At 42.1% G+C, this 550,601-nt stretch overlaps 2 protein-coding genes, 1 long non-coding RNA gene, 2 other non-coding genes and 2 pseudogenes across 15 annotated transcripts; 3 read left to right on the forward strand and 4 right to left on the reverse strand.

Moving 5' to 3' along the window:
- Positions 1-54,482: 54,482 nt before the first annotated feature.
- DCP2 (decapping mRNA 2) lies at positions 54,483-103,936 on the forward strand. The gene is made up of 11 exons (XM_038534602.1): positions 54,483-54,657; positions 69,534-69,685; positions 72,799-72,926; positions 73,372-73,470; positions 86,430-86,582; positions 86,703-86,815; positions 86,921-87,028; positions 88,964-89,099; positions 92,558-92,668; positions 94,747-94,798; positions 96,439-103,936. Exons 1-11 carry the CDS (start codon positions 54,605-54,607, stop codon positions 96,600-96,602), a joined length of 1,269 nt encoding a protein of 422 aa, XP_038390530.1. The 5' UTR covers positions 54,483-54,604; the 3' UTR covers positions 96,603-103,936.
- On the reverse strand, positions 88,349-389,778 carry MCC (MCC regulator of WNT signaling pathway). 11 transcript variants are annotated; one of them, XR_005358096.1, is made up of 20 exons: positions 389,571-389,778; positions 235,691-235,804; positions 215,722-215,864; positions 205,557-205,699; positions 183,502-183,665; positions 181,071-181,277; positions 162,392-162,538; positions 161,313-161,402; positions 160,065-160,213; positions 154,861-155,001; positions 150,905-151,008; positions 147,644-147,827; positions 135,948-136,182; positions 128,368-128,601; positions 123,009-123,109; positions 112,219-112,341; positions 110,338-110,637; positions 96,678-96,738; positions 92,604-92,689; positions 88,349-89,042 (listed from the first exon to the last, which is right to left on the reverse strand). XR_005358096.1 is itself a non-coding variant. In XM_038534596.1 (17 exons), the coding sequence occupies exons 1-17, from the start codon at positions 389,625-389,627 to the stop codon at positions 110,457-110,459; spliced, it is 2,517 nt and encodes an 838-aa protein (XP_038390524.1). In that variant the 5' UTR covers positions 389,628-389,778; the 3' UTR covers positions 105,031-110,456. The 11 variants fall into 11 exon arrangements, 6 of the variants coding, with proteins under 6 accessions (XP_038390524.1, XP_038390525.1, XP_038390526.1 ...); XR_005358095.1 differs by lacking the exon at positions 92,604-92,689; XR_005358097.1 differs by lacking the exons at positions 88,349-89,042; positions 92,604-92,689; positions 96,678-96,738 and adding an exon at positions 104,197-104,241.
- LOC119871667 lies at positions 89,858-89,965 on the forward strand. Its single transcript, XR_005358741.1, has one exon. It is a non-coding gene; the product is annotated as a U6 spliceosomal RNA (small nuclear RNA).
- LOC442967 lies at positions 194,200-199,788 on the reverse strand. The gene has a single exon (XR_005358092.1). It is a non-coding gene; the product is annotated as an ATPase, Cu++ transporting, beta polypeptide-like (transcript).
- LOC119871728 lies at positions 379,388-379,515 on the reverse strand (annotated as a pseudogene).
- Positions 389,779-400,572: 10,794 nt separating the features above from the next.
- On the reverse strand, positions 400,573-436,415 carry LOC119871500. Its single transcript, XR_005358098.1, has 3 exons — positions 436,027-436,415; positions 435,389-435,599; positions 400,573-401,352 (listed from the first exon to the last, which is right to left on the reverse strand). It is a non-coding gene; the product is annotated as an uncharacterized LOC119871500 (long non-coding RNA).
- A 40,197-nt stretch (positions 436,416-476,612) lies between these two features.
- Positions 476,613-478,229, forward strand: LOC100684047 (annotated as a pseudogene).
- The last annotated feature ends 72,372 nt before the right edge of the window (positions 478,230-550,601 follow it).

Below are 550,601 nucleotides of genomic sequence, written 5' to 3' on the forward strand. Positions count from 1 at the left end.
GTACTGAACTCAGACACAGGCAGTCCCAGGACTGCAACTTGCCACTAGTCTCTCCCCACATGAAGATAAAGGTAGCTCCACAGTTGTGGATGGCCCATGGAGATGCTAATTATTGAACTGTCAGCAACCATCATTCCTGGGAAGTAGCTTTCTACTATGCTCTCACATCCTGGCCTTAGAATCTAGATCACTGGACCTGTAGAGGCTCGTGGAAATGCGGCCTACTGCACTCTTAAGAAACACGTGTTCCTTGCATGCAGTTTCTGACATGCCTCTAACATAAGGGACTTAGAATCTATGACAAGAGTTGGTGCAGAGACCAAGGGAAATGCACTGCACAGAACAAGAAACAAGGGTTCCTTGAAGGCAGCTGTCAACTTGCCTCTTAGAAAAACAACCCTGGGGATGACTGTGGGGCTCAGCAATTCAGTGGCTGATTTCAGCTCAGGTTGTGATCCCGGGGTTTGGGATCAAGCGTTCCTTGCAGGTAGCTTCTGAGAAGCCTCTAACATAAAGGAGTTAGAAGCTAAATCCACAGGCATTGTGGAGCCACAAGCAACAGGCCATTTGCTGAACTTTCCAAAATAAGTGTGCCACGTTTCAACTAGCTTCACTCCTGTGTGACTTAGAAGTTAGTTTCATTCTAGGCAAGGAAGTTCTATGGAAAGAGCTATATTGAACACGCCCTTTGCTCAACTATCCGAAATAAGTATATTTTGAACCCAACATTCAATTAGCCTAGCTCTAGAGGGAATTAGAAGCTAGTACTCTCAAGGTGAGGAGGATCCATGGAAAGTGCTGTATTGAACTCGGAGACACAAGCCTTCATGGTCTACAGCTTGCCACTTGCCTCTCCCACAGCTTCTGACAAGCACCTAACATAAAGGGAGTTAGAAGCTAAGGCACCAGGCAGTGTGGAGCCACGACGGATAGGCCCTGTACTCAACTCTCACAAATAAGTATACCTTAAACACAGCTTTCAATAGTCTCTCTCCTATGGGAATTAGAAGCTAGCTCCACTCTAGCTGAGGTGGTGCCATGGAAACTGCTGTATTGACTGTCCAGGCTACAGCTTGCATTTGCCTGTCACCCACGGGAGGAACAAGCTGGTTGTACAGGGGTGAGGGACCATGGAAACACTATGTACTGAAGAGTGAGCACACAGCTTTCCTGGGGAGGAACTTTGCACAACCTTCTTACCTACTGGCCACAGAACCCAAACCAAAGGACATGTAGATGGCTGGCAAGAAATGCGGCCTATTGCACTCTGAGAAACAAGAGTTCCTTGCAGGTAGCTTCTGACAAGCATCTAACATAGGAGCTAGATGCTAAGTCCACAGGCATTGTGGAGCCAAGAGGGAAAGTCCCTTGTGTTCAATCTAGGAAAAGAGTATGCCTTGAAACCAGCTTTCAACTAGCCTCTGTCCTATGGGAGTTAGAAGCTAGCTCATTCTGGGTGAGGAGGTTCCATGGAAGGGCTGTATTGAACTAGGAGACACAAGCCTTCTTGGTCTGCAGCTTGCCACTTGGCTCTCCCACAGCTTCTGATAGCATCTAACAAAAGGAATTGAGAAGCTAAATCCACAGGCAGTGTAGGAGCCATGAGGGACAGGCCCTTTGCTCAACTCTCAGAAAATAAGTATGCCTTGAAGCCAGCTTTCATCTAGCCTCGGTCCTATGGCAGTTAGAAGCTAGCTCCATTCTAGGTGAGAAGGTGCCATAGGTGAGTTCACTGTATTGAACTCAGACACAGAAACCTTCTGGGCCTAAGCTTGCCACTTGCCTATCACAAAGCCTCTGAAGCATTAACCTAAGGGATTTAGAAGCTAACTCCACAGGCAGTGTGGAGTGGGAAGGACAGGCCCTATGCTCAAACTCAGGAATAAGTATGTCTTGAACCATCTTTCAACTGGCCTCTCTCCTGTAAGAATTAGAAACTAGCTCCATTCTAGGGGAGGAGGTGCCATGGAAAGTGCTGTATTTAATTTGGACACAAAAGCCTTCCATACCTGCAGCTTGCCAATTTCCTCTCACACAGCTTCTGTCAGGCATCTAACATAAGGGATTTAGAAGCTAAGTCCCAGGTCGAACCCAGGTTTCTTTTTTTTTATATATAAATTTATTTTTTATTTGTGTTCAATTTGCCAACATATAGAATAACACCCAGTGCTCATCCCATCAAGTGCCTCCCTCAGTGCCTGTCACCCAGTCACCCCCACCTCCCCGCACCCACCTCCCCTTCCACCGCCCCTAGTTCATTTCCCAGAGTTAGGAGTCTCTGATGTTCTGTCTCAAGCCTCAAGGGACAGGCTTTTTCTCAACACTCAATAAAAGTATGCCTTGGACCCAGATTTCAATTAGCCTCTCTCTATAAGAATTAGAAGCTAGTCGACCCTAAGTGAGGAGGCCTATGGAAAGTGCTGTATTGAACTCAGAGACACAGTGCTTCCTGGTCTGAAGCTTGCCACTTGCATCACACTCAGCCTCTGTCAGACATCTAACATAAGGGATTGAGAAGCAATTGAGAAGCCGTGTGGAGCCACAAAGCACAGGCTTTGCTCAATGCTCTGAAATAAGTATGCCTTGAAGCCAGCTTTCAACTAGCCTTGCTCCTAGGGAGTTAGAAACTAGCTCTATTCCAGGTGAGGAGGTTCCATGGAAAGTGATGTATTAAACTCAGAGACACAAGCCTTCTGGGCCAGCATTTTTCCATTTGCCTATCACGTAGCTTCTGACAGCATCTAACATAAGGGATTTACAAACTAAGTCCACAGGCAGTGTGGAACTGTGAGGGACAGCAACTGTGCTCAACTCTCAGAAATAAGTATGCCTTGAACCCAGGTTTCTTTTTTTTTTTAATAAATTTATTTTTTATTGGTGTTCAATTTGCCAACATATAGAATAACACCCAGTGCTCATCCCATCAAGTGCCCCCCTCAGTGCCTGTCACCGAGTCACACCCCGCCCCACGCCCACCTCCCCTTCCACCACCCCTAGTTCATTTCCCAGAATTAGGAGTCTCTCATGTTCTGTCTCTCTCCCTGATATTTCCCACTCATAGAAAGAGATGGAGTGCTTCCAAATTCATTCTATGAGGCCAGCATCACCTTAATTCCAAAACCAGACAAAGACCCCACCAAAAAGGAGAATTATAGACCAATATCCCTGATGAACATGGATGCAAAAATTCTCAACAAGATACTGGCCAATAGGATCCAACAGTACATTAAGAAAATTATTCACCATGACCAAGTAGGACTTATCCCCGGGACACAAGGCTGGTTCAACACTCGTAAAAAAATCAATGTGATTGATCATATCAGCAAGAGAAAAACCAAGAACCATATGACCCTCTCATTAGATGCAGAGAAACATTTGACAAAATACAGCATCCATTCCTGATCAAAACTCTTCAGAGGGTAGGGATAGAGGGAACATTCCTCAACATCTTAAAAGCCATCTATGAAAAGCCCACAGCAAATATCATTCTCAATGGGGAAGCACTGGGAGCCTTTCCCCTAAGATCAGGAACAAGGCAGGGATGTCCACTCTCACCGCTACTATTCAACATAGTACTGGAAGTCCTAGCCTCAGCAATCAGGCAACAAAAAGACATTAAAGGCATTCAAATTGGCAAAGAAGAAGTCAAACTCTCCCTCTTCACCGATGACATGATACTGTACATCGAAAACCCAAAGGCCTCCACCCCAAGATTGCTAGAACTCATACAGCAATTTGGTAGCATGGCAGGATACAAAATCAATGCTCAGAAATCAGTGGCATTTCTATACACTAACAATGAGACTGAAGAAAGAGAAATTAAGGAGTCAATCCCATTTACAATTGCACCCAAAACCATAAGACACCTAGAAATAAACCTAACCAAAGAAGTAAAGGATCTATACCCTCAAAACTATAGAACACTTCTGAAAGAGATTGAGAAAGACACAAAGAGATGGAAAAATATTCCATGCTCATGGATTGGCAGAATGAATATTGTGAAAATGTCTATGCTACCCAGGGCAGTTTACACGTTCAATGCAATCCCTATCAAAATACCATGGACTTTCTTCAGAGAGTTAGAACAAATTATTTTAAGATTTGTGTGGAATCAGAAAAGACCCCGAATAGCCAGGGGAATTTTAAAAAAGAAAACCGGGATCCCTGGGTGGCGCAGCGGTTTAGCGCCTGCCTTTGGCCCAGGGCACAATCCTGGAGACCCGGGATCGAATCCCACGTCGGGCTCCCGGTGCATGGACCCTGCTTCTCCCTCTGCCTATGTCTCTTCCTCTCTCTCTCTCTCTCTCTCTCTCTCTCTCTGTGACTATAATAAATAAATAAAAATTTAAAAAAATAAAAAGAAAACCATATCTGGGGGCATCACAATGCCAGATTTCAGGTTGTACTACAAAGCTGTGGTCATCAAGACAGTGTGGTACTGGCACAAAAACAGACACATAGATCAATGGAACAGAATAGAGAACCCAGAAGTGGACCCTCAACTTTATGGTCAACTAATATTTGATAAAGGAGGAAAGACTATCCACTGGAAGAAAGATGGTGCTGGGAAAATTGGACATCCACATGCAGAAGAATGAAACTAGACCACTCTCTTGCACCATACACAAAGATAAACTCAAAATGGATGAAAGATCTAAATGTGAGACAAGATTCCATCAAAATCCTAGAGGAGAACACAGGCAACACCCTTTTTGAACTCGGCCACAGTAACTTCTTGCAAGATACATCCACGAAGGCAAAAGAAACAAAAGCAAAAATGAACTATTGGGACTTCATCAAGATAAGAAGCTTTTGCACAGCAAAGGATACAGTCAACAAAACTAAAAGACAACCTACAGAATGGGAGAAGACATTTGCAAATAACGTATCAGATAAAGGGTTAGTTTCCAAGATCTGTAAAGAACTTATTAAACTCAACACCAAAGAAACAAACAATCCAATCATGAAATGGGCAGAAGACATGAAGAGAAATCTCACAGAGGAAGACATAGACATGGCCAACATGCACATGAGAACATGCTCTGCATCACTTGCCATCAGGGAAATACAAATCAAAACCACAATGAGATCCCACCTCACACCAGTGAGAATGGTGAAAATTAACAAGATAGGAAACAACACATGTTGGAGAGGATATGGAGAAAGGGGAACCCTCTTGCACTGTTGGTGAGACTGTGAACTGGTGCAGCCACTCTGGAAAACTGTGTGGAGGTTCCTCAAAGAGTTAAAAATAGATCTGCCCTACGACCCCGCAATTGCACTGTTGGGGATTTACCCCAAAGATACAGATGCAATGAAACTCCAGGACACCTGCCCCCCGATGTTTATAGCAGCAATGTCCACAATAGCTAAGCTGTGGAAGGAGCCTCGGTGTCCATGGAAAGATGAATGGATAAAGAAGCTGTGGTTTATGTATACAATGGAGTATTACTCAGCCATTAGAAATGACAAATACCCACCATTTGCTTCAACGTGGATGGAACTGGAGGGTATTATGCTGAGTGAAGTAAGTCAGTCGGAGAAGGACAAACATTATATGTTCTCATTCATTTGGGGAATATAAATAATAGTGAAAGGGAATATAAGGGAAGGGAGAGGAAATGTGTGGAAAATGTCAAAAAGGGAGACAGAACATAAAGACTCCTAACTCTGGGAAATGAACTAGGGGTGGTAGAAGGGGAGGAGGGCGGGGGTGGGGGTGAATGGGTGACGGGCACTGAGGGGGGCACTTGACGGGATGAGCACTGGGTGTTATTCTGTATGTTGGCAAATTGAACACCAATAAAAAATAAATTTATTAAAAAAAATAAAGAAGAAATAAGCATGCCTTGAAGCCAGCTTTCAGCTAATCTGGCTCCTATGGGAGTTAGAAGCTAGCTCTATTCCAGGTGAGGAGTTTCCATGAAAAGCACTTTATTGAACGTGGAGACAGAAGCCTTCTGAGCCAGCAACTTTCCACTTGCCTAAAACACAGCTTCTGACAGCATCTAACATAGGGTATTTACAAGCAAAGTCCACAGGCAGTGTGGAACCATGAGGGACAGCAACTGTGCTCAATTCTCAGAAATACATATGCCTTGAACCCTACTTTTAACTAGGCTCGTTCCAATGGGAGTTAGAAGCTAGCTCCATTCTGAGTCAGGAGTTTCATGAAGAGTGGTGTATTGAACTGGATGACACAATCCTTCCGGGCCTGCAGCTTACCACTTGTCTCTCACACTTCTGAGGCATCTAACATAGGGTGTTAGAAGCTAAGTTCACAGGCAGTGTGGAACCATGGGGACAGGCCCTTTTCTCAACTCCCAGAAATAAGTATTCCTTAAACCCAGCTTTTAACTAGCACCTCTCCTATAAGAATTGGAAACCAGCTCCACTCTAGGTAAGGAGGTTCCATGAAAACCAATGTATTGAATTTGGAGACACAATCCTTCCTGGTCTGCAGCTTCCCAGTTGCCACTCACACTACTTCTGTCAGGCATCTAACATAAGTGACTTGGAAGCTAAGTCCACAGGCAGTGTGGACCCGAAATACAGGCTCTTTGCTCAACTTTCCAAAATAAATATGCCTGAATTTAGCCTTCAACCTGCCTCGCTCCTATTGGAGGAAGAAGCTAGCTATATTCTAGAGGTCTAGCTTGCATGGAAAACACTGTACTGAACTTGGAGACACACGCCTTCTAGGCCTTCATCTTGCCACTTGCATCTCACACAGCTTCTGAGAATCTTCTAACACAGGGAGTTAGAAGTAAGTTCACAGGCACTGTGCAACCGTGAGGGATAGCACCTGTGCTCAACATGCAGAAATAAGTATGCCAGCTTTCAACAAGCATCACTCCTATGGGAGTTAGAACCTAGCTCCATTCTAGGTGAGTAGGTTCCATGGAAAGCGCTGTATTAAACTCAGAACACAAGCCTTCCGGGCGTGCAGCTTGCCCCTTGCCTCTCACACTCTTCTGACTAGCATTAAATCTAAGGGAGATAGAAGCTAAGTCCACAAGCAGTATGGAGCTGTGAGAGACAGGCCCTTTGCTCAACTCTCCGAAATAAGTATACTTTGAAGCCACCTTTCAACTAGCCTTACTCCTATGGGAGTTAGAAGCTAGCTCTATTCCAGGTGAGGAGGTTCCATTGAAAGCGCTGTATTGAATTCAAAGACACAAATTTCTGGACCAGCAACTTTCCATTTGCCTAAAACACAGCTTCTGATAGCATCTAATATAAGGGATTTACAAACTAAATCCACAGGCAGTGTGGAACCGTGAAGAAGAACAACTGTGCTCAACTCTCAAAAATAAGTGTGCCTTGAAGCCTACTTTCAACTAGGTTTCCTCCTATGTGGGTTGGAAGGTAGCTCCATTCTAGGGGAGGAGTTAATAAGAATTAAAAGCTAGCTCCACTCTAGGTGAGGAGCCTCCATGGAAAAGCCCTGTATTGAACTCGGAGACACAATCCTTCCTAGTCTGGAGCTTTCCAATTGCCTTTCACACTGCTTCTGTCAGGCATTGAACATAAGTGAGTTAGAAGCTAAGTCCACAAGCAGAGTGGAGCCGAGAATACAGAATCTTTTCAACTCTCAGAAAGAAGTATGCCTTGAGGCCAGATTTCAACTAGCCTCCCTCCGATGAATGTTAGAAGCTAAGTCTTCTAGGTGAGGAGAGTCCATGGAAAGCACTGTATTGAACTCAGAGACACAATCCTAACTGGCCTGCAGCTTGCCACTTGCCTCTCACACACTTCTAATAAGCATCTAACATAAGGGAGTTAGAAGCTAAGTTCAAAGTCAGTGTGGAGCCATGAGTGACAGCACTTGTTCTCGACTCTCAGAAATAATTATGCCTTGAACCCAGCTATCAACTAGCCTCACTCATATGGGAGTTAGAACTGAGGTCCATTCTAGATTAGGAGGTTCCATAGTGCTGTATTGAATTCGGAGACACAAGTCTTCTGGGCCTGCAGCTTGCCATTTGCCTCTTACACAGCTTCTGACAAGCATCTAAAATAAGGGGGTTATAAGCTAAGTTCACAGGCACTGTAGAACCATGAGGGACAGGCCTTTCGCTCGACACTCAGAAATAGGTATGCCTTGAACCCAGCTTTCAACTAGCCTCACTCCTATGGGATATGGAAGCTAGCTCCATTCTAGGTGAGGAGGTTCCTTGGAAAGCGCTGTATTGAACTCAGAGACACAAGACTTCCAGGACAACAGCTTGCCACTTGTGTCTCACGCAGCTTCTGACATGCATCTAACATAAGGGAGTTAGAAGCAAACTCCACAGGCAGTGTGGAGCCGTGAGGAAAACCACCTGTGCTCATCTTCCAGAAATTATTATGCTTTGAAGCCAGCATTCAACTAGCCTCACTCCTATGGGAGTCAGAAGCTAGTTACTTTCTAGGTGAGAAGGTTCCATGAAAAGGACTGTATTTAAGGCAGAGGCACAAACCTTTGGGTACTGCAGTTTGCCACTTCTCTCTCACAGCTTCTAAAATGCATCTACATAAGGGACTTAGAAGCTAAGTTCATATGAAGTGTGGAGCCGCTGGGAACAGGCCCTTTACTCACCTCAGAAATAAATATGCCTTGAAGCCAGCTTTCAACTAGCCACTCTCCTATGGAAGTTGGAAGCTTGCTCACTGTAAGTGAGGAGATTCCATGGATAGCGCTGTATTGAACTCGGAGACCTAAGTCTTTCTGGCCTGCAGCTTGCCACTTGCCTCTCACACAGTTTCAGACATGCTTCTAATAAGGGAGTTAGAAGATGACACCACAGGCAACATGGAGTCTCGAAGGATGTCCACTGTGATCAACTCTCAGAAATAAATATGTCTTGAACCTAGCTTTCAACTAACCCCTCTCCTATAAGATTTAGAAGCTAGCTCCACTCTAGATGAGGAGGTGCCATGGAAACTGCTGTATTGACTTGGAGATGCAAGCCATCCAGGCTGCAGCTTGCCATTTGCCTGTCACCCACGGGAGGAACAAGCTGTTTGTACAGGGGTGAGGGACCATGGAAACACTAAATACTGAAGAGTGAGCACACAGCTTTCCTGGGGAGAAATTTTGCACGACCCTTTCACCTACTGGCCACAGAACCCAAACCAAAGCACATGTGGTGGCTAGCAGGAAATGAGGCCTACTGCACTCTGAGAAACAAGAGTTCCTTGCAGGTAGCTTCTGATAAGCATCTAACATAGGGAGCTAGATGCTAAGTCCAGAGGCATTATGGAGCCCAGAGAGACAGCCTCTGTGCTCAACTCTCAGAAAAGAGTATGCCTTGAACCCAGAATTCAACTAGCCTCACTCCTATAGGAGATAGAACCTAGCTCCGTTGTAGGTGAGGAGGTTTCATGGAAACTCTATATGGAACTTGGAGGCAAAAGCCTTCCGGGCCTGCAGCTGGCCACTTGCCTCTCACGCAGCTTCTGACAAGCATCTAACAGAAAGGAGTTAGAACCTAAGTCCACAGGCAGTGTGGAGCCACGAGGGACAGCCCCAGTGCTCAACTCTCAGAAATAAGTATTCCTTGAACACAGCTTTCAACTAATCTCTATCCTATGGGAGTTAGAATTAGCTCCATTCTAGGTGAGGAGGTGCCATGGAAAGGGCTGTATTGAACTCAGAGTCACAAGCCTTCCTGGCCTGCAGCTTGCAGGCCAATTCCATCTTCCATTAGGCTCATATTATAATTGCATGACCACACACTGCTCACGTGAGCTGGAGACAATATGCTAAAGTGACCAGATGGTAGCACTGTCCATTTGAAAGGACTTATACGCCAAGGCATCCATAAACATGGTCTCCGAAAGTCTTTGATATTCACACGCCTTTGATGAAATCATTACTTTGGAAACTCCAGCATCTATGGCTTATCTTGTCCTTGTTCTTCTAACCTTTACTCGCCCTCTGTTCACCTGATATTTTGCCTGATTGTTCACAGAGAAATTAGATCCCATCCCACAAGAGCTGAATCCAAATCCTCTGCTCACCCCGATGACAGAGAAGAATATGCACAGGTCTGCACCCATCTTTATCCTTCTCCACAATGGCAGAAGAAAATGTGGCCTGCCCTCTTCCTCCTGTCAAAAGTCAAATCTGAGATAAGACTTGGATATAAAGGAAACGGGAAAAGTAAGTCAATCGGAGAAGGACAAACATTATATGGTTTCATTCATTCGGGGAATATAAAAAATAGTGAAAAGGATTAAAGGGGAAAGGAGAGGGATGCCTGGGTGGCTCAGCAGTTGGGCTTCAGTTCAGGTCGTGATCCCGGTATCCGGGATGGAGTCCCACATCGGACTTCCTGCATGGAGCCTGCTTCTCCCTCTGCCTATGTCTCTGCTTCTGTCTCTCACTCTGTGTCTTTCATGAATAAACGAATAAAATCTTTTTTAAAAAAGAGGTGGGGGAGGAGAGAAAATGAGTGGGAAAAATCAGAGAGGGTGACAGAACATGAGAGACTCCTAACTCTGGGAAACAAACAAAGGGTAGTGGAAGGGGAGGTGGATGGGGGGCTGGGGTGACTGGGTGATGGGCACTGAGGGGGGCATCTGATGGGATGAGCACTGGGTGTTATTCTATATGTTAGCAAATTGAACTCCAATAAAAAAATATACAGAAACAAAAAAGGAAGAAAGAAAAAGAAAGAAGAAAGAAAAGAAAGAAAGAAGGAAGGAAGGAAGAAAGAAAGAAAGAAAGAAAGAAAGAAAGAAAGAAAGAAAGAAAGAAAGAAAGAAAGAAAAGAAAGAAAGAAAGAAAGAAAGAAAGAAAGAAAGAAAGAAAGGGAAAGAAAACCGGAATACTATTTGAACTCTAGACACTGTTATTTATTTATTTACTAAAGATTTTATTTATTTATTCATGAGACAAACACACACACTCAGAGAGAGAGACAGAGACATAGGCAGAGGGAGAAGCAGGCTTCATGCAGGGAGCCCCATGAGGGATCATGTCCTGAGCGGAAGGCAGATGAGCCACCCAGGCGGAACTACAGCCACTTTTAAGAAGTAGCTGCATCTTTTGATGGACACCGAGGCTCCTTCCACAGTTTGGCTATTGTGGACATTGCTGCTATGAACATCGGGGTGCAGGGTGTCCATCGAAAGATGAATGGATAAAGATGTCATTTATGTATACAATGGAATATTCCTCAGCCATTAGAAATGACAAATACCCACCATTTCCTTTGACGTGGATGGAACTGGAGGGTATTATGCTGAGTGAAATAAGTCAATCAGAGAAGGACAAACATTATATGGTCTCATTCATTTGGGGAATATAAATAATAGTGAAAGGGAATAGAGGGGAAGGGAGAAGAAATGAGTAGGAAATATCAGAGAGGGAGACAGAACATGAAGACTCCTAACTCTGGGAAACGAACTAGGGGTGGTGGAAGGGGAGGAGGGCGGAGGTGGGGGTGACTGAGTGACAGGCACTGAGGGGGGCACTTGACGGGATGAGCACTGGGTGTTATTCTGTATGTTGGCAAATTGAACACCAATAAAAAATAAATTTATTATTAAAAAAAAGAAAGAAGAAGTAGCCACAGCAGGAAAGAAACACACACACCCCCGCCCCCCAGCAAGTGGAAGGAGATTGTGCTGACTCCCCTCCTTTTCCTCCAGAGAAGCACACCTCCTCCCATGCCTCTGGAAGGTGCCTTGGAGGAGGTGCCAGGAGGGGATGATTGACATTGTTATCTTCAAGGACAGGGAGTTGAGCATGAGAATTCTGGACAAACAGATCTTGTTATTTAAAAAAAAAAAAAAAAAAAAAATCCTATGTTCTTTTAGCCTCCCCACATAGCTGAGTTCCTCTCCCACAATCTCTTCTCCTAGTTCACCCAAAAGACAAGCATGTAGCATTTGCCACTCCTCGGGGTCTTTGCTCGGGAGGGCTCTGCCACGTGAAGCTTGTTGGGGCAAACTCCTCCGCTCCTTTTCGGTCTGACGTCAAGGTGGTCCTAGGTGTTGGGGGCCCCAGACGCTGAGAGGGTGGAGGTTACGGTGGTGCCCCGGGGATGCTGTCCTTTCCAGTGTCTCTGGTTCAGTCCTCCTTTGTGGTCTTGCTCCCTCCCTTCTGGTGCTGCCCCGCCCCCTCAGCCGCCACCTCCCCACCTCCGGGAAGGTCCCAGAGAGGGGTGATGCCTTTGTGAGCGGCACAAGCTCTTACCGGAGGACCCCGCAATCCCACTCCCACAGGTCAGTCCCGGGGGACCCAGAGGAGGCATAGCGGAGTGGTAGCTCGTCTCTGAATCCTCTGCCTGTCTAGTTTGTCGAGGTCATGTGTACACCCATCTGACACCATGCTGGCCCTCGGGACACGGGCTGATGCTGCCGGGAGGTGCAGGCTTCTCCCACCGAGACACAACCAGGTGCCCTGAAATACGTGTCCTTGAAAAACCAACGTGATAAAGGGGAACGGGGAAAAAATAAGTGGGAAATATCAGAAAGGGAGACAGAACATAAAGACTCCTAATTCTGGGAAATGAACTAGGGGTGGTGGAAGGGGAGGAGGGCAGGGGGTGGGGGTGACTGGGTGACGGGCACTGAGGGGGGCATTTGACAGGATGAGAACTGGGTGTTATTCTATATGCTGGCAAATTGAACATCAATAAAAAATAAATTTATAAAGAAAAAAAAGAAAAAGAAAAACCAACGTAAGGTCTTCACCTGTGACCTCTCTTCTGCTGAGCCGTCTTCTGCTCAGCTGCCCTCCAAGGGGAAGAAGTACCAGGAATGCATGTAGTTTAGCCAACTCAGGAAGGATTTATTTTTTTTGTATATTTTTTTAATTGGAGTTTGATTTGCCAACATATAGCATAACACCCAGCATTCATCCTGTCAAGTGCCCCCCTCAGTGTCTGTCATCCAGTCACCCCCCCCCGCCCTCCTCCCCTTCCACCACCCCTTGTTGGTTTCCCAGAGTTAGGAGTCTCTCAGGTTCTGTCACCCTCACTGATATTTCCCACTCATTTTCTCTCCTTCCCCCTTTATTCCCTTTCACTATTTTTTATATTCCCCAAATGAATGAGACCATATAATGTTTGTCCTTCTCCGATTGACTTATTTCACTCAGCATAATACCCTCCAGTTCCATCCACGTCGAAGCAAATGGTGAGTATTTGTCATTTCTAATGGCTCAGGAAGGATTCCCTTGAAATAAAACCCTTCTTTTCAGGTGTCTGACGTTTAGTCAATGCTTTCCACCTGCTAGACGTCTGTCCAGCCTTCCAAGCCACGTGACTTGCCTGATTCCTCTCTTGGCATCTCATCTGTAGTTTTCATAGTGCTCAGGATGTAGGATGTACACAGAACAGTTTTCATCCCCGGGTGGGTGGACGCTGTTAAGTGCGATCACAGATTTATACAGGTGAGAAGAAGGCTGAGAGAGAGGCTTGGAAATTAAACCCTTAAAAGTCCATTGTCAATTGGTGATGCTAATGTGATAAGAGTTCCCTTTATTTTTTTTATAATAAATTTATTTTTTATCGGTGTTCAATTTGCCAACATACAGAATAACACCCAGTGCTCATCCCATCTAGTGACCTCAGTGCCCTCCTCCCCTTCCACCACCCCTAGTATTTCCCAGAGTTAGGAGTCTTTATGTTCTGTCTCCCTTTCTGATATTTCCCACACATTTCTTCTCCCTTCCCTTATATTCCCTTTCACTATTATTTATATTCCCCAAATGAATGAGAACATATAATGTTTGTCCTTCTCCGATTGACTTACTTCACTCAGCATAATACCCTCCAGTTCCATCCACGTTGAAGCAATTGGTGGGTATTTGTCGTTTCTAATGGCTGAGGAATATTCCATTGTATACGTAGACTACATCTTCTTTATCCATCATCTGTCGATGGACACCGAGGCTCCTTCCACAGTTTGGCTATTGTGGACATTGCTGCTAGAAACATCGGGGTGCAGGTGTCCCAGAGTTTCGTTGCATCTGTATCTTTGGGGTAAATCCCCAACAGTGCAATTGCTGGGTCGTAGGGTAGGTCTATTTTTAAAGAGTTCCCTTTCATTAGAGGAATTCTTGCTGGGGGGCTTGTGCTCTCTCCTGTCTGGATCAGAGTGTGAAGTTTTAGAAATGTACCTACGGTCCCAGAAAGCGTTTAAGTGCCTTAGCACCTAGACAGGATGCTGCTTTGTCACCTCCGGGGTCCTATCCTCTGTCACCACTGTTCATGTTTTCCTATGATTGCATAATGCTCGCAGGTGTCTATCTTTGATAGTTCTTGCTTTTCCTTGTCCTCTGTGGTCCCTTTTGTTGTTTTTGAATATTTTATTGTGATTGATTGATTAATTGATTGATTTTTAAGATTTTTAAAAATTCCCTTATTCATGAGAAACACAGAGAGAGAAAGGCAGAGGGAGAAGCAGGCTCATTACAGGGAGCCTGATGTGGGACTCCGGAATTGCACCTGGAGCCAAAGGGAGAACCTTAACCACCAAGCCACCAAGGTGCCCAAAAGCTTTTTAATTTCAAGTGATCTCTACATCCATCCAACAGACGTGGTGCTGGCTGGAACTCACGACCCCCTCCAATCAAGAGTCATATGGAGCCAGCCAGGTAGAAAAACAAACCAACTATAAAAACAAACCAAACAAAACAAATCAAAAAGAAACCCCCTCCAATCAAGAGTCACATGGAGCCGGCCAGGTAGAAAAACAAACCAACTAGAAAAATAAACCAAACAAAACAAACCAAAAAGAAAACCAAAAAAAAAAGGAAAAAGAAAGAAAAAAAAGTTTTGAACATGCCAAATGAAGTTCTGCTCATTGTTTTCATTTTCCCCTTAATATCCTGGACAATCATGATCAATAATTACCTCTTTTCCAGCGCCCCCACACACGGGAGAGGGGGGTTGTACAGATGTTCTTGAACTGGATTTATGCAGTGAATGGCTATTTTAACCCCCTTCCTTAAACCAGCTTTCCCAGAATAAGTTCATACTAGGCCTCTCTCAGAGGTCTGTAAGACCCTGACTACCCAGGAGCTGTGGGGGTGCAAATGGAAATGAACTGGCCTGAGTTCTGAGGCTCAGGCCTTCCCAGAATGATAGTTTCTCAATGAAGGGAGTTTAAACCTTTCTCACCAGAATGTTTGGAGGGACGGTCCAAAAGCGCTGGAGGGCCTCTGGGACACCACAGTTCCTTGAGTGCAGCTCTTCACTGGCACCTTCCTTTAGGTAAGTCGAACCTCTCACCCCAGCAGGGGAGACTGGGCAGTGCAAGGCTGTGGCCTTCAGTCTGAGGACCAAGCCATCCCTGATAGAACCTTTCAATGAGCCCTCACACCTGAGGGAGGTTAGCAGGTAGCTCTAGCCTTAGTGGTGGAGGGGAAGTGGAGAGGCCAGGTACTTTTCAGTGAGAAAGCAGCTTTCCTGGTCTGCAGCTTACAAGTCTGTCACTGGAGTGAGTTAGCACACCATCTCCACAGTTGATGTGGAGGTGAAAAACCATTGTACCTACTGAACGCTGAGGAATTAGCATTTCTTGAATGAAACTTTCAGATAGCCCCTATGTGGTTGGGAGGTATGCCCTGGCTCCACGTTAGGACAGAGACCCAATGGCACCCCCGTCCTGAACTCTGTGCCCAAGGGTCATGTGAGGGCAGCTTTTCAGGCCTCTCCAGGAAGGGCTTGAGAAACCGGCTCCTAAAAAGAAGAAGAAGAAGAAGAAGGAGGAGGAGGAGGAGGAGGAGGAGGAGGAGAAAAAGGAGAAGCAGCTCAAGAAATTTGGAGGGGACTAGAAAGCCTTGTTCACCTGTAGGTGACATAGGCATTCCTGGAGTACACCGTGAGACTAGTGTCGCACCTCAGGTAGTGGAAATAGGTGTCTAAGCAGTGGTGGCAGTGCAAAGGGAAAGCAGGCTACTTCCTGTGAGGACAAATCTCTCCCTGACTAAGCTTACCTGTAGGCCTCTCCTGGAGGCCTTGAGACCCCGCCTTCCAAGGAGGTGTAAGAATGCCTTGGAAATGAGCTGGGCCATGTTCTAAAGCTCAGGCCTTCCTAGAAGGTTAGATTCTCGATAAAGTGAGTTCAAACCTATCTCCCCACAAGGTGTGAAGGGACTGTCCCAAGCGCTGGAGGGCTTCTGGGACACCACAGTTCCTAGACTGCAGCTTTTCACTGGCCCCTTCCATGAGGAAAGTCAAACCTCTCAGCCCAGCAAACTGAGGAGCCTGGGCAGTGGCAAGGCTGTGGGCTTCAGTGTGAGAAACAGGCCCTTCCAGAGGGAACCTTTCCACATGCTCCCCTCACAGTTGAGGGAGGTTAGCAGCTAGGTCCACCCTCGGTGGGAGAGGGGCAAGGGCAGAGGCCAGATACATTTCTTTTTTTTTTTTTTTTTAATTTTTTTTTTATTTATTTATGATAGTCATACAGAGAGAGAGAGAGAGGCAGAGACATAGGCAGAGGGAGAAGCAGGCTCCATGCATCGGGAGCCTGACGTGGGATTCGATCCCAGGTCTCCAGGATCGCGCCCTGGGCCAAAGGCAGGCGCCAAACCGCTGCGCCACCCAGGGATCCCAGCCAGATACATTTCAATGAGAAATCAGCTTTCCTGGCCTGTACCTGACCAGGAATCTGTCACCAGCGTCAGTTACCACAACTTCTCCACTGTGGTTGTGGAGGTGAAATGGCCCTGCAACCTCCTGAACGCTGAGGAACTATGCTTCCTTGAGGGAAACATTAAGCTAGCCCTTCCTAGGAAGGAGATAGCTCTGGCCCCACCTTAGGCTGCAGACTGAATGGAACTCACTGTCCTGAACCCAGAGCCCAAGGGGCCAGTGAGAACAGCTTTCCACTGGCTTTTCCAGGAAAGGCTTGAGAAGCCAGCTCCTCAGGAAGTTTGGAGGGGCCCTGGAATGTGCTGTCCACCTCTAGCGGCCCTAGGCCTTCCTGGAGTGCTCACTGGAGACTAGCTTCTCATCTCAGGGTGTGGGAATAAGTTTCTCGGCAGCAGTGGTGGCACTAAGGGAAAGCAGGCTACTTTCCTGTGAGGACAAAGCTCTCCCTGACTAAGCTCACCTGTAGGCCTCTCCTGGAGGCCTGTGAGACACTGCCTCCCTAGCAATTGTGGGGCACAATGGAAACGAGCTGGCCTGTGTTCTGAGGCTCAGACCTTGCTAGAAGTAAGCTTTTGAAGAAGGGAGTTCAAATATGTCACCCCACAAGGTGTGGAGGTCAGTACCAAAGCGCCGGAGAGCCTCTGGCACACCACAGTTCCTTGAGTGCAGCTCTCCACTGGCTGCTTCCATGTGGAAAATCGAACCTCTCAGCCCAGCCGACAGAGGAGCCTGGACAGTGGCAAGACATTGGGCTTCAGTGTGAGAACCAGGCACTCCTAGAGGGAACCTTTCAACATGCCCATCCTCAAGGGAGACAGAACGTAAAGACTGCTAACTCTGGGAAACGAACTAGGGGTGGTAGAAGGGGAGAAGGGCGGGGGGGTGGGAGTGAATGGGTGACGGGCACTGGGGGTTATTCTGTATGCTAGTAAATTGAACACCAATAAAAAATAAAAAAAAATAAAAAAAATAAAAAAACATGCCCATCCTCACATCTGAGGGAGGTTTGCAGCTAGCTCCACCTTCGGTGGGCGAGGGGCAGGGGCAGAGTCCAGGTACTTTTCACTGAGAAAGCAGCTTTCCTGGCCTGTAGTTGACCATGAATCTGTCACTGGGGTGATTTAGCACAACCTCTCCACAGTGGTTGTTGAGGTGAACTGACCCTGCGACCTCCTGAATGTTGAGGAACTAGCATTCCTTGAGGGAAACTTTCAGCTATCCCCTCCCAGGTAGGAGGTAGGCCCTGGCCCTACATGAGGCTGGTAACCCAAAGAAACTCACTGTCCTGAACCTTGTGAAATGGAAATGCTATCTAGTTGCCTGTGAGCAACAAGCAATCCTTGAGTGCAGCTTTCAACTACCTTCTCACCTAAAGGCATCAAAAGAACCTGTGGAGGCTCTAGGGAACTGCAGTCTACTAAACTCTGAGACATAAGCATTCCTGCTCTGCAGCTTTCAACTAGCCTCTTACCTACAGGAGTGGAGGGCCAAAGGAAATGCTATGTAGTGAATAGTGAGACCCCACCATTCCTTGAGTGCAGCTTTCCACTACCTTCTCACTTACCTGCATTAGAACCTATATTAAAAGCACCTCTGGAGACTCGAGGGAAATGCAGCCTACTGAACTCTGAGAAACAAGCATTACTTGCAGGCAGCATCTGACAAGCCTCTAACATATGGAAGTTAGAACCTATGTCCACAGTAGGTGCAGAGGCCCAATGGAAAGACTCAACACTCAGAAAGAAGCATTCCTTAAACACAGCTTTCTTATTAAAAAAAAAAAAAAAAAAAAAAAAGACACAGAGAGAGGGGCAGAGACACAGGCAGAGGGAGAAGCAGGCTCCATGCAGGAAGCCTGACGTGGGACTCAATCCTGGGTCTCCAGGATCACACCCTGGGCTGAAGGTGCCACTAAATCACTGAGCCACCAGGGCTGCCCATGAACACAGCTTTCAACTAGACTCTTACCTATGGGAGCTAGAAAGTAGCCTCACTGTAGGTGAGGAGCTACCATGGAAATGCACTGTACTGAAATCTGAGACACAAGCATTCTGGGCCTGCAGCTTGCCACTAGCCTCTCACCCACAGGAGGTACAAGCTAGCTCCACAGGAGTGGAGGGCCTATGGAAATTCTGTGTAGTGAACTGTGAACAACCAGCATTCCTGGAGAGCAGCTTTCAACTAACCCTCTCACCTACTGGCATTAGAACCTAGTTCAAAAGCATCTCTGGAAGCTCAAGGGAAATGCGGCTACTGAACTCTGAGAAGAAAGTGTTCCTTGAAGGCAGCTTCTGATAAGCCTAGTGTAACATAAGGGAGTTAGAACCTATGTCAACAGTAGGTGTGGGGGCCCAATGGAAAGGCCCTGTGCTCAACTCTCTGAAAGAACCATTCCTTGAATGCAGCTTTCAACTAGCCTCACCTATGGGAATTAGAACCTAGTTCCAGTGTAGGTGAAGAGGTGCAATGATATGCGATGTACTGAACTCTGAGACACAAGCATTCATGCCCTGAAGCTTTCCACTAACCTCTCACATAAGGGAGGTACAAGCTAGCTCCACAGGAATGGAGAGGCCATGGAAATGCTATGTAGTGAACTGTGAGCAACCAGTGTTCTTTGGTGCAGATTTCCACTATCCTCTCACCTACAGGGATTAGAACCTATATCAAAAGCACATGTGGACATGTGAGGGAAATGCAGCCTACTGAACTCTGAGAAATAAGTGTTCCTTGAAGGCAGCTTCTGACAAGCCTCTAATATAAGGGGGTTAGAACCTATGTCAACAGTAGGTGTGGAGGCCCAATGGAAAGGCCCTGTACTCACCTCTCAGAAAGAAGCATTCCTTGAACACAGCTTTTTTTTTTGTTTGTTTGTTTGTTTTTTTGCAGGTTAAATTTTATTACGTTTCAAATACAAAACATTCCAAAAAGAGAAAAGTGATCTATAATATCTAGGTTCTATAATCAACTACCAGTTAAACAAAACATTTTATCATTCTGTTTTACAACCAGTATAAAGCCAAAAGAATCAAGACAGATTCTTTTTCCAATGGGAGAGTAAGTCTGCTGGGTCAGTAAACTTTGCCAAATAACTGAATGGTCATTTAGGTATGCTTAATTTGAATTTAGTATTTATGTTTACTATGATTAATTTCTATGTTATACACTATTTTCAAGATATCTAAAAATCTCCAAAGCCAAAGTCATCAGAAGCACAATCCCAAGTAGTTTACATTATGGGAAGATTGAGGAAGACAGCTATGTAAGTGCAACAGCTACTTAAATTTGGTCAATACCCTCATCATGATCTGCAATTACAAGAGCCTATCCAATGGGGGTTACAATTTTTGGACTATTTCCCACAATTGCCAAGATTAAACATGATAAGCACTGATTTTACTATGAAAACAAAAATATCAAAAGTTGGGTGGCCCAGGTGGCTCAGCGGTTTAGCACCACCTTCAGCCCAGGGCATGATTCTGGAGACCTGGGATTGAGTCCCACGTAGGGCTCCCTGAATGGAGCCTGATTCTCCCTCTGCCTGTGCCTGTGCCTTTCTCTCTCTCTCTCTCTGTCTCTCATGAATAAATAAATAAAATCTTAAAAATTATATCAGAAGTTTTTGTACTTAGTTCTAACACAACAACTCAAAAAAAGTTCCTCTGAGAACTGAACACAGCTTTCAAATAGCCCCTCACCTATGGGAGTTAGAAGCTAGCTCCACTCTAGGTGAGGAGGTGCCATGGAAAGGTGCTGTACTGAACTCTAGGACACAAGCATTCCACGCCTGCAGCTTGCCACTAGCCTTGTGGAGGTACAAGCTAGCTCCACAGGAGTGGAGGCCCGTGGAAATGCTATGTAGTGAATTGTGAGCAACCAGCGTCCCTGGAGAGAAGCTTTCCACTATCCTCTCACCAACTGGCATTAAAACCTATATCAAAAGCTCGTTTGGAAGCGGAGGGAAATGTGGCCTACTGAACTCTGAGAAACATGCCTTCCTTGCAGGCAGCTTCTGACAAGCCTCTAACAAAGGGAGTTAGAATCTATGTCCACAGTAGGTGTGGAGGCCCAAAGGAGAGGCCCTGTGCTCAACTCTCAGAAAGGATTTCTTAAATGCAGCTTTCAACTAGCCTCTCACTATGAGTATTAACTGATTTCCCATGGTGCTGCCACCATTGTTGAGACACCTGTTTCCACTCCCTGAGGTGACAAGCGAGCTGCCAGGGGGCACTCCAGGAAGGCATAGGGCCCTATAGGTAGACAGCACCTTTCAGGGCCCCTGGGAACCTCCTGAGGAGCTGGTTTCTCAAGCCCTTCCTGGAGAGGCCAGTGGAAAGCTGCCCTCACTGGCCTCTTGGGCCCAGGGTACAGGACAGCAAGTTCCATTGGGTCTGCGGCCTAATGTGGGGCCAGGGCCACCTCCCACCTAGTGGGGGCTAGTTGAAAGTTTCCCTCAAGGAAGGCTAGTTCCTCAGCTTTTAGAAGGTTGCAGGGTTTTTTCACCTCAACAAAAACTGTGGAGAGGTTGTGCTACCTCACCCCTGTGACAGACTCCTGATCAGCTACATGTCAGGAAATCTGCTTTCTCAGTGAAAAGTACCTGGCCTCTGCCCTTGCTCCTCACCCACTGAGAGTGGAGCTAGCTGCTAACCTCCCTCAGCTGTACGGGCTGGGATGTTGAAAGGTTCCCTCCGGGAGTGCCTGGTTCTCGCACTGAAGCCCACAGCCTTGCCACTGCCCAGGCTCCTTGGTCTGCTGGGCAGAAACCTTCCACTTTCCTCAGGGAAAGGCCAATGCAGACCTGCACTGAATGAACTGTGGTGTCACAAAGGCCCTCCAGCACTTGGGACAGTCCCTCTCCACCTAGTGGGGAGACAGGTTTGAACTCCCCTCATCAAGAGGTTAGCCTTCTAGGAAGGCTAAGCCTCAGAACTCAGGGCAACTTATTTCCTTTTTTTTTTTTAAGTATATTTTTATTGGTATTTGATTGGCCAACATATAGTGTAACACTCAGTGCTCATCCCGTCAACTGCCCCCCTCAGTGCCTGTCATCCAGTCACCCCAACCCCCCACCCATCTCCCCTTCCACTACCCCTTGTTCATTTCCCAGAGCTAGGAGTCTCTCATGTTCTGTCGCCCTCTCTGATTTTTCCCACTCATTTTCTCTCCTTTTCCCTTTAATCCCTTTCACTATTTCTTACATTCCCCAAACGAGTGAAACCATATGATGATTGTCCTTCTCAGATTGACTTACTTCACTCAGCATAATACCCTCCAGTTCCATCCACGTCGAAACAAATGGTGGGTATTTGTCGTTTCTAATGGCTGAGTAATATTCCATTCTATACATAGACCACCTCTTCTTTATCCATTCATCTTTTGATGGACACCGAGGCTCCTTCCACAGTTTGGCTATTGTGGACATTGCTGCTATAAACATTGGGGTGCAAGTGTCTCGGTCTTTCATTGCATCTGTATCTTTGGGGTAAATCCCCAACAGTGCAATTGCTGGGTCATAGGGCAGGTCTATTTTTAACTCTTTGAGGAACCTCCACACAGTTTTCCAGAGTGGCTGCACCAGTTCACATTCCCACCAACAATGCAAGAGGCTTCCCCCTTCTCCACATCCTCTCCAACATTTGTGGTTTCCTGCCTTGTTAATTTTCCCCATTCTCACTGGTGTGAGATGGTATCTCATTGTGGTTTTGATTTGTATTTCCCTGATGGCAAGTGATGCAGAGCATTTTCTCATGTGCTTGTTGGCCATATCTATGTCTTCTTTGGTGAAATTTCTATTCATGTCTTCTGCCCCTTTCATGATTGGATTGTTTGTTTCTTGGGTGTTGAGTTTAATAAGTTCTTTACAGATCTTGGAAACTAGCCCTTTATCTGATACGTCATTTGCAAACATCTTCTCCCATTCTGTAGGTTGTCTTTTAGTTTTGTTGACTGTATCCTTTGCTGTGCAGAAGCTTCTTATCTTGATGAAGTCCCAATAGTTCATTTTTGCTTTTGTTTCTTTTGCCTTCGTGGATGTATCTTGCAAGAAGTTACTGTGGCCGAGTTCAAAAAGGGTGTTGCCTGTGTTCTCCTCTAGGATTTTGATGGAATCTTGTCTCACATTTAGATCTTTCATTCATTTTGAGTTTCACTTTGTGTATGGTGTAAGACAATGGTCTAGTTTCATTCTTCTGCATGTGGATGTCCAATTTTCCCAGCACCATTTATTGAAGAGACTGTCCTTTTTCCAGTGGATAGTCTTTCCTTCTTTGTCGAATACTAGTTGACCATAGAGTTGAGGGCCCATTTCTGGGTTCTCTATTCGTTCCATTGATCTGTGTGTCTGTTTTTGTGCCAGTACCACACTGTCTTGATAATCACAGCTTGTAGTACAACTTGAAATCTGGCATTGTGGTGACCCTGGCTTTGGTTTTCTTTTTCAATATTCCCCTGGCTACTCAGGGTCTTTTCTGATTCCACACAAATATTAAGATGATTTGTTCCATCTCTCTGAAGAAAGTCCATGGGATTTTGATAGGGATTGCATTGAACGTGTAAACTGCCCTGGGTAGCATAGAGATTTTCACAATATTAATTCTGCCAATCCATGAGCATGGAATATTTTTCCATCTTTTTGTGTCTTCCTCAATCTCTTTCAGAAGTGTTCTGTAGTTTTTAGGGTATAGATCCTTTACTTCTTTGGTTATGTTTATTCCTAGGTACCTTATGGTTTTGGGTGCAATTGTAAATGGGATTGACTCCTTAATTTCTCTTTCATCAGTCTTATTGTTAGTGGATAGAAATGCCACTGACTTCTGGGCATTGATTTTGTATCCTGCCACACTGCCGAATTGCTGTATGAGTTCTAACAATCTTGGGGTGGAGTCTTTTGGGTTTTCTATGTACAGTATCATGTCATCTGCGAAGAGGTAGAGTTTGACTTCTTCTTTGCCAATTTGAATTCCTTTTATTTCTTTTTGTTGCCTGATTGCTGAGGCTAGGACTTCTAGTACTATGTTGAATAACAGTGGTGAGAGTGGATATCCCTGTCGTGTTCCTGATCTTAGGGGAAAGGCTCTCAGTTTTTCCCCGTGAGAATATTTGCTGTGGGCTTTTCATAGATGGCTTTTAAGATGCTGAGGGATGTTCCCTCTATCCCTACACTCTGAAGAGTTTTGATCAGGAACGGATGCTGTATTTTGTCAAATGAAAGCGATAGATGCTTTCATTGCATCTATTGAGAGGATCATATGGTTCTTGTTGTTTCTCTTGTTGATGTGATCTATCACGTTGATTGTTTTACAAGTGTTGAACCACCCTTGCATCCTGGGGGTAAATCCCACTTGGTCATGGTGAATCATCTTCTTAATGTACTATTGGATCCTTTTGGCTAGTATCTTGTTGAGAATTTTTGCATCTGTGTTCATCGGGGATATTGGTCTATAATCCTCCTTTTTGTGGGGTCTTTGTCTGGGTTTGGAATCAAAATTATGCTGGCCTCATAAAAAGAATTTGGAAGTGTTCCATCCCTTTCTATCCTTAAGAACAGCCTTAGGACAGACCACTCTATCTAAATAGCCTCTTCAATTTGAAATGTCCTCAATCAATTTTCTCTCTCTCTGACTTGAATGCAGCTTTCAACTAGCCTCTCACATAAGGGAGTTAAAACATCTCTAAAAAGTGGGTATAGAGGCACATTAGAATTGTGCTATACTTAACTGTGAGTCATAACCTTTTTTTGAATGTACGTTTCAATGATCCTCTCACATAAGGTATGAGAACTTATCTGAACCTTAGGGGTTGTGGTACAAGGGGTATGCGATATATGTACTGCTGAGAAAAAAAGTTTTCCTTGAATGAGCTTTCAACTAACTTCTCACTTAAGAGAGTTAGAATATCTCTTATAAGAAGGTATGTAGGCACTATGGAAATGCATTGTTCTTATATGTTAGACACAAGCTTTCCTTGAATGAAGCATAAGGTAGTTAGAACCTATCTCAATACTAGATGGGCAGGGCCAATGGATATGAGATGTACTTAACTCTGAGAAACAAGCTTTCCTTGAATGCAGCTTTCAACTAGCCTCTCACAAGAGGCTTTTAGAACTTATCTCAACAGTCAGTGTGGGCTGGCAATGGAAATGCAATATAGTTTACTGTGAAACAAGCTTTCCTTGAATGAAGCTTTCAAATACACTCTCATATGAGAAATTTCAATGCTATCTCAATAGGTGTGAAGTGCAATGGGTATGCAATATACTTCACTTTGAGAAACAAGCTTTCCTTGAATGCAGCTTTCAACAAGCCTTTCACAGAAGGGACTTAGATCCTATATCAACACAAGGTGTGGAGGCACAGTGGAAATGTGTTATACTTAACTCTCAGAAAAAGGTTACCTTGAATGCAGCTTACAACCAGCCTCCCACAGAAGAGATTTGAAACCAATCTCTACAACAAGTGTGGAGGCACATTGTATATGTGCTTTACCTTACTCTGAGAAACAGGCTTTCTTAGAATGCAGTTGCTAAACACCTTCTCACATGGCAGAGTGAGAACCTCTCTCAACAGTAGGTGTGGAGGTGCAATGGAATTGTGATATACTTAACTCTGAGAAACAAGTGATCTTTGAATGCACCTTTCAACTAGCATCTCACATAAGGCCTATAACCTAGCTCAACAATAGATCTAGAGGTGCAAGGGATATGCCATATATTTAAATGTGAAAAACAAGCTTCCCTTGAATGCAGCTTTCAACTAGCCTTTCACCTATGGGAGTTAGAACCTAGCTCAACTGTAGGTGAGGAGGTGCCATGGAAATTGGCTGTACTTAACTCTGAGAAATAGGCATTCCTGCCCTGCAGCTTTCAACCAGCCTCTCATATAAGGGAGGTAGAAGTGATTTCCACATAGGAGTGGAGGTGCAGGGGATGCCTGGGTGGCATCTGCCTTCAGCTCAGGGTGTGATCTCGGAGTCCTGGGATCGAGTTCCACATTGGGCTTCCTGCATCGAGCCTGCTTATCCCTCTGCCTGTGTCTCTGCCTCTCTGTGTGTGTGTGTATCTCTCATGAATAAATAAATAAATAAAATCTTTAAAAAAACAAAAGGAGTGGAGGTGCAATGAACATGCTATATAGTCAAAGGTTAGAAATACGCATTCCTTGAGTGTAGCTTTACACTACCTCACGCATAAAGGCGTTAGAACATTTATCAAAAGTAAGTATGGAGGCTCCAGTGAAACACGACAGACTTAACTCTGACAAACAAGTGGTCCTTGAACGCAGCTTCTGACCAGCCTCTAACATAAGGAAGTTAGAACCTATGTCCACAGTAGGTGTGGAGGACCAATGGAAAGGCCCTGTGCTCAACACTCAGAAAGAAGCATTCCTTGAACACAGCTTTCAACTAGCCTCTCACCTATGGGAGTTACAACCTACTTCCACAGTAGGTGAGGAGGTGCCATGGAAAGGCACTGTACTGAACTCTGAGACACAGACATTCCTGCTCTGTAGCCTTCCACTTAGCCTTTCACCTAAGAGAGGTGGAAGCTATCTCCACCAGAGTGGAGGAGCCATGGCAATACTATGTAGTTAACTGTGAGAAACCAGTGTTCCTTGAGTGCAGTTTTCTACTCCCCTCTCTCTTCCAGCATTAGAACCTATATCAAAAGAACCTGTGGAGGCTCGAGGGAAATGTGGCCTACTGAACTCTGAGAAACAAGTGTTCCTTTGGGGCAGCTTCTGACAAGCCTCTAACATAAGGGAGTTAGAACCTATGTCAACAGTAGGTGTGGGGGCCCAATGGAAATGTGTACATAACTCCAAGAAACAAGTGTTCCTTGAAGGCAGCTATTCACTACCCTCTCACAGAAAGGCATTAGAACATACATCAAAAATAAGTGTGGAGGCTCAAAGGAAATGTGATATACTTAACGCTGAGAAACAAGCATTTCTTGCAGGCAGCTGCTGAGAAGCCTCTAACATAAGGGAGTTAGAAGCACACACACAGTAGGTGTGGAGGCTCAGTGGAAATGCAGTGTACATAACTCCAAGAAATAATTACTCGAAGGCTGCATTACTCAAAGGCAGCTGTCAAGTTGCCTCTAAGAAAAGGAAGCTTGACTCTATCTCAACAGTAGGTGACTGAGGCGCACTAGAAATGAGCTATACTTAATCTGAGAAAGAAGCATTCTCTGAATGCAGCTTTCAACTAGCTTCTCACATAAGGGAGTTAGAAACTACGTCAACCAGAGGTGCAATGGAAAGGCCCTGTCTTACCTCTAAGAATGACCCCTTCCATGTATGGGATTTCCACTAGCCTCTCACATACTGGTTAAGAAACTATCTGAACAGTAGGTGTGGCGACACAATGGAAATTCAATGTCCTTAGGGTGGCCTGGGGGGGCTCAGGAGTTTAGTGCCGCCTTCAACCCAGGTGTGATCCTGGAGACCCAGGATCGAGTCCCATGTCAGGCTCCCTACATGACAGTCCCATGTCAGCCTGCTTCTTCCTCTGCCTGTGTCTTTGCCTCTCTCTCTCTCTCTCTCATAAATAAATAAAATCTAAAAAAAAAAAAAAAGACCTATTATCTTAAAAAAAAAAAAAAAAGGAAATTCAATATCCTTAACTCTCAGAAACAAGCATTCCTTGAATGCAGCTTTCAACTAGCTTCTCACATATGGTTCCATCAGGAATGCCCCAACTTTTGGGGAGGAACCAATGCTAGGCTCCCTTGGGGGAGATATTCTAGTCTTCATTTGGTTGGTTTGTTGCTGCAGCTTTTGGTATCTTAGCACAAAAGTGGCCCTATTCTGATTGTAAAATGAAAACAATGGATGGATGGGATCCAGATGTGGTTATGCTACCTGGCAACTAGAGTTGTTTTCATGAAACAGGGAGATTGGAACATCAGTCTTTCATGACCTCTCCACAAATAGGAGTGAGACAAAGGCTAGAGTTCTTTGGCATCTTGTGTCTATGTGTCCCTATGTATTCTACGTAGGAGAGGTTTCCTCTGCCTCCAGATGCTATTATAGCTAGCATCCGTTTGTAAAGGAACTCTAGCTCATGAGTTGAAAGGCAGACGCAGGTAAAAATCAGGCACCGATCAGGGAAATACAAATCAAAACCACAATGAGATACCACCTCACACCAGTGAGAATGGGGAAAATTAACAAGGCAGGAAACCACAAATGTTGGAGAGGATGCGGAGAAAAGGGAACCCTCTTACACTGTTGGTGGGAATGTGAACTGGTGCAGCCACTCTGGAAAACAGTGTGAGGTTCCCCAAAGAGTTAAAAATAGATCTGCCCTCCAACCCAGCAATTGCACCGTTGGGGATTTACCCCAAAGATTCAGATGCAATGAAACGCCGGGACACCTGCACCCCGATGTTTATAGCAGCAATGTCCACAATAGCCAAACTGTGGAAGGAGCCTTGGTGTCCATTGAAAGATGAATGGATAAAGAAGAGGTGGTCTAAAAAAAAAAAAAAAAAAAAAAAAAGAAGAGGTGGTCTATGTATACAATGGGATGTTACTCAGCCATTAGAAATGACAAATACCCACCATTTGCTTCAATGTGGATGGAACTGGAGGGTATTATGCTGAGTGAAGTAAGTCAATCGGAGAAGGACAAACATTATATGGTCTCATTCATTTGGGGAATATAAATAATAGTGAAAGGGAATATAAGGGAAGGGAGAGGAAATGTATGGGAAATATCAGAAAGGGAGACAGAACATAAAGACTCCTAACTCTGGGAAATTAACTAGGGGTGGTGGAAGGGGAGTAGGTCACTGAGGGGGGCACTTGACGGGATGAGCACTGGGGGTTATTCTGTATGTTGGCAAATTGAACACCAATAAAAAATAAATTCATTATTAAAAAAAATCGGGCACCGTACAGCTCAGAAAGTTAAAGAGGAGTCCCAATGTTTTACAAGTTCCCATGTTCTGGGATGAAATTCCCTACATTCGGGACGCCTGGGTGCTCAGCAGTTGAGCATGTGAGCCCAGGATCTGAGATCGAGTCCCACATCAGGCTCCTTGCATGGAGCCTGCTTCTCCCTCTGCCTAGGTGTCTGCCTCTCTCTCTCTCTCTCTCTCTCTCTCTCTCATAAATAAATAAATAAGTAAAATCTAGAAAGAAAGAAAGAAAGAAAGAAAGAAAGAAAGAAAGAAAGAAAGAAAGAAAGAAAGATGAAAGAAAGAAGGAAGGAAGGAAGGAAGGAAGGAAGGAAGGAAGGAAGGAAGGAAAGAAAGAAAGAAAGAAAGAAAGAAAGAAAGAAAGAAAGAAAGAAAGAAAGAAAGAAAGAAAGAATAAAGAAAGAAAGAAATTCCTTACATTCAGACTTCTAGGTCACCCCATCAGAAAGATGCCTCCAATGATGGGACCAAGAGGTGGTCTACAGAGATAAGGATAGACCAAAAGTTTACACACCTGACCTGACCCCCTACTTCCCAATAGTCAGAATCATGAAGAAGAGGGGAAACCAGGCCAGGCAGATGCCAGAAATCTGAAATCCACTTCTCCTCCCCAAGCACAAGCACAACCGATGCCCAACCCACTGTCTGCTCCTCCACCTCTTTCAGAGGCTGAAAGTCACCACAGACAAAGCTATATTGCAGGAGGAAAAGACAGGAGACCGAGATGAAGGAACAGGTGGAGGTGGAAGGGTGGAAGGTGATGGATAAGAAAAGGGAAAGAGGGACGCTTGGGTGGCCCAGTGGTTGAACGTCTGCCTTCCACTCAGGGCATGAGGCTGAGGGCCCTGGGAATGAGTCCTGCATGGGGCTTCCCACGGGAAGCCTGCTTCTCCCTCTGCCTGTGCCTCTGCCTCTCTCTGTGTGTCTTTCATGAATAATAAAGAAATCTTTAAAAAGAAAAAAACCCAAAAACTTTACATCTGCCTCAGCCCTCACCTCTGCCTCTCCCTCCCCTGTCTCCCCCTCCCTCTCCCCCTGTTTCTGCCTTATTCCTGTGGCTGGAGTAGTCAACTCCTCTGCCATCCCAGTGCCTCCAGTGCCATCGCCCCCAACCTCCCCACCCACAGCAAGGAGCAAAAATCACCCCAAACCATTGAGCCACCTCCTTCTGAGGTTCACATTGGAGTACCTCCCAAATCAGCAGGCAGGAAGGATGGACTTCCTGGACTGAAACGGCCCACTCAGACTTTCCCACGAGAGCCTGACAGTGGGAGTGGGGAACAAATCAGTTGGCTTTTTAGTGGACACAGAGGCGACATATATGGCTTTCGAGCCAATTCAAGGTTGTTTTATTTGAAAAAGGTGTGTCCTTGGAGCAATCAATGTTACACCTCAAACAGATAACCGGCTTTCTCTCTCACCTCCCAGCCCCCTGGAGTTGTAAAATTGCTTGATTTTTAGTTCCGTCTGACTTACAAGCCGTTAGGGCAGGCGGTGGGTTGTGCTGCACTCCTGTCTCAGTTTGTGAGCCTGAATGGTGTTGATCGAAATAGACCCCTCCGTCAACTTTATATAAAGAAACCATGTTTTCTGTCTTGTTATACAACAAGCACAAAAAAGAAAATGAGAACTACTATGTCCTTGTTCCTCTCAGAGGACTGGGACGCTGGAGGGTCCAGGCCCAAGGGAGGGCCCTACTCAACTTTGCTGTTAACTCAATGGATTAGTTAAATTGTACCTGTTGTGATTTGTCCACATAAACTACTTTAAATGGTCGATTTTGTCTGTCTCATATACTTTCCATTGTTAAGAGCAAATAGTTAAAAGAAAAAATGTTTATAGGTAAACACTTAAAATAGCTTCCAAAATCCTTGGTAACCTGAAAATTTGAAGTTGTGCTAGGTTAATTGATAAATTGGATTGAATTCATCACATACCTACGTCTTTTCAATAGAAGGTAAAATACTAAAGCAGGAGTCACTAAGACACCCATGGTGGTTTTTGTTTTGTTTTCTTGTGTTTTCCTTCCTCCCCCCCATTTCTTCCCCTACCCTTTTTCTTTTTATATTTTGTCTTATTCAGGAAAACTGCAGATACTTAGGTGTGTTAATAAACATGTTTCATGCTTTCTTAAAAATTGTATTATACACACACACACACACAGCGTTTCTAAAAACTATGACATGTATTCATACGTTTGCCAATCAAAAGAATTCTGGTACAATAGTGTGCCATTGGATCCTGCTGACTTTTCACCAAAGACTGAGGTTTCTAGGACATAAAACTCTGCCACATGGGGGACGCCTGGTGGCTCAGCGGTTAAGCATCTGCCTTTGGCTCAGGGCATGATCACAGGGTCCAGGATTGAGTCTCGCATCCAGCTTCTTGTGGGGAGCTTGCTTCTGCCTATGTCTCTGCCTCTTTCTCTCTGTCTGTCACTCATGAATAAATAAACAAAATCTTTTAAAAAATTCTCTCTCTGTCTCCCTCTCTCCCTCCCCCCCTTCACACAAGCGCTCTCTCTCTAAAGAATGTAAATAAATACAATTTTTAAAAAGTCTGCTACATAGAATCCAGACTGCTGGAAAACGAAACGATAAGGAAAACAACTCTGTGTGTGAGAAGGTAGGAGATGTGTAGAAGAGGTACAAGGCATGAGAATACATTTTTGGTTGAGGGAAAAGAAAATAATCCTGTCCTGAAATGAGCCTGGCTATTTTTTTAATTTTATTTATTTATTCATGAGAGACATAGAGAGAAGGCAGAGATATAGGTAGAGGGAGAAGCAGACTCATTGCAGGGAAACCGATGTGGGACTCGATCCCTGAACTCCAGGATCATGCCCCGAGCCAAAGGCAAATGCTCAACTGCTGAGCCATCCAGGCATCCCAGAGCCTGGCCATTTAGAGAAAGAAAACTTAAGACTGAGTCTGAATGAAAAAGGACATTGTAAAAGGGTTTTTGAAGGAGACTTTTTAAAAAGGAATTGTATGCATGGTCTGGACGGACTGAGATTGGAAGAAGTAAGTTTTACAAGTACACTGATATAACATTGAGATTTAGCTCTCCTCTCTGTTAAAATGCCAAGTTTTTCTTGCATTGGTCCTCTTTTTTTTTTTTTTTTATGATAGTCACAGAGAGAGAGAGAGAGAGAGAGGCAGAGACACAGGCAGAGGGAGAAGCAGGCTCCACGCACCGGGAGCCCCACGTGGGATTCGATCCCGGGTCTCCAGGATCGCACCCAGGGCCAAAGGCAGGCGCCAAACCGCTGCGGCACCCAGGGATCCCCTTGCATTGGTCATCTACTCTTGAGAAGAGATTGTGAACAGAGGAGAAAAGGCATTTTTTTCTTTACCTGCACAGAACAGCAAGGTTTTTATATTCGTTTTCATCTGGTCTTTTTTTTTTTTTTTTTTAAGATTTCTTTATTTATTCATGAGGTACACACAGAGAGAAAGAGAGAGAGAGGCAGAGACACAGGCAGAGGGAAAAGCAGGCTCCCCATAGGGATCTCGATGAGGGACTCGATCCTGGATCCTGGGATCACACTCTGAGCCAAAGGCAGACACTCAACCACTGAGCCACCCAGGCTCTATCCAGTCTTTACCTATGTAAGAGAGTGAAAACTCAATAGTAAAGGAGCTACATTTTGGTGACAACTCTATAACATCCTGTAGAATCTCCTAGGGTCACCTTGGGAAAGCAGATACTGACATTTTCAGTGTTGTAAGGATCCGTGATCCTTTGTAGGCCCATGCCTTGAAACCTTCTGAGATGTTGGTTGCTTGGTTGGTTGGTTGGTTTGGTGGGCTGGCTGGCTCTTTGCTTGTTTGGTCATTCATTCATCGATTTTCAACAGATTCCCAGAAAGTCAAACCCTAAATAGAGTCTCTTGGCTAAAATATGTAGTTTACCTGCCATGTGAAGTTACATAAGAAGCATTGTCAACCAAATAATAATAAGCGCTCTTAGATTATATTGGGTGCGTGAATGCTGTTGGTGTTTCAAAAACGAAACGAAATTCCTAAAGTTGCAACATGTCCTGATACACTGCCATCACTCGACATTCGGATTGTTAAAATGCTGTGTTACCAAAAAAATCAAATTTTCTTCTCGACTGCATTATAATGAACTCTCATTGGGTCTTTAACCATGTCTATTGTTGACCGCCCTGTCGTTTTCAGGTGTTGCTCTTTTTTTTTTTTAATAATAAATTTATTTTTTATTGGTGTTCAATTTGCCGACACACAGAATAACACCCAGTGCTCATCCCATCAAGTGCCCCCCTCAGTGCCTGCCAACCAGTCACCCCCACCCCCCTTCCACCACACCTAGTTCGTTTCCCAGAGTTAGGAGTCTTCCATGTTCTGTCTCCCTTTCAGGTGTTGTTCTGATGCTCTTGCAAAAATATGGTCCAGCTTCCAGAAGATTCACGAAAAGGACTTTTTGACAAATACTGGTCTCTGGTTACCCTGAGATCATGAAACTAAAGTATGAATTGCTAGAACTAGGTGGCGGGGCAAAATGGTGGAAGAGTAGGGATCCTCAACTCACCTGGTCCCACCAACTTACCTAGATAATTTTCAAAACATCCTGAAGAGCTACAAATTCGACCTGAGATTTATTTTTTTATTTTTTAAATGATTTTATTTATTTATTCATGAGAGATACACAGAGAGAGAGGCAGAGACACAAGCAGGGGAAGAAGAAGGCTCCATGCAGGGAGCTTGGGACCCCAGGATGACGAGGTGGGTCAAAGGCAGGCGCCAAAAGACTGAGCCACCCAGGGATCCCCTCGACCTGAGATTTAAAGAGAGAATAGCCAGAATGCTACAGAGAGAAGGGTTTTTGCTTCTAGCAAGGTAGGAAGACAGAAAAATAAAATAAAATAAAAAATAATCAAGGGAGGAGGGGCACCGTTAGGAGCCGGGCTAAAATGGGGCAGCAAAAGCCTCCAGCATAGGAAAGCCCAGCCCTGGAGAAGTGGGACTTTAAAATTCCGCACTGGATTTTTCCTGGACAGAAAAGTGCTTAGCAGGGAAATCGGACAGAACAGCAGAAGGGGCAGTGAAGCCTCCAGTTTCCCGAGGTTACTTATAGAGGAAGTGCTCCTGGGGGAGAGCACACCACACACTGCGGGCCGAATCTCGGTAAAGGGCTGGAGCGCAGCCCGTGGGGCCTCGGGGAGAAGCTGGTGGGTCAGGTGGGGGCTCCGGAAGGAGGAGTCTGTGCCCTGCTGCCTTTGGGAACCACGGCCCTGGGAGCGCAATTCCAGCAGCACAGGCCCCGGATCCCAGGGCGCCCTAGTAGACACAGCCCATGATCCTGCATTCCTCTTGGGACAGATGGAGACGAGGAGGGCACAGGACAACAAGGACTCTCCTGCCGACGCCGGGCGCCCCCAAGCTGTGCAGATCAGCGTCCCCTGCCGCCCCAGGAGCACCTAGGCCAGTGCGGACTGGGAGACTGCGGTAGTTACTGGGGGGAGCTGACTCCAGAGCTGGAGACCTGGCTGCTGCCAGTATTGTTCCTCCTCGTGTCACCTTGTGCTTGGGAGAGGCAGGGCTGCCAGAGAACAGAGGCCTCACGGGATAAACAGCTCCCACTGAGCCCAGCACCTAGCAGGGGATGAGGCATCTCCCCCAGGTACACACACCTGAGAATCAACACAGCAGGCCCCTCCCCCAGACGACCAGCTGGAAGAACAGAGGAAGAGCAACTTCTTGACAAAGCAGTGCTGGAAAGTAACAGGGGATGTCGAGGGATTTAAGCATAGAGAACTAGATGATCCCCCCCTCCTTTTCACCCCCCCTTTCCATTACAACTCATTTTTATATCAGACTAAGAATTTCAAATATTTTTTCTCTTTTCCCACCTCAACTACATTTTACCACCTCTTTATTTTCAAGTTTCTTCCTTTTTGACTTTCATATTTCTACAATTGCATGTCTTAGGTATATTTTCCACTTGTAGATACCCTTCAACATACTTAATTTAACTTTGAGAGATATACGAGATATGGGTTTTTTTGTTTTCTCTGCCTCATTTTGTTCTACAATGTGGAAGTTAATACCTTCTAAAACATGGCCAGCATGCACCCAGAACCAATGGTGCTGGTTGATTCTGTGAGATTATATTCTCTCTTCATTCCCCTTCTGCCCCCCTCTTTTATCTCATTTATGTTTTGGTGGTCAATGGTGGGGATTTCTACAAGTATTGCTGGTTTATATTAATTTGGGATTCAGCATCTTCTAACAACAGAACTTAGTACACTCAGAACCCAGAGGATTACCCTCTAGGACCTCTCAGGTAGACTACATTCTCCCTCCACTACTACTTCTTCACCACCACCATCTCCCAGTCCCCCTACCTTTCTTTTTCTTCTTCTATGGGATCTTTGGCCTTTTATTTTTTACTACTTTGTTTTAAAATTTGTTTTTCACTTTAGTTGTCTTTTTGATTAATTTTGTTCTGATCTTTGTTTTCATTTTCTGGTCTCTGACCCCAACAGAATCATCTAGGGTGAAATTTACTTAGGTTGTGATTGATATTATTGACTCAGCCTGCTCATACAGCCACTCTGTACTGAGCAAAATGACTAGAAGGAAGAATTCACCACAAAAGAAAGACGCAGAAACAGTACTCTCTGCCACAGAGTTACAGAATATGGATTACAATTCAATGTCAGAAAGTCAATTCAGAAGTACAATTACAAAGCTACTGGCAGCTCTGGAAAAAAAGCACAAAGGACTCTAGAGACTTTGTTACTGCAGAATTTAGATCTAATCAGGACGAAATTAAAAATCAATTAAATGAGATGTAATCCAAACTGGATGTCCTAATGGCTAGAGTTAATGAGGTGGAAGAAAGAGTGAGCTACATAGGAGTCAAGTTGATGGAAAGGAAGGAAGCTGAGGAAAAAAAGAGAAAAACAAGAGACCATGAGAAAAGCTTAAGGGAAATAAATGATAGCCTCAGAAGGAAGAATCTAGGGATGCCTTGGTGGCTCAGTGGTTTAGTACCTGCCTTTGGCCCAGGGTGTGATCCTGGAGTCCGGGGATCGGGACTTCCTGCATGGAGCCTGCTTCTCCCTCTGCTTGTGTCTGTGCCTCTCTCTTTATGTGTGTCTTTCATGGATAAATAAATAAAATCTTTTAAAAAGAAGGAAGAAACTATGTATAATTGGGGTTCCAGGAAACGCCGAGAGGGACAGAGGTTCAGAGGGCCAGAGAGTAGAGAAGCCCCCCACCCAAAATCAATAACAACCGTTTAACACCTCGACATTTCATAGTGAAACTTGCAAATTCCAAAGATAAAGAGAAGATCCTTAAAGCAGCAAGAGACAAGAGATTCTTAACTTATATGGAGAGAAATATCAGATTAACAGCAGACCTCTCCACAGAGACCTGGCAGGCCAGAAAGGGCTGGCATGATATATTTAGGGTACTAAATGAGAAGAACATGCAGCCAAGAATACTATATGCAGTAAGGCTCTCATTCAGAATAGAAGGAGAGATAAAGAGCTTCCAATATAGGCAGAAACTGAAAGAATATGTGACCACCAAACCAGCTCTACAAGAAATATTAAGGGGGGCCTTGTAAAGAAAGGAAGCCCAAAGAAATAATCCACAAAAACAGGAACTGAATAGGTATTACGATGACACAAATTCATATCTTTCAATAGAAACTCTGAACGTGAATGGGCTAAATGATCCCATCAAAAGATGCAGGGTTTTGAACTGGATAAAAAAGCAAGACCCATCTATATGCTATCTACTAGAGAATCATTTTAGACCTAAGGACACCTCCAGCATGAAAATGAAAGGATGGAGAACAATTTATCATTCAAATGGTCCTCAAAAGAAAGCAGGGGTAGCAATCTTCATATCAGATAAATTAAAGTTTATTCAAAGACTGTAGTAAGAGATGAAGAGGGACACTATATCATACTTAAGGGGTCTATCCAACAAGAAGACCTAACAATCATGAATATTTCTGCCCCTAATGTGGGAGCTGCCAAGTATATCAATAAATTAATAACCGAAGACATACTTAGATAATAACACAGTAATAGTAGAAGACTTCAACATGGCACTTTCTGCAAGTGACAGATATTCTAGGCACAACATCACTAAAGAAACAAGGGCTTTAAATGATACTGGACCAGATGGATTTCACAGATATATACAGAACTTTCTGTCCAAATGCAACTGAATACACATCCTTCTGAAGTGCACATGGAACTTTCTCTAGAATAGACCACATACTGGGTCACAAATAAGGTCTCAACAGATAGCAAAAGATTGGGATTGTCCCCTGCATATTTTCACACCACAATGTTTTGAAACTAGAACTCAATCACAAGAAATTTGGAAGAAACTCAAACACATGGAAGTTAAAGAGCATCCTACTAAAAGTGAACGAGTCTACCAGGAAATTAGAGACGAATTAAAAAGATTCATGGAAACTAATGAAAACGAAGATATACCATTCAAAATGTTTGGGATACTGCAAAAGCAGTCCTAAGAGGAAAATACATCACAATACATGCATCCCTCAAAAAAATTGGAAAAAAACTGTAATACACAAGCTAACCTCACACCTAAAGGAACAGGAGAAAGAAAACCTACACCAATAAAACCTACACGAAGCAGAAGAAGAGAGATAATAAAGATTTGAGTAGAACTCAATGAAATAGAGACCAGAAGAACCATAGAACAGTCAACAAAACCAAAGTTGGTTCTTTGAAAGAATTAATAAGATAGATACACCATTAGCCAGCCTTATTAAAAAGAAAAGAGAAAAGACTGAAATTAATAAAATAATGAATGAAAGAGGAGAGATCACAACCAATACCAAGGAAATACAAATGATTTTAAAAATGTATTAGGCAGCTAGATACCAATAAATTAGGCATTCTAGAAGAAACGGATACATTTCTGGACAACCACAAATTACCAAACTGAAACAAGATGAAATAGAAAACCTAAACAGAAGGCAGCCCCGGTGGCTCAGCAGTTTAGCACCGCCTTTAGCCTGGGGTATGATCCTGGGGCCCCAGGATCGAGTCCCACGTCGGGCTCCCTGCATGGGGCCTGCTTCTCCTTCTGCTTGTGTCTCTGCCCCTCTCTCTCTCTCTCTGTCAAAAATAAATAAATAAATTTAAAAATCTTAAAAAAAAAAAAAAAGAAAACCTGAACAGGCCAATAACCAGTGAGAAATTGAAACACTCATCAAAAACCTCCCAAGACACAAAAGTCTAGGGCCAGATGGCTTCCTAGGGGAATTCCATCAAACGTTTAAAGAAGAAACCATACCTATTCTACTAAAGCTGTTCGGAAACATAGAAAGAGATGGAATACCTCCAAACTCGTTCTATGAGGTCAGCATCACCTTGATTCCAAACCCAGACAAAGACCCCACAAAAAGGAGGAGGAAATGTCGGGATACCTGCACCCTGATGTTTATAGCAGCAATGTCCACAATAGCCAAACTGTGGAAGGAGCCTCGGTGTCCATTGAAAGATGAATGGATAAAGAAGATGTGGTCTATGTATACAATGGAATATTCCTCAGCCATTAGAAATGACAAATACCCACCATTTGCTTCAACGTGGATGGAACTGGAGAGTATTATGCTGAGTGAAATAAGTCAATTGGAGAAGGACAAACATTATATGGTCTCATTCATTTGGGGAATATAAGTAATAGTGAAAGGAAATAGAAGGGAAGGGAGAAGAAATGGGTAGGAAATATCAGAAAGGGAGACAGAACATAAAGACTCCTAACTCTGGGAAATGAACTAGGGGTGGTGGAAGGGGAGGAGGGCGGTGGGTGGGGGTGAATGGGTGACGGGCATTGAGGCAGGCACTTGACGGGATGAGCACTGGGTGTTATTCTGTATGTTGGCAAATTGAATACCAATAAAAAATAAATTTATTATTAAAAAAAAAGTAAAAGAAGATGTGGTCTATGTATACAATGGAATATTACTTAGCCATTAGAGACGACAAATACCCACCATTTGCTTCGACGTGGATGGAACTGGAGGGTATTATGCTGAGTGAAGTAAGTCAATTGGAGAAGGACAAACATTATATGGTTTCATTCATTTGGGGAATATAAAAAATAGTGAAAGGGAATAAAGGGGAAAGAAGAAAGAATGAATAGGAAATATCAGAAAGAGGGACAGAACATGAAAGACTCCTAACTCTGGGAAACGAACTAGAGGTAGTGGAAGGGGAGGTGGGCGGGGGGTGGGGGTGACTGGGTGATGGGCACTGAGGTGGGTACTTGACGGGATGAGCACTGGGTGTTATTCTATATGTTGGCAAATTGAACACCAGTAAAAAATAAATTTATATTAAAAAAAGAAGTTGTGGCCTATATGTACAATGGAATATACTCAGCCATTAGAAAGGACGAATACCCACCATTTACTTCGATGTGGATGGAACTGGAGGGTATTATGCTGAGTGAAGTAAGTCAATCGGAGGACAAACATTATATGGTTTCATTCATTTGGGGAATATGAAAAATAGTGAAAGGGAATAAAGGGGAAAGAAGAAATAATGAATAGGAAATATCAGAAAGGGGACAGAACATGAAAGACTCCTAACTCTGGGAAATGAACAAGGGGTAGTGGAAGGGGAGATGGGTGGGGGGAAGGGGTGACTGGATGACAGGCACTGAGGGGGGCACTTGATGGGATGAGCACTGGGTGTTATACTCTTAGTTGGCAAATCGAAGTTCAATAAAAAAAAGTTAAAAAATAGAGTGGTCTGGGAAGAATTTCTGTAGAATTGATGTCTAAGCTGTACCGAAATTAAAAGGCGGGAAATGTGTAGGGTTAGGCAGCCTTCTAGGAGGAACGAATGGTGTGGAGGAAGAGCTTGTAGTATGTGATGACTTGCAAGGAAATTACTGTGGTTAGAGTGTAGTGAGAGATGAAGATGGGACATGAGGGGAAGAGAGAGTGAGTGACAGCCAGGGGCCCATCACATAAAGTCCCTCAAGCTATGGCACACAAATTGGATTTTACTTTGAGGTCATGAAGATTTTCAAGCACAAGGTGATCAACCTAATGTTTTTTTTTTTTTTTTTCAACCTAATGTTTTGAGATGATCACTCTGGATGCTTTGTAGAGGTTGAAAAGCAATGGAGACAGGAGACATTTGGGAGCCTCTGGAAGCAGTCCAGCTGAGGTTGAGGAGGCTTGGATGCAGGTGGAGAAAGCTGTGGTAGAGAAGAGATGGATCTTAGAGGTAGACTGGCCAGGGCTCAGTGGTGGGTGCCTGTGTGAGAAAGACCAGGAACTAAGATTTACTCATAGGCTTCAAGTTTGAGCCTCTGGATGCCTACTGGAACAAACCCATTGAAAGGATTTGGGCTATGGGCTCAGTCAGGTGAGCATCTGCCTTCGGCACAGGTCATGTCCCAGGATCCTGGGATTCGGCCCCTCATTGGGCTCCCTGCTCAGTGGGAGGCCTACCTCTATCTCCTCCCTGCTTGTGCTCTCCCTCACTATCTCTGTTTGTCTCTCTCAAATAAATAAATAAAATAAAATAAAATAACAAAGGATTTGGGCTAAAATAAAAGAAAGTTTTGGCTGAAACCCAAAGACACATATGGGTGCATATAAGTTGAGAAGGACAGGTCTTAGGGTTTACTTCAGCAGTTATTGAGGAGTCTGCCTCCTGGTTAGAGATCCATGTGTGATTTTCAGCCCTTGAAACTTGAAATGCAAATATAAGAAGATTTAACTCACGTAGAATCGTGAAAATGACACAATTCACATTTCATAGCTGGTACATACATTATGTATTCTGTTTTTATAAGAACGGTGGAAACATTGCACATCTGTTTTTGTGTCACTTCTTGATGTGCACACATCCTATCACACTCTCTCCAGTTGGCTTCTGATGAAGGAAGTGAAAGACTGGGTGGGAGGGGGCACAGAACTAGGGCTGCTGCACTTTCACTTTCCTTCGACGTCATCATTGTCAGCATAAGTGGTTGGTTCATCCAGGGAAGCAAGAGGAAAATAACATGATAGATTTCTTTGGTTCTTTGTGCTCCTTACACTGCTGTCTTCTTTTTGCATTTGTTGTTTTTTAATTTAATTGTATTTATTTGAGATTGAGTGAGTGAGAGAGCAAGTGAGAGACAGAGAGAATGTGTGCATGAGTTGGAGGTGGAGAGAGGAAAAGGGAAAGGGAGAAGCAGGCTCCCCACTGAGCAGGGAGCCTGACTTGGGGCTTGATCCTAGGACTCTGGGATCATGACCTGAGCCAAAGGCAGATGCTCAACTAATTGAGCTACCCAGGGTGCCCCTTCTTTTTGCATTTGAAGCAAGTTCTGATTTACAGGAGGATCATAAGGTTGACAGTGACCCCACTCACTCAGTTTATCATGATTACCTTGTTCTCACTTTAAATCTTGTTGAACTTCCATGCATCATGGGCTCGATGAAGCTCTGTTCTCATTGGATATTTCAAATGGGGCTATTGCAAACGGTGCAGCAAGACATGGGTAAACACATATATTACACGTATCTTTTCTGCTTGGGTGCACACTTTCTTGTCCCATCCAACTTCACTCACAAAACACAACTTCAGAAATGAAATTGTTAAGAATTTTAAGATGATGATAGGAGAATATTAAACTGAGCATGGGGCTTTTCTGAGTACAGGACCTTGTGTGCACAGGTCTCACACACACACACACACACACACACACACACACACACATACACCATGAAGTGGGCCTTAGGAAATGAGTGCTGGGTAGACAAACAAGAATGTCCAGTACAAGCCACATTTACTGAAATGAGAAAGATTGATTATGGAGAATAGTTTGTGTGCAAACATCAAGATGTTTTATAGAGAGAGCAAAAGTTTATTTTTTTAGGCAGAATCTGGAGCAAATGCTCTGGGGTAACTCTTTTCCAGATCATAAACTTAGGGATCTGTGCTTCTTCCACAGTATCAAGGGTCATTTGCTTTCAGGTGGGCAGAGAAGGAAAGAAGAGAATGTAAAAGTTACATGGGATATGGTAGAGGTTGTGCATAGAAGTCGGGTGTGTCACTTCTATCCTCATTCCATTGGATAGACCTCAGTTACCCGGTTGAACCCAAAAAGAAGAGCAAATAGGGTTGCTCAACATCTAGTAAGATTATTACAGGGATCAATGGAGGTTTTTGTTTTTGTTAGATGTTACTAAAGCATTCTATATGCTATAGGAGATGATCCAGTAGCAGTGGGGCTGACACAAAGAGCAAATATGTGTTGTTCTGTAAATGTTGATTGGAATTATAAGATCTTCGTCATAAGATGAATGAGTTCTAGAAAACTACTGTACACATGGTGACTATAGCTAATAATATTGTATTGATCTCTTGAAATTTGCTCAGGGTAGTTCTTAAGCGTTCCTTTCAAACACATACAAAAGGTAACTGTTGGAGGTGATAGATATGCTAATTAGCCTGATCGTGGTAATCATTACACAATATATACCAAAAGAGCATGCTGTACATCTGCTCTGGTCTGAATGCTTCTGCACACAGCCCCCCCCCACCCCCAAATTCATGTGTTCATATGTGATAGTATTAAGAGGCTTTGTGAAGTGCTTAAACGATGAAGGTAGAGCCCCTATAAATGGGATTAGTGCCCTTGTAAAAGCCCAGAGAGCTAGCTTGTCTCTTCCATCACATAAGGTTCCATCAGAAGGCATAGTCTACTAAACAATGAGTTCTCATCAGACACTAAATCAGCTAGTGCCATGAACTTGAACTTTCCAGCCCCCAGAATTGTGAGAAATAAATGTTTGTTGTTTATAAGCCATGCAATTGATGACATTTTTGTCATAGTAGCTGGAATGGACTAGGACACCTTGAATATGTACAATTTTTATTTGTCAATCACACCTCAATAAAGCTGGAAAATAAATAAAAAAAGAACTTAGAAGGGATGTGAAAAGGCTTTAACAGACTTAATCTCACTCAATTTAAAAGAAGGCCAATAAGCATATTGTGTTTTTTTAAGACCGTGATGACAACTTATTTTGTTGTCAGGATTATTGTATTTGAAAGAATACCATGCTGTACAGACATTAATAATAATTGTTACTGCATCATTCTCCCTAAAGCAGAATTCCTGCTGTGAACTCAGAACTGAATTCTAGTCCTGGCTCCATTTCATACTGTCATTTAATCATTTAATCTTGATAAGTCTCATTAATCTTTGCCTATCCTGTATATTTAAAAAGACTAAATGAGATAGTGTATATTAAGTGGTAAAGATTTTTTTTTAAAGTTTTTATTTATTTATTCATGAGACACACACACACACACACACAGGCAGAGACACAGGCAGAGGGCAGAGGGAGAAGCAGACTCCACACAGGGAGCCCTACGTGGGACTCCATCCCAGGTCTCCAGGATCACGCCCCAGACTGAAGGTGGCGCTAAAGCGCTGAGCCACTAGGGCTGCCCCATAAATGGTAAAGGTTTTGATCAACCCAATTATTTAAAAATTGTCTTTGTATTATAAGAACCCCAGCCTCAAATATCAGAAAGGTAGACAGAACATGAGAGACTCCTAACTCTGGGAAACGAACTAGGGGTGGTGGAAGGGGAGGTGGGCAGGGGGTGGGGGTGACTGGGTGACGGGCACTGAGGGGGGCACCTAATGGAATGAGCACTGGGTGTTATTCTATATGTTGGCAAATTGAACACTAATAAAAAATAAATTTATTAAAAAAAAAAAGAACCCCAGCATCTCCCTTTCCCATAATTTCAAACTGTGACTTATTTGCCTTTATCAAGCCATGGGCTGCTGTGGCCCATGGGCAGTTGGGTTTGAATGAGGCCCTGAATTCTCTGGAAGTCACAGCTCCAGGGGCTGCCATAAGAGCTGCTCTATTGTGCACGTCTCCAGCTCCTAGACGTGTGTGTGAGGAGGCAGGAGTGGGATGGTGAATGGGCAGGAAAGTAGCCTGGAAGATGCTTGGCCCCAGGTCCCCGTGGAATTCTCAGTGGAGGGATTGGTGTAGCACTGTGTGGAAGTCTGGAGATTTGCAGGCCCCTTAGAGCTAAAAAAGGGTTGCATAGCTTATCCCTGACCTGAGACTTCAAAGAGATAAGGGAGCAGGAAGACTTCCTCCAGGTCCTTTGGCAAGTGCCCAGTTGCCTCTTTCACGATATGCCGTTGGCCCCTGGGGAATAAACACCACCTAGGCTTCCATTATTGTTTCACTGCCATCTTTTAGAGTACTCTAAATGCCAGACCTGAGCTTCAAGTGGACAACTAAGAAAAATAGCTGCTAAGATACCCCCAGCCAGAGAAAAGAAGTTGAGTTAGGGCAAATGGGGCTAGGCAGGCCTAGGTAGGGGGTCAACAGAAGTAGGCTCACAAAAATTCCCAAAATGCTGAGGTATAGGGAAACCAGAGATAAGGCAACAAGCCAGACCACCCTGCCCTATGGTGTGGGTAGGGAGGGTGTCTTGTTTTAACAGCTACTTGTAACCAATAAAAAAATCATCAGACTCTAAAAAGGAAGTAAGCTGTTAAAGATGTTATCACTAGTCCTTACTCAATGGTGATAACAATGGATATGTTAAAAGAATTTAGGTTCCCTGATTAGGCTTTCAGTAAAAGACCAACCAACCCTACAAGCCCTCAGTGGCAACCCTGTCGGGACCCCTCTCACTTCTGAGCGCCTTCTCTGTATCTTTACTTAATAAACTTCTATCCCTTTACTCAATCTTCTATGTCTGCAAGATTCGTTGTTTTTTTTTGTTTGTTTGTTTTTTTGTTTTTTTTTTTTTTAAGATTTTATTTATTCATGAAAGACACACAGAGAGAAAGGCAGAGGGAGAAGCAGGCTCCAGGCAAGAAACCCAATGTGGGACTCAATCCTGAGACCATGGATCACGCCCTGAGCCAGGGGCAGGCCGTCAACTGCTGAGCCACCCAGGCATCCCAAGATTTATTCTTTAACTCAGTGAGATAAGAACCAACCTGTCCCGTATCATAGGACAGGTGGAATGCATATCCAGCAAAATAGAAACATTAAGGGGGCTCACCTTCATTCTTACTGATTTATTACACCATGCTGCTTGGACTTCCAACTGCTAGCAGCTGCATCTTTTTGTCTGAGGGCTTTTCTGTCCACTAGAGTCTGCTTTGCTCCTCATGTGGCAGCCTGGGGTGGAGGCTCCAGGAGCATACTGAAACCAAGGACTCACAGAAGTTAGTATATAAATACCCCATCTTGGAGAGGAGGAGCAAGATGGTGGAAGAGTAGGGTCTCCAAATCAACTGTCCCCACCAAATTACCTAGAAAACCTTCAAATTATCCTGAAAATCTATGAATTCGGCCTGAGATTTAAAGAGAGAACAGCTGGAATGCTACAGTGAGAAGAGTTCGCGCTTCTATCAAGGTAGGAAGACTGGGGGGGGGGGGGAGACATAAAGAAAGAAAAGGCATCCAAGGGGGAGGGGCCCCGTGAGGAGCCGGGCTAAGGCCTGGCCGAGTGCCCCCAGGACAGAAGAGCCCCGTCCTGGAGAAGCAGGAGCTGCACCAATCTTCCTGGGCGGAAAGGGGCTCACAGGGAGTTGGAGCAGGACCCCAGGAGGACGGGGATGCCCTCGGGCTCCCTGGAACAGTAACAGAGGAACTGCGCCCCGGGAGAGTGCGCCGAGCTCCCTGAATGGCTGCAGCACGCATGGCTGGACCCGGAGCAGCTCGGAGGGGCTCGGGCAGAGGAAGAGGCTCCGTGTGGAGGGGGCTGCGCGGCCCAGAAGCAGCTCGGAGGGGCTCGGGCGGCGGCTCCGTGGAGGGGGCTGCGCCACCGGGAGCGCGAATCCAACAGCGCAGGCCGGGAGCACTGGGCGCCGGGACACAGCCCAGGATCGGGCCTTCCCCCGGGACAGGCAGAGGCCGGGAGGGCCCAGAACCGCAAGGACGCTCCTGCCCCGAGCTGAGCAGATCAGCGGCCCCGCCCCGGAGCCTCCAGGCCCTGCAGACACAGGGCTCTGTAGTTACTGCCCCGGAGCCTCCAGGCCCTGCAGACACAGAGCTCTGTAGTTACTGCGGGGGCGGAATCCAGGGCTCCAGAGCTGGCCCCGCCACTGGGGCTATTCCTCCTGGGGCCTCACGGGGTAAACAACCCCCAGTGAGCCCTGCACCAGGCAGGGGGCAGAGCAGCTCCCCCAAGTGCTAACACCTGAAAATCAGCACAACAGGCCCCTCCCCCAGAAGACCAGCTAGATGGACAAGTTCCAGGGGAAGTCAAGGGACTTAAAGTATACAGAATCAGAAGATACTCCCCCGTGGTTTTTTTCTTTGTTGTTGTTGTTTTTTTGTTTTGTTTTGTTTTGTTTTTGCTTTTTGATTTGTTTCCTTCCCCCACCCGTTTTTTCCTTTCTTTTTCTTTCTCTTTTTCTTTTTTTTTCTTCCTTTTTTCTTTTTTCTTTTTCTCTTTTCTTTCCTTCTTTCTCTCCTCTCTTTTACTCCTTTTCCCAATACAACTTGCTTTTGGCCACTCTGCACTGAGCAAAATGACTAGAAGGAAAACCTCACCTCAAAAGAAAGAATCAGAAACAGTCCTCTCTCCCACAGAGGTACAAAATCTGGATTACAATTCAATGTCAGAAAGCCAATTCAGAAGCACTATTATAAAGTTACTGGTGCCTCTAGAAAAAAGCATAAAGGACTCAAGAGACTTCATGACTGCAGAATTTAGAGCTAATCAGGCAGAAATTAAAAATCAATCGAATGAGATGTAATCCAAACTAGAAGTCCTAATGAAGAGGGTGAATGAGGTGGAAGAACGAGTGACTGACATAGAAGACAAGTTGATGGCAAAGAGGGAAACTGAGGAAAAAGAGACAATTAAAAGACCATGAAGATAGATTAAGGGAAATAAATGGCAGCCTGAGGAAGAAAAACCTACGTTTAATTGGTGTTCCCGAGGGCTCGAAAGGGCCAGAGGGCCAGAATATGTATTTGAACAAATTCTAGCTGAAAACTTTCCTAATCTGGGAAGGGAAACAGGCATTCAGATCCAGGTAATAGAGAGATCCCTCCCTAAAATTAAAAAAAAAAAAAAACGTTCAACACCTCGACATTTAATAGTGAAGCTTGCAAATTCCAAAGATAAAGAGAAGATCCTTAAAGCAGCAAGAGACAAGAAATCCCTGACTTTTATGGGGAGGAGTATTAGGGTAACAGCAGACCTCTCCACAGAGACCTGGCAGGCCAGAAAGGGCTGGCAGGATATATTCAGGGTCCTAAATGAGAAGAACATGAAACCAAGAATTCTTTATCCAGCAAGACTCTCATTCAAAATGGAAGGAGAGATAAAGAGCTTCCAAGACAGGCAGGAACTGAAAGAATATGTGACCTCAAACCAGCTCTGCAAGAAATTTTAAGGGGGACTCTTAAAATTCCCCTTTAAGAAGAAGTTCAGTGGAACAGTCCACAAAAACAAGGACTGAATAGATATCATGGTGACACTAAACTCATATCTCTCAATAGTAACTCTGAACGTGAACGGGCTTAATGACCCCATCAAAAGGCGCAGGGTTTCAGACTGGATAAAAAAGCAGGACCCATCTATTTGCTGTCTACAAGAGACACATTTTAGACAGAAGGACACCTACAGCCTGAAAATAAAAGGTTGGAGAACCATTTACCATTTGAATGGTCATCAAAAGAAAGCAGGGGTAGCCATCCTTATATCAGATAAACTAAAATTTACCCCGAAGACTGTAGTGAGAGATGAAGAGGGACACTATATCATACTTAAAGGATCTATCCAACAAGAGGACTTAACAATCCTCAATATATATGCCCCGAATGTGGGAGCTGCCAAATATATAAATCAATTAATAACCAAAGTGAAGAAATACTTAGATAATAATACACTTATACTTGGTGACTTCAGTGTAGCTCTTTCTATACTCAATAGGTCTTCTAAGGACAACATCTCCAACGAAACGAGAGCTTTAAATGATACACTGGACCAGATGGATTTCACAGATATCTACAGAACTTTACATCCAAACTCAACTGAATACACATTGTTCTCAAGTGCACATGGAACTTTCTCCAGAACAGACCACATACTGGGTCACAAATCGGGTCTGAACCGAAACCAGAAGATTGGGATCGTCCCCTGCTTATTCTCAGACCATAATGCCTTGAAATTAGAACTAAATCACAACAAGAAGTTTGGAAGGACCTCAAACACGTGGAGGTTAAGGACCATCCTGCTAAAAGATGAAAGGGTCAACCAGGAAATTAAGGAAGAATTAAAAAGATTCATGGAAACTAATAAGAATGAAGATACAACCATTCAAAATCTTTGGGATGCAGCAAAAGCAGTCCTAAGGGGGAAATACATCGCAATACAAGCATCCATTCAAAAACTGGAAAGAACTCAAATACAAAAGCTAACCTTACACATAAAGGAGCTAGAGAAAAAACAGCAAATAGATCCTACACCCAGCAGAAGAAGACAGTTAATAAAGATTTGAGCAGAACTCAACGAAATCAAGACCAGAAGAACTGTGGAACAGATCAACAGAACCAGGGGTTAGTTCTTTAGTTCTTAGAAAGAATTAATAAGATAGATAAACCATTAGCCAGCCTTATTAAAAAGAAGAGAGAGAAGACTCAAATTAATAAAATTATGAATGAGGGATCCCTGGGTGGCGCAGCGGTTTGGCGCCTGCCTTTGGCCCAGGGCGCGATCCTGGAGACCCGGGATCGAATCCCACATCGGGCTTCCGGTGCATGGAGCCTGCTTCTCTCTCTGTCTGTGTCTCTGCCCCTCTCTCTCTCTCTCTGTGACTATCATGAATAAATAAATAAAATCTTAAAAAAATTAAAAAAAAATTATGAATGAGAAAGGACAGATCACTACCAACACCAAGGAAATACAAACGATTTTAAAAACATATTATGAACAGCTATATGCCAATAAATTAGGCAATCTAGAAGAAATGGACGCATTTCTGGAAAGCCACAAACTACCAAAACTGGAACAGGAAGAAATAGAAAACCTGAACAGGCCAATAACCAGGGAGGAAATTGAAGCAGTCATCAAAAACCTCCCAAGACACAAGAGTCCAGGGTCAGTTGGCTTCCCAGGGTAATTCTATCAAACGTTTAAAGAAGAAACCATACCTATTCTCCTAAAGCTGTTTGGAAAGATAGAAAGAGATGGAGTACTTCCAAATTCGTTCTATGAGGCCAGCATCACCTTAATTCCAAAACCAGACAAAGACCCAACCAAAAAGGAGAATTACAGACCAATATCCCTGATGAACATGGATGCAAAAATTCTCAACAAGATACTAGCCAATAGGATCCAAGAGTACATTAAAAAAATTATTCACCATGACCAAGTAGGATTTATCCCCGGGACACAAGGCTGGTTCAACACCCATAAAACAATCAATGTGATTCATCATATCAGCAAGAGAAAAACCAAGAACATATGATCCTCTCATTAGATGCAGAGAAAGCATTTGACAAAATACAGCATCCATTCCTGATCAAAGCTCTTCAGAGGGTAGGAATAGAGGGAACATTCCTCAACATCTTAAAAGCCATCTACGAAAAGCCCACAGCAAATATCATTCTCAATGGGGAAGCACTGGGAGCCTTTCCCCTAAGATCAGGAACAAGACAGGGATGTCCACTCTCACCACTACTATTCAACATAGTACTGGAAGTCCTAGCCTCAGCAATCAGACAACAAAAAGACATTAAAAGCATTCAAGTTGGCAAAGAAGTCTAACTCTCCCTCTTCACCGATGACATGATACTCTACATAGAAAACCCAAAAGTCTCCACCCCAAGACTGCTAGAACTCATACAGCAATTTGGTAGCGTGGCAGGATCAAAATCAATGCCCAGAAGTCAGTGGCATTTCTATACACTAACAATGAGACTGAAGAAAGAGAAATTAAGGAGTCAATCCCATTTACAATTGCACCCAAAAGCATAAGATACCTAGGAATAAACCTAACCAAAGAGGTAAAGGATCTATACCCTAAAAACTATAGAACACTTCTGAAAGAAATTGAGGAAGACACAAAGAGATGGAAAAATATTCCATGCTCATGGATTGGCAGAATTAATATTGTGAAAATGTCAATGTTACCCAGGGCAATTTACACGTTTAATGCAATCCCTATCAAAATACCATGGACTTTCTTCAGAGAGTTAGAACAAATTATTTTAAGATTTGTGTGGAATCAGAAAAGACCCCGAATAGCTAGGGGAATTTTAAAAAAGAAAACCGGGATCCCTGGGTGGCGCAGTGGTTTAGCACCTGCCTTTGGCCCAGGGCGCAATCCTGGAGACCCGGGATCGAATCCCACGTCGGGCTCCTGGTGCATAGAGCCTGCTTCTCCCTCTGCCTATGTCTCTGCCTCTCTCTCTCTCTCTGTGTGACTATCATAAAAAAAAAAAAATACCATGGACTTTCTTCAGAGAGTTGGAACAAATTATTTTAAGATTTGTGTGGAATCAGAAAAGACCCCGAATAGCCAGGGGAATTTTAAAAAAGAAAACCACATCTGGGGCATCACAATGCCAGATTTCAGGTTGTACTACAAAGCTGTGGTCATCAAGAAAGTGTGGTACTGGCACAAAAAGAGACACATAGATCAATGGGAACAGAATAGAGAACCCAGAAGTGGACCCTCAACTTTATGGTCAACTAATATTCGATAAAGGAGGAAAGACTCTCCATTGGAAGAAAGATAGTCTTTTCAATAAATGGTGCTGGGAAAATTGGACATCCACATGCAGAAGAATGAAACTAGACCATTGTCTTACACCATACACAAAGAGAAACTCAAAATGGATGAAAGATCTAAATGTGAGACAAGATTCCATCTAAATCCTAGAGGAGAACACAGGCAACACCCTTTTTGAACTCGGCCACAGTAACTTCTTGCAAGATACATCCACAAAGGCAAGAGAAACAAAAGCAAAAATGAACTATTGGAACTTCATCAAGATAAGAAGCTTTTGCACAGCAAAGGATACAGTCAACAAAACTACAAGACAACCTACAGTTTGCGAGAAGATATTTGCAAATGACGTATCAGATAAAGGGCTAGTTTCCAAGATCTATAAAGAACTTATTAAACTCAACACCATAGAAACAAACAATCCAATCATGAAATGGGCAGAAGACATGAAGAGAAATCTCACAGAGGAAGACAGAGACATGGCCAACACGCACATGAGAAAATGCTCTGCATCACTTGCCATCAGGGAAATACAAATCAAAACCACAATGAGATCCCACCTCACACCAGTGAGAATGGGGAAAATTAACAAGGCAGGAAACCACAAATGTTGGAGAGGATGTGGAGAAAGGGGAACCCTCTTGCACTGTTGGTGGGAATGTGAACTGGTGCAGCCACTCTGGAAAACTGTGTGGAGGTTCCTCAAAGAGTTAAAAATAGATCTGCCCTATGACCCAGCAATTGCACTGTTGGGGATTTACCCCAAAGATACAGATGCAATGAAACACCGGGACACCTGCACCCTGATGTTTCTAGCAGCAATGTCCACAATAGCCAAACTGTGGAAGGAGCCTCGGTGTCCATCGAAAGATGAGTGGATAAAGAAGATGTGGTTTATGTATACAATGTAATATTACTCAGCCATTAGAAATGACAAATACCCACCATTTGCTTCAACTTGGATGGAACTGGAGGGTATTATGCTGAGTGAAGTAAGTCAATTCGAGATGGACAAACTTTATATGGTCTCATTCATTTGGGGAATATAAATAATAGTGAAAGGGAATATAAGGGAAGGGAGAAGAAATGTGTGGGAAATCAGAAAGGGAGACAGAACGTAAAGACTGCTAACTCTGGGAAACGAACTAGGGGTGGTAGAAGGGGAGGAGGGCGGGGGGTGGGAGTGAATGGGTGATGGGCACTGGGGGTTATTCTGTATGTTGGTAAATTGAACACCAATAAAAAATCAATAAAATAAATAAATACCCCATCTTCCTCTCCCCTTCAGCAAAATAATTCTATAGTGTGTGTTTTACCCTGGTCTCCAGAATCCTCCAGCTGGGTCAGCTCCCATTACCCAGTGCTAATTTCCCTGATAATAAACCATTTTTTGGCTTTCTTTCCTTTCTGACTCACCACCTGCTCTGCTATCATTCTTTCCTGGATCACCTTCTGCATAAACTACTTGGACTCAAATCCTTTTCTCAGGGTCCACTTCCTAGGAAACCAAACTAACACTTGTAGTGTGCCAGGGAGATTGAATAAAGCAAATAGAAGACTCCTGCCTGTGCTACCCTACTTGGCTCCCAGAACACTTACAGTTTGGTCTGAAAGGATTTTCTCTTTAGAGAATTTGACCAGCTGGAAAGAAAGACCTATGGATATTGATGCCATGTGTTCCCACTGGAGGCAGACTGCCCTACAGTGAAGCCATCAGGAAACAAGTTCGACCTACATGCTGGAAACTTCCAATCAGCTTTTTAAAAAAATATTTTATTTACTTATTCATGAGAGACACAGAGACAAGGAGATACAGGAGAAGCAGGCTCCATGCAAGGAGCCCAATATGGGACTCGATCCCCAGACCTTGGGATCACGCCCTGAGCTGAAAGCAGACGCTCCACCACTGAGCCACCCAGGCATCCCTCCAATCAGCTTTCATAGCACTTAACTCCAGTTTTTTAGTTATGTACTTTTTTTTTTTTAGATTTTATTCACTCATCACACACACACACACACACACACACACACACACACACACACAGGCAGAGACCCAGGCAGAGGGAGAAGCAGGCTCTATGCAGGGAGCCCGACGTGGGACTGGATCCCAGGACCCCAGGATCACTCCCTGAGGTGAAGGCAGGCACCAAACCACTGAGCCACCCAGGTGTCCCGTACTCTTTTTTTCTAAAGATTTTATTTTTATTATCTATTGGAGAGACAGAGACAGAGAGAAAGAAAGCATGCACACAAGTTGTGGGGGGGCGGGGAGAAGCAGAGGGAGAGGGAAAGCAGTTTTCCTGCTGAGCACGGGGCTGAATCACAGGACCCTGAGACCATGACCTGAACTGAAGGCAGATGCTTAACCAACTGAGCTACCCAGGTGCCCCTAGTTATATACTCTTAAGTTTGAGGGAATAGTTGAGGACCACCAGAAAACTCCCAGTATGATAGATGGAGACCAAATTAATAGCAAAAAGCAGCTGAGAGGAAGAAAAGACTATTCAGGAAGAAGAAAACTTCAGAAATATATTGGTTTTTGTTTTGTTTTTAAAGAGGAAGAGAGGGGCAGAGAGGGAATCTTATGCAGGCTCCACGCTCAGCACACAGCCTAACACAGGGCTCGATCTCATGACCCTGAGATCATGACCTGAGCTGAAATCAAGAGTCGGTCGCTTAACTGAGTCACCCAGGTGCCTCTAAAAATGTATTGTTAATATCTTCATAGGGACAAGAAATCTATGAAGCAAGGCTATGACACCACCATGAAGAAACATTTGAAAAACAAGAGAAAACTCCAGAAAAGTAAAAACAGAATATGGCTGGAAGATAGATTTGAAGAGTTCTCCAATAAGGTGCAAAAAGATGGAAAACAGATGAAAAACAGGAGAGTAAAATAGATGCTAGCAGGATTCTTTATACCAAGTTTGGGTTTGAGCATACATCAGAAGCTGATATAGGGGAGTTAGCAGAAGGTAAATAATAGGAACCTGCTCACATCTGAACAAGAGAAAATAAAACTTGGGCAGCTGTACAGGCCGAGGATGGAGGCAGAGGTACTGGTTCTGCAGCTCTTGCACTAATGAGGAGAAATGAGAACCTGTTGTAATGACAAAGGACATTTATCAAGAAAAAGATGAAAGATTAAATGGTAGAATGAATTAAAGTCGTGAGTGAGCAGGTGTGCGTGTGGGTTGCTGTGGAGCGGATATAAAAGGAGGTCGGAGCCCAAACGGGGGGCGCCTGGGTGGCTCGGTGGTGGAGCTGTGCTTCCAGCTTAGGTCACGACCGAGGGGTTCTGGGTCACGTTCCGCATCAGCCCCCCAGCAAGGAGTCTGCTTCTCCCTTTGGCTAAGTCTCTCATGAACAAATAAATGCAATCTAAATACGTAGATAAAAAACTGACTAGACCTAGATTTTTCTTCAAGATCCTAAATGGATTGGGCTCCACTAAGCAGCATGAGGAATCACCGAGGAGCAGCAGGTTGGAGTGGCGGAGGAAGTAGACGCAGATCCCGAGTTCAGGTGCAATCGGAATTTCCTCAGATCTCACGAGGTGTCAGAGACTGGGATAAAGTTTTGTCTGGGTCGCCTGAGGAGAGGCAGAGGTAGGTCACCAGGGAAAAAGAGAACTCCCTTCAGGTGTTTGTAGTCAAAGGAGGTACGGCCCTTGGCGAGGCCTGAAAGGAATGGGGCGACGACGGGTACCTGTGCGGGACACTCGGCGACGGTAATCGCACACGCGCGCCGCGCAGGACCGTCCTCGGGGCTGGCCCTGGAGGACCGCGAGGGCCTGCCTAGTCACCGACGGGCGGCTCAGACCCCGGCAAACGTGCGCGAGGAGCCGCCCGGACCCGCCGGGAGCGCAAAGGCGGCTCAGCGCGCGTGCGCGGGCCCCCCGGGCTCCGAGGCGGCGGGAAGCTGGTTTTCTGAGCAGCAGCCGAGCTGCTTGGAGACGGATTGGAGACGACAGACCAATAAACAGACGCTTCATTGGCCTCGCGTGCTCGGGCTCCGGCTCTCCAGCTGCCTATTGGGCCTTTCAAGCAGAGCGGGGGCGTGACTCCCGCGGCTCCGCCCCGCGCTCTGGCCCCGCCCCCGGGTCCGGCTGAGGTCGCCGGACGGAAGCGAGCGGGTCCCGCCTCTTCCCTCCGCTCGTCGTCGCCGGAGACGCCGCCGCCGCCGCCGCCGCCGCCTGCGCCGCCTGCGCCGCCGCCGCTGCCCGCTCTCGGGAGAGCCGGAGTCTCCGTGCCGCACCCTCGGTCCCGGCCGCGCGGAGCCGGGATGCCCTGCTCCTGCTGTGGGTCCTCATCATGGAGACCAAACGGGTGGAGATTCCCGGCAGCGTCCTGGACGATCTCTGCAGGTACCGCGTCGCCGCGGGCCGCCCTGGCCCCGCCGTCCCCTCCTGGTTTTCCCCCTCGTTGGCCGACCGCGGGGGCCGCTGCGTCTCGGCACCCTGCGCGCAGCCTTGTCCTGGCTCTCGGGTCCCGCGGCTGCACGCTGTCCCCGCTCGCCCCCGGTCGGGCTGCCCCGCGCTGTCCTTCCGCCGCAGCCCCGGGTCCTCCCTCGCAGGGCGCCGGGATTTCCTCATTTTCTCAGCTCCCCAACTCTGGCTTTCCTGCAAGTGCAGCCGCTGCACCCGAGCCGGGCTCTGGAGCGTTTCTCGTCTGCTCCCTCTCCCTCCCATTGTTTTTTTCTGCCTCTGACTTTTATAGACCGTCTTCCCCTTCTCCCTCTGTCTCATCCCTCAGTTTTGTCCAAAGACCTCAGGGTTTTAAGTCTTATTCCTACGCTCCCGGACCTACGCAGGGAGCAGATTCAAACTTACCTTTTCGCCCATGTGTTCTTACGTCCGTGGCATTTCCTAAATTGTTAGAAATTATTGTCTTGAACATGAGAGACTCCTAACTCTGGGAAACGAACTAGGGGTGGGGGAAGGGAGGGGAGGGGGGCGGGGGGTGGGGGTGCGGGTGACTGGGGGACGGGATGAGCCCTGGGGGTTATGCTAGATGTTGGCAAATTGAACACCAGTAAAAAATAAATTTATAATAAAAAATAATAAAAAAAGAAATTATTGTCTTGTTCATTCCCAAACTTGTCACTGGGAGGGGGGGAAATCGAGAGTTTTCTTTCATCCTTTAATTTTCCTTAAAGGAAATTCTCAGTCGTCAGCGTTTTAACTCCTGATACACTAATACAAGAGGAGTTCTTTGCATTCTTCCCTCTTGTGAGCGATGATTTCAGATAGCCAAACTTAGGAGAAATGCACTTAAAATATTTTTTTTTTTCCCGAAGTAAAATTTTTGGTGCAGTAATACCCTGCGTTGTCGCTGGCTAAGTGCATTGTGAAATAAATTACAATTGAGTAAAAAAGCTCTGGTAAAATAACATCTTTTCAAGTACATTTACAGTATTTATGTGTAGACGTCTTTTAATTGTTGTTTTGCATTCACGCCTCCGTTTTTTTCTTTTGGATGAGAAGGAAAGAACTAATGTTGCGGAGGTATTGTTATATGCCAGGCATTGGGTGCTCCCTTCACACATAACGTTTTATTTAATCCTCTGAACAACCTCTGTTTGGTAGGTGCAGTTATTTTCATCTGATAAACAGAATCGTTTTGTAATTTACTCAAGGTCCTATTTTTGGTAATTTAGAAACTCAAGATTTGAAACCTAGGCCTTTTTCTCTCAGTGCCTGTGCTTTTTCTCTCCTACCCCAGGTAGATGGTACTGAAAGTCAAGTCTAACATTTTAAACCTTACAAAAGTACATGTAGATAAGTAAATAGACTAATTTTTAGAACTAATAAGAATGTTGCTGTGCTTTGGTGATGGCATGATTATGATTTTTGGGATTTGATCAATTCAACCTTTTTTTAAAAAAAAATATTTTATTTATTCATTCATGAGAGACAGAGACAGAGAGAGAGAGAGGCAGAGACACAGGCAGAGGGAGAAGCAGGCTCCATGCAGGGAGCCCGACGTGGGACTTGATTCCGGGACTCCGGGATCATGCCCTGAGCCAAAGACAGACCCTGAACCACTGAGCCACCCAGGTGTCTCAATTCAACCATTAAAAATGCACTTATTTTTCTAGATCCCAAATTTCATAAGAGAAATGATGTATGTATATCTGTGTGGATAAATGACTGGACAAATATGTACGAGAAGTGGGGTTACAATTTTTATTTTTTTATTTTTCAAGATTTCCAAGATTTTTTAAAGGGGTGTGTATTTTATAGTTAGGAAAAAAGTAAAGATGACTGTGTTTGAAAAGGTGAGTAATAGTATGTATGGATTAATACGGATACAGATTAAACAAAAAGATAGGTAATCTTTTACAGGCATCTAAAATAATCCTCCTACTAGCGTGGGTTTATTTTGTATACTATGCAGGATTACATCTTTTAAAGAAGTCCTAGCAACCATTATGAAGGTGATTGATTTTATGTAGAACCTGTTTACTCACAAAATAATTGTGTTATATAAACAATACGTTAAACATCTGTTGAGTGTTAATGATTCTTGGTTTTCCATTTTCCAGTGAATGTATTTAAGCAATTTTATACAAATCTTTTGGAATAGGGTAACATTTTTTTCCTTTAAGAAAGGAGAGTAACATTTTTGCAATTATTGTGTTTGGCTATATAAATAAGGATTATATGTTTAAAAATCAGGGCTAGCTATTCAACTAATAAACCAAATAACCATTTCTTAAAACTTCAAGTTTTAAAAATAATGCTATTTAAAAGTTTGTATTATAATATTTTGTTGATTAAAGATTTTTAATGTAAACAATTCAGGCTTTTTTGATTGTGGGTTTTTTAGAAATAAATTTACTTACAATTTATGTTTAATTTCTATAAAAATGAAGCTTAAGTGGAAAAAGGTTAATTTTTCTGCACTCTTGTTCTTTTAAGTACCTCTTGATTTATGAGTTTGGTCTTGACTCTTGTTTTTATGTTTTCACCAATTCCGTTTATTATTAGCATATTAAAGAGGTTTTTTGTTTTTAATAATTTTTGATAAATTACATATTCTTGCTAATCTTGTCTACTTCATTGATCATATAGTAATAATTTTTGGAGAACTGTAAAATTGACAATGATTTTGATGTGAAGAATTAGAGTGGGAGACCATGTTTTTAAGATGTGACTTTGTAACCATTAGACTGCTTATAATCTAAGAGGTGGAATGTTATTTTTCAGATGGTTTCATATGTAACATTTCGTTTACTTGGATACCCTGCAGCCATTAGAAATTACTAAGGCAGTTAGCAAACAGTAAACTAGGGAAGATATTTTTGTCTTGAAATGTGTACAGTATACTATTATTGAGCATAGTAATCATTTGATGCCTTTTTTTTTTTTTTTTTTTTTAAGATCTTATTTATTTATTCACGAGAGACACACACAGGCAGAGGGAGAAGTCCAGAATCAGATTCGATCCCAGGGCCCCAGGATCACGCCCAGGGCTGAAGGCGGGCGCTAAAACGCTGCCATGATGCCTTTGGTTAAAACAAGCTTTTAAATGTGTGTGTATGTGTATGTACAAGAAGAGTGAGAGAATATATATCAAACTGAAAAACACTAGTTATTTCTGGATAGAATAAATTAGAGGAGAGGAAGGAAAGACTGTTGTCTATACTGTTCTAGTGAACATTCTAGTAAACTTGTGTGTAAAATGTAAATCTCCATTTTATGGTGATATTTGCCTCTTTTGCACCATGATTTTTGACGTTAAGTGAAAGATTTTTTCATTATTTAAATTAGCCTATTAAATACTTGAAAAGCATATTTTTAAAGTTAAAATTGATAACTACAACTTAAGTGGTTTCTTTTATTTATATTTTTATCTTTTTGAAGATTTTATTTATTCATGAGACACACACAGAAAGAGGCAGAGACACAGGCAGAGGGAGAAGCAGGCCCCATGCAGGGGGCCTGACGTGGGACTCGATCCCAGGTCTCCAGGATCATACCCTGGGCCAATGGCAGCGCTAAACCGCTGAGCCACCTGGGCTGCCCAGTTGTTTCTCTTTTAAAGACGTACTTGGAGTTCTTTAAAAACCCCTTTAAGAATTAAATGGTGAGGGCAGCCCGGGTAGCTCAACGGTTTAGCGCCACCCTCAGCCCAGGGCGCAATCCTGGAGACTGGGGATCGAGTCCGACTTTGGGCTCCCTGCATGGAGCCTGCTTCTTCCTCTGCCTGTGTCTGTCTGTGCCTCTCTCTTTCTCTCTCTCTGTCTCTCATGAATAAATAAACCCTTAAAAAAAAAAAAAAAAAGAATTAAATGGTGAGTCCACTCTAGTGTTAAAAGGAGAAAGGTATTTACTGGCAAGTAATGTTGCTGCTGTTTTGGTGATTGTGTAAGTAATCAAATAATTTGTGCCCATCTTCAGGTTGCCATTTTAGTGTTCAATTCCGCAGCATTTTTGTACTAATCATAGTTCTACTGATGTTTTTATCTGTAGGAAAATTGAAACAATGACATTTTGTGAAGTGGAGAAATTTTTCCCATAACATAACAGTGAAAAGCATATATGTATATACATATTTTTATTTTTTAAGATTTTATTTATTAGCGAGGGCACATGTGCATGAGTGGGGTGAGGGGCAGAGGGAGAAGTGAGTAGACTCCTCATTGACCAGGGAGCGCGATTTGGGGCGCAATGTGGGACTTTATCCTGGGACTCCAGGGTAATGACCTGAGCTGAAGGCAGACCTAACTGATTGAGCCACCCAGGTGCCCCTATTTTAATTTTTTTATTTTTAGTAATCTCTGCACCCAATGTGGGGCTTGAACTCACGACCTGAGATAGAGTCACATGCTCCTCCAACAGAGCCAGCCAGACATCCTGGCACACACTTTTAAATCTTTAAAACAGAACAAAAATATTCACAGAATGAAAGCATCAAAGTGTAATTTTCATGTGTTAAAATAAAATTTTGGTTTTCTTTGTTCCTTTTTTTTTTTTTTTTTTTAGAGAAAAAAATGCATGGGTGTGTGTGCTCACAGTGGAATGATGTAGGGTGGGGACAGGGAGAGGAAGAGAGAGAATCTTAAGCTCCATACACAGCCCACTGTAGGGCTCCGTCTCATGACCCTGAGATCATGATCTGAGCTGAAATCAAGAGTCTGTCACTTAAATGAGCCACCCAGGAAGCATCTTTTTTCTTATAAAGTGTCTTTAAAAAGCCAGCTTTTATGAATGGATAAAGAAGATGTGGTCTATGTATACAATGGAATATTCCTCAGCCATTAGAAATGACAAATACCCACCATTTGCTTCGATGTGGATGGAACTGGAGGGTATTATGCTGAGTGAAGTCAATCGGAGAAGGACAAACATTATATGGTCTCATTCGTTTGGGGTATATAAATAATAGTGAAAGGGAATAGAGGAGAAGGGAGAAGAAATGGGTAGGAAATATCAGAAAAGGAGACAGAACATGGAAGACTCCTAACTCTGGGAAACGAACTAGGGGTGGTGGAAGGGGAGGAGGGCACTGAGGGGGGGCACTTGACGGGATGAGCACTGGGTGTTATTCTGTATGTTGGCAAATTGAACACCAATAAAAAATAAATTTATTAAAAAAATAAAACCAGCTTCTCTGGGTGATGGGCACTGAGGAGGGCATTTGACAGGATGAGTACTGGGTGTCATAGTATATGTTGGCAAATCGAACCTCAATAAAAATATTTTTAAAAAGCTTTTAGCTGTTAAAAAGATGTACTCATGTAAGGTTAAAAATCAAAGAGTACAAGTGAAGTTATAAAAGAAAAGCAGCCGTCTTCTTCCCTATCCCTTTTTATCTCAGTTCTGCTCTCCAGACTTTTACCTGTTTAGTGTTGAATTTTTCTGGTAGATAATTCAGTATTTTAAAATATAGTTGGACAAGTTTCTTTTTATCAACTTCAGGTGTTAGATTGAGAATTTAATTAACCTTGGTAGATATTAGGTGAGAGTTTAGTTAACCACAGGTACTGTTGCCTTTGCTCTACTTCTGATACAGTTATATTGCTATTCTGTTTTTTTTTGTTGTTGTTCTTTAATATTTTATTTGTCAGAGAGAGCGCGCGAGAGAGGATGCAACAAGCAGGGGGAGCTGCAGGCAGAAAGAGAAGCAGGCTGTCTGCTGAGCAAGGAGCCCATTGTGGGACTGGATCCCAGAACCTGGGATCATGACCTGAGCTGAAGACAGACGCTTAACTGTCTGAGCCACCCAGGCATCCCTTATGTCACTATTTTAAATTGTTCTGTTGGTTACCTTTGTGACTTTTTATTTCTGCTTTATGAACTTATGGACAGCATATTGAGTCTGTATTTGATAAGGTGAGGCAATCAATGCCACATCTTTTCTTCCTTTTCCTTTTTTTTTTTTTAATTTTTATTTATTTATGATAGTCACACAGAGAGAGAGAGAGAGAGAGGCAGAGACACAGGCAGAGGGAGAAGCAGGCTCCATGCGCCGGGAGCCCGACATGGGATTCAATCCCAGGTCTCCAGGATCGCGCCCCGGGCCAAAGGCAGGCGCCAAACCGCTGCGCCACCCAGGGATCCCCTTCCTTTTCCTTCTTAACACATTCCTTTAGCTTCTATTCAGGTGAACTTAAAAATTGGTAATGTGGGCAGCCCTGGTGGCTCAGCGGTTTGGCGCCGCCTTCAGCCCAGGGCATGATCCTGGAGACCCAGAATCGAGTCCCACGTCGGGCTCCCTGCATGGAGCCTGCTTCTCCCTCTGCCTGTGTCTCTGCCTCTCTCTCTCTCTTTCTCTCTCTCTTTTTCTCTCTCTCTCTCTCTGTCTCTCATGAATAAATAAATAAAGTCTTTTAAAAAATTGGTAATGTTTATGTTCTTTTGTAACCTTATGAGGGCTGTTAGACTTTTTACTATTGGTTGATTGCAAAAGCTGAACAAGAATAATAGCATTTGTTATATGATATAACTAGGTACATCTTTTTCACAGTAGAGGCAAGTTTACAATGGCTAGGATTTTGTTTCTTTTCCCTCTAGCCATAGTTAGGAAACCCTGGTAAAGATCCCGAGAGAAAATGCCAAAATGAATTCTCCTTTCTTACATTCTCTAATTGGTCAAAATGATGCTGCCTTTTATAGTTTTTTCTTTTGCAGAAAGAAGCATATGCTTTCTTCATTATTCCCTCATTCTTTTTTTTTTTTTTTTTAAGATTTTATTTATATTCATGAGAGAGGTAGAGACACAGGCAGAGGGAGAAGCAGGCTCCATGCAGGAAGCCCGATGTCGAACTCGATCCCAGGACTCTGGGATCACCCCCTGAGCCGAGGGCAGAAGCTCAACTGCTGAGCCACCCAGGTGTCCCCCTCATTCTTTTTTGTTTATTTATTTATTTTTAAGATTTTAAGTAATCTCTATACCCAGCTTAGGGCTCTACCTCAACCCCAAGATCAGGAGTTACATGCTCCACTGGCTGAGCCAGCCAGGAGCCCCTCTTTCTGGCTACTTTTTTCTTTTCTTTTCTTTTGATTTTTTTTTTTTTTTTTTTTTTTTGTTGTTGTTGTTGTTCTGAGTTTGGCTTTTGCTTAATATTTGGATTATGATTCTCTTGTACATTTACCTCTCTTCCCCAACACATTCAAAATACTTTCTCCCCTCCACCTGTCTGCTCCTTTATTATGTCCTTAGTCAGAATTCTTTTTTCCTGGAGCATGCTGTCTTGGAGACCTCCCTACCGGCTCAGTCAAGACTGCTGGTTCCCTGGACTTGCCAAACAACTGGCCTGCTAGAATTCCCTTTCATGGCTCTCCCAGGTTGTATCTTTTATCTCTTAAATCTCATCTTTTATGCTTTCTCGGTTTTCATTCTTGTTTTGCCAGTGCGCATTCTAGAGTGATTTCCTTTGAGGGTGTTACTAGGAAGTAAACTTCTGAGTCCTTATAGGACTAAAATGCCTGTTTCTCTTCTCACACTTATGCTCTCAGGTGGTCCAGGATTCTAGAAGATAACCTCAACACTATCTTCAGGGCCAGTTTTTAATTTTTATTAATTTTTATTTTTTTTAAGATTTATTTATTCATGAGAGACAGAGAGAAGCAGACATAGGCAGAGGGAGAAGCAGGCTCCCTGTGGGGAGCCTGATGCAAGACTCCATCCCAGGACCCCAGGATCATGACCTGAGTTGAAGGCAGACACTCAACCACTGAGCCACCTGGGTGTTCCAGGGCCAGTTTTTTAATGTAAATTTTTCTGTGTCATGCCTTAGATTTTCCTTTGATGTTGGATGATTTTTTGTTACTGTTTCATATTTAAGATGAGACTATAAGGGGCTTATTTATTGATAGGCTTCTCTTTTATGTGAGTGGATAGGGTGTTAGCTCTTACACTTGGAATCCTTGAAAACTGGTTTTGCTTTGGGGTACCAACACCCAAACCTATCAGCTAAAGTTAGAAAAGAACCTCAGGAGTTGTTCTTCCTTCCCCCACTCTTATGGGAGAAACTTCTGATTCAAAGGAGTGAAAGAAGAGTAGACCATCTTCTGTTACATAAGTGGACCTTTCTCTTCCCCTCTCCCTTTTTAAAAATGAAAGTAGAGCTGACACAGTATTACATTAGTTTGAGACATATAGTAAGTGATTCGACTCTGTTATGCTCACCGTAAGTATAGCTGTCATCTATCTACTGTACAAATGCTATTAAAATACCATTGACTATATTCCTTATATCGTACCTTTCATCTCTGTGACTTGCGCTTTCCTTTACCCATTTTGCCCATCCCCCTAATTCCTTCCTCTGTGGCAGCCATATTGTCTCTGTATTTATGGGCCCGTTTCTGTTTTGTTTATTCATTTGTTTAGATTCCAGACATAAGTGAAATCATACAGCATTTTTCTGAGTTGTTTCACTTGGCATAATACTCTTTAAGTCCCTCCATGTTCTTGCAAATGGCGAGTTCTTATTCTTTTTTATTGCTGAGTGATGTTCCATTGTAAATATGTATGTACATATGCACATATATATCCTCATTGTATATTGATGGGCACTTGGTTTGCTTCTATATCTTGACTATTGTAAATAATGCTACAATAAACATAGGGGTGTGTATATCTTCTTGAATTGGTGTTTTGTTTTCTTAGGGTAAATACCCTAAGAAATTATGGAATTATTGGTATTTCTATTTTTTTAATTTTTTGAGCAACCTTCAACTATTTTCAACAGTGGCTGCACTAGTTTAAATGCCCACCAACCATGCAAGAGGGTTTCTTTTTCTCCACATGCTTGCCAGCACTTATTTCTTGTCCTTTTCATTTTGGTCATTCTGAACAGGTATAAGATGATATTTCATTATAGTTTTGATTTGCATTTCCCTGATGATGAATGATGTTGAACATCTTTTCATGTGTCTCTTTGGCATCTCTGTGTCTTTGGAAAAATGTCTACTCATGTCCTCTGCTATTTTTAATCAGATTATTTTTTGATGGTTGTGTAAGTCCTTTATATATTTTTGGACATTAACCCTTTATCAGAATATCTTACATTCAGTAGATTGTTTTGTTGTGTTGTTGATGGTTTCCTTTGCTGTGCAGAAACTTTTTATTTTGATGTAGTCCCAGTGGTTTATTTTCTGCTTCTGTTTTCTTGTCTGAGGAGACATACCCAGAAAAATGTTGCTAAGTTCGATACCAAAGAAATTACTGCCTATGTTTTCTTCCAGGAGTTTTACAGTTTCATGTTTTACAGTTAGATCTTTACTCCATTTTGAGTTTATTTTTGTGTATGGTGTTACAAAAGAGCCCAGTTTCATACTCTTGTATGTAGATATCCAGTTTTCCTAGCACCATTTATTGAAGAGACTATCTTTTCCCATATATATTCTTGGATCCTTTGTCATAGATTAATTGACCTTATAAATATGGGCTTATTTCTGGGTTCTCTGTTCCATTGATGTATGTGTCTGTTTTTGTGCTAGTACCATACTATTTTGATGATTATAGCTTGGTGGTATATCTTTTTCTTTTAAGATTTTATTTATTTATTAGAGAGAGTAAATGAGCATAAGGGAGAGGGAGAGATTTTAAAGCAGACTCTGTGCTCAGCGCAGAGCCTGATGTCGGGCTTGATCCCACAACTGCAAGATCATGAACTGAGCCAAAACCAAGAAAGCAACCAACTTGCCTAGCCAACTGAGCCACAAGGTGCCCCTCTTATTTATTTATTTATTTATTTATTTATTTACTTACTTACTTACTTACTTACTTACTTACTTTACTTACTAGAAAGAGAGAGAGAATAAGCCTGAGCAAAGGGAGAGGGGAGAAGCAAATGCCCTGCTGAGCAGGGAGCCTGACACATCCCAGCTTGCTATATGTTGAAATCTGAGAGTGTGGTATCTCCATCTTTCTTGTTCTTTCTCAAGAAGACTGACTGTTGAGGATCTTCTGTGGTTCCATTACAAATATTAGGATTATTCTACCTCTGAAAAATGCTATTGGTATTTTGATATAGGAATTGCATTAAATCTATAGATTGCTTTAGGTAGTCTGGATGTTTTAAAAATATTAATTCTTCAATCCATGAGCATGGAATGTCTTTCCATTTGTGTTGGCTTTAATTTCTTTCATCAGTGTTTTATAGTTTTTAGGGTATAGATCTTTAACCTCCTTGGTTAAATTTATTACTAGGTATTTTATTTTTTTTGGTGGAGTTGTAAATGAGATTTTCTTTCTTTTTTTCTTTTTAAAGGTTTTATTTATTTATTCATGAGATACACACACACAAAGAGGCAGAGACTTAGGCAAAGGGAGAAGCAGACTCCCTGTAGGGAGCTTGATAAGGGACTTGATCCCAGGACCCCAGGATCACGACCTGAGCCAAAAGCCACCCAGGTGCCCCTGTTTTCTTATTCTCCTTCATTATCAGTGCATGAAATGCAACAGATTTCTATATATTAACTTTGTATCCTGTAACTTTATGAATTCATTTACTTCTAAGGGTTTTTTTTTTTTTTGTTGTTGACTCTTTATAGTTTTCTGTGTATATCTACATACATTGACAGTTTTATTTCTGCCTTAACCAGTTTTGATGCCTTTTTATTTCTTTTTCTTGTTTGCTTCAACTAAGCCTTTGAATACTGTGTTGAATAAGTGACAGGAGTGGGCATCCTTATCTCATGTGCCCAATCTTAGAGAAAAAAAAAGCTTAGTTTTTCACCACTGAGTATGATATAAGCTGTGGATTTGTTATATATGGCCTTTATATGTTGTGGTATCCTTTCTCTAAATCCACTGTTTTTTTTGAGTTTTTATCATGAGTAGATGTTGAATTTTGCCAAATGCTTTTTCTGCATCTGTTGAGATGATCATATGATTTTTATCCTTCATTTTGTTAATGTGGTGTATCATGTTGGTTGATTTGTGAATATTGAACTGTCCTTGCATCCCAGGAGTAAATCTCACTTGATAGTGGCAAAGATTCTTTTTATATATTGTTATATGTAGTTTGCTAATATTTTGTTGAGGATTTTTGTGTCTATTTATCAGGGATATTGGCCTATAGTTTTCTTTTGTAGTGTTTTGGTATCCGGGTAATGCCTCGTAGAAAGTATTTGGAAATTTTCCTACTTGTATTTTTTGGAATAGTTTGAAGACAATTAGGTATTAACTCTTTAAATGTTTGGTGGAATTAATTTGTCAATCAGTCTAGTCCTGGACTTTGTTTTTTGGGACTTTTTGGATTACTGATTCAATTTTGTTACTAAGAATCAGTCTGTTCAGATTTTCTGTTTCTTCCTGATTCATTTTTGGAAGATTATAGGTTTCTAAGAATTTATCTGTTTCTTCTAAGTTGTCCGGTTTGTTGGAATATAATTTTTCATAGTAGCCTCTTAATCATTTGTTTTTCTGTGGTGTCAGTTCTTATTTTCTGATTTTATTTATTTGGGTCTTTTCTATTTTTCTCTTGATGGGTCTAAAGGTTTATCAATTTTGTTTGTATTTACAAGGAACAAGCTCTTGGTTTCATTGATCTTTTTTAGTTTATCATTTATTTGTGCTCTGATCTTTATTATTCCCTTTTTTTCTGCTAACTTTGGGTTTGTTCCTTTTTTAATTCCTCTAGATGTAATTAATGTTAGATTGTTTGAGATTCTTCTTGTTTCATGAGCAGGCCTGTATTGCTATAAGTTTCCCTCTTACAGCTGTTTTGCTACATCCTAAAGATTTTGGACTGTTCTATTTTCAGTGTTACTGGTTGCCATGTATTTTTAAATTTCCTCTTTAATTTCTTCTTTGACCTATTGGTTGCTTAGTAGCATGTTGTTTAGTCTCCATGGTTTGTGTTTTTCCTAGTTTTTTTTTCCTTTTATTTTTAAATTTTTTATTAAAGACTTTATTTGAGAACGTGTGTAAGAGCTGGGGGGGGGAGGGGGGGCAAAAGGAGAGGGAGAGCTGACACAGGGCTTGATCCCAGGACTGAATCTTAACCTGTGCTGAAGTCAGACACTTAACTGACTGAACCACTCAGGTGCCGTTGTAGTTTTTTTTTCTTATAATTGAGTTCTAGTTTTATACTGTTGTGGTTGGAAAAGATGCATGATATGATTTCAGCCTTAAATTTACGGAGACTTGTTTTGTAGCCTAATGTGTGATCCATCCTGGGAAATGTTTCATGGGTACTTGATAAGAATGTGTTTAAAAAAAAAAAAAAAAGGAAAAGAATATGTACTCTATTATGGTATGGAATATTCTGTATGTATATGTTAAGTCCATTTGGTCTGTTGTGACATTCAAAGACACTATTTCCTTACTGAATTTTTTTTTTTTTTTTTTTTTGCCTGCATGATCTATCAATCAGTATATGTGAGTGGGGTGTTCACATTCCCTGTTGTATTACTGTCAATTTCTCCTATGTCTGTTAATACTTGCTTTATTTAGGTGCTTCAGTGTTGGGTACATATATTTACAATTGTTATATCTTTTTTTTTTATTGATACTTTTACCATTAGGTAATGCCCTTCTTTGCCTCTTGTTACAGTATTTGTTTTGAGGTCTGTTTTGTCATATATATATATATATATATACACACACACACACACACACACACACATATATATATTCCTGGTCTCCCCTGCCCCACTTTCATTTGCATAGACTATCTTTTTTCCATCTCATCACTTTCAGTCAATAGGTATCTTTAGGTCTGAAGTAAGTCTTATGTAAGCAGTGTATAGCTGAGTCTTCTTTTGTTGTTGTTTGTTCTGTCACCCCATGTCATTCGTTTGGAGCCTTTAGACCATTTACATTTAAAGTATTCTCCAATATATATAAAAAATAATATTAGTAATTCTCAATGGACTATACTACTCAGCCATCAAAAAAAAAAAAAAAGCTTGCCATTTTCAACAACGTGGATGGAACTAGAGGGTATTGTGCTGAGTGAAATAAGTCAATCAGAGGGGTACCTGGGTGGCTTGGTGGTTGAGAGTCTGCTTTTGGCTCAGATCCGGATCCTAGGGTTCTGGGATTGAGTCCCACATTGGGTACCCCATGGGGAGTCTGCTTCTCCCTCTGCCTGTCTACATCTCTGCCTCTTTCTCTGTGTCTCTCATGAATAAAGAAATAAAATCTTAAAAAAAAAAAAAAAGTGAATCAGTTAAAGACAATTATATGATCTCATTCATATGGAATTTAAGAAACAAAACAGGAGCATAGGGGAAGGGAAGGAAAAATAAACAAGATGAAATCAGAGAGGGAGACAAACCGTGAGAGACTCTTAATCATAGGAAACAAACAGGGTTGCTGGAGGGGTGGGATGGGGGATGGGGTAACTGGGTGATGGACATTAGAGTGGGCATGTGATATAACGAGCACTTTGTATTATATAAGACTGAATCACTGAACTCTGCCTCTGAAATTAATACTATATGTTAATTAGTTGAATTTTAAAAAGCTGAAAATTAATTATTGGTAGGTGTATACTTGCATTTTGTTAATTGCTTTCCAGTTGTTATGCAGTTGCTCTCTGTTCGGTCTTCTTGCTCTTTCCTTGTGCTGAGGACTTTCTTTGGTGTTAAATTTGGCTTTCTTTCTTACTTTACTGTGCCTATTACAGGTTTTTGGTTTGTAGTTACCCTGAGATTCATATATAACCTCCTAAATGTATAGCATGCTTCAGTTGATCACTTCAGTTTGAACACATTCTAAAAGAATTCCATTTTTACCATTCCTCATGCTTTATGTATATGTTGTCATATTTTACATCTTTTTGTTTTGTGAGTCTCCTTAACTAATTTTTTAGATACAATTGATTTGACTACTTTTGTCTTTCAACCTTCATGTTAGCTTTATAAGTGATTGCTCTGTTACTTTTAGTGTATGTTTGCTTTTACTCATGAAGTTTTTTTTCCTTTCATAATTTTTTTTTTTCTAATTATGGCTTTTTCTTTTATACTTAGAGAAGTCTCTAGTATTCTTTAAGGCTGGTTTAATGGTGTTGAACTCCTTTCACTTTTGTGTCAGTAACTGTTTATCTTTTCTTCAATTCTGAATGATAATTTTGCCAGGTAGATTGTTCTTGGTTGTAGATTTTTTTCCTTTCAGCATTCTAAATATGTAAGCCACTCGTTTTTGGCCTGCATAATTTTTGCTGAAAAATTAGCTGTAAATCAGTGGTTGAGCGCCTGCCTTTGGCTCAGGGAGTGATCCCAGGGTCCTGAGATCAAGTCCCACATCGGGCTTCCTGCGGGAAGCCTGCTTCTCCCTCTGCCTGTGTCTCTCTGCTTCTCTCTCTGTGTCTCTTATGAATAAATAAAATCTTTTAAAAAAATGTAATACTTTAAAGATGAAGCAGCTAACATCATTCCTGTTTGAATGAATGAATATATTTGTATATATTAGAAAATGTTAGCAATCATGAGAGGAAATCCTACTGAAAGTTGTTTTCTTGTTCCCCTTTATATGAGCTCTTAAGATTATCTTTGTACTTGTTAACAAAGGGTAAATGGCCTCTTAAAATCTGAGTGAGATAACTGTGATAAACTTTTTTTTCCCCAGACTCTTCTTCCCTGTGCAGCATTAGTATAGGGGTGAACATAGCTGCCTTCCAGACTCCTCTTCCTGTAGTAATTTCCCCCCAATTTTGCCTCCTTGATCAGCCCTGCTCTTGGTTTCTTTTTTATGTTGGTGGGTCAGGGATGAGGTAGTTAAATAGATTAAAATCATTACGGTTTGTAAATGTAATTTAAATGTTTTTTGTTTTTGACAGCCGATTTATTTTGCATATTCCCAGTGAGGAAAGAGACAATGCTATCCGAGTGTGTTTTCAGATTGAACTTGCCCATTGGTTTTACTTGGATTTCTACATGCAGAACACACCAGGATTACCTCAGTGTGGGATAAGAGACTTTGCTAAAGCTGATATCCTTTTTATTACTATAATGACTGTCTTCATTATTGCTAATAAAATATTTTAGCACAGATTTCCTTTTGATTGTCTTTGAGATTTAAAACTTATTAGGTAAACATACTTGATTTCTAAAATTTGTCAAATATAAATAGTAGACAGAATTTAATAGTATTTTAATTTTGATGTAGAGGATTCCTTGAAATGTATATGGTGATTAGAATTAAATTTGATTTTCTCTTTCAGAAATAACCAACTTATTTCTAGAACTGATCTGTTTTTTACTTCTTGCTGTTCCATTTAATCAGATGATCTTTATTTTTATTTTTTAATATTTTTAAAAGATTTTATTTATTCACGAGAGACACAGAGAGAGAGGTAGAGACGCAGGCAGAGGGAGAAACAGGCTCTATGCAGGGAGCCCAATGTGGGACTTGATCCTGGGTCTCCAGGATCACGCCCTGAGCTGAGTGAAGGCGGTGCTAAACTGCTGAGCCACCCGGGCTACCCCAGATGATCTTTATTTTTTAAAATATTTATTTATTTATTTGAGAGAAAGAGAGCATGAGTAGGGGAAGGGGTGGGAGAGGGGGAAGCAGACTCCTCACTGAGCAGAGAGCCGAGGTGGGGCTTGATCCCAAGACTCTGGGATCATGATTTGAGCTGAAGGTAGATGCTTATTAACAAACTGAGCTACCTAGGTGCCCCAGTCAGATGATCTTTAATCAGATTGCTACCTTTCGGGATAGAGATTCTTAAATAATTATTGAATACTTAATATGTTAAAAGCAATGTTTTTAGTTTTGTGGCTAATACAAAGAAGTCTTTGTTTTCAAAGGTCTTTTTCTCCTATTTACAAATAAGATAGAAGCTTGTTTGTTATAAAAGATAACACTTGAAAATTCAAGATTTTTTTTTTATAAATTTTTATTTATTTATGATAGTCACACAGAGAGAGAGAGAGAGGCAGAGACACAGGCAGAGGGAGAAGCAGGCTCCATGCACTGGGAGGCCGACGTGGGATTCGATCCCAGGTCTCCAGGATCGCGCCCTGGGGCAAAGGCAGGCGCCAAACTGCTGCGCCACCCAGGGATCCCGAAAATTCAAGATTATTATAATTATTTTTAAAGATTTATTTATTGGGACACCTGGGTCGCTCAGTGGTTGGGTGGCTTAGTGATTACATCTGCCTTTGGCTCAGGTTATGATCCCGGGGTCCTGGGATTGGGTCCTGCGTCACACTCCTGTAGGGAGCCTGCTTCTTGCTTGGCCTAGGTCTCTGCCTCTCTCTCTCTCCCTGTGTCTCTCATGAATATATAAATAAAATCTTTTTTAAAAATAAAGTTTCTATTTTCTATTCTTTTTCTTTACCCACAAATTCACTGTATTGTGCTAGAATTGGAGTAAGAATGAAAATAGTCATTGTACTTATTAACCCCCTATAATTTTCTTTGAGCTCCATGAAATAAGCCCTCCCTTGTCCAGGTCATTGTAGAAAATGAATGAAACACTTTGTTCTAATGACTGTTACCCATAAAACATTTTTGAACAAGGCTAAGGAATATTATGCTCAAAATGGTATTCAAGAAGCTTTATTTGGTAGGATAGGTTAAACCATAGAATGGGCTGTCAAATAACTTGAGATCATAGCAATAAGGTCCTAAACCATAGTAGAGGGACTACAAAGAAAAGACTGAAGAGACATTTTAGTTCCGAAATGATCAAGCTGTTTGATTAAATAGGAAGAAGTCAATGAGGAATCAAAAAGGTTATCATCTAAGATCATGGTAGGATTTTGGAGGGAGATTACTGTCTAAAATATATCTAGAGCAGATTTTTCATGTTTATGCAAAAAATGTCAGTTTTATAAAAAGGGAAAGTAAAAAAAACTGGATTTTTTTCTTAATGCATATAATACAAGTGGACATGTGCTTCAAATTCTTACTTTCTTTAATCAGTGTAACATATATTTTAGAACTACAATTGACCCTTGAACAATATGGGCATTGGGGTCCTGACATTCTGTGTAGTAAAATGTGTGTATAATTTTTGACTCCCCAAAACTTAACTGCTAATAACCTACTATTGACCAGAAGCCTTACTGGTAAAATAGTTGATTAATTCCTATTTTGCATGTGATATGTATTATATACTGTATTCTCAAAGTAAACTAAGCTAGAGAAAAGAAAATGTCATTAAAACCATAACGAAGAGGAGATACATTTACAGTTTTGTACTGTACTTACTGAAAAAAAAATCTGCATATAAGTAGACCCATGCATTTCAAACCTGTGTTGTTCAAGCATCACCTATACTGTGTAAAGGCCCAGTAACTTGGGATACCTGGGTGGCTCAGAGGTTGAGCGTCTGCTTTCAGCTCAGGGCGTGTTCCCAGGGTCCTGGGATCAAGTTCCACATCAGGCTCTCCACAGGGCCTGCTTATTCCTCTGCTTACGTCTCTGCCACTCTCTGTGTCTCTCAAAAAAATAAAATAAAATAAAAAATCTAAATAAATAAATAAATAAATAAATGGCCCAATAACTTGGGATATGACCTGAGCCGAGGGCAGACACTTAACCAGCTGAGCCACCCAGGCTCCCCTTAAAAATGTTTTAATTATATAAGCAATTAATTCATGTACTTGGTAAAGACATTCAACAGTAGAGTGGTGGTATAATTCATCCCTAGTGTTAACCACTTTTTACTTGTTTTGATGGTTTCTACTTTTCACTATTGTATATGTATACTGTACTTTTGTTTCTTGCTCTCATTTAGTATGACTAAGAGACTCCTGAGTGAGACTAAGTATTGACTCCTGATGTGGTGAATTCGACTCAGTATTTGACTTGTTCACATGGTCCTGAATTTATTCATGTTAACTTGGAAATCTAAGACTTTGATTATGCAAAGCTTACCTGATCTGTGTCTAGGCTAAATGCAGAAGTTAGCAGTGACTTGTTCAGGAGAAAACCAATGTGGGGAAAAAAGCAAGGAGGAGAAATTTAGGTGAGGATTTGAGTAATTTCATATAATATTCATAAGTTGTTTTAAGTAGATTTCTATCTGTATATAATAAGTACTTAAGCTGTATTTAGAGAGAAAGGAGCTTCCTTAACACTATGTATACTCTTCAGTCATTGTCCGTTTTTGCTGCCTCAAGGTGAAGATGTGGAAAAAATTTTGGATGAATGGAAGGAATATAAAATGGGAGTACCAACCTATGGTGCAATTATTCTTGATGAGACGCTTGAAAATGTGAGTGTAATAAAAGATTTTTAGTGCAACCATCAGCTCTTTTCATCTTATTTGTAAAATATATGTTATTTATATAATGCTCTAAAGTGAGGTTTTAAAATAGACTTTTAGTGCTGAAAGGCCAAATATTGCATATTTTGTCTGCATTCTGGGTCTTAATATTTTATAATTGTAGTATGACTTATTGCAAAGAAATGTCATTTAATTGTTGAAGAAATACCTTAAAATGAGCAGAATGCCTTTCTTCACACTAGTAGTATAGTCAGACTATTGGAAGATATCAAAACCAAGAACTGTATAAAATTATTGGTGATAACAGTTACTTGAAGTAAGGAAAAAGATACCTTTGACTTTTTTTTTTTTTTTTTTTTGATACCTTTGACTTTTAGAAAGGAGTGTGAGAAAGGAGGGCAAGTTTTATTTTTACCTCTGCTTATTTTTATAGGTACTACTGGTTCAGGGGTATCTAGCAAAATCAGGCTGGGGATTTCCAAAAGGAAAAGTAAACAAAGAAGAAGCTCCTCATGATTGTGCTGCTAGAGAGGTGAGTTACTGCAGTTTGAAACAGTAACATTTGCTAATCATGCTTTGAGTGTGCTTTTTAAGCCATGGTGACTTACTGTTTGGACCATCTAATGTTTCTAGAACTTGACTGCATGAAGTAACTTATCTTTTATAATGATTCTTTTGTCCATATCTCTGTCATTTATTCTTCCCTTATTTCTATTTTCTTTTTTGCCCATTTTTAATTATCACTAATTCCTTCCTATTTTGATGATACAGTGTCTACCTTTTTTTAAGAATTGGATTTGCAATTGGTAAAACATTTTGGCAATTACAATGCTTGTTTTATGTTTTATAGTCTTGGCTTCCAGACAAGTACACAATTTGAGCTTTCCTAAGAAATTTACATTTGTTACTTAAAACCCTCTCTAGTTTCCTATTGCCTATGATTCTTTTCAGTATTGAAACTCCCTCTCTAATCCCCAACATAAAATTTAGCTATTCCTAAATTTATTTGCCTTTATTCTCAGTCAAAAGAATTTATTCTCTTTGCGTTCGACTGCTTTGTTTCAGCCTCTAAACTTTGCTAATATATTGCCATAACTGGAAGGTTCATTCTTCTTCCCTGCCTATTCAAGTCCTATCTAGACCCAGCTCAAATTATCCTTTTTCCCTGAAGGATTGCCACCAGCTAGCTCTGTATACAGGACCTGAATTTCTTATTTGTAAAATGAGGTTTAGAGTGATTTTTTTTTAATCGAAGTATAGTTTACAAACTGTTACATTAGTTTCAGATGTACAATCTAGGAATTCAGCAGTTCTAAACATTATATTATGCTCATCACAAGTGTAGCTATCATTTGTCACCATCAAAGTTCTTAAAATACCATTGGCTGTATTCCCTACATGGTACCTTTCATCCCTGTGTCTTACTCATTCCATAATTGGAATTCTGTGTATCCCACTCCTCTTCATCCATTTTGCCCATTCCCCAATATGCTCCCCTGTGGCAACTGTCAATTCTCTATTTATGGGTCTGTTTCTGCTTTTGGTTTGTTTTGTTTTTTAGATTACACATAAGTGAAATCATATGGTAATGTCTTTCTCTAACTTATTCCACCTAATGTAATACTCTCTAGTTCCCATCCATGTTGTTGCAGATGACAAAATCTCATTCTTTTTTATGGTGGATAGTCCTCTGGTGTGTGTGTGTGTGTGTGTGTGTACACATCAGATCTTTATTCAGTCATCTCTCAGTGGACACTGGGTTGCTTCCATGTCTTGGCTATTATAAATAATGCTGTAATAAACATAGTGCATATACCATTTTCAATTAGTGTTTTCATATTCTTTGGGTAAATACATAGTAGTGGAATTACTGGATCATGTGGTATTTTTATTTTTAATGTTTTGAGGGACCTCCAACACTGTTATGCACAATGGTGGCACCTGTTTGTATCCCACCAACAGTGCATGGGGGTTTCTTTTTCTCCGCATGTTCACCAGCACTTGTTATTTCTTGTCGTTTTGAATCTAGCCATTCTGTAGAGTGGATAATTTCTAAAGTTCATTCTTAATTAAAATTCTATTTATTTAAAAATTTAGCCAGCGAACTCTACCCTACAGTAGTGTCTGAACTTTAACAACAGCTATCATCTAGAGATTTACTTGGCATTAATTATATAGTACCTGTGATACATTGTGTACTGTGTTCTTATTTAGCAGTTCCTTGTCATTTATCACATTACATCTTATCCTTGAAATTTAGACATTGAGCTATAAAAAAGCATGATATAGGGATCCCTGGGTGGCGCAGTGGTTTGGCGCCTGCCTTTGGCCCAGGGCACGATCCTGGAGACTCAGGATCGAATCCCACGTCGGGCTCCCTGCATGGAGCCTGCTTCTCCCTCTGCCTGTGTCTCTGCCTCTCTCTCCCTCTCTCTGTGTGACTATCATAAATAAATAAAAATTTATAAAAAAAAAAAAAAAGCATGATATAATGGGAAGAAATCTAGTCTAGGAGTTGAAAGATTTTTGTTCCAGTATAGTTCTCGTATGTTAGTCAATAGCCTAACCCTGTCCCACTAGCCTAAGCCTGTCCCACTTAATTTCTCTGTAGGATACACATTTATTAAGAAGAGTTATTTAAGGGAGCCTGAGTGGCTTAGTGGTTGGGCAGCTGCCTTCAGCTCAGGTTGTGATCCCAAGATCCAGGATCGAGTCCCGCATAGGGCTCCTGTGAAGAGCCGGCTTCTCCATCTGCCTATGTCTCTGCCCCCCTCTCTCGCTCTGTCTGTCTCTCATGAATAAATAAGTAAATCTTAAAAAAAAAAAAAAGTTACTTAAGGGCTTCATAACTAGAAGTAAATATCTTTAAAATCCAAAGTGATAACTGTTAACTTTGAAATATTTTGAGATGGCAGTATGGATTTTGTGGCATATCTCATTTGGATTTTTTTCTTTTGTTTTCTTTTCTTTTGACTCGGTGTTTTCCTGCAGCAGTGTTCACCACTTGATTTAAGTTTGGATGTAATTATTAGTGAGTGATAGTAATTAAGATTTTTTTTTTAGATTTTATTTATTTTATTTTTATTTTTTATTTATTCATGAGACAGAGAGAGAGACAGAGAGGCAGAGGCAGAGGCACAGGCAGAGGGAGAAGCAGCTCCATGCAGGGAGCCCAACATGGGACTTGATCCCAGGACTCCAGGATCATGCCCTGGGCTGAAGGTGGCGCTAAACCGCTGAGCCACCTTGGCTGCCCAGTAATTAGGGTTCTTAAAAAACCAGTAGTAGTTATTTAACATAGGAAAACCATTAGTGGTTCTTTACTTTGGAGTAGGATTTAAAAGATGAATAAAACTGCATTTTAAATTTAGCTAATCTAAGTAAGCGTTTGCAGCAGCTTATATAGACAAAGCCATTGTATACAGGTAAGTGAAGGTTTATGCACACTTCTTAAAATTGAAAGCTGTTTAGGTAGTAGGTAAGAAATTGACACATAACCCAATAGCTTTCCCTTTCCTTTCTATAGATGGTAGGAGACAAAATGGAGCAGTTGTAGTCTCCCTTTTTATGTCCTCAAACTTTGTGGTCCTCTTGCTCAAAAGGAAGGACAAAATAGGAATCATACCATCCTACTTAGAACAATTGATGTGTAGTTCTGTATGTGGAGTTAGATTAGTTCAATAGCAGTAAGGTAATTGCCTGGGTCCAGAAAAGACACAGCATTAACTAGAAAACAGGCTAAATTTGGACTAAATTTGCTGAGATCGGCTGTCTCAGTAACAGGATCTTTTTGCAGGAACTCTGAGAAAATCAGATATTTAAACTTGCAAAACTGAAGAGAAGTACCCAAGGGATCATCTCCATGTACCACTAGAACCTTTCTTCTGACCAGTTTTGTACACTATACTGTAAAGAGTCAGGATGATGCAGAAATAAGATACTGGGGTAGTGGGGTGGTGGGGAGGAGAGAGGCAGAGGCAGTTAACCTGTATTTGTTTTCTGTTCTGGGATACTCAGATAAAAGATTGTCCTACTCATGTGCTGCTAATTTCAGTAATGTTTATAGATCACATAGTTTATAAGAAAATAAATTTTATTAGGACTTGAGGAGTGGAAGAATGGAGTGTAGATGATAGGATAGATGATAGGATGCTACAGAGATGTAGCATCTCTGGGGGGATAGCATCCCCTTGTAGGGTGGATACAGGCATTATGGGAGATGATGATCTCTACTTTATAGGAGAGGAACTGAAACTGCAGTTTAGTAATATACCAGATTCTCACAGTGAGCAGCAGAACAGGGATGCAAAACCGTGGTGGTTGGTCCTGGGGTCCATGTTCCTGACTACTACAATAGACAGTCAAGGAATATTTGTAAATGGGCATTTGTAAGCACAGATGAAAATGGAAGGAATTTGTGATTTTTAAGGTCTATGTATTTTCTAATAACACCTTTCTGATTTGAATCATTGATTTTTTTTTTTCTGTTTTAGAGTTTTTGTCTTGCTCTGAGGAAGGCCACAAGTATTCTTAGAAACCATAGTCCCTTAATTTCAGGGAAAAACTTTTTTCTTTTGATAATAAGAATTAAGCCTTCTAACCTTTCTGATCTAAGAAACATCCTGTAGCTGATAATGGAACTTGTCAGAAAAAAACTCGTCTTTAATTTTTGTGAATTTTGAGATTAGAATTTGACTCTTAATATCTGATTTCTAAATGATTACCTCTTTTACAAAGAGAGAAAAATTTTGGGATTAAGGTTAAGCATTGCTATATTAGTCCAGTCAGGCCATAATGAAATACCACTGACAGAGTGGCTTAAGGAACAGAAATTTATCTCTCACGGTTCTAGAGGCTGGGAAGTCCAGGATCAAGGTGCCTGCTGATAAGGTTCCTGGTGAGGGTTCTCATCCTGGCTTGCAGGTAGCTGCTTTCTCCTTGTGTGCTTATGTGGTCTTTCCTGGATGCCTTTGTGAGTGCAGAGTATGTGCCATGTCTCTTCCCCTTGTTAGATTAGCACTGTCGCATTAGGTTCCCAACCTTATGACCTCATTTTACCTTTATGACTTCCTCACAGGCCCTAGCTCCAAATTTAGTCACACTGAAAGTTAGGCCTTCGGCATGAATTTTGGTGACACAAAGTTTAGTTCATAGCAGTTGCCATTTTGAATAATGAAAGTATTCAACTAGCAGTCCTAGACTTGTAGTGTGTCCTTCTGCCACTGGGTGGTACTACAATATAACAGAAGTAGTGCTGTCTGGTGGTGGGTAGGGATGGGAGGTACCATCTATGTGAAGTTTTAGTTTAAAATCAGATTGTTGTTTTTTGGAGAAGTCCATGTTAATTTCCCAGTGTTCCTTCTCATTTTCACTTGTATTAACCTAGAAGGAGGAGTCCTGTCCTAATTTTTCTAGCTGATGTTAGACTTAGGATAATGCCTTCAACACTTTTTCTTAGACTTCTAAATTATGCAATTCTATCATTACCCTTCTTTTTAAGTTGCTAGTAACATATTAATTTGGTTTGTTATAATTAGGTTAATGTTATTATTTCATTAAATATGGCCATCCAGGGGTGTTTTGTTGTAGCAGAACTGACCTATCTTAAAAGGGCTATATATGTGGGCTGAACTGAAAGAAGCAGTGGCAAATAGCCTTATCAGGGACAAGGTATGGATAATTGTCAATAGAAAGCTTAGCACCATCTTAATTAGTAGTTTCTAATCTTTGACCTTTTGGTTCACCTTTGTTAATTGGGGTCTGATTACTTTTATTCAGTAAAGTAGTAGCTTTAGGACAAAGATGTGAAAAATGTTTTCGATATTGTTGAAAGGTTGTATTAGGACAACCTCAGTATACTTTTATTGTTAGTTGTGAAGCACCAGTTGTTGCATAAGCAAATGATACTTGGCAGTTCATTTGCATTTTTAGGATTTCATTTTGTTGCTTATTATTTAGCAAAACGATATATTTTATTGTAATGAAACTGACTTTAAATATGCATTTATGTGATTTAACCTTGATAGGATTTGTATGGCGGAACTTGGTAGATTTCTTGTATCTCTTCCTATAGGTTTATAAAGAACATAAGATAATAGGCAGAAAATTTCACTATCTGTGCTGGTGCTTTTTGGATAGCACAGTGTTTAATCTTAACTTAGGGACTTTTATCTGATACCATTTGAGAAGTTAATGCTATTCTGTGTGCCAGGAAAATGAAGTATTATAATACAAGAATGGATTTGATTCACAGAAGATGGTATTAACATTTTTGTCTTTGGTATCTTTATATGTAAGTGAGTTACTAAAAACTTTCCCTAGTAAGTATGAGAATGGATTCTTAACTTTAGAGGCAAATCAATTATTAAAACATTTTACTTATTTGAGAGGAGCATGAAAGACAGCAGAGGGTACAGATGGTGGGGGTGCAGGGGGCAGAGGGAGAGAGAACCAGAATCCCCACTAAGCAGGGAGCCTGATGTGGGGCTTGATCCCAGGATCCTGAGATAATGACCTGAGCCAAGGCAGATGCTTGACCGACTGAGCCACCCAAGGTGTGGCCCAGTTTTTATTTTATTATTTTAAAAAGATTATTTATTTTAGAAGAGAGAGAGAGGGGGAGAGCACGGGAACAGGGGGAGGGCAGAGGGAGAAAGAGAGAATCCCAGGCAGACTCCTGCCAAATGTGGAGCCTCTTGCAGGGCTCTATATGACAACCCTGAGATCATGACCTGAGCCAAAATCAAGAGTCAGATGCTTGACTGAATGAGCTACCCAGGCACCTCTAAAGATTTATTTATATATTTAGAGAGAGAGAGTGGGAGAGTGCACACCTGCGTGTGCACAAGTGAGCACATGAAGGGAGGCAGAGGGAGAGAGCATCTTAGACTGAGCTGTGCGTGGAACCTCACACAGGATTTGATCTCACTATCCTGAGATCACAACCAGAGCCAAAACCAAGAGTCACACGCTTAACCAACTGTACCACTGAGGCATCATTTGGTTTTTATTATTATCGCTGAATAATTTAGGAGTAAATTGTAGACATAATGCATCTTAAGCCCTAAATGCTTCTGCATGTAAATTTTAAGAGCTAATAAGTTCTCTTACGTAATCACAGTGTGATTATCGAATTCAGGATTTTAATATCAATAGGTATTATCTAATGGGCAATTAATGTTCAGATTTACTAAGCGCCCCATTATGGTCCTTTTCAACAATTCCAGCCCCCTTCCCCATCCAGGATTCTATTCCAGGCTCAGGCATTGTGTTTACATTTAATTACTACATATCTTCAGTCTCCTTTAATTTGAGAATGTTCCTCAGTCTTTCATTAATACTTAATTTATTAAGCCTGTTTTTAGTTAGATACTATTTGTAACACAAAGTTAACAGGATTTGCTCACAAGGAACTTAGATTATACTGTTTACTTTCAGCATAGTTTCTCACTTACAGACTTACACGACTAGGTATGTATACTTATTTCTGATTATAAATACTATTCAAGGAAGGAAACTAATCTGAACAATTTAATAATTTTTATATATGTATATATCTGTGAAACCACCACCCAGATCAAGATAGAGAATATTGTCAGCACTTGCTATTGCCAGGGGTTTTCTGGAGGGTTGTACCAATGTACATTCCTAACTACCTACATATGAGAGTTCTAGTTATCCCGGCCTCCATGAGAAATAGTTTTATCCCATGTTTATGGATTAGAATTAATATTGTTAAAATGTTAATACTAGTAAAAGCCATCTATAAATTCTGTGCAATCTGTATCAAGATTCCAGTGGCATTTTTTTTTAATAGAAACAGGAAAAAACAGTCCTACAGTTCGCTCAGAACCATAAAAGATCCTGAATAACCAACACAATCCTGGAAGAACAGAGAGGGGAGTCATCACACTTATGATTTCAAGCTATACTATAAGACTTTGGTCATCAACACAGTATGGTACTGACTTAAAAACAGAAGAATGGATCAGTGAAACAGAATTGAGAGCCCAGAAATCAACTCAAGCATGTAAGGTCAACTAATAATTGACAAAGAGACCAGAAAATACAAGAAAGATGGTCTCTTCAGTAAATGGTGCTGGGAAAATCAGACATTGACCAAAAAATGAAATTAGACCTCTTTCTTATACCACTCATAAAAATTAACTTGAAATGGATGAAAGACTTAAATGTAATAAATGTAAGACCTAAAATCACAAAACTTCTAGAAGGAGACAAAGGAAAAAGCTCGTGGACATGTGTCTTAGCAATAATTTTTTGCATGTGATGCCAAAAGCACAAGCAATAAAATAAACAAGTGAGACTACATCAGACTGAAAAGCTAGAGCAAAAGAAAGCATCAACAAAATAAAAAGCCTACAGAATGGAAAAAAATATTTGCAAACTATATATATATATATATATGATAAGGGGTTAATGCCCAAAATATTTAAGGAACTTCTAGACAGTGCTGGGTGACAGGCACTGAAGAGGGCACTTGACGGGATGAGCACTGGGTGTTATATGTTGGCAAATCGAACTCCAATAAATATATATATTTTATATTTTATTATATATATCTATAATATGTCATTGATATACATATATGTATACACATATATGTATATCAATATTCCTAATAATCCAATTAAAAATGAACAAAAGACCAGAATAGACATTTTCCCAAAGAAGATACACAAATGACCAGCAAGTACATGAAAAGATATTCAACATCACTAGTCATTAGGGAAATTGCAAATCAAAACCACAGTGAGAGGGAAAAAAACCCAATAAGCTATCACCTCACACCTGTTAGAATGGCCATTATCAAAAAGATCAGAAAGGACCAGTGTGCGAGGATGTGGAGAAAAGGGAACCCTTTTGTACTGGTGGTGAGATTGATTGCAAACTGATATGCTCACTGTGGAAAACAGTATGGATGTTTCTCAAAAAATAGAACTACTATGTGATCCAGCATTCCACTTCTGGCAATGTATTCAAAGGAAACTAAAACTCTAATTTGAAAAAATACTGTACTCCATGATCATAGTGTTATTTACAGTAGCTAAGAAATGGAAACAACCTAAGTGTCCGTTGACAGGTAAATGGATAAAGAAGTTGTAGGGTGTGTGTGTATATATATAGATACCTGCACAAAAATGGTATTATTCGGCCATTAAATAAGGAAATCCTGCCATTTGTACAACATACATGGACCTTGAGGGCATTGTGTTAAGTGAAATAAGTCAGAGAAAGACAAATACTGTATGATCTCAGTTACATGTGGAATTTGAAAAGAAAAAATAAAGCAGTCCCAGAAAAAGAGATCAGATTTGTTGTTCCCAGAAGTGAGGGGATGGGGATAGGGAGAATTGAAGAACACTGTCAAAAGGTACAAACTTTGTAGCTCAGCTACAAAGTACAAAATGGAAGTTTGAAGTTTGTACTTTCCGTTACAGTTAAGTACTAGGGATGTAATATACAGCATGATGACTCCAGGTAACCACTGCTGTATGATATATATGTTTGCTAAGGGAGAGTAGATCTTAAGAGTTCTCATCACAAGGAAAAAAATGTTCTGCTTTTTCTTTTTATTGTATCTATATGAGGCAATAATCGCTAACTAAAGGTGGTAATCATTTAACAATATATGTAAGTCGAACCATTCTGCTGTATGCTTTAAGCTTATGCAGTAGTATATGTCAATTATATCTCCATAAATGTACAATTTTTTTTAAAGATTTTATTTATTTATTTATTTATGAGAGACACAGAAAGAGAGAAGTAGAGACACAGGCAGAGGGAGAATCAGGCTCTATGCAGGGAGCCCGATGTGGAACTTCATCCCAGGTCTCCAGGATCACGCCCTGAGCTGATGGCAGGTGCTAAACTGCTGAGCCACCCAGACATCCCAACGTACAAAAAAATCTTATGTCATTTGACAGTATATACAAATATCAAATCATTGTATCGTAATTTTGAAACTAATGTTATTCATTAATTATATCTCGCTTTAAAAAATTTAGCCATTTTGCTGGGAATGTAATGCTTTATCATTGTATTTTTCTTTTTTTTTTTTGTATTTTTCATTTTCCTGAAGCTTAATGATGTTGAGCACATTGTCATGTTCTTTTTTTTTTTTTTTTTTTAAAGACTTTATTTATTTATGATAGTCACAGAGAGAGAGAGAGAGAGAGGCAGAGACACAGGCAGAGGGAGAAGCAGGCTCCATGCACCGGGAGCCTGACGTGGGATTCGATCCTGCGTCTCCAGGATTGCGCCCTGGGCCAAAGGCAGGCACCAAACCGCTGCGCCACCCAGGGATCCCACATTGTCATGTTCTTATTGGCCATTTAAATGTCTTCTTTATTAAGTACCCACTTATATGTTATCTGCTTTTTAAAAGTTGGGCTACTTATTTTATTTTTATAAAGATTTTTATTCATTTGAGAGAGAGAACGTGCGCAAGCATGAATGGGGTGAGGGCAGAGGGAGAAGCAGACATCCTGTTGGGCAGGTAGTCTGATGTGGGGCTCCGGGATCATGACCTGAGCTGAAAGATGCTGCCCTGGTTACTTGTTGATGCATAGGACTTTCTCATATATTTTAGATTGTATTGTGAATGTCTTCTGGTTGAAGTCTTCCCTTTGATGAAGAAGACAAGTTTCAAAAAAAAAATACCACCAGTTTCATGTATCATTGATGTGCAAACATTTGGTTTTCCAGTCTTTTTTTTTAAGTGCCCCTGTCTTGTTATACCTATAAGTCTAATATCCATCAAAGTTGATTTTTAATCAAAAATATTTTTAAACTCTGTCTCAAGCAGTAGAGTAGACCTTTGTTTTAAGTAAAAGGAAAACTGAAGCATCTGGATTTTGCTTTAATGGGAACATCAGATAGCATATATGCATTGTGAAATAAATCCACATGATTGATGATTTTAATTATATTGTCTTGTGTATATAAATATTAAGATTTGGAGAGATGTGAAACCATGACATCTGTCACTGAGCTTCAGAATATTATTCTGGGAAAGATACATAGTTTTGCTGTGTTTGAATGTCATTGATCACATTTAATAGATTGTTTCTGTGTTTTCCTACAATACCAGATGTTAGATATAAAGAAACAGAACTAGAGAACTCCTTTTTTCAGTATCACATATGTACTTAGGTACCCAGTCTGACATTTCCAGAAGGAGGAAATACAACTAATGTTTCTCCTTTTCTATATACCAAGAACATTTTTCAAGTGAGTATATTCACCTAGTTTTTGTTGTTGTTGTTTTAATGAGGAACAGGAGGTTTAGCATACTTAGGAATTTACAGAAATGGTGACAGAAATGAGTTGGGTGTTGTGGAGGAGCTTAAGTTGAAAGTCCTAGACTATACATGTCTGAGAGAAGGATAGCTATGCCTTTTTTGAGGAATGTGGAAAGAGGTATATGAGCTGACAAAGAGGGAAGAGACAAATGAGTAGAATTAGTTCCTTCACACCTATATCAAGAGATTCAGGCCTGTCCATGTGTTTTAACATCTTCTGTCCCACTGGTTGGTTAGGAGGTGCTGAAACCAGAGGAAAGGAGAGCAGCTTCAGGGTAAAAGATCCACAGTGGGTTCTAGCTACTGAGCATTCAAAGCCTTTTTGATTGGTGGGGATGAAGTGGGGAAGAAGTAGAGAAGGGCTTTGTCAGAATAATACAAATGTTATTTGAGGGAGAACTTTAAGGCCAGAAGAGACCAGTGGTTTTTTATTTTATACAGAAGCCTTTATACAGCCTATAAAAAGCCTGGGTTTTTTATACAGAAGCCCAGTATGTTAATCAGAGTGGTTTCTCTGGTTGAGGGAAGAGGTAAAGATGAGATGTAACATCAGTTCTTGGAATTTATGTTCTCCCAGTTCCTCCTCTGACCCTGGGGCACTGCTGAGGGAAGGCCATTTTAGAACCCATGAGTCTGTTTTACTAGTTTTCAGTTCTTTTCCATTCACCTCCCTGCGACCCAGGGGGTTGTATCTGTACTTTTGGAATCTGTCCGTTTAAATGTTAGCATTAATCACAGTCAGTTTTCATGTTTGAGAAACAGTTTTATTTGCATAAGACAATTTTTAGTGTGTAGCTTGGTTTACACGTAGATTTGTAGATGGCCGTGAATAATATCCATATGTGGTCCCAGTGGTGTACTTTGCACAGACTGGGAACTGCTGCTGTATTCTAACATTGTAAGAGTTCCAGAATCAATTACATTGTATGTGTGTGTTGGAAGGGGAGTGGCATTCCTCAGACCAGCAAGCAATTGTCAGACATTGGATGGGTGCCCTACAATTCAACTCAATTCTGACTCTACCTGGAAATGGCATCAGATTCCACAGGTTAAGGGCTCTCAGACCTACAAGACTGCCATTTATTTCAGATGACGTTGCAAGTCCAGGTTGTCATCTGTGCTTCTAACCTAGATTCCAAAGACCTCTTCTTTTTGGGTTTGATTAATTCACTAGAGTGGTTCTCAGAACTGAGAGAAACATTTTACATACTTGATCGCAGGTGTATTTAAAAGGATCTATGGGGCAGCCCAGGTGGCTCAGCAGTTTAACACCACCTTCAGCCCAGGGCGTGATCCTGGAGACCCGGGATCAAGTCCCACGTCAGGTTCTCTGCGCGAAGTCTGCTTCTCCCTCTGCCTGTGTCTCTGCCTCTCTCTCTCTCTGTGTGTCTCTCATGAATAAATAAATAAAATCTTACAAAAAATAATAATAAAAAAAGAAGATCTATAACTCAAGAACACCCAGATGGAAAAGCTGCAGAGGGCATGATATGGGGAAAGGGTGTGAAACTTCTTTGTTGTCTCCTAGTGTACTACTTTTCCACAATTTCTGCATTCACCCACCTGGACGTTGTGTGTCTGTCCCCCACCCTTGGGTTTTTATGGAGGCTGCTTTATGTTAGGCAGGGTTGGTTGAATCATTGGGTGTTGATCATTGAGCTCAATCTCCAGCCTTTCCCCCCTTTGTGGAAGATGGGAGGGCGGGGTAGGCGTTGAGGGTGGACTGAAAGTTCTAATCTTCTATTCCCTTGGTTGGTTGTCCTGGCAGTCAGCCACCCATATTTATGTGGGGTCCAAAAGTCACCTCAGTAATGCAACAAAAGAATACCTTGGTTGCTTTCATCCATTAGGAAATTCCAAGGGTTTTAGGAGCTTTGTACCAGAAAGGGGATGAAAATTAAATAATATGTATTCTTTTTGTAAATCACAGTGTCCCACATCTTCCTTCATTGAATAGGTGAAGAACTTAGGCTTAGATACATAAAAGGGTTTATCTGTAGTTGAACAGGTCAGAGCTAGAACTAGGTCCTAGAATATTCTGATTTCTTGCCCAATGTTTTCATGCCTTTAATTGCCTGGATATTTCTGAGTTTTTGCTTTGAAATAAATTTAATGTACTGGAGAGCTAACAGCAACAAATGAAAATCATCCAAATGTGTCAAATTTCCAGGTCTTTGAAGAAACTGGTTTTGATATCAAAGATTATATTTGTAAGGATGATTACATTGAACTTCGAATCAATGACCAGCTTGCTCGTTTGTACATCATTCCAGGAATTCCAAAAGACACAAAATTTAACCCGAAAACCAGAAGAGAAATTCGGGTATGTAATTGAAAGTATTTTCAGATTGCTGGATAGTATCCCAATTGAGTGAAGTAGGAGATTGCTTTTAGAAACTCTTTGATGATAATTAACTAAATGAATTATTTTCTTGTGTCTCAGAACATTGAGTGGTTCTCCATTGAGAAATTGCCCTGTCATAGAAATGATATGACCCCAAAATCCAAACTTGGTTTGGCACCTAACAAATTTTTTATGGCCATTCCCTTTATCAGGTATGATCCTATTTCTTAAAATACAAAACTAACCTTCATAATTCTGATAGTTTTTTTTTTTTTATGTAGCCGAGTGTTAAGAGTGAATTCTTAATGTTTCCATAGGCCTTTAAGGGACTGGCTTTCACGGAGATTTGGAGATTCCTCAGACAGTGACAATGGATTTTCCTCAGTTGGTAGTACACCAGCTAAACCCACTGTGGAAAAATTGAGGTAAAGAAATATATTCATAGGATTCCTACTTTCTGATAGTTTTTAATGCAGTAGTAGCATTTTGCTTCTAAAGTTTAGAGAGGCGTTAGATTCCTTTTTGGAATTATTTTGTTACTGGTCTTAAGATAATAGAAATTTTTTTTTAAGGGTTTTTGATGAGATGAAAAGGTTAATTGAAATTGGAAAGGAGCTTCAGGCACATTTTTAAAATAGTATACACAAGAGGGTACCAACTTTTTAGATGGGTTGATAGAACATGAGGAAAAGAAAAAAATCTGCCTCTGTGCATGTTGCTACTGTTCTGTTCTCATATCCTGCTTTAGGGACAGTTGAGTCTCCGAAGATCCTTGAGTGGAGGATATATTGAGGTCTGTTTTTGTGTAGGGTAGATGAGGAATGCTGATGTATAATTTGTTCAGAAAGATAGAACTATGAAGACTTGGGCTTGCTTCTTTTCTTTCCCTAACAAAGACTTGTTGGTTGTATTGTAAAAAATGACTGTTACATGGACAGTAACCACAAAGAACATTTTCTTGGTTGGAACTTAATTATATCCAAATCATAATTATAGAGTAGGCTGAGTAATTTTGTTTATAAGCATATATATTTGTAATAAGCTTGGTAGAACTTTGTATATGTTAGGCTCAGAGGGAGTTGCATTTTACATTTACTTTAATATAGATGTTCTGATTATATCTGAGGGCTTCAAAAATTAAACAGGAACAAACAATATCTACAATCAGTATTTTTTTAAAATACATCGGGAATATTCCATCCTAATTGGGTTTTATGAGGACAGGAGCTTGGACTAAATGCCTCAAGGGTTATTTCCACCTTTCGGAACCTGTAATTATAATCATCAAATTATATACTACTAGACATAAACGAAACAGTATAGGAAAAGTAAATAGGAGTGTAGCTAAGATTAAAAAGAACTGTAACTACTAAAACATTATGAAATAGTGATAGTGTTTAGGAAAAAAAAATTGTCTTGACTTTTCATGTTTGGAAGGCTTTGTCCACCATAGTGTGCTATATGATGTCCATATCTTTTAGTCCTAGGCTTTGTAGTCCTGGAGAGAGGAGTTAGGATGTAATGAAGCAATTTTAACCAAATTTCAGGTTTCTTAGGCAGGATGGTGTTTTTAGCATATAGACTAATGTCTGTGATATGTTGGAGGAAATACCTGAATTTTGTCTCAAGAAAATAGGCATGCTGCAATTTTATTATAATTTTTAAATGGGAAAGGAGAACTCTGAAATAATCACTGTAGTACAGTTCTTTGGATCAATGACTCTGGACTGTATTATAAATGTAAGTAGTACTATAAAATGTTCTTTATTAGAAACTTTATTGTACTATGTGAGTACAACCATTTACAATCAAAATCTTTCACATGAGAATTTGAGACCAGACTTTAAAATTTGCTCGTCTATTTTCTTGGGCCCCTTAATTTTTTGCTTTAGAATATAGCTTAAATTTTCAGATCTTCCTCTAGAATGGAAGGGATCCATAACCAACGTGTGCAGGATCAAATTCTATATTTTAAACATCTTGGCGAGAATGCGTTGTCTCTCCTAGTAAGAAGGAATAGCCACGTGTGTTTGTTTCAACTCAATTTAGAATTATTTCCTTCTGATTTTTAAAGGTATAATTACTAATAGGGAGGGGGTAATATGGATAACTTAGAAAAATTTGGGGTTAAAAATAACACTTAACCAATCAAGAAATAGTGAACACCAGGCACTCTTCTGGATGCTGAGGATAAGGAGGTAAGAATCCCAACTCTTATGGAACTTGTAGTCCACTGTGGAGAGATAGAGATTAAATAAGAAAGTAAAGTTTGTGATCTATAAGATAAACTATCAAAGTGTTAGAAGAAGTTTAAGTGAAAATTTTGTGATCTGATTTTTATTTTTTAAATCTTGGTATAGTCGAACCAAATTCCGCCACAGTCAGCAGTTATTTCCTGAAGGTTCTCCTGGTGACCAGTGGGTAAAGTACAGGCAGCCACTGCAACAAAAGCCATATAATAATCATTCTGAAATGTCTGACATTTTAAAAGCAAAGGTGAGTGATAATACATTTAAAGATTTTCATAACTTTAGATTTGACTTAGAAATGTATCTGAATTGAGGAATTGCAGACTAACAGTTACAGAGCTCTGAATTGTTGATCAAAGATTTCTGTGTTCCAAATTTGTGATTTGAAGCATGGTTAATTAAGACTTCTTAACCTTTACAGTTTTGGTATAAATCCAGTGTAGTAAGAAATAAAAATTAGCATCTGACTTTGGTATATATGCCATCAGTGAAAGGTTTATTATTGTGTTGTAATCTAGTGTGTGATTATGCCACACTTCATCCATTCTACTTTTAATGGACATTTCAATTGTTTCCAGTTTTGAACTTTTTACAAACAGTTCTCCTGTGGATATTTCTGTATGTATTTTGATGAGCATACACCATTGTTTTGTGTATAGGACTTTTTGGATCAGTGGATATGCTGTGTTCTTCAGTATATGCTGCAAACAATGTTCTCAAGTTATCCCAACAAAAAATATGAGAGCTACAGTTATTCCACATCCTTACTAATTCTTGGCATTATTTGTCTTTATCATTTTAGCCATCCATTTGGGTGCCACTCTTGTTTTCATTCTTTTAAAAAAATATACTGGTTTCATCAAAATTACAAACTTTTGTACATCAGAGAGCATTCTTAAAGAGTGAGAAGATAACCCATAGAATGAGAGAATATATTTGGAAATCACATATCAAATGTGAGATTAATATCCAGAATTTCTCTAATTCAACAAAAAACCGCAATTAGTCCTTTTTTTCAGCAGCACGTAGACTAAAATTCGAATGATATAGAGAAGATTAGCATGGCCCCTGCACAAGGATGACAAGCAAATGTGTGAACAAAAACCCAATTAAAAAAATGAGCAAACAACTTGAATAGACATTTCCCCAAAGAAGATATTCAGTGGCCAATAAACACACAAAAAATCTCAACATCTTTAGTCATTAGAAAAATACAAATCAAAACCACACTGAGATACTGCTTCATATCCACTAGGAAAGCTGTAATTAAAAAGAAAAAAGGAAAGTCTCAGGTGTTGACAATAATGTGGAGAAATTAGAATCCTTATGCATTTTTGATGGGCATGTAAATGGTACAGCTACCATGGAAAATAGGTTGGTGTTTCCTAAAAAAGTTAAATTCAGAATTATCATATGATCTGGCAATTTTATTTCCTGGGTTATATACCTCACAAAATTTGAAAATAAGGACTCAACCAGATAACTAGTATACCAGTGTTCAAAGTGGCATTATTCACAATAGCCAAAAGGTGGAAACAGCCTATATGTCTGTCAACAGATTAGTGGATGAACAAAATATACATACAGAGTTTTATTAGTCATAAAAAGGAATGAAATTGTGATACACACACGCTGTTATATGGTCTTTGAACCTTGGACACATGCTACGTGAAATAAGTCACACATGATGGACAAATTATATTTGGTACCTAATAGACAAATTTAGAGACAAATTAACTTGAGATTACTAAAGTTGAGGGACAGGGAATACAGAGTTATTTAATGGGCATAAAGTTCCTGTTTGGTTTGATGAAAAACATTCTGGAGATGGATACTGGTGGTGGCTGTACAACATTGTGACTATACTTACTGCCACTGACTTGTATGTTTAAAAGTTATGATGGTAAACTCTATTTATTGTACCATACTAAAAAAATACCAGGAAGAGCAGAATGAATGAAACTGAATTAGAAGTATGTGATATCATGCATTTCTGTAAACCTATTTCTTTATTATTTAAATTTTTTTATTGGAGTCTATTTTACAATGTTACATTAGTTTTAGGTGTACATCATAGTGATTCACCATCTCTGTATGTTATGCTGTGCTCACCACAAGTGTAGTTCCACTTGTTCCACTTGTATGGCACCATACAACCACCATATAATGCTATTACAATGTGATTGACTATATTCCCTACGGCTGTGCCTTTTATTCTTGTGACTTACTTATTCCATAACTAGAAGCCTCTATCTCCCACTCTCCTTCATCCATTTTGCCCATTTCCCCCTCTGGCAACCATCAGTTTGTTTTCTGTTCCTAACCAATTATTTAAGTTAGCTTATTGTTGGGGCACCTGGCAGGCTCAGTTAGAAGAGTGCAACTCCTGATCTCTGGACTTGAGTCCGAGCCCCACATTGAAATAAAAACTTAAAAAAAAAAAGTGTTTCGTTTTCAGGCTATTTTAGGAACTGCCTTTTTTTTTTTTTTTTTTTTTTAAAAGGTGAATAGACACCAGGACAGTTTTTTTTTTTTTTTTTTTTTTTTTAAGATTTTATTTATTCATGAGAGACACAGAGAGAGAGAAAGGCAGAGGGAGAAGCAGGCTCCATGCAGGGAGCCCGACGTGGGACTCGATCCCGGGTCTCCAGAATCACGCTCTGGACTGAAGGTGGCACTAAACCACTGAGCCACTCTGGCTGCCCTATTTTAGGAACTGCTTAGCTTTTTCTGTAGGTAGATAGAGTATAAACAAATGCATTTTGATATTCTTAAAAGTACAAAATAATAATTATTTATATTGTTTTAGTCCTCTTAACTAGCTGTCCCTTTAAGACCATTAGGGACAAAGTAATGTTTAAAAACTTTATTTTTTAAGTTAAACCTAGATTTTGGGGGGAATGATAAGAAAATTAACTTACGTTAAATCATACAATTATAAAATGTCAACTACTTCATGTTTAGGCTTTAGATCTAACTTTAGGGATAATGGCCTAAGTTTTTAAAATACCAATCTTTATTTTGTATAAAAGGTTATTAATTTAAAAATACTCACTTGTTTATTATAAATTTAAAGCAGATTTTAGGATAACAGTTGATCACTATCTGCTACATATTTCTTGTTTTAAAAAATGGCCAGTGTGCCTTCGCATTCCACCTCAGAGGGTTGTTTATGATGGTCGCATAAGGTTTTCAAACTTGTTTCTCTCTCCTTCTCCCATTTTTTTTAACTTGTGCATTGTAAACAAAGTCTGTAAGCAGAAATGGGATAAGGCAAGATTCCTAGGGACCACTGTATTTACTGTTGTGTACCTTTAGAGGAATCTTGTTTTGTGAAGCACTGTCTTCTGTAAGAAAATACTGATATGTGGTTCCCCAATTTTTTTTTTAAGATGTTATTTATTGATGAGAGAGAGAGAGAGAGAGGCAGATACATAGGTAGAAAGAGGAGCAGGCTCCCTGTGGGGAGTCCAATTTGGGACTCGATCCCAGGACTCCAGGATCACGCCCTGAGTTGAAGACAGATCCTCAGCCACTGAGCCACTCAGGTGTTCCATGTGGTTCTCCAATATTCTAGGAAAATTTTGGGAGGGACTTTGCTAAACTCTCATTCAACCAGTTAAACATATTCTTGGCGGTATATTCTTTGGTCCTGTTAAATTATACTGTAGGCTAATATTTTATTTCTTCTCTTTGGAAAAACAGAATCAAAGTATGAGGGGAAATGGCAGAAAACAGTATCAGGACTCACCTAATCAGAAGAAAAGAACAAATGGGATCCACTGTCAGCCAGCCAAGCAGCAGAATCCCTTAATGGTAAGACTTACATCTATAAAACTAAGAAGGCAGTTTATCCGTTTTAGGAGTGGGGCAAGGGCATTGTCCAAAAAGCACATTGAATTGATATATTGATAAGATATTTATGCAGTGAAACTGTGCATTATTTGCTTACTTAAAATCTCTGGCTGCCCTGTTACAGGTTTGTCACATTGAATTACACATCTGATTTTTTGCTATTTTATGTCAGTATTTAAATATTTTTTAGTACTATGAAAACAGTGTGTAGTCAACCCTGTTTTCTAGAAAGAGCAAGTCCTTGGCTATTTTTCTTTGTTTTTCTAAATAGAGTCTGTATTGTTTTAATAAAGCTAAAGTTGGGGAGAACATCACAAGTGTATTTTTTTTTCTCTTCAAGTTGATAGAATTTATAAACAAGAGGTAAATATAAAGAGTTTTAGAGATCTGGGGACTGTAGAGATGGCAGTAGGTTTCAGACAATAACAGGCATATGAAAAAATTTGGCAGAGGTCAGTGTTCCAAAATGATAGAATAAAATAATTATTAAAAAAGGTGATAGAATTTAGAAAATTAAAGTAAAGTCAGTGCCATAGCCCTTAGACTGGGCCTGCAGACAGATAACTGTGAGCATTTTAGGACATTTACTTTCACGCTTAGTCTGTGGTCCAGAAAGTTGCAGTTCATAATTAATGGGTCTCCTTGTTTGTCTTTTCTGGAAGTCCTAGTTTTCTTTTTTTAACAATGGGTGATAATAGTAGTTTTCAAAGTTTTATCAAAAATTTTTACCTGAGTTTCTATTTGCTGTTTACTTGGGTGTATTGATTCCAAGGGCAAACACGTTTGTTTTTTTTAAAACACATGTTAAAGATCAATTTACTCTTAGATTACTTGCCTTTTAATGTTAAACTTTTTTCTTGTCAGATTGGTACAGATAAAAAGAGAGCCACTTGTATATTTTTTTTAATTTTTATTTATTTATGATAGTCACAGAGAGAGAGAGAGAGAGAGAGAGAGAGAGGCAGAGACACAGGCAGAGGGAGAAGCAGGCTCCATGCACCGGGAGCTCGATGTGGGATTCGATCCCGGGTCTCCAGGATCGCGCCCTGGGCCAAAGGCAGGCGCTAAACCGATGCGCCACCCAGGGATCCCCCACTTGTATATTATTGAGTGTATTGACAATACTTAAAAATAACTAATTGGTACTACCTTTTAGAGAGTAGCTTGACTATATGGAAAGCCTGAAAAGTTTCTTAAATTGTTTCCCTAGAAGAAAATTTTCAAGAATGTTCATCCCACTACTCTTTTGAATAATGAAAACATGGAAACAATCTGCATATCCAAGAGTATAATTTCAAATGCTGTATCATATATGCAGTGGGCTACCGTGTAGTCATTAAAAATGATGGTGTAGATTTATATTTATTGAAAATAATATATTCATAGTATATTACATTTAAAAAGTAGTTTGGGGCGCCTGGGTGGCTCATTCATTTAAGGCATCCAACTCTTGATTTCGGCTCAGGCCATGCTCTCCAGATCGTGGGATTGAGCCCCCGTGTGATCTGGCCCCATTTTGGGCTCACACTCAGTGGGGAGTCTGCTGGAGTTTCTCTTTTCTTCCCCTCCCACTGTCCCTTCCCCTGCTCACCCATGTTTATGCCTTCTCTCTCTAAAATAAATAATACATCCTTAGGGGGAAAAAAAAAAGTAAGTTATAGAATAGTCCTATGTACCTAATAATTCCACTAAATTTTTAGTAATTGTATGAAAATTCACAGTATCTTCATAAAGAAAAAGCTAGAGAGATGCACTAAAATGTTAATAATTATCTCTGGGTTGAAAAATTTAATGAGTAATTTTTTTTTCTGGTGTTTCTATATTGTACATGTAATCAAGAACTAAAAAAAGTTTTAGGCGTAAAATAAAAAAAAATACCAGTGTAAGACTGGGATGGTGATTATATTCCTGGTTTAATTTTCTTCCTGAGAAATTTGATAACATATCTCCTCATTTATGTAGAATAACTACAGATGGTGTATTTGTGTGTGTGTGTGTGTGTGTGTGTGTGTGTGTTTGTGTTTGTGTTCTTTTAATAGAAATGTGAAAAAAAACTTCATCCACGAAAACTTCAGGATAATTTTGAAACAGGCAAGTCATTTTCTTTTTAAAATCTCTGGGGGATTTGATTTGGTTTTGGCCTAACCTTGATTTTAGTTGAGAGTGTAATGGATTGTGATAGATAAGCAGAAAGAGTTGCACATGTTTTGTAGAGAGTTCATATATGTGATCACATTCTCTAAATATGAAACTCGCTAAAATGAACTTAAATCATCAGGATGAAATGATCTTCCCTTTCAGTGTGCTATTTTTGCGGGTGAATGTCAAACCTGGGTGCTGTGCGTGAACATTGTAAGTTAATAGGTATTAGTGAGGGGAGTAGAACCAAATAGCATAAACATGAGGAGACCTCATTCTCACATATATGTAAGAGAAGCATTGACTTCAGAAGGGCAACATTTCTTACTTTTAGGAGGTAATGAGCAACTTTTTAAGGAGGTACTATGGATGACATCTGGAGCTTCCCTATCCTCAGTTATAAAGAGTAGGTATGTGGGCTAATTTGGAAAGTAATGGTGATGAATGTAGAAAGTTCTTTGGTAATACTGATTTAATAGACATCATTTGAAACTACAGTAGACTTTTTTATTACGTGTTGTTTTGAATTGTGTGAAATCCCTGTACAGTAGATAATGCATTTATTCACCATTTAAATGTAAGGCTTTTATATAGAAAAGTCTAAGAAATAAGAAGAATTATGATCATATTTTCTTGCAGTACTGTTTATGATTTAAGCAGGAAAAACACTATTTTAAAAGATGCTTTTATTCTATTTTGGAAAATTAAGGTTAATTATGAAGTCATGTAGTTTGGTATACATAAAGTATGTGGGAGGAGTCCCCTTAATAAGATTTTTCTGACCACGTTGGCTGATGGGGACATGATAGCCTGATAGGTTAATTAATGTAAGCTCAGAAATCAGTTATTTTACAAAATCTTTAAAAGCCATGTGTCCAGGAAGAAGGTACTAAAAGAAAGTATACTCTAACTTAATATACCCAGCTTAATTGGGCATGATATGGACATACACAATTTGTCTTATAAAAGAAATGTAAAAGAATTTTTGTCCCGGGAAACCTGATTTGAGATTTTCTTTGTGCCTAGCCTCCTGATGTCTATTCCCAATCCACTTCCCTGGTCAGGTCTCTGCTCTACCTTTAAAACAAAACAAAATCCTGATAAATTGAGAGTTTTGTTGGACCATGATTTTTAAAATTTGGATTTTTCTTTAGGTAAATATATTCCCTGGTGATTTGGCCAGCTCCATCTTTATTTTTCTAGACTTGGACTCTTTATAAATCTTAGATTACAGTTGTAATCTTTACAGTGCTTACATTTTGATCCTTGTGTTAAGTTCTGTATGATGGTAGAAAACAAAAATGAGAGGTAGACAAAAGTATGGCCATTTTTTAAAGCATGTGAATACTAAGGGTTTAAAGGCAGAGATTAAGATTTGGAATGAATGTGTGGAAATCAATAATCATAGATTAGAAAGTCAGTTAAGCCCCAATTTAGGGAAAGGAAAGTATCTTGGTGGTTCTACTTAAGTTAGATTTAGAGTGTGGTGAGGAAAAATATGTATGGTATGTGAATTCCTTTATAACAAAAGGTGAGAAGGGCAGCATTTGAGTTCCCATTAAGTTACTGAGTTTGTTTATTTATTTAAACAGATGCTGTATATGACTTGCCTTGCTCCGGTGAAGACCAGTTGCTAGAACATGCCGAGGGACAGTCTGTGGCATGTAATGGTCATTGCAAGTTCCCCTTTTCATCCAGAGCCTTTTTGAGTTTTAAGTTTGACCATAATGCTATAATGAAAATCTTGGATCTTTGATAGCAGCAGATGTATTGTGGAAGTCCCACGATCAGAGACCTGTTGCATTTGAGTAGGTGTCTCTTTGAGCCTTACCTTTCTCAGGTGTTTTAAAGAAATGCAGGGAGGCAACGATGTTTCTCAAGATAAATGTTCTCTGTGCAGAAGAGAGAGTAAAAAGAAACATGAGTTTGCACTGTAAATGCAGTTATAACCTTTTATACAGATATATCTTTTCAGTCTTTGGCTAACGAATTTAAGTTGCTTTTTATGAGAGCATTTTTTTTTTTTTTTTTTTTTTTTCTGTGTGATTGTGGTTTTTATTTTATGTTCTGGTCAAGAAAATAGTGTTTGAGTCATCATCAAGTAACCAAGATAATGGGAATGCTCCATCTATCCATGACAGTGATTGCAATAAGAGTTTCCTTATATTGACATTTTTAAAAGAAACTTAAAATTCACAAATATTAAATGAATGCAAGAGCTAAAAATGTCACAGAAGTCAAAATTGCAGGTCATCTGCTTTGGTGGCATTTTTGCACATTTCTCTGCTTCTAACCACTTAGGTTCCCTATTCCTCCTGCTGGGAGATTTGTTGAAAGGTTTTAGTTAAAGCCAGCATCTACTGTGTAATGTTCATGTTGAAAATGAACACAGCACTTCATTGAAGGACAAAATCCTCAGCCTGTAGAAGGACTGAGTTGGTTGGGTGAGAAGTGGATGCTCTGATGTGGAGTTGAGAGCCTTGTGCAGTCAGCAACTCTGTGAGACTGCTAGGGAGTGGGGAGCATGGAGCATGCAGGCAGGGACGGGGCAACTGCTTTGGTCTGGTCTTCACCATCCTGCTGCCAGCCAATGGCTTTGTTCCTGTGAAGATTCATTCTCTATTATTGATGTATAAATATGAATGGAGTACTGACATTGTTAGGCTTTACATTGCATCTCGCTGTTGATCTCTGGGAACTAATGTTGTATTAGGTTCCAGTTTGCAATAGTAGCAGAAGCTGACATGCTTTTATGAGCATGCTGAAGCCCCAGGATGATGGAGTGAGAAGGGATGGGGTGTACACTTCACCCAAGTACAAATAAAGCATTTCACTAGGAGATGATCAGAACATGAAGGTAACATACATAACTCACTTCTTGGACTGTATTTTGCTTCTTCAGGATTCTTAAATCTAGGTAAAGATGGCAGTGCCCATTTGCTCTACTTGAGGACAATCACCAGGGCTCTAAGGGGGCTTTCGTGTTCAGGCTGCTTCTGACCTCATTGAAGGTATTTCTTTTGGGGGGTGATGTGTGAGCATATGTGTGCGTGTGCATCTGCCATGTGGGTTTTAAAAATCTTTTTTTACATGTGGTATCCACAAAATATATTTCTGCTTGTAAATTTTATTGTAGAAATCTTTATTCTGTATAGATAGGCTATTTAATAGGGGTTCTATTTAACCCAGTGGGACTTTGAGAAGAAGTACTATTGTAAGGAATTCACTTGTATTTCTTTGCTTTAGCTTTTAAATGGCTTGATTTTAAAGGAAAAATTCTATTTATTAATAAGTGTCACCCTCTTGGTGCTAAGCAGGAGAATTCACGATTACAGCAGTATGTTTAAAATTAGGTTATTCATAATCCTGCATCTTTTAATGTGACAAACTTGTGAATCCTTCTGTGACCTTTTTAAAAATGCATTATCTGATTGCTTTTGGAAGCTTTTAACTGTTCTTTCCAGAAATACAGCTGCTTTGCTTGGGTCTCCGTGAGCCATATTTATAGTTGGTCCCAGCATTCCAGATTTTTATTAAATTGTTAAGGGAGTGAAAACTTAGTTTGCCTGGCAGGTAAATCATTTTCACTCGTTTACTGCCATCTGGAAACCATATAATTTTTGGTGATTTTGTGTGTGTGTGTGTGTGTGTGTTTGTTTTTTGAATATTTTGGTCAGTCTTTCTGGTGCCTAGAGTTGGGTTTTTCAGCTCTTAATACAAAAGCAAAAGAGATTAGAATTTAGTTACCAGAAGTATGTCCTCTAAAGGTGTTGAGCCTTTTCAAGAACCAACAAATTTTACCTTTTCAATTACAGCAGTTTAACTATGGTTAAATGTTATTGCTGTTGTGCTGCTTCATTTAACGCACTGTGGAACAAAATGAGGGTATTGTTGGAATGGGATTTTGGTAACTTGAGGCTTTTAGCTCTCTTGACAATTTGAGATAAAGACGTGAGTTAAAGTTTATGCGTGTGATGTGACTTAACTATGCAGAAAATGTATCAGTTGGATGTACCTGTTTTATGTACATCTGCTATACTTATTCCCTTGAACCTGTGTAATAGTTTCTCAGTGTTCAGGTTACCTTGAGAAAGCCCATGCTTAGCACAGAACTGGATTTCTCCTTTGAGAAATTTTAGCATGGTGTGAAGAAATTGAGTGATAAAGGAGTGTGCTGAATATGCAATAATTTACTTCTGTGTGCTGCATTTTAAGAAGCTAGATGAGAAGAGTAGTTGTGTTGGCTTCATTGTGTGTTTTATGTCTTTGAGAGAAAAATAGGTCTTTGAATCCACTTTTTAAATGTTATGTTCCAAGGTTCACTGTGAATCTTTTACTTTTTAAAAATTTGTAGGTGCTTTTATGTATAACTGTAATGATTTGTAAGATGTTAAATGAATGTTTTTGTACTTAACGATTGTTATCCAAAAGATAGGTGTATAGTTTACATGCTTTCACAAAGTTTTTGTTAAGAAATAGCAAATGAATGGTTTTCGGATTTCAACCAGTGACGACACTCTTCCTGAGATGTAAACCGAATAGAACCCTTAGCATGGGTGAAATTTGAAGAAATTTGAAAAGTTGAATTTTCATGTTAATATATAAAAGCAAATCGATGCTGTCAAGGGATTTGTGGTCACTGCTTGCTGCTTTGAGCTTTGGATATCCTTATTTTTCTATTAAATATCAATTAGTGCAGATAATGAAGATGTACAACAGAATATAGCAAAAAAAACTTTATGCTGTAAGATTGGGCTGGTACTTTGTCTTTTAAGGCTTTAGTAGTTTGCATATAATATCAAATAAAAAACGCAAATCTAAGTGAATGACATCCTTCCACATTTTAAATTTAAATTTTATTATAAAGCTCAACATATTATGTTGATCTTTAGAAAAGTTCAGGTCCGAGTACATGTATGCATTAAAAACATTTCATTACCTAATTCCCCCACCCCCCCATCAGTTAGTTTGAACAGTGAAGAGCAAAGTCAGTATAAAAATGAGACCATTTGCCAAGTTACTTTTCTTACTGTGATAATATCTCTTGGCTTTTTATTTTTGTAGTAGTACCTCCCTCTGCCTGCTCAGAGATTTTTGTTTTGATTGACATCTATTGTGTCTCTGTATTCCCCAAGCAGTGTTTTCTTTGCATATTAATCATAGTTACAAGGTCAGATTCGTTAACATTTTTATGATTGAAGAAAAATGTCACTTAGTGTCACTTAAGTGATTTTGATTCAGATTATATTCTGCCCCAAGGAAGGGCTCATGTGTATTATTGTGATTTTATATTAATGATAAAACAAGTCTTATTTTGCCCTAAGGTATCAATATATCCTATACCTTTAAGTATCTGTCTCTGGGTAAACAGGTGTTAGTAAAACAGCAGTTTTGTTAAACCTTATTTCTGACTGCTTGGTAAAGCCTAGCTACTCACTTTATATTCTGTCCTAAGACTTTAAAGTGCATTTGTATAGTTGCTGAAAACTCTAAAAATGAGATTGTGATGAGCTTTCTCAGCCTCTTTTTTCTGCCTAGAGTTGTTGCTCTTGAAGTTTATATTTGTGTGTCCTAAAGATGGCAGATTGCAAATAGGCATTAAAGGCTCTGTCCCATGCTTTGAAAATAAAGTTCTGGATTTCAGTTTCATATATAGGATAGGTTATTATTATAGAACAAAAGTGTCCTGGAGGGAGGAGATAGCTATAGTTACTGGGCAGAGAGAGTATAAGGAAGAAATTTTAGAAGGCAAACCAGTTCTTGAGTGTTTGTCTGTAGTATTAGGCTAGAAACGGGATCGTCGTCTAGACCAAGCAGTGTCTAATATATATGGCCATTACCAGGCATTTTCTAGCTCTGGATAAAGGTATTGGTTTTTTTTTTTTTTTTTTTTTTTTTATGGTTGCCAAGCAATCCAGTAAATCTAAAGTAATTTTTCTCACTTTAAAGATTGATGTTTGGGAGTCTGGTCCTTCCTGTGCTGATAAATTTATAATTTATAATTCCAGCCACACTGAGGTGCTCTGCTTTCTTACTGGAATGTAGCTCAGAGCACAGCCAGCCATGGTCAGGTGCGTGACATAGCCACTTAATGTGGTAGCTATACATTCGTCCATCCTGAATGGTGATCCATTCCTTTCCATCTAGTTCTCGTGACAAACAGCATTTACTATTAAAACAGTAATATAAAGCTAGGGGGAAAAAATAAAGCTACCTCTCACGCATGGGAATGGACTTGAAGTGGCTGGCTTCCACCAGCTTAGTTGCTCAGACTTTAATGTACAAAGAAATGTAAATAAAAAACTATGGTAAAGTATGGATGTTTTATTTTGAGAGATTTTTATAATTGAATCTTTAATCTGAATTCCCAGATTAATGAAATCACTAGTAAAGAGATTTCATTTGTCTTGTGTCTTCTTTGGTTAGCAGAGGGAATGGTCTAGCCATGGTTGCAGCTTGAAAGCACAATCTTCAGATTGTGAAGAATCAACCATGACAAAGTGCTTGCATTTAGCTCTGTGTAGTATTGGCTAAGGGGGCTTGTGGGAAAAGGATTGGATGCAGAAATCAGTTGCCTTGATTTGTAACTTTGTCCCACATGGGACCCTCCTCTTTAGTAGACTTTAGTCCTTTATTTAGTTCAATGGAAGAATAAGGACCTAAACATCTCTATGTGCTGCTTTTTTGGTGGGAGAGCTATTGCAGGGGTTTGGATGTTGTTTTGGTTATCAGCTTCTGTCTGTTGAATGCCATTTGAAGATATGTTGTTTCTTAATTCTTTTTCTTGGTGTGACTGACCAGGAAGAGGCCATGGAATCCCCCACCCCTACCCCAACTGCCCTTTGTATCTTGTTCCTTCTGTAGAAGAATAGTTTGTGCTGCATCCTTATGGTAAATCTGCCACTGTGGGAATTTATATGCAGTGATCATATCTTGCCCTTCAGAGATGATCTCACTGACCCTTGGGCCATGGTGGAGAGGAAGGCTATGGAAACGAGTACTGTTTTGGGTCTCAGTGCATGTAGCTGTCAGATTGGTTTGGGAACAAAGAAAACTGTGGTTCTAGGGTGAAATGGGCAGTGTTCTGCCAGGCCTTAGTCCTGAAGAGGTCTTAGTTAACAGTCTTAGGTTGTGGACTTTCTGAAGTAGAATGTAACATTTTAATGTAATCTGCTTTTAATTCATTGAGGTTCTGAAACAATCTCTAGCTACAAATTATGGTGTGAAACATTTTGGGCACAAATCTACATTAGTCATTTCTCAAGCTTTAAGAAATTCACTACTTCTTTGTAAAGTATCTTGGCTTCTATTATTATTTGGGATATTTTGGAGTCAACTATGGATGGCAGCAAATGAAAGCAGAGGTTCTCAGTTGAATGCAGTTTAGTAACATAGTAACTGTTCCTCAGCAGTTTGGTTAGATGTTAATACTTTTTGCAGTGAATGAATAGCAGCGGACTTGCATTCTTCCTGTCCTGTGTATATAATGTGCACTGATAGAAAAGCACAAAATACCTATCTACAAGAGTTTGTGCATTTCACTACTGTCCTAGGCCACTGCTGTCTTTGTTGTTCATTTTAAGTTTGTATTTGGATGCTGTACAAGTACCTTTTAATTTCAAATTGAAGTGTCCAAAGAACTTGTCTTTAATTTTTTTTTTTTTTTTTTGCTCGTATTTCACTTCAAAGTTAGGAGACAGCTAACTGACTTTACATTTTCTTACAGATGTTTCCTTTAGTAATAGGGAAGGAAAATAAAACCATGAACTATTTTGTATATATATATTTGTGTATATAACACATATTATATATATACATACACATATATATTTTCTTATGATTGTTTTTGAAGTTTATTAGCTTAATATCTTATAAAAATCAATTTAATGTGTTAATTGACACAATTCAGATTTAAAGTTTTACCTGTTGGCTTTAATGAAAAAACAATGTTATTTCAGAATAAAATGATTAATCAAATGGAATTATAGTTCATGTATTAACAAGTGAAATCCTCTTATATAAGATTGTCTTTCATGCATTTAGTTTGGATGGGAAAGGGACTAAGAATTGATTTTTTTTTTTATCCTGCTACTTCCAAAACAAGGGTTTGAAGTGTCTTTTACACTGCAAAGACTAGGTTAATGTTCAAGGAAGATGTGTAGTCTTAAAACGGTTTTCTTGGGGAAGGTTTTAGTCTGAAGAAGGTGAAGATATTTGTACTGTGCCATGTTAAATTTTATGTGGGACCTACAAGAGCTGGTAGAAAAAAATTGAAATGGTTTCACTAAATATGATGTTGAAAAAACTGGACTTTAGAGTAAATGTGATAACTAGATTTATAAACTCTCCAGTAATCATTTTTGTCTTATGTGAAATGATTTAACATTTAATTTTTGCCTTAATTATCACAGAATTTTAGGACTTTACCTTCTAGGGGCATTTTAATGTTTGGAAAAAGAATATAAGTAAATCATTGGAATAATTCTATCTGTGGTAGTAATGAAGTTCCTGGTGCTTGTTTTGGTTAATTGTCAAGCAGAGCACAAAAGGATCCCCACAATACCTTGGGGTTTACCTTTTTGTTCATACAAATTGATACCTCTCAGTTGAATTTATTGTGTTTCTGGATTTATTAGATTCTGGCTAAACAGTAGCTTTATCTCTTTCCCTCAGTGTTAATCAAAAGATGAGGATTGATTTTCACTTATATTGAGTGTGACTATCGTAAACTAAGAATTTCCAGTGAGTTTAAAATATTTGCGGGATTATTGTACTTCCACAGTCGACTAGTAATGCCAGCTGTACTCTCCACTGAGAAAATGAACAAAGTCCTGTGTCTTAACATTTTTTTCTGAGTTATTTTTTTCTGAAAGCTTTTTGATGTAAATAACACCAGTTTAGAAATTAAAAACCTTTTATCTTACAGAATACAATTTAAATGAATGAAGGTTTCCTTTTGTATTTTAAAACATTTTTTACAGTTGATTGTTCAAATATTGGCTTTCTGTAAAAATACTATCGTGTTAAATTTAGACTGTAGTGCAATATCAATAAATTTTGCTGCTTGGGCAGTTTTAATTACTACCATAACCCGATTTCTGCTACTGTTACTTATCATAAGTTCCAACTTATTCATATTTTGTCTCTCTTTGGACCAATAAAAAATGGTAGGTATGAGATAAAGGCATACTTATATGATGGGCAGAACTATTAAAAGAGTGTGCGAGGGATCCCTGGATGGCTCAGCGGTTTGGTGCCTGCCTTGGGCCCAGGGAGTGATCCTGGAGACCCGGGATTGAGTCCCACGTGGGGCTCCCTGCATGGAGCCTGCCTCTTCCTCTGCCTGTGTCTCTGCCTCTCTCTCTCTCTCTCTCTCTCTTCTGAATAAATAAAATCTTAAAAGAAAAAAAATGTGTGAAAGTGAAAATAAAGAACTGGTATGTATTCTCCACCTCAAACCCTTAATAGTTTGGTTATTGCTTTAAACCAAAATAGATTAGATACATACAATCCAAGAATTCTTATATTTTTTCTTGAACCAGGTTTTCCAGATAGAATGCTTAAAGGTCCTTGGATCGTGGGAAAAAGTCTTTTCCACTAGAGACCTCCACTATATAATACATTTTATTTAAAATTTTAAGAGGGGGGCAGCCCCTGTGGCGTAGCAGTTTAGCGCCGCCTACAGCCCAGGGCGTGATCCTGGAGACCTGGGATTGAGTCCCACATCAGGCTCCCTGCATGGAGTCTGCTTCTCCCTCTGCCTGTGTCTCTGCCTCTCTCTCTCTCCTCTCTGTGTATTCTCATGAATAAATAAATAAAATCTTAAAAAAAGAAAATTTTAAGAGGGGACCAAGGTATTACACTTTGCTTTCATACTGAGAGCTGACCACATTTCAGGAAAATTGTCTTCTAATAGACATGTTGCAACGCTCCTTGCCATCTTTTTGTCGTCAGGTTGACTTTAATAAATAACTTCCCATTCATACCAAATTTTCAAAGGCAGCCAAATAGAAATTGGCGATAAACAAGGTTCTTTGACTGTTTTGACCTAATACAGTGTCTTGTAGTCCCCAGCTTTGACTAGGACTTTCAATTTAATGTGAAGTAGCACAGGTTTGACATTTATATGTTCAACTGGATTGCAGAAGGACAGCCTTATTACCATTTAATGAACACAGTTAAAGTACATGGAATTAGAAATATTTATTCAGAATATAAGAATGTAAAATATTATAAATGTCTCTGTATAAATAAATGGAGTTTTTTAAAAAACAATCCTATATCAAATAACACAAAGTAGCTATTTTACAGCGGCTAAAAACTAAAGGCATCTGGAAACATTTAAAGCATACAAGTGAAGAATCTAAAAAATTACAAGGTATAGTACAATGTTAAGGGGCAACTTTAAAATGAGACTTTCAGTACAAACAGTAGAACAATACTGACAAATGCAAACTTAGTCACATGTGCTTTAATAACTGACAGTACATTCCAGCAAGTTTTTCTAATTCAGGTGGTTTAAAAGGAGCACATTTTCAAATAATAGGAAACTTAAATCTCATGCAAAGTAAATAAGTCTTGATAATATGTCTAGAAACTGATTAGGCATAGAAAAATGAACATGTGTCATCTTTGCATTACATTCAAAGGAAAGCAGATTATTAGGGGCCCTCATTTACTTGGCAGTCCTTGACATGAGCACTCAGTGAATTCTGTGAGTTCTACAAGTAGAACACTTCCCACATGGATTTGATTTGCAGAAAGTGCAAGAATGAATGGCACAGCAAGAGCTAACTAATAGCAGGTCATTGGTGTGAACGTGGAGGAATTTTTGTTGGTGGCTTGCTTCATTCTGCTCATCAGTGGATAAGTGATTTGTAGCCACCTTGACTAAGGAAAAATCAAGCACTACTAGTCAAGGATCTAGTTATTCAATAGCAGTTGCTGTTATGGGCCAGAATGATTTCTTGTCTTGGTCACATGCAAGAGCTCACTCAGATGCAAGATGGTTGATAAAGAATTTATCTAATATAACTCAAAAAAATGCAGCCATTGGATGTGAAATGGTCTTCCTCTGTACAGGAATTGGTAAAGCAAGAATGCATGTACAGCTGCTTTTCAGCTTGTATTCTTTTCCATTTTTATATTTTAACAGCCATCTAGTGCTCAGGGATGATATGGTGGCAGCAGCCAGCATTGCAATGATAGTTCTGGTTCCAATTCTAAAAAGTCAATGTTTGGCGGCTTAAGACATGTATCTATTGTTAGAAAGTTCAAGTGTGTGAAACAGGGAACTTCAGAAGGCCACAGATTGAGCTGTCTTCAACCTGGCCAATATAAACACAAAGTTTCAATGAACCAGAATAGGATTTGGATAAACTTCAGTGAGAAATAGGTGTGCAGCAAGTAGAATCTGTATCATTTCTTGCCAAACTGGCCATTCCATGTAGATAAATAGAAAAATATTTGCTATAGGATTTATTTTGGAGTTTAAAAAAAAATGCTGTTCTACAAAGCTGTCACTTATGGCAGAAAAATAAACTTAAAAATGTTACTTATGCTCCCTTCCCTCTCAAAAAACCTTGGCAATCCTATGACTACAGCCTAATTAAATTCATTGCAGAAATTTCATTCATCAGAATTCTCTACCTTTTGGCCTCTACAAACTTTTTTAAGATTTTATTTATTTATTCATGAGAGATAGAGAGAGAGAGAGAGAGGCAGAGACACAGGTAGAGGGAGAAGCAGGCTCCATAGAGGGAGCCTGATGTGGGACTTGATCCTAGGGCTCCAGGATCATGCCCTGGGTGGAAGGCAGGCACTAAACCGCTGAGCCACCCAGGCATCCCTCTACAAACTTTCTAACTATATGTCTTGTTATATCTAGGAATTTGGTATAGCTGTAAACTTAGCATGATCGTTTCGCTTTACATAGTTTCATGGCTGAGACATAACTCCCAGTTAGGTGTTTGTAAATGGTTTATAAGTTTTAGGGATCCTTAGGAGTTTCATATGTCATTAATCCAAAGTTTTGGGTGTTTTCAGTACTCCTGATGTCTTTCTCACTACCTAAAACATGAGCGTGATATCCAGACTCTTGAGGGTTTTAATATAATTGATAGAAGTAAAAAAAAAAAAAAAAAAAAAATTGCAGGATAACTTTTGTGGTCCATAAGAACACCTTTAGAAGGGAACAAGGCAGCTACAGAGATTTTTAATTCATGCCAGTGGCATAGTCCAGGCCAGATGAGGTAAAACTATGGGGTGTTTTTTTTTTTTTTCCCCCTCTCTCTCCATTTAAAATAATGTGATCAATATGTAGGTAAGGGACTGGGAGATTTTCACATAGTTTCAAGTTCTTAGGATGAGGCCATAGTAAGGACTTTACTACTTTAACAGTTTTCAAAAAGAAATTGCATAGGCTCTAATTTGGACTGCCTTTCTGGAGTAGTCAAGGCTCTAATTTAAAGTTCTCTGAGATCCCTGTTAAAGTATTGCTGCAGGCTCAGAGGAAGAGTTAGCAACAAGTGCAAGCATCTCAAAGGAGAATTAGGCAATTATGTTTAACTGGTACTTAATTTTTTATTAACTTAACATTCCAGTTTCAGGCAGCATGGATATTAACTTCAGAAAGCTGACATGCTTGCAAATAAGAGTGAATCTGTAACAGTTAATTACCTGCATTGGCAATGATGAAATAAATATCTAGTGTACCTCTGGGGCTAGAGCAAGAGAGGGAGGAGGGGCATGATAAGTCTCAACTGTCTGATCACTTAAGATACTGAATCATAAATAACTTCTGCTCTAAGTCTCAAAGAGGGATCTTACCACCTGCAAGTCCATAGCAGTTTGCAGCTGGTGCAGGTGGTGTTTAGCAGAACATCAGATGCACTGGTAGGCCCACACACTGATGCCACTTCAGCCACAGGCGGAAGTCTCTCTTGCTTATGATTTTTTCCTTAATTTAGCAGTGGGACATAGATTCCAAGGGAACTGTAAAATGGATCCTTTCTTCCCATGCTTGTTTCTCTAAGAGCCAAAGATGGAGCAGAGAAGGTAAATTCCTAAAAGGGGTAACCATTGAGGGAAGTAGAAACAAAAACATGGAAGTTTGAAGACTTAACCTCAGACAAATTAAATCCATACACTGTCTACCTATGATGGAGAGGTTAATATAAACTTCTATTTAGAAAGAAAAACTCAGCTTAAAAAGTATTCGAGTACCTGCAATTATTTATTTAATCAATGTGGCTTTACTGGGCCCCGCAAGTAGCATAAACAAATGCCTGTTGGTTCAGCTTCAACAAGGATCTTGTCTTAGGGAGTATTTGAAAAATACAAGGAGTAGCTATTTAATTGCTTTTTAAAATTCCACACGTTTATAAAAGTAACATTCTTTCTGGGGAAATGTTTTTACCCAATCACCACATATTTAAAAGTATTACATTGAAGTATAAATTCGAAAGGAGGCCAGGTAGGGTCAGTCATATTGGGGCTTATAATGGAGGAGCTGAGACCTCCTGGGTCTGGAAGAGTTAGTTACATGACCCTAAAAGGAGGAGTTCTCTTTTAACTTGGACCAAGAATGGTAGATGGAAGTCAGCAGGCAGGATTGTATCCTTGTGTCAGCCACACTTTACAGTGTTCGTGAAAAGGAAAGCTATCTGTTTTGATGCCTGTTCAGTCACAAAAGGGAAAGCCACGAATGTTCCCCACCTTGGACAGAGCGCTATCTCCCCTTGGCAAACTGGAAAAATGGGGAAAACCAACATTTTGTCTTCTGAACCTTTTTTTTTTTGCACATAACCTTTTCAGCCACATTTTCCTTATGACAAAATGAAATTTTATCTGAAGTATATAAAAATTAATTTAAAGAAATCAAAAGAACTTTGACTAAATGGTAGATTCATAACAGAAACAGGAGCCTGGGGGCACTTTCACAGTGATCAAAGCAGCCAAAAGCTGGTCCTTTCAGACTGGTAAGATTTTTTTGGTTTTGGGTGATTTTTTTTTTTTTTTTTTTTGTTTGGTAAGATGGACAGCCTACTGCTGGCCTAAGAAAGAAGGGTGGTTGCTTTTGGGATAGAATTGCTCAAACTGCTCTGCCCTCCTAGGTGGTGGCTGGAGTGGCCTTCACTATAGCAAAGAAGGCTGGTAAACTTGTATCAGGTTGTCTGAAATCAGATCTTCAGCTCATGGACATTGGGACTCTAATGTGGTGACCTGGTCATAAACAAAACTGTCATTTCTGGCATTGGGATATAATTCTCAGGGGACCTTGGGTAGCTCTTCAACTCAGAATGAAAGGCAAGTGGTCCTTTAAAATGTATCCATGTAGGGTAACTACAGAAGAATTGAAAGATGAGGTGGACTAATGAATTTAAGATGGAGAAAGAATTTCAGGAAAAAGAATTCAGGTACTTTGGTCCTGGCCCAGCCCTGTCAGCAGTTTGCTTGAAATTTAATCTGTTCAAGTACCGTATACTAACCACCACTTCAGGGTGGGGGATGGATAAAAGGAGGCCTCAACAACCATTCCTTCACCCCGTGCCCTTTTGGAAGTAAAGTTCAGTAGCAGTCTTTAAATAAGTAGGATCACCTGCAAAACACTTGGTGTCCTGTGTCTTGCCCTTAGAGAAAGAGAGGCAGGTCCAGAGCTACATGAGTACTCATGTGGATGAATTTTGATTCCTGCAGAATAGCAATTATGTGGTGCCCTGAGGTGGGCAAAAGTACTAACAATGCTCCTCTGCTCTTGAGGAAAGATAGTCCTATTAATATAGATGGTGGAACTAAAATTCTATCTCAGCTCTAAGTCTTGGCTTTAATAAGGCTACACTGGGAGGGAAAATCCGACAGTCAAAAGAAAGTGTCCTTCCCAGCCCTACCTCCACAGTGAGAGGTGAAAGAAGTGCTCATTCTCCCAAACAGAATCGTTCAGCCATAGCCCTGGGGTTGCCTGACGTGTAACTTTAAATGTATCTGGGACTGTAACCCCTATGTACCATCCCCCTGTAATCTCCTCGGAGCACGTCTGAGTGACAGCCTGTCTCTCAGAGCTGGTACGTGGGTCTTGAAAGCCAAATCCTGGTTGCACAGTAAACAAATCAGCAGTTCCAGAGGCCAAAGACACCTTCTCCCACTCCCACATGTGTGTCTGTGTTTATCCCTGAAGAAAGAAAGAAAGGAGAAACTGGGGATGTGAAAGACCAGATCACTACCAAAAGAGAAGAGAAGAAAGGACCATCTTATAAAACAAATGCCAAGGGTACCACTGATGCACAACCTTCAGAACGGGTAGGAGAGTGACTGCCAGTGCTAAAAGCAAAAGCAAGGCCTACTGAGCATGGCACACAGAGCAGGTATTTACACACTGTCCATGGTCCCAGAAGGGGAGGCACAAGATCCTCTGGGGAGAGTACATGGTATCACCAGGCCACTCATCGCCAGAGCTGAGTCCATGGTACTCTGTTATGCAGGTGCTGACCTACCTGCTAGCCTTCCCTTTTGTCACTCTCCCACCAGGTGCTCTGTCTCCCAGGGCCCTTCTCTCCCCGGTGACCTGCTAGAGTTTGGCTTCCACAGGCAGAGCTTTGTGCCCAACTGCCAATTAAAGTGAAGTCTCATTGGTGTGTGGCCTTGAGTTCTCCTCCTCCAGCAGAGCTATTCTTTGCTTGAGCATCCTCACTTGGGTCTCGTGTCTCTCCACCATGGCCATCATCTGAGACTCCAACTTCTTCAGTTTGTTTTGATGCTTCTTCTTTGCTTTTTCATAGGCAGCCACCAGGTTGCTGTGGGGTGGGGGTGGGGGGGAGAGTGGAGAGAAGGAAGAGTCATCTGACTAGTGTTGAGACACTCGCTGTTCTGTCTGCTGGGTAACCAGATCCAGAGAGGTCACTCGGCCTCTAAAGTAAGAATCTGAAACCGAGTATTCCACACTGGTGGCCATTCACCTGCTGGTTTAACTACAGTTAGTTTCCATGCTAGAGGCTAGTCCCTCATTAGGAAGGGTGTTAACCAACAACTCAGACTAGCCACATCCCAAACGGGATAAAGGCAGCTGAATTCCAGAATTCTGTTATTTAAATAGAAATAATGAGTCTGTTGTTCATGGGTCAAGTGTAAGTTAGCAGGTATGTTCCTTAAGCCCTGCAGTCTAAGTGACCGCACCTAGGAGGAGTGCGGAAAGACTCTGATGCCTTCTCTTTACACTTTGGGCTGATGGGATTCAGAGCATAGGGCCATAAACTACGGTGCTCACCAAACACAGAATACAAAGTGTCTGCACTGTCTTCCCAAGAGCCTGGCGGTAAGAGAGCAGGAGGTAAGTCCAAGGCTGGGTAAGTCCTAAACCTATTCTGGTCCAAACTAGCACCCCCGTCCCTTCCATGTAGTCAGGTCCTCCCGGTGTGGTCTCAGGACCCAACTCCCAGGGATTCCCAAGACCCTCTCAGGGAGAGGCCTCAGACACCCCTCAGGTCCACATGAAGCTCAGTGTTCCCTTGATTTCAGAACAGTACATTGCCTGTGAAGTGGAGGTGCTAATCTAGCTGCCTTCTGTTAAACCAGACATTAAAGAGATTTGCAAATTGTAAAAATAGTGCCACTTTTCTAATGATCTTTTTGGAAAATAGGTCTTTTTTTTTTAATGAATGCCAGTGTGTTACATGTAATGAAATTATTTATTTATTTATTTATTTATTTATTTATTTATTTATTTAGTAAATGAGTAAAAATTCAGAAAAATTTGTCTCAGTTTTTCATCAACAGATAATTTCTGGGAACAGAGTTCTTTGAGGTCCTTAGGTTTTCGTGAGCTTCCGTAAAGAGATCCAGAGCCCAAAAAACTTGAGCTTGTCTCACAGCAGTGCTCCGTAGTGTTCCATGGGATACTTAACATTCCTCACACAGGGGCATCTGGCTGGCCCAGCTGGTAGAGTACCTCTTGATCTCAGGGTCATGGGTTTGAGCCCCACGATGGGGGCAGAATTTACTTAAAAATAAATAAAAAAATAAATGTTGCTCATATAAAAGTTAAAGAGCTAGTTTTGTTTGGAAAATATTGGCTTAAGCACAATTTTTTATTTTAATTGTATGACTTCTCAGAACTTTTATTGTATAAATTGTTAAGGGGATTATAGTATGCTGCATTTCCCAAACACATCTGAGGCCCCAAGGACAAGCCTTTACTGAACATTTCTTAGTTTTCTATGAAACACTTTGGGAAATGATGTATTAGGGAAGGCCAGGCTTGCGGGAGGGTGGCAGACTGGTGAGGACTTTCCCTTCCCTGTTCCCTAGGGATGGCTCCCAGCAATTAAGGAAATACCCTCCCTGGGCCTCCACTGGGAATCCTCAAATGGAGAGTTTACCTGTTGGCCCGCTTTAGGTCATTAACGAACTCCGCTGATTGCTGGTGCCGGATTTCACTGTTCTTGGTGAGTCTTTCCAAGGCGCTCACCAACTCTTGAACTCTGGCCTTCAACTTCTTTTCTCTGTATTGAGGAGAGACATGGCATGCTTTGAGTAACCCAACAAGATCGGGGCTATTCCCTTTGGAGTGGTGGCAGAGAGGAGGAAGGTTCAGCTTGCCAAGTCAAAAGGCAGGTACTAAAAAGGTACTAGAGGTACCTCGAGGTCCCCCCAGAACCAGAACATCTCAGCACTGCATTCCTGAAGGCTGATTTGAGCGCACGTTCTTTAACGGTAAGGGCCCTTTACAGAGCTCAGATCTCAGTATATGTCACAAAGGAACAAGACAGAAGGTTGTAGAATGTGGAATCTGAGCCAATCCAGAAGTTCCTTTCTGCCATGGGCATACCAAATGCTCAGCAACAAGTGCAGCTTGACACAAAACCTCATCTGGGTTCCACACCCCTCTTTGCCAAGTGTGCCAGTAAGCATCTCTTAAATCACTGATTTGAGAAGAGGAGTCTCTGGTCTGGGCGGCCACCTTGGACAAGTGCCTAGTCCGTGAAATCAACATGATCCTAACTGCAAAAACAAAAAACAATAGTGATAGAGCAGAAATTGATACTCTCCTTTTAAAGTTCCTTGGTTCCCCTTTAAAGTACTAAATTAAGGGTGCCTGGGTGGCTCAGTCGGCTAAGCGTCAGCATTTGGCTCAGGTCATGATCCTGGGGTCCTGGGATGGAGTCCTGCATAGGGCTCCTTGCTCAGTGGGGAACCTGCTTCTCCCTCCCCCTCTTGCTATCCCTGTGCACTCTCTGTTAAATACATTTAAAAAAAAATAAAGTACTTAAATTAGATTTGCACTTTGACAGCCTCCCTCCCCCAAGGCTTCAAGTTCCATGGGCTCTTTTTACTCCTGGAATATCCCCAAGTAAGGGGCTTCGGGCTCTGTTACAGGAGGTTTGTAGTGACCAATGGGCTTACTGCCTTCCTCTGATTCCCCGGAGCAGAAGACCTGGGCAGGGAAACAGTAACAAGCACCCTCCCTAAAGAGGTCCCCCTGTCCCAGGCACAGTATCCCTGCATAGTCACAGGGCCCTGTGCAGATCTGCTCGCATGCAGCACAATCTCATCTGTTTTATTTAAGCTCAGCAGGCTCCCAAACTGGCATGTAGTGTCTTACCCAAACGTATCCCCAGTGCTGAGCACCACGCCTGGGTGACAGCAGCTCAGTGACGAGTTGTTAAAGCAGCTCCAGCACAACTCCCTGAAGGTATCTGATTCCTTGGAGCATCATGAGAAACCAGATTGATGGAAGAAATAACTCTAAAAATGATTCATGGAAGGCAATCTAGGAGTATCTAGCAAAATAAAAAATGAACATACCCCTTGACGAGGCAATCTGATTTCTAGTTTTTCTTACAGGGTGTGTAGGTGTGTAAAGACACAGGAGATTACGTGGGTTTACTTCAGTATTGGTTACAACAGCTGAGAATGGGAATCAATTGGGGGACTGGTTAAATTCCACAAGATATAATGGTTCTATTGAAATACCTGCAGTCATTTTTAAAAAGCTCAGATCAACATACACTGGCATGGAAAAGTGTTTGGTAAACAAGTCAAGGAGGCCGGTTTTGCAAAAACAACTAAAAATCTGAATGTGAATGGCTGAGATACTCTAACAATACACCTGAAAACTACCCACTATTCAACAATGGGTGACTCCTGGAAGGGGGTGAATGAAGGCTTTCCTTTTCTACTTTCCTCACTTCTGCATTGCTTGAAGATTTTATAATTTTGTATGCTTTCTGTAAAGTGTGAGAGCCAGTCTCAATGGTAACACTTCCTGTAGGAGGGTTGGGGGGGGTGGCCTCCAGGTGGAAGGCTCTCAGGGGCTCAAATGGTTCCGCCCTTCCCGGCTTTTCAAATCTCTTTTACATTTCTGCCTCCAGCTACTATAAGCTCAAGTCAAGCTTTTCAAGCTCCTTAAAGAACTGCAACACAAAAATCTAGCCTTGCTTTTGTGAGGATGGGGGGGGGGGGGGGGGGGGGAGGGGTGTTTAAATGAAACCTAACAACCAGCTCTGAATCCGAGGACTCCTGATTCCTAGCATATCCTCCCACCCACTCTAAGGAAGCCGGAGCCAGAGCAGCTGCAGAGGAATTCCTGAGGAATGTGTCTCTCCTGGGCCCGAGCAGCCACCAGGAAATCTCAGATCTGGCTGCATTTCCTGCTGAAATCCAGAGAGGGACTGTTTCCTAGCAGAAGGGAGAAGGGTCTTGGGAGAGTGGTGCCCTACAGACAGCCCTCTGTTGCTGAGGGAAGGCCAGGAAAACAGGAAGACTTCTCCAGCTTCTCTCTGGCTATAAAGAATGGGGAAGGGGTTTTTGTTCTACGTTTTGTTACTGTTTCGATTCTTTTCTTTCATTCAAAAGTGGATTTAATGATGTAAAGGGGAAAAAAATTGTATAGGGAATTTAAAGTATCACCATGAACTCAAATTCAGAGCACAAACTGCCCAGAACACCCTTTCCCACTCCCCAGTTACATCCACACCCGCTGCCCCACCTGATGAGAGCACAGAAATCCCAGCCTCACCACAAAACAGGGTTCCTTTGCCCAGTACCCAGGCCCCTGGGGGATCGGAGGGAACTTTCTGGACCTGGCAGGCTCTAATGGGGGACCCAACCTGGGAAGGTAGGAGAGGCCCTCAAAGACCCTGCCCAACCCAAACCCCCGCCTCAGGGGAGGGGGCAGACGCCCTGGGAGCTGAGAACTGCCCCCCACAGAACTCCCTGGGCCTCAGAAAGGAGATGGAAGCACACTTGTTTGTACAGTGTCCAGGACAGAACTAGGGTGCTGATTTATTTTTTTGAAGATTTTATTTATTTATTCATGAGAGACACACAGAATGAGGCAGGCTCCCTGCAGGGAGCCTGATGTGGCACTGGATCCCAGGACCCCAGGATCACAACCTGCGCCAAAGGCAGATGCTCAACCACTGAGCGACCCAGGCATCTCCAGGATGCTTATTTATTTAAGAATATGAAGATGAGGCCAAACCTCAAACCTAAACCTAAAATGTGGGTTACTTTACCTGTTTTCATTCGAGTGAGGCAAACACCTAGAGTATGAGTCTTCCCTCCCAAGTGTTGTTCATGGACTGAAACTAAGCCACTTTGAAGGAACAGTGAAAGGGGATTTTACCTCCATTTTGATCTTTGTACTTTTTAATTAAGGTTTTCTTTCCAGGGCAGCCCGGGTGCCTCAGCGGTTTAGCGCCGCCTTCAGCCCAGGGCCTGATCCTGGAGACCCGAGATCGAGTCCCACGTCGGGCTCCCTGCACGGAGCCTGCTTCTCCCTCTACCTGTGTCTCTGCCTCTCTCTGTGTCTCTCATGAATAAATAAAATCTTAAAAAAAAAAAAAAAAAAGTTTTTCTTTCCAGCTCGTTACTTAACTCAGACAAAAGATCAACACGCAAAGCATCCCCTGAGGGAACTGAAACTATCCCTCAAAAGCAACGACGGCCCCCATGAGCCAACAAGACCCCAAGACCATGATGGATCAGATCTTTAGTGCACAGTTGCACATCCCCACAGACTTCTGTCCCACCTGTTCCTTATCTAGACCTCGGAGTATTTTCAGCACTTCAGAGGCGGCATTTATGATGTTAGTCCGCTGCCTTCCCAGTGTTGGCCTCACTGAAGTAAATTCCTTTCCTGTTTCACCACTTGTCTCTCTTTGGATTTTGTCAGTGCAAGTGGTAGAACCTGGCCTGTTTGGGGGCCAAGGAGCACTTGTGGGTCCAGACCCACACCTCCTGGAAGGCAGCCGAGTCGTGGTGGCCGAGCACCCAGGATGTGGCTGGCCTGAACTCAGATGTGTGCCAGAAGTGTAAATACGCACCGGAATTTAAAGGGTTGGATTTGAACAAAAAGAATGAAATACTGATTACAGGTTGAAATGATATTTTGGATATACTGGGCAAAACATTTTTATTTTTAAGTTTCAAATGTGGCTACTAGACCATTTAAAATTACCCATGTGGCTTGCATTTGTGTCTGGTGTCCTACCACCAGTGGGCAGCGCTGCTCCGGGGCCAGGGCATGTGTGCAGCACAGCACCAAGGGCCCTGGATTCTGCCTCAGTAGGTTTGGGGTGAGGCCCAGAACCACATTTTAAAAAGCACCCAGGTGATTCTATCTACCAAGCAGATCTGGGAAACTGGTTCTGGCAAAGTGTTCTTCACCTGGTGCCGTGGATGACCTCCATTCAGTCTCAGGAGGCTCTGGACTTAAACATGAACCAACACGCAGGGGCACACTTTCTGGAAGCCTACCGTTTTCCTCAGCTCGAAGTTAGACGGGGATGAAAATCCAGGTCCCTTTGGAACCTCAACCATTTATGTCCTGTTCCTTCTGGTTTCTAGTTGTGATCTTCTTGGCCTTCAGCCGAGAAGAAGTATAGTTTGTCCAGGTAAGGTAAATAAGGCTAACTCAAGCACTTTCCTGGGCTCCACACAGGTAAGAGAGTAAAGCTTACCCCTACGTGTTCCATTTGCCCCTCCACTGTTTTCTGGAGTGCCCAGGACGGCATAATCCCATCCTCCCTCCTTGTCTTCTGACTCAGGAACACGCCTGCAGTGGCAGGTGGAAAGTCACTGTGGGGTCACACTGCAAGGCCCCGTGGCACCTGCCTGCGCCTGGAGTGGCATCTCCGGCTCCACCCAAAGTGATGGTTCTTCCAGGGGCCAAGGGTCCTGCCAACCTCTCTCTGACCACATTGCCAGCGGGTGGTTTCTCTTTTCAAAGACAGCGCCGGGTAGGGTACTGCCTGGGTGGGGTACGGCCACAGAGCCCGGGAGGTGCAAGGCAGGGCTCTCTGGCCCCCAGGGAGGCGTATGCTATTACCAAGATGAAAAGACCAGGGCTGGCCAGTAATGGCAAGACCGAGCACGGTAGGCAGTGCAGGAGCAAGGGGTCGGGGGCTCAGGGGCGCCTCCCGTGGGGCCATCATCAGGCCAAGCCACGGGGGACACGGCCACACAGCCACAAGGCCCACAATTGCTCATTAGATACAATTAGTCATGGAGGGAGCTGTGGGCACAGGTGACTCCTCTGTCCCTCGCCTCCCACATTTAGCCCTATAGGCTGGTCTCCACTGCCACAGCTCATGAGGTCGCCTGGGACCTTGGGATCTGGGGTGCGGGTCTGTCTGGACCTCACTTCCCTGCCCCGCAGGCCTTCACTCCCTGCTGCCTGCATTCCAGTCGCACCAGCATCCCCCCCCGTCTTCTGCACGGATCCTCCCTGGCTGCCGCCTCGAAACCCCAAGTACTGAGGATGCAGGCGGAGATCGTAATTTGTGTCCTATCCTTTCTTTACTTGCCTCTCTCCATTCCCATTTATGCTCCTAAAAACTCTATGTGCTGAAAACTTCCAACTCATTATGTCCAGGCCTTCCCTTGGATCTCTGGACTTCTCTATTTGACATCTCAACTTAACAGGCATCTTCTACTTAACCTGCCTGGAGTAGGACCTTCCAGACCATCCTTCCGTCAGCGACAGCAACACTGCTGCCCAGCTACCCACACCAGTGTTGAGTAAACCCGTCTCCTCCCTTTCCTGGTCCTCCACCTGCCCTCAACAACCCCTGGAGGGCAGTACTACTAGCATTTTGCAGATGCAATTAAAGCCCCAAACAGCTGATTTTAAAATAAGGAGATTATTCTGGGTAGACCTGACCTAGTTAGGTGAGCCCTTAAAAGGCGCTGGGCTCTACTGAGAAGAGATTTAAAGCTGGCAGGGGATCTGATGAGTGGGAGGTTCTCCTTGCTGACTCTCAGGATGGGAGGGGTGGTGAGAAAGGCATGTCAGAGACCTCGTGGGGCCAAGTTCCCACGGGTCAACAGCCAGCAAGTAGAGCTTCAGATGAGAACATGGCCCTAAGCAGAGAAGCCAGTCATGCAGTGCCCAGCTTCTGACCCACAGTCACAGGACACTGTAAGCTACTAAATGGGTGTTGTTTTAAGCCACTAAGCTTGTGGTGATTTGTTACACAGCAACAGAACACTAATCCAGGGTAACCATCAGATTTATACCTTACAAAGTCACTTGGTTTGGCTGCAGGACTTCCCCTATTACTGAGGCCTCAGGAGCACACGGATGTGCTTGGGAGTCTCCTGCCTCAAACCAGGTCCCTACACAACAATCTTCTCTGGCTAGCTTGCCTGTTCTCAACCAACTCCAGTTTGAGTGACTGGTCACCCTGCTGTGAAACATCTCTTCTTGACTCTTGTGTTCTTCCTGCTGGTAGATGTGTCAAGGTCTGTCATCGAGGTCTCTGCCTCATGAGTGACTTGCATGCTGGTGCAGGTCTGTGGGCCAGGGAAGGGGGAACGGGAGGCTTCCCATTCTGTCTCTGAACTCTGAGACCCTACCTCCTGCACCTGCCTGTTCCTGTGTGGGCCAGCTCCCCTCCCAATAGGGCACATCTGGGTCCCCCAGAGCTGGTGTCTCATGACCACACCAGTCAGGTGAGGCCCACTTGCCCCAGATGTCTCCTCGCAGGGATAAGACACACGGCCTCTCTCCAAACAGCAGTGGCTTGTTACTCATCAAAGAGAGAAAAAGATGTCTCTGCAATCCTTTGCCTGACAAGTTGGGCACATCTGGTCCCTGGACAGAGTGGCCACTTTCATGTGTAAAGGCAGCATTTTACAGAATGATCCTGGTGGGCCTGGGAGCCTGGGACTGAATGCCCCGAGCCTCCTGCAGCAGCAGGGTGGCTGGTCGGTACAGGTGGCCATGGTGGAGCTGGAGCCAGGGCCTGGTCTCCTACCAAGTGGGATCCTGCCACATGGATGTGGAATCATCTGAGGTGGTCACCACATCACCAGGCCCCTTCCTTTTTTTTTTTTTTTTTTAAGATTTTACTTATTCATGATAGACACAAAGAGAGAGGGAGAGGTGTAGGCAGAGTCTGTGGGACTCAATCCCAAGACCTGGGATCATGCCCTGAGCCAAAGGCAGACACTCAACCACTGAGCCACCCGGGCATCCCACCGCCCCCTTCCCAACTCTTTCTTGTCCTCTAGCACTGAAGAGTCCAGCATCCCTACCTTTTAACCAGTATGACCCGGGGTCTGTGTGTTAGAGGAGGTTTGCCTCCTGACCCCTGGCAGTTCACTTCCCCTCGGCATCTGGTAGACAGATGTACTAGGGGTGCAAAGGTTCCCATCTGCCCACACCAAGCACACTACAGTGGACTGAGTGTTCAGGTGAGCCCACATGAGCGGGCTCCGCTCATACCCATCTGTAAGCACCTGTGCTAGCATGCGGAGGTCCAGCAGAGAAGGTGAAGGCAAGCAATGTCCCCACTGCTTCCCTATGTGACTACTCAGCTTTGCTGTGCCCGTTCCCATGCCACCCTCATCATACAGAGAACAACACCTGCTCCTCACTGCCTCCCCAGAATATGATGGAGATAAAACAGCCTCTCCTCTCAGCTGTGCTAGGTCCCAAAGGCAGGCTACACAAACACCATGTCACTACAAAGACGACTCATTTCTGAAAATACACTCTCAACTGCATCTTTACAGTTCACTTCCCTGCTGGAAAGGTCATTCATGGAAATAGTAGACTAACAGCAAGAGAGGGATTTGAGATGAAGAAGGGTTTTGTGGCATGCATCTTGTGCAGAACACAGCAAAGATCAGGTGCCTCAGTAAGAAAACCTGTCCTGTGCAAGCCTGGAAACCTGGTCATCCAGATGGGTTTGATGGTAACACTGGAGCCAGTAAAGTGCAGTAATGTTCATGCAAGTGGAGGGAATGGAATCAGACCAGATGGGAGGCACACAGTAAATGTGTGATTGTCTGGAGTCCTGGTTTGGTTCCAAGCAGAAGGGAGGGCGTTGCTGGGCTGCAAAGAACTGGTGGAAGCTGAAGTCCGGCAAAATAGCCAGCGGGGAGGCTTGCCTGGGACAGGACCATGACCTAGAACCAGCCACCAGGATGCCACAAGGCACCTTCCAGAGGAGTTTCTCCTCCAGAAAAGGCCACTGCTGAGCCTGTTCCCAAAACCCCTCTCCACTCCTGCTCTTTGCAGCCTGGATGCCTGGGCCTACAACTTTGGTGTTTGCAACCATCTTTTTCTAAGGGAGGGACTATTTCTGAAAATACAGGGCAGATTCCCTCAACGGACTCCAACCACAGTTTGGTAGTGATTTAAGACCTTCCAAGACGTTAGTTTCCACTTGATTTTTAAACATAAAAACACTCCCAGACCTCAGCTCTCAGGTGTCTGAATTATGTGCCCTCATGAAATGATTATTCCAGTTCCTCACCTATATTTACAGTATAATGATGTTATTTTTCTTTCTCCTGTAGCCCTGTGGGTTCTTTCTGGGCTCCATCTCTCCGGGACTGGATCAGAAATCCACACTCACCAACTTACTGGAAGCCCGAACTAATGTGGTCTCTCTGTTTCATCGGTGGAATCCTGCATCCTACTTGTGCCAGCAAAGGCCTTGGGGGTTTGGGGAATTTGAAAAATTGAGGGGCTTAATTTACTGATACAATATCCAAACAGCTCCCAGTTGGACGCGGGGAGTAGATTTGCATCCAGGTTTCTGGCACAGTCATTAGGGTTTGTTGAGGTATTTTCCCTGGGCTACTTTTCTCTTCCTGCCTCAAACCAAGCAATTACAACTTAACCTCATGGCCAGAGGTGCTGGCAATGTAAAAACAGAGTTATTACAACTTGGAAGGAAAGACACAAAGGGACAGTGAGTAAATCAGGAAGGCAGTGAAGTTCCCCCCACAAGGCAGCCTTCCATCCATCCTCAGCTTGGAGGCCACACTGTAACAATCTGCCCCAGCTGCATCAGGACAGCAGACTGAGTGGCTACTGTAGCTGGCTTCTCCTACCCCAAATCCCCAGAAATAATGGGAAACCCATTTTTAAATATACTCAAGCATGTCAGGAGAGCAAGGAGTGTTCTTTGTATACCCGAAACCATGAGCAATCATAAAAAATAAAAGGCAGATTTTTATTCTTCTTGAAAAGGGAAACCACAACTCAAGATGCACAGAGAAGAAAGCTGCTATGAAAGGAGGAAGGAGATTCAGAGGTGATCCAACCAAAGGTGCCAGCCATGCAAGCAGGAGGGGACCAGACACTTGGGCCCGTATGCATAGAGAGGTTGTCATCAGCCAGCAGGACAGGAAGCCCAAAAGTTGGGCTTATGACCCCAAACCAAAAGTCACAAAACTCAACTCTAAAAAGAACTCACATGTGAGAAAACAGAGTTAATACAGCAAACAGAAGAACATTTTTAGAATATATGTAATAAATATCCTCAGATAGCCTCATTGTTAAAAAAGAGGGATAAATTTCATCACCAAAATGAAAAAACTCAACATAGAAGCTACACATCACAATGGATATAGCTGGGAATGAATTCGTGGGCTGGAAAGATGAGACAAAGAACCTTTCCAGAATAGCTACATGAGCTCCTATACATTTGAAATGTTAACTGGTTTAATCTGAGATGTGTTGTAAGTGTAAAATACATACCAGATTTGAAGACTTAGGGAAGAAGAAAAATGAGGAGAAGGAAGAAAAACGATCTTATACATCAGTATAAGATACTGTTAGATAGATACATAAGTATAAGATACTGTTTAAAATACAGTATTTTTAAAAAAAAATACTGATTACATATTGAAATGGTATTTTGGATACACTGGATAAATAAAATAAATTAGAGTGGATTTACCACTTTCTTTTTACTTTTTTTTTTTTTTTTAAGTAGGCTCCATTACTAGCATGGACCCCAACGCAGGGCCCTGAACTCACAACCTAGAGATCAAGACCTGAGCTGAGATGAAGAGTCAGACGCTTAACCGACTGAACCACCCAGTCACCTGCCTTTTACTTTTTTTTTTTTTTTAGAATTTATTTATTTATTTATGATAGTCACACGGAAAGAGAGAGAGAGGCAGAGACACAGGCAGAGGAAGAAGCAGACTCCATGCACCAGGAGCCCGATGTGGGACTCGATCCCGGGTCTCCAGGATCATGCCATGGGCCAAAGGCAGGTGCTAAACCACTGCGCCACCCAGGGATCCCTCCTTTTTCTTTTTGAATTTGACCACTAGAGAATGTGAAATCTCCCAGGTGGCTTACATTCTGTGCCTACTGGACAGCATTACAAAAGGATGGTGGGATGATGCAAATTATGATGGGGGAGACAGATCCAGGTGGGTCAGTGTGTTTCTCCTTGCAGAAGGAAAGGAAGAAGGGAGGGGAAGAAACACTGACACTAGAGGAAAAATGTCCAGGACTAAAGAAATACACACATAGGCCTTCTGATTGGGAAGAGCCAGTGATGTTGAAAGGAAGTGTTGCCACCAAGTTGGGTATGAGACAGAGATGACTGTTGGATCATCGCCATTTAACACTGTCTTGAAGTTCTAGTCAATGCAAGAGCATGACAGAAAAGCAAAGAGTGAGACATCTTCTACTTGCAGGTGAAATGACTGCCTATATGCTCTCCCCGTCACTCCCTTTCAACAAGCCTGGCACCAGCAGGGCCTCTTCTTCACGGTGATCCTCCCAGGCCTGGGGAAAAGTAGAGCATATCAACCCCTGCTCCTTCCCTGTGATGACCCACAAAGAGCTGACATGGGCAGCCAAGAGAAGTGGGAATGCATTGCTCACCAGGGCCGTGGGACTGGTGCTTACCTACGGATGGCGCTGGCGAACTCCGCAGGCAGCTCGCTGTCGCTACACGTTGTCCTTAGTTCAGCCAGTGACAGAGCTGGAGAGGCAGCATCAGCACATTCCTGTGGACAGCAGACACATTCTGGTTAGCCCTGGGGCCAAGCCTGAGTGCACCTTGGAAGCGTAAGACAGCTCTGCTCCACTTATCAGGACTTTTGTAGGCCGGCTGGTGGGTAATGGGGACTCCCAGTATGCTCTGAGCACTCCACACATGTCCTCCCGGACTTGATCATCATGGTGACCCTTTGAGGCAAATACTATCATTATCCCCATTTACTAAGGAGAAAACTAAGGCACAGAGTAGTTATGTTGCCCCAAGTCATCAGCTAGGACATGGTGGAACCAGGATTCAAACCCAACTCAGCTGGCTACAGATCTGTGCTCTTCACCACTGGGTTAAGCTTGTGATTCATAAAAGACAAGTAGGAAATACACCTGAGTGTCTTTGTCCCTTCCCCCCACCCACTTCTTGGGAGAAGATCAATCTTTTCTAGATTTAGGAGCTTTAGTGGGTTCAGTGTAATCTTCTAGAAAACCCAGGAAAAAGGGAAGAAAACAGATGTCCACCCTCTGTGTGTGGATTTTTTTTTTTTTTTTTTTTTTTTTTTTTAAATTTTTATTTATTTATGATAGTCACAGAGAGAGAGAGAGAGAGAGAGAGGCAGAGACACAGGCAGAGGGAGAAGCAGGCTCCATGCACCGGGAGCCCGATGTGGGATTCGATCCCGGGTCTCCAGGATCGCGCCCTGGGCCAAAGGCAGGCACCAAACCGCTGCGCCACCCAGGGATCCCTGTGTGGATTTTTTAAAAGAGAGAGAAGAGAAAGAGAGACTGGGGAGGGTGGGGTGGGTGGGGTAGTGGGGCAGAGGGAGGAGGAGGGGCAGGGGGAAGGGAGAGAGAGAATCTCAAGCAGGCTTTAAACCCAGTGTGGAGCCTGATGCAGGGCTTCAAACAGAGCTCCACCTCATGACCCTGAGATCATGACCTGAGCCCAAAGCAAGAGTTGGAGGCTTTAACTGACTGAGCCTCAAAAGACCCCATTTTTTTTAATTGAAGTAATTATACTTGTAACTTGACAAGTTACATCCATTTCAGTTGTGATCCCACTCACATCTAACCTTAGACAGAATTTTGATGTCATCTAAACCCAATCATTTCATTTTATAGATGAGGAAGTGTCAGAACCAGAACTCTTAAATCCTTTTTTTTTAAACAAGGAGATTTTTTTTTTAAGATTTTATTTGTTTATTCATGAAAGACAGAGAGAGAGAGAGACAGAGACAGAGACATAGGCAGAGGGAGAAACAGGCTCCATGCAGGGAGCCCGACATGGAACTCGATCCTGGGGCTTCAGGATCACACCTTGAGCCAAAGGCAGGCACTAAACCGCTGAGCCATCCAGGCGTCCCAGAACTCTTAAATCCTAAACTGAATCCGGACTACTCATAAAGCAACCATCATCACCATTGGAGCACTCTACTTTCCCCCTCTGTGCAGAGGGCAATGGCTGTGCTGCATAATCCAGTGGCCCAAAGGGTGCTCATCTGACCACTTGCCCAGCAAACACGTGCTGAGATCTTCAACAACCCAGGCTTGAGAATAAAAAGCTTGTGGTCTGTCGCAGAAGATGGAATATAAACAGAAAGTTGTATCTCGATGGGATTAGAACCACAAGGAAGTATAAAGTGAGTGCCAGAAGTCCAGATGACAGGAGGTCACAGGGTCTCCCTCAGCCCACTCTGGAACAGGAGGACTACACCCAGGGCTCTATGCAGCAGCACTGCCAGCCTCTGCACACCTCTCTCTGCTGTGTCCTCTGTCTACACTCCCCACCCTTCTCTGTCTTGGTCCTGCAGACCCAAGCCTCTTCCACAGGTCCCTGGCATCTGTTTTGACCCTAATGCCCTCTCTCTTTTCTTTATGCATCAGCTCCCATATGATGTTAACATTTCATAAGAGTCCTTAAAGGGTGGCTTTGTCTCACCTGGTGCCTCTCACTGAACATGTCTGGTAGGATCCACTGCAGAGAGACAAGAACTGCAAAAGCTGAAAGCAGCCTGGGTAAGACTTGGGACCCAGCTTGTTAGCTGGAGGGAAGTTTTAAAGGCAGCACAACATCCACCCTGTAGAGCCACAGTGGATGTCCTACATCCAAACCTTGCCTGCCACCTGTTTCCATAAGGCCTAAAGGCTAAGTATTGTTTTTCTATTTTAAAAAATCATGAAAAAAAGAATATTTTGTGATGAGTACAAATGCTATGAAATTTCAGTGTCCATAAATTAAGTATTGTTAGAACACAGCCCACACCTCTTTGTGTCTACACTATATGTTCACGCTACAGGTCTAGAACAGCAAAATTATGTACTTGCAGAGGAGTCTGTGTGACCCGAAAGCTGTAAGATAATGGCTTCTGGCTCTTCACAGTTTGGCAACCCCTCCTACATACAGACTGCCTGCCTCATTTACTGACAGACAAGACGAAATGAATAGCCCAGAAGGGAGATTTCATTGAACTAGTAGATGGACCTGATATTTGAAAGACAGGATAATCAGCTTACAATAATTTCATTACTTAAACACCACAAGGTACTCTTAGAAAGCTTCTTACTTGAATGTAAAAAAAAAAAAAAAAAAAAAGGAAATAAAACCATCTGGCTTTTTTCATTAGATTTCTGTACTTTGGGGCAGCCCAGGTGGCTCAGTGGTTTTAGCACCGCCTTCAGCCCAGGGTGTGATCCTGGAGACCCAGGATCGAGTCCCACATTGGGCTCCCTGCATGGAGCCGGCTCCTCCCTCTGCCTGTGTGTCTGCCTCTCTCTCTGTCTCTCATGAATAAATAAATAAAATCTTAAAAAAAAATTTTCTGTACTTTGAAGTCATTCCACAAAACACAGTGTTTCCCCCGGTCAAAATAAACACCAAGAACTAGGAGAAAATGCTCAGCTCGTGGGCCTTCTGGCAAGAGCTCAGTGAGTCCATTTCTACCACACCCTAAGAACACACTGGAGCTCTGTCCCAGAGAGACTGCTAGCAGACTCAAATGGCTATACAAAGACTTTTAAGGTGTTGGCATGGAAGGGGAAACCCCATTATCTTGAGCCCCAGATATTACCACATGAAACTCTTCATAGGCTGCTGCCCACCTGGGCTCCTCCGGCTGGGGGCAGATGGTTTCATGGTTTCACTCTCACAGTGACCTCTCCTAAGCCCAGACTGGAGCACATCATGCCCTGCTGCAGAGCCTTCTGTGATTTCTCATTGTCCTCAGGACAACACAGCCACCTGACCTCTTTAGCCAATGTACCAATTCCTCTTCCCCCTGGGTCTTTGCTCTTGGCATTCTATTGGCTTACAGGGGACTGACTTCTCTGCCTCAACCCTCTTCGTCAGGCTGGCTGCCACACTCTACTGGCTCTGAGTCCAGGAAACCTATCCCAGATCTCCACATCTGGGCTCTATCTTGGGCCCGTGGCCTCCCATCTTGCTAGGAATTGATCCTTGGTCTTAGGTCACTGTTTGACAAATCCTCTGTTTCCCCGTCAGTGTTCCTCTCTCGGGAACAGAAACTCCTGGAGCTGCCTCTAGCACCTCATCGGGACCAGCTCCCACCTATCACATGAATGGATGATGAATGAGTAGCCAGGTCTTGGGAGAGATGGCCCAGTTGGGTGCCATGACTGTGAACTCCCTTAATTCCTCTGCTAGTGCGAGGTAGAGTGTAGCTGTGGCCCTTTGAGAAGCACATTCTGCAGTTCTCAGCTGTTTGGGGAGTGACTACTAACTGCCACACCAATCAGCAAGTCGCATCCTTTACAGGTATGAAACTCTCCCAGAGACTCCCTGCCTTTGGGCTGTAAGAAGCCACTCCTGAGATAGGCAAGTCAGCGTGTGCCCTGGATCCTGGGCTGGAAACAAACTGGGGTCAGGAGAAGCTAGCATTTATTAGGAACAGGAAGTATGATGCAGATTACAGAATGTCAGTACCCTGGGACAAGGGATGTAATTCTTCTGGGTCCTGAATATTTCAGAAAAAGACTTCTGGGCTCATGGGAGTGTGAGACGGCAAGATGACATCCCCTGTCAGCCCACGCTCTGGGACACACTGTGTCTGATCCAGGGCCTGCCTTCCTCCTCATCTGCCTCGGAGGCTTCCTCCTTCCCCCGTGCCTGACGTTTGAAATGCCAACAGAAGCTGAGGTGCCAGCATGAATGAGACAAGGACGGCGGTTAGCCAAACCGGGGTTAAATCCCGATTCTGCCATTTATTAGCAGCAAGACCCCCTCGTCTCTTGTCGGCCTTATCTCCCTCGCATAAATGGGGACACCTCCTCCTTAGAGCTGAGATTTATAGGAGGCCAACAAACGCAATCATCAGCACAGATGTGACCTACAGTAGGCCACAGGCGATGGTCGCCATGCCAAGCAGGGGGGCCAAGGAGGCAGGCCGGCGTCAGGTCACTGGGTGACAACACAGGTGACTCCCTGGATCAGACTGTGGCACAGGAAAATGCTTTAATTAGTATCTAAAGTGGGATTTTTTTTTTAATTTTTTTTTTTAATTTATTTATGATAGTCACACACAGAGAGAGAGAGAGAGAGAGGCAGAGACACAGGCAGAGGGAGAAGCAGGCTCCATGCACCGGGAGCCCGACGTGGGACTCGATCCCGGGTCTCCAGGATCACGCCCTGGGCCAAAGGCAGGCGCTAAGCCGCTGTGCCACCCAGGGATCCCCTAAAGTGGGATTTTTTTTTAAGTGGGTTTGGTTTCTTTGCACTCAAATGTTACCTTCTTTAAGATATCTAGAAAGGGGAAAACCTGGGTGGCTCAGTGGTGAAGCGTCTGCTTTGGCTCAGGGCATGATCCCAGGATCCTGGGATCAAGTCCCATATCAGTCTCCCTGCAGGGAGCCTGCTTCTCCCCCTGCCTGTGTCTCTGCCTCTCTCTGTGTGTCTCTTATGAATAAATAAATAAAACCTTAAAAAAAGGGATCCCTGGGTGGCACAGCGGTTTGGCGCCTGCCTTTGGCCCAGGGCGCGATCCTGGAGACCCGGGATCGATTCCCACATCAGGCTCCCGGTGCATGGAGCCTGCTTCTCCCTCTGCCTGTGTCTCTGCCTCTCTCTCTCTCTCTGTGACTATCATAAATAAATGAAAGTTAAAAAAAAAAAAAAAAAAACCTTAAAAAAAGAAGATATCTAGAAAGGCTTGCAGTTCCCATGCAAATAAGGAAACTGAGGCTGTGGGGCAGGAGAGGTGGTGGTGGTGACCAGGTGGGAGGTAAAGGCAGAGGCTGGGGGTCCCCGCGTCCCTGCTCCTACCTTGCCAGGCTTGTCTTTGCCCCCGCTGCTGGTGGAGCTCAGTGAGCGTGTGCGCTGTTCCTTCTGTTCCTCCACTTCGGACTTCAAGTGCTCAATATGTACCAGGTAGGCCTGCTCCTGGGCCTCCCGCGTGCTCAGCTTCAGCTCCAGGGCCTTCTTCTCCTTCTCCAGTAGGTAGAGCTGAGCCTTCAGCTCGGCCATCTCCTCCTGCGGAGCACAGATGCTATGAGGTCCCTGTGCAGTGAGAGCAGAACCACACATGGAAAAGCAGGCACATGGCGAGGGGTCTGAGACTGTGACACACACACCTGCAGTGGGGTTACCACTTCGCAGGTGGGACAAGATGCTGGGGAGGAAGGAGACAAGCCAGCTGTCTCTGCCATCTAAAGGACTGATGTGTGGACAAAGGCCTGTGCTCTGTCACTCTTTGGACCAGAACGGAGATAAACAAAGGGGAGCTACAGGCTAGCAGGCTTGGTTCACTGTAAGAGAGACTGTTACAACAACCAGAACACACCTCCCCCGCCACTCCTTGCCACCCTCAATGGGCACACCTGTCTCTGTTGGAAACTGGTTTCCCGGCATGTGTAGGCCATGCTCTATCAGTCAAAGAGGTTGGGAAGGGGGATGGTCCACACAAAGCTGTGTCTGACCAGCTCCCTTTTGATTCCCATTTCCTTTTCCCTTTTCCATGGGCTCAATCCACATACTCAACCCTCCCCAGTGGCCCCTTGGCACCCCGCAGCTGAGCCAGGTGAGTGGGGTGTACCCATACCAAGGGTATCATCTCAGCTTTTTAATCTACTTCAGGAGGCCCAAATGACATCAATGGAAACAGAGTCCTTCACAGGTGACTGCTCATCAGATTAACTCCTCAAAGGGTCTTAGAGAACTCCAAGTAGAGTTTTCTGGGGGCAAGTGAGTAAGAAGTAACACCAAAACTGGAAAATGCTGGCTTGGGACCAGGAGCCAGATAACAATAGCCACCAGCATTTACTGAGCATGTAACACTGTATTAGATGCTTACATCATTTAATTATTCCAATTTGAGGGAGGCTTTTTTTTTTATTGGAGTTCAATTTGCCAACATATAGAATAACACCCAATGCTCATCCCATCAAGTGCCCCCCTCAGTGCCCATCACCCAGTCACCCCCACCTCCCACCCTCCTCCCCTTCCACCACCCCTAGTTCGTTTCCCAGAGTTAGGAGTCTCTTGTGTTCTGTCTCCCTTTCTGATATTTCCCACTCATTTTTTTCTCCTTTATTCCTTTCACTATGTTTTATATTCCCCAAATGAAGGAGATCATATAATGTTTGTCCTTCTCCGATTGACTTATTTCACTCAGCATAATACCCTCCAGTTCCATCCACATCGAAGCAAATGGTGGATATTTGTCGTTTCTAATGGCTGAGGAATATTCCATTGTATACATAGACCACATCTTCTTTATCCATTCATCTTTTTTTTTAATATTTTATTTATTTATTCATGAGAGACACACAGAGAGAGAGGCAGAGACACAGGCAGAGGGAGAAGCAAGCTCCATGCAGGAAGCCTGATGTGGGACTTGATCCCGGGACTCCAGGATCACACCCTGGGCCAAAGGTAGGCACTAAACCGCTGAGCCACCCAGGGATCCCTTTTTTTAAGGTTTTATTTATTTATTCATAAGAGACACACAGAGAGAGGCAGAGACACAGGCAGGGGGAGAAGCAGGCTCCATGCACCGGGAGCCCGACGTTCATTCATCTTTTGATGGACACCGAGGCTCCTTCCACAGTTTGGCTATTGTGGACATTGCTGCTAGAAACATCGGGGGGCAGGTGTCCCGGCGTTTCATTGCATCTGTATCTTTGGGGTAAATCCCCAGCAGTGCAATTGCTGGGGCGTAGGGCAGATATATTTTTAACTCTTTGAGGAACCTCCACACAGTTTTCCAGAGTGGCTGCACCAGTTCACATTCCCACCAACAGTGCAAGAGGGTTCTCCTTCCTCCACATCCTCTCCAACATTTGTTGTTTCCTGTCTTATTAATTTTCCCCATTCTCACTGGTGTGAGGTGGTATCTCATTGTGGTTTTGATTTGTATTTCCCTGATGGCAAGTGATGCGGAGCATGTTCTCATGTGCATGTTGGCCATGTCTACGTCTTCCTCTGTGAGATTTCTGTTCATGTCTTTGGCCCATTTCATGATTGGATTGTTTGTTTCTTTGGTGTTGAGTTTAATAAGTTCTTTACAGATCTTGGAAACTAGCCCTTTATCTGATACGTCATTTGCAAATATCTTCTCCCATTCTGTAGGTTGTCTTGTAGTTTTGTTGACTGTTTCTTTTGCTGTGTAGAAGCTTATTATCTTGATGAAGTCCCAATAGTTCATTTTTGCTTTTGTTTCTCTTGCCTTCATGAATGTATCTTGCAAGAAGTTACTGTGGCCGAGTTCAAAAAGGGTGTTTGTTGCCTGTGTTCTCCTCTAGGATTTTGATGGAATCTTGTCTCACATTTAGATCTTTCATCCATTTTGAGTTTATCTTTGTGTATGGTGCAAGAGAGTGGTCTAGTTTCATTCTTCTGCATGTGGATGTCCAATTTTCCCAGCACCATTTATTGAAGAGACTGTCTTTCTTCCAGTGGATAGTCTTTCCTCCTTTGTCGAATATTAGTTGACCATAAAGTTGAGAGGGTCCACTTGTGGATTCTCTATTCTGTTCCATTGATCTCTGTGTCTGTTTTTGGGCCAGTGCCACACTGTCTTGATGACCACAGCTTTGTAGTACAACCTGAAATCTGGCATTGTGATGCCCCCAGCAATGGTTTTATTTTTTAATATTCCCCTGGTTATTCGGGGTCTTTTCTGATTCCACACAAATCTTAAGATTATTTGTTCCATCTCTCTGAAGAAAGTCCATGGTATTCTGATAGGGATTGCATTAAACGTGTAAATTGCCCTGGGTAACATTGACATTTTCACAATACTAATTCTTCCAATCCATGAGCATGGAATATTTTTCCATTTGAGGGAGGCATTACGAACATCTCTATACACGGACAGGAAACTGAGGCACGCAGAGGGAAATCCACCTGCCCACAATTACTGCATAAATTGTAAGCCAGGCTTTCTGGCTCTTAACCACTAAGCTATTATAGTCCCTCCCTCAAGGTGAGCCCATGCATGACTCTGGTCATGTGATTCTACCACTACATGACCAGATCAGTCTTTCCAGCTACCTCTGTGATCTTACTGAGAAAGATGATCTCTTAGGGGCACCTGGGTGGCTCAGCAGTTGAGCGTCTACCTTTGGCTCAGGTCATGATCCCAGGGTTCTGGGATCGAGTCCCGCGTTGGGCTCCCTGCATGGAGCCTGCTTCTTCCTCTGCCTGTGTCTCGGCCTCTCTCTCTCTGTGTCTCTCATGAATAAATAAATAAAATATTTAAAAAGAATTCTTTCTGATTCACTGCCTTGAGAAGAATTCACCAAGGTCACAGATTCTAGTGAACTCTGAGCTGACCCTTTTGAGGTAGTAAGCCACAGGCCTGGTATGTTCTTCTGGATAAGCTAGGCCTGGAGTGTAGATGTTCTCACTCTCCAGTGTAGGGAAATACCTAGAGGGCACCCACTATGACTTGTAATATTCAGATCAGGGCCAGGGGACAGAGAGGAGGTGGCACTGGATATGTAGAAGGCAATGTGCTCAGTGACTACTCAAAAGCAGCACCCAGAACTTCCCTAAAGATGAAATATAAAACTAGAATGAAAGGTGTTTCCATATACTGAGGCCTTCTCATCTTTTGCCATCAGAAGCAGGATTCTGAAGGTTCTGGCAACACTGCATACTGAGCTAATGGGAACGTCACACCCAGAACATATAAATGCAAGCTTGAAAGAAGGTAAAATGAATCCATGGGTGCCAGAAATGAAGAAGGAACTCTGCCCAAGAAGAAAAGCAAGGTGGCCACAATACAGGCCAATAGAGTTCAGATCACTATGGAGGCCTGAGGGCCTGTGCTTTGAGCACCTGTGTTAAGGGCAGGGCAGAGAGCTTGAACAGAGACCCCCTACATGAACCAGGACTCTCAAAGTACTGCGTAGAGTAAAAGGCTAGAAGACTTCCTTTTTGGAGATGTGGTGAGGAAACTTAGCCCTCATGGTCTGGGTGGGAAAAGGGAGAAGAGCCTTTTGTAAGGAATCAGAGCCACAAAGCTGTCCTATGTAGATGTGAAACAGGAATCCTCAGCCAAGAATGTAAAAGAATGTAACTGGTCCTAAAACTCTGAAACCCATGGGTCCCCACAGATCCATGTACAGAAGCACTCTATAGGCATATCTAAAACCCAGGACCCGTGAGACCCTGTAGAAGACACAATCTCCACTGAAGATGGGCTGGTACATACCCTGCCCCCAAACCACACAAAGAGAAAATGGAAACAAATCATGTGAGATAGAATCAGCATTTGAGAGAATCAGAGAAAACAGATGGAACACTAGAAAATAAATATCTAAAACAAAGAGAGGAAGGAGGGTCACCATGGAAAGAGGATATTCCAAAAAGAAGAGTAGATTTGAAAAGGAATCAAGTAGGTCATCTAGGAATGAAAAGGTGTTTACTAAAGATCATGCATAAGAAGTGAAAAACCCAGAAAACCTGAGTTTCTCAGCAACCATATCCTAGAATGAAATGGTGAAACCCAACATAATCTGCTGCTGGTGGTTTTGGAATGGGTGCGCACATCCCCTTGAGCATAACGCATAGGGAAGGGAGGGAACTCTGATGTGTATCCTTTAAAAAACCTCAAAGGAAGGTAAAGAAGCCAGAAGATCAGCATTGGTTGCCTCTGGATCATATTATAGGTTATTTCTCTCCCAGCTTTTTATAATAACTGCTCTTCTATTTTTTAAATTTGAATTAGAGAGATACAGTGAGAGTGAGAGAGAGAAGAAAAAGGGGGGAGAAAGGAGAGATACTTAAAGCAAGCTCCACACAGTGCAGAGCTCAAAGCAGGGCTCGATCTCAGGACCCTGAGATCATGACCTGCGTCAAAATCAAGAGTCAGAAGCTGGGATCCCTGGGTGGCTCAGTGGTTGAGCGTCTGCCTTTGGCTCCTGGTATGATTCTAGAGTCCTAGATTGGACTCCCTGCAGGGAGCCTCCTTCTCCCTCTGCCCGTGTCTCTGCCTCTCTCTCTCTCTCTGCATGTCCTCTAATGAATAAATAAATAAAATCTTAAAAAAAAAAAAAAGAGTTGGAAGCTTAATCAACTGAGTCACCCAGGTACCCCATTTCTGCTCTTTTAGACTATTTCCATGAGGAAATGAGGTATACACATTTTATTTTCAAATAGCAAAGGGATTATTTTATTCCACCAAGAACGTCTTTCCTGGCCACAGTAACTGGAATTTATCACACACGTTGGCTTGAATATAAAAAGGAAATCCTTTAGTCTTTAGCCACATGAAACATGATGATTGGAACACAGAACAAGAGGGCAGCTTTACAGCTCAGGCCGCAGTGTGCAAAGGACCACAAACAGGGCTCCTTATTGGGGAAAAAGGCACTGTGATGATGGACCCAATGCCCAGCTCATGGGCAATGAGAGGAGAAATCAGCCAAGGTGGCATAAGGATTCCACAGAGGGAACAGAAGTCAGGGTCTGAGCTGAGTGGGTGGGACATGGTAAGCCAGCTCAGAAGCAAAAGGCTGATTCCTAATCTGCTGCCATCATCTGAAGTTTTTCTAGGACTCAGCCAGACTCAACATTGAGCAGCCACCAGGGACAGGAACATATTGAGCAAGTGACCCGAGTGCGTTGGGTTGACCACTGCTGTGGCTCCTCTTTCCTCTCCAGATGTGGGCTAACCAGAGAGGGGGTGCCAGTCTCTCCCAGAGACAGTGCTGGTTCCAACAGGAGACACCAGTTACCAGCTATTAATTCAGCACTTCCTTGACCACCTGGCCCAACAGACCTGCCTCTGGTCTCCTCAGCTGGGTTCTGTCCCTGAGAGCTCCTCCTTCATGTCTCAACACCTGGCAGCCAGAGACACTGCACAATCCAAGACTGAGCAAATCAGGCCTTTGTGCACAGGAGAGTGGGGTTTGGAGAGCAGGCTTGGGAACACGGCTCCCAGCTCTCCCTCCCCAAGCTAGCAGGCCGGGCTGCAGGAGCAGCCCTTCCAAGTGCCCACCTCTGCCACAGTCCTGCTGAGAGCTGCTCGCAGCCCTACAGGACCATGCTCCTGGCGAGTAGTTATTCTGTTTCCACTTCACCTGGGTACACAATACAATATACTCAGATCTCAACTTCCTGGAGTTCTTGCAGATGCCACAGGTTAAGGATGGTCCTCTGACACTGCCTTCACTTCACTTCACCCACCAGCCACGAGTAGTGGGGGGGGGGTCCCCAGGCCACTTGCACTTCTCACCAACTCAGGAGCTTGCACAACTTACTCAGGACCAAAAGCTTGCTAGACTCAGGAAAGCATGTAACAAAGATGACAGTTTTACCACGGGGCATGCGCACAGGGGTGCCTGGAAGAGCGCTGAAAGCAGATCTTTTTTGAGCCTTGGTGTCCAGGGCTTTTACTTTCATGACTGGCCACAGCTGGTTAAATCACTGGCCACACAGAGAAACTCAATCTGAAGCGTTCCTCCCCTCCCTGGAGGTCAAGGTGCTCAAAGTCCAATCCTATAATCACACACTGGATCCTTCCAGTGACAACTCTTGTGCTGCTGCTTTCAGGGGTCCCACCAGGTGTGGCCTCATTACCACAATAAAGACACTGCTTTCACTCAGGAAATGACAAGGGTTTTGGAAGCTCTCAGCAGAAGTGGGGAACACTACCAGATATATTCTTCATCACACCACAGCTGTCTTCTAAGCAGGCACTCAGCAGAGTAGGGCCGAGGGCTCGGCAACCCCTGGCCAGAAACATGCAAGGTGTGTCTTGCTGAAGGGATGGGCACCAGCTTTCCCAAAGCTCCCCCTGCTTTACAGATGCCAACAGAGAACTGAGCAGGCTGGGTGAACAGCCCAGGGTCTTGTGAGGAAGCACCGATGTGAACAGCACTGGCATCCCTCACCAGAGGGTGTCATGATCCAGGCGGGCTCCATGAGGCACGGAAGGACAAGGGTGTCAGTAAACCGGGACTCTGCTCCAAGTTCTGCACCTGCCCTCGTCCTGTCCTCCCCTACTCCACGTGAATGTCAGCATTAACCCAAGAAGCACCATCAGCTGCTGGAGATTAGAGGTCCTTTTACAGAAACAGAGGCTGCTCCAGCCTGTAGGGATCTGATCTGAGAGTGTGGTGTCCCAAAGCTGAGCTGAGACACCCTGAGGCATTCTCCAGAGTGCAACTGACCCCCTCTGGGGTTGTGTCCAGTCCAGGGGACCCCAGATACACTGAAAGGCATCCTGTCTACAAATGCAGCTCTGGCTGTCCTCCAGGGGGAAGTGACTGAACCTGGACCAGGTTGATTTGCCATCTTTGCCGACCTGCTTTTGAGGGTCCTTTCCCCATCTCCTCCTGATGACATCACAGCACATGCACCCAGGGCTCCACTGTCCCCCCGCCCCGCCATGGTACCTTCATGGCCATCAGCTCTTGCATCAGCACAGCATTTTCCAGGTCCAGACGCTGGCTGTCCCCCCGGGGCTTAACGTCGTAGCTGAGGGGATCGATGTGGATACTCTCTAGCTCCAGCATGGTCAGCTTGACCGCCGCCCTGTCGTTCTTGAGCTGCTGGATGTAATCCTTCAGCCTCTGCTCATCTTCTTTAGTAAACTCGGTGTCACAGCTACTGGCTGTGGAGCTAGTTGTGCTGAGGAGACAGAAGAAAATAACCTATCACGTTTCCCAGCCGCAGCAAACATGTCTTCTTCCTGACTCTTCTCCATAGTCTATCTCCCCAATAGTGTTTGATGGTAATCCCCCCATCCCCGCACCTCCAAAAAAAGGGCATTCTTCATGGCATGGTACATTGATACCACATTTTAGGAGAGAAATAAGTCTGAAGAACAACAGAAATGCTTGGACCCTCCTTCAACACAACACATGGACTCTAAAAATGAATTCTAAGGAAATAATTCCATAGAAGCACCAAGATACAAAATGTTTCGTGGCATGGAGGATTTAGTTAATTATGGTACATTCCAAAAGATGGGACATTATATGGATATTACAGTAATAATTATGACATGGTGGAAGTATTTAAAGTGGAGAAATAGGATAAAAGTAGCATCTGATTAAAAAATAGGTGTACATGTAGACAGACTTAAAAAAGAGGATACATTAGGGAACAAAGTTGAATAACACAATACCTATGGTGTGATCTATAGATGTGTGTGTGTACATCTACCCACTGGTACACACACGTGTCTAGGACTGGGGCAGGAGCTGGAAGGTGCAGTGGGAAGAGGTGTACTGTGAAACAAACCCCCACCTATTGCTACTGTGACAACTTAGAAAGCAGGACTCCCCCACCTCCATGCCATTCCTTCTGTATCACGGCTGAATGTAACGTCCACCACAGGGACTGAGGCTCACCCAAGGGGCCCTTAGAGGCCCGTGCCCAATGGTGATAGCTGCTAGATCTGAGGAGTACCTAGCATGAACCCTGAGAACATGGCAGCCCATGAAAGTTTCTGTGGGACCCAGGCCATCATGCCAGGGGGACACCACAGGAAAACCAAGGCTCTGGCTCTTAAGAGGCTCTGGCTTTTTCCGGCAATGGGCAGTCTGCTCCCACTGGCTTGGAATGAGGCACTACACCCAATCAGTCCTCATGCATCTGAAACCAGCGTGGGTCTACAGTTTTTGTGGACCTATACCAGACCGGCCTATACTTGATATAGCCCTCGGGGCTCTGGCCTTGAAAGATGGGAGAAAAACAAGCAGGGGCTCATTTAACTCTCATCAAAACCGGCCAGGTTGGCATTATCAATACTGTCATTACAGATTTGGCGACTGAGGCTCAGAGACGTTAGGTAGCTTGCCTGGTCATGAGGCTGGACACTGGTACACCTGGACTTGGGCCACGGTCTTCTCATTCCTCAGCCCCACCCTTCCCAGATTCTCATTGCTAAAAGCTATGCCAGGAGCAAGGAGTGGTCTCCATTGGCTGCTGGCTGCCAGAGGCCCAGGCCTTCCCTCCTTCCCTCATCCTGGAAGGGGTAACAGGCCTGGGACTCCAATTCAGTAGATGCAATTGCCCCATCACCTAGGTGTGACCAAGGACCATTCCACTCTTATGTGTGATGCATTATCTAGAAGATAAGGGTTTTTGTGGAGACAAGGGTGAGGAGACGTGATGAGCTGGAGCTCTACCACTTAGCTGGCTGTGCACAGAAGGAAGACAATATCCTAGGACTTGGGTGATCGTTAAGTCAGAGAACGCCTGCTAGGACTGGAAGCTCCCGAGTACCACAGACTCTTTGGGGTTGCTCTCTCACCCCACCTTCTTTATGCCATCAGGACAGGTAGGATGTATCTTACAGAGGAAGGGTGCAAGATCAGCCTGACCAACATATACCTCCTTACAGGTGCTGATGGTTCATTTCATGTGGCCACTGGGCTGGGCTATAGTGTCCAGGTGCTTGGCCAAACACCCATCTAGATGTCACTGTGAAGGTATTTTTTTTAAAGATGTCATTAACATTTATTTATATTTTTTTAATTGATTGATTTGAAAGAAAGAGAGTGAGTGCAGTGGGATGGGCAGAGGAAGAGGGAGAGAGAATCTTGAACAGACTCCTTGCTGAGCACAGAGCCGAAATTGGGCTTGATCCCATGACCCAGAGATCAGATCATGACCTGGATGCTCAACCAACTGAGCCATCTAGGCACCCCTAGATTTGATTACATTTAAAACAGACTGAGTAAAGCAGACTACCTTCCATGATGTAGATGGGTCTCATCCAATCAGCCTTAAGAGAAAAGACTGAGGTCCCCCAAGAAAGTAATCCTGCCTCCAGACAGCCTTCAGAGTCAACACTGCTACATCAAGTCTTCCTTGGGTCTCCAGTGTGCCTGACTTGTAGATTTAGTACTTGCCAGTCCCCATAATCATATGAGCCAATTTCTTAAAATTAATCCATCTCTCTTTTCATATACATATAATAACCTTATTGGTCCTGTTTCTCTGAAGAACCCTAACATAGAGGTGCTACCTTTACCTGTAACCCAAGCATCTTCTTCACTTTGTAGATTTTTAAAAAAGATTTAATTTTATTATTTATTCATGAGAGACAGAGAGAGAGAGAGAGGCAGAGACACAGGCAGAGGGATAAGCAGGCTCCATGCATGGAGCCCAACGTGGGACTGGATCTCAGGTCCCCAGGATCAGGCCCTGGGCCAAAGGCAGCGCTAAATCGCTGAGCCACCTGGGCTGCCCTCCACTTTGTAGATTTACAGGTAGCATGACTCAATCTCCCTGTGCCCATTTCCTTATCTGTAAAATGTAAAGTGTTTAGAACAGTGAATAGCATATAGTAAGCACTCAATCAATGCAGCTATCATTCATGTAAGTAATCTTAGAGTACCACTATGGGGTACTCTTCTAGGAACTAGAAAAATCTCTTCTCTCATGGAACTCATATTCTAATATGGGAGACAAACAAGTAAGATACACCAAACCTCAGACAGTGAGAAGTACCATGGAGAAAAATGAAGTTATGGGGAGCACAACGAGAAGATGGGATTATTCTTTGCAACAGAGTTGTAGGGAGGGCCTGCATGATAAAGTTACATAAAGTAGACCTAAGGATAAAGTAGACCTAAAGAACATGAGAAACGGAGCTGTGTGGATATTTGGAGGAAGAGTGATCCAGGCAGAGGACACAGTGAATGCAAAGGCCCTGGGGCAGTGAGTGTGGCCAGCATATATGAGATTGTGGCTGAGCTGGAGGCAGTTCAGGGAGAGGGAAGAGGAGAGCTGGTCAGAGAGGAGGGTGTGTGTGTGGGAGAGGGGGGCACGGTGCCGAGTCATGTCAGGTTTATAAGGGCTGTGTCTTTTTCTCTAGAATTAGAATGGAAGCCACTAGAGGGTTTGTAACAGAGGGGTGATGTGATCTGCCTTACATCTTAATAGGATCCCTCTGGCCACTGGACTGAGGAGAGATGAAGGGAGGCAAGGGCAGAGGCAAGGAGACCAGTTCTGGGCTGTTGCAACAATCTCGGGAAGAGACAGTAGAAGCTGGAAGGGCAGGAATGAGGATAAAATTATTACTGTCAATCACCATCACTGTGTTTCCTTAAGTTGCATTTTAAAAAAGACAAGAAGGGAGAAGCAGCAACACCCTCTGGCTGGAACACTGCAGGTGCCAATTTCATAAAGAAATTAAGCAACTGGAGAGAAGCAAATGAGCTAACAGTAGCCCCAGCAGAGGGTGCTGGGGAAGCCAGGGGGACTTCTGAATGGGAGGGATTTCTCCCAGGGAGGAAACTGAGTTTCTCCCTCAGAATCTCTACACTCTGCAGTAAAGACCTACCTGCCCCCAGCCTGGTGCTAGGCATGCCTTGGACAAAATCATTCAAGTAGGACTCAGCACTCACCTTCATGGATCGTCAACACAGATATGGAGGGACAGACATCTAAATGTCCCACAGACAAATGAGCAATAAAATGAAAGCAAACTGAAGTGGTGGCATTGTTCTCACAACATTCCACAGGGCTGAGTGTGGAGCTGTGCTCACAGGGGTGGCATGTTTGGACAGCACGGTGCTGGGAAACATCAATACTTCTCTCCCAGTAAGCTGGGAGGAGGCTTCAGGTATGAAATCGTTTCCTGTGAAGCTGGGACTCTGGACCAGAGGTTCACTTTACAACCCTTGTCCTTCCTTATGTTAAAAATTATTTTGAAAAATTTTAAACATAGAGAAAAACACTGAGATTAACCAATTCCTATGACCTACCACCCAGATGAGTCTTTGGTCTTATTTTCTTTGGACTACTTTTTTTTTTTTTTTTTTTTAAAGAAATAGAACACTTATACTTGAGGAATCCTTTGTTCTCTTTTACTTAAACAAGAAATTTCTAAATTCAAAGAGCACTAGAAGCTAGAGCTCTGTAATTATTCTGCATGCACTAAAACGATTCTATTTGGGCAGATTTTCCAGTTAGTGGGACTGGTGTACCCCAGTGGCAGTCAAAGAGTAGTTGCTGGGCTAGCCATAGCAGCATCACCTGGGACTTGTTAGGAATGCACACTCTTAGGCCCACCCCCAAGACCCCTAGAAAGGGGAACTCTGGCAATGGAGCCCAGCAATCTACATTTTAATGTACCCTCTCTATCATTCTGAGGCATAGCCAAGTTTGAGAATAACTGGTCTACCCCTTAATTCAGGTGGGCATTTGCACGGTAGCCTGTGGGGTAACGGGACATGACTCCACCCAAATTCTCTAGGGAGAATCCATACACTCTTGGGCTGATCTGGTGGGTGCCAGTGATTATGAGCAGATCTCTGACATCAGATAGACCTGAGTAAATGTTCTTCCTCTGCCACTGCCTAGCTTTATGGTCCCAAGCAAATGATCCAACCTTCCCAGGCTGCGGTAAAGTGAGAGTATGGACGGTTCCCATATCATCAGGCTGTTGGAAGGGAGATGATGGGTCCTGAAGCAGGCAGGTCCAGATAGTGCAGTAGTACTCATTCTAGGGGAGTTGGAGAAACAGCCGTGGCCACATCCTGCACCTCCCTGCACAGACTCAGGGACTTTTTTTAGGGATGACAGCCACCCAGCAGGTCATGCAGAATACCCTGGGGCTGAGGGAGAAGCAATACACCAAGCATTCCATGAGACCTGAGAAACCACCTAGAGTGGTCTAGGAAGTACCAAGACAGATGGGCAGAGGCTGACAGGCTTTGGGGTGTTCTGGATCCCCAATGGTTTAGGGCCTGATTCCTGGCCAGGTGGGGAAGGCCTAAATTTTCACCATCTCTACCATAGGTTTAGTTTTCAAAAAAGAAGAAAAGGAAAAAGATCTCCTGCCCTTGATGTACCCTCGTGGGAATCTGAAGCCCTCTAAAATGCTCTAGGAAGTTTGATTTCCAGATATGCACTGCATCGACATAGCCCCTCTGGCTTTGCTTCCTCCCTTCCGGGAGGCCAGTGGGAAAGTTAATAATTCTGCTTTGTGCTATAATGTTCCACTGTGGAATATGATTGTGTGACAGTGTGAAAGGCAGGGAAGCTGCCAGCCTCTCCCCTGCCTCCTGCAGACAAAAGCACTGAGAGTCTTCTGAGGGCATGCCACTGGCTTCTGGGCCCGGGTTAGGTCATCCATTAGCTCTCCCAGCTTGGAATGCTGGATGGTTCTGGCTGTCAAGGGGGAATGAATCACTGTCCACCAAGACCAGGTTACTCCTCATCTCCAGGCTGGGAGGCCTGTTCTCTGGGAGGTGTTTCAGGGAGGGCTGAAGGTAGAAAGCCCTAGCTCACCTCAGAATGGCAGAACAGCACATTTTTGCATTCTGCTCTGTTTTTCCAATAAGCAGGGCCAGGTCACATGGGTTTCTCCTTTCTGGGATGCTTTGCTGGAGCCCTGTCCTGCTGGCTTTGCTCCACATCTATGAGTTTGCCAGCAATCTTCTGGCATACTGCATGTGGGGTGCCTAGAGCCAGGGGAGTGTGAGTGCTAGCAGCCTAGGACACCCACCCTTCCACCTGCCCTGGCCACAATGGGACATGGAATCAGGTTTAGTTAAGCAGCTTTGGATTTCAAATATCCAGTCTCCTTTCCCCTTTCTTCATGTCCCAGCCTCATCCTCAAGACAACTCCCCATCCTGCTTTTTAGAAGAAGAACCCGTTTTTCTTCAGCCTCCTCATCTTGCCATGGCAAAAAGCTAGAATGGCATTTCATTTCTTTGCCACAAAAACCAGAAATGGATTTTTCCCTACATTTTTATCAATGTCTTACCTGGTCCCCATTAAGATCTCATTTCCACCAAGGGGCAGCTCATTTTCAGAAGGGAAATGCCATTAGGCTGGTTTTCTGTTTTTGCTAAGCATTTTAAATTTATTTGAAGGAGGGGGTCAGCCACTCCTAAGTGCCCGGATTCCTCTGAGAAGATGGGCCTTGTCAACTGCCTACATCTTGTAGTGCTGTGTAGCAATGTACCTCCCCACCCTCTCTGACAACTCTTCATCTCAAAGGATTAAAAACCCCTAAACACAGTCCTAACCTTTTATGCCTATATTCTCTCAGATAGCTCTCAGAATTCTCTAGGTTAAGTGAAGAAAAATTATCTAACAAAATATAGGTATGGGAAAATCCAGTGCCAGATAACTGAAGTCCTCAAAACCTGTCTGGTTCAAGAAAGGTCCCAAGAACTTAGTTGAAAGTGGAAGTCAAAATGAGAAACAGATTCTATTTCTACAGCCATTTTTAAAGGTCTCCTGATAACAGTGTTGAAAATGAGACATCTCCAAACCCAATGTTAACCTTTTCCTCATTCAGTCACCAGTAACACACCAAGACAGACACTCTCTAAGCCTAACAGCTATACTGTGGCTAACAATTTCTCAGGCATTAGAAAAATCAAACATCATAATGATTTTCAATATCACTAATAATTAGGAGGCGGAAAGTATTAAATAGGGTATTTTTTGCCCAGAGATCAGCCAAATTGAAAAAACTGACACTATCCAGTTTTAGCAAGGGTGTGGAGGAAGAGGATGATAATTCGATCATGTATGGAGGGCTATTTGACAACGGAAACAATCATTTTTGAGCAGCAAATTGTTACTTCGAATTGGTCCCACAGAAATTTTTCAAGACACACTGGTGTGAGGTCAAGGATAGTGGCTCTCACTGAGGGGGGCACTTGACGGGATGAGCACTGGGTGTTACTCTGTATGTTGGCAAATTGAACACCAATAAAAAATAAATTTATTATTTAAAAAAAAAAAGGACAGTGGCTCTAATGGTTAATAGTGGAAAAACTGGGTAGAAATGTCCAAAAAGAGGAAGCTGTTTAAAATACATGATGGAAAAAATAAAATAAAATAAAATACATGATGGACTGTCTTCCAATATGAGTGGGCAGCTACTGACACATATGAATACTGCATGGAAAAAAAAAATGTAATGCTAAGGGGAAAAGGAGGTTTTAGGAGTCCACATAGTAGGATTCTTAGGAGACTAAAAATTCGATATAATCATGTTTTTAAAGATGCCTGCCATTGGCCTGCCAGATTCACACCTTCCATCTTCTTCTGGGACCTAACCCCTCTCCTCTCCATCTGTGTGGCTCCTGTGGGGGCTGTCATGGCCACAGATGACAGGGGTAGGGCTTGAACCTAGCTGGCAAGATGTCCCTTATTTGAATTTTTTTTTTTACTTGACACCAGTGAAACCAGTCAGCCTTGGGTACAAATGCAGGTGTTATGCTGGCTTTCTGTCATCTGGGGAGCCTGCCCGCAGCAGGGAGATGAGAGCCACACGTGGGGAGTGCGCAGGCTGGATGTGGCCTGGCCTGGCTATGCTCAGGTGCCTGCTTCCAAGACTGCTCGGGCTTCCTGTAGCTCTCTGCCTCCAGCTGGGTATCCAGCTCCTGTGTGTGGAATATCCTTCCAGCACAGCCCTTTTCTGTTTAAGCTATTAGAGTATCATTCTGTCATTTCCAGCCAAGGATCTTAACAAAGGAAAAAATGGGCAGGTAAATCTGTGGAAATATACCCTGATCTGTTTGCAGTGTTCTTTCCAGTGAGGGTCCTAGCATGGAGAATTTGATATAATGCTTAGATTTTCATTATTTAGTTTTAAAATGATCATGTAATTCTTTTGAAATCAAGAAGTCTTAAAAAAAAAAAAAAAAAAAGCCTTTCAGGTCTCTACCTAGTTTTCATAGAGCCTAAAAGATAAATGACAAGGACATTTGAGCAGCAGGCCCGAGCACCATGCTGTCATGTTGGAGAATGCATCTGAGCTGTACTTTAGAATTTACTAGTGCTTCTATAAGCATTAGTCCCAAGGGCCTTGGATGGACTCTCCTGATACTTGGGATGAGAAAGCAACTCCCTTCTTCAGAGGGACATGAAAATATGAAGATTACGGTTACAACAGCCACATCTGGTCTCTCACTCCCAGAAGCTTGCTGATGGTGGTCCTATTAGAATAGGACGGCCATTCTAATCTCATCCATCCTTCCACTGTCATCAGCCCTCCCTTCTGCTCCAGTGAGACTCCACCTAAGAAGACTTAGTCACCAGCCTAGAAGGTGAAAAGTGAGCATCTTGAGTGCCATTGCCCTTAATCCAGTTTGGGGGTCAGCCAGGTAGAACCCTGACTCCTGGAAAGTGCCCAGCAGCTCACCTGCTAGGCTGCAATCACCAGACTCCCACAGCTCACCGTGATCCCCACCCAACAGCAGGGCAAAGGCACGGGCTCTAGTCCCCATTAGGGCAGTCCTGCTGAGGCTTATCTTGTCTTTGGCCACGTGTCCTTTTGTAGATTTAGATCAATGATAGTGCTTCCATGGAATGAACTGAAATTGATTAAGGATTCCCTATTCCCACCTCAGCAATTTAGTCCATGGGCTCCTCTGTTGTGAGATGCTAATAAAGCTATCCAAGCCATCAACATTACCTAGTTACTCTGTCCATTAAGACACTTATAACCCCTGAGGAGGCTGTGGCTGTGTTTTTCAAAAGAGAAACATCAGTGTCTCTGGGCTCCTGTCAACAGTCAGCTGATAGGCTGGCTACCATTTTTTTCTTAAATTTTTATTTATTTATGATAGTCACACAGATAGAGAGGCAGAGACACAGGCAGAGGGAGAAGCAGGCTCCACGCACCGGGAGCCCGACGTGGGATTCGATCCCGTCTCCAGGATCGCGTCCTGGGCCAAAGGCAGGCGCTAAACCGCTGCGCCACCCACGGATCCCCTACCATTTTTATTCTCCTTGCTGGTAACTGCTCTTCTGCTGCTCCTTTCCCCAAACCACGACCCTCCTGTCATCAGGAGCTGTCCATCTGCTGCCAGGAAGACATCTGGAAACCGGACATTCAGCATTCCTTTCCTGAGACCTTGAGGAATAGCTGACTGTCACCTCTGATTGGAATTCTCTGTGCCAGTTGGTGACGGTGGGAGGAATGGAGCCCTGTAAAGCTCCAACACAGAAAACTCCATTTCTCTCTCCCATAAACTTGACATGGGGGAATATCTAAGCTGGAATGGCAAGATTTCCATACAAAATTAGTCATTATAATCATTAAAAGGGTTAGTGGTTTGGGACTTTTTTTCAGAGCTCACATGTCACATAAAGTAGTCTGGTTGTGTCAGGACCAAAAAATGTGGAGTGCCACACGAATGGCCTGTGTGTGGTTCTTTTGTGCCCACCCTGGCTGCTCTGACTTGGGTGGAAGTGTGAAAGTGAATTTTTAAGGACAACTGAGTGAAATGTGAGCAAAAGTCCTCTGTACTTGGATTGGAAGACGTATTTGAGATTGACATTAATTCAAGGGGGGGCCATTCTTTCATGAGGTCATCCTTGAAAATAAAGACCATGTCTTAAATTGATCTCAAGCTGTATTAATATATCACCAAAAATTAAATTCCTCTAAGAAAATGGTCTCAGAATCAAGGCTCATCTATATGTTAAAGTATTTCTAACAAATGTTCAAGACCAGAATCTCCACTAAATGGATGGTGAGAGTTCTTATTTTTGACAGACTCCAAACTTGTCTCTGATTTGGATTAAAACAAAATTATTTTGGGGATGGGGAGGTGTGAGCAAAAAGATCCATAACACACTCCTTATAAGCTACTGAAACAGCATATATTCCCTGTCAACTTGCTTCTCATGTTAACCAGTTCAACAGAACAGTATCTCTGATAGCACGAGGACTGCGTTTCTACTCTAAATGAACAAGGAAATTATAGATCATACACATCTGGAAAAGTCATTAAGAAAAGCCTCTGCTTTCTGTGGTTAAGCAGAAGAATGTGGTTTTAAAAAGAAAATAAATTATGATCGGTGTTTCACTGAAGAGGACGACTGGTGCATGGGAATCAAAAGGAAATAACTCCCTTGACTTTGTGAGCACTTGGCCAACTATGTTATTGGGAATGGCCCCTCTCCTGAGGCCCCAGGTCCAGGACAGGTAAATGGATGCATTTAGGCAGATGGCTGGGTCCTGCCAGCAGGAAGAGAGATGGGAACATTATGTTGCCTTCAGGCACCAAGGAAACATCAGTATTTCCCCATTGGCTCTTAAGATTTAATCCGGCCTTACGTGGGTCTTGCCACTTGATCTGCAAGTAGACAACTGTTTTTTTAACATCATGATATCCAACTTGGTATAGTAGAGAGAGTAATGTGCTTGGTGCCAAAGTCCCGAGTCTCAGTCCTGATTTCCCTGTATTACCCAAGAGACCTTACTAGCCAAGCCACTTACAGACTTCTGAGCCAATGCTTTCTCCCCTGTGCAAATGGGGTAAGTCACCCTTCCTGTCTTTTATGACTGGGTTACCATAGGAGAATCTTCAACAAAGTACTTTCTAGACTGAGAATTGACATATGAAGGGAAGGCATTCATGGTTTTAGGGCTTCGATGGTAAGAAATAGGAAGGTCACTAGAAAAGCCTTCATTCTGAACCCCTACTCCCTTCTGAAAGAATCCAACAGCTTCAGCAAATTATGCTTAGCAAGATCTTCACTACTTTCTTCCCCATGTTTTTCATGTACCCACTTCAGATTCACAGACACAGAACTTGAACTCCGGTTCATCACTGAGTGTCTGCTAAGTACCTGCTATGAATTTGGTATCACTCTGCAAAGCACAAGAGGCAGGAAAAGAAGAGGGTATTGTCCAAGCACAGCTTACAAAGGACAGAGGCTGGAGAAGAAGAGGGGAGACAACGGAGCCTGGGAACAGGATGCAGCGTGGGTCATGGGTACGTAGGGATCGTTGGCAGGAAATGGGCCTTAAGCTCCCCCAAATACTCTTGGAAATCAAGGACTATGTAGAAATGGAGAATAAAATGAAATGGGAGAGAGCATCAGACAGAAAGGTAGGTTTGGGTTCCACCTTCAGGTTCCACTTTCTTGAGCAATCTCCCCTTCTCTGGACTGTGGTTCCCGCCCTGCCACAGAAGGCCCTGTCCGGCTCTCCCAGGCCGATTCCCTGACTCCTTGGAGCAAGCTGCAAGCACAGGAGGAGCTCGGTCCTCATCCAAGCCTCACAGTCTCTGACAGCTGGGTCACCACACGCCGAGCCTAGTGAGCAGATCACACATGGATGCACGACCACCTCACAGCAGAAGGGCCGAGAATTACCTGGTGTGGCTGTTGGAGGAGAGGCTTTCCCAGGGCTGCACGCTGCAGCCAGCCACGGCAAAGGCGCCCCCACAGCTGCCATCCAGCTTCGTGAGCAGGGCCTTGGCAGCATTCTCAGCAGTCTTCCGACAGTCGTGCGCGCACTTGAGCATCTGAGTGATGTTTTCATCCCCTGACTGGTCTCCTACATTGCAAAGAAACCAAAGGATGAATCCACACAAACCTACATGGGACAAGTGTGACAGCGAGTTTGGCTCATCGGTTCCTAGTTGCTCAGGGCAGAGGTGGCCTGGGGGAGAGAAACTACTGGTGGGTGGCCAACAAAGAGATACAGTGCTGGGCTGGGCGCCCTCACACAGAAACTGTTCTTAGCAAGGCCCGTCTGCTCTGAGCTCACTGTCCTCATCAATGAAGGACTGGCTAACATAATCTCTGAGGTCTGTCTCTAGCTCTAACATGCTATGATTTTCTCATTATCCAGGTTCCTTACTTCTCCCACTCAGTTGCCACTACCACAGGGCCATTTTTTTCCTGTGTTGGCATGTCCTGGTGAATGAGGCCCAAACTATGCCTCCATATGACCAGGGCTTTGCTTAGAGCTTTGTGTAGGCAAGAGAAACAAACCTAATAGCTAAAATGAGAACTTTCGATTGGCAGTGTATTCTCTGTACCAGTGCTAACCCCCGACTTTTCTCTCTCTGCTCAGGCACTGGCAAGCCCAAATGTGCCCAGGAGTCAGGTCACTGGGCTGGGGCAAGACCTGAGGAGTGGTGGGCCAGAGAGTGAATTCCCTGCCTAAAACGTTCTCATTCTTGTGGTGGCCAAATAAATCACCAGTCTGCAACCTCTTCCGCCTAATCCCTAGCCTTCCAAGTATTTTCAAATGAAACTATATGCCAAAGCATAAGATACAAAAGTGGTAAATGCAGAACCAGTTGAAATGAACAGGGGTGGGGTGAGGGGTCACACGTTCAGTTTCCCCACCATCCTCCAAGCCCATGACTAGGGCCCAACTCAAAGACATTCCTCCAGCTTTCCAGGGCACAGTTTCAAAACCACTGGTCTCAGGGCAGAGGTGGCCTGGGGAGAGATTTTTCAAATCATCTAGAATGAATGTAATGAGTGCCTATGTAGTCAACAAGAGACAGAAAAAAGCACCATGGCTGGTACTGTGGGTAAGTGTCCTGAGCTAGTACTTGGTCTGCCGTGCAACTATATGGCCCACTGGAGCAGAATGGCAAGTCAACTGCTGCTGTCAGCAGAGTGGAAGGGCAATTTAATAGAGAACTGCTCAAGGTAAGCCAGCTCACAGCTTTACTGAGTGAGGAAGAGCTATGGGTGCATATGTCCTGTAGGCTTCCTTGGACACCCCCTTCTTGGCCATTTCCCTGACAACTTTCATGTGTTTCTTCTTTCCACAAATGAGATATTTTACATATATCTCACTAACTGACTGCTCTTTGAATTCTGTTCTGAAGTAGGCATGACATTACTGACTGGCTCATTTTATAAATATATCATGAGCTACCCGGGGTTATGTTAATACAAAGCATTTCGTTATTGATTTTAAGCATTTTAAATGCAGATTTATGTAAGCCCTTCCAGCTCCTACCAAGTAACTGTGCCAAGCAGAGACAAGCCTAATAAAAGGTACTTTTCCAGGACAGAATGGTTTAAAGACATCTGATGATACAAACTGGAAATAAGAGGATTGATTTTTCTTCCCTTTAATTGATCGTTTTCCTTAATACACATATTAAAAAAAAAAAAAAAAAAACTTGACAGCAGGCCAAGATCATTTTAGGATCTGTTTAATATGAGGTATAAAGTTTTATGGTTTAGTGAAAAGACCCTGAAAAATGAGGTTTCTAATGGAAATGCTGGCAGAGTTTCTACTTCTGGGCTGGGATGTTAATGCTATTAGAAAAAAAAAAAGAAAGAAAGAAAAAAGAAGAGAGAAGAGGGTGGTCACCCATACAAATGAAGGTCTGCTCCCTTGCCTCATAACTTGGATATGAAGTAGGAAATTAGTGTCCAGGATACTTCCTTTCCTTCAGATTTGCTTCAGATTCCTGTACAGGTCAAAACTGAAGGAGGAGAAGCATGTAAGTGTTCAGTGCACAAGCTAGACCCCAAGTGAGGGGGAGGAGCTGATGAGAACACCTGGGTGGGGGTGGGGACGCACCCTGGGAGGGCCCTGACATGACCTTCCTTGCGAAGGTGTGTCCTAGAAGAGCAGCCAGAGTGGAGGCTACCAGCCCTCGCTGAGAAGCCTGTCCCTGACACATGGCCTGGTTCCTGTGGCCGAGGACTCCTGGTTTGCCCACACCACCCACGTTTGGCTCTGAAGTTAAACAGTTTTCTATTTACCTGACGTTGCTTCTGTAAGGAAGCTGCTGCTAGAAAGTGGAGGCTGAGGTAGCATCCAGGCCTTGGCACTGAGCCATGACAACCTGTCTCCCTTGGTGTTTCTTCCCTCTCTACTTTTTCTACTGTGTCCTCTTCACATCACTGTAAGGCCCAGAGCCACCATCACAGGCCAAATTATAGCAAATGTTGCTAAACCAGGATGACACACTTGTGTCTTTTTCAATGACACACCTCTTCCAGTTACTCCAAATGGAGGGGTGGTTGTAGGGGGCCATACAGATCTGGAGGTGCAGACAGGCCAAAGTGATACATGGCCCTGGGGCCGGGGAGGCGAGTGGGTCTGCTGACACTTCTGATCCCCAACAGGTCAGAGCTCTAGGCTCTGGGGGCAGCCCTCTGAAGGGGACAACGGGGCGTGAAACCATTTCCTCTGTGTCCACAAGGCACCTGGAGACGAGGGAAACGGAACCCATGCTTCCAAACTACCCAAAAGGACAGATGTGGGGCAAAAGAGAAGAGGCGAGACACAGCAAAGGGACCCTCAACATTTAGCATCACAGAGAGAGGATGTGGGAAAGTAGGTCTCTTTCATCACCAACTGTGGGCCTCCTGCTCTATCTGGTCCTACTGTTGGCTGGGGAGAATATGTTTCCTGAGAGGGCTTGTTTGTTTTAACGGGTCTGTAATTCTGTTTCCACTCCAGTTCTGCTGCATTCAACATTAACAATTTACTCACTTGGTCATGAGGAAAAAATGAGAAACACACTTGACAAGCAAATTTCATGTTGCTGGGAGGTGTTCTGATGCCAGCAGTGAAATAGGGGCGCCGTGGAGCAAAGGAGACAGGGGACGAGAAGGAAGAGGGAGGGCGGGCCCCGGGGCCACACTTACCAGTGGAGGACCCCACGCCAGCTGCCCGGAACTGCCCCAGGATGAGGCTCTGCTCGCTCTCCGCCAGGGCCAGCAGCAGTTCGTAGGCTTCTATGCACTGCTCACTGAAACAGAAGCACACAGCATCCTCGACTCTGGGAGGGGACAGTAGGCCTCTTCAGTGCAGCACTGTCCCCTGAGGGGGAAGCAGCTCCAGACCTGCTTCTCAGCCGTGCTGTCCATGTAAGGAGGAAATGCCCACAAATATTCCCGCACAAAGCCCAGGGCTTGCTCTGCTATGCTGCCTCCCACCCCCTGCAATTCACTTAATTTAAACTTTTACTTTCAACTAAGATTTAGGGGTGCCTGGGTGGCTCAGTCCTAGTCAAGTGTTCAACTCTTGATTTCAGCTCAGGTAGTGATCTCAGGGTGGTGAGATCAAGCCCTATGTGGAGTCTGCTTGGGATTCTCATTCTCTCTCTCTCCCCCCACCCCCCGCCACTTGTCACCCCCACTAATGCGTACGCATGCCTCTCACTCTCTAAAAATAAATAAACTAGGATCTAGAAAAATACCAGAGAAGCAATAAAAGTGGGAGAATTAAGTTTAATGCTTCTTTAACGATCGGCTAAAAAGGAAATGTAATATGCCTATGGTAGCCAGCCTCCAAGATGGCCCCCACTGATCCCATATGCTGGTATCCACACCCTTGTGTTATCTCCTGCACTATACCAGAGTTGGTCTATGTGACTAAGAGGATATGGGATGTCATTTTCAAGACTAGGTTATAAAAAAGCATGGTGACTTCCATCTTGGTCACTCTCTCTCCCTTCACTTTCTGTCTTGGATCATTCTCACTAGAGAAAGCCAGTGGTCATGTCTTGAAGCCTCTTGGGCAGCCCCATGGAGAGACCCATGTGGTGAAGAACTAGGCTTCCAGCCTGGTGAGTGAAGAACTGAGGAACTCCACCAAACAGGCTATGTGAATGAGCCTTCTTAGAAACAGATCTGCCAGCTCCAGTTAAGGTTTCAGATGACACAGCTTGAGCAGGACCTCCTAAGAGACTCTGAGCTAGAACACTACTGAGCTAAATCACTCTCCCCACTTCCTGACCCTAGAAACTGAGGCACAAGAAATAGTTACACAGTAATGGGAAGATAGGAAGGGTAGGAAGGAAGGAAGGAAGGAAGGAAGGAAGGAAGGAAGGAAGGAAGGAAAAGAGAGAGAGAGAGAGAGGCACACAATTTTGACCTAGATCTTCAGTAACCAGCTAGCCACATATGGCTATTTTAATTAAAAAGAATTTAAGTTACGGGGCGCCTGGTTAAGTGTCTGCCTTTGGCACAGGTCATGATCCCAGAGTCCTGGGATCAAGCCCACATCAGGCTCTCTGCTCAGCAGGGAGTCTGCTTCTTCCCTTCCCTCTCCCTCTGCCTCTCCCCCACCCCTTCTCTCTTGCTCTCTCTCAAATAAATAAAATATTTGGGGATCCTTGGGTGGCTAGTGGCTTAGTACCTGCCTTTGGCCCAGGGCGTGATATTGGAATCCCGGGATGGAGTCCCACATCGGGATCCCCGCAGGGAGCCTGCTTCTCGCTCTGCCTGTCTCTGCTTCTCTCTCTCTCTCTCTCTGTCTCTCATAAATAAATAAATAAAATCTTTTTAAAAATCTTTAAAAAAAATAAGAATTTAAGTTAAGTAAAAAGAAAAATTCAGTTCCTTTGTTGCCACAGCCATATATCCTATGTTTAAGAGCCACACGTGGCTAGCAGTTACCATACTGGACATCACAGATAACAGGTCCATCATCACAGAAAGTTCTATTAGATGCTTGTAAAATTGCCCCTTGAAACATTTACGAAATCTCTGACAAATTTAGATTTCTAGGAGGAAGAAATTAGTCTCTCGGCCTTTCTCTTCATGCCTGTCATCACTGGGCACACCAGGTCCAGGACCAGAGATGGACCCCTTCCTAATGGCCATACATGACTCACACAGATCCATGTCTGCACAGGAAGTGGAGCATGTGCACCATGCCCGAGTAGTCCTGGACAAGACGCCTGCAGTGCAGAAACTTCCCTGCTAAGCAAATAACTGATTAGCTTCTCTAAGCTAAGCTGAGGAAATGTTGCTTTACTCAACATTTAGTCAACAGACCATCTGTTTTTCAATCATCTCACTTCCATCTTCTTCCACTAAAAGATAAGGAGGATCACCCATTCATTAGCTCTGGGTGCTGGCAGCTCCTCCTTTCAAGGGTAGTTCATCTTTCAGGTTAGAGATGCTGCAACACTGCTTCATCCACACAGATCAAAGGCAGACTGTTGCTGCAGAACAGCCTGTTTCCGGGATTTATCATAGGTAGATTACCTGCCTGCTTTGGTGTGTCTGTAAACTAGCATGATGTGCTCTAGCTTTGGTCTCACAGATTTTGCTTTTTTTAAGTAGGCTCCACACCCAGCGTAGAGCCTAACATGGGGCTTGAACTCATGACTCTGAGGTCAAGACATGAGATGACATCAAGAGTCGGAGGCTTAACTGAGCCACCCAGGCTCCCTTGGTCTCATAGGTTTTGGGGTTTGATTTTGTTTTTTGAAGAAAAAAAGTTTCTTAAAACATACTGATCTTTTCAGAGGATACTAAGAGTAAGGTACCGCCCCTACTCTGGAATCTTGGAAATATGCCTAAGTAGTGCCACTAATAAAATAAACCCCTGAAAACAATAATGCATAGCTTTATAGCTATTAAACAAATAGTAACTTAAAAACAGATAGGTTCCAAAGCTGATGAGGCTGAAAAGAAGTGGTACATTCATACACCACTTGCTCATTGATGAATGAACTGCAGTCATTCATTATTTTTTTAAGAAATTTTATTTATTTATTATTAAGACACACAAAGAGAAAGGCAGAGACATAGGTAGAGGGAGAAGCAGGCTCCCTGTGGGGAGCCTGATGCAGGACTGTATCCCAGGACCTTGGGATCACACCCTGAGCCAGAGACAGACACTCAACCACTGCGCCACCCAGGAGTCCTGAACTGCAGTCATTTAAACTGGCTTGTTTTTATGGGAAAAAAATTGGAAGCATACCAGAGGAGCCACAAAAATATTCATATCTTTTGATCTATAATTCCTGCCTTGGGGATTTTATCCCACAGAAAATATTCAAAAGAATGACGGTATTATCTGTATTAATTATTCCCCATAAAATTGTTTTTTATATTCAAAGTCCACAAAAATCTGAATATCTTTTAGAGAAATGAGTAAATAAAATAAGAATATATAAACTAGATGCAGGGGATACAGTCATTCAAAATGCATGCAGACAATTAAGCAACATTACAAAACTTCCATAAATTGAGGAAATAGAATATCCTATACTTATAATAATGTAAAACATATATGAAAATAAATAAAGACTTATAAGAGCAACAAATGGATATATAAATATGAAAATAAATATATTGAATGATATTACTTGAATGGAATAATACTTAGGTTGAACATGCCAGTAGAAACATACCAGTTTTCCAACACCATACTCATTGCTCTTATTTTCTTTTCTTTTCTTTTTTTTTAAATATTTTTTTTTCTTTATTTATTTATGATAGTCACACACAGAGAGAGAGAGAGAGAGAGAGAGGCAGAGACATAGGCAGAGGGAGAAGCAGGCTCCATGCACCGGGAGCCCGACGTGGGATTCGATCCTGGGTCTCCAGGATCGCGCCCTGGTCCAAAGGCAAGCGCCAAACTGCTGCGCCACCCAGGGATCCCTGCTCTTATTTTCTTAATCATCACAAGGTGCTAATGGATTTTTCAGTATGTATCACATTAGTATTTGCTGGTCCAACTTTCCATATGTGTTCTAAAAGACTGGTTTCTACTTTATGCAGGTTACCGTGGATGCATTTCTAAATTAAAATGCTCCCCATTCCACACGCACACGCACATACACAGGCAGCCTGCATTTCCCTACCTGTACTGCAGGGCCAGCCTCAGTGCTGTGGCATTGGATTCATACTTTCCTACCAGCATGCTCATCCTTTCGGCGTTGCTTTTGCATTCTTCCAGGGTTATGGTCAGGAGGTCATTTTGGGATTTGAGATGTTCGATGCGGCTACAAAGAAAGAAAAATCCCTTTTATGATTTCACATTAGGATTACAATTCATTTGCCAATATTTGAGTGGTCTAATCTAGATCCAGGCTAGACACGCATGTTAGGAGGTGAGCTTGTCAGAGGTTTTAGCAAATGTAACTGATGTGAGTAATAAAGGAAGCAACTTTAAGTACAAGAATCACTAAATTCTGTGTGAATTAGAAATACACACAAGCCCCCTGTTACTTCCCACCCAGCCAGCAACACACCATGTGCCAGTTACGTGTGAGGTGCTGAGGATCCACCAGGGAAAGAAGTCAATCATGTTTCCTCAGGCTCTTAAGAGAGGCATGACAGGTGCACTTCAATAAACCACCCTCCACAGGGACAAAAAAAAAAAAAAGGCAGTACCACAGCAATAGCTACTATGTGTTAAACCCTTGCTCAATAACCTGCCATCACCCTTTAAATTAAGTATTATTATCCCCATTCTCAGAGGAGCAAACAGAGGCACCGAAAGGTTAAGTGCCTTGCCCTGGGATTTGAACTAGGCAGTTTGACCTCAGATCCTCTTCTCTTAACCACTTACTACAGAGCAGAAAATGAATCAGGGAGTAAGAAACTGTCCCTAAGGGCCCTTGAATGGGCAACAGACCAGAAACTGTGGATTGTGTTCAAAACTCCTTCCAGGTTGTACAGTGCCATAACTGCTGACTACTGGTAGGACAAGCAGTGGGACTGGACCCACTTCATGCTTTATAGGAATCAGAACTACAAATTCAGAGCATATGAGTTTTTGGCAAAGTCAGCAAAACATAAGCCTTCCGCTTCTCTGTTTTCTGTCCTGAGACAGAGGCTCTGGATGCAATGATTCATTTCTCATGGACACATCCATTGATAGTACTCCGACCACCAAGTCTTAAAGACACACAGGGTTTCACACATATAAAATGCAAGTGACTCTTGAAATGGTAAGGGTCTTGGAAGCCATTTGCCTTGATTGATTGGTCCGAGGACCAATCATCGGACCACATATCTTAGAGCAGAATGTGGAGACACCAACATGAGAGAGGTCTCGTGGGTGTATAACGAAGACCACTGTGAGGTTTTGGCAACTCCAGGCTTAACTCAATGTAAGGCGTTACAAGAACATACTGTTCTGTTCTTGTTGACATTAAGATTTCTTGAAACAGTCCCCACTCTCATTTACTCCAACTTGCTCCAGTGTACATTCGGTCCTCACTAAGTAGGTGGAACTCTTTAGCTAGCTCACAGACTTCCATGTGGCCAATCCCATTTAACGGGCCTTCTCAGGCAACACCCCACTAAACGGCTACTCCTTCCTTCTGAAAATGTTCTCTCTCACTTGGATCATAATAGGTCTTTACTGGTTCTCTTCCTGCCTTACAGATCATTCCTTCTGTCTCCTTTGTTCATTCCTTATTTTCTATGAAATCTGTGGGGGTTGGCATTCCCTTGGGACACAGCCCTGGCTGCCCTCCTCTATCAACACTCCTCCCTTCAGGGTGATTTTATCCAGTCCTATGACTTCATCAGGCATTTATATTCCTATGGATCACAAATTTCTTTAGTTCAGATCTCTCTTCTGAGTGCCATTCTCACATCTCCAGATGTTTCCTGATATTTCCATTTGGATGTCATACTGGCACCTCAAATTTAAGACTCTTGATTTTCCTCAAATCTTGTCCTCCCCTATCTCAGTAATCTACATCTCAGTAAATGCTACCACCATCCACCCAACAATACAGGTGAGACACGTGAGAATCTTGAGACCATCCCTTTCTCTTACATCCAGATCTAATCGTAACTGCAGTTTCCACTGAATTTATCACCAAAAACACTGACCCCCACCCTCTTCACATCACCTCCACTTTGGCCACATTGGGCCTCTGCAGTCATTGTTCTGCATCCGCTCTTGCCCCTCCTTCCATTCTTTACACCTGAGTCATCTTTCAAAATTTAAATCAGATCCATTCTGCTACATAAAATCCTTTAACGACTTCCAATGACACAGAATAAAGAACAAACTTGGTCCACGGCCTCAAAATCCATATCCCGGGCAGCCCGGGTGGCTCAGCGGTTTAGCACTGCCTTCATCCCAGGGCCTTATCCTGGAGACCCGGGATCGAGTCCCACATCGGGCTCATTGCATGGAGCTTACTTCTATGTCTCTGCCTCTCTCTCTGTGTCTTTCAGGAATAAATAAATAAAATCTTAAAAAAAAAAAATCCATATCCCACTGAGCCCTGCCAACTCTGCTACCTTTACTGCATATGACTTCTTTCATTTACTCCATTTCAGTTCCACTGGCCTTTGGACAGTTCTTACTTCACATCAACCTCCTTTTCGATCTTAAGGTTGTAATTTGGTCCATAAGACTCTTAGTTTGTCATATGGCTGCTTCTTTTCCCCCTTAAAATCTCAACTTAGGGATCCCTGGGTGGCTCAGAGGTTTAGCACCTGCCTTCGGCCCAGGTGTGATCCCGGAGTCCGGGAATCAAGTCTGGCATCAGGCTCCCTGCATGGAGCTTGCTTCTCCCTCTGCCCCGCCGTCTCTCATGAATAAATAAATTTTTAAAATCTTAACAAAAATAAAATTTCAACTTAAAGCCCCCTCTTCAGAGATGCTTTCCCTGGCTACCTATCTAAAATTAACACCCCCTGGGGACACCTGGGTGTTTCCCTTGGCTGAGCATCCATTAAGCATCTGACTCTTGATCTCAGCTCAGGGCTTGATCTCATGGTTTTGAGTTTGAGCCCCATGTTGGACTCCAGACTCGGCCTGTAGCCTACCGAAAAAGCAACACTTTCACCCCTCGTCTATCAGTGCCTTGTTTACTGGGAGTTCTCTTAAGATCTCATTTGTTTGCTTCTTGTATAACTCTCCTAACAGAATATAAGTTCCATGAGAGCAGGGACCTTGTCTGTTTTTCTTTCCTTTGCATGACAAATAACTTAGTACAGAGTAGGTGCTTAAAACAGATTTGTTACATAAGGAAACACTTCTGAGGAGATATAACCCCCATTCCACACACAATCACAAAGCTAAAGGCTCTCATTTTGGGGGTGAAATAGGGCCTCCAACTTTGAGATGAGCAGTTTAATGGCAGACATGAGGACATACTGGTAGGCTATTTCTAAGATTATTCCCACATTCTAGTTGTAGCTATCTCTTCAGCTGTCTCTTCAGAGAGAAGACACTGGAGGGGAAGTCCAAGGGCAGGGGTAGAATTTCAGCTGGGCTATTGAACAGCGCTGGACTCAACGCAAGTCGCTTAACATCAAAGCCTTTGTTTTCTCATTTGCAAAATGGGACTACTGTACCCTCCCATGTTGAAGATTAAGTAGTTGTTTGTGAGAACCCTTGGCAAACCAAGACACCATGATAATGTGAGCTACAAGGACCAAATTCTTCCCCTTTCTCTGGTGTCTCAGTTCAGTGCGCAGAAATGAGAAAGGAACCTCCCCCAAGTTCAACCACAAAGCAGACTTGTGAAATCCTAGAATCTGTAGAGAGGAGATCCTCACTCACGGAGGGCCCCTGAAAGCATCTAACTTCATTAAACTGCAAAGGGCATATCTGATTCAGATCTTAAGCACTCCCGGGCCATGTACTGACAGGGCTGTTTTACTGCTATAAGGTAATCATCAGGATTGTCACTCATAAGTATTTCGGATTTAATAAGGAAACCACTTAATTTCCAGATTTGAAATGACCTAGACTGCTGCATTTCCTTAGTCCTTAAGCACTGTATTAAACAGCTTCAAATCAGGGAGGAGTAACATTACAATTCAATCTATTCAGGCTTGCCAGACACAAGAGGAACGGTATTAAGCAACGGTGGAGGGGGGCTGGCATCCACATTTCTTCCTGGTTAGTTCATAAGCTTTTCAAATTCTTACTGTGCTCTCCCACCGAAGATTGGTAGGTCAAGGCAGCCACGCCACACTTGGATGTGATTCAGCAGTGCGCTCTGCCCCTGCAGGACCCATTCTGACTCCGTGGTTTACCAGGATTTGGCCCTGGTCCTTGTTTGCTTTGTCAGCAACCCTCATTTCTGGGATGACCTATAAACCAGCCTTTGCCAAGAGGCATAAGTATAAACTTTAACTACCTCTGTTGTGAGATTTGGGAAGAATCCATAAAACTGGAAAAACTTTCTAAGCAGGACAGTTAGACCTACTTAGAAAGTTATTCTAAATAGGACTAAGTAGGATAGAATGTAGGGACTGAGGATTATGTACATTTGCAAAGAGCATAAATGAAATGAGGCAGCCTCTGGGGGAGCAGGGAGGGCTAGACCAGCATATTTGGTCAACCCCAGAATGCCTCAGTAAGACTGCCTTTGCTGGTTCCTGATAGTTCCAGGCGCCCGGAGGATGCGGACTCAATATTCCGGAGCTTCTCTCTGTGGTTCCTGGCAGCACAGGCAGGCATGCTTGGAGGCCAGCTTGTCTTTCTGACCTACTTGTTATTCAATACAGACTGTTCCCAGGACTTGGCACCTAATCTGCAAGGGCCAGTACGAAATAAAAAGGTGGAACTCTGCTTCATAAATTAAGAATTTATTTTTATTTTTTAAAAGGTTCTATCCATTTATTTGAGAGAAAGAGAGAGAGACGGAGAGCACAAGCAGGGAGAGCTGCAGAGGACAAGGGAGAAGTAGGCTCCCCAGTAGTGGGGAGCCTAACACAGGGCTCGATCCCAGGACCCCAGGATCATGACCTGAGCATAAGGCAAGCACTTAACCAGCTGAGACACTCAGATGCCCCAAGAATTTAAAATGGTGACAGTAGAACAGGAAAGCCAAGTGTGGATGTTTCCAAACATGAGGCTTGTGAGTTTGAATACACAGGTCACACAAGGCCCACGAAGCCAGCCCCGACTGCCATAAGCGCTCCTCTGATGAACAAGAAGGTGGGAACTCCCCACCCACCAACCTGACAGCATCTTTCTATATCACAATTCATAAGCCAACTTGAATTGATCTTTGAAAGAGAAACGAGGGCAGCTCCCCACCCCTATAACACCATCGCTCAAAGTTACAGAATTTCTCCTTACCTATTCAATCGTTCTGTTTCCACCTCAAACTCTCTAATTTTGCTTTCGGAGATGGCAGATCCATGTGAGTAGAGTGTCTGGAAGATTTCCTGGATGTTGGAGCAGTCCTGAAGAGAGTGGGCCAGGTGTTCTGCCACACTGCTGGATACCTGCACAGGTAAGCATGAATCCCCCTCTAGTCAGTGTCACTTTAGGGACCAGTCCTCAGGCATGCTTTGCATGCAAAAGAATTTACAGCTGATATTCCTTGACAACCAGGCACCAGGAAAGGGTTACCCTGATCCTTCTCAGTCTGTGTAGTATGATTCTATGATAAAAAGCTAACTACTGTGAAAATAGCACATAAACAGAATCAAAATACAGCTGTATCCTCTAGGCATGTGTTTCTGGGCAGCCAGCCTGGGGAGCATGCCTCTTTAGAGTTCCTAGATTTGGGGATATTGAGCAGAATCTGTCCTCCCTTCCCCTTCCTGACCCCCTGCCCCTCCATGCCCTTGCCTCTCTGTTTGCTGCAGCCAAAGAGTGCAGCCAGCTCCTTTATTTTCACAGTTTGGCTCTGGCATCGAATCTGGATCCATGCAATTTTTCTCAGTGCAAAATTCTAAATTAGGGCTTCAAAAATACTATTCAGGCTTTCCCCACTCCTGAGGATCAAATAGCTGACTCTCAGCCTCAGCCCCAATCCTAAAAAAAATATTCCTTAGGGAACTAAAACTATTCCCTTTCTACCATTCATCAGCATTTATGGCCCCAAGGGGTTTTTAGGCTCTTCAGATGAAAACCCTGGTACTAAGTGAGAAGGTTCTGGTATTTCTCAGCATTGGGCTACACTTCAAAGGCAGCATTCATCCTCAGTGGAGAGCACATTCCCTTTTAAGAGGCATATGCAAAAAGTCCAATTCTTTCAGAGCTCCCTGACCCACTCAGTCTCTGGGATAGCAGGGTGATATAAGCAGGTACTTTAAGACTTTTATCTGTATTACCAGCAACTAGACATAAGTCATTTCTTTCTGAAAGTTTCCAGGTAGAGAAAAAGAGAAACTCCTTCATAGCTGAAGAAGTAATTCCCTGATGAAGAAACCATGGTACTCTTTAATCTGATCCTCTGGAAGGAAATGGGGTATAATTTATTTTATAATTAACTGGTTTACAGGAGGTGAACTTGGGAAGTTCTGTCATCTACAAGCTGCTGTCTGTGTAGCTCTACTGGGCACTTACTTTCTTGCCTTGTTTCTTGTGAACACTCACCCCTATACTACTGATTTCTGATCCTAGGACCGGCCGATCCGATGATGAAGACTCAGACCTGGTCTTCGATAGCTTCACCCTCTCAGCAATCTTGAAAAACAAAAAATTATCAAAAAATGACATATAATTTTCCAGATAAACTGTCAAGACTGCACTTATACAGGGCTACTGTTTAGCCATGGCAACTAAACTGATTAATCATTTTTCTAAAAATAACTCACTTGTCCAATTTTTCCACCATCTGCTTAACCCATGGTTTCCCAACCTCAGCACTAGTGACATCTTGGGTTGGATAATCTCCGTTGTAGAGGGCTATTCTGTGCACTGTAGGATGGCTAGTGGCATCCCAGGCTCCTAGCCACAAGATGCCAATAGCACTCTAGTTGTGACCATCAGAAATGTCTCCAGACATTGCTAAATATCCCTCGGGGGGACAGGATCACTTCTGGTTGAGAAGCAAGGGTTTGACCTCACTTATTCAACTTGATGGTTGAGAACAAATCTTCTTGTGGACTGGTAGACTACCAGGGAAAAGCACATGTGTCATTTGAATACTCCTTCTGGATTAGACTCAACCTATGGGCAGCGATGGGGCTGCTTCTCTAACTGCCACGGCCTACCCACCAGAATCTATTTTTCTGCAAGCAGGGCTATTGGTGCTATGAGAAGGGAGATCACTGATTCATTTACTCAGGGTCCCTTTCTGGGCTGAAACTTGGCCCTGAGGAGCAACTATCCATCCACCCCTTACTATTGTAAAACCTCACAAAATATTGCATTTTCTTTTTTTTTTTTTTTTTTTTTTTTTTTTTGCATTTTCCATAATGACTTGTCAGCTATGACCTGCTCCTCCTGGCTGATTAATGAGAGTTGGCATCCAGGTCACAGCTGAGAGAGACTTAAAACTACCAGTGGTTTATTCCTCCTTGCAGCCCCAGCATAGGAGGCCTTTGGAGTACAAGGGATGCCCCTTGGGGCCCTATGAGCTCTTCACATGACTGTACAGCAGCAATGCATGGTAGAAGCTGGTGCTGATTCCAGATAAAAGAGCAGGGTTCCCGCCCGCCCCTGGAGCTCACCTTGGCAATGGGAATATCATTGCTGCTGCTGCTCGTGCTCAGCTCCCCGGTACTGGGGTTAACTGGGCGGTTGGCGGAAGTGAGGCGGCCAGGGCTAGAGGGCCCTGTGGCCTGCACGCTCTGTAGTCGTGTTTGAAGCTCTCGAACCTGAAATAATAATGCCTTTAGACAGAGTTGGTGGCTTCCCTGGCCAAAGGGCAAAATAACAGATGGCTGGATGGCTGGGTTTTCATTTCCATTAAGAGATCAGCTTCACTGAAAAGCTCACTTGGTTGAGTCCACAGAGAAGTTTGACCTACCACCGGCTGGCCATCAACTGTTCTTTGCAAACATGATCTAAAAATGTTTTCTAAGGCTTTGAAAGCTTCCAGCAGAGATGGCAGGACCATCTTTAAGAAATGTTTATTCATTCTACCTCATGGGCTTGAATGTCTTGGGCAATGCAGATGGAGAACCTGGGATTAAAATTGCCACTCTCCTGGAACTCAAAGCTCAGAGGAAAAGAGAAAAAATAATTTCAATGCAAGTGCACATTAGTGCTGTAAATATCTGCCTAGGGTATTGTAGGAAGCAGACAAGGGGGAAAATGTGTCTTCATCAAAAGTTGACAGGGAAGGAGGGGATGGTGCTTGAATAGTCTTGCAAGTGGCCAGGTCACAGTAGATGAGATGAGTAGGGGCCGGCTCTGATGGGGGTAGGAGTAAGTTGGGGTGGAGAACAGCTTGCACAAGAGCACAGGCATCAGGGTGCTGTACTTGAAGAACTGCATGGTATAGAAGAGCCACATGCACTGGCAAGGAGGGGAGGCTAAGGAGAAGACATAGATGCACCTGTTGTTTTCTCCCCCAAGAGACTTCAAGAAGGGATTATCTGGGGGACAGTGGGAAGGAACATCTAAACAGTCTTTCCATATAGAAGAGAAATACAGGGTCCTTTGAATTACATTTAGAACACACAATTCCCTGCAAAGAATTTAAATATCCAAACTCTCTTCTTTGTGGTTAAGGCTCAGTGATTTCCAAAGTGAGAAGTGCTCCAAGCAAGTGAAAATAATTGTTAGAAATTGGTCTGATGACCTGGATTGCAGTTTTAGCATCAGGAACAATGTGCACCTTGAAGGGTAAACTGATTACAGCACCCAAGGGTCCTTACAAATAGGCACTTGGTTCTGCTGGGGAAGAACTAGCACCAGGACCTCTAAGTCAAGGCTTTCCAAACTTGTCAGTGCACCAGAATGTCCAGGAGGCTTGTTAAAGCACAGAGCCCAGGGCCCCACCCCTAGGGATTCTGATTTAGTAGGTGGAATCTGCATATGTAATAGGCTCCCAGGATCTGCAGATGCTCCCAGGTGGGGGCTTACACCTTGAGTCTTAAGGGACTCTTAGGACCACACAGCACTTCAGTCTCAGAGACAGGAGGAAGGGAGCTGCATCCTTGACAACAAACCCTTCTCTAAAAGCGACTGGAAAGTTTCTCATATTAAGTATCTTGGATGTCTCCATCCTGCTAAGTTGGGAACCATAAGTAATTGAAATTTCAAAAATTCGTCAACATATTAGAAGCCAAAAGAGGAAAATTTCCCTTGGAGCGAATTGTATTCAATAGTGTAACAGGGATCCCTGGGTGGCGCAGCGGTTTGGCGCCTGCCTTTGGCCCAGGGCGCGATCCTGGAGACCCCGGATTGAATCCCACGTCAGGCTCCCGGTGCATGGAGCCTGCTTCTCCCTCTGCCTATGTCTCTGCCTCTCTCTCTCTCTCTCTATGTGACTATCATAAATAAATAAAATTTAAAAAAGAAAAAAAATAGTGTAACAGCTACAAAGTGCCTCACTCTAGGCTATGGCTTCCAGTAATGGGGGCTGATGGAAATGCGGGTCGTCCTCAGAGCACACCAGACAAAAGGCAGACCTCAAAATAGTTTAAAGACTAGAAAAACACATGCTTGTTGAAGCTAAATGGTATTGCTGGTGAGAGATGACAGGGCTTATTCTGGACTGGTCCCCAACAAATCAGGAAGAGGCACAATGCGGGTGCCTTGTTAGGCCACATGGCAAAGCAGGGGCCTGCTTTTCATCCAGCCAGGTTCCTGGCACCTGGGAAACCTCCCAGATGGAGACCATGGATTTCCATTGCCACCGCTGGGAAAGTCTGATGAGGTTCTGAATAATTAACGTTAACACTGCTCCAAAATCTAAAGAGCATCTGAAACCTTCACAAAACAATCCACGGTCTGTTCCTAGAATACCAATTGGCCCACTCACCTTACTTTAAAATATATATATAAACTGTCGTGGGCAATTTATAAAAATTGTCTTAAAATTACCCATGTTACTGGAAAAAAGTTTCTTCTTCAAATCACTCAAGTAAAACATGTCCACTGTGGAAAATTAAGATGGCACTGAAAAAATAAAAAAAGAAAAGGTATCTAATATTCTTTCTTTCTATGTTTCCATGGCTTGTTTACACAGAGGCATGTGTGCCTAAAACAATTTCTAAATCTAAGTATGCATTTTCATTTAAAAAGTATTAGATCTAGAGAATGTCTTTGAAAACTAAGGAAGGATAAACATGTTTATTGTTGGTCTGCGCTTTATCATTTAATGATAATTGTTAGGCAGTGAAAAAAAAAAATCCAGCTGAAGTGAGTGGAGTGAGCCTGTCATAAAGATAGACAGCCAACTGGATTAAATAGCTTTCTCACTTGTCTTGATTTGGAGGTGGGGGTCTTAATGAATTTAAATGAATAAACGCACAGAAATGAAGGCTAAAACCAATTTGCTGACTCAGCCTAGGCGAAGCTGAGAGTCACAGCTTCTCCTGAGAAGGGAGAGACACAGCTATGGTTGTCCTCATTCCCATCCTTACCTGCTCTTATAGGTTGTGTCATGCCCCTCCCCTGCTCCCACCAAAGACAGGTTCAATTTTTAAGCTTGCAGTATCTATGAATGTGACCTCACTTTGGAATATGATCCTTGTAGATATAATTAAGAATCTCAGGATGTTTGGCAGCCCAGGTGGTTCAGCGGTTTAGTGTCGCCTTCGGCCCAGGGTGTGATCCTGGAGACCCAGGATTGAGTCCTACATCAGGCTCCCTGCATGGAGCCTGCTTCTCCCTCTGCCTGTGTCTCTGCCTTTCTCTGTGTGTCTCTCATGAATAAATAAATAAATCTTAAAAAAAAAAAAAAAAGAATCACAGGATGAGATCATCCTGGATTTAGGGTGTGTCCTAAATCTAACGACTGGTATCCTTAAAAGAAAAAGGAGAGGGAAATTTAAGACACAGAGGTACATGGGGCACTTGGCTGGCTCGGTTGGTGGAGTGTGTGACTTGGGGTTCTGAGTTTGGACCCCACGTTGGGCGTAGAGATTACTTGGGGTATGGAGGAGATACAGAGACACAGAGAAGAAGGCCAAGTAAAGATGGAGGCTGAGATTGGCCTCAAGTCAAAGAACTCCAGGACCTACCAGAACCTGGAAAGTCAAGAGCCCTTGGAGGAAGCACAGCCCTCCAACACTTTGGTTGCGTGGACTCCAGAACTATAAGAGAAAAATCTCTGTTGTTTTAAGCCACTGAGTTTGGGGTAGTTAAATAATATGCTCATCCTTCACTGGAAATATTTTATTAAAGAAAATATGTTTATCTCTACAAAACATGTGGTTTGGAGTCATGGGGTAGCTGGGAATCACCACTACCCTAAACTAGGAATCAATACTTATAAGAAAGTCATTCATCATCCTTTCCAGGCTTTCTCAATTGGAGTTCAGCAATAGAACACAGAACATGATTTGAGTGGCCATTTTCTAATTTCTCCTAAAGTGAGTACATAGCCAGTACTCATCTAGATGCCCAGAAAAGAAGGCAATCTATTATAGAGGCTCCTAGGTGGCTTAGTCGGTTAAGTGTCCGACTCTTGATTTCAGCTGTTGTGACCTCAGGGTTGTAAGACTGAGTCCCACGTTGGCCTCCACACTGAACCTGGAGCCTGCTTAAGATTCTCTCCCTCTCCCTCTGTCCCTCCCACCCCCACTCATTTACACAGGCTCATGCCAGCACGCACGCTCTCTCTCTCTCAAGAGAAAAGGAGTCAATCTGTTGCATATATTGGAAACATGAAAGTATGAAGGTAAGATTTATTTTTTTAGGGGCTTGGAGTCTAGCCAAACATTACAACATGAATGGACTCTGAAAAGGGTTAGCAATAGGAGCTTCAAAGTATAAATGAAACATTGCCTCTGCCTCGCCATAGTAGGAAACACTGGGATTCAATCTTGGAGGTCAAGTTCACCAAGCAAATAAAAAGGAAGAGACAACATAGGCAGGGTGGAGCCAGGCAGGGAGAACTCTGGAAGGTCCGAGTAAGGAAATGAGCCTAAAATGCCAGAACGCTGCATGTCTCATTTATACCTTAATGGCTCTCAAAGGGAGAAAGGGTCTTATAAAAATTCATTTGATTAGAAAAGAGAATGAACTGAAATGAGCAAGAATAAGGGGGCGAGTCAAGCACTGGTCAAGAGAAAGATGAGGCTCAAACACAGAGAAATGGGAGCAAAAACAGCAAAACACACCCTAAAGAAGCGTTGCCCAACTTCCGGTAACGATGATGATGTTCTACAGCTGCACTAGCCACACATGCCTACCAAGAATTTGCAAGGTGCCTACTAGACCCAAGGAACTGAATTTTTAATTGTATTCGGTTTTAGCCCATTGAATTCACATATAAATAGAACATAAGTAAAAATAGAATATAAGCCAAATATAAATTATGTGTGGTCAGGAGCTACTGTATTGGTCAGTGCAGTTCTAGAACTATTCAAGGAAGTTAAAACAACTCAAACTCATGGCTGGGTAATTCAATGAATCAGGTCACTACTCAGCACAATGGGGAAAATGGAAGAAGATTTTCCATACAGAAATAGAGATGTTAGCTTCAGACATGCTGAATTTGAGAAAACCATGGGGCAGGTGAGTGAGGATATTCAGTCAACAGTTAGAAATATAACCTAAGAGAAGGAGATCAGAACTGGGCATGAAGTTTAGGAATTTTGCATGTGAATAAGGCTGCCCAGGGAAGAGGCAGGGCAGTGGGGATGACAGCAGAGCCCATACAGAGTGAGGCAAATTGAAAGATAAACAGAGGACAAACGAGATTTTGCTCCAGGAGAGAAGGAGAAAGAGGTGAAGATAGGCAACAAGAAAGGTGAGTTTGCAGATGGGAAAGGGAGGTTGGGTAACAGAATGACTCCCATCTGATGGTTTCTCTCTGAGCAAAGAGCTAAGGTCCTCTGCTAGGAGTGAGGGAGGAAATAGCAGATGTCAGAGATGAGGAAGAAAGCTGATGAGAACCAAAAAAGGAAGAAAAAAAAAAAAAAGCTTACACAGCAGCACTGAGAACTCAGCTGAGCTCTTTCATTCAGGACAGTAGGTTGAGTAAATGCATTGTTTTCTTCAAACTCTGGAGACCTCATGAAAATGACACTAAAGACTAAAAAACGGATTAAAAGCTAATGTGAAAAGTACATGCTTAGGGCATTAGCAGAAAGATTTGGGCACGTTCTGTAAATGCAAAGTGGAAGGAAGAGTACTGATGGAAGGAACAGAATGGAAAAGACAAATTTTATCAAATACACAAGGGGAGGCAGCCTGTCAACTCCAGAGAAGGCTGGCAGGGCTTCAATTCAGCTCTGGCAGGTATACGAAGGACAAGAATGAGAAGTAGGCTGAAAACAGGAGAAATAACTGTCTGTATACAGAACAAATGACAATTCCCAGCATATGACAGCCTCTGCTAAAGTAAACAGGTACTCCACCTTCTAAGAACGCATAGAAATGTTGCATGAAAGAGGAACAATGAGAAAGAAATTCACCGCCAAGGTTAAAAGAAAGGCAGTGAAATCTCCAGGTGCCAGAAACAAAGTGGAAAATGAAGCCAAGGTTAGGAGGGAGGTGGTGCTGCAGCAGCCCTGGGAATTGAGAGCAGGGCATAGTGTGTGGGGCCAGCTGGGGCAGAAAGGGGGCCCTGTGAGTCAGGCTGTCTGCACTGATCCTCCTCCATAAGCCTGAACCTTACTGTCCCGCCCTCTATGACAAGTGCACTAGCACTAAGTGTGCTGCCGGAGAAACCGGAAAGAAGCCCTAGAACTGTGCCTAGGAGTCAACAATCCGAAGCCAAAATCCCACACCCAGGACACATTTGGGTACTGGCTGAGTCCAAATCTATAGTAATCTGTGTATTGCAGGTCCCCAATCTTAGAAATTAAGGGTGAGGGGTGCCTGGGTGGCTCTGGTTGAGCCCTTGGCTCAGAGCATGATCCTGGGTCCTAGAATTGAACCCCACATTGGGCTCTCCACAGGAACCTCCTTTTCCCTCTGCCTATGTCTTTGCTTCTTTCTTTTTTTATTTTTTAAATATTTTATTTATTCATTCATTAGAGACACAGAGAGAGGCAGAGGGAGAAGCAGGCTCCCTGCAAGGACCCTAACGTGGGACTTGATCCCGGGACTCCGGGATCATGCCCTGAGCCAAAGGCAGATGCTCAAATGCTGAGCCACCCAGGCATCCCAATAAATAAAATCTTAAAAAAAAAAGAAAAGAAAAGAAAAGAAAAGAAAAGAAAAGAAAAGAAAAGAAAAGAAAAGAAAAGAAAAGAAAAGAAATTAGGAGTGAAAATTGGTCTGGATTTTGCCAGCTGGTCACTGCCTCAGAGACTTAATTTTTAAACCACCCCGGATCACTGGGGGAAGAGGAGACTAAGGCTTTCGTGTCTGGAAGCTGCTGGACATGGAGGGATGATTGTGGAGAAGGATTGATGACACAGGAGAGGCAGCGATCTAAAGCATGAGAGGAAGACATGCGAGAAGAAATGAAAATAAAACAAACACTGAACTAGGTCACAACCAATCTGTTTAGGGTCCTTTGAAAGATAAAAAGATTAATTTCTCTTTTTAAAGTTTTTTATTTACTTCAGTCATCTCTACACCCCCTGTGGGGCCTAAACGCATGGCCGCTAGATCAAGAGTTGCATGCTCTTCCAACTGAGCCAGTGAGGTGTTCCTAAAAAAGGAGTAATTTCTATAAAATATAAAAAAAATCAGGAAACAAAAACAGGCAGATATCAAACAAGAATAGGTAGATGAAAAAAGCCAGTAGAAAATGTAGCCAATGAAGCAAAATCAATGTACCCGTTAAACTCTCAAGTGGATAAAATTGAAAACAGTATTAGTGACTGGAACATAATACGGAGAAATTAATTCAGAATGCAGCACAGGGAACTGAAGAGATACAAAATAGCCATGTGTCCCTGGGCTCACAAACGGCCCACCAAGGGCCCAACATACTTTTAAAGTAGTTTCCAGAGGCAGAGGGCACAAGAAATGACAGAGAAACAGTGTCTGAAAAGAAAATAAATGTGTTTTCCAGCTGTGGAGGCACACCTGAGTTCTAACACTGGGTTCTAACCAGGTGTGGCAGTCTCTAGACACGCCTGCAAATTCTTTGATATTCCCTCCATTGAGTGGTAGAGTCTGAGTCCCCTCCCCTTGCCTGCACCTGGCCTGAGGAACTGCTTCTAATGAACAGAATGTAGTGGAAGCAATACCAAAGAATTTCTGAGGCTAGATTAAAAGGGGACAATCAGTTTTGCCCGCTCCCTTTAGGGATGCTGGCTCTTATAAGCCAGCCACTCTGCTGTGAGGAAGCCTGGTCCACTTGGAGAGGATGCTTGCAGGTATTCTGACCAATAGTCCCTGCTTAGGCCCCAGACATATGAGTAAGGAAGACTTCAAGATGACGCTGGCCCTGGCCACCATCTGACTATAACCACATCTGAGCCTGCCAACTGAACTGCGTGGTTCCTCAGAACCATGCAGACAGTGACAAATCATTGTTATAGGTCTTTCAAGTTTCGGATGGTTTGTTATGCAGCTAAAGCTACTTGGAAAATGGTGGGAAAAAACATAATTGCATATGTAGCAAAAGGCAAACGTAAGGGGAAAAAGGGATAAAGAGAGAATCTTTAAAGCTGGTGGGAGGCACAGCCATGTTAGGTTCTGAGGGCAAGAGTGTTGGTCTGTTTCATTCACTACTGGGTTGCCAGCACTTTGAACCATCTCTGACACAGTGTCAGACTCATTACCATCTGAATATTATAAAAGAAAAAAACCCTCAAAGAACTAAAAACTATCACCTGAAAATATAATACGTAGCTAGACTACTGTGGTAGGCCAAAGAACAGTCTCCAAAGAGGTCTACATCATAGCCTTAGAAAGCTGGGAGTATGTGACTTTCCATGGCAAAAGGGAATTTGCTAGAATGATTAAGAATCTTGAGATGAGAAGATTACCCCTGATTATCTGGTGGACCAAGCAACTGGAAGTATCCTTTAAAGAAAGAAGCAGGGGTGCCAAAGTTAGAGAAGTCTGAAGGTGCTCTGCTGCCGGCTTGGAAGCTGAAGGAAGGGGCATGAGTCAAGGAATGCTGGCTGCCTCTGGTAGCTGCAAGAGGCAGGAAGTTGATTATCCTCTAGAGCCCCGGGAAGGAATGCAGCCTTGACAAAACTCTGAGGTCAATGAGTGAGATGCATTTCAGACTTCTAGTCTTCAGGACTGTAAAGTACTAAATCTGTGTTAGCTGAAGCAATTTATGGCACAATTTATGGCAAATTGTTACAGCAGCAATAGAAAGCTATGCAGTCATCATCAAGGGCATGGACAAAAACAAAGATGTTCTCAAAGATTAAGAATTTGTCCTATGTAGACCTTTATTGGAAGGACTTAAAAAATAAGAAATCAGGAGACAAAAACAGGCAGGATATATGCTTTCAGTAACAAGGCAATTCAACCCAGAAAAAGAACCCTATGAAAGAGATGGAGGTAAGCACAAAAACTGGCATGGCAGCAGGGGCAGAAGGAACCTTCCCATGCTGCCTGTGAGTGCGGGGACTGGCAAGCTGTTCTGCAAAACTGCCTTGTAAGGCTTGTCTGAGTAGGAATACGCAGACCCAGGATGCTGCAACCTTACTGCCGGACAAGTATTGCAGAGAGAGTCCCACCCAGGTGCGAGGGGCATGTGCAAGGGTATGTGTGCTGCACCGCTGTCCGTGGTAGTGGGAAGTCTTGTTGCTAGCACAGTCCACAGGGCAGGCAACCGTACAGAATACAAGACAGCCGCTGGCATGTCAGCGGGATGGGATACACAACAAGATGGACAGACCCTGAATCAGAGGAGGACAAACATTATATGGCCTCATTCATTTGGGGAATATAAAAAATAGTGAAAGGGAATAAAGAGGAAAGGAGAGAAAATGAGTGGGAAATATCAGTGACGGTGACAGAACATGAGACACCTAACTCTGGGAAAAGAACAAGGGGTGGTGGAAGAGGAAGTGGGCAGGGGGTTGGGGTGACTGGGTGACAGGCACTGAAGGGGGCACTTGATGGGATGAGCACTGGGTGTTATGCTATATGTTGGCAAATCAAATTCCAATAAAAATATATACAAAAAAAAAAAAAGATGGAGAGACCCAGAGTGCCGAGGGAGAGAAAGGAGTCTACAGCACAACATTTATGTAAATTAAAAACAAGGCATAAAACACTATGTATGAAGACATATACAAAATAGGAAAAGGAAAGGGGATATAAAAGGAATAAATAAATTAAGCAAAAGACCTTTCACGGATCAGTGAGTGTGCTTTTAATAGAGGAACATAATTAGCTTATCTCTCTGCCCTTGCAGGCTAAATAAAAGCCAACAAATGAAAAAAAGTAAATACAAAGATGAGAGATCAGGAGCCTAAGAGGTTATGGTAGCCAGACAGCGAGATGCTGGTGACGAAGAACCTGGTACTGGAGCTGGCAAAGAAACATCCAATGGTGCGGGCACAGAGTAGGGCTTCCAAAGTGGGGGAGAAGGGAGGCTAGGACAAGTGTAAGACAGGTCAGCTCCTGGACACTTCCATCTCCCAGGACAGCTGGAGGAATGCAGACAAGACAACTGTGCTTGTTGATAAAGTCATCTGTGCATGTGGTTCACAGGCGAGTGACATGCAGGAATGAAAGGTGGCCTGGGAGTCCTGAGCAGGATTAGAAACACTGTCACCAGCCAGAGAAGGAGTCTGTTCCACTTACAATGCACAGCAGTGTTCACTGGGTGGCTGTGATTTCAGGCAATTAGTGTAATTCGTAATTTCACTGTGTAATGGAGCTGGTTGTGATGAGGGGATTTCTGCCCTGCAGAAGGGCCACAAGAGCGCTTTTTAATGAGCTTCGGGCAGTTGGTCCCTTCTGCTTCTTGAAGACCAGCCTCCTCAAGTCCAGACATGTGGGTATTTTGCAGAGAACCGCTCTCTGACTGGAGATTTTATAAGACTTTTCTTGTAAACTTCGGACAAATGAAGAATTCGAATGTATTTACAGAAAAGATACATTTGTTCCTATGAATCTCATTTACACAGTGTTTCAGGAAAGTTGTATTTCATTGGTCATGGCAACTTTGTGTAAGCTGAAACAGAAGAGGAGGAGGACCACAGAAGAGAAGGGAAACAAACCCAACAGCATTTCCATTCTCTGAAGATGTGATAGGTGCATCATTTCCTCTTTTGTTCTGCAGACTTCTGGAGAACCTGGACCAGATTATCAAGATGGCTGCATCAGGGAGCAGGTCAGGGTTCTGGCTGCCATCCTAATTTCTTACCAGCTTTCCAACAAAGGGAGTCAGCTACTTGCTTCACAGCCAAGAGTTCACCTTTAAACAGCGTGATCTGGGATTTAGGAACAGGATTTTGAGGAGAGAGGCTGGGGATGGGTAAGCAAACATCAGTGCCCACAACCAAAAGAGTTACCTCACACCTCCCAATTTCCATGGCACAAATGTGCATGAAACCCTTTTAGAGTAACTAGAACTGTTTCCACAGAAGACATGAAAAGAATCATAGTTCTGAGAGTTCTCTGCCTTGGATCCCACACTTCACACTTCCTCAAACTACAGAGAGGAAGGGCGACAGGTTTTACCAATGATGCTCTGAGTTGGGCTCAAATCAAGATAAATATACATACAAGTAACTTCTCTATGAAACAAACTCATTTTGCCTTCGCTTAGTGCTGTCTTGCCATGCTAACAGGATTGGTCTGTAGAAGCCTAAGGAATCTGGTGCCCATGTTACTGTCACAGAGGATGATTTACTATTCTAGTCTGTGTGGAAGCAGGTGATAGAATGAGAAAGAGGGGGAAGAGGACCCAGGAAAAGCATCTGGACAACAGGACAATGAAAACTGTATCCCACAATAAGGCTACCAGGGCCCAAGTTTTGGCAATAGTGTAGACTAGGACAAGATTATCGAACTTCTGTAGGGCTCAGTTTTCTCATTTCTAAGAAGGGTTTAGTACTGGTAGCTATCTTGTAGAATTCTGATACAGATTAAACAAGGTGTGTATGAATCAGTGCTCATCACAAGGAAATGCTCAAAGCATGTTCAACGTTTGAATTTAGGCTTTAAATCCTGCTTTGCCTTCAGAGGTATCTCTTTTCAGTCTGAGAGGAGTATATTTACTCTGAAAATGTTCAGAGAATGTTAATACTATCAATATTAACAGGTTTTTAACAATAAGCTATCAAGATTACATTGAAAAAAATATTGCTTTGATAAGTAGCACCTTGTAAAACTATCTGTTTTCCTTTCCTGGATGAGCATGGGAAGATGTGCACTGTGCGGGATAATGCCTCCTTGCCTTCAGAGCCCTAGGGTGCCCATGTCCTGCTGGATTCCAGGACAATCACATCCTTCTCTGACCTCCCTCCTCTAGCTCACCCTCATGAGCAGACAGAGCAGGGTAGGCTCTTTACACCAAGTGGCTTTCCCCTCAGGCACCAGGCTCATCACTGCCACACTGTGTGAAGAGATGGTGCCAGAGAAGCTGAAGTTCTCTCTTTCATTCACCTTGCAGGAAGAAAGGTAAAGATGCTTGGAGAGGCTATTGGCCCACGTCCAGGGGGTGACTGAAGGACACCCCCTTCGCCTTCCTGTCCCTGGGTACTTGTTGGGATCAAGATGAGGAAGTATGCCAAGGTCCTGCACCCCATCCATTGATTCAGTGGTTCATGAAAGGGCCTCGGCACATATCCTTCAAGCTTCCAACGATTCTGACATGCACACTGAGAGCCACCGCAAGATGGAGGGTCAATAGTCTGTTTCTCTGGCATTCTGATTCAGTCCAAGTCTATCTGGTATAATGCTCAAAGCAAACAAATCAGCTGAGCTAGGAACATTTACTGCTCAACAAATATCCACATGCTCCTTCACATTCCTCAGTCCCTATAGTTAAGTGGAACATCTGTCCAGTTCTGCCCAACTGGCAATGAGTAGAAACATGTAAGTATGGGGTAGGTCCTTTCAAGGGATGTTTTAGATGATGAATGCCATCAGCCTGGCTCCTTGAATGACTGCATGGAGCAGAGCTATGTACTCTGCTATGTGCTCATACTCCCAAATCTGTGCTGGACATGCAGTGCAAGCAAGAATTATGCTCTTTTCGTGTGCCATGCCACTGAACTTTGGGGAGTTAATTTGTAACTGCTGTATAACCTATCCTTATCCTGACAAATATATCGGCAACACAAAAGAAGAGCCACTTGAGTGAGACCCCCCCCCAAAAAAAAAATATATAGGTTGGAAGGACAGCACTGGAGCCAGATCTCACTCCTTTCAGCTCCCTTTTTCATGGCCAGATTAGGGTTGAGAGTGTTAAAACAGGTGGTCTTTCTCTCTTTCTCTCTGTTTGTGAATTTAAACTTAATTAATACCAACAGTGTCTTTTTCATATATAAAAAAAAAAAAACTCCTAAGAAGAAATGGGATAAATGAGATATGAACAAAATTCCAGCAAGGACAAAATAGAAGACTATTTGTGTATGACTACCAAGTTGTTGAAGCTGGGAGATGCGAATCACTGACTGTAATCCACTTTTTGTTTAATTTGAAAATTAAAGAAAAGTATAAAGAAGAGAAATATGCCTAACATTTCACTGCCTGGTTTTAGCCTCTATTGATATTTTAGCATATTAGTTTTCCTTCTATTTCTATGTATATATTCCTACCTATTAAAAGTTATACAAAAAAATACATTCATTTAAAGAATAAAATTAGAACACTGTAGAGAAATTGGGAGTACCCCTTGACCTATACTCCCAGGTACTTGCTTCTCCTCCCCACCGTAACCAATACCATTTGTTTATATTGTTCTAGTCTATTTTAAATACATGCACATATAGCCAATGTAAATGTATACACATATAAATTCATAGTAAATATAAAGTACCATTTTGCAGCTCTGCATTTTCCATATCCAGACACTGTGGTCAAGAAAAGCATCATGGAGGGGGAGGCAGAGCAGAAGGCACTCAGATGGGACTCAAAGCCAAGTAAGGCAAATCAGAGATGAATCTTTATTTAACCTACATAAGGTCACAACAATTTCACTTCCAGAAATATCTCCACTGTGACTGATTTTTAGTTAAAAATATCAAAGAGATACTGACTTAGCATATAACAGGAGACAATTCAGACAAAGCAAATGACTGATTCAGAGAGAGACCATGCTCTGGACACATCAGTATAACACTACAAATCTCATTTCCTGGTAGGGGTGGGCAGCCTACTAGTAAATAGATAAACAAATGAATGAGTGAGTAGAAAAAAGTACATAATAAAATACACAGTCAACTTACAAGGTAATTACTCTTTTTCACAGGCCCTTTGGCTTAATTTGGATTCTTCTTTCCAACTCATAAACGTGACCACTGATGGGACAAGTGTCCTTAGAGATGACACAAGATGAATACTGAAGATGGGATTGGTGTTTAGAACCAAATCAGTATTTAGAAACTGGCACCAGTGGAATTTAGAACTCCTGGCTCCAGGGGAGGACACTGAGGGATATAGAAGAGGATGCTCTTTATAAAGCCCCAGTTGGCGAGTGCATGAGACATGCTTGAGCTGTGTGTTGCACGCACACCTGGCTGAGTGGAACAGCCCTGGACCCTCACATCCTCCTGGATCTCTAGGACAATGACAGTGGCAGAAACAGTGCAGCTCCATGACCCCTGTCATTAGCACAAACTTAAAGGTAGCCTAAAGGATACTAGCCTCATCTCCCTGAAGCAGAAGGGGCTGGAAACTGAGTTCAACCATATGGCCAAGAATTCAACCAATCATGCCTATATGATGAAAGCCCAATAAAAACTTTGGATACTGAAGTTTGGGTGAACTTCCCTGGTTGGCAATACTCTTGAGTGTTGCCTGTAAAGGAGGTAACACCATCCACGATTCTACCTGGAGAAGACAACAAGAACTGCATTCGGACACCATCCAGACCTGTGCACATTTTGGCTGGTTCTGATTTTTTGCTGTAATAAAACTCTAATCTTAAGTTTTAAAAAAAGTGACCAAAAGGAACATATGACAGGATTTTTACTTTGAAAAGCTTCAGAGTTAATGGTCCTCAGAGAGCACAATGTATGAAGGAAATTTCTCCTTTTGCCTGTAATGTTCCTTTCCCAGCTTCCCTTCCCCTCCTCCCCTAAGGCTACATTATCAGGAATTTGGGGCAACTTCCCTGTTTAGTAGGACGAGGTGAAGGCAGAGGAAATGGGCACTGCAACATTCTAGATATTTACTCATCCTTTTTCCTGGCCAAGGAGCCAAATGGCAGCCATTTAAAAAATCTGGAGTTGGGTCCTCATTTATATTTTAAAAGACTTTAGCTGAACTGGGTGATTCCATTTGTATTACATGGGTCCTATGAACACAGAACAATGAAATCTCTTCATAAATGTAACACCACATTTAGGGATCAGGACTAATTGGTTAGGAAAAGACAGACACTTGTACCTTCTTATCACTAGTGGAAATACTGCTCCTTTCCCCTGCCCCAGCCAAGTCAATTAACTGACCCACTAAGGGCTTTAAGACATTTGGAGGGAAAGCAGACGAAGTAGAGAAGTAGAAATTTGAGATAAACATGACTTTTATTTAGTTCAAGACAATGTGTCTTCTAGTCTCTTGAATTTATTGTGGTGATGACCAGAGACTCAAAGCAGAAATCAGATTCCATGGATGAAGTAAGTCCAGGAGAGGCTTATGAAATTCATTTACAGACATGCTGAAAATACCCAAATTGGACATGGGGTACACAGGAAAAACTCCTGCCACCACCTCAGGCCATGAATTTGCATAATTTTCAGAAGAATTTTTATAAAATCTCAGAAGGAACCTGTATGATTTTGATTCAAGTCTATGATACAATGGGACACAGATTCATGAGCCTGTGGTCATAGTTTTACCAAAAATTTTACCAAATTATGGCTTACCAAAGTATCTGAGGAAGGCACCGATCATTTTTGCTAAATGGCAGTTGACCTAAACAATTAGGTAAAAGATGAAAATAGTGTGGAGAAGCTGGACTTATCATCAAATGTCTCTCTTGTGGACTGCCAGGGCTCCCCACTGTGCCCTGTGTTCTACTCTCCCTACAACATTGTAACAACCTGCTATTATAATAACCTGTTGACCTGCAAGTCTCCCTAACATCCTTCCAGCCAACGTCTGTGTCCTGTTTATCTCTGCAACCTCTCTGCCCAACACAGAGGAGATGACCAATCGTATTCATGAAGTGAATCAATGAATGAATGAAGAGTAGAGTGTTCCCTTCTAGAGTAATTAATTCTACCTTGCCTAAATTAAGCCCACTTCTTGACATGTGAGGAAATGAGTGGTTATATTACAGAGCATGCAGACATAAATGATTATCTCATTTAATAATGAGCTGGGACCAATAATAAAAATTGTTTGCCTGTTGTTCCTTAGCTACTGCTCTACCAAGTAGCCCAATCTGTTAACTGATGTTAAAGATCTAATTTAATTAAATCTTGAACAAGTCTTAGAAAACCTAGCGAGAGCACTCTGTTTAATTACCGGCAGAGGGCAAGCACCAATCTTATTCATATGGTCAGTTCAAATTCTTTACAATGAATGTGGGCAATGAAAAACAAAAACAAAAACACAGCCTCTACTGCTTTTCAGGCAAGTCTGATGAGCTGTGAATCCAGACCTGCTCTGAAGACAGCAAAGGCAAACAAGCCATGTATCATGTGGTATCAGAGAATGGAAATGAAATGGTAGCTCAGTCCTTCCAAAGAGCTATGCATCATGAGGAACAGGAGAAAATGAACCACAAAAGACAGATTCCTCCTCAAGGAAATGAAATATATTGGGGAGAGCTGGGTGGAAGTGATCCAACATTTAAAGTCTACTGAATGGTCATTCAGAGGCAGCTTAGCAAATTCTACCAGACGCACAATTACTTTGAAATACAGAGAAATTAGTCATGGGTAGGTGTACAGATTCCTGAGGACATTTCCAGTTGAGGAAGAGACACGAGTTCCTCAACATTTTATTACTTAGATATAATGGAAATATAGATCATGTAAAACCTCAAAATTTGAAAGGTAATAAGTGTGATCAGAAAAAAGGTTGTCTAAGTGCTTTATGAGTATTAATTAACTTTCCTGCATTAGATACTATTCTTATTCCTGCCTCATGGTAGAGTCAATTGAGGCACAGAGAGGTTAGTAAACTTGCTAAAAGGTTCATGGTGACTTGGTATGTCAAGCTGTGACCCCAGATACCTCTAATAGTATTGCCCCATTATGCTGTTTTTGTTTGTTTTTTGGATTTTTTAAAAAAATATTTTATTTATTTATTCATGAAAGACACAGACAGAGAGAGAGAGACAAAGACAAGGCAGAGGGAAAAGCAGGCTCCATGTAGGGAGCCCGATGTGGGAATCGATCCTGGGACCGGGGGATCACACCCTGAGCTGAAGGCAGACATTCAATCACTGAGGCACCCAGGCATCTCTTTTATTCACAAGAGACACACACACAGAGAGGCAGAGACATAGGCAGAGGGAGAAGCAGGCTCCCTAAGGGGAGCCTGATAGAGGACTCAATCCCAGGATTCCAGAATCATGACCTGAGCTAAAGGAAGATGCCCAACCACTGAGCCAACCAGGCACTCTCCATTATGCTATTCTTAACACTAACCTCCAGAGTGGGAGAAAATACTTGCATGAAGGGGGACTGGCTTTTCATCCTCTGCTTGTCACAATCCAGGGCTGTCTTGCACATTAGTAACTCAAGTTTAGAGGAGGAAATTTATTCTAAACTACAATATGTAATTATACCTAAGACCAACATTTCCCTCACAAAACTTGTACCACCAGAATGTGCATGCTAAGAGCAACCACACCTAATTAGGGCATTACTCATAACAACAAGGGAGTGTAACCCAGGAAATTCCAGGTGGTGTCGGCCTCAGCACAAGTACATTTCATCATCTTGCCCTGATAAAGTCTTTGCTGACTGGGATGATTTATACCTGCTGATGCAAGTGTGGAGAATGGTAGCCCATACAGCTGGGGATGGAAAATAAGCTTAGGCATGTGAGTGCAGACAAAATCATGCTCCGATATGAGAGGTTGGAATGCTGGCCTTTCAATTATGACACTAGCCACAAATGAGGACAGGAGTCGATAATGTTCAAAAGTAGTAATTTCTTTCATATTCATAAATCATGGCAACCAAGAGAACTTGTGTGTGTGTTTAGAACAGAATGATGTACACATGCTGATCTTCCTGAAGACAGGTTATTGCCAAGGTGTTCTTTAAAAGTAAGGGAGAAAGCAATGGTGAAGGATGATGTACTTTTCCCCCCTAAGTCAACTTTAGCTGAGTGCAGAATTGCCAGTCAGAGCACAGCTAGAAAGCAAGCTGCTAATATTGCCAGGATTGAGAAAGAGAGTATAGTTGGTCTAGTAATTCAAAGTGGAGTTCAGAGGGAATGTTTCTGATTGAAGAATTCATTGCTCTACCCCAGACCAATCACAGATCAAATTCACAGCCAAACAAAGAAGTACTTGTGGGTTCCTGAGAAAGAAACTCTGTCTTTGGACAACTGAGTGTGCTTTAACCATTTTGCCAAACATGACTCCGCTGAAACATGAGCTCCTTTAGCAATGCATGTATTTCCTAAGCAAGTTGTTCTCAAAGCTGCTCTAGGCCACAGAACCATTTGGTATGTTGGGGTGAATGCTGGGAATGACATACTTATAAATACATATACACATATACACACATATGATCATCATAACCGTAATAAATGCAGTAGAGGTGAGGACATTTCGCATTAGACTCATCCAGGTAAGTGAGAGCAGATACTACAGATTTAAAGAAAATTTTATAGAAGAAGCTGCAAAGGGGAAAATTCTATATATTTCTGCCAATTATAAAATATTACTAGCCTATCTTAAAAGAACATTTTAATTGAGCTTGGGGAAGACATGCATGTCCTGGAGAATGGTTTGAGAATCACTGCACTGATATAATTTTACCATCCACTTAGATTTGTGTTTCCGAGAACAGTGTTCTTTTAAAATCTTACCTGCACACCTCAGCACTTCAAACTACTCCCCTTTTGAGAAGGACTTCATGATCGGAAAGGGATGGAGATTCCCAAGACTAGAGATGCCACAAAACTCTCGGGGCTGCCCTTGGCTCTGTATGCTTGTTTGCATCCCTGGCCCCACAACCTGGGGGAAAGACTTGGCTGTGTGGGACCTGGCATGCTCACCCTCCTCCGGAGCCGGTCCCGCTCCTCCCGGATGGCATTCATGGTGGCCTTGGTTCTGTTCAGCTCCTCTTCTTTACTGCACAGCATGGCAGTCAGGCTCTCATTCTCTTCCCTCAGCCCGGCCAGCTCCTTCTCCCAACGAGACCGCTCTTCAGCCAGGTTGGGATACAGGTCCCGGCCAAGTACCCCCTCGATCTCCTCAACTGTCTGAAAAACATAAAGACAAGCCCAGTGGGTTCCCTGGGAGAAGGGGGAAAAAATGGGCAGTATGGGAGTGTGTGACGACAGAGGAGCGGGTTCTAAGGCACTTTCACTGCCAATGGTAATCATGACTACCCACCCCTCCCCCCAATTACCCTTTCCCCATTTTCAGATAATGGCTCCGTCATTCGCCTGGGTCACAGTCTGTGTTTCCAAACAGTCCCCAGAATAAGAACAACATGGTCCCTTCATGGTCCATTTGTCTACCTTTGGCTTTCACGGCCTCATCTACACAAGTGCTGAGGTCCTCCAATGCATGTTCTGGAGTTGGAAAATACATATAACCACACAGCAAGCACCTTAGTGGCCTTTTCATAGTGCAAATGTGAAGTGGCAAACAGCATGCAAGAGCTAAATTGAGGTTTCTCGAATGACAGGCCTCCCATGTTGCAACTCCAGGAGACCAGAAGTCACATTACCATTTCCAGCTTTTAGTGTCACACATCAGAATTCAGGGGTTCAGTCCCAAGATGTGAAAGACAAAAATAAACCTCGGTGACACAGAAAAGATGAAGCTCATTTTGGATGCTTCTGAGGCAGCAGGGATTTAATTAATTAATAAGACAGCTATGAGCTAAAAAGAACAGAATCTTAATAGTACTTGGAGAGTGTTTTTTTTACAAATTCATTTAAAACACCTTATTAATGGAGAGGAGAGATGCATAAAGTTAGGGGAAAAAAAAGAAGTAATTCTGCTTGCTTTCAGAAACTATTCATTCACATCCATTGCCCTTTGGCATAGGAAGCAGAAGCCAACTGATACGGAAAAGATGGATGATTACCATGTAGGGTAGAAGACAGATGTGAGGGGACGTGAGGAGAAACAGGCAGTCTCAAAAATGCAAGAATGTGAGGGGATTACACCCTTGGACTCCCACATTGGTTCCATGAAGTTACCCAAATCTTGCCACGACTTTCCACACATGGGGCTTCATCCTTTCCCTCAGACCTGAGACTCTTAGCCCCTCATCAGTCGATTCAGGTCCACTCCGTTCTTTGCTGGCTGGCAGAAACCCTTGAGCCCCTCCTGCTCTCTCAGTGTCGAGGCTGGGGCTAGCACCTAAGCGGACATTACAACTGAATACAAGGCCTGGGAGACTCCAGCCAAAGAAACACCAGTGGCTGCCGCCCCAAACCACAACAACTTTTTATTTATAATTGAGATGAATAAGATGGAAAACCAGCTGGGTTATCACTGTGAATTATGGTTTACCTTGAGATACCACAGCTCTTTTGTGAAATCCAAGATTCCTGTGGACAGAAACTTGGACCTAGTGTCAAAGACATTTTTCAATAACATGTCATGTTTTCCCTTATGTAGGCTCCTCACAGAGGAGCCTACATAAAGGTTTGAATTGCTAAGCCTAGGCTCCTCAGCTGTGGTGAAGTTATATACAGATAGCAGAGGCTCTGGTATCAATAGGCCTTGGTGTTCCTATTGCTCAGGAGGAGTCAGTGCAGATGCAGCACATTCCTCATCTGTGCTCGCTAAGCACTAAGATGGATGGCTATGCAAGGTATGGCTGAGGCTAGTCCCGTGTGCTCAGGACACATGACTCATTCAGTCCCTCAACTTCCCTCTTGTTAGCACCATGAATTGGTAACTTCTGAACTAATAGTCTAGAGTTAATCCCAGTTAATTCCTACAACTCACAAGTGCTGCATGATGGGCCACCCTAAAATGATATGGTACAATACAGGTAGTCTAAGAATTTTCAAGGAAATCCTCATTTCTGATGCAAAGCCAGTGATGATCTTGACTGCTGACATGACTTTTTTTTTAAAAAAAGATTTTATTTATTTATTCATTCATGAAGGACACAGAGAGAGAGAGGCAGAGACACAAGCAGAGGGAGAAGCAGGCTCCATGCAGGGAGCCCAATGTGGGACTCGATCCCAGGACCCCAGGACCATATCCCAGGCCAGAGGCAGGTGCTAAACCGCTAAGCCACCCAGGGATCCTGACTTTTTTTTTTTTAAAAACATGACGCAGCCCAACACAAATTTATAGGGCTCCTACTTCTCCCTAGTGGTCCAATGTACAGTATGGTTTTCTTAGAAACATTCATTCCTAACAGGTATTTGAGAAAACCATGCTTCAAAGAAGAGAGATCTGATCATTTCCCTCATATGCTCTCAGAGAGCCAGACCAAGGGTGGGAAGCATATACCTTGATGGCCAAGTCACAGTGCTCACTGGCCGTGGTGAGCTGCTCAATGCGCCTGTCCACTTCGGCCACGGAAAGGCTGCAGCTGCTCTTCTTCCTGCAGCAGACAACATTCTCCAGGCCTGTCAGCACTCTCTGCAGCTCTGAGTTCAGGTCACTGCAATTATCTGTGAGTGAATATGGAAACGATGAGTTAAGCAGGCAGGTGGGTTAGGAATGCTCTCTGTTTCACTCAGAAACAGAGGAACCCAGTCGGGTAAGACAGAATGGCAATAGAGCTTGATATTCTTGGCTTTAATGCTATGTGGCCTCATGTCATAGGCTATTGGCACCATCTCTGAGCCTTAGAGCCAAGGTAAAGCCATTATTAAGGAGTTTCAGACCATAGCCACTTTCTAGACAGCCATGCCACTCTAAATGCTCTAGTCTTTCACTGGAAGGCAGCTGTGTCTCAAATTCTTTGGTACAAACAAGGAAAGGTCTCAGAAGGGAGCTGCTGGGACTTCAGAAACCTTCTGGCCAACCTTCCTCCTTAACCATTCAGATAAGTATAGACTCCAGAAAGACTTTTAGCAAAAATCTCAGAACACTACTAAACAAACAAAACAAAAAGGCCCAGAGTGAACAGAGACACTAGGCATTTTTTAAAAAATAAAAACTATAAGAGATAATTTTTGCCTCCATTGAGCTTATAATCAGGACTATTTTCTGATATGACCAATCAATGTATTATACCATTGCAATTTAACCCACTTTTCCATCAGGGGAAAAGTAAACTATTCTAATAAAGTTCATATTGTTCTCCATGTAAAAGTCTTGTAAACTATTCTAATATTTGATTCTGACTTAAAAATCTGGGTTACTTTTTTAAATGAGAGAGAGTGCATGCAAGAGGCGGGGGGCAGGGTGCAGAAGGAGAGGGAGAGAGAGAATCTTAAGCAGGTTCCATGACCTGGAACTCAATCTCACAACCCTGAGATCATGACCTGAGCCAAAATCAAGAGTTGAATACTTAACTGACTAAGCCACTCAGGTGCAAACCCTGGGTTACTTTTAATTGCTGGATATCTAGGACCTGATCTGGGAAGAAAAATTAATTATAATTTTAGTATGAGCTACAAGTATTTTAGAAGATAATTTTGTTGGGAAAAAAAAAATCCCCTTTAGGTCAAACACAACCTGCTATTTTGGATTACAGCAAGAAGATGCAACTTATAAGCCATCTCTAAAAGTGCATTCCTCCCCTACCTCCAGTCTGTCCCACATGAAAGAAGCTCAGTCTCTTCAATTTCTCTTTGTTCCTTCTCCCTTCTTGTCATAGGTTCCATGCACTAAAACAGTCCATTGCTTTCAGTGCTTATCTTTGGAAGATGTCAAAAAACTCAGTACCACAGAAACAGAATATATCGGTCAACCTTATTTGACTGCCTGGATCTCCAAGTTAACCTGAATCTAGAGAGACGACAGCCAGAGGCTTTCACACCAACCAATGGACACAATTATTCCCCTTCTCTCACATCTGTTCCTTCCCATCTCTGTGAATGACACTACCATCACTACCATCCGCTCAGTTACTCAGGTTACCTGTCAGGCAAGCTTCATTTCCTTTGGCCTCACATCCTAAACCCAATCCATCTTGGGAGTGCAACCTCCAAAATGTATCCCCAAAGGCACCTCTTCTTTCTATCTCTACCGATACCACCACAGTTCAGGCTACCATCATTTCTTCACTGAATCACCTGAACAACCTCCAGCCTCCATTCCCCACAATGCGGCCAAAGTGAGCCTCTCAAGAACATAAGTCAGATGTTACTCCCCTAGCCCAAATCACCTAATGGCTTCCCTCTGTCATTCAGCTTGAGTCCAAACTCCTCACCAGAGTCTGTAAGACTCTGCATGCTCAAGACTGATGATGTTCTCAACCCAGGCTGCACTGTGGAATTTACTATGGAGCTTTTATAAATAACCCATGTCCAAGCCACAGCCCAGACCAATTAAATCACAGCCTCTGGGGGTGGGGCTGGAGCACTGAGAAAAATTTTAAAGTTCTTCAGATCACTCTCCTATGCAGTTAGGGTGAGAACAACAGATGCCTCATTTGCCCACCACCTCCTCATTCACCCTACTGCATTCACGAGTCTGACCCCTCCATCCTTGGAGCATGCTAATCTTCTGTCTGCCCCAGGGCTTCTTTTTCCTTTGCTGTTTCCTCTGCCAAGACTGATTTCCACCCAAGTCTCCATTTACTCAAGTATCCGCTCAGATGCCACCTCCTCATCAAACTCTTCCCTATCTAAGGCATGGGGTTTCCAGCTCTCTCCCTGCTCAGGCTCTACCCCATTATCCTATCATCCTCATAGCAATTATCGCTATCTGATCTGACTTATGTGTTTATTATATGTTCTCTGCTGAAATATGAGCTCCAACTAAGAAGAAACTTTGATCCTCCTCACCACTCTATCTCCATCATAGAATAATGTAAGCAATTAAGACTTATTTTCAAGTGGGCAAATATGAAGCTCATATCATGTATTTAAGAGACAGACATACTGGAAACACAGACTGCCAGTAACAGCATGTTTTACATCAACCTTATGTTTTTTGTCGTCATTGCAGACCATTCCCTGAGCTGCTAACAAGTGGTAGACATTCCTTGCTGCAGAAGGCCCTCTAGAGATGGAGTACAGGTGCCCACTAAAAACTCAAGGCAAGGTCCAGGGCATGCAGCTGGAACTGTCTCTCAAGCACATTAATTCTAAGTAATAATCAGAGAAATTTCTCCAAATGGTCATTTACCTTGAGGTGCAAGATTCCTGGTACACTGAGCTGGAGTTAACATACACTTCTGAATTATTTGCATTATTAAGTGTTTATGAGAGGGATGAGGAAGAAAGATGCCTGTGTTCAGCCATTCCATCTGGAGTACCCTAGCACAGCTCCACCTAATATAGTGATCACACTGGGTATAGCTGCTGATGGGCTCTGGTGGCAGGACATGAACTAGGCTGTATGTTGATGATGTTGGGCTATAGGAAACAGGAGGGAGGGTAAATAAGTCTGGCCAGTACTTTTAAATTTAATTTTATTTATTTATTCATGAGAGACACACGGAGACAGGCAGAGACATAGGCAGAGGGAGAAGCAGGCTCCCTGTGATCATGCCCTGAGCCTAAGGCAGAGGCTCAACCACTGAACCAGCCAGGTGCCCCTGGTCAGTACTTCTTTCTCATCACTTAACCAAACAGGTGCTGAGTACTGACCTCAGGTAGAAGCAGGGTACAAAAATGAATAGGAGACTCTCCTCAACCCTGAGAGGCTCACAGATGTACGAGGAAATGCCATAGTCCCTTCTCTTAGCTGTCTACTACCACCCTGGGGAGAGTAACCAGAGAGAACATGGTACTAGTACAGGATAGAGAATCAGGAGATGAGAAGGTTATGTAAATTAATACACAGACTGAAAACAATTGAGCTTCTTCCCTTTGCCCCAAAGAGCACCATTAATGCTTTCTTCGGTCTTAGGAAGCCAAATGTATAAATAAGGCACAGGTTGGATGGTGAGCCCCACATACTCTGGCCTGTTATCCACAGAGGTCTGCACTGTGGTTCTACACAAGACCCTGGTGATCAGGTGACATGTGGCTGTCTTTTATCATTCTTCAGTTTAGGAGGACAAGGTGGCTAGGCTGGCAGAAGCAGCTCTTCTGGGTTCCCCGTCGGAGTGCCACCGCACAGCACCAATCACTCACCACCACTCACTCTGAGCATCAGTGCCACTCCATACAGGGTGGACTTAGCTTTCAGAGTCTGTGGCATATTCCTCTAGATATTGACTTGGCATCAATTCTAAATTCCTTCTCCTGGCCCACAGTGCTCTGCATCATCTGGCCCCTGCCACAAACAAGAGCTTCAACACCCTAGGCTGAGGCAGTGGGTGTCTACACAAAAGGCAAGAGAGATTAAGAGACCAGAAGAGCAGGATAAACTGAGACAGGCACCAAGTATTTCAGACTGTGCAAAAGGTGCCTCATTTACAAATCAAAGCCACAATGAGATATCACCTCACACTCATTAGGATGGCTACTATTTACAACAACAGAGAATAATGTGTTGGCAAGGACATGGAGAGAAACTTAGCATCCCTGTGCCCTACTGGGGGGAATGTAAAATGGTGCAATTGCTGTGAAAAACAGTATGGCAGCTCCTGAAAAATTGGAAATAGAACCTCCCTCCCATCCAGCAATCCCACTTCTCAATCCAATTTCAAAAGAAACTAAGCAAGAATACTGGTTAAGCTTAATTGTCATAGCCATGAATGCCCTCTGACTCTCTTTCCAGATTCTCCTAGTACTTAGGTTTCCCTCAGACAGCAACATAAAAACGCAAGCCTCTGGGGTCTCATGAGAAAAATTAACCTGAGCTCTTTTGTCTTGGGCTCCTCAGAAATCTAGCTGGGAGAAGTCATATTAAGAACTGACAGCCAAGGCAGGGCTGCAGACAGACACCGGTGAGTGGCTGTGAGGGAGGCTGAGGACCACTGTGGCCGTGTTGAGTCCAAAGAGGCCAGCTGCTGGCTGCTCCACAGATGGCTGCGGAGAAGCCAGGGCCAGTATTGCCAGACCTGATTTGACAAGAAATAGCCTTAAATTCTAATGACTTTCAAATGTTGACAATCAGTTCAAAACTCTTTTAAAAAACAAAAAATGAAAAGCAAAAATACTGTGCCAGATATCAACTCTTGCCATCCAAATAACATGCATCCTGGGCTGCATGTGGCTAGTCTGTATCCTCTGGTCAAAGGGAGATGCTCATTCCATTCTTGCTTGGTTAGACACATACACTAGTTTTCTTCTTTCTCCCAGAAGACCAACTCAACCTACCCCTTGCATTCCATACAAGAAACTATGCTAGACATGGTTAATTTTGAATCAGGTGTCAGAGGCTATTTGTTCTGGGTTTTTTTTTTTTTTTTTTTGGACCCCCTGTAAAAACCCTAATCCTGATTAAAACATTAGACATTGGAAGCACTCCCTTCATCCACCGGATTCTGAGCTGTGCACCTGCACCAGAATGGACCTGCTCCAAAACACAGTCTCAGTCTCAAGAGTACACAATTCCAGGGCTTCCATTCCAAAGTCAATGGCCATGTGTCTCTGGAAGCCTCTCATTCTCCTCTTCTTAAGGGCTCTTTTTCAAGTTTCACCTTGAAATATCTTTTTCTAGGAACCTTTCCTGATTGCCTATAGGTCTTTAAAAAAAATTCCTTAATATTTTTTTGATTATAGTATAGTTGACACATAATGTTATATTAGTTTCAGGTGTACAACATGGCAATGGGACAAGTCTATATACTATGCTCACAAGTGTAGCTACTGTCACCACACAGCACTATTATAGTATCATTGACTATATTACCTATGCTGTGCCTTTCATCCCTGTGACTCATTCATCCCATAACTGGAAGCCTGCATTGCCTTCTCCCCTTCACACATTTTGCCCATCCATAGTCTTGTATTTACTTCTTTCTTTGAGGCATCACATTCCCTGTAATTATTAACTGACAAACTGACCCTACTAAGCCCAGCCCTGGGGACCAATGACTGTTTATTAGTCCTTTTGTGTTCCCAGATGCTCACAACAGAGGGCATGGGATACCGCTTGGTAAAGACTATCTGAGTTGAATGTGTAAAAGAAATGAGGGGCTTTTCACACATCAGCTTTTAAAAGTATCCAGTTTTTGTTAGTCTGCCCACTGGTAAAAAATCATCAAATCCAAGACCAATCTTGTGGAATACCAAACTCTGCTAAAAAGGCATAAAGCATTCAGTTGGGTGGATGTGTCTACTCAAGTAGCAGGTGCAAGGTACAGTGAATCTGAGCTGGTCTGAAAACGGAAATAGCTGTAGCCTTGCTGGGAACAGTCGAAAGGCCTTACCTGTGCAGTACAGCAGCTCAGAGCATAACCATAATCCCCACAGCCTTCCAAGGCCATGTCCCCTTACCTCTGTTCTGACTGGGCACACGTCGTGCCTTGTAAGGCAAGTCAAGTAGAGGAAGGAGCTACAGATTCTTTCAGCATCAACCCAGACGTTCTGCTTAGGGGCCAGATGCGATGGCCTGGAGATATGACAGTCCAGCCCATGTTGTGGCTCCGAGGCTGACCCAGGAGGGCAGTGGCTTTCCTGTATAAGCAGTTCCCTCCAGGCAGCACACAGCAAGGAGGAAGCAGAACCAGAACAAAGCCACACAGAAAATGAAGAAATGGAGAAGACAGAAAAGTCTGTGAGAAAGGAGTATCCACGTAAGTTGCACCCTGCGTAAAATACCCAGAGCCTGTGTCTCCTGAAGACAAGAGGATGCAGAGGAATGGTTTTGTTATGGCCTAAAAACACTGGTACATCGTCATTAATGGGCAAACATGAACTTCCTGTGGCAATACGGTAGTGAGGGCACATCATCAATCAAGTATATTCTGTGAAAAGTGCTAATCTCAAATCTAATACTAAGAAAACAATCAGACTGTCCAGACTGAGGGACTTTCTACAGACCTGGCTTCTTCAGAAAGGTCAAGGTCATGAAAGACCGGAAAGGTGGGAGATCTGTTCTAGATTAAAGTAGCACGAAGAGACATGGTAACTAAATATAATGTGTGAGCCTTGACTGGATCCTGGACTCAACAAAAGCAACAAAAGATATTAATGGTAAACTTGGGGGAAATTTGAATATTGACTATATATAACGTTCCATCTGGGTTAGAATTCTCGGGTATGATAAAAGTGCTGTGGTTAAAAAAGAGATGTTCCCTGCTCTTAAAAGGTTTGTGCTGATATATTTAGGGTGAAGCATCATGATGTCTGCAACTTACTTTCAAATAGCTCCGAAAAAAAATTTCTGCATATGCACAAAATCAAATGTGGTATAACGTTAATGACTAGTGAATCTAGGCAAAGGGTTTAGTGGGGTTTGTTTTACCATTTTTGTAAGTCTGAAGTTTTTCAAAATAAAAAGTTGAGGGGGAAATAAATACCTTACCATTCAATGCCAGATGGTCTGACAGAGTGTGGGTTACCGGAGTCTACATGTAGTAGGGTGCCCTATGATGATCCATTTCTCAGTGCAGCCATGGGAACAGGAATGCTCTCCTGAGAGTGTCACTGCCACACCCAAATTACACCCCCCACTCCCACCCCCAACCACAGGCACGAGCCAGAGTGGGAACCACCAGCCATCACCCTGGCCAGGTCCTAACTTCATACTGAGGGATCGGTTTCTTGTCCCAAAGGAAACAAAGCTGCATTTTCAGGACTTCTAGTTCAGCCAAATCTTAGCCTGAATTTGTTTTCATTTTTGCTATGGTCACTTTGCAATTATAATGCATTTTGTTTCACTACAACATCACCCCTGACTTCTGTCCCTCAAGCTCACTAACCTCTGGTCCAAATGGCCTTTCTTCAAGAGTGCCTGGATCTCCCATCTCAGCTCAAGAGCCCTTTCAGACAGGCCCTTGTCTCAAGCCCTAGAGAGCAAATAGCAATAGCACTAGTGAAGTATAGGCAGTACCAGTCCCAGACCCTGGGGCTCTCATGGTAGCAGGAACAGAGAATTTCCAAAGCTTCCAGGAAGAAGGAGGAAGATGTGCCTCTGACATCCAAATGTGATCAACATAATCCTTTTCCCCAGGAACAATGGTCACAGTGCTGGTTGGGGTAGTAGTAACACTAGTGAGGTCCCATATTGCATTCCCATTACAGAAGAAAACAGGCTTTTTCATAGGCTGGTCTTGGAAACAAATACTCCTTTATAATGCTGGTTTTAAGGAAAAAAACATGTCATGAGTTTCAAATAACCAAAAAAAAAAAAAAAAAAAAAAAAAACCAATCTAACCTGAAGAGACATGGTCTACTTAGAAAATTAACTTGTATCCTTGTATTATAAAAGGAGGTCCTGAATTCCAACATGTACAGGAACTCATTTTTAAACACATGTGGTTGATCAGTGCCTTGCCATTTGTATCTTATACCCCAAGTGTCTTTGGGGGGACTGAACAATTACTGAGTACAACTGGAAGGAAATATTCCAAAGTAACACAAACTGAAGTGGGGCTGTGACCTTTCCTGCCTTCAAGATTGATCACTGTGTGGAAGGTTCCAGAATGTTTTCAGGTGGACTTCTCTGTCACTCTGTCTTGCTGATGTTCGCACACCGTTTTTTTTTTTTTCCAGCAATCATGATCTTATTCATCATAAGGATGTAAGACTGTCATTCTGTTCATTTGCTCTCTATGCAACAGCTAAACAAAGTCTTGACATAGATTTTAGAATGAGCACACATTCATTATTGGCTTTGGGGATCTCCTTTGATTTAACTTTTGACATTGCTCTTTAGTCTCAAAGCCCCCTGAATTTTCAGGCCATCAATGGCACATCTAAATGCCATTGCAGACAAGAATGCAGACAAGAATATCATTCCTTTTTTTTTTTTTATTGGAGTTCAATTTGCCAACGTATAGCATAACACCCAGTGCTCATCCCATCAAGTGCCCCCCCCTCAGTGCCCATCACCCAGTCACCCCCACCCCCGCTCACCTCCTGTGGGACCCAGGAAATTTTTTTTTTAATTTTTATTTATTCATGATAGGCACACAGTGAGAGAGAGAGAGAGAGGCAGAGACACAGGCAGAGGGAGAAGCAGGCTCCATGCACCAGGAGCCTGACGTGGGATTCGATCCCAGATCTCCAGGATCGCGCCCTGGGCCAAAGGCAGGCGCCAAACCGCTGCGCCACCCAGGGATCCCAAGGACCCAGGAAATTTAACAAAAATCCCCTACCCCTGGACAAGCAGAGCAGGACTAACTCCATTTTGTGCTGCACGTGCCACCTTCTGTATGACCCCCACATGACCTGCTTATTGCTTAAGGCGCTGCCCCACCCTAGTCAAGCCGCTGGGCACACCCTAATCGGAAATCGGCTCAAAAAATGTAACCCTGCCCTGTGCCCACCACAACTGCGTGCCAATTCTGACAGAGTGATAGGCCAGTTCAAATGGTCACTATAGGGTGAATCGTGATTCAGTTGGCCACCTGCGTGTGAACCAACATGACTGTGCAACTTTCTATGTGTGTTACAATCCCATTGGCCACGGCAAGCTCGAGCTTGCAAATAAACCCTCGTGCGCTTGCATCGGTGTCGGCTCCTTGGTGGTTTCTCGGATTCGCAATCTTGGGCACAATACTCCCCTTCCACCACCCCTTGTTCGTTTCCCAGAGTAAGGAATCTCTCATGTTCTGTCTCCCTTTCTGATATTTCCCACTCATTTTTCCTCCTTTCCCTTTTATTCCCTTTCACTATTTTTATATTCCCCAAATGAATGAGACCATAAAATGTTTGTCCTTCTCTGATTGACTTATTTCACTCAGCATAATACCCTCGAGTTCCATCCACGTCGAAGCAAATGGTGGGTATCTGTCGTTTCTTTTTAATAATAAATTTATCTTTTATTGGTGTTCAATTTGCCAACATACAGAATAACACCCAGTGCTCATCCCGTCAAGTGCCCCCCTCAGTGCCCATCATCCAGTCACCCCCCCACCCCCCGCCCTCCTCCCCTTCCACCACCCCTAGTTCATTTCCCAGAGTTGAGTCTTCATGTTCTCCCTTTCTGATATTTCCTACCCATTTCTTCTCCCTTCCCTTCTATTCCCTTTCACTATTATTTATATTCCCCAAATGAATGAGACCATATAATGTTTGTCCTTCTCCAATTGACTTATTTCACTCAGCATAATACCCTCCAGGTCCATCAACGTTGAAGCAAATGGTGGGTATTTGTCATTTCTAATGGCTGAGGAATATTCCATCAGATACATAGACCACATCTTCTTTATCCATTCATCTTTTGATGGACACCGAGGCTCCTTCCACAGTTTGGCTATTGTGGCCATTGCTGCTAGAAACATTGGGGTGCAGGTGTCCCAGCGTTTCACTGCATCTGTATCTTTGCGGTGAATCCCCAACAGTGCAATTGCTGGGTCATAGGGTAGATCTATTTTTAACTCTTTGAGGAACCTCCACACAGTTTTCCAGAGTGGCTGCACCAGTTCACATTCCCACCAACAGTGCAGGAGGGTTCCCTTTTCTCCGCATCCTCTCCAACATTTGTGGTTTCCTGTCTTATAATTTTCCCCCTTCTCACTGGTGTGAGGTGGTATCTCATTGTGGTTTTGATTTGTATTTCCCTGATGGCAAGTGATGCAGAGCATTTTCTCACGTGCATGTTGGCCATGTCTGTCTTCCTCTGTGAGATTTCTGTTCATGTCTTTTGCCCATTTCATGATTGGATTGTTTGTTTCTTTGGTGTTGAGTTTAATAAGTTCTTTATAGATCTTGGAAACTAGCCCTTTATCTGATATATCATTTGCAAATGTCTTCTCCCATTCTGTAGGTTGTCTTTTAGTTTTGTTGACTGTTTCTTTTGCTGTGCAGAAGCTTCTTATCTTGATGAAGTCCCAATAGTTCATTTTTGCTTTTGTTTCTCTTGCCTTCGTGGATGTATCTTGCAAGAAGTTACTGTGGCCGAGTTCAAAAAGGGTGTTGCCTGTGTTCTCCTCTAGGATTTTGATGGAATCTTGTCTCACATTTAGATCTTTCATCCATTTTGAGTTTATCTTTGTGTATGGTGAAAGAGAGTGGTCTAGTTTCATTCTTTTTTTTTTTTTTTTTTTTTTTTTTTTGCCCGCAGAGATCAGTGGGTGTATTTGAGGTAAACTGTGGCATCAGGAAGAACCCAACGTGAGGCTCCTGGGGGTCCTAAGGCAAGGCCCAGCGAGGTTTTTGGTCCTGATGAGATCATCTCACAAGTGGTCACTGCAAGTGCTAAAGCGGGGGGCGGGCCGTCCTGGCCCCGTGGGTCCAGCAGTTGGGGGCAGGCCCACGCCCACAGCGTGGGTGGCCAGGCCGGAGACCGGGCGGGACCGGGCGAGACCGGGGGGGACGTGGGGCCAGGCCAGGAGCCCCGCCTCCTCACTGCGGACAGCTGGGCCGCTCCTCCGAGGAGCCGAGGAGCCGGAGCGGGTTGCGCCCGCCTGCAGCGCTCAGATGCACTGCTCCTCGTCATGGTCGTTCAGCAGCAGAGACCATGTGTCCCCGCTGTCGTCGGCTGCGGCGCTGTGTCGGGACAGCTTGTTGTCGGACTTCAGGGAGGACAGAGACACCTGGCTGATACGGCTGACCTGGTCCCAGGGCGTGGCCCGCGGGGAGTCCCGCCGCCGGTCATCCATGCCAATGTGCACGCTGACCTGGGACGCCGTCAGGGGCTTCATGCGGCCCTGCGCCTGGGCCTCGTACCTCTCCAGGTCGGGCTTCTTATAGCACTTGAGCTGCAGCGATGAGAGCACCACAGACACGGAGGAGGCCGCCATAGCCGCCGAGCCCATCCACAGCTGCAGCACGACGCTGATGGGCATGAAGACCCCCGCCGCAATGGGTATCCCGACCGGGTTCTAGATCAGTGCCAGCACCAGGTTGAGGCGTATCCTCCACACGGTCCTCTTGGAGAGGTGAATGCTGGCCACCACGTCCAGCAGATCGTTTCTGATGAGGACGACGTCAGCAGCCTCGATGGCAACATCTGTGCCCGTCCCGATGGCAATCCCCACGTCGGCCCGGGCCAGGGCTGGAGAGTCATTAACCCCGTCTCCCACCATGGCGACTTTCTTCCCTTCGTTCTGGAGCTCCTGGACCTTGGCCACCTTGTGAGACGGGAGCACCTCTGCAAAGACCTCGTTGATGCCAACCTGGGTGGCAATGGCTCTGGCCGTCTTGCGGTTGTCTCCTGTGATCAGGACCACGTCCATGCCGATGCTCTTGAGCATGTGCAGAGCCAGGGCTGCCTCCTGCTTGACGGTGTCGGCGATGGCGATCATCCCGCACAGCACACCGTCGATGGCCACCAGGATGGCTCTCAGGCCTTTCATCTTATGGTCCGCCATCGCGTCACTGATGTCGCTGGATATGGTCAGGCCGTTGCGCCTCATCCATTCACGGTTCCCAATCAGCACGGAGAAGGTCTGGGGCGTCTCATCTGTTTCCTCGGGAACGCCACCAACCATGCCCGGGGGAGCGGCCTGTTTGCTCTGCTGGCGCTCGCCGGGGGCCAGGATGCCCTCCACGCTACTGACTTTGCAGCCAATTCTGCAGACTGGCACTGCCTGGAAGTCCGTGCAGTATCCCAATGTCTCCGTTCCCAGTTCCTCTTTATGGTACTTGGTGATGGCCATGCTGGCCTCCGCAGTCCCCACCACGGCGAGGACCTTCCTAAGGGGCAGCGTGGCCACATCCACCAGCAGGAGGACCCTCATGACTTTGGGGACCCCGTGCGTAATGGTGCCAGTTTTGTCAAACATCACGGTCTTTATCTTGTGGGCCATCTCCAGAGGCTTGCCTCCTTTGATGAGAATGCCATTCTGGGCGGCCACCCCGGTGCCCACCATGACCGCTGTGGGCGTGGCCAAGCCCAGGGATCAGGGGGTAGACGATGCACAGCACCGTGATGGACGTCTGGAACGCAAACCGGATGATCACCTCCGCCTCGGAGATATGCTTGTTAGGGGTCTTTGACATCTGAGCCTCTTCTACCAACTTCACGATCTGAGCCAACATGGTATCGTTGCCCACGTGGGTGGCGGTAACGAGCACAGAGCCATGTGCATTCATGGATCCGGCAATCACCGTGCTCCCGGGTTTCTTCGTGACAGGCATGGCTTCTCCTGTGATGAGGGACTCGTCGGCCATGGTATTGCCCTCCAGGACTTTCCCATCCACCGGGAACTTTCCTCCTGTCACCACCTTGATGACATCGCCCAGCTGCACCAGCTCCATGGGTACCTGCTCCTCTCTGAGGATCAAGTTGTCCTCGCCAAGGGTCATGACGGTGGCTTCTGTGGCTTGGAGAGACAGGAGTTTGGCAAGGGCTTCTGAGGTTTTGCTCTTTGCTGTGTGTTCCAGCCACTGCCCCAGGGCAATGAACACAAAGAGCATGGGGCGGGGGGGGGGGGGGGGGGGGGGGGATTGTCGAAGAAGGTCACAGGGCTCCTCTCCGCCCTCTCAGCCACGGCCACCACCAGGATGACGAGCGAGTAGGTGTAGGCGATGCTTGTGGCCAGCACAATGAGCACTTCCATGTTGGCCGCCCTGTGCCTCAGAGACCTGTAGGCCTGGACGTAGAAGTACCACCCACCAAGGAGCTGGACAAAGGTACACAGGATGAAGAAGATGAGATTCAGAATGGACAGTCCTGGAATGACGTTGTGGTCCCGGACCATGGACTCATGGGGCATGCTGCTGGGCACCAACATGTAGATCATCAGACCCATCACAGGGATGCCGAACACCAGGATGCACAGAAAAGACTTCTTCTACTGCTTTATTTCCACCTTGTGGTCCAAGTGATGTGCATTGGGGTTTCTCTGGGCTGGGGAAGCATGAAAGCCGATTTCCTCGATAACTTTGACAATATCTCGCGGACCGATGATTTCAGGATCGAACTTCACGTGGGCTTTGCTGGTGGCGACGGCCACAGAGGCATAGGTGATGCCGGCCATCCTCTTGAGTTTGGACTCTATGTTGTGAACACAGGAAGTGCAGGTCATCCCCGTGATGATCAGCTCCAGGTCGCCATCAGAGCCCGCGTAGTCTTCCAGCACCGTCACCTCAAAGCCTAGGTCCTGGATGAGCTGAGCGATCTCCAGTGGCTGGATGACGTCTGGGTGATACTTCACCTCTGCCTTTCTGGCCATCAGGGCAACCAGCACCGAGTCGACGCCTGCTTCTTTCTGCAGCTTCCTCTCTATGTTGGACACACAGGATGCACAGGTCATGCTTGTGATCTGCAAAAAACACTTCTGTGCTGCCACAGAGGTAGAGGCTGGTGGGGACCTGGACGGGCGACCAGGGCTGTGGTTTCCAGGGAGCCCCTCAGCATGGGGAGCCCCTTCCTGCACAGACACAGGTACGCCGGCTGTGGTGTGCGCCGAGGAATTCCCCACACTGTAGTTTCCAACATGATTGCTGTAACCGTTTTCAGAGAGGACTGAAGTCTCAAATCCCATCTCCTCGACGGCAGCTCGGAGTTCTTCCAGGCCAATTATAGAGGGATCATAGAGCACCACTGCAGTCCCTTCAGCCAGAGAGACAGATATTTGCTGCACCCCTTCCCTCTGGGAGATCAGGCCTTCGATGGACTGGACGCAGGATGCACAGGTCATGCCCGCAATGGCGAGCATCACAGTATTGCACCTGCCCGGTGCCGGGGTTCTCGGGGTGGGGGTGGGGACGGCACATGCGGAAAACCTGTTACCTGTCTTACTTCCTGCTGCTGCAGGAAGAGAAACTTTAAAGTTCCCTGGTGGGAGAGCTTCAATGGTCCTCTGCAGGGCCCCTGCGGTGACACAAGAAGGGTCGTACTGTACTTGGGCCATTCTGTTCTCCAAGGACACTTGTACATTCTGAACCCCGGGGAGTTGGCCTATATTCTCTTCAATGTTCAGGACACAAGACTGACAGTGCATTCCGTCGCGTCTCAGCTACAGGGTAACCACATGGCTCCCTTGGTAGCCCAAGGTCTCAGAGTTATTGAGATTCTGGTTATCAGAAGTCAAAGGCATCTTTGGGTTGGCCCTCCGTAACCGCCCAATATCAATGGGTGCCAGACTTACGGGTGCCACTCTGTTCTTGATGACAGCTTCAAACCCCATGTCGTGTACATGGTCCCTGAGGTCCTGGGGTTGAATAAGATAAGGCTAGTAAGTGATGACTGCCTCCTGGGTGCTGAGGGAGACCCGGACTCTTGCTACCCCTTGCAGCTTTCTGAGCTTGCCTTCGATGGAGCTGACACAGGACTGGCAGGTCCTGTCAGGGCCTGGGTGCCCTCCACCCAAAGTCTGACCACAGCCTCGAGGCCAGGCAAGGACCTCAAGGGCCAGGAGGCAACCTTTCCTTCTGCAATGCTGGCCTCGAAGCCCATGTCCTCAATGCAACGGCAAACCTGCGGCAGGCTCAGAATGAACGGCACGTACCTCACAGTCGCATTGCCTTGTTCCAGGGAAACCTTAATGCTCACGATGCCTTTCAAACTGGAGATCCTGCCCTCCATGGACCTTATACATGACTGGCAGGTCATACCCAGAATGCTGATGGTGCTGGTGGCCGTCTGAGGAGGGCACACACTGTCCAGGCCACCTTCGTAGCCAACATTGTCAAAGGCGAAGCTCTGCTTCATCACTGGTTCCCAGGCACGAGTGGGCAAAGAAAGTTTAGACAGGATATGCTTCCAGCCAATGGGCACCCTCTCGCTCATCACACTGCATTCAGCACCGAGGACCTCTGCACACGGCCCCACGCGTGCCCTCAGCGGCCCCCAGCCCGGCTGGCATGTGCAGGAGCCCGCACGTAAGCACCTCTGCCTCTGGAGCTCAGCACAGTCTCCTTTCGGCCACGTGCACTCCCAGGAACCCTAGTTTCATTCTTCTCACAGACTTCTCACTGACCAGGCTGGCTCAGATTCCAAGAAGAAAGCGCACAGCCACCTCAGAGAGTCCTCTGGTGAGTCAATGTGCAAAACATCAAAGTCTCCTCTGGGCTTGGTTCTCAGGGATGACCAACACCGTGAACCTCTTGGGAGAAATTAAGCTGCCGAATTCAATTCAGGAGGGGGTGGGGGGAAGGCCACAAAGGGCTTAGCCCATTCCATCTACCAAGACTACCCAAGGCGCTGTCTTCAGCCCCATCTAACCTTTCCAAGGTAGGCCCTGGTTCCTCCAAGTTTCAGAATCAGGTTACAAATAATCTGTCTTTTAAAAATTCTTTGCTGGAGAATGACTGGCTATCTGGTCCCTGCATTCCTAACAAAATGCAAATTTTCTCCAGATAGGCTCCTTTTCCTTTGTAAACATTTCTCTCCAACCCTGCAACCTTTTTTTTTTTTTTTTTTGAGGAGGTAGGGCTGCCTTTCCCTGCCTGGAACCCCCTTCTCTTCACTGGGAGTGGCTGCTTGACACTTTGGAACATTTTTCCTGAAGCCATTAAGCCTCATCAGCCAGGAAGCCAGGAAAATCTGGCTTTAATGTTTAACATATTTCATAGTCACAGCTGTGCCAAAGAGCCAGGTTTCATGTGTAAATTCTTCCTTGGTTGTCCTCCAAAAACTACCCATAAGGAGGAAATCTATCTAAATGATCCTACCAGCAAACAAGGTATCATATGCTTCCTTTCATTCCTAAGGGGATAGTAGTTTAGCATTGCTAGATTCCAGAAAAATAAGAATTTCTCACCTGAAACCGGAAGAGATCTCAAAATAAGGAGGAGAACCCAACACAGGCTGTGCAAAGGCCCATTGGATCAAGGGTTTTGCTTTATGAACAACTACTCCAGATGAGTTCTGCTGTTCCATTAAGAGAATTGGGAAAGCAGCCTGCTAGAGACACACCACACATGCACTAACATGCACACTGCCATAAGCCCATGTACACACATCTGTGTTCTGCTCTATGGCAACACCCAGAATCATTTGGCCTCAGAGTGTTGTTTTCTAAGATGGAGGTCTGCAAAATCTCAATGAACAACAAACACTCTGCTATTAAGCCAGATGCTGTGATGGTACAGCTGCTCCCTAAATTCTCCCATCAGCACTAGAGACTTCGAAGGACTGCAGGAAGCAGAGCACACTAACCATAGGCATGTTTCACTATTTAGGCAGAGGCATGTAAGAACAAAGCCCTCCAGAGACATAGGCACCAACCACAGCAACAATTGATTAGCTGTGTGGCCTTGGACAAGTGACTTGACCCCTCTGAACCCTGTTATCCCAATTTTATGGATGGGGAGCTTTACTGGGCCTCTTTTCAAGGCTGAGAATTAAACAGGAGGAATGCATGTAAATACTTGACACAAAGTAAATAAGGAAAATACGTTACCTATCATTGCTGGCCTCTCTTAACTAGAGCTCTTTGCCAAATTGAGGGGAAAAAAGTTCCAAGCCACGATTCCTTCCTACCTTGTCTTTGTCATTTAATTACCTTTTTCCCCCAAACTGTGACCAGGTTTGAACAGAGCAACTTCTTCTAAGATGCAATGTGACAATGCCTCATCCTTCTCCTTCCTAGGACTGGCTAGGTGAGTCAAAGCACTTTCTAAATTGCTGGTTTACTCCTTCAAGGCCTGAGGACAGTGCCCAGGAGCCAGCTTACTGAAGGGGCAGCCAGACTCTGATGCGTGGGGTTTGAAAACAATTGACAAGTGCTTTCTGATGAAGGGAATAGATTGGACTAACTCCAGCTATCTTAACTGAAGATCAGCAAATATAATGCCAGCAAACTCAAGCAAAATCCAACTCAAGAAAAACCTTTGGATGGATAATGCAGGTTTGCAACCATTTGCATAATGAAATGGTTGCTTTTTAACGATTTCCTATAGTGGTGTTATATATGGAAGCTTTTTGCCCTATTGAAGCAGTTTAATTGGAAAATGGCAAAGGAGTAAGAAGAGGAAGACACACAGTTTTGATGAGCACACACACACACACACACACACACACACACACACACACGACTTGGAGGGGGGCGCTGCACTCCACAGCAGCATTGATGCACCCCTCCCTCCTGGCCGTCCTGTGCCTGCCCTCCTTGAGAACCCTCCCTGGGGACCTGGCAGGTGCGGGCCCTCTGCCTCCTGGGCTCTCCTCCTGCCCCTGCTCTTTCCCTGAATCACTCCCACCCATCCCCCAGCTTTCTGCTAGATGCAACCTCAGGGATGGATTCACCAATGTTCCTGCCACCCTCCCCCCCACCCAGGGTGCTGCTAGGAGCCCCTGTCCACCTCTTGGTGTGGTCCTTACCCCACCGTGGTCATCATTCCCTGTTTGCCTGTCTGCATCCTCCAGAGAACTGTGAGCTCCAAGACGGCATTCGCTTCTACTCAGCATTTGGTGCCTCATCTGTGCAGATGCCATTACAATAGGCAAACAGGATAGCTCTAATCCCTGCCTGCATGGGGCCTGCATCCTAGATTCTAGTGGAAGGGACCAGCTATAATGAGTATATACGATAAAATAAATGCACAGACAACGAACCCAGGAAGCGCTAAGTGTTGAGAGGAGAAATGAAGCCAGAAAGGCAGGACAGTGCCTGGCAGTGAGGAAAGGCCATAGTGCTCAACCAGGGCCAGAGGAAGCCTCGGATGGGCTCAGGGAAGGAGCACTTCAGGAAGGAGGAGCAGTGAAACAAGACAAGCCGGTTGGGTGTGAGGGGCAGCGTGGAGGCCAGTGTGGCCAGAGCTGGGAGTAAGCAGGGATGGGGGGTGGAGGGGACGGTGCGGCCCAAGATGGGGGATGCCAGTTCTGTGGGGGCCTACAGTCCACAGTCAGGAGTCGGGATGTCACTCTCAGTGTGATACATGGGAGTGGGAGTGTATAGCGATCCGTGGGCAGAGCCTGTGTCTCCCGCCCCCAGTCCCTTGCATAGCACCCAGTGAGTTGTTGAATAAATGAATCAAGGCCACTATGTGGGCAGAGAACACGTACAGACATTGGACAGATGGGGTCCCTTCTCTCCAGGAGCTCCGTCTCATTGGCAGAGATATTATCACTGGCTATAACGAACATATATTTATAATGAGGAAAAGGATGGACAGAAAGGATTTGAGATTCATAATTTGGGAAAATGAAGCCAGCTCCTAGCACAGACAGGCAGACACCAGCCCCCAGTAGATGGCCTGGGCTACTGAGTGCTCTGTTAGGAGCCCCAGGCAGTCCCACAGTAAAGATGCCCTGCCCATTTAAGTAGGTTTATCCCTCTACTCCCCAGCCTCACTTGATTGAGAAAATTTATTGGTGTGTGGGGCAGATATTTCATAAAGTACACTTTCAGACACATGAATGGAGGGATCAGTGTGGGTGTATCTCTTTGCTTTGGGAACTTCTTGGCTATCTGTACCTTTTCACTCCCGAGGCTGGAAGGCAGAGTCCAGAAGCCTGGGGCCACCAGGGTTAGAGACTGCGACGCTGATATGGCAGCATGTGGAACCTGAGCCCACAGCTGGGATGGTCCTAGGAAGTTGCATGTGTTCTAACTTAGGGCCCGAGATACAGGTTCAGGTGATTTTCAGAGAGGCCGTTTCAGCCTGAAGCCAAGAGCCTGAGGACCAAGGAGGTGTCTCCAATCCTCACTCCATTTCTGTTGGGATCATATAGGTTATCAGTATACAGCTCTCAATGACTTTGCTGGCTTTAGCACCAATCCATCCTGCTGACCCCTTCCTTTTTAGAGCTTTCTCTGCCCCACTGACTTCTCAGACATGGCTCTCCTTGTTTACTCCCTACAGCTCTGGCTGGCTCACTGCTGGATGGACTTGCTGACTGCTTCACTTGTTCATCCCAGCAAACATCTCTGAACATACAGTATGTGCCAGGCCCAGTGGTGGGCTCTGGGCTCTGGGGATCTGCTAGTAGATATACATACTTCTGCCCAGTGGAGTAGAGTGGGACAGTCAGTCAAGCAAATAACTAGAAATACATCATTTAAAATTTAAATTTGAGGGCAGCCCCCGGTGGCTCAGCGGTTTAGTGCCACCTTTGGCCCAGGGCATAATCCTGGAGACCTGGGATGGAGTCCCACATCAGGCTCCCTGCATGGAGCCTGCTTCTCCCTCTCTCTCTCTCTCTCTCTGTGTGTGTGTGTGTGTGTGTGTGTCTAATAAATAAATAATCTTTAAAAAAATTTTTCAATTTGATGCAAGGAGACAAATGGGGCAGTGACAGAGTCAACACAGGAACTGGTACAGACTGGCATTCATGAGATGCTTTCAAAGGACGTGCATTTAAACGGAGACTACAATGAGAAGCATACCCTTTGCAGGAGCTCTGCCAGGTCTCTCTTTGGCTGGTGGCCCCCAAGGCTCAGGCCCCAGTTCTCTGCACTCCTCACTCTATCATGGCCTCCCACTGCTTCGGTGACTGTCTGCACATAACCCTGTGTCTCCTAACTGCTTTTCTTCAGCCTAGACCTTTCCCTCTTGGCTTATGTCTACCTGCTGCCTTCTGAAGCATCTCCACCCAGATACCTCAAGACACCACAAACTTATGTCCAAACAAAACACAGGAGCTACACCCTGCACTCCCACTCCCTCAAAACAAAACAAAACTCAAGCAAAACCACCTTTTTTTCCTGTGCTCCCGTGTTGGCACTCGGCAGCACTGATCCAGACACTTAGGGAACATTTCCACACACATACTTTTCCCCTCTGTTTCTAATCTTTCAGCAGATCTTGCCAATTCTCCATCTTTCTAGATCTTAACCACTGCCACCCTGATCCTAGTCCACCAAGATTTTGGCGATGGTTTCCTAGCTGGCCTCCCCCAATCATTCTTGATCCACTGATTCTCTTTATTACAGAATGATGATTCAAAATGCAAACCTGATCCTTTCATCCCCATCCTTAACTACTAAAATCTTTTAGTGGGTTCTTTTTTTTTTTTTTTTAAGATTTTTATTTACTTATTTATTCATGAGAGATACAGAGAGAGAGAGAGAGGCAGAGACACAGGCAGAGGGAGAAGCAGGCTCCATGCAGGGAGCCCAATGTGGGACTCGATCCCGGGTCTCCAGGATCACACCCTGGGCTGCAGGTGGCGCTAAACCGCTGCGCCACCGGGGCTGCCCCTTTTAGTGGCTTCTTGTGCATGTTTGACTAAAGGTTAAATTCTCTAACACGGTCTATGAGATCTTGCATGCTATAGCTCCTTCTACCTCTCCATCCTCCATCTCACACCTCTGGGCCCTCCATACATGATGATCTCTTGTTATCTCCTTGAATGCATCTACTTCCCCCACCCTCCCCTGAATGCATCTCCTCCTTTATCTGGTAAATTCCTATTTACCCTCCAGCTCTCAGCTCAAATGGCACTTCCTTGAGGAAGCTCTTCTAGAATCTTAAACTGAATCAAAGTCCTTTTTAAACTCTCGTGGTACTCTGTTCCTTAACGTTATAGCACTTTCATAATTAATATAAATGTGTACTACATTAAAGTCTCTTTCCAACGCAATTTTAGGTTCTAAGAAAGTTACACTATGTTTATGTCTCCTTCTAGTTCTTCCTCTATCACTTCCCTACATTTCCTAAGATACGGTACTCCTCCATCTTCTGACTCCACAGCCTTTTGACCACAGAGATCTCCTTATCTCATAACTTCAAAGTCTTTATCCTCAACCCTAATCTCACCAAAGATTAGGTGAGTTAAGCAGTTAAGCTTAGGTGAGTTAAGCAGTTAAGCATCTCCAAGTAGACCTGTGCTTTTGCAACATTTCGTGGGTTGACTGCAACCCACAGCAGAAGCAACTTATTACACACACTCTCTCTCTCAACAAATAATTTTCATGAAGTAGTACTGCCATTTTTTTTCCTAGTCGATTTCACTTAGAAAATATTTTTCATTGAATCCCAAGACCCACTAATAGGTCATGACCTGCAGTTTAAAATACACCATGCCAAGTATTCCTGGATGGACATTTCTCTACAACCTCAAACATAACATATTTATTTCCCAACTCATTTCTCACGAAACATCCTTACTAAGAAATATGATCATTCTCTTAGTCACTCAGAACCAACATGTTAGAGTCATTTTGGATTCCTTCTTACCCAAAAGTTGCTAAAACCTATTGGCTCCCCCACCACAACGTATCACCACCCATTCCATCCTTCCCATTCCTGCCATTACAGCTCAGATTTCACTGTAACTTGGAACACTACAATAGCCTCATCAGCTGGTTCCCCATCTCCAGAATTTTCAAATAGAGGTGATGTACATTTGAATCTCAAACATCAAGGCAAAAAGCTAATTCACCTCTTTAGTTCCAACAAAGTAACATGTAAGGGACTCAGATGGATGTGCTTTCATCTACTCATCCAACTCCTTGACTAAATTTTAATTCAGGCTGCCTCATATTTCTAAAATTCCCATTACAATCTGGAAGCCAAACTCTGGCTTCGTACAATGGCAGGCAGACTCACCCATGTCAGCAGTGACCATGGTGGATTGGTTTTCGGGGATGGAGACAGAGGTCTGGTCTTGGTCCATGCTTCGAGAGTCTTCGTTGACCTCATGCTGGCTCTGGCTGAGTTCTGACCGCAGTTCTGAGTACTCATCTTCCTCCCTGAGAACAAAGAAGAGTCAGTCACCACTGACAGAGACAGATGACGAATTCCCAGAGAATATGACTTCTAGGACAAGAAAGAATTCAGAAAAGAAACAGATCTGTTTCCCCTACCTTCCTCAGCTGTATCAACTAGGACTCTTTTCAGACCAAATGAAGCCAGTCACCTCTATGGTCAAAGGTTGCTCCTGTATCCACATACATACTCATACACTGAACAAGATCCACTTAACAGTCTACTAGAAACTTTTTCACTTTTAAGAGTTCTTGAAGAAATTAGATTTCTTCACCTCCTCAAATTATGGTGTGAAAAAGAAGCCGAGACTTGAGAACTGGTCTGAGTACTGAAGTTCCAGTGAGCAAAATAAGCAGGAGTCTGGTGCATAGGAAATGTCACATCCCATCACCTGGACAGTCTCCATGGTGGACTTTCTCCTTGGAAGAGGATGTAGGGAGGCGCTGGAGCTGGAGCTACCAGAAAACCGGCACCTTACCTGTGCAGATCAAACTGGCTACTTTGAGAGGTATGTCTGGTAAATACTACACTTACTTTCCCTCAACCAAGTCAGTAGAGTAAAGAGATAGGAAAAGTGGATGGGGAGAAGAGAAAATGGACAGTGAGTCAGTGCAGCCCACTCAGTGGTCTGTTTCCATCAGTCAGCACTTCTAACAGGAAGACAACACTTAAATGCTGCCATGTTGTTTACACACACACACACACACACACACACACACACACACACTCATCCCTTCACAGCCCTTCTCAGTCCCTCAATCTTTTGGTCCCTGAATTAGCTATGGGCAAGTGAAGGAAATTTATTATTTAAGATTTTATTTATTTATTCGAAACACACACACATACACACAGAGACAGAGAGAGAGAGAGAGAGAGAGAGAGAGAGAGGCAGAGACAGGCAGAGAGAGAAGCAGGCTCCATGCAGGGAGCCCAACGTGGGACTCGATCCTGGGTCTCCAGGATCACGCCCTGGACTGAAGGCTGTGCTAAACCGCTGAGCCACCGGGGCTACCCAAGTGAAGGAAATTTAATATTGCAGTATGTCTTTCAAAATGTGTGCATACCTCTTCCTCACACCACCACCATCACTATACACACACTGGACACCTACATGGAGAGGGCAAAATAAGCCCCCTGTGAAGCATTTATTTTACAAATGAGCCAGAAGAGAAAACTGTCAGGGGGGTCACCTGGGTGGCTCAGTGGTTGAGCATCTGCCTTGGGCTCAGGTCGTGATCCCGGAATCCCGGGATCAAGTCCCACATCAGACTCCCACAGGGAGCCTGATTCTCCCTCTGCCTGTGTCTCTGCCTCTCTCTGTGTGTCTCTCATGAATAAATAAATAAAATCTTAAAAAAAAAAAAAAAAACTGTCAGGGGATTTAACTGAGGATGGAAAGCCCATGAATGTCTGTGAAGAAAGCCAGGGAGAGAAATCCTTCAGATTAGCATTCACTTAAAGTTGTTGACACCAATGGGGCAGAAAGTCTACAGTTTTGGGTTTAGGGTAGACCCAGATGGTGACATGTGACCACTGGAACTTGGGGAAGAGGCAACTGCCATTTTAAGCTGGGGAAACACATCTATAAATTAAAGAATGTGAAGAACTCTCCAGAGTTCTTAGTTTTCTCAGGAAATCAACATCCTCCCAGGGAAGGAATTCAGCTGAGCCACTGCTTTATAAGGTGTTTTTAATAAAAGCCATCCAGAAATCGGGGGAGATCGTATATAGATATTAAGCCCCCAGACACGCAAAATATGAATTAGAATGGGAGTGGAAGGCAAAATATATATATAGGTTAATCTTCTATGAATAAGTTAATTATTAGACACCTGCAAAGCCAACAATAATTAGGTTTAGGAATGAAAACAATTAAAAAGTACCTTAAGAGTAGCTTTTTTGGTCTAGAGGGTAATTGTGCCCTGATACACCAGCTCTCCTTTCAATCAGCGGTTAAAAATATGATTGTAGTTAATGGGAGGTTTTGTGATGAATAAATTACCTTTGTTGCAGGGCCAACATAATCAGCTTCAGCTTGGCTGAGACTGTTTCACAGCCAAGAAAGCCAGATAAATGCTGCTGTATCTCTGGTATAAATGGCATTTGCAAAATTGTTAATAGCCACCTTAAACCCTCCTGGCTTGACAGTTTCCAAAACATATAGGGCCTGCCAAATCTCATGCTTCGTAAGGAATTACTTCTGGGGATTATTAGGATGAATTTTATATAGCAGTGAATAGGGAAGGGTAGGAATAAGAGACTTGATTGTAGGGGCCATTCCTTGCTGAGGTCAGAATACAATCTGCAGGACAATTGCACCACACTAGAAGCGTTATGTTGGGCGGAAGACCTTCAGGGTCATAAAATGCAAACTAAGGATACTTGGTCAATGTATTCGAGCACCAAAATAAGAACAGGAAAGCAAAGACCAGATGAATGCTATCTTCCAGGAGTCAAATATGTTCACAACTAATTCTAACCTAAGAAGCATGCTGTGTGTGGACACAGGGCACAGGGGCTGCAACCACGTGCAGCAACCACGAAGACTTTCTGGATGGAGCAGCACTCCAGAGACATCCCAGGCAACTAGAGTTTAGATAAGTCTTGAGGGTGGAAGGGCACAAGCAAAGACTCAGAGGAGCCTTTGAACACGGATGAGAAAGAATGGAGAGGAATAAGTGGTAGGTATAGCTGAAACCAAATAGGGTGCCCAATGTAACACAAGGCTGGAGGCTAGAGGGGCACTTGAGCCACTTGCTGAGTGGACATTTTTTGATCAGAAGGAGAATTTACGGGATCCCTGGGTGGCGCAGCGGTTTAGCGCCTGTCTTTGGCCCAGGGCGCGATCCTGGAGACCCGGGATCGAATCCCACATCAGGCTCCCGGTGCATGGAGCCTGCTTCTCCCTCTCCCTGTGTCTCTGCCTCTCTCTCTGTGACTATCATAAATAAATTTAAAAAATTTAAAAAAAAAAAGAAGGAGAATTTACTGTGTCAAAGGAAGCGAACGTGAGTTAGACAAGAGAATCGGAAATAAAATGATGAAGTCTAGGAATTCAGGGGAAGAAGTAAGTGTCACCAAAGCTCTTATATAAAAACAGGGAAAACAAGCAGCTGTGGAAGTGGGGGGAGCGCAGGTCTCTGTTCCTGGCCCCAAAGGGAAGGGCTGAGCCGAGAATACACAATTTCTGGCTGAGATTCTTCCTTATGGTAATTACACTGAATATCAGAGTACAAACAACTCACATAAACAGAGTAAACAGTAATTAGAGGCAGACAACAACCCTGAGAGATCAGGCAGGATTCTGTACCACAGAGAATGAGGTAGAAAAATGGTTAAACTGAACTGAAATACTGAAGTAAGTGCAACCTGCTGTTTCTCCTACTGACTTTGGTTTAAAAATTCGGAGTTGCATATCCTTATCATCTCCTGAACATCATAATTGGCACCATCCCTGAAAAGAGGCTAGAATCTGGGACTGAGAAAGAACAAAAGCCAGTTCTCGCCAGGGCCTTCTGTAAGCTGATGGATCCATCTGTGGTCGCAGTATATGCACGTATAAAATTGGTGCTCAGCGTATTCCCTACATGCAGAGCGACGGAATGAGAAGTCAAAAACATTGTACCAGTCCCAGCGGTTACACAAAAGCAAGAACGTGAGGTGTGTTTTCATGGTAAAGATGTCCAGCTAACAACACAGCATCAGCAACTCAGCGTGACTTTCTTTTGTGTAAACAGTAACTCTTGGCAAACCATAACTTACTTCTTTGGGAGGAAAAAGGCTTTCTCCAAAGTACACCAGTTGCTAATGCTGGTGATGTGAAGGGAGAAAACATGAAAAGATCCAAGAAGTGATCATTGTAAGCCAAAAAAACCCCCAGAAACTTGATAAACTGATAACTGTTGGTAATCATACACCATTGTGATAGTTTCATAATCACGGAATTACAAAGTTCTCAGGTGTTTCTCTTTGGAGGATAAAGAATAATCTCACAGGATTCTAAATGTACCTTATTTTATTCACATAGATGCATTTGTGAACTGCTTCCAAATTGCTCTTACAGTGGCAATGATTAGTGCTTGCTACTAGCTTAAATAACAAAACAAAAGAAAAAAGCTCGCACACAGGCAGGCATTAGATTCTACCCACCACCTATGTAACTAGCAGTGGCTGACTGGCAGAGATCTTAGAGTTTATCAAAGCAGGGATCAATACCTTTAATTTACAAATAAGACAAGTGAAGCTTAAAGAGGCTAAGTGATTTACCCAGGATTCTGCAACTAGGAAGTGGTACAGCCTCATTCCTAAATTTAGGACTAATGAAACAAGTCAAATGTGGTGATCTAAGGAGAAAATCTGGTTGTTGCTGTTGTTGGCAATTATTTTTATTTTTATTTTTTTAAGATTTTATTTGAGAGAGAGAGAGAGAAACCACACACAAGCAGGGGGAGAGCGGAGGGAGAGGGAGAAGCGAACTCCCAGGACCCTGGGATCAGGACCTGAGTCAAAGGCAGATGCTTAACCCACTGAGCCAACTGGGTGCTCCTGTTGACAATGATTTCTAAAAATTCCTTCTCATTACTGGCAGGGGTGACATAATCTTATCCGAAAAGGGAAGTGTCAATAAAAGGATAATTCTTTTCCTGCTTTCCAGACCTCAAGCTGAAGCACAATAGAATCAGTAATATTTGATAGAAATTATTGACAGAAAATATTGATACAAATATTTGTACCAATATTACTTCCTTAGCAATCCTTATGTATATTTTATTTGGCATGCACACTCATGCCTTGTCACTGGACTGATTTGTGAACAAGACGCAGATGGACACCTGCCTGCCTGCCTTGGAACCCTATGTTTAGCTAACCCAGCCTACCTGATCTGGTGGGAGTTTAGTTGAACCACAATTCTTCCTTACAAATGAAAGAAGACTTGCCCTGAAATGCCATAAATCTTTTACAGAACAAAGATTTTTTTTTTAGATACATTGAGGAAATGTATTCTTTCAATTCTCTTAGAGTATCTAAAGCAGGAAATCAGTGACAAGTCTGATTCTTCCTGCAATTCCACCTCTCTTTATTTTTCCATCTACCACAAAGGAAGATCAGACTAAGCTATGAATCTTTTGGGGGCAAATGGAAAGGTCAGGCTCATGATGCAGGCATGAGATTTTAGAGACTGGATTACATTAGAGCAGACAGAGACTTTGCATATCATCTTTGTTGCCAAATGAGCATTTCGCAGACAAAGAAGCAGAAGGGTAAAGTGCCAATGCTGAAGGAGGTAACTCAGACAGGAGAGGTCAGTGCTGTAGGGCTGCAGCCATTCAAGGTGAAAAGGGAGGGAGAGCCCAGAGTCAGAGCCCAGTCTGAAGGTGAATCATGGGGACGGAAGAAACGTTATAGGGTCATAGAAGTTCAAGAAAAACACACCAGAAGGAAGATTTGCAGGCAAATCCTACAGAAAAGGACCAGAAACAAGAAAAGGTCACTGGATTTTTCAGTTAAGTCATTAGTGATTTTCAAAAAGGTATAGCAGCTTAGGCTGTTATAACAAATCACCATAGACTAGATAGCTTAAGCAACAGGATTTTATTTTCTTAGTTCTAGACTTTTGTTCCAAGACCAAAATCAAGGTCTGCACAGTCAGTTACTTTCTTCCTGGCTTACAGGTGGCTGCCTTGTCACTGAATCCTCATACGCAGGGAGAGAGCGTGGGCTGCGAGCAAGCCCTCTGGTGTCTCTTCCCAAGGCTCACTACGCCTTCCATGCAGTCCCCACCCTCATAAACTTAACCAAACAGAATTACTTTCCAAAGGCCCCAACTATAGATGCTATCATATTCAGGGGTAGGGCGTCAACATAGGAATTTTGAATTTGAAGACATAACTCAGTCTTTAGTAAAAGGAGCTTCAGCAAACTGTTGCACTCAGAAGCCAGACAGCAGTAGGTTAACAAACAAATGGGAAATGAAGCAGAAAACATGACTACTCATGAGAGCCGGCAGTGAAAGGGTGATGTTATGAGAGTAGCTTTTGGGCAAAGAAAATAATCTCCTTGGGAAACAAAGAGCTCATGTTTAATTTGCTTAGAAATCCAAGAGTACCCCCGGCCCTGTTCCAAAGTGAGCTACTGATGTATTTTTCCATCCTCCCCATTCTATTATATAATCTCCCCAAGTTAGAGGAGCATTTAAAAAAAGCCACCCATAACATACAGTTAAGTGAAAAAGCATATATTACAAAACACTGTTTGCTGTATGATCCAATTTATTTAAAATATTCATGAATAAAATTTTTTAGAAGGCCATATATACAAAATGTTCCGTATTTATTCCTAGGAGATGGGATTTAGGATGCATCAGGCAGGGTTTAGTTAGGAACATAATCTACAGTGGATGTTTCAAGTAGAAGAGATTTAAGTCAGGCAGTTCCATGTTTGCATAACTGGGAGGACCAGAGAAGCGTGGGTAGAGGCCACCAGGAGCTGTCAGATTTGCCATTGCAGCTGTGAACCCCTCAAAGGTCAGGAAACTGTCGTTGCCTTCACACCTGTCCACAGCTCCTGCTCTGAAGTGCTAGACCTCACACCTATGAAAGTTTCTACATCAGCTGCCATCATGATCTGAGGAACACTGGCTCCCACCTTCCTTCTGCTTTCCAAACCCATTCTAAGGCACCTCACTGGCAGAACCAAAACTATATCCAGCACCCAACTGTTAATCTGGGAAGTAGTTCCAAGGGTCCAGCCCCTTTAATTCTGGGGAGAGTAAAGGGGTGGGAATAGTACTGGGTGCTACCTCTCTGGCTGCTCAACAACCATACCCATCCTCTCACACACACTGAAATTTCCAAATTGCAACAGCAATGACACCAAGCTTTGGTAACTATCCCTCATTCAAATGTGAATGGACTCACCTTCTCACTGAAATGGCAGACCCTAAGTCCCACCAGTTATTGTATCCATTGTCAGGCAATCACTTCTCTTCTAGTTCAGTGGCAAATCCACCTAGATATCATCTAACCTAACCACTAGATGAGTTTCACCAATACCAGATCATCTAATATAACAGGAGAAATTAAGAAGATAAAAAGGAAATTGAATCTATGCACAAATAAGCACAAAAATATGCACAGTCTAGCCATCCTTTCTGGCTATGAGGCTATGGTTGATGTTTCTGACTTCCTTCTTCCACTAGGAAATCCCTATTTCCTTTGTGTCTGGCCAGCACCTTAGCTGGTTAGAGATCTTTATCTAGTAAAATAATTTGCAATCTTTATTCCTGAGGGACCTAGCCCTAAGTGTATATACCTGGCATCCCCTACCTGGGATCAGATTGCTACAAATTCTCTAAGCAAAGTAAGACTCACTTTATCAGACAAGGAGGGGGGAGTGCTTCTGCAGGAAGGGAGTCTGTAGGCTCTAGGTATTCTGATTCATTTAAATCTACTCACTGTCTCCATTCAAATTCTCACCATTTCATCTTTTCCTATCAATGCTTACTCTTTACTTCAGAGATCTGATGTGGCTATAAGCTCAACTTATATTGGAATTCAGCCACCTGCAGTGTCTGATTCTTGGCTATGTTAGCCCTATGGCTACAAGAGATGGGAGAGTGAGTATCTTCTAGGGTGGCCACAGAAGGTGACTGGAAATGAAAGTTTCAAACTATAAGATTATCTTTTTTTTTTTTTTTTTTACTTAAGCAATTTAGTATTGCTTATGTATGGATATATCATAGCTTACATAAACTATTCCCTTATTATTTTTCAGTATTTCCAATAAATTCCTAACTCAGGCCCAAACTAAAGTGACAAAAAAGTCTATAAGCTACCAGCATTATACCTGACTAGCGTGACAATCAATTCTCTACATTCTAGATATGCTAGAGCAGTGGGAGTTCTCCAAGGTGTCTGGCTGCCATTGCACTCAGCATAGCATAGTATCTCAGGACTTGAGGGCAAACCAATTTCCTGGAGTGCTGGGGGCAGGAGACATGCTTTAGCCACGGAGATCAGAGGACCAGAAGAGCCTTGTCTTCCTGGCCCATGGGTCTCCATGCCCCGCAGGGAGTCCCCGTAAGGAGGGGCCAGCTCATTTACATCACAAAAACTGGCAGAATTTAAGGTGACATCTCACAGATGCAATCTCCCTTTAAACAAAAAGCACCAGTAAATGTTTATAGTCAAGAAGCTCACTGTTGGGATGCCTGCCTTTGGCTCAGGGTGTGATCATGGAATCTGGATAGAGTCCCACATCGGGTTCCCTGCAGGGAGCCTGCTTCTCCCACTGCCTGTGTCTCTGCTTCCCTCTCTCTGTGTGTCTCTCATTGTAAATAAATAAATCTTTAAAAAAAGAGAGAGAGAGAGAGAGAGAGAGAGAGAAGCTCAATGTATTTTAACACAAAGAAGTTTGGCCATTATGTTCAATTTAAACATCCTGAAACTGAGTTTTCCAGGTGATGTGTGATGCTTTTTTTCCCCCACAACTCACTGAGCCCATTTGCCCTCACCTTCTCAAGTGTTTCAAAGTGCAACATGTTTTAATGGAAGTTACAAATTTGCCAATGTACTATGTCAGCCTTCTTTAAATCTCCTATAATCATTTCTTTGGTCTGAAAATTCTTCTCTGTTCTTGCGTTTCTAACCTACAATCATGCTGAAGACCAGGATACAATTTAAAAGCCTTGGGGTTCTAAATTGGAATATGGAATTTATCATGTGGCTCCAGTTCTGTGCAAAATTTTCCATGATTTTGCCCAGAAAACCAGAGTCCCATCAGTACCCTCATCAAATAGCCCTGTCATTACTCTAACTCACAGAGCTGGAACAAAATGCACCCAAATTTTCTTCTAACCTGGAACTTCTAGAAGGAGAGTTTAAAGCAGCTGCCTTTACGACTGCCCTAATAGTGGCTTGTGAACAAAGCATTCTTTTTCCATGAAGGTAGGTGCCAACCATTTGCTTTCCCCGGGGCTGTTCCCTGAGGACAGGCAGGAAGAGAAAAGTTCTCATCCTTGGCTAAGTCACTCAAAGCAAACCCCTCTGAACAGCAGGGCAAACACACCAATTAAGTGTTGTGTGCAGGAGCCTTAGGTGTTAACTGATTGATAAGGAAGGCAGGACCCCCAAAAATCACTTTCACGGAAAGAATATTAAATAAAAGCAGAGAGGCTGTGGGTTCTAACTCCACCTCTATCCTCTGCTGAGTATAACTTCAAAGTAATTTCTTAATATTTTTAAGCCCCAGACTTTTTTCGCCAGTAAAATGATATATCCAGTCTTGCCCCCTACCTTAGGAGATTATAAAAGGGCACATCAATGATGGTAAATCAACTTCAGGTGAGCTCAAAATGTTAGATGATCTCAAAGCACACATACTGCTTTGTCATAAGCCAGCCACATTCATTGAGCTCTCAATATTCTCAAGGGAGGCACACAGTTTGCACATCTAGAGCAGACCTGGTGGATTCAAGAGGTGATAGGGATACTAGTAGGGAGACAGAGGGCCTCCATTCAGAACCCATTAATAAAGCATCTCATCAACTTCTGATCTGACACCCTTATCAGTAACTGAGGATTACAACTCCCACCCTGTCTACCTTCCAGGGTAGCCCTCATGATGATCAAGACAAGAACAGAAGAGTGGAGGGGAAAGTGCATGGTTAACAATGTAAAGAGAAAGTAGTTATCAACTGTAAAAGTCTTTGTTGCAAATAAAATATCATTATTGGGCAGCCCCGGTGGCACAGCAGTTTAGCGCTGGGCGTGATCCTGGAGACCCTGGATCGAGTCCCACGTCGGGCTCCCTGCATGGAGCCTGCTTCTCCCTCTGCCTGTGTCTCTACCCTCTCTCTCTCTCTCTCTCTCTCTCTCTCTCTCTATGAATAAATAAATAAAAAATCTTAAAAAAAAACATCATTATTATTCATTGGGCCAACTTCAATTCCAGGAGCCAGGTTAGAGCCAAGGGGGCAGAGAGAAAGCCGCGGCCGGGAGCTCACTACCTGATGGTGGTGCCTTGCAAACGGTCTATCTTCTTATTGAGCTCAGCAATGATGCTGTGGAGTTCTGTGATGCGCTCCTCATACCGAAGCGTTGTCCGCTCCTGGACATCCTCATGTTCTCTCATGAGGTGGGACTGCTCACACTGGGATCAAGAGAACAAGACAGAAGTGCCAATGAGTTGACTCATTCTAAATTTTATGGTCTCAAACTACCACAACCTCAACATTGAGCATCCTCCAAATAAATGTATGCCCGCTCATTGGCCAGGAATCCCAGAAACCACAACAGCAGCTAAATTTTATAATGCACTTCCCTCCCTCCCTGCCGGGCCTCCATGGACAAAGTCCTTGCCTTTGTGGCACTCGTTCTGTCTTTGGGAGAAAGTCCCTCTGCCATTGCTCAAAATCTTTGTGGCACTATCCGAGTCTCCTGCTTTTGTGTCTCCAAGAAGTGTGCAAATGGCCCAAGCTGGATCCAGCAGATACCTTCTTTTGGGAATGTGAATCTTAAGTGAATGGACTTAAGATTGCATGGAGGTGATTCACTAGATGGAGAGTCCTGAACAGACTGTCCCTTTGTTCCGATACTTAGATCCCAGAGCTTCCCCTACCCATGTTCCTTTTGGCTGTTCAATTTTCCTTGTACCAATTCAATCCTTTTCAAAAAAAATTTATTTTTTAATTAATTAATTATTTTTTGATTCATTCATTTTTTATTGTTGACATTACTGGGATAGGCTTCAGCTACTTTTCAACCAAATAGTCCCAAGTGGTAGGACAACATTTCTTATCTGGCTGGTTATCTGTAGACTTAATTCTTTTTTTTTTTTTTAAGTTTTATTTATATATTCATGAGAGACACAGAGAGAGAGGCAGAGACATAGGCAGAGGGAGAAGCAGGCTCCCTGCAAGGAGCCTGATGTGGGACTTGATCTCAGACCCTGGAATCACATCCTGAGCCAAAGGCAGATGCTCAACCACTGAGCTACCCAGGCACCCCGACTTAATTCTTTCCAATATCCTTTTCTACCAGACTATGAACTCTGGGAAGGCAAGGACTAGGTTTCTTCATGACTTAGCCCTGACACCTGGCATATAGCTTTGCTTCACTGTGGGCGATCTAGTAGTGTTATGGAATGAATCATTTGCAATGTATCACACTGTCAAGACTGCTCTGCAGAAACAATGACAGAAGAAGCTGAGGTGCTTCCCTCGCTCAGCATTTGATGTCTAAGACGCAGCAGATGCTATAAAAACATTTTTGTAGCTAGAGTTTAAATCCTAAGAAACCTGTTCATCTCCTTCAGTCCTCTGCCCCTCCTCAATGCCCTGCCAGTCACTGTGCATTTAATCTCATTTGCATAACAAAACACTCATCAGTGATGGAACAAGGACTCTAGCTTCTGTCCTTGTCTACTGTATTCAGCCCTGATTAATTTCCTGTCCAGCAGAGGAATTTTAATTTCATTTCAGCAAGGTTTTCCTAATGCCAAGAGCCATATGTACTTGCCAGATTTGCATTTTCAGGGCTGGTGGCAGCTGAGCAAGGGTAAGACTTCTTACCACCACATCCAACGTCCTCCTCCCTCCCTAAATCTGTTGCTTCCCTTGGTGTAACCCAGAGGCTACTGGGCAGGGACAAATGCCTTCAAAGATAAGCAGAACACCACACTAAGCCCAACTCAATACTGAAACAGAAGTATGCAGTAAATAAGTCTGATAAATGTGGTGGTATATATCACGGCAGAGACCACACCTGCCAACAAACTTGATCAATATTAATGTAGTAACTTGCTGGAAGCTGCTCAGAGCTCCAGGAACAAGATTGGAGGGAACAAGGTTGTGGAAGCTGCATCACAGACCTTTGTGAGGTAGCCGCTTTAGGAGAAACCGTGATGTGAACTTCTGTTCTTAATGACAACCTGCAGCATCAAATAACCTCCACTCAAGGTCAAATGCACATGAAGTATGTAGAAACTGAGGCAAGGATAAAGGGTGAGTGAAAGTCACATCTACAGGGAAGCTTTCCTAAACATATCACAACCCTAATAGGCCAAAAATATTCTTTCCATGAAGTTATGCCTTTTCATTCATGATCCATCATATTTTACAAGGAACAACAGAAGCCCACAAAATGACAGTGTGTCAGAGACAGTATCTGTCAATAAATGAAAAAGGTTCATACTTCTCTGGAACATACCCACAGCAGAGTACTGTTTCTCTCTATCCCTGCAAAATATCTGTGAGCTTCTGTTATCACTCTTTATTCCCACCTTCAAATTATATAAATCGGCAAATGTGTGTGTATATAGCAACGTACATGTGTCAGTGTAGCTGGCACTCTTATGAAGATCACCAGTTTTAGATCTTAAAATAATTACAAGATAATGACCAGTGTGATCTGGATCTCATTTATGCCATGACTCCTACTGCACTGCCATCTTGCTGGTTCCTCCTCTTCGGTTTTCAATACTCAGCGCCCTAGGGCTACAAATCACGATGAAATGCTTCCCTTTACAAACTCAAATTCCCCACTTATTCTTCCTCCTCCATAGTCTTTAGAGGCCAACTGCCTACCACCATGACCAAAGCAGCCCAGAAACTGCAAAATTCACCTAAAAATGAAGGTGCGCAAATATCCATCGAAGAATAAGGAACATGATCAATCAATAACCACCAAGACAACCCTGTGCATCCCTGGTGACTGTTGTGAGTTGCCTAACAGGTAAGATCCGGGTAGCGTAGCAGGGGGGTGCCCAGGTTGCTAGGAGAGCAGATGGCCGATGCCCAGATAACAAGAGCATGCTATCTGGTACTGTACCATCTTCACCCCTGCCTGTAACTGAGAAATCTGCCTGAAGGGTATGAGTATGAACAAGAGACAACAGGAAGCCTGATGATTCAGACAGAATAGCACTCGTAGGAGACAAAAGACTCATAATGTATATTTGGAACTAGGGGTTCATTTGGGAGTAGCAACAAGAATAGATCGGGGGAAAAACACTTAGCTGAAGGCAAAGATATTTGGTTTATGTTCCTATATTTTTTCCTTAAGTATGGTTTTTTTTAATAGAGGAAAGCCTCCATAATTTAATTCTTCCTAAAAATAACAGATATGTCTTGATTTCCCATAGCATTTAAGATACTATGCTGAATGCCATAGTGAGGGTCACTATGACATGTACTCTGAAGGGAGCTGCAGTCACAGCTTCCAGGTGGAATTTTCTGCTGGAGAATAAGAAATGTGGACAGAAATGGGGGTTGAGGGAAGGAGAGATGGTAGAATGGTACCCTGGGATTCTTTATACAATGAAAAGAGAACACTGGAAACTAATCTTCAAAATTCCCAGCCTCCAGGTAAATGAATGACTTGAGAGGACATTGCTCAAGGCTCATCCCCTTGAGGTATCACAGTAAACACACTTCACCCATTCTGCGTACACTCGCCGTATCCAAAGATATGCTGAAGCACCCATCTCCAAGCTTAGTGAAAATCCCTTGAGCTTCTCCAAGCTGTGGGGCAGGGCAAGGTGGAGCAATGCCCATAAGGGCAACAGGGCAAGAGAAAACAAGTCATCACCTGCAGAAGTCAAAAGAACCCAACAACAACAATAACAAAAACAAAACAAAACAAAAGAACCCAACAGAACACCCTTGTTAAATGGCTCCCATTGAACTGCACAAGACCAACCCCAGGAAAGTGGCACTTTACGGCAGGAAAAGTGGAAGATGAGTGGTGGCACTCAGGACAGACAAAGCCATTCTGTGCATGATCAGTGCCTTCTTGTGCTAGCAAGCTCCCAGCAGGATTGGTCTGTTTAAGTCATACCCTATTTTATGATCACACTCTAGTATTGTTACTAACCCATGCCTCTCACCACCTTAAGTTTTCATGACCTGTGAGAGCATTTTTTTTTAACCTGGGATGGTATGTGGTTTCAGGTATTCTGTTTCATAGGGGCATAGGCTAGGTCGAGTTTGATACTACACCTCCATATAAGAGTCACCTTTGGGCAGGTACCCCAGTAAAGCCTCAATTGAAAAGGTAATACAACAAGGATAACTAAACAGAAAAACGCAGTATTACTTCTATAATTACTACTTAATGTTTGCACAAATTTTTTGATTTCTAAGTTTAAGTACTTCTTTACACATTAAAAAATGACAGATGTCCACTTTTTTCATAATTCATGAACAAAACTCTTTTTCAAATGGTGTTCATTTCTCTCCAGTCTGTACACAGGGCTCTGCCAGGACCACCATGTGGCGTGTGGATCACATAAGCATCAGCACCCCTGTGGTAGCCAATAGGGGTATTCATCAAGATTGGTTCACTTCCATCCATGCACATGACGGGATAATACTTTCTCTCCCCTTTGAAGCTACATATGGCCAAGTGACTTGTTTCAGCCAATGAGGTATGAGTGAATTTACAACATTTGTGTCTAGAAGCCTTTAAGAGCTCCTTCATGATTTCTTACATTCCCTTCCCTGGCCATGGCTGCTAGGAATGTTCAGACAGTTGAAGACCATCACAGCTTAAGAGGCTGATTGAAGACAATGTGGGATAGTGTCCTGCCAGCTCCTAGTAAGAAATAAGAAATAAGCCTTTGATAGGTTAAGCCACTGAAAATTTGGGGTTATTTATCACTGCATATTCTGATGACATAATCATTTTACAGATGAAAACAAACTAGATGTAAAGTAACTGAACCCTCTGAAAAACCATCTGATTCCTGTTTGCATCATTAAAGGGCTGAAGCTGTTGTAGCCACCATCTCCATCCCTCCACTCCTTTCCAGCCCCTTGACCTGCAGGCTTATCTCCATACCATTCGCCTAAAGATCTCCAAGGGCAACAGAGTCATCTTCCTTGCCTTTCCTAACCCACCCTGGTGAACTCCAGGAAACACAAATATTTTGCCTTCCAAAATCAAATAAAGGTAGAAAACCCAGACAACTCTCTCAACCCCCTGGAGCACCAAAATAGAAAAACAGACACAAGGGGGTTATGAGGGAATTTTAGGTCCCTCCAGTTCCCATCAAGCCAGTTTCAGCTGCCAAAGTCAATTATTCAGCAACAACTTTCTTAACAGGGAGGCATAGTAGCTTTTTCCAGCAAAGCTTACAAATGAGGGATGATTTTCTTCTCACCGTAAAGAAACACCCCATACAATTTCAGCTGAACAGAGTAAGGAACAGTCTCAAACAACATGCTGCCACTTCTTTACTATGATCACAGGGAACTGCATCCAGGGTTCTCCCCTCCTTCTCAGCCTATATTCAGTTTTTTACTGATCCTACATTATAGTAAAGAAAGCAAGTCTGTGGTTGTAGTATCTTGCCTGCCACGGATTTCTGAAGGTCAGAATCACTAGGATTTCTCCTGCAACTAAAAGTGATCTGAAAGGCCAAGAAAAACAGATTGGGATTGGATATGATGCAATTTTCCCCCCGAACTTCATCTGGCACTTAGATGGAGCATTTTCCCTGGGTTTCAGCTCTCCTATCATGATGATGAAGCAAATTTAAAATCTATATAAATATCTGTGTCTAGTCACATAAATTCGTGAAATTGCCTATATGCAAAAATGTTTAATAAAAATAAGCAGTATCATTCCAACCACCAAGAATATCTTTGGTATTGGTACAATCTTGGGATAAAGCCATGAGTCAGCCTTGAGACAGACTGGTCTGAGAACTTGAGCCCCTGTTGGAAAAACCCTGTGCAATGTAGTGATGCTAAGGAGCTTTATGGTTTTGTTAATGTTCTTCACTGGGTTTTATCTTAACTCCACAGAGGCCACTGATCTTTAATCATCACATTAGTCTCAGCTGTCAAACCTAAGAGCATTATGAACTCCATTCTTGAAAAATGCAATGCTATCATTAATCTGTTAACCCTCTCAACCATCCTAGTGAAAGGGGTCAGCACCACTCCCTTTGAAAATATGCAAAGAAGGCAAGCTACTTTCTCAGGGTCACACTGGATTGGTCTCAGTAATACTACTCAGGGTATTTCCACCCTCATTCTAAATCTTTGCCGGGGTTCTCCCACTGGAAAGGTGGGAGGAACCAGGCCAACTAAACAAAGAGTCCCAGCACAAATGGAAATGCCCTTGATGAGCAAAACAGCCAGAGCAATTTACCAAAGAAAAGTATAAACAAGTAAGAAAGGAATGGAAGACAGTTTATGACAAAGAGAATACAGCCAAGCTGCACCTTTAAGTATCTCATATTATCAGAAAGCAACAAGAAAGCACTCTCTCTATTATTTTTAATGAAAAACTATTTATGTTTTCTTCCTGAAAGGCAAGAGGTAGAAAATTCAGAAGACTTGCTTTCCAAAGACAAAAACTTTCTAGAAATAGAAAGTGCTCTGTATTAGTACTGACTGATTTCAAAGGGATTCATAAGTTTGAGATAGATCATTCTATAGCTCTTAAAAAATGTATCAATTTAAAATTTTTGCACTAAATAGGGATCCTTGGGTGGCGCAGCGGTTTAGCGCCTGCCTTTGGCCCAGGGCACGATCTTGGAGACCCAGGATCGAATCCCACGTCGGGCTCCCGGTGCATGGAGCCTGCTTCTCCCTCTGCCTATGTCTCTGCCTCTCTCTCTCTCTCTCTCTCTCTCTCTCTGTGACTATCATAAATAAATAAAAATTTAAAAAAATTTTTTGCACTAAACAAAAAATATGGTGAAAACACTGAACCAATACTGTACAGAATCTTTGCCAGTTTCCCACAAGGCTGTTCCCCACAAGGCTATTTAACGTTGGTGCAAGGGATGCCTGGGTGGCTCAGCAGTTGAGCATCTGCCTTTGGCTCAGGTCATGATCCCAGAGACCCAGGATTGAGTCCCACATCGGGCTCCCCACAGGGAGCCTGCTTCTCCCTCTGCCTACGTCTTTGCCTCTCTCTGTCTCTCATGAATAAATAAATAAAATCTTTAAAAAAAAAAATGGTGCAAATGCATGCATGTGTCTGCGCACCTGTTTGATAGGGATGGTAGGGATTTTTAAACGAAATGGACCTGTACGTCATGTTCCACCCATTTTGAGATTCCCTCTGGATGTTAAGGGCAGCCTGGGCAGCTTAAGAAACCATACAGGATTAGTATGGCTATGGATTCCCACAAAACCTGGATTCAAATTCTAACTCTTGGTACTGTCTAGCTACATAATCTCAGGCTAGATACTCAAACTCCCTAAACCTTTATTTCTTCTTGTAAAACACCAATGTAAACAGTACCTGCACCAGAGGTCAATATGAGAACTCCCTGAGGTAAAGCACACAGAATGCTTGGCACACTGCCTCACACAAAAGAGAGCTAAAGAAGTGTGATTATCACTGGTATAAGCTAACAGGGCTGCTGTTAATCAAATCCCTCAGGAAGCTGTAATGAACAACCTCCAAAATGCCCCAATGATCCCTGTATCTCCTTTGTTTGGGACCCTCAATGAGCCTGGATGGGACCTATGACCAGCTTCTAACTAATACAATGTGAAAAAGGTGATGGGATATCACCTCCATGACATTGAGACTCTGTCTTATCAGCAGACTTATCCCAGAATCTTTCTCTGCATTGATGGCTTTGAAAAAGCAAATTGTCATGAAGCCTGCAACCACAAAGAAATAAATTCTGCCACAGACATGGGTGAGTGGACTCTTCCCTAGTTGAGCCTTCAGATGAACATTGAGCTCTGGCCAACACCTTGATTGCAAACATACAGAAAACCCAGTTAAGCCACATCCGAGTTCCTGATGCACAGAAGCTGAGTTAATAAATGTGTATTGTTGTAAGCCAGTGATTTTGTGGTAACTTCTCACACTACAATAGAAAATGAACACAGAAACACTTTGCCTTCTCCTTCACAATGATCTCAGCTCCTTTACTCAGTTTTCCCCTTCCCATTACTATTTTTTTTTTTAAGATTTTATTTATTTATTTGAGAGAGAGAAAGTGAATGAGAGAATATAAGCAGGGGGAGTGGCAGACAGAGAGGGATAAGTAGGCTCCCCACTGAGCAGAGAGCCCAATGCAGAACTTGATCTCAGGACCTTGGGATCATGACCTGAGCCAAAGGCAGATGCTTAACTGAGTGATACAGGCACTCACCACCCCCTTCCCATGACTATTCTTAAAACTCTACTGGTAGGTTGACCTTATGACCATGTGTAATGAACCTTTTTTTTATTCAACTAGTTCCAGTGTCACCATCAATAATTACTCAGTAGATGTTGAAGCGCTTTTTGATTATTTCTGATGAATACAGCCATCTTTTACATTTTACTTTAATCATAGCTCCGTAATTTTTAGAACTGGTAAAACCTACTAAAGCCACCGAGCATAAATTTACACTTGAACTTGCTCTTCCACAATCTGGTCAAGCCTCAAACATGAATCACTCACCAAGGCATATGGCCCAGGAAGCATGGCACTACCATTTCATTGTTCTTTTCTTGCATAAATCTCATCTTTATTTTATTTATTTATTTGTTTATTCATTCATTCATTCATTCATTCGAGACAGAGAGAGAGAGAGGCAGAGACACACACAGAGAGAGAAGCAGGCTCCATGCAGGAAGCTCGATGTGGGACTCAATCCCGGGACTCCAGGATCATGCCCTGGGCCGAAGGCAGGCGCTCAACCACTGAGTCACGCAGGCATCCCAAATCTCATCTTTATAACAGGTATGAGACAGGCGAGTCTGACCTTTTTTTCATGTTCTCTTTCTTGGGTCCTAGTATCTGAATTGGAAAGACATCTCCATGAAAGAAACAGAGAGTAATTTTTAAGTATACATAGCATAAGAATGCAAACAGTATAGAGTCAATTAATGGCACTATGATGTAAAGAGCCACCAAAAACTATTACATAAGAATGTCTTGACCAGGGACTCCTGGGTGGCTCAGTGGTTGAGCGTCTGCCTTTGGCTCAGGTCGTGATCCTGGGGTCCTGGAATCAAGTCCCACATCGGGCTCCACATGGGGAGACTGTTTCTCCCTCTGCCTATATCTCTGCCTCTCTGTCTCTGTCTCTCATGAGTAAATAAATAAAATCTTTAAAATAAAAGAATGTCTTGACCATAAGGAAGTTAAAAGGGAGCTGACTCAATCCTTGACATAGCACAGAAAATGTTTTATATTCTCCTCTATCACCCTCTGTATAAGTTGCTCTTTGTAGGCTTAAATTTTAGTAAATACCCTCCTGGTTATCTTTTAAAAATCCGACTGCAGTACATGCCAACTTCTAGTTAAGAACTTTCACAATTTCTTTTCTCTTAAAATTTTCACTGATAAGAACTATAAACAATGGTTGACTTTGGATGGTTGTAAATTAGAAAACACAGTCACTTAATGCTATTTTATATTCTTCTTTAATACAAAAATAATAACTTTCTCAAAAAAATCTTATGAAACAAAAAAAAAACATTAAAAAATGTTCTAATTGACTGGTGCCCACTATTGAAACATCATATTGCTGTCTTTCCAGCTTTTCCTATCACATTATTACTTTTATAATTAGAAGGAAAATATTGTAGGTTTTCATCCAAATAAAAACTGAAAATTTTCATCTATATAACATCCTATATGAGGAAAGAACACTGGGGACCTTGTCTTGGCTTTGGTGCTAAGCTATTCATTCATTTTATCTTTTTTTTTTTTTTTTTCATTCATTTTATCTTGGGTAAGCAAGTTAACCTCTCTGGGATGTCTGACAAATGTGGGAGTGGACGATCTCAAGCATAAAGGGTCTTTCTTCCCTACTCAAACAATCTACAATTATGAGACATGAGTTTTCAAAAGTTTCCACAGGTCATCTAGACTGAGGACTGTTGACAGCCTGGTTTTTAGATCTCTCTGAATTCCTGCATAAAAATAGAGCACCTACACAGCAGAACCAAATGCTTGGAGACAAGGTATCCCGTTGAACAAGAAAATATAAGCAAGTAAGGACAAACCTACACCATCCACAAGCCTAAAAAGGTGTCTGAGTGTGCAGAGGCATTGGGAAGCAGCAAGGTTGGTGGACTCGAGGACTAGAAAACTCCAACATAAGCCGTCAGTATACACAGGTAAGTGAGGAGGTCCAATTGGAAAAGAGTAGGTAACACTAGGAGGGATTTTGCTTGAGCTGAAAGGAAATGAAGAAGGGGCCCAAAGTAAGATCTGAAAAAGCTAAAGAGCTAGTTCCTGAGAACTCTCAAGACTGGCCCCAGGACTTGCTTCCAGGAAGAAAAACTACTAACAGTGGGATCAAGATTGAACAGGATGGGGGAACAGGGACAAAGGAAGGAATAGATCCAGATAGAAATAGGTGAGGGGAACAGAGCCAGGAAGTGTCAGAAAGCAGGCTGCCATATTTTTGATGAAATGAAAACAACAGAAGATGAAACTTTATGAACTTATAAAGCCATTTTAAACCCTGCCTCTTAAAAGCTCAAGGAGACTATTTTTTTCACATAAAAATGAAAAATGGGGAAGTACTGAGGTCAAGTTCCATAAGAAGTTATAAGAAGGAAGAAAAAAAGACCAGAATAACATTCTTATATTCCATGAAAGCATGCCATAAAACAGAACATCCCTCTGCAAAAAAAGCCCAAACAATAGCCTACTGTTTCAAAATGAGCTAAAAGACTTTAAGGAAATAAAATTAAAACATGAAAGAATATAATTAGGATTTAGGAAAACTCACAAAGTAACAGAACATAGGAAAAAATTATAAATAAAATAAAAATGCATTTCAGGAATAGAATCAACTAGAAGGCACATGAGAAGGAATATACACAACATATAATGCCCCAAAAGAAACAGAAGATGGACAACAGGAAAAACCAAGTAAAAAGGGAGAGACAGATGTGAATATTGAGATATTGAAAACAGGCAAAGAAGATGTAATATATAAATAATAAGCATCCTTGAGGAAAAACAAATCAAAGCAAGAGAATATTAAACACTGTAATTGGAGGAGGGGCAAGACGGCGGAAGAGTAGGGTCCCCAAGTCCCCTGTCCCCACCAAATTACCTAGATAACCTTCAAATCACCCTGAAAATCTACGAATTCGGCCTGAGATTGAAAGAGAGAACAGCTGGAATGCTACAGTGAGAAGAGTTCCTGCTTCTATCAAGGTAGGAAGACGGGGGGGGGGGGATGGAGGGGGGATGAACAAAAGGCCCCGTCCCGGAGAAGCAGGAGCTGCACCAACCTTCCGGGGCGGAAAAGGGCTCGCAGGGAGTTGGAGCAGGACCCCAGGAGGACGGGGATGCCCTCGGGCTCCCTGGTACAGTAACAGAGGAACTGCGCCCCGGGAGAGTGCGCCGAGCTCCCCAAGGGCTGCAGCGCGCACGGCGGGACCCGGAGCAGCTCGGGGCGGGGGGGGGGGGGGGGGCTCGGGCGGCGGCTCCGCGGAGGGGGCTGCGCCACCGGGAGCGCGAATCCAACAGCGCAGGCCCCGGAGCACAGGGCCCCGGGACACAGCCCAGGATCGGGCCTCCCCCGGGACAGGCAGAGGCCGGGAGGGCCCAGGACAGCAAGGACGCTCCTGCCCCGAGCTGAACAGATCAGCGGCCCCGCCCCGGAGCCTCCAGGCCCTGCAGACACAGGGCTCTGTAGTTACTGCAGGGGCTGACTCCAGGGCTCCAGAGCTGGCCCCGCCACTGGGGCTGTTCCTCCTGGGGCCTCACGGGGTAAACAACCTCCATTGAGCCCTGCACTAGGCGGGGGGCAGAGCAGCTCCCCCAAGTGCTAACACCTGAAAATCAGCACAACAGGCCCCTCCCCCAGAAGACCAGCTAGATGGACAAGTTCCAGGGGAAGTCAAGGGACTTAAAGTACACAGAATCAGAAGATACTGCCCCGTGGTTTTGTTTTTTGTTCTTTTTTTTTTTTTTTTTTTTTTTTTTGCTTTTTGATTTCTGTTAGCTTTCCCCACCCTTTTCTTTCCTTTCTTTTTCTTCCTTTTTTTTTTTTTCTCTTTTCTTTTTCTTTCTCTCCTCTCTTTTTCTCCTTTTCCCAATACAACTTGTTTTTGGCCACTCTGCACTGAGCAAAATGACTAGAAGGAAAACCTCACCTCAAAAGAAAGAATCAGAAACAGTCCTCTCTCCCACAGAGTTACAAAATCTGGATTACAATTCAATGTCAGAAAGCCAATTCAGAAGCACTATTATAAAGCTACTGGTGGCTCTAGAAAAAAGCATAAAGGACTCAAGAGACTTCATGACTGCAGAATTTAGAGCTAATCAGGCAGAAATTAAAAATCAATTGAATGGGATGCAATCCAAACTAGAAGTCCTAATGACGAGGGTGAATGAGGTGGAAGAACGAGTGAGTGACATAGAAGACAAGTTGATGGCAAAGAGGGAAACTGAGGAAAAAAGAGACAATTAAAAGACCATGAGGATAGATTAAGGGAAATAAATGACAGCCTGAGGAAGAAAAACCTACGTTTAATTGGGGTTCCCAAGGGCGCCGAAAGGGACAGAGGGCCAGAATATGTATTTGAACAAATCATAGCTGAAAACTTTCCTAATCATCAGAGAAGGACAAACATTGTATGTTCTCATTTATTTGGGGTATATAAATAATAGTGAAAGGGAATAGAAGGGAATGGAGAAGAAATGGGTAGGAAAGATCAGAAAGGGAGACAGAACATAAAGACTTCTAACTCTGTGAAACGAACTGGGGGTGGTGGATGGGGAGGAGGGCAGGGGGTGGGGGTGAATGGATGACGGGCACTGAGGGGGGCACCTGACGGGATGAGCACTGGGTGTTATTCTCTATAACACCAAATTGCTCACCAATGCAAATTGAACACCAATAAAAAATAAATTTATTATTAAAAAACAAAACAAAACAAAACTTTCCTAATCTGGGAAGGGAAACAGGCATTCAGATCCAGGAAATAGAGAGATCCCCCCCTAAAATAAAAAAAAAAAAACCGTTCAACACCTCGACATTTAATAGTTAAGCTTGCAAATTCCAAAGATAAAGAGAAGATCCTTAAAGCAGCAAGAGACAAGAAATCCCTGACTTTTATGGGGAGGAGTATTAGGGTAACAGCAGACCTCTCCAGAGAGACCTGGCAGGCCAGAAAGGGCTGGCAGGATATAATCAGGGTCCTAAATGAGAAGAACATGAAACCAAGAATACTTTATCCAGCAAGACTCTCATTCAAAATGGAAGGAGAGATAAAGAGCTTCCAAGACAGGCAGGAACTGAAAGAATATGTGACCTCCAAACCAGCTCTGCAAGAAATTTTAAGGGGGACTCTTAAAATTCCCCTTTAAGAAGAAGTTCAGTGGAACAGTCCACAAAAACAAGGACTGAATAGATATCATGGTGACACTAAACTCATATCTCTCAATAGTAACTCTGAACGTGAATGGGCTTAATGACCCCATCAAAAGGCGCAGGGTTTCAGACTGGATAAAAAAGCAGGACCCATCTATTTGCTGTCTACAAGAGACTCATTTTAGACAGAAGGACACCTACAGCCTGAAAATAAAAGGTTGGAGAACCATTTACCATTCGAACGGTTCTCAAAAGAAAGCAGGGGTAGCCATCCTTATATCAGAGAAACTAAAATTTACCCCGAAGACTATAGTGAGAGATGAAGAGGGACACTATATCATACTTAAAGGATCTATCCAACAAAAGGACTTAACAATCCTCAATATATATGCCCCGAATGTGGGAGCTGCCAAATATATCAATCAATTAATAACCAAAGTGAAGACATACTTAGATAATAATACACTTATACTTGGTGACTTCAATCTAGCTCTTTCTACACTCAATAGGTCTTCTAAACACAAGTATCTCCAAAGAAACGAGAGCTTTAAATGATACACTGGACCAGATGGATTTCACAGATATCTACAGAACTTTACATCCAAACTCAACTGAATACACATTCTTCTCAAGTGCACATGGAACTTTCTCCAGAACAGACCACATACTGGGTCACAAATCAGGTCTTAACCGATACCAAAAGTTTGGGATCGTCCCTTGCATAATCTCAGACCATAATTCCTTGAAACTAGAACTAAATCACAACAAGAAGTTTGGAAGGACTTCAAACACGTGGAGGTTAAGGACCATCTTGCTAAAAGAAGAAAGGGTCAACCAGGAAATTAAGGAAGAATTAAAAAGATTCAAGGAAACTAATGAGAATGAAGATACAACCGTACAAAATCTTTGGGATACAGCAAAAGCAGTCCTGAGGGGGAAATACATCGCAATACAAGCATCCATCCAAAAACTGGAAAGAACTCAAATACAAAAGCTAACCTTACGCCTAAAGGACCTAGAGAAAAAACAGCAAATAGATCCTACACCCAGCAGAAGAAGAGAGTTAATAAAGATTCGAGCAGAACTGAATGAAATTGAGACCAGAAGAACTGTGGAACAGATCAACAAACCAGGAGTTGGTTCTTTGAAAGAATTAATAAGATAGATAAACCATTAGCCAGCCTTATTAAAAATAAGAGAGAGAAGACTCAATAAAATCATGAATGAGAAAGGAGAGATCACTACCAACACCAAGGAAAGACAAACGATTTTAAAAACATATTATGAACAGCTATACGCCAATAAGTTAGGCAATCTAGAGGAAATGGACGCATTTCTGGAAAGCCACAAATTACCAAAACTGGATCAGGAAGAAACAGAAAACCTGAACAGGCCAATAACCAGGGAGGAAATTGAAGCAGTCATCAAAAACCTCCCAAGACACAAAAGTCCAGGGCCAGATGGCTTCCCTGGGGAATTCTGTCAAACACTGAAAGAAGAAATCATACCTATTCTACTAAAGCTGTTCGGAAAGATAGAAAGAGATGGAGTACTTCCAAATTCATTCTATGAGGTCAGCATCACCTTAATTCCAAAACCAGACAAGACCCCACCAAAAAGGAGAATTATAAACCAATATCCCTGATGAACATGGATGCAAAAATTATCAACAAGATACTAGCCAATAGAATCCAACAGTACATTAAGAAAATTATTCACCATGACCAAGTAGGATTTATTCCCGGGACACAAGGCTGGTTCAACACTCGTAAAAAAATCAGTGTGATTCATCATATCAGCAAGAGAAAAACCAAGAACCATATGATCCTCTCATTAGATGCAGAGAAAGCATTTGACAAAATACAGCATCCATTCCTGATCAAAACTCTTCAGATGGTAGGGATAGAGGGAACATTCCTCAATATCTTAAAAGCCATCTACGAAAAACCCACAGCAAATATTATTCTCAATGGGCAAACACTGGGAGCCTTTCCCCTAAGATCAGGAACAAGACAGGGATGTCTACTCTCACCACTGCTATTCAACAAAGTACTGGAAGTCCTAGCCTCAGCAATCAGACAACAAAAAGACATTAAAGGCATTCAAATTGGCAAAGAAGAAGTCAAACTCTCCCTCTTCACCGATGACATGATACTCTACATAGAAAACCCAAAAGACTCCACCCCAAGATTGCTAGAACTCATACAGCAATTCGGCAGTGTGGCAGGATACAAAATCAATGCCCAGAATCAGTGGCATTTCTATACACTAACAATGAGACTGAAGAAAGAGAAATTAAGGAGTCAATCCCACTTACAATTGCACCCAAAAGCATAAGACACCTAGGAATAAACCTACCTAAAGAGGTGAAGGATCTATACCCTAAAAACTATAGAACACTTCTGAAAGAAATTGAGGATGACACAAAGAGATGGAAAAATATTCCATGCTCATGGATTGGCAGAATTAATATTGTGAAAATGTCAATGTTACCCAGGGCAATTTACATGTTTAATGCAATCCCTATCAAAATCCCACGGACTTTCTTCAGAGAGTCGGAACAAATTATTTTAAGATTTGTGTGGAATCAGAAAAGACCCCAAATAGCCAGGGGAATTTTAAAAAAGAAAACCATAGCTGGGGGCATCACAATGCCAGATTTCAAGTTGTACTACAAAGCTGTGGTCATCAAGACACTATGGTATTGCACAAAAACAGACACATAGATCAATGGAACAGAATAGAGAATCCACAAGTGGACCCTCAACTTTATGGTCAACTAATATTTGATAAAGGAGGAAAGACTATCCACTGGAAAAAAGACAGTCTCTTCAATAAATGGTGCTGGGAAAATTGGACAGCCACATGCAGAAGAATGAAACTAGACCACTCTCTTGTACCATACACGAAGATAAACTCAAAATGGATGAAAGATCTAAATGTGAGACAAGATTCCATCAAACTCCTAGAGGAAAACACAGGCAACACCCTTTTTGAACTCGGCCACAGTAACTTCTTGCAAGATACATCCACGAAGGCAAAAGAAACAAAAGCAAAAATGAACTATTGGGACTTCATCAAGATAAGAAGCTTCTGCACAGCAAAGGATACAGTCAACAAAACTCAAAGACAACCTACAGAATGGGAGAAGATATTTGCAAATGACGTATCAGATAAAGGGCTAGTTTCCAAGATCTATAAAGAACTTATTAAACTCAACACCAAAGAAACAAACAATCCAATCATGAAATGGGCAAAAGACATGAACAGAAATCTCACAGAGGAAGATATAGACATGGCCAACACGCACTTGAGAAAATTCTCTGCATCACTTGCCATCAGGGAAATCCCCAGCAGTGCAATTGCTGGGTCGTAGGGCAGGTCTATTTTTAACTCTTTGAGGAACCTCCGCACAGTTTTCCAGAGTGGCTGCACCAGTTCACATTCCCACCAACAGTGTAAGAATGTTCCCTTTTCTCCGTATCCTCTTCAACATTTGTGGTTTCCTGCCTTGTTAATTTTCCCCATTCTCACTGGTGTGAGGTGGTATTTCATCGTGGTTTTGATTTCCACATGAGAAAGGGAATAGAGGGGAAGGGAGAAGAAATGGGTGGGAAATATCAGAAAGGGAGACAGAACATGAGAGACTCCTAACTCTGGGAAACGAACTAGGGGTGGTGGAAGGGGAGGAGGGCAGGGGTTGGGGGTGACTGGGTGGCGGGCACTGAGGGGGGCACTTGACGGGATGAGCACTGGGTGTTATTCTGTATATTGGCAAATTGAACACCAATAAAAAATAAATTTATTATTAAAACAATTAACACTATAATTTTGCAGGTTGCCTGGGTGGCTCAGGCAGTTAAGCAACTGCCTTTGGCTCAGGTCATGATCCTGGGGTCCTTGGATCAAGCCTCACATCAGGCTCCCTGCTCAGCAGGGAGTCTGCTTCTCCCTCTGTTCTCTTTGCCCATCCCCTTGTTCATGCTCTCTCTTTCTCTCTCAAATAAAGAATATATATATTTTCAAAAACCGTAATTTTTTTAAAACTTCCCTGAAATTAAAAGATTAAAAGAGATAATCAAAATAATACACAACAAACCTGAGAATATCAAACCAGAATGACACATTTAGAGTTACTCTATTAGGGGCACCTGGCCAGCTCAGTTGGTGGAGTGCATGACTCTTAATCTTGGAGTTGTGAGTTTCAGCCCCAGGCTGGGTGTAGAAATTACTTAAAAACAAAATCTTTTTTAAATATTTACTCTGGTAAAATTACTGGACAAGAAAGAAAGAAAGAAAGAGACAGTGAGGAAGAGAAAGAAAAAGAAAGAAGAGAAAGAAAAAAGAAAGGAGAAAAGAAAAGAAAAAAGGAAAAGAGAAGAGAAGAGAAGAGAAGAAAAGAAAAGAAAAGAAAAGAAAAGAAAAGAAAAGAAAAGAAAAGAAAAAAGAAAAAAAAGAAAAAAGAAAAGAAAAAAGAAAGACAATATGCCATGGACATCTATTGTTAAGTGTCTTATGAGGCAAAGAAAGCTGTATTATCACTCTTTAAGAGCAACATTCTATGCCAAAAGAGATTAAGGAAATGTATTCAAGTCAAGACAAGATGGGCCAAGGGTTTTCTATCCAGCAAAAATGGCCTTCAAGTATGAAGTGCAAATAACAGACACACCGTTATTAATGAGCAAGAACTTAGTGAAGATTATTCTGAGTCCTCCTTGAAGAATCTACTAGAAAATAACTTCACACAATAAACAAACAAATGGAGGAACATTGAGATAAGGACCATGAAACACTAAATATATAGTTCCTTATAGAAGTCTAAATGAGGACCAGAAAGGGAGAGAGTGAGTTTCAATGGCCATGTGGTCAGGCAGGTGGATACAGGACAACTGCAAAAAAACTGGAGGAGTATAATGCATCAACCACAAAAAATTACATTCTTCTCAGGAACTATATTTGTTGGCAGTAGTAATATTATTCTAAAACTGTACATAATATGGAATGATCCAAGTAAGTAATTACAGAATATTCTAATCCAATCTTCCTCTGTAACCTCAAGAGCCAGGACTCTCAGTATGAAAGAAAGGAGAAACAGATAAAATATAGAAGAAGCTAAGTAAAAAGTATCCTGTAGTCTGAATTTAAATTGGGGCTATTAGTATGAACTCCTAAGGTATTTTATCTTAATAGTTACATGTACATAATATATATAGATCGGGATCCCTGGGTGGCGCAGCGGTTTGGCGCCTGCCTTTGGCCCAGGACATGATCCTGGAGACCCGGGATCGAATCCCACATCGGGCTCCCGGTGCATGGAGCCTGCTTCTCCCTCTGCCTGTGTCTCTGCCTCTCTCTCTCTCTCTGTGACTATCATAAATAAATAAAAATTTAAAAAAAATAAAAAAATATATATAGATAAATAAGGAGGTAAAGAATGTCCTGGCTACATCTATAAAAGAGGCCTGAAAACAATGACCAATCTAGGAGCATTAAGCATTCTCAGCACCCAGACTGTGATCTTGAAATACATTTTTTTACTGAGAGAAATAAGAGCTACTCAGAGAATGGTTACTACTAGATTTGGGGCAAAAAATGTACAGTTGAATCTGAAATAATCACTAGGCTCCTGTCAAAAGACTCAGGAGCCAACCTAAAGAGGCACATACTGGCCAAAGATAATATAATTTGAGTTTCTGTAAGGGAAATAATTAATAGTGGAATGAAACCCAAATATGTTTAAATATATAATTTCATAATATTTTTAAAAATTATTGGGCACTTTCAGAGGATACTAGGTTTTTTTCTTGAAAAATGTTAATAGATGAAAGATGGAGAATTCTGCTTTTCCTCTATGAACCATTGTTTCAACAAATCATAGATCATGGGAGATGTCTCTATAAAAGCATACCAATTAATGAGAAATGGTAGAACTGAAATATCATGATTTTTAAAGTCCTAACAAATCAATGAATATAGGTACTGAGTATCAACAGCTATTAGCATCACAAAAAATGAGACAGCCAGACATTATGTACCTCCCAGTGGAAAAACAAATGGCCTCTACAGTCTTGCCAAATGGACCAGACTTGAATTTGACTGAGGCTCTGGGTCCATCTGCCATCTTGCAGGAAATACAGGGGATGGAGGAATGTGGTGAACTGTACAGTGACTGTAATCAGCAACATCCAGACTGTAGGGAATTCCACAGGTCAAATAGCCATGTTTCTAACAGATTAATTAAAAAGCAAACAAAGAAAGGAAGCAAAACCTATAAATTAAGAGATTCAAAGGAAACCCATAGTTTTTATTTTATTTATTTATTTATTTAGTTAGTTAGTTAGTTAGTTAGTTAGTTTTTAACCCATAGTTTTTAGATGGGCAAGACTAAGTTTCACTGTCTAGCAACATATAAATGTCAGTGATAAAGTGTAAAGAAACAGGCAATAGGACTATAAAAGTCATGGTGGTCACCTTGGTGGGAGAGAGAGTGCGACCAAGACAGGACATAAGGAGGGACTTCTGGGATGACTGGCAAGTTCTGCTTCTTGCCCTGGACAGTGGTTATGAGAATGCTTGCTCATTACACTGTAATCTGATTTGTGGGAATTCCTATATCTATGTTTTATCTTAAGGAACACAAAAGTTTAAAAAAAAATTCTAGATCCCTTACCTGTGCCTTGGCTAATTTCTTTTCCAGAAGGTCTCGTTCCCGCTCTGTTTGCTGCAGACGTTTATTAAGCTCCACTATATCTCCCTTGAGTGATGCCAGGGCTGCCAAGTGGAGCTGTGGTAACAGAAAGAAAGGAGCACAAGGTTATATCATTTGGCAGAAACTCATTCCTTCCCTTCATTCCCAGTAATTAGCATGATCATATTTTTTAAAAATGCCTCATCTCTAATGGGTGCTATTAAATCAGGTGTCTTACAAGAAGCCAGGTTATATGGTCACCATAAATGTAATGGAGAAATCTTTTTTTTTTTTGAAGATTTATTTATTTATGACAGACACACACAGAGAGAGAGAGAGGCAGAGACACAGGCAGAGGTAGAAGCAGGCTCCATGCCGGGAGCCAGATGCAGGACTCGATCCCGGGACTCCAGGATCACGCCCTGGGCCAAAGGCAGGCGCCGAACCGCTGAGCCACCCAGGGATCCCCCTGTAATGGAGAAATCTTATGTGTGGGCAGTGAAACCCTATTTTGGTGGTCAAATCAGGATAGAGAGCAAAGCTCCTCACTTGAGTTACTCAGCAAGAATGAGATTAATTGTTGGTGTGGGGTTGCCTTATTGTCCACCCAAGCAGCAAGAAAAAGGGAGAATCAGATTAGCTTTTACCTTTGGAAAATATGGAAGTTGAATAGGGCAATTCTGTCACATGTACAGACACAACCTGGGACCAAGGAGTAAGAAAAACTGGGAGAGGGGGATCCCTGAGTGGCTCAGTGGTTTGGCGCCTGCCTTTGGCCCAGGGCGCAATCCTGGAGTCCCGGGATCGAGTCCCACGTCGGGCTCCCAGTGCATGGAGCCTGCTTCTCCCTCCTCCTGTGCCTCTGCCTCTCTCTCTCTTTCTCTCTCTCTATCATAAATAAATAAATAAATCTTTAAAAAAAAGAAAAAGAAAAACTGGGAGAGCTCATTTTTTTCAGATGGTCTCCCCTTAAAGTTGGTCCTTTATTTCCTTGCCAGCTCATCTTTCCTTGTCCCCCAGATGGACGAGATTGACCAGATGCTGTTTCTGGGCTAGCAGGCCTGCTCGTAGGACAGAACCAGAACTCTGATAAATGATGCTAGGAAAAGACACACCAAGAATTCCTCCAGATCTCTTTCACCAGCCAACTCCCTCAGGTTAACTGGAGCTTCAAGGAATGTTCTTCAACACATTAACAAGGGGGTACCCTGCACTTCCAGGATCTCAACGTATTCCACATCCGAGCCCTAAACACTGAGCTTCAGAAGCATCAACAGCCTCCGCACGTGCCTTTTGTGCTTTTCAGGCCCATAGGTGGGGCTCTGTTTAAGATGTGTTCAACACGCAGGTCCCAGAGAAGCACCCTTCAACCTTCTTTGGCCTCTGAGTCACTACTCATCCGTCTTCACTGCCAGTTCCAGGGGAAGTGCAGACCACTCCCTGGCCGGATTCCACACTCCCATTTGGGTGAGTGATGAGAATCAGAACAAACCCTCCCTCCTTACAGGCTTTAAGTAGCTTCTGCCAACAGGGATTTGAAGTAAGAAGCGAGCAAATAAACGTGATCTTTAAAGATGGACATGGTACGACAGTACATAGTTCCACTTTGAAGATTTTAATTTGAAGTTTAGAAAATGCTTTTCTGCAACTGCATGTGGGCCAGTAGGTTTTGTTAGGGTGTGAGGGGTGGGTAGGCCAGGAGGAGATACAGGGCAGGGTCTGGCAGTTGTTTAGGTTAGACTATAGCAGTGAATGTGACTTTGCCTAATTGCATCAGGGCTGCAAACCAACAGATCAATAGCTGATTTGAAATCAGGAATGCCTGAAATTTAAAAAAGGAAATGTCAGGCAATCTGGCGGTATTTGCCTTTTCATGTCGGGGTAGGGTTGCTCAGAAAAGGTCACTTTGGGTTTCAGATACGAGGTTATGTATGATGAATTCTCAGCACAAATACCACAGTGTTTCCATTGTACAATCTTTCTGAGGCTGTTCTGCTTTCCAGGATGGTGGAGAGGGACACAAATTCACTCCCTCCTTAGATAGCTGGGTTGCCCCCTCCGCCTCTGAACTGTCCATCTGAGGATTTTCCTTCAGCATCATACACAGTGATGTTACACATTATGTCAAGTCCTGAGAGAGGTTTCACCACCTCTCCTCTGGCAAAAAGGATAAAGTACATATAGGGTTGAAATGTTCTTTAAGAAATATAGGAGTAGAAACTATGATCCCAACTGTATGAGCCCAGATATGCTTCCTCTCTCCTACATCTCCACCTACTTCTGGAGGGTTGGGGGAGGATCTGGGGGAGAATCAGGAAGACAAAACTGACAGAGGAAGTTCTAAACTTCACACTAACTTCTTAAAACTGGGCTAGATGAGGAGACACAGAGAGTAGTTATTTCCATCATAGTACATGGCTGAGAGAGAGTCCAAGATGGGTAACCCTACCAGGGAGAGTACCCATTTTGGAACAGAGAATACCACTGGCCCTTCCAGATGGCCAGGAAGATCCACAGGATGTGCATTTGGGGCAGGTCTTTTCGCTTTCCTGGATGGAAGATGCTTATCCAGAAAATAAGAATATTTCACTTTTTTATTTTTTTTATTTTTTTATTTTTTTTAATTTATGATAGTCACACACACAGAGAGAAAGAGAGAGAGAGAGAGAGAGAGAGGCAGAGACACAAGCAGGCTCCATGCACCGGGAGCCCGACGTGGGATTCGATCCCGGGTCTCCAGGATCGCGCCCTGGGCCAAAGGCAGGCGCCAAACCGCTGCGCCACCCAGGGATCCCAGAAAATAAGAATAGACCAGTTTTTCTTCACTTTCTTTATGTTACAAATCCTTTAAGCATCCATGCAGGTGATGAACCCTTCTCCTAGAGAAGAGTAGAGCTTTGGAGTTTATGCATGTATTTCACCTAATTATGGTGATAACACATTCTGGAATCTTTCCACAAACTCCAAATTAAGAAACCACAGATGCCACATAAGTTGTGTAGATTCTCTTATGGGTCATAATCATGGTTATTTGAGTGGAGAAAGGGCCCTGGGTACTTGACATCTCCCATTCCACATTTGCAGATCAGAACCTGAAACCCAGAGATTGACTTGCTCACTCAGGGTCCCATGGGTAGCTCAGCACTAGCACCAAAACCACCAGTGCCCTTTCCTCACTATATGATGTTGTATATGACAGTAATTCTCAATTTTTTATGTGGATGAAAATTTTACTTAAAATATTTCCCTCTGATTGTAAAAGAAAAACATAACAGAAAACTAAACCAGAAAGAAAGAATTCTAACATTTTAGTGGTGGCCTCTGGATGGTTTCAAACTTCTTGGGGGATGTGTGGGGTAAGTTATTTTTAAAATTTTTTGTTTAAAACAATACTTATAAGTGTACTAAAGATTTTATTTGTTTATTCATGAGAGACAGGGAGAGAGAGGCAGAGACACAGGCAGAGGAAGATGCAGCTTCCATGTGGGGAGCCTGATGCAGGACTCGATCCTGAGACTCTGGGGTCACATCCTGAGCCAAAGGCAGGCGCTTAGCCACTGAGCCATCCAGGCGTCCCTGAAGTTTGTTTTTTTTTAAAGAGGCTTTGTATTTTTTTCATAAATTTATTTTTTATTGGTGTTCAATTTGCCAACATATAGAATAACACCCAGTGCTCATCCCGTCAAGTGCCCCCCTCAGTGCCCGTCACCCAGTCACCCCCACCCCCCGCCCACTTCCCCTTCCACCACCCCTAGTTCGTTTCAAAGAGGCTTTGTATTAAAGAGTTAGTTGTGACTATATTTTCTGTACATGTAGGGCTGTCACATAAAAACTGTAAAGGGTTCTTGCTGCATCCCCGATTCTGCTGGTCTCCCTGCAAATTCAAAGGCTGGGGAGTTTGAGAGCAATGCTACAAGTATTATGACACAACCTGTGCCCTGTCAAGGCAAGGATTAAAAAATAAGAAGCATAGAGGTCTTTGGGGGTAATTTTTAAAACGATTAACTGTGAGCTTAAATCCTGGAAAGACAAATTTATGGAAGCAACCAAAATTATTAAATATCTATTAATAGGAAAATAACATGTATAGCATTTTTTGAAATCTCTTGTTTTCTGGCTTTAGAAATGGCCTCTAACAAGTCAGAGCTTCAGACAATGACCCATAAAGAACCATTCAAAGAAGATGTTTCACTAACCAAAGAGAACAAGTATATAATGATGTTTCAAGTTTGTGCCAGCATCCTCTTCAACTCGTGCTTATCTTTGTGTTCCACAACAAGACCCCAAGTTTTAGCTAGTCATATTGCTGCTCAGCTAAATCGTCCTAGTTCCTAGCTCTCCTTCCCTCCCTTAAGGTGGATCTAGGTGTAGCCATGTGACAACGTTCTGGCTGATGAGACCCAAGTAGAAATATTATGTGGGAGTTCTAGAAAAAAAATCCTTGTGAGCAACCATACTCTCTTCTTCCATCCTTGCTACTTGATTCATTAATGTGATGGATAGAGCTCAAGCAGCCACCCTCCTTCATAAACATGTGGTCTACACTCTAAAGAGCTGAAAGTTGCCTGAGCCCCTGGCAAGTTTGTAGAGCTACCCTACCAGCTTTGGACTGCTGACTCCAGATTTCTGTAACAGAAGAGCAAGAAACAGACACTACTGTATAGGCCACTATCACGTTGTACTCTGGTAAATGAAGTTGATCTAATCCTAATTTGCAAAGAATTAGATAAGCCTGAGTTCAAATCTCATTTATGCCACTTTCAGGTGAACTATCTTTAGGTAGCTTATTTAATCATTTTTAAAGAAAGCTGCCACAGAAACAAATGAGATAGCATTGATAAAATAACTCGCATGTTGTCTGGAACCAGGTAAACATTCAACTAATTCTCTTTCCCAGGCAAGTTTTTTTTAAGATTTTATTTATTTATTCATGAGACACACAGAGAGGGAGGCAGAGACATAGGCAGAGGGAGAAGCAGGCTTCCTGTGATCCATCCCAGGATCTGGGATCATGCCCTAAGCAGAAGGCAGATGCTCAACCACTGAGCCACCCAGGCACCACCACCCCCCTCCCACTCTCACCCCTACAGCCAAGTTTTAAGTCAACAAATTTCAAGTCAACAACCTTCTTAGACTGAGCCCCATCAAAGGCAGTGGGTGGGACATTCAGATGAGTGAGTAAGCCAGTCATGTCTCAGAGCAGCTTACTTTCTGGTGGGTATCAGCACAGAAGTGAGGCACCATCACTGCTGTGTTGGATTCTGCTGAAGTCCTACGGTTGAACTTAAGGAGCTGACAAAGCTCTTTAATCTCTGTGAAATTTTTACCCGTGGCCTAAACAAGGTTAGGATGGGACCTTGACACTTCCTAAATAAATGTGAGTATAGTGCATGAAGGACATAAATCCATACTTACCTCATCACTCTGGGGATATGAGGCACCAAGTCCCCAGGCTGCTTCAAGACCTGCCTCACATTTGTTTTACAGTGTGTATCCAAATGAAACTAAACCAACTGGAAAACTGCTATGTAACTGTCAAAAAGGTTGTTATTTTTGGTTGAAACACTACTAATATTTCACTGTTCAACTGGCTGTCAGAACAGGCTCTCTTAGCCTCAGACAGATAAGGTGTCCAGCTGCCAGTGGCCTGAGTGAGAAACTAGCAGTGCCTTTGTGACAGCCTCTCCTGGTGGTTGCTCCTGGGCTGTATGGATAGATGTTTCTCCCAGTACAATTTAGCCATGAGACAAAGGGCTTCACACTTGAGATGTCCTTTTAAGCCAGCAGCCCAGTGACTCAAATGAGTCCCCCAGAGCATCACTGGGTATTTATGATTATAAGGCGCTTCTCCATCTTGCTACTACTGGCAACAACAAACACATGCCCACATTGTCTAGTCCACATGGCACTCTCCCCTGCATCTGCCCACTGGATTGTCATCATCACACCCCAGCTCTGTGGCCTACAGGTAAGCTATGATTCCTCGTTTGCTGAGGGACAAATACTTTCCCCAAAGACCACAGATGGTGAAGGGGAACTAGGGCCTGAATCCAAGTTGCCAAATTCTAAACCCACCATTTTAACTCATCTTTCTGGGACTTTGGTCTACTGTTTAATAATAGCACTATCTTCAAAGGGGCCAAAGGCTTCTGCAGACACACTTAAGACAGTGGAATGAATTCATTGCCAGAATCCCTATCCAGACACAGGCAGCATGGGGCATTAATTATGTGACGGCAGAGCTGGCCTTCCCGATGTTGGTGGGAGGTAAGCTCATCCAGGGCAAACTGTGCTTACTCTCTTTCTTCCTAGCTCTGACTACTCAAGGTGTTCCTGTAAGTCAGTCACTGTCAGGGTACCTCTCTTTCCTTCTCACCATGTAATGACAGGAATTTCCATTCTGTCCTAACTGAGCCACCTGCCTTCCAAATTCAAGGTACACTCAGTTTCTGCTTAGGTTTGAGTGATGACAATGGGTAGATAGTGCGTGCCAACTCCTTTCACTGAGTGAACGGCTTTCTTCACTAAAGAGCAAGAAACAAGCACAACTAAACTTTACTGAACACACACACTCTTGACAGGTTTGCATGGTTGCCTATATATTACCAAGTTGAATCAGCAGCAGAGTCCTGCAGAAGAAAGGCAAGTGTCCAAACCCCAATGTCAACCTCTAGGAATATTTTGAGACCTCCAGACAACTCAATAGTAATCACCAAAGTCACAATATTAATAGCTACCATCTGCTATTAACAGATTACCATCTGCATTAACATCTGCTGAATGTTTATTGGGAACTGGTGCTGAGGCAAAAGAATTTCATAAACCATAGAGTGGGGCAAGAAATCAGCCAGAGGCAGAAAACTGATAAAATGTAGAAGAGATGCTCATGCATAGACACTCAATGCTCTAAGTTCTGCTATGTGCCTTGCTGGCACTTCCAACTCATAATACCACTGTTCCCCTTTACTTGTGGGATGCAGATGTTTGTGCATGTGCATATATGTGGGTGGTGGATGTGAGGGAAGAGGTCAAATGTATGCAGGGACATGGGGAGAAGCAGGGTTAGGATCTCCACGGATGGGAGGACCAGGGAGGTGGTCGCAGGGAAGCCGTCTAGCAGCAGTGATGACACTTGGGGGCTGGTAACTCAGCTCTGTGTGAATTTGGGGGAAATCTCTTTAACTTCCTATGTTTCTAAATGTTTCTAAAATGGTTTGTACCAGATGGTCTCTAAGATTCTTCTAGTTTTAAACCTATAAGCACATATTCCTGGTATATTCACCTGTCCAGGCCCAACCTTGAGTTCTGTACCTGGGGCTTTGCGTACTTTATTTGCCCACTAGTCCCAGAAAGTGTCTGCTGAAGCTCACCATATAAGGAAGTTTCACTATATGTAGAATTGATCAGCAAAGATTATTCTCCTAGAAACTGAAAGAGCACTCAGAATCACACATAATCTTTCCGCTGGTGGGGGAATTGAGAATATGTCGTCCAATTCCCTCACTGTAAAGAAATCAAATGGACCCAGAGAAGCAAGGCTTATTAAACCCAGACTTCCTCATTCTGCATCCTAAGACTTCCCACTCTTCCATTCAGCAATCCAGAAGCTCCCGAGTAGTGAATAAGTGTGTATATCCCAGTCCTGTCCTTGGAAATAACAGGAGACATCTATACATGGGAAAGCAGCCTCATTCAGCTTCAACACCAAGACTCCCCACATCCCGGAAGCTCCAATTCAGATGCACCAAGAACAACATCCTTGGCAAAAGGGTAATGTTCCCATCCAAATGGAAACAGTTAAGTCTGTTCAGTGGCTTCCAGGACTGGAACATTCTTATTTACTGCTAGAACTCCAGCTAGGGGCACCTGCTGTGTAGTAACTTCAAGAAAGGTTGTTCATGGCCTGGAAACTTAAAACTCATTAAATATCATCTGCAAGATTGCTTACTGCATGCAAATTACTTTTTCCTGTCCTATATCAACTCAGAAAGCATCAGCTTTTTGTCTTCCATTTTACCTGATAAATAAATCTTAAAAAAAAAAAGTTATTTATTCATGAGAGACCCAGAGAGAGGCAGAGACACAGGCAGAGGGAGAAGCAGACTCCCTGCAGGGAGCCTGATGTGAGACTCAATCACAGGACCCCAGGATCACATCCTGGGCCAAAGGCAGATGCTCAACCACTGAGCCACCCAGGTGCCCTTCCTGATAATTTATTTGAGAAATTTCTCCAAGTTACTTTTTTAAACCTCTGTTGAGGGGCACCTGGGTGACTCAGTAAGTTAAGTGTCTGCCTTTGGCTCAGGTCATGATCCCAGAGTCCCAGGATCAAGCTCCACATTGGGCTCCCTGCTCAGTGGGTAATCTGCTTCTCCCTCTCCCTCTGCTCCTCCCCTGCTTGCACTCACTCACTCTCTCTCTCTCTCAAATAAATAAAATCATTAAAATCAAATCAAAATCAAATAAACCTCTGTCGAAATTTAGTTGTTGAAACAGCATCTAGGGGGATCCCTGGGTGGCTCAGCAGTTTAGAGCCTGCCTTTGGCTCAGGGCCTGACTCTGGAGACCTGGGATCAAGTCCCATGTCAGGGAGCCTGCTTCTCCCTCTGACTGTGTCTCCGCCTCTCTCTGTGTCTCTCATGAATAAATGAAATCTTTAAAAAAGAAAAGAAACAGCATCTAAGTCCTCTTCAACATGGTAGCACAAGAATATTATCCATATAAAAACTGATCCCATCCAAGAGTGCTTGAACATAGGTTATGGTGCCAAATCACAAAGCAGAGCCCAGGTACAAACCTGAGGGCAGCCACACCTAAAGCCACTCTTTCTTTGCCTCAACAAATGGTCAGGGAGATGGTGCTCAAGTAGGGGAGGTATTGAAGATTGGCCATCCCAGCTTTGAAGAAGATCCTCAATCCCACCCCATCCATGAACATATACTCCTGTAAAAATAAGTCACATCATAATTTTTACTGGAAATAATATTACCTAATGTGGGTACTTACTATGTGCTAGTTGCTATATTAAGCATATAGCATGCACTTTCTCAATCATTCTTCACATAGCCGTATGAAGTATACATTGTTGTTAACCCCAATTTAAAGAGGTCAAAATTTTAAAAATAAAGAGAGGTCAGAATTGAGGCTTAGGAGCTCAGCATGCTGTCAAACTAGGAAGTGGCAGAGCTAGAATGAAAGCCCAGGGCTGCCTAATTCCAGAGCCTGGTTCATAACCACCATGCCTCATGCTTTGCAATTGACTATCATAGCACTTCTGAGATCCTCCCAGATCTCCATGAAACTATTGAGAAGAGAAGGTCTCAGACAGAGGGTTATCTTTTTAAGAGAGGAGAGTAGAATTGCAAAATTAGCATGGGGAAAAAGACATTTATTCTTTAAAACTTCCAAGTTTTATAGAAACTTCTAGAACTTCTTCTTCCAATAGAAGACTATTCATCTGATATGAGACCCAGGATGTTATCAGAGAAAAATTAATCTCCAGCTATTTCCACACCCTACAAGGTAAAGAGGAAAATACTGCAGTGTAGGTGAAAACCTAAATAAACAGAACATGGGAGGAAAGGTTAGTTTAACTGATCTTCAAAAATAAAATCAAGCTTTCTCCTCTTCCCCGCTATCATGGCACACGTGGTTGACTGTTCCTCACCATGTCTTCTCACAACTTGCAGGATACAGTGATTCCTGGCCAAGAAACAAAAGCAGAATCACCCATCCTCCAGTGGATTTGGATGAAAACTGGTGATAAAGTCAGGTACAGCTCCAGGAGGAGACACTGGAGAAAAATCAAGCCGGGTCTACAAGAAATCACAATCACATGGTCCTGTGAGAGGGTATACATGGTCATGGCTCTATCAAGCTCACATGCTCAGACCATATCACTCTGTAAATACCATTACCACTTGAGCAATTGGACATGTTTTATTGGAAAAATGATTTGTTTCTGCACTTCTATATTAGTAGGACAGTTCAGTAACATGTGAGACCTTTGGTTGGAAAAAAATGATAAATCAAAAAAATTGTAAAGTTTTATTTTTTAATTTACTGTACAAATATAGTACAATAGTTGCCAATAAAAGTGAGTATTTTCTGCTAACAAATTCTTCCTTTCTGTAGTGTTATTTTTTCAAGGGAAACCAAAATCATATGTATATACAAGGATATTTAGAAAGAAATACAGACAAAAGAAAGACTGCAATAAACTGGTAGCACCCACTTAAATTTCAAGGTGTATTGCATCCTAATGACACATCACGAAGGAGATAAAGGTGTAACAATTAAATCCCACTAATCAGAGTACATGAATATTTCAGCGTGTACTAAATACTGATGTGATCCCTGAGGCAGAAAATCTCACAGAGCCCTACGACCCAGCAATTGCACTGCTGTGGATTTACCCCAAAGATACAGATGCATCAGGGACACCTGCACCCCGATGTTTCTAGCAGCAATGTCCACAATAGCCAAACTGTGGAAGAAGCCTCGGTGTCCATCAAAAGATGAATGGATAAAGAAAATGTGGTTTATGTATACAATGGAATATTGCTCAGCCATTAGAAATGACAAATACCCACCATTTGCTTCAACGTGGATGGACCTGGAGAGTATTATGCTGAGTGAAATAAGTCAATCGGAGAAGGACAAACATTATATGGTCTCATTCATTTGGGGAATATAAATAATAGTGAAAGGGAATAGAGGAGAAGGGAGAAGAAATGGATAGGAAATATCAGAAAGGGAGACAGAACATGAAGACTCCTAACTCTAGGAAACGAACTAGGGGTGGTGGAAGGGGAGGAGGGCGGGGGGTGGGGGTGACTGGGTGGTGGGCACTGAGGGGGGCACTTGACGGGATGAGCACTGGGTGTTATTCTGTATGTCGGCAAATTGAACACTAATAAAAAATAAATTTATTATTTAAAAAAAAAGAAAATCTCACAGAGAATTATATGAATAGGAGTAAAAGAGTTCCCTGATAAGGCCTGCATTGTTCATAAATTTTTATATTGATCCAATTTACCAGGTATTGAATTCCCTATTCTAGGGAAACCAAGTACCTTTAATGGTGAGATAGTCAATAAACTCTGCAGATCAGCAAAGGACAAGGTATGTTTACAGCAATAGTTGAATTGCTTTGGAAGGACCTCATTTTTTACTGGATCAGAGACTTTATTTTTTCTTTGGGAAAACAACTGAAGATTTAGATTTGAGTGTGTGCGTGGATACACATACAGAAACATATTGATACACATAAAAACGTGTGAAATTTGTCAGTATACAAAACTCAAGGCATGTGCTTTCAGATTTCATTAAAGCACAGGAGACAGCTAAGATGTTGACTACTGAGTTATCCAATGCGGTCATTTTTAAATGCATTCCTCAACTATTAATATGCACTACATTTCAAGAAAATCCCTTGCAGATGTTTGATGCCATAAACAAGTTCTCATGTCAGTGAAGGCACAGGTAGGAGAAGCCAAGGACTTCTCCTTCCTCACCCCGGGCTGCTGACTGATGGGCCATTTTACACTCATTGGTATCTCTAATCCAAAGCACCAGGGGAGAGCAGGAGACACAAATTTCAAATCAGTTCAAATGTCCTCTCCCTTCAGGGGTCTGCTGATTGTTCAGAAAATGATGCATTCAGTTAAAGAAAAAAAGTCTGAATCTTCTGTCCTTTCCAAGTCGCCTAACCCAGCCAACAGTAGTCCCAACCAGAACTCCCTTGTTCCCGGAAAAGGAAGAAAATAAGAAAGGGAGAAGAGAGAGAGAAAAAAAAAAGGCAAAAAACTATTTCGGAATTAAAGACCTAGAATTTACCACAAAACAGAAACAAAGCAAACCTCCAGACCTGAGTACCAGGTTCAGCCTTGTATAAACTTTAAAAATTTTCCAAACCTCCGTTTACTCACCCTGTAAAATGGGAACCATAGTCAACCATACACAGCTGTAAAGATTAATAGAACAGACTTCAGGTAATCACTTAACCACAGTGCTGCCTGTGAGCCACAATGACTATTATCATCTTAATTATCATGATCATCAATGCTACGCATTGAGCTTGCTATAAAGTGTTAAGATAAAATTGCGCCTTGCAAATAGTGATGGTAACTATGTGTCTTCTTGTTTTTGAAAACCCTGATTAAGCAATCAGAATGACTCATCACACTGAAGCTTAGAGCATGCTAATCACAGTCATGTACCCTTGGTCTTCCAGCTTGTGCCACTGAATCCATGGCTCTCACTTCGTGGCCGCTCCTGCACGAGAGAGCATGCAAACATGAGAGTCCTTAACAGCCTAGAAACTGGACTAGCCTCAAGCCCAGTGTGTTCCTTGCCCCCCAACATCCTGGCTCCTCAAATCACAAAGACACGATCAAGAACCAAGGAGGACATATATAATGACCCCAAAATGAATTTTCATGGAAATATACTTGAAATAGTAAAAAGACACAAGTTACTGTGAACAGGGTAGTACCCAGAGATCTGTTCATTTAAGGGCAAAACAAAAGATTAGTTGAATAAATTGCACGATATGCATAATAATACACCATGTTGACAACAAAAGAGAGAAATCAACATGGCAATCATTATTTCATGTACCTATTCTCATTCCTTCAGTTCATTCAGATTACTTTCCATCTGCCCCCACCAACCCCTTGGAACAAGTTTTCCCTCTTCCCTCCCCCATACCCACCCTTTTACTTCTCTTTATTTTTCATACCATTTATTACTACCTGACAAATACAAGCTTTTTGCTGACCCATTTCCCTCATGAGACTATGAATTCCCTGAACGCAGACAAGTCAAGCCCCCAGAGATACAGTCTACACACAAGATGAATCAAGCCTCATGCATGATGGAACTCCAGACAATATTTATTAAATGTATACATCAAGAAAATTTAAAAATTCAGATAAAAAATTTACATTATGCTTAACCCTATCACCTAGAGATCATGTCACTTGAGAATATCAGACATTTTTCTACATGTAAATATACTTAACATACCTTATGCAAAATACTATGTTTAATACAGTACTCTTGTATACTTCAAACTCTCGAGGTAATTCCCTATATTGTTAGCATCACCCCCCTCTCCGAGTCATCAAATCTCTAGAACAATTCTTTATTCCTCAGTGCTCCCTCCAGCATGCCAATGTTCCTTTTGATAAGTACGACCCAGGACCAGCACTCCAGATGAATTCTGGCCAGCACACTTCCTTTGAGCCAGAGACCATGCCAATTGCCTTACACGGGTTCTACTGAATTCTCACAAGAAAGTTGCTATTATTACTTCATTTTGCAGATAACAAAACAGGGCACAGTTTTTCTAGTACTGGAAATCCCAAACTCCCAAGCTGACCAATTCCATTTACCATTATCGGGCATCACCAGCAATGGGAATGAGGGTCGCACTTTCTCAGATCCCAGGATGTGATGTGCGTCAAGGGAAAGAACCTGAGGAGTCAAGATTGCAGAGCTGGATGGCGCCCAGCACCAGACGGTTTCTAGCACTACTGCACAAACTGGAAAAGCCACTGGTACCAGAGGGAGTTTCAGTGAGCAACCTGGTACCTGCTTTGACCATGCCCAGTGCCGGGAGGAAGGAGCTACAGTACGGGTGAAGGGCAGGGCCAAACAAACCCATAAAGACCCCAGGCATACAGGCGAGCCCATAATCTACCAAAACAGGTGTGCCCTCCACCCCATCTGCCAGCGCTTGCCTGGCCAGGGCCTGGTGAGTGTTGCACAATCCATTGCCAAATCACAAAGATGTCAGAACTGCAGATAAAAGCTGTGACACAAGCAAGTGAGCCAAGGCCTAGGATCAAACACTGTGGTCTGAGTCCAGCTTGACAGCATTCCTATCCCTTTCCTATAAGAAGCCCTTGTCCTTCAAAGGCACCCTGCCCTCCTACTTTGCCTCTGGAAACCACAATAGGAATTAGATCAGGTACATCACAGATCAGCATTATTTTCATAAACAAAGCCTCCCTTGATCCCCCTCTACCTACAAGGAACACACTCCATCACACATGCCTCGATGATTTTCCTTCTTACGGGTTTATTCCCCTTTCCTGACCCCTCTGTTTCACAGACTAACTCTGAAATGAAGAAATGCAGCAGGGGTCATGACAGAACTCACTGGCCACAGGCGGGGAGCTAGGGGCAATATGAGATCTCCTGCAGCAGTGCTCATCTCTGCCCTTCTGCTGTCCTGGGCCTTCCGCAACAACCTGGAAGCAAAGCAGCAAGAAAGATCAAGAGGAGGCCACACCGGAGGGCTGATGAAAGAAGTGTTCCTCTGGGCACAGACACTCTGAGTGGTCTCTGACTTTTTCAAATGAAAGGAGCCCCCAGTGAGGAAGGTGCACGACACCGTCTCCCAGCCTGTAAGGCACCGCTCACAACAAAACCAAGTATGTTTCCTGATTTAGCTGAATGATGTGGACAAACTACCTGGTTGCTCGGGAGGTGGGGAGCTTTAGCACAGGGCCTCCTAGATGTTATGGTGTTTCTTCATCACATATTTTGGATAGGGCATTGCTTTCTTCCCATCACATAGGTTCACTTGCAGATCAAATTCCGCCTTTGCTCATAAGGGAGGAAGTGCATATTTTCCCATATCCAAGAAGTTTGCCTGATTATTAGTTCAAACACACCATGCCCCAACAGGGGATTCCTAACTTTTGACTTTCTTGCAACATCTACCCCCTCCCCAATACACCTTGTCCTCTTAGCTTCTTATAGACAGAGCACTAGAATGCCAATAAAAATTCTCTAAAGCTGCCTTATTTTGTTTCCTGAGAGCAGAAAACAATGAGCAGAAAAAGTATTAAAGATTCCTAGGCTGTTTAAGAAGGAAACATTTGCAACCTAAATAAAAATGTCAAAGGGAAGCCAAAATCTAGTAGCGACCAGAAATACTGCAGTTTCAATAATACAAACCCTAAAATTTACTCAAACTATTAAAAGCTTAGCCTCACTGCTAAAGAAGTTGACGCTGTCAATCACTAGGTATTAGGACCAAACACGGGGTAGGAGGGTGGATAAAACAGGAAGCAAGATTGTGCCAGATATTTCAAAGCAATCTCCTTAGAGGCTAGAGTGCATTGTCCTGTGCAGGCAAAATTCTGAAATGCTTATTATAAAACTGTGCTGGTGTTACTATACTTTAAATGCAAACACCATTCTGAGATGGATAAACAGGAGTACAAATCAAAAGACACTGTGAGATAATCTTCCCATCAATCTCAGTCCAGGGCATCAGTTTATTAAAAATTTTGAGCTTAGTTCTGGGCTCCCAGAAAAATATCACAAATGTGAAATGGGATTATTTAGCTCTGAGGCAAGAAAGATGAAGGCCAATTAGCACTAGCTGACAGGCATACAATGAGCTCTTACTCTGAGAGCCACCAGCATATACAGCCCAAGATAATGAGTTTATATTTCAGTATGAGGATTTGGGTTTGCTCCTAAAGTCTTTCCTGACACTGAAGCTTGTTACATCTTAGAAGGTGCCACAATGGCTCTGGAATTCCACTCCCAGAAAACCTTTCAAGACAGGGGCGAGTCTCATCTCTCCAGGCTATGGGGGCAGTGCTGCCTGGGAGTTTCCTCTACAGGCCCTTGAGATTCATTCCAGTCTGATGATTCTCTCCTTTTACACCAAGAGATGAGCTGAGGCAAAAAAAAAAAAAAAGGGGGGGGGGGAGTTAATACACAGACTATGGAGGACATTTCTCTTCTTGTGGCAAAGAAAACCAGAGCTTATTTCCAGGAAAGTAACAGCACCTCATTTTTTTTTGGGGGGGGGGGCTGTTTTCTAGGCTTTTAAAAAAATCTCAGTGACAGTAATGTTAAGGGAGCAGCATTTACAGGAGCACAGGATTTGTGCACTAGGTTCCCGGCTACAACCCATAGACTGAGAACTAGAGCATTTACATACCCGCAGAGACAGGAGCTACCCACAATGGCTGCCTTGGAATTGGGTATTTAAAATGATTGATACATTAGGGAAGAGCTCCCTCTCTCCCAAAATAACAGGGGGAAAAAGGTACAGAGAATTTCCCCTTTAAATTGCAATGGAAGAGAAATAACCTCCCTTTCTGTCTTTAAAACAATCCCTCCTAACATATGGATCAGTTTGCGCTTTCAATTGGCATATTAAAAGAAACTAAAATTATTCAAAAATTGCCTACCATCTCGGGATTTTTTTTTGTATATTTTTTTAATTGGAGTTCAATTTGCCAACATATAGTATAACACCCAGTGCTCCTCCCATCAAATGCCCCCCTCAGTGCCTGTTACCCAGTCACCCCATCCCCTGCCCAACCTCCCCTTCCATTACCCCTTGTTTGTTTTTAAATTACAAAGTTAACCTGCCTCATTCCAGATTTTACATTCTTTTGGGCAATAGATTTATGTTCACGAAGCAAAAGTGGGAACATATCATTTCCTGCGGATACACAGAGCCAGAGAGTGTCTTTATAGAGCAACAAGGCTAAGCAGCTGACTTTTCTTTAGTCATTTCACATACCCAGTGTGCATGAAACCTCAGACATGCCCCAACAAGCCGATCTGGAGCTTACAGACTGTAGTACACACTCACATCAACATGGCTGTGAGGGAGCCTTAAGGAATTGATAATTTAAATGTGCAGTGTTACAATTTTGCTGAATATGTGTTCTTTTTTCTTAATAAATTCCAGATGTTAAGAGTAGCTTCATATCCACTAAGACCAGTGCTTTCCATGATTTGTTCTTTGAAACCTTGTGAAAAAACATACTTGCATTTCTTTATCCTACTGCATTTTAAGGACAAAAACACAGCTTTTCATGTACTTAAAAAAACAACCCACAACTTTTTAAAAAGATTAGCCATACTCCATAAATTGATTTCCACAGAAATAGAGTACACAGAATGATAAATCTATGCTATGAAAGATGGTAATATAAAGCAGACCTTGCCTATGGTGAGTTCAAATTCCATAATATACCATATGTATAAAAACTCCTGCAGTTTATGGAATCCCAAATCTCCAAGTTTGAACAGGGTGCAGGCCATGGTAACCTGTGCTTCTCTGCTGTGTCTGTGGTTATTAAAGCCTTCTTAGTGGATGAGGGTGGGGAAGAAGAGGGCAAAGGGACTGAAGGTGGGGAGGGGAGAGCAAGGCAAGGACAAAAGACTTGGCAATGCTAATTCCATGTACTGCATTTTACCCCTTAAAGTCTATAAAGCAAAGATCCCTTGAATTTGGGCCAGACTAGTAACAATAACTCAGGCAGGCTTCAGCCTTCATAATATCCACCAGCTCCCCTGTAGGCATCTAATAGAAGTGATCAATCCAGGTAGAGATTTTGTTGGCTTAAGGCAAGGCCCCTGTGCCTCCATCCTCCCACCACCACCAAAACCCCCTGTCCCAGAACATCCTGAATCCTCCCTATATAAGAACTTTCAAATTGTCACCATCCCAGATGCCAACTAGGGAAGAAGGATATTGATTTATATTCTTTTGCTGTTTTGTGGATAAGAAGGAAGAGGGAAGAGGGGAAGGAAATCAATCCAAAGGATGGGGGAAAGAAGAAATAAAATGGACATGCCATACACATGGAGGCACCTCTTAATTCAGAAGGAAGCCAAGAAACCCAGAAGGAGAAAGGAAAATGAAGAAAAAATCATGATGAGAATTAGCATTATAGGTCAAAAAAACAAAATGGACCCTTTGGGTGAAACAAAACAAAAACCAAGCTCACAGAGGCAGAGAACAGACTGGTGGAGGGGGAGATAATGGGGGAAGAGACTGGTGAGATGAGTAGAGTGAGTCAAATGTATAAACTTCCAGTTATAAAATAAATTAAGTCCTTGGGGATATAATGCACAGCATGGTGACTATAGTTAACAAAATTGTATTGCACATTTGAAAATTGCTGAGAAAGGAGATCCTAAAAGTTCTCATAATAGGAAAAAAAATCCTGTAATTATGTGTGATCGTGGATGTTAACCTAGACATGGTCATGATCATTTTGCAATATATACAAATACTGAATCATTACGTTATACATCTGAAACTAACATAAAGTTGTATGTCAATTATACCTCCATTTTTTTTCAAAAAATATGCTGTTTCAAAGACCTCTCGCAGCATCGGTCCCATAGCGAAATGTGTCGAAGCCTTCTCCTTGCATCATCTCCTATGATGGCATCCCCACCCCCTCACAGCCAAGCACATGGAGGAGTATTCATACTTAGATAATCTGGTGGAATTGAGTTGTGGACTAAGAAACAGCTTGAGGTTGTTCTCAAAGAATTCTCTCATTCAGAGCTGGTCAAACTGCTCAGGTGCAGAGCCAACGAGGTTAATGCTCAGGTTCAGATTTTCTGTGCAGGTCACATTCTGGCCATGGGGAGAAACAAGGGCAGGTTTCTTAAAATGCATTGATTTGCCCTCTTCCCCATGACAGATCACCTTTTGAACTATTGTGGAATGACCTAGGAGAAAAATAGAAAGCTCTGCAGCCAGGCACTCCTGTGTGAGTGTGGGGAACAATCAGAGGACTGTCTAGAAAACAAAATGCCTCGTTTCTTCAATAGTAGGTATTCGGGCAGCAAGAAGCAATTCAGAGACCAGCCAGCAAAGTGCACTGCTTGGGAGATAGGCACAGTGATATGTTGCTACTCTGCTCCAGCATTTACACATTGTCCAACTTCACTTTGGTTAAAGAATGCACTTTCTTCTGAGGATGGCAAGTGTATGATACATTGGTTATAGCTACCACGATAGAATTTGATGGATCTACCCCAGACCTCACCTCTAGTGTAAAATTGGGAATTGTAATGAAATGCTCAAATTTTTTTTTTAAAGATCATGGACAGGCTGGTTTTCATGGAAAGAAATAATTAATGTGGCATCCACATTAGTTTTTTTTCTTTTTCCTTCCAGCAACTACTTGTTTTAAACAAGGACAGATGGAGCTGCAGGACATATCTGGTCCCACTTTTTTTTTTTCCCCCTTTTCTTCAATGTTATTTATTTCTACCCTATGGCAGAAACATCCTTCTCTTGTAGGATTGGACAATATGCAATTTTCCCACCTCTCACGCAGGAAGCCATATTGCTGAAAATTTCTGATAAAACACAACCACATGAATGATGTTCCCATCATTCACTGTTTTTTTGTGTGTGTATCTGTAACTAACGTACCTCAAGGCCCCACCTCTCTCTAGCCTTACCCACTCCTGTGCTTCTTATCTGACCTATGGAAGCTAATATTCACCATATCTACTTCCCTCTGATACTACTGGGGAGAAAGGAAAATGTTTATATAAATATTATAGTTACAAGCACTATAAAATGTTATATGATATAGTTCAGGGGGGTTTTTACTGACTTTTATATTTAACTCCTCTTACCTGGGTCTTTAAAATTCTTCTCTTGCATACTTTACGATGCCTGCTTATGAAGTCTGAAAAGAAGTCATGTTATGGACAGAGTCTCTCTGCTAATGGAGTCAGTAGTTACAGTATGAGCAAGCACTTCTGATGCTCCACCTCCCCCACCCCCCCACCAAGGGACCTTACAGAGAAAGGATGGGTGTCTGGCTCCCACCCTGGGATTTCTGCATTTGAACAGACAGTTCACTGAAGTACTGGGGACAACTGTCCCTAAAGCTTGGGCTGCAAATATGTCAGGTGCTCCAGTGGAACATTTCTGCTTTGTTGGGGCATGTGGCCATGACCTCAATGAATCACAGAAAGTGAGTTACTCCAAGTTCACTCAGATATCTGCTTTCACATGAAACAAATTATCACAACTTTGTGCATCCACGAGGAAGTTCCCAAGATAAATTCTGCAAGGCATGACCACAGCAATGGTCCAACATAATTACCCAACAGACAGGGAGGCATTTTCTTAACTCTGGACACTAAAGGAGGAAGCACAGAAAATAGAGCTATTTCATCACTTGGATACTGATTAGTCTGCATCCCTGCCCCAAAATGTATTAAGGTTCTGTCTCGCAGTTAGCCAATAGGGGCAAAAATGCACAGACAAGCAGAAGGTGAAAACCCTCTTAACCCAGAAAATGTAATTTGGTGGCTCTGTGTCCCCTGTCATTTCATAGTGGTTCTTGGGCAGCCTCCAAGAAAAGCAGCAGTTATTGGGAAGGATTTCTCCAGAAATTTTGAGGTTTTAAGGCACACACACTATTTCAGAGGTTGTTAACTGAGAAGTCGTGGAACTCAGTGGTAATTGGCACTGCTGTAGGAAGTGCCACCTAAAAAATGTTCTCCCTTCCCTGCTTCCATGATCGATCTACTATCAGCTGAACTTTTTGGCCTACAGAAAGTAAAATGGAAAGCTATCCAAATGTGACTGCTTGACTTCAGGCACTGTAGGAGCCTCAGGAAGAAAAGAATTATCATTTAGGGAAAGGATGCTATATGAAAACACATAGGATACTTTTTTCCACTCAGTTGAGTGGAGGACAACAGAGACACATACCAGTGGACAGTTCACACCAAATGAACATAATTCAGCTCAAACCTTAATACTGATGACCACATTCCACTTAAAAGTGAAACAAGAGGGGCCCCTGGCTCAGTCAGTGAAGTGTCTACCTTCGACTTGGGTCATGATCGCAGGGTCCTGGGATCAAGCCCCCAAGTCAGGTTCCCTGCTCAGCTGGGAACCTGCTTCTTCCTCTCCATCTGCCCCTCCCACCACCCCCCGAAATAAATCAATAAAATTTTTTTAAAAATTAGACAAGATTCAGAGCTGGCTGGCACAGCTTCTGTCCGTGTGACCACAAAACAACACAGGTAAACATCTCAGGTGTCAAAATCACTTCTTTAAGGTGATTTAATAGCCAAGGTAAGGCTTTGGAGGTTATTACAGCTTCTTCAGCAATTCACCTGGATACAGAATATGCTTCATCTTCCTTTCATTTCATATGTGGTCACATACTTCCTACAGGGTTAGAGCTGAGAAATCTTTACAGATCTTCCCTTCCAAGTAACCTTGTTGAGTATAAAGGACCAGGGGTGGCAAATGCCGAGTTTGCTCTTTCTCCACACCTTTTAAACACTGACAGAACCCAGAACAAACCAGGCTAAAAGAAAGAAGACCTCACCCATGGCCATCTGTCCACCCTGATATAATCGCCTATGTACAGGATGTACCATAATCTAACCAACAACCAGTTAATGGATGTGAGACCAGTTCTCCTTTTGTATAACCCTGCAGGGAAGAGCATTAGGCAAATTTCTGGAGATAGAATTATTTGCCCAAAGCCTCTGAATGTGAAATTGCTTCCTTCACAAAAGCTGAGGAAAAGCTGTTGCAATATACACTTCTGTCAGATGTACCCATTTTGCTTTACTTCCAGCAAATCTAGATATACCACATAAAAACTCTGCCAATATGGTTCAAAAATGACTTTAGTCTTCATTTCCTTGATTATTTGAAGCTAAGATTTTTTCATAAGTTTATTAGACATGTGGTTTCTTTAAAAAAAAAAAAAGATTTTATCTATATTTAGAAAGAGACGGAGATGAGCTTGAGCAGGGGGGAGACAGAGGGAGAAGCAGACCCTCCCACTGAGCATGAAGCCCTATGTGGGGCTCGATCCCAGGATCCCGAGTTCATGACCTGAGCCAAAGCCATATGCTTAATCGACTGAGCCACTCAGGCCCCCCATGGCTTTATTTTTCTATTTTCATGTTCTTTGCCCATTTTGACAGGATGTTGACTTCTTAAAAGTTTGATGTGTATTATGGATATTTGTCTTTCACCGTATGTATCTGAAAATATTCTTTCCTAGTTGACTGTTCACTTTTTTAAGATTTTTATTTATTTATTTATTCATGAGAGACACAGAGGCCGAAACATAGGCAAAGCATGTTTAGCATTTTTTACACGTATGTTTTATATTAAGTTATCTCCATAAATCTTCTCCTTTACAGATATTTCCCTCTGTTTAGAAATTTATTCTCCACTCTAATCACTAAATTTTCTTAATTTTTAAAAATATGGTCATTTTAAAAAACTTTATCCCATATGGAATTTCATTATATACATAAATTACAAATCCAAATTTGGTTTTACATAATAATTGTCCTAGTACTACTAAATAATTAAACACTTTGTACTGTTCTTATTGTAGCCATTATGATATAACTAAATCCTTTTATGCTATTTTATTTTTTCTTTTATGCTATTTTAAATGACAGTATTTTAATGTTTAATGTTACATTAATGTAAAATATCCCCTTTGTTTTTCAAAAATATTTTAGCTATTTATTCTTCATGTAAAATTACTATGAAGATGTCTCAAAAGGCATGAACCAGAACATTAAACTTTCACTCTCCCCATCCCCATCCCAACCCCAAAGTCAGTGAAGTCATGTGTAAGCCTGAAATGTCACCTAAAAAACACAGACATTTTATCTATTGCAATTTTCTATGTCGTGGCTCTCCTTAACCCAGACACAAATTCCTTGAGGATAAACACATGCCTGTTTTTCCCTCAGCATATTCTATTCCTAGCAGCTAGTCCAGTGCAAGCACACATATAGTTGCTGAATGAATGAAAACAAGGGGCTGAATATCTTATTTGTCTTGAATTTTTTTTGTCTTGAATATCTTATTTGGTTTAGTATCCCTAACTCAAAACAGCTAAAATAGCACCCTGACTCTGCACTTGTTGTGTGGAAACCGAGCAGAGGTGTATCAGGGACTTACAGGTCACTGCACCCCACTCTGACCAATGGCATAACAAATTCAAAGATGGAAACTTCCCTAAATTACTGCAATAGCAACACAAAGGACAAAAGAAAGAGAAGAGGAACTTTGGGGTATAATAAGATGGACTAAAATAACCAAGTAGAAATATATGCTTGAGAATCACAGAAACCTTACTAGAATGGGGTCCCTTTTGTATCGTCATTGAGTAGTAGAGGTCAGCAAATTGCTTTTAAAAAGTCATAGAGAAAAAAAAAGTCATAGAGGAGTGACACCTCGGTGGCTCAGCGGTTGAGTGTCTGCATTCAGCTGTGGGTGTGATCCCAGGGTCGTGGGATCAAGTCCCACATTGGGCTCCCCACAGGAAGCCTGCTTCTTCCTCTGCCTTTGTCTCTGCCTCTGATGAATAAACAAATAAAATCTTTAAAAAAAAAAAAAAAAGAAAGAAAGAAAGAAAGAAAAGAGCCAATGCTAAGAAAGACTTAGGACCTTCAAAGACCCATGGCCCAGGACATGGGTGGGTTCAGAGAGAAGCAACCTGGATCCAACAGATGGGCTGACTCAGTGCCTTGCTAAAGGATCTCAACTAAGAAAAATCAGCCTACTGGTAGAGGCTGGAAGGAGTGATGTGAATTGTGCTCAGCCCACTGGTAAGGATCACATGTATTATTTAGGATATCCAGGGAGCACCTCTTTTGACCTAATTTACTCATTTTAGGATCTACTTACAAAGGTACTATAGCAATGTAATGATGACAACAACTGAATAAAACCAAAACACAGAGTGCTCATCTACAGGGGAGCAAATGAATAAACTGACATATCCATATTTTGCAGCTTTGAAAAAGAACGAGATCTGGAGATCTCAGAAAACCATGATCTTAGAAAAATTTTAAATTGTTGAAATTTTAAAGAAGTTAAAATTAGGATGTATGTAGTCTGATTTCTATAAAAATGTTTGCCATATTTATATGTTTTATATGAGCATACATGGGTATTGAAGAATAAACAGCAACTTGTTAACATGCATTAAGGAGGAAGATGGAAATATAGGAGGAAAAGGTTGGCTTTTTCATGGGATACTTATATGTATTTGACTTGTTCCAACAGAACGCATAGCTTTTGTGCCTTGAAAGGGAAGGTTAATAAATTATTATTCTTGAAAATAAATAGACATGTCAACAAATTTTGAAAAATGGATATTAACAAGGCAAATGTAAAATTATCTCAGAATTATCAAACGTAGAACAAACAAAATAATGAACCCTATTAGAACTTACTTGAGACAGCCAAGCTTTGATGACTCAAAGCTGGAAAGAGGTACTACAATTAGTTTCCCTTTGATGTCAGGGAATCATTTATTCTGCTTATCTCAAGACAGAGCTAATAGACCAAATGGTTTTGAAAAGTCCTAAATGGTTCTCAACATTTGGGTATATTCCAGGAAGACTCAGTTAATTTAGCTATTCATAGAGTGGCACATTTGACAGGGAAAATGCAAATCAGATTACTAGAGTTGGGGTTCAATTAGCCAGTCAAACTGCAGGGGAAGCAGTGACAGATAAGTATAGATGATATTATATCCATCATAATTTGACTTTTGAAAGCCTCGTTCAACTTGCTCAGAAAAACATTAGGGAGGTTGTATGAGACTGCAAATTTGCTATGGAATAACTGGGGAATAAACTAAAGATCACATGGTATTCCTTATATTCTAACATACAGTTAACTCTAAGAAAGAGAAAGTGGTTGGTTCCAAGCTATCCCTGGAGTACTTATCACATTTTCAACCTGGGGGTCTTGACCCATGAATCATTCTAGAGTAAATTTAATATGCTGTGATCAGCATAGGTCCAGATAAAAAACAAGTTTGAAAACCACTGCATTAAATACTCCCTTTTTTCCTGCCCCCATCCCTAACCCTACTCCCAACCAGCAGGAGTGAAACAGTTTCAAGTCTGTTGGCTACATTCCTGTGCTGATTTTCAAGGAGTTGATTTTTGTTTGTTTGTTTTTTTAAGATTTTATTTATTTATTCATCAGAGAGAGAGAGAGAGAGAGAAAGGCAGAGACACAGGCAGAGGGAGAAGCAGGCTCCATGCAGGGAGCCCAACGTGGGACTCGATCCCGGGTCTCCAGAATCAGGCCCTGGGCTGAAGGCAGCGCTAAACCGCTGAGCCACCTGGGCTGCCCTCAAGGAGTTGATTTTGCCATTAAAAAAAAAATTAAAAAGTCAAGTTCAAGTATCGATTAGAAAATTAAAGAGATAATTCTATTTTCTCCACCTCAAACAAAGTGTCTGTTATAACAGGTAAGTGCTTCGCGTTTGGATCTCTCCTTAAGAAATAATTCTCAAATTCCCTTTTCTTATATATTAAAATGCCTTATTAAAAGTAAGGGGGTTACAATAATAAAGATGTAAGGCTGGCATAAGGCTAGGTTCTGAAGGATTGCATTGATGCCCAGCATCAGTGGCAAGAGCATAGGAACTGTGCCCTGTGTGCAATAGCTAATAGTTAACTCTCAAATCTGGAAAGTCACTTCTTGCAGTGTGCTGCTGGCACTTGGAATTCCAAAAACAACTATTGTCAACAGAATTCTTGTGAACAGTGAATGACATCTGTTGAAGCTCTATCAGGTGCCTCACATAGAAGTAAAACACTGATCGCAAACACAATAGCCATGGTAACGGCTCCCTTATACCTTGGACCTGTATCAGACCTCTGTACCCAGAGATACACTCAATGCATTCCAAACCCAACCTGTCCTCTTCTCTTGCAAAGCCAACCCATGCCACCCCCCGCCGCCCACCATCACTGTGCTGCCCTGCTGGCTGCTTCAACTAAATGAGCCAAGAGGTGCCAAGCACCAGGCTCTACATGCCTATTGGCTTAAGCCAGAGACGTGGGCATCCTTTTTTGAATTCTTCCTCACTACTCCTCATTCTTATTACTTTCTGTTTATCTTATTTCATAAATCTTTCTGGAAACTATTCACTCCTCCCCAGCCTACTATCATCATTCTAACTCAGGATGCCATTGCCTCACTTGGACTGCAGTAAGAGTGCTTTGGCCATCTCTCCTAACTGCCTCTGGCCTTCTCTCCCAGCTGTTCTTCAAAGCCAGAGTCAACACTCTAAATGCAATTCTGAGTACTGTATATCACTTCTCGTGCTGAAAGAACAATATAAATAACAATTCTTCAATGACTTTCCTTTTCAGAGCAGTGGTTAGCGTAATTATAGGAAATGGGGAGATCAGAACATGTACTGGGCACACAGAGAGGAAAGAGCATGAAAGGAAGCTGTGAGTGGTGATGAGGACCAGAGAAAAGAAGAGATGCTGCTCAGACAGAGAAGGAGAAGCAGGAATTCAGACAGAGAAGGTGCAAGTGGAATATGTTCCAGAAAGATATGAGAAGAGCAATTCTAGAGCTACTCTTAGTTCTCAGTCTATTAACTAGGATGCCACCTTTCTGCTGTCCCCGGTCAAAAAGAGGACATCCCAGTGGTGAATGGACCATCTTGACATCTCAGCACCCAGCAGCTGTTCTAACAAGGTGGCTAAGTATTCAACTGAACCATGAAAGCCATGACTGACAGCAGAGGACTCTGAATTTTATCTCCTAACTGGCAGACTAGAAGAAGAGAAGAACAAACAGGGAGAAGTGGCTCACGGGGCAGGAAATTCATTTACGAGGGACATCACAGGGAGCATATCCAAAGGAATAATATAATCACTACCCAATCTGCCCACAGCCGTCGGTCACTCCACTATATTCCCTCTTTGCCCCCAAGTCGTGCCCTGGCAGCAACAGCTGAACTTCTGCCAACAGCCTGATGCCTTCCTCAATAGGCTTCCCTATAATTAAAATTTGATTCAGCACTCATGTAAATATTATTTTTCACACAAACTGTCATCTTCTATCATTCTTTTGCTAACCTCAACAATTTTCCCATTCCACTTCCACTGTCAAAGAATAATAAAATCCAAAAAAAAAAAAAAAAGAATAATAAAATCCTCCTAGATGTCTCATTCTTAATTAATATGCTGTTTTCTTTTCCTCCCACCCTGGTAGCATGGATCCAGCTCTAATGGAAGGCAAAGGGGATCTCAAGTCCTCCTGCAAACATGGAGCTGTGGTCTCAAGTCACTTCAGTCCTATGTCTGTCTATTCTATTTATTTTATTAAAAAAAATCTTATAACAATATTTATACATTCTTTAAGAATCTAAGTTACCTTTAAGCCTTGAATTTAGCAGAGTTTAAGACAAAATGGTCAACAAGTCATACTTTACTGTTAAAAATGCTATATATTTCAGGCACCACTCCCCACCCCCATGCTTCTTCTGTGCCTGCCTCATTCAATACCCTACAGAGACCCTTTAAGAACACAGTCTGTGCTTTCAGCAATAACTGACATCCCTGTAAATCCATGTAATGTTCAGAAAATAAATCCAGTGCTCTCTCTGTCCATACAGCAACATTAATCTTATGAACAGTAGTACAGAGCACACTCCCCCCTCTCCTCCTCTTTCCCTCCCTCCATCTCCTTTAAGTAGGGCAAGTATTTTACTCATGTTAATTGTTCTGACAGATGAAGATCAACACTGCTTTCATCCCTTTGCAGCCTAGCACCGGGTACATTTGTCTTCTCAAATGCTGTTAGAGCCAAGTACACTGGCTGTTAGGAACACAAGAGCTACTTCAGGGCCAGTGCCCAGCACTCTTCGTGACTGGCTCTAGATTCCTTACAGAGGAAATCCGAGGGAAATTCTTCCCAAAACTGGTTCAAGGTTTTTTGGGGGGTTACCATTGTGCTTTGTGTTTTAAGACTTAAAGAAAAAAAAAAAAACCCAGTAGATAGCAGGATTTTGTTAAATATAGATAAATTGGATTGGTTTCCATTATTCCTCTTAAGAAATTAGTGTACTGCCTTATTTACTAATTAATTGTATGCAAGTTCTCTGAAAGACAACAGGATGTGGCTGAATTCAGTAGGATTTTACACTAAAATTCGGCAACTCAATTAGGAACCGTGTGCATTGTGCAAGGATATACCACCTATTTACAACTCACACTGGGGACCATTAGAGCCAAAGCCTACCAGTGTTGACAAGAGCCAGAGCCTTAGACACAGACCTTTTTTTTTTTTTTTTTACCTCCCTAATCAGCTAGCTGCAATGGGTACTGCAAGTATCAAACGATTTAGCACAGTTAACACTCAGCCCACTATGATCCCTCACCAAGAGCTTTGGGCGTGTTCACTGAAGCTACTGTTATGCATCCCTATGTCTTGGTTTTGAATTACCTGAAAAGTAGCTTCACATGCTGGTATATAATTTCTTAGGTATTTCTACTCCCACTTTGTGAGTGTAGCTGAAGAGGACTTGTACAGAGAATGAGCAGTGCTGGCCTGACACTCTCCTCCCCCAGTGATAGCACAGAGGTAAGCTCATCATTGCTGTCCTCCCAGAGCACTATCTCTTTGTCCACTCTGGACCCCAGTGACCCATCTCCACCGTTTGTTTGTTGGTTTGTTTGTTTGTTTGTTTGTTTGTTTGTTTGTTTGTTTGTTTAAATAGGCAGAGGGAGAAGCAGGCTCCATGGAGGGAGCCCTATGTGGGGCTCGATCCTAGGTCTCCAGGATCATGCTCTGGGCTGAAGGCGGCACTAAACCGCTGAGCCACCCAGGCTGCCCTCCACCGTTTTTGAATTCAAAACTTTACACATTTCAAGTTTTCAGGACAGTGCTTCCAGAATTTCAGAAACCTAATGAAGAAAAATCAATTATGTTATGAATCAGATTTGTGGACTCCATCACAGAAAGAACCCACCTGCAGCCCTGGTGGCTTAGTGGTTTAGCGCCACCTTCAGCCCTGGGCCTGATCCTGGAGACCCAGGATCAAGTTCCACATCAGGCTCCCTGCATGGAGCCTGCTTCTCCCTCTGCCGGTGTCTCTGCCCCCCTCTCTCTCTAATAAATAAATAAAATCTTTAAATTAAAAAAAAAAAAAGGACTACTGATCTCCTCCTCTTTCTCCATTTTCACCCCCCTGCTTTCAACCCTGTCCAGGATACATTGGTGAGAGGAGAGTAGACAGACAGGAGAAGAGTACTGTAGCTCATGGGCTCTTTCTTCACCTTCCAGGCAGGGGGGTGGGGGTGGGCCGGTGGCCCTTAAGTAGCGGCTTCACAAAAATTCCTACTACAGACATAGAAATGCTTATACTCCACTGTCAGCCCTTCTTATCCAAAACAGATACACATTTGCACATGTTAGGATCTCGACGATCTCAATTTTTTCTCTATACAACAGAAAATATTAAAAGGAGGCACCTGGGTAGCTCCGCAGTTGAGTGTCTGCCTTCAGTTCAGAGCATGATCCTGGAGCCCTGGAATCGAGTCCCACATCAATCAGGCTCCCTGCATGGAGCCTGCTTCTCCCTCTGCCTGTGTCTCTGCCTTTGTGTCTCTCATGAATTTAAAAAATAAAATTAAATAAATAAATAAATAAATAAATAAATAAATAAATAAATAATAAAAGAAATAAATAAAAACAAAAATAAATAAAGTAAAATAGAATAAATAAAATAAAAAATAAAATAAAACTAAACAAAATAAAATAAATAAAATAAATAAATAAAATAAAATAATAAAAGGGAAATGGCAAATATATCTAGATGCAGAATTTTAAGTAATTTTGACTTAGTATTCTTCCGACTTCCTATATTTTATGAAGGGTAAAATTATTTCTCTAATTAAAAAAAATATGTATAATTATGTGAAGTCATTGATGTCTTACCTATCCCCATTCAGCACTCTATGTTGCCAACTGTCATTAACCCTGTTTATGACTTAGTCTGAAATAATCCTAAGTAGCCTCTTCTAATTTTGAGAGCCATAGCTTCGACTAGCCAAATTGATTAAATTATATTGATATAGCAGTACCCTAAAAACCTATATCCATTCTTCTAAGCTCCAAGTTTAAGACTAACAAATGTCTTCATGAACTAGAAGACAAATTAATGAAGACAACTTAATTTAAATCACCAGAAACAGGATCCCTGGGTGGCGCAGCGGTTTGGCGCCTGCCTTTGGCCCGGGGCGCGATCCTGGAGACCCGGGATCGAATCCCACGTCAGGCTCCCGGTGCATGGAGCCTGCTTCTCCCTCTGCCTGTGTCTCTGCCTCTCTCTCTCTGTGACTATCATAAATAAATAAAAATTAAAAAAATAATTAATAAATAAATAAATAAATCACCAGAAACAGACAATATAGACAGTTGCCAAATTTAGACAATTCCTAAAGATAGACTTTGAATTGAAGCTTTGATTCCCAAGAAGCAGTTTTCCTGGTTCTGCTGCTGACAAAATATGCCTCTGGATGCACACAGGCCTCTTTAAAGACCATATGGGGCAAATTTTAGACCAGTACTATTTGCCGGAAAACTATGACCAGCCTTGAAATGTCCCAGTTAGAATTCAGAAATAGATTCTGGTGAGCTATACTTTTACTGAGACTCAAAGGAATTTAGCTTGGCTGCTGCATTGTTTCTAGTAGCTGAAGTCAGTGTTTAAGAAGGTAAGAGATAATATATATGAACTCCAAAGACTAAACGGATAGCATCCAACAAAAGTACCTTGCATCTTTAACTATAGAATGGAATAAAAATGAGAGAATGCACAGTGCCCTTAGCTATATTCTGACTACACATTGCCATCAGAAGAGTGAGGTTAAATCTGACTTTATATTCTGGGTCTCAGTTTCCCCAGCTACTGGATACCTAGTCCAATGGAAAGGTGCAGCAAAAGGAGGAGTATGAATGAATGGAAATCGTGGCAGCACTGACAAATGAGAGGTGTTGGGCTTACAGTGTTAACCACAAAATGCAAACCTCAAACCAAAATGAAGATCCTCCATCTGGATAGTTCCTTTCTCCACAAGTAAAAGTTGCAGCCCCCAAACCATCATTGCATAAAAGTAAGATCATGAAACTGGTCACTGTAAAGGATAAGTGAGTTTCTTCAGCTGTGACTGCAGGACCCCCCATGCATTCTGAGTGCCCATCCTGCCTGCCATCCTGGTGCTTCTAACAGTCCCCACGGTGCTCTCCCCAGGACCAGCTCCCTGCCAGCTGTGCTTCTGCATCATCTGTTCTTCCCTAACCACGAAGCCAGAGGCCCAGCTGCTCTCACCAGGTAGAACTGCCTGGTGCTCCGTGTCAGCTCATTGGACTCTGCTGGAAGCGTCCTCATTCATGTTTTCATAAGGTAACAGTCACAGTGCTCTTCTTCACCAGGGTCACTTCTTACCTGTCAGGTCAGTTTCTCCATCAGGGGAGCTCCTCATAACTGACATGCTTTTAAGGAAGTTTTTATAAAAAGAAGGGATTAAACTGCCTTATACGTATCACATAAAATGTTTTCATTCCATTAGCATTTACCAAATGGCTTATGTGAAAGGAACTCTTCATGTCTGTTCTTCTATCAGAGCATCAAGCCAGACCCGGTGTTACAGTGTGGTTAATTGGGCACACATACTTTTTGCTAACTAAATGGTGATTCATCTAATATGCATATTCTGGGGTGCCTGTTAGGCACCAGGCATTCTGTTAGACATGGAAGTAAAGATTAATAAGACAGTCCCCAACTTCAAAAGTTAAGACCTTCAAAAGTTACACAGAGACACTTATGTGAAGCTATTAAAGCATTTGTCACCTCCTTTCACCATATAACACCATTCACATCAGTGAACGGTGAGTTTTGTATTTACATGCTAGCTCCATATGGGATGGTGAGTGCCTAAACTTAAGCCATGTCTAGCTCCTAGCACAAAGCCTGGCAGACAGTCAACACTCCTTGCATATTTAGCCAGTGAGGACCTGACCATCTACAATGGAAAGGTGTATACCGAACAACTGTGTTGCCCATACTGCCACTGCAGGTTCATGATAGGGCCAGAGTGCAAATCTCAATAATTTGCCACCAGACAGCACGGGAGACTCCATGAAGTTCCCACCAGTGGTGACTTAGAAAGATTTTACTGGAGAGTGAACATCTGGGCTAAGTCTGGGAGTAGGATTTCAACAGGTATAAAGAATTCTCATTCTGGGTGGAAGGTATCCAGGTGGGTAGAACAGCTTAAGTGAAAGCATCCTTTGATTTATATTGGGTATGTAGCTGCTAGAAGATGGCCTTACACAGCTGGGGCTCTGGGGCTCTCAGAAGCCCAGCTGCTCCGTATTGTTACTGATTTAGAAGGGAAGGGGTACCTGGATGGCTCAGTCTGTCAAGCCTTCAGCTCTTTATTTTGGCTCAAGACATTATCCCAGGGTCATGAGATGGAGCCCCATACGGGCTCTGCACTCAGCACAGGGTTGGCTTGAGATTCTCTCTCTCCTTCTGCCTCTGCCCCTCCCCTTACTTGTGCTCTCTCTAAAAATAAATAAAATCTTAAAAAAAAAAAAAAAAAAAGGTTAGAGTCTCCTTGCTCTAGCAGCCAAAATGCAGTCCCTTATAGCCTCCTGATTCAAACTGGAGGGAGGTTTGAAAAGTTTAAGCTATGTGTGCATGACCGAGAGAAGATTTTCTTTATTTTTTTAAGGATTTTATTTATTCACGACAGACATAGAGAGAGGCAGAGACACAGGCAGAGGGAGAAGAAGGCTCCTTGTGGGGAGCCCGATGTGGGACTCGATCCCAGGACCCCAGGATCGCGACCCGAGCTGAAAGCAGACATTCAACCACTGAGCCACCCAGTTGCCCTGAGAAGATTTTTTAAAACTAAGTATCGCTAAATTTCAATGTTTTCAATATACAACCTTTTTCAAATCTTTCTTTTTTTCCTTTAGGTGCCAGGTTGGAGAAAACCTATAAAACTACTCTTAAAAACATTCTTTTCAGGGCACATGGGTGGCCTGGTCAGTTAGGCGTCTGCCTTTGGCTCAGGTCATGATCTCAGGGTCCTGGGGTGGAGTCCCGCATCAGGCTTCCTGCTCAGCAGGGAGTCTGCTTCTCCCTCTCTCTCCCCCTGCTCGTGCTCTTTCACTCACTCTCTCTCTCAAATAAATAAAATTTTAAAAAATTATTTTCCTTTCTTAAATGAGATGAAAAGAAAAAGAAAAGATGAAAAGAAAAAGAAAAGAGTATACAACTGGTTTTCAGTCCTGATTAAAATATCAAGGTCATTAACTCAGCAACCTTCTTCCCCCAAGACATGGCTCTCCTGAGGAGAGGGCCAAGCCTCACCCAAGGGTTTTGGCTGCAAATATGCATGGAGAAGAACACTGCATTAAATGCCCCAAATGACAATCCAAACTCAGCTGCATTAATAGGAATATTGTATCCAGCACAATATCCTGCCTGGAATATCGACCCAGAGCTAGACAGATACCTAGAGAATTATGTAGTTGCAAAAACTCCATCTTAAAAGCCCCAAAGAAAACCATCCAGGGGTGTGACCTATCTGGAAACCCTAACTGGTGAGGAATGCTTGCCCAAATTTTCTAATGTTCTGTCTGACACAAGATGTGAGAAGATGGTAAAGGACTTTCATTATCTAGCCCCTGCTACTCTACTCCCTTCCATCCCCTCCCCAATCTTCACAATTCCCAATTTTATTTTTCACTCATACAAATGGAAATCCATGGAGGTTAGAGTAACTATCCAAAGTCACAAAGCTGGTGAGTAGAATGAATGTCTGATGCCAAAACCCATCTCCACCTGACTCTTCATTAGAGGAGAGAGCTGGGATTTTTAGCAATCTTCCAAAGAACTGTCATCTCTTAATATTAGAGTTTGCTCTTATGATACTGTTTTCCCGCTTCTTAGCACCATGTATTTGTTGAGATGAATTTGGCAATACAAAGTATTGATACTTTGGCAGAACATAGTGGGATAATTCAGGTCCTTAACCCAAAGCTCTGTTTCTACTTTAGATAGTCTAAAAAAGCTACATCAGCTTCTAATTCTCTGTCACCCACTCTCCCACCAACTCAATTAGTTTTCCTTAACTTATAGGCATAACTTAATTTGTTTGGGCTGATCAGAAAGATGTTGAAAGAAAAATTAAACCAACTTGCAAAACTTTATTTTGCTAATTTGTGGAATAGCACATGGCTTTCCTCTATAGTGGCTCAGTTTTTATAATCCTATAGGAACAGAGGTCAACCAGGCTTGCTTTTATTAATAATGTCAAAAGAAGAAATGGATAGGTATAAGTCAAATGAGTATGTCCAAAGATAGAGCTTCTGTGTAAAAATTTTATGTTCCACTAATAGAGATATACTAGACAGCTACTAGCTTCAATTTCACATCTCCAAATCTAGAATTATACTCTGAAATAAGCAATCTTAATTTTTTAAAGGACTTACAGACATACACTCTAGTGAAAGAAAAAATTATTCTGAGAACCTCTGTGCCCAAACCCAAATCTCATCTCCTCCACTATTTAAAGATTTATTTATTTATTTGGGGGGGGGGAGGCACAGGAATGGGAAGGGGCAGAGGGAAAGGGGAAGCAGACTCCCCACTGAGTGCAGAGCCCAATGCAGGGCTTGATCCCATAACCCCAAGATCACAACCTGAGCCAAAATCAAGAGTCAGAGACACTAAACCAACAAAGCCACCCATCTCCTCCACTTCTTAATTGAGGAGGAGAGAGAAAGATGGCAAAGACCTCCAGGGGAGCTCATGGGGGATCTAATGACTACGTACCACCACGCCAACTACAGTAACATTGGTCAAAAACCATGGATTAAATCTTAGGCCACAGAAGGCTGTTAACCATTCCATGTGTAAATGGCTTTTCCACGATGGTTTAAACTTCTCCTTTTCGAGGAGAGAGTGGACATCAAGAGTTTAATGCATCCAAGACTGGGTCCTATCTAGGTGGTCTCCATAATGAGGTCCCAGTTCCTCATGCAGCTGGGGGAGATGAGGAGGTGAGGAAGAGTGGCTGTCTGAATGGGAAGAGTTTCTCAGCCAAGTCTTACTTGACAAGATAGAAGTTCTACAGGGAACAATTCCTCTACACACCTGAAAACTGGAAGAGAAAATAAATACCTCTAACCAGCAAAGGAGACATTATTGTCCAAACTGTGCTCACATACTCAGATCCATACTTAAAGTTCCACATGCAGGGACCATCTATCCTGCACAAAATTCTAGAAATTCTGGTGATAGAATTCTGAAATTCCTAGACACATGAATTCCCAACTCCTAAGAAATTAGAAGCAGCAAATGAGGGCCAGAGATGGCCACACAGATAACTACAAAAAAACTGACTGCCAACAAGAAGGTAAGGACAATTATGTTAAAAAGCAAACATATTTGAACACTCAGCAGCAGTCCAGGATTGCCGAGAACAACACGCAGCTTTACCAACTTCAGGCACTCGAGTCATTACTATCCCTAAGCATTGCTAAAATAATTTATTACAAATGCAGGAGAGAAATATGGCTTGGTAGCAGAATATATAAAAGAGATTTAGGAATTCTAGTTCACCCTAAGTTCATGGTGAATTAAGCATGCTCATGGCTGCCAAGGAACTCTACTGTGTCCTAAAACACAGTAACAGAGTCTGTGTGGGGAATGTGGAGGAGGAGTTAATCCCTTCCACCTCCACACTGGTCAAATGAACTCACTTCTGGCCTCCTTGATTTGAGAAGGAAGAATAAATGCGCTTTCAGGTGTTAGGCACCAGGTCCCTGAGATCTGCAAATGGGCAAAAGGAGAAAGTTTGTGGAGGTTTTTTACTGAAGAGATGGGGTGTATGTGTGTTGGGGGGAAGGAGTGATACATAAACCCAGCATGTAATAGGCTTGAAGTAGGAATGGATCAGAGCTGCTGGTTAAGCAGGGGAGGGATCCCCCGGGGGGTTCCTAGAGGACACCCCCCACCCCTGTGCTGCACTCAAGTGCTCTCAAGTTACTAGGTATCCCTCCTACCAGACAAGCATGGTCTAGATGGCTCAGAGGCCCTCTCCCTCGAAGTGGGGGAACCCAGAGCATGGGTGACAGAGTGTGTGGCAGTAGGCACTTGAAGCCACAACACAGGTGGCTCTGAGGGGAAGGGGGTTATAAACTGACCATTCAGATACATCATGTTTGGTTTGCACAGTCTCCTTTGAGCCTCTTTTAAATATGAATGGATTTATCATGAAAATATGTTTGTGGATTTCTTTAAACATCCTGAACTCTAGCAAGCCAAGGCTTGAAGCAGACATTGTGACAGTGGGCTAGAAGTGAAGGCAGCGTCCCCCACAACCATGGCCCTCCATGATTAACATCATCTTTTTTTAAAAAAAAGATTTTCGCGATCCTGGGGTCCCGGGATTGAGTCCCACGTCGGGCTCCCAGCATGGAGCCTGTTTCTCCCTCCTCCTGTGTCTCTGCCTCTCTCTCTCTATGTCTACCATAAATAAATAAATCTTAAAAAAAAAAAAAAGATTTTGTTTATTTGAGACACAGAGAGAGAGAGAGAGCAAGCGCACAGGGGGTGGGGAGGGTCAGAGGGAGAAGCAGATTCCCCACTGAGCAAGGAGCCCAACATGGGGTTCGATCCCAGGACCCTGAGATCATGAGGACCCTGAGCTGAAGGCAGATACTTAACAGACTAAGCCACCCAGGTGCTCCCATCTTTTTTTTTTTTTTAAGATTTTATTTATTTGAAAGAGAGAAAATATGAACAGAGGGAGGGGCAGAGACAGACAATCTCAAGTAGACTCTGTACCAAGCGTGGGGCCCAACTTGAGGCTTGATCTCACAACTCTGAGCTGGACACTTAACTGACTGAGGCACCAGAAGCCCTAACATCTTTTAGACAAAAACAAAGAAACCTTCTAGCCCACTTCATTGATTTAACCTACCCAGCCTGGTATTGGGTTTGTGGAAGCCTGCCCTAGAACAACACTTCACTTGATTTAACAGTCACTTAAAGTATTTTTAAGACTGACATGGATATATTAAAGAACAAAGTAAAGCACATGTGCACTTTTCAGAGAAAACCTCTACTAGTCCTGAGATGTTGAATGTTCAAGCTAGCTATGAACCCTTCTGAAGGTCAGCACTGGCTGTGCACAGCTTCCTGACAGGTGGGCATTTCCTAAGCTTGCCTTGTTTTGGGGCAGTGTTTCTCAACCAGAGGCAATTCCATTCCCAAGCAACGTCTATAGATATTTGTGGTTTTTCACAATGGGAGTGGGCCGCAAAGAGGGGTGCTACTGGCACATAGTAGGTAAGAGGACAAGGATGCTGTGAAATGCCTCCCGTGCTCAGGGCTACCCTCGTGACAAAGAATTACCCACCCCAAAATGCTGAGCCTGAGAGCCTCTGCTTTAGGGGAATGCTTGCAAAATGCTGGCCTTTGGGATTTAGGACACTGTGAGGCTCAACATCTGCCCTCAACCAACCATTCCAAGCACATCGAAACTTCCATCTCTTGTTCCTCCTCCGTTTCACACTGTCCTGTCACTACCAGTCTTCCTTCCACCCTTCACACACAATGTGGCCACACCAGCCCTACATGTATTAATGCCACACTCTTGTATCCCTACAACTTTTCCAGGTTACCCTCCATATTACCTCCTCCCAGAAGCTGACTCCAAGGTTTCCTTGCCAAATTAGATTGTTTTCTTCTGAGTTCTCCTATTTTTAAAAGAAAACCTTGACAGCCTTTATTGTGTGTGGTTCAATCTGTATTTACATGATCTCATTTATTTCTCACCACACTGCTGAAAAGCAACAAGACCGTATATAAATGTGGGTAGTTAAAAGCATGGACTCTGCACCCAGGCACACCAGGACGTGGATTCCTCTTCTTCTTCCTCCTCCTAATGAAAATGGCCTAAGAGCACCCTCAACAGACTAGGATATTGGAAGAATCAGAGGATCCCAAGATATTTCAGAGCTAAGACAAAGCATTCTGGAGATATTTTCAGGGTAGTCCCACTTCTTAATACCACAGCAGGACACCGTGCTTTATGTAGGTATCCCACATGCACAGAGAGAGAGAGCACTAGCCCAAGAAGCACCCCATGTCCCCTAGAAACAGTGCCAGCTTCCCCCAGAGCTGGAATTCTCTGGGGATCCAGCAAGACACCAAGAGTATCTAATCCTAAATTCTAGATTAACCATTGACCCATTATGTCCACATGTCCCTCCTGTGTTACAGAATTCCTGAAATAGGTATTCGTAGTTGACGAATGACACATCCTTAAACACCATTTCACTACTACATCATTTAGAGTCTACACTGGCTGTGCAGGCTGTATGGTAACAAACACTTAGCGAGCTCCCAAACAACCTTCAAGTATCCTTTAGTAGAGAATGTTGCAATAAAACACACTAACAGAACCAAAAGTGAATGTGTGCACTCATGACAAAGAAAAACTCAACTTTTCTCAAAGAGGTAAGTTCTCACAAATGTGAGCCACAGCACGTTAGATAGAATCCACATTATAAGCCAGGCTCCTTCCAGTTCTATCATGTACTCAGAACAAATTGAGGGACAAAGATATAACAACAGGAGCATGAACAAATTTAGTGCGCAGGCCTGCTGGAGCATGATCCCATTATCATTCTAGACGTGGAAAAGTAGGAACAAGTAAACCAAACCATAAAGAAGCCTTTCTCTCTCTCCCAGGGTCTTGAAAAGAGGATGTAAAAGGGGTCATGCATTATTTAGAGTTAAGGAGGTAGAAACCTCAGATGGGAATTGAAATAACAGATATAGCTGATAGCAGAGCCAGCTTGTCCATATTACATTTAAGCCTGTGGTTGTTTCTGGATGCCCCATTTTCCATTATAAATTCATCATAGCCATGATTGGATGTGGTCAAGCTTCATGAAAAGATAAAAGCCAGCTGACAAACTAAATTCATCTTTGTTTACCAAAAAGAGGTAAAAAAAAAAAAAAAGTTTCAAATTATTCTGGCACCTTCATCTAACAGCTAAGAAACACAGACTCATGTGTTCCGGCATTGCATACTTGGCAGTCTCAATTTAGTCTCAAGAAGACTGTCCCAGAGACTGCATGTGAATGGTTGCAAATTTTATATTATTTAGTAAGTAAATCTGATCAAGAGGCTGAAGGCCTTAGATTAACCTGATCATCAAGTAAAACTGTATCACCAACAACTCAACAGCACAGAGGAAGAGAGGGGAATCCAGATTGGGGTCATACATTTTTTGGAGGGGTATCGTAGCAAGAGGGCAATCAACATTTAACCTGAATGTCATGTGCAAAGGTACTCTACACACATTGGGTCATTTAATCACCACAATGGCCCTTCAGGGAAGGTGCTATTGCTGTTCTTCTAAGTGTGACTTAACGGAGTCTCAGAGGCTGCATAATGCACCCAAGGTCACAAGGCTAGTCAGTCAATGGCAGAGCCAAGAATCAAAATACCCGACCCCAAAGCCATGCCTTTTACTTAAGTAAATTCCAAGTTCAATGAACTATTAAAACAGAGCAAAGAATATTAAAAGCCAGCATTAGACAATGTGGATGAGAAGATGATGCTACACAAGGAAAAGTAAATGTGAGAAGAGAAATGCTTTTCCCCTCCACAGGACAAGGTGAAACTTTGCACAACAGACTTTCTGACTGCAAAGCCCAGAGACAGTTTCACCTTGGAAGAGGCAGGCTGTCTGCCAAGTCCCGTAAAAAGCAATCACTGAGCAGAGCACTGGAACACATCTAGAAGATACACCTGAACAGAATCCCTAACACCTCAGACTTGCCCACTGCTTCCAAAGGCTTCCAAAACCAGAGAGCCCTACTGACAGCCACAGCCCTTAAACTTGACATCCTTTCTGGAGGAGTCTGGCATCCTATACTGTGACCAAGGGTCAACTGTCCCATGCAGTGTGAGGCTCAGTTATGCTCTGATAGAGGGATTCACCATAGGCCATCCCCTGATTTCACAAGACAGGAGAGAAAAACTTTGAAGTTCTATTGTATTTTTACACTGAAACTGAGAAGAATGGCCTGAAGGACCAGGTGGCAGGAACAGAGACAGACCATGAGGGTCTACCAGAAAACACAACAATCTGGCTGTGAGGCAGGTCAGTAACAAGGGTGACCTAATAACAAGCAGGACCAACTCACACATTTATATGGATGCACTCTGTCCGGAGAAGTCGGCTCGCGAGGACAGGCCTCTGCTTTCCCAATGCTGCCGTCACTCAGATATTTACTCTCTCTCCCTGACAGCCACACCAAATCCTCCATTAAAAGACAGCATTCTCCTGGTTTATTATCTACCTCACTCATTTTCAATGACAATTGCCCTTTATTTAAAAAAAAAAAATCCAATTACCCTCAAAGGATGGAGATATGTGGCTACTAAGGAAAGTTCAAAGCAAGAACATATGACAATCTTTGCAAGGAATATTTAGGATGTACAGAACAGTAGAGCATGATACTATGTACTGACTACTTCAATTTAATAAATGTCAATCTTTGGCTGTATTTGCTTCCAGATTTTTTGAAATGAAATAAGTTACAGCTAACACTTGAAGAAGGCCCCTCTTTGGCCATCCTTGATCCCATTCTCTTCCTCAAAGACAGCTACCCCATCAAAGCTGGTGTGAACCTGCCCTACCAGGTTTTCATGTAACATAACTTTCCATAAGTGTCTAAAATTGTTTATCTTCCTTTAAATTTTATGCATAGTGTTCTCTTATCCACAGCCTTTAACATGATGCTCCCACTTGCCATAGTAAAATAATCTACACTGATATAACAAATTAATAAAGTATTCATTCTAACTGCTTCCTTTTCCTTGGCTAGCTTAAGAAGGTGTTTGTTTTCACTGCTGTAGGGTATCCCATCATATAATTCCATGTTTCATCAATTTACTTACTGCTAGAAGTTTCAGCTGCCCTTAATTTGTTTCCTATTATACATAGCATGGTGATGGAAAGCCCTCTACTTGTCTCCTTGTGCTTGAAGGAGCATCTCCCAGATACATCTATAAGTAGAACTGTTAGACTACCTTCAGTTTTCTGGAAAGTTGCCCAAATGCTTTATAAATGGTAGTAGCAACTTATACTCCTGTGAGCACTGCATTGAGAGTGGCTATTGCTTCTCATCCCACGACAAATCATATGATTGAAGTTTAATTTTTGATAAATGGATGGGTGTGGAAACCTTCCTTTAACATTTACTTCTATTCACATCTCAATGTGATTAGAAAATTTGAGCCTTTGAGTCAGAATCATGCTTTTGAATTTTGTCTCTGCAATCTGTTCATGCATTAGTAAAGTTCTTTGGCCTCACTAAACTTTGGTTACCTTGCATGTAAAATGGTGGGTAAAAAAACAGCATCTGGGGATCCCTGGGTGGCTCAGCAGTTTGGTGCCTGCCTTCAGCCCGCGGTGTGATTCTGGAGTCCTGGGGTCGAGTCCTGCATGGAGCCTGCTTCTCCCTCTGCCTGTGTCTCTACCTCTCTGTGTCTCTCATGAATAAATAAATAAAATCTTAAAAACAAAACAAAACAAAACAAAAACAGAATCTTCCTCGGAGGCACTATTATGGTTAAATAGTGTACTAGTGTACTTAAAGCACCTAATACGCCTAGCACATAGCAAGTGCTTAACTATCATCATCTCATCATCATCAAAAAAGTCTCAAAGTAAAAGCCTGCCCTTTAGATGCAAGCCTATTTTACAGGTGGTAAAATGGAGTCTAGGAGTTAACTGAACAGACCCTCCAGGATTACTGACTTGCTAAAGCAGAGCCAGGACTGGGGTAACTCCAAGACTCCCAACTATCACTATGCCACAGTGTATACACATCCTTCTATTTCATGCTGCACAAGAGAGTAAATCAAAGTGAGTGCAAACCCCCTGAGCAAACCAGAGTCTCCAACTGCTAAAGCAGTGATCAGAGTCTGGTACAATCCTAGCTAAGCTTTAAGAGAAGTACTTTGTGTTCAAGGACACGGACAGGACTACCAAATTTGATTTTACAAGGCTAGCCATTTTCCGTTCATTAGCCACAATCTTAATTGGACAGTCACACATAAAGAAGCAGCCTTATAATTACCACAACAGCTGTAGAATATTCCTGCAGGAGGAGCCCCTGGGGTTCCTCCTTTGCTTGGTTACCAAGACAGCAGCATTACCCTACGGAGACCCTGGCCTACACAGCCAGTCATACCCAGCCTTGCCACCATGCAGCCCAGCACTCTTCCACTTGTTGTCTTCCATGAGCATCCAATCATGTGTGAAAGTCCCTAGGATGTCCCCTACTTCCTGCCCACCAAACTGTAGTCAAGTGACCTAACTCCACAGCTTCAGGTCAGGTGACAAGATATGAGAGGGCTAGTCATCTACTGCTTGCATTTGCAAGGCTGCTTCAAGTCCCAAAGGCTCTGGTAAGCAGTTGGTCTCCATTTCCATATGCAGCTAAATGGGCTACAGGGAAGGAGACTGAGAACCAACAAGTGAGAGCTAACTGTGTCTTCCCAGATCCTGCTGTTTGGCCTTCCTGGCAAGGGCAAAATCTGGTGGAAAAGGAAGGCTATCGGAATTCTCTAAGGTCAGAAAAACTTCGTGGTGCAATCAGTTGAGCATCCGACTCTTGGTTTCCACTTGGGTCATAATCTTGGGGGTCCAGCAATCAGGCCCCAAGTCAGGCTCTGTGCTCAGTGTGAAGTCTGCTCAGGATTCTCTGTCCCTCTCCCTCTGCTGCACCCGTCACTCCCCTTCTCTTGCCTTCCCCTGAGAGCCTAAAGGGAAGGGAAGGGAAAAAGGAAAGGGAAGGGAAGAAGGAAAGAAAGGGAGAAAAAAGAAACAAAGAAAAAAAAAACTTCAAGGGAGGCACTCCGCAGGACAAGGAGGCCCTTGGAACACAGTAAAGACATGATTCTGAATCCAAACCAAGAAAAACCCCACTGCAGGGAGGAAACTTGTCCATGCATCACAGCCGAAGAGTACAGAGCTACTCAGGATGAGCTCTCCCTTCTGTGGATGAAACTAGACAGACAGACAAAACCACCACAACGCCTAGGGGGTGCTAGGGTAAAAGCAGGAGCGGGTACAGTGATATTCACCAGGGGCTGCACAATAAGGCAGAAAGCCCTCAGGGGTTGAGAACTACAGCATCTGGAAACATGGAAAGGCTGTGCCAAGGGACCCCACAGCACAGGCAGAGGGCCGTGTGAGAAAGCACCCTCAGAGCCTTTCCTTTTCCTGGGGGCCTGCCTCATCCTGAGAGGCAAAGAAGAATAAACACTCCTCAAGTTTCAGAATAGAAACGGAAATGCCCCATGAAAACAATTCCCCTCACCACATCCACAACTGCGCATAGGGCCAAAGAGAAGTACCCTGAAGTAAGAGAGGGCTACGGAGGGAAGGCCAGAGCAGGGCGGGGAGTCTGAGGGGGGCATGACTGCACACAGCAGGCAGGACCAGGACAGCAGGCAGATCAGAGGGTTTTTTGTTTTTTGTTTTTTTTTTTTAAGATCAGTTTTAAAACAATAGAAATCGGGGCACCTGGGTGGCTCGTTAGTTGAATGGCTGGCTCTTGGGTCAGGCTCAAGTCAAGATCTCAGGGTTGTAACCTCAGAGGCATGAGATCGAGCCCCATATTGATATCTGGGGTCAGCAGAGAGTCTGCTTGAAGGATTCTTTCTCCCTCTTCCTCTCCTCCTCCCCCCACTTCGTGTTTCTGCTCTTGCTCACTCTCCCCACCCCCAAAAAGAAATAAATCTTTAAAAAATATATAAATAAATAAAACAAAGCATCAAATGCACAAACCACAATCACTGTCTTTTAGAAACACCCATCACACTGCATACAGATTCCGGATGTCTGAGCAGGAGCTAGAGGCTGTTTACCTGTCCACGCTCCTGATTTCTTCCCACCCAGACATGAGAAATGTCAGAGAAGAGAGGGTTAAGAAGGCTGGCATGCCCCTATCAGCTTCCACAACAGATGGTCACACGTTTTCCCAACCTTAGTTCTCCTGACCTCTCGGGTTTCGAGAATTCCTTGAGGTGCTCACCGCATTCTCCACCCACTCACCTCCCAGTCAGCTTCCGAACCTTGCAGCCCATACCCAGTCGGCTCTGCTCCTGCCACTAACCTCTCCTTCTGCCTTTTTTTAACCCCTCTCTTTCTGGCCCTGACCCCTGCAGAAGCACTGATCCTGGTGAGACCCTGTTCTAGATTGCACTGTGGGGAAACAGGCTGGTCCCAGAGCATGACGTCACAGCATCTGGAGAGCACCCAGAAGGCCTTACTGCTGGGCCGTGTGTCCCCAGAGAGAGGCTGTCACCTCAGCTGGAAAAAGGAAGGCTGGCAGACAGGGGGAGAAGGGGACCCATGGGATGTGGAGATAACAACCATGGGGACTCTGATCTCACAGTGATGCAGGCAGAGATTACCTCCCTATCATCAGCAGCACTTTTGCTTGAGCTGCACCTCTGCGTACATGAGGAAAAACAGAAAGGAAGCAAAGTCACAGAGCTAAGGATGGGGTGACTTTTTTCTTTTTGAGTTTTAGTTGCATGTGACAGTAAAGTGACACAACTGATTACAGAAGAGCAACTAAGCCGAGCAGCCTGCTGGTGCCAAGTCCCTGGTGGTGCACATTCCCCATTAGCTTAGGCCCTGGGCCACGTGCCCTGCCATCTGCACCCCACCATCACCATGGCACCCATTCACCTGGCCCTGAACACAATCCCACAGCTGAGACTCACCCAGGACAAAACCTGGCAATGTTTTGATAAGGCGACACTATTAGATCAAAGCACACTTTGAACCCCACTTCAGAGAGGGTTTCTAATCCAGAAGAAAAACATTCTCTGGGAGGCTTTGTTGTCACTGATGATAAACTGTTAAGAGGCAAAGGACCAGTATTTCACCCACCTCTGGAAGATTATATATTCTCTTTAGAAAATTTGTAACTTAAAAAAAAAAAAAACCCTAGAAGCAGAAAATATCACTTGTACCCCAACCACTGCTTACAATTTAGCATGTCCTTTGCATGTAATTCCGAAGAGGTACAGTTTAAAGACACATATGCATGGGCTGTGGGGTCATGTGGACTAGAGAGGATCCTAGCTCTGACACTAACTGTGTGACATACAATTTAAACCTTATACTTCACTTGCTTGCAAATAAGAATTATACCACCTTCCCCACAAGTTTGTGAGGGCTCAGGAGAGATGACACATGACATGGACTGGACACAGAAGCACTTGCTGAGTGACAGCAGGGGAGTTTCTCATTCACTCAGACTCTTAGTTTCCCATCGCTGCTCTAACCACACATTTACTATGTTATAGTTCTGGGGGTCAAGAATCTGAAATGGTTTTACTGGGCCAAAATCCAGGTATCTGCAGGACTGAGATCCAACCAGAGTGGCTAGGGTAGAGTCCCTCCCTTCCTCTCCTGCTTTCTGCTGGCTGCTGGCATTCCTTGGCTTGGGGCCCTTCTTCCATCTTCAAAGCCACCAGCCTCACTCTTCAGATTGTTTGGACTCTGGCCCTCTGCTTTCCTCATCACATCTCTCTCTTTCCACTTCCATCTTCCGGCCTCCCTCTTATAAAGGCCCTTTTCATATTAGGGCCATCAGGTGATCCAGGATAACACTTCCATCTCAAGATTTTATTTATTTATTCATGAGAGACAGAGAGAGGCAGAGACGCAGGCAGAGGCAGAGGCAGAAGCAGGCTCCTCGCAGGGAACCTGATGTAGGACTCGATCCCAGGACCCAGTATCACACCCTGAGCCAAAGGCAGATGCTCAACCACTGAACCATCCAGGTGACCCTATCTCAAGATTCTTAAACACATAGGCCAAGTCCCTTTTACCCTGTAAGGTAACATTCACAAATTCTAGGGATTCTTCAGCATACCAGATGTTTCTACCATATCTGAGGATAGTAACATATTTGTTGGAAGTATTTTCCCTAGTTTGTCTAAATTCTTTCCATAAAGGAAACATGTCTGTTGTCAAATCCTGTATCTGTGTGTATTTTACTCATTGTTACCAATTCAAACTATACAGAGATACATAAAGTAAAAGCAAATTCTGTTGTTCATAGGAAACCACTTAATAGCTTGGGATCCACTTTCCCAGAGTTTATGCTCTTTAGTCACACATACATGTGCATTTCTACCTGTTTGTGGGGCCAATTTGTACACTGAGGTCTATAGACTAATTGGGATTTGCTTCCATCAATACTTATACACCTAAGAATTCCTCCTCTAATCATTCTTTTCTAAGAATAATAACCAGGACCCCTGGGTGGCGCAGTGGTTTGGCGCCTGCCTTTGGCCCAGGGCACGATCCTGGAGAGCCGGGATCGAATCCCACATCGGGCTCCCGGTGCATGGAGCCTGCTTCTCCCTCTGCCTGTGTCTCTGCCTCTCTCTCTCTCTCTCTGTGACTATCATAAATAAATAAAATAAAAAAAAAATTAAAAAAAAAAAAGAATAATAACCAAAGCTTAGGTAATATTTATCTTTCCCTGAAAGCATGTTTTGTGGGCTATTCCTGTTTTTCCCCCGTTACCCACACCTGAAGACCAGCGACCTACCTGTCGCTCCTACCTCATGTTTGCAGGTACCACTGGTCACCTGATGGCAGCAGCACCAACTACAGAAATAGCACTTGGGCAAAATTAACCAGCATACAGAGGGCTCATTTTGTAAAACCCAAGCACATGAAGTGACACATGTCACATTTGTTTGCTGACAACTGAAAAGAATGTTCATTTCTCAAGCTCCTTTGATCACAATATTCTCAAAAATCTACAGTGGTTCCCTAGTGCCTATTTCCAAATGCCACTGTCTGGCCTTCAAGGTCACTCGTCTGATCCCTCCTCCCTTTCCAGCTCCCTCTGCTCCTCCATGTGTAGGTCAAACTGGTCAAGACACAGCTGTCTTTTCCTGCATATGTCACTCCCTCCAGAGAGAAGGCCATTTTCTCCCCTGAAACAGCAAAGTGTCATCCTTAAAGAGCTAAGTCTCATTCCTGAGACCCCCAGAAGCAGACACCCCTCTGTCCAACTCTGTCCTTTCCCACTCACTGGGCACATGCCATCTCCCACTGCAGTCACACCTGCACATGAACCACCTGTCCTCCTGTGGATACTCATCCTGTTCTTCATGCCCATCTTCCTTGCCCTGCCCCAGGACCCAGTGTCAGGTCTTAGAAGAAGTACTAAATGGATGTCTAACCTTCCTCCCTGCTATACACTGGAGATGGGATAACAAACTCCAGTGCCCAGGAGGTCAGACAGGTGAGAGATAAGGGAGGCAGGCCAGGTGAACATTAAGGAACAGTGAGGTCCCTGACAGACTGGAGAAGGCAGGCCCTGCTTACCACTGGGTATGTGCTTCTCAACATCAGCATTCACAGCCAGATGGGAATGTGGATGTTGTGTTGCTAGACAATTCTGTAAGAAAATCCAAAAATCTGGATTTTTAAGTTAAGTATTTTGATATGAGAGGGCTACTTACCAATGCTAACTTAAAAAAATATCTGTGGGCAAACAGAAGCATGTCTATGGGTTCCAGTCTTGGTTGGGGCCAGTAGTCTAGAACCTCCACTGATTTTCTTTGCAACTATTTATGAAGGGTGCCATCCTGTGTGGAACACTGACAATAAAAGACACAGTCTCTACCTTCAGAAAGCTTAAGCCCTAGTTCTGTACACATAACACATCCATGTAGTAACAGGAACAGGAAATGGTAACCCATGTTGATACTGTGGAAACAGGACTTTAGACTTTTTTGAAGAAGGGTGTCCTGGGCTGGAGGTCACTGTGACTGGCTTCTTTCTTATCAAAAACAGCTCTTATTAGGCCTCTTCTAGCATGCAGAAGTTTAATGTCTCACACTGCACCTGACAAAGCCCACCTCTCTCATCATTTTTACCTTCTGCTATCTCTTGCACCATGGCAGCCCCAAACAATTAGAAATAGCCTCAACTATTGAAAACTTACTGTGTCTTACGTACTAAGTGTTTTCTTTGTCTTCAGGGCACTGATTTCATTCACTCCTCATAGCACACCTTATGAGGGAGTTACTACTATCATCACTTTGCCCTCAAGAAGGAGAGGGGAAGGCATTAAGTCATCTGCTCAAGGTCCAGAGTCAGGGAGTTGGGACTTGAATCCAAGTTCACTGACACCAAGGCCTGTGCTTTTTGTACCACACTATGTCATCTTCTATAAACCTAAGTGGAAAGAGAGGGGAAGGAAAGTCATGTGAGGAGAAGATGAAAGCATGCCACCAAATGCCATGTGAGCTGGAGGTACAGCACAGGTGTGAGGATGGAAGGAGGGGCTTGCTGGCCACGCTGAGAGCCGATAGGGATTCAAATCCAAGGGAAGTGGGGGCACTGCAGGTTTTCTTGCTCATAATATGTATACATCTGACTAAAAACAGGTCTCCTACCATGTACAGAAATGGCATTACCCACAGGAGGTGGTTTGATTTATGTCTCTGTTGGTGTAATTATTTGAGTCTAAAGGGTTCTAGCATCTTCTTCCCGAGCTGAGTGACACACATCAGGGCTGTCATTTTACTTCCACCTTCCCCTGCCATTCAGTACCTAACACTTAGTGGGCACTCAGATATTTGAAACTAAAGACTAAAATATTTTATATTAAAATATGTTAATTCCTTTAAATATTAAAATATATTTAACATATTAGATTTAAAAACCTCAGAGACCTTACAGTTTTCTTGAGAGGAGTTAGGAACTGAAACTGTATCCAGCTGGCCCTTTAGAAATGTAGAGATATGGGGTGCCTGGGTGGCTCAGTGGTTGAGCATCTACCTTCAGCTCAGGTCGTGATCCCGGGGTCCTGGGATTGAGTCCCGCATTAAGCTCCTTGCAGGGAGCATGCTTCTCCCTCTGCCTATGTCTCTGCCTCTCTATGTCTCTCATAAATAAATGAATAAAATCTTTAAAAAAAGAAAAAATAGATGTAGAAATGTGACAAAATTACTTCTGAAAAAAGCCAGGCAATAATTGGTTTAAGATTAGGCAGAGAGGCGACGCCAGCTAGGGTAGGTGGGACTGCTCAGGTGAGGTTAATATGGCCAAGCTCTTGCTTCTGAGTTGGGGGTAGGTTCACAGGGTTGGTTGTTATACAAAAATAAAAGTGACAGAGGAAGGCCCTGTGTGGACCAGTAATGAGGGTGATATGAACTGTGATTAACCCAACTGCATGCACCAAGGCCAAAAGTACATTATAAATGAAACCACATAGCATGCAGAACAATCTGTAATACAGACTGCAGTAAAAAGAAATTGCCAAGTTTCGAAGCAACAATGTGTATGGCTCATGCACTGGATCCTTCACCCAGAGTGCCCACACCTTGAGTGGGATATGCTGAATCCCCTGAAACTGGACATAAATTGAACATGTGTATTTTCCTCTGGGAGGAAGGTTTGCAGCTTTCAGGTTCTTGAAGGGATTCGTTATCTAACATGAGTCACAAGCAGGCTAAGAGTGAAGGAAGTGAGGCCACAGCCCTACAGAGCAGGGACTGCATCCAAAGCCATAAGAGGTCTCAGGGCAGATCCAGGGGAATTCGAGGAGTGGGGAGCTGGAGATCCCTGCAGATGAGATTATGACTCCCCAAAGATGCAGACTTCCTGAAGAAAATGACCCATAGTACAGAGAAGGATGCAAGAGCTTGCCAACACTGACCCTACCCTCTTCTCTCCTCTCCTCATCTGCTTTTTTATACAGGAACAACCATTAAAACTTCCTGGACATTCTGAGGGCAGTCCTGAAGCCCGAAGGAGTCTTTTCCTGCCTTCTTCCAGGTGAAGGTCATGGATTTTTAAGGATAAGGTGGACACGGATTGCAACAACATTTGTGACAATGCAAAACACAATTTTTAAAAAATTTTTTAAGATTTTTATTTATTCATGAGAGACACAGAGAGAAAGAGAGGCAGAGACACTGGCAGAGGGAGAAGCAGGCTCCATGCAGGAAGCCCGACGCGGGACTCAATCCCGGGTCTCCAGGATCAGGCCCTGGACCGAAGGCACTGAACTACCTGGGCTGACCTACCACTGAACTACCTGGGCTGCCCACAATTTTTATTTTTGAGGCAGTATATAAGGCACTAGGAATGAGGACCCCCTAACAGGGGAGAAAGGGCAGCTCCCGAACTTGGGTGAAAAAAAATTTTGCAATGACAAACTGACATGGTGAACAGTTTGTTTTGTTTTGTTTTGTTTTGTTTTGTTTTGTTTTGTTTTGTTTTGTTTTGTTTTAAGGTGAACAGTTGTAATGTGAAATTTGGGAAGTAGAGAAAGACACTTAGGTAAAACTTAGAACCTAGCTAGAGTGGAAGTGGAATAAATAAACAGAAGGGGGGATCCTTGGGTGGCTCACCGGTTTGGCGCCTGCCTTCAGCCCAGGGCGTGATCCTGGAGTCCTGGAATCGAGTCCCACATCAGCTCCCTGCATGGGGCCTGCTTCTCCCTCTGCCTGTGTCTCTGCCTCTCTCTTTCTCTCTCTCCCTGTGTCTCTCATGAATAAATAAATAAAATATTTTTTAAAAAATAAAATAAAATAAACAGAAGGGTTTTAAACCCAATAGGAAAGAATAAAAGGGAGCTAGAATATCACCACAAATGCATAGACTGTGGGCGATCACTACCATGAACTTGAACTCAGGAAGGAAAGCTGATCTCCTACAAGCACAGCCTTGGTGGAAGCAATTCAGAGCAATGGGAAGGGGTATCTCGTTTGAAGAAAGCCATCCAGGGAAAGTGCAGGAGAGCAGCCTCGCGTCAAGATGACAACTTCACAGTGAAATACCTGTTCTCTAAGAATGCATCACCGTATGTGTCTCCACAGATCCCTTCCCCACTAGAACAGAGAAGACTACAAAGGAAGGGCTAACAGGGTTCCTTCCAACACCAATACCCAGTGGTTCAACTGAGAGAGAAATGTTCTCCCATCCTTAGCTTCTCAGCTCCGCTCAGTCTAGACCTTGGGTCTACAGAGCAAACTGAGATGATGTAGAAAGCTTACTTTTTTCAAATATAATAGTAATGTTAGATAAAACTTAAGAAATGAAAAAGGGGGGGCACCTAGGTGGCCACTTGGTTAAGCATTTTCCTTCGGTTCACGTTATGTGCTCAGGGCCCTGGCATTAAGCCCTATTTCGGGCTCCCTGCTCAGTGGGGGGTCTGCTTCTCCCTCTCTCTCTGGTCGTCCCCCACTTGTGTTCTCTCTCTCTCTCTCTCTCTCTCTCTCTCTCAAGTATGCTCTCTCGGTCTCAAAAGAATAAAATCCTTTAAAAAAAAAAAAAGAAAAAGAAAAAAGAAATCTAGTCAACCTCATAAGCAAGAGGGTCAATTCACAAAAACAAAGAGGAATTCGGAAGACAGAACAATGAAGGCATTTGAAGCTAGATATTACCCCACAGCTATCTGGCCATGTCCAGGGATGAGATCTGAAGACCCCTTAGCAGGTGGGGAACCAGTGCTGTCCTCCATAAAGCCAAGAGAGGGAGTGGACGTTTGTCAGGCCAAATCTTTCAGTGTGCATTTCTTCAGCACAAACGAACTTAACCATGCAGTACATAAGCAGTTCATTTTCTGTAATGGATAATCTGCAGATTATTTGGAGTATGGCAGTTTGAGATCAAACTTACATTCTTATTTTGCATGGCTCAATCGGTTAAGCCTCCAGTTCTTGGCTTCAGATCAGGTCACGATCTCAGGGTTGTGAGATCAAGCCCCATGTTAGGCTCCATATTCAGTGGGGAGTCTGCTTGGGATTCTCTCTCTCCCTCTCCCCCCACTCACATGTCTGTGTACACACACTCTCTCTCAAATAAATAAATAAATCTTTAAACTCTTATTTTGAGCCATTACATCTATCCCTCTAAAATTAATCTGCCATCACAGATGTTCAGATCTAGACTTAGAAATGAATGGCCCACTGCAATCTAGAATTTCACCTTCCATAAACCAAGGGCCCCAAGTTAAATGAAGCCTCATTTGGTCACCTTGCTGGTGACTTACAAAACTCAAGAACTAATTACGTTTTGTTTTTCTCCCCAGTTGATACTTTTGACATTCTCCTTTTTAAAACTTCTATTAAAATTTGAAAGAAATATTTAAACCATGTTCTGGATCCCACTTCAACCCTTAATATTTAGGTGTTCCTTCACTTCAAAGTAAGTAATTTAATTATGCAGGAAGGTTAGTTTAATAGAGGTCCATAATGCCCAAGACACACATTCCTTTCTCTCTAAAAAGGGAAAGTCTTATTCTGCTGGAGGGACAGATTAAATCAAGTAAGTTTTTAGACTCAAGCTAACTGAGACCAGGGGAGCCAGGAATGAAGTGGTTTCCTGATGGGTCATCCAAGCAACACGCCAGACAGGCTATACTCAAGCCAGGAAAGAGGAAAGAGATGACAGGAGCAAGGAATGACTACCCCCCCACACACCCTGTTCTCTTCATCTTTGCTCTCTTGCCTTCCCAATCCTTACTGGCTGCCAACACAACCAATTAAACAGCAAACTCTTCTTACACCAAAACAAGCGTTCTTTCTTCCCCGACCCTGCACAACCTCTATCTAGACTCTGTTACTAATTCCCCATTCACCAAAGCCACCAAACATCTGCTGTCTGCCTTCCTTGCCTTAGACACCTCCTAACAACTTGAGATGAAAAGAACTCAATGTTCAACTTTGCAAAAGGGAAAGAAGGGAAGGGATGAAGAAGAAAGAAATTGAAAAAAATAAAGCAATTTCTATTTTCTACCTGAATGCACAGAGACCTTCAGGGGGAAATGACTTCTTACAAAAAAGACTCCCCTAGTCCAAGCAGCCATTTTTTAATCAAGATTTGCCAAAATCAATTCTCCAGGATTCATAACGGACAGTGAGGAGTTCCATCATTCAGAGTTTACTTTGAAAGGCGTTCTCCAGCCACCACCAATTTTCAGTGTTTATTGACAACATACACATACAATTGGTCTCCAGACTCATCTTTATAGTTCCTTTTCTAGACACGTTCATTTATTAGCAGTCGTTCAGATACACCTACAGTGTACGTGGTAGGGTCACAGAAACACACCCACCACGTCCATCTAGCATAAGGCACACACTCATACATACTGGAATAAGGCTGCAAACAAAATTTAAGGCAAAGATCAGAAAACTATCCTCTTTTTCTAAGAGAGGTGAGACACATTTATTAGATCATGACTTGTCCTCACTGCCCCCCCTCTAAACAGACTCCACTTCCCCTGATGCAGACAAAAGTTGGTCATTTTTGTACTTTTTCTAGTAGTATAGAAGAAGCTCCAGACTAACTGTATGGCACGCATGACGGAACAATGATTTAACATTCTCAACCATGTTTTTCCCCCACTCAAACAACAAGTGCTCACTGCCAAGTTTAAATGTGACTTTAAATTATGCCCAATCTGGAGAAATAGTATTTTCGACTGCTTGCTACTTGTAACACATACACAAGTTCCTCTTTTCCCTTTCAGAACTTTTGAGCCACCAAGGCAGGAAATCTTTTAGTGGCTAGCCTCGTTTGCATCTGCACAGAGAAGCCTGCCCTCAGGAAAAACCAGAGGCTGAGGTCCCGCAATCCAGCTGGGGTCTCACTCTTCCACCCCCATGAATATGTCCAGGGGCTCTGGGCTGTGTGAGAGATATATGGGCCCAGTGAGAGAGATCAGCTTCTTGGGTTCCTACCTTGTCAAGTGCTCTTGTCCTCCTTGCCTGGCATGGAGTGGAGTCTTAACCAACCCAGAAGTGTGGGTGTGGTGGCAGCACAGTCCAGGCATTGGTCTTGCTGCCTGGCCATGCAGTAGCCTTTTAATGAACTCAGTGACTCAGCAGCATCCCCTTCCCCCCACTGGCCTCCCATCTCACTCCTCTCAATCACAGAGATGACCATGTGACAGTGCGTTCTATCCACCGAGACTAACTCCATATCAATAAGAGCTTTCAGCATGACCCAGACCAGATTACCCTGTCTCACAACCACTTTGCTGACCTTCCCTGGGGGCCAGACAATACTCCCCAGGCACATGCTATTTACAGAAGAATTGACAGAAACCGGGATCACTTGGTGTGATGATTTCACTTCCAAAGTCTGTGGCTTTAACAAAGCAACTCAGCAACCAATATTCAACCACACAACCAGGTGATGAGAAAATTCACACACCAGGATGAGAAAAGTCGGCTGGATTTTACACAGATGCAGTGATAAAAATCGTTCTTAGGTTTTTGATGGTAGCGTATCATTGCTATACACATCACCACTACCACCAAATCAAAAGCTTACAAATAAAGGCTGCATATGAAATGCCAGGGTAAGATGAGCTCAAAAAATACCAGATGTATGGGTTTTGCTATTAGATTTCTTGGCCAGTAGGTCCAAGGCAAAGCAACATGGCATTTTATTCTCAGATAATCTAGACTAACTATGGTATAGTTAAGAGGGCTAAAATAATTACGAAGATCGGTTCCTAGTCCATCTAGTTGAAACTGCTCCTTAACAGAGGTAAATGAAACTAAACCTGAGAGAAAGTGCCAGGGAACCAAATACACTACAGACCTATCCTCTCTACTTCCTCATCTTTTGCAGCAATTTTTATCCTGTTTTTAAAATATGATGGCTGGCAGAGAACACTGATCTCTCTTCCACAACCTTTCTAAGCAGATAAGATAAATAAGGGGGATAAGCTCAGAGCCTATGAACCATCAGAGAGATCACTGGGTATTCCCAGAGAACCACTAGCATACGTGCCTGGAGAGGCAGTCCTGAGATTTTGTAAGAACAGTTTAATCAGCATTACATGTAAGAATAGGAATGCTAGGCCATATATAAAGTAGTCACGAAGGATTTTTCCAGCACTCAATGTTAAGTTATGAAGCCGGCTCAGCAGATGAAGCCCAGTGCACACAGAGCTCTCTTCCTCAGAGAAGCTCTACTTACTGATTTTGAACACAAAGGTTTTTAGTTTTAAAACTGTGATGATAGCTAACCAAAATCCAACCTCTTTTCCTCAGAAATACACTGAAATAAAAAATATGCACCAAATAAAGATTTACTTTTACCACTGAAATACTTGAAGTTTATTCAAGTCTCTGTTCCAACTAGTTGGGCAGTTCTGAGGGTTCGCAGCGAAGCCCACAGAGGAGAAATGCCAGGCGGGGGAGAGAGCAACTGTGGGCTGTCTCTGCAGAGACAGCCCTCCTTGACAGGAGAATGGGAGCAGAGAGCACAGCCATCAAGAAATTAAGGAGAAATTAAGTGGGAGAATCATCCCAAAGGTGCTTGCTTGCTGTCTGACAATTATTACCAGAAGGGAAGCTAATTTCAACTACTTTCTGATCATAATGTCTTTTGCATTTAGTTGGATATTAGATCTCGAATTCAAGGTGGGTTAATTTGGGAAACTAAATTGAATCCATTTTGAAGTCTTACATATAAGCAACTGATAAATGCAAATTCGCAATAGAAAAAAATATACAAGTCCTTAGCATGAAAACTGGAAATGTCCAGTTTTCCCTAAATGCATGACAAAGCTGAAGCAGAGAGACTGGGGCTGGTTTAGGGTTTTATAAACAAAGTAGAAGGGGTTTCCACCACAAGGGTTGCTTACCACTCTTGGATAAGGAGACAGGCCGTCCAAGTGCTCGTTGTTTTCTTCTTTTCCCTTCTCCTGATTCTTGCTTTACTAGCATTTTCCTCAATGAGTCCCTAAAACCTGATGTGTTCTATGCTGGTGAGATGAAGGTGCTGTCTGAAGCTTTTACGGGAAGTGCTGAATGAAAATCAACGAGGTAGTGAGAAGACCAGCCCTAAGAATCAGAAGAAGGGGATTGCAGAATAGCCACCAGCCCCAGGCCTGTATGCAAGGAGTCTGAGATCTGAGGCTTCATATTCTCAGCTGTCACAAGAGCATGACCTGGAGCCTGCATTGTCAGGTCCATGAATGTGGCCTTGCATCATTCAGAAGGTGGACTAAACAGGATAAAGGAGACAAAGCCTGAGCCCCAGCTCGCCATGTCCCTTGTGCCCTGTGCTTTCCTTCCCCTTTTAGGCCATTTGTAAAATGTGGATTGTCATTCCTGCTCTGTGTACCTGCCAGTGTCAACACAAAAGTTTAAACAATGTGCTTGAAAATAAATATGACAAAACCCAAGATGCTATCACAGGGCACATTCTTATCAGTCTTGAAAGCTTGAAGTTTTTAAGGAGTATAAATAGTTCTAAGGTTGAAAGAAAAGTCTTAAAGAACATTTTTATATTGTACCCTAAGAAAAAAACTGTACTTGCTTTAAATAAGGGAAATTGAACGGTTTCAAATTGCTGGATTAGGGGTATCAAGGGGAATAGAACATTCTCCCAAATAAGACCACTGACATAGAGCTAAAGGTGTTAATGAGGAACCTAACTTGATGCGATACACAGACTAGCTGTGGAATCCAGCACCATTCTATGGGATACCTAAAGGATACCACAGGGATGGTCCTCTCTGTTGTCTCAGCCTGTGAAGGTCTATCCAGCCCTTTTGCCAGCCTGGAGAAAGGCCAGAAGCTGGTGGCAAACACTGTGCTAGCATCTAGCATGAACAACCACACAACTGAACAACTAACTCAGTCCTCCAGGATTGCCCCAGACACCCAAGTTTAGAATGACAGATCACTGTAGCCTGGAGTCATTTGATCCAAATATCTCATTTTACAGATAGGGAAACTGAGGCCTGGCCACAAAATGAAGGCAGTTCCTTGGGAAAGGTAGCATCCAAGCTCCACTGAGCACCCTGGTCCCCAGATTCCCCACTCAGTGTCCTGGGATGCTTTTTGTCACTAACCTGGGATGCTTTTTGTCACCTAATGGGATTCATATTGTTTGTTCATTTGCCAATATGTGTATATACACCATGAGACTTTGAATTATCTTAAAGCACTTTCTCCTCCTGCTTGATTAAAATCTTAGTCCCCCTATACTTTCCTTAATCATTTTCCAAATATTTAAATATTTCAGGTGCTCTGAGGAACCCTAGCCTTGAACTGTTTTGAATTTTTAAAATAGGTAAATTATGTAATTAGTTTATGAATCCTTCCTAAATAGCTCCTTCTGGTTTCCATAAGCTCTTTCTCATCTGACCTTCACAACAGCTCTATGATACAGGGAGGGCAGGGATTAGTTCCCTAATTTACATGGTGCTCTGGAGGTTAAATGATTTATCTGGTGCCAGAACCAGAGTTGGACCCAAGTCCTCCAACGACAATCTTGGTCCTTCCTTCTCCATTCATCCACATTAAGAGCCTATTATATACCAGGCACAGTGGGACAAAGGTGCGTGGAACAGAGCTCAGATTTGCAGAGGGCTAGCAACTAGTGGACACACACATGGGTAACAAAGACATGTCTTCAGGGAAGCTTTGGAAGCTTTGGGGTCAGACTCACATTTGAAAGCAGACTCCACCATTTACCAGGTACGTGAATGTGGCAAGCCATGGCCAAGCATCTTTAAACTCTGGTTTCCTCATCTCATGGACTGCCTGGAGGATCAAAGTAGCTAATAGATGAAAGAGTTTAGTATAGGGCCTGGTTCAGGGTAAGCATTCAGAAAGTATACTCTGTTTTAATCAACATTAACACAGTATGATGATAGTCATACAGAGGTCATTACTGGAGCAGGGCCCAGCGACATCCATACTCCGTTTGGGAGACAGAGTTTCTAGAGAAACTGAATCATAGACAATGGCTCTGATCAAAGGGTTGTTCATACACAAGGATCCTTCTTTTCATCTGTCCATCCATGTAGTTATCCAGTGCTTACTGTGAGCACAGTGCTTTACAAAATGATTCTCAGCAGGGCTCCCTCGAATAAAGGATTTCCCTAGAATACTTAAAATATGAGTTCATATATAAGAGTTATGCTCACAACTGTTCAGAATTATACCTACTGGGTGAAAATGAGGCATAGCTGTGGTCTATTCTAATCCAAGCCAGTGGTAACAGCTTAAGAGATAATACACTTATAAAAAGAACCTCAACACAATGATTTTTGTTAGCTATACAAAAAATGCTTCTCCCCCCACCCCCCCACCCCTGCAGAGCTTCACATTCGAATGGCCAGCTGAATGAGGATCCTAGCATTTGCCTCAATTTTCAGAGTCACTTTGATCCAGCTGATGCTCTGGTGGGTTTAGGTCTGGAGGACCCCCCCGCCAATGGCTCACCAGGGGCCCTAAGTGCAATGAAAAGGTGTCAAGCGGGAGCTAGTGGGGCCTGGGGGCCTCTCATAGCAGAGGTGGAACCTAAGATGTTTGAGACTTCAATCATGTTTGAACTTCACCTTCCATTTGAAGGAGAAAATTTACCTGGCCAAATGCTTACTCATAGGCAATATTTGCTTACCAAAGGTAATGTAGATAATAATCCCACACTTTCCACTTTGTACTATGATTATATGATTATAACTTCATCTCCATTTAAACCTTTCAATTCACCTGCTCCTGGTATCCAAAGGAGCTAATGTGGATGAAACGAAGATGTTGCCAAAAAGGGCTAGCCTATGAATTTTTTAAAAAGGTTGTGCTACTAAAGACAAAACAAAGTCACAAAGTATGATAACTCTTAAGTTGGATAATTCACATCAATCTTTTGCAATGCCAACTTTATGAGTAAGGAAGTTGGCATCTATCAGTCCTTTATCCCAATGGCCAAGATTAACTCCTTTTCACAAAGTTCCTTAATCTTATGCAGAAGGAAAACTATCACCTTTCAGCAACACCCAGAAGCTATTTATATCTGCCTCCCAGATGGTTCGCATCTGTCTCAGGCTGCTGCCCTGTATAAAAAAAAAAAAATGAGGGACCAGGTCCTTTGGATAATGACCTTTGCAACTTTCTTCAACTTGATTCTTTGAATTAGGATAAGATTTTCATTCTCATTTGAAATGTGAGGTGAAAAAGAATGGAGAAAAAAAGACCCACAAGTTTCTTAACCATAACAGACAAATACAACTGCTGTGAAGAAGAGAACACCTTCCTTTTAAAGTTTATTAGAAACTGAAACAAAGGGGAAGTCACAGAAATTTTAGCTAATAAGAGCACCACATTAAAAAGTAAGAACATCTATTTCTTAAAAGATTCAGCTCTTTAAAGATACATCTCTTGCTTGAAGAATTACAGAGATCCCAACTATATTACCCAAACACAATGTCACTAACAACATGGTCACGAAAATACAGACATGTGTTTCTTAATGCTCCTATTTAATATAACTCACTATAAAATTCAGAGGCTTAAAATCAAGGTCAGATTCTGAAATCATTCTGTGAGGGGTTAAGGGATGCAGTGTACTACATCCATATCCTATAGTGATCTAATTTTATCCAGGGACAGATCCTAAAAAACTTTAAGAAGTGGATTGATACAGACTGCCTCTTAAGATACCTTCGCTAACGTCACCTCTTATAACCAGGGTTTTTACAGAAGCTGTATATCCAACAGAACAAGATTATTTTCTGTATCAAGGGTCTGGGTTTTCCTGACAGGCTCTTACATCTCAAGATTGATGTCTAAGACATTCATTAAGTCATGGATACAGAATTCATTCAGATTTTAGGGAATACCTGACATGTTTACCTCAAGTCATAAAGAACAAACCTATTAAAAATGCTTTAGAAGTAGAGGAAGTAAGGCTTCAAAAATTATTTTCATTCCCAAAATGTTATTGTTCCTGATCGCCATATATCAATGGCTCCCAATCAGCCATGCTCTGCCTAAGCAACACAAGAAAACATCAGACTGTGGGTAAGGCAATTCCACTGGGTTTCCCCAAACAGAGCCCATAAAGATTACAAAGGAAATAGAAAGATGACAGAATGTCTATAGTTATTTTAGACCTATCCTGATTTCCTTTAGGCTTTGGGTACATGCCTACCTTTATGGCTTCAATAATTTTAATATAAAGGCTCAGTACAGAAATTTCTTCTGGGAAAACAGTTTTATATTAAATTGTAAAGCAAAAAGCAAGATATGTTTTTCTCATTCAAAGCTACCACTGCACTCAGAACAGAAAAGGAGCTGCTTTCAAACATTAGACTATAACTACTGGTGTCAGCTGATCCTACTAACACGCTCTTTCCACGGCTATTCCTATATAGAATCATCTACTTCCTGGGATATCATATTTTGGTTAGGTTCCATATTCATCTTATCTATTCTTTCGGGGGTGGGGGAGCACACAAAAACTAAGTCTAGCTGGCACACACACATACACACACAAAGTAGAAGTGGGGAGTAGTGGATGCTTTTGTTAAATTTGTAAATGAATGTGTCTAGAGGCTGTTTCATTTTTGCTATAAATATGTGTCCATACTTAAAGCCATCTCTATCAGCAGTGATAAGATTTGTAAGATATAAGATCAACAGCATTGAGGATCCCTGGGGATCCCTGGTCTCTGTGTCTCTGTCTCTCTGTCTCTCTCTGTGTGTCTATCATAAATAAATAAATAAATAAATAAATAAATAAATAAATAAATCTTTAAAAAAAAAAAAGATCAACAGCATTTATCACAGAACTAGAACAAACAATCCTAAAGTTTACATGGAACCATAAAAGACCCCAAATAGCCAAAAGCAATCTTTTTTTTTTTAAGATTTTACTTATTTATTCATGAGAGACACACAGAAGGAGAGAGGCAGAGACACAGGCAGAGGGAGAAGCAGGCTCCATGCAAGGAGCCTGACGTGGGACTCGATCCCGGGACTCCAGGATCACAACCTGGGCTGAAGGCAGCGCTAAACCACTGAGCCACCCAGGGATCCCCGCCAAAAGGAATCTTGAAAAAGAAAAATAAAACTGGAGGCATAACAATTCCAGTTTTTAAGTTATATTACAAAGCTGTAGTGATCAAAACAGTACGGTTCTGGCATAAAAACAGACACAAAGATCAATGCAACAGAAAACCCAGAAAAAAAACCCTCAATTATATGGTCAATTAATCTTCGACAAAGCAGAGAAGAATAACCAATGGGAAAAGACAGTTTCTTCAATAAACGGTGTTGGGAAAACTGGTCAGCTATATGCAGAAGAATGAAGCCAACCACTTTCTTACACCATACACAAAAATAAACTCAAAATGGATTAAGGACTTAAATGTGACACCTGAAATAATAATAATCCTAGAAGAGAGTACAAGCAGTACTTTCTCTGACATTGGTTATAGCAATATTTTTTTTAGATATGTTTCCTGAGGCAAGGGAAATAAAAGCAAAAATAAACTACTGGGGCTACATCAAAATTAAAAGCTTCTGCACAGCAAAGGAAACAATCAGCAAGACTAAAAGACAATAACCAACTGAATGGGAGAAGATATTTGCAAATGACATATCCGATAAAGGGCTAATATCTAAAATAGATAAAGAACTTATAAGATTCAACACCCAGAAAACAAATAATCCAATTAAAAAATAGGCAGAAGACATGATCAGACATTTCTCCAAAGAATATATATAGATGGCAAATAGACACATGAAAAGATGCTCAACACCACTCATCGTCAGGGAAAAACAAATCAAACCCACAATGAGATATCACCTTACACCAGTCAGTGTGGCTAAAACCAAAAACAGAAACCACCGGTGTCAGCAAGGATGTTGAGAAAAAGAAATCCTTGTATGCTGTTGGTGAGAATTTGTACAATGGTGTGGCCACTGTGGAAAAAGAGTATGGAGGTTCCTCAAAAAATTAAAAATAGAATTACCATACAATCCAGTAATTGCATTACTGGGTATTTACCCAAATAATACAAAAACACTAAATCAAAAGGATATATGCACCCCTGAGTTTATAGCAGCATTATATACAATAGCCAAATTACGTAATCAGCCCATGGGTCCATTGATAGATAAATGGATAACGAAGATATGTGTGTGTGTGTGTGTGTGTGTGTGTGTGTGTGTACATATGTATTTATATATGATGGAGTATTCGCCATAAAAAAAAGAATGAGGGCAGCCCAGATGACTCAGTGGTTTAGCGCCGCCTTCAGCCCAGGGCCTGATCCTGGAGAGCCAGGATCGAGTCCCATGTCAGGCTCCCTGTAGGGAGCCTGCTTCTCCTTCTGCCTATGTCTCTGCCTTTCCTTCTCTCTCTCCCTCTCTGTATCTCTCATAAATAAATAAAATCTCTAAAAAAAATATTCTTTTGTAAAAAAAAAAAAAAGAAAGAAAGAATGAAATCTTGCCATTTGCAACAGCATGGATAGATCTAGAGAGTATAATGCTAAGTGAAATATGTCAAAATAAGACAAATACCATATGATTTCACCCATATGAGGAATTTAAGAAACAAAACAAATGAGCAAAAGAAAAAAAGAGAAAGAGACAAAGCAAGAAACAGACTCTTAACTATAGAGAACAAATTTGTGGTTACCAGAGGGGAGGTGGGTGGTGGGAAATGGTTGAAATAGGTGATGAGGATTAAGAGTACATGTAACATGATGAACACTGAGTAATGTACAGAATTGTTGAATCACTATTTTATACACCTGAAGCTAAAATAACACTATATGTTAACTATACTGGAATTAAAATTAAAAACTTAAAAAAAAAAGATTTGTAAGATACAGTCTCCACCTGACTTAAAGGACATATGGTCAAGTACTTGGTTTTTTTTCTTTTTATTACAGCCACCACCACAACCTATTACATTCAGTAGGCTCTTGTAACACATACTTTGGGATTAAAAGAGGGATAAATTAGGACAGGGAATGTGGTGACAAAGCTGTAGCTAGAATGAGTGAAGTGTTAAGCCCTCAACAATAAAATAGACATTTTTTCCCACAGACAAATAACATTGGCCAGGCATTAGAGAGCATCTAAATATACCTTCCCATAATTTGCCTGTATCATCTCTTCCTCCTCCCCAAATCTCTCTCTTAAATATTCATCTAGCACCTATTAGAGTTTGGTGCTCTACTAAATCCAAATGGGAGTAGTTTAGAAAATGCATAGGAGGCCCTAATCATAAAACTTCTATTTTAGTCTGGAATGCAAGGAATATAAGACTAACACACACCCCACTCAACATACATATAAAACCTAAACTGATATGAGCCCGCCAGTGTATCTGATGAATTTATGTCTCCAAACTTCATGTGGCTGGGATTCAGGAAGGCATCAGGAATTAGGAAGACAAATGAGGTGAGGAATCTGAAGGTGGAATTTGCTGAAGTGAAAGTGAACTGTATGTCTAGGGGTACATGAACACGAAAACTATTCAAGCAAAAAGAAAACACCTGACCTGAGTGAACCAGGAATGAGGAGAAACCAAGGTGGACTGGTACTAGGACAGCTCCCTGAATGATGAAATTAATTTCCAGCGAGGGAAGAGCTGTAAGAACAATAATTTAAAGCAGTTTAGCACCGACCAAAGGAGTAAAGTTTCAATCTAGCCACTAAGGGCCAGGACCCACACTAACAAGGCACACACACTCCCATACTCCAGAAATGTGAGGCTAGCATTCCAAGTTGCTCATCAAAAGGTATCACTGCAGAGGCAGCTACTTTCAGCTTTTCACCTCTCTGTCAACGTTGACGGCTATTTCAGCAGAGGTCAGGGAAGATTTCTCATTGGTAAGATTAGTGGTGTGTGAGCTGTGTGGATGCGCTGGAAGTGTGGGAAGCCACTCCACCCGAGGACAAACAAGACCAGGGAATCTGATAAGCCCAGCCTTGCCCTGTGTGCCCACCTCTCAGTTCTAGAACAATCCTGCATATGGCCACTGGCTTGGAGGCTTCTCACCATTGGATCCCAACTAGGTTCACAGGATTCTGCCCCCAGAAAAGTCACATTTGCTCCATAGTAACTTTTCACATAAGGTATTGTCAGGGCATCTGTAAGTTCAGAGGACAGACATGGTGGCTGTTTCATGCCTACTTAGGCAAAGAAGTGTCTGCATATGTGGCAGGATTAGTAGGAGTCTGCGCTTACACTGGGATGAAGGAATGAAACTTCTATCCCTCACCTATCCTCCTGAATCATTCCACATGAATGAAGAGGTTGTATTAGAAACAAACGTATTGTAAAAACCAAATTTTCAAAATCATGAAAAACAGGAGTAGTTATGGGTGACATGCCTGAAAAGTAGAAACTGCAAACTACAATGGATTCTCACTGAAATCAGAATCTGAACACGAAAAAAAAAAGTATCTACAATTCTTTAGTTACTATACACTTTCTCTAAGACAATGTCTGTAAGATGCTAGAAGATTCTAAATGATCACAGCTTAGTAAAGTGCAGCTTACTAATGTCTGGCATTTAAAAACCGGTGGGTATTTGATAACTAACACCTCACTAGATCTTTCAATAAGAATACATTAGTAAATAAAATTATGTTTGTACATAAATTACATATATAATCTATCTTTATCAATTCAGAGAGAGAGAAAGAGAGAGGGAGAGAGAGAATACACACATATGCAAAAAGGCAAGAAAAGCCAGAACCTTGGGACACCTGAGTGGCTCAGTGATTGAGCGTCTGCCTTCCGCTCAGGGTGTGATCCTGAGGTCCTGGGACTGAGTTCGACATCAGGATCCTGGCAGGGAGCCTGCTTCTCCCTATGCCTGGGTCTCTGCCTCTCTCTGTGTCTCTCATGAATAAATAAAATCTTTATTTAAAAAAAAATGAATGAATGAATGAATGAATGAATGAATGAGAGAGAAAGAGAGAGAGAAAGAAAGAAAGAAGAAAGAAAGAAGGAAGGAAGGAAGGAAAGAAAAGAAAAGAAAAGAAAAGAAAAGAAGAAAGAAAGAAAGAAAGAAAGAAAGAAAGAAAGAAAGAAAGAAAAGAAAAGAAAGAAGAAAAGAAAGAGAAAGAAAGAAAGAAAGAAAGAAAGAAAGAAAGAAAGAAAGAAGAAAGAAAGAAAGAAAGAAAGAAAGAAAGAAAGAAAGAAAGAAAGAAAGAAAAAAAGAAAGGCCAGACCCCTTTCTTGACCAAGCAGCATGGTACACATTTCCTTCTCACTAATCTTAAATCCTTAGATATTTTCAACATGGACATTTGTTGCTGACAGCCACCATCAGGCAGAGCTCTATGACCGGAGTCCTCTCCCGGGAAGGCCAGAGAAAAGGCTTCATCCCATTCTTGGAAAGCACTGAACTGCTACATGTAGCCTAAGCTTTTAAAACCAAAAGAATCCCACCCTACAGACAGCTTTGCTATGTTAGCATGCAGTTGTTATACATATACAACAAAAATGTAAGCCTCTAAATATAACCATCTTTTTTTTGTAGCTTGCCATTATTCAAACACAAAATCTCCACCAGTTCAGGGACCATTTATCACCACTAGAAATTTCATTCTCCCAACTCCCAGCCCGTTACTCCGATAAACTGTTCCTTCTACTAACCATGAACCAACACACACTGAATGCCAAGGTACAGAATCCCAGGCACAGAACACAAAACTAGACAGAATGCCGTTCCCGTGTGCATGGAGCTCAGAGGGACACATTTTTGTACTTTGCAGGTTGCATAATTTCTATGGCATCAGTTTGCTCTGTTGCTTTAAAAAAAAAAAATCTTAAAAAAAAAAAAAACATTTTGCTCCAAGCTTTACCCTCCTTCCTGCTACTGCTTCTCTTTCCCATTCAATTCTGATTTGTCTTTACCTTTGATTGTTGCTAACCATTTTCATCTTTAATTCCTTCCAAACACATATTCTCTGTTTGTCATGTTCCTCCTTCCTTCTGAAGTGTACTGGTTTTTCTGCATTTTAGAATCCTATTCTGTGAGGCTTCCTTCTCAGTGAAAAGGTTCCTTGACTTGTGTTTTAGAATAACCTAACCAAGACTGTTTTCTAGAAGATTGCAGGAACTGAAATTGCTGCTCTCATGTGCCAGGTCATCATTGTTCCAATTTGCCACTTCTTCCTGGGGTCTCTGTTTCCTACTGAGCACCCCACACCTATAGGATCTTCTGGAGGTGAGGAAGCAAACTCACGGATCTGGGAAGAAACGAGAAAAGTCAGAGTCCTTAGGAGCTCAGGGTGGCCGGCTGATAAGACAGGAGGCCACGGGGCTTTGACATGGGACACGGCATCTGCACACTGCCCTCCCTAAGACTTACACAGCACAGGGGCGCTTGGAAGGCAGAGCGAACAAAATCTGCTAAAGCTGATTATGGAAGCGCTGTGACGTGTACAGCGTCATGGGCAAATGCTCACAGCATTCTGGATGTTCGTTACTGCCATGACCGCTCCGGCAGTTGGTGCCGGCAGTGTCCCAATAAAAAGATTCAGTCACAGGGAGAACAATACTGGCACCCAAGGAATGCACAGGCCGGCAACAGGCTAGCTAGACCAACAGGCCACCAGTGGTCTGGATGGGGCTCAAGTTGGGCAAGAGAGGGGGCACCAGAGGCTGAGAAAGAGTGGGCAGGGGAGGGGAGAGAGCGAGAGAGGGTGAGCGAGTGAGGGAGAGAGAGCATGTGAGAGAGAGTGCAAGAGTGAGCACGCGTGAGAGAGCAAGCACATGTGAGTGAGAGCAAGCGAGTGAGAGAGAGCAAGGGAGCAGGCTGCAAGGTCCTTCCCAACGCACAGAGGGAAGTGCCACCATAACTGGGCTCACCCATTCTGAAACCGCTCAACGAAAAAAGTGAAGATCAATTTCTAATTCCAGACACGTGCTATCTTCCACACACACTCACAGTGGACCTGCCAGTTCCCTTTGTTACCTTGGTCACTCACAGTTGTGTAACTCCCTCATCAGAGGCAACTCTGTTCAGAAGAGGACACACCAGCTAATACCCACAGCCCGCTGAATGCCAAAGCTCCCCCCACCCGCCCCCACAGGACACATCTTTCATTCCCCCCAGTCCCCTTCGCACACAAAACACAGCACAAGGGACCCAGGCAGCCAAGTCAGAATTTGCTGGATTGGCAGTTTTTGCAGAGCTATTGTCTCTCTGGGTCCCTCCTCCCACCCTGTCTCCATATTCCAGACTTTAAACACGAGGCTGTGCACCATGGTTTGAGTGCACAAAAGCACAAAGCCACACCAAGCAGCCCTGACAAGTGCCATGGGTTGTGGCCAAAGCCCAAACATGCCCCCTGCTCATCCCCTTAGGCATGGTCTCAAAGCCCACAAAGGACACCAGAGTGGAGGATGGGGAGACACCACCTGGTGCTCAAAGGTCTGTGCTCAGGGGTCCCTTCTTGTGGGCCCTGTCCACAGAACTTTCTGGTCAATCCATGGCCATTAACCGAGTTACTTTGCATGCTCACATTGCCCTATGCATGCAACATCCCTGAATAGCTTTGGTCCAACTTGAGAAGCTCAAAAGCTTCTCAATAACCTAAAAATTACCACTTAAAAATAAAATGTGATGTGCTAAAATAGAGATGCACCTGAGATCAGGGAGTAAGCCAGCTCTGTGCCTTGAGTCCTCCTACTTTGTCTATCCCACTACCCGTGTCAACTCCGGCACCTAAATTCTGTATAATTTCTACTTCCCTGCTCAACACTCAGTTCACCAGCCACTCTCACCTGGATCAGTTCAGCCTGCTGATGGTTTTTTCTGCCTCTACTCTCATTCCCCTTTTAAGCCATGCTCCACTTGGCAGCCAGACACATCTTTCAGACCTCTGCTTCAATACAGGGCCCTCTGAAAATATCAGTCAGTGGTTCCTCGTTACCATCAGGATACAGTCCAGGTCACAGAGCCACCTGGCCCTGGTTTAGCGATACTGAAACACAGTACCTCCAAATCACCATGCTCAACCCTGACCCTGGACTCGGCACACAAACCCTCCACCCGACCCAGAACACAATTCCTGTCTTCCCTCCCACCCCCACACTTTACTTGGCTAGCTGCATCCATGCCTTTAAGTTTGGGTTGGATATTTCCTCTGTGCCTCTCCTTTAAGCTACTGTCATAAAACCTATACCGAGCACAAATGCCTAGTAGCATACCTCTTTCCTCTATCAGATGTCAAACAACTTAAGGGAACTAGAACAGAACCTTGTGCAGAGTACTCTCTTGATACCTATTATGGATAAGGAATCCCAGGATAGGAACCAGGACCCATTTACCTTTACATCTTTGTCTTTAGCATAGTACCTAACAAAAGCAAGTGACTATGGACAAATTCTGGAAGCTTTGGTGGAAGGCTTCACACAGGAAGAGATCATCTCAGTCCTGAAGGAAAGAAAATGGTTCACCCGAGGTTTGGGAAGGCCCAGTTGTGACTATGGTGTCAGCGGTTGTCACTCTAGGAAGATCCTCGTATTAGAACAAATGCAGGGGCACCTGGGGGGCTCAGTCAGTTAAGTGTCTGCCTTCTGCTCAGGTCATGATCCGGGATTCTGGGAAGGAGCCCTGCATCAAGCTGCCTTCTCAGCAGGGAGCCTGCTTCTCCTTCCTTCTCCTTCTATGTGCTTGTGTTCTCTCTATCTCTCTAATAAATCTTTAGGAGAAAAAAAAAAACAAATGCAAAGCCTATCCTATTAGCCTTGTGCCCCCACATCAATCATGAGTGCCAGAGACAGGCCCCACCTTCCCCAAAATGGAACAAAACACTTCATTTGGGTACCCCCGAAAGATCACTAAACTGAATTACTAAGACTAATTTTGTACAACTTAAGTGTGAATGACTATTGTCATTGTAACTGGAACAACAAAGCTAGTTTGTTACATCATCATAGATGTTCAGAAGTAAGAATAATATGAAATGAAGCTCAAATGCTCTGACATCACTGAGAGGTTGCTAAAATCGCCTATGCGACAAATAAACGGGCACCTTGACGGTTAAGCCTTATCAAACCTCCGTCATTTCCAAGAATTTTGACGGTGCCCCAGTGGATGAGACAGATCCTAAGATTTTTTTTTTTAATTTTAAAGATTTTATTTATTTATTCATGAGAGAGAGAGAGAGGCAGAGACACAGGCAGAGGGAGAAGCAGGCTCCATGCACCGGGAGCCCGATGTGGGATTAGATCCCGGGGCTCCAGGATCGCGCCCTGGGCCAAAGGCAGGCGCTAAACTGCTGCACGACCCATGGATCCCCTAAGATTTTTTTTTTTTTTTTTTTAATTTTTTTTTTTTTTATTTATCTATGATAGTCACAGAGAGAGAAAGAGAGAGAGGCAGAGACATAGGCAGAGGGAGAAGCAGGCTCCATGCACTGGGAGCCCGATGTGGGATTCGATCCCGGGTCTCCAGGATCGCGCCCTGGGCCAAAGGCAGGCGCCAAACCGCTGGGCCACCCAGGGATCCCCCCTAAGATTTTTTTAATAAGGGATCAAAACTTTCTTCAGCATCCATCAGCTGAGTATTTTCGGACACTAAACACCAGCACTTCCTCTTCTCCTCACAAAAAACAAAACCGAAAACAACAGAATGCCCACAGGGCCCAAAACAGGTGGCCAACATCATAAATCCACTTAAAAGAATAAGCGAGGCACCTGGGTGGCTCCGTGGTTGAATGTCTGCTGGCTCAGGGCGTAATCCCAGGGTCCCAGGATCGAATCCCACATCAGGCTTTCTGCAGGGAGCCTGCTTCTCCCTCTGCCTGTGTCTCTGCCTCTATGTCTCTCATAAATAAATAAATAAAATCTTAAAAAAAAAGAATAAGCTTTCAAACACGTTAATTTTTTCTTCAGAATACAACATCAAGTAATTTAGACATAGAGTGAATTAGACATAATTCACTTCGAATCTGAATCAGACTCCCTATCACATTCTCCTCTTCCTTCACTACCATATTGCCTACAGCCTGCAACAAACTCGAAGCCTGAGTTCAGTCATTTGACAAATACTTACTAAATGCCTAATGTATGCCAGGTGAGGCTAGAATAACCATACTCATCTCTCAAAGTAGTCACCAATTTCTTTGTTGTTCGGTCAGAGCTGTTCCTTTTCTGGTCATACCTTGTTGGGTAACAAGTCTATTCCAGGGGTCAGGAAGCTATGGCCTGTAAGCCAAACATGGCCTGCTGCCTGTTTTTATAAATCAACTTTCACTGGAACCCAGCCATCATCCCCATTCATGGACATGGCAACGGTGTGCTTTTGCGGTTAGAAGGGCAAAGTAGTTGTGACAGAGGTCAAATGTAACATTTTCTATATGGCCCTTCTAGAAAAAGTTTGTCGAGCTTTGCTTTACTTATGATAACTGTTCCTATGGGTTTCCTACCTACCTTGGTGATTGTGCCTTCACAGGCTTCTGTTATTCTGTTGCCAGTAAAGGTGTAAAGGTGGTGTCCCCAGGATCTGGCAGTCTTCCCACCTGACACATTCTCCCTCCCTTGTGGCTCCCATGGCACCCAAACATCCCTCCATCACAAACCTGCAGTGCAATGTTCTCTGAGCTTGTCTTCCCCAGACAGACTAGGCTCCTTAAGGACAGGGCCCATGAGTTACAGCTATAATTCAGCACAGCACAGGCACACAGTAGCCATCTAAACAATATCCTCAAGGCAGATGAGTGTTTACAAGGTATTTCAAAAATAAATGTATCTGGAGGCTGTGAAAAATGTTCAGCCATGGTCACTGGTGAAAACACAATAGTTCAATTTTGTGTTACCAGTTTTTGACCTGTTTCTAGACAACACAGGTGACAAGGTGGAAACTCTGACTAGGGGATTCCTCCTCAAGATAAGGGTAAAAGCCTGTATTTGCCATTTTCTAGCTGTATGATTTCTTTTTTTTTTTTAATTAATTTATTTATGATAGTCACAGAGAGAGAGAGAGAGAGAGGCAGAGACATAGGCAGAAGGAGAAGCAGGCTACATGCACCAGGAGCCTGACGTGGGATTCGATCCCGGGTCTCCAGGATCGCGCCCTGGGCCAAAGGCAGGCGCTAAACCACTGCGCCACCCAGGGATCCCTAGCTGTATGATTTCAATGTATCTACTCTCCAGGTCTCAGTGGTCTCATCTATAAAATGAAGATGATGAGATACTAGGTGGTTGTGAAACCAAGAATATGTATAAAAGGCCCATCACACCTTGTCAAGCAATTTCAGTGCTCAATAAAGAGGAGCTGTTATTTTTATGGACAAATTCCTCTGCTTTAAGGCTCCAAGTACACTGGCAATGAACATGGCTGTAATTAGTGTTATCTGTGTTAGAGCAGCACATTTCAACTTTTCATGGCAAGAGCCCAGGTTCAGGTGGTTGGTTCAGATTTAACATTATAAAAACAAGTGGCTGGATCTTATATCAGTAAAATAAGACATCAGACTCTAAGAGCGGAGCTTTTGCCTCTCCTCCATTAAGCTTCATCAGTTACAAAACATTAGTGCTGATACTAAGTGAAATCAACAAAACGTTCTGTAAATGGTCTTTCCCTGACTGACTTTACCATTACTTTTCTTAGCTGTAACACATGCCTTAGAATTCAAGATATAAATTTTTAAGAGTAGATATTTTGGTATTCAAAACGACAATTTTGAGTAAGTGATTTTTAACCTCTCATTATTGCTGAGACACTTTTTACAAATTAATGAATATATGTAAAAGTTCATCTTTAAAAAAAAGTAAAGATTATTTCTATGGGGATGGGGCAGACATACTTAAGTTCTGTACAAGTCAAAACAAAAAGAGGGAATAATACCAATAAATTCACCAAAAGGGGAATACACAGATATTTCATCAGTATATTAAGACATTTGGGAGAGGCTGGGAATTAGGGGGAAAGGTGGAGTCTTAAGCTAATTAGGGGAAAAGCTCTGCCCTCTGCCTATACTCCTAAATTGACACTCTGGTTGCATCACGTGACTCTGATGGATGGCCAGAGAGCTGTCATTTATCTTCTGGAGTGAAACCAGAGAATTCAGGCAGAGCCCACTGAGCATTGCCCATAGAAGTATTATCCTATCTCTTCCCAGGAGACAGGAGAAACACTGAGCGGTCAAAAAGGACATGTGCATTGTGTGCACATCATGCCAAAATATTCTGCTCTTGTGCCAACACAACACATTTTGGGGAGCCAGGGAAGTATAGTGTAAACATGCAAAACCTAATTCTTCAGTATTTGTATTTTCTGCAGCTTGATCTATATTCTCTATTGATCAGACTTTGCAAATGGTTTAGCTCAGAAAGGAGCCACAACTCCTGAGCATCTGGGTTCCTAAGAAGATAGGCAGGGAAGAGGATGGGAAAGGTCCCTATCCAGCTTCCCTTACTCACCAACCTAAGTAAAAGAGACTGGCTTATAAATGCTTCATCTATAATAAATAACCCGTATAATGTATGCTGGGTAGGTGGATCCATACCCTAGCTTTTATTAATTTTATTCTTCTGTATCTCCAACATTTGCATCTCGTGATTAGCTGGTAGTTCTGTCACTAAGCTAAAAGGCTGGGGGTTGGGCAGAACAGTGTTTCAGGAACAGAGTGAATGTCAGACAAGGGCAAAGGGCACTGTGTGATCTGCTGAGTGCTTCTGCTTTCTCCTTATTACTGACATTACCATCCACTCAACCAGGAGGCTAGGAAGGTAGGTCAGGATAATCAGTTAAGTGCATTAGGGTTTTTCCCCTCTTTCTTACGAATCCCACATAGGCAACTAATGAGAAAATGCCTAGAGGTAGAAATGAACTTCATACCACCAAAGTGTGGGTGCATTTTGATTCACATAGGTCAAAAGTAAGTTACCCTCAGATAAGTTAGGAAGCCATTTCTTCACATAACAAATGAACTTACTATAGAATTCTTTTAGAATGTCAACATCCTCTCAGGCATTTTAAATTATTAAACCTTTGATTTGCACACAATGCGTTTGGCAATATATTTTGTGCAACTCAAGATATACTCAGACACGAAGAAACCTCACTTTTAAATATTTAGCTACTTTAATTAATAACCATCATTCTAAATAGGAGTGACATAATAAGAGCAGCTTTGGAAATAACCTAGAACCAAGATTATCCATAGAAATCCTCGACATATTATTGACAATATGGAATGTGTGTGTGTGTGTTTAACAGGAGTAGGGATAGAGTCTAAGATAAATCTCTGTGTAAGGGAGAACTGTATTAAGACCACTGTTTCTAAAACGTCCTCTGGCTCCTGCAAGTGTTTACAACTTCCTGCTGTCAATGCCTGGAGACATAACCTGTTCGTTCCTTTTAGATCTGTGGTTGTTTTCAATGTTGGGGTGCTGATCTCATTTGAACAAAGCTGTCAGTTGCCAAGTCAGTTTGGAAACTATTGTTTGGAAGGTGCCGGGCAGTCTGTGCGCAGGGAGGTTTGAGGAAACAGCCATTGGCAATGAATTCACTCCAGAGGCCTTTCCTTGGGGCCCTCAACTCCTGCTGTGACTTCCAATATTAAGTTATTAGCATTAAGAATCTGCAATTAAAAAACAACAGTGATCAACTGGTCTATTTATCCACAAATTTATCTACAAATGGTTTTAACATGGTGTTTATATTTTCAAAAAAGTCTACTTAAAGACGTGTGAGGTTAAAACATTAATGTCTCATAGAATAAATCATTTCTCATATTAATAGCATATTATTGGTAGTCATTAATTTTTAAAATAAAACCACTGTGTAAGAAGTCCACTCTAGGGGACGGTATCATGAACCCCCCTCTATTTATTTTTCCCAACTTTTACATATGGCTGGAATTTTCCATAACAAAGATCTGTCTCCAATCCCTGCAGACTACACACATGTTAAGTTAAAGGTAAACTTCATGTCCCTCAAACATGGTCCAGAAGGTCTGGGTCAGCTGTGATGAGGGTACTGATCCTGCTCCAACCACCCAAACTGGCCTTCAGATTAGCTCCCACTGTCCTTCACACAGCCTTCTCAGCCCCACACCCAGGTGACCAGCCAGGTTCAAGTAACTGGTTCATCACACTCTCCCGGGGAACCATCCAAATAAAGCCAACCCAGCTGAACAGAAACTCTTCTCTCCATTTCATTTCACTTGGAATTTCTAAAAACATCAGTATAAGGATCCAAGGATAAAGTGACTAAGGTCATTTCCAGCAGAAACACTGAGGGTATGTAAATTATTTAGGAGACTCAGACTCTGGATAATTTGTGTTCCGTGTTTACTCAGGTTTCCTGAAAGTAAGAATGAACATCCTTCTCTCTCAGAATCAGGCAGGAAAACAAACTGGCATGGCAGTGTGACTTGGAGAAAGCATCCACCATACAGGACTCATTAATGAACAGGAGAGCTAATGAAAGTGAAACTGTTTTAAGTAAAAGCCATACTGTGATATCAGCCCATGTTCTACAACTATTCAGGCCCAGTCTACTCACCTATAAAAGACGGGATTTTCCTTCCTGTACATCAGACCCCCCTGAGCATAAAGGCACACAAGTCTAAGGCTCTGTCACACCTAAAACAAAGCTCTATTTTAGTTTTTTTTAAAAGATGTATTTATTTTAGAGAGAAAGAGAGCACTCATGAGCAGGAAGGGTAGAGGGAAAGAGAAAATCTCAGACTCCCCCTTGGGCACAGAGCCTGACTTGGGGCTCAATCTCATGACCCTCACACCATGAACCTAGCCAAAACCAAGAGTTGGATGCTCAACTGACTGTGTCACCCAGATGCCCCAAACACAGCTCTGTTTTAGTCTTTCTTCCAGAAACAAGTCTATCAAAGAAATGCTCAAATACTTTAAAAGGAAAGATGGTCCTAGCCAGCCTTCATTTGAATAAATGAAGCTTCAACTGTAGACTCTGTAGTGATTCCTTACATGTTTCCCTAACCCACCTTCTCCCACATCCAACTTTTTCCAAAAACAAAAAAATTCACTTAAGGACATAACTAACAAGCACCTATTATAAGCAAGGATATATTCTAGGACAATAGATAAGATCAAATAAATATAGGTCCTGTCTTTCTGATTTAAGTTTTGAGGTATAGCAGTCATATAATCGACTTCACATTCCAAGTAGACAGAAAAGTTTGGCCAATGAAACACCTATGAAACCATCACCAAAATGAAGACAGTGACCCTCAGAAAGTACCTCAGCCCCTTCCCATTTCCCCAACCACAGGCAACCACTGATCTGCTGTCACTGTAGATTACTTTGTGCTTCATAGTTTCATATAAATGCAGTCATACGCTCTGTACTTTTTCTTTTTTTTTTATTTATTTATTTATTTATTTATGATAGTTACACAGAGAGAGAGAGAGAGAGAGAGAGGCGCAGAGACACAGGCAGAGGGAGAAGCAGGCTCCATGCACCGGGAGCCCGACGTGGGATTCGATCCCGGGTCTCCAGGATCGCGCCCTGGGCCAAAGGCAGGCGCCAAACCGCTGTGCCACCCAGGGATCCCTGTACTTTTTCTATCTTGTTTCACTTAGCATATTTTGAGATGCATCCATGCTGGCTATGGCATGTATCAATGTCCTTTTTATCATGGAGTACTTTATCTTTTAAATTTTTTAAAAAGATTTTATTCATGAGAGACATGGAGAGAGAGAGAGAGGCAAAGACATAGGCAGAGGGAGAAGCAGGCTCCTCACAGGGAGCCCGATGCCGGACTCAATCCCAGGACCCCAGGATCATGACCTGAGCCAAAGGCAGATGCTCAACCGCTGAGCCACCCAGGTGCCCCTGTGGAGCACTTTGTTGAATGGATATAGCAGTCTGTTTATCCATTCACTTGCTGATGGGCATATCTGGGTTTTTCCCCAGGTTTTGGCTGCTGTAAACAATGCTGTTATGAACATTTGTGTGTGTTTGGAATGGCTAGGTGATACAGTAGGTGTATGTTTAAGTTTTAAGAAATTGTCCAACTGAGGGATCCCTGAGGTTTGGCTCCTGCCTTCGGCCCAGGGTGTGATCCTGGTGTCCAGGGATCAAGTCCCACGTCGGGCTCCCTGCATGGAGCCTGCTTCTCCCTCTGCCTATGTCTCTGCCTCTCTCTCTGTATGTGTATGTCTTTCATGAATAAATTAATAAAATCTAAAAAAAAAATTTGTCCAACTGGTTTCTCAAATGGGTGAATGATTTTACAAACGTACCACGTTCATGCCAATCATTTTATATTCAGTCTTTTTACTTTTAGCTATTCTAATGGGTAGGTAGTGGTTCTGGGTTGATGGATATGTGGAAATTCAGAGGCGAACAGCAGGGTCAGAGGACATGGAAACTCCACAGCTCCTCCCATACAGCCTGGCCTATGTATCTCTTCATCTGGCTGTTGATTTGTATCCTTTGAGATCCTTTGTAATAAGTCAATCATCTAATGAGTAAACTAGTTTCTTAGGTTCTACAATATGAGCCACCATAGCAAGTTAATCATACCCAAGGAGGGATCATGGAAACCTCTGATTTATAGCCAATCAATCAGAAGTACAGGTAATAACCTAGACTAGAACTTGATATCTGGGGATCCCTGGGTGGCTCAGTGGTTTAGTGCCTGCCTTTGGCCCAGGGCCTGATCCTGAAGTCCCGGGATCAAGTCCCACGTTGGAATCCTTACATGGAGTCTCCGTCTCCCTCTGCCGGTGTCTCTGCCTCTCTCTCCTTCTGTGTCTCTCATGAATAAATAAATAAAATCTTAAAAAAAAAAAAAAAAAAGAACTTGGTATCTGAAGTAGAGGGCAGCCTCGTGGGATTCAGCTCTTAACTTGTGGGATATGAAGCTATCTCCAGGGAAGTAATATCAGAACTTAGCTGAATTGTAGGTCACCTACTTGGCATCTAAGAATTACTTGACGGTGTGGAAAAATGCACACACATTAGAACTGGTTGCAGAACCTTACTGGGGTAGGTTGCAGAAGGGGTCTTCAAGGAAGACCCCCTGAGGGCATGACACCTGAGCCAGGGATGGCAAAGGCACTCAGGGCAAGGGCTAGCCCACCCATCACTGTAGCACAGTGCCTAGGGTTCAGCTATTTTCCCAAAAATGTAAGGGGGTAAGATGTGCCATGCCAGGTGTGAGGAGGTCAAAACACACATTCCAGGCAGCCAGGATTTCACGAATAGGGGCAGAGACACCGGTATAACAATGAGGTGCTAAAGCACCACCAGCTCTAAGGGCAGTTACAAGTGTGATGCAGGGAGTACAACGAGGTGGGACCGGGAAGCAAGCAGGAGGGCTGTCACAGAAGGCCTTGCATGCCTAGACCTGGACATTGAGAGAACTCACAAACTAGTGGCTGCAGACCTGCTGGCCCATAAGCATATTCTATTTGTGAATCATTTGAATTAATTACCAAGTTTAAAACTCTGGGGATTTATATACAAATTTGGATTTTTGGCTTCTGTTTAAAAGATCTAGCCACATGGAGCCCATGACCCCCTGAGTCAAAAAGCCATGTTGTTCCTTGTGGAACAAGGTCCACCAAGGTCCCTAACCCAGCCTGGGTCCTCCAACACACTTCAATGTGTGGAGCCAGGTGCTAGATAAAATCTCCCCGGTTGGCTGTGCTCAGCCTGGCACAGGATGACTGGTTGCAGGGACAGGGTAGGAGAGGCAGCAAGGGGAGTGGAAGCAGGAATTAGAGGAGAAGGTGGATTACTTGAGAATTTTTTAAAGCAAAGATTAAATGGTGATTCAGAAGGGAGTGGAGTCAAGGTTCCTAACCTAGATAACACAATGGCAAAGTCATCAACAAGGGAAGATTTGTTTCTATTACTGGTCTAGAGATTTGACACTTCACCAAATATGTATTTCACTTGCAGTATATCTAGCTTGACACCTGACACTCCTTCCAAGCCCTGACGTACTAGCATTCTCTCTTCGGGTCTCTAGGCCAAGGACTCCTGATGGCCTACATGAAACTTCAAGATCCTTGTTCTGAAGCTATACCAGCAACACTTCCAGAGAGCTTACTATGTGCCAGGCACTATTTTAAAGTCTTTCACAAACAATAACTCAAGTAATACACAATTCTTGAAGTAGGTATTGATATCTTTATTTTGCAGGTAAGGAAATAGAAAAGTTAAGCAACCTCCCCAAAGACACACAGCCAAGAGATGATAAAGATGAAACTAGACAGTCTGATTCTAGGTAGACCATATTTTCTTCACTACTTTTTTTTTTTAATTTTTTTTTATTTATTTATGATAGTCACAGAGAGAGAGAGAGAGAGAGAGAGAAGAAGAGAGAGAGAGAGACAGGCAGAGGGAGAAGCAGGCTCCATGCAAGGGGAGCCTGACGTGGGATTCGATCCCGGGTCTCCAGGATCATGCCCTGGGCCAAAGGCAGGCGCTAAACCGCTGCGCCACCCAGGGATCCCTCTTCACTACTTTTTATCCTATACCTGAATCATTTGTAATTGGGAGACTCTGAAAACTCAGAATGTAAAGCAACTCTATTGGCTAATGTGCTGATCATCTCCACACTTATTACCTCTTCCTAGGCACCTGTTCTGGAGAATTGTTTTCAAGTACAGATCTCAACTTCCTTCCTGTAAAACCAAGTTGGAAGACCCAGGAATCTTCCCCTTGTATCACACCACTGGCTGTGCCACAGTAGCCTGGGGGTGCTGGAGGCCCAACGGTGGCCTACTCACTCTGCAAGCATGCTGGATGGCTAGACCACCTAAGTTACCATCTTCTACTTTACAGCTATAGATCCTGCAAAAGTTTGATCAAGTGTTCCATGAATTCCAAGAGACAGACCTGGTACCATTCTCACGTGAACATTCTTCAAAAACCTCAAGCTGCCTCCCACCTTCCTGTAGGCTTCTCTTCTCCAAGTTACTTCTGCTCTATGGATAAGGTCCTAAACCAGTACATCCAGGCCAAATTCTTGTGCCTTTCCAAACAACAAGTTATCATACATGTTTAATCTCTACTTTTTTTTTTAAAAGATTTATTTATTCATTCAGAGAGAGTGAAGAGAGAGGCAGAGGGAGAAGCAGGCTCCAGGCAGGAAGCCCAACGCGGGACTCGATCCTGGATCTCCAGGATCACACCCTGGGCCGCAGGCGGCGCCAAACCGCTGCGCCACTGGGGCTGTCCCTAATCTCTACTTTTGATTGATCTTCAATTAATCTTCACTTCTAACATTTAGGCTTCAAGCTGTACCATCACCAGCGTGAATTTAAATAATTTAATTATCTAAAAAAAGATTTGGAAATATTACTAATGACTGTTTTCATAGATCGGTGAATTCCCCTCTACCTCCATTACCTTTTCAAGTTCACAAGTTTTTTATAATGGGATAGTCTTTATGTGGGGCACACTTGTGTAATATCTTTTCACTTGGGCCCTTAATGGTTTCCTCTCCTCTCCACCCTCTTTTAAAAAGCCTGCCTTTTTTAAAAAAAAAAAAGCCTGCTTTTATTACTGAATGCATGCAAGCTCTTTTTACTATTCCAAGCCTGACTTAGAGCAGCCCAATACTAAAAATGTTTATTTTCCTTGGAGGGAATATTCTTATCTTTAAGAATTTTCTGATGGTGGCACAACACTGAATTTTTTTTTTTTAACATCGCTGTGGGAAGTACAGAAGCCTTTTAAGACTCCCAGACTCAGTAAACAGTATGTTTTCTTCTGTGTAAATTCCAAAAGTACCACCACTAATCCAAACAGCAGCTCTTCAAATGACAGTAAACACCTCAACTGAAAGGTCATAAAAAGGAGCTTCCGGAAGTTCAAACAATGGTGATACACAGTTGCTACTAACTCCAAATCTCTTACAGAGACAATGAGGTCAATCTAAGTTCACATTCCCTTTCACAGACACAAAATCAACCAGGGAATATCAAGTGGCTCCTTAGGAACATTTTTTGTCAGAAATCAATTAATTACATAGTATAGATAGGCTGAAAAGTGAAAAGAAGTTGGTAGGATGGGATCCCTGGGTGGCGCAGCGGTTTGGCGCCTGCCTTTGGCCCAGGGCGTGATCCTAGAGACCCGGGATCGAATCCCATGTCGGGCTCCTGGTGCATGGAGCCTGCTTCTCCCTCTGCCTGTGTCTCTGCCTCTCTCTCTCTCTCTCTCTCTCTGTGTGTGACTATCATAAATAAATAAAAAATTTAAAAAAAAGAAGTTGGTAGGATATAAGTGATGTAGAAGTGGTGGCCCTACTCCCAGTTTATACTCAGTCTGCAGAACTGAGAGGAAGGGGCTTCAGAAAGAGGCTACATCCACAAGGACCAAACAACCACTGATGGATGGATCTACATAGTGCATTATTGATTCCCTAAGGCCTTTCGGTATACTGCCTGATTTGGTGATAACCTCTGAAATGGGTATTTACAGATTCATACAGAGTCAAAGATGCCAATGTCACTAAGCTGCTCATTATCTGAATTTCTGACCTGAACCCAGCTGTAACACTAAACCCGATATGCTTTCCCCTATGTTCCACTGAATAATATTATCAATCAATTTCCTTCTAAAACTTGCCATGGAGGTGTTCTGACAGCTGCCGTTCTAAAGATCTCCAGTCCACTCCACCTCAGGGAGTCACAACTTAGGCCAGGCACCATTTAGAATTGCTCTATCTCTAAGAGCTCACTCCCCACCAAGATTCTCTTTCTGGTCAACCTTCCACTTGTCCCACCTTATTCCTATTGAACTTTCTTTGGGCCTCAAGAGTTACTTCCAGGCATTCATTGAACAGCATGCAATCTGGCTCAATCCTGCTAGTCACTTCTGCTGCATACTTGCACCCTCTCCACCCTCCACTCCAATGAGCACTGCATGCCCCACTGAGTCCTTCACCTCCTTGATCTTTTCACATAATTATAACAAAAGATTGGGAATCACAACCCAGGGAAACTCTACAGACACCAACTTGTTCCTGGGTCACTGGCATGGGATGGAGAGTTACAGACTATGATCATGGTCACCCCAGAAGCAGTGAGAATGATGCAGTGCCAGAGCTAGAGGGGGTATTAAATGACTGCATCTAATGCCTTAACTATAGAAATGAAGCAACTGGGCTTAAGGATGAGGGCTAGCAGGCCATAAGGTCTGTGCTGAGCAAGAAATCTTCCTGGGGTTAGGACAAAGAGGGAAGTTTTACTAACATACTTAAGAAGGGCCAGGGAGCACGAAAAACAGTGACTATGAGTCCCTGGGAAGGGACTAACGTCACTGAAAAGGCAAGAGCCAGAAGAGAGAAAAAATGAGATGTGCTCAGATGTTTGCAGGCAAGGGGAAATCCACAAACACTTCTGTACAAGGATGCAACATGACAGGAAAGTTTGGAGAAGACTGTGCATGGAACAAATCAGGCTTTCAAATGACAGCTTTTATTTTCAAATTAAGTTATATTTGTGTCTAAATGCTCCATTTGCAAGTAACTAACCATTTAATGAGAAGGTCTAAGTTATTAAACCCCGTTAGAGAAAAGATGTTATAATTTCAATAATTTCCATATGCTTTTTCACAAGCTTTAAGTAAACTAATTGAACACTTTCTAAAACCAATAATGAACATGCCCTCAAATATTAAAAGCATTTATTGCTGGGATATGAAATTATAAGAAAACTACAATGTTTTTCTTTGTGATAAATACTATTTGTCATCAGTGGAAAAGTCTTTTAGAATAGTCCTGGCCTCAAAGAGATGGAGTTCACAGTCTGTCTCTGCTGTTAGGCAGCTGAGTGACTTCAATTGGATTTATCTTAATATTGCTTGTTGCATCTGAAAATGGGGATAATTGCACCTGTCTTGTATACTGTGAAAATTAAGGATGTATACTATTACTTGCTAAGGATAAAGCAATGCAGTTAGATCAAATATGTTTAACAGTAGCACCAAAACCAAGCTTTGAATTTCATTTTACCTTTCAACCAAAGTGATAGGACAACCTACTTCTAAAAGGAACAAATTAAGTAATTTGGGTTAGCATCAGAGCATTACAAAATTTTGGATGGCTAACAAAAATTGCCCATAATGCTCTAATGCACATTTTAACTTCTTGCAATTGTCTCTGCCATTATCTCCAGGTTAATCAGTTTCTCCCGGGTCCCAAAACTATCTTTAAATTATAAATTTCACTTTTCTCCAGTACACCAGAAAATATAAGCATGCTCAGTTTTGTCAAACAGTCTGGTGTGTCGGGTGCTATAAAAGACATCAAAACATTAGAGATAACAGAATAGGAAACCCCACCAATAAATATCATGTATCATATAGTATGTAACCATATCTCAGATAACTCAAGACATCCACTTTACAAGGCTTTCTTTCCTGAATTGAACCATACTTCATGGCAACTCAAGTTATCTAATATGGTGCTTCCAGGTAGGAACATGGTTCCCAAATTTGACTTCAGTTCCACTCCTGTAGCTGGGGTGCTTCATTCACTCATGGACTAATCTTGTGCTTTAAGTAAATATGGATTATACTACCCCAATGATTTTTTTCTATCCTTAAACAAAGGTCAAATTGCATGTTTTAGCAGAGAGTAAAGCTTAAGTAAGTCTGGTGGAAACAACTGCGATTGCTTATAAATTTTTCATGGGCATATACTACTTCTCTACAACTATAATAGCTGTAAAGTAGGAGAGACGGAGGTCAAACATATTCTGTTCTGGTCATATAAGTGAAGAGTGAGGAATCTTCTCTCCCCTGCTCCAATTAAATCTATCACTTTCCATTACTCCCCACTTTTTAGCACCTGTCATGAAAATCCTAAAGAAAAAAATCTGTAAGGATGACTGCTTATCAGCTATGCTCCTCATGGTTCTCTCTTGAGCCAACACATCCTTTGGGGTAAAGGCCAGTCCAGGCTAACCAAAACCAGTTGAAGGGATTAAGTATAACAGAACCGATGCCAGGCCACTTGCAATCAATCCACAGATTATGCCTTTTAGCCCTAATGAGTCTGGGGGTCAATGAAACCCACAGACCAGAATATGATTACTCATGTCCCTATTAAAGGGGGAAAAAAAAACTTATTTCCAAACCTAAGATATGAAGATCACCAAAGGAAAACCTGTAAATGTACAGAGTAGGTATGGAGCCCAATACAAAGAGACACTATGGGTCTAGATGTTGCACTAAAAAAACAAGACAAAACAAAACACAGCCAGAATCTCTCTCCAGTTGATCACCTACATTTGGAAATCACTGCTGCAGTGAGAGATCCTGGCCTTCCCAGACTCTGCCAAGTTGCCCTACTCAGGGTAAGGACGGCTCCAGGAGAGAAGCAGCTCACTTCCAGACCTGCCTCAGCCAGACCGGATGTACAGAGTACTTGGCAAAAAGCCAGCTGAACAAGGCTGTTCACCCTGGGACATCTCAGGCTCCTTCACTTTCCCCATGAGGAATCTACCATATACCTGTTCCCTTCAAGGTTATCCAATTCTTTTTTTTTTTTTTTTTTTTTTATGATAGGCACACAGTGAGAGAGAGAGAGGCAGAGACACAGGCAGAGGGAGAAGCAGGCTCCATGTACCGGGAACCCGACGTGGGATTCGATCCCGGGTCTCCAGGATCGCCCCCCCGGGCCAAAGACAGGCACTAAACCGCTGCGCCACCCAGGGATCCCAAGGTTATCCAATCCTTAGTAGACTTCTTTACTCTTCAAATATCTAACTATCTTGAAAAAAAGGTACCTCAATTAGTTTCTTCTTCAAAAGTGGGATATAGAACTCCCCCTAGGCAAATTTGGGACAATTCTGAGTATCAAAATAAATAATAGTAATGATTATAGCACACAGGATAGAAAATAATTCACTATTCTGATACTGAACAATTTTTTTTATTTTTTTAAGATTTTTTTTTTTTAAGATTTTATTTATTCATTCATGAGAGACACACAGAGAGGCAGAGACACAGGCAGAGGGAGAAGCAGGCTCCATGCAGGAAGTCTGATGTGGGACACTATCCCGGGACTCCAGGGTCATGCCCTGGGCTGAAGGCAGGTGCTAAACCACTGAGCCACCCAGGGATCCCCTGAGCAAGATTTAAAACAAGGGAGATACAGTGGGTAAAGCTTTCTAGAGAAGAATACCAACTAATGCAGAAGGAATCCTAGAAGAAAGAAAATTGCCATTTTACAGCCACTACAGTAATTGTTTCAGGCAAGAATCTTCAGTAGAAATTGATACCACTGCTTGAAAGGTTGTTGGGAAACCACATAGTCTCAAAATATCACTTCAGAGATCATTCATGACAAAAGGAAAAAGGAGATCTTTATAAGAGAGAAATTAGCAGATACCATCTTAAACCAACAATCTCTGATGGCATCACCAATAATGAGACAAAATGACATGACATGTCCTACTGACGATGGTCTGGGAAGCACCCACATCTCCTGGGTTATTCTCCTGCTGAAAATATTCTCATGCCTGGACTCCAATTATACAATCAGATAAACCCAAATTGAAGGACAATCCTATCAAACATCTGGCCCAGATTCTAAAAGAATGTTATGTCATGAAGGACCTGGGACACCTGGGTGGCTCAGTGGTTGAGCATCTGCCTTTGGCTCAGGTTGTGATCCCAGGGTCCTGGGATCAAGTCTCGCATCAGGCTCCCCACAGGGAGCCTGCTTCTTCCTCTGCATATGTCTCTGCCTCTGTGTCTCTCTCATGAATAAATGAATAAAATCTTTTAAAAAACTAAATAAATAAAATCTAGGGAACTAAGTTCTAGATTTAAGGAGATTAAGAGGCGTGAAAACTAATGCAATTGATGAAACTTGATTAGATCCTGGGTGTTTAAAAACAGTTACAATGAACATTATGGAGACAACAGGGGAATTTAAATATGGCCTATATAAGGCGGTAGTACTGTATCAATGTTAAATTTTGGGGGAATGATACTTACATTACCGATATGTAGGAGAACGTCCTTGTCCTTAGAAGAGAGACCCTGAAGTGTTTTAGTTATGAAGGGTCATGACCCATGAATGGGTCTAATTCAAATTCAGAAAATAACTTATAAACCCAAGTATAGATAGAGGGATTGAATCCAAATGGCAAAATGTTAGAATCGGTGAAAGGTATACCCATGTTCATTATACTATGCCTGAAACTGTTCTCAAGGTTTAACATTTTTCAATAAAAAGAAATTAAAATTATTCAGGAAAATAGTTATCAGTAATTTTCTCTATCAAAAATCATATAAAATATATTCTTGCAACTTTGGCGGTGTGCGGGGGGGAAGAACCCAAACTCCATTCATTCTGTAATTATCCTTAAGTATGATGTACCCGGGGCTATACTGGCTGCCAGGAACACAGTAGGATGCAAAACAAGTTCCTGCCCCTATAAAGCTTATACTTTTAGTCAGGGGATGATAAAGATTTTATGTTTTTTAAATCATATATATATGTGAGTGTGTGTGTGTGTAGGTTTCTATTATAAATGTTTGTATTCATATAAATATACATAAACAAAAACAGGTATGTGAACAAATTACATACTGGAAAAAATCAGGTGGTGCTGGCAATGTAGGAGCAGAGGGGTAGGGAGTATGTTGCCATATTTATAGGATGATCCAAAAGGCCTCACTATTAAGGTGACATTTGAGAAGGGGTTTCCAGGAAGTGAGAGAACAAATCATGTGGCCATCTGGGGTATTCTGGTCCTGAGAGAGACGCTGTCAGCATGCCAGAGGGATAGCAAGGCACCCACTGTGTCTGGAGCAGGAGAACAAGGGGAAAATTGTAGATGGTGGCAGCAAGTGACCATACAGGGTCTTACAGCCCACTTTTACAACTTTCAGCTTTTATACTGAGTGAATGGAAAGAGGGTGTGGAGAAGAGGAATACCATGAACTGACATATTTTAAAAGAATCATTCCGTTGCTGTGGTGAGATCAGACTGTAGAAAGGCAATGGTGGATAGAGAGAGGCAAGTTACAAAAACAAAAAATGCAACAGATGACACAGGTGATGGTGAGCTGGCTGTGCTTATGCACACTACCTGGATTCCAGTAGTTTTTAGAACTAGAGGCTAAATGACTTGGGGGCATAAGGACGAAGATTCAAGGCAAGCTCCAACACTTTTGGCCTGAGCAAAAGGAAGGACAAGGTCCCCCATCTATGTACACAGCATCCTGGCCACAGTACTACATGTGAACTAAAAGCTAATTTAAAATTCCAGGAATTGCTTATTCTTTTAGAGAGTGTCCAGTTAAATATTCTGTAATTATATACATGATGACTGACCGCAACCAGAAATTGCAATTATATATTTTTCTGAGCACCCAATAAAGTATTAGTGATTTTAACTTATACACCAACAAGTTGGCTTTTAAAAAAGATGAAAAATTCTCAAGTTAGCAGAACAGATACTTTTGAGGCCCACAGGTCCAACTCTGCCTTTTCTAATGCTCTCTATATAGGTTTGAACACAATACCCCAGGCCGGGCTACGTAGTGATAACCCACAGAACTAGAGAACTTTTTGGCAATTACTATATATGCTACATTTCTGCTCTACAAGAATTCTCTCTGATATATAGTCAGAGAAAAGCAAATTGCAGTGTTCACACCACCTCAATAATTCTCAATCCCTATCAGCAGTTATATAGCAGATTCTAAAAATGTCTATTAAATATTTCAACTATCTAATCCTTTATCCTACTAAATTAAAGTAGCAATAGGATTTTAAAAAAAAAAACTGGTCATGGATTTTAAAACCTCTTTTCACAATTTAAAAATATCTACATTAAAAATTCAACTTGAAGATACTTAGGAGAGCTAACCGACCCATGTCCTTGAGAAATGACTTTGAGGTAGTCCAATTTTAGATGACACGGCCAGAGAATTCACATCTCATAAATACCACCACCACTGTGTTTTAAAAAACAAATCAATCTGCTAACACAAATGTTAAGAGGTCCCTAATCAAATTCTTGTATGTGACATTGCCCATCTCACTATTCTTCCAGCCAGTGAACTGAAAAAAGCTATAGTCACCTGACATTTCTTCCTTTAAGAAGGAGAAAACAATTCACAGTAATTTTTCAATTTGGCAAAGTTATGCCTCTCATCCAAAGGATTAAAAACTAGTCCATCCAAAGCAGAAAGAACATTAACAGAACATGTTAATGTAGCCTAACTTGGAAAAAGGTTTACTCTTCTTCCTCTTTGGCAGCTATAAATTACCATAATACCATAAATCACTAACTTGCAGATGAAAAATACTAGTATTTGGTGTAACTAGTATTTACATTTTATTTTAATTTAATTACATTACATTTTAATGTAAATACATTTACTAGTATTTACATTACATTTTGTAATGTAATGCTGGTATCCATTCCACTCAGTTACATGAACGTGGCCATAGGACCGCATCTCTTGACTGTGATTTCTCCAAACAAAAACTAGAGTTGCACTGACTCTTCCAGTAGATGAGTTTCACAGATGTGGAAAAACTGGAGAATGGGCAGCCCCTGTGGCTTAGCAGTTTACCACCACCTTCAGCCCAGGGATTGATCCTGGAGGCCCAGGACTGAGTCCCACATCAGGCTCCCTACATGGAGCCTGCTTTTCCCTCTGCCTGTGTCTCTACCTCTCTCTCTCTCTCTCTTTCTCTGTGTCTCTCATGAATAAATTTTAAAAATATTTTTAAAAATTAAATAAATAAATAGATAGATAGATAGATAGATAAATAAATCTGGAGACTGTCTCCTGGAGGCCCAGGACTGAGTCCCACGTCAGGCTCCCTCCCTACATGGAGCCTGCTTCTCCCTCTGCCTGTGTCTCTACCGCCCCCCCCCCCTTTGTCTCTCATGAATAAATTTTAAAAATCTTTTTAAAAATTAAATAAATAAATAAATAAATAAATAAATAAATAAATAAATAAATAAATCTGGAGACTGTCTCCCCTCTGATTAGCCTGTTCCCATGTACTTCCTATACCTTGCAAGGAATTTCCCAATTCTGAAGAGATGAGCCCAAACACACACTTTTCCAGCGACAGAAATTCCTTGGGTTGCAGAATTTACACACTGCAATCAAAATTTTCAAGTCCTCGGGATGCCTGGGTGGCTCAGCAGTTGAGCATCTGCCTTCTGCTCAGGGCGTGATTCTGGAATCCCGAGTCCCCACATTGGGCTCCCTGCAGGGAGCCTGCTTCTCCCTCTGCCTGTATCTCTGCCTCTCTCTCTCTGTGTCTCTCATGAATAAATAAATGGAATCTTTTTAAAAAAAATTTTTTTCCAAGTCCTCATTCTGAAAAGTACACCCTCTTCTCCAAAACTCTTATCTAATTCCAGAAATGTTTCCTTGGGGTGAAAAAATTTCAAGAGCCTAGACTTCTTCAGTCATTGGTGAAAATGGCAGAGATTAAGTCTTTTTTTTTTTTTTTTTCTTTTTTTTTTTAATGGAGTAAGGCATAGGAACATTTTCCTATTTCAATGCTTCTCATGAGACTCTCCATTTCCTTATAAAAAAAGAGCTTCTCTGCTTTAGAAATTCTGTCACACGGGATGCCTGGATGGCTCAAGGGTTGAGCATCTGCTTTGGGCTCAAGGGCGTGATCCTGGGATCCAGTCCCACATCGGGCTCCCTGTGGGGAGTCTGCTTCTCCCTCGGCCTGTGCCTCTGCCTCTCTCTCTGGGTCTCTCATGAATAAATGAATAAAATTTTTAAAAGAAAAAGAAATTCTGTCACATTTCCAACTCTAATTTCATCTAGGAGCTCAGCTTGTATTGTATTCTCACACATCACCAGTAAATTTGCTCCAACCTAAAAAACCAATCTTAAGATACAAATCCTTCAGAAGGATCATGCTTTTTCGGTTTTGCAAATGAGCTACTCTTAACCTGTTTACTTAAAATGAGGGAGACTGATCACTGAGCACGCAGCCAATTCTTTGTAAACTTGAAAAAAACTAATGTTAATGAAACAAAATTTTACAAGAGTAAATGGGTGGCATAAGCCCATTCACTTTATCTAAAACTATTAAAGCAAAGGAAACAGGCACCTCGGAAACAAATACTTTGGAGGCTATGTGGAATATTTATTTACACAACAAGGTACCATAGGAGTTGTAAAGGCTGAAAATACCCATGGCAGGGGAAGCAGTGACCAAAAGGGTTTTTGCTGTTTTCCTGTAGGTATCTTAAATCATTAAACTTAGATCCCAAATGTCCCCCTCAATGGCTCAGACTAGGAAGTACCTCAAGGGGCACACTTAAGAAAAAGTGACAAAAAAATAAAATAAAAAATAAAAAGAAAAAGAAAAAGTGACCAAAGTAATCATGCTACTGTCTCCAAACACAAACATGAATGCAGTCAAGTCTCTTCCACTTGTAGGTCTGAAATTCCAGGTGTGACAAGTCTTTTGTTACTCCAAGAGACTATCCAGTGATTTAGAATAGGCTCAAACACCCATTTCCCTGTGGTTTATAGTTTTGAAGTGGTGCTTTACTTGCATGTGTGTGCATTCTCTCTCACTCCCTCTGGTCTCCCCTACCCCCACTCTAGCCAGATGTAGTCTGCCGCTTTGGGGTAGAAAGGCTGAAACATTTACCATTAAATCAACATTTTGAGACTTAGATCCAAATCCATCCCAAGTCACCTAAGATATATTTAGCTGCCCAAATCCCTAGATTACAAATAATATTCAAATATAACTACTATGAAATAAGTCACACTAACAGGTGACCCAAGAAGGTCTTGATTGTCAGAACCAATTCTGCTTATCAGATCATCCCCTGCTCCCAAACAGAAGATAATTCACAGGATGGGGAGACCCTGGGGGGAAAAGGAAAGAGAGACTAAAGAGTATATGTTGGAGAATAAATTCTACAGCATTCTACCATTATGAGTGGGAAAAATGTTCTGAGCCACTTGGCATAACAATGTAAACCTACCATATACTGTAAATACAAAGATCCATTCTTACTAGCGCTGAAAAGAATAATTGGCACTCAATATTTGTTGACTAACTGAATTTAGTGGTGCTGACCTACTTTCAGGAATGTTCTGATAGCTCATGAAAATGAAATTGCCTAATCATTGCTTTGATGAGGAAAAGACATTTAAACACATAAAGAAACCTATCAGATATATTGTCTTAATACTGAAAATCACTTTTAAATAAAGCTGCTACTTTGACCCATGGTCACTTTCAACATTTAGCATACAGGAGATGAATTCTTCGCATTGACACATGTTACTAGAACAAGTCTGAAATCTCCCATAAATATATGTTTGGATAAAATCAAGTGCTTTGGGGTAGCCTGGGTTGCTCAGCGGTTTAGCGCCGCCTTCAGCCAAGGGCATGATCCTGGAAACTTGGGATGGAGTCCCACATCAGGCTTCCCTGCATGAAGCCTGCTTCTCCCTCAACCTATGTGTTTCTCTGTGTCAAGAGAAAGGAAGGAAGGAAGGAAGGAAGGAAGGAAAAGAAATCAATCAAGTGTTACAAACTTGCCAAGAAGAGGAGGCCTCTTGAGAGCAACACTTAAGAGTACATGCAAGTAAGCTTACCAACTTCTTCCTTTGTGAAATGTGACTAGAAGCAGTGATTCTGCATCAGATCAGGGTAGAGGAATGTACTGTGGGACAGCATTATGCTTTAGGATGCCAGGACAGGTGCCCCTATTCAGGCTTTCTACAAAACCAAAAATTCCTGAAGAAAAGGTCGCTATCTCTACCCAGTTTTCAATTTTCCTTCAAAAAGATAGAAAAACAGAAAGCAACACTGAGCATAAATATTATAAATAGAAAACAACCAGTTGGGCAGCCCGGGTGGCTCAGTGGTTTAGCGCCACCTTCAGCCCAGGGCGTGATCCTGGAGACCCGGGATCGAGTCCCACATCAGGCTTCCTGCAGGGAGCCTGCTCTTCCCTCTGCCTGTGTCTCTGCCTCTCTCTCTCTGCATGTGTGTGTGAAAAATAAAATCTTAAAAAAAAAAAAAAAACAACCAGTTAAAATAGTACTCTTCTTCCTGCCCATTTCCTCAAGGAAACTCACAGCCCCACCCAGCCTTGTACATAATACTATACTTCATGGATCCCGGATATGCAGACTCCAAATAAAAACCCAAGCTGCTAAAAGCAGCTCCAGGTTCCTTACAGAATGACCAGCTCGTGGGTTCTAGCGATTCAGCTCAAAGATAGATGAAAGAGACATAAATATCTGAATAAGAGGACATAAAACCAGGGTCCTGATCCAATTAGGATTCTTGAGCTCCCCACCACAGATTTAAATGGTAACCTCAATGTTCTGGCTAACTTCCAGCTGCTTTACCCACAATACTCCTAAAATATTCCCTAGAACTTCTTTTGCTTCTCCCAGGCTGTACCTGACAGATTTTCTCTAACTTTAGAGATGAGATGACTCTGCTCAAGGAGCTGCCCAAGATGAAGGATGCCATATAAGTCCTAAATTGTTCCACAATAAAAATGGGTTTGACTTAAAAATATACCAATACAGGCAACAACAAAAAACTCCCATCTTTCTTTTCACTTCACAGCTTGGGTTCTTCCAAAAGTATGATTTCAGTAGATACGTGAAATGAATCAAAGAAAAATTTTCCTCTAGATAAAAACACCAGTTTCCTTATTAGATTCCAATACCCAATAGTGAAAGGGAATATAAGGGAAGGGAGAAGAAATGTGTGGGAAATATCAGAAAGGGAGACAGAACATAAAGACTCCTAACTCTTGGGAAACGAACTAGGAGTGGTGGAAGGGGAGGAGGGCGGGGGGTGGGGGAGAATGGGTGACGGGCACTGAGGGGGGCACCTGACAGGATGAGCACTGGGTGTTATTCTGTATGTTGGTAAATTGAACACCAATAAAAAATAAATTTATTTTAAAAAAAGAAAGATTCCAATACCCAAACATACACATGACATGCTCCTTCCCAAAAGAAATTCCCAAATAAATTTAAATCTGATTCAGCTGTGCAAATAGATTAATTTCTTTAACCCACTTAGTATGAGAAAAGTAAATGAGCCACAGAGAAAAAGTATATTTAAATGGAATTTCGCATTTGAGAATTAAGAAGATCCAATTATAAAGAAGGGGGTGGGTTATAATAAAATGGTGGATGTGGATTTAACTATCATACCACCTGAAGGCAAAGTGCCTGGGAAACACTCTCCTGATCCACACCCCTTTCATCACAGAACTACACAAGATTTAGAACTTGTAGAAGCACATCTTCACTACAGGAGTAAGGAAGTTTCTTTGGGCATGATACTTCAGTAGAGTTACTATTCTGATTTAAAAAACAAAACAAAACAAAAAAACAAAAACAAACTTCCAGAACTTCCAGTTCTTCAGAAAACAAAACCATTTTGAGGGGATATCCTTTTCCTTCATTACATCCAGTTCTGCAGCTCTAACTTTGCAAAAACAGAAATAACTAGAATCTGAACATTCTGCCTAATTTGCCTCCTGAGACTCTGTCAGGGTCTCAGGCCTCCTGAGACTCCCACACTTTTTGGGAGTCCAAAAGACCAAGGCAGCATTGGAAATGCTCCTGCTACCATGTCCTTGGTTTCCTAACCTACTTAGACTGGATTCCCCACGTTCAGGTCAGACCCTTGAGTGCCTCCAAAATGGCAATTCTGTAATATGGTAAGATGCTGGCTTCAGTATCCCCTGTTCAAGTTCCTCTGATGCAAACAACTAAGCCGCATACTCCCAAGAGGGCACAAGATGGCAGTTAGAAGGTGAGGTATACTTGACTTCCAGGTTTGAAACATTTGTACCTTCATCACATAAGCCAAAAAGGACACTAATAATCTGGAATGCAAATTTCAACAAATCCCAGAAATGCTGGTGGCAGACAGACTTGTCAGACAGTTGGTAGCTACACTTGTGGTGAGCAAAGCAGAACATAGAGAGTTGTCGAATCACTGTTGTACACCTGAAGCTAATGTAACATCGTGTGTTCACTATACTTCAATGCAAGACAATATAGCAAAGAAGAGAGAGAAAGAAGTTAGACCGTAAAGTTAAGCTGTATTCACTCTGATATTTTTTTTAAATTTGGAAAGAGAGTGGTAAAAGAGGCTTCTAATGTACTGAAAGCCCTCAAGATATTCAATAAATACTTCCTAATTGACTCAACTTGTCTGTTCAAAGAAAAGCTGGAAATGTGTATCCCTTCAGGGAAAAAATCTTGGCATATACAGTTCACTAAAGCATCCTGCTTCTTGATAGTAACCACAAAATACAGTTTATTTTTAGGTTAAATATTTAACTGGTATAAATAGACTGAGATCACTGAGGTGTAATGTATACATTTTATTTCTATTTGTTAATGGGTTTTGACCATTATATTTTAACTCAGAAATTTGAGTTTCATAGCTCAAAGATATTTTAATATGATTTAGATATTTTCACTGACATCATGTGCCACGTGATGGGGAAATAAACGGGCATGCTCCATGGAAAGCAACTGCCAACTGCTTCTACAGCTCATTTATCTTAATGTTCTTACAATATTTTTCTGGAGAAGCCCAATAATAAAATTGCAAACTAGGAAAACTGGTGCCTCTAGGATTAGGTGGTCATAAAATTACCTAATCTTATTTATGCCAAGGAAAATCCAAGTAAAGTTCAAATCTACAGAAGAGTCATTTACTTTAAAATGACAGCTGTCCAACAAAGAGCCAGAGGGGAAAACACAAAGGCTTCAGGTCTAAAACAAGTAAGGGAATCAGAGCTAATTGTATTTTACAGAAAGCACTGTACACACACACGGGCTACAAGAGACTGTGTTTTGAACAATAACACTGGGCTTCCTCATTGATCAGTCTCAGCTTCACTATAATTTCTAACTGATTCTGAAATTTCCAAGGCTCAAAGCAAAACACAGACGGGAATTTTGATGCATGTTGGCTGGATACAAAATATTGCAGGTGATCTAATTTCTTCTACAGCAAGAGCAGTGAAAAACAATAAGGGTCGCTGCATGCTTAAATTATCAAAACTGGATTATTTTTCAGCAACAACAGAAAAATAGTTTCCATGAATTGAGTACGGTGGGCAGAAGGAAGGCCAAACTGAAGCAGGAATTCCAAAAGGAAGGAAGTGTGCCTTATGGATTTTCCCTCCTTCCACAATAATGGAGAGCTCTGATATTCCAATTCTCAAACAGACCAAGAATGTTGCCCTATTCAGTTTCCCACATGGCGTAAGCAGCAGTCACAGCAACACACACACTTAATGTTATGGTCACTTCCATTCAGAAAGGAGGCACTGCAAGAATGACAAAGCTTCAGGGTTGGGGGCACCTGAGGAGTTTAGAACACAAAATGCAGTAAAATATCAACTTATATTACCATGCCTATCATCACCTGTTGATGCACACGTCCTAAAATCACACGTCCTAAAATGATGCCTTTTGGCACTTTAGAATGGCATTAATACTTGGAATTTTTATCCTGTTTTATAAACAAAGCAATTTTATCACTGAAAACTGGGAAACGAAAAAGAAAAAAGCCACCTATGACCTCACGATCCATGACTAATTGTTAGTATTTTGTAGATTTCATTCTAGTCTTTTTTTTTTTTTTCTCTATTTGGCAGTTAAACATGGTAACACCAAGAAACCAAGTCTTGCATTTTATTCTGTCTTCTCAGAAAACTCTTCACTAAAGCTGTTAAAATAAAACCACCCAGTAATTTAAGCTAAAATAAATTTTGCTCACAGATTTCTCCCAGCTCTAAGATTTTGTGGTGGTGGTGGTTTGTTTTTACTTCAAATACAAAGGCTGTTAAATCTCAGAGTTTAAAGGATTGACAAAGAGCCAGGAGATTAGAAGAAACTGTAAGCACCTTGAAGAAGGCAGGGGATTCGTGTTTGCGCTCCCACACCACAGTGGTATACAGTGAGGACGCAATCCCATCCTTAGCAACGTTTGCCCCAGAGTCTTAGGGTGATACAATGTGGCAGCAAGAAAATACTTGGGGTCTTAAATATATAACAAAGTTATAGCTCCCATTTTTGTTAAAATGGTTGTTTAGAATTTAAAACATTTTCCAAGAGCCCCACATCTATATGGTCAGTTAATCTACAGTAAAGGAAGCAAGAAGGTACAATGTGGGAAAGACAATCATTTCAGTACATGGCGCTAGGAAAACTAGGCACCCACTTGCAAACTGAACCACTTTCTTACACCATACACAAAAATAAACTCAAAATGGATTAAAGACCTAAATGTGAGCTCTTATTACCATAAATTTCCTAAAAGCAAACCTTAGCAATGATACCTTGGACATCACCCTTAGCAACATACTTACGAATATGTCGGAGGCAAAGGAAACAAAAGTAAAAATAAACTACTGGGACCACATCAAAATAAAAAGCTTCTGCACAGTAAAGGAAACCATCAATATAACCAAAAGACAACCTACTGAATGGGAGAAGATATTTGCAAATGACATATCCATCAAGTGGTTAATATCCAAAATATATAAAGGACAAACGCAACTCAATACCAAAATAACAACAATTATTATTTGATTAAAAATGGGCAGAGAGGGGCACCTGGGTGGCTCAGTCGGTTGAGCATCTGTCTTCAACTCAGGTCATAATCCTAGGGTCCTGGGATCAAGCCCTGCATTGGGCTCCCTGCTCAGTGGGGAGTCTGCTTCTCCCTCTCCCTCTGCTGCTCCCCCTGCTTGTGTACTCTGTTAAATGAATCTTTAAATATATATATATAAAATAAAAACAGAGAACTTGAACATTTTTCCAAAGACAGATCACCAAAAGACACACTAAAAGATGCTCAACATCACTCATCATCAGGGAAATGCAAATCAAATTCACAATGAGATATCACCCTACTCCTGTCAAAACGGCCAGTATCAGAAACAAGTGTTGGCAAGGATGTGGAGAAAAAACAAACTCTCCTGCATTCTTAGTAGGAACATATATTGGTATAACCACTGTGGAAAACAGTATGGAGGAGCCTCAAAAAGTTAAAAGCAGAACTACCGTATGATCCACCAATTCCACCACTGGATATTTACTCAAAGAAAACAAAAAAAACCAATTTGAAAAGATGTATGTACCCCTTTGTCTATTGAAGCATTGTTCATAATAGCCAAGATATGGAAGCAGCCTAAGAATCCATCAATAGATGAATGGATAAAGAAGATACTACATGGGGCAGCCCGGGTGGCTCAGCGGTTTAGCGCCGCCTTCAGCCCAGGGCTTGATCCTGGAGACCTGGGATGGAGTTCCGAATCGGGCTCTCTGCGTGGAACCTGCTTCTCCCTCTGCCTGTGCCTCCGCCCCTCTCCCTCTCTCTGTGTGTCTCTCATGAATAAATAAATAAAAATCTTAAAAAAAAAAAAAGATACGACATGTACACACAAGCACACACACAGAGGATTAGCCATAAAAAAATGAGACTTGGGATCCCTGGGTGGCGCAGCGGTTTGGCGCCTGCCTTTGGCCCGGGGCGCGATCCTGGAGGCCTGGAATCGAATCCCACGTCGGGCTCCCTGCATGGAGCCTGCTTCTCCCTCTGCCTGTGTCTCTGTCTCTCTGTCTCTCTCTGTGTAACTATCATGAATAAATAAATAAAATCTTTAAAAAAAATAAATAAAAAATAAACAAATAAATGAGACTTTACAATTTGAGACTTACAGGGTATTATGTCAAGTGAACTAAGTCAGAGAAAGACAAATACCACATTATATCATTTACATGTGGAATCTAAAAACTAAAACAAATGAACAAAAAACAAAAAGGCAAACAGATTCTTATATATAGGAAACAAATTGGTAGTGGGGAGGGTGGGCAAAATAGGTGAAGCAGATTAAGAGGTACAAACCTCCAGTCATAAAATAAGTCACAGGGATGCAGAGTACACAGCATAGGGAATACAGTCAGTAATATTGTAATAATGTTGTATGATGACAGATGGTGACTTACTTATTATGGTGACTACTTATTATATAAGTATATATGTGAATAATGCATACAATTGTCAAATCAAGATGTTGTACACCTGAAACCAATAACACTGTATGTTAATTAAACTTCAATTAAAAAATTGAAAAAAAAAACTGCACACATTTTCCAGGGAAATAGTCCAAGAAAGGGGTTGAGGCATATCTCCAGTTTACTCTGCAAAATCTAATCCATATAGTTCAAACCAAAGTCCTCCAAGATAAAGTAATTGTGACAATTCACTGGAGTGTGAAAATATTCATTTCTCACTTTTTTCTTTAATGCCTAGTTTATAAAATACATGACATTAATACAGTGGGAAAAGCAATTTCTAAATATACAGAAATTGGCAATACAAACTGTAAAAGTTCTAACTTCTCACTTTTAAACAGAGAGGTTTGGAGACCATTAGCTTATCCAGTAACACCAGCATTCCTCATGTTTGCTATCCTATTGATAACAAGACCTCTTTATAAAAACGCGTTCTGTGTTTTAACCCAGACAGCCCCAGGAATAAATCTGTCACTGAAACATCCCATTACACTGTGGGCTCTCTTTGAAACAAATTTAGTAATGGGAGTTTGGAATCCCAGAACAGGAGCTCTGTGAGGAAGCTGGGCTACTTCGTTTCTCCAAGGGCGACTCTCAGAAAGCAGCTTCGTTTCTCCAGGGCGACTCTCTTCTTCAGCTCCTACAGTGTAACACCCTAATAATATGGTAAGTAGAATGGACCTTCTCCTCATATGTTTTCAGGGGTCTGATTGATGTACCTGCTGAAACTCACACATGGAATCTCTGGAACCATAATTCTGGGGAGCAGAAGGTGGATTCGGCCACAACTAAAAAGACCTTCAGTTATAAAGTCCCGATGGAGTGGGGACTTAAGGTCTGATCCATCAAAGTGCAGCACATTTGTGGCAAATGCTCCAGTGGGAAATGGCTTGTGTGGAGGGAGCCCAAATCTGAGATGCTTATCATAGTCAACCATGCTAGATATGCACATTTGTCACACATACACATTTCTCATTTGTCAGGTTTCCCACAAGGTACTGCCAGCTCTTCTCTGGGTCTAATCCTAACACTGAAAAAGACAGAGTCCTGGTTCTGTGCCAGGTTCTACCAGTTTCTGATCTTTACCTGTTCTCCTAATTTCCAACTCTGTTTAAGTGATGGATTCTCCACACAGGGCTCAGATCCAATTTTAAGACACAAATCTCATCAGAGGATTCATATATCATTTGTATCCTTTTTCTACTTTTAAAAAATCTAAATCCTGCTTTTTGGTTTCCTGTTCCACCAATTAAATCTTCATAAGTGGTTGTATTTTCCACATATGAAACAGAGTGGTGGGGCCTGTGACTACCCACCCTGGTCCTTTGGGGGAAAGCTCCTCTTCCCTCTGTGTGGTTGCCAGAGGTCTGCTGCCTGAGAGAGGACAGTCATAATACCCTCTCCCCAGTATAGTGAGTGGCCTGGAGTTGGAACTGGATCCAAGTGAGTTGAGTTTTCCCGGAGGTCAATATGCACAAGTACAATGAATAGATGCTGAGAGTAAAATCCCTCCTGCACCTGTAACTTTTGTAAGCTAATTTTGTTTGTTGTTGTTTTGGAAAAGGTTTCTAAACTTCTGAGATAAACATAGAATTTAGACCATACTGAACTTCCCTGCCTTTAATTAGATGCATATTTATAAGGCTATAAGAGCAAATCTGCCCAGATCTTTCAACTCAACAGGATATGAGTCTATAACATGATTCCCAAATTCCACCCTCTCGTTTATATAGCTTCACGATACTCAATCCATCTCTCCTCCCTATCATGGCTTGTTTAATATATCAGCAGGACTATTTATAGGAGGATAGTTTCAATGGAGCTTGCGCTATCACACTGACCTTCCTCAGAGAGTATACTGCTGATTATAACAGTTTCTAGCTCTCTAGCCTATACTCCACAGAGAACAAATTGGGTGATTTCATTTACACCGTTTTAACACACCAGCTGCCACAGAAGAGCAGATGGGACTTTATAGTATAGCCAACCAGAATCTGCTCCAGGAACTGAAGCCTCAGAACCAGAAGAGCTGGGAACTAGAGTGGGCCCCTGTGCTCTGCTTTACAGATGAGGCAATGACATTCCACAGGGATTTCAGTTCCTCTGGGTTTGAGTCTCTGGATCCAGATTAAAGACCCCATAGGAGATACACAGCTTTCACACAAACTGCCCTCTCCTTCAGCCATTTGCATAGAGAGTCACAGATTGTTTACCCTTAAAGTCATCTTGAAGAACAGACCCTTATTTAGGAACTGGATCCTACAGGGGGAGTAATTCAACTTAGACACAGTTAAGTGAGAGGATACCCTTGTCTAGTCTCCCATACCATTGCTTTTCCAGGATATCATGTAGCCTCTAGAACACAAGCACCAACATACTGCCATATTCTTTGGTTGCCCAATCAATCAGTTAAATCAGAAACTGAGGAACATCAGTAGGTCATTTAGAAATATCTTCAATTTCATAGTAATAATAGGGTGGGTTATATGACATATTGATATAACTATATAAAAACCTCTACTAACTTCCAGTCTTTATCTAGGTAATAATAGAGGCCTCCGGTTGAATGTAGCAGATTGACGACTCACTATTCATCTTTCCTTTCCAAAGTCACCTAAACAATGTAATGGTAAAGCAAAATATAGATATATTTTAGTTTATATGCAAAATATACATATATTTTAGCTTATATATATTTATCACATATATGTATATATTATATGCTTACATCTTACTTACATATTAAAGTTATGTGTATTATATATTTAAAATATATATTTATGATGTACATAATATATATTCAATATATATATAAAAGAAATAGATGAAGGCAAGAGAATAGGAAGGAAAATAGCTGAAGACTAATTCCAAGAAATTTGGGGAAGACAAAACAGAGCAAGGCCTGACCTAACTTCCTCAACTCTGCTACAGCCTAAAGAACCTGCAGAGAAGATATTGAGAATAATTTGCCGTCGCAAAAACCCAAAAAGGGTCGGGTTTGGAGACACTGTGTACCATGGAGGACAGCAGTGAGACAACACTAGAAACTTAGAGATTGTTTGAAAGTTCATTTAGAAAGAGGCTGGATGCCCAGGTCTCTGCTTTAACCCTTCCTAGGTACAGACGTGGTGTCTTCTCACCTTGAGGAAATTCCTTCAACAAGAAAGCCCGATACAATGCAAGGTTGAGGATTGCAGACCTCAGGCACTTATGCGCAACTCAAGTAAGGCTTGGAATCAGGGGGAAAGAAAGGGCATGAAATAGCAGTATGCATTCTGAGCCTTGGGACTCAACTGCTGCTTTCCTTCTCCAAAGTTTTATTCCTCCAAATGTCAAACGCCAAACAGATACTCCTAAAGTAAAGAAGACTAGGAGTCTTCTCTGGAAAAATTCACACAAGACCTTCAGTTATTGTATGGATATTCAGACTGGTAAAACAGTTGGCTGAAAACCACCTATCAGCTAGACCACCCTACTTTCATAGAGCTTCCAATCAGCTTTTTCATATTCTTTTAAGCAAAAGCCAATGACCAAGAGCACCATACATTTGAGGAATTACTCTCAACAGAAATGAGAGACCAATTCTTGTAATATAGTGTAAAATGAGAGCTCTCCCTTTCATAAGGTCTTTAATTTTTTCCATGACCCCTTAAACTCCTTCCCTTACTGGTGCTAACCAAATACCCCACCATAACCATCTCTTGCAGGAGACCAGTATGCCTAGTATGCCTGGATTCATTCACAATATTCTGGGCTTCAGCAAGGTATTAACAAATTCTTCCAGGAGATCATCTGAGTTCCTTGTGTCAAGAGATGGCCAGGCTGAAAGATGAAAATTGGGGGATGAGAGACCTCTTGTATATTTACAAGGCATTCATCCTGGCTTATTCTACACTTACTCAAGCTATTGGCAATTATGTCAGTACCATGATTCTCAAACTTTAGATGACTGCTCTAGTTGGGACAGCCAAAACATATGCTGACAGAACCAAGATGCCACCCAAACAGAATTTGAAGTGACAGGCAGGATAAGGACCAACTTGACTGGATCAAAAACTGTCTTGTATTCATATTTTTAAAAAGTTATACAAATAGAGGAAGATTTGAACAAATACAGGTAAATTATTAAGAAATCTTCAAGAAAAACATAACCTCAAGAATCTGAGTTTCCTACACATTCCTGCACATTCAGTGCCTCTTCTACAAAACAGTCGCCCAAAAGACCAATACTTTGTGGACCAGCACTGCACAGCTGGACCTAGCCCAGGTAATTTACAGGCATTACACATCAAGAAGGTGAACAGAGCAGAACATGACTAGAAAATGTAACCAGATTGACATGGCTCAAGATTATACAGGATGAAGAATTGTACACTTCCCACTTTGGTTGCTCAGAAAGTCATCCTCTCCAATCTCACCAGAAGGAATTGCAAAAGGTGTTGTGGAAATTGAGAAAGTGAAGCTGTGACTTCACAATAAGGATCAGACGAGACCAACACCAGCAAACACCAAGTTAGAAGAATCGGTGGTAGCGAGAGCTTCCACTCCCCCCATTCAGACTAGGATTATCAAACAAACCCAGTTCACAGTGAGGTGCAATGTAGAGAAATTCTTCTGTTTCTAGTGAATTACCTATTATATGAAGAATTTAAGCCAAAACATCAAGTCAAGCAATCTACTGAATCCTGGAACTAATAACCACACCTTCTGCATCCTACATCTTGCAATCAATATATTCCAGAAGCGTAGGTCTAGAAATGGCTATCTATAACCATGTCTTTCCTTTTTTTTTTTTTTAAATAGGATGTATCAAGTAATGGCATGATCTAGAATTTTATTGCAGTTACATCAACCCTTCTCCAATAATGAAACATCAACACATATAAAAGGGAAGTTTAAAAAAAGACTTATTAAAAATATATTAACTCACATGCCAACAAAGCTTTAGCAGATGTAGAACATTCACGAAAGCCAAACCTTGGTTTCTGGAACATAATTCAAGAGTATTGGCCACATCTGCTGTTTTACCCTTCTTCATGTTTAAAAACTCACTGGCTCCCTTTGACTCCTGGACTGTTACCAGCCCAGCCTGGTATTCAAAGCCTTGGCAATGGGATTCATGGCTCTTTGGCTCAACTCTCAGTGATGCCCTCCATTTGCCCCATGTCACAGAGAGTTAACACTATGGTATTTCTAAATATATCCAGCATTTCCCTATCTCCTCTCCTTGCTTCAGGCTCTACTACCATCATCCTCTGCTCTCCCAGCCATCCAACACTCAGCCTGACCCACGTTTGAATGCTATACATGATGCCATGTAGTGGATCAGAATGCCAAATGCTCAGCAGCAGTATACAGGTAACAGGATCTGATTAATATTAGTATTATCATATAATAATATTATTAATATATTATATATTATTATATATTATAATATATAATTATAATTAATAGATAATTAATAATATTAACATTAGTTAAGTTTTGAATAAGCCAGGATGAATGCCTTATAAATACACAAAAAAATATGATTCAGGTATTTCCTTATATAATATATATGGAAATATCAAAATTATCTAAATCTAAATAATTGATTTTGACAGATTTGGCTTACTTAATAAACAGATTTCTAAATGGGAACATGCTTTTGTCACCCCCACCCTCAATCGTGTCTCTAATGTAATTCTGGTCTCAGTTATGGATGTACTTTTAACACATGGAACGATCATTTATATTTCAACTATATATACGCAAAATAAATACCCACAGTGAGGTAATCTGTAAGCAGACAAATATTAAAGCCAGTAGGAACAACCATGATATACTTTTATCTTCTAATAGTTATGCTCTGAGTAAATGGAAGAAATACTCCATGTTATATAATACTTGATACAATCTCTAGAACTGGAGGGAGAAGAATGTGTTTAACATCTGCTCTGATGTTTTGCCTATACATTATGAAACTTTAGTCATCTCAGCTTAAAAAAAACTTAAATAACATGCATTTGGCTATTAGGAGTATTTCTTGTGACTAAGAATTTACTTAGTCTGAAAGATGAAATGTCAGACTTCAAAAGGAAGGAAACAAAATTAGTGCAAATCCACACCCACTCTCCTACTGAAGAAATGATGTCACTCACCTGCACCCCAATGTTTATAGCAGCAATGTCCATAATAGCCAAACTGTGGAAGGAGCCTCGGTGTCCATCGAAAGATGAATGGATAAAGAAAATGTGATTTATGTATACAATGGAATATTGCTCAGCCATTAGAAACGACAAATACCCACCATTTGTTTCGATGTAGATGGAACTGGAGGGTATTATGCTGAGTGAAATAAGTCAATTGGAGGAGGACAAACATTATATGGTCTCATTCATTTGGGGAATATAAAAAATAGTGAAAAGGAATAAAGGGGAAAGGAGAAAAAATGAGTGGGAAATATCAGAAAGGGAGACAGAATATGAAAGACTCCTAACTCTGGGAAACGAACTAGGGGTGGTGGAAGGGGAGGAGGGCGGGGGGGGGGGGGTGACTGGGTGACGGGCACTGAGGGGGGCACTTGATGGGATGAGCACTGGGTGTTATTCTGTATGTTGACAAACTGAACACCAATAAAAAATAAATTTATTTTTTAAAAAAAGAAATGATGTCACTGAGTTTACAGAGTTCTCCTCTTAGAGACTGATAGCAAAGATAGCAATAATTCAGAAAACAATGTTTCACCTTACTTCTATACTCCAAACACCACATCTATAAATTCTTATAAGTAGAACTCCCCCAATATATATGAAGTGTAGGTCCACTCTAACAATAAATTTGCCAGATAAAATCTTCAATTGTTGTTCAACTAGCAATGTTGCCCACAAGTATGCAAAATTTAGTATCCATTAATTAATGTGGGTTAAAAATTTAAAAATCACACAAACCTGTTCAATTAAGTCACTTGAATAGCTCTTGCTTCTGGAAAGGACATAATTTTTTTCCTCCATGGATTTTCAACCCAAAGACCCTTGAAGAACAAACTAAAGAAATCTCTCATATTCTTTCTTTTGTGTTCTCCAAATTGTCTGATCTTTTTTACCCAATTGAACATTTTAAGTTGATTAAGCTAAACGTGAAGTCATCAGCAACCTAACTAGCCAGAGAAGGGTTAGCAGAGTTAAATTCAGTCCTTGCCACACAGTATCTTTGGAGCAACCAAGGACCACGGCCAACAAGATATGTACCACGAGGATAATAGTTGATTTGGAATCCAGTGTAAGAAACAAAACTCCTAGTGATTAATGTTGAAGCTGTGCTATCACCCTGCAAACTTCCTAAGGGGTACAGCTTCTCAGTTTCAGTAACACATGCCTGACAAAGCCTCATACTTTTTATTTTCATCCCCCTGCTCAAGAAATGATGGAAAACCTGAAAGGATCCAAGCCATAAAGAACTCCCACTGAGACAATTTAAAACTCATTCAATCACAGCAACTGCCACTTAGAGGGAAAAAAAAAGTCACCAGCAGTATAGGCCAACAACGTAATCAACATCTATTGGGATCAGAAAATGTCTGGAAGCCAGGGCTTCACATTAGCACCAAGGCCAAGGAGAACAGTGTTACTTCAGAGGTTTTAGGAAAAGATCTTATTAAAAAGGCTTTGGAATAAGGCCCTAACCAAACATATTCCCCAAAGGGAAGATGGGGAGCAAAAAAGAATGAAGTTTTAGCAGAAAAGAGAAACATTTGGATTCAGTTATCAAAGATGGTTTATATTAGAAGAGAATCTGATAAACAATAGTAGAAAAGAGCACTGAGCCAGAATATCAAGACTATGCCAAACAACTCAGATTCTAAAGTTTGAGAGTTCCAGAGACAGTTTAAAATATTTTTACTTGCTTGCCCCTCATTAGAAATTTTGTATAGTGAGATCCCTACCTATTGAAACATTTTTACATTAGTAAACGGGAAATCCATTCTTCTAAGAGCAACTTCTTGTGCAAAGTTTCATCTTCACTTAAAGGAAAAAGGATATAAAGGGGAAAGAAAAGTAGAAAGAAAAGCAGTGATGTACCATGGAACTAAAAGGAATTCAGATTATGTCTTCCAGATTGAGGGATGGGTCAGGGGAGAAGGGGTGGATTTAATTTTTAGAACAGGAAGGGCCAAGTTAATGGTTTGGTAAGTGCCTGCTATTGCCAATTCAACCAGGAATTCAGAGGAATGGAAAGAAGAGGCAGCTAATCCTATTTAGGACACAGAAAGGCTGAGAGCCAAGTAAATGAGTCCTAAGAGGGGATATTGTCTTTTGTCTCCACTTAGGCTTTTCATTATTTTCTGAAAGTTGTCTCATCACTTTCTGTGACTGTAAGGAAAAATCCTTCCACTATATTTTGGAACTCCCTCTATTGTCTTTACTAAGTTAGTGCTTTTGTAAACCATTCTACTCCCCTGCTTATTTCTAACAGGGATGGGAAGGCTGCAATGCAGATATTGTTTCCAAATCCAATCACTGGAGCCACTCATGTACCATTAGGTTTAGGAGCTAAGAAGTGACCTCTGCTCCCTTCATATTGAAGTATGTAAAAACGGAACCCCAGAATACTCAGGAGACATGTAAGGTTCTTGGTGACTTTTAGAAGCACAAGTGAGATGCTAATGCAGTTTTCCTCACTCAGTTCTTGTTCAGTCCATTAGGGAGCCTATTCTTTCTACTTTTGTCCTCAAATTATTTGTTAAAAAGGAAGGTATTGGACATTGGAGATATAGTTTTGAAAGAGGGTTTTTCCTCCATTTGACCGCAGGCTATACTTTCTAATTGATGAAGTTGTTTCCTGCTCATTGCTTAACTCAGGCAAAAGACCTGGTGGGCAAATCATCCCCTGGATGGGAACCCAAACTACCCCCTCAGGTGATAATGCCTGCCCTGGGCCAGCAAGACCCCCCACACCCCACTGTTGACCCCACCATAGGACTGACTATAAAATAATGAGCGACCTGGCCTTTACTACTCATTTGCACATACCCACGGACCTTTGCCCCACATTTTCCCTATATAAACTTAGATGTATTTCCAGCACTTCGGAGGCAGCATTTGACATAAGTCTACTTTCTTCCCGGCGTTGGTCTCACTGAAATAAATTCCTCTCTTGTTCCAGCACCACTGGTCGGCCTTTAGGTTTTGTCAGGGTCATGTGGCCAAACCAGGTGTTCCTGCACCCTTGGGTTCTGGTTACATTCTTAGAACATAATCACTGCCCTGGAGCAGTTTACAACTACTAAAGAAGCCAGGGATATACATGAAAACATAGGTAATAATATGGTTAGCAAAAATGCTACAGGGATCCAGAGGAGGGAGCCTTTGCCAAGGGCAGGGCAGGGGCAAAAGAAGGCTTTGTGACATTGGGGGACATTTGGTGGGAAAGGTAGACCATATGTAAGGGCCACAAGAGAGCACTCTCAGAGGGGATGGATGGTGGGCTTACAGTCCCATCACAGTCCCATCCCAACACTTTGGAATGGCTCTTGACAGATTTCAGAAAACGGAGAACAATGGGAATAGGGATGAGAAGGAAGTAGGAAAGCTATAGAATGTCCTCCATGACAGGCTAAAGAACTGCAACTTTCCTTACCAGCCAATAAAAATTTCTGCTGGTACAGATAGAAGTTTTAGTAAAAATAAAACTGATGCATACAAGGTAGCATTTTAAGGAGAACAGTGCTGGAAATGCAGGAGAAGGCAGACTGAAGAAGATTGGCATCAGGGAAATCTATGAGCAGGCCAGCAGTTCAAATGCTAGGTGGTTGGGCCCAGTGAAGAGAAGGGTGAACAGGTATAAGAAAGAACATTCAGAGAACGGCCAATGGGATACAGCCATCAACTGGATGTGGCGCAGGATAAAAGATGGAGGAATCAAAGGAAGCTTTAAATCTTCACGTAAAGGTATGGGAGTCTCCATGACAAGAGAGAAGGATGGGGTCTCCATGACAAGAGAGAAGGATGTCAGGGATACCCGGATAGGTGGTGGCAGGGGTAGAGTGTGGTCACATGGGTAGACAAATCCCAAAGGCAGAGATCAGGTGCAGAACTACAGCTCTGGAAAAACACCAGGAAGTAGAGTGTCAGGAATCATAGAAAAGTAATAGCCAACCCCTGAGGATGAAGGAGTTATCCAAGGCATTCCAGAGCTCAGCCTGGAGTACAGGCCATTGTTAGGAGGCAGTCAGGAAAGGGGACAGAGAGGGAAAAGCCTCAAGAGGAGGCTAAGAATGAAGACAGAGGGGAAAAAGAAAAAAGAATGAAGACAGAACATAAAAGAAAGCCAGGCAGGAGCTTCACAAATTAAATGCTCAAGGAATCAAATTCAATGAATACAGATAAAACACACTGATTGGATGGGGTGACTAGAAGATCATGTGTATTAGAAAAAAAAAAGTTAAGAAAGCTGATGTTAAGCAATAAAAATGGTCCAAAAGGAGATATGGGAACTTGAACAATCTACATTGATAATCTATAAGGAAATAATAAAATCAGAAAAATCTGAAAGGCAGGGAGATATAACAGGAGGCTCTATGCACTATGATTCAGGAAATGGGTTCTGACAATATCACCAGCTCTAAGGCGCTGAGCAGGAAAGGCTACCATGTGCTGTGCTAAGCTTTTTACCTGTGTTCATGAACTCAACCTCCAAAACAGGCCAACAAAGCAAACCCTACTAGTTCCTTCTTTTTTTTTTTTTTTAATTGCAGAAAATGAAGCACTGAGAAGTTCTAGAACTTGACCAAGGACATAAGCTAATAAATTATTAGCTTAATTAAACTATTAAGTCTGAAGCCGCAAGTGCACCTTAGTCACTGCTCTTCTCCACCAGGTACTATGCAGCCTCGGACAAAAGCATGTCTACTGAGCTTCAGTGTTCTCACTTGTAAAAATATGGCTAGACTTTGCTGATATGTAACATTTTCAGCCTTAACATTCTGAGATTCTCAGGCTCTATGTTATAGGATGTCTCTGCCAAGGCTTCCCTAAACACCCAGCTTCCCTTTCTTGGCTTCTTTACCTTTCAACAAAGGGCTCTGCTTTATCTACAATTAAGCCAGAAGCCCACAGGAGTGGCTTACCCTCAGCCTGCCATCTCCTTGCTTTCAACAAGTAGCAATACATCAGAGTCACACAGGAGAATATTCATCAGATCAAGTACAATACCCAGTTTCATTACGTGTGACCATTCCTCAGGGCCCGGCTAAACATAAAAATCAATTTTATATGTAAGTGAAATAGAAATAGGAGGACAGTGTGTAAGAGATGATCTGGCTGCTTCCTGAATTTCCTTAGCATTGAAACTCTGGTGATTTTCTAAATGTTAAAAGGGACAGAAGTCAAGCTTTCTTGAGCCAACACATTTAGCGAGGAGGGTTCCAAAAGGTAAAGCTGTCACCACCTTCCTATTCCATGGTTAACAGGAGAGTTCTAACATAGAAAGGTTCTCTGCACCAGGCATAGGATGGAACAATACTCTGGTTCTCAGTGCGCATGAGGCAATCCCTCCCTTGTTTTAATGCCCCATTGGACACCACACTGCAGACTCAGAAAGGGAATGCTTAGCAGATGTAAAGCAGAGCCAAGTCCCTATTGTTTACAGCTATTCTCCTCCGAATGCCAATCCCAACAGCATAAAGATCCACTCAGAACCAAATAAAACAGAGAAAGATGAGGAGGTCAGCAGAGCGATGAGGGCAGGAAGACTTCCCCACTTTACTGAGGACAAGTCAGTAGATAAACAATTCTAAAGACCCCATCTCCCCAGTGGCCAAACCATATCCTCTTCTCTTCTTTCATAGCTTTCTGTTATAAGGAGGCTTCCTGTCACATTTGACAAACCCTTACACTCTATGTTGCAATCCCATCCTTTCCAGCCTCCACCCAGCTCTGGTTATATTAGCTATTTCCTCTCCTTTGTATCTTCTCTCCCTTTCTCCTGGCTTACCCCACAGACATGCTTGGGGTAGGGGGTGGGGATTTGGCTGCTTCTGTTTGTGTCTGTGTGTTCAGAGCAAGTAGAGTACATCTACCACTCTTGGACATCAGGAGCAGAATATACAGAACAGCAGGCTTCAGCTCACTTCCATACTTGCTCCACCAGGACCAGGCCTGGGCCAGAGTGTCAAAGGGCCTCTGACTGACTCTTCGTCCCTTATTCTGGTGTCCCCATCTACCTCCCAACACTCCAATGTTGCCATCTGCTAAATCAATCCTCTACGATTTAAGTCTTGCCATGTAACTTGCCTCTTCAGACTGCAAAACAATCTTCAAGAAGGAGGAAAAAGATTAAAGAAAGTAATATTGCTGAATTTCAGAAACCACTACCAAACAGTAGAGAAACATTTAGAAAGAACAGAACTGCCCTGGCATTCTGAAACCCAGAGAGAAAAGATGGTCTCCCCACAAAGCCAGTCTTGCTTCCCACGGTGTTTCCAAGATGCACTGCATACAGCAGGCATTAAAGCTGGTCATGAAGATGCACCACTGTCAGAAGTTACACTGGACATTCTGCCATTACCCCAGGGAAGAAGAGGCCAACAATGTCTCTGATCAGATAGTCCCTGAGGAGCATCTTCCCCAAGATTCTTAATCTCTCAAGCAAAGATAATGAGAGTAAATGACTGCTCAAATGTTGGAGATGTGAACACTGCTTGGAAGACCATCAGTCAGTTCAATCACTTCAGTTTATACAAAAGGAAAAGGAGATGCAGAGGAAATTGCTCAAAGGTCACACAGCAAGACAGAGACAGAGCTGGAACTGGAACCCATGTTCTTTGGGTCATCAACCCAATTTATTCCACTACCACAGTACACGGCCTATGTCTGTCCTCTTACATGCTGAGACACACACCTTTATAAATTAATCAAAGGTACTTAGATTACCAGACCTTTCCTGTAACCATGTGTTCTTTGCTATTGGAATCTTAACATCAATCACAAAGTTATGTCACACAATTCCTGAGAAGTGCATGGAACTGTTTATATAAGCAGTTTAGGGAATTCAAGATCAAGTATTCGGTGAGTGACTCAAAACTGAAGACAAAGACGGCCAACACTGGAAAATGTATGTGGCTTTTTCTAATAGGCTGGGTTTCAAGTATATGTAATACTACTACTCCCTCCACTTCCTATGTCCTGGTGACTGGAAATCTTGGGGTGAGTCCAAGGTCGACCTACACACACAAAGGAAACGCCCTAGGATGGTCTTAAGGAAATGTGGCCCCCAAAAGAGGTAAATTTAAGGCACATCATTCCAATAAACGATCTCAAGTGACAATGTTCTTTCCAACTATTATGCTGCAACAAAGGATTTATACCTTTTTCCTTATTAACTTAAGGGGCAGAGATTTTATCCAGAAGGCTTCCTTAGGGTACTGCTTCAGCAATACAATCAAAACCATTTTATTCAGCTCCAGTTTCTTCCACGTCAATACATCACTATTGTCCTGAGGGAAATAAAGTTATCCCATCTCTTAGCCTATGAACTTCAGGAGAATTCCAGTTGTCACTTCGCTGCCTTTGTGAATGGCAGAAGTGCTAACCACATCATCAGGAATAGTTACGTCAGTCTGGCCCAGCTAGAACGTATTCCCTTTCGTAACTTTTAATCAGTGCTGTCTACTCTTTTCTTTTTAAACAAAAACATTGGTATTCCCCAGGTTAGATTTCAACTTTTAGAATTGAAGTTTCCATATGATCCCATTCATTTGTGCTTAGAGGAAAAAAAAAAAAAAAAACTGCAAGAAAGTGTACAAAAAGTTTAAGCTACAGACAGCTTCTCTGATAGTTTGGAATCTTTTACAGCTGTATCTTTATAGCCAGAATGACTAATGCAGGACCACAGGGGCTTGGTGGGTAACTGAGTCAAGACTGCAGGGTCAAGTTCACAGGCAGATAGAGTGGTAGGGTCTCTGACCAAGTGGAGAAGCTATGGCCCATCTTACAGGGCAGCCTCTGTGAAGACTTAGCCCATTACTACCAGGAGGAAGACCACTGCAGTGTAACCAGATCTTCTTTGTCAAGAGAAGCCCAAATCCAAGTTTGGGGAGGTCTCAATTTTTTGTAAATGTCAACTTAAGTTGAAAATGAAACACTGGGGATCCCTGGGTGGCGCAGCGGTTTAGCGCTTGCCTTTGGCCCAGGGCACGATCCTGGAGACCCGGGATCGAGTTCCACGTCGGGCTTCCGGTGCATGGAGCCTGCTTCTCCCTCTGCCTGTGTCTCTGCCTCTCTCTCTCTCTCTGTGTGTGACTGTCATAAATAAATAAATTTAAAAAAATTAAAAAAAAAAAAGAAAAGAAAATGAAACACTGTGCCCAGGCAAATATGCCCATAGGCTAGCCTTGGTTGCAGAGTGTCCAGTGTACTACGGAAAGAGGGAATAATACATGTTCAATGACTAGGATACTGTTAAAATTCCTTTAGAAGGTTAGTCTCAGAAACTCCAGTGGCCTGAAGAAATGTGTAAAAGGAATAGGAACATAAGCAGAGACAGCAAATTATTAAAGTTTCATAGATTTGGGGACAATGAAAGCATTCCCATTCTCTGTAAAGTCACTGGGTTAATACACATGAAACCCCACTCTTCAGCCACTACAAAAGTCAACCAAGAGGCCTGTTCCTCTTGGTTACTCTCTATGCCACCATTTACTGACATCCTGCCAATACCCAACCAGTGGCTAGCACCAACAAGCACCCGCCCCTCATTCCCAGCCCCAGACCTCGGTGCAGACCTTACCCGTTGCCTGGACCACTAAAGTTAATATGGTACCCCCAGACTCCCGCTTCCCTCTCCTGCCTCTCTCCAACTTTGATTCCTTCTATATAAAGCTACCAAAGTGATTTTTTCTTTAGTACACATATTATAAATCTTCTGGAAGTAGAGAAAGAAAACTGCTAACAGTGGTTGCTCCCAGAAGAGGGACCTGAACAACAGAAAGCCTGGGCTTGAGGGAGTTTGACCTGCCCCTGCACCTCCTTCCACTTTTTGAGTTTTGTTTTCACCACAGGAGTATCGCCCTCTCGCCCTCTCGGGATGCCTGGATGGCTGTCAGTTAGGTGTCTGCCTGAAGCTCGGGTCATGATCCCAGGGTCCTGGGATTGAGCCCTAAATCGGACTCCCTTCTCAGTGGGGAGCCTGCTTCTCCCTCTCCCTGCTGCTCTGCTTACTTGTGCTCTTTCTCTGTCAAAGTCTTTTTTAAAAAGGTATCATTTTCTCAAAAATATAATAAGTCTTTAAAAATGTAGTAGTGCAGGGCTTCTAGATTAAGCAGCAAGGCATTTCCCAACCCACAGAGGCATATCCATGGACTAACAATTTAGTAAGTAATATGAGAGTATAATGAGAAATAAAGCAGCAGAGAGCTTGGGACACAAGCAGATAAAAGCAAGAGTAGAATTGGAAGTTGGCAGGAACTGAGATTAGAAGTGTAGAAACTGGGGCGTATGGGTGACTCAGTTAAGCATCTGCCTTTGGCTCAGGTCACAATCCCAGGGCCCTGGGATCGAGCCCCATGTCAGGCTCTCTGCTCAGTAGGGAGCCTTCTCCTTCTCCCTTTGTCTGCTGCTCCTGCTTGGGCACACACTCTCTGTCAAATAAATAAATAAAATCTTTAAAAAAGAAATGTAGAAACTGAGTCTGAAGCACACCTGCAGAATGGGGGCCTCGCTTGAGCCTTCTTTAGCCTATAAAGGCAGGGCAGGACAGCATTATCCCCTGGGTCTGAAGTCAGACATTTGCTCCCAAAACAAGCAAATTATCTGCCAGGAGGGAAAGCATCCCTCAGTGGGGACCTCTTCTCTGGCACTGAGGGAAACTCAACATGTCCTGCTGACTCCACCTTGATATACCCTAAACTGAAACCTACTCTCTGACATACTGTGCCCTCAGTTTCAGAACACAGAGTCAGCCCTGCCAACAAAGTAAAAGGTCAGCACGGGTATATGTTTGGAAAAAGAGAGAGAGTAAGTCAGTTACCTGTAACCACAAGGTACATTTGCAAATACAAATAGGTAACCAAAGATCATCAGATTTGAGGAACACTAAAGGAACAAAAGAGAAAGACAAGTGTGAAACAGAACTGATCCAGAGAAAAGAGACTGTAATCCATGAAGTAGAGAGAAGGGGGGTGGGGGTTGTGAATCTGAGTGTAGTCAAAGACAACAGAAAACACATAATACATACATGAAACAAATTATGAAAAGGAAAAGAATACAGAATTAAAACTTGACTTTTGAAGTTAAAAATGTGATAGAAGGGCCAAATAAATGGGCAACAAAATTCCCAGAAAACTGGGGGCCTGGAGGGGGAGACAAAGTTTGATAAGGTAATATAAGAGTTAATCCAGGAGATCTAATGTCAACTGACTGAATTTACCCCCAAGGGGAGAATCATGGAAAGGAAGTAATGAAAGAAATAGATTTCCAAGAGTTGAAGAACACAATTTTCCCAGTGGAAGAGCCCACAAGTACTGAGCAGAATACATGAAAAAAGATTCTCATGAAAGTTCATAATATCTAGAAAAAAACATTCTAAGCTTCCAAAGAAAAGTCCATATGAAGGCATAGGACTCAGTAACATGGGCTGCTAGAAAGAAATTCCTTTCATATGCTAGGGAAAATTATTTTCAACTTAGCATTTCATACCCAGCCAAATTACCAATTAAGTATGAGAGCAGATAAGCATAAGTTCAAAGTACGGTTGCCATGTGCTCTTTCTGACAACTTATTTCAAAGTAGATATATTTTTAATACTGCTGGAGTATAAGAGGAAGCTATAGACTCCAAGAAAAAGTAGAAAAAAGGAAAATAAATTTCACGACAAAAGCTGTGTAAGCAAGTCTTAGAAAGCAGTAAATTAAAGAAAAAATATCCAAAAAGTTGTATCATTGAGAACACATTATTCTAGCATCAAGAGAAAGAAAACACATGATACTTCTGCTAATGGAAAGACAGGCAATTAGAAGGTCCAGGAAGAACAGGGCTACACAAGATCGTCCTGTTCCATATATGAAGCAAACAAAAGTATGCCATGATCCTGAGCAACTGACTACACCTCAAGAAAGAATTTGACTTAGATAATCAGACTATCTCCCTTCAAGTGACCTACACATAGTAACACAGATTTCTATCTTTATCGATTTGGACACCACTTTAATAGAGGTATTTGAGTCTCTGGCTCTAACCAAGAAAAAAAGTAAACCATCTCCTAGATTTTCCCTGTATAAGCGTGAAAGGTACTGATAGCTGAGAAAACCTCCATTTCCCATCCTTGATTTCTTAACCTCCTTTGCAGTGTGACCACAGTTAAAGCCAAGGTCCTTGGAGTGGCTTCCCTTAGGATAAAAGGCCAAGACTTAGGAAAGAGAAAGCCTTATCCTTTTCCCTTCCCTGTTTTTCCCAACATTTTGCTTCTGGAGATGAAAACCACACATTAAGAATGGTGGGCATAAGGGCGCCTGGGTGACTCAGTGGTTGAGCATCTGCCTTTGGCTCAGGTTGTGATCCCAGGGTCCTGAGATCAAGTTCTGTCTGTATCAGGCTCCCCAGAGGGAGTCTGCTTCTCCCTCTGCCTATGTCTCTGTGTCTCTCATGAATAAATAAATAAAATCTTAAAAAAAAAAAAAAAAAAAGAACGGTGGGCATGAGGTCTAAGAGTCCAAAATGACCTCCAAAGTCAAGAACTCACCCAGAGTGCCTCTATTGGCCTTCAATGGACTTCCTTTGGGCTCCTTGTCATAGAAGACTAACTCCTGTCTATTAGATGTTGCAGGTCTGTTGTTGGGGGACATTTTCCTTGTTGAAACAAGGAATCATTTTCCATTTTCAATGAAACCTAGGTTGAGTCGGGTTTCTGTCATCTGCAAACCAGAAAGATCTAATACATAACCTCTTTCTTTATACTTTGCTCCAAAGGACAAAGAGTCACAAAGACCCTATCTTTTACCTTCAGCCTTAAAAAGAATAGGATGTTGTGCAGCGTTCCACAGAGCTTTTCATTTAAATACTTACTTGGCCCCAACCACAGACTAATTCCTGTGCTGAATATGGGACATCAAGCTGACAAGACACCATATTTGTCCTCATGGGCCCCACTAAATGGGGCAGAGAGTTTACAAACACATAAAATATGGCCAGAGTATGGGATTAAGTTACGCAAGCATGGTGAAGGGAGTAATTTAGACCAATCTAGTAATATTTCAAAACACAGCAAATTCTCAAATTCAAGAGTGGTTGTTTGGTCGGATTCAGTCACATCAACATTTCATTCACCAGTAAACTCTCCTTTATTTACTGAACAATGGCTCAGAAAAGCCAAAACAATGTTGTTGTTTTTTTTAAGATTTTATTTATTTATTCATGAGAGATACAGCGAGAGAGAGGCAGAGACACAGAGGGAGAGAAGCAGGCTCCATGCAGGGAGCCCGATGTGGGACTCGATCCTAGGTCTCCAGGATCACACCCTGGGCCAAAGGCAGGTGCTCAACTCATGAGCCACCCAGGCGTCCGAAAAAACAATGCTTTTTTTTTTTAACAAATTTATATTTTAAACTGGGTGTCTATTGTTCTGGTAATTCACCACACCCCAAATAAACTGAATCCAAATGGAAGATGCTTTTTTTTTTTAAGATTTTGTTTATTTATTCATGAGATACACAGAAAGAGAGGCAGATACACAGGCAGAGGGAGAAGCAGGCTCCATGCAGGGAGCCCAATGGGAGACTTGATCCCAGAACTCTATAGGATCATGCCCTGGGCCAAAGGCAAATTGCTCAACCCCCAGGCATCCCCAAATGGAAGATTCTAACTCAAAAGAAGCCAGCATGATGTTTAGCAGTGCCAAACCCTATTCTCTTTAGAGTTATTCCTGGTTCTCCCATTTCCATGCAAGAGGCTGCCAGCTGACACCACCACTTTAATTGAATCAAGCTTATCCTCATCCTAGCACTGCTTATTTAACAATATTAAGTAAGCATCCACTAGATCAGATGCTCTGCCAGATGTTGTGGATATTCTAGACTATAAGACAATACTTGCCTTCAAATGGTTACTGTTGGGATGCCTGGGTGGCTCAGTGGTACCACCACAGAATGTACAGGTTGGTGACAAGCTGAAGAAAGTCACTACTCAATGGCTCTGTAAAGCAGGAGGCGAGGGCATCTGCTGAAATTGACCCAAGTGATCACACAGGAGTGTAGAAAAGATAGCAAGTTACCATTGCAATGAGTGACAGAGACAGTTGTCCAAGGCAGTGTTTTTCAGTGGGCTGGTTGCAAGGGAGCCTGAAACCACTATTTTTTTTTTAAAAAGGATTTTTAAGAAATGAGAGTACACTATATAGGGTAAAAGCAATCATTATTATGTATTAATATAATACATTTATATGTATATTGAATCCTGGTATCAAAGTGTTCTTTCTTTGGGTAGCAATCAAAATACTGAGAAGCCAACAGACCAGCTGAAATAGAAGGAATGTCTTAGGAACACTGGGGACTCAGTGCAGTTGTAAACAATTGCGTTTATGACATGCACTCATCCACATTGTAACCATTTGTGCCTCACACTTGGCCTGCACTGGAAAAGGTAATTAAATTGAAAGTCTCCTGTTACATGCAGTGACTCAGGGAGGGAACACATAAAAATACAGAAAGTAATAGATCTTATAACTTATCCTACTTAATTATGCTAATTAAAACTTTTAAGGTAATTTGACAGTAAATTAAGGGACTGAACTCCTCTGTTTGACCACATAATTATGCTCTTTGGTATCTATTAAAATTCTTCTATCAAAATATCTTTAAGTGATCTATTTAGCTTGTAAGATATATCATGTGTTGGGAGTAAAAAAAATCTAAAAGGGGTTTTATTTTAAAACCACCCACATTTTATGAACTACAATAGCAAAAAGCAAGACAAAAACATCCCACAGAACCCCGTTCTTGTTTCTAATAACTAAAGCCAAATAAATTCTCTTAGAAAGGTACTCCTCCACCCTCAAAGGAACCATAAAAATGACTCCATTATAGAGAAATGCACTTATTTTCCATCCTTAATAATTTGAGAGATGCTCCATTGTTATAGATGAATTCCAACTGAAACAGCCCCAAAAAATGAACATTTTCATTTAGCCAAATAGCGAATACTATTCAGAGCACAAGGCTGTCCTTCAAAATCATTCAGTCCAGACTTCTAACTCATGTGTCTACTTCACAGGTAAGACGACAGCCAGCCTTCGAAATAGCGAAGTTGCCCCGTAACGGACTCTACTCCCACCTCCAAGTCATTTAATGTCTCATTATCATTTACCACAGGAAAACAAAATTAATTGGAAAGCATCTTGCTCTTAGTACGCTTCAAAATTCGTTTGAAAAGAGAGCTGTGAAGTACTTGTTTCTTTATCTCCAGGAATCAGCTTAAACCTGGAGGGGGATGGGAGGAGTGCATGGCTATTACTCTTCCATCTAGGAGGGTTCCAACCCCGAGCACACACTAATCATCACAGTAAAAGTGAATAAAAGCTATTTTATATGTGTGACACTGTTCTGGCTATCACAGAATGCAGTATTTCACTCAGGTAAAAATTTATTCTACGAAAAGTGAAACTTCAACTAACAAGATGTATAAATAAGTTCTCACTCACTACAAAAGGACTCTCAAACAGATAGAAAAGATGAGTAATTTAACTGATTAATGAAGATTATCTTTCAGGGTGGCCTGAATTCATTACAAATTCATGAGTAGAAACAGGCAATCAATTACTTCCAACTTTGAGAAAAAAAATCAACATAAAAATTCATCTAACCCAGTAGATTTCAAACATTTTAGTCTCAGGAATCTTTAATCGCTCAAATTACTAAGGCCCTGGAAGACCATGGTCATGTGGGCTATGACTATCATAATTACCATATACAAGATTAACTGGGGAAATTTTAAAATATTTATTCATTTAAAAATACTTTAAATTGCATATTAACATAAAATAGTTTTAATGAGCAGTAGATCTGCCAAAAAAAGATTCAGTGAGAAGAATGGCATGGTGTTGAAGAGATTTGCAAAGATGCAATGTCTGGACTAACGAAACAGAGACTTCTGCCTGCTTCTGCATGCATTCTGTTGCAACACGTTGTGTAGGTTCAAGTTCATGAAGAAAACCTGGCCCCACGCAGCTAAGTAGTGAGAAAATGGAGGAGTATTTTAATGGCCTTTTCAGATAACTGGGTGTCCTTTCATATGTCCTTAAAAATCCACCAAGTAGTATTTTCTTTTTTTCTTTTTTAACCACTTGGACAAATAGGATTGACATGCAAAAGCTGTACATAATGTATACAACCGATGAGTGCATGCAATTTGGCCAGGGTACTTTCTTACAAATTAATGGCAGGGGCACCTGGGTGGCACAGTCAGTTGGGCATCTGACTCTTGGTTTGGGCCCAAGCTGTGAACTCGGGGTCATGGGATTGAGCACAGAATCCCCTTGTCCCTCTCCCTGCCTCAGTGTCCCCCTCCCACTCATGGTTGCTCTTTCTCTAAAATAAATAAAATCTTTCCTTTTTTTTTTAAATAAAATCTTTTTTAAAAAGGTTCTTGCAGGGGACACCTGGGTGGCTCAGGGGTTGAGTATCTGCCTTTGGCTCAGGTCATGATCCTGAGGTCCTAGAATCAAGTCCCGCATCCGACTCCCCGCAGGGAGCCTGCATCTCCCTCTGTTTCTGTGTCTCTTGTGAATAAATAAATAAAATTAAAAAAAAAAAGTGTCAGAATTCCCACTTTTTTATTCTATATAAACTTTGTGGCTGTGTTACCCTTTATTTGCTTTCTGCCTGCACATTGAACCCTCTGCAAGGTCACATTGGCTAACATGGGTTAGAAGGAAAAAAAAAATAGTTCCCAAAGTGTGGTCTCTGGATAAGCAGTATTAGCAGAGGGGGAGCGGCTTGATAGAATTGCAAATTATCAGGCCCCACTCCAGACACGCTGAATCAGAAAATCAGGGGGCGGGCCCAGGTCTTTCTTTTAATGAGCTCTCCAGGTGATTCTGATGTACACCATAGTTTGAGAACCACTTGTGTAGGGCCAAGCCTGAGGTTGCATCTTAGTTGTGTTAACTAAAAGCTAACTGGGGATTACTTTCCCTTCAGTTTCCTTCTATTAAAAAAAAAAAAGGATAACCATTTCTATCTTTTACTGTCACTGCAGGGATTATTAAGATGATACATATCTATATATAACATATATAGATAGATAATATTTGTACATAAATGCTCAGTAAACAGTAATTGCAGGTACCATCTTTTTGTTTGTTTTAGGTACCATCTTTTAAAAGGTGTTGTGATAGGCAATGAGAAGATAAAGGCCTAAAACATGGGCTCAGCCCTGAATCTGGCAGTCAAAAAGAGGTGATTTATAAGTGATCTGACCACCCCTCCCCCCAAAAGGTAACCTTTGTCATAAAATTCAAGCCAAGGTATATTTTTTACTTTCTCCCTTTCTATCCGATGGCAAATGTGATAGTTGAAGTACAGGTAGTAATCTGATTCTAGAGTCATGAAGCTGACATTACTTTTGCTGGAAATCTGTTGAGCTTCAATTCATAGTTATGTGCTAAAATATTGAAGGTGTTTGGAAGTACAGGGTGTCCCAGAGGGTGCCTTTGTTTTTGGGAATCCTAGGAGAACAGGTCTTTAATTTTGCATGGACCTTGTATTTTGAAAAAATCTGAGACAGACATGAAAATAGTAATGCTTTGAGTTGGGGAGGGATTAGTTAATCAATCTTTATTACCAGTTCTTTATTAGCAGATAGATGGATGCATGGATTCTTCAAATTTTTTTAAATCACCTGGTAGCTTTGTGCATACTTCAGTAACATTAAATGGTGTCGAATATCATGTTTCCAAAATAGCTTTCAGGAATTCTATAGCATTGTGTTGATGTTGTAGTAAAAGGAAGTGATTAGCAGAAAGGTCTTGGATTTCAGACAAAACCCATTTGTTCTGTCAAAATTACAAAAGGACAGTCTTTGGGGGAAAAAAAACATCTAAGTAAATGCATGCTTCTTTTTTACTCCTGTGCCAAAAGTCAAGGCCTCATTTCTTTCCTGTTGGATGGCATGGAATAGGACAACAGAATAGTAATCCGTTCTTTTTTGCTTGTCAGTGATGTTGAACTCAGTGTTTTTGTTTTTAAATTTGAAGATGATAACATTTGTCAGGCTTTCCCATCAGTGTAAAAATTTGGTATTAATGAGTGCTCATTTGTAAATTCTTTTAAAGGAATAGATACCTCCTCTGCTTGAGGAAAAAGTTTTGGGTTTGGTTTTGTGGCTGTTTTGTCTAATAGAGAAAAAACTTTTCTTTTTAAAGGTTTTATTTATTCATTCATGAGAGACACAGAGAGAGGCAAAGATCTCCCTGAGGGGACTCTGATGCGGGACTCAATTGCCAGTACCCGGGGATCACGACCTGAGCCAAGGGCAGATACTCAACCCCTGAGCCACCCAGGTGTCCCCTGCAAGAACCTTTTTTAAAAAGGTCACTTTTTAAAAGTGGCTCTCTTAAGAGCCACTGAGCCACTGAGCCACCCAGGCACCTCGGGAATTGTGACATTTTTCAAAATTCAATTTGAAAAATGCTTTTTCCTACTTGTATATTTTTCAGAATATTCCCTATTAATGCCCTTCAAGTAAAATCTACTTCAGGTTTCCATTTGCCTCATGGCAGTGAGTCTGCAGAACCACCACCACTACTCCCGCCCCCCTGCCCCGAGCTGATAAGAAACTAAAAATACCCAGGTCTCCCCACAGTAGAGAGAAAAGACTTTCCAAGAGAGTGGCCCTAACAACCAAAGTGCTGATGTCTCTTCTAGACCAAACAACAGTTTAGCAGCATCTGCTGGAGTCACAGAGGGCAGACAGCCTTCCAGCCTGACTAGCTAGGGGGGACTGCCGCAAATCTAAGTGACTGTGACGAAGAGGACCCTTGAATGGAAGCCAAAGGCCAAAGACAAAGGAAATGGAAATGTACAAGAGGAGATGTCTTCTCGGTACATTGACTCTGGATCAGATACTGGCTGTTCTACTAAAGAATCATAGCTGGGTTACTATGGATTAATCAATAGTGCCCCTGGTTCACATGGACAGCTGAAGAGCTACAGGTCCAACATGACAAACTTCCACCTCGCGAGCTACGAAATTGGCATTGTTACAACACGGCTCTTTCCAACTGTTTAAAACTCGCCTACTGCGATGCACACATTTTTTCAGCAACATTCCATTTCTCAGAGTAACATAAATCAAGGACAGGGCAAAAAGATGGCAATAATTTTATCGCAGGGAAGCCATTCTGAAAAGTAAAAGCTGTTAATACAGCTATTACCTAAGGGACTATCTACAGGAGCATCTTAATTTTCCTGAGATGTCCACTGTGCGGCCAACAACAGCTAGACTTGAGAATGCCAATTCCACACAGATCAAGACACAAATTTCACACATCAACATGGCAAAAGCAACATAACCAAGGGATTAAAAAAGGAAAGTAAATGTCAATGGGCTTTTATTTAAGAAGAAGGAGAAAGAAGAACCACCGGCACCCTGGTCAGACTGGAAGCCAAACAATCAGACTTTGCCTCAGTCACACATCCTACTTGCTCCTTTAAATTGCTCATTTTACAGGAATGTCCTGTGAACGAAAAAGAGAGGCTGTATGTTAGTGCTCTTTGGAAACAAAAATTAAGTGATCCACAGGATGTGATTTTCTGTATTTAAGAGAGCGTATCAGGTAAATGCCCCCTAACGCTGCTTCCTAAGCCGAGCACAGTTCACAAGAATTCGGAGGAACTAGAACCCTTCTAACATGCTGCTGGGAATGTCAAGTATCACAACTCTTCAGGAAACAGTCTGTGTCTTCAAAAGTTAAACATATACTTTCCATGTGACCAGCTATCCCATTCCTAGGAATTTACCCCAAAGAAAGGACACCATAAAAAGACCTACTGGCAAATGTTAGCAGAAAATTTATTTGAAATGTCCAAAAAGTAGGAACAATTCATATGTTCGTCAACAGAGGCAGAGATAAATTCCGTATAATGGAATACTACTCAGCCACAAGGAATGAATTACTGATATGTGCTATGTAGATGAATCTTAAAATCTTTATACCAAATGAAAGAAGCCAGACACAAAAAAGTACATAAGATTCCATTTACATTAAATTCAGTAAAATGCAAACTAGTTCATGGTGACAGAAAGCAGATTTGCAGTTGTCTAAAAAAGAGAAGGGGAATGGAGATAGGCAAATTTTGGGGGATGATGGTTATGTTCAATATCTTGATTGCAGTCATGGTTTCATGGGTGTATACAAGTATCAAAACTTCTCAGCTTATACACCTTAAATGTAATTCATTGTCAATTATACATCAACAGTTTGAAAAAAAACAACATACTTAGATCTTTCAGCTACTAAGTAAGAGAAGGCATGAATTTCAGCAGCTAAACTACAGAGTAGAAAGCTATAAACTCTGTAATTCTGCTTTGGGCTGCACATAAAGCATTACACAATCCTCTAGGAGCCTTGATTTCTCTGTTTGCATGAGGAAACTGCATCTGCTCCAGGTCAATGCAGTGAGTCTCAGCCATGGGTCAAGCACCTAAACGACTGGCCTAGTAATCATTACCTCCCGGTTCTAAAACTAGCTCACTGAACTTAAACTCCTCCCTCAATCTCAAGGGTTGGCTACAACACTAGCCAGCAATCTTACAGAGATCTGGTGGGGTTAATGTAAAGGTTAAAACAGTCAGGACTCACTCTTGATGAAAGCTGTTCTCATATGCCTGAGCTATTGTAACAGAAGGGTCCCTTTGCTTCCACATCATGCTGGAAGAGTCTGTAAACTATAGCCCATGGGCCAGATCCACCTCACCGTGTGTTTTTGTGTGACCTACAAGCTAAGAAAGGCCTTTACATTTTTAAATGGTTCTCAAAACAAAACAAAACCAGTATCTCCTAACAAGCAAAAATTACATGAAACTGCAATCTTGGGACTGGAACACAGCTATACTGGTCTGTTTCTATGTTGCCCATGGTCGCTTTCACCCAAAGAGGACAGAACTGAAGAGCTGCGACACAGACCCTATGACCCACAAAAAATTTAAAAACTTACTATCTGGCCCTCTATAGCAAATGTTTGCCTTGCTCTGGGCCCAATTCCTAAATGCCTCTGAGCATTTGGAGACCCTTAGAAAATTAATGCTGGAGACAGACAATTCTATTGAAAAGCAGCACAGTGAAGTGATAGTCTCGCCCCAACCTATCTTTAATAAATGCTTCTCCTTTCGGTTCAGAGCAAGACTACAGAGTGCTCCAACTTCAACATTTGCACTCAGAAGGACAGAGCAGCTCTCTCTATGGGGCCGCTTTTTCAGTAACTCAGCCCCCTACTTACATCCTCTTCACCTTCTAATAGGTCCTTAAAGCAGCTATAAAAATCTCAGACTTCTTTTAACCACTGTATTCATTAGGGCTCCTTTGGTTGCAAGTTCCCAATACCACTTGAGATAATTTAGGCAAAAGAGCAGACCAACTCCCTTTCCCTTTGTCATTAAGTATACAGGGATCCCCAGGAGCTCGCGGGCACCATGCAGGAACATGAGCACATCTCTTGATTCTGCTCTTTTGTGCACATCTCCTTCATCCTTCCCTCACTGCAGACTAAGCCCCCTTTCCAGTTCATTAGCCACCAGGGTTTGCATCTCCTCTGTTCTAGAGACAATCAAGTTAGGAGTGAAATTATACCCTGCTTCCAAATGCCCAGGAGATGGGTTGAGCACAGGACCCAGTGTAGCAGTATGAATGAGTGCAGGGTGGTTCCTAGAAAATGAGGAGAGGGATCCCTGGGTGGCGCAGCGGTTTAGCGCCTGCCTTTGGCCCAGGGCGCGATCCTGGAGACCCGGAATAGAATCCCGCGTCGGGCTCCCTGCATGGAGCCTGCTTCTCCCTCTGCCTGTGTCTCTGCCTCTCTCTCTCTCTCTATCATGAATAAATAAATAAAATCTTAAAAAAAAAAAAAAAAGAAAATGAGGAGAGACCTAGATAAACTATACTTTAAGCATCTACCTTGCCTACCAATATACAGGAGGAGACAAGCTATATTCATTTAAGAAATCTCCTTCCCAGGCCAAGTCTAATTAGACTCTCACGGTATGGGGCAGTTTCAGGCAGTTGATTTCAACTTTTATTAAAACCCTAGGTCCCATGCCAAACTCCAGCAAACATGGATTTTTTTTTTTTTTAAGATTTGAGAGAGAAAATATCTCTCAAATACTACAGGGAGGGGCGGAGGGAGAGTGAGTCTCAAGCATGCTCCACGCCCAGTACAGAACCTGAGGCAGGGCTTGACCCCAGGACCCTGAGATCATGACCTGAGCTGCAACCAAGATTCAGATGCTTAACCAAATGTGCCACCCAGATGCCCCAAAAATGGATGTTCTTTTCTTATGGCTCCCCTTTGTTTCATTCCTTCTCCCAGAAATTTGAAAAATATCTATACTTTTTGGTTTCCAGCTCAGCTGACGATCACCTCCATCTTCAAACTACATTTCTTTTTTGCTTGCTTCCCCCTCCCACTCCACCTTGTCCACACTCACCATCCCTCCACATGCACACACACCACCCACTACCACCACCCACTACAAAAAAATCACCACCTCTCCTTGGGGGTGCAGTGGGGGAAACCTCACATACGAAAAATATTCAGAAAAAAAAAGAAAAATATTCAGACTGGATGTTCCATCTCCCAAAGTGGGACTCGTATTTACCCAGCAGCAATCAATTACACCACTGGCAAGTATGTTAGTTACACAGAGGGCTTCTCACAAACGCAACCAGTTAGTCCTTGGGAAATTCCCATTATCTTACACCTGGCTTTATTTGTGTTTATTTAGGAGGGGTAGGGCAGCAGATGGGACAGCACCAGTCCCTCAGGTTTCAAGACATCTTAGCACTTTCAAGGCCTGTTTGCACATCCTGTTGCATGTGACATGATCTTCAGTATCCCAGCAAGGGACCCAATGATCATGTACAGACAAAAAATAAAACCGTAAGGCTCAAAGTGATTGGGTGTCAAGTTCAAGCCAACGCACTAGATAGTAGAATCTTGGCTCTGGGATCCAGTCACATTTCCAGCCCAGGGTACTCTACTGTTTTATTTCATTCTGTTTTTAAAATAAGGGCCTAAGTTACTGACCAGTTAGCATGTGGGCCTGGGCCAATAATAAATTGGGTCAGAGAATCCTGCACAGACATGACTTGGCCAACAGTTAGCTAATTAAGAGAACTGAGCAATGATTGCATGATGAAACCATTTTAGCAGAACAGGTTTAACACTGCCATGCATCCTAGGACTGGCGCTCGCGTGCTCTCTCTCTCTCTCTGCAGCTTTTGCTTCCCACCCTCCCACAGCAGGCCTTTCCCCCATCTCAGTCCTCTGCACTCCTTCTTTAACCTCTGCCCCAAGAGAAGCTCATCAGCTTGCATGAACTTAACCACTGACTCAACACACATGACTTCCCAAGAGGCTCTCCAGGCTGGCAATTCACACACTACCTGCTATCAACCCAAACGTAAAGAGGTCTACATTTTATCCCATCACCCCTCACATTCACTGCCTCATTGGCAAAACAGGTCATAAAAACCTCTCCGTTTATATAAAATTATTTCATGTTCATATACATTATCTTATCTTCATGATAACTTTAGGAAGAAGGTGGCATTATCACTCCCATCTAACAGGCCACTCAATCTCCAAGCCTCTCTCTTAGGGCACTATTTCTCCACCTAACAGCCATATCAGAACCCAGCGTCACATAGACATGCTATAACATAGTGAAACCTTGAAAACATTATGCTAAGTGAAAGAAGCCAGTCACGAGAAGCCACGTAATGTAGGATTCTCAGAACAGGCAAATCTACAGTGACAGAAGTAGAGTAGTAGTTACCTAGGAGTGAGGAGGCAGAGAGAGTGACTGCTAATGGGGTTCCTCTTTCAGGGATGATGAAAATGTTATAAAATTAGACTGTGATGATGGTTGCATATTCTGTGGATCTAAAAACCACCGAATTATACACTTTAAATGGATATATTGTATGGTATATGAAGATCTTAATAAAGCTACTAAAAATAAGTTCTGCACTTGTACATCTTGTAAATAAGATATGTCTGCTGAAATAGAACCAGGCTTAGAGCAAAAGAAAGTAAAATGAATAGTGGACAACCACCGCCACCCCCACCACCCCAGCTCCATCTTCCACCCTTCTCTGCTCCTTTCTCCCACAGTCTCCAGTCAATCCTGTCACTCTTGTACCCAGCAATTCTTCATCTCCCTCTAGGCCCAGTCTCTCTGCAACCATGGGTTACTAAGACAATGCCTGGAGTCTTCTGCCTCCCAGCCACATCACATCTCCCTGTCCGATAATCCTACACAAAGACGTTCAGGAGTCCTCTTCCACAAAGCCCCATTTTTTAGCCCCACTCCCCTGCTAAAGCTCCGCAGTGGGTTCTCCTGAAGTGGCCAATGGGTGCTGGTATCAAGTACAGGTCCTCGGGAGCCTGGCTGAACACCGGCTTTCCCGCTCCATATGGAGTCCCATCTAGTCATGCCTGCCCCCTCAACTCTGCCTGAGTCTCTCTCAGCCTCACTCTCACAGCACCAGTACCCCCAGAAATCCCCCTTTCCTGCTGACTGGAGGTCCTGTAGGATGTACCATCTTCATCAGTTTCCCTTGACCATCCCAGACCATGATGTCTCTTTCCCTCAACACCTAGCATTAATCTCTAAGACTCACTTGATATCTGACCCAACAGAAGAACATGGACTTGTGTTCTATCTCCCAGTGAGGGTCAAAAGGCAGCTCGGGCAGTTGGCATTGCATCTCCTGTATCCTCCTTCCACCCAGCAGCCCAAAAATGGAATACTGTTACATACGGTGTCCCTACATTTATCAGCCATTAAAGTATACCGCGCACTCCTAGAAATAGTTACCCATTTACTGTCTAATAGAACACTCCAGAAACCGTTGGCAACAGAAAAACTTCTTAGTTGGGGAAGTAGATTTTTTTTTTTTTTTTTAATCATCATTCATCTTTGGTTATCTGGGAACTAGTTTTAACCAGCTTCTAGGGTGGTTCCCAGCACTGGGCTTGAGGGGAGAGAAACCATCAGCTAAGCCACACCAGCTCAGAGAAACTAACGATTTTACCCACTAGCATCCTGACTGGTTAGGAGAGAACACAACGACAGGAATATTAACACCAACTGGTATTATCTCCAAAGGTCAGACTCGCTTCTCAAAGGGATGCAGGGAAGAAGCAACAGGAACCAAGGGGACAAAAGAAAAATGGCAGCAAAAATTACAACAGGGTAGGTAGCAGTGGAAAGATCGATGCGGCCCAAGGGCGGCGGAGGTTTGACAAAGAAGCCAGGGATGAAGAAACAAGTCAGACCAGTCAGGCATATAATTCTGGCCTTACAAAACCCCAGGAAACACCAGCAGGCAAGTTCTTCTCCTGGTGTCAGAGTCAGAGCCGTAAAATCTCTCTCCAGGTGGAGATGGGGCTCCTTGACTCAGACAGGCTCTACCTCAGGGAACCAGAGGCCAGCACACTCCTCACCATCAGCCTTTTCGAATAAGGCCCACACAATAAGGGATGCTTAGGTGGTTAAACTGGAACTGAACTACTGTAATGGATAATGCATCCAAAAAAGCCTTTCCTTCACCTTTTTCGGATGCTGTTTTGTTACGTTGACACTGACACAAATTATTAAGTTGTATTCCCTTTCTAAATCTGATTTATGTTATACGGAGACTCCCACAAACTGTCATTTATTACACTTGCTAATTAGGAGCCATAAGGTCTTTATCTTGCCCAACCTAGAGTCACATGCCCAGAATGGAGCTCTGCTAAAAGCAGGACTCCTGGCTAATACTGTTAATGAGTTTAGCAATGCCAATATGTCAATGGTTTTTTATTTGGTCAGAAAGGGCCTAATTTATCTAGTTCAGCTGCTCTTGGTAATTTGCATGGAAATGTCAGAGCAGCAATCAGGAGAAACGTATGGCAATAAAGATGATTACTAGCAGGGTAGCAAGAGTACCCCCACTGACACACTGCTTGTGTTTCTCTTTCGCGGTGGCAAGATTGAGTTCAGAGATAAGGCCATGAAGTACAAAGAGCTCAGCACCAAAGCCTAACTACATATTTTGACTAAAGTACAATTACATTTTTAAAATTTTTAAGCACACAGGGTATGCGAAACTTATCTACAGAGGAAAGAGAGCATAAGAAGGTGTTTCAGAGGAAGAGAAATGGGAAGAGCAGGGCAGTTTAACAAAATTTGCTTCTACCTACCACAAAGTTTAGAATGCTAAATAGGAAAAGGCACCTAAAGGAGCTAGATCTACATTGCTTTAATCACTTCTGGAAAGAAAAAGAAAAATCTGCTTATGACTTAATGTCCTGATTAAGACATAATAAAAATAGATTCCTTCTTCAGCCATTTCAGTGTATGCCTTCCTAAATATGGGAAGTGGTAACAAAGGTAATCATTTAAGAGTCAGTAATGGATAATACAGCTATTCACCTTTAGGTCATGGGTGTCTAGATATCCAAGCCCCGGAGGCATTCACTTCAGCTAAGTGCAACAGAGTGAGGGGGCAGGGGGAGCCCGTGCAGGTGTGTTGATTTGAGAGACTGGACTTAGCCTTTTTCACTGATAGAATTCCAAAATTTACTCGGGAGACACATCAAATTCATTTCTAGTGTCATGAAAAAGAACTATACAAAACAAAAGATAAAGAAAATAAAGCACTCAGTCTAGTCCCCGTGGGCTGACCTCTTACAGAATGAAAATTCCAGGCTCCTAGACTCCCAAAATGTCCGTGTCATCCTTATCCCCGCAGTGCTCCCCCCCATCTCTCCCTGACTCACTTTACCCCACATATTGGGATATAAAAACACAGGCCTATTTTCTGACACAGGCCTATTTTAACTCTTCAGCTTACTAGACGAAGCAGAGAAAATGGTAACAAGGTCTCTGCTCCCAAAGCAGAGAAAGGGAAACCCCAACATGGAACCCCAGGTGACCTTTGCTCCCCACTAACTCCCATGCAGGTGGTCTTCCAAGTAGCCTGGGAGGTCTTTGCTCTTTCATTTAAAGGGTCCAGAGACACCTGGGTGGCTTAGTAGTTGAGCATCTGCCTTTTGGCTCAGGTCATGATCCGAGGGTCCTAGGATCGAGTCCCACATCAGGCCCTCCACAGGAAGCCTGCTTCTCCCTCTGCCTATGTCTGTGACTCTCTGTCTCTCATGAATAAATTTTAAAAATCTTTTTAAAAAATAAATAAATAAAGGGCCCAAATGCTACCAACATAGGTGTTAAGAAAAGCCTTGGACACAGAGACAACTATTTCACTTTACCTCTTTAAATTTTTCTGCAAAAACTAAGGAAATCCACAAGTAAAATACTGGCATGTATGGGCTTAAAATTTAATCCCTCCTTGAAGAAATTAAGTTTGCTGAAAGACAAAAATATATTTGCTTCATTAAATTGTCGATCAGCTAATCTAGCTTAACTAAGCAATTTAACTAAGTCAGTGATTACAGCAGTACTATTTGGAATTGGACCCTTAAATGATCAAGTAAGTTTACTTTAACAGAAGGAAATATTTTTATCTAAGAGGTCCTTGTTTACGTTCCCAAGCACAGACTCACAGGATATAATGCTACTGACTTGACTGCTGGGGATTCCTATGGCAAGAAATATTTTTGCTTTTCCTTGACTCAGTTTCCCCATCACTAACAATGGCAGAGTCATTATCTCTTCCACCAACCACCCAGAATGCTGGATTCACAAATTAGGCAAGTGTTAAGCATTGTGTACAGTGATGCCTTCAGGCTTGAATCTTAAACAGAAGACAGATATAACCCACAGGTACAAGACCAAGCTTAAAAAGAAAAAACAAAAAGAAAAAAAGGTTCTTAATGACACAGTTGGTTACCTTAACAGAAATTCAAGTGAATAAGAATATTTGGATAATCAAAGATGACTGATTAATTGAATATACTTTAACTCAGTTTTTTTGCATTGAAATTTGGAGCTTGACTAGCTTTAGCTTGTGTATATTTTATCCTTTTCTTGATTTCTTTCAGTTTCACCTAAGGGAACTAAATATGGCTTTAGTTATCTGGGGCCCGCCACTTACTCTGTGACCTTAGGCAAGTTATTTCACCTTGGTCTCAAGTTCCTTACCCTCCCAGGCACATAGTAAACACTCAAATGTGAGTCAGCATTATCACCTCTAACACTGGAAGCCTAGTGGTATAGCCATCTTTGTTCTGCTGGTAACTTTTTGAGATCTTCCATCATCCATATAAATACTATGGATTTTTTTCTTAAGTCTCAGAAGAATCTATAAGTATGATCAAGTTAATATGCCCTCACTTAATTCCTCCTCTGACAGAGCTACATAAAGAATAAAGATGCAGTTTTATTTCCTTCTTCAATTTAAAATCAGGCTCTACCATGCTGCTCTCAGCATAACCATGTGTTAGAAAACTCTTCCAATGACAAAATATCATTATTTCTCTCTCAGTAATTTTTAATTACCAAATACATTTGTCCACTTTAGGATACGTTCCCTTCTCTAACAGCTAAACTAGAAATAGGAATAAGCTTATTAGAATTCTAGCAACACCAGTAACAAAATATAATTAGTTTCTTAGAATTTATGAGCCCATTCTTTCAACAAAACACAGTAATTATTCTTTAAAAATGAATACGATAATGCACAGAGTGCAAGGAAACACTTCAGTGAATGAATTAAGGGACATTATTTTCCTATCATAGACTATGTCTCTTTTACTGTGTTGTCCTTTATTCATTTGAATTTTCCATCAAGCTTAAAAAAAAACCCACTATCATGTGGGTAGGCAGCACAGCATCACAAAAAACATACTAATGTTGACAAGATGGCGTGGATTCCTGCCAGCAAGAGGTACGACAGAAACAGGGCAAGCAATAAAGTCACTATTACCATTTCATCAATCTGAAAACGTTAATGAACTAAGGAGAGAGAACCATTAGTTCCGTGATAATAGAAAGAAAAGAATCTATTGTATTTGTATTTATCAGAACAGTTCCTGGAAGGCTAAAAGTGACATTGGACAAACTTTTGGAGTTTAAAGAAAAGCAGAATTTCCTCCAAAGCAGGAAAGTGATTCATTACCAATGACTGAACCAATACATAGTCTCTAGCAAACAGGAGGAATGCCATGACTGTGTGTCCTTTACCTTTTCTGGCAAAGTTCCATTACCAGCTCCAGGATACTCTACAAGGGGAACAGGCTTCCCAATTGCTCAAGAATTTCCAAAAGCACCTACAGGGAAAGTCCTGTGGATGAGCAATGAGGTCGCGGGGAATTTATAGAAAGCTGAGTCAGGGATTCTGTCCGCTATTCAGAGTCATGCCTTCAACATATAGTCTTTCAAAAGAGTCTTCTTTGATCCTCTCATATTGTGTTAGGCATTCCAGCAGAACACATAAAATACCAAACATTCCAAGCCACTGAAGGTGCTTCCACACTTGTAGGGCACGAATAAATTCAGCATGAGATGTTAGGATGAGGCCACACACTTTAAACCACTTAACATGTGCATGTAGAGAAAAAATGAAATAGAATTTTTAGAAAAGGGGTGAGAGTAGGCATGTAGTGGTGCCAAGCTGAGTCAGCTGGACCAAATGAGGGCATTTTCATGATTAATTCAGATTAAGAAATGCAAATAACACTATGCAAATGGACAAGGTAATAAATATCAGGAAACTCCTCCATAGTAAACAGGGTGATGAAAGAAACACAGTGATATCAAAAGAGTAGATAGGTTAATAAAATCTTCCTCCACAAAATATGCTGTTCCCAATTTCTTTCTTCATCCTCCCAATTCTGCCTATTTTGTTGTGCCCCTAAATTCCACTAATTATGGACTGCTCTCAGGTTTATCTGTACCACTGACACACAGAGGAAAGCAGAGTTTTAGCTCTCTATAGAGAAATACAGTTTCTCCAACACACACAAGTTTCTGAACATGGTACACCCACCAGCCATATGAAGCAGGGTGGGGGACTTCCAGGAAGTCACTGATGAGTGCCACACAGGGACTTACTTCAGCCACACTATCAGACAACACCTACTTCCTCTGATGGCCTGGATGCTTGTTCTAATGTGTAGTAGCAATTAGAGCAGAGCATAAAGCAGATTCCAGGATTAGAAACTGATCAGTTCCTTCCTCTGCCTTGCTAGGAATGGTAATTCTTAACAAACCAGCTTCCTCCCAGGAAAGAGGGAAACCAATAGAGAAGCATCTGTAGTAAGCTGGGATCACTTCATTTTGACTAAGGATACTTTGAGGGCTAATGAAATGGAAGCCAGACTAGCACTCCGAAAACATTTCCAATCATTCCATCAAGTTTCTGCTACAATCCTTTGATGGACCTAATCCTGGGGTATTGGAATCACCAAGTATGAAGGCTTTCACCATCCAAATTCCCACAACCGGGATCCCTGGGTGGCGCAGTGGTTTGGTGCCTGCCTTTGGCCCAGGGCGCGATCCTGGAGACCCAGGATCGAATCCCACCTCGGGCTCCCGGTGCATGGAGCCTGCTTCTCCCTTTGCCTGTGTCACTGCCTCTCTCTCTCTCTCTGTGTGACTATCATAAATAAACTTTAAAAAATTAAAAAAAAATTCCCACAACCAACTCTATTTTCAGTCTTACTCCTGAATGAATGAATGCTGTAGCTTATGCTTGAGAAAATACGTTTGTATTCAATGACATTTCTCGGCAGGAAACCAGGCTCTGACACTTCCCTGTACCCTGCCTATGTTCCCAGGTTAGCTTTCAACATGTCAGAGAAGGGATTGGGGTTCAGAGGAAAGCAAAGCCAATTTTCAGCTTTCGGCCTTCCCTTTACTTCCTGAAAGCAGCAAAGACCTGAGACCATCCTAGCAACCACAGCCTCCAGACAGGTCATCCAGGATAGGGCCACAGGGTTAAAGAACTCCTTAAATGGGCAGTTCGGGTGGCTCAGCGGTTTAGCGCCGCCTTCAGCCCTGGGCTTGATCCTGGAGACTGGGAGTCCCACATCGGGTTCCCTGCATGGAGCCTGCTTCTCCCTCTGCCTGTGTCTCTGCACCTCTCTCTCTCTCTCTCTCTCTTTCTCTTATGAATAAATAAAAACTTAAAAAAAAAAAAACTCCTTAAATGAAAAACAATGACCATAAACTCCCAAAAAACAAAATCTGAAGCTACAAAGCAGGCCCTCCTCCCTTCAAAAACAGAAATAGTTACTCTGAAAAAAGAAATAGGCTGATTCCAAGAGCTAAATTGATTACCTGGCATAGTTTGTAAACCAGGAGGTTGTTCTAGATTAGCATTTTGGCCATGTGGGACCCAGGAAATTGAACAAAACCCCCTACCCCTGGACAAGCAGACCAGGACTGACTCTATTTTGGGCTGCACCCGCCTGGTGCTGACCTGCTTATTACTTAGGGCACTGCCCCACCCTAGTCAAAGACCAGGACACACCCTAGCCGGAAATCCGGCTCAGCAGACCAGTATGACTGCGACTTTCTGCCTATCCCATTGGCCACTGGCCCCTATAAAGTTGCTAAGCCTCCTAGTCTCGGGGTCCAAGTCCCTGCCCCGCTGCGTCCGGTACACTTGGACCCAGGCTCGAGCTTGTAAATAAACCCTCGTGTGTTTGCATCGGTGTCAGCTCCTTGGCGGTTTCTCGGATTCGCGATCTTGGGCACTACAGGCCATACCCACTTTAAACAAAAATTAAATAAAGCCTTTAACTGTAGGCTTTCAAGTAATAATTTTGTTGTTATTTATAGAAAGTTAGCATTAAAACTGAGAAATACTAGTTAGCAATTCATAATGGTAACACTCTTTGGCCAAAAAATAAATTTCAGTAGCCCCTATAATTAAAAAGGACTGGGCAGGGGGATCCGTGGGTGGCTCAGCGGTTTGGCGCCTGCCTTTGGCCCAGGGCACGATCCTGGAGTCCCAGGATCAAGTCCCGCGCCAGGCTCCCGGCATGGAGCCTGCTTCTCCCTCTGCCTGTGTCTCTGCCTCTCTCTTTCTCTCTCTCTGTCTACCATAAATAAATAAATAAAATCTTTAAAAAAAAAAAAAAAAAAAAAAAGGACTGGGCAGCCCCGGTGGCTTGGCGGTTTGGCACTGCCTTTGGCCCAGAGCATGATCCTGGAGACCCGGGATCCAGTCCCACATTGGGCTCCCTGCATGGAGCCTGCCTCTGTGTGTGTGTGTGTCTAATAAATAAAATCTTTAAAAAAAAAAAAAAAAAAAGGGACTCCATGGGACCCCAGGGATTAAGCTTCCTACAAATAGATGGGTTCACAGAAAACTCTGCAACAATAGGTTAGTAGCAGACTGTGCAGAAACAGGTTAATATCAACACACATAAGAAGGAAGCAATACATTCTTAGATGTGCACATGAAATATTCTCTTTAAAAACAGCATTCTAAAATTGGCTTCACACATGGTGGTTTAAAAAAAAAAAAAAAGTGAGTTCACTCCCTAACCCCTCTCCCCCCATAATCCCCATCCTACAGCCCCACGGATCAGAAGGTCAAGGCCACAGTGGCCACAGTTAGATTGGTCCCAAAAGTTAATCATAAGGAATTGTGAAGCAACCCAGGCTGGCTGCAGATCTGCTGCCCAGCCTTGCTGGCCTTGCTGCACTTTATCCCTGGTGCCATCTGACACCCAGCATTCTGCCACCATTTGAAACGCATTCTGAAATAAGGAACGGTCAGAAAACTAAGCAAGCAGGCCTAGGTAGAACCTAACAGATGGTCCCAATTTATTACAGCCCCTGTGTGTGTGTGTGTGTGTGTGTGTGTGTGTGTGTGTGTTTACACTGATCTTCTTAGTCTTTGGATTACTTTACAAAGACCATCCCAGGACCCCAAGGCACCTTTGTTTTTTCTTCTTTAACGTCAGACAGCAACACTGTACAATATACTGCTCAGTTTCTTCATTTACACACATTTTCTCCCTCTCAATCTTGCTCCTCCCTCCATCTGCTCTAAAGATATAAGAAAACAAAATTGTGTTGATACATTACCTATATGAACAATGAAAACTTATTTATTCAATAATAGTCCATGTTACATTCCATAAAAAACTTCAGAGTTATTAAAATGTGTTTTTAAAGAAAATACAAAGAACTTAAATTTTTTTAATTTAAAGAAATTTTACTAAAAGAACATACCAAAATGTTACCTGATAGTATAAGACTTTCTTGTTTATTCCTTTATTTTCCAAATTTGGTATATACATGCATTACTTTTACGATTATAACCACATGCCCCTTACTCCTTACCCTGCTCTTTAAGGAACAATCAAAGGCAGAAATGCTCATGTGTGATGAGCTAATCAAATTTTTCTTTAAAAAATTAAAGAACCATGGGGATCCCTGGGTGGCTCAGCAGTTTGGCGCCTGACTTCAACCCAGGGCATGATCCTGGAGTCCCAGGATCAAGTCCCATGTTGGGCTCCCTGCGGGAGCCTGCTTCTCCCTCTGCCTGTGTCTCTGCCTCTCTCTGTGTCTCTCGTGAATAAATAAATAAAATCTTTTTTAAAAATTAAAGAACCAAAACTTAAAAAACATAACTTATTTCAATTATAATGCTGATTCTGAACCATCGGCATCAATATGTATATTACATATACATCCAATGCTAGAAGGCAGAGACTACAGTTCTCTGAGCTGCATTTGAATACACACATTATCTGGTTGCTTCACTCTACTCCTTATTTATGTGTTCTGTGAGGCACAGGCATCTACTGGGAGTGGCTGGAACAGAGCCCATCAGCTCCTCTGCACTGGGAGCAAACAGCCATGAAGGCCAAAGATTCCCAAATTCTGACCAATTTTTGAGCCCTATTATCACATAGCCTACTGCACATTTCCCCTTTGAAGACCAACAGCCATCTCGAATTCAGCATGCTCAAATCCAGACTCATCATTCCCTACAAATTAAGATTTTCCACAAAACCCCAACCTCACCTATCAGCATAATCCTCTCAAAAACCTGGATATCATCCTCAATCCCCCTCCTTCCCTACAACCTATCAACCCCCACCAATCCGAGTTCCTACAAAGATGCCCATTCTTAAGGCCATGACCACATGGTCTGAGAAGGCTGTAAGCACTGTGCACACACAGCAGGGACTTCTGGAATCAGACTCCAGTTTAAACTTGGCCCAGCCACCTATTGGATGTAGGGTCTTGGGCAAGACCCTTAATCTGTCTGAGCTTCCAACAGCTCACTACCAAACAAACGCCCCTAAAGATAGGGCCCTTATCCTATCATGGAGCTGTTGCAAAGTTTAAATTAAGGTCATTCACTCTAAAGGGAATGCAGAGAGCTAGGTTCTATGCAGGTGCTAGTTATCAGTGGTGAATAGCAGCCACTTTGGTAGGAAATATCAAGTCCACAGGCCTGTGCAGTATATGAAGGGCTAGAACACAGAAATAGCTAATGCCATCAGAGCAGAGGAGACAGCACAGCATCCGGACCAGAGTAGGAATATCGGGAAAGACTTTGGAAAGGACACACACTTAAATCCTAGGAGAGAAACAAACATAAGGTAGATACACAACAGTTGAAGATATGGGTAGTGTAGGAAGAGCAGATGTGAAGTTCTGAGACCAAGGGATAGTCAGGCACCTCCAAGTTACTAAAAGTAATTGAGGTGGCTGGAAACTAGAACATAAGGGTGAGAGGCAGCCAGAGATTGAGCTACAGGGGTCACCAGGGGCTGAGGGTTTGGGTACCCTGAAATGAAGAGTTTTAAGCTGGGAAAGGACATTAAAAAATGCATGCAAAGTGCTTCACACTTTTGATTGCTACTCCTTAATACTGTATGTAACTGCCTTCATTTTTACCACTATATAGTCTGGTTTATGTTATCCACAAATTTACAAACTAATGTCTTTTTTTCTTAAGCTGGCCTCTTCCTATTAATAATTAATGTTAGAGTTTTTTTTTTTTTCAGCGCATAAAAGGTAATAAAGCACAGAGACAGGACCCCATGGCAGAAAGAGCTGCTGTTAGAGTATTTTTAAAACACAATTTAGGGGTGCCTGGCTGGCTCAATCAGCAGAGCATGCAACTCTTGGTCTTGGGGTCATGGGTTTGAGCTCCATGCTGGGCATAGAGATTACTAGGGGGAAAAAAGGCAACTTAAATTCTTTCCTCCATTTACTTGGTGAATTAAAGGTGGGAAAAGACCATCAGTCTTTACCTGGGCTCTTTGACAGAAGAACAATGAAAAGATAAATTTTTTATCATAAACCTCAGAACTCTATGTAACTGATCATACTAACTTTCCAATTCCAACTGCTGTGCTAAGAAGTGTTTCTAAGATATTGCATCAGCCTCATCATTTCAAGGCATAATACATGCCCATCTTTCCATCCAACCCACATCAGCACCAGCAATTCAGGGCACTCAGAGTCACCCACAGCATCGTCTGCTGACTGCTGTGATGAAGACTTCATTCTACCACTGAGGAATGCCACATTTTCAAGGAAATCCACCCAATAACCCAGACCTCACTGGAATGACTTATAAGCTCCATATAGTAACCTATGACTACTGGAATTTTTAAAATTAGTGAAATGAATTGAAATCTTTATCCTTCCCACCAGACTAAGAATCATTCACCCCAGAAAAGCAATTAACATATATCTGCCACTTGCAAATGAATACTGACACTTAAATGCAGGGATTTCCCTACCTCTGTAGAAAAGGATGTCATTTTGGATGTGGTGCAAAATTATATATAGAATTATCCTCCACATCCTCATCCTTAAATACCACATACTCATTTCTAATTTGGAAAAAAAAAAATCTTGGTAAGGTTAGAGACATTAGGTTAACCATTCTTGTGAGTTCTACGATTTTACTTTAGGTTACAGTATGAATGGACAACAGTAATTTCTAATGGGGATGCATTTGAACATGACTTTTCTGACATGAAAGTGACATGTGTTAGAAAGTATAGATTTAGACTTTGAAATGCATAAAGGGAAAAATACTTGCAAGATGAAACAGAAGTAATTGCTTCACTTGAAATATTTCAACGAAATCTTAGTATTGTTGTCTTCCACATTTATCATTTCTAATATAATAACATCATCTAATTCCAGCTCCTGGAGCTACTCTTACCATCCCAGGCCTGGAACCTACTTCCAATCAGCTTCCACTCTGCTCTCTCTTCTTAAGAGAGACCACCAGCCAGCCTCAGATACTCCCATGAGACACAGATGAAAACATCTCTCTCCAACCCCAGTCGTACTGGGTGGTCTCCTGAAGGTAAGCTCAGTGTTTGCCTTCAGGACAAGATGGAAGGGAGGTATAGCCAGGATCTATCTGCAGGGACAGGGAACCTGAGCGTGGATAGCAGGGCTTACATCACTAGGTCATAAATAAGTAGTTGCCCTTTGTGTATTTTTTCTACCTCTTAGTTTGTGGGTATATTTTTTAACTGCTTTTCTTGATTATTAACTGTCATGTATCTTGTCAGCCTAGAAAGTATGCTGAGAAAAAAAAAAAATTTCTGGCCATGGGCCACCCCCCACCAGGTAAGCTTCTAAGACAGAGAAATACATAAATACGTCATATGATAGAGTGCTGGGGGAAAGTCAATGAAATGAGTCATGCTGCCAGCCTGCATGGGGTACTTGGCAAGCACTGACTGGAAGCTGAGACAGGCCTCCTGAAGGAGGTGTCATGTTGTAGGGTCTAAGATGCGCCGCTGTCCCCATGGAAGGAAAAGCAGGAAGAGAGAATAGTGTGCAATTCTGTTTCCAAGGGCAGAAGGGAGGAGCAAGATGTTTGGTTTTACCTAAGACCTGTGCTCCAGCTTTCCACGTTGGATATTCACATCATCAGACACAGACTTGGGAGGCCACAGCTTAGCTGATGAGAGACTTTTTTTTCTTTTTTTAAAAGATTTTATTTATCCATTCATGAGAGACAGAGAGAGAGGCAGAGACATAGGCAGAGGGAGAAGCAGGCTCCATGCAGAGCCCTATGCGGGCCAAAGGCAGACACTCAACCACTGAGCCACCCAGGTGTCCTGGGACTAGTTTCAGCCATGGGACTGGGCAACATCACTGCAGGTGTCCACTGAGGTGGAAGCTCAGGGCGTCCAAAACTTCACATCACGACCAGAAAAGTGAAACTTAGAGCCTGAGGCTCATTTAGGCCTCCAACCCTGGCCATCTCCTTCCTGTGGCCCTCAGGCACATACTCTTCAGCAAAGGACCAAACCTAACAACTTTCAAGCAGGAGAGACGTCACTCTACCACTTCCTCCTGTCTGATGATTAGATAAAACCTCAATCAAGACACTTAAGAAAAAACAAAAACAAAAACCTTCTTTCAAATGAAAATGTTAGCCACAAGCAGCACCAGCAAGGCCTTCAGGGTTGTGGGGCACACTCCAGCTCTCTCAGACCCATGTACCCAGGCCTGCGTCACCCCTCCAGCAGATGGGGCTCCTCCAGCACTCTTGCCGGCCCAAGCAAAGCTCCCACGGCACCGCTATCTCCCCACAGTTACCAGATCAAAACTTGTAAGGGAATCCACAAGCATGCATCCCTGATAAAGTCTCATCTTCGTGAAATAAGGAGTCACACAATACAAGGACACCATCTGTTTCTTGACAGTGCATCCTCCTCCTGGGCCAGGGTGGGGGGTGGGGGTGCTGATCCCCTTCTCTCTCCCACTTTCCATCAGCAATAGGTGTGGTTCTACTGGGCACAACAGGGACTGAAGACGCTACAGCCCAGACAAAAATAAAAACAATTAATATACCAAAAGAGTAACAGAAAGCAATTAGTGTTGCGTGCCATTTGTTAGCTCATTAACATTCTGCCTCCAAGAATCCTGCCCCCCCCCAAAAAAAGAAAAGAAATGAGCCACCTTTCTTTTCGAAGACTTGCCAATATTTAGAAAAAACAGTTTCCATTATACGGTCTCATTCATTTGGGGAATATAAATAATAGTGAAAGGGAATAGAAGGGAAGGGAGAAGAAATGGGTAGGAAATATCAGAAAGGGAGACAGAACATGAAAACTCCTAACTCTGGGAAAGGAACTAGGGGTGGTGGAAGGGGAGGTGGGCAGGGGGTAGGGGTGACTGGGTGATGGGCACTGAGGTGGGCACTTGACGGGATGAGCACTGGGTGTTATTTTCTGTATGTTGGCAAATTGAACACCAATAAAAACTAAATTTATTATTAAAAAAAAAAAACAACAGTTTCCCTCCTAGTGAGTTTTTGGCATTAAGATCCAGAGAACAAAATCATCAGGGGGCTGTAAGACTCGGGATCCCTAGATATTTTCTTCATGACTTATCTATCTACACTTAAGAACTTCTTTTACATTATTCCAGTGCTTCCAACCACAGCTCCTAATGTTCTGTTTATAAAGTGCTTCTGTTCTCCCTGGCACCATCACTGTGGCAAGTAAGCACCATCAGAGCAAAACAATGACAAGTTAGTTGGGTTATCACTGCAGCAGCACAAGATAACAATAGTATTTACCAGACACTTTGATAAGTGCTCCAAGGCTTATCTCCTGGCCTTCACAACATTTGTCTAAGGTGGGTGATACTATTCTAACACCACCATTTTATAATAGGGAACACATAGCCCAGAAAAGCAACTATCAGACTACCCAGCTAGGAAGAGGCAGAGCTAGGATTTCAGAGTAAACAGCTTCACCACAGCATAGTTTCACACACAGACAACGGAGGTAACCTGACTCAGTAGAGTAGTACAGAAGGTGCCAAAACACCAGAGCCTTTCCTCATCATTCGACATATTCCCCAACCCCTGTATGTCACCATCACTAGCTGGGGCCATTTTTAATGTAAGATGGTAAGATAGATGCTCTGTCTTTCACACTTTGAGAATTGAAGTGTCTGAAGGCAGCTTTCTCAGCATCAGACCCATCCTTTGCCAATAATCACACTTGTGTCCAGACAGCATTTTCATAAGCAACTCAGAAGCCCCAAGTGAAAACCCAGTCTCGGAAGTCCCTACTAGTCACAGCAGAAGGTGGACTACTTTCTCCCCACATGTACCAAGGTATCCTGAAAAGAGGATCCCACGTTTGAGTTTAAATCTACCCCTTCTAAGCTACAAGTAAAAACTCCTCGTGTCTCTATTTTTGCCACTGCTCACTATTATTACTCTATTAATCATCAGTTGGGGCACCGCAGCCTCTGGACTAGCTCATTCCTCAACACTAGCCCTCTTATATGAGGGCTTACTGTCATCCAAACACTTAATCAAAAGTGCTCCCAATCAAGCATGAAAATAAATTAGATTTGGTTTAACCAGGATTAGATTCATAGCACCAAGAAATAAAGTAACAGTTATCTAATCTAACACGCCAGCCTCAGACTTCTTGGCTACTCTCCACAGCCCTCCCCACCCCCTTGCTAAAACCCTCTCCTAAAACTCCTCTTTAAATACTGTGAAATCATGGGATGCCTGGGTGGCTCAGCGGTTGAGCATCTGCCTTTGGCTCAGGGCATGATCTCAGGTTCTGGGGATCAAGTCCCACATGAGGCTCCTTGCAGGGAGCCTGCTTCTCCCTCTGCCTAGGTCTCTGCCTCTCTCATGAATAAATAAATAAAATCTTAAAAAAAAATACTGTGAAATCACAGCATGTGCAAAGTAACTCTTCAACTGCCGTGAACAGAAAACTCTGGTGCATGCCCAATGTTGCTAGGGGGTGTCTAGCTCTAGCTCCATAGGAAAAGCTGCTGGTCATGTGCCTGTGAAGCACAAGCTGGCCCCACAATGCATTCGGAAACCACTTCTTCCTGGACACAGTGGAGGAAGGAGCCTCCTGGCTTGGGCGGAGTCTGTTTGTTTTCCGTGGGGAAGCGCTTTATTCTCCTGCCTCATTTTATGCTGTCGCTCCATCTGGAAATACCAAAAGTGCCTGCAAAGCCCCAACCACAAAACATAACAAGAGACCAGCACAAAGGATAAAAGGGGTAGGGGATGGATACCCCAACTACAGGAAGAACTATGGCACAACAACAACAACAAAAAACCCAAACAGCTCAATTAAAGAAACAGGCAAGGGCTCAAATAGGCATTTCTCCAAAGACCGCTATGGCTGATAAGCACAAGAGATGATCCTAAATATTTAGGAATCATTAGGAAAATGCAAATGGAACCCAGGATGAGCTACCACCTCACACCCACTAGGATGGCTATTGGGTCAAAAGCAAAGCAGCACCAAAAAGAACAAGTGTCGGCAAGGATGTGGAGAAACTGGAACCTTTGTGCACTGCTGGGGGGGATGATGTAAAGCACAGAGGCCACTATGGAAAATGTGAAGGCAATTCCTCAAAAATTTAAACACAGAATTACCTGATGGTCTAGCAATTCCACTTCTGGGTGTATACCTTAAAAACAGAAAAGCAGGAACTCAGGTAATTAATTGTACATCCATGTTCGTCACAGCATTATTCACAACAGCCAAAAGGGAGAGGCAACCCAGGTGTCCACTGATGGATGAATGTAAAACAAAATAGGATGAAAAAAAATAGGATGAATGTATAAACAAAATGGAAAAAAAAAATCAGCCTTACAAAGGAAGAAAATTCTGACACATGCTACAGTATTAATGATGGTTGAAGACATAGCTAGGAAGATAAACCAGTCACAAAAACACAAGTATGTCTTGATTACACTTAGTGAGGGATCTAGATTAGTCAGATTCATAGAGAGACAGAGTCAAAGAGTGGTTGCCAGGAAGGGGGCTGGGGTAGAAATGGGGAGTTAGTGTTTAATAGGTACGGAATTTTAGTTGGGGCAGATGAGAATGTGCTGAAGATGGAGAATGATAAGGGATGCACACAATGTGAATGTAGTAATGCCACAGCTCTGCATACTTAAAATTGGTTAAAATGGGAGATTATGTGTTCTGTATAGCTTACCGCAGTTTTTCAAAAAGGACAGTAGGGTTGACCAAGTCATGCAACCATCAACACAGAGCAGCTGGCAAACCATCTAAACAGTAAGCCCATCTCTCATTATTTCACCAAAAACAGAACACAACTGCTCCTTTGGACTTTTTTTTAAGAATTTATTTATTCATGAGAGACAGACAGAGAGGCAAAAACATAGGCAGACGGAGAAGCAGGCTCCCTGTGAGGACCCGATGCGGGACTCAATCCCAGGAGCCCGGGACCATGCCCTGAGCCAAAGGCAGACACTCAATCCACTCACTGAGCCACCCAGGCATCCCTGTTCCTTTGGATTTTTAAGACTTGTTAAGCCCCAACTATCTCAGCCAATAGGAACCCACCTAGAGCGGACTACTACAATATACCCAAAGGATCAAAACAAAAAATAAATCCTTCTAATTATTTTAATAGTGCAATTTAGTATTAATGTCATATATAGACAAGTTTACTAAAGAATTAGGCTTCCTCTAAGAGAAGTACAGAATATCGCAAGACACACACTTTAAAAAAAAAAACTTTATTTTTAGAAAGAATACATGATCTGAGGGAGTTACGGAGTAGAGGCAGAGAGAGAGAGAGAGAATCTTAAGTAGGTTCCATCCTCAGCAAGGAGCCCGACTTGGGGCTCAAATCTCAGGACCCTGAGATCAAGACCTGAGCTGAAATCAAGAGTTGGGACACTTAACATACTGAGCAGCCCAGGTGCCCCAAGACGCAGACTTTATTTTTTTTTTAAGATTTTATTTATTTATTCATAGAGACAGAGAGAGAGAGAGGCAGAGACACAGGCAGAGGGAGAAGCAGGCTCCATGCAGAGAGCCTGACGTGGGACTCGATCCTGGGTCTCCAGGATCACGCCCTGGGCTGCAGGTGGCGCTAAACCGCTGCGCCACCGGGGCTGCCCAAGACGCAGACTTTAAAGCAAATCCTGTGATACAGAAATAGAAGAATATAAGGAAGAGGAAAAATTATCCCTGGAGTTAAAGTTTTCAATTAGCAATAATCGTGCCTCAGATAAACCTAATTGGCTACAATACTGCCACTGCGCAAAAGCTATCCCTGGAGTTAAAACAACAACAACAACACAACAACAACTTTGTGTTCTACACTTCCCCCTCCACCCCTGGCCAGCCTTATTCAGACCTCAGTTTCCTCATCAGTCATACAAATAATTTGCATAAGAGAAGCATTACATCAAAGAATGGCTTAATGGTACCACCTAACGGAAGCATCCCTTTGTCCAGTTCCAGGCTCACCAGACAACTTTCTGGTTATAATCTGACTGCCAGATAACTCAATAGGAAAACAAGTGTCAGCATTCCAAGCTCCTTAGAGCTATGTTTGCTATTAATCAACAAACTGATACTAAGTTTCATAGCAATAAGGTCAATGATTCTAAATAGTTGAAGGAAATTGGTCCAAGTGACAGTGGAAAGTAGAACCCAGTTTTCCTAATTCAGAACCCACCTGTATTCTATTTATCAGCGTTCTGTCAACACTGAACCAACCATCCAGGGAGGGCAGTTTTCAGATCATTCATGGCCAATATCTGTGCCACTCAGTTCTTTAAACCATTCCTTCTTTTAAGATTTTATTTATTATCAGAGAAAGAAAGAGCACATGCATGAGTGGAAGAGGGAGAGAGAGAGTCTCAAGTGGGCTCTGTGCACAGAGCCCAACTTAGGGAGGGCTTCATCTCACAACCCTGAAATCATGACCAGTGCTGAAGTCAAGAGTCAAAGGCTTAACCTTAATTTTGTTCTTCCCTTGAGTGAAAAGATCATCTCCCATCTTTGCATGGCCCTATCCCTCATTTCATTCAGGGTCAATCCAAAGATTCCCATAGACAGGTCTTCCCTGATCACTCTAATAAGCATCCTCCACTTTTACTCTCTGTATATTTTCTCTTTTCAGCACATGTAACCACTGGACATACATCTGTCATGTGTCTAGTCTGCCTCCTTCTAGGATGTAGGATCCATTCAAACAAGGACCGTATCAGTTTTATTTCTATATCCCCATACCTAAGAACAGCACCTAGCATGGAAGGCATACAGTATTTGTTGAATGAATAAACAAATGGGGAATAGAGAGGAGGTTATGGTAATATGACCAAACTAAATTCCCAAATGTGCCCTTCAACCAAACTAGAAGTGGTTAACCCAACACATTTGTTATGCTATAATGTCAAGTGTAGTTTGGGCCAAGCAAGTAACTTCAAAGTTTACTAATGCCCTACCACGTCACATAGACACCAGGGGCTGGCAATACTGATGGGTTTTCCTCTGTCCCTGCCTGCAAAGATCTCAGGGTCTCCCATGGAGACTATAGATAATTATAATAAGTGTTCTGAACACAGGTGAGGGAAGGAACCACCAATGTGGGAGGCCAGGAGGGGCCCTGACAAAGCAAGAAGTCATTGCTAGCGTGCCACGTATTCTGTGGACAAGTCCACACAGCCCATAGGAAACAGGGACAAGCAATTACTCCCACTCTTATCATGCAACCAACCACAGAACTCCACTGCTTTTCTAATTGCCAGGCAATCTCTTTCCATGTTGGCATTCTTTTTTTTTTTTTTTTTTTTTTTTTTTCATGTTGGCATTCTTCCCTTGACAACTGTTTCAATATTTTTTTTTACAAGTCCAGCTGGAATCATTAACTGACATGCATGCACACCCACTGAGGTTTTGTGAAACTTTCTGTTTTCAGGTAATCAAACACTATAGCCTTGGCTTAAAATATATTTCCATCTCTGGCCCCATATGTCGCATCATGACAAGGGGATCTGCCTCAAAATATCCCACCCGCCAAAGCATCAAGTAGCTTTTAGCACACAATTTTCCCAGCCCAACAGGTTTTTATTGCTTATTTACAAAGTTAACAAACCCTAACCTATAGCTTCTTATATAGCAAGTAGAATCAACAGCTGCTAATTCAGGATTTTTGTTTTTCCTAGACTTGATTTGGTTCAACTTCTTTGCTGAGTTTAAGAACTATCTTGAAAGATTTGTATAGCTAAGGCACTTTACAACCTCAGTTACTCCTTATGGTAATTCAAACCTTTAAAAATGGGTCCTTTTTCCCCCCAAGAACTAATTTTGGCTATTTCTGTTCAGCAAGGGGAAAAAGAGACATTTGCTAGAAATAGCTCTGATGTCCTGTAAATATTTACTCTGTAATTTGAACTTCAGTTTATCTGTGCAATCCAGGTTATTCTCTCCTTGTTTCTCTCAAGAGTGAAAGATACCAATGTTAGGAATTTGGGTGCAGTAGGGGGTGGGGGGGGAGTGAGAAAATTACTGGACATAATTCATCTCTACCCTGACATTCCCTGATGTAAAATTCACATCCTAACTATTATCAGCTTTCAGAGTCTTTTTTTTTTTTTTTTTTTGGCTTGTCTGATTCTGTGATCCTGCCAATACGAACCTCTTTCCCAGAATCGAGAAATTACATTTTAAATAATCTTGGTTTTCTGAAATTTGATTCCTTGGATCAAACCTAAATTTGAAGTCTTTGTTCATCAACACCTTCTTAATTTTGCCACAAATGCAGCTTTTATCTTCCAGTTCCAGTCTCATTTTGGAGGAAGTGTTTCACATGACTTGCGTTGGGCAAATTAGCTTCAGGCAGCTGTGGAAGCAGCACCCTTGAGTTCACTTCCTGAGTGTGCCATCACATTTCCTATCCTAGATGGGTGCCTCCACTCACTCAAAGCTCTGGCACCTCAAATCTGGTAGCCACATTCCTGTAAGTACTTCTTTAATATGAAGAGGTCTCAGAATTCATTTTACGACTTCCCAATTAGACAAAAGCCATCCCCAGAACCAAGGTTCTCTCCCAGCTTTCACATCTGTGGCCACCTCAGTCCCAAGCACCTACCTGGTCTTTAATAACCTCTTCCTCTCATAATGTATTTCTCCTTTTTCTTGTTATTTTGACATCCACCTGGTCCCAGCCTCATTTGACCTACTTGCCCTGGCCAGCTGGGTCTGACTCATGGCCCCACAGTCACATTCAGCTTGTGCTTCCTCAGCTGCCTTGCCACGCAGCCCTGGCCACCAACATCACTGGGTTCCTTGGCTTTCTTCACCAACCTTAGCCCCCTGCAGCCCCACAGTGATGTAGCCAGCTATGGTAGGAGCCTAGCGCCCCACCTGCAGGGGTGGGAGAATGCAAATTCTTATGACAAAGGAAGCCTTAAGCTCATTCTGACACCTCACACCTAGTGGCGCTAACCCCTCAGATGCCCGAGTACACAAGCAGTGGGACAGAAGTCACAGTGCCCCTATCTCCCTAGCCATAAACAAGGGACAAGGACAGAAGGGAAGGCTCTCCCAGATGAGGATCACCCTATGCCTTATTGACAGATGTGCTTTTAGGAAGAACGATGCCGAGAATTCCTCAGCCACTTTAAAGGGATATGGTCACTGCCATCACCTTCATATCAATTTCATTTTTTAAAAAGATTTTTATTTATTTATTCATGAGAGACACACAGAGAGAGAGAGGCGCAGAGACACAGGCAGAGGGAGAAGCAGGCTCCACGCAGGGAGCCCGACGCGGAACTCGATCCCACGACTCCAGGATCACACCCCAGGCCGAAGGCAAACTAAACCACTGAGCCACCAGGGCTGCCCTCCATTTCATTTTTATCAATAACCTTTATCTGGGTATTGCATAGAGATAACAATACCAATCAAGTTAAACAGGCCTATTATACAGAATAGGCTCCTAGGAACATGCAATCAAAAGCTGAAAGAGTAAGAGAAACTGATGAAAGGAAGCCATGTACAAATGAAGGACCTGGGGGAAAGACCACATGGGTTCAGATCCTGATTCCACCACTAACAGTCTGGCAAACCTCGGTTACTAGTGTTTTCACCTCATTCTGCCTCAATCTCCACACCTGTATTATGAGGGTAACAAAATGTCTCTCATAGGGGTTTGGATAATGACACAAAATAACAAAATAGACACAAAATAACAAAAACTACTGCGAGGCACCAAGAATTAAGAGACCAGGGTTTTGGTTTTTTTTAAGGATTTTTTTTTATTTATGAGAGAGAGAGAAAATGAGCAGTGGGGAGGAGCAGAGAAGAAAGTGAGAAGCAGACTCCCTGATGAACAGGGAGCCCAATGTGGGGCTCGATCCCAGGACCCAGAGATCATGACCCGAGCCAAAGGCATACTGAGATACCCAGCCACCCTGAGACCAGGGTTTTAGACAAGGTTCTGCCATTTTATGGCCTCAGGAGTAGATTAAAAATGGTTGTAAATTCTTTGTTATATCCCCCCCCACCTTCAAGCTGGGCTAAGCATATAAACTGTTTTTGACCAACAGACACATAAAAGTGACTCTGCCAGTTTCAATCTTACATTTTAAAAGAACTGCCAGCTTCTACTTCTCCCTTCTTGGAACCCAATTGCCATGTTGAGAGGAAACCCAAGCAGGCATAGGTCCGTGTGGAAGAGACTCGAGGTGATCTCCCAGTCCACAGCCAGTACTGGTCTGCCAGCTGTGTGATTTAGCCATTTTGTAAAAGGACCTTCTAGCTCCAGTCATAGACACAAGTCTTCCCCCCTGAACTCTGCCCAACACTGCAAAATCAGGCACAAATAAGATTTAAGCCTCTAAATTTGGAGGGCAGTTTGTTGCACAACCAGACAGTCAAAAAAAAAAAAAAAAAAGCCTCAGACAAAAACAGTTAAAGCAGTTCCTCAATTTCTATATGTGTAAAAAGCAAAAGGGAGAGAAGAGGCAAGGCATTCATTCATCCAAACACTTGTAGAACACCTACATGCCAGACTCTGTGATAGGTCTTGACACTGCCCCTCTGGTGCCAATGGTCTACAGCTGAGACAGACATTACACAACTCATTACAAGGAAGTACCAAGTAACTTAGGGATTCCCTTCAAAAGAGTGATCATGGGGGGGAATCCCTGGGTGGCTCAGCAGTTTAGCGCCAGCCTTTGGCCCAGGGCGCGATCCTGGAGTCCCGGGATTGAGTCCCACGTTGGGCTCCCAGCATGGAGCCTGCTTCTCCCTCCTCCTGTGTCTCTGCCTCTATGTCTATCATAAATAAAATCTTTAAAAAAAAAAAAAAAAGAGAGAGAGAGAGAAAGAGATAGAGTACCCTTTAAAAAAAAAAAAAAAAAGAGTGATCATGGGACACCTGGGTGGCTTAGTGGTTAAACGTCTTCTTTTAGCTCAGGTCGTGATCCCTAGGTCCTGAGATCGAGTCCCACATCGGGCTCCCTGCTGGGAGCCTGCTTCTCCTTCTGCCTATGTCTCTGCGTGTTTGTGTGTGTCTCTCTGTGTGTTTCTCATGAATAAATAAATAAATAAATCTTAAAAAAAAAAAAAAGTATAAAAGAGTGTGAGAATACTAGGTGATCTCACAGGCCCTTCCAGCTCTGGTATTTTGTAACCTAACGATAAAGCTTACGTACATCCGTGAGATGGCCATTTTCTCCTATATAAAGTGACTTCCTAATGAAAATGCTGAGTAGCTACAGAAACTGCACAAGGTAATGGTGAAAGCACTCAACGCTGCCTCTATAGCCTACTATTCTGAAGTGGAATCATCTCATGAAAGCTGCTTTGAATAAAGAGATACGGAAAGAGTAAGAGAAGTAGGACTTTCAGGGACAACTAAGGTTTCAGAGTAAATGATGATAGGAGAATTTTACCTGTTCATTGTTTAAATTTTTTTTAAGATTTATTTATTTATTTATGATGGGGGGGGGGGGGGTCAGAGACACAGAAGGAGGGAGAAGCAGGCTCCATGCCCGGAGCCCGACGCTGACCGGTCCTGGGACTCCAGGATCTCGCCCCGAGCCCAAAGGCAGGCGCTAAACCACTGAGCCACCCAGGGATTCCCCATTGTTTAATATTTAAAAGGCAAACAATCTAAGTTGACTTCTTCAGACAAATTATTCTTAAGTAAGGAAAGATTTTTTTTGTTTATCTCCAGAGGTCTTCATGATCACCAGGAAAGAACTCTTGAAGAGCAATTTTTATTTTGCTGCATAAATAGGTAGCTTCTCACCAGACAAGCAGATCCAGTAGACAGCTCTTCTGTAAAGGTTAGTGAATTTAAGTTATACCTTGGTAACACTATAGCTTTCTCCCACAATCTGAATTACTCTAAGAACTAAGAGATGTTATTGTTTTGGGCTTTTTTTTTTTTTTTTTTTTAGATTTTATTTACTTATTCATGAGAGACACAGAGAGAAAGAGAGGCAGAGACATAGGCTGAGGGAGAAGCAGTCTCCCTGCAAGGAGCCTGATGTGGGACTCATCTCAGGACCTAGGGATCACCACCTGAGCCAAAGGCAGACACTCAACCATTGAGCCACCCCGGCATCCCTAAGAGATGTGATTGTGATGGTGAAGCAAGGTAAACTACATACTGGTCCCACAAGTTTTACGAAGACAAAGACAAACAGAACAGAGTGCTAACTAAAAATCCATGGCAATGAAAAGAAGAATTAAGAGCCTGCCCTTGACAAAGCTGGGAGAATTCAAATATAGTGCTGCTGAAAGTGTACTTCATCTCCTGAGGACTTTCAATTTGGCTGGTGCTGAAGTCCTTCCTTAGGCGCACAGTAGAAAAAGAAAAACATCCTTTGATTCTCTGATAGGGACAGCTACTAGCCAAGAAAAGAGAATAGCCAAATCACACTTCAGATTTTTCTTTGGCACTACTGTGGTTAATGCTAAAGATTAGTTTGCTCTGGGTTAAAGCATTCAGACTTGATATAAGCCATTTGCGGTCATGGATCAACAAAAAGGTTTTGAATGCCCATAGGTAGAGGCAATTTTACTCTCCTATAATCATCTCACAGGATCTTAAACAGCTATTGTTCCCACTTAAGAAACAAACGGGACACATTCATGAATTTCCTGTTTTTCTATCGTAAAAGTTCTCACTCATGCAAAACACCTCATGCTCAACACCCAGCTCTAGCTCTCCTACTAATCATGCGGCCCTCACACCCAAATCCCTCCAAGCATTCCTGGAACACCATAGACGGAAGGCAGTACCCCAGCAGCTACTGGGCTAGCACCCAGTGGGGCAAGACTACAACTAGGAATTGATTCAAGTCACTCCCTGCTATGGAGGATATTATGGAATCAGTGACAATATTATTGCCAAAGAGTCAATGATTCCTATGGCTGGAGGGCCTCTGTAGCTGGGGTTAGCTCTTAAGCCCACACCAAGGAGAGAGGTCTCTTGTTTCTGACATCCAGGATGATGCTGGGCCTTTTCCTGCCCCTGAAATGCCTGGTGAACAACAGGCTGAATCTGACCCCACAGTGACCTGTGCACAGTGTTCAGGCTCCCAGCCCCAGCCAATAAGAAATATGGTACTAAAGAGGTCCCTGATGGGTTTTATTAGCCTCACCCTCCGGGTGAGGAGGATGAACCAACCATCGAAGGAGGATGGCAATTTTGTCCTTAAAGACCTTAAAGCAGGGCAGCTCGGGTGGCTCACCCGGTTTAGCACCGCCCTCGGCCCGAGGCGTGAACCTGGAGACCTGGGATCGAGTCCCACATCAGGCTCCCTGCATGGAGCCTGCTTCTCCCTCTACCTGGGTCTCTGCCTGCCTCTCTCTCTCTTAAAAAAAAAAAAAAGACCTTAAAGCAAAACCAGTGTTTAAGAGAAAAATGACTGTGACAGAAACTCTTTTACACTAAAGACCTGTTGTGAGAAATACAAATGAATTGTATTCAGATTGGAGGATATTATAGAAAAGGTCAGTCCCATGATCGATTGACCTGAGATTCAAGGTCCATAAGTATGAACCACACACACCACCCCCTTGCCTTACAAATTCTCTTACACATATCCTAATTGAAAGTATGTCCAAAAAATAATTAACTACCCTATAGACTATTGCAACTACCCCCATCTGCAGGGAAACTAGGATGGGGGGGGGGGGGGAACAGAAGGGACAATTAAATCACTGAACCTAGAAAGAAGGCCGGAAAGAAGGTAAGAAATGATGAGCAGACACTGAGAAAAAGTAAAGAAAATTTGGTAAAGGACATGATTGGCCAGAAACTTACTTCCTCGGAGACAAAAAACTATGCCCTACAATGCTCAAATAGGATTGCTCTAATTAAAGCAGGGACCACGGAGCATCCTCCATTCCTTACTTCCACCACAAGTCTTCTAAGGAGTACACAAGGAATGGATACAAACAACCAGGCAAAGAATCTCCTACCTGAATTTTCATTGATACCCTGGGTTCATCTAACGTACTCACTACTACACCAGCACCATGCAAGTCAGCCCAGACTCCATATCCTTCCCTAGTCAGCATTCTAGAAACCTTCATCCCAAACCTGGAATTCATTTTTAAAACAAAGGCAACTAAACACACTTTAGGTGATGGGGAGTTAAAGCTGCCACATAGAAATAAACAACATGAAGGACGAGGGGAAGATTCTCTGCAAGATAAACACCTTTCCATTTTTTATTTTTAAGTGATCTTACAAGGTAAGTCACAGGATTCTCCTTAAATAGCGTGAACAATGGAGCAGGGTCCCAGGTCCTATTTTAGATGTGAAACCTCTTCCTGCTTGTAAAACTGGCAAAAATCATTTAGGTCTTCCTGCCTCTTCCCCCTGATTTCAGGCTACGCCCTCCCTCGCTTAGGATGTCCCCACCATCTGCATCACTGCAGAAACCACCAGGATTAGGAAGTGCCTCTACCTCATTCACCAACACTTCAAAATTCTACTCCAAACCCAGAGCAGGAACAGCGCAGCAGCAAGACACAGAGCACCAGGCTGGGGCCGAGGGCACCACTGCTGGATACCAGCCGCAGGCCTGCTCGGGTTTCCCATCTACACCCCCCCTCTTCCCCATCTCCAGCCCTCTCCCTTCCAACCGGTGCTTTATCCTTTCATTTTCCCTTCACGGTTGGTAACCTGACATCACCCCTATCTGCCTTCCGGCTGTTTTTACATGGTCTTTTCCTCCCCTTTACGCTCTTCAGCCGTGCTCAAGAAGCACAGACTATTTCTACTTTTGCCCCATAAATAGCTCAGTGATGGTGTTATGGGGAGACCCCACAGCCGCCGACCCTCCTGCTGTAGACACGAGTCCCACAGATTCCCTCCTCTCTTTTGGGCATCCAGTTTTGTAGGTTTTTCCGCGGCCACTTTTCAGGTATTCAAAGCTGGGGACGGCGGGGGAGGGGCGATGTGCCCGAGGCATCCCTAAAGTCATCAAAGAAGGCGGCGGCGAGCATCTTCCCGCTCACGTATTTGCATACCGTTTGAGGTAGCTTTAATTCCAGGGCTAGTCTCCAACACTCGAGTGGTTGTTACCGTGGGAAACGGGGATTGCACATTATCTTGCCTCAAAGACTCAGGGGTCCGGTTCCGGGCAGGAAGTGAAGTTCCGGGCGGCTTCGGTGCGCTCCGTCCCCGGCGCGGGTCTCCCGTCCCCGCTGGGAGGGGCCTCGGCGGGGGGGGGGGTGGGGGGGCGGGGGCTTCGGCCTGGGGGGGGCTTCGGGGGGGAGGGGCCTCGGCCGGGGGGGGGCTTCGGCCTGGAGGGGCTTCGGGGGGGGGCCTCGGCCGGGGGGGGGCCTCGTGGAGGTGGCCGTCCGCTGGAGGTTCCTCGTCTGGGGGCCTCTTCTTTTTTTTTCCTCTTGTTTAGTTGCCTGGGGGGAGGGGCCTCGGCCGGATGTGCCGCTCTGCGCCCTACTACCCGACGCATCGCTTAGGGCGCCAAGCGGCAGACTCAACAGTCCGCTGGGCTCCCCGGCTCCGCCGAGTTGGCCACTGGGCGGCTTCGGCTCGGTTCGGGGTCCCCGAGTGCTACGGAAGGGCAGCGACCGTGACCGGGGAGCCGGGGCGGGGCGGGGCGGCGCCGGGACGCGGCGGGAACCGTCTCCTCCGAGCCCTGTCTCGGGCCGCGGTGTCAGGCCCGCCCAGGTCGGAAGCGGCACAAGTTAGAACAAGATGCAAACAAATCTCGGAATCCTCCACTGCGCCGCCTCCCGCCGGAGCGCTCGGGGGGCCCGGCGGGGGCGGGGGCGGGGGCGGGGGCCCGAGCAGCCGCGCTCCCGGCCGCGGCGTCCTTACCTCGCTCAGCTCGGCCGCGGGGTCGTCTCCGTGCCTCGCGGCGACCCCAGAACTCATGACTGCGCTCCCCGGCGCCGGGCTCCTCCGCCCTCGCCGCCTCCCGGCCTCAGAGCGCTGACTCGGGCGTACGAGGCTCGGCGCCCGCCGCCTGGTCCCTCCGGCGCGCTCCGGTCTACACAGCCATCTTCAACCAGGACGGCGAGGAAGCCCCGGGAAGGACGCAGGGTCCCCGAGGGCCGCGGGGCCGGGCGGGGGGCAGCGGCTGCAGGGCCGGGCCGCGGGGATCCGGGCGCCGCCACCCCCGCCGCCTCGCCGCCCCTAGGGGGCCCCGGCGCCCCTCATGGCCCGGCTGGAGGGCACCTCCCGGCGGGACCTGGCGCCCCGGAGGGCTCCGGCGAGCTCCCGAGGTCGAGCAGCGCGGCGGGCCGCGGGGGTCCGCCCTCGGGCCCGGGGAGGACAGAGAGCCAGAGGGCCGGCGCGGGGCGCGCTCCGCCGCCAAGTTTCCCTTCTGGGCCGTGCCGAGTTGTAAGCGGCTCCGGATGGAACACGGCGCTCGGCGGGCGGCGGAGGAGGCGGAGGCGGGGCCCGAAGGGGGCGGGGGGCGCAGGCACCTTGCCAGCGCTCTGCGGGAGCGGTTACGGGACCCAAGACCAAGACCAGGAGGAAGAGGAGGAACGGGGAACAGGGAAAGCCACCTAAGTAATTGTGCAGGAAAAACATTTTTTTGATTCCTCCTTGAAGCCACTTTCCATGATTTAATAAGGTCAAGACAAATCTGAACACTGTACATCAGGCAGCGCCGTACGCTTCTCATGGCACATTAAGATTTTACAAGAGTGGGAGAGGTCATTTTCCCTGATCGGTCTAAAGTCGACTCCGAGGGTGTGAATTCATTGTCAAACTCCCTCTCTGTCGCTGGGGCGGATTACATTTTTTGCACGTCCATAATAAAGATGCCCCATCCCTTGAAAGATATAAAATAGGTTTCAATTTCTCATCCTCCTCAACCCCAGGCAGTCCTTTTAAATATTACATTTCCCATACTCTTCCTTAAAAATCTTAACCGCTTACCTGAGCAGAGCTAGGTTTGTATTTCTGGGATTTGGAGTATGAATCGGAAAAGATTTCTCTTTTTTGTTTTGTTTTGTTTTGTTTTTTAAGATTTTATTTATTTATCCATGAGAGGCAGAGAGAGGCAGAGACACAGGCAGAAGGAGAAGCAGGCTCCATGCAGGGAGCCCGACGTGGGACTCGATTCCGGATCCCATTCCGGATCGATCCAGGATCACACCCTGAGCCAAAGGGAGACGCTCAACCACTGAGCCACCCAGGAGGCCCAGAAAAGATTTCAAGAGCCTGTTCTATCCAGTCAACTCTTGGAACCAGATCTCCCTTCATCTTTGAGTTTCCCTGAGGTAAAAGCATCCCTGTCCAGGGAAGGGGAGGAATTTTCCTCTCCATAAGGCTTAAAGTCCCACTGAACTTGAAATACACTGAAAAATGTTCTGATCCTTAAAACAGTAGGTCTTCGGGATTGCTTAAGAGGCCTCAACAGTCTTTCTAGACAATGGGAACAAAATGTCTCCATCCCCAGTGACAGATTTGGCATTTCCTAGAGCCTTCTATGAAAAAGCCATTGTATTGTTAATTTTCAAGATCTGGTTCTGTTGTTCTTTTTTTTTAATCAAATAGGATGTTTATTTTGCTCTTTAAGAAGGAGCAAAGAGCTCGATCACTTGCATTTATCTTCTTACCCAGCTGCTTTCCTGGAGAGTTCATTCATTGCCTGATAGAGGCACTGGGATAAAGAAGAGTTTGCTGCTTTGGGGGAGCACAAGGTCCAAAGTTCTGGGGCATTGCCAGACTAGAACACACTGGGAGAAACACTTCTGCATGGGGAGGGCTTAGGAAGCCACATTTAGGGATCCCTGGGTGGTGCAGCAGTTTGGTGCCTGCCTTTGGCCCAGGGCGCGATCCTGGAGACCCGGGATCGAATCCCACGTGGGGCTCCCTGCATGGAGCCTGCTTCTCCCTCTGCCTGTGTCTCTGCCTCTCTCTCTCTCTGTGTGTGACAAAAATCTTTAAATAAATAAATCTATTTTAAAAAAAAGGAAGCCACATTTATTTTTCTTATTTACTCATTAAAATCTATTGAGGGGGCACTTGGGTGGCTCAGCAGTTGAGTGTCTGCCTTTTCCGCTCAGGTCATGATCCTAGGGTCCTGGGATAGAGTCCCTAAGAGTGTTTAGGAGCCTGCTTCTCCCTCTGCTTATGTCTCTGCCTCTCTGTGTGTGTCTCTCATGAATAAGTAATTAAAATCTTTAAAGTAAAAAAAATAAAATAAACCTATTGAGAACTGGGGAGCCTGGCTGACTCAGTTGGTGAAGCATGCAACTCTTGATCTCGGGGTTGTGAGTCCAAGTCCCATGTTGGGTGTAGAGATTACTTAAAAATAAAATTTTTAGGGGCACCTGGGTGGCTCAGTCAGTTGAGCGTCTGACTATTGATTTCAGCTCAGGTTGTGGTCTTCAGGTCGTGGGATGGAGCCCAGAGTCAGGGTCCATGCTCAATGGGGAATCTGCTGGAGATTTTCTCTCTCCCTCTCCCTCTGCCTCTCCTCTCCCTCATGCCCAGGCCCATGCACTCTCTTTCTCAAATAAATAGATCTTTAAAAAAAATCTTTTTAATCTTTAAAATCATTTAAAAAAACATTGAGAACTGAGTGTGTGCTTTAATGTACAGATGGTGGTGAATATAAAGGAGGGACACCGGGGTGGCTCAGCAGTTGAGCATCTGCCTTCAGCTCAGGGCATGATCCTGGGATCCAAGATCGAGTCCCACATTAGGCTCCTTGCGGGAAGCCTACTTCTCCCTCTGCCTGTGTCTCTGCCTCTCTCTGTGTCTCTCATGAATAAATAAATAAAATCTTAATATATATATGTGTGTGTGTGTGTGTGTGTGTGTGTGTGTGTGACTCAAGCATTAACCCTACCCATAAAGAGTTTATAGTCTCATAAAACATAAAGAAAATGACAGTTCTAGGTAGAAAATGGAACTTCTCATGAAAGCAATACAAGTAAAGATGTATTACAGTTCAGAGGAGGAAACAGGATTTTGGCTGGACTTAACTGTAGGAGAACTGTGAAGGAATCTTAGGAGAGGCAGCATAGCATGTGAGTTGATTTCTGAAGAATAGCTGAGTCCAGCAAAAATGAGGAATTAGATGAAGGTACCCCATACAGGGGACCACTGTGAGAGAATGTATGGATGGTGGATGGAATGTGCCAGGCATGTGTGGAAAATGGCAGGTGTTCCGTTTTAAAGTGGAACGTGGATGAGTTAAAGACAGATCATGGACAGTTTTGAGTACCAGACTAAAGAAATGGGACTTCTGATAGGCAATAAAGAGCCACTAAAGGTTTCTGAGCACAGAAATAATAGGATCAGAGCTATGCTTTGAGACATTCCAATGGATCCGTACCACACTCATGAGTAACTCACATGAATTCAAATAGACTAGTGTTGAGTGTGATTCTGGTGTTTAAAGAAACTTTTTTTTTTTTTAATACTAGATGGTCCCTAAAGCCGAGCAGATGACTTCATCTGGTGTTCAACCAAAGGAAAATGACCTATTCCAAGACTGGAGGAAAAAACAGGCACTGTTGAACTTTTTAAGAAGCAGTATAACTGCAGATTTTACTTTGTGAACAATATAAGGCATTTTCAAGAGTAATGTTGACTATATGGAATATTTTCTTAAACCATGACTTTCATACTTATCCACCACAGAAGCTGCAACTCCACGGAAGTCTGGCAACAGTGGTAAGGTGGTAATTGAAAGTGGTAACTGAACATGCCAATTGGACTATTCCCAGTAGTCCCGCAATAGGCTACAAAAGCCTGAATTAAGTTGGGGCAATGCCGGGCAGCCCCGGTGGTGCAGCGGTTTAGCGCCGCCTGCAGCCCAGGGTGTGATCCTGGAGACTCGGGTTCGAGTCCCGCATCGGGCTCCCTGCGTGGTGCCTGCTTCTCCCTCTGCCTGTGTCTCTGCCTCTCTCTCTAGCTGTGTCTCTATGAATAAATAAATAAAATCTTAAAAAAAAAAAAAAAAGTTGGGGCAATGCCAATGGATAGGAGGGGGCAGAGGTTAGGAGGCTTTATGGAAGAGAGTAGAAAGAAACTGTGGTGGAAAGAGGAGAATTTAAATATGACTTATAGATCTAGAATGTGGCTGAATGGGGTTTCAGACAATGTCCTCAACAAAAATAGGGATTCCAAAAAAGGAATAGGTTATGGAATAAACTATGTTTGAGATCTTGTAAGTCTGAGGTAGCAACTGGGTATTCAAGGAGAGGCATTCAGCAGGAAGCTAGAAATGTAGCCACAGAGATACATCAGGACTGAGAGTGAGATGAAGGCTTGGGGTGACCCCCCATTCGATCAATAAAACCATGAAGTCAGGTGAGGTTGCCAAGGAAGAGGGGACAGAGAAAAAAGATCCAAGGACATTATCTTAAAGAAGGTCTTTTCATCCAGGGGAAAGAATAAAAGAGGAAACGGTAGGGAAGGCCAATGAGAGAAATAAGAATATAACCAGAGGAACCTGGAGTCTGGGAGTCAAAGGAAGATGTCAAGATAGAGGTAGAAGCATCTGTATTGTAAGCTAGAGAGGGGACAGAAGCCTCAAGACTGATAAAAGAGCATCTCAAAGACCTGAATGTCCTTCAGAGAGAAATGTCTGCAAAACTAAGGAGACAGAATGCAGGTTACCACAGGGAATGAGGAAGAACCGGGGATGGTAACCATGCACATGACTCTTTCCATAAATTTGATGGTGACAGGAATTCGGGAGACAGCCTAGTTTCTTAGAGCAGGTAAGTGACATTGACTAGCCATCTGCAGCTAAGGGAAACCCTGGAGATACAGAGATGGAGCGAAGTTCCTGAAAAAGGAGGAAAGGAAAGGGCCAAGGACCCAAAACATGAGATTTGCTTTGGAGAGGCTTGGAGACGCAGAGGATTCTAATGTTTCTTCATCCTTTTTCAGCAGGAAGAATTGGCAAGAACTGGACAATGTACAGACCAGTAAGGAGAAGACTTCAGACATATATACCACTAATAGCATATTTCTTTCATGAGTCATCCAATTTCCTCTTTGTGATGGTAGAGAGGTAATGAAGACTAAAATAACTTATAATTAAATTTTACCTCCAAGAAAAGAAGACCATAGAGCTATCTGTCAACGCAGGAATAGAGCAGCTGTGATCTTGACCTCTGACCTTGTTCTGCCCTGGGGGAAAGGCTGGTGGGCACACTGAAAGCCAATAGTATGTAGAAAACAGTTTCATGCAATGAGGGGGAGTCCAAATTCATTTTCTTCCAAGCTAAGATTCCATGAGAGTCTAGAATTTAAATATTTTGTGATTTTTTTTCTTAACCTCTTAGTCTAGTCAGAAATCAAACGGGTTAAAAAGAAAAAGAGAGAGAGAAATCAAACGGGTTGGGATACCTGGGTGGCATAGTGGTTGAGCATCTGTCTTTGGCTCAGGTTGTGATCCTGGTCCAGGGATCGAGTCCTGCATCAGGCTCCCTGTGAGGAGCCTGCTTCTTTTCTTTTTTTTTCTTTTCTTTTCTTTTCTTTTCTTTTCTTTTCTTTCTTTTCTTTTCTTTTCTTCTTTTCTTTTCTTTCTTTTCTTTTTTTTATTGGAGTTCAATTTGCCAACATATAGCATAACACCCTGTGCTCATCCCATCAAGTGCCCCCCTCAGTGCCTGCCACCCAGTCACCCCCACCCACCTCCCTTTCCACCACCCCTTGTTCATTTCCCAGAGTTAGGAGTCTCTCATGTTCTGTCTCCCTTTCTGATATTTCCCACTCGTTTTTTCTCCTTTCCCCTTTATTCCCTTTCACTATTTTTTATATTCCCCAAATGAATGAGACCATATAATGTTTGTCCTCCGATGGACTTACTTCACTCAGCATAATACCCTCCAGTTCTATCCACCTCGAAGCAAATGGTGGGTATTTGTCGTTTCTAATGGCTGAGTAATATTCCATTGTATACATAGACCACATCTTCTTTTCCATTCATCTCTCGATGGACACCAAGGCTCCTTCCACAGTTTGGCTATTGTGGACATTGCTGCTAGAAACATCGGGGTGCAGGTGTCCCGGTGTTGAGAAGCCTGCTTCTCCCTCTGCCTGTGTTTCTGCCTCTCTCTCTGTGTCTCTCATGAATAAATAAAATCTTAAAAAAAAATCAAACTGGGACTCTCTACTATCAAGAAAGCTTAGATAGTGTTGTATATAAGACTACAATTGCATCAACATTCTAAGTACCCAAGAAACGCAAAGAGCACCTCAACATGTCATCGAGTATATAACTGATGCCTACAAATCCTTCCATATTGTCACTGCTTCGACATGATCCCTCTAGAAGAGCTTCTCCAAGTTCTGCTTCAGCAGAAAGTAAGCTCCCATCAAGATGTGTGAGCAGGAGGAGGTAGCAGAGGTGTTTATCAGGATCAGAGAGCAAGTCTAGGAGGAGAAAAACCTGCTTTCCAACTGGGCAAGACCCTGAGTTCCCTTCCTTCCTGGGCCTTGTCTGTCCTAGAGGCTAATCTCTTTCCATCTGATCTCTGGGACAAGAGGCAGCAGCAGTCCTGGGAAAGTGAGAGGACATGTCTGTATGCTGATTGCATACTGTAGCCATACTGGTACTGCCTTTCTGCTATCAGGGGCAGTCTGGCCCCTCTATGCATGGCTGCTGACCTCAGTGGATTTCTACACAGTAGGGATAATATTCTGGGTCTTGTCTGTACCCTCTACTGGTAATGAATATCAGATTAATCAAAGCAATCTTGGATAAAAGTCTTGAAGCTCCAGCATTAAGGAAACTGACTAAAACTTTGGGACAAGCTGGCCTAAGCCCTCTATTTCTTTCTTTCTTTCTTTCTTTCTTTATGATAGTCACAGAGAGAGAGAGAGGCAGAGACATAGGCAGAGGGAGAAGCAGGCTCCATGCACCAGGAGCCCGATGTGGGATTCGATCCCGGGTCTCCAGGATCGCGCCCTGGGCCAAAGGCAGGCGCCAAACCGCTGCGCCACCCAGGGATCCCTAAGCCCTCTATTTCTACCCGTAGGGTATCCAAGCCACTCTTGCTCTGTACAAAGTCAGGCTTGTGCTCCTCCAGCCCACACAAGGACCCAAACCCCAAAGTTGTCCCCCTTACCCTTGAGTCTCTTAACCTAAGCACAACATTGACACCACAGATTTAGGAAGAAAGCAGTCTAATTAATGTAATTCACACAAAGGTGAAAAATACTCATAATCTCCTCAAACAAGCCCAAAGCATTTGCATTGTAGAAAGAATGCTTTTAAATAATGATAAATTGGTGGGATTTCCTGGAGAAGAAGAAAGTGACTTTTCAGGGGAAAGGGAGATTTCAAACCCATGGGAATGCAGGAAGTTCCAAACCCCTAATTCCTTAAGGGTCATAAAAGTCAGGGAGCCCTCAAAGTATACACTGAAAAGAATTTCCTGCCCTAAATCTGTAAGCCTACCCCATTGTCCTATCCCCATGAGTTCAAAAGTGCTCTCCCTAACCCAACTCCTGTGGCCCTCTGCTCAATCGATTACCAAGCCAGCTCTTCTCTCAGGTGCTGGGCCAGGCCTGAGTCCCAGGTTGGGAGCTTCCAGACAGCCTCAATGGCCTGTCCCATCACAGACATCATTTGCTTCAGGAAGCACTGCACTGGATAATCTTTGTCTTGGTCTATGTGTCCTCAGAGAGGACAACATTAAAAAGTGGAAGAAATCCTATAATCACCTAGTTCAACCCAGCCCAGCCCAGCCCATCACACTTATATAGATGAGGATATGCAGGGTCAGCAAGTTTGTGGTGTTTATTCAAAAAAAAAAAAAAGAAAGAAAGAAAGAAAGAAAGAAAGAAAGAAAGAGAAGAGAGAGAGAAGAGAAAGAAAGAAAGAAAGAAAGAAAGAAAGAAAGAAAGAAAGAAAGAAAGAAAGAAAGAAAGAAAGAAAAGCATCCACTTTATGCCAGAAATGGTGCTGTGCTTTGGGATTCAGTAGTGTATGGGACAGAAAGAAATCCTTGCTTTCACAGAGCTAGAGTGCTTGGTGGAAAATGATTAATAAATAAAGAAGACAGTCACAACTTCTTTATTAAGAAGGTGTTAACACAGAATTAAACAGAAGCCATGATGAGGCAGAGCAGGCCCACTAAGGGAAGCAGTCAGAGACGGCCTCAATGAAGAGATGACATTTCATCAGAAGGTCAAAAAGGATCCAAAATAGGTAGAGAGTGGGAGAAGGTGACCAGGCAGCAGGAGCAGCAGGTGCAAAAATCCAGGGGTAGGAAAGGACTTCACCTTCTTACGGTGAATAAATTCCAAATAACTTAAAGTTTTTTATTTAATTTAATTTTAAATTTCAATAAAAAGGTAGAGAGTATGCTGGAACATGATGAAAAAGATGATGGAGGAGCCGGACTATGCAGGGTATTGTGTGGGCCACAGATTTCATTCTGTATACATGAAGGTGAAGATGCCACGGGAAGACTTTGAACAAGGCAGAGATATTTTTACACTTTTTACAAGGTAAATCTATTCTATTTTTAAAAAAAGGTTTACAAAATATTTTATTTATTTATTTATGAGAGACACAGAGAGAGAGAGAAAGGCAGAGACATAGGCAGAGGGAGAAGCAGGCTCCCTGTGGGGAGCCAGATGTGAGACCCAGGATCATGCCCTGAGCCAAAGGCAGATGTTCAACCACTGAGCCACCTGGATGTCCCCCCAAAAAGATTTTATCTTTATTTATTTTAGAGAGAGTGTGCGTGAGAGAGCTCTAGCAGGGAGAGGGGGGAGAGGAGGAAGGAGAAGCAGACTCCCTACTGAGTGACTGAGCCACCAGGTGCCTGGGAAATCTATCCCTATACAAACCTTACCACCAGGATAACCAAAAAAAGACAAAAGAAAAGTTCTTCCTTGGGCAGCCCGGTGGCTCAGCGGTTTAGCGCTGCCTTCAGCCCAGGGCCTGATCCTGGAGACCAGGGATTGAGTCCCATGTCGGGCTCCTTGCAGGGCCTGCTTCTCCCTCTGCCTGTGCCTCTGCCACGTGCTCTCTTTCTCTCTGTGTCTCCCATGAATAAATAAATAAAATCTTAAAAAGAAAGAAAGAAAAGTTTCTCCTTTATAGAAATATTCCTGTGAATGAATGAAGAACTGATAGAAGTGGAATATTCCTATTTTACAACCTCCAATGAATTAATAGATTTAGGTATAAAGCACATCTACTGCCATCACAAAAAGACACACCACCAAACACATGACTTTTGATGGAAGAATACAATACCACCTATGAGGCCATCTTAGCTCAGGAACATGTTAATCACAGAAGTGCAATCAACAAATTCCAGACTATAGCTCTACAGGACAAACAATCTGGTTTCTTCAAATAAATTGCAAATTAATGGGTGAAATATTAATGGAAGGGGAAACCTATAGACATAGCAAACGATTTGTAATGTGTGGTTCTTATTGGGATCTTGAGTCAAACAACCTGACTGTAAAAATTATATCTTTATGAGACGTTCAGAAACATACTTTTCAGGTATTTGATGATATTAAAAATTATTAGTTTTTAGATGTGTTAATGGTCTTAAGGTTATACTTTAAAAAGTCTTTATCTTAAAAAGAAAGTCTTTATCTTGTATAGATATATATTGAAATATTTAGGGGTGAAATGACACAATGGGATTTGTGTCAAAATACTACTGGAGGAGGGCAGCCCCGGTGGCACAGCAGTTTAGCGCCACCTACAGCTCAGGGTGTGATCCTGGAGATCCAGGGATCGAGTCCCACATCAGGCTCCCTGCATGGAACCTGCTTCTCCCTCTGCCTGTGTCTCTGCCTCTCTCTCTCTCTGTGTCTCTCATGAATAAATAAATAAAATCTTAAAAAAAAATACCGGAGGAGCGGCATCTGGGTGGCTCAGTCAGTGGTGCATGTTACTCTTGATCTGGGGTTGTGAGTTCCAGCTCCACACTGAGCATGGAACCTACTTAAAAAAAAAATACAGGGGTGGCTGGGAGTTGGCTGAACATTTGACCCTTGGTTTCAGCTCAGGTCATAATCTCATGGATTGTGTGATGGAGTCCTGCTTCGAGCAGCATGCTCAGCCAGGAGTCTGCTTGGGATTCTCTCTCCTCTCTCATTTTCTCTCTCCTCTCTCTCTGTCCCTCCCCCCTGCACTCACTTTCTCTCTCTCTCTCTCTTGCTCTCTCTCTCAAATAAATAAATCTTAAAAAAAAAAAAAAAAGAAAGAAAAAAAAGAAGACAAGGAACTAGATGGGAGTTTTCAATGAAATGGACTGGCATGTCTTTTGGGTTTTTTTTGTTTGTTTGTTTGTTTTAAAGATTTTATTTATTTATTCATGAGAGACACACACAGAGAGAGAGACAGAGACACAGGCAGAGGGAGAAGCAGGCTCCATGCAGGGAGCCTGACGTGGGACTCCATCCCCCCGTCTCCAGGATCACGCCCTGGGCTGAAGTCAGCGCTAAACCGCTGAGCCACCCGGGGCTGCCCTGTCCTTTGGTTTTAGAGATCACTGGTGACCATGAAAGAAGCAATTTCATTAAATGGTGGAGAGAAATAGAAGCTAGATTTGTGTGGATTGAATACTGACTAGGAAGGGAAAAGCTGAGAGAGCACAGCGAGATAACTTTTGAGAAGCATGTTGCCCCAAAGCCTCACCACTACTTAACTATTGGATGAGGTCTTTTTTTTTTTTTTTAAGATTTTATTTATTTATTCATGAGAGACACACAGAGAGAGAGAGAGGCGCAGAGACACAGGCAGAGGGAGAAGCAGGCTCCACGCAAGGAGCCTGATGTGGGACTTGATCCTGAGTCTCCAGGATCACACCCCGGGCTGCAGGCGGCGCTAAACCGCTGCGCCACCAGGGCTGCCCTGGATGAGGTCTTAAATCAAAATCATTACTTCTATTTCTGAGCTTTTCTCCCTGTACTATGCCCCTTCGGTCAAGTTATCCTGGAGTTCCTTTTTGACTGGGATTAGAAACTCTGAGCTATTACCATAGTGGACCCCTCCCTAAACTGGTAACTGAAGTCTGTTCCATCATGCTGGGTCTTCACCTTATTGTTATGAAATCAGCTACATTGCTTTTAGGCCCAATGACTTACTGCTGTGAAATAGATGGAATGCAGTAGATAATTTGGTTAGTCTGTGTTTAAAATTTGCTAAGAAAAGAAATACTTGAAAACTATTTCCAGATTAAATCTCACACATAGAACAAGCAAAATTCCAGTCTTCTCCAATGGCAAATGTAACTCAAACAGAGAAACCCTGTAAGGTAACTGCATTCATGGGCTGCCTCCCCCCCATCCTAGGTATTCTCAACCTAGAATCATTTGGCATCAACATCCCTGTCATTATTAGTGGGGAATTCCTAGTTGAGATTCACATCTCATCATTCATGTGATGTTTCAAAAATCTCTTCGCTATCTGATATTTTGGAACCCAATAAATATCTGTGTCATCTTGTCTTAAATATTCAAAGTATCTTTCCAAACCTTTACTCATTTGTTCTCCAAATGTCTTTAAACTATATCAAATTCTCTATAGAAAGGAAAAATAATCAGTGGAGATTAGGGATTTGGAAATCCAAGGGAGTTAAAAAAAGGGGGTGGGGGGGTAAAATCCTCCGAGGAGTGCTTGCATATTATGGTCATTCTCCTAGAAAAGAAAATGAAAAAATATATTATTAAGTGGATGCATGAAAATAGATGTAGTAAAATTTGGAGAATATGCTTAAATTAAATGAATTCCAAATGCCTGCCACTGTTATTTGTGGGGCTCTTTGGGAGGCTAAAACAGCATCATTCCAATACTTTCTTTTAGCTAGAATATGTTATAAGAGCTGCCCAAAAAGAGAAATAATTAATCCAGTATGCCTCATAGACCTAATGACAAAGAAGACAGTTTGCTTGGCATTGTCCCAAGCTGATGACTGAAGAAGGAAGTTCTCAAGTACAGGTTGGGGAAAGTCATCCCTGACTGAGTCCAGGAAGTGCCAGTGGATGGGCAGCCGTGGTAGGGATTTTCCATAGGGACAAGCCAAAGCCCGAGGAGCAGGCTCCAGACTATCTCTCCCAGCTATCATCAGTTGCTTTGCATGGTTGCTACATGAGCTCAAACTCTCCCCTCCAAGCAAATGCTGTGTGATCAGCATCTCTAGCCATGATACTTACTTGTACTCCAGTTAACGTTTTTTCATGTGACTACCAGGCACTCTCATTAAGTCTGGCCATCACCATAACTTTATTGGAGAGCTAGAGAAAGGGAGAGCATGCACACACACAAGCAGCGGAGGGAGGGGCAGAGGGAGAGAATTTTCAAGCATACTCCCCACTGAGCATGGAACCTGACATGGGAGGACTCTGAGATCATGATCTGAGCTGAAACCAAGAATCAGACACTTAACCAACTGAGCCATCCAGGCACCCCAAAATGTACTTTTTAATGGTACAATTCAATGGTTTTCAGTATATTTGCAGAGTTGCATGACCATTACCTTCTATCAGCTGTATGAGTATTAGAAAATAGAAATAATTCTGGTCTAGTTGGTAAATAACCACCGTCCCAAATCAGAGAGTGTCCACTTCCTGACCAGCCACTGCCCCATGGCAGCTACCCCATTCCTATCTCCAGAAACTCCCAAAATTTCCCACAGTGTAGCTGCCAGAGGACTAACACTGACATAATCAAGGACTTTAGAACCTTCCTCCATCACTGTGACTACTCCCTTTTATCAAGTATTTTGAATGTCACCCCTGGAGAAAAGAGGCATTATTTCTTAAGTGAAGACAGAATCAAAGAATACATTTCTTTATTAAAGATACCAAATTACATGGTTCAGTTAAATTATCCTCATACTATTTTTTTTTCAAGATTTCATTTATTTACTAGAAAAAGAGAGAGAGAAAACATAAGCAGGGAGGAGGGACAGAAGGCCAGGGAGAAGCAGACTCCTGGGACCCTGGGATCAGACCTGAGCCAAAGGCAGATGTTCACTGGACTGAGCCACCCAACCCTATTCTCATATCCCTATAGAACTTCCAGCAGCATTTGAATCCATATTCCCCAACTCCTTTACCACTCACCAAATATGAAGCCCATTTAAGGTTTCACATTCTTGACAATGCCAATCTTTCTGTCTTTCCTTTCCAGCTCAAGTTCCTTTCTTTTTGTTTCAAAAATTTTATGTATTTGAGAGAGAGAGAGAAGGTAAGAGGGGCAGAGGGAGAAGCAGAGACCCTGCTGAGTAGGGAGCCCAATGCAGGGCTTGACCCCAGGACCCTGAGGTCATGATCTGAGCTAAAGGCAGACTCTCAACCAACTGAGCAACCCAGGCACCCCTTTCTGTTCCTTTCTGTTTGTGTCTCATACCCGTAGGATCTTTTTAGGATTTCATGCTCTAGAATTAATGAAAATATTTGACTTATTTTCCCAGTTATTAGGAACATGCTATTTGAATGCACCATCGGCCTCCTGTTGGCCCTTCAGAGACTATTTTGTGAAAGTCTATAGAACATGAGAAAGTGTGCACAGGCTACTATCTAAACTAGCAAAAGCTACCCTATTTTTCCATCATATCCAATATATTAAGTTTTTGTCCCCTTTCTTCATACAGCTCATGTTTAACTCTTTTCATTTGAAATTATTTTTTTTTAAGATTTTATTTATTTATTCATGAGAGACACAGAGAGGCAGAGACATAGAGAGAGAAGTAGGCTCCATATAATGAGCCCGATGTGGGACTCAATCCCAGAACCCCAGGATCACACTCTGAGCCAAAGGCAGATGCTCAACCACTGAGCCCCAGGCGTCCCTGAAATTATTTTCAAACACTCTTACTGGCAACAAGAATAGAGAGAGAAATGTATCTCATGAGAAAATCTAATCCCACAATGCAAACAGCTGTTTTGGGGGCAATATGGAAATTTAAAGAATGAGGAATAGATGACAATTCTGAATTTCTTTTACTTTTCTTAAGGCAGGCATATCCTCCAAAAATGAACATTTCTCTAGATTTTTGAGATATCAGTAACAGATTGATGTCTTTTCATATTCAGTCAGGCCTTCATTCAAGAAATATTATCAACAACTATATATCAAGCATCTTGCTTAGTACTAGGGAAAGAATGGTGAATAAAAAGAGATACCAGCATTGGCTTCCATTGATCCTAGAGTCACATTGTGGTAGGATGCAAGATGGCCCCAACCTTTACAACTCCTTGTCAACAAGTCTTCACTTGTAACTTTGCAGTGCCCTCCCACTCTGATTCTGGACTTGTCCATAAGACTTACATTGGCCACTAGAATAAGCCAGAAGTAATGGTGTACCTATGCCACCTCAAGAGCCTTCCATGTGACCTCCTGCACATCTGCCACTAACACGAGAGTGTGTCTGAGACAGCTTTCTGGAGGGTGAGAGACATGCAGAGCAGTTGCCCCGGTCTCAGATCAGCAGTCAGGCAGCTCCTCCCCAGATACAAGCGTTAGCCCAGCCTCTATAACCAAGAACGACAGTTGCCTTGCCAGCCTGCAGCTGACTCCAAATACTTGAGCCATAAACATTTCCTGCCGAGTGCCACTGAAATTTTGTGGTGTTTTATTACACAACATTAATGTGGCAACAGGTTACTGATACATTTTTACTAATCATAAAAAATAAACATAAAATTAGGAGCTGTAGTGTGTGCTCTGAAGGACTGGAGTATAGAAACACGAGAGTACAGGAGAGCTAGATCTAGCCTAGGTGAGTGGAGAGGGGAGGTCTTCGGGGAAGAGATATGTAGGCTAAGATCGAAAGGATGTGCAGAAGTTAACTAGGTGAAGAATGGGAGAAAGGGTTGTTTAGGTCACTGGGCAGCATGTGCAAAGGCTTAGTAGGGAAGGAATACACAGTGAGTTAGTATAAGAAGGCTGATGTGGCTGGAACATGGAGATAAATGGGAAAATGTGAAGAAATAAGCTGGAATCATAGGCAATGACTTATAAAGCTTATAGAACATATGAAGAGTTTGAGTTAATCCAAAGAACAGTGAGGATAACTGAATGGTTTCAAGATGGTAGTAACTGTTTTTCTCACATGCTTACCTGGCTATGCAATGGGTAGGGAGCTTCAACCATACACCCTGAAATTTGCCCATGGATTTCACAAGTTAGCTCTAAAACAAAGTATCATTCATCCATCCATTTATTTAATGGAAGTTTATTAAGAGGGTCCAATTTGGAATGAATGTATGATTCGGAGATTAAACGAATGAATGAGTCTGTGCCAAGCAATCTGACAGGTACTGGAGAGACACAAAGACAGAACTCCTGCCCTTGATATGCTCACACTCTAGGAGGGAGATGAACATGAAAAAGAGACTTCATTGCTAACCCAGAGGTATATGAACAATGTGCTTGAAAAGCATAGAGAGGGGGGATGCCTGGGTAGCTCAGTGTCTACTCAACCACTGAACCACCCAGGCGTCTTAACAAGAAACAATTAAAAAAAATACATTATAAACTGTAGTCAGTATTCATGTTCTTCGCAAATACAACTGGTGATTTTCACCACTGGATGAGGCTCTTTTAAGGTTAGGATTAGAAGATGTTAAGTTATAAATCCCACACTCAGTGCGGTGCTCTCATTCATATACCCTCATCCCCACTAGGAAATCCCCAAATTCCTAACAATAGCAGCTCTCAAAGTACTGTCTTTTCTATTGTTAAAGTTTGCATAGTCTTCAGATATTGGGCGCAGTTACTTATCTAGCAGGTGCTCCACAGCTGATAGGCATTACATTGAATCTCATGGAATCAACATTTTCATAGAACATAAACAGTAAACAGCATGAATTTTAAACAGTTCAACCTAATACTAAGTTCTGTGGCACCAGACTAGTTTAGAGAGTCAAGTTTGTTATGTAAATAATCTTAATAGCATCCAGAGAGATCAAATGCTCTTCATTTGACCGATTTTTGTTTTGTTTTGTTTTTAAATGACAGCAAAAGATTGGGATGAATGGATTGTTTCTCCTTGCAAAGTACCCAGACGCCGCTTGGACTCAAGGTAGACTTTCAAGGGATGTTTCTTCTAAAAGAACCTGCTTCACATTAATCATATTTACAATTGAAAGACTATAAAGATAATTTGAGAATATTGCTTAAAACCCTTTGTATTGCTAACTGAATTAAAAGAACAATAACAAATAATAAGAACAAGAGGAAAATAAATTCATAGGCCACGTCTGCTAGCAAAGCCAACTACCTATTCTTGACAGAAATGAATTCTTGTAAGGCTTGAATGTTCTCCTAGAGCTCATTTATATTTCTGTCTTGATCCAGGAAGGAGTGAGAGAAACTACATTTCATAGAGCCCACATGAGCCCTGGCACATCTAATCTTCAACCTCCACTTTTAATTTACATCTGAAAAATGAATGAATGAGCAACTACAGGAAGATATAAAAGACAGGGTTACACAAAGAGAGTGTATAATTTTATTATATCTGCTGCCCAGCCCTGAACAAATAAACTCCATTACATGTGCTGGCTTTGTATCCAAACTGCCCTTCCAACCTGGGGCAGACATACAAAATCTGTCAACTAATGCAGCAGTCAGCCCAACTCTCTGACTTGATCCTATAGATCTATATTTCTAGGGACACCTGGGTGGCTCAGCGGTTGAATGGCTGCCTTCAGCTCAGGGCATGATCCTGGAGTTCTGGGATCCAGTACCGCATTGGGCTCCCTGTGAGGAGCCTGCTTCTCCTTTCTCCCTCTGCCTCTGCCTCTCTCTGTGTGTCTCTCATGAATAAATAAATTAAATCTTTTTTTTTTTTTAAGATTTTATTTATTTATTCATGACAGACACAGAGAGAGAGAGAGGGAAAGGCAGAGACACAGCAGAGGGAGAAGCAGGCTCCATGCAGGAGCCTGACATGGGACTCGATCCCAGGTCTTCAGGATCATGCCCTGGGCTGCAGGCGGTGCTAAACCACTGTGCCACCAGGGCTGCCCAGTAAATTAAATCTTAAAAAAAAAAGGTCTATGTTTCTAAAACGAAGCTTTCATTGTAATAACATTCCCTTTTAATTTAAGCAAAATAAAATGGAAACAGCACTGGAACGGATACAAAAGTAGAGTGAAAATGTCTCCTTGGACAAAGCTATTTTAATGAAAGCTCTCGTGTTCCACCACCCAATTAGATTCACTTCATTGGCTGTCTTCATGGGATTTCCCAAAGCTGAGGACTATCCAAAAGAAATAAAAGGTGAGCATTTTCCTTAAAGCAGGATGCTAGGTTTTGAATACAAATATTCACATTAAGTGAAGGAACTTGATTAAACCCACAATTCAAGATAATGATGAACTGGGTGCTGGAACTCAGCTGCCTGACACACTTTAGCATATGAATTAAATTTTCTGTTAGCTAACCCACTTAAAAAAAAAAAAGACTGTATTTAAACATTTTCCTTCAGGGAATTGGCCATATGTGGAATTAACAGACTCTTGGGTCCACATGGGGCTTGGCTTGTAATTTCTGAGTTTGCTGGGAAAGTGAGTTTATTGCATTATATTGAAATGGACACTGGGAGATTTATTTGAGCATATGACACTTTAATAGGAGTGTCTACTTAATCAGATATGCCATCATTCACATATATACAGGTGTACCAGCAGTTGTTTCATGAATGATCATACCAAAAATGGATGTATATGGCCAGATGTTAGAGAAGGCCCTTCAAATAAGGAGGTGGTGAGTGCATGTGGTGATGATAGGGAAAGAGCTGTCATGATATACTACATGGATCTTCCTAAGTACATTCACAACTCTGTAGCAAAATGTTTTCCATAAAAACTTCATTCCACAAATAGAATTTAAAAATGGAATCATAGCATATGGCCATGTAAATTGTAAATGCAATCCACATGCCTTCAACAATGCCAGTGTGGATGGGCTAATGAAGATGCAAATGGGGAAAGGTACACCATCAAGTTGGCTACCTCACAATACCCAGATGTCCCAGAAATTCCAGAACCATTTTGTGAATATCAAAAGGAAAAATACTATCAGAATATCATTTCAGCATTTTTTTTAAAGATTTTATTTATTCATTCATGAGAGACACACACAGAGAGAGAGAGAGAGAGGCAGAGAGAGAAGCAGGCCCCATGCAGGGAGCCCGACGTGGGATTCAATCCCAGGACACACCCTGGCCCAAAGGCAGGCACCAAACCACTGAGCCACCCAGGGATCCCTCTATTTCAGCTTTGATATTCATAGTCTTACAGACTTCAGATGTTCTATAGCTTAAATATCACAAGACACATCGGAAACTTAAGTGCTTTATAAGTCATACAAGGACAAAAGGGAAGCAAATGAATTATAAAGAGGTGGAGGCCCGATGATTTCCAATTATTGATACTGCACTGTATGGGGATGGCTCGAGATTGATCTGTGGAGGAAATCAGATATAAATGATGAAGTTTTGGGATCCCTGAGTGGCTCAGTGGTTTAGCGCCTGCTTAGGGGCTTAGGGCGTGACCCCTGAGTTCTGGGTCAAGACCCACATCTGGCTCCCTGCATGGAGCCTGCTTCTCCCTCTGCCTGTGTCTCTGCCTCTCTCTGTATGCCTCTCATTAATAAATTTAAAAAAACTTTAATTAAAAAAAAAAAACAGAAGTTCAAAACAAATGAACTTTTAAAAATAAATAAATAAATAAATAAATAAATAAATAAATAAATAGTTTTGAAGAGTGTAGTTAGATGGGGAGGAGCTACATTTTAAGTACATTCATTTTTTAAAGCACAATGTTACATTCTTTACATACAGGGTATGTTATTGCCATTTTGAGATGAAGACAACAAAAGCTCAAAGATGAAATAATTTCCTCAAAGTCACAAAGTTAGTAAGTACCCAAACAGATATGCAAACACAAGTATTTACAAGCCTGCCTTTCACGTATCACCTTTATAACTTTTGCCAGACCATGTGCCATCTGTGCTATATTCTATTTAATACTCTTCCTTAATTCAGATTTATATTTTAAAATATTTATTTAAAATAAAAAATGTAGGGGCATCTGGTTGGTCCAGTCAGTAGAGCATGCAACTCTTGATCTCAGGGTTGTGAGTTCAAGCTCCACACTGGGCATGGAATCTACTGTAAAAATTAATTAATTAGTTAGTTAGTTAGTTAATTAATTAATTGAATTAAAAATTTATGAGGCACCTGGCTGGCCCAGACAATAGAACATGCAACTCCTGATCTCAGGATTGTGAGTTCAAGCCCCAAGTTGGGCATAGAGCTTTAAAAGTAATAAAATAAAATAAAATTTTAATACTATCAATAATAGAAAAGAATTATCATTTGCCATAAGCAGAAGGCAACTACAAAAATAAATTCTAACTAAACAGTGTTACCCATCCAAAGCTCTGAACCTGGGGCCTGCCTCTTCCTTGTAAGGAGGGTTTGCAAAGTTAAGGACGTATTAAAGCCCTTTGTGCACCAAAATGAGGTTTTTCTCTCGATGTAAACAGAAAGACAGAAAGAGCACTAAAATGGGAATTCTATTTGTCTCCTGTGATAGTTTTTTGTTTTTTAAAGATTTAACTAATTTATTTGAGAGAGAAAGACAGCAAGCAAGTGAGCAAGAGCATGAGGAGGGCGGGGAGGGGAGAAACAGACTCCCTATTGACCAGGGAGCTGGAGGTGGGGCTCGATCCCAAGATTCCAGGATCATTATCGGAGCTGAAGGCAGACTCTTAACCGGCTGAGCCACCCAGGCACTCCTCCTGTGTTATAGTTTTATTTGATGACTGGATGTGCTATATGTGGAGGTATCACCTGGAATCATGCTTCCTACCAACAGTGGCATGCTGGTCATAATTTGGGGAACTATGAGCTGTGGAATGAGCATTTTTTGTGAGCTGAAGCAAGAGAAGATAAAAGGGAATTGATCGGATCTGATCTTTTTCAAATCAAAATTCAATTTGAGAGAAACTAACCTCTGGTTCCATGTATGATTCAATAAAATTATGTATGTATTCAGTTTCAGATTTAGTAACAAATCTGAGACCAAACTCAAAGTTAAACATTGGGCTAAATTCTTTCAAAATACTGATATTTGGGACATCTGGGTGGCTCAGTTGGTTAAGCATCTGCCTTCCACAAAGGCCATGATCTCAGGGTCCTGGGTTAGAGCCTTGTGTCTCGTTGGGCTCCCTGCTCAGCAAGTAGTCTCCTTCTCCCTCTGCCTCTCCCCTCTCCTCCCACTCATACTTGCTCTCTCTCTCTCTCTCTTTCTCTCTCAAATAAATAAATAAAATCTTAAAAGAAAATACTGATATTCAAGAAGCTTCAAGCATGCTAGATCTAGGAACTATTGAGTATCCTTTGCCATGGTTCCTGGTTAAACTACTGCAGGACATCACGATGCAGGCATCAGCAGGCCCCTTTGTCTTATAAAACTTGGAGAAAACAGGTTAGAAGTTTTCCTCGTATCTTGCCTACTCCTGGGCATATCTGACTCAAAGAGTGGACAGTTGGGGCCCAAAAGTCATTTCTCAGAATAATTTTGTCCTGGCCTTCTCATTTATTTTCTAAAAAGTACATAATGGCAGCATGGCTATTATAGTACCACGACCATCACCTCCATATGTCAAACAGAATAACCAAAAGACATTTCTACATCCCTGTTTCAAAGGTATTTTTTTCCTAATCTTTTGTAATTGGACTCACTTCCATGTTTTGTTTTGTTTTTTTAATTTATTTATGATAGTCACACACAGATTGAGAGAGAGAGAGAGAGGCAGAGGCACAGGCAAATCGTGCCCTGGGCCAAAGGCAGGCGCCAAACCGCTGCGCCACCCAGGGATCCCCCGCTTCCATGTTTAACAAGGTATCTAAAATTCTACAAAAATATACACAGTAGGGCAGCTCCGGTGGCGCAGCGGTTTGGCGCCACCTGCAGCCCGGGGTGTGATCCTGGAGACCCGGGATCGAGTCCCACGTCGAGCTCCCTGCATGGAGCCTGCTTCTCCCTCTGCCTGTGTCTCTGCCTCTCTGTGTGTCTCTCATGAATAAATAAATAAAATCTTTAAAAAAAATATATATATATATATGTATACACACACACACACAATATCTTGGCTTTCTGTATTTTTATATGCATATACTATGTCTTCCCAGAAAAACCCACAGTCATATGTGTACCCAACTTAATATGTAGTAACACATACATATATTCATACATGCACACACATACACACAAGCTGTCTTAAAAAAACTGAATTTAAGTAGCAGATATGGCAATGGGTCATAAGTGAGAAATACATTGAAAATGAAAGAAATGCTGATTCAAAGTCTCAGGAAACAGATTTTCCAATGATGATAAAATTGTACACAATACGAGACTAAGAAAATGCACCAGAGTCATTGCAAAAAAAAAAAAAAAAAAAAAAAATTCTGAGAGGAACAGAGTACTAACTGGCAAAGAAAACTTTCCACCAGTCGGTAACTAGTTTAATAATTAACAGAGTTGGGGGGATCCCTGGGTGGCTCAGCGGTTTGGCGCCTGCCTTTGGCCCAGGGCGCGATCCTGGAGTCCTGGGATCGAGTCCCACATCGGGCTCCCGGCATGGAGCCTGCTTCTCCCTCCTCCTGTGTCTCTGCGCCTCTCTGTCTCTCTCTATGTCTATCATAAATAAATAAATAAATCTTAAAAAAAAAATTAACAGAATTGGGATCCCTGGGTGGCGCAGCGGTTGGCGCCTGCCTTTGGCCCAGGGCGCGATCCTGGAGACTCGGGATCGAATCCCACGTCGGGCTCCCGGTGCATGGAGCCTGCTTCTACCTCTGCCTGTGTCTCTGCCTCTCTCTCTCTCTCTCTCTCTCTGTGTGACTATCATAAATAAATAAAAATTAAAAAAAAATTTCACAGAGTTCTCTGACCAAACTATTGTTTCAAAAAAGGTAGTTCCCTCACAGATTACACCCTCTTCTTTGCAGCCCAACCCTGGGCCCAGTCACCAGCAGGGGGACATTCTGAATGAAACCTCAGTGAATAAATTAGTATATAGATGAGATCTTGCCCTTAAATATAATTTGGCCAGATTTTAGAAATGTGACAAGAGGCTTGACTTGAATTCTTTTGCCTTTCTCAAGGGTGTTAGTGTAGCACTAATGATACTTTCTCAACTACTCTTAAATATCCTATACTTCCATAGTTGACACAATAATATTGTGTCAGCTGCTCTAATTTGCCAAAAGCTAAATTTTAGGAAATTCAGCTGCTCTAATTTGCCAAAGCTAAATTTTTATTTAAAAGAAAAGGCACAGGGGCACCTGGCTGGCTTAGTCGGTGGAACATGCAACTCTTGATCTCTGGGTCACGAGTTCAAGCCCCACATTGGATGTAGAGCTTATCTAATAAACACACACACACACACAAAGGTATGAAACAATATTTCATCACACACTCATGGTTCAGTGGTCATTTTGCTCTGTTTTCATGAAATATCTTCAGAACAAGTGAAACTACAAAATATAAAGGAAAGAAAACAAAAACAAGAATGGGTAAGCAATTCTCATTTCTACTGAAATCCGAAAATACAGAATTTCTATTTTTAATTTGAAGTCTAGAAACTCAACTAGAATATAGCTAAGTTTTAAAACCCAATGTGAAATAAAACAAGTATGAAAAAAATTTTCAAAAAACAATATGGAAAAGAATTATTCTCTGGGTCATATCATTTTAATAACTTCAACCCCAATTATCAAACCTTGGTTCCAGGAACAGAAGCAACAAGTTTTTACCAGTTTACTAATTTGAGGTAAAACCTACATCAAAGCTCAGCCTTCTGTATGTGGGAGGAACTGCATCAGGCAGGTGCAGAGGCCACATTAGGAAACTCAAGAATGGTGAAGTTTTGTAGTTAACACTTAAAATGTATAAAAAATATCTTCCTAATTAGAAGCATCTCAGTTATTAGAAGATGGAAACTTTATTCCTGAAGTTGACTCCAGAAAAGCAAATGCTCATTTTTGTTAAATAAAAAGTCTTCCTAAAATGTAAACCCCAGGTTATATATTAAAGAGCAGTGTTTCTCAAACTTTAATGTGCATATGAATCACCTGAGAACTTGTTAAAATGTAGGTTTTGATTCATTAGGTCTGCAGGGATACCCAAGATTTGCATTTCTAACAAAATCCCAGTTGATGTGGACACTACTTATTTACCTGCCACACTTGAGTGCAAGGATATAGAGAACTTACAACTGTGGCTTCCCCAGCTTTACCATCTAGTGGGGGAAAACCTATAAATAAATAAGGAACCATTATAGTTTGATTTTAAATCACTCCTACCTACTGATTCTTATATGATGGTAGTAAATTTTTTATTATTTCTGCATTAAAGCTTCTTTTCATGAATGTATTGAAACAACTATAGTTGACCCTTGAACAACCCTGGAGTTAGGGACACTGACCCTTGCATGGTCAAAAATCTGTGTATAACTCTTTTTTAAAGACTTTACTTATTTATTTGAGAGACAGAGCACAAGTGTTGGGAGGAAAGGGCAGAGGGAAAGGGAGAAGCCAGGCTCCATCCCAAGACCCTGGGATCATGACCTGAGTCAAAGGCAGATGCTTAACTATCTGAGCCACCCAGGAGCCCATGTGTATAGCTTTTGACTCCCCAGAAACTTACCTACTAAAAACCTAGGGTTGAGGGGAAGTCCTACTGATAAAACAAATAGTCAACACATATTTGCATGGTATGTATATTACATACTATATTTTTATAATAAAGTAAGCCAAAGAAAAGAAACTATTAAAAAAAATCATGAGGAAGAGAAAATACATTTGCAATACGGTATATACCAAAAAATAAAAAATAAAAAAAATCTGTGTATAAGTGAACCAATGCAGTTCAAACTTGTTCAAGAGTAAACTGTAGGGCAGCCCAGGTGGCTCAGCAGTTTAGCATCACCTTTGGCCCAGGGCGTGATCCTGGAGACCCTGGATCAAGTCCCACGTCTGGCTCCCTGCATGAAGCCTGCTTCTCCCTCTGCCTGTGTCTCTGCCTCTCTCTCTCTCTCTCTCTGTGTCTCTCATGAATAAATAAATTTAAAAATCTTAAAAAAAAAAAAAAAGAGTCAACTGTAAATAAAATGATCCCACAGGAAAAGATACCAAAAAAAATCTGTTGTGAACTGTTTCACTTTAAAAAATTAAGGAAAAAAGTTAAAATTGTACATTACTAGTTTCCCAACTGAAATAAATGAAAGTGTCTCTGCAAATAAAGAGGAAATCACTTTCTCCTACCCTTATCCAATTATTCAGTTAAAGTTTTTTGGATGAAATCAACATTAGTGTGGAAGCCAAGAAAAATTAAGGCCATCCCACCTAAAGTTTAGCATTAGCACAAGTACAGCCATCTTAGGCCCCTGTGAATAAGAGCTGAACTTTATGGGAAAAACTGCAGAATGTCCTCAGTGTCCTCAGCAGGTAATACCATATCAGAAAGACAACAGAGCTCAGAATTGCCCTCAGCAGATAATCCCATATCAGAAAGACAACAGAGCCCACGCCCATGGTAGAAAGTCTCATATTAGAATGAGAACAGAGCTCAATGCCCTTGAAAGCCCCACATCAGAATGTAAACAGAACTTGGGAGAAATTCTTCCACCCCTTCTGAAAATCCCCTAGACCAGCCTATAAAAAACCCAGCTGTAACCCACTTCGAGGTCCAAGTCCCTGCTCCGCTGTGTCAGGTATACTTGGACCCAAGCTCGAGCTTGCTAATAAACCCTCGGGCGCTTGCATCGGTGTCGGCTCCTTGGTAGTTTCTCGGATTCGCAATCTTGGGCACAACAATTAGTTCATTTTATCCCGATTTATACTCCCTGTTTTAAGCAATCAACTGAGTTAGAAGGTAGGGGTTTCCTATTCATTCAATAAGTAACTATTTTTTTTAAAGATTTATTTATTTATGTTGGGGCCAGGCGGGAAGGGAAACTCCTCAAGATGGCGGATACGCCAAAATGGCTGAGGTTCCTGTCACCACCTCCACTTGGGACGACAGCTTGAGCAGACCCTTACACCTCTCCTTTGGACTTCCCCAACCGAACCCAATGCCCTTCAAGCCCCAGAGGAGGAAGTCACCTTTGACTGGTCGAATTGCAATCCTTCCTTTGCATAGGGAGGGTCACTCTGACTGGTTGGATTGCAGTCCTTCCTTTGCATATGAGCCAACCAATAGGAAACCGTTCTGCCTTACAACGTTATGTAAACCCCCGACCACCTTGTCTTGGCGCGACTTCCTCGACTCACTCTCTTTCCCCCGTGAGTCGTGGAACCTCGCCCGAGGGTGCCTGCAATAAAATCTGTTCTTGGACCCTCGCTTGCCTTGGCGGTCTCATTTCCATCTAGTTACTAAAAAACTTAACAATTTATTCATGAGAGACACATACACACACACAAACAGAGAGAGAGTGAGAGAGAGAGAGGCAGAGACACAAGCTCCATGTAGGGAGCCCGACACGGGCCTCGATTCTGGGTCTCCAGGATCACGCCCTGGGCCGAAGGCAGGCGCTCAACCGCTGAGCCACCCAGGGATCCCCCTCAATAAGTATCTATTGAGCAACAATAATGTGTTAGGCACTGGACTGGGTGCAGAGGACAGAGTGAATGAGTGGGGAGAGAAAAACAATAAACAAGTAAACACTTGACTGGAAATAGAAAAACTTCCAGCACTGCCTTGGCAGGCAAGTGAGTCACCTTGGAAGCAGAGCTGCCAGCCCCGAAGCAAGCCTTCAGATGACCCCAGCTCTAGCTGAAGTCTTGACTGCAAGCTCTTAAGAGACCTTGAGCCAAACGAACCCAGCACCCCCTTCACACACAGACACACACACACACACAGACACACACATACACTTGGATTAGTGATCCACAGAAACTGTGTGAGATAATGAATGTTTGTTGTTTTAAGCCACTAAGGTGGGGTGATTTGTTGTACAGCCACAGATAACTACTACAGAAGAGATTGGGTGAGAGGCAGAACTTGCCTATCTAAACACAGAGGTTGGGTAAAGCCTCCTAGAGAAGGGCGATATTTAGGCTGAGATGGATAAAATGGAGTCAGTCCTGAGGAGAAGGTGGCCACCATGGTAGCAGGATGAAGAACAGCTTTCGGGAACAGGGGCGCCAAGTGAAGGTCCTGAGCTGTACACAGTGGGGAGGGGCAGTGTGGCCGGAGCTTATTTCCACGGGGAAGTGGGAAAGATGAAGTCACAGAGGCTGTCTTAGACAAATCAGGCAGGGTCTTTTGTAAAGAGTTTAAGTTATATTCTTAATGCACTGGGGATCCTTTAATGAGTCTTTAGCAGAAGACTAATGTGATCTGCTCTGTTGGTTTTTTTAAAGATTTATTTATTTATTCATGAGAGACACAGAGAGAGGCAGAGACACAGGCAGAGGGAGAAGCAGGCTCTTCACAGGGAGCCCAATGCAGACTTGATCCCAGGACCCAGGGATCATGACCTGAGCTGAAGGCAGCCACCCAACTGCTGAGCCACCCAGGCGTCCCTGATCTGCTGTTTTAAAAACTTCAGTGGGGCTGTAGTATGGGGAAGAAATGCTGATGCTTGGCCTGCTATATCTACTCTTCAGTTATTCAGGAGCTCAAATAAGAATGATTAGGAATGGTTTGAAAGCATTAGGAATGAGGAAAAGATCTAATTACTGTCATGATTACTTTGGCCAGTTGTGGCCTCTGGGCTGCTGCAGGAGAGAGAGCAACAGAGATCTCTGCTGATTTCTGCAGGACCGCAGGGCCTTTGCCTTTCTTTCCTTTTCTTTAATTAGACTCCACACTCACTGTGGGGCTTGAACTCCTGACCCTGCGATCACCAGTCACTGCTCAGTGAGCTAGCCAGGCACCGCCTCATGGCCTCCTTTGAAGCAGTCTCTGAACTCCACTGAACCCAGTTCCAAATGTAGGAGAGTTATCTACTTGCTAAAACTAAAATGTTGACGTAGAACAAGAACAAATTTTACAGTACAAATGTTTACTTTTTGGTATGGGTATGCTTTTTCAAAATAGAAACTTAATGTTGAATCATGTAGATAATGCTCCCTGTGGAAAAACGTTCATTTGTTATGCAGGTAATGTGAATTGCAGAATAATCAATAAATGCAAATGTGCAAAAGAGAAAGAAAATCAAAAATTAAGGGTCACCTCAATTACTCCAAGATAAAACACTGTTTTCATGTTGGTAATTATCCTTCTAGTATTCCCAAGCCTATATGTAATATATACTGGTCACAACTAAGATATTTTAGTTTTTTCCCTTCTCCACTATAAAAGTCATTAATACTGATTTTAGATTGTTTGGAAGATACAGAAAATATAAGGAAGAAAATAAATAGCACCAGGAATGCTACCTCTATTTCTTTCTATGAGTCTAAAGGCAGCTGGCAATCCATTCAAATCTGCAGCTGTCACTCTGTGCTGCCATTTTACAAATATTCGTTTCCTTAATTTCAGCCTCCCTTCTTAGCTCATTAGAAAAGGAAAATAAAAGTTGATGACTGTTCATTACATAGAGGATTTTGGCACCATTTTTATTTTATTTTGTTTTTTTAAAGATTTTATTTATTCATGAGAGACACACACACACAGAGAGAAAGAGAGAGAGAGAGAGAGAGAGAGAGAGAGAGGCAGAACATGGAGAAGCAGGCCCCATGTAGGAAGCCCCATGTGGGACTCAATCCCGGGACTCCGGGGTCACGCTCTGAGCCAAAGGCAGATGCTCAACCACTGAGCCACCCAGGTGTCCCTTTGGCATCATTTTTAGACCTCCTATTGAGATAAAGAAGTTGGGGTGGGTAGAAAAAAGAGTTTTTTTCTTGCCACCAATTCTAAACAACTCCACTCTGTGACGTTATAGGGACAGTCCTTGAAGAGATGGATACTCTTTTAGTAATTCACACAATAACCATGCTCAAACCGAATTCTCAACCTCAAAACAAAACCTGTCTGGAGAAGTATATTAAACCCTGGTTGTTCTGGTTGTCTAAGTTTCTCTCAATATATTTCTAATGACCCAATACAAAGTTTGAAATAAAAATTCTTCCCCTTCTGGACATCAGTCACTCTCATTTTCATATGATTTCCCTGGATATCCCTGCAAAGTCTCTTGTTGCTAATTAGGCTATCACCCAGAATCAAAGTGCTGTGGGCCCAGAGAAACTTAAATCTCAGTGATAATCTTGCATATTGTATTGAACAACTAAAAGCCATTTGCTTAATGGAAAGTATTACAATGCATGATGCCATTCCAATCAAGATTTAATTCATTTGAAGGTAGGCTTTCAAGAGCATAAACCTGTATTTTGCTTATAAAAGAAGCCAGTCCACAATTAAATTTCATGGGAATTTTAAATCATCCATCCATAGCCAACCCTGATATAGTTTTACCCCTCTGATACCACAGTTACCTTTTTGGATTCATCGTAAACATTTTCAGCCAACAAACTCTAACAGAGAGATAATCCTGATGTACCTGAATTCTGAAAAGCCATGGTGAAAGCCAGGAATTGGAAATGCATTGTAAAAAGACAACCTGAGATGATTCGGGGGGGGGGGGGGGGGTGATGAGGGAAGGGGGTGCAAATACAGGAATTAGGGTTTCATTTACACCTTTGATTATAAATTAGATATTTTGTCTAGATTAAAGCTATTAATGGGCATGAGTGGAAAAAAATGTTTGAATGTGTTATGGTTTGAATTTCTCACATCTAACTATGAACCAAAACTAGAAATAAAAGTAATATGGGGCATACAGAAGAACCCCAAGAGAACCAGGACTGTCTGGTTAAAGTTTATATCTGATTTCATAGTAAAGAGGAAGTTAGGACATACAGTAGAAATCACAATATATTATTGTAGTTTTGGTGCTATATTTTGTTTTTGTTTTTTCAGTAAGCTCTATGCCCAACATGGGAATTGAACTCATGACTTTGAGATCAAGAGTTGTATGCATTACCAAATGAGCCACCAGGTGGTCTGTGGTGCTATATTAAGTTTATATGAATTTTCTGTGGTTCTCACTGCAAAATATGGATTCAGGGATCCTCAGTAGTCTGTCATATTCATAAATTCCCATGCTAATGAACCCCTTCAAGTACTGTTAAACGTAAGATGTCTGAATTGAGTTGGGCAATGTCAGACCATTTACATATTTACAGTCAAGATTCTGTAAATGGTCCTTCATTTCAGAATTCTGTCTTAATAAGGCCTATTTTTTTTTAAAGACTTACTTATTTATTCATGAGAGACAGAGAGAACAAGGCAGAAACACAGGCAGAGGGAGAAGCAGGCTCCCTGCAGGGAGCCCAATGTGGGACTTGATCCCGGAACTCCAGGATCACACCCTGATCCAAAGACAAATGCTCAACTGCTGAGCCACCAGGTGTCCCAATAAGGCCTATTTCTATAATGAAACAAACATTTTATTCCCCTAAAATTTCTGTTAAGTAGACTTTCTTTGAAAGGAATACTTTGATAAACTGCAAAGAGAGGAAGCATAAGATGCTAAGGATGTATTTAGTAACAAAAGATGGTTTCTAAACTACAACATAGGATATTAGGAGAGGAATTCACATCCTTCCTGTGAAGGAGAAGGACATAGGGAAGAGTAGGCAAGGGCACTGCTGAGGAAAAAGGTGTAGCACATAGAGAGAAAAGCCTCAGATCTGGGATGAGGAGGGTCTCCAGAGGATATAAGTATCCAATATGAACTCTTAAACTCATTGCTTAAGAAGGTAGAGGTGGAGGGAGATGGTTTACATGTCTCTCCATATCATCATCCCTTACAAAACCCATGTTGTTCACCAATTCAGGTTTTTTTTGAAAAAAAAAAAATTTATTTTAGAGGGAGAGAGAGAGTGAGAAGGAGGGAGAGAGAGAGAGAATCTGAAGCGGACTCTGCACTGAGCAGAGCCTGATGCAGGGCTTGATCCCAAGACCTTGAGATCACGACCTGAGCTGAAACCAAGAGTTGGATGTTTACCCCACAGCCACCCAGATGCCCTTAAGATTTTTTTTTTAAGGGGCACCTGGGTGGCTCAATGGTTGAGCGTCTGCCTTCGGTTTAGGACGTGATTCTGGAGTCCCTGGATTGAGTCCCACATCAGGCTCCCTAAGGGGAGCCTGCTTCTCTCTCTGCCTCTCTCTCTGTGTGTCTCATAAATAAGTAAATCTTTAAAAAAAAAAAAAAAAAAAAAAAGAGTTGCATGTTCCGTTGACTGAGCAAGCCAGGCACCACATTAACATTTTATTTTTAAGTAATCTCTATACCCAATGTGGGGCTTGAACCCACAATCCTGAGATCAAGAGTCCCACACTCTACTGACTGAACCAGCCAGGTGCCCTGCTCACCAATTCATTTGTTTGTTTGTTTGTTTGTTTGTTTTTTCACCAATTCATTTGTGACCATGGACTCTTAGTTCTCTGAGTTCCAATTCTGGATTGCAATGAGGACAAAATTAGAAAAGACACAGACAGATTTGAAACTGAAGAACAAAGGGGCAGTTGACATTTGGGTTACTATAACACTGCTACTACTAACCTTTATTGTATTTTAGCATGAAACATATTACACTGACATCTGTAAACACAGAATACAATCTATCAAAGTGATTCTCAGTAGAAGTAAGGTTGACACATAATTCATAATCTGCTAATCCTTTTCTGCCTGAGTCATTGGCAATGTTTATTTTCTCTTGAGCTTATGCGAATGCCACTCTTCTAAGCAGGCAGTGCCTCCCTACCCTCCCCACCCTACCCCCCTCCAATCCCCAGAGAAACAAATGGCAAAATAAATGATAGCTAGGGGAGGGCTGGAAAGGATCAGGCTTAAAAGCAGGGTTGGCCATCTAAGGATTAGGTGAGATGATATAGGCAAGACCCCGCCCCCACCCTAGGAATATCCAGCATATAATAAACACTTAACAAATGTGACCAATTAGGAGCAGTAACAGGACACATTAGTCCTTCTGCCTGCTCCTGTCTCTAGAGACAGGTTTTGCCCTCATCCGTGCCACAAGGATAATTACCCCGAAGACCCAAAAGATGCAGGACTGGGGAAGAGATTACTCTTCTGACCTTGAAGAATCTACTGACAAGGTAAGGTGAGGGTCCACCTCTCTCACTACTAACTCTTCTCTCTACCTTTAAGTGATGCTGAGGAAAGCCTGCACTATTCCTGGCAATTAGACCTAGGCCTCTGCGTTCCAAATGCATCTTTGATAGATGCCTCTAACTGCATCACAGTGGCAGATGCAATGCTCTCAGCATTTAATGCTAATCTTCCCTGTCATCTAGGCATAAATAACTACACAACCATGTCAGGAGACCCCACTATAAATCGACCAGGGGTTTTAATTACTCTCCAGTAACAATGTTTTATACAAAAATCAGTGACATGAAAACCTAACCAACAAATGTATGTGTCTATGTGTGTGTGTGTGAGAGAAAGAGAGAGAGAGATGGCCTAGGCTCTCCTCAGAACAGAACAGCCTGGGTATCTTCACCGTACTATGAAGGAATAAGGTCAGAAACCCCGTAGCCAGTTCAGGGTGCAAGAGACCACAGTGCACCCTGTCTGTCTGATCAGAAGAAGGGATGATTTGGCGATGGCATGCCTGAAGTATCCCTCCTTCCTCTGGGGTCACAGAAATGATGGCCACAGAAGGCCATACTGCAGAGTCTGACAACCTGCATTGAAATCTCAGCCTGCTGTATCCTTCGTGTTGCGCCGTAGGCAACCCTTCTCATCCTCAAATTCCTCATCTTTAAATGGGGATCATAACCATACATGTAGCATAAGGTTACTGTGAGGACTAAGCAAGATAATCTAGTCAAGCACTTAACATGATACATGGTATACAGTAAATGCTCAATGAATATTATTAGCAACACCAAGAGAAATGAAGAAGGAACCCCCTGTCCCCATGTTGCAGAGCACCGAATGTTATGAGGGTCCAGGTGTCCTTCCCACCACCCCCTGCCAAAGCTGCTGGTTGAGTGAATCCAAAAAAGAGCATCTTATCTCCCATAAGCCCCTTAAGAATAAACATAATGAACAAATACTTCAAACACTTAAAAACTTATATAGATATACGTATGCATGTATGAACACAACTGCTATAGATGCTCACAAATCCAGAAACACACCCCAGTAAGTGCATTCTATATATAACTTGTATAAATCTAGGGACTCACATAATCCAGGTTCAGAGGGTTATCCCTTCCAAAGAAACAACAACCAAAAGTAATTAAAAATAAATTAGACCTTTTATTTAGGTTCCTTAGATTTCATCAAAGGTAGAATCATAAATAATCCACTGATCTACTTCTTAGTGTCCCTTTGCTTTCCTCTTGAGCTCCATGCCATGATTCACCTTCACTGGAACTTCTCTCTTCAATACCCCCAGAGCTCTGCACATTCACAGACTCATGGCTTCACAGTCTCTAAGCCCACCCACCCTTATCCGCTGTCTTCATCACACAGACCAGCTATACCTCTCTCAGCAAGCTATTTAGGAGCCCACAGGAGAGGTAAACAGATTTGAAACCTGATTCTCCTTAGTGATTGTGGCCAAGGGGGCAGCTCTGCAGACTTGGGTAAATGGTATTTGCCTCTGGGCATGCAGAATACAAGAATCCTTCACCATACTTTTCTTCTTCATTCTTAATTCATGACTTTATTCGAAAATGCAAAGATAGAAAACCATACTGTCCCAAATTAGGAGTGTATGTTTCCCACCTCTCCTTTGCCTTGTCTTTAAAAAAGAAAAAGGACATTATGATGTGAATAATAACTCTACTATCAGAGCCCCACTGAGAAATGACTGGAAGGATGGAAAAGAAACTGCAAGGAATGAAAGAGCGCTCCCAAGCAGCTGCTCTATGTTCATAAAACACTTCAGACATAAGTGGCTTTGTATGATGTGGAGGAGACTCCTCTCCACCTCCCCTACACAAAGGAAGGGCAGAGAAATGTGGAGAAAGTGGTCATTGTTGGGTGTGTACATATGGGGCCACTGCCTTCTAGTGTGTGCTTTAAAATTTGCAAAATTCCCTTATCCTGGCAAACCAGAGATCTTACTCCAAAGACAGTAGACAACAGAATAAAATATGAACCCCTTGTTGAACTATCCAACTATTTTAAGATTTCATTTTTAAGGAATCTCTACACCCAGCTTGGGGCTTGAACTCACAACCCCTAGATCAAACGCTGTATGCTCCACCAAATGAGCCAGTCAGGCACCCCTTCCAAAAGAATCATTGAAAAAATTACTAAGAGAGTAAGATCTTATAGCTTCCCACCACTTCAATATCTGTTCATGTCCACACTCTTATCAGACCCTAAAACTGGATTTATTATTTTAGTCCAACAGGTTGCCAGAGGGTAGAAGTATTTAACAACTGGCGTGGCACAGCCACCAGCATCTAGAACATATGTCTGCCAGATGCCAACTGGCAGCAGTGCCAGGCCCCAGCGGGGCAGCACCCACCCCTTAGGGGCTGAATCATGGGGAGGCTGTGGGTTCCTGGGAGATGGCACCAGATAGGATAGAGAGAGAGAGAATATATATATAAAATATATTATATAATATTATGTTAATTGATTATTATATATAGTATTATATATTAACATATAATATAATTGTATTAATATTATATATAATGATATATATATACATACACACTTACTGGGGTATGTGTCTGAATTTGTGAGATCTATAGCAGTTGTGTTCATACATACATACATCTATATCTATATTTTTTTATGAGCACTATGTCTGAGAAAGGATTTTTTTTTAAGATTTTTATTTATTTCTCAGAGAGAGTGAGAGAGCACAAGCAGGGGGAGTGGCAGAAAGAGGCAGAGGTAGAAGCAGAGTCCCTGCCAGAAGCCTGATGTGGGATTCGATCCCATCCATCGAATGTAGAAAGGAATGTAGATGACATAAGAACAACAACCCAGCACCACAAGCAGAACAGAGAAGAGTGACCCAGAGCCTAGTAGCAAAGATCCTTTTTTTTTTTTTTAAATTTTTATTTATTTATGATAGTCACACACAGAGAGAGAGAGAGAGAGAGAGGCAGAGACATAAGCAGAGGGAGAAGCAGGCTCCATGCACCGGGAGCCCGACATGGGATTCGATCCCGGGTCTCCAGGATCGCGCCCTGGGCCAAAGGCAGGCGCCAAACCGCTGCGCCACCCAGGGATCCCGTAGCAAAGATCCTAAGGAACAGACACAAGGGTCCCTCCTTTCCCACCAACAGCTATTCCTTCTCTTGCCAGTGGAGAGAGAAATCCCCTAGTCAGGGCAGGGGCACAGTGGGGTGTCAGGAAAGCCACTCTCTAGTCCTGGTTCTACTACTTCTATGTGACAGACATTAAGAGGATTTTTTTTTTTTTTTAATCTGGGCCTCCACATCTCACACATTTTTTAAATGGAGAGGTTAGATAAAGGTAGGAATTATTACCCATTTGGATCATCTGGTAATTCCAAATGAATTCTACATATAAGGTTACTCAGCATAATTTCTTTTCTTTTTTTTTAAGATTTTAATTTATTTATTCATGAGACACACAGAGAGGCAGAGACACAGGCAGAGGGAAAAGTAGGCTCCCTGCAAGGAGCCCAATGCAAGACTCCATCCTTAGGACCCCAGGATCATGACCTGAGCTAAAGGCCAATGCTTAACCACTGAGCCACCCAGGTGCCCCTCAACATAATTTTTTTTAAATTTTTTTTAATTTATTTATGATAGGCACACAGTGAGAGAGAGAGAGGCAGAGACACAGGCAGAGGGAGAAGCAGGCTCCATGCACCGGGAGCCCGATGTGGGATTCGATCCCGGGTCTCCAGGATCGCGCCCTGGGCCAAAGGCAGGCGCCAAACCGCTGTGCCACCCAGGGATCCCCCTCAACATAATTTTTAACAACAACATCTTTGAGACAGCTCCAAGCTCATAAAAGTGCTTAGTATCTCAAAATCTTGAAATCTTCTTGAGAGATGTCCTTTCTTCAAGATGTTTTTGTTTCCAAATTCCACCCCAAACTTATCCACTTATAAGTTACTCTCAAGGCTTATTTCTGATAATTAGATGAGGAAAACAGCAATAACAACCATGAGTATTTATTGAGCACCTACTTGCATGATAGTATTAAGCACTATCTATGCACTACCTCAATTTCCAGGACAATCATATGAAGAAGGTATTATTATTCCTATTTTATGACAACATAGATGCCAACAGAAGTTAAATGGCTTGCCCAATGTCAGACATACAAGCACAGTGTATGTGGGTGAAGTCCATACCCACAGTGCTAGGGAACCTCATCCATGCCAAAGTTCCTACCAGTTAATGGAAATATGGGGTAAAACAGGAACAACTGTTAATTCTTCCATGTAATTAAATTTCTTTTCCATTTATTTATTTATTTATTTATTTATTTATTTATTTATTTAGAGATACCTACCTAACTTTGTGCCAAAAAAGTCCTTTCTTTTATGGAATGATTATGGTATTAGGTAGTAGGTAGAGTGGCTTTTAATTTTTGGCGGCATAAAATGTTGGCAGGTCTCAATTTTTTGAAATGTTACTTGTCCATGGATTTGCAATATCTGGGAGCCATTGTTCTCTAGTAGAATGAACATGTGTAATGCAGGCCTCTGTTCATTCCCAAAGATTAAAAGTTTCAAAAGGATCGTATGCCTGCCTTTTGTGCATCTTATTGATGATAATTTGTTGGTAAGAAGAGTCAGATTAATCCCTTCACAATCTGAATAAACTGAGGGGAGAAAGATGAGGATCCCTCTGGCCACCCTAGAAGTTGGTCAGTCTTTTCATTTGTGACAAAGACATGGAGGAAGCAGAGCTAAACTAAGAGCAGAGGGGGAGGGGCGCCTGGGTGGCTCAGGAGGTTAAGCATCTGCCATCAGCGCAGTTCATGATCTAGGTGTCCTGGGATACATACCTGTGTCAGGCTCCCTGCTCAGTGGGGAGTCTGCTCTGCTTGTCCCTTTCCCTCTACCCCTCTATCCCCCTCATGCTCTCTCTCTCTCTCTCAAATAAGTAAAATCTTAAAAAAAAAAAAAAAAAAAAGCAGAAGAGGAAAAGTAAGAATAAGCTCAGATTCTGCTAAATAAGAACAGAGAAACTTTCCAGAAAGAAACCACTAACTTAAACCGCTGATCCTGTATTTGCAGATTTTACGCAAATAATAGTAATAATAGCAACGCTTCAATCCTTGGAGAGCATCTTCATTTTCATAAATAAAGACCTTTGTCACATTTAAAATTCTTCCTATAAGGAGTATTGTAATTTCTTTCCTTTTTTTTTTTTAAGATTTTATTTATTTATTCATGAGAGACACAGAGAGAGAGAGAGAGAGGCAGAGACATAGGCAGAGGGAGAAGCAGGCTCCATGCAGGGAGCCCAATGTGGGACTTGATCCCAGGACCCCAGGGTCCCGACCTGGGCTGAACGCAAACGCTCAACCACTGAGCCACCCAGGCGTCCCTTTTTTTTTTTTTATTTTAATTTTTTATATTGAAGTTCAATTTGCCAACATATAGAGATTACTTAAAAAAAAAAAAAAAAAAAAAAAAAAAAAAACTAGCTAATGTCTTACCAGGGCAAATAAAAGGTAACATTTGAGGTTATCTTTTCTGCTGGAAAAAAAAATTATTTTGCATCTTTACCTGGACAAAAATCATTGATAAGTTACCAATCTTCTGCAAATTAATATGTAAATTTACAGAGTCTAGATCTTAGTCAATAGTGTAGTGGAGGAAAAATAATATTCCCTCTACCCTTCTTCTTTTTCTTTTTTTAGATTGTATTTCTAAGTAATCTCTACCCTCAACATGAAGCTTGAATTCGCAACCCAGAGATCAAGGGTCACAGGCTCCACTGACTGAGCCAGCCAGAGGTCCCTTCCCTCTCCCCTTCTGAGTTCTTAGTAGAGACTCCTGTAATAAACACATTAACAAGAGAAAAAAGAAACAAGTTTAGGGCAGCCCCGGTGGCGCAGCGGTTTAGTGCCGCAGCGGTTTAGTGCCGCCTGCAGCCCGGAGTGTGATCCTGGAGACCCAGGATCGAGTCCCACATGGGGCTCCTTGCATGGAGCCTGCTTCTCCCTCTGCCTGTGTCTCTGCCTCTCTCTCTTTCTCTCTCTCTTTCTTTCTCTGTGTCTCTCATGAATAAATAAATAAAATCTTAAAAAAAAAAAAAAGAAACAAGTTTATTAACACGAACACCTCACATATACATGGGATGCCCAGGGAAAACTGAGTACCTCCCCAAGATAGCTTGGAATTCAGGATTAAATACCATCTTCATAGGGAAAGGGTAGAGGGATATAGGCCTCTCAGGGGAAAGTAAATGATTTTGGGGAAAGATTGGGTCCTTAGAAGAACAGATGGGAGAAATGGCAGTTTGTGATGAAGTCTGTCTGGGTGTGGGGACAACTTCTAGCCTTCTTTCCTGTAATGGAAGTCAATTTGCCCTAGTTGATATATCTCCTGGAAGAGGATCAATGATAGTTGATTTCCTTTTGGAGGATCTGTCTTGAGGCAGATAAAGGGAGTTCAGAGAAAGACTCTCCCTGCACTTGCTGTTTTTTCAAGTACTTAAAGCTCAAAATAATAAAAATACCAATGCATATTTGGGGGTAACATGTCCTGAACTCAGACGTTCATGTTTTGGGGTGGCATATTCTGCTACCTTTCTTTGTAAACAGTAAGCCAAACACAGCTCCATCTTCTATGGCATTAGATGACTTGTAGGGGCCTGTAATATGACTTTGAAAGGACCATCAGTAATCTTTTTTTTCCATTTTTTATAACATTTTAAGAGTTTTCATGGCCTTTAATTTTATTTATTTTTTATTTTTTTAAGATTTATTTATTTGTTTATGATAGACATAAAGAGAGAGAGAGGCAGAGACACAGGAGGAGGGAGAAGCGGGCTCCATGCTGGGAGCCCGATGTGGGACTCAATCCCGGGACTCCAGGACCACGCCCTGGGCCAAAGGCAGGCGCTAAACCGCTGAGCCACCCAGTGATACCCTGTCCTTTAATTTTAAAATATCAAGGCAGTGGATCTAAACAAGAGGGAGATATGTTAAGGATAGTGGCAACTGACAAATATAAAAAACTTCAGTATCCCATACTTGGAATGATGAAAGGGGGAGATATCAAAAGCTAGCATGAGACATGAGGAGTTGGTCAAATGTTAACCAAAAAGGTGATTCTTACCTATCTTGCCACTACTTATTTATTAACAAATAAATAAAATATTTTTAAAAATGTATATAAAATAAAGGGATGCCTGGGTGGCTCAGCAGTTGAGCCTCTGCCTTTGGCTCAGGGTGTGATTCTGGGTTGGGGGATGGAATCTGCATGGAGCCTGCTTCTACCTCTGCCTATGTCTCTGCCTCTTTCTGTGTCTCTGTGTGAATAAATAAATAAAATCTTTTAAAAAATCTATATTCCTTATTTACTGATAAATTCCTTATTTATTCACACATATTTTAAAGATTTTTCTTTTTTGTTTTGTGAAAGAGCACATGTGCATGTGCCAGCGGGAGCAGGGGATGGGGAGAAGGAGAAGGAGAAAGAATCTTAAGCAGGCTCCATACCCAGGGTGTAGCCCCACATAGGGCTCGAATATCATGACCCTGAGATAATGACCTGAGCTGAAATCAAGAGCTGAATGCTCAACCAGCTGAGCCACCCAGGCATCTTAAAGATTTTCCTGTATTGACTGAAATATGTAGATTTATAGCAATCTCTAAAATAATAGAACTCTGAACTCTGCATCAAATAAAGTTCAGGAGGATATTCTGACTTTGAGGCTTAACACATTGTCCAGAATGCAAAGGCAACAAAATGGTGATGGAGCTTATAGCAATTAGAGCTTTATCTGAGAAGCAGATGGCTACACAAGGTCTACGGTAAGGGATTTACTGTAAGGGGTAGAGCTGACGTGAACATGGGAGCTGGTGGAGCAATCTGTGCAGGCTGTTGACTGTATCTCGGGTTGAGCCTGAGATACTCTAAGTCTGTCTAATCAGCATGCCAGAAGGAAAGCTGAGTGCAGAGGAGGCAAAGACAAACCAGCATACACGAGGACAACTTGAAACCCATAAGGACGGAGTGGAACCCAGTTCTGTTGTCTTATTACCATGACCAACCTCAGTGCTGTGGGTGGCCTCCAGGGGAAGTTGGCACCAGTTAGCCTGGAGCTGCACACACACCTGGCCCAGGGCAGGAGAAGCAGGAGGAGGAGACTTGGGGGATCTGGAGCTGCTACCAGCCTGATACACCAGGAGGTGAGCAGCAGATTAATAACATCCAGAGCATAAAAAAATGGGACTTCTTCACTTCGACCTCCTGGATTTTGCACAAAAGGTCTCTCATGGCTGTACAGAATCACACAGGAAAGAGAACTCTACGAAACATCTTTTCGGTTTATCTAAATTGACTCAGTACCAAGCTACAGAGATGGAACTGCCAATACCATGCACACCTAACTCAGAAGGCTATCAGCAAAGCAAGATGAGACACTTCAGGAGTTTAGTAAAAAAAAAAAAAAAGAGATGCAGTGAGAAAAATGTACTGTGTGTTCTCTGACAGGTTTTCTCTCCAAAGGTTTGTATTTCAGGGAAGAGTGTAATTGTATTAATAGTGATGTTATAGATTCTTAGTGACATGGTTAGCTGATATAAAATATAAGCTATAACTGAAGTTTTACTTTTTAGCTACAACACTGATAAATTTCTGAACAAAATAGCAATTTATCGATAAATTAGTCATACTACTTGTTTTAAGTATTCATTACCAGCTTTATTAAGTTTTACCTATAAAGACATTAATTAATTGATGTCAATTAAGAGTATACTATAAAAGAAGTCATGCACAAAATATAAAGTATTTGAATCAATACAGAAAGTTGATGAAAAGTTGAAGTCATCATTTGTCTCTTCATTTTCCGTCACTTAGAAGATCTTCATCAGTTTTTTTTATGTGCCTCTGACTTGCATTTAATTTAGAGAACTTTCCATTTCTCCTTTTGTAATTTTAAGATGCTATGATCATTATGGTTCTTGCCAAATCTGGGATTGCCATGTCAAAACCTTTGGTTAGGAGGATGTATCCTGGTTGTGGTTAAAGAAAGCTGATCTGAGAGCACCCTCTTCTGGGCATTGTTCAGAATCAAAGAACAAGAAATTCTTGTATAAATTCTTGATAAGCAGTGGGTATACTTATTACCCTTTAGGTTTTCAGAGAATTGAGTCAGTACAAATAAAATACTGGATTTTTTTTTTTTTGAGGGGCTATAGAAGGTCTAGGATATAGGGTTGATAGAAACTTTTCAGAATCTTGAATGGTTATTTCCAAATGATTAAAGCTGAATTTCAGTAAATAAACAAAATAGGTTATATGGAGAGATAAACAGTACAGTTGACTTTGTGTTGTTTGTTATTTGAAAAGCCAGCTATCTATGCTTCATGAATTTTCCCTAACATTTCAAATGATGACATTATAAGCACAGTTGCCTCATTTTTATGTAGGTGGAGAGAGTATTGCCTGCATTCTACATCTTGCTGTTCAAGGCCAGGTTATTTTAGAATCCTTTGGACCATCAACTTTGTCCATTTTAAGATTTAATTTCATGCTTAAAGTCTTTCTGCAAAAGTGATTTACATTTTACCTGTTCTAGAAGTCTAATACGCTACCCACTGTACCACAGAGCCTGCTGTGATTTCCATTTTTAGAGGAGAAAAAAAAAAAGACAGGAGTTGTACAGATAAAATTATCAAATTTAAAAACTGACATAATGATGTGTTTGGGTGTCACAATTGGTTAAGCATCTGACTCTTGGGACACCGGGGTGGCTCAGTGGTTGAGCGTCTGCCTTATGCTCAAGGCGTGATCCTGGAGTGCCTGGATCAAGTCCCACATCAGGCTCTTTGTGTGGAGTCTGCTTCTTCCTCTGTCTGTGTCTCTGCCTCTCGGTGTTTCTCATGAAAAAATAAATAAAATTAAAAAAAAAAAAGAAGCATCTAACTCTTGGTTTCAGGTTGGGTCATAATTCAGGGTCATGAGATTGAGCCCCATGTCTGGGTCCACACTCAGCTTGGACACAGTCTTCTCTGCTTGTCCCTCTCCCTCTGCTCCTCTCCTAGCTCTCTCTCACATAAATAAATGAAATCTTAAAAAAAAAAAAAAAGGACCTAAAAACTGACATAACAATTTTGCTGCTCTGTTTATCCAACAGTCTAAGCAGCTTTTTTTTTTTCTTTAGGCTAGTGATAACATCTGGGCATTGGAAGTTGAATTAAAATTGTGAGAATCTTCTTTATGATCATAATTATTAATATAATTCACTATTAACATTTTTCTCACTGCATCTCTTTTTTTTTTTTTTTACTAAACTCCTGAAGTGTCTCATCTTGCTTTGCTGATAGCCTTCTGAGTTAGGTGTGCATGGTATTGGCAGTTCCATCTCTGTAGCTTGGTACTGAGTCAATTTAGATAAACCGAAAAGATGTTTCGTAGAGTTCTCTTTCCTGTGTGATTCTGTACAGCCATGAGAGACCTTTTGTGCAAAATCCAGGAGGTCGAAGTGAAGAAGTCCCATTTTTTTATGCTCTGGATGTTATTAATCTGCTGCTCACCTCCTGGTGTATCAGGCTGGTAGCAGCTCCAGATCCCCCAAGTCTCCTCCTCCTGCTTCTCCTGCCCTGGGCCAGGTGTGTGTGCAGCTCCAGGCTAACTGGTGCCAACTTCCCCTGGAGGCCACCCACAGCACTGAGGTTGGTCATGGTAATAAGACAACAGAACTGGGTTCCACTCCGTCCTTATGGGTTTCAAGTTGTCCTCGTGTATGCTGGTTTGTCTTTGCCTCCTCTGCACTCAGCTTTCCTTCTGGCATGCTGATTAGACAGACTTAGAGTATCTCAGGCTCAACCCGAGATACAGTCAACAGCCTGCACAGATTGCTCCACCAGCTCCCATGTTCACGTCAGCTCTACCCCTTACAGTAAATCCCTTACCGTAGACCTTGTGTAGCCATCTGCTTCTCAGATAAAGCTCTAATTGCTATAAGCTCCATCACCATTTTGTTGCCTTTGCATTCTGGACAATGTGTTAAGCCTCAAAGTCAGAATATCCTCCTGTCTTTGGTAGGAGGGGAACACAGGTATTTGGTGGTAGAAGAAAAAGGAAGGGATGCTTAGAAAGTAAAAGCTTGTATAGCAAGCTCCCAGAAGCTTCTCAATGCTAGAAATGCCTATGCCAGTTATTGATTTATTGCCTCTCATCTCCAAATTCATCCTTTCCTTGTCTTGCTTTGTGATACTGAAACTGGACCTTGCAAACACTTCTTCTTTCTTTTTAAAATATTCATTTATTTATTTTAGAGAAAGAGAGAGATCATGACCAAAGGGGCAGAGGGGAACGGAGAGAGAGAATCCCAAGCAGACTCCACACTGAGTGCAGAGCCCAACTCGGGGCTCAATCCCATGACCCTGAGATTATGATGTAAGCCAAAACCAAGAGCCAGACACTCAACTTACTGAGCCACCCGGCCATCCTTCTCCTTCTTCAATAAGGAATTCTCATCCTGGTTCTTTGGTGCTATTTTTCTTCCCTGCTTGCTCTTATGGTGGATGGAGGCCAGTAGCACAAGACAGCCAGTGTTACTCACTCATGGTATATATAGTGGCACCACTTGGGGGACTCCCCAGTGGGTTTTGGCACCATGACAGTAGGCTGCTTCCCAGTGAATTCCTCTGGCACCTTGATGGGCACCTTCCTAGTGATGTTCTCGTTGCAAATGAGTCTTGCAGAAACCCAAATGGGTGGGTAGCAAGTTGGGCCAACACTCCAGAGGACTAGTTTCCTGCTCACCAGCCCTGGCCTGTACCATCCTCTGGAACTTCTCTGCCATCCAGTGGTCCCCAGCCACTCCCTTTCAATGGGGTCTGGTGAGGAGAGGGCCCTCTTCTAAATTTGTTTCTTCCTCAGCTTTAGAGTGGCTGCTCTTACACGTGCTACTCCTGTATTCATTAAAATTTTCTTTACTCCTTATCAAGTAAGCTCCTTCTACTAGCTAATAATTTTTTATGTTAAATTTTCTCTGTGTGAATTACTGTGTGCTTTCTGTCTCCAAACTGAACACTGATAAAATGTCTTTTGCTCTTAGTAGCTATTTTTTAAAAAATAGAACTTGATTTTATTAGTTCAGGATTTGTTTTAGAAGGAACATAAATTATGTATAATGTGAGTATATGAGTGAAGAGATTGACCAGGAGTACAGTTTAGAGAGGGCACTTGCTTTCTTTGACCACCTATGTGAGGCATTCCTCAAAGTGGGCTCCATGGATCCCTGAGAACAGATCCTGAGTCCACAATTGCTGTGAAGGAAACCACCCTAAGAACAATAGTTAAAATCACAATCATTTATTATTTCTCATGTTCGATAGGAAGACTCCAAAGTCACAAGATAAATGGTGAAGATATAGGGAAGGGTAAAAAATCGGGGTGCAACAATGCACTCTACCACAGGGCCCAAGGGCATTACCTAGGGTCTGTGCCTTTAAGTAATATTTTGAAATTTTCAAACTTTTTTTGTTTTTCAGAGAGAGAGGTTGAACTCAAGAGTACATGTAGGGGTGGAGAAGGAGCAGAGGGGCAGAGGGAGAGAATCTCAAGGAGACTCTCCCTGAGCACAGAGCCCATCTCGTGGCTCAATGAGGTCCTCGATCTCACCACCCTGAGATCATGTGCCTGGAAATCAGGACTTGGATGCTTAACCAACTGAGCCAGCCAGGAACCCCATTGTTTTGAAATGTTTAATTCAGTGAGAAAATAAACACACTGTGATAATGAAGTCACAGGACTTCAGTGCCTGCATCTGTATTTATGGTCTCCTTCTCACCAAGGGATCACCTTAAGTGAGCTGTACAACTGGTGTTTGCGGGGTTATGGTTTTTTCTTTCTCTCCTTTCTTTCTTTCTTTCTTTCTTTCTTTCTTTCTTTCTTTCTTTCTTTCTTTCTTTCTTTCTTCTTTCTTTCTTTCTTCTTTCTTTCTTTCTTTCTTTCTTTCTTTCCTTCTTTCTTTGTGCCTCTCTCTCTCCTTTTCTTTCTTTTTATACCTATCCAATGTATTCCAATGAACAGTCATCATTATTGATTATGCATGTCAAAAGCTTTAATAAACATAAAATATATATATGAAAAGTATGCAAACTCTAAGTGTGTGCACTTCATGAATTTTAATAAAGTGAACACTTCTGCATATTACAGATTTACAGGAAAGTTGCAAAGATAGTTCTCATATACCTCACACCCTGTTTCTGGTATTATTAACATCTTACATTATTATGGTATAGTTGTCACAATTAATGAACCAATATTGACACATGATTGTTAACTAAAGCCCATAATTTACCCAGGTTTCCTTAGTCTTTTACCTAATGTCCCATCTAGGGTGCCATACTGCATTTAGTTGTCTTATCTTCTCAGGTTCCTCTGAGCTGTGATAGTTTCTCTTTCTCAGACTTTCCTTGCCTCTGGTATCCTTGACAGTTTTGAAGAGAACTGATCAGGTATTTTATAGAATGTCCTTTAGTTGGGATTTGTCTAAGAACTGTATTTTAATTATTGTTGCTATATTTCAAATTGTTAGTTCCTTCAAACACCTCACCCAAAATGTCAGAATTAGGAAGTGTACCTCAAACACAAGAAGTTTGAAAATCACTAGTCTACAACAAAGCAGACTGTAGATATATATAAGTGAAGTCGTCAAAATGTTTATTCTAGCATTCAAATTTCAGTTTCAAAAAGCAAGGAAGGTTTATCGCCCTTTCCCACAGTGGTTGTAGAGCAATCTCAATTTATAAACTATCTGCGTGTCACCCAAAATGGACCAGCCCATCAGCCACACCTGCTACATTCTCCAGCTCTGACTTCAAAGGCTTCGAAGACAAGAGCTCTTCACCAAACGGTCACCCCAGTAGTGATTCATTCCAAGGTCCAAGGGAAGGTTAAAATAAACATAATGAAATGCTAAGTTGCTTCACCATTTTCAACACAAAATGTATATTTTAAAGGCAATAGAGGTTTAGTGAGTACACAGGAAAGGAAAGACTGCTCCAAGGCAATGGTCAGCAGGAAGGGAGTTGTCTGCAGAAAATACTTTTTAAAGTACAAGCAGATACAATAATCAAACTTTCAATGAAATATTTTCCTCTTTGTACCTTAAATGACTCAAATCCAAATTAGAGAACAGAAAGGATTGTAACCTATCAATTCGTAATGTCTGGTACTATATAGGAACTCTAGTCATGGAGAAGCTGATGTAGTTACTCTAGTAATTCAATCCATACAAGTTACAGACTTCATTGAAACGCCTTTTAGGAGTCCACACTGCTCCTAATGATGAGAGTGAAGCCACTGGTCACAAGTGTTCAGAGCACTTAACATTACTGGCAATGCTATAAATGGTACAGTGTTTAGCTTCATAAGAAAGACAATACCCAGTATGTCCCCTGGAGCTCAGAATTAAAATCTGTTTTGGAATGCACACAGGCCAAAAGATATATAGAAAGTACTCACCGTGTTGGCCAGCTCCAAATAGCTTCCTCCTACACAGCTGCCAAAATGCCGTGACTGAGCAGTTTGTGGAGGGCAGCAGCCTGCTGATGCAAACAGTGTCTGCTGTACTCGAGAAGCTTCTGCAAGCCCCACTGAGTCTGCAAGTCTGGGCTCTGGAGGTCCCTGGCACCTGAGTCGTACTCCCAGCTTTCCCTGGCTGCTGAGAGGGCACCTATGTCCAGGAGAGGTAGGGGAAATAAAAAGACATTTCCTTCATTAGCCTGTGGGTGGCCAATAGGCAATGATTTGGAACCCCGCAAGCCTTCCACGTGCCAGCATGTCAGAAACATGTGGCATGCAGACTGCATGCTAAGCACTTTCTCTTTCAAACGGACACAGGGGGAGCTTGGAGATAAAAGCAGTTTTAGGCAAATCATTCAGAAATAATTATCCAATGACTATATGCCCCCCCAAAAGAACTACTTAGCAAAAAAGCATCAGAGAGCCAAGAAAAGGAAATCCAGAGCAGAGCCACATCTGTCTGTGATTTACACAGGGTTACCATATGATCAGCCTTCTTACTGTAATCCTTTTCCCCAGGTGAGGAAGTGAGAAGACAGAAAGTTAAGACATGGCACTTTATCATAATTTTCTCTTACCTGGAAGAAGCTTCAGGAAGCTAGACTGTGCTTGCCAGTTAGGTGTAGCCATGTGGCTGAGTTCTGAGGAGTAGAATGTGAATAGAAGTGACAAGCATCACTTCAAGCCCTGGTTCCTAAAACCCCCAGCGTGCGACTCTCCATGTCCTTTGCCTTCTGATCTGGTTCAAATGGGCACAGCACCCTTGGAAGCTGTATGGCATAAACAGTGAGGCTACCGTTACAGATGGAGGATGCCTGACTTATCTCCTGCAGTAGGGCTGTCTGCCGATCCCAGGCACCCTGTTTTGAATTTATGTGATTAGGGAAGGGAAATTCCTTTGGTGTTTGAGTCACTGGATATTTTTGGTTAGTCATGAGAGCAGCTAGTATGAACTTAACTATTGGGGATCCCTGGGTGGCTCAGTGGTTTGGCGCCTGCCTTTGGCCCAGGGCGTGATCTTGGAGTCCCGGGATCAAGTCCCACGTCGGGTTCCCTGCATGGAGCCTGCTTCTGTCTCTGCCTCTCTCTCTCTGCTTCTCTCTCTGTCCTTCATGAATAAATAAATAAAATCTTAAAAAAAAAAGAACTTAACTATTACAACAGATTAAAACCTAATAAAATGCTAATAATTATAATACAATGGGAAAGTACAATGACAAAGTAGATCTGGAGAGGAGTGGGGATGTTCAGGGAAAGCTCTCTGGAAGAGAAAGCCTGCTGCTTCAGTTGTCACCTTGGGTAGAAAAATTAGTTTTTTGGCAAAGCCTTCTTCTTTGTGTTGCTCACTTCTGAACAGAAGTCCCTTGGGTGGAGCTGGCTGGTGTGTGGCCTGGGCCCAGGCCTCTGTGCCTTAGCTGCGAGGAAGACTGGGAGATCTGTTTTCCTGCTTCTACTTTGGGGAGGCAAGATGTATAAGGCAAGACCTTTCCTGCACAGGGAGAGTCTACAAAGCCCTGGGCAGCTAGAAAACATGACAAAGTCTATATACAGGCACTGTGCTAGGTATTGGGGATGAAGCAGTGAGTGTGACAAATCATAGTTCTTGCCTGTGAAATTTTCATATTGGTGGTCTTCAATACCTGACTTTTAATGGCCAAATAAAAGAGAGGGCCTCATTAATATGATGCCATTTGTGCTATGAAATAAGAACATATACAGATGATCCTATACATATAACAAACTACAAATTATGTACAGTGGGTTCTGATATGAATGTCCAATCTCCCCTTATTAGGTATTGGTGAGTTTAATCAATGCGATTAGGTAAACTATCTTTGTCTGGAACCACTTAGGATGTTTTTCCCCTGTAGCTCATGTTCCAATCTTCTTCAGTCAGTTTGACCCAACGCTCTTTCTGTTGAGTGCTGTATGGCTGGAGTGATAGGAGTGATAGGTCTTTGTATCAAAGCAGACAATCAAAGCAGTCACTATGTTTGCAACTGCTCAGAGCTTTATTTTTTTATTTTTTAAAATTTTATTTATCTATTCACGAGAGACACAGAGAGAGAGAGAGGCAGAGACACAGGGAGAGAGAGAAGCAGGCTCCATGCAGGGAGCCTGACGTGTGACTTGATCCAGGGTCTCCAGGATCACGCCCTGGGCCAAAGGTGGCGCTAAACCTCTGGGCCACCAGGGCTGCCCTAGCTTTATTTTTTTTTAATTTTTAAAGATTATTTATTTGAGAGAGGGAGAGTGCACACACACATGAGTGGGGGAGGGGTGAGAGGAAGAGAGAGAAGCAGACTCCCTTCGGAGCAGGGAGCCCAGCAAAGGACTCAATCCTAGGACCAGGAGACCATGACCAGAGCTGAAGTCAAACACTTGCCAACTGAGCCACCCAGGTGCCCCTCAAAGTTTCTTTTACTATTAAAGTCTATCAACTGTATTGCAAGGGCAATTTTGTTTTCTTACACAAAGCCTGCAAAATGCCTGCCCTCCCTCCCATTGCTACTCGGAATGATCTCTGCCAACCACCTAGCTGTCTCACATTCTCTGCCTTGGCCCAGCAACACGTGGCAAGAAGACAGACTGAGGTCGGAGTTGAAAATGCATTGAATCACGGAAGGCTTCTTCTCTCCTATGGAAGACACGCAAGCAGAGGGTTGGGCCCTTGCCTTCATGTTTCATCGCAGTACTTGGTACCTTGCACATGGCCTAGGACATCAGGCATTTAATATACATTTAGTGAGTGGATGGCTGAATTATCCATGGTGGTGGTACCATAGCGTTTCACTTCTGAATGGGAAAAGCAACATGGAAATTAATTTTTAAAATCAAAATAAATTAAACACTTGAACTTTATCTCTATGCAAACAGGGAGTCTCATTTTCAAATAATACAACAGTTCTGGAATAAGATGACCCAAGAAAGCTTCATCTGATTTTATGGTACTGTATTAACAGACCTAAATCCAGTTTCTAGCAGAGTCATATTATCAGGTTAGCCAAGCTCCATCTTAAACAGCAAGATCAAAAGGCCCTCATGCTATGACCATAACAATTTTTGGGCAGCCCGGGTGGCTCAGCAGTTTAGTGCTACCTTCAGCCCAGGGCCTGATCCTGGAGACTTGGGATGGAGTCCCACGTTGGGCTCCCTGCATGGAGCCTGCTTCTCCCTCTGCCTGTGTCTCTGCGTCTCTCTCTCTCTCGTTCTCTCCTGTGTGTCTCTCATGAATAAATAAATAAAATCTTTAAAAAACAATTTTTGCTGGAGTGATGCTGAGGAACTCAGATCTTCTGCTGGGTAGCAGAGTCAATCAATCACATTGGCATCCACATGAATGGACCCCAAAAAGGGAAGTGTACTTTTAAAATACAGTACACTATTTCCATTACTCTCTTTCAATGTGACTTTATATCTGATTTTTCTGGATAAAAACCAACATTCTTGAGACAAAGTTAGTCAGTTAATTGGGATGATCTCACTGAAAACCATCAAAACTGTAGATCGTATAACCATCTTCCTTTTGTCCATTGAAGTATCGTGATACCTGATGTTTCCAAGCTCACACTCAGCTTCCTGCCAGCCTCACTCCACTCCCTTGCTGACCTCAAGAAAAGCCTGTTGACCTCAGGGAGGTAGCTGTGCTTTCTTTTCCTTAACATGGATAACACTACAGTTCCTCCATGCTCACCAGGCTCTCTGGTCTCTTCTTATAAGGACAATGTTCCCATCATGAAGGCACTATCATCATGACTTCATCTGACTCTAATTACCTCCCACAAGTCACATCTCCAAACCCCTTCACACTGGGGGATTAGAGCTTCAACATATGAATTTTGGGAACACAAACACTTAGTCCATAACAACCAACTGAGCAGTTGCTCTCTGGGCCAGGAAGGAAACTGACTGCATGACATCCCTTTAAAGACCAAAGGCCAGGGGCACCTGGGTGGCTCAGTAGTTGAGCATTTGCCTTCTGCTCAGGGCATGATCCTGGGGTCTTAGGATTGAGTTCCACATCAGTTTCCCCATGGGGAGCCTGCTTCTCCCTCTGCCTATGTCTCTGCCTCTCTCTCTCTCTCTGTGTCTCTCATGAATAAATAAAATCTTAAAAAAAAAAAAATACCAAAGGCCAAAGCACTGACTGGGCTTCAAGGTCTCTGCACACACAGGTCCCTGCTGCCATCATTTCTGCCACCAAAGTCTTTAGGGCACTCTGAAGTAAGGGGCAAGGTGAAATTATTTTATTTTAAACCAAAATATTCAGTGTTTAAAGGTGGCAGGGCACAGACTATAAATGTTTGCCTTATCAGAAAAGCACAGAAAACAAGTGGCATTTTGACATGTTTATAAAATGCATCACTGGGGAAACTGCTCTCAGAGAAGTACTAGAACAGAAAATCCACCAAACATCAAGACCCTTGTTCTGCTGGGTATATGGCAGCTACAAGCTAATGCTCTCATCCCATTTCAAAGTGCCACCCAGGTTCGGCTCCAAGGCCTGCAATCATTGTGCTTATTCACCAAAGGGTCTATGCAAACTTCCCAGCAGGCCAAGCCCCCATGAGGATAAGGCAAAGCATTTAGAACACTAAAAAGTCACCTTAGATATAGGAACAACAATCAAGACACCTAACATTTACTCAAAGCCACTAGGAGCCATGCACTGTTCTAAGCATCTTCCATATATTATCTTATTTAGTTCTACCCACAGCCTGTGAATGACTAAATCATTTCCCCTAGTTTGAGAAGACAACATTTCCTCTCTTTCAGTTTATTTTTATAGATGTTGTCTGTTTGCATAGGATAGGGGTTAAGAGCTGGGGTTTTGTAGTCAGATTGCTTGGGGTCAAATCAAGAGTCACCCTGACTCCTTGCTATGTGACCTCAAGCAAGTTACTTAACATAAGCCATGGTTTCTTCATCTTTAAAGTGGAGATACTAAGGTGTCCTTCACAGAGGTGTTGCAAGAATTAAGCATGATAAAAATACAGAGAACGTTTAGACAATCCCTGGCAAATAATAACTGATCAACGAACGTTAGCAATCATCTTACCCCATCTCACAATTGTAGTTATTTGTCATCCATTCTGGACAACTTACTAGGGAACAGTATATGGGGGAGACTACACTCTCTCCCAACTTCTAAAAGGTATCTGTTGAAAAATAAACCTTTGGCACCTAACCAGTGGCTAAAATTTCATCAATGGCTTCATACTTAATATAGGGTTACTGTAAAGACAATAATAGCCAATTAGGTCATGTTTCTCTGAGTAAGGAATATTCCATTAGTTAAGTCAAAGTCTTTGGTTATCAGGCTGGAGAGACTTTGTCTCCATATTCTACTTGGCCAAAGACAGCTAACCTTCCCCAAAGTGGTGGCCAGCACCATGAGGAAATCTACACAGCCCAGCAGCAGCAGCTCAAAAGCAGAGCAGGTATGAGTTACTCATCCTATCTGTGCCTTGGCCAGCCTTGCTACCCCTCTATTTTTTACCTGCAGTTCCTTCTTTTCCATCCTTCATGTGAATGCTGGAGCCTCTCATCATATCATAGGCAGATGATAACACAGAGTGGTTAGGCGGTCCTGGGACCTGTATTAACAGTATCCTATGATACTGTCCGTATCTAGTGGTCATGAATTTTTCATTTATGTGGATTGTTTAGAAAACATTACCTAGGGATGCCTGGGTAGCTCAGTGGTTGGGTGCCTGCCTTTGGCTCAGGTCGTGATTCTGGGATCCCAGATCGAGTCCTGCATCAGGCTCCCTGTAGGGAGCCTGCTTCTCCCTCTGCCTGTGCCTCTGCCTCTCTCTCTCTCAGTCTGTATCTCTCATGAATAAATAAATAAATCTTAAAAAAAAAAAAAAAAGAGAACATTACCTAATCTATTACCTTCAGTGGCAAGAGAGAAAATAATCCTTTCAAAACACCAGAGGCAGCTAGCTACCTTTCTGCATTTAGAACCACCACACCGGGATCCCTGGGTGGCGCAGCGGTTTGGCGCCTGCCTTTGGCCCAGGGCGCGATCCTGGAGACCCGGGATCGAATCCCACGTCGGGCTCCCGGTGCATGGAGCCTGCTTCTCCCTCTGCCTGTGTCTCTGCGCCTCTCTCTCTCTCTCTCTCTCTGTGTAACTATCATAAATAAATAAAAAAATTAAAAAAAAAATAGAACCACCACACCATTACCATAGAAAGAAGTGTGGGAGGATTTGAACAAATAAGCTGCCAGCTGTCAGCCTTCCCTCTCATAGCACATTTACTATCCATATAATACTCACATCAACAGAAACAGCAGTAAATCATTTAGTCCAGAAGAGAAGCACGATACGAGTCTTTGGTCATTTGTTAATGTCAATGCTTGGTATAAAATTCAGGAGCCCAATGAGTACCTCTAGCTTCCTCCAGCACAAATTACATTGCAAATGTAGGCCAACTGTCTTAAAAATCTGGTCTGTGGTCACAAGGAAAATTAGGTGGGAAAGGATACATAAATAGAGCCTACCTATCCTTCTGGGAAAAACAAAACAAAACAAAAAAACAAAACAAAAAAACAAAAGCAATGCAAAGTGCTTGTCCTACTAAAGGAAGGTAAACAATATAAACTCCCAATGATAACAGGCAGTTCTTCACCCTTTGGCTATCTTTGGGAAGTGAGCCTATTAGTGTTCTATTTTGAATCTATGTCACATGTGTCCTATCTAGAGACAATGTACTGAATTTCAATGAAACATCGGGAATAGGATAGAAGATCTATTTTGAAATGCAATTCCCTTCCCCCTACTCCAAGACTATTGATAGATGACAAAAAGGAAAGAAATGAAGAAATGCATTTTTCTTAAGGAAATGTGCTTATCAACATCATCATCATTACTAGTTATTTCTTAATGTCCCACTCTGTACAAATAAGTTCAATGATCCTTAATGTGTTTAAGCACAGGCTTGAGAACTTCTAATGGAAAATCTTTTAGAGACAACCAAAAGGAAGCAGGAATAAATAACCTTTAAAACTCTTCTCCAGCTCTAGATTCTATTGTTCTGTTTGCTAAATTTAATATAAAAAGGGAAATGTCTGCCCTTAGGCAGTTAATAATTTAGTTATGAAAGCATAGCTGAGGCAAGCATCTTTAGCTTTAAGAAAACAAAAATAATATTTGGCAGCTTATTATCTTCGCTTGTCTAAACAAGATATATGAAGGAGATAAGCAAGAGGATTGATTTAGGGCTAAAGAATTCAAAAGGAGAGTTTAGGGCAAGTGTTAAAATGAGTGTTAGAGCAAAGAAGTATTAATTGAGTTTCATTTGAACCTGAGGTTGGCTTGGGGGTTGGGGGGCTAATGTTTATGGTCCACAGAGTTTAAGATTAAAAAAAAAAAAAAAGACTTGTCTTTCTTGGTTAGAAGACAGAGAGTATATTTCAGATCAATTTATCTTTCTCTTACAATCCATATTAATGGACCATGTTTTCAGTGAGCCCATGAATCTCTAATTTTTAAGTAACAGATTGAATGGAGATAATGCTAATCTGAGCCTGTGCTCTGTAATGAGAAGCATCACACATATTCTTTGGTTGGCATGTGTGGAGGCCGAGAAAAATTAAGGCCATCCCACCTAAAGTTTAGCATTAGCACAAGTACAGCCATCTTAGGCCCCTGTGAATAAGAGCTGAACTTTATGGGAAAAACTGCAGAATGTCCTCAATGTCCTCAGCAGGTAATACCATATCAGAAAGACAACAGAGCTCAGAATTGCCCTCAGCAGATAATCCCATATCAGAAAGACAACAGAGCCCACAACTGTGGTAGAAAGTCCCATATTAGAATGAGAACAGAGCTCAATGCCCTTAAGCCCCATATCAGAATGTAAACAGAACTTGAGAAATTCCTCCACCCCTTCTGAAAATCCCCTAGACCAGCCTATAAAAAACCCAGCTGTAACCCACTTCGGGGTCCAAGTCGCTGCTCCACTGTGTCAGGTATGCTTGGACCCAAGCTCAAGCTTGCTAATAAACCCTCGTGCGCTTGCATTGGTGTCGGCTCCTTGGTGGTTTCTCGGATTCGCAATCTTGGGTACAACACATGCCCATAGAGTTTGTCATATTTTTGGCTGAAAATCAGTCTAATCAAAATGGAAAATCCCAGGCAGGAAAAAATACACAATAGGAATACAAAAAATTATTCTGATTCCAGCTTCTTAGCAAAAATTAAACAATATTATGCTTTATTCCTTAACAATTGGTATTTTTCATTTAATTTTGTTAATATGTTGAATCATATTAATTTTCTAATGTTAAACCAAATGCAACCAAACTTGCATTTAAGAGACAAATCCAACATAGTCAAAATACGTGATATTTATTATTGATGTTAGTTTCCTAGTGTTTTGTCTAGGATTTTTGCATCTCTGTTCAAAAGTAAAATTGGCCTTATAACTTTTCTTTCTTATACTAGCCTTGTCACATTTTGGTATTAAAATTATGTGTGTTTGGGGAGCCTGGGTGGCTCAGTGGTTTAGCACCGCCTTCAGCCCAGGGCGTGATCCTGGAATCCCAGGATGGAGTCCCACATCGGGCTCCCAGCATGGAGCCTGCTTCTCCCTCTGCCTGTGTCTCTGCCTCTTTCTCTGTGTGTCTCTCATGAATAAATAAATAAAATCTTTAAAAAAATAAAATAAAATAAAATTATGTGTGTTTATATGAGACTGGAATTATTTGTTTTTGAATATTAGGCAGACCTTGCCAGTGAAGCTGCCTGGGCCTAGAGTATTCCTTGTGGACATTTTTTAAATTATTGTTTTAATTCCATTTTTAGTTTTAGAACTATTCAGATTTTACATTCCTTAATAAATCAGTTTTAGTAAGTTATATTTTCCTGGGAATTTCCTTATTTCTTTTAAAATTTTTTTTTATTTTTTTATTTTTTTGTTTTTAAAATTTTATTTATTTATTCATGAGAGACAAAGAGGTAGAGACATAGGCAGAGGGAGAAGCAGGCTCCACACAGAGAGCCTGATGCGGGACTCAATCCCAGGACCCTGGGACCACACCCTGAGCCGAAGGCAGACACTCAACCACTGGGCCACCCAGGCATCCCTCTTAAAATATTGGCAGAAACTGTTCATACTATTTTCTTTCTGTTCATGTATACAGTATCTATAGTGATGTCTCCTGTGCACTCCTTATATTGATTATAACAAACCCTGACTTGGCCACCTACTCTGCCAAAAATAGTGTTGGCTTGGCAGGATGACAGGCTTGACTTAGTTGCTACATGTGCATATCAGAGACCCCTGGATGCCCTACTTCTGTTACATATATGCCTTATCTATATAACATATGACCTTCAGCCAGCCCTGTGTATAGCTAACCAAAAAATCCAGATATAGCCAATCAACTGTGCCCAGGTGTTTCACATTTGTGATAAGGACTGAGACAATTTGTGGTCTTCTTTTCCACCAAACCTCAACCTAGAGAACTTTTCCTGTACTCCATGCTTGATTGGGTTGTCTGTTTTCCACTCAGTAATCAATCCCAGGTCTCTAATGGTCTTTATTTTTTCTCTTTAACAATTATTTGTGCCTTTTTTTTTTTTTTTTTTACTTTAGCCATCTTGCCGTGAAGTTATCAATTTCATAAGTATTTTTTTTTAAAAAATCTTTAGTTTTTATTGTGCCTCTATATTGTGTGCTTGTTTTATATCTCATTAATATTCCTTATTTTGTTATATCTTTCCTTCTATTTTGTTTTTATTTTGGTGCTATTTTTCTAAATTCTTGAAACAGATGTTCAACTCAGCCCTTTTCTTACATTGTCTACGTAGATAGAGAGGTATCTTTCATTTTCTTATAAAGCCATCAGATTTCCTCTAAGTACTGCATTTCAATGGATATTTTCATAATCCTTCAATTCAAATTATTTTTTTAAAAGATTTTATTTATTTATGCATGAGAAAGAGAGAGAGGCAGAGACACAGGCAAAGGGAGAAGCAGGCTCCCTGTGGGGAGCCCAAGGTGGCACTCGATCCCGGGACTCAGGGATCATGCCCCAAGTCTAAGGCAGATGTTCAACCAATGAGCCACCCAGGTATACCTCAAGTTATCTTTGAATGTTCATAATTTTGTCTTAGATCCATGGGTTATTTCAAAGTATGTTCCTTAGTTTCCCATCTTATGGAGTTTGAGCAGTGTCATTGATTTGTAGGTTCATTGAACTATATTCTGAATACAGTGGAATGAACCTACAAATCAATAACACTACCAAGCAGATTTTTACAATCCATTCTTACCATCTATATTTTATTTGTAGAATTTAATCTACTTACATTTAATTGAATTACTAATACAAGGATTAAGTTCTTTCATCTCATTTTGTTCTTCCTGTACATCTATTTGTTCTATATTTATTTCTCTTTTCTTCCCTTTTTATTTTTTTTTATTTATTTTTTTTAAAGGAAGAAATAAGACACTTTTTTAATTTTTTAAATTTTTTTTATTTTTATTTTTTTAATTTATGATAGTCACAGAGAGAGAGAGAGAGAGAGGCAGAGACACAGGCAGAGGGAGAAGCAGGCTCCATGCACTGGGAGCCCGTTGTGGGATTCGATCCCGGGTCTCCAGGATCGCGCCCTGGGCCACAGGCAGGCGCCAAACCGCTGCGCCACCCAGGGATCCCTTTTCTTCCCTTTTTAAAAAAATTTTTTTTTGAGAGAAAGAGAGAGAGAGTGGGGGAGAAGCAGAGGGAGTGGAAGAGAGAGAATCTTAAGCGGGCTCCACACCCAGAGCAGAGCATGACCCAGGGCTTGATCTCATGACCCTGAGATCATGACATGAGCCAAAATCAACAGTCAGACTCTTAATTGACTGAGCCAGCTAGGTGCCACTCTTTTCTTGCCTTTTTGAAAATTCTCTCATTCCATTTTTTTAAACCTGTATGTTTGAGAGTTAAACATTTTCTTCCTAGGGGCACCTGGCTGGCTCAGCCAGAAGAACATGAGACTCTTGATCTCATGGTTATGAGTTCAAGCCCCACACTGGGTCTAGAGATTAATTAACTATATAAATAAATAAACTTTAAGAAAGAAATAAAATTAAAAATTTTTTTCTATTTTAATGATTATGTTAGAAATTACAACATGCATCCTTAATTTATTAAAATATATAGTTTATCCCGGGACAACTGCATCCCGATGTTTATAGCAGCAATGTCCACAATAGCCAAACTGTGGAAGGAGCCTCGGTGTCCATCGAAAGATGAATGGAGGGGATCCCTGGGTGGCTCAGTGGTTTAGTGCCTACCTTTGGCCCAGGGTGTGATCCTGGAGTCCCGGGATCAAGTCCCACATCAGGCTTCCTGCATGGAGCTTGCTTCTCCCTCTGCCTGTGTCTCTGCCTCTCTCTGTGTCTCTCATGAATAAATAAATAAAATATTTTTAAAAAAAGATGAATGGATAAAGAAGATGTGCTCTATGTATACAATGGAATATTCCTCAGCCATTAGAAACAACAAATACCCACCATTTGCTTCGACGTGGATGGAACTGGAGGGTGTTATGCTGAATGAAATAAGTCAATTGGAGAAAGACAAACATTATATGTTCTCATTCATTTGGGGAATATAAAAAATAGTGAAAGGGAATAAAGGGAAAAGGAGAAAAAATGAGTGGGAAATATCAGAAAGAGAGACAGAACATGAGAGACTCCTAACTCTGGGAAACAAACTAGGGGTGGTGGAAGGGGAGGAGGGCGGGGGGTGGGGGTGACTGGGTGATGGGCACTGAGCGGGGCACTTGATGGGATGAGCACTGGGTGTTATTCTATATGTTGGCAAATTGAACACCAATAAAAAATAAATTTATTAAAAAAATAATAAAATAAAATATATAGTTTATCAATATATTTATGTTTCTCTGGACAATATAAGAACCTTAGAAAACATTAGTCTATTCATCCCACTCAAACTTATAAGCTACTATTATTTTATATTTATTTTCCCTAAAATCTCCAAGACAAAGTATTATTGTTTTACACTCTTTATGTTTACCCACATATTTACCACTTTCTTTATTCTTCTTTCTCTCTTGCAACTCAGAACTTCTATCTGGAACCACTATCATTTTGCTTGAAATATATCCTTTAGAATTTCTCCTAATGAAGGTCTCCTCTAGGTTTATGTTTGTCTTCAAATGTCTTTATTTCATCTTGGTTCTTTTTTCCAAAAAAAAAAAAGATTTATTGATATACTTTGGAGAGAACACACACACAAACGAGCATGGGAGGAGAAGGGCAGAGAGAGAATCTCAAACAAACTCCTCATTAAGTGTGGAGCCCAACCATGAGGCCTGATCTCACAACACTGAGGTCATGACCTAAGCCAAAATCAAGAATCAGATGCTCAACCAACTGAACTGCCCAGGTATCCCTCATCTTGGTTGTTGAAAGATACTTTTGCTATGTATGGTATGTTGTCAGTTACTTTTTCTCAGTACATAGAGGACAAAGGAATGCCACTGTCTGCTGCCTTCCATTGTTCTCAAGAGTGAGCTCTCAGCCTAAATGTTGCTCCTTTGAAAGTAATCTACCTCTTAAGAAGGAAAAATAAACTTTCTGGATTGCCCTTTGTCTTTGGTATTCCACAGGCTCACTATAATATGTCTTAATATCTAATTATGTTACTTGATTTGTATATATTTTTCCATTTTTCCTGCTTAGGACTCATTGGTGTTCAGAATCTACTGGTTACAATCTTTTATTAGTTTTCAAAAATTATTAGCCTTTATTTCAAATGCTGCTTCTATTTCATTCTTTCCTCTCCTTCTCAACATAGGAGATTCTATCCTATGTTAAACTTTTCTGAGACTTACTAGTTTTTCTTAGATCCCTTTCTTCTTCTGTGTTTTCTAAATAATGTCCTCTAAACTTTCTTCTATTTCACTAATTCTCTTTTCATTGTTGTTAACTTTAATTGAGTTTCTATTTCAGTTACAAGATTTCTCATTTCTAGATGTTCATTTAGCTTTTGGTTTTCTTTTGCTAGTTTGGATTTTTTTTCTGAACATAGTAAACATAATTACCTTGTATTCTGAATCTGATGATTCCAATAAATGAAATCTTGATGGGTCTTTTTTTCATGCTAATTCTTGCTCCTTTTGTACTCAGTAATTTTAGATACTGAGTTGCCCATATTCCTTTGAAAGTTATTTCTGGGGATGCCTGGGTAGCTCAGTGGTTGAGCATCTGCCTTTGGCTCAGGGTATGATCCCGGGCTGGGGATCGAGTCCCACATCAGGCTCCCTGCATGGAGTCTGCTTCTCCTCCCTCTGCCTATGTCTCTGCCTCTCTCTCTCATTGTGTCTATCATGAATAAATAAATAAAATCTTAAAAAAAAAAGAAAGTTATTTCTGGATATTCTTTTAGAACTGGTTTGCTTATCTCCAAGGCAATTTCCCTGAGAATATTCTGATGGTAGTATACAGACTGTTGTACTTCTGGTTCAACCTTACAAAGAGGGAAGAGCCCTCTAGTAGTCTAGCTTTTGAAAAAGAGGGCATATATATAAATATATATTTATATATATAATATATATTAATTTTATTCATGTGAGATACAGACAGAGACGCAGAGACACAGGCAGAGGGCTCCATGCATGGAAACCAATGTAGGATTCAGACCCAGGACTCAACTCAATCACGCCCTGAGCTGAAGGCATATGCTCCATGACTGAGCCACCCAGGTGTCCCAAGAGGGTATATATCTTTTATTAGATTCCCCACCTGAGCAGTCCTTGAAATTTGTTTTTTGTTCTTAGGGGCCACGTGGTTATGTAATCCAAAGTTTGATTTTACCAGGTTCAGACAATAGTTTCAAGGTAAAAGTGGCTTGATAATCCAGGTCTTCTCAATCACTTAGATTTTAGACTCAGAAATCTTTACTATTTGCTAGATATAGATGTATGTTTTTTTTTTTTTGATATAGATGTATGTTAAAGGAGGACTTAAAATATATTTATTTCAGCTTTTAATATTATTTTCTGCTAGATAATATGTCTTGACATCAACTATACTACTTGATATGGGAATCAATATTGATTCTTTGATTATGACTATATGAATTGTGATGATGTAAACTATATATTCACAAATGGGCTATGACTACTTCTTTTAATGAACAGTTTCTTTTGTTTTCCCTATAATTTTTTTTTTTTTTTTGTATTTTCATGTTGTTTTCTGGATCATGAGTGATGGGGAGGCACAGAGGGAGAAGCAGACACCTCACTGAACAGAGAGCCCTGATGCAATGTGGTGACCCAAGCCCAGGACCCTGAGATCATGACCTGTGCTGAAGGCAGATGCTTAACTGACTGAGCCACTGAGGCACCCCATTACACTTCACTTCTAACTTGTTTTCACTCTTTGTTTCATGGTTTCAAGTATTTCTCTTTCTAGGTGATCTCCTTTTTTTTTTGGAGGTCTAGTAGATTTTGAAGATATTAGGCATGGGAAGTAAATTTTCTGAAACTTTGCACTCAAAGTCTTTTGCATGAAAACACTTATCTTTGGGGCACCTGGGTGGCTCAGTGATTGACCATCTGCCTTCAGCTCAGGTCATCATCCCAGGGTTCTGGGATCAAGTCCCATATCAGGCTACCCACAGGGAGCCTGCTTCTCCCTCTGCCTATGTCTCTGCCTCTCTCTGTGGGTCTTTCATGAATAAATGAATAAAATATTTTTTAAAAAATAGAAAAAAATATCTTTAAAAAAAAGGAAAACACTTATCTTCTATCCTTATACTTCATTAATAAGTCAGTAAGGAATTCTAAGTTGAAACCATTTTCCTTTAAAATTTTAAAGACATTGCTCATTTAATAACTGTCATTGTTTTTGAGAAGTCGGAAGCCATTCTGATTCCAAATCGTTCTTATTTGTCCTGTTTTATATTTTCTCTGGAAGTTTGAAGAATCTTTCCTTTGTCTCTAATGTTATGAAATTTCCCAGTGATTTGTGTCCTTACACTTTATGGTAGGTGATACCTGAGGCTCTTTTTATTAAGAAACTCACATCCTTCAGTTTGCAAGACAATCTCATGGACCATTTTGTAGATGATTTCTTCTCTTCTGTTTTTTTTTGTTTACTCTTTCTAGAACAGCGATTTTCCGAGTGGTAGTCATCCTACACCAGCCCTCTGATTCTTATCTTTTCTCCCCTACTTTATATTTCTTTGTCTTTTTGCTCCCCTTTGTGGGAGACCTTCTTATCTTTATTTTCCACTTTTTCTTTGTTGAGTTTATAATGTGTGTTATATTTTTTCCACATAGGTTTTTTTTTTTTAGTGTTTCTTTTATCCTATTCAGAGTGTGTGTGTGCGTGTATATACAATATTTTCTCCTGTATTTCAAAATAGATTAACAAGGAATTATTTTGAGTATTCTCCTTGTAGAGTCTCCACTCCATTTAAATTAACCTTTTTTTCTACTGGTTTTTGGTCTCTTTTTTTCATTTTAGAGGAATTCCTCAGACATCTAGTGCTCTTTGGTTGTTTGCCCCTTTGGGCCATATGACCTATTCCAGATCTCAGGTCACCACTCCCAAAACTATAGTAGTCTATTAGGCCTAGCTGAGAAAACAGTGATCTATCCTACCCTAGATGAATGGGAACTTTAGCAGACCAGGCCTAGGCAGGAATGAAACAGACAAAATGGTTTTCACAAGTGCCACCCCCTTCCTTCCTCAGGTTTCTTCCACAACTCTAACTCTTCTTCATCCCACTACTGTCCTTCAGGACCTTTCTCATGGATCCTCAGTAAAGCCACTTCAAGTAAAAAAATATGGTCATCTTATTAATATACAGTATGAATGACTGATAAGACTAAGTATGTTTTCTGGTAGTCGGCTTTTAGAAAAAGCATTTCTTGGGGATAAGCCAAAGGAATAGACTCTCAGGGTATAAATTAGTCAACAGCAAAGCAAATCAGCAGAAAGGTGTAAGAAAGTTAATTTCCTTAATAAAAACAAACCTCTCATCCTACAAGGCTGCCAATAGATGGAGAATCTCCACAATAGATGATGGAATAAAACCTTATAATCCCAACTGTTGTCCTTCACGACTCACCTTCCCCTCCAGGATTTCCCTCTAATTATCCCTACAACCATTCCCAGGCCATAAGGAGGCAGAGCTGTTTCCTTTTTGTTCAAGAGTGGACAACACTTTTTCCTCAATATCCCAAAACAGCAAAATGGCAGAATTCATAAAAGATTTTGCAAATGTCTAGAATATAAGCTCTACCTCATCATAATTCCTAGTAAAGCTCTATCTCATGGGTATTATTACAGTTCCCAGTATTCAAGAGCATAAGACTAGACAATCCAATTCCTCTCATTTCAAAAGCAAGATAATGAAGACTTAGAAGCCATTTCTTGTGGAAGCTGCAGACTGGGGTTATGAACTATATCTGGCCCACAGATATATTTTATTAGTTCTGCTCTACTTAAGAACTCTAAAAATTTAGCCACCAGCACTGAGAATTTGGAGAAATCATACTTAATAAAAGCAAAAATATGTCTGACATTGAACACACACACAGGCACGAACATGCAAGATCTGCAAACATGTGGACCCTAATCTCACATTGCAACATTTGGCTGTAGTTGACCATTAGCTACCCCTTTGCAAATGGGCACATGCCTTCCAGTTTGCTGGAGCCTCCATCTGGTCCTTCACTTACTTACACTGTCTACCTGCCCTTCAGTAAGCATTTGCAACCCTCAGGAGCTGCAGTTCTATGTCTGAGGACTTACTCTTCCCCAGGTGTTGGACTGGGAGAAACTGTTAGTAATCACCTTCCCCTTCAGAGAACACCCCACCCTTCTCAGGGCTATTATCTCATAGATCTAAGTATATACCATAGAACAGTCTCAAAAGTCATACAAGAGGCATACACTTACAATGGGGTGCTTTTGTTAATAGGGCTTTTGCCTAAGAGTCAGAAGCATCCAGAGGCAAGTTTGGAGATGGATTACATCTCACTAAGTTCCATGTGAACATATACACAGCAAGGGAAAATGTCCATGTGTATATTCTGAGATTCTGGGCCTAGTTATTGTTACTCCAATGAGATACTCTCTGTGAAAAATTCTTTGAAAGATAGGGATGCCTGGGTGGCTCAGCAGTTGAGGGCCTGCCTTGGGCCCAGCATCCCAGGATCAAGTCCCACAACAGACTCCCTGCATGGAGCCTGCTTCTCTCTCTGCCTCTCTCTCTCTGTGTCTCTCATGAATAAATAAATAAAATCTTTAAAAAAGAAAAAAAAAGAAAGATAATACAACCTAAGTAAAAAGAAATGCTAGAAAGAGGTAAGCATTTTGAGTGCTTTGGTTTTGGTATCAAAACAACTGAAATAAAAAAAAAAAAAAAAAAAAAAAACAACAACAACTGAAATAGGTGAAATTGGGAACTAAATTTACTCTTTAGGAGTCCAGGGTGGCATTTTCACACCTAATCTTGCTGTAGAAGCTTATATTTTTTAATTTAATTTTATTTATTTATTCCTGAGAGACACAGAGAGAGAGAGAGAGAGGCAGAGACACAGGCAGAGGGAGAAGCCCCACGTGGGACTTGATCCCAGGTTTCCAGGATCACGTCCTGGGCCGAGGGCAGCACTAAACCGCTGTACCACCCAGGATGCCCATCTTGCTGTAGAAACTTCTAATAAGAAAAAAAAAAGTCGTGGAGACTGGAATTTTAAGTTTTTGTTAATATGGCAGGAGAAAAATAGAAAAGAACGCAGCAGTGTGAATATTAGAACAATTAAGTCAGGTGTCAGGAGAGGTCTGGTCTAGCCCCAGCCATACCACCCACTAACTTTGTAGCCTGAAAATTATTATTATTTAACCCATCCATCTTCTTTTCCTCATCTATACTATACAGAGAAACCAGAGGATATTTAACAGACCCTCTGGGCTGTACTGTGTACAGGGCACAATTTTATCAAAGGACTCTAAATCTCAAGTCAGATAAATCAAAGAAAACACTACAAATACCAAGAGAACAAATCTGACACAGTAATTAGTTAGTAATTAAAATTTATCTAGAACTGACTGATATACATCCAGAAAATGAGAGCTAAATAAATACACAACATATCAGATTAAATTCTGCTTCAACTAGAAGTGAAAATGTTTTTCTTGTAGATAGCAAACACAAATGGATCAACTGGAAACCATACAAAAATCCTTCCAAAACAACCATAAAAATGTAATTGATTTAACCAGTTACTTATAATGCCCTTTCATTTATGTTCTCCAGTGAACTTGCAGTAGTCTTATAAGATAAAACAAGAAGCAAAATGAGCCTTTCTGAGCCTTTTGTGATTATAATGTTGAGTGACAGATTCTCCAGAATGAACAATGGACAATGAAATAGTCTGGCCAAATTAAACACTTTTGGCAAGCAGACTGAGCCTTTATCTCAGTCAAGGAATCATTGTTACTCCATGAAAATATCTAAAACTGTGCCAAGTTGTATCACTGCCACTGAAATTGGAATGGCTTCAACATCCCATAAAAACAGTGACTTTCAATGAACTGCTTCAGCTAAATCATGCTAGAGGGAAAACAGATGAACAATCTCATTGTGTTATATGTCAGTTCAAAAGATCCAATCAACACAGGTTATCAGGGACGCCCCTCAAGCGAGGATTACCACCTGAGATAAACACACCTGGATTCCCAGGAACTTTTCGTTTTATGCTGACTAAAATGAAGTAATTAATGCCATTGCGAAGGAGGCTAAAATAACATATTCAAAGGGAGCAGCACCAAATAGCCAGAAATATCAATAAAAGGCAAAATCAGGAAGTAAGACAGAACCAGTGTGCACTACTTGAGACATCATTTTCCAAGAATTTAGACTACTACAGAACAGCACAGTGACTTACAAGAGTAATAATTCACAAAAGAAATCTACACTATTTAATATCTCAAGAAATATCTGAGAATCTGTGATCTTATACATACTTGCTTAAAAGTTTAAAAAAGAAATATACCAGGGGCACCTGGGTAGCTCAGTTTTTTACCATCTGACTCTTGATTTCAGCTCAGGTCATGATCTCAGGGCTGTGAGATTGAGCCCTGCTTCAGGCTCTGCACTGCTTGAGATTCTCTCTCCTGATCCCACCACACTGTTCTCTTTCTTTCTCTCTCCCTCTCTCTCAAATAAATTAAATTAAATTAAGCCAAAAGAAATACACCAATTTTTTTTTCTTCTTATACGGTCCTTTAGCTTTTCCTGTCTGCAGTGACTGCAGGATGGAGAGATAATAGTCAATGTACTACAAATGGAATTTGACATTTTAAGTGCAGAATTTAAACTTCAGAAAAAGAACAACCAAACTAACACAAGGAATCAAAGTTCAAATATATCCAATACAGAAACATTTTCAGTCTGATAAATAACATACATCTGATTATTTTCACTGTCTCGAATAGTGTCAGTCATTGTTATCTTTGATTTCATTAGCTATTTTGTACTTAAATTTTAATATGTGGGTTCAGTTATCTGAGACCCCCCAATGCCTCAAATAACCAGTGAGGACATAACTTGATAGGGGTTGAGGGAGAAGTGATTTATAATATCCTCTCCCATTTCTTTGTTCAGAAGATCTCTTGGCCTCTCTATGGCAAATGACAAGACTTCTCAGGCTAAGCCAAACCTTAAAGGATTTTCTATTTTAATGTTTTCTATTTCCTCTGCGTTAGGAAAAAGGAAAACGTTTTGTTTTAGTGGATATTGCTGATTTGCAGTTTGCTAAATCTGAGACATATTAAGGAGATTATCATATTATATCCTTAAATATGCTCATAATTTGAAAGCAAGATTTGCCACATATAGCTGCTGCTAGATAACCAAGATTTTTCTATGTTGGGCAGCCTCGGAGACCCAGCGGTTTGGCGCCGCCTTGGGCCCGGGGGGTTGATCCTGGAGACCAGGGATCGAGTCCCGCATTGGGCTCCCTGCATGGAGCCTGCTTCTTCCTCTGCCTGTGTCTGTGTCTCTGCCTCTCTCTCTCTCATTCTCTCTCTCTCTCTGTCTCTGTGTCTGTCATGAATAAATAAATAAAATCTTAAAAAAAAAAAAAAGATTTTTCTATGTTAATACACTTTCGTCCCCCCCTCCCCCCCCACGCTCCGGTGGCTCACTGGTTTAGCGCCACCTTCAGCCCAGGGCATGATCCTGGAGACCTGGGATCGAGTCCCACGTCGGGCTCCCTGCATGGAGCCTGCTCATCCTTCTGCCTGTGTCTCTGCCTCGCTCTCTCTCTCTCTCTCATGAATAAATAAATAAAATATTTTTATTTTATGTATTTATTTATTTTTTAAAAATATTTTTAAAAATACACTTTCATTACAGGATTACTTCCCTGTATATGCTCAGTTGGGGCTGCTTCTTCTTCTTCTTCTTCTTCTTCTTCTTCTTCTTCTTCTTCTTCTTCTTCTTCCTTTTTCTTCTTCTTCTTCTTCTTCTTCTTCTTCTTCTTCTTCTTCTTCTTCTTCTTCTTCTTCTTCTTCTTCTTCTTCTTCTTCTTCTTCCTTCTTCTTCTTCATCAAAGCCATTGCAATGGCCATTCTAGAAAATGTCTTTGCTCATGATCTTAACAGTGTTTGGGCAAACTTAGATTGTTTTTACTCCTTGATCTTGATGGGCTCTGTAAATTATTATCTGGTAGAGCAATCATCAGCTTAAATGTCAAGGGCCCTAAACAGCCCAAGAAGATAAACAAGAAGGGAAAGAAGCTTTAAGGTTTGTACATGTGAAGGAATCCTTTAATACAGTGCTTCTCTCGGTTTTCACCAAAGTACCACAAAGGCAGAGAGGAGTCAAAGAAATCTAGGAGATACACTGAATTACCCCAAGCCAGAAATTTCTTTGAAATATCATGTTTTACATTGAAAATTCATATGGATTTTGAATTCTACTTCTCAGATACTAACATTTGCTTTAATTCAAAATGTAAAAAACTTATCAGGTATATTCCTCCAAATAACCAATTACACTGATGGTTGTGATTATGTACTGTGTTTGTCTGGGGGCATTTAGTAAACTTCTCAGCATCCCACAACCACTTCTATGTATTCCCCAAATGTTTACATAACTCAGTGTGAGGCACAAGGACATTTAACTCAATTGTAGGTCAAATACTCTCTAACACATCACTACCTAGGTGTGTTTTCCTATTTCTATATTCCTCCACTTCTTTCTAGTTCTCCAAGATCAGGTTGGGCTTTATTTTTTTCCAAAAGTCTCCTCTGGTATCTCTGTCCAGTAATGATTTCCCTTTCTCATCTCCTTTAGCACATCTTGCTCACATCACATATTTTATTTGATCATATATAATTCTGTACTACTTCTATTTATATCTTTTGTCTTTTTTTACAGCTTTATTAAGATGTTATTGATATATAACATATGTAAGTTTAAGGTGTGTAAAGTGATCATTTGATATATTTGATATACATTGCAAAATGGTTAATGCAATAAGGTTAGGTAAGACCTCCATTCCCTCACATAATTACCCTTTGTGTATATGTGTGGTGATAACATTCAAGATCTACTCTTAAAAAAAACTACTCTTAAAATTTTTCAACTATAAAAATACGTTCAAGAATATAATATAATATAATTAATTATAGTCACCATGCTGTACATTGGATCAAACTTACTTATCTTATAGCTAAGCTTATACCCATTTCTCCTGCCCCCAAGCCCCTGGCAACCACCATTCTACTCTACTTCTTTGAGTTCAGATTTTTCAGATTATACAAATAAATGAGAACACATAGTACTTGTCTGTCTCTGTCTTATTTCAGTTAGCATTTTCTTCACCCATCCATCCATCAATGGACATTTAGGTTGTTTCCATGTCTTGGCTATTGTGAAAAATGTCGTGATGAACATGGGAGTGCAGATACCTCTTCAAAATAGTAATTTCATTTCCTTCAGATATACACCCAGAGGTGGGATCCCTGGATCATATGGTAATTCCATTTTTAATCTTTTGAGGAACCTCCATGCTGCTTTCCACAGTGGCTTCACCAATTAACATCCACACTAAGAGTACACAAGGATTTCCTTTCTCCACATTCTTGCCAGTACTTGTTACCTCTTGTCTTTTTGACCATAGTCACTCCAGCAAATGTGAGGTGATGTCTCATTGCGGTTTTGATTTGCATTTCCTTGATGGTTAGTAGTGTTGAATATCTTTCCATGTACCTGTTGGCTATTTGCACATCTTCTTTGGGGAAAAAGTCTATTCAAGTAGTCTGCCCATCTTTAATTTGGATTGTTTGGGGTTTTTTGCTAATTGGCTTATAGGAGTTCCTTATATATTCTGGATATTAACTCTTTTTTTTAATTTATTTTTTATTGTTGTTCAATTTACTAACATACAGAATAACCCCCAGTGCCTGTCACCCATTCACTCCCACCCCCTGCCCTCCTCCCCTTCTACCACCCCTAGTTCGTTTCCCAGAGTTAGGAGTCTTTACGTTCTGTCTCCCTTTCTGATATTTCCCACACATTTCTTCTCCCTTCCCTTATATTCCCTTTCACTATTATTTATATTCCCCAAATGAATGAAAACATATAATGTTTGTCCTTCTCCGATTGACTTACTTCACTCAGCATTGACTTACTTCACTCAGCTGGATATTAACTCTTAATCAGATGGATGGTTTACAAAATTTTTCCCCATTCCATAGTTTGCCTTTTCACTTTGCTGATTTTTTGCCGTGCAGAAGCCTTTTAGTTTGATGTAGTCCCACTTATGTATGTTTTTGTTGCTTGTGCTTTTAACGTCATAGCCAAAAAAACTGCTGCCAAGTCCAACGTGAAGGAGCTTTTCCTATGTTTTCTTCTACTCATTTTATAGTTTCGGGTCTTACATTTAATCCTTTAATCCATTTCGAGTTAATTTTTGTTCATGGTGTAAGACAGGGGCCCAATTTCATTCTTTTGCATGTGAAAATCCAGTTTTCCCAATACTATTTATTGAGAAGACTATCCATTCCTCACTGAGGATTCTTGGCACCCTTGTCAAAGGCTCTTGATTCTATTCCTCTGGTCTATGTGTCTGTTTTTTTGCCAATACCATATTGTTTTGATTACTATAACTTCATTATATAGCTTGAACTCAGCAAGTGTGATGCCTCCAGTTTTGTTCTTCATTCTCAGGATTGCTTTGACTATTCAGGGTTTTTTATGGTTCCATACATATTTTAGGATTATTTGTTCTAGTGATCCCTGGGTGGCGCAGCGTTCTATTTCTGTGAGTAAAATGCATTGAACTTTTATAGAGATTGCATTGAATCTATAGATGGCTTTGGGTCTTTTGTCTTGATTCATATTCATAATAATTACACAAACTTATGGGTATTTTTTTTTAAGATTTTGAGAGAGAGAAAGAGTGAGCAAAAGTGGAGAGGGAGGAGCAGAGAGGGAGAAGCAGACTCCCCACTGAGCTGGGAGCCTGACGTGGGGCTTGATCTCAGGACCTCAGGATCACAACCTAAGCAGAAGGCAGACGCTTAACCAACGAGCCATCCAGATGTCCCTTAAGGGTAATTCTTTATGTGTAACACATATCTACTGCTACATAGCAAGCCATCACAAAACAATGGCTTAAAACATCAATAATGTATTGTTTCTTATGATTCTGGGGTCAATAATTTAGGCGTGGCTCACCTGAGCAGTTCTCCATCTTATCTCACCTAGAATCAGTAACATGACTTGCAGTCATCTGGTAGCTCGACTGGAGATAGAGGAACTAAAATGTGCACATTCATGTGTCTGGGCTGAGATGCTAGCTGTTGCCTGGGTCTCTCTGTGTGGTCTCACACCATTTGTTAGTCTAGCCCATACTTCCTTTCACGGCTGCAAAAATGTTCCAAGAAATGGGGGTGCTTAGGAGCTCAGTCTGTAGAGCATGAGATCCCTGTTCTCAGGGTCATGAGTTCAAGCCCCACAGTGGGTATGGAGCTTACGTAAAAATAATTAAAAAAAAAAAAAAAAAAAAAAGGAATGGTCTAAGAAATGAAGCAGGGAGCTCCAAAGCACTCTGAAGCCTAGGCTCTGAGAAGTATGAACAGACAAATCAGTGGGGTTTAGGGACTGCCCAAGGACAGGAAGGGCACTGATTAATAAAAAGAGATATAAGTCAACTAAATTAATCAAGGAACTGACCAAGTCTACCCAACCTAAGTCTAAAGAACAATCAATCTACAGTTGCTTGACAGTATTATCAGTACATGACAAAAGAATGTGAAATAGCTGTTTCCATAATTTGGCTATTATAGACAATGTTGCTATAAACATTGGGGTGCATGTATCCCTCTGAATTAGTCTTCTTGTATTCTTTGGGTAAATACCTAGCAGTGTAATTGTGGGATTGTAGGGTAATTCTATTTTTACCTCCCCCCGCCCCCAAGATTTATTTATTTGAGAGAGAGCACAAGCAAGAGGGGCAGAGGAAGAGGGAGAGAGAATCTCAAGCAGACTCCACACTGAGTATGGAGCCCAACATGGGGCTCAATCTCATGATCCTGAGACCATGACCCAAGTCGAAATCAAGAGTCAGTTGTTTAATCGACTGTGCCACTCAGGTGCCCTTATTTTTTATTTTTTAAGGAGCCTCCATACTATTTTTCAGAGTGGCTGCACCAGTTTGCATTCCCACCAACAGTCTAAGAGGATACCTCCTTTTCTACATCCTCACCAACACCTGTTGTTTCTTGTGTTGTTAATTTTAGCTATTCTGACAGGTGTGAGGTGATATCTCACTGTAGTTTTGATCTCACTGATCATTTTCCTGATGATGAGTGATGTTGAGCATCTTTTCATGGGTCTGTTGACCATTTGTGTGTCTTCTTTGGAAAAATGTCTATTCATGTCTTCTGACCATTTTTCAATTGGATTATTCGTTTTTTGGGTGTTGAGTTGTATAAGTTCTTTATATATTTTGGATACCAACTCTTTTTTTTTTATTTTTATTTATTTATGATAGTCAGAGAGAGAGAGAGGCAGAGACACAGGCAGAGGGAGAAGCAGGCTCCATGCACCGGGAGCCCGACGTGGGATTCAATCCCGGGTCTCCAGGATCGCGCCCTGGGCCAAAGGCAGGCGCTAAACCGCTGCGCCACCCAGAGTTCCCGGATACCAACTCTTTATTGGATATGTCATTTGCAAATATCTTCTCCCATTCCATAGATTGTCTTTTAGTTTTATTGTTTGTTTCCTTCACTGTACAAAAGCTTTTTATTTTTATGTAGTCCCAATAGTTGTTTTTTTTTTTTTTTCCTTGCTCAGGAGACATATCTAGAAAGAAGATGCTATGGCCAATGTCAAAGGAGTTACTGCATGTGTTTTCCTCTAGGATTTTCATGGTGTCCGGTCTCACATTTAGGTCTTTAATCCATTTAGAGTTTATTTTTGTCTATGGTGTAAGAAAGTACTCCAGTTTCATTCTTTTGCAGGTAGCTGTCTAGTTTTCCCAAACCATTTGTTGAAGAGACTGTCTTTTTCCCAACGGATATTCTTTCCAAGTGTTCCCAATATATATAATGGAATATTACTCAGCTAAAAAAGAATGAAATCTTGCCATTTGCAATGACATGGATAGAGCTGGAGAGTATTATGCTTAGTGAAATAAGTCAGAGAGAGACAAATAACACATGATTTCACTCATATGTGGAATTTAAGAAACAAAACAAATGAGCAAAGGAAAAAGAATGAAAAAGAGAGACAAACTAAGAAACAGACTTTAACTATAAAGAACAAACTGATGGTTACCAGAAGGGAGGTGGGTGGGAAGACGGGTTAAATAGGTGATGGGGATTAAGGCGGGCACTTGTGATGAACACCAGGTGATGTAGGGAAGGTTGAATCCCTATATTGCACACCTTAAACTAATATTACACTATGTTAACTAGCTGAAATTTGAATTAAAACATTAAATAAATAAAGAAGGCAATTCCTTTTCCAAACTACAAAATTTTGGCAAATCAATACAATACTTTGTAATACAATAAAACTATGTTGTACTTGTTGGAATCATTTTTTAGAAAGTGTGAAATGATATCTATTACTTAAAAACTTTAGAATCCTATTCTAACTCTCAATTTAGGAATAAATTAAATAAACATATTGTTCACTCTGTGACACACGGCTTAGAGTATGTAAAAAACTACCACCACCACCAACAAAAAAACAAACTTCCAGAAACCTTCAACTGGAGCCAAAAACTACTGTGACTTCAGTTTGGTTCTATGCTAGTCAGGCAGTACTTTTAACAATGAATCACTTTCATGAGTGATTTGATTTTTTTTTTTTAAGACTTATTTATGATAGACATAGGAGGGAGAAGCAGGCTCCATGCTAAGAGTCCAACGCGGGACTCGATCGCGGGACTCCAGGAACGCGCCCTGGGCCAAAGGCAGGCGCTAAACCGCTGAGCCACCCAGGGATCCCCTGAGTGATCTTATTTAAAAGGCGGTTAATAATTGCTCATACAGAACCCATAGGGGATTTTTTTTTTTTAAGATTTTATTTATTCATTCATGAGACACACACAGAGAGAGAGGCAGAGACACAGGCAGAGGGAGAAGCAGGCTTCATGCAGGGAGCCCGACGTGGGACTCGATCCTGGGACTCCAGGACCGTGCCCCGGGCTGAATGAAGGCAGCCCTAAATCGCCGAGCCACCCGGGCTGCCCCCCATAGGGGATTTAAACCATTTTTTATTTTCTTATTCACTAGCCAGAATCCTACATACTAGGATAATGTAGCTGAATTGGAAAATACCTTCTTGTCTCACTTAACTTGTTTCAAGAATTTAGAAGAACTTTTTTATACACAGAAACAGCCCCAACAATATTTAAGAGTACATTCATTCAGGAAGAATTGGGATATGTCAGGACTACACAGGTTTGGTGTATATTGACTAATTGTAGTTTTAATTTTTTGAAAGGAAGATACTAAATGAAAATTCAAGGGACAGCTTATTTATTTCTTTAAATCTGCCAAGCAATCAGTATCTCCTTAGATTTTTTTCCCTTAGGCTTATGAGGTTTGGAGACCTTCCTGTCTAAACTATATGTTCTTTGATCTAATTTTTTACTTTGAGTTCCTGTGAAGGAAAAGTCGTGTTACTAGTTTCTCTGAGACACTTCAGTACTTTACATATTCCAGCTGGATCCTGTACAGGGGCATTAACAGAGCAGTAATGAAGGCTGACACATCAGGTGGGAATATAACTCAAGGCAAGACCAACAAAGTGTCTTTGAAGATACAGGTTATTGGAAACTGCCCAGTGTTCTAATCTCAGCATACATTAAATTTAGTTGTATTAATTAACAGTTTTAATGTCTGCTGTCTTAAACAATGCTTTAAAACCCATAGGGATTTGATTCAAATAAGTTCTTGGGCTCTCTGAGACCTGACCAAAGGAAGAAAAATGAATGCCCCCAAAGATCTGAAAAGTATAGGCTTATAACAACCTATTAGGAAAACTTGAAGGCTTTTATCACTTCTCAGGCAAATCAGTGGGGTTTTTTCTTTTTTTTTTTTAATTTTTAATTTATTTTATTTTATTTTTTATTTATGAGTCAGAGAGAGAGAGAGAGAGAGAGGCAGAGAGGCAGAGACACAGGCAGAGACACAGGCAGAGGGAGAAGCAGGCTCCATGCACCGGGAGCCCGACGTGGGATTCGATCCCGGGTCTCCAGGATCACACCCTGGGCCAAAGGCAGGCGCTAAACCGCTGCGCCACCCAGGGGTCCCTCAGTGGGGTTTTTTCAATGCTCATCCCCTGAAGCTCTATCTTTTCACATAATTCACACATTTGACAAATGTATGTGGAAACCATGTGTAAAGTTCACAGTATGGTTGAGGTTAAAAAAAAAACCTGCTTATTTAAAAGGGTGTGTTTAAAGGCTCTATTGCAATTGCTAACATATTTAAATACCTAAGGCCATGAATTTTTATTTCCAGTCTTTCTTTTTTTTTTTTGTTCCAGTCTTTCTTAATCACAAAGAAAACTGAAAAACGTTTAAATCATAGTTTAAAAAATGTGATTTAATTTTTAAATTTAAATTTTAAAATGAAAAAATTTAAATCACAAAATTTCTAAATGAAAATTACAAATAATTATAATAAACCTAAATCACTTGTTTTTCACTGGAAATTAGGAAGCACATACAAAACCCCATTACTATCTTGGTATAATGTATGTAGTCACTTCACTGCCAAAGGGATAGGTTTCCCTAACAGGAATTGTTCTCTCATATCTCTTCTCAAGACCCCGGGAACCATGTGCCTGCAATTTCTGGGACTCACCTCCGGAAGGCAACGTTCTTTTTAGTTGGCATCTTGATCATCAAAACCATTTTTATAAGTTATGGGGAACTCAGAATCAACTATTTCAATTAGCAATGTCTTAGTGTTCTCAAATCCTTATTAGCTCTGTGGCAGGCAGCAAGTCAAGTAACTTCTCTGAGCCTCAGTGTCCTCTATATATGGAGGATTCTATTCTAAACTTGAAAGTTAGCACAAGAATTAGAGATGATAATGCTAATTATAGGAACACTATTATTTATTGAAAACCTAATGTGAGGGGGATCCCTGGGTGGCTCAGCAGTTTAGCGCCTGCCTTTGGCCCAGGACACGACCCCGGAGTCCCGGTATTGAGTCCCACGTCCGGCGCCTGGCATGGAGCCTGCTTCTCCCTCCTCCTGTGTCTCTGCCTCTCTCTCTCTCTATGTCTATCATAAATAAATAAATAAATCTTAAAAAAAAAAAAAAAGAAAAGAAAACCTAATGTGAATAGGCACTGTGCAGGAATTTTACAAATAATATCTCACTAAGTCCTTCCAACTATCCTATACTGCAGGTATTACTAACTCGTATCTTTAGAGATAAGAAAACTGAGGCTCAGAATAATCAAGAATGTAGCCTAAATTTCATAGCAACTCAGTGGTGACCAGGAATTTATCTTTCCAGTATATAATACAAATAACATGCCTAGTAAGTTTCCTTGTGCACAGTAAATATTAGTCATTCTTAACCATCCTTACTATTGTTATTGCTGTACTTAATTTTATATAACTGGTGCCTGAAAGACATAAAAAAATTTTAGTATTATTTCTAAGAGGATTTAAAATAAATATAAAACTCTATTATGATCTAGTTGTTCAAATATCTTAATATTTCCCCAAAGTATACTTGAGCAGAGAATGCGAAGACAAAGAGAAGATTTGTAAATTAAGGTTTATGGTCAATTAAATGCTATATATTTTATTCTCCTGGAGAGTCTCAAGAAATATTAGCATATTAAAGAGATGTCTTGCAGTAAAGCATACTATTAATCTAGTTTAATCCAACACTTTCAAATGTATTTAACAAAGGAATTCTTTCTTCACGTAATATTTATGATGTGAAATCAGTGTTCTGTGGAGGACATTTGAGAAAAATGAATCTGTTGAAATTCCTCTTCCAAGTTGAGCATGTAATGTTTTGATGGTTCTTCTTTTTCTGCCAACTCAACTCCCCACTGTGGATGTGCTGTGAAATGTCAGAACTGACAATAAAGTCCTTCTGACACTTAACTGTTAAACCTAAGTTTTTCTTAGGCTTTTCTCACATCAGTACAACATTCTTTCTACTTCTCTCCATATTGCAGCTACAGGTAAAATCTCAAAGCTTTCCTGAAACTTCTGTTTACAGTCTTTCTTTGCTTTCCTTATACGCCTTACCTCCTCCACCATTCAGCTGCTTCTGAAGTTCTGTTGACTCTAACTTAAATGTCATTGCTATTTAACTTGTCATGTGCTTATCACTTCACAATTAAATTGTTAAGTTCCTTGGTGTCTGGAACCATGCATTGTGTGGCCATGTCCCTAAAAGAGCACGGACACAGTGCATTGCTCATTCAATTCTTCCACAAATTGGCACTAAGCATCTCTAATGTGCCAAGCTCTGTTCCAAGTGCTGAGGGTATTAGTAGTACCCCTGCAAGGTCATCAGTACTCCACTCTGATGGAACTTTGATCATACTGGAGGACATACATAAATAAGTCTTTGAGTAAGTACATAATGTAATGTCAGATAGGAAAAAGTTGTATGAAGCAAAAAAGGGCATGTGAAAAGGCCTCTAGAGAAGGAATATTTAAGCTGAAATCGAATAAAAGGAAAGAACCAGTCATTCAATGAGAAGGTCAGAAAGAAGAGGGTTCTAGATCAGAGGAAAGGGCCAGGGCAAAAGTTGAAGTCTGGTTCAATCTGCTAAATGGGAGGAACAGCAGGAAGGTCAGTGTGGCTAGAACATGCATAATTAGTCAGGGCAATCCGTATGATAACAACTTAGAGTGGTGGGTATGAGCCAGACTGCAGTAAGGAATTTGGATGTCATTTTAGGTGGTAATGGGAATTATTACCTAAATGCTGCAGGCATAGAATGAGCTAAATGTGTTTTCATGTTAGAGGACCACTCCAACTGCAGAATAAAGAATGAAATGTAGGAAGTCAAGGTAGGAATCAGGGAGGCCAGTTACCGGCTATTTCAGTCATCAAAGCAAGACATGATGGTGATTTGGATGAGGGTGGTGGCAGGAGGGCAAAGGACATAGACAGATTCTGGATGTACTTTGACCTAAGAGACAACAGGATTTATTAGCTTGAGCAAACTAGAGCATGTTGATATTTCCTACGTGTGGAGATCTGGGAGATCAATGGCGCTGGGGGAAAGAGTGAGGAACGGAATCAAGAATCCTTTTGGTCATATTAAGGGTGAGAGGTCTATAAGACATCAGGAATATGTGTCATTTTTACCTGATTTTGAAGCTCATGGGAAAGAGTAGAGCCAGATACATATATGGAAGTCGCTAGTACTGAAATAGTATATGGGCACTATATCATCTAAGGACAGATTATAACCCCAAGGCAACTTGAGAGATTGACACTGAGAAAGGGGAGCCAAAATGGTGGGTGGAAGCCCAGGATGATGTGATATGGAGAAGCCCAAAAGAATAAAGTACAGCCAGAATGAGGGAATAGTTAGCCAAGTAAAATGGCAAAGATCAAGATGAGGAAAAAACCCATGGAGTTGTTCAACATAGAGGCAATCAGAGCAGGTTCAGTGGAGTGGTGACAACCCAAGCTGGGAAGAGTGGGTTGAAGGCATTGATGAGGACTGGTAAGCATTCAGTGCAGGTGAACTCTTCAAAATGATCAGCTGTGAAGAGAAAGCAGAGAAGTGGCACAGGAGCTGGAAGGTACATGGAGCCAGGTAAGGGCTTCCCCGACCCCAGGGTGGGAAAACTCCATTTTATCTACATAGAGTCAAGAAGGGAAGATTAACAATGTGGAAAAGAGAAGGATTCATTGCACACGTAACTCTGCTTAATTACTGTAGAATTTTAAATATATGTGATTGAACTGTGACAATTAGCAGGAAATAAAACTTAGTGGTAATAACAAGAGTATTAATTTGTATTTAGTGCTTATTATGGGCTAGGCACTGTTTTATGTGCTTCTTATAATATATTAGCTTCTGCACTCCTCCAAATATCAGTAATTGTTCTCACATTACACTTGATGAGGAAATTGAGATACAGAGATGTTGGGTAACTTTGTCCAATGTCATGGAGGTAGGAAGAGACAGGACCAGGATTCACACTCAAATGATCTGACTCTGAGGCTTTAACTACCAGGATAAACTGGCATAAGGTTGCACACCTGCTGGCATTTCCTCAGTTCACAACCCATTTTATGACTCACCAGCTCTCAGCTACCTCTTATTTCTCCTGAGCATACAGTTACAAAGGTTGAAAGGAACTGCTTTTCACCTGTTTTCCCTAGTTAAGGCAGTCATATGAGACGGCCCATCCAATTAGATGTGGGCAGCAATTCTGTCAAAACAGCCTCTTTTAGAATATTTATAAATATATACTATACATTAAAATACAATTTTTGACAGAATAGTTTTTTTCCCATTCAAGTATTCCGCCTATATAAACATTAAATATTACTTCAACGGCCACATGGGATTCACTTATTGGGATATACCACAGTTTACTTCAAATATATATATATTTGTGGACTTATTAATTTATATAAGAAGGCCATGTTCTTGGCAGAAAAATTAGAAAGCACAGCTTAGCAAAAAGAATTCCACTCGTTCTTTCATTTAATAAATATTACCGCATGTCCTTTTTATGTCATACAACTATTACAAATCAAGCTTTCAACTGCTATTTAAAAGCACGAGGAAAATGCAAAAGAAGAATTGCAGGATATAAAACTATATAGAAAGCATGTGGAAAAAATTAGCAAAAAACAATTAAATCACATATATACATACACATATGAGAAAGAGAGGGAGAAATCTAAGCAGTGATTATTATTTCTGGATGTGAGATATGAAGGATGATTTTTATTTTCTTCTGCTTGCCTTCTTTTACCTTATTTTTCTATAATGAACATAAATGATTTTAATACTCAGAAAAATGTTACTTCAAAAATTAAATATTTCTACATATTATGCTGAGAGTACATGCATTATCAGACATCTGGTTTGAAGCTAAAATGGAATTCATTAAGATAGTAAGTCATAGGGGATATAAGGACAAGTTTATTATTTCAATTACTCAATAATGCTCCAAGTGATTCCACTGTCAAGAGCACTGTTCAGGATGTGTGTGTGTTTGTGTGTGTGTTTTGTGGGGCACTGCATAATTATCCATGCTAATTAGTATATATTTAACAAATGATGGACAATTAACATGGAGCTTTGTTCCTGCCACTAGATCTACCTAGGAGAGAAAGAAAGAGAGAGAGAGAGAGAGAGAGAGAGAGAGAGGCAGGTCCAGGAGATATTTTCAAGGAAAAAAAATTCCCTAAAATATAAGTAGAAAACTCAGATACTTTCCTCTATCCCTTTGTTCGGGCTATCCTTTCAGATGCCTCCCTCCTTTAAACTTTTTCATTGTAAAAAATTATACTATATATATATAAATTATACTATATATATAAAAATTATACTATATATATATACTCAAAAATATGTACAATAAGCCCCACATTCCAATCACTCAAGCTTCAGTAATTATCAACATTTGTAGGATCTTTCTTTCTAATTCACCTGCCTTGCATTCATAGGAAACAATACGAACAGGAAAACTCTGTAGAAAACATTTTAAAGATTAAGCAAATAGAAGATGGATTCTTTTTTTTTTTTCAGAACTTCACTGCACAGAGTTGCCCTAAGCTTTGAAGTCCCCAAAGAGTTTCTGAGTCCTGCTGATGCAGACACCACCTTTCCCAGCCAGTGTACTCTTCCTCTCCAATAGCTACATGGCTATGCATTATTACACTTAGAAAATGGAAGAACTGAAAGAAAGAAAGCAATCAACTCTGTAGGACAGAACTGGAGAAAACATGGCATATGACCCAGAGAAAGTGTGGCCAAGAAGACAGTCCGGGGATAAGTGGGCAGTGGGCTGGGCAGGATACCCCTTTTAGGTGGTTGCCAAGCAAGGCTAGCGGGGTGTTACCAAACTGTCATCTGGTGGTACCTACCCAAACTGTTGTCGCTGCTCATGGGCCACAATGCAATTCTATCCCTCAGCTTCTTTTTACAGGAGTTGTCTGACTTCTCAGAAAGACCTACTTCCTCCTTCCTAATTTCTCGAACCAGCTGCATGCGGCACCTTGTAAAATGCTGAAAGGAAATCTTCCCATGTTCATCTGCGCCCAACTGGTTCATGATCTCAGCCACAGACTCTTCCATATTCAATTGGCAACAGACCATCAACAAGTCATTTCTACAGGAAGGGTGAACAGAAGAAAACTCGTTAGGAGAGACATTTGGGCAAGAGAACATGGTTAATGGGGGAGAAAATAGCATTTCTGTGAATATATCCACACACAGGAAACCTATTTCCAACTTTCTTATTGCTTCTAGAAAAGTGGTGAGTGTGCAAAAAAGACCCGTTTCATCTGGGTGACTCTAGACATGAACTCTATTCACTTATTTGGAAATGAGGCAACTCTGAATCCTTTGGTTCTTTTCCTTCCTGTCTCCACTCTCCCTCCCCATCTTTCTTTTGAAATCGATGGAGCACCTGTAGAGCATAGCCCTGTAATCTCACTGCAGGATAAGGTTTCAGAATATAGAAAAGACATTGTTTCTATACCTGGCAGAGTTTAAAATGTAGTCCAATTGTAAAAGAACAATAAAGATTTTAACAAGCTTGTTTTTCAGCTTTCTGCACCAATCAGTGAATTTTAACACTTCTTTAAAAGGCTATTTAGGGGATCCCTGAGTGGCCCAGTGGTTTGGCGCCTGCCTTTGGCCCAGGGTGTGATCCTGGAGTCCTGGGATCAAGTCCCACCTCGGGCTCCCTGCATGGAGTCTGCTTCTCCCTCTGCCTATGTCTCTGCCTTTCTCTGTGTGTGTGTGTGTGTGTGTCTCTCATGAATAAATAAATAAAACCTTTAAAAAATAAATAAAAGGCTATTTAATCCCAACTTTCATGACTTGGTGCTTACTTACCTCTTTTTTTCCTGATTTTCTTTGAGTATTTTCCACCTTCCCATCAACAATTATCCCTAAGACCCAGAGCTGGGGTCAAAATCACAAATATCTTCTAGGACTAGGACATAATGTAAATGTATGAAGTGGGTAGATCTAAGACAAGACAGGTTGGTCAAGTCTGGGGATGGACTAGAGAAGTATATCCAGCCTATACGCTTTCAAATTTAAAAAACAAAACTAAAAATAATTAGAAAGAACAACGCTATGTTGGCCAAGAGCATTTATCTAGAGGACACCATTTGGCCCCCGATATATAAGTCTTGTTTGTTTCTTTTTTTTAAATTTTACTTATTTGGGGAGAGAGAGAGAATGCACAAGCAGGGTGAGGGGCAGAGAGAGAAACAGACTCTCTGCTGAGCAGGGAGCCCAATGAGGGGCTCAATCCCAGGACTCCAGGATCATGACCTGAGCCAAAGGCAGATGCTTAACCAACTGAGCCACCCAGGTACCCCAAGTCTTGTTCTTTTTCTATCTGCACTCCTTGGGGAAACATTTTGTTCATATTGCTCCAACTGTAAGTCTCAATAAAGGACAATGCATTACAGAATTTAAGAGCTGGAAGAAACATTAGAAACTTGTCCATGGTCACAAAGCTAACTAGTGCTCCTGTCTCAACATGCCACCAAAGTCCAATCATTTTGAGGACATGACCAATTTGATGTCTGCTGCTATCTGAAACCTAACCATGCAAGACCAACTGCTGTCCTGTAGCCCCCCTTCACACATTCCTGCTCCTGGTCTGTGCTACTCTGGTCTCCCCACTTTCCTTCAGCACACAGAATTGTAGATAATTTTAGTATCTCCTTCACTTCCTCCTCACCTTCATTTCCCCCTCCCTGGTCCCTAATGTTGAATTTATTATCAAATTTCTGTTGGTCCTGTCCCCAAAATGCTTTTATATTTACTCTTAATTGGGTTTTTCAACTATATTATATCAGTCTCTATAGCCAATTATCCTGCTTACATATGCTATTCCATTTTCATGTTTCGTAAATGTTTTTTACACATAGCTACCTGTTTTATCTTGTGTATATGTGTGTGTACATTTGTATATCATGTATATGCCTGTGCATATATTTATATATTTCTTATCTGTAGGGGAGATGGATGGATAGATGAGTAAATAAATATACACATGAAAAGTTGGGATGGTAGAGTAAATTAATAGTCTTAATTTTTCATTTCTCCGTAGTAGTATCGTCTATCCATACCCTTGCCTTGGCGCCAGGGCTAAGAACACTCATGGCAGATATGTCTTTTCTTATCCCTTAACTTTAGGCTTGACATTGAACTTGCTTTGGTCCCCTGGGATGTTAGCAGGTACATGTTTATATAGTTGGGCTTATCCCCTGCCACCTCTGACATCACTGTGAAAAGAACAAATCATGGTAGCCATGAACCCTCTGGTCTGGGCCCCAGTATGAGCCACCTCAGCCAAACTGTAGAACTGCAGGCTAAGAAGAGCCACTCCAGCTGACCCCAAGATGTGAGATCAAGGGTAAGTTCTTGTTCTTTCTGCCAATGAGAGTTTATGATTCTCTCCAACAATAAGTAACTGATATACTGGAACAGTGTTTTGTTTTGTTTTATGCATTCAAATGCTTCTCTTTTTTGCCTTTCCCTGAATACAGCCTCATATTTAGCCAGATTCATCTAAGACTTGCTAAAGCAGTAATGCAAATAGAAAGGAAGAGCCCATGTTCTAATATAAAACTTTCACATTCTATTATAGAAATTTATTTTTTATATTTTCAGATAATAGTCTTAATAGTTAGGTTTGGTAGAGAATAAAGAGGTTTTCTAAATTCCAGAAGTTCACATAAAAAGATGTTAACAGCAATATTTTCTGAATGGTAGAAAAAATGGTGTTTTCACTCTTATATTTGCCTATCTGTATTTTATAACTTTCTACAACATACTGTGCTACTTTCATAAATTGTTGGCCATGCATTAATCTCAGGTAAGATCTGTGTAGCACCCAGAACGTTGCCCTGTACACAGCAGAACTCCATTACATTTGTTTTGATGGACTGATTCATAAAACTCTCAGAAGTTAAAAATGATCACTTTTTAAAAAATATTTATTTATTTATTTGGAAGAAAGAGTGAGCACAAGTGGGAGAGCAGAAGGAGAGGGAAAAAGAGAGAGAGTCTTAAGCTGAGCCCAAAGCCCACCTAATGCGGGCTCAATCCCACAACCCTGAGATCATGACCTGAGTCGAAACAAGAGTCATTTAACCAACTGCTCCACCCAGGTGCATCCAAAATGATCACTTTTTTTTTTTTAAGATTTTATTTATTTATTCATGAGAGACACAGAGAGAGAGAGAGGCAGAGACACAGGCAGAGGGAAAAGCAGGCTCCATGCAGGGAGCCCCATGTGGGATCCATCCCAGAACCTCGGGATCATACCATGAGCCAAAGGCAGATACTCTACCATTGAGCCACCCAGGCGTCCCATGATCAATCTTTTGAAGAGAATCCCCAATTTATTTGGTATTTCCCTACATATGACTCTCTTTGTATTTTGTCACAGAAGGCAGCACATGGAATGCTCAGTAAGTATGAACAGCAATGGACACCATAAAAACAATAGCCCGCAGCCTTAGTGACAGAACAGCATGACCATTTCCTTGCTCTAGACCAGGAACACTTCTCAGAAGAGATACTAAGCAGCAGGGGACCAAAACTAAGATAGTATAATGGAGAACTATTGCAGTAACAGCAATATCTCACAGAAGGCACCTGCCTTAAAATTTTAAAAACAACCAAACTTTTGTACATTATTTCAGAAAATACATTCATTCATTATAGAAAATGTAGACAGCAAAAAGAAGAAAACACAAATTATTTGCAGTCACTCTACCCAGCAATAACCACAGCAAATATTTGGTTAATTTCTCAAAAATGTGGTGAACATTTTAACCTCCAAATTTCTTCTAAGTAAATAAATGTCTTATAAATTGACTTTTTACTTTAATCATTTCTACAATTGCTCTAAAAGTTTTTCATATTTATTCATATTTATGTATGCGTATCTTACCTTCAGAGGATATTACCATGAGGCAAGAAAGGAACAGATTCCAGTTTACAAAAGAGGAACTGGCTAAGTCAGATAATATTTAGTTCTGGAGGGAACACCAGTCACCAGGCAGCAAAATTAAAATATAACTGAAGATCGATGATTCTAGCTCAATACTGCATGTCTTCACAATGTACAGTTATTACTTTCTGCATATAAAGCCTTTTTGTCTCTTGGCTATTCTTCTTCCTTTAACTGATAAAGAAATTGAGAAATTCAAGGAAGAATCGAGAAAATTCAAGGAAGCTATTTATCATTCAGGGAAATTCACAGCCTAACATCAGGAATCGCTAATGGAAAAGATGGGCTTGCATCTCAGAGGCTTAGAGGCAGAGAAAAACATTATTCTTCCTCACAATAATACTAAATCCCAAACCCAGTTGGAATGAAGGCTAGGCAAAAGCCATCATTACTTTGAGTAAGAAGTAGATGCTTCTATTCACAGTTCTCAACAGAGTTTGGTAGGTAGGCCAGAAAGAGTTGCTTATGAAAAAACTCAAAAAAAGCCTGAAGGTTCACTTTGCCCCTAACTGTTCAATTGGAGTCACACAAAAATGTAATTTAGAAGACTCTAATTTCAGTTCCATAAATATTCAAAGTGTGAAAAATCGCAAATAAGACAAAAAAAATATAGGCTCTGGGCTACTGCTGGTAATTTCTGGGGATAGCTGTTGGATGGAACAAACATATTTGTATTTCATCATCATTCCCAAGTGAAATAATTAAAGTGAAGAACAAAACAAATAAGGAAGTAAGCAAACAAAACCACAGTTAATATAAAAAGAGAAGAATTTATCAAAGATAAGGGATTTCAACAAATTTCAGCAACATATGAGAGAGATGGGAGCAGCTGGCCAGGAAGATGAATGGTGATACTGAGAATGGAGCTGAGAACAGTGGGGCCAGCCTTAGCTTTCATAGGACAGAACACAGAGATATTGTTCACATTGATATATCAGGATACAAGGTACAAGCACTTAATGAAAAAAATGATTAGGAGAATGAAAAGCACAAATGGTAGAAAAAAACCACCCCTGAGAAGTGGGCGTGGGCATGAGGAGGGAGGCAGGGCAGGAGGCTTGTGTTTTGTCACTCTTCTATACCATTTTATTTGTTTTTTTTTTTTTACCTTGTGCACCAAGTGCTTTGATAAAAGTAATGTTTTCAAATTTTAAAAAACCAAATAAGTCATTAATTCAAGATATGACAGACAAAAGATTGGCATTTAAATATATAACAAATTCCTACAATGCAAAAGAGAAAGATAACAACCCAACTGAAAAATGAGCAGAAAATTAATGTGAAAGAAAACCTGAATGGTCAAAAAAAGATGTGAAAGATTCTTATCTCAACCTCACTACACACAAGAAAAATGCAAATTAAAACAAACAGTGGGATACCGTTTCAATACCAAGTGGATTGGCAGAAATGACAGTCTGACAATACCAAGTATTGGCAAGGAATAAGACACTTTCATGTGCTATAGGTGGAAGAAAAACTGGTACCATCTCTTTAGAAATGATATGGGTAACATCCAAAACAGTAGAGTTAAACATACATTTCAACCAGAAAATCAACTTTTAGTTGTATATGCTAAAGAAACTTATGCTTGGGGGTGCCTGGGTGGCTCAGTTAGCTAGGCATCTGCCTTCAGCTCTGGTCACCATCTTGGAGTCCAGGAGTCAAGCCCCATGTCGAGCTCTCTGTTCAGTGCGGACTCTGCTTCTTCCTTGCCTTTTTGCCCCTCCCCCCAACTCATGCTTGCTCTCTCTCAAAGGAATACTCTTTAAAAAATTTTTTTTTAATTTTAAAAAATAAAAATAATTAATAAAAAGAAACTTATGGGGAGGCCCCAGTGGTGCAGCGGTTTAGTGCAGCCTGCAGCCCAGGGCGTGATCCTGGAGACCCTGGATCAAGTCCTGCGTCGGGCTCTCTGCATGGAGCCTGCTTCTCCCTCTACCTGTGTCTCTGCCTCTCTCTCTCTCTCTGTGTCTCTATGAATTAAAAAAAAAAAAAAAAAAAAAGAAAGAAACTTATGCATGAATACAAGGAGAAATGCACAATATCTGTTACAGCAAAGATTTGGAAAGAGCTTAATAACAATATTAATAAAAAAATAACAATATTAATGGTCATACTGATAAGAATAGCTAATGTTCATTGTATGCTTATTGTGTGTCGGGGTCTGAGCTAGTGCATTACATATATTAACATAATCCTTAAACCACCCCCTATAAGGTCTATACTCTTATTAGCTCCTTTTAATAAGTGAGGAACTCAAGAACACAAGTGTGCAGGAATTAGTGCCTACCAACAGAGAATGAATGTATAAATTGAGGTTTTATCAGGTAACAAAACACTATAGAATGAAGTTTTTGAAAGACATATAGGTGCAATATAGGATCATAAATAAATCTCAAAGAGTGTTGAGTGAAAACTTCAAATTGAAGAATAATATGAACAATAGCAGCACCTAACTAAAGTTTAGAAATATATAAAACTATACTATAATTTATAAATGGATTTATACATAGGCAAGTAATAAAAACAAAGCCAGGAAGCATAAATATCAACTGTGAAGTGGAGAGGGAGAGAGGGGAACAGGACTGGGGAAGAGTATTAAAAGGGATTTTAACATGGATTTGTCATATTAAAAAATCATAGGCAGATATGACACAATGTGAACATCTTTTCAGTCTGGGTCATGGGTACATGTGTGTTCCTTATATACTCTGTAATGTTCAGTATTTTATTTTTTAAGATTTTATTTATTTATTCATGAGAGAGAGAGAGAGAGAGAGAGAGTCAGAGACACAGGCAGAGGGAGAAGCAGGCTCCATGCAGGGTGCCTGACATGGGACTCAATCCTGGGTCTCCAGGATCACACCCCCGGCTGAAGGTGGTGCTAAACTGCCGGGCCACCAGGGCTGCCCTTCAGTATTTTAAATATTTCTTATTTTAAAAAATCTAACACATAAAAAGCTAATTCAAACAAAACAAATTTGATCTAAGGCCAGGGTTAAAGGGTAAAACAATTAAAATGAACCATGTCATTCATATCAGTAAGCATTTACAGGGTGTGTCTCTTGGAATCAATCAAATGAGATGATCTAAATGTCATTTTGGACATTTTGTTCATCGTTACCAATTACAGGGTATTTGATTATTTTTCCTGGCATGATTTTCTACAAGTGGAATTAGTTGTTGTTAAGTGGTCAAATTTCTCAATACAGTATTCCAAACATCCCTTTAGAAACATTTATAGCCAATTGATAGCCCCAGCAGCAGTGTTTGAGCTGCCCACATTTCAGCTAAGGTTCCGTGTAGTCTAATTCCCCGTCTCTATGTCCTCACTTGCCTTCTCTGCAAAGTATTCATACCACAGAACCTCAGAAACACTTTTCTTAGCACTGCTTGCAGCCTTCACAAAACTCCCCTCAGGCCATCCGCCCGGCAGCCGCCAAGCAGCAACCATGCGTGAGTGTATCTCGATCCACGTTGGCCAGGCAGGTGTCCAGATCGGCAATGCCTGCTGGGAGCTCTATTGCCTGGAACACGGCATTCAGCCCGACGGCCAGATGCCAAGTGACAAGACCATTGGGGGAGGAGATGACTCCTTCAACACCTTCTTCAGTGAGATGGGCGCTGGCAAGCATGTGCCCAGGGCAGTGTTTGTAGACTTGGAGCCAGTCCATCAACAGTCATTGATGAAGTTCGCACTGGCACCTACCGCCAGCTCTTCCACCCTGAGCAGCTCATCACAGGCAAGGGAGATGCTGCCAATAACTATGCCCGAGGGCACTGCACCATTGGCAAAGAGATCATTGACCTTGTCTTGGACTGAATTCGGAAACTGGCTGACCAGTGCACGGGTCTTCAGGGCTTCTTGGTTTTCCACAGCTTTGGAGGGGGAACCGGTTCTGGGTTCACCTCCCTGCTGATGGAAGGTCTCTCTGTCGATTATGGCAAGAAGTCCAAGCTAGTTCTCCATCTACCCTGCCCCCCAGGTGTCCACAGCTGTAGTAGAGCCCTACAACTCCATCCTCACTACCCACACCACCCTGGAGCACTCTGATTGTGCCTTCATGGTAGACAACGAGGCCATCTATGACATCTGTCGTAGAAACCTCGATATTGAGCGCCCAACCTACGCTAATCTAAACAGGTTGATAGGTCAAATTGTGTCCTCCATCACTGCTTCCCTCAGATTTGATGAAGCCCTGAATGTGGATCTGACAGAGTTCCAGACCAACCTGGTGCCCTATCCCCGCATCCACTTCCCTCTGGCCACATATGCCCCTGTCATCTCTGCTGAGAAAGCCTACCATGAACAGCTTTCTGTAGCAGAGATCACCAATGCATGCTTTGAGCCAGCCAACCAGATGGTGAAATGTGACCCTCGCCATGGTAAATACATGGCTTGCTGCTTGTTGTACCGTGGTGATGTGGTTCCCAAAGATGTCAATGCTGCCATTGCCACCATCAAGACCAAGCGTACCATCCAGTTTGTGGACTGGTGCCCCACTGGCTTCAAAGTGGGCATTAACTACCAGCCTCCCACTGTGGTACCCGGTGGAGACCTGGCCAAAGTACAGCGAGCTGTGTGCATGCTGAGCAATACCACAGCCATTGCTGAGGCCTGGGCTCGCCTGGACCACAAGTTTGACCTGATGTATGCCAAGCGTGCCTTTGTTCACTGGTATGTGGGTGAGGTCATGGAGGAAGGAGAGTTTTCTGAGGCCCTTGAGGACATGGCTGCCCTGGAGAAGGATTATGAGGAGGTTGGTGTGGATTCTGTTGAAGGAGAGGGTGAAGAAGAAGAAGAGGAATACTAAAGTTAAAAATGTCACAAAGGTGCTGCTTTTACAGGGAAGCTTATTCTGTTTTGAACATTGAAAAGTTGTGCTCTGATCAGTTAATTTGTATGTAGCAGTGTATACTCTCATATACAATTACTGACCTATGCTTTAAAACATGACATTTTGTTACAGACCCAAGCTGTCCATTTCTCTGATGGGTTTGAATAAAGTATTCCCTGTCTTAAAAAAAAAAAAAAAAAAAAAAAAAAAACTCCCCTCAGCCTCGGTAACAGCCCTGTCTTCCAGTTTCCTGCTTACCTCAATTTGACTGCTTCTTCAGAATTTGGATTCCAATATGCATATTACCCAAGGCCTTGCCCATTGCTGTCTGTTTTGTCACTTTACAGGCTCTTGGTGGGTGACCTAATCTAAATGTATGGCCTTATCCATCATTATGCACACTGACTCCCACCGAATCTCCATGTCCGATTAAGTAGCAGTTTGTTTTCTACTGGGAAGCTTACATTTCAGTTTCCTACATTTATCCTGAACTCAGTCCTGAATTGAATTCATGATCTTTACCTCTCCCCAAGTTTACTCCTCCCATCTACATAGATTATGCCATCGGTCACCCAAGCCAGAAATCTAGAAGTTGTCTGAGATGTTTCTTTCTCATTTATCCTCACATGCAAGCAGTCACCAAGATGAGAGATTCTGTAGTCTAAATGACGCTCATATGTATCCCATGCTGCAAACGTTTGCCACTCATCATTTTCCATCTGGTTTACCACAGTAGTACAGTTACTGCATCTCTTCCTTCCCAACAGGGATCCAATAAATTACTCCTGTCTGCTTAAAATCCTTTATGTGCTCCCTAAGACTTTCAGCTCCATACCCAATGTTTCTCATGTCCTAGCCAAGGACCATGAGAATATGGCCCAGCTTCTCTCTTAGCCACATCTTCCTGCCCAAGCGGGCAACCTGAGTTCTAGCCCCACTGGATTTCTGAGTTTCCAGAAGAGGCAGTACTGTTTTACATGCCCATCCTTTGCACGTTTATCTCTCTATCTAAGAGCATCCTTTCCTTTCCTTTTCTTCAAACTCCAATCCATGCTTTATAATCCACTTGAACAGCATCTCCTTCAGAACATTTCTTGAGTCTTTCAGGTAAGACCCCATCCTATTCATCCCCTTCTCTGTGTTACTGAAGTACCTGTGCTCACTTTGATCATACACTTCACTCTACAGTAATTACCAATTTATTTTCTCTTTCTTCCACTAGCCCAGAGGTTGGCAACTAAGGCCTGCAGCCAAATCCAGACCATTGCCTATTCTTGTAAATCAAGTTTATTGGAATGCAGGCACACCCATTTGTCTATGGATTGCCAATGGCTGCTTTCTCACTACAACAGTAGAGTTGAATAGTTATGACAGAGACTATATGGCTCATAAAAGAAAAAATATTTACTATATGGCCCTTTACAGAAAAGTTTCTGAACTCCCCTACTATATTTAAATTCATAGAGAACAGGGCTCATTCTTTGTTAATCTTCAAAACCCTAACACCTGAAATATAATAAGTGCTAAAGAAATGAGTAGGTAAATAAAATGCTAGATTTTAGATAAAAAGAACCTTCAATTCCATTTCTTCATTGCTTCTTGTACATTTTAATTTGCACTCACAAATCAAAACAAAACAAGTTGGTATCATTAAGTCTTAAAATATCTTCTGGTATATATCCCTCAAGGCTTTATATGCTGATAGTATTCAACTCTGGCAGCACATCGTAATCACCTGGGGTCATCCACCTGGGGTCGTTAAAACAAACTAAAGCTCATGCCCCATGGCTGACAAACTACATCAGGATGGGGCAGGTTAGGCAGCTGATGCTATTTGCTAAAGGGCTCCTTAAGTGCATCAGAGTAGAATTTTGGTTCTATACCAACAGTACTGAGGAATGAGAGCTTTAAGGCAAGTCAGAAATCTTAGTAATCAAAACCAACTAAACAAACACACTAGATTGTGATAATTTATGTACCTGCAAGATGAAGGGAAATAGATATTTTAGAAAAAATATCTATGGAAGTGGAAACAAAAAAGATTCTGCTAGAATTTAAGCTCCATGAGGGTGGAGAATTTTGTCTGTTTTGTTCACTGTTACATTCCCAATACCAAGAACAGAACCTGGCATATACTAGGTAATCATAAATAAGTGATGAGTGTACGAATGATTTTTTCATTTGTTTTTGATCAACCCCTTATTGGAAATATTCCATTTAATTGAAACTTCATATATATGATGAAGGTAAATTGGCAAATACAGGCTTCAGTTAATCAACAAACTTTATTTAGGGGCATAGACATGTTCTACAATTTAAAATGTTGCTTTTAGGGGGCACCTGGCTGGCTCAGTCAGAATAGCATGCCAACTCTTGCTCATGGGGTTGTGAGTTTGAAACACATGTTGGGTGTGGAGATTACTTAAAATAAAATGGTGCTTTGGTATTAAAGAGGAAGGCAAAAAGACACTGCTATGGAAAACCGCATCCTGGCTCCTTTTAAAAATTCAATCTTTATTTTTTTTTAAAAAAGATTAGTTGTACAAACAATCCAGTTTAAAACTGGGCAGAGGACCTGAATAGACATTTTTCCAAAGAGGATATACAGACACATGAAATAACACTCAACATCCCTAATCATCAGGGAAATGCAAATCAAAACCACAATGAGATATGACCTCATAGCTGTCAGAATGGCTAGAATCAAAAAGACAAGAAATAACAAATACTGGAGAGGATATTGAGAAAAAGAAATCTTTGTGCACTGTTATTAGGAATGCAAATTGGGGAAGCCACTGTGGAAAACCGCATGGAGTTTCCTCAAAAAATTAAAAATAGAAATATCATAGGATTCAGTAATACCAATACTGGCTATTTATCCAAAGAAAATAAAACATTAATTTGAAAAGATATATGCACCCCTATGTTTATTGCAGCATTATTTACAGTAGCCAAATTATGGAAGCAACCCAAGAATCCATCAATAGATGAATGGATAAAGAAGATGGAATATCACTTGGCCATAAAAAAGAATGAAATCTTGCCATTTGCAACAGCATGGACAGACCTAGAGGGTATACTGCTAAGTGAAATAAGTCAGTCAGAGAAAGACAAATATCACATGTTTCACTCATAAGTGGAATTTAAGAAACAAAACCAATGAACAAACAAACAAAAACAGACTTAAATGCAAAGAACAAAATGGTCACCAGAGGGGAGGTGGGTAGGAGGATGGGTGAAATAGGTGAAGAGGATTAAGAGTACACTCCTTGCTATGAGCATTGAGTAATGTATGGAATTGTTGAATCACTATATTGCAGACCCGAAACTAATATAACACTGTATGTCAATTATATGTCAATTAGGATATATTTTTAATTAAAAATTTTTGAAAGTGTCAGTTATAGTTTGTGAACAAATGGAATGAGATTGTGAAACGCCATGAAGGAAAAAGAAATGCCATAGCAAACAAAATGGCATACGACATGAATCCTAAGAAACTAAGTGAAATCATCTTGGACTTCCCATTATGGTTTTTTAAAAGATTTTATTTATTTATTTGAGAGAGAGTGAGTGAGAGAGCACAAGTAGGGTGAGGGGTAGAGGGAGAGGGAGACGCAGACTCCCCGCTAAGCAGAGAACCCAATGTAGGGCTTGATCCCAGGAGTCTGAGATCATGACCTGAGCCAAAGGCAGATGCTCACCCAAATGAGCCACCCAAGTGCCCCAACTTCCCATTATTATCTTAAAGCAAAGTCAGCCAAAGTAACAAACATTTAAGGATAAGGCCCACTCAAATTTGAGCATACTATTCATTCTCTCTCTCTCTCTCTCTCTCATCTGTCTCTTTCTTTCATAAGAACATACAGCTAGAAATGATGAAGCTGTTGGCCTTATTTTTCTTATATCTGAAAAATGCTTTTAATTAAGATTACCAACTTGAAAAGAATATGGAAAAACAGGAAAGATAAAACAAAAATCAAGATTGAAAGAAGAAACACTTTATCTAATTTATTCTAAATATTCAAAAAATTTTCTTTGAAATTTCACACCCAATGGAATTTTTTTTAAAACTCTTCACCCAGCATGGAGCCCAACTCAGGGCTTGAACTCATGACCCTGAGATCAAGACCTGAGATCAAGACAACCAATGGAATATAAGATAAAACCTTTTGCAAAACCAAGGGCACTTGAGGAGCTCAGTCAGTTAAGTGTCTGACTCTTGATTTCAGCTCAGGTCATGATCTCAGGGTTGTGAGATCAAGCCCCACTGTACTCCATGCTGAGCATGGAGTTGTCTGCTTAAGATTCACTCTCTCCTTTTCCCTCTGCCCCCTCCCACCATCAAAAAAAAAAAAATTTGCAAAACCAGAATCTCCAACTACCAACCTCCTCAATATTGTCTATGCTGAAACCTGTTTTAACTCTTGTGAATTAATATTTATGGTCCTGAATTGCACTGCTCAATATGGTAGTCACTACACATTAGGTGGCTATTTAAGTTTACATTTAAATTAATTAAAACTAAATACAATTAAAAATTCATTTTCTCATTTACGCAAGTTCAATAGCCACATTTCAAATGCTCAGAAGCCACATGTGGCTAGTCGTTACCACCCTGCACTACACAGAGATAGAACATTTCCATCATAGCAAAAAGTTCTATTGAATACCACTAGGAAAATAAAATAGAGTACAATATCCTCAAAAAGCTTCAGGCAATAGCATCAGTCAAGCAAGGAAATTGTTACAAATGTCAGTTATTACTTCTAGGTAAAGAAAGAATTATGAAACTGGAGGCATTTCCCCTGAATATAAAAAAAAAACGTTGTGTCATAAATCTGTAGGTTTTCTTTGCAGCTGATTTTCCAATTTTGGCATCCCTCCTATTCATAAGACACACAAACCAAACAAATCACAAATGCCCGCTTTTTGCAAAAGGAAATCCAGTCAGATTCAAATTCATGTTGAATCCACTACAACTGACAAAAAAAAAAAAAAATTAGTTGAAATATTTATCAGACTTTAGGGGGCAGGTGGAAGGAGGGGTATGTTTCCAGAGGAAGCATCAGCTTTGTCTTCTTAGACTTGAGTTACTGTGATATTAATTCTTTCTGATGTTCAGAATGAACTTCCTGAGAGTTCATGGAAATAATGAATAGCCAAGATCAGCCACTGACATGAAGGTCCGCCTTCTCCAAGTAAAATGTCGAGAGTGATTAAAAGCCAACATTCAGGAAGAAAGCATAGGCAAACAAAGTTTTACTTTTATATATATTTTTAAAAGATCTTCTGTAATTCTTTTCACATGTGATCGATTTCTAATCCTCTTACTGTTTGTTGTTTTGGAAATCTCTCAATTTGCTGTTTTCTATATTCCAGAAGAAGAAAATATTTTAATGTGTTTGCCCCTTGGATTATTTTTAATCAGTAAATTAGCATTTAATACTAAGCAAGATTCAGTTTATCTGCACAATGATTTGCAAAAACTTCTTAAAAGCAATCTCTGCCATTCCTGGGGGAAAATACTCATTTAGAGTATCTGGTTCCAGTACTTTAGAAACATTATTTCATTTTATCCTTATCATACCCTTAAAAGATATCTCCGTTTTACAAAGTCTATCAGTTCCTTCTAAAATGAGGCCTGTCCCAAGCTCCTGGAACCATGCTTGGTTCACAGCAGGTAGTTAAACAGGTTGGTGGATGAATGAATAACAAAGGGCACCTCTTCTGTGATCTCAGTGACAGACAGAGAACCTCGAAGTAAGCACTCAGTAAATCCTTACTAATTGAATACACTAGTAATAGTGGTCAGTATGACAAACAGGTAAGTGGTTCTTAATAATACTAATGTTCCTCCCAGATCCAAAAATTAGGCAAGACAGTCACATCTGAAAGATCCAGAATGAGAGGATATTGGAAAAGACTGCAGAGATTTAAGTTTGGGAGCAGTAAGATTTGGACAAGCGTGCCACTTTTTAAAAATTATTTCTAAGTGTATTTTAACAACACTTCCAGAATACTTATCCTTTCAGATCATTTTAGGTCACACTTTCATGGGGAAATTACACCACACACAAAATACCATAATTATAAAAAGACAATTGCACCCACATTTTTTCATCAAGGCAGAAAGATTCATATTACATGTCTTTCATATACAAAGGACTCACAGCCTGCTATCAGTGATAAACTTGTAACTCTATTTTTTGCAGTGTAAAAGAGGAATGGCTGGAGGTGGTAGTAGAAAATAAAGCAAAAATTTTCATCAAGTGCTCTTCAGTCAAATAACCAAGGCTAATACATTTTTTTTTTTTTTGGCTAATACATTTTTTATAATAGGCTCCAAATGTGTACTTGACACCGACCTGACTCTGCTCACACAGCTAAATGCTTGCCATATAGGTGAATGTTGTCACTCAGAACATGTGATGTTGTTATTAGGGCACCTGGGTGGCTCAGTCAGTTAAGTCTCTGACTCTTGGTTTTGGTTCAGGTCATGATCTCGGGGTCATGCTCATGGTCATGAGATAAAGTTCCACATTGGGCTCAGCACAGTTGGCTTGGGATTCTTTCTCTGCCCTTCCTCCCCTAATCGCCACCCCCCCCCCCCGCCCCCTCCGCCCAACCAACACTCACACTATCTCTCTCTCTCAATCTCAAATAAATAAATAAATAATATTTTAAGGTGGTGGTTTTTCTAAGATAAATAACATCTTTAAAAAAAAAGAACAGGCAACATCGTCAATGTTTATTCTGGCTCTTAGGTCATACTTTGGCCGGGACAGAAACCCAAACTTCTCCCTGAAGCTGACATTGTAACACCTGCAAATTTCCCCAAATTTACTTTATATACTCTCCACCAGCATTTTAAAAAATCCAGCACACAGAAAACTTTTTCTGAGCACAAATTCTGTGTTAAAATTCTCCAGGATACCTGGGTGGCTCAGTGGTTGAGTGTCTGCCTTTGGCTCAGGTTGTGATCCTGGGGTCCTGGGATCAAGTTCCGCATCAGGCTCCCTGCAGGGAGCCTGCTACTCCCTCTGCCTATGTCTCTGCCTCTCTCTCTGTGTGTCTCTCATGAATAAATAAATAAAATCTTTTTTAAAATTCTTCTAAATATCTTCCAAAGTACTTTAGTCTAGAAACTGGCACTAAAGGAAAAATAATATGGGAGGAAATGTTATTGAACTTTTCTTTGAAGGATAAGAAAATGCAATGTTCTTTTCATGACTACTTTTCTCTTATTCCATTCATTCTCTCAGATTCTAATTAAAATATAACATGAAAAACAAATGAGGCCTCACAGTCTGATGACAGAAATGAGAAGGGAAAGATTTAATTTTGGTATACATAGCAGCCATAGGCAAGGAATTTTGTCATTGTGTCTCATTTCCTGAAGTTTTACATGAGGATATCACACTTGTCATACTAGGAAAGCAAGCCAAGGCAACAACTTTCAGAGCAATGCATCTGCCTTGCAAGCTAGACTAAAATTTGAGGAATTTTCTAGATTATTTTTGAAAACCTAATCTGTGACAGATTCATATTTTGCAAAATAAAATAACACAAGTGTTCAGGAGGAAAAAATAGATTTTAAAAGGACATAGAAAAAATACAAGCTCAATTTAAAAAATTAGATTCAACTCTGTCAGTTTGACATAAGTTTCTGAACACCTTTTTTCCAATTCCTGTGCTTACTTTGTTGCAGTCAGGTAAGAAAAGCAGTGCTTCTCTGAGTAGCACTGTTCTAGGCATCATGAATGTGGCTAAGGCAATTCCTTAGTCCATGGAGACAGATGTCGTATGGAATGGTACCAAACAGCCATTGGTACCAAATACCAATAATGCCAGCATCCTTGGTAGCTCCCCATTTTGTTCACCTGGACAGATCATGCCAATGGAAGCAAGTATACATGGCCACAACATTTAAGTCCATGTTCAGGATTAGTGAACCCTGTACTGGGGAAACAGCCCACAGAAATACCATCATAACCTTATAGTTATAAATCTGTTTAAGTTAAAATAATTTATTCTTTTTTCTACTACTTGGAATCAGGAAGTAGACTTAAAACAAAGAAGAAAAAAGCTATCCTTACTTGACTAAATTCAAGCACTTAGGGTGGGTTTGTTGAATTACATGCACTCAAATTGCATGCAGAACCATAATTCTAAAATATGTATGTATTTATATTTTAAAATACAAATTAGGATTAAAATATAGCATTGTGAACTGGGTGCTTTACATAACTGAACAAAAAGGGCTCTTTATGTTTTAGAAGTTTGGAATACAAACTACGTCACAGATTATAAAGCAGCAAGCACAGGAGGGAGATCTATAGATATGAAAATCAAAGAGAGTTTGCCCTGGTTCTTGCCTGGACCTGCTGTGTTATGATAGTGGCTTAGGGAGAAGTGATATGGCTTAGGGAAAAGTGATAAAGTTCCAACAGGTGTCAGAAAAAGCTGTTTGGATAAGAAGGAGAGGAAATGCAGGTGAAGAAGCCAAGGGAAGGAAGCAGTAGGGGGGCAGGGATGTAGCTCCCCCCCAAAGATGGCAGGGAGCTAGACCCTGGGGTGAGCATGTGATGTCTGTTTAGCAGAATAGTGGCTCAGTGATGAAGTGACAACAGTGAGACACCACCGTCAACACTTCAGCTTTAAAGGTCAAAACTTCAGGGGCACATGGGTGGCTCAGTCAGTTAAGTGTCCCCTTTCATCACAGGTCCTGGGATGGAGCCCCACATTGGGCTCCCTGCTCAGGGGGGAATCGGCCTCTTCCTTTCCATCTGCCTCTCCCCCTGCTCACTCTCTTTCTCAAATAAATAAATACATTTATCTTTAGGGACAACTGGGTGGCCCTTTGTTTGAGTGTCTGCCTTTGGCTCAGGGTGTGATCCTGGCATACCAAAATAGAGTCCTGCATGGGGCTCCCAGGAGGGAACCTGCTTCTCCCTCTGCCTGTGTCTCTGCCTCTCTCTCTGTGTGTGTCTCTCATGAATAAATAAAAGCTTTTAAAAATAAATAAATAAATAAATAAATTTATCTTTAAAAAAAATAAAGTTCAAAGCTTCAGTTTGTTTTCTTTACTGAAGGTTGGGATGATTCCCTCCTATGGTGATTTTCAAATCAAGGAAAATAAACTAACCTCTCCAATGCCTCCACATTACTAAAATTCAAGGGCTTTCAATTCAAGCAGAGCACCTCCCCTGATCCCCTCATCTATGAGGAAGCACAGAAATATGCCTATTTCCTATTAAGGCTGTAAGCAATGCCTTCAAATGGTTGGAATAAAATAGTGTCCCAGAGTGTTGGAAAATGAGTCCTCTATCACAGATGGAAAGTCATCAATGTAACATAAGTTAGCCCAAAGGCTCTGGACCGTGACCAGGTTCAGAAAAATACAACCCTCTATGACAAAGGCCAGGTCTAGGACTTAAAAAGCACATGCCACTCTCATACTCTGCCAGTCGGTGTATAACTTACACAAGGTATACTGCAGTTTGGCAGCATTTGTCAAAATAAAAAATGCATATATCATTTGACCAGCAACTTTATTTCTAAAAATATCTATCCCACAGATATGCTATGTATGCAGAACAATGAATTATAGATTCATTCAAAGCAGCTCTGTTTGTATTAGCAAAAGATAGAAATCATATAAACATCCACCAGTGGGGGTGTAGCAAATAAAATAAAGTCCATCCATATTATGCAATGAACACTAAACAGCCTTTTAAAAGAATGAGGTAGCTCTATATAATGGTGGCACAATCTCCCTTTTTTAAAAAAAATCAGGTGAAAAAAAATAAAAATAAAAATAAAAATAAAAAAATCAGGTGCAGTTCAGTGTATATGTTATACAACCATATGCATAAAAGAAGTAGAATGTGCATCTGTGTGCCTTTGATGCACAGCTTATCTCTGGAAGGACATCTAAGGAACCTTACCAGGGACAGCCTCTGGAGATGGGGAGCACTGTGTCTGGAAGACAGCAATGGGACAGAAACTTATTCTGCCACCTATCCTTTTCAGCACATTGTGAATTTTGATTCACGTACATGTGTAAAGCATTTATTAAAAAGCTACATACCTGGTCTACAGTGACAGTCAGAATCTTGGTATCTAAAGAGCCAACGTCAGAGAAAAGTGAGCCAAGAAGCTTAGCTTTGGCATTCCAGTGCCTTGCCAAGAGAAAATCAGACGCCTTCTTACCATGTATCCACTTACGTGTTATTCTGGTTGTTATCCTGCCAAGAGATTTTAGTAGCTTGCAATTCACACTTGGCCTGGACAATAGTCCACTTTGATTGTCTAAAACTCATTAGTTAATCTTCTGTAGGTGACTTATGTAATATGGACAATAGTTTATACGATATTTTTAAAAGATTTAGGGGTACCTGGGTGGCTTAGTTGGTTATGCATCTGCCTTTGGTTCAGGTCATGATCCCGGGGTCTTGGGATAGAGCCCCACACGGGGCTTTCTGCTCAGCGGGGAGCCTGCTTCTCCCTCTCCCTCTGCCTGCCACTCTGCCTATTTGTGCTCTCACTCTCTGTTAAATAAATAAATAAAATCTATTTTAAAAAATATTTAATTACCTGGTGGTTGGAGAGAATTTGAACTCTTTCACTCTCCAAACTTTATAAAGATAAAAAAAAAAAAAAAGTGCTCAAAACCTACCAGACAACATGATTTAGGGGGGAAAGAGTCATACAAAATATATTGTGGTTTTTGCAAAACAAAAAAGATTTATAAATATTTCAAGTCTCTAGCATATGTCTACATGACTATGTTATATTTTCCTTTTGAAAATATAACAATATAACATGATGATTTTCTGTCAAGGGTATCATTTTTCTTCTGCTGATTCCAGAAAACCAGTATGCTCTCCATGGTCTATCTCTTTTCTAAATAATGATGTCTCAAAAGCTAGACAATTCAGAGGCTAATTACTTCAAACCAATGTATAAATTAAAAGTTCACAGGTTCATCTTACAAAATGAGACCAGGGGGAAAAAAATTTACATTTGTACATTTACACTTGTTAAGAGCCTTACTTCTTGGTTGGACTAATGTGCAATTTGTTCATCTTGAAAAATTATGGTGAATTTAAACACAAACAGTACTTTCTAAGTTAATTACAGACATCTTCCTTGCAATTCACATCTTAGTATCCAGCTCTATGCTGTTTTATTTCCTTCCAGATGAAGGAAAGGAGTTGTTAGCTTAAGATCATGCTGCATAGGGATCCCTGGGTGGCGCAGCGGTTTGGCGCCTGACTTTGGCCCAGGGTGCGATCCTGGAGACCCGAGATCGAATCCCACATGGGGCTCCCGGTGCATGGAGCCTGCTTCTCCCTCTGCCTGTGTCTCTGCCTCTCTCTCTCTCTCTCTCTGTGTGACTATCATAAATAATAATTTAAAAAGTTCTTATTTAAAAAAAAGATCAGGCTGCATATAGATACCTGATTTTAACTGAAAAATCAAGGCAGTCACAAATTCACTTATACTATGGAGTAACGATTCTAGTCCCTTTGGGGAATTTTCTGAAATTACGCAAATCATACCCATTCTGTTGGGACATAATAAACTCTTGCCTACGTAAATGTAATGCAGATTTTCCTCAAGCTTAAACTCTATCCTGGTCCTCTGCCCTCTCCTCTGAACCAGTAATAAAAATAATTCTCTACAATCTCATTTGTAGTCTACATCTGTACCCATTTGTGAAAGCACAATTAAACTACATTTTTGTTCAAATCGTCTAAATATAGCTGGCTACACATTCAGAATAATGTTTGAAAAATAACTTTCACTCATAGAAAAGCAATAAGAAATAAAATAAGAAGTAAAGATTACTTTTAAGTTTGAGGCCATGCATCTTACATAGACAATTGAGTGTCCCTGCTATCCTACCAGCAGGTTCAAGCAGAAACCCTGACTGCAGAGAATCTCAGTGAGGTTTGCTTGGATCCACAACAAGAGCCTCCAGAAAGGGGAACAAGTGCCATCCTTATATCGGCCTTAAAGGCACCTTGAACCTGGCCCATCTGGTGAAGGGGAGAAATAACTACCATGTCTTGATAATACATGATGCACCTGGCAAAGTGTTAAGAGTTTTACAGCTGTTGTCTGCCTTATTTAATCTCCAGAACAATGCTGCAAAGTAAGTTTTATTATTGCCAGAAAATTCAAGCAACTAATCCAAAAACCAAATAGCCATAGAATTAGACATTTTAACTCAGTGGGGGCACCTGGGAGGCACAGTTGATTGAGTGTCCAACTCTTGGTTTCTGCTCAGGTCATGATCTCAGAGTCCTGGGATCCAGCCTCACATCAGGCTCCCCACTCAGCAGGGAGTCTACTTCTCCCTCTGCCCCTTCCCCTGCTAGTGCTCTCTCTCTCTTTCTCAAATAAATAAATAAAATCTCTTAAAAATAATAAATACATAGATAGAATTTATATCTCATTTTGGTTTACAGTTTCTTGAACTAAAGGTTGACTAGATTTTTATTTATCTGTCAGCCATTTCTTTCTCTTATCTTGTGAATTACCTTTTTATGCTCTGGCCTAAGATCATTTCTAAAACTCCTGTAATTGTTTTTAAATCTACAAGCATTTTAGAAAAAATCTAGATTTCATAAAGCAGAGCCGCTTGTTACTATGCTACTAGTGGCCATGCTTTCATCTGGAGAAACACTGTCACAGCTTATATGGTGCTTCACTAAGCAAACAGTGATGTCCCTCAGCACCAGTGCAGCAAGGCAGGCCCACTGAGGCACACAACAGTTTGCATATATGAAAGGCTACAATCATGATGAATCTTGGAGAGAAAGAATTTTCATCGTGGGGCTTGAAAGCTAATAATCACTAGTGTATATTTTTCTAGGTTCATGATGTGTATGTGTAAAATGTCACACTAAAGTGAAAACAGGAAATCATCTTCCTAGTGCTACTTAAGAAGGATATTAGACTTAAACATTACAGAATTTACAAGGTGATTGTACCCAGCTTCTGTGTTCATTTTGTCTCCCATGTATATTTTCAGGTAGAGGATTTGAAACCACATGGTGGCTTTGTCTGAGGCCTTATTTCTTTTCTATTTGATATAAGTTTCAGTTGTGATCTCAGTTTGCAAATACAGTAGGGCAAACTGGAATCAAAAGGGCCAAACTTGAGTAGACACATGTTAACCCTTCCAAGAAGTTGGAGGCCCCAGCCCAGCAGCACCTCCCCGCCATTCTGCCAACTTCCAGTGATGTGAAATGTCTTCATTGATTTAAACCTTGGTCTGGTAAGTAAAAGGGGAGGTGTAGCAAGGACTAAATGAAATCATGTATGTGAAGCTCTTGGTACAAGGCCTCACACAGGGAAAGCACCTAGTGAGTTGTGATGTCATCATCACCATCACTTCCACCATCATCCTCATCCTCAAGAAGATGAACATGAGAATGTAGCCACTTATCAAAGTGAAGGGAGAATAGACAGAGAAGCCACAAAGGAATCACATACCACAATTCTGGGACTATGACAATCTTTAAATAAATATTCCCCCCCCCAAATAAATAAATAAATAAATAAATAAATAAATAAATAAATAATTTCCCAAAAAGTAGCGAACACAACAAAACAAAAGCAGCTATTCTGCATGCTGCATCAAGCGGCACCTCATTCACGGAGGTCAGACATATCACTTCTCTCACAGAACATCGCAGTGGGCACAACCAACCAGAAAGGGATGCACATTTGCAGGAGAACTGAACAAGGAAGGACATAAGTGGGAGCGACTAATGGAAATGAATCCACTGGAAAGCAGATCGGTAGTTCCTCAAAACACTAAACACAGAATTACCACATGACCCAGCAATTCCAGTGTAGGGAAATGTCCAAGATAACTGAAAACATACCTGCTAATGGGTATGGGGATTCTTTTGGATATGACGGAAATAGTTCAAAATTAGATAGTGGTGACAACTGCTCAACATAGTGAATATATTTTAAACCACTGAATTATACACTTTAAAATGGTGAATTGTATATTACATGAATTATATCTCAACTGGGAAAAAATGAGTTCACTGATGGGCCACAGATGACACATATTTAAGATTAGGCAATGCAATTTAGAAGAATGGTTTTATGTTGTCCATGGAATGGAAAAAAGTAGATGCAATAATAGCACCCCAAATAAGCTAGATACAAACTAGCAACAGTTAAAGGAAAGGAAAATAAACCTGATGGGATTACTTGTAAAAATTCTGTTACATTAAGATTATACCAAACAACCCAGGGAAGCATTTTTGCCTCATTTCCTGAGTAACTTTATGAAGTCTTTCAGGTTACTTCAAGGGCTAACACTTCGAGTAGGGACCATGTCTGTGAAGTAAATTTTAATATATAAACCTGACAGCAATTTTTCTTGCCTCAAAAACAGTGTATTACAGGCTCCCCAAACCAGAGTTTGCAACAAAAACTAAGAATCAAGGGATGCCTGGTGGCTCGGTGGTTGAGCAACTGCCTTCAGTTCAGATCATGATCCCAGGGTCCTGGGATTAAGTCCCTCATTGGGCTCCCTACATGAAGCCAGCTTCTTCCCTGCCTCTCTCTCTGTGTCTCTCATGAATAAATAAAATCTTTTTTAAAATTACAGAAGCTTTAGCTTTACATGTACAATATGTACAAGATCTTTTAGTTCAGCTCAGTCAGACTCTTCAAAATACATTGCAAGAAGGGCCCAGATTCCTTTTCTGTGACTCAGTTCTACTAGTCTTCATTTCATTTTCTTCTTTATTTCTGCCTAATTAAATCCAAGAAGCCAATGCATGTCTTTGGATCTTTGGTTCTAGCTACTCTCCTTCCTCATCAACTCAGTCAGTTAATTTCTATTTTTACTCAATTCCACACAGTTTTTCAGGCTATAAATATATACTAATGAATGTTTAACAACGGGCGCTCTGGGGAGAAAAAGCCCAAATTTGGAGCATTTGCTGATTTCCATGGTATAAATGGAAAATCACTGCTGATTTTAAACCATCACTGTCATATCACTGAATGTGGACTTGGACAAGATGCGTAGTAGCACAACATGACATAGCTTATCCACTATCCAGATAAAGAAACATAAATAACCTCAAGAACATTGGTAGTAGCAATCAGGAGGTGATGAGTTTTCAGTACTTATTACCTCTGCTGTTAATCTAATGTATTTAATTCCAAATTTATGTGATTTAATTTTTAACAATGCTTATATTTAATAATGGCCTCACAAAATTACTGAAAATTTAGCAATTGGGTTTGTTAGCCAGTATGAGCCAGCTTAGCACACCACCAATCCCAGGATATTTTAAAAACCTATCCATTATATTGGTATGTTGTGGCATGGTTCAGCACAGCCCAGCTTGCTGAAGGCCTGGGTTACCTGAGGAATGCTGGGGTCTGGGCCTGGCTGAGCCCAGTGGGATGAATATGGATGGAAGAGGCAGAAGAAATCTGCCATATCATTGTAGACAAGCAGGTATCAGTGGGTCCTACACAAAATAACTAGGATTTCAGAGACTTCTAGCTACATGTGGTGGATTTAATACACTTATTTATCTTGTTTCCTTTCAATCCTTCCTGAAACCACTCTGACACGATAAAGGAGTTTTACAAAGCATAAAACTACAGTCAATCCTCATTTTTTTTTCAGTCAATCCTCATTATTTGCCCATTCTGTATTTGCGAATTTGCCTATTCTCTAAAACGTATTTCTACTCCAAAGTCAATACTCATGGTGATTTCACAGTCATTCGTGGACATGCTCAAAGATATGAAAAATTTGGGACTCCTAATGCTCATGTTCCCAACTGAAGCTGAACAAAGCCACACTCTGATTTCTTCCTTCAGCTCTCACACTATAAACAAGCATCTTTTTTTTTCTTTCCTTTCCAAAAACTTTATTTATTTATTCATGAGAGACAGACAGAGAGAGAGAGAGAGAGAGAGAGAGGCAGAGACACAGGCAGAGGGTGAAGCAGGCTCCATGCAGGGAGCCCGACCTGGGATTCGATCTCGGGTCTCCAGGATCGCACCCTGGGCTGCAGGCGGCGCTAAACCGCTGCGCCACCAGGGCTGCCCTTTTTTTTTTTTTTTTAAGATTTTATTTATTTATTCATGAGAGAGAGAGAGAGAGAGAGAGGCAGAGGGAGAAGCAGGCTCCATGCAGGGAGCTCGATGTCGGATTCGATCCCAGGACTCCAGGATCATGCCAAACCACTCCAGGTGCCAAACCACTGAACCACCCAGGGATCCCCACAAGCATCCTTTTCATAGTCTATTTAGAGGTATGTTTTTTGCATTTCTGTGCTTTTTGTTGGTAATTTTGCTGTCCAAAACTCCCCCCAGGCATGGTGCAGAAGCACTGTCCAGAGTTCCTGAACACAAGAAGGCTGCAATGCACCTTCTGGAGAAAATGCATATGGGATTCATTTCCCTCAGAAATACACTTCAGTACTGCTGGTCATGACTTTGATAGTAACGAATCAATATTATGTTTTATATGAGGTTTCTTTAACCAGAAATACACATAATACAAGGTTCTGTATTGATGAGTTGATGAGTTGATGAGGTGCACAGATGATAGTTCTGTATTTCCTTGCAGCAATGGTTCAGTGTTTATAATTCAGTGTTTGAAGCAACTTCATAGAACATAATTATTGTAAATAATAAGAATTGATTCTATAATGGCAAGGACAGAAGAGAAGATTAGAATTAAATTTCATAAATTGCAAAGCAAAAATGGGCGGATTTAGTGCAGCAGAGAAACAAAGTGAAGCAACACCATGGGACAGGCCTAGAAACAGAGCCAGAGAGTGTACATAGAGCTCCCAACAGGTGAACTAGTTGAAAGTGTATGTGAGAAGCCACGGGATCCCTATTTACTTACCCCCAACCCAGTACCTCAAGTCTTCCTAACCCAGGAAGGAAACCAGACATTTATCCTCTACAGTAGTTGATCCCAAATTGATTCTGGATTCTGAGCCACCACTCAGAGGATAAAAGTGACATCCTGAAATTGGGGAGTTAAAGGAAGGTCCACACATTGAATGATTAAGACCATTGGCTCTTTTTCCACCACTGAGCTCTGAGAACCTTTGCTACTAACCAGGCAGGAGACTGAAGGATGTCCCTCTGGAGATACTACCTGGGCCAAAGGAAAATACCGATATATATTGGGCAGGGGAGGGATGGATCACCCAATGAAACAGCCCTCTCAGATCATCCTATAGTGAAGCCCACTGGCCAAACAGTTCTCCTCCCCTAAACACACACACACACACACACACACACACACCTTCTAATCAACTTTTTTACGCCTTACTCTTTTTTTTTAAGATTTTATTTTTTTATTTGACAGAGAGAGAGAGAGAAAGAGCACAAACAGGGGAGTGGCAAACGCAGGCTCCTCACTGAGAAGGGAGCCCCATGCAGGGCTCCATCCCAGGACCCTGAGATCATGACCTGAGCTGAAGTCAGATGCCTAACTGACTAAGCCACCCAGGCGCCCCACCTTACTCTCAAATATGAAGAGACAGCCAACAACTAGATACTTGAAGACAGTATCTAACATAAAAGAGAGAAAGAAAGAAAGAAAGAAGAAAGAAAGAAAGAAAGAAAGAAAGAAAGAAAGAAAGACAACTCAGAGGAGACAAAAAATGCTGGAACGTAAGAAAACTTCTAAAAAATATCATAGGGGTGTGTATAGAATCAAATAATGGTAGAATATTCGTGGAACAAGAATAGGAAGTTTTAAAAAACATGCAGAGAAATGAAAAGCAGAAACTAAGTTTTAATTTAAAAATTTGAGGGGGATCCCTGGGTGGCTCAGCCGTTTAGTGCCTGCCTTCGGCCCAGGGTGTGATCCTGGAGCCCTGGGATCGAGTCCCACATCAGCCTTCCTGCATGGAGCCTGCTTCTCCCTCTGCCTTTCTCTCTGTGTGTCTCTTTAAATAAATAAATAAAATCTTTAAAAAATAATAATAATTTTAAAATTTGAAATGTAAAATTGAGAAAATCTCCCAGAAAATAGAGCTGTAATACTAAGAGTATGAGAGATGAAGTAAAATTATGAGGAGACAGACAATTTTTGGATATCTAATATCCAAATTACAGGAGTTTCCAAAACATGACAGAGAAGCTGAAAAGGAGGAAATTAACATTGAGACAATTTTTGTTTAATTTCCTAGAACTGAAGGATATCTGATTCCATAGGAGAGGGTCCTTCTTGGGACCAGCAAAATGGATTACAAAAAAAAAAAAAAAAAAAGATCTACGCCTATACTAAAACACATCAACATGATCAACATGAAATTTCAGAACATTGAGCAAAGAGGATTCTAAAAGCTTCCAGGAAAGAAAAAGAAACGACAGATCTCATACAAGGGATTAGGAATCAAAATGACACCTACTTTCTCAATAGCAATTCTGAGTGCCAAAAAACACTGGGACAATCTCTTCAAAATCCCTAGAGAAAATAATTTCCAGCTTCAAATTCTATGCTCAAACTATCAATCAAATTCAAGATGTTTCTCAAAATACTGATCCACCATGGATGCTTTCTCAGGAAACTACTAAAGGAGGGATCCACCAAAAAGAGGCTGTTCACAAGAAAGATAGAAACAGGATACATTGGTTTGTCTGCATAGAACCAATGACCAAGTAAAAACGGCTTAAGCAAAAGAGTTGATTCTTTCCTTATGTAACAAGAAATCTGAATATTGATCTAACCAAAAATTAAGATTAGGAGAATGAGTAAAGGGGAGGTTGGTGTGTATTTGGGGAGGGCACCAGATCCACATATTCCTTGTAGAAAATCAATACAGAATATCTACAATTGGAGCAAAATAGAAGAAATAGCAATATAAGCAAATTATAAATTCTAGAGGCACACAAGAAGACACAGCTAAAATATTATCTTAAGTATTCAGGGCAGCTCTGGTGGCTCAGCAGTTTAGCGCCGCCTTCAGCCCAGGGTGTGATCCTGGAGACCGAGAATGGAGTCCCGTGTCGCGCCCCCTGCATGGAGCCTGCTTCTCCCTCTGCCTGTGTCTCTGCCTCTCTCTCTCTCTGTCTCTCTCTCTCTGTGTCTCTCATGGATAAATAAATAAAATCTTTTAAAAAAATAAGTATTCAACAGAAAAGAATTGGAGTAGGGAGGAATGGACAAAACAGTGCAATTTTTCATTATGAATTTGATTTTCTAAACCACGATAACTTTGATCAAACGTGTGTATGTATGTGTGCATGTATAGTGGTGATGGTGGTGGACTGGTAAGTGGAGGCCAAGCCAGGGATTTGGTGTCATGGAAACTGGTGATGCTCTGAAGCCCGAGGCATCATTAAGTGAGTCTGTCCGCAGAAGGCAGAACCCCAGCCATTAGGCAGAAGCTCAAAGATAGAATTTCTCTCCCTGGAGAGAAACAAGGTAGATCGAGGCAGGCCAGGTTCTCTAGGGACTGAGGACTGGTAGGTTTCCAAAGCAGGGAGTCAGGCACAGGAAACAATGTAATGTGGTGACTTGGGTATCAGAACTAGGACACCAGGTTGGAGCCTGTCTGGCAGCCAATGTGAGCAGATGCTGAGACCCAGAGTACTTGAGGCTCACTTTTTATCTCCTTGCCTGAGCTCAGAACCAGAATCAGGCTGAGCATGGCAGATGAGGGCAAAAAAGGAAGCAACACTAGAAACCTGTGTGGCCTGACAAACACTAAGTCAACACCAACTACTGGATCTGAGAGCTGCAGGTCTTTGTCTTCCTTTAACATGTCTGTTACTCCCCAACTGGGTGCCATACATAACTCCCACAAAACCTACCCCCAGGAGAAATTAAACTGCACTTCATCCATATAATGAACTAGTCTGCAGCCAATGAAACAAACGTTGCTGTTTCCTGGGAAAGCTTTTCTTTCTTGATACAGGTGCCATTTCCTACTTCCTCTTTCCCTCCTCTTCATGCCTGCAACATGCTCCCTGGAAATGGGCAGGGCATCTTGCAGCCCTGCAGCAACACGCATTTTAAGGATGGTAAGAAAGACGGCAGCCTGGGTGGCTCAGTGGTTTAGTGCCGCCTTCAGCCCAGGGCGTGATCTTGAAGACCCAGGATCAAGTCCCACATCGGGCTCCCTGCATGGAGCCTGCTTCTCCCTCTGCCTATGTCTCTGCCTCTCTCTCTCTCTCTGTCTCTCATGAATAAATAAAATCTTCAAAAAAAGGGGGGGGGGATCCCTGGGTGGCTCAGCAGTTTGGCGCCTGCCTTTGGCCCAGGGCATGATCCTGGAGTCCCTGGGATTGAGTCCCACATCAGGCTTCTTGCATGAAGCCTGCTTCTCTCTCTGCCTGTGTCTCTGACTCTCTCTTTCTGTGTCTCTCATGAATAAATGAATAAAATCTTAAAAAAAATAAAAATAAAAATAAATTTTAAAAGGATGGTAAGAAAGATAGATAGATACTCAATGAAGGCATCATTGAACCACCTAACCCAAAAATTCTTGATGCCTGAAATAAAATAACTAAGCACATTCCTAACAGATGTGACTTCCCAATGTGATGGGAATGGATTTGACTGGAAACCACAACTTCCAGGCTTTTTTTTAATATTTCAGAAACTCAAAATTCACTCCTCTATAATCTACTAGGGGTAGAAAATGAGTTCAATATTCTTCCCCAGGACTCCTGTCTGGAGTAATTACCTCTCCACAAACAAAATCCACAAAACTCATCCTCAAATAAAATTGCCTGAGAGGACTGTGGAGAACTCAAAGTGTGTACACTTAATCACACATTGCCTTATCACATCCTAATTGGCATTATTTTTCTATCCCTATTGTACAGATGGGAAAACTGAGGGGTACACTTCCCCTAGGTCCAAACAATTCATTAGGATCATGAATTACAAAGCACACTTAACATCCTGAAAAGTTTGCTAAAAATTATTTTGAACATATCACATGAAGGACATTTATAACCAACTTAAAATTTTTTAGCCAACTTAAATGAATTGCTTGTTTTGAAAAGTCTGTAAGAAGTTTGTGTCATTTCACTAAAATGCAATTAAAGCAATTAAAAATATTTCCCAAATGCTTATGCGGACCACCACTGATACAAGCTGCTGCTATTCCGAAGGTGGTTGGAGAGTTCCCGCTGATTTCTCTACGTGGAAGAAACATATTGTTGACATCTTGTAAGAAAATAGTTATTCAGTACAGAAAACAAAACTCTGTTTGCCAAGCAGAATATTTTGCTGTGTTTGAGTTTCCTCTGGTCTAAATTTGCAAGTTTTGAATGTTGCTTTTCAAAGAATGTACACAAATGGCATTTGCTATGGCCTGCTTTATTCATTAAAACAAAATGAACAGCACTATGCAGTCTCTTTGAAAGATAATTTGGGCTTTCTTATTTAATTAATCCATTACACTTAACCTTCCAGTATTTTACTCTCTGAAAATCCTGCAACCATTATTAACACTCTACAAATATGTTTTACATTATTAAATTTTAGAATTTAGTACCCATTAAAATTCTCAGCAGGAATATTGTTATTAAATGAGTTCATTAAACCTAACCACACTAATTAACAGTCAAGTGTTCAGGAATACTATATAGCACTGGGCCATATTCCATATTCATAACTCCTCAGCTAATTCTAGCTAATGAACATAAAAACTCTCAGAAAAAAAATTTTTTTAAAGCCCAGAAAGTTACCGAAACCACATGTATGTCTGCAGAAACGAGCGCCTCCAAGATAAATGTCCAGGCTTGTCAACAACTTGCTCCTCATCACATGTACTATCAGTAATTTTCAGGGAAGTGCACAACTAGTTCTAGCTCCTCCTTCCCTTATGCCTGTAATGACATGACTGGAAATACTGTGCATTTTTAGTTTGACAATTACTAGTCTTAGCTGACCACCACCCAGCATTTTTAGAGGGCTCCAACATAAAAAATCTTTAGCCTCTAGAACAAGAATGATCTTTCAACCATAAGGAAAAAAAAAAACACTGAATTCCAAGCAGAGGAATATCAACAGATTTTAATGCATGCATAACTAATGGCTCCCATCCTGTGGGGTGGATGCAGTGATGCAGCACCAGACACCCTCTTTATGGGCTGAAGCTATTACCAACGTTACCTGCTGAAGGTTCATGATGGAGTCCCTTTCTGAGAATTGCCCTCTGTAAAAGGGGACTTCCTTACCCAAAGTTACACCCCTTCCCAAGAAACAGCCAATATCTAGTGACTGGTTGATAAGGATGTGCAAAGGCCTGGCCCTTTTCTTCAACTCCTGGATGTGCTGAAGTCCTATCTTACTTCCAGAGCTTTCCATAAGATCAGTTGAGACATCTTGTAAAAGTGTCACAGTTCAATTTCCCAATCTACCTAATCCCACCTCCTGGGATTCCCTCACAGGTGCTGACGACCCCAGAGTGCTTCCCAATAAGGCTTCTGCACCCAAATCCCCATCAGAGTCTGTTTCCTGGGAAACCAGACCTAGGACATCCCTACCTAAAGAACCCAAACTCGAAGAAGGATTTAAGAGGAACTCATCCGTATAGTTCAGCTTTCTGTTAAGAAAGAAAATTAATTCCAACCAAACTCAGTTGAACTTCCTAGATCAAGGGTCCAATTCTTCATAGTCCAAAAGATATTAAAACTTAGACTGCCCAATAGAAGAACTATCTTTGAAGCCCATAGGTTCACTTAACATAACAGATGATATCAGGATGAGTTGCTTTCGAGTTTAGCAAATAACCTAGACCTCTTGGTAGTTCTGTTGGGTCAGAACTTATTGTATCTCTAATCACACTATTCCTGAGTATCTCACTATCCAGCAGCTCTCTTTCACTAAGGCAAAGGGGGGGAAAAAACCCTTTATGTACACTCTTTTGTGAGGGAGGGTGCTATGGACTGAATTGTGCCCCCTACCACCAAATTCATAAGTCAAAGCCCTAACCCCCAATGTATGGTGTCTAGAAATACGGTCTTTTGGAGGTAATCAAGGTTAAATGAGGTCATAACAGTGGGGCCTTAATCCAATAGGCCTTCTGAGAAGAGAGAGACATTTCTTTGTCTGCCATGTGAGGGCACACCAAGAAGGTGGCCATCTGCAAGCCAAGAAGGGAGCCCTCATCAAAAACCAGATCAGCTGGCACCTTGATCTTGGACTTGCTGGCCTCCAGAAATGTGAGTGAGCAAATTTCTATTGTTTGAGCTCCTCAGCCTATGGTCTTTTGTGAAGATCATTCAGGGGGTGAGGGGTACGTAATATAAGTGAACCACAGCACTGTGCTAGTCCTCACAAAGGAACCATTTGTTTTCCTTTGTAGCTCAGCTTCTCTCCTTTCTCTCAACTGCCTTTCTTCAGCTCCTTTTTTCTTCCTCACCCACTGTCAGTACCCTTAACTCCAGAATGCTGCACATTTTTATTTTCTGGCCCTGGCTGGACCAGCTGGTGTTGTTCCTTTCAGGACTTCAGAGGCTGCTGAGCAGTGGCCTAAGACTTATTCAGAGAAATCCTGAGGAGCTCAATAGTAAGGAGCCCCTAGAATTTAGAGATAGGCAGCTTCTTATCTAAATTAGCAAACATATAAAAAATAAATTAATTAATTAACAAACATATAAACAGATGAATGAACAAAGAAACCAACACTGTAAATGAGGTTAGAAATCTACAGAAGTAATATATCCTGTGAGATAATCCTGTAGTTAGGGAAACACAAAAATCCAATCAAGGCCACATCCTTGTATACTCAGATATGAAAGGCAATCAGGGCAGATGCTGTGTCCTTCATGAATTTTGTTAACATGAATGAACTCAGCTGAGCCAGGTCACCTCTGACAGAATGATAAAATCTGGTTTCAGACTATAAGTTTCCATTAACAGTCTGAATAAAGCTCTTCCTGTTGGATTGTTGGTCTCCCTTGATTATCTTAGGGGACAATACTGGGGTGAGCTGGGGCCATATTAAAGAAGAGCCTTGGGATGCCTGGGTGGCTCAGCAGTTGAGCACCTGCCTTTGGTCCAGGGCATGATCCTGGGGACCTGGGATCGAGTCCCGCATTGGGCTCCCTGTGTGGAGCCTGCTTCTCCCTCTGCCTGTGTCTCTACCTCTGTGTGTGTGTGTGTGTGTGTGTGTGTGTGTGTCTCACGAATAAATAAATAAAATCTTTAAAAATAAATAAATAAAGAAGAGCCTTGAGAGGCACCTGGATTGAGGTGGTTGAGCGTCCGCCTGCAGCTCAGGTCATGATCCCGGGGTCCCAGGATCAAGTTCTGCACCAGGCTCCCCACAGGAAGCCTGCTTCTCCCTCTGCCTATGTTTCTGCCTCTCTGTGTGTGTGTCTCATGAATAAGTCCATAAAATCTTAAAAAAAAAAAAAAAAGAGTCTTGAATGCAAATTTAAGATGGGCCTTTATTCTGTATGCAATCAGGGCTCAGCTCTGCTAGGGTAGTGACATGATATGAGCATAACTGTATGACGAGAAGGTGACTCTGGAAGCATCTGAAGAAGAGGCTGAAAGCTAGTATGAGTAGACAGGAAGGACAGTAGGCGAGCTACTGTAGCTGCTCAAGAGAGGATGCGAAATGGTCTAGGGAATCAGAAGTGTGCCCATGGGGGGCGCTGCAAACAGAGAATCAACAACATGTCTTGGCAACTTTGTTGGCAGGAAGGCATGGGAAAGACAGGGCATGGGTCTGGTTGACTGCGTGTGGAAAAGAGAAGAGAGAAGAAGCTGGTACAGAGGTCAGACAACTTGCTCCATTTAGAGGGCAATTAGGACAGAAGAGGCTGCAGGTGAGGCACACTGCCAGGCAGCTGTAAATGAAGGGCATGGGCGCTGGACACAAGCTGGGTTACAGGCATAAGCTTCAGAGTTAAGGGTGCAGGATCAGTACTTGAAATTACAGAAATTAATATGAGTGGAACACGTGGAAAGCAGGAGAGGGACCAAGCCTGGGAAAACTAACGTGTGTGGTAGGAAGAGCAACAGCCCAAGGAGGATGAGGGAAAGGGAGAGGTCTCACAAGTGGCCATGGCCAATCTCACAGAGGAAGACATAGACATGGCCAACATGCACATGAGAAAATGCTCCGCATCACTTGCCATCAGGGAAATACAAATCAAAACCACAATGAGATGCCACCTCACACCAGTGAGAATGGGGAAAATTAACAAGGCAGGAAACCACAAATGTTGGAGAGGATGCAGAGAAAAGGGAACCCTCTCACACTGTTGGTGGGAATGTGAACTGGTGCAGCCAGTCTGGAAAACTGTGTGGAGGTTCCTCAAAGAGTTAAAAATAGACCTACCCTACGACCCAGCAATTGCTCTGTTGGGGATTTACCCCAAAGATACAGATGCAATGAAACGCCGGGACACCTGCACCCCGATGTTTCTAGCAGCAATGTCCACAATAGCCAAACTGTGGAAGGAACCTCGGTGTCCATTGAAAGATGAATGGATAAAGAAGATGTGGTCTATGTATACAATGGAATATTGCTCAGCCATTAGAAATGACAAATACCCACCATTTGCTTCAACGTGGATGGACCTGGAGGGTATTATGCTGAGTGAAGTAAGTCAATCGGAGAAGGACAAACATTATATGTTCTCATTCATTTGGGGAATATAAATAATAGTGAAAGGGAATATAAGGGAAGGGAGAAGAAATGTGTGGGAAATATCAAAAAGGGAGACAGAACATAAAGACTCCTAACTCTGGGAAACGAACTAGGGGTGGTGGAAGGGGAGGAGGGCGGGGGGTGGGGGTGAATGGGTGACGGGCACTGAGGGGGGCACTTGACGGGATGAGCACTGGGTGTTATTCTGTATGTTGGCAAATTGAACACCAATAAAAAATAAATTTATTATTAAAAAAAAAAAGAAAAACAAGTGGCCATGGCCTCAGTGGAGTAGAAAGTGCAAGCATATGCTGCCAGAGGAAGAAAGGGGATGAGTCCGAGGTGGTGAACAGATGGGGAGAAGCAAGGAGGGCATTAAGATGGAGAGTCGAGAAGAGGTAAAGAGCAGCCTGAATGGTGGTAAGGCCCAACCACATCAGCTGCATGTGGTTTAGGCATTTGCTAGGACCATGGTTATGAAGTACCACTAACAGAGTAGCTTCAACAATGGACATTTACTGCCTAACAGTTCCATGGGCCAGAAGTCGGAGATCAAGGTGTGGGCAGGACTGTGCTCTCCCTGAAGGCTCCAGGGAAGGGCCTGTTCCAGGCTCCTCTCCTCCCTGCCAGTACTTACTTCACTCACAGCAGTGTAACTCTTAACTGCACAAGGCAGTCTCCCCTGTTGGGTGTCTGTGTCAAATTTCCCCTTTTTAAAAGGACACCAGTCACACTGGATTACGTGCTCAGCCAATTCCAGTATGAGCTGCAATGACCCTATTTCCAAATAAGGTCACATTCTGACATACTGGGGGTAGGACTTCAACATATAAACTTGGGAGGTCTACAACTCAACTCATAACAGTGAATGAAGAGCTTTCTGAGGTACAAGGAAGCTAGGGGCAGAGGTGCTATTAGAAGCATCCAGGCACTGACTCAATTATTTCTACGCCAACAGCAACAGGCCGTGACAATGTGGCTTTCAAGGGGTACACCTGGAAGCAACAGCTTGGAAGTTAAGAATGTGGGCTCTAGTGCATGACTGGGTTTTCAGCTCAACTCTGCCACTTATTTATCATGTGGTCAGGGGGAAGCAAGTCACTAAAACTGACTTTTCCTCAATTTCTTATCTATAAAAGATCTATTCCATAGGGTTATGAGAACTAAGCACATTAATAAAGAGCACACCTAACATTATTATTCTTACTTTATATATGAAGACACTGAGACTCATACAGTTTGACTAACTTACTGAAGATCATGCATCTAGTAATAATCTACAGAAACCAAAAGTTCATGCTCATAACAATTGTTTTATTTTTTCCCATATTAGTTATTAATTTTACCACTAAGTTGATATTAGCATTTAAATAAAAATTATATAAGTAAAAAAGAAAACCTTTTCTTTTTCTTTGAGGATTTATTTATTTATTCATGAGAGACACACACAGAGAGAGGCAGAGACATAGGCAGAGGGAGGAACAGGCTCCCCCAGGGAACCTGATGCAGGACTCGATCCCAGGATCCCAGGATCACAACCTGAACTGAAGGCAGACACTCAACCACTGAGCCACCCAGGTGCCCCAGAAAAAATTTTCCTTAATTTACCAAGTTTTCCTCTGGGAAGGGTGGCAGAGAATAATTGGCTATAATATCAATTACAAGGAGATGGATCTTATTTAATGCAATCCCTATCAAAATAGCATTTTTAACAGAGCTAGAACTAACAATCCTAAAAATCTGTGTAGAAGCACAAAGACCCCAAAGAGCCAAAGCAATCTTGCAAAAGGAAAGCAAAGCTGAAGGTGTCACAATTCTGGACTTCAAGCTATATTATGTAGTTATCAAGACAGTGTGGTACTGGCACAAACACAGACACATAGATCAATGGAACAGAATAGAAAACCCAGAAATGGACCCACAACTATATGGTCAACTAATCTTCAACAAAGCAGGAAATAATATCCAATGGATAAAGGCAGTCTCTTCAACAAAAGGCATTGGGAGAACTGGACAGCAACATGCAGAAGAATGAAACTGGACACTTATATAAGTTAATTCAAAATAGATTAAAGACCTAAAGGTGAGACAGGAAACCATCAAAATCCTAGAAGAGAACCAAAGGCAGCAGCCTCTTTGACCTGGCTGTAGCAACTTCTTACTAGACACAGCTCCGGAGGCAAGGGAAACAAAAAGCAAAAATGAACTATTGGGACTTCGTCAAGATGAAAACCTTCTGCACAGTGAAGGACACAATCAACAAAACTAAAAGGCAACCTTTGAAATGGGAGAAGATATTTGCAAATGACATATCTGATAAAGGGTTAATATCCAAAATATAAAAAGAACTTGTCAAACTCAACACCAAAAAAACAAATAATCCAGTAAAGAAATGGGCAGAAGACAAGAATAGACATTTTTCCAAAAAAGCCAACCTGATGACTAACAGACCCATGCAAAGATGCCCAGCTTCACTCATCACCAGGAAAATACAAATCAAAACCATGACGAGATACCACCTCACACCTATCTGAATGGCTAAAATGAACAACTCAAGAAACAATAGATGTTGGCAAGGATGCAGAAAAAGGAAAACACTCTTTCACTGTTGGTGGGAATGAAAACTATTGCAGCCACTCTGGAAAACAATATAGAGGTTCCTTAAAAAGTTAAAAATAGAACTACCCTAAGACGTAGCAATTGCACTACTAGGTATTTACCCAAAGAATACAAAAATACTGATTTGAAGGGGCACATGCACCCCAATGTTTATAGCAGCACTATCGACAATAGCCAAATTATAGAAAGAGCCAAAATGTCCATTTACTGATGAATGGATAAAGAAGAGGTAGTGTATATACACAATGAAACATTAGTCAGCCACAATGGAAATCTTGCCTTTTGCAATGACATGGATGGTGTGTATTAGACTAAGCAAAATAAGACAGTCAGAGAAAGACAAATACCATATGATTTCACTCATATGTAGATTTTAAGAAATCAAACAGAGGAATACAAGGGAAGGAAAGAAAAAAAGAGAGAAGAAACAAACCATAAGAGACTCTTATGATAGAGAACAAACTGAGGGTTGTTGGAGGGGAGGTGGGGGAGGATCGACTAAATGGGTGATAGGCATTAAGGAGGGCACAACATTGTTGTGATGAGCACTGGGTGTGATATGCAAGTGATGAATCACTAAATTCTGCTACTGAAACCAATACTACCCTATACATTAATTAACTAGATTTTAAATAAAAACTTGAGGAAAAAAAGCAAAAAGGACCAAGAATACAGAAGCATTAAAAATGGAAATAAATAAATAAATAAAATGGAAATAAAATTTCCACATTCTCTTTTTCAAATATTAACAATACAGAGTTTGAACAGGAGAGAGAGTAATGAGATAAGAATGTCAAAACCTTATAAACCAGAGGTTAAGTCGGCTTCTATTTCTTCTTCCCTTCCCTCCCACTTTCTTCAGTATCTATGTTACTCCTGAGAATCCTAGATAATATTGAAAGAAGCATATACGGGGTAAGAGATTTCCAGCCTCTCTGTCAGCTTAATGCTTTAAAAATATTTTTCAAGCCTTCTTTAAAAGTTTATCTTTATTGCTGTCTACAATGACAAACATCCAGTGTTATGTTTACCCTTAGGAGTAAAACAGCTAAGACAATTTTATTTTGGTCCCAGTACTGTTTTCTTACAGAGGAAATAGGGAAAGACAAGCAGAAGCAAACAAAAAAGAGTCAAGCACACTAGCTTCTTGCAAACTAGGATTTCTCATCCGTGTGTCCCCTGGCTGCCCTCAGCACAGAGCCTCACATGGCCATGTGCTGAATAAACACTGGCTCAACTGACTGGGGCCCAAAAGGGAGAGGGGAAAATCCATTCTCTGTTATTATTCTTTATCTTCTTTGTGTTCTGTGTCGTCCAGAAATAAAGGCAGGGAGGTAGGAAGTAGTCACACAGAATGACAATTACCTTAAGATTATGTAGGAGCACTGCCAAAAAAAAAAAAAAAAAAAAAAGATCACGTAGGAGCATCACACTTCAAATCCTGAATTGATGGGGGTCATTGAATATTTGCATTTAACAAAAATCTGGGCAACAGATGATACACACATATACTCACATGTAGACATATACATACGCAACACTTGGAGATAAAACAGAAATAGTGCAGTGCTTAGAAGATATCTGTTTTTGCTCAAAATTCCCTGAGCCATACTTCGAAAAGCAACTCCCCAAGACGCCTCCACCCCCTTCTAGATTCTTTAGATGCTTTCACTACAAAGAGCTTCTTATCTCCTTTCCAGGTAATAGAGCTATTCCGGAACTCTAAGGAATTTTATTATTGATTAGGTGGCTCTTGGGTATAGAATGAATGGGTAAATATACTCTGTAAACTTTAGTGAGGGGGGGGGCAAGAAGCACCCTAACATATGCTGCTGTCATGCTGAATGTCTGCTCCTTCAGTGTCTTGTGAGTTTCTCTTTGGAAACTATCCCATAGGTTGACAAATGCGTCCTAAAGTCAATCCTGAAGCTGTTGGCCATCATCAGTCTATAAAACCTAGTGACAGAGCAAGCAGAACTGTCAGGATCTGGGCAGGAAGTTAGTTTTCCTACGTGGAATGCACAAAATGAGACCTGATCCCTGTCCTAGGGCTCTGACAACTTATTTTGTGATCTTCAGCAAGAGATTTGTGTCTCTTGTCCCTCTGTTTCCTTATTTGCAAAGAAAAGAAAAAAGAAAAGAAAAGAAGAAAAAAAGAAAAGAAAAAAAGAAAGAAAGAAGAAAAGAAAAGAAAAGAAAAGAAAAGAAAAGAAAAGAAAAGAAAAGAAAACAAGGAAGAAAGTATTTTCACTAGAAATTCTTAAGGTCCTTTCCACATCTATATCTTTGTGATTCTATATCTTTTTTAAAAAAATTAAATTTATTTATTCATGAGAGACACAGTGACAGAGGCAGAGACATAAGCAGAGGGAGAAGCAGGCTCCAGCAGGGATCCTGATGTGAGACTCAATCCCAGAATCCCAGGTTCACAGCCTGAGCCAAAGGCAGACCTTCAACCACTGAGCCACCCAGGTGCCCCTGTGATTCTATATCTGAAGAGATGTGTTCTTGGGGCCCCATCTGCCACATGATAAGGCCCAAGAGCTGAGTTAGATTAAGAATACCAGATATGGGGCAGATAAACCTGGTTTTAAATCCCAGTGACTCTTTCTTATAAGCAGTATGACTTTTGGAAAGAAACTTACATCCTTCTCTGAATATCATCTGTGAAATGGGGATGCACTTCACATCATTATTGTAAAGATTAAATGTGGTAACTCCTAGAAAATTTACTCTTACTATCCTGGGATTATATTATGTCATAATGGTCTAAAGCAGAGTCATTCAACCATATTGGGCTCAAGTTTATGTACAAAATGACATTTAGATATAACTTAGAACATTCTAGAAAGGACCACATAAACAAATAATTTTCAAGTATCTTAACACTTTTCTCATCACTATTAAGCACTGTGGGGAAGCTCAAAAACTATGGTATGGTCTCATCTTTCAAGAAATTTTTACATTTGGTTGGGGAAATCACTAGAATATATAGGACTGTTATAATATAAAAACATTACACTTTAGTTGATAGAGGAGGGCTAATATTATAATTCATTTCCTAAATCCTATAGGAGAGAAGACAGAAATCAAAATGCAGGGCTTGTCCAGGAAGGTGTTAAGAGCTTTCTCATATAGACTTCCCTAGCTGGGAGGTGACTCATGGCAGGGTGTAGGGATAGTGTCTTCTGAGACCACAGTTTCTGAAACTAAATAAATATCACAGATACAATCTTTAGGGGCCAAGGATCACTCTGGGTTGACATTCCACAATGCAGAGCCAAGATCTCAACTAAGGAAACAATTAAAAAAAAAAAAAAAAAACAGGTTGAAAAAGAGATCAAGTGGAAAAATGGGAACCAAACTTCAATTTGGAAAAGATGTAAAGAGCTCAGGTTACTGACCAGTTAGGCAGACCAGAGCCAGGGGATGGGAGTGCAAGACTGCTGGTGATGAACAGGCTCAAAGTAAGGTTTCAGTCAAGTCCTACACTTGACTATGAAGTCATGCTGAGTGCATTGAAAGTGGCTAAAAAGGGACAGATGGAGGCTTGTATGAGGTGATGAGACAGGAACCTTGAAATAAGAGGAGGAGTTAGACAGGTAGATGTAGATAGCTTAGGAGAAAGAGCATCTGAATAAATCACAGAGAAGTACAGTTAATGAATATAGTAAAAAACAAACTTTTACTAATGAAACTTGCCCCAGGGGAGGTAGGGATGAATAATAACGTGGCAGATGCCCTCAGAAGGTCTCTCAGTTCCCTGGGCATCTCCCAACTGACAGGCCTAGGAAGCATAATCCAATGGTCAGTCACAAATTTTCTGCCAGAGACCCCTACCACTGATGAGAGATAGAGAAGCAAAATCCTAGGCTGGGGCCTCAGGTAATCACCCCATTCAATCTTCTCCAGCCTCAGTATCCATATTTGTAACATACAGACAATGACAATATGTATCCTGTAGGATTATTGCAAGGAACCAATGAAACAATGATGGATAGTGCTCAGCAAAAGGCTAGCACACAGTAGGTGCTTAACTATTGTTGGCCCTTATTAATATTAATGGTCACCTTATTACCTCTGGGCCTTTGCTACTGAGGCTGCCTTCACGCATCCCCCCCATCTTTCCTCACCCAGTTGCCGTGACAGCCCCCAGACTGGTCTATCTCTAGTTTGGCATTTCCTCTCAATGGAGCCTCCGGGTTCTTTATTTAACACAAATCTGGATATTTTGTTCCTCTGTTTCAGATTCCTAAATAGATGCCTGCTGCCCTTAGGAACAAGTATAGATTCCTCCGGAATCTCAAGCCCTTCAGCATCTGCTTCCTCCTGACTCTCTCAAATACTGTATTTTAACTATGTCTCCACAGCTCTCATCTCTGAGCCTTTGTATGTGTTGCCAACCCTGCCTAGATTGCCTTGTCCCCCCTTATATGCTTGCCTCTTTGTTTTGACCTTCCCTGGCTTCCCTCTTTGCCCCATATTCAGTCGGATTACAACATCTTGATCTCTTTTTTTACCATGGGCACTTCACACTCTGCAGTGTAGTTATTCATTTACTTATCTGTCTCCTCAACAGTGTTTCCATTGCAAGTATCACATATTTTTTGTCCTTGGAGTCTTGGCTTTTGAAGGTCCTCGATAGATGCTTGTTTAATGAGAAGAAGGAAAGAAGCAAGAAAGTAGGAAGGAAAGAGAGAGAGAAAGAGAAGTAAGGATGGAGGAGAGAACCCTATCCTTTAAAAGAGCTGTAAGAAACTCATTTCCAGTCAATTTTTCAATAAGCAAATGAAGACAAGAGGAATAAGAGAGAACAGGAAAGAGAACGGAAAAGAAAGAAATGGGATTATATCAGAAGTTTGATAATGACAGATAATTACTCTGGTTGATAGTGAAAGACATTACCTGATTTTTCATATTGCTGCTGGAATCATGGTGTGACAGGGACAAGAAATGTTATGCATGAGAGTTCACAACTTCTTCCTCTCCTCTCTACCTCCATCCCCACTGTGGATTTGCAGATTGGGTTAATAGGGCAGATGAATAGCCAACAAAGACAAATGGGGAATTAGAAAAACAAAACAAAACAAGTTCTCTCTGCAGTGAAGAAGAGAGAGCAGTATAGAACAGGTGTTGGTAAACATTTTTTATAAAGAGACAGGTAGTAAATATTGTATTTTCTCGGTTCACAAGGGTCTCCGTCACTAATTCTTTATTTTTTTGTACACTTTAAAAATATAAAAACCGGAAAAAAAAAATAAAAAATAAAAAAATAAAAAATAAAAAAAAATAAAAATAAAAATATAAAAACCGGGCAGCCCCTGTGGCTCAGCAGTTTAGCACTGCCTTCAGCCCAGGGCATGATCCTGGAGACCCGGGATGGAGTCCCACATTGGGCTCCCTGCATGGAACCTGATTCTCCCTCCACCTGTGTCTCTGTGTCTCTGTGTCTCTGTCTCTCTCTCTCTCTCTGTCTCTCTCTCTGTCTCTCATGAATAAATAAATAAAATATTTAAGAAATAAAATAAAAATATAAAAACTATTCTTAGTTTGAGGACTACACAAAAATAGGTTATAGGACAAATTTGCCTGGCAAGCCATAGTTTGCTCATCCCTGGTAAGTGGAGGAAGGGAAAACAAAAGAGCCTGAAGGCCTGGAAAGGGTGTCAGCTGAAAGTTGAAAGCAAGAGATGAGAAGAGATTCCGGAGAGCTACAAGGAAAATGATAAAGAGATATTAGAATTATTAAAACTATAGTTGTAGATTGTGCATTGGGTGTCCTTTGCTATTCTTCAAGAATGACTGGATTGACTTTCTTTGAAGCAAGCAAAAAAGAAGCAAGACTGAGTCGTGTGGACACCACATCTACTTGGCCAACAACTGTATAGTCCACATCCAGACCATACAACTCTGAAGACAATCAAGGGAAGGGTGGGGTAGTCATTGTCCTTGAGGAAATCAGGGAAGGATGGGGCTTGGTCCTCAAGCCAATGTCTGGTTTCATTACTGGGACTTAAAGGACATCTGTCTCCTTCTTTGGTTGCTACTAACTCCTGGCTCTGTTAGTTATGCTAATGGAAAAGGCTTCTATCATTCATCAGTTATTATAGCTCTTTTAGTGGCTCATTTTGTATTATAATTCTCTGTATTGAAGTCCTCGAATCAGTTTCTAGGCCAACTAACCCAATGATAAGAACAATGGTAATGTAAAGTAAGCTTTATGCTGAGTGAAGTAAGTCAATCGGAGGACAATCATTATATGGTTTCATTAATACAGGGAATATAAGAAATAGTGAAAGGGATTATAGAGGAAAGGAGAGAAAATGAGTGGGAAATATCAGAGGGTGACAGAACATGAGAGACTCCTAACTCTGGGAAATGAACAAGCGGTAGTGGAAAGGGAGGTGGGGGGGATGAGGTAGGTGACTGGGTGCCAGGCACTGAGGGGGGCACTTGATGGGATGAGCACTGGGTGTTATATGTTGGCAAATCGAACTCCAATATATATATATATATATATATATATATATATATATATATATATATATATAAAATAAAATAAATAAAGTGAGCTTTACATTGCTTTGTGTCACTTATCCCCATAATAACCCTAGGAAGGAAGTACTACTGTGGATAAAAAAACTGAGGTTCAAAGAATTTAAGTAATTTATCCAAGGTCAGAGCTAGTAAAGGGCAGAGGTGTATGCTTAATGTAACACAATACAGTCTCCTAATCTGAATGATCACAAATCTGTATCTCAGATACAGCTCAGGCACTTAAACTCTCTCTACCTCAGAATATGGTCCCGAGTCTAATTTTCCATCCCCGCTTTCCAGGAATGCTGGAGCAGCCTTCCTTGTGTAAGTCCTACATTGGTTTCAGGTACCAAATCTAGGGAGTCTTGGGAACCTGACATTCCTATGATTTGTAGTAACTGGACCAGGGCTCCCTGCATCCGCCTTTCCTCAGGTCTGATTAAACCTCTCTCCCTAAGGGTTTGCAGGTATCTAGGTACATTACGGCCCCACTTTGATTTTTCTACAGCTGAATTTATGGCCAGAAAAGATCTTAGAAATATCTAGTCCAGTCACCTCTTTTGACAGATGAGGAAGACCACATGTACAACATGAATACATTTTGACATTCTCTTATACATGGCTCATCTCCCAAGGAATTTTTTTTAAGATATTTTTTAACTGGAGACACTATTAAATTGGCTAGAATTCATATAAACACATCCTCCCCACATTCTCTCTCTCCGGATCAGCTTTCTCAGAGATGGAAGATGCAACTTCTGAGACTGTTCAACACACGGGGCCTCTGTGCTTGTGCCAAAAGTCCAGCAGTGTCTGGAACTGCCATGGGGCAGCCCACTAAGGGAAAGCGTTTTGAGACAGACCGCCAGCTGCCTCTCATTCCGGGGGAATCTTTGGAAGAGAGCCAGCAAATAGTTGTGGCTTTGTGGACCTTCTTCAGGAGTCTTGTGGGGCTGGAATCTGGCCATTATTTGGTGAGAGATGGCAGGGCCTGGAAAAGGGGAATAGGAGGAGGAAGAAGGAAAATGAGACTTATGTAGAACAATGCACTTGAATTGTGAAGGTCACTGCCACCATAAAATAAGGAGCACACACTACATCTCACAACAGGACAGGATGACATCCCATTTCTGTCATTCACCTCCTCTCAGTTTCCAAATGTTTTTAATTATGCCAAGAAGGATAGCCCTTTTTTGAGAGATGGAGCATCCGGGGCAGGATGGGGGGATTGTTCCATCAGTGGATTCAGTCTCACATCTCCTTTCTTCTTGGTGTGTAACTTTTGAAGGAAGAGCACATGTGGAAAAGCTATGAATCTGGTAAGGACACATAACTCATGAAAATATCATAGTTCCAGACACAACTGGCTTCACATAAGAAAAATCTTTCCAGGGTAAACATTTTGTTTAAGTATTAATCTTAAGTAAAGCAAGACACAAGAATAGAGTCCCCATAACAAAGAAAGGCAGCAAAGTCCTCAAGTAAGAGAATTAACATATCCTTCCTCAGACTGACAAACCCTACTGACAGAATGAGGGCCTTAGGTCCATGACCCCTAAGGTCTTTTATTTTTCAGATTTGATTCAGTGCCTTCAGCTATAGGGCATACAGACCCCAGCTTTTTTTTTTTTTTTTAATTTATTTATTCATGAGAGACACACAGAGAGAGAGGCAGAGACATAGGCAGAGGGAGAAGCAGACTTCCTGCGGGGAGTCTGATGCAGTACTGGATCCCAGAGCCCCAGGATCATGACCTGAGCAGAAGGCAGATGCTCACCACTGAACCACCCAGGTGCCCCCAGACCCCAGCATTTAACAAGATTTTGCGTGCTTATTGATAGAAATAAATCTCCTGTTTTTGCATATTAAGGAGTTCTCAATATTTTTTCCTGGCATTATAAATTTGTCACCTTAAGAAAATCAGAACCAGGGCACCTGGTATAAATATATATAGCATGTCACATATATATGGCATGTAACAGATAAAAGTTAACACTGTCCAGTGCTTCTTTTTTTCTTTTTTTTTTAGTCCAGTGCTTTAATTTACCATAAATGTTCACCTACTCATCAGTGCCCAATCTCTAACAGTCATCAGGAAAATCCTACAGAGGGCCAGCTCATTTACTTACTGGGAATAATACAGCACAGTTTGTTCACTAATCAATTGTGTAATCACTCTCAGGTCAGGGAGGATACTTAACAAAAAAACAGTTTGATCTCTCTCAGTACCAGGGATTTAAGTGAGAGAAAAACAGCTAATTGTAAAAGTTACAGAATAGAACCTATAAGGAAAGCTAAAAGAAACAAGTTACTTAACCAGGAAAAGACACAGCTGAAGAATGTTCTAATAAAGGTCTTCCTGCATGTGTGAAAAGCAGAAAAGGTGGTTGAGGAAAGGAAGAACAAGAGTAAAATAAGACTGATACATATAGTGATGTCAGGGATTCAACACTGTAACTGGGAACTGAGAAAGAGTTGTCTCCTTCCTTCCTCCCCTCCCCTCCCGTTTCTCTCTCCCTCCCCTCTCCTTGTCCTCCTCCCCTCCTCCCCTCTTCTCTCCCTCCCACACTCCCTCCTTTTTTCCCCTCCTCCTCTTCTCCTTCCTCCCCCCTCCCCTCCTCCCTTCCTTCCACAGAGTGCACCAGGTATGTACTCTCAACAAAACACTAGCCGGTACTGCCTCCGCAGTGGCCAGTCACCCATTTTCTCCTGATGGTTTCTATGGACTTTTATCTAAAGACAAAGGGACAAATAAGGAGTTATCTTACCTAAGATTCTTATCTTTTGAGGGAAGCAGAGCAGGGGAAAGTGAAACCGGAAAAGAGCAGTATTGAAACTGGGAAGAGTCACTGAGTAGGCTCTGAGGGGAAACTGCCCCTGGGTTACAGGTATGAAGCCATAGGGCAGGCTACATGTGGGTCTGTGAGAGGAAAGAAGACAAAAATAGACCACGAGTTTACATCTTTGGTCACATGTGTCTAAACTGATCCTAGCAGTATCAACAAATCACAACAAATAAATGATGATATTAAAATATAGGTATTGCCTGATTAGAAACTTTTTAAAATTTATACTCCTGCATGGAGGGAAAAAAAAAAAGAACACCTTTGTTTTGATGGGGAGCCCTGGGTGGTCTCACATGTAGGTGGAGAATACAGCTGCATTTGGAGCACTATTTATTCTATTACAAAAAAGTTTACTTTTTCCTTTACAAAAGGAACACATGCTCATTATGTACAATTTGAGGAATGCATTGCCAATATTTTAGTGAATTTAAGATATGATTTGACGGACATTAGAAGGGTCTCTCCCCGTATATACCCTCTCCCAAGTCTCCCCCAAGAATGAAATTCTTTCATTAGACTCTTTCTTTGACTTAAAGTAAAAGTTCAGAATTAAAATCAAATATTGGGTTGGGAAGAAATACCATTAAATGTTACCTTGTTATCAATACCTTACCTTGAATTAGTTTATTAATTTAAGCCTGGAAAACGACCTCTAGGAACTTGACAGGCCACAGAGGCTTAGGCTGCTGAAGGGTCTCTGGGAGGAAGGAAGGAGCTGCATGCTGCCATGGGCTCAGCTGTGGCCTGCCCTGCTGAGGACCCAGTGGCTCTAGACAGCAAATATAATAAACAGTGTTTGACTGACATGGTGCTTCCAAACCCAGCAGCATCATGAACAGAGCTGCCTGTGAACCATAGGAGATAAAGCACTTTGGCTAGGACCATTTGCTTATCAGACCCTTAGGGGACTGAGCACACTTCTGAAGCCACTTAACAGATGTTCTCACAGCACACACTACATTAAGAAATGCTTGTGAGGTAGTTCAGAATTTCCATAAGGCTCTCTAAAGAGGATTTTGGAATTCTTTTCATAAGCATTTTGAAACACATTCCTCTTAAACTGACTCTTCCAAAGTATGTACGTACACACATGCCTGAGGAAATGCAGCCTCAAGAGGGAGCATTTCTGCAATGCACCGTCATCATCTTTGGTCTACAGAACACAAATTCCTCAAGTCCTTTTACAAAGACGTACCTTTCTATTCTGGAAAAGGGTAGGTAGTCTTCCTTCTTATTGTCAAAATGTATTAACAGAAGGGCCTGGTAGGTTCTGACTCATCCTTCCTGAGGACAGCATTTCCCCTCCTTTGGCTTCTCCTCCTCCATTCTCTCTCTGACCCACATCCTCTCTGCTTGTTTTATTCTCATGCATATTTCCTTGTCCACCAACTGTGTATTCTCCTTTCCTACCTATGACGTAGGCCAGCACATGCCACCACAGTTTAGCCCCTTTAAGTGCCACTCAAGAAGCTAAATAAGAATTCCTGGAATCCCTGGGTGACTCAGCCATTTAGTGCCTGCCTTCAGCCCAGGGCGTGATCCTGGAGACCCAGGACTGAGTCCTGCGTTGGGCTCCCTGCATGTAGCCTGTTTCTCCCTCTGCTTGTGTCTCTGCCTCTCTCTGTCTCTCATGAATAAATAAATAAAATCTTAAAAAAAAAAAATAAGAATTCCTACCTAGTGGCATTCTTCTGACCACACCTGATGATGCCCTCTCACCTCTACTTCAAACCCCTGAGATGAAACCAAACTGTCTGGGAGCGCTTCAAGTGGAGTGTGGGGTGGGGTTGGGGGTGTCTGTGGAGAGATTAGAAAGAGGGAATGTACCTTTATTATAATAACAACAGTGAACACTTATGAAGCACTTAGTGTGTTCCAAACCCTGCTCTCCATGCTTGACATTTATGTGAAGCTCCATAATTAAATATTACTTTTTCGGCAGCATACTTCAAAGCAGAAAAGAGATTAGGCTCCATGTCCAAACCCTATCGTTTATAATGACCTGCATGAAGTAATTTAGAGGAGAACCTCTTCCCAACCATTGACATGTTACTATGTATGCAAATAAATATATACAGATATATATATATATAAAGATATATAGATCACAAAATATTAAAAGAAAATGGCTAAAGGTAGAGAAAAATAATACTAAGAAAAATGTGTTAAATACTTGACTGAAGTTGTATTTCTTTATATGTAGACCCTCTGGGTGGGGGGGCTTCCTTCTCTCTGTACTATAACAAAAGGCCTTAAAGTAAAACAAGAGATTCTTCAGGAAGAGATGAAAAAAGAGTAATAATTCAACAACTAGCTTTTTATTTATTTATTTTTTAAAGATTTTATTTATTTATTCATGAGAGACATAGAGGCATACAGGCAGAGGGAGAAGCAGGCTCCACGCAGGAAGCCCGACGTGGGACTTGATCCCGGGACTCCAGGATCACACCCTGGGCGGAAGGCAGGGGCCAAACCGTTGAGCCACCCAGGGATCCCCAACAATTAGCTTTTTAAATTCAATTTATAATTTATCCAGAACATTTATTTATACTATCTTACTGGTCACCATTACAACCCTATGAGGCAGATACCACTTACATAATGCTCACTTCACAGATTAAGAAAATTGAGGTTTGTAACTGTCAGACTACACACCAAGTATTTCAGTTTTCTACTGCTGTGTAGCAATCCTACTCCAAAATTTACTGGCTTAAAAAAACAATTTATAATTATTCATGGCTCTGCAGGTCAACCAGGTTGGTTGGGTAGTTCTTCTGGTCCACAAAGCATCAACTGGGAGGTTGGCTGAGGCTGGAACAACCGAGATGGACTCACTCTCATGGTCAGCCATGGGCAAGGCACCTCAGTTCTCCTCCACTTGGTCTTTCATCCTCCAAGACTTCTCTTCTCATGATCTCTTTAGTAGGATAGCCCAGATTTCTTTCTTTATATAGTAGGACTTCCAGAAGGACAAAAATCGAAACTGCCAGGTCCCTTAAGGCTAGGTTTGGAAGTCACACAGAATTACTGCCACTGGCTTCCACCAGTCAAAGCAAGTCACGGTCAACCAGATTCAAGGGGAAGGAAATAGATTCAGTCTGGTTGATGGAGAAGCCACACACATGCACAGGAATGGGAAGAACTGTGGGCAGCTATCCTTGCAGATAACCTACCACACTATGAGGAGCATAGCTGGGACTTAGGAAGATCAGTAAGAATGCCATTACATTCAAGTCTGGGGTTATGCTTTCATCACAGACACATACACAGGTGCAGGGCCATAGTTCCCCACCTGCTCTCAGGTGGCACTGGCATCATTGCAACTATGCCCTAATGAATCATTTGTTTGGAAGGCAGAGACGAAACAGGACCCATACATAACTGTTTGTTGATTTGACTTTATCTGCCTGATGCTAATGTTCTCAGAAAGGGCTTTGAGAGCAAGGTGTGAGGTGACAAATGACTGGCTGAGCAATGGTTACTTGATGATGAATGTTAATGGCAAAGAGCCACTTGACAGCAGAAATCCTGGGAAGAAGGTTGTCTAGATGACTAATGCACAGCCTTATTGAATTTTTCAGCTTGAAAGCACATTTTAGCAATCACCTCTAACAAATCCTCTCCTTTGACAGACACATTGTCACAGGTGGGATTCTTTTAGACATGACACTCTTTTTTTAAAAAAAGATTTTAGGGGATCCCTGGGTGGTGCAGCGGTTTGGCGCCTGCCTTTGGCCCAGGGTGCGATCCTGGAGACCCGGGATCAAATCCCACGTCAGGCTCCCGGTGCATGGAGCCTGCTTCTCCCTCTGCCTATGTCTCTGCACCTCTCTCTCTCTGTGTGACTATCATAAAAAAAAAAAAAAAAAAGATTTTATTTATTTATCCATCACACACACACACACACAGAGGCAGAGACACAGGCATGAGAAGCAGGCTCCATGCAGGGAACCTGATGCAGGACTCGATCTGGGGACTCCAGGATCATGCCCTGAGCCAAAGGCAGGCGCTAAACTGCTAAGCCACCCAGGGATCCCCTAGGCATGACACTCTTGCGATGCCAACTCACCTAACATACCCACTCATTCTGGTCCCAGCTGATCCCAGCTGCCTTCCAGGTGTTTAATGTGTCTCCACAGTTAAACTGGACAGGACAACAGGAAGAAAGTCATAGAAGAGAAAGTCTATGGGCTGGGGGTGGTGCTGGGACTAATTTAAGAATTATTAAAGTAATGAATACGAAATGAATATTTTTAAAGAACCTCCTAAAAATCTGTTCCTATTCCTCCTTACTTAAAAAGGATGGCTTAAATAAATAAATAAAATAAAATAAAAAGGATGGCTTTGTTTTTGCTTTCCTATAATTCAGTAGATTCTGCAGAAGAATCTGAGGCTCGAAGCAGATAGATGGTTGTGGTTTCCTTGATAAAGTGTCACTCTGCTAGTTGAATATCAGTTATAATAAAACCCTAAGGAAGACTAATTGAACAAAACATTTTAAATTATTTTAACTATGTAAATAACTTCAAAGAAAGAAGCATCAACAAAAATTATATGGAGAGCATATAAATTCAAAAAGATGCTCCTACATCATCCTCATTAACTGGAAGTACTGAAGTTTGCTCTATGAGAAGGACAAACATGCTATTATGCAGAATATACTAAAAATATTAATCTGAGATTAATAATATGCACCTGCGCATGTAGATTCATACACTAAATAGTATCAAGCAAACAATAACTGACTGAAATGAATTACACCTTGAGGATGTACACATACACATGCTCAGAGGTGTCACCTCATCCTCTGCCATCTGTCCATGGTCTCCAGAGTAAAATCCAAACTCTTTCCTAAACACACCCCGTCTTTCATGCCCCCTACCTCCCAACTTTTGCCTCCTCTCTCTACGCTGCCACAGCTCCAGTCCTACTGGACTTCTTGCACGCACACACACATACACACACACACACACACACCCAGCACTGCAATCCCACTCTCATTCTTTATCCTGTATTTGGAAAAGCCTTCCTCGTGCCCAGCACTCAGCTCAGCTGATGCTGCATGCCAGTGGCTCCAGCCTGCAAGGGCACCTGCCCTCCTGCATAGCTTTCCTTACCTGCATGTCCACCCTTCCCTGGACTGAGGCTCCTCAAGGACAGAGGTGGCATCTTTTATTTTGCCTTCTCACCACCACTGCCACCCTCCACCCACACATGGTAAGGATTCAATAAATATTATTTAGCAAATAAGGTCAGGGGTCTGCTATAATTAATATAATTTACATGATAGGCACTCAGAATAAATTTCCACACATAATCCTCACAGCAGCCCTCTGAGGTGGAAAGTACAGGTCTCCAAGTTACTTAGAGTTCGATATAGTTTGAATTTTAGGAAGGCAATGTGTTGTAATGGGAAGTGTGCATAATACCCCCAGAGAGATTTGGGTGGCACTGATAATCATACACCTGTAATCAACAACCAGAGGCACCTGGGGAATCAGCGGTTGAGCGGCTGCCTTCTGCTCAGGGCATGATCCCAGGTCCTGGGATCCAGTCCCACATGGGGCTCTACGTCTGTGGGGAGCCTACGTCTCCCTCTGCCTGTGTCTCTGCCTCTCTCTGTGTATCTCTCATGAATAAATGAATAAAATCTTTTTTTAAAAAAAATCAATAACCAAACAAACAGCCACAGATCTGAACAATCACACTAAGTGATATAAATAAAGACTATAAGTACTCTGGTCTGTTCAGGGTCAAATTTTGCTTCCTAGTGAGTTTGCAGCAACCTTATGGAAAAGCTAGTAAGTTTTAAAGCTTTTTGGATTTCAGAAATACTAACAAAGGAGCATGGTGCTGCACAATGGTCCCTATACATTTTAGAAATGAAGAAAAAGGCAGAGAAAGGTTAAGTAACCTACACAGCGAAAAAACTAGAATCCAATGCCCAACTCCAGAACCTATGCTTAAAACCTGTAAAAAGGTTACAATGATGTAGCATTTGGTACACACAAAATAATATAGGTGACATCTGTAAATTAATGCCTACAAACTAAAATAATAAAATAAAATTAACCTGCTACCCAACTTACATAGATGAATCCTGATCTTTACCACTGCCTCCTTTGGGTACAACACCCCAGGGCAGGCGAAGGCTGAGTTATTTATGACTGTTACACAGGCTGAATTTTAATGATTTTGAATGTCAGGTTCCTGGGTGGGGCCCAGGAGATCAAGTGTTTGTAGCTGAAGTTATTTCTAGCTTTTCATCATTGCCACAGGTAGATTTGGGGAATGGCTTAAATGAAAAGAACCCTGTTTCCATTGGAGATGCTAACAATCAGGAGGCAGGTAAGAGGTTCAAGATTGAGGCCTTTGACACGTCCTCAGAGGCACCTTTTCAGTGTGTTTCCCTCAGTGGAAGAGCCACAGGCACTCTCTCTTAGGTGTGCTCACTTTCTATTAAACTAATATTTGCATTGATCTCTTTCCCTGAGCATTTTTCTCATCAGCATTCTTTCCTCTTTTCTTTCTCTTTCCCCTGACACACATAAGACACAGACTGCATCAGTGGCTCACCCCCAGCTGACAGGAGAACTTCCAGCAATAAGGATAATGGCTTCACCCCCATTAAAAGCTGACAGAGGAATGTGGGAGCCAGCACACTGCTCCAGGCTCCCCTAATAGCCTCACCCTCTACATTGTAAGCATTGTGCCCACGGAGCTGCAAAAGAGAGAATCATTTTTAAGCCTCTGTTTCTTCTAAATGTAGCTTGTCCCATCTGAGCAGAATTTGGGAGACAGATATATAGCTTGCTGCTTTACTTGTGGCTGCTGCTACTCCAAGGACGATGGCCTGTGCACCTGCGGCATCTGCAACAAACACCTGGGAGCTTGCTAGAAATGCAGAGGGACACCTGGGTGGCTCAGTGGGTTAAGGGGCTGACTCTTAATCTCAGCTCAGTTCTTGATCTCAGAGTCATGAGTTCAAGCCCCATGCTGCGTGTGGAGCCTCTTTTAAAAAAAAAGAGAGAGAGAGAAGGGAGGATGGAAGGAAGGCAAAGAAAAGAAAAGCCAAATCTCAGGTCCCACACCAGAACTGCAGAGTCAGAGTCTGCAGTTTAATAATACCCCTAAATGATTTCTATGCACACTGAAATTTAAGAAGTACTGATTTCTGGAACTTTATCACATTTATTTTATTTTATTTAAGAAACACAGTAATTACGATAAGCCAAGTACTCCTAAAAACAGTAACTCACTTTTCAAATAGTAATTCGTTTCCCATTCTCAACAACCTTATTTATAATAATAGAAAAGATAGGTACTATTGTACCCCTGTTGTACAGATCAGGAAACTTAGGGATGAAAGTGTTAAATACTTATCTAAAGTCACACAGCTTATATATGATGGAGTCAGGATTAGGACTCCAGAATCCATTCTGAACATCACAATTCTACACTACCTGCTTCTTGGATACAAGGAATAATCAGAACAGTCATTAAAGCCTGGACACACACACACACACACACACACACACACACACACACAAAGCCTGGACACTTTGCATCAGAAAAAAACACCCAGCATTGTCTACAACAGCAACTATTCTGGAAGCTACAGATTACAGTAGAATCCCAAAGAGATCCTTTGCTCCAAAAAGATTCTTAATTCGGGAAGGGCTGCTAGAAGCAAACTTCTTTCCATGAATCAGGCATCCAAGATAAGCAGGAGTGAGAGCTTACTAAACAGAGGGGGGCATACAACTAAATAAACAAAAATGATCACTTTACTGATACAGTTAAAAATGTTTTTAGTAATGAAGGTCAGTCTGAATGATAAAGTAAAAACACTGAACCCATACGCATGAGAACCTTCCCCTGTTAATGCCCACATAGGCATTAGAAACTGAGAGGAATAAACATGATTTAAAAACTGGTACTCTTGGGATCCCTGGGTGGCGCAGTGGTTTAGCGCCTGCCTTTGGCCCAGGGCGCGATCCTGGAGACCCAGGATCGAATCCCACGTCGGGCTCCCGGTGCATGGAGCCTGCTTCTCCCTCTGCCTGTGTCTCTGCCTCTCTCTCTCACTGTGTGCCTATCATAAAAAAAAAAAAAAAAAAAAAAAAAAACTGGTACTCTTGGGGCAACTGGGTAGCTCAGTGGTTGAGTGTCTGCCTTTTGCTCAGGTCATGATCCCGGGGTCCAGGGATCAAGTCCCACATTGGGCTTCCTGCGGCGGGGGGGAACCTGCTTCTCCCTCTGCCTGTGTCTCTGCCCCTCTCTCTGCGAATACATGAATATATAAATTAAAAATCTTAAAAAAAAAAACAAAACTGGCACTCTTCTTGCTGGATTTGTCAAAGTAAGGCCAAAGTACTTTAAAACTAGTTGCAGACCAGTCATAGAGCTGGGCCTCTGGCCTTCTGGAATTGTCCATGTGGTGATAAGACTTAAGCTGACCCAGCCATTCACCCACTTTCTACTTCTCTTGCCTCCTTTTATTTTATTTTTTTAATTTAATTTAATTATTATTTTTTAATTGGAGTTCAATTTGCCAACATATAGCATATCACCCAGTGCTCATCCCGTCAAGTGCCCCCCTCAGTGCCCATCACCCAGTCACCCCCACCCACCTCCCTTTCCACCACCCTTTGTTTGTTTCCCAGAGTTAGGAGTCTCTCATGTTCTGTCACCCTCACTGATATTTTCACTCATTTTCTCTCCTTTCCCCTTTATTCCCTTTTACTATTTTTTATATTCCCCAAATGAATGAGACCATATAATGTTTGTCCTTCTCCGATTGACTTCACTCAGCATAATACCCTCCAGTTCCATCCACATCAAAGCAAATGGTGGGTATTTGTCATTTCTAATGTCTTGCCTCCTTTTAAAACACCTCACAGCTCTGTTCTCAAATCTGGGCACAGACTTGGGCTTTCCTGGTTGCCTGTTTCATAGTCTCAAGCACAGTGCTCAGCAGAAATGGTGGGAAAAGCACCTCAGGCTGCACTCATTTCCTGAAGCCTCCAGAATAGTAGATATTACCTGAATCAAAACAACATCTTTAATATATTTGGAAATATCATTAACAGTGTTGGATAGCTATTAGCACAGAATCTTTGCATTTACTCAATCCTGAGTTCAGGTGGTATATACAAAAGATAAAGGGCAGTTTTATCAGATCTTCTCCATCAACTCTAGAAAAACCTAGAAACTTCTCAAACAGGATACTTTTTATGCTTATGGAAATAAATTGCTTATGCAAATTTTTAAAAAGTGTGTGCCAGTTATGCAAAAATGTACCTTTTTGGTTTCATTCTAAGTAAAAGGGAACTACATTGATTCTCGCCACAAATATTTACTGCATACCTACAATGTGCCAGGTTACTGAGCCAGGACTGAGCATTCAGTGGTGAACAAAAACAGGCACAGTCCTTGTTTTCATGGAGTTCGTGGTTGAGTGTGCCAGAAAGACATTAATCAAGAATTCCCACAAATAAACATATTACAAACTTAAATAAATGCTCTGGAGGCAAGGAAGATGAGAGGACCAAGGAAGGCTGAAAGACTGACCCTGGAGCTGAGCACACAAGTTCAGGAATAGCTGGATGTATTCAGCTGCATGAGAATCAAAAGGGAATTGAGAGCAGAATGCACTGGAGAAATTGACATTCAAAGACTAGAGGGGCACCTGGCTGGCTCAGTAGAGAGAACACATGACTCTTGATCTCAGGTTGTGAATTCGAGCCCCACATTAAGTGTAGAGATTACTTAAATAAATAAAACTTAAAAAAAAAAAAAAAAAGATTAGAGTGGTTGCTAGACGGAGAGCCAGAGCCAGGAAGAGAGAGAACAAGATGAGGCAAGAGAGGAAGGAGGGGGCAGAACCATGCAGGCCTTTATTGGCCAAGTTGAAGTTTTTGCCTCACTTGGAGGAATTTAAACAGGGGCCATATGAGCAGACTGGCATTTCAAAAAGAACTCTCTGGCTATCGTGTGAAGACTGGATTGGAGGAGGGCCCAAAAAGACACAGAAGTCAGCTAGGAATATTTCAGTCCTCCAAGTTTAGAGAGAATTAGGGTGGGAGTAATAAAGATGGAAAATAGTAGGACTTGGTGATGAAATGAATATGGGAGATGGTGAGGGTGTCAAAAATGATGGCAAGATTTCTCCTGGCTTCTGTATGTGGGTGCATAGTCATCACATTCACTGAGATAGCAAAACTGGAAGATTAGATTTGGTGGTAGGAGATCATAAGTCCAACATTGGACCTGTGGATTTCAAGATGTTTTAGAAATATCTGGTGGGAGATGATAGTTAGGCAGTTGAGATAAGCAGGAGTCCCTTGGTTATGCAAGTCTGAGGCTCCAAAGAGAAGTCTGAGCTAGACACGTTTGGTCTACAAAGACAAGTGAAACTGTGGAGGCCAAGAAAAATTAAGGCCATCCCACCTAAAGTTTAGCATTAGCACAAGTACAGCCATCTTAGGCCCCTGTGAATAAGAGCTGAACTTTACAGGAAAAACTACAGAATGTCCTCGGCAGGGAATCCCAAATCAGAAAGACAACAGAGCCCACAACCGTGGTAGAAAGTCCCATATTAGAATGAGAACAGAGCTCAATGCCCTTGAAAGCCCCATATCAGAATGTAAACAGAACTTGAGAAATTCCTCCACCCCTTCTGAAAATCCCCTAGACCAACCTATAAAAAACCCAGCTGTAACCCACATCGGGGTCCAAGTCGCTGCTCCGCTGTGTCGGGTATACTTGGACCCAAGCTCAAGCTTGCTAATAAACCCTCGTGCGCTTGCATCGGTGTCGGCTCCTTGGTGGTTTCTTGGATTCGCAATCTTGGGCACAACACATGCCCATAGAGTTTGTCATATTTTTGGCTGAAAATCAGTCTAATCAAAATGGAAAATGCCAGGCAGGAAAAAATACACAAATAGGAATACAAAGAATTATTCTGATTCCAGCTTCTTAGCAAAAATTAAACAATATTATGCTTTATTTCTTAAAAATTGGTATTTTTCATTTAATTTTGTTAATATGTTGAATCATATTAATTTTCTAATGTTAAACCAAATGCAACCAAACTTGCATTTAAGAGACAAACCCAACATAGTCAAAATACGTGATATTTATTATTGATGTTAGTTTCCTAGTGTTTTGTCTAGGATTTTTGCATCTCTGTTCAAAAGTAAAATTGGCCTTATAACTTTTCTTTCTTATACTAGCCTTGTCACATTTTGGTATTAAAATTATGTGTGTTTGGGGAGTCCGGGTGGCTCAGCGGTTTAGCGCCTGCCTTCAGCCCAGGGTGTGATCCTGGAGACCCAGGATCGAGTCCCACATCAGGCTCCCTGCATGGAGCCTGCTTCTCCCTCTGCCTGTGTCTCTGCCTCTCTCTCTCTCTCTCTGTGTCTCTCATGAATAAATAAATAAAATCTTTTAAAAAATAAAATAAAATAAAATAAAATTATGTGTGTTTATATGAGACTGGAATTATTTGTTTTTGAATATTAGGCAGACCTTGCCAGTGAAGCTGCCTGGGCCTAGAGTGTTCCTTGTGGACATTTTTTTAATTATTGTTTTAATTTCATTTTTAGTTATAGAACTATTCAGATTTTACATTCCTTAATAATAACTGCCTAGAGCGGAATGGAAAAGTTGAGGCCTTGAGAAATCCTGGTCCTCAATAGCCAAAGAGAAGGGATGAGCCTGCAAAATGAGATAGAAAAGGAAGAGCCACAGCAGTGGGGGAAAAGCAAGGGGACTGTGGGTCATGGGATCTGGGAAAGAGGGTGCTTCCAGAGGCCAAAATAGTCAACACAATACAATTGACCACTGAGAAGGGATATAAGGCAAGGACTGGAAATACCTATTTTATTTACTGACAAGAAGACCACTGGTAGACTTAGCACCATTTCCATGGAGTGATCATATGTATCAATATGTATCAATGATCATATGGATCAATGAGGGGGACAGATGTGAGAATTGAATGGGCAGAGGAGTTTATGGGAAGTAAGAAAATGGAAGAAGTACAATCTTTCAGAATTAAGCAGGAAACGCTCACTCAGACTAATACCCAAAGGCCTTACAATAACCTACAAGGTTGTAAAATCTGCCTCCTTACTTGTCTTTTTACCACTCTTCCCTTTCTCACTCTAACCACACTGACCTCCTTATTCTTTAAATGTACCAGCTTCCCTCTCGTGGCTTTTGTATTTGCTGTTCTTTCAATTAGGAACCTATTTATCCTCATAAATAAAAGACTATTCCCTAATTCTTCAAGTCTTCACTCAAAAATTATTTTCTCAGTGAAGTCTCCTCTACTTTATTTAATGCTGAAGTTAACCTCCCACCCTTCTCTATTATTTGGTATTTCTCACCATCTGACAGGTCATATTTTGTTTTCATGTTTACTATTTATCTCATTCCCCTACCCCCCAGAGAAAGAATGTTAAGTTTCTTGAGAGCAGAGAATTTTGTCTCTTTTGCTCATTGCTATACTCACAGTGCTTAGAAGAGTGTATATCACATAGAATACACTCAATAAATATGTGCTGAATGAATAAAATATTTGAACAAATCAAAAAAGTAGCTTAAATATATATAATACCATCAGTTATCAACTAGAAAAAAAAATTTCTTAAAAGCTCCACTCATGATAACCAAAAATATTTGGAAGGAAAGATAGAAACAAAACAAAAAAATAAGTCATAAATATGAGAAAAACCAGTGGCTGACAATTGGCTTACTGAGATACCAATTCTTTCTAAAAAAACTTTAGAAATGTATCACAATTCCAGTTAAAGTTCAATGGAATTTCTAAAGTTCTTTTGGGAGGAAAAAATGCCTGAAAACAGCCAAGATGGCTTTTTAGGGAGGGCAGGGGAAGGTGCTCAGGAGAGACGATGAAGGAAGGCAATTCATGTGAAATACTGAACAATATTATAAAGTAACAGTATTAATACAAGAACATGGAGATCAATAAAAGAAAATGTAGGATCATAATCAAATGCAAATATATATTTTAAAGTCAGTACACAATAAAATGGGTACTTTCAAATCAATAGGGAAAGGACAGATTCATTAAATGGGATTAGGACAATTTACTAACCATTTGGGGGAAAATGATGTTTCCTATCATGTAAACTATATGCACATAAATTCAAAGGGATTAGGTATTTAATTACAAAATGAACCCATAAGATAGCTATAAGAAAATAATATCAGTACTTATGTCCTGAGTTCATTAGAGCCTTAGCATGGGCAAAAGTAAAAGAAGAAAGTGACAGATTTGGATCCATTAAAATTTAAAACTTGGGGATCCCTGGGTGGCTCAGCGGTTTAGCACCTGCCTTCGGCTCAGGGCATGATCCTGGAGTTCCAGGATCGAGACCCAGAATCAAATCCCGCATTGGGCTGCCTGCATTCTTCCTCTGCCTGTGTCTCTGCCTCTCTCTGTCTCTCTCTGTCTCTCTCTGTCTCTCATGAATAAATAAAATCTTTAAAAAAAATTTTAACTTATATTTTGCGAAAGATAACACAAATTTTAAAAGAAAGCAAAAACTAGGGGAAAACATTTACAACCTGACAAAAGACTAATGTCCCTGATACATAAAGACTTCTTATAAATCAAAAAGAAAAACACAAATTTCCTAATGGAAAAAAATGAGCAAAGAGAAAATTCACAAATTAGAAATACAAGTAGTCAATAAATTAGTGAAAAACTATTACCCCATGAATACTTTTATTTATTTATTCAGTTTCTATTAAATGTTGGGCACTGAGGTTACAAAGACAAAAAAAAAAAAGCATAGTCTCTGCCTTAACTATATTTAGTATGGAAAGGCAGGAAATGGAAACAGTAAAAATATGAAATGTGAGCATAGCTAGCCTAGAAGTGTGTGTAACGTCCTGAGGCATCAGGTAAGTCTCCAGAGAAATTGCTGTGTGAGAACAGAGTCTAGGAAATAATAAGGTGTTCATCGGGTAGATGAAAGGCACTTAACAGAAGGAGTTGTGTGTGCAAAGCATGATGCTTGGAACAGCTGGGCAGGCGTACTGGATGGCGGACTGTGGCAGGTCATGCTGGACAGAGATATAGTTACTGTACCAGATGGCCAACGGCCTTAAAATAAATGCCCCTGGAAGGAGTCCAAACATATCCTTAAGAAATAGACAACTGTTGAAGGATTTCAAAGAAGAGCTTCCTGCTTAGTTATAGAAAAATGTTAGAGAAAAATGACTTTGGTTTCCATGGAGAGAGGCCTGGATGGGCTAAGCCTACAGATTAGGACACTAGGACAGTAACTGTGATTAGGAATGAAGGAATTTAGGGAACAAGAAGGTAGAGGAGGATGAGGGACACTATTTGCTTATAAAAATATAAAACTGCTATCAGGGACCCCTGGGTGGCTCAGCGGTTAAGTGTCTGCTTTCGGCTCAGGTCCTGATCCCAGGGTCCTGGGATAGAGTCCCACATCGGGCTCCCTGTATGGATCCTGCTTCTCCCTCTGCCTATGTCTCTGTCTCTCTCTGTGTGTCTCTCATGAATAACTAAATAAAATCTTAAAAAAAAAAAAGCATTAAATTTATATGTAGAATGTTCTGTTAGAAGCTTGTTATTTCCCAGAAAGAAGTCCTGAATTTTTGTAAATAAGAAAAATTCTGACATTTAAAGGAAATACAGCCACATTTTTACAAAAATGCTGCCCTTCACCCCACCTATTTTCTTAATTCCTTCATCTATCTGACAAATTTGCATATATTGATGTTTTCAACAATAGACAACAGGTGAAACCAATGGCACTTGCCATTTTGTTAAAGATGCTCAATTAACACCAACATCAAGTCTAGAATAAAATGTATTTTAAGTATCTTCTCCATCTACATCAGTTGTTGTGAATGTTAAAAAATAATAATAATAAACAAAAAGCTCATCTATCTAGAATTTTTTAAAAGATTTTTATTTATTTATTCATGAGAGACACAGAGAGAGAGAGGCAGAGACACAGGCAAAGGGAGAAGCAGGCATAATGTGGGACTCGATCCCGGGGGTCCAGGATCACGCCCCGCCCCGGCCGGCCGAAGGCAGGCGCTAAACCGCTGAGCCACCCAGGAATCCCCTATCTAGAATTTTCTAAGCACAAGTTTCACAGCTAAATATTCAACTGAGGGCTACATTGAAACTCAGTTAACATCTGTCCCATCAGATAGACTCATATAATGGTTATTCGTCAATCTAGAAATGTGTTCCATTTACATTCTCACTTCATTAGAAATCCAAATGTTTGAAAAATAAGTAAGTCCAGGAGTCTTTACCCAGGCGTGCTGACCCAACTTTTTGCTTCCCATCAGGTAAGTCAGCAACAACCAATGGCAGGAATTTAGGAACTACTCGTTTACATATGTAAACTGACATTTTGAAATGACAATGAGAAGCTGACAATTAACTGTTCTCCAAGGAAATGCCCTTTCTCTCCATAGGGTTTCTACTCTGGGACTAACGCTTAAAGAGATTTTCAATTTGCAGAACGGAGTCTCCCCCAGCTGAGACTCCCATGGAACTTCATTTAGAATGCAAATGCCTAACCTTCTGTACCAAATATTCAAATGCCATTCCCACTTATGCTAAGAAGCCAGTTATAAAACGAAAATTCACCCTCACCATAGACCTTGGGTAAGTTAAACAGTAAAGAAATGTAAGGCTTTGGGGAAAACATATTTTCTTGTGCTAGCCTGGCAGCATGTATGATGGAAAAAGCCCTCAAGTAGGGCCACAGATTCATCCTTCCTCCAGAGGCTTTGTTTTCGTGGTTCCTTGTCTTAAAATAGATTAATTCCTTTTGCAAGGATGACAGGAGATAATGTGTGTACTAATTGGTTATAAACTACAAAAGCCTCCATAAACATATGTCATTATTTAGATGTTCACTAATATACTGACTCAAAATAAAAGGACTGTAAAATAAAAATGTGAGCTAGGGAAAAAAATATATATATATATCCTGAAAAAATAAAGTTACTAAAAATGCATGTGAACAAACTGATCTGTAGATTCAATGCAACCCCTATCAGAAAATCCCAGCTGCTCGGGTCGAAGAAATTCGACCTAAATTTGTATGGGAATTTGTATGGGATCCTAAAATTTGTATGGGAACTGAAGGGGCTAAGAACAGATAAACAATCTTGAAAAAAAGAACCAGGTAGAAGGATTCACACTTTCTGATTTCAAGACTTATGACAGTGCAACAGTAATCAAGACAGCATAGTACTGGTATAAGAATAGGCATAGGGAAAAAAAAACACAAAACAAAACAAAACAAAACAAAACAAAACAAAAAGAATAGGCATAGGGGCGCCTGGGTGGCTCTGTAGGTTAGGCATCTGCCTTCCGCTCATGATCTGGGGTCCTGGAGTTGGGACCCTGCTCAGGCAGAGAGCCTGCTTCTCCCTCTCCCCCTGCCTGCTACTCCCCCTGCTTGTGCTCTGCTCTCTCTCTGTGTCAAATCAATCAATAAATCAATCAATCAATCAATCTTAAAAAAAAAAAAAGGCATATATATCAATGGAAAAGAAATGAAAGTCCAGAAATAAACCCTTACATTTATGGTCAATTGATTTTTGACAAAGGTGTCAAGAAAATGGGAAAAGAATAGACTTTTCAGCAAATGGTGCTATGACTGCGGAGGCCGAGAAAAATTAAGGCCATTCCACCTGAAGTTTAGCATTAGCACAAGTACAGCGATCTTAGGCCCCTGGGAATAAGAGCTGAACTTTACAGGAAAAACTGCAGAATGTCCTAAGTAGGGAATCCCATATCGGAAAGACAATAAAGCTCGGAATGCCCTCGGCAGAGAATCCCATATCAGATCTTAAGATACTCCCCCACCCTTTCCCCCATATTGGAATGGGGGAAAAATTCCTCCACCCCTTCTGAAAATCCCCTAGACCAGCCCATAAAAAACCCAGCTGTAACCCACTTCGGGGTCCAAGGCCCTGCTCTGCTGTGTGGAGTATACTTGGACCCAAGCTCGAGCTTGTAAATAAACCCTCGTGTACTTGCATGAGTGTCGGCTCCTTGGTGGTTTCTTCGGATTCGCAATCTTGGGCACAACATGACAACTGGATATCCACATACAAAAGAATGAACCTGGGCAGCCCCGGTGGCGCAGCGGTTTAGCGCCGCCTGCAGCCCAGGGTGTGATCCTGGAGACCCGGAATCTAGTCTCAGGTCAGGCTCCCTGCTTGGAGCCTGCTTCTCCCTCTGCCTGTGTCTCTGCCTCTCTCTCTCTCTCTGTCTCTCTCATGAATAAATAAATAAAATCTTTAAAAAAAAAAAAAAAAAGAATGAACCTGGACCCCTTCTTCATACCATACACAAATATTAGCTCAAAATGGATCATAGACCTAAATGTAGGAACAAAAGCAAAAAGCTCTCAGAAGAAAGCATAGGTGACCTTAGGTTAGGCAAAGGCTCTTTGGATATGTCACCAAAACATAAGCAACAAAAGGCCACATAATGTATGATTGCATTTGGATGAAATGTCCATAGTAGGCAAATCTATAGAGGCAGAAAGTAAATGAATGGTTGCGGAGGGCTGGGAAGGCTGGGGGAAGACAGAGGAATACTGCTACAGGGTACAAGGCTTCTTTCTGAGGTGATAAAAATGTTCTAAAATTGATTATGATGGTGGTTGCAAAACTGTGAATATACTGCAAAAAAAAAAACCTGTTTGTTTGTTTATTTATTTATTTATTTATTTATTTATTTATTTATTTATTTATTAAGTAGGCTCCATACCCAGCATGTAGCCCAATGCAGGGCTTGAATTCATGACCTGAGCTATGATCAAGAGCTGGACACTTAACCAACTGAGCCACCCAGGCACCCTAAACTGTACACATAAAATGGGCAAATGTTATAGTATGCAAGTTATATCCCAATAAAGCTGTTAGAGAATATCTGAAAGACACACATGTGAAAAGCAGCCCTGAATAGTGGTCAAGACTTTAATTTGAGAACCAGAGACATCAGCTGAATTTTAGTTCTTGTTAACTGTGGAAACTTTAGCAAATAACAGTATCTCTGTGCCAGTTATTCTTGTCTTTAAATTGCACATAATAATAATTATCTGTTCAAAGGGGCTATTGTAAGTAATAACTGAGGTCATATAGATGAGGCATTGGCTTAGCATACAGCCTAGCACAGATTAAGCACTCAATAACATTAGCTGGGTTTTTTCTTAAGGTTTTATTTGTTTGTTTGTTTACTTATTTAAGAGAGAGAGAGAGAGAGAGCACATGTGTGCAGGGAGGGGCAGAAAGGGAGGAAGACAGAGAAAGAATCTGAAGCCGACTCCACCCTGAGCTGGAAACCCCCTCAATCTCACCAAGGCTCAGATCATGACCTAAGCCAAAACTAAGAGTTGGATACTCAACAAACTGAGCCACCCAGGCGCCTCAATAATGTTAGCTGTTGGGAAACCTGGGTGGCTCAGTGGTTGAGCATCTGCCTTTGGCCCAGGGCATGATCCTGGAGACCTGGGATCAAGTCCCACGTTGGGCTCCCTGCATGGAGTCTGCTTCTCCCTCTCCCTGTGTCTCTGCCTCTCTCTGTGTCTCTCATGAATAAATAAAAAATCTTTAAAAATAAAAAAATAATGTTAGCTCTTTAAAAAAGACGAAGATAAGAAACAAAAAATAAAAATAAAAATAAAAAATAAAAAAGACGAAGATGAGGGGATCCCTGGGTGGCGCAGCGGTTTGGCGCCTGCCTTTGGCCCAGGGCGCGATCCTGGAGACCTGGGATCGAATCCCACATCGGGCTCCCGGTGCATGGAGCCTGCTTCTCCCTCTGCCTGTGTCTCTGCCTCTCTCTCTCTCTCTCTCTGTGACAATCATAAATAAATAAAAATTAAAAAAAAAAAAGACGAAGATGCGTGGGCCTAGACTGTAGGCAGTAGCTTCAAAATTGTAAGATATTGCATATAAATGCTAACATAGAATTATTTACATGTAAACGTAATAAACAGAGTGCTTCCAAAGAGGGAGACTTACTTTAAGACACTGAAAAAGAAAACTCAAGACGCCAATTCAGGTCTCCAGATAATCACAGAGACTGGATTTACTTTCCTACCTAAAACAACTAGAAACCCAGACAAAATATAAGAAATAATGATTTCCAGACATTGTATAACAGCACAGTACTAAATGCCCTGAGTTAAAGTAAACCGGCAAGAAGAGCCTACAATTAGATTAACTTACTGCCTAGAGACAGTTTACAGGCTGCAGAACAGGAGAGGGAATCCACCATACCCAGTGATCGCACTGAGTTGAGGAGAGAGAGATCAAAGTTCAGCAAATGCAAGGCAGACAGAATTTGTGGTGCAGAGGGAAGAGAAGGGAAAGCCTCAAAAAGAGAGAGCTCCATGGGGATCCCTCAGCAGTTTAGCACCTGCCTTCCCCCAGGGCGTGATTCTGGACTCTCAGGATCGAGCTCCAGGATGGAGTCCCACATCATGCCTGCTTCTCCCCCTGCCTGTGTCTGTCTCTGTCTCTCTCTCTGTGTCTCTCATGAATAAATAAAGATATAAAATCTTTAAAAAGAGAGAGAGAGAGAGAGAGCGCGCGCTCCAGAGATCTGCAGAGGCTAAATTAACCCTAGACTGAAAATTATTCTGATCCTGCCTAAGAAAGCTTAAAGGAAAGCTCCCCCCAAATCCAAAGACAATCACATGAACAAAGTAAAAGAATATACCAAAAGCCAAAACCCAACAAGTTATAACATCCTGCCTCCAATCAAAAATTATCAGGCACACAAAGAAACAGAATTATGTCCCATAATCAGTAGAAAAAATTAATCAATAGAAACAGACCCAGAAATGACAGAAATGATGGAATTAGCTGACAAGGAAGTTAAAGTAGCTATTGTAAATACATTCCATATATTCAAATGGGACTTCTAGAAATGAAAAATACAATGAAATATGAATTAGATTAATAGCAGCCTAGACACTGCAGAAGAAAAAACCAGAAATTTTGAAGATATAATAATAGACACCATCCAAAAGGAAACATACACACAAAAAAAAGACAGGGAAAAAATTAATAGAGCCTCAATGACAAGTGGGCAAATATTAAGCAATCTAATATATGCATAATTGGAATCCCAAAAAGAAATTAGAGGAGGAACAGAAAAGATGTTTGAAAAAATAGTGGCTGATTAATTTCCAAATTTCATGAAAACTATATCTATAAACTTAAGGATTTCAACAAACCCTAAGCAGAAGATAGCACAGATGAGTGTTTTATTATCTCACTTTATAGGTAAGGAAACTAAGACAGGGGCAGGTACTGGTACCAAGTCACATAATTACTTAGTAGTAGAGCCTAGGGTGAATCCAACTTGTCTGACTCAGATCCAGTGCCCTTATGTTGCACAAGAATAACATGATCTGACTTACTCTTTAATAGGTCACCTGGCTGCAGTATGCATAATCTGAGTGCCTGGAGGGTGGAGGGGGCCAGGGCAGAAGGAGGAGCCTGTTGTACTAAATTTCAGTGTTGAGATGGGTGATGGTTTGGACCTAAGGTAAGAAGGTGATGAGAAACTGTCAGATAGAAGCTATAATTTAAAAGCAGAATTGGGGGGCACCTGGGTGGCTCGGTGGTTGAGTGTCTGCCTTTGGCTCAGGTCATGATCCTGGGGTCCTGAGATGGAGTCTTGGGATCAAGTTCTGCATCAGGCTCTCCATGGGGAGCCTGCTTCTCCCTCTGCCTATGTCTCTGCCTCTCTGTGTATGTCTCTCATGAATAAATAAATTAAATCTTCTAAAAATAAACAAAAGCAGAATTGGTGGGTTTGCTGATGGACTGAAGGTACTATTAGAAAAGAGAAGAATGCAGGATGAGTTTATTTTTTGACTTGAGTCTCTAGCAAGGGAATAGCCATTTGCTGTAATGGAGAAAACTGAGGGAAAAAGAGCTGGGAAGAGGAATCAGGAATTTTGTTTTGTACATGGTAAGTTTGTGATACCTTCAGAGATGCAAGTCAAATATGCAGTTACTGCACATACCTGCCTTAAATTCAAGGGAGGGGTTGTGGTCAGTGATATGGAAAGTTCATAAATGTGGTAGACAAATGACCCAATTTTGGGAAGCACTGTGTTAGAAGATTCTTAACAGTCTTTAGATATGAAGAATGTGTGATCCAATAACCAGGAAATAATGTGTACCAGAATTGGCTCTTATGGATGATTAGGTACCACATTTGTCCCATTGAAAATTTTCTCCAAAAAAAAAAGAAAATTTTCTCCATATTAGTTATAATAAATTTCCTTTTATCCCTCACTTAGGTTCAATTTGTGTTTTTCTGAGCAACATTACAGTTTGATATAAAGCTATAGCTTTGAGGCTTTCAGTATTATTCAGTTTCTTCAAAGTTTGGCTTTGGTTATGCTGTTCTTTGAATATCATCAAAGGCTCTCTTTTAAAAACTATGTTCTAGACTTATTCCCTCTAAGAATAATCCTTATGTCATGGGAATCTATCTGGCCATGAGGCAAGAAATCTAGAAGTCATAATCTTTCTACTCCATTTACCTTCTGTTCAAGTGTTTCCTGTAACTTTTAAAACCAAATGATTCCTCTAGAGAGAGGCTAGAGAGCCTCCCCAAACCATATTTCTGCTAACTCTCCAGAATAATAGAGTCTGCTTAACATGTAAACCCTTAGTTCTTTAAACACTACAGTATTCTCCATTCGACTTGAAAACCTCTTGTAATTGCTGTTACTGTCTAAAGAAGACAAAGCAAATGTTTGCAATCAATTCTAATTGATACATTTCACTGATAATTCCAGTTTAGACTCATTCTTTAATAATGCAGTACATGGAACCATGAAGGTGTTTATTCTAGCGTTATATAAAATATTATATTTTAGGCTTCTTGCATAGTTTAATATTGTGAAACCTGAATGTTTCTTATAATTCTGCTGGCCTGGCACTGACATAGTTACTAATGTGTGTGCAGCATGAATCACCTTGTTACTCTTGGTAGCATGACTAGATAACTCTCAATGCTTAAGAATACAAGTCCTGGATATTGCCTGAGAATCTTCCATCAACACCTTCTTGGTAAGACCAGAAATACCAACATCAATGATTACAAAAAGGTGTCAGCCTCTTAAACAATCCTACAGAAAAGAGTGGAGCCTCCTTTAAAGAAATGCTGCATCTGAATATTTGGATGCTACTGAGGTAGTGAAACCCAATATCAATACTCTGACCAAAAAGTGATTTGGAAGACTTGCACTTTATTTTTTTTAAGATTTTATTTATTTATTCACGAGAGACACACACAGAGAGACACAGGCAGAGAGAGAATCGGGCTCCATGCAGGGAGCCTGATGTGGGACTCGATCCCGGGTCTCCAAGATCACTCCCTGGGCCAAAGAGGCGCTAAACCGCTGAGCCACCCGGGTTGCCCCAAGACTTGTACTTTAAATGTGAAGAAATTTTAGGATTCTTTCTGAACAATCTGATCAGCCTGTTTTTCTTTTTATGTATACACAACAGTTAAAATATGATAAAATCTCTGACTAAAGAAGTTCAAGGCAGAACTTTAACTAAAAATAAAAGTAAAAATCTACTCAATGATATGTATCTTATTGGTACAGGAAACAATGGTGTGTTCCAATCTATAGCATCTTAGATTTAACAAAATTCCAAAGCAACTAATTGGAACCAGTCTAAATGTCCAAGAATAGAATAATACTTAAATAAATTAAATCCCCCCCCCATTTTCCCAAGCCCTAAAGCAACGACTAATCTATTTTCTGTCTCTATAAATTTGTATAGTCTGGATATTTCATATAAATGGAATCATATAATATGTGGTCTTTTGTGATTGGACCCTTAGCATACTTTCAAGGTTTACTCATGTTGTAGCATGTTTCAGTAGTTCATTCCTTTTTATGACTGAATAATATTCCATTGTATGGATATATCACATCTTGTCCATTTACTCATTAGTTGATAGACATTTGGATTGATTACATATTTTGACTTATGAATAATGCTGCTGTTAACATTCATGTACTAATTTGTTGTGAGGAGATATGTCTTCAGTCCTCTTGCATATATACCTAGGAGTAGAGTTGCTGGAATATATGTTAATTCTATGTTTAAGTTTATGAGGACCTACTAGACTATTTTCCAAAGTGTCCGCACCTTTTCACATTCTTACCAGTAGTGTATGAGGATTCTGGTTTCTCCACATCATTGTTAACCCTTGTTATCTTTGATTGTGGCCACCCTACTGGATGCATGGTAGTGTCTCACTAAGTTTTGATTTGCATTTTCCTAGTGGCTAATAATGTTGAGCACCTTTTTATGTATTTATCGGCCATCTGCATATATTCTTTGAAGAAAAGTCTGTTCAGATCCTTTGTCTATTTTTAATTGGGTTATTTGTCATTTTATTATTGAGATGGAAGAGTTCTTTATATAATCTAGATACAAATCCCTTGTCAAGTATATGATTTGTAAATACTTTTTCCCGTTCTTTGGGTTGATTTTCATGTTTCCAATAGTGTCTTTTGAAGCACAAGTTTTAAATTTTTTTATTAAGCCAAATTTATCTATTTTTTTCTTTTGTAGCCTTTGTTTTGGTGTTATATCTAAGAATCCATAGCCAAATCCAAGGTGACAAAAATTTTGTCCTATGTTTTCTTCTAAGAGTTTAATAGTTTTAGCTCTTAACATTTAAGTTTTTGATCCATTTTGAGTTAATTTTTTATGTGAGGAATACATATATTTTGTATATGAGGAATATATATACTTTATTTGTGAAGAAAGTGTCCAAGTTCATTCTTTCACATGTAGCTATGCCCTGGCACCATTTGTTGAAAACAATTTTTTTCCCTATTTCACCCTTGATTTTGAAACCCTTGTCTTCATGACCTTGTTGAAAATAAATTCACTATAGACACATGGTTTGTTTCTGGACTCTCAGATCTATAGATCTATCCTTTTGCCAATACCACACTGTCTTAATGACTGTTGCTTTGCAGTAAGTTTTGAAATTGGGGAGTGTAAATCCTCCACCTTTGTTCTTTTTCCAGATTGTTTTGACAATTCTAGATCCCTTGAATTTCCTATTATTTTAGGATCAAATTGTCAATTTCTGAACAAAATGGCAGCTTGGATTTTGAGAAAGTTTGCATTAAATCTGTGGATCAGGGCAGCCCCAGTGGCACAGTGGTTTAGCACCGCCTGCAGCCTGGGGTGTGATCCTGGAGACCCGGGATCGAGTCCCAAGTCGGGCTTCCTGTATGGAGCCTACTTCTCCCTCTGCCTGTGTCTCTGCCCCCCACCCCTCTCTATGAATAAATAAAATCTTAAAAAAAAAATCTGTGGTCAACTTGAGGGAGCACTGCTATAGTAACAATATTAAATCTTCCTATCTGTAAACAGAGGATGTCATTCCCTTTATCAAATCATTTTTTTAAGGGGGAAAGTATTTTTTTTAATTTATTTATGAGAGAGAGAGTGCAAGCAAGGGTAGGGGCAGAGAGTGAGAGAGAATCTCAAGCAAACTACTCGCTGAGCAAGGAGCTAGATGCAGCACTTGATCCCAGGACCCTGAGATCAGACACTTAACTGTCTGAGCCACCCAGGCATCCCTATCCAACCGTTTTTAATGTACTAGGGGAATGACATGATGCAGCTATGTCACCAGGAAAATAGAATGATATTCCTTGGTTATGGGATAATTGGTAATTTTTATTTTATCTTTAAACATTTCTGCATTTTCTAATTTTTCTTTTTTTTAAAGATTTTATTTATTTATTCATGAGAGACAGAGAGAGAGACAGAGAGAGAGAGAGAGAGAGAGGCAGAGACCCAGGCAGAGGGAGAAGCAGGCTCCACGCAGGGAGCCTGACGTGGAACCCAATCCCAGGTCTCTGGGATCATGCCCTGGGCCAAAGGTGGCGCTAAACCGCTGAGCCACCCAGGCTGCCCCATTTTCTAATTTTTCAACAAGAATATCTTTTACATGACCAGAAAGATGTTATTTTATTTAATAAAATACACTCAGATTTAAAATACTTTATAAACATGGAATATGCTTGGAAATGAAAATGCTTGAAAGATTTTTCAAAATACATGAAAATACCAGTATTTATACTCAGTCATTTCTTCATCAAAATTTGCTAATTTAATACCTTATGGAAAATACTGTGCTAGGTCCTGAGTGTACTGCTTTTTGTTTATTTGTGTTTTTTTGTTTTTAAGTAGGTTCCATACCCAGCATGGAGCCCAATGTGGGACTTGAACTCAAGACCCTGAGATCAAGACCTGAGCTGAGATCAAGAGTCAGATGCTTAACCCACTGAACCACCCAGGCTCTCCTGAGTGTACTGTTTTAAGCAAAATAAGCATGATTCCTATCCTCCTGAAGCTATATCCAGTGCAAGATTGAAACTGACAATAAACAGGCAAACAAAGTAGGAAACAGAAATGCAATTACAAATTGCAAAGAGTACTATGGAAGAAAGCCCCTGGTACTATGCTAGTGAAAAATGGTGGGAATGACCAGAATATATATTCTGATATAGTGGTCAAGGAAGCTCTCTCTAAGGCATCAGCATTTGCGCTGAGGCTTGGCTACTGGGTATAAAGATATACGTTGGTTTTTACTATTTGTCAAATGTTCAAGATAGTCTCTTAAACCTAAAGGTAAAAATAGAAAGCTTTAAAATTACAAAGGGAAATTAATTTCAACAAATAGAACAACCCCACCACCTCCTATACCATGATAAATAGGGACCCAAAAATTCAATACCATAAAATATGGGGTTAAGTCATCATAAAGTTAATTAAATGCACAGAAGAGCCCACTGTGGTCCCACTATACAGCCCCAATTCTACCCTGTCCAAGCTGCAGTTTCGTTCCACCAAATAACAGTTATCTGTTCCAGCTTAACCATCCATGGAGATGATTCTGGGCCCCAGTGGAAGGCTGGGAGTTCCGGAACAGAGGCAGCAATTCCAGGAATCTCCAGTGAGCTGGTGACTTTTTTGTCAGCCTGCTGGGGAAGTATGGGTGAAGAGAATATTGAAGATTCAAAGCCCTATCACTTTACCTCCATCTTCCTGAGGTGGTATGCCCTGACATTTCCCCTCTTGGTCTCCATCTATCTTCCACTAGCTTCCCTCCAAACATGAGATCTCCAGCCTACTCCTGTCTGAGAATGAGAGTTAAGCAAAGGACCAAAGCTAGTATAGTTGAGATCAGACACTCCAGATTGAGGGTTACCATGGAAGTTTTATTATATGTTTGGTTGCTACTTGTCTACTCAATATCCATTCCCTGCTCTTAGTAACAGAACTCAGATTTTCTTTAGGTAGCAATGTGACTAATAGAATTATATGCCTCCTTGAACTCTACTGAAAGAACTCTACTGCATGATAGTTTGACCAGTAGGATTTCAATTAAGGGATTAGAAAAAGCTCTGCTTTAATGATACAGGCACTGCTCATTTCAGCTTCTTTTATACCTTCTTCCTTGGAACCTGTACATGAGGCTAGAGATGGAGCAATCACTTTAAGACTGTGAGATAACCATAAGGATAAATATTTTATATGAAGAATAGTGATACAGGAAGATGGAAGGAAGCTGGGCATTGACACCACTGTGGAATAGCTGTCCCAGCCTGAATGAACCACCTCCAGAGGTCTTAGGTGAAAAAAGTCCACCTTTATTTGATTGTCCCATTAATTTTCCAATACATAGAGCCAACTGGAATCCTTTTCTTAAAAAAGACTTACTTACTTACTTACTTACTTACTTACTTTATTTATTTATTTATGAGACAGAGTGAGCAAGAGAGAGAGTACATAAGCAGAGGGAGGGGGAGAAGCAGGTTCCCCCGCTGAGCAGGACCCTGGGATCCCAGGACCCTGGGATCATGACCTAAACTGAAGGCAGACACTCAATCAACTGAGCCACCCCAGGCATCCCACAAAATCCTAACAGATACAGTGATGTACCATGAGCATGAAATTAACACCCTTTAAAGAATCCAAGATTTTTAAGGTTTTAGTGTATAACTCTCATGTCTATAAAAGAGAAAATTCACAGCACTCCTTATCACCCACTATAGAGTGATCAGTAAAGGTCATTAAACAAAAGTAGCACAAAGGAGCAGTTCCAGAAAGGGAGCCATTTAATGCCACTTACCTTCATTAATCCCATTTTCCAAGCTGTATCAAATAAACATATATTCCAGGTAAAACTGTGTTTGCTATGTAAAGGTACTAGACTTCTAGAGAGGTTTTTGGCGCCCCCTTGCAGTGAGATTGCCATCCCTGAACTAACCCCTCGTATAATGGAAATTTTTCACAGCATACAATAACTTCCAGAGCAACTCTGCCCACAGGTGAAGCTATGGCTTAGGGTGCATTATTGCACATACCTTTCAACTTACAAGCAGATGTATTAAAGTGATATGGCTCAAGGAATGATAGTTTTTTTCCACTTTTGCCTTAGGCAGTTTCTACTCTAATCTGAAAAATATGAAATCTCCAGTTTACTATCACACCTTTATACATAGTGCCTCATCCTCCAAAACAAAGTCCTCAAATTATACCTACAAAATTCATTATCCTTCAGGAGAGATACAGCCACCACTCAAAATAATGTAACAGTTGTACAGAAAGTGTAGTTCAGATAAAGCAACATATTAATAGGCCAAATCAAGGGAAGGGAAGGAGAGAATTCTGATAGTTTTCTGTATGGACCCTTGCTCATGTGAAATTAAATTCTTTGTGCATCCTAATGTGAAAAATGTACATTGTTTTTATTATTGTGAATAAGATAATGGGCATTCAAGTAACTTATCAAGCAGGAAAAAAAAGTCTAAATTATATGACAAAATGTTTTATCACAGAACCCAAGCAGAGAAAGACTTCCAGATGAAAATCTATGTGATGTCACTCAGAATTACATTCTTTTTAAGTTTCAGAATAGAATTACTCCACAAAATTTTCTGATACCTTTCTAATGTTTCCCAGTGAAACTCTAGAAAATAAAATTCAGTCATCATAATTGAATCGAGTTCCAAATAAATTATAGTTTTAATTGTCAAAATCTTACATGTCAAATTACCTGTTTTAGAGATCTTTTTTTAAATTGGGGAGGAGGGGAATTCGCTATTTTTTTTTTTTTTTCTCTCTCTAAATAGGCAAAGACAAGCAGCCTGGGATTTTCGGGGATCTTTACTATTACCAAAACGAAGGCTAAACTAACATGTAATACACAACTTCGGTGGCCTTCCTGGAAGGCAATTCAAAGTTCGGCGTAGAAGGTCTTCAGTGCCCGGTGTCAACCCTTCAAAGAAGGGTTTATATCATAAAACGTCATGAGTACTTTCTTCACCATCAGTGTGTGATGAGTGATAAAAATGTGGGCAGAAGTAATTATTTTGCCAAGCTCTGCGGCAACAGGGACGCAACAACACGGCCCCGTAGGGAATCTCAAGCAAACAGCGACGGTGCCGAGCGGTCCGCAGAAGCGCCCTGACCCCCGCGGGGGCTCCCCGGCCGCTCGAGGGGATCCACGCGCCTCCAGCCCGTCCTGCGATCGGGCCTGCGCCGCTCGGCCTCCCCCGAGCAGTCCTGGGTGGTAAGCCGTGTCCTTCCTGTGGGTTCCGCAGTTTGGAACACGGGGCTCTGCAGCACCTGAGACTTCCTCGCAGCCCGTTTTCATGCCCCACGCTGTCACGGGAGCGCGTCCCTATCCTGGTCCGGCCTGGGGCTGTCCACTGAGCAGCCCGACTGACTGACGTCGCCGCCGATGCCGGAGCCACGCGATAGCGTCCTGACAGCCAGGGCCCGCGGCGGCACGGCAGCGCCCCACTGCCTGCGACGAGGGGCCGGGACCGCGTCTGCGCAGGCACGAACGCTCCCAGACCGCGGGGACCGGCCTCCTGGGAGGGGCTCCCGACACCCCGACAAAGACAGCGCCGGGGGAAGTTGGAGCGGCTGCCGCCCGCAGAGGCGAGCACATCAGCCCCTGGCCTCGGGCCGAGCCGGCGACGCGCCCTCAGAGCTGCAGCCAAGTCTCCCCGGAGCTTCTGAGCCACTTGCTGGAAGTTGGGGCAAGGGGCAGAGGAGGGCGAGGGCAGCGCGGAGAGCCGGGCCGCGCCCCAGTCGGCTTCGCGTACCGCCCAGCACCTGCTAAGGCGCCGGTCCCGAGGCGCCGCACCCGCTCCTCCTCCCGGTGCCGGGCGTGTCCCCGCCGCCAACGCCGCCAACGCCGCCAACGCCGCCGCCGCCTGCTGGGGAGGAGGAGGACGCGCGGCCCCGGGGATCCGCGAGGCGGGCAGCCCCGACCCTGCCCGCTGCCCGGCAACGGAGCGTGCCCAGTGGCCGCCGCGGGCTCCGGGCGCGGGACTCCAGCCCTCCGGGTTTGCCGGGGCTGGGGGCCGGGCGCGAGGCCGTCGGAGTCGGTACCGTGGCGGAGACGGAGGGGGAAGGTGGATGGTGAGCTGGGAGCCGAGGGTGGCCGGGAGCCGCAGGGCGCAGGGGGAGGCCCCTGGAGGGCTGTCAGCCCCGTGGACCCCGCCGCAGCGCGACCCGACGCCCGAGCACGAGCACGAGCACGAGCACGAGCACGCAAGGCAGCCGCGGCCGTGCCCCGCCACGACTCCTCCCACTGCCCCGAGGCGCGGATCTCTTTTCAGGGAAAAGATGAACACTCCCCGTTTTGCGGATTCAAAGCTGTACTCCTGGTCCCAATCTGCAAGACTGCGCTGGATTCTGTACCCCTGGCCCCTGATGAGACCCGGAATGTCGGGGGGGTTGTGCATTTTAACACCTGTCAAGAAACCTGACCCTCCTTAGCTCCGACTGTCTTCGGCACTATGCCGTGGACAACCTGCCCTCCTGTGCGGCACTGCGCACGCTCGGTCCATTTGTGGAAACAGCTCCTGACCTGATGTCACTCGTTTTTGCCCCCAACAGTTTTATTAACATCAAGAGCGAACATAATAGATGGTCTCATTTCACTACAGACCTGAATGATACCTCTATTATTATCAACCTTACGTTTTAGGAGGTAGGTAACTACCTCATAGGGTATCTTGGTTATAAAATGAGATAGTATATAATGCACTTAGAACAATGTCTTGACACCTACTAAGTACTCAACAAATGTTAGCTCTCATTATCCCCAATTTACAGATAAGAAAACTGAAGCACCCAGACCTGCTTAAAGCTCCAGGCTTAGCAAGTGTCAGGGCAGAGGCAAGCCCAGGCAGGCAGTCTAACTCCAGAGCAGGAGCACTTAGCACGACGGTATCCTTCCGCCACAGCTGAAGGGGAACCGCAATGAACCAATTTGTGATGTAGGGTATGACTCAGTATTCTGTCCCAGGCTTTCTGTCAGAGGTCTGAGAATTCCTGTGGTAGTTTTAATACACATTTGCATCAAAATCTTTGGGATACAGCAAAAGCAGTCCTAGGAGGGAAATACATTGCAGTACAAGCATCCCTCAAAAAATTGGAAAAAAATCAAATACACAAGCTAACCTTGCACCTAAAGGAACTGGAGAAAGAACAGTAAATAAAACCTACACCAAGCAGAAGAAGACAGTTAATAAAAATTCAAGCAGAACTCAATAAAATAGAGACCAGAAGAACTGTAGAACAGATCAACCAAACCAGGAGTTGGTTCTTTGAAAGAATTAATAAGATAGATAAACCATTAGCCAGCCTTATTAAAAAGAAAAAACACGGGGATCCCTGGGTGGCTCAGCGATTTGGTGCCTGCCTTTGGCCCGGGCGCGATCCTGGAGTCCCTGGATCGACTCCCACATCAGGCTCCCTTCATGGAGCCTGCTTCTCCCTCTGCCTGTGTCTCTGCCTCTCTCTCTGTGTGTGTCTATCATAAATAAATAAATAAGTAAATAAATAAACAAATAAATAAATAAATAATCTTTAAAAAAGACTCAAATTAGTAAAATCACAAATGAAAAAGGAGCGATCACAACCCATATCAAGGAAATATAAGCAATTTTTAAAACACATTATGAGCACCTATATGCCATAAATTAGGCAATCTAGAAGAAATGGATGCATTTCTGGAAAACCACAAACTACCAAAATTGCAGCAGGAAGAAATAGAAAGCCTGAACAGGCCAATAACCAGGGAGGAAATTGAAGCAGTCATCAAAAACCTCCCAAGACACAAAACTCCAGAGTCAGATGGCTTCCCCGGGGAATTCTATCAAACATTTAAAGAAGAGACAATCCCTATTCTGCTAAAGCTGTTCCGAAAGATACAAAGGGATGGAATACTTCCAAACTCATTTTATGAGGCCAGCATCACCTTAATTCCCAAACCAAAGACCCCACCAAAAAGGAGAATTATAGACCAATATCCCTGATGAACATGGATGCAAAAATTCTCAACATGATACTAGCCAATAGGATCCAACAATACATTAAGAAGATTATTCACCATGACCAAGTGGGATTTATCCTCGGGATGCAAGGCTGGTTCAACACTCGTAAAGCAATCAATGTGATTGATCATATCAGCAAGAGAAAAAACAAGAACCATATGATCCTCTCAATAGATGCAGAGAAAGCATTTGACAAAATACAGCATCCATTCCTGATCAAAACTCTTCAGAGGGTAGGGATAGAGGGAACATTCTTCAGCATCTTAAAAGCCATCTACGAAAAGCCCGCAGCAAATATAATTCTCAATGGGGAAATACTGGGAGCCTTTCCCCTAAGATCAGGAACAAGACAGGGATGTCCACTCTCACCACTGCTATTCAACATAGTACTGGAAGTCCTAGCCTCAGCAATCAGACAACAAAAAGACATAAAAGGCATTCAAATTGGCAAAGAAGAAGTCAAACTCTCCCTCTCTGCAGATGACGTGATACTGGACATAGAAAACCCAAAAGACTCCACCCCAAGATTGTTAGAACTCATACAGCAAATCGGCAGTGTGGCAGGATACAAAATCAATGCCCAGAAGTCAGTGGCATTTCTATACATTAACAATGAAACTGAAGAAAGAGAAATTAAGGAGTCAACCCCATTTACAATTGCACCCAAAACCATAAGATACCTAGGAATAAACCTAACCAAAGAGGTAAAGGATCTATACCCTAAAAACAACAGAACACTTTTGAAAGAAATTGAGGAAGACCCAAAGAGATGGAAAAATATTCCATGCTCATGGATTGGCAGAATTAATATTGTGAAAATGTCTATGCTACCCAGGGCAGTTTACACATTCAATGCAATCCCTATCAAAATCCCATGGGCTGGGGATCCCTGGGTGGCGCAGCAGTTTGGCGCCTGCCTTTGGCCCAGGGCGCGATCCTGGAGACCCGGGATCGAATCCCACGTCGGGCTCCCAGTGCATGGAGCCTGCTTCTCCCTCTGCCTATGTCTCTGCCTCTCTCTCTCTCTCTCTCTGTGTGTGAGTATCATAAATAAATAAAAATTAAAACAAACAAACAAACAAAAAAAAACAAAATCCCATGGGCTTTCTTCAGAGAGTTAGAACAAATCATCTTAATATTTGTGTGGAATCAGAAAAAACCCTGAATAGCCAGGGGAATATTGAAAAAGAAAACCAAAGCCAGGGGCACCACAATGCCAGATTTCAGGTTGTACTACAAAGCTGTGGTCATCAAGACAGTGTGGTACTGGCACAAAACAGACACCTAGATCAATGGAACAGAATAGAGAATCCAGAAGTGGACCCTCAACTTTATGGTCAACTAATATTCGACAAAGGAGGAAAGACTATCCACTGGAAGAAAGATAGTCTCTTCAATAAATGGTGCTGGGAAAATTGGACATCCACATGCAGAAGAATGAAACTAGACCACTCTCTTGCACCATACACAAAGAGAAACTCAAAATGGATGAAAGATCTAAATGTGAGACAGGATTCCATCAAAATCCTAGAGGAGAACACACACAACACCCTTTTTGAACTCGGCCACAGTAACTTCTTGCAAGATACATCCACGAAGGCAAGAGAAACAAAAGCAAAAATGAACTATTGGGACTTCATCAAGATAAGAAGCTTCTGCACAGCAAAAGAAACAGTAAACAAAACTAAGACAACCTACAGAATGGGAGAAGATATTTGTAAATGACGTATCAGATAAAGGGCTAGTTTCCAAGATCTATAAAGAACTTATTAAACTCAACACCCAAGAAACAAACAATCCAATCATGAAATGGGCAGAAGACATGAATAGAAATTTCACCAAAGAAGACATAGACACGGCCAACAAGCACATGAGAAAATGCTCTGCATCACTTGCCATCAGGGAAATACAAATCAAAACCACAATGAGATACCACCTCACACCAATGAGAATGGGGAAAATTAACAAGGCAGGAAACAACAAATGTTGGAGAGGATGTGGAGAAAGGAGAAGCCTCTTGCACTCTTGGTAGGAATGTGACCTGGTGCAGCCACTCTGGAAAACTGTGTGGAGGTTCCTCAAAGAGTTAAAATTAGAACTGCCCTTTGACCCAGCAATTGCACTGCTGGGGATTTACCCCAAAGATACAGATGCAGTGAAATGCCAGGACACCTGCACCCCAATGTTTATAGCAGCAATGTCCACAATAGCCAAACTGAGGAAGGAGCCTCTGTGTCCATGGACAAATGATGGATAAAGAAGGTTTGGTCTATATATACAATGGGATATTACTCAGCCATCAGAAAGGACAAATATCCACCATTTGCTTCCATGTGGATGGAACTGGAGGGTATTATGCTGAGTGAAGTAAGTCCATCGGAGAAGGACAATCATCATATGGTTTCACTCATATGGGGTATATAAGAAATAGTGAAAGGGATTATAAGGGGAAAGGAGAGAAAATGAGTGGGAAATATCAGAGAGGGTGACAGGACATGAGACATACCTAATTCTGGGAAACAAACAAGGGGTGGTGGAAAGGGAGGTGGGCGGGGTTTGGGGTGACTGGGTGACAAGGGGACACTTGACAGGATGAGCACTGGGTATTAAGCTATATGTTGACAAATCGAACTCCAATTTAAAAATATACAAAAAAAATAAAAAGTAAAAAAATAAAACACATCTGCAGATTTTTTGGTGCACCTCTCATTAAGACATGGAGTCTGTCTGCCTCCCCGTGAACCAGAGTGGGCCTTTATGACTCTCTTGACTTCTGAGGCCAAACGAGAAAAGATACTACCAATTCCATTCTCTCACTTGGGACAGGGACCTTGGTCCACACTAAGCTGCCATGTTAGAGAAACCATGTAAAGACAGAGCTGCCCAAGGAGCCTCAGATGTTCAAGCCTTCCCAGCCCAGATGCCAGACACCAGTGAATGAGAGTCTTCAGATGATTCTAGATCCTGAGCAAAAACTGTCCAACTGAGCCAAGATGACCCCAGAGATACGTAGCAGTAATAAAATTTTGTTGTGGTTTTAAGCCACTAAGTTTTGAGGTCATTTGTCATGCAGCTATAGAACTAGAAGACATCCCTATGTCTTCAAACTGTCTACCAGGTTAGAAGGAAGCTGGTTTTGCTCTCTTCTCCCCCCTCTCTGCCCCATCCACTCCTTCCTACTTCAGTTCTTTTTAATTCTGTATGTTTCCAGGACTCTGGGCACTTATAACTCATACAAGGAATAGAATGTCATCTTAGAAAAATTCTGTCAATATATCCAATAGTATTTGCTTAAAAGACACTAATGTAAACACAAATATTTCTGTCTACAATAGAACAAGGACCAATGCTCAAGCTTCTAAAAAATAAATATTTAGGGGTACCTGGGTAGTTCAGTGGTTGAGTATCTGCCTTTGGCTCAGATTGTGATCCCAGGGTC

Source organism: Canis lupus, chromosome 4 (assembly GCF_011100685.1).
Source record: "Canis lupus familiaris isolate Mischka breed German Shepherd chromosome 4, alternate assembly UU_Cfam_GSD_1.0, whole genome shotgun sequence".
In the NCBI taxonomy this organism is placed as follows: Eukaryota; Metazoa; Chordata; class Mammalia; order Carnivora; family Canidae; genus Canis; species Canis lupus.

Excerpts from the sequence above, each read along its gene's own strand:
- DCP2 (XM_038534602.1), top strand. The coding sequence starts at position 54,605 with ATGGAGACCAAACGGGTGGAGATTCCCGGCAGCGTCCTGGACGATCTC. Across the intron at positions 54,658-69,533 it reads GTCCTGGACGATCTCTGCAG|CCGATTTATTTTGCATATTC; the intron begins GTACCGCGTCGC and ends TGTTTTTGACAG. Across the intron at positions 86,816-86,920 it reads ATGGCCATTCCCTTTATCAG|GCCTTTAAGGGACTGGCTTT; the intron begins GTATGATCCTAT and ends ATGTTTCCATAG.
- MCC (XM_038534596.1), bottom strand. The coding sequence starts at position 389,627 with ATGAGTTCTGGGGTCGCCGCGAGGCACGGAGACGACCCCGCGGCCGAG. Across the intron at positions 162,539-181,070 it reads GGGACCGGCTCCGGAGGAGG|GTTCGAGAGCTTCAAACACG; the intron begins GTGAGCATGCCA and ends TTATTATTTCAG. Across the intron at positions 151,009-154,860 it reads AGGCTGGCCCTGCAGTACAG|TGAGCAGTGCATAGAAGCCT; the intron begins GTAGGGAAATGC and ends CTTCTGTTTCAG.